Raw genomic sequence first — 553,074 nt, forward strand, 5'->3', positions numbered from 1 at the left:
CTGGGCAACACCCAGAGACTAAATGCTGTTGGGCTGTGATGAAATCCAAGCTTTGGAATGCACATGACCATGACGCCCAGGTCAAGGGCCTCTGCTGTGCTTTCCCGCAAGCCCTCCTCCTTCAAAGGAATGTGTCTCGCCTATTCCAATAAAAGGAGTAAAATGAAAAATTGGATAATAAATTAAGACAAGGGAGATATGAGCCTTGCAAACTTTATTTTAATTCAACTACTACTTATTGAATGCTTAAAATGCATATGTTTAAGGCTCCTTGCTGGGCACTGCTGGATATTTGAAGTTCAGCAAGAAAACACCTCTTCTTTCAAAGCATGTGCTTTCTAATGAACGGGTGGCCCATGGGTACTGCAGTACAAGAAAAATGTCGTGGAGAAGAGAGCATGACTGCTACAGGAAATGAACGAAGGGAGAAATCACTCTCAGTTACAATTATTTGAATGTGTTTCTCAGGGGAGGTGGCTTTTCAGATGGTCTTTGAATTGGTACCATGGCGGGCAGGGGGGCAGAGGGCAGGAAATGGAAGATTTTAGAGGCAGGAGGGCTGATGCAGTAGGAGGCGTGGAGTAGGAAGGTGTGGCGTGCTTGGCAACCAGTGTCACCTGTTTTAGATGGGTCGTGCCATCCACGTACAAGAGTCTGTCTAGAAAGAGAGTTTTGAGGGTCCTGAAGGTTTAGGCGAGGATTTATAGGGAAAAGGGATTTAGAGGAAAATAGAGATTTTGAGCAGGGACATGGTGTGGTCAGACTGGTCCTGGGGAAACGGAGGCGGAGGTCAGGAGGTGGGGAACGAGGGACAGTGGGAGCGGGTCAGGGCAGAAATGGGAACGAGGGGCTCCCTGCAGGGGCTCTGCTGAGGTCGCTCCTACAGGGTTTAAGTCAGTTCCCTGGCTTTACTTGAGAGGAAATGAAGTGTGGGTCCTTCATCTCCCTTGAATCAGCAGCTCTCATTTCCGTCCAGTAAACAGACCCCAGGCTTGGATGCAAAATGTGGCCCCAGGTCTCTTGGTTGCAGGAGGGCTTAGAGGACTCACTCCCCCTGGTCCCTCATGTGCTCTGCCCCAACTCACGGCTTCAGAGAAAAAAGTGAGATGAGCGAGATCTGAGAAGGAAGCTCCCCTGCCACGCCCCAGGGCCTCAGTTCCGTGGGTGACCTCATCTGTGAAAATAAGGACATAGCATAATAGTCATGCATCTCTTGGAATGTGACAAAGACCAGGATTATTGGCTTCTGTGTTCTTAACCTCCTCTCCTTTCTCTCCTCCACGCCCCCGCTAGCTAAAGAGAATTTTCTCTTTATTGCTCAGCTTCTCTCTCTCCCCTTCTCTCTAAGGCATATTCTGTCTACTGGGTCTATGGTTTTTTGTGTATGTGTTTTTTTAAGATATACAAATAGGGGGAGAGAAACCAAACTGGGCAGTTTGGAAGAAAAGGGGTAAAATTCTTGATGGCTGGGTTAATTCCAGGATTACCCTTTGATCTGTAAAATTCAGGTCATGGATCAAATAGATAAGATACGAAAGAATGAAACCAGAAGACCAAGTCAACCTATATAATGAGGAGCTAAGAGAGAAGCAGGGAAAACAAAAAATAAAAAATAGTCTCGGCTGGGTTTCAGGGAACATTTGAAGTGGAGACTTGGCAAATAAAAAAGGCTCTGAGATGCAAAATATGTTGGTGTAGGGTGTGGATTGAATCTCTTTTAATGCAATAAAATGTTGGAAATACTCTTTTGGTTGCTCAATGTTTTATGTTTTGAATATTTTGTTTTAATGTCATACCAACACCGGACAACATTGTATTCCAGCTTATATTTGGACATAAGATATATTTTATAATAGGATAATAGTTAACAGCAGGGACTGTGGAACCAAACTCTTGGATCTCAAATCCCATTTTTACCACTTAATAGCTGTGTGACCTTTGGCAAGATACTTACTTCTCTGTAACTCAGTTGCTTTGTCTGTAAAATGAATTCACAACAGTATCCACTTTAGAGAGCTGTTGTGAGGATTTAATCAGTTAATATTTGTAAACCTCATATGAAGCTCATGTAAAGCCTGGCATGTAGTTAGCACCATATAAGCATTAAGCATTATTAGCACAGGAAAATGTAAGGTCATGAGATTTTTTTGCCTTGGTTCAACCAAGATGGTGAAGACAGCTGTCAGAGAACTATTCTCAGCAGAACAGATCTTACGTTTGGGGAGAGAATGGAGGTCCTAGTTGTGACAGGCAGATTTCTTAAATGAACCCCAATGATTCCCACTTCTGGGTATTCATACCCTGTGTGATCCACAACCCTTGAGTGTGGACTGGAGCTGGTGACTTGCCTGTAACTCATAAAATGTGGCAATCATGGCGAAATGTCACTTTTTTGATTAGGTTACAAAAGGCTGTGACTTTGTTCTTGCTCACAGACTCTCTCTCTCGCTGGCTTTGATGATGAAAACCGCCTTTTTGGACAGGCCCATATGTCAAGGAACTGAGGGAAGCCTGTGGCCAACAGCCAGTGAAGAACTGAGGCCCTCAATCCAACAGCCATGAGGAACTGCCAGCAACCACTGAGTGAGTGGGAAATGAGTCCTGCCTCAGCTGAAAGCTGATTGCAGCCTTTTGAGAGACCCTGAAGCAGAAATCCAGCTCCGTCAGCCACGTCTGGATTCCTAACTCTAGAAGCTGTTGGATAATAAGTTGTGTGTTGTTTTAACACATTAAGTTTTAGAGTAATTTGTTATGTAGCAATAGATAATCATCACAGCAATGTACCAACGTAGGAACTTGGGAACTGAACGAAGGGCAGTGATCCAGCTCTAGGATATTAGGGTAGAAATTGGGGAGGGCTTGAGGATGAGAGCCCTGAGGGAAGGAGCATCCTGTGGTCAGCGCCGGACCAACCTTTCCGCATGAGGAGCGGTGCGACTCAAGCTGAGCGCTTCAGGTCTGGTGGCCGCTGTCGCATGTGCGGATCAGCCTGGGAACACTGAGTTCTCATCTTGCATCACTGACCTCTGTGCAGCATCTGAGTGTGTACGTACGTCTCTGGAAATACCTCCTTATCTTTATGACCACTCCATTTGTTTATTTATTCGTTCATGCAACAACTATGAGCTGGACACTTCTGTGTGGTATGAATACATCATGAACAAGAAGAAATGGCCCTCGCACTTTATTTCTTCTGGCCTTCTTCCCAGCTTTTTAAACTGTTCCTCTGTCTCCTTCACTGGGGTGACTTTTGTTCACATACCCCTTAACGGCTGCTGTTCTCCATAGCATTGTTCCCGTCCCTCTTTTTTTTCTCACTCTCATGTCCCTCTGAATGCTTCTAGGCTTTATGTATCACCTGTGTACTGTCAACCTAGAGGGCTGAAATGGGAGGCAACAAGCGTTTATTTGAGATCCAAAAGAACAAGCTGTTTGAGAACCACTGATTCAGGCAGAAACCCAAATGCTGTTCCAAGTAGAGGGTGAAGGCAAGGGGTTTTTATGAGAAAGGGAAGGGGAATAATTAATTACATAAATAGAAGGAAGGAATTTCTATAGGTACAAATAAGCTAAGTTATTCTTTTGTTATACATGGTGGTGCTAATTCTAAAGAATGTCTTTAATTTTTAGCCCAGTACTCAGAATGTCTGCTTTCCTGTTAGCTTTGCAAACAGTTATTTGGAATACAATGTTGCTTTGGCCCAGTCCAAAGGCTATTTTGCCCAGCTTAAACATTTCAGAGGTTTGTGGAGAAAAACCTGCAAGGCAGTCCCTCTGGTATGGCAGCTACAACTCTATTTTTAAGTGGCTCTCTTTATGTTTTTTCTCACAGTCCTGATGATCCTACATCTACCTCTCTAGTTCGGAACTCTGTCTGAGTGCCAGACTAGGCATTCAGGTACAGGATACTTATATCCCACAGACACTTCAAACTCAAAATGACTAAATTAAACTCATTTTCTCTACCCCTCTCCTCTCCTGCCCAAATCTTCTTTTTCTCCAGCATTTCCTGTCCTAAAGAACAGTGCCATCGTCCACCTGGGCAGATTATGAGACTCATCCAAATTCTTTCCTCCTGGCCCCCGCCCTTCCTCTTCCCATCCCACTAAGTCTTATAGATTGTATCTCCTAAATACCCGCTTCCTGTTTTGGACCATCTCTGTCATGGGCCTATTTTAAGCTTGTACCTTTTTTCCCCCAAGTCTGATGTAATAACCGTTATATTGAATTTCCCGTCTCCATGCTCACTCCCTCTGCTCCATCTTTCCCACTGGGACAGTGCGATTTTTCTAATTGCTGGGCTGCACAGTTCTGACTCAAAGCCTACAGTGGCTCCCCACTGTCCACAAGGTACGGACATTATTCATTAGCGTGGTGTTTGCAGCCCTTCATGATCTGACTCTGGCTACTTCTCAGCCTCATCTCCAGCTACTTCTGCACACGATCTCTATGCTCTAACCACATAATCTGCAGTCTTCCTGCCAGGCTATGGCTTGCTTTCTTTTCTTTGTAAGGCCCTTGCCCAATCTTGTCAGTCAGGTGAATGCCAAGTCATCCTTCAAGACTCAGTTTCAAACATTTGTTGGACTTCCCAAAGGTAGAATTGATGTCCTCTACTGTCCTCTGCATTACCTTTATTGTAGCTCTTTGCTGCTTTTTTTGCATTTAATTGTCCTGTGTCAGTGTTCCCTGCCTGCCTTGAGCTCCTTTGGACCCTGTGCTTTTGTCTTCAATTCCACTACTTGGCCTTCACTGAGCATCCAGTGAAAGTTTGCTGAATGAATAACTGATGGAGTGAACAAATGAATCAGCTGGTCAGTGCAGGGCTGGGTCTGCAGGTGGGGAGATAAACGGGCCCAGCATGGGGAGTGCTAGGAGGAGAGCAGGGGAAGTGGAGCGATTCCTTTCCGCTCTCAGGGCTGGCAGCCTGTGTTTATCACTTTATACAAATGCACCTGCCACAAGCCTCCTAATTTAGTGAAGTCAGACCATAAGGTATAACTCACATAAAGTCAAAATGAGCCCCTTGAGAATCCCTTATAATGCTTCTAAAGTACAGTATGCGGATATACCATTTCTCAATCCAGTACATCTCTCCGGTATAGGAACAGACCTATTTTTTCAGTTGAGAACCAAATGAAGTAGTTGGCTTGCAGCTCACAGTCATCATGGCGAGATGCTCCTCACTGAGAAACAGGAGGAAACTGAGACAGAAAAAGAGACCGGCTGACTCTTATCTAATATATATATATTTAAATATATATATTTAAAAATAGGTTTGTATTGATTTGGAGAGGGATAGAGAGGTAGAAACATCGATGAGCGAGAAGCGTCATCGACTGGCTGCCTCCTGCATGCCCCCTATTAGGGATCAAGCCCGAAACCCAGGCATGAGCCCTGACCGGGAATGGAACCAATGAGCCACACCAGCCGGGCTCAGCTAATGCATTTCACTCCCACTCAGGGCTATACATACTCATTAACACCCACCAACCTCCCTTACTCCAGTCACCCAAATCTCAAGCCCACTTTTTTACTTCAAAGCCCCCTGCCCAAGCCTGGCCCCTCCTTACCAGCCCAACCACATGCCCTGCTCCTCTCAAGAGGTAGTCTTTGTTCAAGAGAGGTCAGCCTTCTCCCTGATTTCTGCTCCAAGCTCTTTCCCACCGTTGCTCAAACCGTGCACTCTGACAGGATGCCTTCCTCGCTCCCCTTCCTTTACTCAGATCCCACAGACAGGTCAAAGCCCCGCACACTTCAGCCTCTCCGAAGGTTCTTGTTGCTCCATGTCCATGCTGATCTCTCCCATTTCTGAATTCCTGTTGCCCTTAGGGTCAGGGCCAAGCATTTCAGTTCACCCTTTAACTGTTGGTCTTTGGGACCTTTCCTGTGGCTGGGAGTTGTGCAGTCCACTAGCACATAACTGTATCTCTTTGTAGAAGGAGAAAGCAAGTCATCAGAAGGACTGACAAAACCCAGTGCTGGTAAGACTATACAGCAACTGCAACTCTCACACACTGCTGGTGGGAGTGAAAGCCGCCTGGCAGTGCCCATGAAAGCTAACTATCTACGTATCCTTTAAGCCAGCAATCCCATTCTTGGACATACACCCAAAACAAATGAGCACTATGCCTACCAGGCGACATGCACAAGCATGTTCCGACTAGCTTTATTCATAATAGTCCAAGCTTGGAAACAATTCAAATGTCCATCAATAGAAGGGACAATAGCCTATCCAACAGAATGTTTCACAGCAATGAAGAATAAATTATTGCTCAGTGCCGGCACCACTCGCATTGCTAATCTCTGCGGTGCGCTGGCAAGGTGTTAGCCACTCTTCCTTTTACAGCCAAGGAAGAGGAGCCCAGGGAGCCTTGGTGACATTGTGTGCCCAAGGACACACAGCAAGCACATTGGAAAAGGAGATATTTCAATGCAGATCCAGTCGGTTCCAGATGTCTTGCTCCATCCTCTGTAGGTCATCCTGGTGTATCTCTAAGTAGGAGATCCTGTGGGAAGGAGAAGGGGAAAGAATGTCCCACAAATGAATAAAAATTCAGAGAATCTCAGATCTGGAATCTCTAAGGCACCTTGGAGGCCACCTAGTCCACACCTGCGGACCGGACACCTGAGTCCCTCCTGCAGGGGTGCAGCCAGGCCAAGGACCAGGGGAAGGAGCCAGGCCAGGGCGTGGGGCTGTGCCTCTGTCCTGGGCAGGCGATGGTGATGGAGTGGGAGAGCAATTGTGTAATAAAAGAACACCTGTGACCATTTTCCCAGCTTTTTTTTACAGCCTTAAATCTTGTGTGTGCAAGCGTATATGTGCAAATCAGCAGTACAATATATGTGACACAAGATTCACATTTTAACCACCTTAAAGCGTATAATTCAGTGGCATTTGGTACATTCACAATGTTGTGCAACCATCACCACTAACCCAGAACATTTTTATCGTCCCCAAAGGACGCCTCATACCCATTAAGAAGTCACTGTCCATTCCCCTCTGCCCCCCGCCCCTGGGGCCCCTGCATTCTCCCTGCGGATGTGCCTGTTCTGGACATTTCATATAAATGGAGTCATGCAAGATGGGGCCTTGTCTGGCTCTTTTCAGTTGGTATAACATTTTCAAGGTTCACCAACGTTGTAGCATGTATCAGTACTTCATTTCATTTCATGTTCACAGCCTTGTCATTATATTGCTTTTTTGAACACATTTTCTTATAGTCTTAAAATATTGATTAATTGCTATTTGAAAGCTGTCCCTTTTTGAGAATGTGATCGGAGGGCACAGTTACTCCCCTGGGCTCTTGCAGGCACCCTTCTCCTAGATATAGTGTCATCTTGTTTCTTCTTGGTGTCTGAGCTCCATGACAGAAGGAAACCTTCTGTTCCATTACAAAGTGTATGCAAAAAACAAATTATAAAACTTTGAGAACCGTGAAGGACTTGTGTAAGTGGTAAAACAAAATCTGTTCCTAGAGAGGAGTATTAAATAGAGTAAAAATGTTAATTCTTTTTAAATGGATTTATATGTTTAATGCAATTCTAATCAACATCACAATAAGACTTTTTGTAACTTGACATCATTTTAGGATTAATTTGTAAGAGTAAACATTTTAGAATATCAAAGAAAGTTCTGAAATCCTGAAGGGATTAGGCATTTTATTTTATTCATTTTCGGTTTTTCTTTTTTTCCTTTTTATTGAATTTATTGGAGTGACACTGGTTAACAAAATTATACCGATTTCAGGTGCACAATTCCACAACACCTCATTTGTACACGGTATTGTGTGTTCACCACCCCAAGTCAAGCCTCCTTCCATCATGATTTATCCCCCTATACCCTCCTCCACCTTTCCCCACCTCTCACCCCCCCCGCAATCACCACACTGTTGTCCATGTCCATGAGGTTTTTTCTCTTTTTTGCTCAATCCCCTCAGTCCCCCAACCCCCCCTCCACACACACACACACACACACACACACACACACACACACACACACAGTTGTCAGCCTGCTCTATCTCTGAGTCTGTTTCTATTTTGCTTCTTAGTTCATTTCGTTCATTAGATTCCACATGAGTGAAATTTTATGGTACTTGTCTTTCTCCAACTAGCTTATTTCACTTAGCATATTGCTCTCCAGGTCCATCCTGTTGTCACAAAGGATAAGATTTCCTTCTTTGTTTTATGGCCAAGTAGTACTCCATTGTGTAAATGTAGCAAAGCTTTCTTATCCACTCATCTGATGGACACTTGGCTGCTTCCAGATCTTGGCTACTGTAAATAGTGCTGCAATGAACATAGGGGTGTGTATATTCTTTCAAATTAGTGTTTCCAGTTTCTTCAGATATATTCCCAGAAGTGGAATCACTGGGTCATAAGGCAGCTCCATTTCTAATTTTTTGAGGAACCTCCATACTGTTTTCCACAGTGGCTGCCCCAGTCTGCATTCCCACCAGCAGTGTACCCGGGTTCCCCTTTCCCCACACCCTCGCCAGCATTTGTTGTTTATTGATTTGTTGATGGAGCCATTCTGACAGGTGTGAGGTGATACCTCATTGTGGTTTTAATTTGCATCTCTGATGATTAGTGACGTTGAGCATCTTTTCACATATCTATTGCTATCTGTATGTCCTCTTTGGAGAAGGGCCTATTCAGGGCCTTTGCCCATTTCTTAATTGGGTTGTTTGTGGGGGGTTTTGATGTTGAGTTCTATAAGTTCTTTATAAATTTTGGATATTTATCCTCATCAGATGTATCACTGGCAAATACGTTCTCTCATTCAGGGGTTGTTTTTTAATTTTGTTGATGGGTTCCTTGCTGTACAAAAACTTTAGTTTGATGTAGTCTCATTTGTTTATTTTTTCTTTTGTTTCCCTTGCCGAAGCAACATATCAGAAAAAATAGTGCTACAAGCAATGTCTGAGATTTTACTCTCTATGTTTTCTTCCAGGATTTTTATGGTTTCGAGTCTAACATTTAAATATTTAATTCATTTTAAGTTTATTATTGTGTATGGTGTAAGAAGCTGGTCTAGTTTCATTTTTTTTATGTATCTGTCCAGTTGTCCCAACACCATTTAACGAATAGACTATCTTCACCCCACTGTATGCTTTACCCTCCGTTCTACTTCTCTTTTTTCTTCTCTCTCCTGCCCTAGTTTCTCTACTTAATTCCCTACACGTGCCCACACTGGGAACCTTGGTCCACAATCCATAGCATGTGCCACCATCTGCAGCTTCACTCTGCTTAAAGCCCAGCTCCTGTATTTCAGCCAACCCCTAGTCACATGGGTGCTAGTCAGTCAACGGATGGGGGTAAAACTTGGGGTCTATTTTCTATCCCAATCAACCTTGAAATATACCTACTACAATTTCTTTTGTTATTGTGGCAGAAAAATCAATTTATCTTGATGTAAGTTGTCATGGAATTTTTGACAATATCGTTATCAGAACACACTCATAAAAAACTGGAGGAAGGAGATCATCAGAATTGAATTTATAATTGTTGAGGGAACTCGACGAGAATACAATCTCTAGGCATCAATAAACACAGGGTTGCAGAGACGCTCTCAAAGGATTGGGGGCAAACTGTATAAGACTCAAACATTTCCCAGAATTTCAGCGGAAGCAGAATTTAGCTAATGTCCTAAAAAAAGAAAGTAAACAGCTAATTCAGTTCTGCTAATTAATAGGACACACTGGCTCTTCATGGCTTTTTTCCCTTTGGGACAGGAAAAAATAACCCTGCTTGTAAATGCATGTTTCCTTAAACAGACAGACTGAAATTCCCTACAGTTCTTCAGGGATATCAGGCTTTAACTAACCAAGGGCAAGTTCTTCCTTGAACACACATACATATCCTCTACCCCACTGACGCTTTCCACCCTTCCTCTCCTCCTTCCTTCATTCCCACCATAAATACTTATTGAACACCTACTACATGCCGCAAACTTTTAGGTCTTGGTGAAAGAGCAGTTAACAGCAAGTAGTAAAGGGGCTCAGAACACATCACTCCAAAATATGCTGCTTTGGCACATTGATTATTTTGAGCTAAATCACTTGAAAATAATAAGTGCAAGGGCACTCTGACCTGCCGTCTTCCTTCTGATAACGAGATGAAACTCCCATGTGAAAGATGCCCTCCCTGTCCCAGATGAAAGAACACGCTTATCACCCGAGATGAGGAGCTGAGGCCCAGAGAAATTTGTACAAACAGGCCCTGTTAAAACAACTCTTACCTTCCTTCAATCCCCCACATATTTTAGTTACTTTTCCATAACTGCCACTCTTTGTTCAACCTAGTATACAAGCGCTTGGGCCTAGACATTTCTTCGAGTCTTCATTTTCCTCTGAGGATGTCCATGTAAATTTTTATTGAAATGTGTATGTTTTTCTCCTTTTAACTTGTTAGGACAGTTTCAGGCAGAAACCTTAAGAAAGTAGAGGAGACATTTTACTGCCCCTATGGTAATAAATAAATAAAATAGAATGTTAGATGTGCTTTGGGGAAATACAAGGCAAGCTGGAGGGGAGGGGGTCAGGCAGCGCTGATGAGGGGCACTGCAATTTTAAATAAAGTGTCAGGGAAGGCTCATTGTGAAGGAGGTATTTGGGCAAAGACTGAAGCAGGTGAGGCAGGAAGCCTTGCAGATAATCTAGGGGCAAAAGCAAGTGGAAAAGTGCTGCTGGTGGAGTGTGCCTGGAAGTTTGAGGGCAGCTAGGATCAGGGTTAGGATTAGGGGGAGGTGAGTTTTGCAGATGCAGGGTTGGAGCCTATCTTTCTTCCAAATTTTTATATTTTGTGTATCATGATTTTTTTGCGTCAGTTTTGGTATTATATTAAAGTGTTATTTATCTTGGTTACTAAGTTTTTTGGTCTCTCAAGGCTAATGCCTCATGAGCTTTAGTCTAGCCCAGGCCCTAGAGCTGATGTAGGGAGTGGAGGGGTGAGTAGGAGAGCGTAGCAGGAAGTGATGTCAGAGAGAAAGCGATCCTGAGGAGCGGGGTGTATTCTCTGAGTAGGATGAAAGTGGCTGGAGGACTGTGTTTATTTTCTATTGCCGCCGTAACAAATTACCACAAGTTTAGTGGCTTAAACAACTTAAGTTTGTGTCTTGCAGTTCTATATAGATCACAGTCCAACACAAGTCTCACCATGCTAGAAATACAAAGCATAGAAATTTTAGCCCAGTTGGCAGGGCTGCCTTCCTTACTGGAAGCTAGGGCAGAATCTGTTTTCTTGCTCACCGGTTTGTCAGCAGAATTCAGTCCAAGCAATTGTAGGACTGAGGTCCCCTTTTCCTTGCTGTTGGCCTGTGGCCCTTGCTCCATTTTCACAGCCAGCAGCGGAGGGCCGCGTCCTCACAGCACGTTTCTCTGAGCCACTCTTCTGCCTCCCTCTTCCACTTGTAAGGACTCATGTGACTCGATTACGTCCACTCGGGTGATCCACACTGGAGGCATATCTGTGAAGCCCCTTTTGCTTGTGAGCTAACTATTCACAGGTTCTGGGGATTAAGATGTGGACATCTTCGGGAAACCACTTTTCTGCCCACCAAGAGGGCTTTGAGTGATGGAGCAGTGGTCACTCTAGCTACTCTGCTGAAAATAGTGGGGAGTAGGGGTACAGAGGGGGTGGGGGGACAAGAGGAAACGGAGACTGGTGGGGGCTGAATCTAGGGGGAGAAACGACGCTGGCTTGGACCAGGGGAGGGGCTGTGAAGGAGAGAGATGAGGTTAGGTAATGCCATGGTGCATTTTATGGGTCAACGCGGCCAGGCTACAGTTCCCAGTTACTCAATTAAACACTAATCTGGGTGTTGCTCTGATGTTTTGTAGATGTGATTGAAGTCTTGAATTAGTTGACTAAGTGAAGGAAATTATCCTCCGTTCAGGGTGGGCCTGATCCAATCAGTCGAAAGGCCTTGCAAGAAGAGCTGAGGGCTTTTAATGAAGAAAATCCGTGTACTGAAAGCAGCTTCAGCTTGTGCTGAGAGTTCCCACCTGCCTCTCCTGAGGGCCCAGCCTATGGATTTCAGACTTGCCTGACCAGGCCCCACAAGTACATAAGCCGAATCCTTGCAAGAAGCCTCTTAATATGTATATCCTACTGGTTCCGCTTCTCTTGTTGAACCCTATCTAGATCTCCCGACTAAAGCTTGTGATTTAGATTGTTCTAGACACTGACTGATATAGATGGGGAATAAATTTGGAACGCAGAGCCGACAGGATGTGCTGGTGGACTGGAAGTGGGACGTGAGGAAGAGCGAGTCAAGGATGACTCCCAGGTTTTCACCCCGCGCAGCTGGAAGGAGGCTTCACGGTCTCCCTCTAAGGAGGAATCGCTCTACTGTGGAAGCCACCCGAAAGAGCCCATTCACGCGACAGTGAGTGAGGTGCCCCATTTACTCCCAAAGAAGCCCCTTCCAGAGGGAAGACGGGACAGGCAGGGTCGGGTGGGCTGGCCTGGCGGCCTGAGGCAGGCAGGCTCCAATCCCAGGGGGAAACAAGGAGTGAAGTCCCCGCTGTGCCCCAGGCTGCTCATCCACAACTATTGTGGTTTTCCACTGCATTCTGGAAAAGCAGAGCTTGCTACTGTTCTCTGTTGCGACCCCACCTCCCCTGTTGGTCAGCACTCTGGGAACCAGTTAGCTGAACGCTGCCAAAAACAAGCAAGGACAGCTGAATAGAGACTTTATGAACAAATGTTGCTCTGTGGACTTTTTTCCTTGTGAAGGAACAGGGTGTGCTTGAAAGTAGCAAGTGAGGTGGTTCTTTTGTTGTTGTTTTTCTGTTTTGTTTCTAAAAAATCCTCCTGGAAGCAGAAAAGAAAAAAGGAAAGAACAGCATTTGTCAGTTGTACTGCTCTGGTTCACACAATGGTTGGGCCCCTGACCCCTCTCTGGGCCTCCCAACCTGGCACTGAATAAAAACCAGAGAAAGGAAAGGAACTTTTCCACAAGTCTGGAAGCTAAGACAGATGCTGAGGTGGCAGAGCCGTGTGGTACCAGCCCACATGTGGAGGCCTGCATGTCCTTGTACCTTCCAGAACCTAGCAAGCAGAGCTCCACAAACCTGCAGTCCTGTTCAGGGAAACCTCAACTGCACATCAGCTCCACACACAGAATCTCAAACCTCCACCCCTGAAGGGGACAGGGTGGGCTCTTCAATTCTAGCCTAGTCATTTCTAATATGTGTTTCAGTGGCTCTTGGATAAATCAATCAATAGGGCATCTTTAATCTGAAGGGCTCCAAGTATTGTGCATCTTTGGTCTCATATCTCAATCAAAGTTCCCAGTCTGAGGTACTGCAAAAGGAGGAACTTTATTCAGGTGAAGAGTTTGCAAACCTAGGAAACTCAGCTTCTGATGGAAACCAAAAGTGAGCTCCACCTGGACAAAGGGGAGGCTGCTTTTATAGAGAAAGTTCCTACTCTGGTTCCTGATTGGTCAGTTTTTATGCAAATGACAAGCCCAAATCACACAGCTCTGATTGATCTAAATTGCATGGTTCTGATTGGTTGGCTTCCTGTGTTCTGATTCATTGTTATTGAGAGGCTTTGATTTGTCAGTGTAGATGCAAATGAAGATATAGCTGCACAGTTCCAGTTGGACAGGGTAGGTCTCAGTCCACTGGTGGAAAGACAATACCAGGAGCTTCATTATAAAGGTCAACTCAGAATGCAGGAGTACAGCGCAGGAGGTTGAATGCTCAATCTGGCTTTTCCTTAAAATGCAGTGTGCATGAGCCCTGCCCAGTTTGGCTCAGTGGTTAGAGAATTGGCCTGCGGACCAAAGGGTCATAGGCTCGATTCCAGTCAAGGGCATGTACCTCGGTTGTGGTTTGATCCCCCGCCCTGATCAGGGCCCTGCGGGAGGCAACCAATAGAACCAATCGATGTGTCTCTCAGGTCAATGTTTCTCTCTCTCTCCCCCTCTCCCCCCTCCCACTCTCTCCTCCCTCCCTTCTACCCCCTCTAAAAAAAAATCAATGGAAAAAATATCCTTGGGTAAAGATTTAAAAAAAAATGCAGTGTACATGAGAGGCCTCTATCAGCAATGGCTACAAGCTTCTGGTTATGAATATGGGCCCAGATAATCACAAGAAGTCCTTCTTGGCAGATATATTCTTGCTTGAGGTTAACACATACAAATGGCGAAAGATTTCATACCAGGAAGTACTTTGTTCAGCCAGCTACTTTCCACAGATCTCTTCCTTCCTGTCCTTCTATTCTAGATGGACCACCAGTTAGAAGGCAGAACCAGATCCTTCTACTCAGAGAAGTACCCAGTGTTTGTTTTTCCTTCAAAAGCCAAGTCCTCAAATTTCAGGTAGACTTTGAGTGATTTCTGTGGGGCCTTTGCTCTCCTTCCACCTGAAATACTTAGTCACTGCTGAGGTCAAATTAGACAAGGTCCTTATTGCCTCAGATCCATACTGTAAAGAAAGTGAAGTGTTTTTGTCCCTTTGCCCTTGATCTCTACAGGAAAGGGAAAAGGTCCCCAAGGAGTCAGGTTTGGAATAGAAACATGCGCCACACAAGATTTTTGTGAAGATTAAATAACTTAAAAGTATTTTAAGAGCTGCCAAGGGCTCCAAAGATATCATTTAGAGAAGGATTGGCTGAAAGCCAACCTAGATGGACAAACATAATGTAGATGTAAGAAGCTGAAACAGCCTCTGCAGTCCCTGGGCATGGTAGCCAGACAAGGATGACCAATCATCATCGATGGGAAGAGGAATCTCCCAAGAGAAGAAGACAAGAAGAAATTATTGGCCCAACAAAATGCTAAAGAAAGAGAGAAATGGCAGGCAGCAAAGTGAAAAGCGATAATGATGTAAGAGGATCTGTGGGGTTTTCCCATTTCTATTCACTTGGGGTATAGATGTCTGAGGGATACACTGAGTGCTAAGGGCACACCCCAAAGACCTGTGGGAAAACCAACCCTGAGGAGTCCTTGCCACCTCGATCTCAGTGCATGGGGTGAAGGACACCCAGAGTGTGGGATTTGGGGAGTGTAGGGAATTTTGGCTTCTATATGGTGCTTTCAGACAAAATAGTTGTTAAAATTCTTTTCTGGTGATCTTGTGGTACGCATGCTAGGAAGAGAACTGAGCTGGCCATGCTTGTGCCGCATTTCAGTTATTCCTAGAAGTGCTTGGCAAAGGAGAATGGGGTGGAAAGTGTGATGACAAAATGCTTGGAAACATGCAGAAGGGCGCACTGCTGGACAGGATGAAGATAAAGCTGATGTAAACCGATCGACGACTTGCTATAGGCCAGGCCCTGTTCGAAGTATTTTATATGCATTAGCTCATTTGATCCTCAGTACAATCCTATGAGGCAGAATGGTTATTCCCCCATTTAATGGGTAAGGAAACTGAGGTAAAGAGGAGTTAAGTAATTTGCCCAAGGTTACACAGGTAAAGCCAGGTTTCAAACTTGTATTACCTAGCTGCGTAATCTTCCATTAAGTGGATATGGCGTATTTCCCTAACCTATCTCCAATTAGAAAATGGGGAAATAACATGCTAGTGAGGGCAAGAATTGTTTGTGTTGACTAGGGTGGCCAGTAAAAATATAGCATTACAGCTTAGAATGTTAAAATGCTTTTGGCCACTGTATCAGTAAGCATGCTCTTGGCTACAAGTAACAGAATATCTAACCAAAATTAATTAAACAAGTAAGGACTTAATTGCACATGGCAATAAGCTAAATTCAGTTCAACTGAATTGGATCCATGATGTCATCAAGGAATCAGATTTTGTCCATTTCTTGGCTCTGCCTTCCTCAGTGTATCAGCCATGTCCCCCTCCTACTAAGAAGACAGCTACAGAAGTTCCAGGCACCATGTGTCAACCAGATTAAACCTTCTGAAGAAGGAATTTCCCATAAGACCCTCAGCAGACTTTACAGGTCAGTTGGATTAAATTGGGTCTCATATCTGTGCCCTAGCTGCAAGGGAATCTGAGTACATGAGTAGCTAGAATTCACAGCTCTACTGGAAGGACAAGCTCCTCTGGCAAGGAGGGGCTGGGATGAGGGGTGTTTGCCACTGATTCACCACCTATTTAGTGTTTTTATTTTTACTTTTCTTTATGTCTAAATACACAAAGGACAGAATAAGGTTATGACTGAATGCAAATTGCCTATTCATGACCAAAAAAATCCCCATACCCAGCTCCAGATATATTTCTGATCTGAGGTTGGACTTAAAATCTACATAGCTCAAAACATCTATTTCTGATGCCTGTTACATGATTCTGAAGAGACTGTGCCAACAGTGAAACTCCACCTGCCCTGGCATCCCCAGGTATTATGGGTGGTGGCAGCCTAGGGTCCCCAGGTTCAGTCCTCTCCTACTTCCTCCCCACCTATTTAGAAAGAATCTCTCTCTATATATATATATTCTCCAATCTCATATCCTCCTTCTCACTCTAAAGAGAAGATTTAAATTGAGTCATTCCCTATTAATAGAATTTGTGTAAAATACTGGAAATGAAGTTCCTAATGGCTACTAGAGAGAAGTGCTACTATTTCCAGCACCAGAAGGACAGGAATTGTGCCTGTTAGAATTAAGTTCAGCTGCAACAGGAACATTAAACATGGCCTAATTGTGACTGGGGTGCATTTCTTTCTGATATAAAAGTCCTCAATTAGCAGTTCAGGGCTGGTCAGAATTCCACAGCTAGGGCATCCTATTACCTTACAAGGTTGTCACACAAATTAAATAAGGTAACATATATGATGTTTAGACATCATAAACTCTTCTTATTTGATAATGAAGGTAATGAGAACTAATATTAATTGAGCTTTATTTATGTTCCAGGCCCTGGGTAAGGGCTCTCTATATATTAATTCACTGAATCCTCCTAACAGCTCTATGAGGAAGGGACAGTCATTATTCCCGTTTTACAGATGGGTACACTGAGAAATATGGCATCTTGGTAAACATTGCCCGGTTAGTTAGTGCAGAGATGTGATTCAAACCCAGCCTCTCTGATTCCTGAGCCCCAAAACCTAACCACCAGGCAGTTCCACCACCTCCCATGCCAGAGCCCTCCTATCACCTGTCTCCTCCACTCCTTTGGCTGTAGAACAGTTGCAATGTAACAGGGAAAGCAGAGCATATACCAAAAAAAGCAAATGTATAATATAAGGCAGTGGGGATTATGTGTCAAATGAATGGTATAATTCAGGTAAAGGAGAAACGTCACTTCCCCGGAAGTGAGGATGCAGGGACGGTGACCAAGTTGGGCTCTGATGGACACACAGGATGCTGGAGCCTGGAGGAGGGTGCGCCGGGCATGGGAGTGGCGCAGGCCCAGGCCCGGGGGTGGGAAGGGAAACAGCATGGTCAAGGAGCACCAAGGAGAAGTCCTCGCTCAGTCTTGGGATCCTCACAGAGGAGTCCTGAGGGGCAGGGTGTCAATGAATTGGAATTGGATTACGAAGGAATCTGAATGTCATTGGAAAAAGCCGAGCTGGCCTCGGTAGACACTGGGTGGTTTCGAACAGTGAAATCCTGCAATGGAAGCGGTTTCTTTAGGAGTAATGTGGCGGTGACGGGAGGGGTGACTTAGCGACGTGGAGGCTGAGAGACAAGTTAAGAGGCTTTGGAAATGATCTAGACATGAGGTAATGAGAACTTAAAAACCAAGTGTTAGCCTAAGGCACGAACGGAATGGGAGGGATGTGGGAGACGCCACTAGAGCAGAGCTGAGGGCTTGGGGACAGGATCTGGGAGCGAGGGAGCGGGAGGGGTCGGGGGTGACTGCCAAAGCCGGGTGACCGGGCAATAGAGGGGCGCCTCGGGGTTCAAGTGCAATCGGTTCGGAAGACCGAGTTCGAAGCCCGGGTGCCGCTGCGCTGCTACCAACCGCCTCTGACTCGCCCTCCGCTTGGTCTCTGCAGCCACTGGGCTCCTCCCCATGCTCCCCGCTCCCCGAGGGCATCGCCGGCCGGGCACCTTCTCTTTCTTCTTCGCTGCAAAGTGCTGCTTCCACGAGAGAAGACTCTTGGATGGTGGGGAAAACATGGACTTTGGGTCAGAGAGAGAGGAATTTAGATCTGTCTGTCATCGGCACAGTAACCTGGGGCACGTTTCTTCATTTCTCTGAGATCCAGTGCTCTTTGAGATAGGGATTATAATACCACCTGATGGGGTGTTTGGGGACCTGGTAACCAACACAGAGCATGAGCGCTGTGCCTGGCACATAGTAGTTGCTCAATAATAATGCCTAACACGTTGCGCTTACCCCCCTGCACTGCTCTCCCTGCTTTACCTACATTCCCTCATTCATTCCTCAAAACGATCCTGTAAGGGAGACACCAACATTACCTCCCACTCACAGATGAAGGAGGGAGGCATAGGGAAGACACAGAACTCACCGAGGTCACAGGCGCAATGTGAGGCTGAACCAGGGCTGGCGCCCACGGTGTCCGGCTTCAGAGTCTGGATTCCTCACCACTACCCTGCTCTTTTATTAATAATCCAAGCTATTGTTTGCACTCAGAGGAAGCAAGAGTAGCAAAAACATTATGTATCAAAGTACATGGAGTGGTTGGATCACTAACCTGAGAGAATGGCTACTGGTCATAGCTTGGAGCTGGTCCTGTAGGGCCCCTTTGGTTGCTGGATGGTGGAGAAAGGGCACTGAAAGGGGTGGAGCTAAGAGACCATGGAGCTAAGAGACCATGGCAGGTCCTCAGGAAGCTCAGGCAGTGGCTTTAAACAGCTCATATAGAGATTTCAATATGTTAACTTCCAGTATGGCAATATAGGTGTGTCCCAGAAAAACACCAGAACTAGTTATGTCTTACCAGTGTTCTCTAATCAACTTGTGGACAAAACAAACTATGATTTTTAAGGACATTCTCAGTGTTGAATATTATATTGTTTTTTTAATAAATAAAATGTATTAATTTATTATTAATGCCATACTTAAATTATTTTTTTAAAAAGATTTGAGGTGCCTTGTAGTAAAACAACTCTTTAAAAAATAAAATCATTCATATATGGGTAAATAATAAACATTGTGATTGTAAACGTTATACCTGAAAATCTAAAATGAGAATATAAAGTAAAACCAAACACTAAATTTGGCTCTGAGGTTCCTAGAAACCAAGATGAAATGAAAAACTGAATGTTTCTTGGAACTGATTATGAAAATGGACCTAAATGCTCAGATCCTTGTGCTTAGAATTTAGACGGGCTGGACCAAGATGGCATTTTGATAAGAAAAGAGAGGCTTCAACTTGTATTCTTGCTCATGTGCTACTCCACCTGAGTATTATATAATTGAAGTGAAACATGCCTTACTAGCTATCTTTACGCTGATTAGACAGCCAACCACAGCTTTAAAGCGAATGCCTAAATAAAAAAGCAAGGCAAAGGATATGCTTGGTATCTCAGGAGAGGAGAATGTGAGTTGGGTGTGCTTTTTGCTTCAATGCCTTGCCTAAGAGTAAAATGCTATTCACGATGGCATCTTAAAGTATAGTAAATAAAATAATTTGCATGCCATTGATTTCCCTCCACTCAAGTACAGGACCAGCCAATTACATGCAATTTTCTCTCAGCAGAGAGAACTTTGCAAATAATAGAGGGCATTATGGTGTCTCCCAACCTTTCTGGGAGGCAGCCACATACGATGTCTGGGACTCTTTCCTTTAGCACCTTCCTAGAATTAAGGAAAGTCCTTAAATGTTGCAATTATTGTATTGGCTTAAGACTATACCAAAGACTACACCCAATTTCAGGGGGATTCTTTCTAATAGATCCTATGATCAGGCAGATTAGTTTTCCAGGAGTAGAAGGAACACCTTTTCCACTATTGTTCATGTGGCCTAAGTCCCAGATCTCACCACCCAGTGGGTACAAAAGAGATCGTAAGCCCAGCTGCTGACTCAGGGCTTCAGATTCCAAAGGTTACCCTTACGACTTCTGGGAGTCTCCAGGGAGTGTCTTACAGATGCGAGTAGCAGGCCTGCTCCCAGTGGGTACCTGCTAAGCACCATCCTTGTTTGCTGAGCACCTGCTAACTCCTGCCTTTCCTGCTGCTCCCATTGCAGAACAAAGGGAAAAGCAGACGTTTGGCTTCTGGAAGGAGGAGAAAGGGCAAAGTGTTTGTTCATGAGACGGCTGACACCTGGGCCTGCTCCTGATCTGTTATGTCACCTTGCACAGGTCACCTTGGTGCTTTAATGATTGATCAGCATTTTGGAAAATATCAAGTGCAAGATAAGTGCTAGGGCAAGAAAGCCAAAACTTGTGGCTTCCTTAATGAGGCAGCAGGATGTGCCTGTCTTTTTTTCTGTTCCCTTTAAACCTCCAAGGGAAATAAAATTTTAAAGATCTGTATAATATGGAGAGAGAACAATCTTGAATCCTTAGATATAATAAAGTGCTCATTGAGCCTCCTTAATGAACTAGGTTGCTGGGTAGGTGAGCCCTAGGTTAAGGGGCAAAGTCTTGGAAAATCCTATGCAGCTTGAAGTTATATAACTAGGGGCATTAGGACTATAGAAACTTTGGGAAGGAATGAGACTCCACAAGCAACATTTGATAATCACATTTTAATAAGAAAGACATTTAATCCTAAACTACTCTGATGGCATTAATTTCCTTTATGAAAATCTGTACTAAATCTTAAATAAAGTGTTTAGTAGGTAAGAGAGCCTGGAAAGGACCATGGAAAGGAGAAGACAGACATAATTTTGAAAATTTTACCTGTGATTGGGCCCTGCTCCTCCACTCATACTCTCAGAAACCATATCAAAAGAAGCTCCTTCCTTCAGAAAATAAGAGACATGTTACGGGTTGGATTGTGTCCCCCCAAGATTCCTGTGTTGAAGTCCTAACCCTCGGTACTTCAGAATGTGACCTTATTTGGAAACAGGGTCATTGCAGATGTAATTAGTTAAAATAAGGTCATACTAGAGTAGGGAGCGTGCCCTAATTCAATGACCGTGTTCATATAAAAAGGAAATCTGATACAGACACAGGCACTCAGGCAGAACACTATGCGAAGATGAAGGCAGAGGTTGGAGTGATGCTTCTACAAGACGAGGAACAGCACAGATGGCCAGCAAACCACCAGAAGCCAGAGGAGAGGCATGGAACAGTTTTCTCTCACAGCCCTTGGAAAGAATCAACCCTGCTGACACCTTCATCTCAGATTTCTAGCTCCCAGAACTGTGAGACAAAAAATTTCTGTTGTTTAGGCCACTCAACTTGTGGTCCTTTGTTATGGCAGCCCTAGGAAACTAGTCCAGCACATCATGCCTTGAAGAATCAGAGGTAACATGGAAAAGAAGAGATTAAAGGTAGTTAGTACAATGTTTTTCAGTACTTATTCCACTAATTTAGAGTTTTATTTAGCTTAATATATGCATTTCTTAAAATACAAAAATTTCCTTTAAAGGTTATGATCATCTGTTATTTATACCTTACGGCATATTGTACTTTCCAAAGGTGACAAGATCTTCCAGTCTACACTGCTCTTCTAGAACCTCACCATTTCTCCATTAAGTAGTAAGATTAATTCCCCTTGAATTTAGGTGGGCTTGTGACTCACTTGTAATCAACACAGTGCAGTAGAAGTGATGCCACATGACTTCTGAGGCCATGTCCTAAGAGTTGATGCAACTGCTGCATTGGGAGCTGAAATGCTTGCACCGAAGCACCTAACTACTTATGGTTGCCATGTTGTGAGGAAGCTCAAACCAGCTTTTATGGAGAGAGACACCCAGCAAGACTGCATCTGCTCCAGCCCCTCTGCTGTTCTAGCTCCCACATATTGGACCCCAGACCAGAATCTCCCCACCGAGGCTTCCTAAGTTCCTGTCCACAGAAATGGGGAGAGACAATAAAGTGATTGTGGTTGATTTAAGTCACGATGCTTAGGGGTGATTTATTATGTGGCAATGGCTAATGGGCATGCCTTAATGCATTACTCTGATAATCAAATTTCTTGACTTTTAAATGAACTGTTCCAGAATTTAATTTTCTTTTCAAAAGGGTGGGAAACACAGGAAAAAAGATGATTTAGTAACCTAGAAACATCTACTTTGCAAATTCCCCCAGAGTCTGGCGGGCAGTTTTGTGTGCCATCAAAACCCAGCAGTGTTGCTCTCCTTGGCATTCTGCCCCATGGTTAATTTAGAATGTAAATGTGAAGGAGACACCATAGAATTGGAAACCACTGATCACACTAATGTTTATGTAAATCAGTGAATTCAGGATTGGAGAGTCCTTTTTGCTCTCTACCCCCAAATGTGTCCTAATTATGCAAAATTGCCCATCAATTGCCTTGGACATGAACTAATGAGTTATCACTGATACCAGAGTCTTGCATGTTGAATTTTCCAACTTTTGAAGACTTCTAATTTCAATCAGGTTATGGCACTAATTCTAATGATTCTTACTTTCTTTGTGATGGGGGCGGGAAGGCAAGAATGACGAAGATATTTGCACTTTGAATAATCCCCAGCTCTTGGCATCTTCGTACTGAGAACCCCTCCTGTTGTTAGCACTGACATGGCTCTGCTCAGTTATGAAGGACCATTTCCCCCAGTCATTTCATTCCATTCAGAAAAAGCCTGGGTCCCTTTGACACCTTCATGTTCCAAATACTCCTTAGCAGCCTGCAGCTTGTTTTCCATGGTGTCTTTCACTTAGGCCTCCTTCTAACAGGGCATTTGAATAAACCCCTCCCTTTTTGTTATGGGAGTTCTTGCTTGCTGCTTTTGGTCTCCAAGACAGCCCTCAGGCAGGGATTAAGTTGCCTATGAAATCCACTCTTGCTCTGCAAATGCCTTGCAATGGAGTCCTTTGAAAACATTGACTTCTTTCCCTTTTTTAGCCCTGGAACAGTAGTTACTGGCAAATAGTCATTCAGAACACGGCTATTAGTTAAGCATCTCTGCAGACAATAGCCGAGGGGCAGCAAAGACTGGAAAAGAAAAGGCTCTATAATCCCTTATTTGTGACTCCCAAGAAGTAGCTGCTAAAAGTGACTTTGGCCAGCAGACAGCTGCTTCTGCCATTTACCTTAATCACATAATCATAGGGCCCGAGAGTCCTTACTCCACCCTTCTGCGTGAGCCAGGACCTGCTAGGTTTTCTGAAGACTGTTCCAGAATCCCCAAGTGCTGTCTTCACACCTACACTTGGAAAAGTCAAAACACATTGGGAAGAGGAGACAGCTACTCCTTTTTGGAGCAGAGGCAGAAAGACATTATTTTTGTCACCCCATTCTCTCTTTCTTTCTGAACAATCTTTGGATAGATATCAACCCTACTCCTCAAAATAACCTATGAGGTTATCATTATCCTCATTTCACATGTGAGGAAATTAAGGTTCAAAGAGGTTCAATTACTGGCTGTGAAGTGACAGACCTAGGACAGGGTGACCAACCACCTGGGATGGGGGAGTTTGGGGGGAGCGTAGGACTTTCAGTGCTAAAACCAGGACAGTTCTGAGGAAGCCAGGAAGGTTGGTCAAGCTAGGCTTGAACCAGGTCTGCACTGTCTCCAAAGCCTTTCCTCTGATCCCTGACACCATCCTGACTTGTCCTTAGCCTGAGATCTGGCCCTGGGACAGATCAGGAAGCTACTGGCAATGCCATGAAGAGTTCATTTTCCTCTGAGTCAGAGAAGAAAGTCAGGGGCATCAGCTCTGGGAGATTAACCAGGACACCAGGGCCTCTTGTAGGTTACTCAGAACCCACTGGAAAGACTAGTCTTATAGGCAGTTAGACAGACATGAACAGAACAAGGACAATGGGCCAGGTACAGAAACTCACCAGGGCAGAAAGCTCCAGATGCCTAACAAGGGGTAAAACTGGGAAAACAAGAATCTCGCCCCCAGGGTAACCTATCCTTCCCTAGCATATCGCTGGTCATGTGGTTTGGACCCCTGGTCTTTTCCTCCCTAAAGGTCACATCTAGGCCCCAGTTATAGTTCAGCTCCAGGCCCAGATAAATAGCAAAATTAGACAAATGACATTGTGACTGCCTCAGGACCAGCAGCAATGACTAATGATCCCTGCCCTGGTGCCGGCCAATCAATGGAGGACCTCAATCCTGAAAAAGCACACCTGGAAAGGTGACCAGTGTTCTATTGAGACCGTCCCCTGAGATCTCCCCTAGATTTCCACCTGCAAGAGAGAAATAAATACTCTCAGGATGAAGGACCCAGCATGCACTCTTCCCCAGGTGAGCTCAGCAGTGCCATTCCCTTTCCTCTTCTTCCCTCTAAGGGACCCCAGGAGACTTGCAACCAGGGGAGCAATGGGCAGCGGCAGCTCATCCGGAGCTAATCCCCTGAACTGGTCTCCAAGGCCCCCTTCTCTCCGACTTCCCAGTGAGCCAGAGCAGCCCAGCCTAGGCTCTCCCATTGCTTCCTCTATGCCCTTTCTTGTTTCACTGTCCTAAGTAAACTTTCGCTGTGACCAATAAATTCTTAGTTACTTTGCTACACTTTGTCCCTTGATTGAAATCTTTCCTTCAAGAAGACAAGAACCAAGATCTTGTCATCTTACCGATAACATGTTTGGTGCCATGACCTGGATTGTTCTTACTGTGTCTCGGATTGTTTCATCACTGGCAAGTCTCTCTCCTCTCTCTCCTCTCTCTCTTTCTCTCTCTGCTCTCTCTCTCTCCTTTCTCTCTCTCTCCTCCCCCCCCTCCTTTCTCTCTCTCTCTCCTCCCTCTCTCTTTCTCTCTCTCTCCTTTCTCTCTCTCTCTCTCCAGATTGCTGCACTGTGCGGGCACGGGACAAGCATTTAAAAGCTGTTAGGGCGCTCATGGCTAGAAGACTCCTGTGACAGGGTGAGTCAATCATGGACCGGGGAAGTGTGCACTAGGCACCCCGCGGGCTGGCAGACAACGTCCATGTGCCCAGGAACACGGTAGAACCACACAAGGCCCTTCCCTGTGGCTTTTCCCTGTCAGGTTACTAGTTCCCGTGGAGAGAGAGAGAGATCCTTGCCCTTTGACTGGAAAGATGTTATTTTCTTCCCTTTCTCTTCCTTCCTTAGTGACTGAAGTTAAATTCAGGCTGACTTTCTTTGAGCTTTTTTTGAAATCCTTGGGGTGGAGCTAAAGCTGAAGGGTTGAGAAGAACCTAGGCTATAGATAAGGGTCATGGTAACTATGGACAGGGAGAAAAATGAATGGCTGGGTTTTACTTTGGCTTTTCAGTTGGGGTCTGAACAAAATCTTTTACCATAAATGAGAGCTGAGCTTGCTCGCTCTGAAGACGAGGGGCACGTGGTCCCTCCAGCCCGAGTCTCGGGTATTCTCAGGGGACTAAGAATCTCTGTGGAGATGTCAGAGGGCATACCTCATGACGCGCAGGAGCCCATAGGGAATCCCAGCTCAACTTAATTAATTATTTGACTCATCTGGGGAGTGCCCATAAAGTTTGGTTACCTAGTGCTCCAAGTCCTCATGGCTGTATTAGACAGCCGGGGAGAGAAACTGAGGCACGTAGCACACTTTTGACTCACTACACAGTATCCCTAGAAATTTGTGCAGACCCTACAGATCTCAAAATAAAACTAAAAGCAACATGGGAAATTGTGCTTTCAAGGCTGGAAACTCCCAGTCTCCAGCCCCCATTAATACTTCTTACAATTAACAGAAAGTCTTTAGCAAGTACTTACAGAAATGGGAAAAATTGAAAGTGATCTCAACTTAAGATGGTCAAATGCAGCTATTTTGATGCCTAAATTAATTTTTTTCATGCAAATCAGAAAAATCCAGCTCTAAAACGAAAACTGAATGAATGGGAACCTTATATTGATTGGAAATTAGAGGCTTCTAGGAGAGGTACAGGTAAATTGCAACCAGGATAGAAGAACCAGAAAGGCCAGTTTCAGGCGAGAAGGGAAACAGGAATTGTATACATTCCTTATACTAGAACAGAATTAAGGAATCTGCCTAGAAATTTCCCTGACTTCCTCGGGGGCACTGGTGGGCTTGCAAAAGAATTTAATTTAACTGTTAAAGAGGATATTGTCCTGGCCTTTCTGACCTATTCCAATTAATCTATCTACTGGTTTCTGGGAGCAAAACAACAGAATTATTAAGTAGGGCCTGCTGGGAACCTCCTGTGCGTGCTTTTATTGTGGAGAGCAGGTCATCTTGAGAAGGGTTATAGAAAACTGAAATGGGAATGGGACAAAAGAGAGGGTGGCAAATCTTTCTGCACACCATTAGTCATCTCCACTGTGGCCACCACTTTTTCTGGGAATCTGAGAAATTTATAAAAGGACAACAAGGAGTCAGATCCTTGTCACTGACACCAGGTGCTGTCCTGCTAGGCCTTCTTATGCATCTTGGGAAATGGGAATGGGAAAGTCGAGAGACGCACTGTCAAGCTCAGTTGCTCAAGCCTAAGGTGTGCACCTGAACCCTAGCAACAAGGGGTCAGAGAGGAGGGAGGTCCCATCAGTGAGTTTAGGGTCCTGGTTTAGGGGCGGGGTACGCGGTAAGGCGAGCAGAGTCCGGAAACCCAGGCACAAGGCAGGGGACGCTCTCCTTGGAGCCCACTACAGGCAGCAGGGGAAAACGGGCGGCCTGTTTCCCCCACACTGTCCTCTGTTCTCTTCCAGATGCGAAACCAACCCGCCCTGCCTCTGAACTCTCCCCTAGAACACATCCTCAAGAACAGGTCAGCATTTGACCCCAAACCCTAAAGAAAAAGAGATTAGTCTTCTTTTGCAATACAGCATGGCCCCAATACCAACTGGGGAACCAGGAGGCCTGGCCGGAGAACGGAAGCCTTAATTTGAGCACCATTTTCCAGCTAGATCTTTTCTGCCGTAATCAGGGCAATGGACCGAAGTCCCATATGTCCAAGCCTTTGTGGCCTTAAGGGACAACCCAGACCTTTGTAAGACTTGCATAGACCTGTTTTTCTGGTCCCAGGAAAATGGATCAAGGTCCCGTACACCCACGTCTTCATGACTCTCAGGGATGACCCTAAGCGATGTACAGCCTTTAAACTACATCTTGAGATATTAAAAACCACTGTCCTTATTTACAAATGAAGTCTTTACAGGGCCAGAGGTATGGATCCAGAAACAATTCAAAGCCCATCAAATCTCATCTGGACCAGCTTTTGAAATGCAAGTTTCTAAAAGGTAACCCTATTCAAAGGAAAGAACCATAGCCATCTAAGCAGATCAAATTAACCTATTTCAGTTATTAAAGACTGATGGCTAGACAAGTCTTAAATTCACCTACTTTTGGGCTTTCATTACTACAAAAGCTAAAAAATAAATTTGGAGCTGTTAATGAATATCTTATATTTTATTAGATCTCTCTCTTAAAGGTATAAATTTCTAAAAATTGTAAAATATATTTGCCAATCAAAATAATACTAATTGCTATTTTTAGGTGTCACTAAAAAAAAAATAAGGTTTCTACATGTTAAAAAAATTCAAATTAAGTTGAAAGAACCTGTATGGTTTAATAATAAAAGGTATAAAATATAAAGATGCATAATTGAAATTAAGTTGCTCTAAAGATCGTTGTTTCTGAATGGGTAAAAAGGTTTGTAACCCTCTCTCCTTATGCAGAGGTGATAGGGGCGCTTATAATTTCTAAAGACTGAGCACCTGAATTAATCTGAAATATAGTTATACTACTTATAAAGTTGTAGAACACATATCCTTATGTAAGCAGGGATTTAAGGTTTTTTCCTTAGGCTTCTTTCTCCTAGGCCTTTGCACCCTGCACTCCCCTTGATCCCTGACTGAAGCAATTAAGGAGGTGGTCCGGCTGTGAATGGGTTAAGATATCGCCTTATCGAGACTAAGAGGCATGGCCGGGCTGACCTAACAATGAGTCAAGGTATCACCTTATCGAGACATCGCCAGGCGACCAAGATCAGATGACTTCCAGGACTGCACGTAGCTGCATTCCATCCCAGCCTCAGTTTGCCCCATATAACCCGATCCCTCAGGCCACTCCTTAAGACAGGTTTTGGATGCTTGTATGCTCCCTGTCGTCTTGCTCCCTGTCAATAAATGCCTTGTATGATTCACCCCTGCCTCTGTTGAATTGGATACAGCGACAGGCAGCCCGAGCCCCACGGGTTCCCTGGTAACAGGGGCTAAGGCAGGGAGAGCAGATGTGAGCCTCCAGTCACACAGACACTCTACTTTGGTGCCCCTGAGGTGGGGAGCAGGAGAGAGGAAGAAAAGGGTGTTTTAAATAAAACTCCTTCTTTCCCTTCAGCTGATGCACGATTTTACCCCAAATTACTTTCAACCCTTTCTCCACTGTGTCAAACATGCAATGTGTGTGTGTGTGTGTATATGTTTTGTTTTGTCTTCAAACTTTATATTTTTGTTAGCTCCATTTTCCTTTCTTATTCCTCTCTGTTCCCAAGTAAAACCATTTACAGAAATCAAGTGTCTTAAATAAGTGATGCTCAGAGCTCCAGGTTGGGGGTACCCCGTGGGGCAGGGTGGATCCTGCTCTTCTCCTTCCTGGGGCTCCTCGAATCTTGGCTGCAGAGGTCGAGCTCCTCAGTAGTTAGGAGCATGAGCCGTGCCTGGGTTTGCCGCCCAGTCAGGCGAGCTTTCTACCAGAGAGCTCCCCACCCCCTACTTTCTAAAAGCGCAGGGCCCATCCCCGAAAGTTCAGTAGTGGGTGTGGGGACACTCTGTCCTTGCCTTGTGTGTTAGGGGATTACAGTCAGGCTGAGGTGGCCCCAACTGCAATATCTTCCCATCACTCATGGAAGAGGCAGCCTCCTAGGGGAGGTTCCACCCCCACCCCTCTTGAGAATGTCACCATGCTGCTTCTGGTGACAGCAACAGCAAGTCCTAACGCTGAGAGACAGAGCTGAGGCATTCATGGTGAAGAAAGGTGCCCCCCTTCCTCCTTCCACAGACGGTGATGCTCCCTGTTAGCAAAGGCCTTCCCCTCTTCCAACCAATAGCATAAGAGGATTTTCAAAGGAAAACAAGGCTTGTGACCTCCCTGTTCATTAGGCTCTGGACGAAACCAAATGGAACAGGAAAGGACTGTGGTTCTTACATCAAAGAGCAAAGGCAACATGGTCACACCACATGGAGCAGCCCTCCCCAGGCTCCTGCAGTGGGCGTTGCTGGGGGTGAGAGCATCCTAACTCCCAGTCACCAGCTGACTCAGGACAAATGGATTAGGCAAGACGATGGAATCCATGCTTAGAATGAAATACCTACAGTCCACCGAAAGGATGACCTAATCATTATTTGGTATACAGGAAGCTACAAAGAACACAGAGAGAGGTGATGTTAAAACTTCCAGTCGCCCTCCACCAGAGAACTTGTGAAACCCTCCCCTAGGAAGAGCCAAGGGAAACCTCCAACCTAGGCCAGCTGGCATCCTCTTTGGTGTCCCAGGTCTCTGACATCTGCTGATCCCCTTCCGTTTCCCACACCGTTCCTTATCCCGGCAGGCTGTGCCAGGAAGGACGCAGGGAGTCAGAATTTCCACGCCATCTGCAGATAATTCTGTCTTTCTGGGGCAGAATTTTCAGCAAGTATGCTCCTACATTCCAGCAACCCTGCTTCCCAAGTTACTTCTTGACAAGTCAGACTCCCTCGGGGGGTTTATGTCCTCCACAGAGAATTTTCTTAAATGCCTTTGGTGGCTTTCTCTTGGCCAAGGAATGGCTTTTCTCTCTCTGCACCATTGCTTGGCTCCATGTGCTCCCCATTCATAAAGTGCCTCCCTGTACTTCAGTGATCTCCAGAAAACAGCTTCCCCCACTGTTCAGATATTGCTGCCTTCTGTGTGGCTCTACCAAACACCTCTGCCTGCTGTAGCACTTCAGGGTTTTAGGTTTAACTATTTCATGCCTACCATGTGTGCATTGCACAAAGATGACGTGGGAAAATCTGGCTGCTTCTTGTAACTGTTAGCAGTAGCTACCACTTACTGAGCATATACTATGTCCTAGGCATTATGCTAAGAGATTAACATATGTTATCTCTAGTCCTTACAGCAAAACTGTAAGGTTAGCATCATGATTCCCATTTTATAGATGAGGATACTGAATCTGAGAGAAGTTACATAACTTGCCCTGGATCACAGAGACTGTAAGTGGCAGAGGTGGGGCTTGAACCCAAGTCTGCATGATTCAGAAGCTTGTACTCTTTTCCTTTCCGCCATTCTTACGGTCACTCAGCAGATGTTTATTGATCACCTACCATCTCCCAGATATTGTTCTTTCTTTGGGGAGCATACATCTAGCTCATCTCAACCTTCATCCTAATTATCTTGATCTGTGACAATAGAGAAGAGGGTTCCTGAAGCACACTGAGGTCCAGAACAGCAAAGAGAAGGAAAAGAATTATCTAACTGCAGGTGTTAATGTGAAATTTGCTAGCCACCAGGAGAAAAAGAAGTATTCGAGAATTACTGTAGCAGCCATATGTTTCTCGTTTACACATCCCAGGCAGTAGCTGGAGCTCCCAGGCAGAGACAGATGCAAACATGTGGGATTATGGAATTCCACTGAAATGTAATAGACAAGAGGAGGAACAGGAAAATGAGTCTTCAAGCTTAGAGACGGTTTTGCAACCTTTTTATAATTACTTGCAGTATTGGAGTTGATGTTTCTAAGAAATCAACAGCATCATCAATCCCATCTGACATAAGAGAAGACAAGAGGCTGGTAGATTGTGTGTTACTCCCTGGACATGCAGAAAATCAATAGCAGTATGAAGACCTAGGATCTAAACCTGCAGAAAAAAAATAAAATCACTGTGTCCCTTAATGGTGGGCTGTTGAAATGGCTTTAATTTTGCTGAGAGCCAAAGCAAACTTTTCTTATTAAAAACAAAGCGCACGGAGCCCTAGCCAGTTTGGCTCAGTGGTTAGAGCGTCGGCCCTTGGACTGAAGGGTCCCAGGCTTGATTCCGGCCAAGGGCACGTACCTTGGTTGCAGGCACGATCCCAGCATTAGTTGGGTGTGCAGGAGGCAACCAATTGATTGATCTGTCTCTCTCACATTAATGTTTCTCTTTCTCTCTCTCCCCCCTTTCACTCTCTCTGAAAAGCAATGGAAAAAATATCGTTGTGTGAGGATTAAAAAACCCCCACAAAGCTCACAGAAATAGAGAATTGATGTAGTGAAATCCAATAGCCATGGCTAAGACTGGTGGCCAGGCAATAAAGCAGTTAGGTTATCATACTTTAAAGGACTTCTTGGATTGGCTACTGGTAGCACTTTTCTACTTCTTCCCTCTTAACTGAATCCTGTTTTGGTTCAGATATCACAGAAATTTGTCTGGGGAAGGTGGATCCTTTCCGTGGACCTATGAAATGAGCCATGATCAACCTGATTCATTTCCTCTTTGCAAATGATGGATTTAGCACGGAGACATAACTGGAATTCTTTTAGTAGCTTCTGGAAAGATTTGTCTCTCTAACAAACAAGAAGAAATACTAAGGAGAAAGCCCAAGTCCCTGCCTACCTGACTCTGGATGTTTCTGCTTAAGGGTGTGATATACGGAGCTACAGTAGCAATCTTGCCACAATGAGAGGAGTCAATGCTGTCGTAGTGAGGGCTACAGAATGGAAAAAGAGAAAAAGCGTGGGTTCTTGGCGACTTCATTGTATCACTGAACAACCTGAAACTACATACCTGAAGATTTCCCCCCCATTTTGAAATCATTTTTATTTTTCAAATACAGTTGACATACATTATTATATTACTTTCAGGTATACACTCCAGTGATTAGACATTACCTAACTTACTAAGTGATCATCCCAGCAAATCTGGAACCCACCTGCAACCATACACAGTTATTAGAATATTATTGACTATATTCCCTATGCTGTACTTTACATCCTCATGACTGTTCTGTAACAGCCAATTTGTACTTCTTAATCCCTTCACCATTTTCACCCATGTCCCAAGCCCTCTCCCATCTGGCAACTGTCAAAATATCTGAGTCTGTTTCTGTTCTGCTTGGTTGTTTATTTTGTTTTTTAGATTCAATTGTTGATAGATATGCATTTATTGCCATTTTATTGTTCATATTTTTTATCTTTTTGTCTTCTTGTTCTTAAAGAAGACTAACATTTCATGTAATACTGATGAACTTTTTTTGATTTTTCTTGTCTTGGAAGCTCTTTATTTGTCATTTGATTTAAATGATAGCTTTTCTGGATAGAGTAACCTTGGTTGTAGGTCCTTGCTTTTCTTCACTTTGAATATTTCTTGCTACTCCCTTCTGGCCTGCAAAGTTTCTGTTGAGGAATCAGCTGACAGTCTTATGGGTGCTCCCTTGTAGGTAACTAACTGCTTCTCTCTTGCTGCTTTTTAGAGTCTCTCTTTGTCTTTAAACTTTTGCGTTTTAATTATGATGTGTCCTGGTATGGGCCTGTTTAGATTCATCTTGTTTGGGACTTTACCCCCAGGCTGATCAGCTACAAGAACCAGTTGCAAGCACTGAACATTGATCTCCATGGAGAATCAGCTGTGCAGGGGCCTACCCCACAGAGTAGGACTTACTTCAGCGGGGTTCTGGTGCCAGCTGAGTTTGCCCCTTGAATGTGTTACCTGTGGAGGTGGTTGGGTGGTGATGCTTCGATGTGGTCTGAAGCTGTCCATCGTGTGTGCTGGCTCTGGCACCTCTCAGGAGGTGCAGGTCAAGATCAGTCACTTCCTATGTTGGGCCTGGGGCTACCCAGCATGAGCTACAAAGCGATCTGCAGATGGCTGCTACTTGTGCTGGGCTTAGAGGTGTCCCGGTGAAGCCAAGCTGCAAACCAAGGCTGGCTACTGCTAGTGCTGGGGTTGGGGCCACTTAGCAAGGGGTATGGGGCTCACTGAGGCCAGATGCTGCTTGTGTGCGAGATTTTAAGAAAATCTGAAGCATGAGCCAAGAGAGGCCACTCATATGGAGAAACCACTGGAAACAGTTTGGCTGGGCCTAAAAGTTGGGTGGGACAGGGCCTGAGGGAATCACCAGGATGGGGTGAATGGTGTGAGCCAGGTTGAAGGAGTCTCAGATATGGCACCTGCCTGCCGACTCTTTAGGGGAGGGCTCATCAAAGTAACAATGGCCTCTGCCAGCAATCTGTCTGAGAGAAAGCTGCCCCCAGCTCTCTCCTTGATGCTGGATAATTTGGTTCCTCCCCATATTGTCTCTGGTGCCTTTCAAGCTGCTTCCCCAGTGCTAGAGCTCAGAGTGTGAGTCCAAGTACGTCTGTGTGTGGGCCCTTTAGGAGGAACTGCCTAGGACCCCAGCAGCCTCTGTTTCCTTCAGCCTCAATCCCTGCTGGATTTAGAGCCAAAAGCTATGGGGACTTCTCTTCCTGGCACTGGAACCCTGGGCTTGGGGGCCTGGTGTTGGGTTGGGACCCCTCACTCCTCAGGGGAGACCTCTGAAGCCAAGCTATCCCTCCTGATTTTTATCTGCCACACATGGACGTGGGACCAGCCCGCTCTGTGTCTCTGCCCCTCTGCCCCTCCTACCAGTCTTGATGTGGCTTCTTCTTTAATTCCTTAGTTGTAGGGATTTCCTTCAGCTAGATATCCACTGTTTCTGAACGATGGTTGTTTTGTAGTTTAATTGTAATTTTGCTGTGGTTGTGGGAGGAGGTGAGTGCCGCGTTTACCTGCACCACCATCTTATCTGGAAGTCTCAGAATTCTTCAGTGGTGTAAAACTGCCCTGTGGTTTTTACCACTCTGAGTTTCACCTATGATGCACTGGATAGGGAGAATCGCTTGAAGCCAACACATTACACAAGAGCAAAAGAAATGTGTCTGAACCAAGATAAGACTCTGATAATACCAGGCCCTCAGTCTGCTGGGTTACAGAGCCTTCGAAGGAATTTAGAAACTGAGCAAATAGTACATATTTATGGAGCACCTACTATGTGTCATACACTGTGCTGGGTGCTGGGGTCACAGGAGTGGACAAGTGAGGCAAGGTCACATTCTGGAAGACAGATGATAAACAAGTAAAGAAATAAGGGGAGATGAAAACATTCTTCAAACCAGTCCTGAGTGTACACCTAGGCTCTGGAATCAGATAAATCTGAATTCAAATTCCACCTCTACCACTTGCTATGACCTTGGGAAAGTGATTTAATCTTTCTAAATCTCCCTCAACTGTAAAATAAAGATAATAAAAAACTACCTCCTAGGGTTGTGAGGATTAAATAAGCAAAGAAACTCACTGTAAAGTGCTTTACATGGAGCCTGGCATACAGTCAGTTTCTCTAGATTCTAGATCATGACGATGGGGGTGATGATGGTCACCCTCACCCTCATTCTCATTGTCATAATAATTTGTGCCAGGCACTGAGAATGTCAAAAGATGAACAAGACATAGACCCTGCATTCAAGAAACGTGGGAGGCAAGAATTCAGATTTGGCTATAGATCAGTCAAAAGTTAGGCAATGAATTAGGCAAGAAACAAAAGAATTCCTCTGGTAACCAGGGATGGGGTAGGCTAGGCCCCCTGTCTCCCCTTTTCTCCCACACATGTTTTATAACCATTATCCCCTTTTCCAAGAAGGGAAGAAATATTCTGAATGATTGCTGCTCTTCTTTTACAGACAGCCACTGTTCCCAAGAGAATCAAGTGGGCTTTTTCTTTCTCCAGTGAAGTGAAAAGTATAGGACACGTATGTCTGGGTGGCACTTACCAGTCTGAGTCTGTGCAAACACACACAGATCTTCCCATAAGTGACCTCACCAAGCCCTGTCTCTCTTCCTTCACCCTCTCAAAATCATACCCCCTTAATATGTTTAGTATTCTTTAATTGACTATTAACTGCCATATTTAGCTATAAACTACAGATAAACATTGACTAATCAGGTCCCCACACCCACACACATACCCTCACCCTTAGAAACATTTCCACCGATGGTCACACGAACCACTGAACACTCTCTCACCCTTGGAGAGCATCTTCCCACAGGCTTGCTTACACACTGGCTTTTTATCTGCACTCTCAACTCTTAGATGGGAATTTCATTAACAAAAGAAGGGGAGGGGAAATCAGGAGGAAAGTATAGATGCAGGGGGAAAGAAATGACAATAGTTTTGAAAGGGACCTAAAATTGTATCAATCCTAGCCTGAACCTCCCTTAAAACTGCTCTTTATTTGTACATTCTGTGCCTGAAAACAAAATAACTTCTCATTGATTGGGCAATTGTCCAGGCTCTTAGCTTGGCACCCAGCCCCCAGAGCTGTGAAATCAGCCTCACCAAGCCTATGCTTTGAAATGAGAAAACATCTAACTGGAAGCCCATTCAAAAGAAGGAACTTGGCACATGGCTCCAGGGTCCTGTGTGTCTCCTCTCGGCTGCACCCTCTCGTCCCATCTCGGTGTAGAGTCTCATTGGGCTGAGAAATAGATCAGGAACAAGAAGGCAGTGCCCAGAAAGTTCCCTGACTCTCAGAAGTCACCGCCTGAGTATGAAACCTGAATAACCAGAAGAGACGTAACCTCGGCACACTTTCAGTTGCTTTCTTCCTGCCCACGCTGCAGGCTCTTCAGGTCCTTGCTTGAGAGGGAACTCACGGCGTAAATAACGTGCCGTCAACAGCCCTGTCAGGCAGCCCAGCTATTTAAGCAGGCTGGCATCGGAGCGCCCAGCTTCCCCAGCCAGCTTTGCCACCTTCCACGTAAGTCACTTTCAGGGGGTTGCGTTTAATGCAGAGGGATGAACTCTGTGCAGAAGCGACTGCAGTGCTGTAGGTCCCGTATCTGCTGTTCTGCTGGGACAGGCGGAGGGGGTATGCGGGAGAGGGCGGGTTAGAGCTGGTCCCACAGAAGGCTGCGGTGTGGGGGATGCCAGGCCCTTGTAAAACGTGCGTGGAGCAGAGGTGGGCTTGGACGGAGCAAGGGGCTGTCTCTGTTGGCCTTTTGGCCAGTAGGTGAGATATTTTTCTCACTCTCGCCTATCTCTGAGAGTCACTTTGAAACCAGCGCCTGTATGACTGTGTCGGACTGCATGTGAATTTATCATTTGAAGTTGATAACGCTATTCTCCATCTCAGTCTAAAATCAGACATAATATCATTTAAAAATTGTGTGTGTGTGTGTGTTCAATGTAGTGGGGAAGGGGAGGAATCTCTGGACCAGGTAGAGGTGGCTTGACTGTAAGCCTGCAGTGCTATTTATTGTTACTTCTGGTTCTCATAATACTTATCAGTTATGAAAATGAAAATATCGATCTTGTGTGAGATGAAAAGGAATCTGTGCTCTGGGGGTTTGAGGAAATGTGGGGTTGTGATATTCGAGCACAGTGGTGTCCAGGTAAACTGTTAAGTAATGTGGAATAAGAATTATTGACTAAAAATGGACCACACACCACACAGCTTAGGTGAGGCGGCCTTAGAAGAGGAATGCAGAGAGCGCCCATGAGGGAGCAGTCCGCTCGACAGGGTCTGCGGTGTATTTAGCTAAGAAGGGTTAGTTTAACCGGGCCAGGCAGAGACAAAATAAAGGCACCCGGCAGGAGGGAAGGGAGAGAAGGGGAGCAGATAGAGGATTTATAATTAGACACCACCGTCCCCAAATGCATATAGGAACACAATAAGGAATAAAGCATGACATTAATTCCATAGTTCCTCCCTTGGGTCAAAAACCTGTGACTAAGATTAAGAACCTGGTGAAAGCCAAGAGCCTTTCGCAGGTCGTCCCACAGCCCCCTTGTCCCCAGCACACACCGTGATGTTGGTTTCCTGGACCACCAGAAGTCCAAACCCTAAATCAGGACCTCTGGTTGAAACCAAGGCTTTATTTTTTTTCACTGAGCTGAAGCTGCTCACTAGGAACCTGCAGAGATGTCGTGGGAAGTTGAGACCCTTAACACGGTGGCTACTTTTAGCCACCAAACTGAAGCTCCGTCGTAAAGTCATAAAGGTCTGATTTCAGTCAAGCAAATGATTAAGTGGCTGCTCTGAGCAAAGAGAAGTTGGGGGCCAGGAGGAAGAGGGAACAGTGAAAGGTGGCTCCTGTTCTCAAAGAGCTTGATATCTAAAGTACAAAAACAAAATGATCAGAGGCCAGGCAAAAACACAGTACATACTGTGTGATTCCATTGGTATGCAATGATAGAAAACGCCAACTAATTGATACTAACAGAAAACAGGTCAGTGGTTACCTGGGGAAGGAGGGCGGGGGGAGGAGGGTTGGGAGGGTTATCAAGGCTGGGGATGGTGGATATGTTCACTATTGTGACTGTGATGACCGTTTCTTATAAGTGAAAACATCAGATTGTACACTGTAGACACTGCAGCATTGTATGCCAATTAAACCCCAACAAACAATAGTTTAACAATATACATATATTTTTTTAATCCTCACCTGAGGGTATTTTTTCCATTGCTTTTTCAGACAGAGTAGAAGGGGAAAGAGAGAGAGAGAGAGAGATGTGAGATGTGAGAGAGACACGTCGATTGGTTGCCTCCTGCATGCACCCTAACGGGGGTACACGCCTTCGGCTGGAATCAAACTCTGGACCCTTCAGTCCAAGGGCCGAAGCCCTAATCACTGAAGCAAACTGGCTAGGGCACAATATATCTCTTTTTTTAATCATTAAAATCATCTCTAACAATCAGCCTATGCAACATACTGAAAATAAAAAGTGAGTATGTCTGGGAAAAAATTAATTCAATAAATAAAGTAGAGAAGCAGACCATCAGAATTGTGGACTTTTGTAGAACTGGGAGGGTCCCAAAGACCATCTAACTCAATTTTGGACCTGGGACTGAGCCCCACCCCAACCAATTAAATCAGAACCCCTGGGTGTGTAGCCTGACATTGTTTTTTGAAGCTCTCCAAGTGATTCTGATGTGAAACCCAAACCCCTCACTTCACAGGTGAGGACCGTGAGGCCCAGAGGGGGGGTCTGCTCCTCGCCACTGGACCACGTGCCTCAAGGTCTAGGAAGGGGAGCAACAGGACCTCAAAAAAAGAGAGACCCCTGAAGCCATCGCTTCTGGGTCCTCAAAACCACACTTCCAGCTCTAGCTAGGATAGGGTATGTAGTGTGTTTCAGGCACATTCTTGGAACCCAGACATGCTCTGGGGCGGCCAAGCGGAGGAATTACTCAGAGCCTCAAAGGTGCATTATTTAAGGATTGTGCTAACGCATGAGAAGGGGTGATAAGAAAGGATGTTTCAAAACTAAAGCTTCCTTTTGTTCCCTACATAATATCTGGTATAAGCCAGAGGATTATAATTACTAAAAGGAATCGTGGCTGACGCACCAGGCACTCCGCTCTGGAGGACAGCCAAGCTGTTCTTTCAGGAACTAGCCTGAGTTCTCAGCATTGGGATGAGTCTATTTGGCACTACAGGGTCTTTTCAAAGTGATTTCCAGATCTCAACACCGGGCAGAAGCGTGAGTGGGTGGCCTCTGCTCTTCCTGTCTGTCCCTCACCTTGGCACCTATGTGGGCACAGGGATGCCCATGTTGTACGTAGTTTCCCATCTCTCCTCCAACCCAAACGTGCCTGATTTCTGGAGTTTCAGCTCCTCAAAGTTTTGCTTACCCATTTCTGGAAAACTAATTAAAGTTATGATGTTAATAGACAATAATTGTATAATGAGTTATGTCTCTCCCTGGAATATTAAATAGGTTCCAGCAAGATAAGGCATCTGAGAGTTCTTCAAAATGTTATATAAATATAATTACCGTTTGGTACAATCGGGAAAATCAAAGTTTCAGGCAAAATTTAGAATCCCTCCTGGTCAGATTCCAAGCAACTTGCTGGGGGAAAATATACCAAGATTGGGGGTTTTCAGTAGAATTCCTCAAATCAATCCCATAGGGAATTCCTTACAGGATGTGGGCCCTTGAGAGGTTTCTTTTTCTGAATTGGTTTATTTTTTGTTGAATGCATTCATCCTCATAGGAGATGCCTGCATTTAGCTTATCTTTCGGGGGGGGGGGGGAAGGAAAGCCACCTTAAGGTTACTAAAATGTCAAGAAATTCTTCTCACAGGGCTTTATAAATATTACCTGGTTCCTTCTCTAGAGCAGAAGGCTGCCCCTGGTAGAGCAGTTTTCCCTGCCATGGTGACAAGGAACCCGTTCCTGCAGCCTGGGGCAAGGGGTCCCCTCAGTTCCTGCCACTCTGGGCCCTTGACAGCCCTTTCTTCCATTGGCGAGCTGAGAATGCCACAGCTCCTGTTGGCAAGTGGCAGCTGCTTGTGGCACCTCCCGCCTCTGGAGAGGGGCGTGGCCAGGTGTGTCATTAACCTCCCTCTGGGCTGAAGCAGAGTCGCAGGCGGCCGGAGCCCAGGACGCCGGGCAGCCAGAGGGCACAGTCCATACTGGTGAGAGCCACAGCAAGGAGGGCAGGGGAAGGTAAGCTGGGGGGACGAGGGACAGGGGACTCAAGCTCTGGGGGAAAGGGTTAGGCTGCTGGTGTCAGGTTGGTGGCCAACTCTGGTTTCATGCTGCTGTTTGGAAGCCAAATGTTTCCTCTTCTTGCCATTCAAAGTTTCACCAAAATTATAATAATAATGATGTTAATTATAATAATGATAATAATTTTCTTTAAAATGTGAGTGACAGGTTTCCACAGCTGATAAAATAGGTTTGAATAACTGGCAAAATTTCTGCCTTCTTTGGATGACTTTTCTTTGAACATTTCCCCTCACCTTTGTCTCCAAATTATTTCTTTGTGGAATGGCTTAGTTCACATAGACATTTTTTAAGGCTTTGTCATAACCTAACCCAGATAAATTTTTAGGAAATGTTGATTGCCTCTTCACATTTGTAAAGTTCCACGTGAATGGGGATGGTGGACAGGGCTGTGCAAAGATGAAACTGTTGGCAGAAGGGTGAGCTGTGGGCTGGAGTGATTTATAAAGCTCTAACCTGCCCATTTAAAAACCAACACCTGCCAGGCCAGCATGGGCCAGCGGTTCAGCATCGACCTAGGATCCAGGGGTCGTGGTTCAATTCCCAGTCAGGGCACATGCTTGGGTTGCGGGCTCGATCCCCAGTAGGGGGTGTGCGGGAGGCGGCCAATCAATGACTCTCTCATCATTGATGTTTCTCTCTCTCTCCCTCTCCCTTCCTCTCTCTGAAATCAGTAAAAAATATTAAAAAAACACACAAACAAAAACAAAAAAGCCACACCCGAGGAGCCTGAGGCAGCCCCTGGATCTGAGGCACCCATGCTGTCTGCTGGCCTTGGGTGGGCTGGTGCAGAACCGGCTTGAGGCTGCAAATAAAAGGGATTCTCCTGATACACCAAGTGGGGGTTGGGGGTGCGGGGATGGCGGCATGTGCTCTCTGCCGGGCCCTTAGCCACCTCTGCCTTTCAATGACCCTGATGTGGATTTGTCATTCCAGCCTTATTGATTCTGAACACACGTGGGTTTGGGGTGTGTGAGAACACAGGCAAGCAGGAACAGGTCAGGTTGTCCTTTTTATTTGCTGGGAAACTGCCTTCGTGGATCTTTATGTTGGATCCTTCCACAGAACCCCAGTGTAGACAAGTCCTGGCAGAAGATGGCCTGGCTTGGGGAGCAAAGTACGGGGCTGGGGATCAGGAACCCGGGTTTTATGCAGCTCTAACTCAGCTGTAATGGAATTTTAAAGCAGGAGGGAGCCTGAAAGATCAGTTGTCCAGTGGATTATTAATAGCACCCCCTTTCATTCTCAAAACTGCCTGGCCTGAGCAATGAACTATGTGTCTCCTATGAACACAATTCACAAGAGAGTAAAGTGAGTTGCTCTACATTTTAGGATTAGTTAGTAGCTGAGCTGACTCTGGAACCCAGGCCTGCCCATGCCCCATTCTGGCCTCTCTTCCAAGTCGCTCGCTCCTGCCATGACTCAGTTTCCTTATGGGAACCATTGTATCTGTATTGCGCAGACAGAATGCTGGTGTATTTATATTGTCCTGCCAAAAAAAAGTTCAGTATGAAAGCTGGGGAAACTATTCATCACAAAGGCAAGTTACTCTGTTTGCTTCAGGTTCTAATGTTAGCTTATGGCCATGGTGGATAGCGATGGAAGCTCTTTTAAAAGTAGAGAAGTTAATTTTCACCATCCTCAAATAATTTCTTGTAATTTGCTTCCGGTAGTTTTGATAAAATGTTGACCAAACATGAAAACCCTTCTAGATCTTTCAGAACCGCTTTGTCCTTTTATGTTAAAAATAAAAAGAAAGGCGCCCTGGCTGGTGTGGCCCAGGTGGTTGGAGCCTTGTCCCATGCACTGGAAGGTCATGGGTTCGATTCCTGGTCAGGGCACATACCTAGGTTTTTGGTTCAATTCCTGATTGGGGCACGTGTGAGAGGTAATAGATCTTTCTCTCTCTCTCCCCCCCCCTCTTCCTTTCTCCCTCCTTTTCCCTTCTTCCCTCTCTAAAAATCAAGAATCATAACAGTAATAAAATTTTAAAAATTAATAAATAAAAAATAAAAACACAGCCCAAAACAACCTAAGGCAGACATCTATCAGTTCTAATCTCTTAGTGCATATTGGGCAGGAAACTAACGCCGCTCATTCTAGCTATTAGATCTAGATGGATTATGATTGAAGTTTCCTAGAATTCTTAAGGACCTGACAGATCTGCTTAGATAGTCAGCCTTTGTTGATGTATTTTCATGTCCTTCCTGTGCGGTTTCTCCCTATGGAGGTTTACATAAACAATCTTCTCTAGCTCTTATAACTCCCCACTCCTTTCCAAAGTTCTGGTCTACTGGTGCCCAGGAGTGAAATGTGTTTTAGGAAAAACTTTAATTCAGTAACCGAGGCCTGGGAGTGTTTACGCTTTATTACGCCTCCCTCACACGCTGCCTGGGGAGCGGCAGAGCGCTGCCTGGAGGTGGCGGGAAGAGGGTTTATGAAGCAGGAGTGCAGAGAGCAGGAGCACCGTGCCCGATTCAGGTTCCAGAATTTAAAAGGGAGGGGACTCCTTGGAATAGGTTAACAGGGCTCCTCGACGGCTAATTAATAAGAAAGCCAAATCTGTAAGGAACAGCAAGAGGGCCTGAAGTTATTTCACTTGGAGAAGAAGGGGCTAGAAAGTCATTTGATGGGTGGTGTGGAAAAGCATGGAGGGTGGTCATGGAGGTCAACGGCCAGTTATTCACCCTGCCCTTTGGGGGGGGAGCCCAGTGATTGGTGTAAGCTGCAGCATGAAGGGTATTAAGTGAGCCATGGAGTAGTCCCCCATCATGAAAAAAATACATTGGAAAGAATTATATAGGCAAGCTCTGGAAGATGGGGCGGTCCAACAATCTTTTAATTTTTGAAGTCTTTCCTTTTTTTTCAATTTAGGCTCATGTTGAGTTAACATATTTCTTAATTTATAATACACAAGACCCTTCTTAAGTTTTACATCTCAATCTATTTCTTTTCTTTTTTTTTTTTAATATATCTTTATTGATTTCAGAGAGAGGAAAGGAGAGGAAGAGAGACAGAAACATCAATGATGAGAGAGTCATTGATCCGCTGCAGCCCGCAACCCGGCATGTGCCCTGCCAGGGAATAGAACCCCAATCGCCCGGATCCTAGGTCGATGCTTAACCACTGAGCCACGCCCGGCCGGGCAACACCATATTTTTAAGCTACCCATGTGGCTGATTATATTTCTAATATTTCTAATGCATTGTTTCTAACTGCTTTTAATAACCTGCTATTTATATACACTCTCTGCTTACCTAATCCTCTAGTGTTGGACGTTTCTGCTGCCTCCAGTTCCCATAAATAATTCTGTAATGAATATCTTTATACATACACTCACCTGCCCTTTAGATCTAGTTGGTAGGAGACAGGTAGGGAAAGGGGTGAGCTAGATGGCCTATACTTTCTTTAAGGAATAGGGAATATTGAATTGTCCATGAGAAATGGAGACACACGATATCACAAGTTCTAGTCTAGTATTTCAAACATTTAGAAGTTTCTCTGAATTCTTTAGTGCTTTACTAGGACTTTAATAGTGCCTGAAATAATTTTCTGGAACTTAAAGAGAGTGATATCCCCCTCTCAGTGCTACTTTCTTAAACTTGAACTAGTCAGTTTTAGAAGCATTTAATTTCTCCATATTGGTCATTCATTACTGTGGCAAAGCAAACAAAATGTTCTAAGAAATCGTATTAGTTATAAGATTGAGGTTTCTAAAATGTTTCCCTATTTTAATGATTACAAAACCTGCTGTCATTTGGTTGCCCAACGTTACATCCTGAGTCACTGGGGAAGCTGGATTAGAACCTTAATAATTGTGCTTTGTATAATTTCAAGTGCTATTTATAAACATAATCCATCTCATTGAACCCTACAGCAACCCTGTGAGATAGGTGGGTGTAGGATTATAGCTTCAAGTGTAGGTGAAGAAATGAAGGTTCAACGCAATTAAGTGAGTTGTCCAAAGTCACTTGGAGACTGAAGTGATGTTGCTGAAAGGAAAGTGCGGGTCTTCTAAGGGCTCCAGCCAGCTGCCTTTGGCAACACTATGTCTGATACTCAGAGAAACAATCTACTGCAGGTTCAGAGTTGTCCCCTGAGCTGGACTTTCTGGTGTATCTGTCCTTTTCAATGATTTTGTGATATTAATGAGTAGTTTAGAGCTGCAGAGCCTCTGTTTGTCTCATTAATTGAACACCTGTTCATAAAAACAACTCAATAAGGCCCATGTAACTGAGTCACATGGCAACAAGCAGCATGCATGGTTGGACTTTGGCATAATCTGCGGTTCTACAAAGTACCAGGTGTGTATCATTTTATCCATTACCTAATTACAGTCATAAAATAATAATGGTCGTTGGACCATAAAAAAAAATAATTGATTCAAGTATATTTTTACGAAGAGTCTTTTTTGTACATTTCACAATGTGCAAACAACCGGAGGAAATCAGGCCTGCTTGCATTAGGCAGGCCTATGAAAGGGCAGCCTAAACATCTACTGATCATGACATGCAGTACCATGAAGGTCTAATTGCGGTTCCTCACTAAGCAATTAGGGCTTGGGCAAAAGTGTCATGGAACCCAGCATACACTTAAAAAAAAATCATGATGACATGTCCCCAGGCTTACAAATGAACAGCCCATTTCACAGTCAGGCCCTGGGAATGAGAACATTTTCAGAAAGAAACTCTATTTTTTAACATTCTAAAGTGACTGAATGGCTGCAGAGCATTATGACAGTTCTAACTACTTGATTTCCAATGATCTATGTGTGGCTTGTCTTTATTAGATTTTTAAAATACCATACTGATTTCTGTCATCAATACTTAAGTTTGTGAGAACCCCTCCTCTTCCCTACCCTACAGTCTATTGGTCTAATTAATCTAATTAATGCGTTCCTAAATAAAATATAATTAGGAAGCTAAAAGGGTGACCAAAAATTAACATATGCTAAAACATAAAAAGAATATTTATTACTTGTCATTTTGACTTACTTGTGCCATTTTTTTCTCTCCACAAACTGTTTAGAAAGTTGATCTTTTTGTTATCTCTTCTAAGCTTAGTAGTGCAAATTTCTTTGGATGTTTAATGGTTTTCTTTAGAAAATGCTGAGATCGCTGCCCCCTCCATAGCAGAAATCTATTAGTCAAATTTGTTGGTGTCCTAGGGCATCAGACATTTTCAAAGAGGAGATCTGATCGTTCATTTACTTCACAAGTCTCACCTCTCCTGCATTATCTAGTTTGAAAAGCCCTGCGCACATGGCTGTGCTCCATGGACATCTCTAGTACAAGCTGTTTTTTCTTCCCCTTTGTTTATATTTGATCATAGGACTGAACAGTGTTTGGGATGTAATTGATATTCACACTTACTAAGCATTAGCACAACCATACAATACCCAAAGCAGGCAGAGGCCCAAGCATTATTCATCCTACCAGACAAATTTCTACCCTACGTATTCAAACTGCGATAAAAATGAAAGGTCAGGAAATCTGAAACCATCCCGTAGCCTCCTTACTTTTAACTGTGGCAGTGTTGCAACAATATGCTTTCGCAAGAGTAAAAAACAACCTCCTGTCTGTTACTGTGGTTCTGTTCTCTAAGATCCTAACAGACCCGCATCTTGCTCATCTGTAACAGCATTACAGGTGCCTAAATTCAACAGGAACATTTTTACCATTCTATACCTAAGTGGGAAATTTAACAGTTTACAGATAATAAGGGGACCAGATGTCCAGGTTTGCCTGGGACACTTGTGATGTGTGCCTGGTATCTTGGTGTGATTATTCATAGCACCCCTTTTAAACTTAGGTGTTCCAGGTTGGATGACAAATTGTATGTTCATGTTAATTTAACAGATAGGCTGACTACTAAAAAGCACATTGGCTCAAAATGTTTCATGGGCTCTTTAGTTGTCCTCTGAAGTAGAAACCAGGCACAGAGTGTTTGGCAAATCAGGCACATGGCCTAGAATGGACCACTGTACTACGCCCCTTTCTCAGGTCAATGACATCAGTAAACTGTTGGTGAGAAATAACACAATAAATGAAAACCTGGGCCATTCTGATCATCAGAATTCTAGAGGAGAAATGATCTCAGCCCAGCCGGGCGTGGCTCAGCGGTTGAGCATTGACCTAGGATCCAGGAGATCGGGGTTCGATTCCCGGTCAGGACACATGCCCGGGTTGCGGGTTGCAGCCAATCAATGCTCTCTCATCATTGATGTTTCTATCTCTCTCTCTCTCTCCCCCTCTCTCTCTCTCTCTCTTTCTCCCTCTCCCTTCCTCTCTCTGAAATCAATAAAAACATATTTTTTTTAAAAACCACTCATTTCTCTAAGCCAAATTTTAATTACAATTGCTTTTTCTTCAGTATTTGCTATCAAAACAAAATGATTTCTTATTAAATTTCACCAGGATATGAACAGGATTATTTTTTACTTTTTTTTTTTTTTAGTAACAAATATGTAGAATTTTAGTTACACTCCCTTTTGTGGGTTAGCCTGGGATTCTACCTACAATTTATAATGTTCTTTCCAGAGAAAACTCTTTCTGAATTCCAAACAATCATCATAAAGATAGACCTTTGTATACTATATTATTAACATAATGTCATCTTCCAATTACGTCTATACCAGTTAAAGGAGAGCATGTGGGGGAAAGAAAGCCAGCCAGGCTAGCGGTGCTGGTGACATTAACTGGAATCACTGGCCTGTCTGCGTAGCTGGGTCAGAGCTGTCTGGTCACCGAGGATGAGAAACATGCCACAGGGAGGGAGATGCTGCTCCCAGACCAGCCCCACCCCACAGGGGAGCCAGAGCAGACACAGGACACCATGTGACTCCTGTCCAGGTGGCACCACATTGCTTTACTGCCTTTCTTTCCACAACCACTCATCAAGGCTCTTCTGTCTGCATAGCTACACAGTACAAGGAGGAAATATAGTGTAGTGGTTAATAACACGGTTGCATGAGCTGGACTTGCTGGGTCTGAAACTGGTTCTGCTACTCACTAGATTTGTATTTGGGGGAAGTTGTATACATCTCCTTGGGAAGGTTATATAAGTTTTCACCTGCATCAGTTTCCATATGTGTAAAATGAAGACATTAAAAGTGCCTATTCCTCTGACGATTAAATGAGTTAATGCATTTAAGACATTTATAGGACTGTGCCTGGTACATAGTAATCATTCAATACATATTTTGTTGTTAATAACAGGGGTGAGGTTTCTGTATGCAATTCAGAAATATGAATCAGCTCTGTGCTGTTTGGGGCAGTGAGGATCAAAAGATATTAGAAGGCTGGAAAGTTATTTCTTTCAATGTTATGTTTTGGTTTTGAACATGGCCAGTCCTGATTGTTGGAAACACAGAGCAGTGTCTTCCTAACTTATGTCCTAAATCAAGTCATGCCAGATGGCATTGGTTAAGTTCAGTTTAACAGACATTTAATGAGTACCTATTAAGTGCCAGATACTTCTAATGAATGCTGAGAGATGTAAACGTATAAGAGGATGACATAGCCCTCATAGGAGAACATATAATTTGGTGGGAAGACAGGCCCATGAACAAACTATTTCAAGAGAATTTCAATATGGTCATTGTTCTCACAGGCCAAGATGCCTAGAAAAATCTACTCACCAATTTGTCGTATATTTGTTTCTGCTTATTTTTAACTTTCTCACTACTCATCTTCTTTCCTATTCATGCTTCCTCGTAAGAGAGAAGGATAAACTGGGGAGTGGAGTGGAGGGCTGAGCAGGAAACCACTATTTTAGTGAAAATGCCAATAGCTCAGCTGAAATCAATGCGCCATGGAGAAGTGCTAAGGAGAAAACATGCTTAAGACATGACCCCCCCTCCCCTTGTTAGTCTTGAGAGGTCCCACCCAGGGACACATCTTCTAATGATGCAATATATATACAGCATTTGATTTTTAAAAGAAGGGTTCTGATTTCAACCACTGTGCTTCACCAGTCCAGAAAGCTTACAGAAAGGGCCTGTAACCCAGCAAGAGTGAACTTATAAGCTGTTCTGACCAGCTGGCTACCCAGGAGATGCCCCATTGAACATCTAGCTCATGCTCACTTTAAGAACAACGGTATCTTCTGTAAGCAAGCACTTCACAGCTTAGAAACGCTGTCCCTACAATAACATAGGAACATAACAATAAATCTGTGAGCTCCGCTAAGGCGCCTATTACGATGTTCCTTTTTCACATAAGAGAAAACAGATGCTCAGCAAAGTGACATTTTGAATGATTAGTCCTCAGGACTTCTAATTATTTGACCCTTTTACTCCATTAACTTAAATTTCATTTTGCTCTTAATTCTGCTGGGTTTCCTGAAACAGGGGGGCTTCTAGGCAAGAGGAAAGCGAATCTCAAGAGGAGGGCGTGGGAAGCAGTAAGCTGAATCAGCAACGACACAGAGCACATGCAGGCGGCACATCAGATCGGCAGAACTTCGCTGAAAAGAAGGCAGCACTTCATAGTTTTAAGCCTCGGATTAACTACCGAGCAATGCAAACCCAGAACAGGGCTGAGGCATCGGAAACCAAACCTCATGACATCTTTGTCTCATGACAAAACTTGGGGGCATAAGAGGTGCTTAGGATGGGATGGTCCCTGGCGACCAGCTGGAACGGCATGAATTCAGGTGTGAGCTGGCATCTTGGCCTCCCTGCCTCACTGGGTCAAGTGCAGCGTGTTCTGGGCGAACATCGTGCTTGTCAGTGAGCTGGCAGGTGGCTCTGCATGTGCCTGGAGCTGTTCCCCTGGGACAGAAGTTAAGAGCTCAGATCTTACAGCACAGACTTGAACCGATCTCCCCAATTTATCTGCACCTCAAAAAATGGAGCTAGAACGAAACTTGAAAGGGCCGATTCCATCATCTCGGTTGTCTTGGTGTCAAGCAGACACTAAGGCTTTCGGGGGGGGGGGTCTGCGAGAAGGCTGCAGCCAGAGCCAAGGGAATGAGGCTGGAGGGACCACAGTAGGTCAGCAATGGACTGGCCTGCACAAGCAAGAGCGGCTCCCCAGCCCCAATCCTTCACTAAAAGTGGCAGGCAATGACTAAAATTAGAGCTCGGTGATCCAAATAGGTGATTCAGAGATATCTTAGAATTTCTGACATCAATAGAACATGAGGAGAGTATACAGTATTTTATAGGTCTAAATCAGTCTTGATGCTAACGACCTCACAGACTGCCTTTAATGCTGTAGCCAGAAGAGAAGGTAGAATTCTGAGCCTTCCTCTGACTCTGTAGACAAGTTAGTTACCTTTTCCTGATTGCAAAACAGGACTTATTCCATTCTGATTCCTAAGAAAGGGCTGCGAGAGAAACGAAAAGCACTAATACCAACCTGCTTTTGAAGCGTAGCCCAGCACCCATGACCTGGTGCTGCAGTTGTAGCATGTGAGTGTCTTATGCAATTTTACAAGTTTATGTCCTGTTTTAAACTCACAGCCTAAGTCTCTCTCTTTCATCCCTCCTGTCTGCCCCTACACTTTTCTCCTTCTTTGTTCAGCCATGTAAAATCCATCGCTGTGGTTTTTATGGGGAGACTTTGCTATTCACTGCTTGACTGATGCAGTTGGCACAGCTCTGAGGTGCAGAATCAAGTCGGGAGCTCTGCAGAAGGGGAGATGGTAACATCTTCAACGGGGTGCAGACCAGACGGGCTGCTGTGATTAGCTTTCCATACACCTTCTGTATCGTTCTCGGTCACTCATGGAAATAACGAGCAGCCTGGGGACAGAGTCTAAATTCTCAAAAGAATACCTCAAATCTCCTTCTGGGCTGGAACAGGAAATACTTTTCCAAGTAAACAGTAAACATTTGGAACCTATTAGCCCCAAGAAGTTAAGCGGGCTGAAAATATAAATAGCTCCAAGAAGGTTTAGATATTATTCATGGTTAAAAAGAACACATAAAAATAATAGCAAAAAAATTAAAAGTTTGGCAATGCAAGTGTTGGCAAGGATACAGAGTAAAGGAAATACTACACACTGCTGGTAGAAATGTAGTTTTGTTCAACAACTTTGGAAAACAACTTACTATTATGTTGTAAAGTTTACAGCCACATGTCTTATGACCAGCTGCACTCCCTGTATATAGCCCAGATTACCCTCCTGGATGTGCTTCAGACAGCATATATGAAAATGTTCAGAAAGGCAGTGTTCATCATAGCAAAAAAAACCCCAAAACACTCAAATATTCACAAAATGAAAACAGCGCTGAATATGAATGAACTTCTCTAAATGCAGAAATATGATGAATCTTGGAAGCACATTGATGAGAAAAGCAATTCACAGAAGAATTATATGTAGTGTTACCATTTTTATACATCTCAAAAATATACAAAACTAAAAAAATGTGTTCTTTTAGGGAATCATACATATGTGATAGAACTGATTTTAAAAGCAAAGGAATGATTAATACAAAAATCAGAACCTTGGTTTCCTCTGGAGGCCGTTAAGCCAGAGGGTGGAATTGGGAAGGAAGTACAAGTAGCTTCCACAGGCCTGGTAATAATTTAATTTTTAAATTGGGCGGGATTCACGAGCATTTATTTAATCTATGCCTCATAACTTACATGTACTTTACAGATATTCTTAGATACCTAATAATCTTTGAGTGGAAAATAAAAATATTTACTTCCCTAATCATCAAGGTAGACTTGATGGAAAACAGCTCCCATCTTATCCTGAAAATGGAATTTGGTACCAATAACCGATAAAACAGAAGGCAGACCATTGGTCTGATCAAGGGTGCCTTTTTCTAAGAAAAAAATAAGAAATTTTCTAATTTCAAAGTAATAACTGTGAAAAACCAGAAAAATATCAAGAAGAAAAACTTTTAGGTCATCTGCAGTCTCACAATCTAGATATAACCACAATGTTTTGTTATATTTTCTGCCAGTTTTCTTTTTTTGCTATGTAAAATTGGAATCAATATAGCATTTAAAAATGTATTTCCCATAAAGGTTTGGAATCTTGTTTCCCTGGAGACAGCAATGATGCTGTGTGTACAAAGTATATTCATAGTCTAATGTTCAGTTTTAAGTTCTATTACATAAGTGCTAAAATTAAAGTGTAAGAAGCTTTAAATGACAACTTAACTTTTAGCATTTTCCTGGCTGGAAAAGTTAAGGAACCAGAGGACAATCAAACTCAAGGTTGCCAAATCTTTTTCACTGTGATTTTTAGCTTCTAAATCAATTATGGAAATTGGTGTGATGGGGTGGAAGAAATTTTTCTTTTGATGACCTGATTTCTTAAACTCTGATCTCAGCACAAGAATACATTTTGCTGAAAGATTTTAAAAGGGGTTTTACATTATTTCTAATTTTTAAAACCATGGAAAACTGTCTTTTGATCATTCATAATTTTAAAGGCAATTTCGCTATTCCTGACCATATATACAAAAAATTAATAGCACGCTGTTTACATTTGCCCCCAATGTGTACTTTTAAAACCTTATAGTCCTTTAAAATAACTTCAACCTACCTTCTAATTAACTGTTGCAATGATGCACAGTGTTAGAGTTAGAAGATATTTTAATGCATCTTCATAGTTACAAAGTATAAGAAGTTCTGAACATTTATAGTTGATTTTAAGGATTAAACCACAAAATCTTGTAAGAGGTGGAAAACCGTTTGTATCTCTCCAACACTGGATTCTTAAAATGTGGTCCTGATTCAAGAGATCTGGGAGGGCCTGGACATTTCTAAGGGTGGTTCAGAGGCCCAGCCAGGCATGGGAACTACTGCCCTAAGCTTAAGGACATTAACCAATCAAAAAACAAACCAACTCTCTCTTCTTTAACTAAATGGGTGTTAGCCTGGGGAGGCAGATCAATGTTCCACTCCTATTTGTGAGTTTCTGAGAGACACAGCTTGGGTGATTCCCCTCCCACCCCATGCAGAGTTGTTTAGTAAGTGATGAGTGGGAACACTTGACCCCCTTCCAAAGACCCACCACCTTTCTTGGGGAGATGGCAGCACATCATTTTTTTTCACTTAAAAAAATGCAAAATGCTTCAACGGCCCATTGCTTTCAGGAAGTTTGCAATGAACATAAAGGAAATTCAAGCTTAAGAAAATTGGAAGATGGCCCTAAAGAATGATTCATCTGCTTTTTTGCTTTTGGCCAGGTCACCATGGGACTCTGTTTATGAGGACTATCTGCCACTGATAATCTTTTTCTCTTGGTTTGGTATTAGTGGCTTTACAAAGAGGTTAGAAGGCTGGGAGAGGAAGGAGAAGATGATAAATGTGAGTCCAGAGCATCCTCCACAGGTTACCAGTTGTAGCACTTCCTGTGAGCTAGTTCATAGACGTAAACACCTTTAAAATAAGTACATTTAAAATAAACAAATAGGATTAGAGGACAAAGGTAAAGCTGTCTACCAGGCATTGGAATTAATTTAGAAAAAAGCCAGCAATTTTCATTTAACCACTTTGGAAATGTTTGTGCGCTATCTTCCGCCAGGCACAAAAGGAAACACAGCCCCAAGACAAATCACTCTTTGAAATTTTCATGAGACATTAATAACCACAGCAACAATAGAACCTGGGCTAAAATCAAAGTTTAAGAAGCTTTAAAATATTTTTAGTTCTTTTCATGTGAAATTGTTTAGACTACCTTCAGAGAAACTTTCCAACAGTTTCCTTACTGGAGAGAGTTGAGAAGCTTTATAAGGCCAAGGTCACTAGAACGATTTGGTTTTTAAGCTTCCTTTAAAAGAAAGAGAAACAAAGCAGCAGCAAGCACTTGTTAACCAGACGGGGCTGAAATGACAGTTTTGTGGAGAAGTAAAGTAGATCTGACTGTAGAGCTTAGGTCTTTCATCTTCATTTCTAGAAATCATGTTCGTTTGTTTGGTGTACCTTGAAGAAGTAGGTGCTTTCAGGTGGTCCTCCCACCAATCTCCTTAGCAGCTGGCCAAGTCCAAAGGCCCGCAGCCAACCAACCCAGGGAATACTTTAAAGTCAATGGAGGCCTACCCATGAAACCTCATACAAAGTCCCGTAACAGGAAGCCACAAAAATATAATAAGAGAAAATGCATCTGATTAAGTAGAAGAACGTTAGCCTGCCCTTGAAATATATAATAGCAATTACATTTTTAAAAAAGAGGGAAAGTACATGCATAGCAGTCTTTGCATCTGAGTCCAGGTTAGAAATCTGTGCATTTGATTAATATTTTTGAAGGACTGAGGACTCCACAAAGAAGTAGTAAACATTTTCAAGGAAGAGCAGCATAGCTGTGTCAATGGATTTAGATGGAACCTTTCTAGCTCAGGTAATAAAACCAGAGGCAGCGGTTTCCCCTCTCCTGTGTTCTTTTAGGCAAAATGAGCAGTGGTGGGTGGTTCTGGTGGGCGGCTGTGGCTTGAATTGATATCCTAACGGGGCAACCAGTGCCCATTCAAAATGGCAACAATCACCTTCCTGCATTTAGACTGTTGCCCTCATGATCTCTTCTGCCAAACTAGAGACAGAATGGCCTGTTGAAAAGGGTCTAGCAGAGCGTAGGACTGAAACGGAAGCCAAGGCTTTCCATTCTAGGGTGCTGGTCACTAACTGGGCAACATTGGAAAAGTAAGTCTTCCTGGGCCTCATTTTCCTGGGCTGTCACAGGAGAAAACTGGAGTTAATCTCCAAGGTTCTCTCCAGCACTGAAGTTCCGTGTCAAAGAAAGGGGGAGATCGGTGCCAACAGGAGAGGAAGCATTTCTGACCTGGCTGGGCCCTGTCCTGACTCAGCACTGTCACAGCCATCACCGCTACAGATTTTTAGTGGGGGGAACACAGAGCTCCCTAAAAATACAGGGAGATTTTACAGTGACCTGACAAGTGGCTTGAGCCCAAGATTCTCTCTTACCCGAAAGCCTCTTCAAATGACCTAGAGGAGAGGTAAAGGCATTTATTTAGGGAGCCTGGGATGCAGGTCCCGGTAGAAAAGGTACAGGTAACATTATTCAGGCAGTTCAGTGGAGGGTGGCTCTTCCCGGGCACAAACCACATCAGAACATGCTCAGGATTGTAGCCGACGATGTTGCAATTGTCTGTTAGGACAACAAACCAATGCGATTCCCACACCTGCGCTAGTCTTTTACTGTCAGCAAGGTCAAGTCCTGACCTGTTCCTACCAAATCCATAGCCAAGGTCTTGAAGGCTCTAACTTACACCTCCATACAGATATGTATATATCTCCACTGGTTTCAGAGAGAGGAAGGGAGAGGGAGAGGGAGATGGAAACATCAATAATGAGAGTCACCAACCGGCTGCCTCCTGCATGCCCCCTGCTGGGGATCCGGCCGGCAACCTTGAAGCGTGTGATGGACCCATTCTCCTGACTTCACAGTGTATTTTAACACAGTCACAGGGACAGCCTGAGATTTTAAAGGACAGCTGCTGCAGATTCTCCTCAGTTGGGCTTTGTCTGTCTAGTCCTTAGCTAGAGGGGGCGCATAGTGAAGGGGCCTCCCCCTGCCCTGGGGAGCTATGGCCGGGCCACGCCGGGCAGTGAACACCCAGGTGGGCGGGAGGCCCCAGACTTATGCCTAAAAATCGGGGCGGAGGGACGGAGGAGGGTGCAGATGGCAGAGCGACTCAGACCAGCGCTCAGGTGGAAATTTCTCGGGATGCTCATCTCTGTGGCCCTACCTCCACCTCGGGGGAAGGCAGAGATTAAAAGCGCCGCCCCACCGGGAGAAGTCGCCTCTGTCCTGCGGGTCGCTCCTTAGGGGGCGGTGTGGGGTGCACACCCTGCCTGCCGAGGGCCCCTCTAGAGGCCGCCCCACCGCGGACTCGGGGGTACCACCCACGCCCTGTGGCAGGCGGGTCGCGGGCAGCTCGCTCTCCCCGCTGAAGCCTGAAATCGCCGCCGCAGCCTCCTCCCCCCAGCCCAGACCCGGGCCCCGCGCAGGTCCCGCCGCAGCCGGCGCCGCCGGGGACCGCGGGAGGGGACAGCCCCGCGGGAGGGACAGCCCGCGGGCCAGGGCGCCCCGCCGCGCCCCCGCGCCCCCCCGCGCGCGCCCCGCCGCCGCCGCTCTCACCGCAGCCGCCTGTCTTGCAGCAGCCGCGCGCGGACCATGTCGGCGGAGACGGCGAGCGGCCCCACCCAGGACCAGGTGGAGATCCTGGAGTACAACTTCAGCAAGGTCAACAAGCACCCGGACCCCACCACGCTGCTGCTCATCGCGGCCGAGGCCGGCCTTTCGGAGGAGGAGACCCAGGTGAGGCCCCCCGCGCCCGCGCCCCCCGACCGTGCCCGGGGCCCCCCTCCCGAATGTGAGGGCGCCCCTCGCCCTCGCCCCTCCTCGCCGCCCTGCTCCGATCGTTCGTCGCTTCTGCCGCACCCCGAGCCCAGCCCGGGAGCGCAGATCCTACATCGCTCCCGCCGCCGCCCCCCAGCTCCCCGGCTCCCCGGGCTCCCCGTCCGCCCCTCCACCCCCGCCCGCGCCCCCCCGCCCCCCGAGCTGCTTAGAGGCCTCACGTTCCTCCCTCCGCAGCCCGGTGCGCGCTCTGTCCCCCCGGGGGCAGCGTCGCTGACCCGCGCTCGCCCCGCTTTCCCGGCTCAGTTCCTCCCCTGGGCGCGGAGCGACTCCCGAGGGGCCGCGTGCGCTCCGAACCCGGCGCCCTCGCCGATTCTCCGCGGGAACCTCCGGGCTGGAGGGGACTCTGGCGATCAGCTATAGGCTCAGCCCTCAGGTTTGCAAACGAGGAAACTGAGGCCCGGGGGAAGGGAATTGCCAGGCCGGACGGGTCCTGGAGCACGCTTTCCCACCCCGTCGCATGCCAGCTCCCCCTTAGCTGCAGAGCGAAAATTGCGTAGAGCCGGGGAGGTTTGGTTCGGATATTGAAAAATCCGCCTGCTCTAAGGTTTAGGCTTTTTTTTTTTTTTTTTTTTTTTTGAGTTTTCCAAGAAGGTAGACATCTGACATTACAGCTAGAGGGAGTGGAAGCAGATGTCCCCTTACATGCATTTATTTATTTGTTTGTTTTTAAAACCTCCTATATTATCCTGAAAATTGTTTAGGGTAGAGAGTGAAACACTATCTGTGCTTATTAACCTCCAGGTGCAGTGTTGGCCCCTCCCACCGACTTTTAAAATTTATTTATTTCGTAACCCTGCCTAGACGCTGACTTTTATTTTCCCTTTGGTGGCGGAAAGACAATTAGTTATGCATGATAATACCACTTGGAACTGCTCTAGGATCTCTCCCCCGGGAGCCCAAAGCGCTTCACACCTCCAGGCTGAGTCTAAGGCAGAGATCTCACTCTTCTTCCCGTTGCCAGGACCAGAGCTCAGACACTGTCCTCTCTGCACCATGAACCATACTCAGCTGAGGCTTCAAAGCTTGCAGTGGGTGCTCCGGTGGATCCTAGAACCCTGGACCACAAGTCCAAAATGATATTCACTACTTAAGCCAGACACACTTTGGATAACTTGCCTCTAGAAAATCTTGTCATTCCTGGGTCAAACAGAAGGCCAAGCGTACCTGTTTTTTTAGCCAAGGGAACGGCAGAACTCAGTAGAAGGTGATTTACTGTAACCCAAGTCCTACAGCTCATGTTTCTGGGAACCCATGAGGAAGCAGCCTGCTGAAGTTTTCTCATTTAAAACCCTACACTATATTTATCAAGAAGAGTGATCACAGAGACAGTGATTACTCATCTTTTAACTAGAAGGCTGTGGACTTATTGTGGGCACAGCACCAACCAGGGGTCTAAGCTCTTCTCAGCCTCTGACTCTCCTGTGGTAAATTATCATCCTTCCCTTCCCCGTAAGGCAGAATAATTATGCTGACCTTTGTAATGGCTGACACTTGCCAGGTATTGATCCAGGCACCCTCCAAGTATTAGATCGCTTATTTGTCACAGTAATGCTGTGAGGTATGCACTATTAGCCCCATTGTTCAGATAAGGGGCCTGAGGCACAGAACGGTTAGATAACTTGCTCAAGAACAAACTAAGGAGTAGCAGAGCTAGGATTTGAACCCTGGAGGTCTGGGCACAATGCAGACTCCTAACCAGGATGCTATGTTGTCTCCACAGAGGAGGAATGCAAACAACTCAGTGGGCTGGGAGGAAAAGACTGAAAATTCAACCTATATTTCTTCCTGGAAAAAAAAAATCCATGCATTAGATGACAGTCATCCCAGGGTATATTCAGTCCTTCTTCAAGGTTGACATTATATTAGAGAACTGAAATGAAATCAAGTGAGGACCAGGAAGAAAGAAAGGGCCCCTGCTTCTTTCTGTGATTGAGGTCAGCCAGTTCAGACCCTGCACCGCAGGTTCATCTGCCCCTCCTCTCATTTCCCCTCTTCTACCTTCCTCCAACGATCTATGGTGGACCCAGCCCTGCAATGAGTGGGTGTGGGGGTGAGTCAGCCTCACAGCAGGGCCCCTGGCTTCCTTTTCCTGCCATGGGGGCCAACACCTCCTTCCTCCCCGAGGTTGCCACAGCCGGGCTTGCCCCTCTGCCTTACTGCAAAGGCCCACAGGGAAGCATCTGAGAGCCCAGGGCTCAGAGAGAGGCTGCGTTTAGCAAGTTCGGGGAAAGAGGCTTCCAAGGTAACCCTCTGTCATCCCTTATCAGGTTGGGGCTCATCTTCCAACTTCCCATTCTTTCCACCCCCACCCTCCTGCCCCCTTCACCCCTTCCCAACCCCTCCCATCCCAGTGTGCACTTGTGGGTGAGAATGGTTTCTTCTTTAATCTTTCAAACAACATTTACATTTTAAAAAGTGTCTTCTGGAGATATTATGCCAATGAAGAACTCTCAGGCATAAATAAAATTATTTTCATTTATAGCCCGCTTTGCAGGGGCCCTTTAAATAACTCTTGGAGGCCAGGTTATGCTGGGCCTGCACATAAGCAATGTCTGGTATCAGCATCCCGTTTCCATTCTTTATTAGTGTTGTCCCTTTACAACACTAATAAAGGCCCCAAATAATTATTATTTCATATCCTGATTTCCTCATCCCTAACACCACCACCTCCAAAACTGGAATCATATTATTTTCCTAGAACAACTAATACGTCAGTAGAAAAAAAATAAACATCAGATGCTCCTAGGAGATGATAAACTAGAGTTGATTCACACTGCTGGTACTTTGTCAGGGGCAAGAGTGACTAAAAGGTTGAAACATTCTCTGACTGGGGGCTTTGACGACCTCTTTCTAACTGTCCCACTGCAGGACAATGTTCTCTGCTGGGGGGCGGGGAGACCTATAGGAACCCAGAGTGACATGAAGGGCGATCTAATTGGAATAACTTTTTAAGTTGCATTTCCTAGATCCTAGAATGGGTTTTTCCCATGACAGTAATTTGATATCTCCTATATTTAAATCAGATAAAGCTGACAGAATACCGACCCCTATATCTTTTATTGTTTTGAAGTCAGTGTTAGAAGCCTCTGGGAAAGCGCTTTCATCAGCCCCTTGGGAGGCTGAGATGATCTGGCATTTTCTATTATCACTAACTCGAGCCCAGTGTAGCTGGCATTGGTTCTTAGAGAGGTTTCCAGTATTTTTATCTCCTCTTCGTGCCCTGGGACTATTCCCAGAACTCAGTGGCTTTAATTGTTAGACGTTTTATCAGTGGAATAAAGACCTCTAAAGGTCTCCCCCTGACAAGGATGAAGTGTTAGTTACTAGAGACAAGGACAGGAACAATGTTATGTCGCCTCAGCCCCTCCCCATCACAGTGTCTAATTATCATCTGTTCACTTGGGGTAAATAAATCTCCATCAATGGGTGAGGGTAATGAGGGCGTTCATTTATAAGCAAGCGAGGGATGAATGCCTTTCCCAGGGGATGACTGAAACAAAGAGGAGAGAGCCAGAGCAGGTGGAAAATTAGTATTGATGTGAGCGAGAGGTGGTAAGATTCAGCTGGGGGGGGGGGGAGCAAGCAAGGTATTGAATGGTTTTTGTTGGACAAGAACTGGTTTGCTAAATTATTATATATGTGCTTGACTTCAAATGTGTATCTTAGAAAATAGTTGAGCTTTTCTTGAACTTTGTCCCATCCCCCAGTGTGGGGGTTTATTTGTTAGGCATCTGGATGCCAGCTCGCCAGTTCACAAATGTGGTCCTTGCTGAAGTTATTTTCGGCAACTGTCCATTAATATTCTGCTTCACTAACAGTGTAAAGATGGGGGGGCTCTTCTGAGTGAGGCCAGCTCAGTCATTTTGTCCTAAATGAATCCTGATAAAAATGAGACTTTCCTCTTCCAAGTTTTAATTAGTCAATCTTTAAAACTCTGCCCTTTATGCAGCTCTGGTAACTGGAAATCCTATTGAATCAGACCTTGTGGCCTTGAAAACCCCCCACAGAGCTTCCTTATTAACAAAGCTGGAGCCAGGCTGCCCTTGGACCAGATTTCAGAGTAAACTAAACACACACTTGGGTTACAGAAGAAAATGGTGCCCACCTCTTTGGTTAGAGCTACCGAGGTTACATGAGCTCCCTCTTCTCCTTAAGGTTAGTTATGGCACCTGGCGAGCAATCCCCAAAGAGAAGGCTTCCCCTAAGGGTGGATAGTCTGCTGTCCCTGGCTTTAGAGTACTTTTCTCTGTTGCTACCCCACAGTACCAAGGTGTAAGGTGTATAAGACAACTGATTTTAACAGCCGTGTACGGCATTTCAGTGGGTAAATCTTGTACAGTTAGGGCAGGTTGCAGGTATGGTCCCATGCTGTGCAGCCAGCCTAGTTGCTGCAGAGCCCTGAAGTGTCCTGTGGCCTCACTTCCTTCTAACCCTGCAGGCTGGATCCTTAGAAAGACCCCTTCTCCTGTGGTTCTCACCCTTTCTTCTGATCTTGAGCTTATGCCAAACTGCCTTTTAGCTCCCCAGATCTCTGCAGAGATGACATCTTCCCCAGCATGGCCCTAGAGCCCAGCCTGTTTGTTCTGAGGTTAAATGGGCAGCTGGGCAGGTGTCCATCTCTGCTAAATCAGAACCCGCTAGATGTTTCTCGCCACACTGCCTCCATCAGCACATCCCAGGCCTGGCATCCCATAGCTGTGCTCTTTCTGCTTCCTTTCTTTCTTTTTTAAAAATATATCTTTATTGATTTCAGAGAGAGGAAAGGAGAGGGAGAGAGAGAGAGACAGAAACATCAATGATGAGAGAGTCATTGATCGGCTGCCTCCTGCACATCCCCGACTGGGGATCAGGCCCGCAACCCGGGCATGTGCCCTGACCGGGACTCAAACCCTGATCGCCCGGATCCTAAGTCAACACTCAACTTCTGAGCCACATCCGGCCGGGCTCTGCTTCCTTTCTATCCCTGCATCTGCTCACCCCTAGAATAGGTAAATTTTAGAAAACCCAGAAGGGACAATAGAGACCCCCTGAGCTTACCTCTTCATTTACAGTTGATCTGACTGGTGCTCTATTTTTAGGGACCTCCTCAAGTTCTCAGAGCCAGTTGGTTGGGATATAGTTTCCTGTTGGCAGGGCCCAGGACCACAGAGCTCCTCGTGGTCACCTACCCAAGCAGCTTGCCTGTTTACACCAGTGGGACATGAAAATGTCAGCATTCTGAATGTGCACCATGATATACAGAGTAGAATAAATCCTGCCGCCCTGACTTCCCATAGAGTCCTCTAACTCACCCTCTCCCAGGTGGATCAATGAGCACTGCTTCTATTTCTCACTAGTCCCTCCTCCAAGTTTTTGTTTTTTAAACCCTCACCGAAGGATATGTTTTAATGATTTAGAGAGAGAGGAAGGGAGACAGAGAAACATTGATGCGAGAGAGAAACATCCATTGGTGGCCTTCCATACACGCCCAGACCAGGGCTTGAACCTGAAACCTAGGTATGTGCCCAGACCGGGAATCGAACCCACAGCCTTTTGGTATAAGGGACAGTCGTCCAACTAACTGAGCTACCCATCTGGGGCTCCTTTTTTAAAATCCCAGTTTTCTCCTGGCCAATCTGGTTCATACCCTAGTCTTTTCCCCAGAGTGGGTCTCCTTACCTCCTCTTTGCATGGTGTCCCCTCCCCTCAGTAGCATAATGAAGGCAGCCACTGCCTTTCAAAATGTAAAAATGCTTTTGCCCTCATATGGTACCATGTGTAAAGCATCCCATTTGGGGGCTTCCTTAAATCCATGATTACTTTTGTGAGGTGTGAATATTTGGGTCACAAGGAGCTAGAAGATTCTGAGTAAAGTGTTAGGCCCACTTTATGTTCTCTCATTGCTCAGTGGCCCTGGAGCAGGAGAGAATGTGCTAGCAAGAGAATGAACTCCCAAGGAGCTCTCTGAGGCTGTACAGTGCTCACTTCGCCATTCGTCTCAGCAGATACTTACTAAGCACCACGGATGAGCAAAGCCCTTGGTGAGATCAGCACATGCTGATGAGCTGTAACAGCCGTAGTTATCTACCTGGGGTATTAGGGAGATGCTTCCTTTTTTTTTCATCCATTCAGTAAACATTGGTTACTCTCTAACTGGTAAGCGCTTGTACTCGGGACTCAGGATGTAATGATGATAAGAGGATTGCAGCCTCTGCCTTCATAAATCTTACATTCTAGAAGGAAATGCAGATTAAAAAGTGAATACACCAGTAAACAATTACAGATATTAAAAGTTCTGTGAAGGTAACAAAGTCCCAAAATGGGTGGAGAACCTACTTTAGATAAAGTGGTCAGAGAAGGCTTCATTGAGAAGTTTCTATTTAAACTGATACCTGAGGATGAGAGGGAGACCATCAGATAACAAATAAAGATAGAAAATTCTAAACATAAGAAACAGCATATGCAAACGTCCTGAGGCAAAGAAGGTGTCACAGTGAGAAGAACCATCTCATGGACACCTTCCTTGCTCTCCTCCTTTCCATTTGGACCACAGAGACTACCTTTCAGAAAGGAATGGATGTTTAATTCTTTTCTCAGTATGTGACAGGTAATTTTGCACTTTTCCTTCCTCCAGAAATGGTTTAAGCAGCGCCTAGCCCAGTGGCGGAAGTCAGAAGGCCTCCCCTCAGAATGCAGATCCGTTACGGACTAAGGAGATGGTGGGCGCTGGCAGCTTCCCTCCATGAAGACCGTCTGCTGTTCCTCTCCTCGGCTTAACCAAGCTATTTTGGTTTTTCAGTGTAATGTTGTATGTTCCACTGTTAGCTGTCCTGCTATTTAACACAATGTTGTATTTTTTTAATGTACATAACTAGAAAAGGAAATAACAATAGGAAGCTATGTGCAGCTTCTGTGTAAAGCAGTGGCTTGGCTGGGAAAGTGGTGTAACTTGCATTTCTCTTTGGGTCATGATGACAGATAGTGTGAAAACCATCTAAGTTTGCTTTTCACCATCACCTCCCAATAACAATTTACTTTCAACATCCATTTCAGACTAGGCAAGACCTCTGCTGAGAGAGAACGTGACCAAGAGGGAGAAACATTTCCTTCTGAATCTACTTCCCTACTTTGTTTTCCTGTGTTTCATTGAATTCATTGAGGTTGATTGAGAATGCAGAGGACTATCTGAGTCATTCAGGTGTCTTAAAGTAGTTCCTTGGATTAAAGCTGCATTAACTTAGAAAGAACCCAGTTAGGCTAAAAGACAGAAACTCCACAAGTAACAAGACAGAAAAGCAAGTAACTAAGAAAAAACCCACTAAAGTCTTTAATTTACTTTATTTAAATACATTTGTTAAATTTATTTTGCTAACCAAAATGAATTGCTTGTTGTCTCTAAAATGATATTCTAAATAAAACCTTAACTTTTTGTTGAAAATGCACTGAGTGAATCCTCTGAAGATTTTTTTTATTGAATAATAAGCGTATCAAAGAAAAACAGAATAGCTCCAACATAGAAGCAGACTGACAAAAGAGCTGTCATTTTCCAAATTCTTGCTACTCAGAGCACGGTCCAGGCCTGGCACCATCAGCGTTAGCTGCAGGCTTGTGAGAAATGCAGAATCTCAGACTCCAATCCAGATCTATCAGAACCTGCATCTTTCACAAGGTCCCCACGGGGTGCACATGCACATGAAAGTCTGAGCAGCACTGTTCTAAAGGATTCCGCAGTCCATTTGCATCCACTTGCTATCATAGCCCATTAAACATCTTAACAGCCTATCAATTAAGGTTGTGTTTGACTGCATGGAACAGTAACTTGATTACAATGGTTTAACCAAATAGGTTGTTTGTCTGTTTGTTTAAATGACTATTGTTTTTCCGTAAGACACCAGCAGGTAGGTGGCTCCCTGCTTTGCTGTCTTCAGCATGTGGCTCTAGTGTTCGTGGATGCAAGATAGATGCTTGGACATTGAGTCTGCATTTCAAGGGGGGAAATAACAGGAAGAGAAAAAAAAAAAGGCAAATGCCAGATATGACTCTCGCCTTAAAAAAGGTTTCCTGGGAGCCCTGCCCCAACAACTTCTACCAACATATCATTGGCCAGAATTAGGTCACATGGCCACTCCTAGCGCAAGTGAGTGTGGTAAGGCGAGTATTTTAAATTGGGCATATTGCTGCCTGGAGCAAAGTCAGAGTTCTTTTGCTAGGAAAGTGGAGGGGGCGGGGAGGTTGGAAAAGCCACTACAAGTGTCTGCCAGCCCAGCCTGGATGACACTGGTGGACACTTCTATACTCTTACCTACACAGTCTTTTCAGTTCTTTAAAATAAAGAGTCCAAAATAGGAAATACTAATAGTTATCCAGAATGCAAATGTTTACAAGATCCCCTTAAACATCCTCGACATGCTTCCTCTTCCTCAAAACATTTCTTCTGTAAACAGTACTCAGTGAACCAGGATCTGAGGAGAACAGCCTCATCTGGCAGGCGCCCTCGCTTGCACCCTCACCAGTGACGGTCTTAGCAGCTGTCAGCCCCCAGGGCTGGATGCTGACATCACTTTCTGGAAAGAAAGAAGGGAGAAGGTGAGGATGAGCCAGGAACGTGTGCTCATACTAGGCGCTGCTGAACAGATAGGGAGGAAGAGCTCTGCTGCTAATATGTCTGTGGGCAAAGTGGACACAGAGATCAGTAGTTTGCCCATGTCAACCAGTGAGAGAGATGCTAAACCAGGTCTAAGACCCAGGTCAAAAGTCTTTCTGGCATAGCAGAGAGAGAATTCAAGAACAATCCATCCAGGACTAGAAGAGCTGACCAACTGGGCAGAGAGTGTGCCTTTTGCTTGGTTCTGGGAAGAGCTGTTTATGAGAAAGGATCACTTCCTGTGCTTGTCAGGCCAAAGAGTCACTGAGTCCTGGAATGGCACATGCAGGGAGGAAATGAGGATTCATGTCCATTCATTCATTCATTCATTCATTCATTCATTTGAACAAGAGCCAAGTTTTTTATTCGCTCATTTCTTGCATTTGAAGTAGTTCTCAATGACATCCTTAGCCCGAGAGTCTTCACCATAGTCCTAACTACCACACAAGTGCAACCAACCACGTTAAGGGGTTTTCCCCACTGTCAGTTTTTGGGAAGCCCTACCCATCCCCCTAGTTTCTTGTTGTCATCAACATTAATGAGGTTGATTTGGGGCCTCCGCCAACTTGACATGCACAGGTTCTCCACAGGTGGAAGCAAGCTCACTCAGATGGTCTTGGCTTTTGTCTAAGGCTTTGGCAGCTCCTCGAATTCCACGTTAGGCCATCGTGGATGAGGCGAGTCTTCGGTACCTCTTGTAAAGCTGTATTAACACCCATTACCCCTCCAGCTGCAATGCCTCCTTTGGCCATGGCTCGGCCGTGGGTTACAGGTGGGTGGCGGGGGGGTTACAGGTGGAGCCGAATCTTGAATGACACCTAGCTTTTTTGTGAGGCTGAGCAGCAGCAGGGAAAGAATCGGTGCCTTTAAAATGTGAATTTGTGCCCGGCCGGGCGTGGCTCAGCGGTTGAACGTCAACCTAGGATCCAGGCGATCGGGGTTCGATTCCCGGTCAGGGCACATGCCCGGGTTGTGGGCTCGATCAATGACTCTCTCATCATTGACGTTTCTATCTCTCTCCCTCTCCTTTCCTCTCTCTGAAATCAATAAAGATATATTTTAAAAAAATAAATAAATAAAATGTGAATTTGTTACCAACACTAACCTTCTTGAGTTTACTTTTTCAACTGTAGTACAAGGATAGCAATACTCTACTTTTAAAAAGGCACTTTGTAAAGAGTAATAATAATTGCCATTGCTACAAAGTACTAACGAGGACAGGGCGCGGTTCACGTTGACTCCTGAGATAAGTCTTAAGGAGAAAGAACTCAGAGCTCTTTTAGTTTTGTTATCAGGAGTCTCTTGGAAACCCAGGGTCACACACCAAAGTGATAGTACCACCCAAGGCTGAGAAAAACGGCACAATCTCTCTTTCTTTGCCTTGTGTCGTCCCAGTTTCACCATTGCAGACACTGTTGCTTACCCTGCTATTTATCGCCAGCCCCTTTCTCTATCACCACCTTTCTCTACTCAAGGTCGTAGAGGCTGAGAAGCTGGAGTGCTGCCTCCTCTGTCCTCACATGGAAGCTGTGGAGGCCGTGGGACATGATCTGGCCAAAGACGTGTAGGTTGAAGACGTGGGGGGAAGGGCTTTGCCCTTCTTGGTAAGAAGTACAGACAGCAGGCTCTGTCCTTTCCTCCCTTCTTGCCTTGTACCAGTGTCATTTGTTAATTGTAGAACTAGAGATAAGCAAAAAATGAGACGTATAATAAAAGCAACAAAAATTGCACATGATCCCACTAGCCAGAAGTAAATTTAATATTAACCTTAATTTTTAAAAATATATCTTTATTGATTTCAGAGAGAGGAAGGGAGAGAGAGAGAGAAACATCAATGATGAGAGTCACTGATGGGCTGCCTCCTGCACGCCCCTGACTGGGGAGGGAGCCTGCAACCCTGGCATGTGCCCTGACTGGGAATCAAACCTCGATCTCCTGGATCCTAGGTCGATGCTCAACTGCTGAGCCATGCCTGGCCAGGCCTTAACCTTAATATTATCATGTTATGCTGAGTAGAGGCATGGTTGATTTTTTTAATCAGAGGGTCCCATGACCCCCTCCTTGTGTTTGATTAATTTGCTAGAACAGCTCACAGAACTTAGGAAAACAGTTTACTTGTTACAAAGGATATAAACTCAGGAACAGCCAGTTGGAAGATATGGAGAGAGAGGTGTGGAGCTTTCCCACCCTCTCTGGGCACCCTCACTTCAGCACTTCCACGTGTTCACCAACCCAGAAGTTCTCTGAATCCTGTATGTTAGGGATTTTTATGGAGGCTTCATTATGTAGGCATGATTGATTAAGTCATTGGCCATACAGGATTAAACTCAATTTCCAGCCCCTGGCTCCCCTACCTGGAGGTCCAGGGTGAAGGGGTGGGGTTGAACGTTCCAATGCTCCAATCCAGCGATTTTCAACTGGTGTGCCAGGGCACACTGGTGTACCGCCTAAATTTTTAAAACTTGCAATATCTGACTATTTTGTCAGGGGCACTGACCTCTTTTCCCTTAGTTTGTCAAATTAGAAAATGACAACAGTCCTCATCTGTTTTGCTCAGTGATGAGAGTGTCAGCTTGTGGACCAAAGGGTCCTGGGTTCGAATCCCAGTCAAGGGATTGCCGGTTTGATCCCTGGCCCTGGTTGGGGCAAGTGCAGGAGGCCGATGTGTCTCTCTCACATCAATGTTTCTCTCTCCCCCTTCTCTCTCCCTTCCATTCTCTCTAAAAAAAAAAATTTTTTTTTAAATCAATGGAAAAAAATTCTCGACTGAGGATTTAAAAAAAAAAAAAAAAGACAACAGCTAACACAATAGCCATCTGGTATAATGAATCAAAACTATACCTATTTTTTGGTCAGATTAGCAAAAAATATACTTTTTGGTATACTACAGAATTTTAGTAATTAGTTTATATGCCATGAGATGAAAACTGTTGAAAATCGCTGCTCTAATCATAGGGTTGATTCCTCTGGCAACAAGCCTCATCCTGTCTGGGGCTTTCCAAAAATCACCCCATTAACATAAACTCGGGTGAGGTTGAAAGGATTTGTTATGAACAAGACAGTCCTTTCACCTTCATCATTCTGGAGCTATTTCAGAAGCTGGAGCTATTTGGGGGCAAAATACCAAATATAAAAACAAATGTACTCCAGTGCTCTTATTACTTAGAACATTACAAGGGTTTCAGGAGCCGTGTAGCAGGAGCAGAACGGAGACCAAGCATATGGATTTCTTACTCTAAATCACAATATCACAGGATGGAAAGATTCTCCTAAAAAGAAAATCTGTTCTTTGGTTTATAATAACACCTTGGTGATGTGTTGGAGGTTTTGTTTGTTTGGTTTTTGGATTTGGGGGTGGGGGGTTTGGCTGTGAAGCAGGCCTAATAGGAGAAAAAAAATAATTCAGTGGCTGTGCACAAAAGAGTAGCAGGAATTTAGGATTGTGTCCCATGGAAACTCGGGTAGGAGGGTATTTGGGATCTGAGGGATGGAAGAGAATGATCTGGAAAGATCTGGAAAGGCCATGGGTCAATATGTCAGCTGCCTCAGAAGGCTGTTGGAGGTGGCTCAGGGAGTGTACAATGTCAACTATTCTATTTTAAATGAATAAAATGGGTTAGGGTTAGTTCCCTATTATTCTCTTGCAAGGAGGGTTGTGGGGATGGAGTCCTGGGGTTGCAGGCAGCCATCTACCCAGCCACATAGAGAAGGCCGCTCTGTACTGTGAGAGCATGAAGCCAGGCAGGGATGGGAGTTGGAGAGAAAGGCTAACTGAGACCCTGGTTCCCACTCTTTCCTTGGGCTACCCCAGCCTTCCTGGCTCTGTGAAGGAATGAATTCCCTTCTTAGTGTGTATCTGTCACGTGCAGCAAGAGTCCTGACTAATGGCAGAGTGAAGAAAGGAAGAGAAGAGTTCATCGAAGGAGGAATGGCAGTCACTAGAGTCATTAAGAATCCAGGAGAAGCAGGAATTCAGAGTAAAAGAATAGCCAGGAGTACATAGGCCAACAAGCCTTGAAAACTGGGCAGAGAACCAGACTTTTCTCAGCTGAAGGAGACTGAGAAAAATTATTTTGCATATCAAAGGAAAAGATAACAAGTAGATAAGCTTATAAACATCAAGTACATACTTTTTTGAACTATGTGCAAATGTATGGTACATAGGAGTTTGTCACCTTCTTGGGGACATCTTGCTTGCCATCTCCATTTAGAAATCTTGTTCCACATAATTCCACTGTCCACTAAACAGTCATTAAAAAGCCTCATGCCAACTGTTTCAAATGCACCCCTGCCCAAACTCAATGCCAAAGTAACTAGCAGTAACAATAGTAACAAGTAAAGTCTTTTGGAACTTCGCATTCCTTCACCATAATGGAAGTACTAAGAGGTAGTAAAGTGAACATGTCAGGCAAGGATCTGGGACATCAGCCACTGCTTATGTTGGCAAGGCAGGGGAATAGATTTTTGGTTTTATGAAGCCTGGTGCTATGATGCTGTGGCCTGCAGTAAAAACAATTATAGGCAGGGAGAAGTCAAGGTTTCTAGAGACGCTCTCTGCACCTTCACCATCAGTTGTGCTCATATTTTAATACTGCCGCACTGGGGTGTGCTCCTATAAACATGAGTTTCTATGCAGCTCCTTATAAGAGTTTACCTCTTGTGCTTAGAAAAACAAAAGAAACATTGGATCTGAATCGCAATCTAACTACTAAATACAGTGACAAACTGACTCATGGTTCATATGACTCATCCTTCGAGTTCCAGATTAGCAATGCGGAAGGATTTTCTTTCTCTTTCCTCCAGATGGATGCTCCCTCTCCCCTGCTCTTTTTTCAAAAAGCTGTTTGTTTTGGGTTGTTGTGGGGTTTTTTTGGTGTTTCTTTTTTTATGGGAACTTGACATTGGGAGTAAAGAGGGCACATTTTTGGGGATAGTGATCTAAGGATAAGAATCCTCAGGGGCATGGGAGCTATAATCCAGAAGCATAGACTTTTCAGGACACATGATATGTATTCACATATGAGAAGGAAAGTGCCCCTGTACGTTTAAGGAGCCGGAGGAGAGAGCTGAGGCAGAGACCTGTTTGTTCCTTGGCCCATCTCTCCTTCCTGTAGTTTTATCTAAGGAAATGGCTGCCTAGCTAAAGACTAATTTTTTCACCTTTCACATAGGTAGGTTTTTTAGCCAGCCTCCAATAATCTCTGCCCCGGTAGTCACACCTTTCCATAGTCCCTTCTCACATGGTACTAGGGTTGGTCTGTGTGACCAGTAAAAAGGCAGAAATGGGGTGTGCCACTTCTGAGATTAAGTTCCAAAAGACAGTGTAGTGCACCCCCCTTTCTCTCTCTCAAATTAGCTCCTCTGGGGGAGATCAGCTGCCATGCGGAATAGCCCTATGGGGAGGCCCATGTGGCAAGGAACTGAGACCTGACAACAACCAGCAAGGACAAAGGTCTGCCAGCAACCATGGGAGTGAACTCGGAAGAGCATCCTCCAGCAAGTACCTCTCCTCCCACCCCAGCCTTCAGATAAGTGGAGCCCAAGGCCACAACCACCCCGCTAAACCGTTCTTCTGGGTCATGCCCCTAAAAAGAGTAAGTGTGCTCTCTTGTCTCTTTTCCCACATCTCGTGGATTAGCATGTGACTATGGAAATGAGCTGCCTTAGATCATGTAGATGACAGCAACACCTTAGGGTTTGGTGTTCAAAGAAACAAAAAGAGGCTGGGTCTCTGTATTAGTCAGGAAATACCAGGTTTAGCTGCACTAACAACCAACTTCAAATATACAATGCACCATACATAGGATGTATTATGGAACTGTATACTTGAAACCTGTATAATTTTATTAACCAATGTCACCCCAATAAATTTAATTAAAAATAAAAAAGGGGGAAAGAGCAATGTTTTATTTCCCACTCCCACAAATCTGCTGCAGCTTTGGGAAATTTCTCAGGATGGCTGTCCTTCATATCATGAGTGTTTCCACAAAGTTCAGTGAAAGGGAAAATGGGAGCATCCGTGCATTAGCCGCTAAATGCTTCTGTGACACACCTCACACTCACATTTCACTGGCTGAAAAAAGTTGCATGGCCACATCTAACCCCAAGGGGCAGAGAAGAGCAATCCTCCCTTATTTCCAGAGGAAGGAGGCTGGAAGGAAATACTTTTTCAGTAGAACTAATTTACAGCAGAGCACTCAGCACCATCAAGTCATCGCACCAACCCTGGGCTTCTATCCAGGAAGGTACCCAATAGAGAAATAATCTTCTATCTTGGTTAAATCACAGTGTTTGGGGATCTCTTATTATAATGCCTACTCTGTATCCTAAGCAATAAAGGCATGTAGGTTAAAGAATGGGTCTAAATCCCACCTACCTACTAACTTGTTCTAAAGTTATTGACAAGGAGAATAAAGGCACACAAGTGGATATTCCCATTTGTCCTTCCATAGCCACTCTCCATCCTTTCCTGCCCTCCTCTGTGGCCAGGGAAGGTGACATTTACAGATTGTCTCGACTAGACTCCTTTGCCCTCTGACTTCTGGTTGGGTTTAGCCGATTATAGTCACTAGCAGGAGATCAGAAGAGTAGAATAAGGTCAGGGTACATTTTCCCTGTCGATGTCCATCCAGAGTCCCAGTTTAACAGTGATATGCTCTTCTAGCAAAGGCACAGCTTCTGTCAGGACCTCTCCATAGCTATAGGTCTCTGCAGCTTCCCATAACCTCTCTCTCCTTGACCCATTCTAAGACTAGAAGTAGCAACTGCGATTAGCCCCAACGTTTCCCTATATTTTGTTGGTTTCCCTGAATACTCCCCACATCTTTGTAGAGCCCTTCCATTAAACATTCTTCAATGACCTCTGCCATCTATTTCCTGTCATACCTTCACCAATACACTATTTCTCCCTCAAGTTATAGCTATGACATGATAAATGGGCAGATATGAAAGTCCCAAAAGGATGAGGGTGACCTTTTAGATCAACAATGTAATGATCAGAGCAAACAGGCATTAGCACCCAAATCTCATGGTGCATGGGAAAGAAACCCCCCTTATTGGCATCATCAAGATGGTAAGAAGCCAAGTAGCATCTTACGTATTTGTGACTTTATGTCAAATCATTCCAGCAAAAGCTAGTTGACATAATTATCCAAGAATTAAAGCTTATCCCCAGATATCTCCATTATTTATTTCAAATATCACTGGCTTACCCACTTAATTCCTTAGCTGGAGTTCCACTGAATTCAGCCAGGAAGCTCTGAATTAGAGCATGGGGTTTGCTAGGTTTCTGCTTGAACAAGATTCAGGGAGCCTCCATAAATTTCACAGGCCACAAAGTATAGAGCTCAACTCATTCCATGGTGAAAGAAGGAAAAATAAAGAGAGAGAGAATGAGGGTAGGGACAACATGGAACTGCCTATGAAGTTCACAGAAAGAAAGATGACTTTTCATCAGAAAGATACTCTTCTACATTAAAAACAACCCCTCAAAACCCTCATTGGGGAGTGCCCCTCAAGGGGCATACAGATAGGGGAAAATGTGGCTTCACTTCCAAACATGTCATCTTCCAATGGAGGATCTGCAGCGGCCAACAGAGAAACCAATAAGATCATGGAAGATGATTTTTATCCACAGGGATATCTAGGATAGAAATTGTCTATAATCAAACAACACAGCTGAGAAGAAAATGAAAAATATCAGATTCTTCATCCATTTATTAAAATATTCAACAAACAATGCCAACAAAATCACTTGTATTTGTTTGGATGCTTTTAGCCACAAATGACTGAATATCCAACTGAACATGACTTTTTATTTTCTCATATAACAAAGGTAGGTGATTCCAGATTTGGCTAATTCAGCCACCTAACTAGGCTAGAGCTCCAGGGTATCCTCTCTGAGATTCTCTTCTTTGTCTCCTCATGGTCACAAAATGACTGCTCCAGTCCAGGCATCACATAACATCATCTAAATGCAGGAAGGAAAAGCCCTGGTTTCTCTTCAGGCAATTCTCATTTTATTTTCTCAGGGAGGAAAAACCTTTTCCCAGAATCCCCCACCAGTCTTCCCCTTATCCCTCATTGTCTGGAATTGGGCCACATGCCTACTCCATGCCTAGAATTGGCAAAGATAGTCAGCACTTAGGACAGATCAACACATAGCAGGAGCTCATTAAATATCTGTTGAATGAAAAAAGGTGAATTGGATTACCATGGTTACCTTACACTAATTACAGTCCGTTTCCTAGAATCCATTTTCCTAGAACACATGGTCAATTGATGGCTCAAGAAAATTGGCATTTTCTTATCAAGGAAGAAGAAATGGCTATTGGGCAGTCACCAATAGTGATGCCACATTACGCTGTTTCTTCTAAAGCAGAGGGCAAGAGCAACCAAGGAGAGGGCTTATTATTTCTAATGGTAACTCTGGAAAAAAATGTTTTGGGATTTATACAAATTGTTCACACAAGGGGGTATCTGATTAGTGGGCAAGGTACTATATTCTAAAGTGCAATGAACCGTTTTACTCTGCCCCAGCCTGCGCATCAGTTCCTTCCAGATACTCTCTGACCAAACCCCGTCCTGATTAGGTGTCCTTCCTGTGTGCCATCCAGCACCCCTGACCTCCCTATAGCACCCCACCTGCCACGCCAGGTTATTCTTTCCGTTGGCTCTTCACCCCTGGGTAGAGGCTGTTGTGCTGACCAGGCCCTGCTTCCTCTCTCCTCTGTGCTCAGCTCCATTTCCCGCCCCCCGCAGTGAGGTGCGGCCGTCTGACCGAGTCCGCTCAGTGCAACGTGGGCCAGCGATGGGGGCCACTTCGGGGCTTGGCCACACAGACTAGCCTCGCAACCTCCTAGCTTTCTCTTTCCAACCTCCCGGCTGAATGGAAGCCTCTGTGGGCAGGGAAAAATGTGGAAGGAGCCTGGGACCCAGAATGGCTACTTGGAGCAGAATACCTGTTCTCTTACCAGCCCAGATGGAACTGAGATGAAATTCGTGAAGAGTACATTTTTTATTGTGCTAAGCCACTGAGAATTAGGGGGGTGTGTGTGTTACAGCAGTTATCCCACCCCGACTAACACCCTTCCCATTAGAATAAAAGCCTCTTGAGCCCGGCTGGCGTGGCTCAGCGGTTGAGCATCGACTTAGGATCCAGGCGATTGGGGTTCGATTCCCGGTCAGGGCACAGGCCTGAGTTGCGGGCTCGATCCCCAGTAGGGGGTGTGCAGGAGGCAGCCGATCAGTGACTCTCTCATCATTGATGTTTCTCTCTCTCTTTCTCCCTCCCTCTCCCTTCCTCTCTCTGAAATCAATAAAGATATATTTATAAAAAAACCCAAAACTCTTGAAAATAAAAAAAGCCTCTTCTATTGTATTCACCATGGTATCCCTTGCCTTAGCATAGTGTCACATAATAGGCACTTAACACATTTTTAATGAAATACATGTAATTTTCCCAACTTGTACATTCTATGTTCAAAATAGCTTTAACTTTGTAATGCTACATTGGTAATTTTTTATATCTTTTCATAGATCAAAACTGAAATGAAGGAGCAAGTCCCATTAAAAGGTGGCTGGGGTTAGCTGTGGTGATAGTCCTGCTGGGCAACAAGAAAGCGAGGAAAAAGCTGCCTCTGGCTTTTGAACCCGCATTACTGGAAGAGGAACCCCAGGGGACACAGTGAATGGTGGAAACTCTCTCCCAATTTGTATGTGTTTAAAGGGACACTCAACAAAACGTGTAAAGGTCAGTGTCAACAAGGTGCTACGATGGAAAGTCAGGTGAGATGGGGATACACTTGCTATTATCCCCAGTACACATAATGTGCGAGCATTGCCAGACCTCCAAACAGGGTTTCTTGGTGGCTTTTGAAACACCAATGACATCACCTGTGGTATCTCTTTAGAAATGCAAATTCTGTGTTTTTAACCAGTTCTCTCCTGCTCTGTAAAGTATGAGAAACACTGCTACCTACTGCCCTGCTTTTTAAAATATATTATTGTTTTTCAATAAATTAACTGGAAACAATTTTAGCATCTCCCATTCCATCAAATCCCTCTCCCTTTTAACTAATGTCCATGTTAGGAAACAACCCAAAAATAGCTGCAGGGTTTCCTTCCGGCTGGCACCAGCTGGGGTGGGGCGGTTACAGGTGGGCTCTCTGGCCTCGGATTTGATAGTTTTTCCTCGATCCCTCAGCTGCAAAGCTTTGCTGGTTCCTTATTTTACCAATCCTTGCAAATTTCATGTTGCCAGGAGCATGGCCCAGGTTGAGGCAGTTGCTGGCTTCCTTTTTATCTCAAAAATGACCACTGGAATTCTCATTGTTGATATAAGTGTAAAATAATTAGACCACTTCAGAAAAACTGTTTGGCACTATCTACTGAAGTTAAACATACACCTAATTTATTATGCAACAAGTTTACTCATAGATATATCCCCATGAAAAATGAATGTGTATCTATGTCCACAAAAAGGCCTATGCCCCAGTGTTCAAAGCAGCTTTATTTATAGTAGCCCCAAATTTGAAACAACCCAAATGTCCATTAACAGGAGAATGGATAAGCCTTATCACACATTTATATCATGAAATAACTACAGAGAAATAACTAAAGAGCAAACCATTGATACGTATAACAGTATGGATAGATCTCAAAAACATTATGTCATACACAAATGAATCCTTGCTGTATGATTCCATTCATATGGAGTTCTAGAACATGCAAAACTAATCTACAGTAATATTAATAATAACAGGGCTGCTTCTAAGTGAGGGGAGGGGCACTGACCTGGAAAGGGCATGAGTGAATTTTGGGGGAAGATGGAAATGTTCTAAGTATTGATTTGGCTGGTGGTTTTACAGGTATATACATGTAAAAATTCATTGAGCTATATACTTAAGACCTGTGCTTTCTACTTTATTCAATTCTAGAAAGATGGCTGGTTTCCACTGCTCTCAAGGGGCAGGTCCATATGTCTCTGCATGTCACCTCCCCTACCCTTTCTCGCTGGGTTTCCTCCACCCCACAGGCCTCTGCAATAGTTTTGTGTTCTTACTCACCAGAAGTTTCCTGAAGCTGTCAGTCTCTGCTTAGTCTCCCTTCTAGAGTTTTCTCTCATTGCTATTGCTGTGAGTGGGGCTAGAGCCAATCCTGCGTATTTATTCCCATCACCTACCACCAGGGTGGGTGCCCAGCGAGAACCTCGCAGGCTTGACCCTTCTGTGGCCTAAAGGAGCTGTTACCAATCCTTTCTGGTGTTTCTTTTAAATCTTCTAATTTCTATTTCTTCATCCATTTCTATCTTTTCACAAATTGTCTCCAGCTTCTGGGGATGAATGAAAAAAAATTAATACTTTGGCTGGTGGATTTAATTAAGACCATGTGGTTTGGGACACAAGCCCAGACAGGTTTGCCAACCATAGTGAATGTGCTGCCGAGGCCACTGGTGATTTACTGGCAATGGAAGTAAAGAGGCTAAGACTAGGAAGGCCAAGATTAAAAACAGTAAAATAAACCCAAATGGGACAGTTAGATGATAAATACAAGAGAGAGTGTGGAGGCCCAATATAAAAGTCCTCAAATGGCTAGCTTCTTGTATCATAATTTTTGGCTCAGAACATCACAAACTATAAAGTCCAGGTTTTTCAGGGCAAAAGCACCAACCCATTTGGACAGAATCCAACTTTTATTCCAAAGAGGGACAAATGATCCTTGGCCCACAGTTGAATTACAAAAACCTAATCCAAAATGAGAAAAAAAACTGGAAAGCATAAAATATGCCCTCTTCAAAGTACTGAACATTCTGAATCACCCACAGAAAGGAACACAGTGGTGACTGCAGAGAAATTAAGGAGCTGTCTTGCTTGACTTGGAAGAGGAGTCTGTGCTTGAGGGCATGCAGTTTTCTTCACTGGTTACTGTTGATGAAGAGAAAATAGGGCGTGAGAATGATGGCTTCTTGGTGTACACAACTTGCTAAGCAGCCCTGAGGCTCTGGGCCTGTGGGTCGCCTTAGCTGCACTTTAGAGTTACGAGTGGAGCTTTAAAAACCACTGAAGCCCGGATCCCTCTCTGATTTCATTGGTCTGGGGTGTGGCCTGGGTATCAGGATTTTAAAAAAGTTTTCACATGATTTTAATATGCAGCCAAGTTCTAGAACCTAAACCCGATAGAGTACTTAGTAGACTACCAAGCATTCAATAAATATTTGTTACTGTAAGGTATAGTAAGCTAGAAAAAATTTTTTTATTGGGATATAATTTACATATAAAATTCACCATTTTAAAGGGTACAATTCAGTAGTTTTTAGTATATTCAGAGTTGTATAACCAGCACCACTATATAATTCCAGAACATTTCCATCACCCCCATAAAGAGTCTCCATATCTATTAGCAGTCAGTCCCTATTTCTCCTTCCTCCAAGCCACTGATAAACATTAACCTATTTCATGTCCTTATGGATTTACCTATTCTGGACATTTCATATAAATGAAGTCACACTATATGTGGCCTTCTGTGTCAAGCTTTTTTCACTTAGCATAATGTTTTTAAGGTCCATCCATGTTGTAGTATGTAACAGTACTTCATTTTTTATGGCTGAATAATATTCCATTGTATGGAAATACCACATCTTCTGTTTTTCCCTTCATGAATTGATAGACATTTGCATTATTTCCATTTGTGGGCTATTATGAATAATGCAGCTAGGAACATTCACATACAAGTTTTTTTGTAAGTGTACAGTTTCATTTTTCTTGGGTATATACCTAGGAATGGCATTAAGAGTCCAATTTTTCCATATTCTTGCCAACACTTGTTATTTTTATTTTTAAAAAATACGGTGTGGCCCTGGCCAGTGTGGCTCAGTTGGATGGGCATTGTCCAGTGCACCAAAAGGTTGTTGGCTTGATCCCTGGCAGGGGGTGTGCAGGAGGCAGCTGATCAATGTTTCTCTTTCCCTATCCCTTCCTCTCTCTCTAAAAATCAATAAACTATTATATGTATACACACACACACACACACACACACACACACAGTGTGTATGAAGTGGTACTCATTGTGGTTTTCATTTGCATTTTCCTAAAGATTAATGGTATTGAGGATCTTTTCATTTCACTTTCATCTATACTTTCCTTAGAGAAATTATATTTAAATCCTTTGCCTATTTTTAAATTAGGTTATTTCTCTTTTTATTACTGAGTTTTAAGAGCCCTTTATGTATTCTGGATACTAGATCTTATCACATATATGGTTTGTAACTTTTTTCTCCTATCCTATGAGTTGTCTTTTCACTTTCCTGATAGTATCCCTTGATACATTAACATCTTAATTTGATGAAGTCCAATTGAAGTATTTTTCTTTGATTGCATATTTGGTGTCATATCTGGGTCATACTAATTTTCATAACAAAATTACAAAAATACAATGGTCACTTGTGCCTAGTTAGCTATGGTAGGCAGCATCTCAGATGGCCCTCGTGATCCCTCGCACACGACATTCATGCTCTCGTGGAACCCCCTCCTTGGTTGTGGGCTAGACCCTGTGGCAAAAGGGATGGGAGGTCAATTCCGAGATTAGGTTGCAAAAGCCTATGCCTTCTGTCTGGCTCTTTCGCTCACTCTCTTACTCCTGAGGGAGGCTGCTTCCGTGCTGTGAGCCGCCCTATGGAAAGGCCCACATGCCAAAGGGCTGAGGGAGGCCTCTGGCCAACAGCCAGCAAGGAGCTGGAGCACCGCCTCGGCTGCACCCAGATTCCAGGCCCGCGGAAAATGAAGCCACTGGGTGTTAGGGCAGTTTGTTACAAAGCAATAGATAACTCATAGAATAACTTTGCGAAGGCAAAATGAGGAAATGTAATAAGCTAAACTAAAGCCTTGGCAGCAAAACACTCTTGCCCTAAAGGTAAAATGACTAGAATTCAGCCGGTTAACCAAATGGTATTTACTGAGCCATTGCAGCAGAAGTTGTCTTATATACTAAAGGAATTTCCAATCAAATACATATATAATATATTGAATATAATGTTAATATATTTAATATATAGTATATAAATAAGTATATTTCTATTACATATATAAGTATACTTCTATATTATATGCATATAATATATTTAATATAATATATAATATCAAATACATATACTATATATTTAACATAACCAATACATTAATACATATAAATAAATATATTTATATTATATATAATATCTAAATATACTTATTTATATATAGTAGAAATAAAATAGAAATATTATAAACCACATAATTAATTTTAAATTAAAAACACCTGTGTCTCTGAAGTTCTCACTCAGAGCATCTGAACCAGTTTCTCTCTTCTCTTCTTCCCCTTACCCATAGCTCTTTGCACTGCCTTCAAACTGGTGTGAGGTTACAAAATACAAGTAATTATAGTACCAGTCTAAACAAGACAAGGTTAGGAAAATGACAGTTATCCATATAATATGCAATATATACAAAGGGGACCAAATGACTTGTTCCCAGGACTGTCTTGATTTCAAATCTTCTTTCTCATGGTCCTAATGCGTCCTGTTCGGGGTTCAGGAAGCAGGGTTGCTACATATATACCACAAGATCAAGCAGCACCCATTCGGAATCTTCTGCAGGTTTAGATAATTTAATACCATTTCAATTAGGTTTTCCATTTGCACCAGCAGTTGGAAGTTGTGGGGTTAATAGGTGAAAACCTTACAAATAGTTTAGTATTCTGCAATTCATAAACAAGCCATAAACCATCTCCAAAGCCAAGCAAGTTCCAAAACAATAGCAGCAACCTAAGAGGTCTGTTGGATTTAGCTGCGTCTAAACAAAGATAATAAAGCGCTTGCCTGACACTGTCTGGGGGAAGAGCCACGGCAGGGTCAAGTCTAACACAAATCCCAGGCAGAGGGGTGTTTTGCTCTGAGGAGTCAGCAGCTGGCCGGGGGGAAGGGAGAGCTTTGGTATCCCTGTGCTGGCCAGCGCTGTCATTCCTTTCATCTTCTCTCAGAAGGGATCCACTATGTTGTCCAGTCTTGGTACAAAATACTTATTCCATAAAAGCACATGAGTGTCTGGAATGACAATAAGAAGGGGCCGTTCCCGTCACTTTTTATTCCTTTGCACTCTGCGCTCCCTAATGCTTGGGGGGGAGGAGGGGGAGCAACAAGAAAAGCAAAGACAAAGAATTAGAATCTTCTGAGTCAATTAATACAATTAATTTACCACTTTTAAAGCCTGAGAGTTATTTGGGGATATTAAAAAGCTTGGTAATATAGACCCAAATTCCATAAATGTGGACTAAGTGCAATTTCATTTCAATATAATAAATATTGACTGGGTGGCTCCAAGGTGGTAGACAGAGGGCTGGGCACTGGGCTTGGACCCACTCTCACTAGATTGCTCAGCACCCAGACTCAGCGTTTCAGCTGAGCTCTGAGGGCCATGTGCTGCCCCTTTATACAGTACGACTGCTCCCCAAGTTTGCATGCATCTTCGGAATTGAACTCAGATGAACTCAGGTTAAGGTAGATGGGGTTTGAATAAGGGTATTTGCCTTTCTTGCTTTTAAAAGGTGCAAAGACAGAAGAGTATCTGCTCTCCCTGTTGTGAGATGTCCCAGCGGGGCCTCCTTAGGAGGTTTTCACCCTATTTGGGGATCAGGGCACACCCTAGAGCCACTTAAGTGGGAATTAAAGAAGGAAAGGTAATCACTCTAACCACCCTTTCTCCATTCCCAGTGGGCAATAGAAGGCTGAGCACTAAAATAGCTTGTCTTGGTCCACCTGTGAGGTATGGACCTTTCTTTTGAGAAGAAATGCTAGAGAAATAGAAAGGTTTAGAATAAAAGAGTTAAAGGCCTTGACAAGGTTTAGGGATGAGGGGGTGGGGTGGGGTGCAGGTCTGTGGAGAACACCTTCAGCCCTGGGTGGTTGAAGCAGGAGGAAGACTGGGCAGCTGGTACAGAGCTTCTCTCTTCATCAGCATGGCGCCTCCTAGTGGTGAGCTGCTGACCTGGCGCCCTGGGACTCCAGCCCACACTGCAGGAACCCTGGGGAGCTAAAGAGAGCAGCTGCAGGCTCCTTACCTTATTGGGTGGAGAATGCAGAAAGCTGTCACAGACAACTCTCAAAAGAGAAAGTGGACAGGCTCACATCATCCCCTTTCCAGAAAAGCAGGGCCTACCTATCCTGGACAAAATTATAAACTTTTGGATTGGTTTCTGAGACCCTTCATATTCCATTTCTGATTCCAATCTCCCATGGGAGACTATGGCCTTTTCCTTTCCCAGTTTCCACCCTCTTTAATCAAAACTCACCTGCCCTGTGTCTCATTCCTTCAGGGTTTGCCCTCTGCTGAGTAACTACAGAGGAACTCTAAGAGCATCGCCAAATAGCACGTTTACATTTTAAGATAAGCCTTCTGTGTGTCTGCTTAAAGGAGTGTTGGATGTCAGAATTTTGGATAAGCACAGTGGCATGTGGGGGTAGGAGACTCAATATATTAAGATTTGTACCCCTTCCCTTCCCCCCACCATAATAAATATGATGATTTATATTCACCACCCTCTTTAATGATTTGGACCAAAACCTTTCCATTTGACAAAAAAAAACTAAAATTCCATCCATTCTGGTGAACTGTGTTCAAAGATATCCAATGTCCCTTAGGTAACCAAAAATGAAATAGTTGGCAATGACTGGGAAAAGAAATCTTATGATTTCGCAACAGGGATGTGACCATCATGACCCTGCAGGGTACCTCCAAAGCTTTCCTCAAAGCTGGCAAAGGCTTAAGGGGAAACAACCAGAAATTGTCAGGGGACACACTTCTTTCTCTACAGGTATTAGGCAGCTTAAAATATACTAGGGAAGATCAGACCTACATAGAAATTAAATACATGGCCAAATAATATTTTGATATGTGAATTTCTGCCTTTTTCTCTCTGTAGGGCCCTTTTTACCCTATCTCAGCAGGCTGTGGCCTCATTGCTTGAGGGAGGGATGTTGCAACGGAGAAAACAGATATAAAGTAATTTTGCTCTTTGTTCCAAAAGCATAAGCTCTTAGGGAAATCTAGGGGTGGGCCATTTAGTGTCCTTCCAGGACTGGCAAGAGTTTTCCATGGATGGGAGTAAAAGAAGGGAGCAATGAGAGGTCATGGATTCCAGGAGCAGAAAAGATCTGTGACTAGATTTGCAACATGATCACTACTACGGACAGAAAATCCCAGAGAGAAAATGGCCGTGTCTAAGTAGATAAGATCAGAGGCAGCCCTGCCAAAGACTCCCGGGTTCCAGTCACAGCAGAAAAGCAGCGGAAAGCTGGAGGACCTGCAGGGACATATGGAGAGAAATAACAGGTCGTAGCAGTAACCTCTTCCCTGCCCACCCTCAAGCCCCACCACTCAACATCTTGGCACTTGGGAGGCTCCTGGAAGCCCAGAAAGGTGTGAGGTTGTTTTTCCACTGGCTCAAGGTCAGAAAGCAGGCTGAGTTATAGAGAATAAAGGCATGCTTTTCATAGACCTGAGTTTGTGCCTGTGCCCAAGCTTCATGGCAGAAAAGGTGGTGAGTGGCATAAGGGAGAATGTAAGTGGCTCCAGGGCTGGAGGAGATTGGGGTGTGGTTGGGGAGGGTGAGTTGTTTTGGAATGCTCCTGGATTACCAAATTTCCACCACAGGGGGAGTTAAAGACCTGGTCCTCTGTCTGAGCAAAAGCTGTGTGTTCAAAGAAGTTCAAGGGGTGATTTCTGATTAACAAGATACTGACAATAAAGCACTTTGTTAAACACCTTCATATATGTTTGTTGATGTGATGAATGCTGTAGTGAGAATTGCTAAGATACAGTGTTTACTTACTAAATAAACTGAGGGAAAGTTGGAACTTTTCCTATAAAGGGTGAAATTTATTCCTCAAGTAGATTGATTTAATGTTCATGATAGTCAACCAAATAAGAAAGCTTATTTTGGCAAGGGGTGCAAGACATTTTATTGCTCTCCCCCGCTTCTTAATCCTATGCCCTTGCAAAATAAACAATGCACCTTCATGCAAAATAAACAAGGAGCTGAGAGCATGTTTTAGCCTGATTTGTGTTGGATGATTCAAGTTTTCCCCAAGAATATATTATGCAGCAGTCTCCTCTGCCACCAATATACTTTTTTTCCTTTAATTAATAGACTCTATTATTTCTTTTTTTTTTTTAGCAGTTTTAGGTTTTCATAAAAATTGACTGAAAAGTAAAGAGAGTTCCCATATGTGGTAGGCAGTTAGACAGACATGAGTAGAGCAAGGACTATGGGCCAGGTACAGAAGGTCACCAGGTACCTAGTAAAGGACAAACGTAGGTGGGACCTTGCCCCCAAGGTGACCTTTCCCTTAGCTTATCGCTGGTCATGAGGTTTGGACACCCTGACCTTTCTTCCCTGGAGATAACATCTAGGCCTCAGTTGTATTTCAGCTCCAGACCCAGAAAAGTGGTAAAACCAGACAAGTGACCCCATGGCTGACCTCAGGACCAGCTGCATTGGATAATAACCCCCTGCCCTGGTGCTGACCAATCAATCAATGGAGACCTAGACTCTGAAAGGGCACATCTGGAAAGCTGCTGAGTATTCTATTAAGATCTTCCCCTGGGGCCTCCCCTAAAACTCCACCCTTAAAACCCCTAGGAGGGAGGACCCAGTGCTCTCTCCCTCCTGGGAGCACACCTACATCTTCCCCTCTCCTTCCCCCTCCCCCGCCCATTACTTATCATTAGCTTCCTCACCTCCAAGCTCCAGGGGCCCTTCCTTTACTCTATAACTTGTTTCCTAAGACCATTCCTTCTACAGATTACTTCTTCCACCTCTGTAATTTTATAAATAAATGTTCTCTTACAGTTTGAATCTTGGCTCTGAATTCTTTCCTAGTCAGAGCTCAAGTACTAAGGTTGCCGAACCCAGGTCCGGCCTGACCCCACGGGTCTAACACCTGGTGCCCTTCCTGCCACCTACAACACATACACCTTCTTACCCCCCACCCTCACCCATTCCCTTTATTATTAATATCATGCATTAGTGTGGTGCATATGTTTAATTGATGAGCCAATACTGATACATTATTATCGACCAAAGTCCATAGTTTACATTAGGGTTCATTCTTTGTGTTGTGAAGCCCAAAGGCTTAGACAATGTATAATGACACATATCCACCATTACAGTGTCCTGCAGAACAGTTTCACTGCCCTAAAAAGCCCCTGTGCTCCACCAATTCATCCCTCGCTTCTTTCTCATTCCAAACCTGGCAACCACTCCAATTTACTTTTATTCATCACACAAACAACTCTGGAGAAAATGAGGGATCCAATGAATATAAGCACAATTTACATCAGTTTAAATTAAGTCCCCATCTTTATCAGTAGACAAGTTTATGTTTTTTCCATAGCTGTAATAACTGCGTACTATTTTGAATTCTAATTGTTTTCAATCAACACTATTTCATAGATCTATTTCCACGTACAGGCAGAGTCCATATATTTCTCATCTTTAATCTTGCCTTAGTTTTTAAGGATGGCTTACCTCATAGTTACCATGTTATTTCAGGATGAGTCGCCCTACGGTTTTGAGATATTTGTTCACATTTTCGATCTTCTACATAAACAGTCGCCATTGAATTGCAATTTGAGGCTTTACTTGTGAAATAAATGGCGTCTAGCTTTCATCCACCCTGTTACACAGAGGGCCATACTTTACTTAAGGAACAAGTTTTTGGAGATCTCATATAATTCAAGACTTATTTTCCCACAGGAACAAAGAGCATGAGGGATGTATTCCTGGGGTAGAAAAATCTGTAACTATTGAATAGACCACAGTTTTCCTTTAAAGTTGCTATTGATTTTTTAAGTATTATTTTAAATTTTTCCCTTAGGGCTGTCTCCTAAACTAATAGCACAGTCTTAATTTGGTTGATTGGCCCTTTTAATCATATCTAACTTTTATTCTGAAGTTTTTGATTTATGGTTGCATTTTTCAAGCCCTGCTTTTAGCAATATCATCACTTGCCTAACATTGTTACAGTTTTTATAAAAATATTTTAAATTATATTAATACTAAATATTAGAATAACAACATAAAAAATGCTAAAACCACTCATTGAATTTCAGATTCTTTAAATAATGATTCTGGCCCGGCTGGGCGTGGCTCAGTGGTTGAGCGTCGAACTGGGATCCAGGCAATCGGGGTTCGATTCCCGGTCAGGGCACATGCCGGGGTTGCGGGCTCGATCAATGACTCTCATCATTGATGTTTCTGTCTCTCTCCCTTTCCTTTCCTCTCTCCGAAATCAATAAAGATATATTAAAAAATAATAAATAAATAAATAAATATTCTGCTCCTGACACTGAGAATGAAGAAAATTAGTTTGCCAGCAAAAGGGGCACTGCCCGGTGCTAGGCCGAAATAGATAACAATGTACAAGTCACTTTTTCATACAGCAAGACTTAATATTTCTATTTCTTACGACTTGATAAAATTATTTTAAGCTGAAGACATTTGAAATTCAACAGATGCAGAAAGAAGCCTCCTCAGAGCTTCCCTTATCTGAGTAAGAGCAGCAATTCTGGAAAATGAGGCCGCCACAAACCCCCCTTCTGGGTGGCTTTTACTCCCAGCAAGGCCGCAGAGAGTCAACCTACCCTAACCCCTCGGCAGAGGAGTTTTATGGCCCTGAAGACAGAAATACCACTGCACCTGCATAAACAAACAGCACAAGCTCTTATCTCCCATTTGGTCCCAAGAAACCCCATTTGTCTCCTAAAGAAAGGATTTGTTCTTCTCTTGGAGCCTCTCTAGTCCCTACAAAATTAGGTCTGTAAACCTCTAATATTAACCGTTTAAAGAGGCAGCTACTTCTTTTGTTGGCTTCATATGCATATGAATAAACCTTTGTCTCCTGCCAACTGGCCTTTGCCAGTTGAACCCGAAGTACCCAGACCCTAGCGTGGAAGAGAGGAAAAGTTTTTCCTCCCTCAGTTGAAATTCATAGGAATCATATTTGCTTTTGGTGCATTTCCACAGCTGAAGGTAGCCCTCTGCCTGCCCCTTTGAATGTCATGTACCTTAAAAACACTAGTGTTTGGGGTTCCCCCCTGTTTAAACTACAACTCATCATCAATTTTTTATTCTTTTGGAATGTAAGGTTGGGGGTTTTCTTTTTTTCAACATGAAAATCTTCCAAGGACCTGGACAACAGCAACTAATTTAAAGAGGTTTTATTCTGGCTGTGCAAGAATCTGTCTGATTCATTGATTTTTCTCGTTCTCTCCCCCTCTCCCTTCCTCTCACTGAAATCAATAAAAATATTTTAAAATAAATAGTTAGGCTCTCCAAAGAGGAACACATGAGGCCAGATGAGAAGGCAACGGCCATTTTATTAGGGCACCTGAATACAGCTGGTTAAAGCATCTGCATACAGATGGGCTGAGCTCCAGGTGGCATCAGCCCCGCGTGGTTGGGAGGAAGTCTCTTTATAGGGTACAGGGAGGGAACCTTTTGGCATGCACGTGTGTTTTTTTGAGCAGGAGTAGAAAGCTATTGAATGTAAGGAACAGATTGTTGCTTGAGATACTTTCTCATGCGGGGAGTGAAAGATGTCAAGCATAAGGAACAGAATGTGGCTGGTGAAATGAGTTACCTAAAGTTTACATTCTCATGCGGGGGGCGGGGGGAGCCCTCAGGAACATTAAGATTTGTCCAAACCTAACATAAATAAAATTAAATGAAAAAATATGTTTTTATTGATTTTAGAGAAGGGAGAGAAAGAGAGGGAAACATTGATGTGAGAGAGAAACATCAATTGGTTGCCTCCCCTACGCACCCTACCCGAGGACCAAACCCTCGACCTGGGCATCTGCCACCACCAGGAATCTAACTGGCGACCTTTCGGTTCATGGGACAATTCTCAACCAACTGAGCCACACCGGCCAGAGCTCCCTGTACATTTGAAATCATACGACACAGTCACTTATTCTTTCTCCACCAGTGGTCAACCATGTGGGAATAATCCCAGAGAAGCTGGGACTTGGAAAGGCTCCCTGCCCTAGGCTATGCTTTAAGGTTGCTGAAGCCAAGGCTGCTGTGCTTTCAAACTCTCTACGCCCCAGGGCACCCCCGCCCTCCTAGATCACTGCACAGGAAGAGGTGTGTCCTGTGGTATCTGTCGTGCCCCTTGCCGTCCACCTGCCTGGTCCACAGCCACCCTCGCCCTTTTCACAGAGTGGCTGCCTGTCCACCACCACTGTGTCCCTGGTTTCCCAGGGTGACTTTGCTCCTCACTTCACGCACCGATCAGCTGCTTCCTCCTGCTCCCCCGCTCCCCACAGCCACCTTTCTCGGTCCCCAGCCTTATGCCTGCCCTATTTTGCAGTTCAGCCCAGGAGGCCCAACCACCTGGACGCTCTAGCAGACCACACCCTGGCAGCAGAGGGCGGGCGGGCGGGCAGGCAGGTGCATGCTGCTATGGGTGGGGAGGTTTTGCCATCTGGCAGCCCTTGTAGATGGAAAAGAAAAATCAATCCAAAGTATGAAAGAACGTGTGACTTTAGGCTCCCTCTCTCGCTGCCTGTGGTATGTCTCTCTGCCAAGGGTGGCCATGGGCCAGGACCTCTCCAGACAGCTCCTTAAGGAAGCAAAACGCCCTGACAACATGCTCCTGTGCCTCAGTTCACGTGGGTTCTTACTAGCCAGCCGTGGGCCCTTAAGTTGAGGCCTGCTGTGGGTTGGTTCACACTTGTTAAAGGGGTTTAAAACACCTAACTGAGGGAGAAGTATCTACCTGCTCATTTAGCAGCCTCAACCCAGGGACATGCTCACAAGCCTGTGGAAATCAGCCAGATGAAGCCAGAGCCCTCACCCTTGCTCCCCTCTCTGCCCCCTCTGGTTTTGGTCTGTTGTTCCACCAGATTAGCACTGGTTCAGTTAACTGTGGGTGAACAACAAGCCCACCCAAACCTAGGAGCTTAAACAGTAGCCATTTTTCTCTGGCAGCTCTGCGGGTGAGCTGCGCAGATCTTCAGCTGGTCTTGCTGGCTCTCTCATGTGGGTCCATTTAGCAGAGGACTAGCTGGGGGCTGAGCTCAGAGGTGAGGTTCGGGAGGACTGGGCCCCTTCCCACGAGGTCTCTCAAGGAGGTGAGGCTTCTTCCCACGCCGTCTCAGAGCAACATCCCAAGAAGGCAAGAGCAGAAGCCAGGAGGCTTCTTGAGGCCTGGGCTTGGGGGTCAGACAATGCCTCCTCTGCCTCCTTCTCTTGGTCTAAGCAAGTCACAGGCCAGCCCAGACTCAGGGAGTGGGAAGTAGACTCCACCTCTTCATAGGAGGATTTTTATTTCATTGGGACTGCAACTGGAACCATCAGAGGAAATAAACTCCATTATCCAGAAACATATTGGAAGCTCCTTGATATCCACTAATAGTGAGTAAAAGACAAAACCCACTTACTATGTGCTGGATATTGTGCTGAGTACTGGACAAGAACCCAGGGAGGCAGATGTTAGAGATGGACATATATTTCCCAGGCTCTGCCCTCAGGTGGTGAGGCAGAATTCCCTAGAGAAGAGCTTCCTGCCTTTCTCCCCCACCCACTCCCGAGAGCAGAGTTAAGCCATGAAAGCTTATGTTACCATTTTCCTTCCTTCAACCAAATCCAGGTGAACAAACCAACCTTTAACACCTTCTCTGTTCCCATTTATTCTTCATATATTTCAAGTCAAGCACTTGCAACCCAGAAATCAACAGACACATGCTGACCTTTGCAAAGTCAATCAGAATTTATTTGAAACTCCTCCCCTGCAAAGGTGCTGTGAGTCCTGAGTCCCTCCTGGTCCCCCGGCTTTGGAGTGGGAGCACCACTTTATCTTATTTTACTTTATTCCTAGTGGGGTTATAACTGCACGGCCCTCCTTCTGCCAAATAATAAATTATCTCAGCATCCTGAATGTGCTATTTCTCCTCCACACTGTCCCCCTGGGTTATGACACGTTGCCTTAATTTCCTCTCTCAAACAGCCCTTACACCGAACACTCTGGAGTGAAACCTGAGGGAAGGTGCAGAGTGTGGGGATGGGGTTTGCACTGTTCAGGCCCCTCCAGCCTCTGCTGACATCTGCAGCTGGCCCTCCTCGCTCCACCCCAATTTGCACTTTATTATGTGAAACTTCAAACACATCCAACAGGAGAGAGAATACTATAACGAACCGTAGGTTCCCATCCCGTAGTTTCAACAACTCACAATGAGTCCTTCATCTGTACCCTCACCCACTCCCCTGGGTATCACTTATTGCAAAGCAAACTCCAGATAACACTTCACCCACAAAGGTTCAGCACGCTTTTCTAAAAGAACATTTTTTAAAAGCATAACCACCACACCAATGCCCTTTCAAATATAATTAGCAGCAATTGCTCATTATCAGTAAATATCAAGCCAGTTTTCACACTCTCATGGTCCTTCCTCTCTCACACCCCACCCTCCCAGCTCCCCACCCCCAGACCTTGGGTTTCCTCTCGTAGCAGTGATACAGGCCCATGTACAACTGCCTACAGCCCAGAATATTTTGGGGAGCTCACAAAAAATGTTTTTGTTCTTTTTAAATGAGAAGAAAAAAGTGAACATTTTGTTTAAAATGTTTTAATATATAATGTGAATATGTCCATCTTTATACCAATGCAAAACAAAATATAATTTTTAATATTATTTTTTTAAAAAACCCAGTAAAGCAAAAGTGCCCAGGGTCCATGAGAGTCCCAATGCAGCCCTGTGCCTGATGTCTCCTTTTAGATGTCCCAAAGGCATCCTCTAATCTAAGTGTTCAGAACTGGACGCAAAAGTCTCCTCTCTCCTCTTCTGGTCCTCTCCCAGTGTTCCCTACATCAGCGAAGGGCTCACTAGTGTGTAAAAACACACCAGGCTATGTGTTCAGAGCTTGCAATAGCAAGGAAGTCAGCCACTATCACTTGCATTTGGCAGAGACTCAAAGGCAGATAGAAGAGTGGGAAAGCTCTATAGTGGAGGAAGGGAGGGCAAGATTTGGGGTGCTCTGATTAGAGGCTGTTGATGGGGAAGTTGGAAATGGGCTAAATAGAAGGAGGGAATTTTATGCAACTAGCTTAAGGAGTCTATTTGGGTTTTTGTTGGAACTGGGAGCAAAAAATAGGCATCAATTAGGATCATTGACCAAATCCTGGCCATTCTGGGCTGACTGCTATAGAAGATGAGAGTTAGAGTTCTGTTGTCACAGGACAGGTGGCCTGGCCACTGTCCATTTATATATTCAGATACTATCAATCTTGTTTCATACGCTAGAAATCCAGGAATTATCTTGAATGCTTCCCTTTCTCCCACCCCATATCCAATCCATCACCAAATCCTGTAAAAGCTTACCTCTCACATATCTCTCAAGCCTGTCACTTCTTTCCACCTCCACCAAGGAACCACCAAACTAGCTTCATCTTTCACCTGAGCTACAAAATATCCTCCTTACTTGGTCTATCTACCTCCACTGCCTCTCCCCTATCTATTAGTTAAAGTAATTTTTAAAAAGGCAACTCTGATTACATTATCCCTATGCTTAAATTACATCAACAATTCCCATTGGTTTTAAGATAAAGACTAAAATCTTTAAAGTGGCCTCCAGGGCCTCTCATGGTCTGGCTCCTATCCTTCTGCCTCCTCCTGCGTCACACAAGCCCTTTTGTCTCTCAGTTTGAGTCACACCATCCATCTTCCAGTCCCTGACACATCCGCTCACCTGCCACAGGATTTACTGGAAGGCTGTGGGCAGTTCCTGAGTCAAAGGAATAGGTGAAGGGCCAGGTAGCTCCAGGGACACAGGGAGTAGGAGCAAAATGAGGGCCCCACTACTGGGTAATATCAGCTCCAACTACACCCGGCCCTTTGCACCACTCTGCTTAAGACCCAAAGCCCTTGGAGGGCAGTTCAAAGCGCTTGGCTGGCTTGGGTCATATGCCCAACCTTTGGCCAGGACACCTTAAAAAGGTCCAATAAAGCATTAAACAATGAAGAGAAAGTAATTTTCCAAAATCAAATTAGGAGTTCTTACCAGAAAGAAGAGGAATGAATTCCAAATCAACAAATGTCCACTAAACACATGTTCCCACTACCTGGACTGACTACCTGTCCCCTCTTCGGTTAGTTAACTCTACTCAATTTGTAGATTTCAGCCCAACTGTCCCTTCATTAAAAATGCCTTCTCACCTTCCCAAGGGAGTCAAAGGTCTCTATTCTGTTCTTTCCTAGTACTATAACCTCTCCTTTATAGCACTTGCCACTGTAGCAATTTTACATTTATTTTTTATTGTTTGAATTACATACATCTCTCCCAATTGTCTAAATAGTCCATGAGAGCAGAGCCCATATTTGTTTGGCTAATTCTGATCTCTCCAGTGGCTAGCACAGTACCTGGCAAAGCATTTATTTAATGTATGAATCAAGCCATAAAGAGATTTGTTTTCCCAGTGAAATAAATTATGCCACTCCCCGCCTTAGAAAGCAAAAGCAGCTAAAATTTTAAATATCACTTTTTCCTATTCATACTTTATTAGATAATGTTTTTATTTAATCTAAACAATAATGCAGTAGGAATCCACCTAACACATGAAGAAACTAAGGCATGAGAAGTTATGGAATTTGTTCAAAATCACTATCTGGTAAATGATCCATGGATGACATAAACCCATGGCTGTCTGATTCCAAAATTCAAGTTCAGAATTATTATGACTATGTAGTGTTGTCTCTCCGTAACACTAGTTATCTCCTTAATGCAAAAGCCTTAGAGACAGCTCATCCATCTGTAAAACTGGTTTTCAAATAAGTCCATTTTCATGTAAATTCAGATATGCTATACAAGTTAGTTTAATTTGTAAAATACTGATCCAAGGACAGAATAAAATCAACTAAATAAAAAACTGGGCAGATGCAGTCTGACAGAATTAGAACACTTACCAAACACATTGCTTTTTCTGTCATTTCTGATCAATGACACTAAACGTGAGCAAAGGAATGGAAATTGGTGGAAGTGAGATCATTCAAGGTAACCTGGTCCCTAAATTGCACCTACAGATTATACAAAGCATTGAGATTTATACAAAAGGGTTTCACTATTTCAGTGTTATTCCTCAGGAATGAGGTGAGGGGAGGCTGAAAAGTAACACGAAGACTATTTTCAATTCTCAGGACTCATGAGAGAAGGGACCCAGGAGAGATCAGCCACTGGTGGACGTGGATCTCACCGGGCCAATAAAGCAACACCGGCCAAGAGAAGGAAGATTGTTTCTCCAGGTCCGTCACAGCAGTGAGACAGCCAGGACGCTGGTGGGAAGGTAGTAAGGATAAGGCAGGCTGTCATTTTCTCTTTTATTGCATGTGGGAGTCCCCAAACCTGCAAGACAGGCCTACAGGTCAGAGCTGCGATTGCTCAGCGATGGTCGCAGTGGTGCTCCCTGGGGGTCTCCTGTGTTTTTGAGGTTGTGGGGAGAACACAAACTGACAGTACCTGGGTGGGGAACTAAGTCACCTAAGGCCTAACTGGGGCAGGACTGATGCAGCTTTCCGTGTTTAGCGGGCAAGAGGCTCCGCCAGCTCCTGGACCCTCAGAGAGCATTTTGCTTTCAAAGCAGACGGCTTGACGTTGAAGACCTCTGGATCGTAGTAGACGATTCGCATAGGAGTCCTGCGTGGGAAAAAAGAGTCCAGCCTGAAACAGGCTGAGCAGAAAGAGGGAGGAACAGTTCCCAAGCAGCCACTCTGTTGGGCACATGATATGACCCCATCTTGATTTTCATAAGCACCCCGTGGAACAGGAATCGTCACCTCCACTCCTGGACAGGGAAGTGTTGGGGGAGTTATGGGAATGACCTGCGGCCAAATCCAGATTGGTGTATCCGAAGGATTCCAAAGCCTTTGCTCTTTCCACAGAAAGTAAATTCTGGAAATTTCTCGATAATTTGGCAATGTTAAAACAAGCCGACACTCCCTGCCAGCATGGCTCAGCAGTTGAGCTTTGACATGTGACCAAGGAGACTGAGGTTCGATTCCTGGTCAGGGCACATGCCTGGGTTGCAGGCTCGATTCCCAGCAGGGGACGTGCAGGAGGCAGCCGATCACTGACTCTCTCATCATTGATGTTTCTGTCTCTCTCTCCCTCTCCTTTCCCCCCTCTGAAATCAATAAAGATATATATATTTTAAAAAGGCATGCACACACACACAAAAAAACAACAACACAGAAAAGAACAAAAAAGCAAGCCAGACAGTCCTCTGGTGGACTTGAATAAAGTTTTTGAAGTTTCCACCCTAGCACCTTACCACCAAGTAATAACTTTAGAGAAGGGGCCTTGAGCACTGGATCTAACTCTTCCTCTCCCTTTGCCAATGAACAGGGAATAAGCTTCATTTCATTTGGTGTTGAACTTTGTTTTTTAAGGAAAATCACCTTATAAAAATTTTAAAATATTATGTTATATAAGAACTAACATATTTCCTGTTCCCTGGGCTCAACAGTTCTATGACTTTTTAAAGTGTCCCCAGGTTTTCCTGATGACGCCAGAAGGGGGGAATCAGGTACTGTTCCTTGAAGGCAACAAAATGAATTGAGGCGTAGGTAAGTTAAGAGGTCTTCCAAAAAATAAACAAGAATTAGGGACAATTTCTTCTTTGTTGAAGTATTTTCTCACTTATTTGAAATAGGTCACATATGTACATGGTACAAAAACACTGAAAAATACAAAAGCCTATTTAGTGAAAAATAATTCTTCCTCCTATCCAGTTCCCGAGGCCCCCAAAAGTAACCACTGTTACTACCTTTTTGTGTACCCTTCTGAGACACGACAGGCATATGCAAGCAAAAATATGGCACACATGTATTTTTCCTTGTACAAACTGTAACATCTTATGTGCTCTGTTTTGTAATTTGTTTCACTTTGACAACATATGTTAGATAAATATTCCCATATCCATAATTACAGAGTTGTCTCCTAGACCTATGTTGCAATACTAGTCACTAACCCTTTAATTATAGCCTTATATTTATGGTAAGACCATAGGTTTGTCGCAATAAATTTAACAAATAAGTGAGATGTTTTAAAAAATTTGTCACATTTCTATAGTTCTTTTCATTGGCCTTATTAGGTCAACTTTCCTCTGTCCCTAGTACCACCATCCTTTCCTGTCACATCTTAGCCTTAAGTTGACATACCTTTTACTTGGATTAGCTAGCTCTTGAATTCTGGGAGATATTTTGGAACAGATAGCAGCATAAGAGACTGGCCAGCTGGGATCACGGGGAGGTAAATAATCTTGATGAAGAGGTTTGGCCTTAGCTAAAGCTGTTGTTCGAGGGCTAGGTGTAGCTAGCAAGGCAGCGTGGGACATCTACAGTGGAAACAAAAAGACAAAAATATATCCAAACATTTACCACATATCCCTCTCTTTACAACTCTATCCCTAATCCAGTCACCATCATTTCTTTCCTGGATTCCTACAACAGACCCCTGACTGGTTTCCCTGCTTCCATTCTTGCCCCTGAGCGATCCAGCATTCACATAGCAGTTACTGAGGGGGAGAATGGGCGTTTTAATGAGCACATTCCATGAGCCAGACAGTGTTCTAAATCATTTACCTACGTCATTGCTACTTAATCATCATAACAACCCCATGAGGTAACTACCTCTGAAGCCCAAGTCAGATCATGTCACTCCCAGGGTTTAAAACCTCTAGTGGATCCCCATTTTGCTAAGAATAACATGCGGGCTCCTTCCTGTGGCCTAGAAGACCCTACACGATCGGGCTGCTATCGTCCTCCCTACCTTGGTTACTAAGAGGCCCTTCCCAGGATCACACAAGACCCCTCCAGCCCAGCTCTTTCGGTCTCAAGACCTTTGCACTTGCTAGTTCGGCTTGAATTCCTCTTTCCTCAGTCTTGGTGTGGCTGCCTCTTCATCATCCAAGTCTCTTGATTCAAACATGTATGGTTAGGACTCCTTCCCTAACCATGCAAAATAAATTGGCCTTTCTAATTGCCCTCTTCCGCAGTACTAATCTTCCTCATAGCACTTCCCAACACCTGACTTAGCTCACTTAGCTCATTGTTGACATGTTTATTGTGTGCTCCTTCCCCTTAGACTATAAGCTGCTCCAGAGAAGTACAGCAGGCCCTCAAATAATGTCATTTCATTATAGCATTGATGACATGCCTAGGAGCTTAACTCTTATTTATACCAATTAGCCTATAGTAAAATTGGTTTGGTTATATGTCATTTTGCTTAAGGTCACAGGAACTATCGACGATGTTAAGTGAGAACTTACTGTACTTGTTTGCCAAAAGCTAGAATAGGTTCTAGTGCATATTTGGTGCTAAATAAATATATGTTGACTGACTGATCAATTTCTTTTGGTCTTACTTTGAAAGTCACATTTGCCACGTTGCCTTTCTAGTATGTTGCTTTATTGGTAAAATAGAAAGGATGATATATAGCTACAATTCTCTTTTAAGTGCTGATTGAAAAGAATTAGGATGGACAACAAACACCGCTCAGCACCCCTGAAAGTGTCCTATATCGCAGGGGTACAGATTTGTTTGGGGTTCTAAATGTATGATCATCTGCAGCAGTATCATTTTTTAAAAAGATTTTTAAATGCCCTCCCCTCCCCTAACAATTCTAGCGATTAAAGAAAGATGACTATAATTCTCATTTTACATACCAAAGAAACTGAGAATAAAGTGACTTGCCTGAGGGTCAGAAGGCAAGTCACTTTAGCAAACTTAAGACACTCTCCCAAGGGTTTTTAATTCCCAGGCTAGTTTTCTTTCCAAATAAGAGTTCCATATCAAATCCTCAGATTCTGAGAAAGAGGGTGAAATTGGTCCCACCTCCTTGGACAGCATAATCATTAGATATTTATTGAAAACTCAACTGGAAATGGGCACCAAGTTGCCACTACAATGAATGGAGGAGAGTGCCACCGAGGAAGAGCAAGGGGAGGCACTGGGTGTGCCAGGCTCTGTGCTGAGTTCGGGCCTCATCTGTTACTGCAGGTTGTGAACAGCTGTCCGGGTGGAAACTGTTATCTTTACAGTCCTCGTGCTCCCCTTGCTCCACACAACTTCAAAGTCATCCCAGCTTTAGGACTTTGGCATGTACTCTTTCCTTTACTAAAATATTCTCTTCTCAGACCTTCAATTAACTAACTCCATCTCATCACTCAGAGTCCAACTCAAATATCCCTTCCTCAGAGAGGCTTCCTCTGACTGCCACATGCAAAGTAGCTGTCCCCAAAATCACTCATTTCCTTCCCCCCGCCCCCCCGTAGCACTTATCACTACCTAACCTCACCTTATCTGCTTATCTATCTATTTGTTTCTCTCCATTTTGTTCACTGGGAACAGCATCTGGCACACGGCAGGCGTTCAAATACTTGTTGAATGAACAAGGCTCGGGGAGGCTGTCACGACATCACAGAGTGAGAGTGGCAAGGCTGTAATTTGAACCCCATTCTTACTGGCTCCAAACTTCATGCTCTTCACCCTCTACCCCCAAGCCCCCCTCTGTATCTTGCAGGTAGGTCTTCCTTCCTGCCACAGACTTCCTCTTTCAAGATTCCCTTTTGCAATGACCTTGGCCAATGCCCTGTAGAGGGAAATAGCACCGTAGGAACAACCATAAAGTAAGCTGAAGGATGCCGAGGAGGGATGGCTTACAGGACGGATGGGCATGTCACTTCTTTCTCTTGGATAGCATAGACCGTCTATCTTGATCCTTGGAGTGGCAAGGTCTACAATTCTTGGAGTTGTGACAGCATTCAGGGCAGAAGGTAAAATCTTGGTTTCAACCTAGAGGAGAAAAATAAAACAGTACCTATAAGTGTCAAATAATAAACGCACACCATCTCAATCAAGGTTACAGATTAGGTCTGACCTCTGGGCCAGACTTCTCAGCAAATCCAGCAGAAAGAAAGAGAGACTTGCAGTAACCCACACTCATAGCTGAAGGATCAGTTCCCATCTTTCTCAAACTAGGTTGTATGGATTCCAACTCAACTTTTCAGGAACTTACTGTTAAACTAAAGATGGGGAGGAAATGGCAGTGTTGCACATTGCCTAAGAAATAAAGGATCATGCTGATTAATGGAGTGATAAACTCAGCCAAGAGGGAAGACCCAGCCCTACCAACTATGAGGGGCAGAGTTCTACTTTGTTCTTAACTATTTTTGCCCTTTGGAAATTGGGACTCACACTATCACAAATGCTTCAAGTAAATTTTAGTGGCTCTCTTCTCAGTCGAACAGATACAAAAAAGAAACCAAAGCCAGAAGGAAAAACGCAGAACCATATATCTCCATAGAGAATGTTGTTTTGGTCCCCCAAGTCACTTCTCACTATCTTAATTGTGGAAATATGTTCAAATTCATGGTCTTTTATTTAAATTACTTATATTTGAACTCAAAATTTACCACAAGACTTTGAGGAGGAATATAATCTTTAACTGGAAATAATATACAGTTTTAACTGTGGGTGGAAAAATAATAGGAAGGTATGCTCCTACTCCCTTCTTGTGTTGTTTAAGATGTGATGATGATGATATTAACACTGACAGCATTCTACTTGTATTAATTCATTTATTCCTCACTTGGGGTATCATTTTTATTTCATTTCACTACTGGAAAAACCAAGGCACTTTGAAGTTCAGCAGTTTAAGTTTTTATAGTTAGTAAGTGGCAGAGCTGGGATTCAAACCGAAGATCCTATCTGTCAGTACAACACCATGAAGTACTAATTAAGCATCTTAAATATTTCCTATGAATTAAGCTTTGTCTCCTATCAGGCTCTGGGAAAATCAGAGAAATATACGACAACCATTGCCTTCAATTAAGGCTTACAATTGAAAAGGAAATAAAACAATCATTTATTAATTCAATTCATTAGACAAATCTCTCTCTTTTTAAAAAAATATATCTTTATTGACTTCAGAGAGAGGAAAGGAGAGGGAGAGAGAGAGAGAAACATCAGTGATGAATCACTGAGCGGATGCCTCCTGCACGCCCCCTACTGGGGATCGAGTCTGAAACCCAGGCATGTGCCCTGACTGGGAATCGAACCCTGATCACCTGGATCCCAGATTGACGCTCAACCGCTGAGCCACGCCCGGCCGGGCATAGACAAATATCTCTTAATCAATTATATTATATAAGACAAAACAAATAATAATAAAACAATCCCTTTCCTTAAGGTAATTTTCAACTTAGGAGAAACCATAGTCCTACAGGCAAATCATTTGATACCCAGAAAAGAGAATAAATAAAGCTTTGAGAGATATCAGAGGAAGAGTGGGAGAACCGAAGAAAGATTCATTTTTTAGGGATAAAGAAACATTAGATTGGACTTTGAAGGAAGGATCAGATTTTGACAAGTAGAGAGAGGAGGAAAGATAGGGAGGGTACAGAAAGGATCATGCAACCATCAGTCCATTCTCTGTATCTATGAGTCTATTTCTGTTGAGACATTTTTATTATAAAATTATTGTGTCTGATAAATATTACCTAATGTTGGCAAGAGTACAGTGAGAAGAGCAGCCCAAATAATGTAAGTGATAGGTCAATCAAAATCACTTTTGTTGGGACACAGTTTGGGATTTTATATGAATCTCCTCAAAAACGTTCACACATTTAATGCAATAACTTTACTTCTAGAATTTTTATTCTCAGAAAATAATCAGAGACGGAGAATGATGGGGAGAGACATGTTTGTAGAATGATCTCATAATTTAGAACAGCAAGTCAGACAAAGCTATATGATATTTCCAGAGAACACGTGGGTAATACTCAAAGGTGTGCTAGATAAAAAAATAAGTCTAAATCTATCAAGAGTCAAAGATTTAAAAAATCCAAACAGGTTGATTGGTCTAAGTAGGAGCTTCTGACTTCTGGAAGTAGAGAGTAAGTGAGCTATGAAAGCAACCCCTTTTCTAAGTCTTGAGTCCTGACAAAGTTACTATAAAAAGAGACTTGGTATGACATTTATGGAGGTAAAAGGACTCCTTACAGTTCTTCCCTCAAAAGCCTGGTGGCAAGTAACCTCAGGTGCCTGCGATAGTAACATGGCTTCCTGGGTGGGCCTGTATTATATTTGTAAACTCCGCGAAGATTTAGAACTAACTGTAAAAAAGCTAACAATCAAAATCATAGGATTAATACTTGTGTTAAGAATAAGTATGTCCAAGAATTGATGAAATTGGAACATGGACCATGAAGTATGTATAGTATTATTTCAACGTTAAGTTTTCTGACTTTTGATGTTAGTACAGTGGTGCCTCGGTTTTCGAATGTGATCTGTTCCGGAGCCCGCTCGAGCCCTGAAACGTTCGCAAACCGAGGGACCCACAGCCCACAGCCAGGCCTCAGGACCCTGCCCTCAGCGGGAGCCGCGGGCATGTTCGGCTTCCGAGGCGGGTTCGAGAACCGAAGCATTTCCCCCGGGTTCACGGCGCTCGTCACCCGAAATGCTCGTCACCGGAAATGGTTAAAAACCGAGGCACGGCTGTATTATAGTTATATAAGATAATGTCCTTGTGCCACGTCCTCTCCCAACCGTGTCGTCTGACAAGGTCCGGACGTGGAGAGGAAGCTTCACGGAAGGCGCCTTCTGGGGAGAGGACGCGGCCTGTGGGTGGGAGGAACTGGCTTAATGGCAATATCCCTTCTCCTCCTCGGAGGGGGATTTGGGGCCATAAATCACTAACTAACCTGGGAATGGTAAACAATGTTCTCACTTCTGAAGAAATCCCGATTTCCCCAAGTCCAGTCACTACCACATGTGCTGGATGCTTTAACAAATTATAAGAAGCTAGGCAAACTCCCCCCGGCGCCCCCGGTGAGGAATTCATGGAGGAACTAGGGAAAGCTGAGCTCAGGCAGCCGCCTGGCCTCCAGTGCCTCCCCGTGATTGCAGGGTTAGTCCAGGACAGGAAAAGGCCATCGCCCCTCGCCTACTGCGCAAGGACCACCCTGGGTAGCACACAGAATAAGTGGCAGACTGCGGCATCCCCCTGAAGGGGCCAACAGTATGGAAAGGCCACCAGCCCCTCCTCCGCCTCACACAGGCGCTTACGCTGGGAGTGGCATCAGGACAGTCACTGTAAACCGAAGGCATGTTCCGTACGAGAACCTGCCCTTCATGAAACGCTCGGCAGGGCGGCCACGCCGGCGCTCGCTCCCCAAGGAACAAAAGCAAAGCATTCTCAAGCAGTTAACCCATAGCTATGGCACACGGCACTCTTTTCCTAGAAGAAAATGGCAAGAAGAATGTAATAGCTTATGAATAGGTCCATAGTTAAAATATAACCACAAGAAGTAGTAACCACAGGCAAATATTATATAAAATTTCTGTCTCACAAGCTAATATATTACTGCTGCAAACAAAGCCGCATCTATCACTCTATAGGTCACTGATTTTTCCTTTCTCCTCTATTCTAAAAATTAACAGTCAAAATTGTTCCGTTCTGATGAAATCGAAACTTGTATTGTTTAACCTATGAATAATATTTCTTGCTTGCTAACCGAAAAAATGGAATCGTAGCCAAAAAAGAAAGTATAAAAGATTATGTCGATTCTCAATAAAGTGGAACAGTGTCACACCACCTCCGAGGCGTGTAGTCTGCTGTCTCCCAGCGTCAACACCTTGCCCACCTTCGGGACCCCTGACTCCTGCTGCGGCTGGACCGCGGCATTCTTGTTCTTGGTGAAACCAAATTTATGAGTTTCATGTATTAGATTTTTAAATAATTAAATGATATTTGAGAAGGTTTTGTTTGCTAATGGAGATGGTTGAAGTAAAATACTTAAAAAAGAAATCAAATTTAATGTATTTATAAAGTATTTGAAGGTATTTAATTTGTTTGAAACCAAATCAAACATTCAGGACTCTTAAAAGTCATTGTTAAAAACTGCTAGAATTATAAACAGACTAATAAAACATCTAAACTAAACTTAAATGTATAGCCTAAGAAAGAAATAAGATTTTTTTAATTTACAATTTTTAAAAAATTAACTATTAATTATTTAAATCAAGAGCATACATCTGAACAGCCTTTTCTGCATACACAAACCATGCTCAAGGATAACAAAGGACTCACATCACTGGGTGTGGCAGTTTTCTCTCTCAAGACTGTAAATTCCTTCCCACTTCTCTCATTGAAAGGTGGGGTTTGTGTCCCTGCCCCTTTGAATTGGGCCAGACTTGTAACTGCATCAATCAACAGAGTCTGGCTGCAGGGGCATGAAGTGATTTCCAAGGCCAAAACATAAAAAAGCGTGCAACTTCCACCTGGTTCTTTTGGAATGCTCACCCTTGGGAACTCCAATTTAGGATATTCCTTCTCAGAATATGGCTGCTATGCTGAGAGAGGTCTGAGCCGCATGGAGGGCCCACATGAAGGTGCTCTTGTAAATATTCCCAGCCGAGTCTAGCCTTCGAATCACCCCCTCCTCGGTCCACAAGTAGGTGTTCTTATGGACTAAATATGTATGCCCTCCCCTCCCCCCAATTCGGTTGCAACCTTACCCCCTAATGTGATGGTTCCGGGGGTGGGGCCTTTAGGAGATAATTAGGCTTAGATAAGGTCAGGAAGGTGGAGCCCTCCTAATGGGTTTAGTGTCCTTATAAGAGGAAGAAGAGAGGACAGAACTCTCTGCATGTTCACAAAGCAGGCGGTGCTGCCTACAATTGGGGGGCTCTTTAAGATGAGAATCCATTGGCACCTGGATGGTGGATTTCGCAGCCTCCAGAACTGTTGCCGAAGCACCCAGTCTATGGTATTTTTTTAGAGCAGCCTGAGATGGGTGAGACAGATGTGAAGGAGCCTCCAGGTGACTCCAGCCTCCTGCCATTTCAGGCGCTTAAGCCATTAGAAATATCCCAGCTGAGTTCCCAGACATCACGGAGCAGAGGTGAGCCTGCTTGCCCTGTCAGAACTTCTGACTCACAAAGTCAGAAGCATAATAAAATGGGGGTTGTTTTATGTCACTAAGTTTGGGGGTTGTTTTGTACAAAGCAACAGATAACAAGATGAGAACTTTAAGGATGGATTCTCTGTATTGGTTTTAGATGACCTGGAATTTGGTTTCTGAGCTGATTATATTTAAAGGTATTAATAATCCTCTTGCCAGTGATAAAAAAAAAAAAAAAAAAAAGACACTGGTAGTCTATGGCATGTGGTGGCAAAGCAGAAAGCAAGACTCTGGGTGACCAAGCAGCAGAGACCATTTCAGTAACTGGCCTCTAACTACACTTGAGGAAAGAAATGACCAGCTGAAGGCTTTAAATTCCCACCTTAAGGTGTGGGTACGGAACCAGAAAGTTTTTGTGGCCTATTTAATAGAAACGCTTATCTTCTGAAAACCAAACTCAAAATCTAATTCTGCACATGGGTGAATTACAGCGTAAATTGAATTCCCAAACTTGTACGGTCTCCTACACTAAAGTTCGGGCCATGATCAGGAAAAAATGGGACCTTGAAAATTGGAAGAGGGACATATGTGCAGATTCCAGTGAGGCTGGGGACTTTAAACCCCTAAATGCCTCTGAGCCTTCCTTACCAATAGAATCAGCCCTTCCTCCCCTGCCCAAGAAGGCCGGACTCCCCTTGCTTGAGGAGATGGCAATGGCTTCACCTGAAGTAAATACCTCCCAGGGAACTGCTGACCTCCCCCTACTGTCTCTCATTGCTTCTAGCCCTATAATCAGACCCAAGTTCCAGGTGTCGTCACAGCCTTTCGTAGACTTGCCCATCAGCTCCCACAGTTGCTGAAGGTCTAACTCTGTATTACTCATAGTGGTTCTGCTTCTCTGATCAAACCCTGACTGACCCATGGGAACAGAGGAGGCAGTCAGAAAAGGTCATTGATGAGAGCAGGACATAGTCAGGAAGAAAAGGAAAATACACGCCTAGAAATAAAAGGGGAGCATGTTGTAGTTACAAACGTGCTTCGCCTTACAAAGTCAGGAACCGTTTCTTTCACATGGACCCACTTACGCTTTTTGGAGGAACGTAATTTGGGTTTATGCCTTTGGCTATTGAGAGTCGTAATATCCGGGGAGAAGGGCCGGAGAGTTGAAGAGACTCTCTCAGGATTGGATCACTGAAGGGCCTATATGCAAATGAATATAAAATATTATAATCATTAAAGGAACAAGAACTGCATTTCTTTCATCACTATAGTCAACCTCCACACAATTATATATATTGTTTCTACCTTTGGAAGGCCTTTCCCCTTTTCTCGTAATCATTACTGTCCTTTCTACCAGACTGGTGTTTCTCAAAATTTTTCACTTTGATCCACAGTAAGGAGTACATTGTGACACAGTCTATGTAAATCTGTGTTTGAATCTGAAACAAAATTGTCATGAGACAATGCTGGTGCTAGGCAATGTATTCTGATATCTAAAATTTCATTTGATTTCACAAAAAGAAAAGCTGGAACTGATTTCATGACCCACTGGTTAATTGAGACTTGAAGTTTTAACAACATTATTATTAACTGTAATAGTCTTATGTGGATTCCTTAAGATTTCCTCTATAAAAAAATCCTGTCATCTGGAAGTAGAAACAGTTTTACTCTTCCTTTCCAGACGGAGTGCCTTTTTTTTCTCTCTCTTGCCTGTTTCCCTGACCATAGTCTCCAGCGTGATGCCAAATGGAAGTGGCGGGAGCCAATGTCCTTGTCATTCCCCATCTTAGGGCCAAAGCGCTTGGCTTTTCACCACTAACTATGATGTCAGCTGTGGGTTTTTGTAGATGCACTTTTTTCAAGTCGAGGAAGTTCACTTCTATGCCTAACTTGTTCAGCATTTTTACCATGAAAATGAGTTGAATCTTGTCAAATGCTTTTTCTGAGTCTGTTGAAATGATCATGGGGTTTCCGGGAGGGTTATTCTCTTAATTTGGTGTATGTTACATTGATTTTAGTACGTTGTACCAAACAAGCTATATTCCTGGGATAAATCCAACTTGGTCATAGTGTATAATTATTTTATACATTGTTGGATATAAATTAACTTGCTTTTCTATTTGCTAGTAGTTTGGCGTGGATTGTTGCATGTGTATTTGGATTTGGTTTTGCAGCGTTTTGGTATGGATTGTTACATGTATATTCATAGAGATATTATCTGCCATTCTCTTCTTTTATGGCCTTTTCTGGTTTTGGCGTAGGATAATATAGACCTTATGGAATGTGTTGGAAAGTGCCCCATTTTTTGGAAGAATCTGAAGGATCAGTGTTAGCTCTTCTCTAAACATAGCATAGAATTCATCAGTGAAGATACCTGGTCCTGAGCTGTTCATGAGAAGGTTTTTGTGGGTTTTTTTAAAATTATTAATTCAATTTCTTTTTATTATTATTATTATTATTTTAATTTATCTTTATTGTTGAGAGTATTACAGGTGTCCCATTCCCCCCCCCCAATTGACTCCCTCCACTTCGCTCCCACCCCCTCCCCAGGCCTTCACCCCGTTATTAACTGTGTCCATGGGTTATGCATATATGCATATAACTTCTTTGGTTAATCTCTTCCCACCCTCCACCCCCCTTCCCTCTTTCCTCTGAAATATGATTGTCTGTTGCATGTGTCAATGTCTCTGGATCTATTTAGTTCATCAGATTCTTTTGTTCATTAGCTTCTTCTTAAAGAAGACTCTTCAACTTCTCCTGTAGTGCTGGTCTGGTGGTGATGAACTCCTTTAGTTTTTTCTTATCTGTGAAGCTCTTTATTTGACCTTCAATTCTAAATGATAGCTTTGCTGGGTAGAGCAATCTTGGTTGTAGTTCCATGTTTTTCATCACTTTGAATATTTCTTGCCACTCCCTTCTGGCCTGCAAGGTTTCTGTTGAGAAATCAGCTGACAGTCGTATGGGTGCTCCCTTGTAGGTAACTAATTGCTTTTCTCTTGCTGCTTTTAAGATTCTCTCTTTGTCTTTAACCTTTGGCATTTTAATTATGATGTGTCTTGCTGTGGGCCTCTTTGGGTTCCTCTTGTTTGGGACCCTGTGTGTTTCCTGGACTTGTAAGTCTATTTTCCCAGGTAGGGGAAGTTTTCTGCAATTATTTTTTCAAATAGGTTTTCAATTCCTTGGTCTCTTTCTTCCCCTTCTGGCACCCCAATAGTACAAATTTTGGGCCTCTTGAAGTTGTCCCAGAGGCTCCTTATACTATTTTCATATTTCTGGATTCTTTTTTCTTTTTGCTCTTCTGGTTGGGTGTTTTTTGTTTCCTCATGTTCCAAATTGCTGATTTGATCCTCAGCATCCTCTGCTCTACTGTTGATTCCCTGTAAATTATTCTTTACTTCAGTTCCTGTAGCCTTCATTTCAAATTGGCACTTTATTATATCAATTTTCTCAGTTATTTCCCTAATAGTCTGCTTAAACATCCTTATAAACAAAATTCTGAACTCTCTGTTAGCTTGCTTGGATCTATTTCATTTAGTTCCTCTTCTAGAGATTTCTTCTGTTCTTTCCTTTGTGACATGTTTCTTTGCCTCCGCATTTTGGCTGCCTCCAGGTGTTTGTTTCTATGTATTAGGTGGAGCTGCTGTGTCTCCTGGAATTGGTAGAGTGGCTTTGTGCAGTAGGTGTCCTGTAGGGCCCAGTCGCTCAGCCTCCCCAGTCCCCTGAGCTGGGCCTTCTAGGGGCTCCCCTGTGTGGGCTGTGTGCACTGTCCTGTTGTAGTTGAGCCTTGGTTGCTGTTGGCATCCCTGGGAGGAATTGACCCCCAGGCCATTCAGCTGTGAGGACCTGCTGCAACTACAGCCAAAGAGCCGCTATGCTGGAGACACCCCTATGGAGCAGGATTTACTTCAGTGGGGCTTTGGTGTTCACCAAGTGCGCCCCTTGAGTGTCACTCGTGGATGTGGTAGGGTTGTAATCCAGCGTGGTCAAGTCTGACCACCAGGTGCACTGTCTCTGGGGCCTCCCAGGAGGTGCAAAGTCAGCCTGTGTCAGTGCCTTGCCCAGGGTCACCCAGCATGAGCTACACAGCAAACCGTAGTTGGCTGCTCCTTGTGCTGGGCTTGGAGGAGCCCAGGAGAGGCCAAGCTATGAGCCAGTGCAGCTGCCGCTAGTGCCAGGCCTGGGGCTGCTTATCATGCCGTATGGGGCCCGCTGCTGCTTGTTTGAGAGATTTTAGGAAAGTCCTAAGCATGAGGCTCGAGAGGCCACTTGCACAGAAAAGCCCCTGGAAATGGCCTGGATGAGCTGCAGGTGGGGGGGGCGGGGCCTCCGGGAATCACGGGGCGGGGCCAAAGGTGCAAGTCAGGTGCTGGCGACTCAAACATGGCGCCTGCCTGCCGGCTGTGTGTGGGGAGGACTCGCCACAGGAGCCATGGCCTCTGCCAGCCCTTCTGCCTGGGAGGAAGCCGCCCCTCCGCCTCTCGCCCGGATCTCAGGCAGGTTAGTTCCCCCCCGAGTGTCCCGGGTCCTTTCAGGCTGCTGCCTGGCGCTGGGCTCAGAGGGAGCGTCAGAGTGAGTCCGTGCGGGGCCCTTTGAGAGGAAAGCCTGGGGCTCCCGCAGCCTCCGCGACCCTCAGGGACAGTCCCAGCTGGTTTCACAGCCCGGAGTTGTGGGGATGTCTCTTCCCGGCCCTGGAGCCCTGGCCTGGGGGCCCACTGTGGGGCTGGGACCCCTCCCTCCTCCAGGAAACCCCCACCTCGGAGATGCCCTCCCGGGTTTACCCTGCGGCACCGGCTGTGGGCCCGTGGCAAGTCTCCAGGATTCAGCCCCGATCCGCCCGCGTCTCCGCCCCTCCTCCCGCTCTAGGTGCTCCTTCAGCTCCCTGGTTGTGGGGCTTCTGTTCAGCCCGATCTCAGGAGGCTCTGAGTGATGGTGGTTCTGGATTTTAGTTGTACTTTTGATGTGGTTGCGGGAGGCGGCGGGTGAAGCTGTTACCTACTCTGCCAGCTTGTTTCTCTCCTCAATTTCTTGTTATAGGCCTGCTAAGATTTTTTTTATTATTGAATCAATTTCGGAAGTTTGTCTTTTTAGGAATTTGTCCATTTCACTTACATTTATCTAAGTTGTTGGCCATACAATTGCTCATACTAACCCCTTATAATCCTTTTTATTTCTATAAGGTCAGTAGTATGACCCGTCTTGTGTATGACCCTTAGACCAGGTCCTCTTTCCTGATTTTAGCAGTTTGCATCTTTTTTTCTTTTTGTCTTGGTCAGTTTAGCAAAAGGTTTGTTTTGTTGATCTTTTCAAAGAACCAACTTTTGGTTTTGTTGACTTTCTGTTCTTTCTAATTTCTATGTTATTTATTTCCACTATAATCTTTATACTTTCCTTTGTTTTGCTTGTTTTGAACTAATTTGCTTTTCTCTTTGTAATTTCCTAAAATGGAAGATTAGAATATAATTTGAGATCTCTTTTCTTTTTTAATGTAGGCATTCTCAGCTAAAATCTCTCACTAAGCACTACTTTAGCTGTGTAAGTTTTGTTATGCTGTGTTTTCATTTTTACTATATATATCAAAGTGATTTCTTCTTGGCCTGGCTGGCATGGCTCAGCAGTTGAGAATTGATCTCTAATCCAGGAGATCCTGGTTCAATTCCCTGCCAGGGCACGTGCCCGGGTTGCAGGCTCATCCCTAGTGGGGACCGTGCAGGAGGCAGCCGATCAATGACTCTCATCATTGATGTTTCTATCTCTCTCTCTCCCTCTCCCTTTCTCTCCCTGAAATCAATAAAGATATATTAAACAAAAAAGAGTGACTTCTTCTTTGACCCGTTTTTTGGTTAGGAATGTATTTAATTTCACATATTTCTTTAATTGTCCAAATTTCCTTCTGCTATTGGTTTCTAATTTCATTCCATTGTGGTCAGAGAACTAATTATGTATGATTCAATTCTTTTACATTTATTAAGACTTGTTTTATGACTTAATATATGATTTGTCATAGAGAACGTTTTATTTGAGAAGAATGTGTGTTCTGCTGTTGTTGGGTGGAGTGTTCTATAAATGTCTGTTAGGTATAGTGATTTATAGTGTTGTTCAAGCCTTCCATTTCCTTGTTGATCTGCTTGTAGCTCTCCCCATTATTGAAAGTGGAGTACTGAAGAATCCAACTATTATTGTTTAATTGTCTATTTCCCTTCAGTTCTGTCAGGTTTTGCTTCATCTATTTTGGGGCTCTGTCGTTAAGTGCATATATATTTATAATGGTTATATTTCCCTAATGGATTGACCATTTTCTTATTATAAAATGTCTTTCTTTGTTTCTAGTAACAATATTTGTCTTACAGTCTTTATTGTCTGATATGAGTATAGCCACTCTAACTCTTTTTTGGTTGGTTTTCATAGTGTCTCTTTTTCCATTATTTTAGTTTCAGCCTATTAGTTTCTTTGAACCTAAAGTATGTGTCTTGTTGACAATATACTGTTGAGTATATGTTTTTTCATTCATTCTGTCAATCTCTGCCTTTGATTGGGGTGTTCAATTAATTTACATTTAATGGAATTACTGATAACATAGGATTTATGCCCACCATTTTATTTGTTTTATTTGCTCCTGTTAAATATTAGATATTTTTAGTATACCATTTAATTCCCTTAGTTATTTTACTGTATTTTAAAAACCATTTTCTTAGTTGTTGTCCTATACATCTCAACTTATAATAATTTAGTTTAGATTAATACCACTGCCTGTTCTTCCTCTCCTTTGTGCTGTTTTTAAAAAATACATTGTATGCCCATCAACACAAATTTATATTTATTGCTTTATGCAGTCGTCTTTTATATCAGGTAGAAGAATAAAAGTTACAAACAGAAAAATACAGTTATGCTGTTACTTATTTAGTCATTCATTTATTTTGCTGTCTTCTTTATGTATCTATGTATTTAACTCTATTAATGCCTTTTATTTCTTCACACGGGTTCAAGTTATTTTCTAGTGTTCTTGCATTTTAGCCTGAAGGACTCCCTTTATTGTCAAGCAAGTCTGTTGGCAATTAGTTTTCTCAGTTTTTGGTTATCTGGAAATGTCTTAATTTCACCTTCATTTTTGAAGGATAGTTTTGTTAGTGTATTCTTGGCTAATAATTTCTCTCCCCTGCCCCCCCCCCCCCCAGTGCTTTAAATATGTCATCCCACTATGTTCTGGCCTCTATGGTTTCTGTTAATATTACTGCACATCATTTGTTAATGTGATGAGTCAACTCTCTCTTGCTGCTCTCAAGATTCTCTTTGTCTTTGGGTGTGCACAGTTTTATTATGATGTGTCAAGTTGTGGATCTCTGAGTTTATTATTTGGGAAGCTTTGGGCCATTATTTCTTTAAATATTCCTTCTGCCCCATTATCTCTCTTCTCTCTTTATGAGATTCCCATCATGGGTATGTTAATACTTTTGATGGTGTCCCACAGGTTTATGAGGTTTTGTTCATTCTATTTCATTCTTTTTTCTTTCTATTCTCAGACTTGATAATCTTAATTAACCAATTTTTAAGTTGGCTGATTATTTCTTCTGACTGCTCAAATCTGAGGTTGAGTTCTAGTGAATCAGCTAAAGTATATACCACAAGTCCAAACTCATGTAGTACTCTCATTGCCAATTCCTGTGTGTTTTCACTAAGCACTTGCTTTCCTTCCCTCACACAATTCTAACAAGCTTGGTTACCTGTTTCCAGTGCACAGAATATCAGAAAAGAGGCTGGTAGAGGCTGTTTCCCCAATAAAAAGAGAAATGACAGGAAAACTATGAGAAACAAATATCTCCTAAACTAAAAGCACGGAGATCAGACCACTTCACTTAAAGAAAAACTGTGCTTCATGTACAAATGGCTCCTATGAGGTTTTCTGTAGTAAAGTATTATGCTGTAGTTGATGTTCATAATAAAGATCTCAAGCCAATGAACAAAGATTACATGTTTGTTCAGTAGCAGAAGAATCTGCTTAGGAGAGGGGGCAGAATATAACTTTTTAAAATACAGAAAGTTTTAACCCTCAAGGAGGTTTAACTTATATGAAACCTCAAACTCAGGTGTCTCAAAAAGTAGTGAAAGATAAGGTATTATTCTGGTTTAAAAATGTAGAGCCTGGCCGGGCATGGCTCAGTGGTTGAGCATCGACCTAGGATCCAGGCGATCGGGGTTCGATTCCCGGTCAGGGCACATGCCCGGGTTGCAGGCTCAATCAATGACTCTTTCATCATTGATGTTTCTGTCTCTCTCTCTCTCTCTCCCTCTTCTTTCCTCTCTCTGAAATCAATAAAGATATATTTTAAAAAATAATAATAAAATAAAAATGTAGATATACAACTACAAATTCACATGTATATTTTAACTAAATTAGCAGATTTTGTCAAATGAACTGATAAATAAGCAAATGAAATCTTGTGGGAGGAATTGGGCCTCTTTTGCTGGATTCTATGATGGAAAAAGGCTTAAGTTGTCCAGTTCAACCTCTCTCTGACTGCAGGAATCTTTACAAAAATCAGTGTTGAGTGATCATTACAGCCTATGCTTGAACACTTTCAGGAATTGGGGTGGAGATGACAACTGACTTTTCCAGATGAACCTTTCCATTACTGGATAGCTAGTCAGAAAGATTTTCCTACACTTATCTGACATTCCGTGTTCAACTTCTAGTTCTAGGGTCAATATAAAGCAATGTTACTTCCATCTGCTCAGCCTCTTTCAGATGATGACCCTTTAAACATAACTATCACTGCTTCCTTGGTCTCTTCTCTAAGCTAAACATGCCATTTCTCTTAACTATTTTTCATACAATATATTTCCAGAAGCCTCAGCATCTTATTTATCTCCTTCTGAATAGTCTCAAATTTATTATGTTTCTTTTTTTTCCCAATTACAGTTTACATTCAATATTATTATTAGTTTCAGGTGTACAGCATAGTGGTTAGACAATCACATACTTTGCAAGGTGGTCCTACCCCTCTGATATTTCAAATACTCACCTGGCACCATACACAGTTATTGCAATATTATTGACTATAGTCCTATGCTGTGTTTTATATCCCATGACTACTTTGTGATTACCAATTAGTACTTCTTAATCCCTTCACCTTTTTCACCCAGCCCCCCAACCCTAAGGTATAACATCCATATTAGACATATATACCTAATGTGTTCTGACTACAGTAGTGTATTAGTATTACTATCACCTTCCTGTAATTATACACTGTGCATATTGCACTAAAGTAACCTAAAATTTTTCAACAACCACATCACAATCTTAGCTCCCTTGTGGAAGATATCACTAAGCTGTCTTTTAAATTTGCTTTGAAATTCAGTATTCACGTGCTAAGTCACAGGGACATAAGAGAACAAGTTCCAAAAATTGCAAAAATCTATGAGGTTTTATTTGCGTATTTCCTTTTTTGTTTATTTAAGCAGTTTTATATTTTATTTATTTATTTATTTATTTATTTATTTATTTATTTATTTATTTCTGTTTATGCATTTTTCCTTTTAATTGGCCAACAATGGTTAAGTTTAATGTGAATTTTAGCTTCACCATATTTGAGTCAGATGTAAAGATGTAATTATTGATGAAGATCTTCTGATTACCTGCGATTGCTGAAAATATTTGATTTTCTACCCTGGTCCTTTGAAACACAAGTGGATTTTCAGTTTATGCACGTGCATACACTAAAATAAGAACAACAATATTGTGGCATTTAACCAAATTTGATTAGAATTTACGGAGGGTCTCAGGTACTCTACCTAGTTTTTAGAAGCACTTTCTTGTATCTGTTTGGCTGTGCCATCTTCTGGATCCTTTTGGAAGGTTTTCTTAACAGTACAGAAGAAGGGATATCCCAGATTACAGACCCTGTACCCCATCTGTAGTAATATTCAGCCCTGCAAGTTGTAGAGAGAAAAGAAGTGATTGAAACAAACATGAATCCAAACATTGATAACCCCAGGTCTAAGGAAGTGGTCATGACAGTTTATCCCTTTACTGCTGAGCTATTTTCTACATGGGAAGAAATTAGAAATGGTTACAGCCATCAAGTTTTTCAGCCACCTTCTAATATGCTATTCCAAAACAGACAATTTACCATAATAAATAAATTGCATCTTTTAAATAGACCAAAAATATACTGATAAAAAGAGAAAATTTGCCCAGGCAGGGCATGACTCAGCAGTTGAGCATCAGCCTAAGATTCAGGAGATCGCAGTTCGATTCCCAGTCAGGGCACATGCCCGGGTTGCGGGCTTGATCCCCAGTGGGGGGCGTGCAGGAGGCAGCCAATCAATGACTCTCTCATCACTGATGTTTCTGTCTCTCTCTCTCCCTCTTCCTTCCTCTCTCTGAAATCAATAAAGATATATTTTAAAAAAAGAAAAGAAAATGTGCTGCTTTAAAACCAAGTTATTTCTTTAATATCTATATAGATAATTTAAATATTTTTACTACATTTTTAGTTAATAGAATGAATTACATTGATGTTTTTCTTTGTGAAAGAGAACTGTGAGTTTAGGAATAAATTCTCGATCATGGGATATAGATTATTTAATCATTATTGGGCTTTGTTAACTAAGACTTTATTTAGGATAAATAATAATATTATTCGTCACCAGTGCAAAAGGAAGTGATATTGGCTACTTTGGACTGGTGGTAACTCAGACTGCAGTCCCACTTCTGCTTCGATTATTTTCCAAAGGACCTTTGCTCCATTAACATATTCCTGGATGTGGATCTGCAGCCATCTTCCCAGGCTTGTCTGCTGGTTGCTAATGTAGGCCTGGGTGGTGTGTTAAGCGTGTATCTCCCTCCTTTGCTTGTGACCATCCAGCCTTGAGGCCTGTCCATATACCTCACATCTGCTTTCAGAGGGCCTGACTGAACTGACTCAGCCATCCCACCCCCACCCCCACCCCCAACACACACAGCCAAACTCAAACAGGCAGGGAGCCTCCTGCACTTACCTGGGATCAGCCTTTTCAGGAAATGGCAGTTGGGCTTGGGGATTGGAGATAAAGAAGGGCCGGGTGAGTTTGAACAATGGGGCACTTCAGAGAGGTCAGACCCAGGTAAGGAGTGTGGGAGGGAGGGAGGACGGGGTTATTAGGCAGCCAACGAGCAGCTCAAAAGCAAGATGTGTCGCAGAGGAGGGCAAAGGGTAGGGGCCCAGGCATCAGAGAGAGATACAGAAAGGAAGGTGGGAGGTCGCCAGAGAAATAACTCAATTATTCAGCATTCTCTCAGGTGGGAGTAGCAAACACCGAATGCCATGAATACATGTACTGACCATAGCACTTACTCCTTATGCTACCAACACCTGGAGGTGCATGAGTGAGATGGAGAAAAGAATACATCTTATGCTGGTTATGAAAATTACACAAAAGATGTAGAAGTAATTTTATACATTACGAAGCACTGTTCAAATAAGATTTTATTATTAGCCAATTTGTATAGTGACTTTGAATTTCATGTGTGCACATCTTTTCTCCTTGTGGATATTGCACATTAATAGAATGTACTGCTGCTTTTTCTACACTCCACCCCCTACACCCATCCACACCCTAGCCTCTCAATTCCATCAAGGTGGCAGGCACTCTCAGTTCCACCTTAAGAAACCAGGGGGGGAAGCAAATGAAACCCAAAGTAATCAGAAGAAAGGAAATAATAAAGAACAGAGCAGAAATCAAAGAAACAGTTAACAGCAAAATAATAGAGTAAATCAGTGAAGCCAGCAATTGAACTTCTAGCCGGAATGATTAGCCAAAAAGAGAGAAGGCACAACTTCCAATATCAGGACTGAGAGGAGGAATCATCACTAGATATTGAACAGATATTAAAAGGAAAAGAAGAGAACATATGAACAACTTTATGCCAACAAATTTTAAAATTTAGATGAAATGGATAAATTCTTTGAAAGACGCACACTACCAATGCTCACAGAAAGAAATAACCTGAATGGCCCTTGTCGAGAGTTTAGTTAAGCTGCTCGTGGTGCTGCTTCCTTGACACCCATTCTGTCTGGCCAAGCAGCCCGTAGTAACAAACTGGCCCTAGGCCCTCACGCAAGCCTGTGCCCTAGACAGCAGCCCGGCAAGTCACAAAGTAGAAGCAAGTTCCTGATATGATTTTACCCAACGGCCCTTGGTCTGACAGTCTCCCCTGACTCCCAAGGCCTTGTCCTTATGTTCCCCTTCAAGAAGGTTCCTGTGGACCTTACTAAAGTCCCACTCTTTTAGTTTGAATTGACCAATCTGGCTTTAGCCTGGAAATCCCAAAAAACTCTACCCATGGACCCTAATAAAAGCATGTGCCCCAGGTTTTGCCTCTCTGTCTGAACTCTGCCTCAACCCCCCTGTGTGACTCCTTGAGGCATGCCAGGCACTTCCTCTAGGACCTGTGAGTAATAAGCTTCTCTATTTCAATTTCCTTTATGACCTGGTATTGAACTGCAGTTCACCATCAGGCACCCTGTGCTCCACATAACAAGTGTTAACTTGACAAATTCATAACAGCCTTATATCTATTAAATAAATTGAATTTATAGTTTAAAACCTTCCCACCAAAAAACTCCAGGTCCAGATGACTTCATTGGTGGATTCCATCATATATTTAAAGAAGAAATAAATATCAATTCCATACATTTTACAATTCTATGATAACAGCATTGCCACAAATGAAGACATTATAAAAAACAAATACATTACAAGAAAACCACAGGCCAATATCCCTCATGAACACAGATGCAAAAATTCTAGTTTTATTAGAACACAGACATGCTCTGTTTACATGTCTTTCCCACTATAATGGCAGAGTCAGGTAGTTGTAACAGAAACTCTGGCCAACTTTATATCTTGCCCTACCAGAAAAAGTGCTGACTTTTGACAAAAGTTGTATATTGAAAAAGATATAGAAATGGCCACATCAATCATCCTAAAAACCAAACTTTAGACAAATAATAGTGTCTTCCCTTTTTTTCCTTTAATCTCCCTCATTGCCTACACCCATCCCTGCTCCCCAAAGTATTTCCTTGAAAAGCCAACCAGCAAAAAGCCTAGTCACTTAACAAACGTGTGCTAAAACCAGATTGGCAATGGGCATCAAAAGCCTTAACAGTTTTACCTTCAGATGTCCTAATTAACTCATGGTAATCAAGCCCATAGGCGGTATACAAAATTCATAAAGTTTCACGCACAAATAAGTTTATCCACAACAGTGTTATATATGGTACATATTCTTGGGTAATGCTCTTACTTTATTAAAATATAGAAATCCTAATGAGTCAAAACATTATAAGATATAATACACATCTGCAATAGCTAAATATTAGATCTTGTTCTGGGAAAGTTTTACTGTAGCATCAGATTGGAAACATATAGAATGTCGAATCCTCAATAAATTTTGACTACAAGGCTACTTATGGCTTTTAGATAAAAGGGTTGGGTTCTGTGTTCATTGTCCTAGAGACTCCTGATAAAATAACTCAATAACATACAATACTAGCCTGTTAGGTACATATCTGGGGGAAACTTCCTTGGGCTGGGCAAGGCTATTGAGCCTCTTGGTCAGCAGAGCCTTCAAAGCACTAGGGCAAATGGGGCGGATAGGGTCTTGATTTCCCCAAAGCAGCTTTCTGTTAAAAAACAGGGAGAAAAATGAAAAAGCAGAAAAAATAGAATGGAAAGACATTCATTGTTAACAACATCTTAGACTGCTTCTCTACTAATTTTACTTCAGTTTAAGAACTGTCTCTATTGCAGGATTTCAGTCTCCAGTCATCGGAAGCAGATAAACTACTCATGTAGGTTGAAATAAAAATAAAATAAGACTTTTATCTAGCATCTTAAAATGTAGTGACCAAAATGAACCTATTAGTGGTAGATAGTTCTGTTTCTGTCATCACAGCATTAACACTGCAGTTAATAGTCAGATCAACAAAATGGTCATGCCACCTCCTTACACTGTGCTCTCCCTTTGGGTGATGGACTGTACCAGGTGGCCAGAAAATAAAGTAGTAACAGAGTAATATTAATAGTCGTCATTTGTGCAATACTTATTGTGGGCCAAGCACTGGGCTAAGTGTTTTATAGACATCAGATCATTTAGTCTCAACAGCCCTGTTAAACAGGTATGACTGCTGTGCAGGGGTGAACAGGAAAGGAGAAATCAGTCCAGGATTAACCTGGAAAGGCTTCATGGAAGTAAGTAGAAGGCACAGACTGGCAGAAATGAGGCATGTTCCATGTTGGGGTAACCAAGAGAAATGGAAATAACCAAGTATTGGACAAGGCATGTTTGAGCAGAAGCAGAAAGTCATGTTGGGAGTAATTAAGTAACTTTGTTGGAATGATGGGCATATTCTGCTGATTCCTTTTTCCTAAGTATGGCTCAAATCTGTTGACTTCTCACCATCCCCTTTGCTATGTCCCTTGTCCAGGTCCCATCATCCACACTCCTTTCTCCATGTCACTGCCAGAGTGATCTTTCTCAACTCCAATCTGCTCAAGTCATCCACTTGTTTAAGAAATAAGCCAGGTAGAAAATAACAAACATCTCATGATCTCACTTATTTGTGGAATCTAAAGAACATAATAAACTGATGAACAAAATAGATTCAGTGACATGGAAGCATGGATTAGACTGACAAATCTCATAGGGAAGGAAGGGGGTGGGTGGGGTGGGGAGAGATTAACCAAAGAATTTATATGCATATATACATAACGCATGGACACAGACAACCGTGGTGAAGGCCTAGGGTGCAGAGTGGGTGGGGGGTGGAAGGGGTTAATGAGGAAAAAAAGGGACATCTGGTAATATTTTTAACAATAAACATAAATTAAATGCACACACAAAAAAGACACTTGAGAATAAAGTCCCAACTCCTCACTGTGGCTTACAAGGCCCTCCACAATTTTGACAAGGAGCACCTTCCTCTCCACCCTATATATTTTTCCAGGAGAGAGATCAGGTCTTAATCTTTTGGAGATTTTCCCTTGCATAGTTTAGTGCTGTACACAATAGGTGCTCAATCGTGGCTTGATGAATGAACAAATGGTGAAAACTGGAAATTCACCTGATGGCAATGCGAAACAGATTAGAGAAGAGAGAATGACTTTGAGGAGATAAGAGGCTAAAGCAGAAGTTTGTGTGCTCACCTGGTGGAAGTGGTGAGGGAACTCTCTAGAACCTCTTTTATAAGGGCACTAATCCAGTCATGAGGGCTCCACCCTCATGATCTAATCACTTCCCAAAGACCCCACCTCCAAATACTATCACACTGGGGATTAGATTTCAAAATATAAATTTGAGGGGAAATAAACATTCAGTTGATAGCACCTGATAAAGAACTGGTATTCAAAAAATACAAAGAACTCTTAAAATTTAACAATAGAAAACAAACAACCCCATTAAAAAGTGGGCAAAAGATCTGAAAAGACACTTTACCAGAAAAGATATAAAGATGACAAATAAACATGAAATATGCTAACATCTCATTAGGGATTGCGAAGAAAAACAATGAGATATTAGAGTGGCTAAAATACAAGAGACTAACAGCAAGAGGCTGGTGAAGATATGGAGTGACAGGAACTCTCAGTAATTGCTGGTGGAAATGGCAAAGACACATTGAAAGAGAGTTTGGCAGTTTCTTACGAAGCTGAATATATTCTTACCATATGGTCCAGTAATTGCACACCTAGGTACTTACCCAAATGAGTTGAAAACTTATATCTACACAAAAATCTGCACACAAAATGTTTACAGCAGCTTTATTCATAATTGCCAATAATTGGAAGCAACCAACGTGTCCTTCAATAGATGGATGGATAAATTGTGATATATCCAGAGAACAGAATATTATTCAGCACTAAAAAGAAATGGGCTACCAAGCCACGAAAAGACATGAAAGAACTTTAAATGCCTATTGCTAAGTGAAAGAAGCCAATCACAAAAGGTTACACATTGTTTGATTACAACTATATGACATTCTGGAAAAGGCAAAACTATACATACAGTAAACAAGATCAGTGTTTGCCAGGGGTTTGGAGAGGGTAGAGAGAAGGGAAAAATGAATAGATAGAGCACAGGTAACTCTTAGGGCAGTGAAACTGTTCTGTATAATACTGTAACAGTGGGTACATGATGACTTAAAAAGTGAGCCCTAATGTAAACTATATTCTTTAGTTAATAATAATGTGTCAGTATTTGTTCATCAACTGTAACAAATGTACCACACTCATGCAAGATGTTAATAATAGTGGAAACTAGAGGAGTGGATGGTAATATAGAAACTCTCTCTGTACTTTCACTTAATTTTCCTGTAAACCTAAAACTATCTTAAAAATAAAGTCTATTAAATTCTTTAAAAAAGCAATAGGAGATCAGAAAAAAGGGGGGGGAGGAAATTCAGGCTTCACTCAAGAGCCCAAGAAGAAAAGGGGGAGTCATGTGGCCAAGGGTGGATGGACAGTGAGTCCAGCCTGCTGGAGGGGGACCCAGAGAACAGGTGTGCTCCAGACAGACTTAGAGGCACCCGGAGGCAGGACACGAGCTTCACAGGAGCGTGGAGTAAGACCCTGGAGGCGGCTCGCAAACCTGTCTGCCTACTAGAATTACCTGGGGGGCTTTTAACAGTCCCAAAGCCTCAGCTGCACCCCCAGACCAAGCAAGTCAGGATTTCTGAGGATGGGACCCAAACATCAATTCATTTGAAAGGTCTCCAGCTGATTCTAATGTGCAGACAAATTTGAAAACCACTGACCCAGGGGTTTGCCTTCCATGTGTTGACTCAAATGAGGTGACAATATGGGTTCAGGGGATCCAGTAGAGCAGGGAGCTGGATACACCGAGGATGCAGGGTTAGTGGGCAGGTAAGAATAATGCTTACTTACCTATTTAATGTAAGAAATATATCATCACAAAGAAAACGATATAATATTTCCTTACCTGTCTGGGGTTCCCCATTGTTTTTTAGGCTTAGAAAGATCTCGGATTCTTTTCCTGGAAAAAGTACTAACAAACACCAGCTGATTAATTCAAGAGAATACTTAATAAATACGGTTACATTACATGACTTTTACTCAAACAAATCCCATCTTAGGGGGAAAAACACCACAATATCCTATTTGATGTAATTTGAAGAATGCTAAAGAGCTCAAACTGTTCAAAAATATTGCAGACCCCAAATTCTCACTTCCAGAATCATTAATAATATAGTACATAATGAAACAATGAAGCATATTGTCTCCAAAAGACCCCAGGTAAAATAAATGCACACTTGTTAATGGGAAAAACCTTCAATTCACATATTAAGGTAATATGTAAATGCTTGATGGCATTGGATTCTGAAGAGGTTGTACAGATAAATTTCAGACGGAACGTCTGATTTTGGAAAAACGATGAAATAGGCAAAATATACTTTTGGCACCACTCACCCCCGTTTCCCCCTACTCAGCTCCCTGGGAACTTCCCTGATTGTTCTGAATCCACCTACAGAAGAGACAGCTTATGTCCCCCAAGCATCCACGTGTTCCCGCACATTTCCCAGCCTCCCCTGCAGCTGCTTGGAGCCACGTGCCTGGTTATGTCTAACTTCAGCAGAAGTGCTGGGTATCACTTCCAGGGCAATGCCCTTAAGAATTAGTGTGCCTCCCCCATTTGTCTCTTTCCCTGTTGCAATGATCCTGGAAGCCACATATTCTAGATGGCATAGCTGCAGCATCGAGGAAGCCAGACAACTCACACTAGACTGTGACGTGGGGGAGAGATAAACTCTTATTGCGTCAGGCCTTTGAGAGTTTTGTAGCTTGTTTGCTACTGCAGCATCGCCTGTCCCATGCAAACTAATACACCACCTATGTCACCGCAGTTCATATTATAATTATTTATGTACTTGCTTGTAATTTAAATGGCCCAATATATAACAACCCTTTTTTGCCCACCACAATTACGAACTAACTGAAAAACAGGCACAAGAGTCAGACAAATAGGGTAAAAATGCTTTCTCTAATATTGATAAAACTCTATTGAAGAGCGTAGTGTAGATTCCTGACATCCCCAAATTGGACTTGTACCCCAGAGCTGCAAAGTCTCCCCTTGTAGGGGCTAAGTTTGCTACGTGACAGAGAACAGATTGCAAAGGTCATTCACAGTAGATAGGCAGGTCCCAAAGACAGAGGACCCGGTTCTCTTTCCCAGCTCCATCAAACAGATGTCACTCCCACCCCCTGGGGAGTCTAATTAAGGGATAAGGCAAGAAGCCAGGAAAATTGCTCAAGGGAAATGCTTCTATATACAAAAAAGGAGGGTGACCAGGAGAAGTGTTCTCCCTAACATTTGCCTGAGCTCTTTCAGAGGGTCTAAACTCGATGTTAGGATAAGCCCTGGTCCTGGTGTCAGGTCGGATTCAGGCCTGACAGCACGTGCACACTCTTATGCGAAGGCATGGCCTTCTTAATTAAATGGCTGCTGGTGCATCGTGAAGCTCCTTTCAGAAAGTGGGAGGATGCAAAGAGGGATTAATAGGAGGCCCCATGATTGCATATCACAAAACTGGGCCATCCACCCTGAAGATCAAGCTAAAATCCTTCAATCACATTATCTATTTCCATGTTACTCTGTTTAGTTCACTTGCATTGTCCCTCGGCCTTTAGTAATGACTTATTTGCCCCTTAACACCTTGCCTTAGCTGTGCTCAGAGAGGAATGCAAGTGGGAATTCTATGCACACAACCAGGCCACAGTATTAACAGCGGAACGTTTCCCCTGAGGCCATGTGGTAGTAGCACCAATCAATCTTGGGGACAAGGAACACTTGGTCCAAGAATTATTTTCACCTAAGAGATTATTATTCCAGTCCTAACGCTGGGATTCATAACAATCAGGCACAGCGCACTTCTTAAAAAAAAAATCTTTATTGATTTCAGAGAGAGGAAGGGAGAGGGAGAGAGAGAGAAGCATCTATGATGAGAGAGCCATTGATCGGCTGCCTTGTGCACGCCCTGTACTGGGGATCGAGCCTGGCATGTGCCCTGACCGGGAATCGAACCCCGATCTCCTGGATCATAAGTCGATGCTCAACCCCTGAGCTACACTGGCCGGGCCGCGGCACACTTCTTTAAATAAAATGTTTTAGAGAATGGGAACAGGGACAGGTAATGGAGATAGCACCATTTCCTCACTGAGTCAAACCAAGTTAGCCAACGAAGCAAAAGCAAGAAGCAGTAAAATAATCACAATCAAAATAATAACACCAACAAAAACGTGTAAAAAACACTCTCTAAATAGTCTCTCTCTCTCTTTTTTTTTTAAAGTATAAACACTTACTAGGTAAATTATTTCGCTGACCGTGTAGCCATAGGAGTTTGCTCACTCAGCAAACATTATTTGAGTAATGTGGTATTTTAAGTGGACACTCGGTAGGTGACACTCGGTAATATTAGTTCCACCAGCTCTTCTACTCAGCCACCATGCAACCTTGGGAAAGTGACACGATTTCTCTCAATTTCATTTTCTCTCAGTAAAACCTAGTTGATTATATCTGCTTAATTGACTTCTCAAGATTCTTGTGAGAAAAACAATTTTTTTTTAACTGCAAAGCATTTCACAAAAATAAAGTAGTATTTACTGCCTAGAAGAGGTGAGAAAAAACAACTAGAAAGCGTAATACATAGAAAATACAAAATAAGTCTAAATAATAACAATAAATATGAATGGTTTAACCCTCTTATTAAAAGATAAAAAATAAAATCTGGCCCAGCCGGTCCTGGCTCAGTGGTTGAGTGTAGACCTAGGATCCAGGAGATCTGGGTTTGATTCCCGGTCAGGGCACATGCCTGGGTTGTGGGCTCGATCCCCAGTCGGGGGCGTGCAGGAGGCAGCCGATCACTGACTCTCTCATCATTGATGTTTTTCTCTCTCTCTCCCTCTCCTTTCCTCTCTCTGAAATCAATAAAGATATATTTTAAAAATAAATAAATAAAATCTGGTATTATTTATTTCTCATCTATATGAACCATTGGTACGAACCCTTGGTATTTCTCTTTAATGATTCCATTCTGACACCTTTTACAACTACATCTTAGCCAAACCAGGAGCACACATCTGTTTTCAAAAGGCATCTATTTTGTATGTTGCCTGCAAACACACACACACACACACACACACACACACGCACACATTTTTTAAATAGAGGACGTTTTCTTGAAATTTCATTATTGTACTTGAATTAGAGGTTAGGCAGAGTGGCATACATTGACCTGCATCTTCACAAAATCTATGACAGGAAATTGCCAATGCAGAATCCCAAGTCCCTCAAAGGTTCAGACCTAGTGTGTAACACCTAGTATTTAGCAAACAAGTGAAACACTGAATAGAAGGAGAGTTCCCCTATATCTCAATATTCTTCCCCGTTCTCACTTCTCAATCACTTTCTTCTTCTACTTTCCATTTCGCACAGGACTTGTCATTAGAAAAGGCCTTTATGACAAAGGGAAAGCACAGGAATCCTCTCAAAACCCCCAAGTTAGGCTTTGACTTCGAATACCCCTGAGTTTGCCCCATCCAGCCAGGCTGGCCCACTAACTGAAGTCTGGAAGAATAGTACTGTAACTATAGTCTTACCATTTCCTTACAAACTCATCGGGAATAGGTTCTGCAAAAAAGAAAAGTAAAAGCAAAAATTAGATTCAGTAAGAATCAAAGATATAAAGATAGTATCACAAATCAATAGAGAAAGGAGCTAGGAAAAAAATAACTATTTAGGGAAATGGCCAAATTAAATATGACACACCATATAAACCACAAAATAAACCACAACTTCTAATAAACTACAATTGAGGAGTTAAATATTTTTGTAAAAGTTGAATTAGAGCAAAAATAAGAGAATACCTGCTTAATCACTGGATTTTAATCTGAGTTAAAGGTGACAAAAGACATAGAGGGAAAATATGAATAGACTAAAATATTTAAAACTTAAAACTTCTGTATGTCAAAAATTAAGACTTGAAAAGGAAATAAAAATTTAGAGAAATATTAGGCAACAAATATGATAAAGGCTTACCAGTCTTAATATTTGAAGAGCATTAAAGTATAGATAAATAAGAAAAACACTAAGATAAATGTTAAAAGTTGGTGGACAAAGGACAAAATTAAATTCATATATAAAGACATGTAAAGGGCTAATAAACATAAGAAAGTTCAAACTTGCTTGTAATCAAAACAATGCAAATAAAAAATGAGGTATTTTTTTAAACTATCAAATTAGCACATTTTTTTGCAAAGGATAATGATGCTGTAAGGATAAGACAAGGTGAGTATTCTTGTGTAGAGCAGATGGAAATTTAAATTAGTACACTTCATAAAAAATAATTTGGCAGAATGAGTTAGCTTATATTCCTTAATCCAATTCTACTAAAAATGTGCCCTAAAGAAATAATGTCAAGTGTGGACAAAGATTTATGCACAAAAATGTTCATTGCAGTATCTTTAGCAACAGAAAACTGGATACACCTGAAACATCCCAAACAGAATATATGTTCAAGCAAATTAAAAACCATGTCTAGAAGGTGGCTTGGGTGTTTTTTTTTTTTAATGTAGGAAAATGTATGAAATCATACAGGCCAAGTTATGCAAATACTTATTCTAACAGGCCTCATAATGACAGACTGTTCTAGATGGTTTCCACCTGGGAGCTTTTAATTGCATCTGAGAGTTCTGAAATAACATTTTCTACAGCCTGGAGTGTTTTGGGTAAAAGAAAGTGGGTGCACTCCAGCATCAAACAGACATGGCTCAAAACCCAGTGTTGTTAAGTTACTCAGCCAGCTGTACAACCTTGGGCAAATTGCTTAACTTCTCTGAGCCTCTCTTCCCCTTCTCAGAGAGGAGGCTCATGGGTAGGCCTGTGTAAAGATCAGTGGCATCTATGTGGAGCACCTCCCATATAGTAGATGCAGAGAGTAGATGAATGGTAGTTAGAATTATTAGTTACAACTTCAGTGTATCAATGGCTTCAATAGAACACGTAGGAAACACAGCAGCCAAGTACTGTTTGGGCTTCTACTACGTGCAACGTGGTGTCAAGTGTTGAGGGAATAAAAATGAGTGACATGTGGTCTCTCCTCTCAAGGAGTTTACAGCCTAGAAGGCGATAGGCTATGAACTTTAAAAAGAAGTAAATGGATACAATTTTCCTCCTTTTTATGGCAGAGTAGTATTCTACTGTGTAAATGTACCACAACCTTTTTTTTTTTTTTTTTTGGCAGCAGCAGCAGCATGGATGGACCTAGGGAGCAATATGCTAAGTGAAATAAGCCAGTCAGAGAAAGACAAGTACCATATGATTTCACTCATATGTGGAATCTAATGAACAAACTGAACTACAAAGCAAAATAGAGATAGACACACAGATAGGAAGCAGGTAGACAGCCGGGGTGAAGGGTGGGAAGTGGGAGATAGAATGAGCCAAAAAATAAAAGAGAGAGAGAGAGAGAGAGAGAGAACTCATAGACATGGATAACAGGCTGGTGATTGATGGGGGGGGGGAGGCAGGGGAGGTGCAAGAGGGCCTAGAGGGGATAAATGGTGTTGGGGGGGGGGGGGGGGAAGAAGTGGAATTTTTGAATTCGGATATTTTCTATTACTCCACTTTTTAAGTCTAAACAGACCCAGACCTAAGGAAAAGGGGAGTGTTGTCTACGAAAATGCCCAGTCTCGCTGTCATCCATGAAAGATGAAATTTTATTGTTAGTATATAGGAATGCAGTAGACATTTGTATACTGATTTTGTTTCCTACAACTTGACTGTATTTGCTTATTGTTTCTAATAGTTTTATTGGTGGAGTCTTTAGAGTTTTTTATATAAAGAATCATGTCACCTGCAAAAAGTGATACTTTTACTTCTTCATTGCCAATTTGGATGCCTTTTGTTTCTTTCTCTTGCCTGTTTGCTCTGGCGAGGACTTCCAGAACTATGTTAAATGAGAGCGGTGAGAGTGGGCATCCTTGTCTTGTTCCTAATCTCAGAGGAAAAGCTTTCAGATTTCACCACCGAGTATGACATTAGCCGAGGGTTTGTCATATGTGGCCTTTGTTATATTGAGGTACTTTCCTTCTGTACTCATTTTATTGAGCGTTTTAATCATAAGTGGATGCTGTTTCTTATCAAATGCTTTTTCTGCATCTCTTAATAAGTCATATTATTTTTACCCTTTGTTTTGTTAATGTGGCGTATGACATTGATCGAGTTGCTTATGTTGAACCGTCCTTGTGCCCTGGAATGAGCCCCACTTGATAGTGATGTGTTCTTTTTTAATGTGTTGTTTGTTCGTTACATTCGATCTGCTAGTAGTGTGTTGAGGGTGTTTGCGTCTGTACTCATCAGCGACATTGGTCTGTACTTGTGTGTGTCCCACCACGCCCTTTAAATGTTTGTACTTTATTCCATAGCTCATAAACCATGTCGCCCTCTTGAGCTAGCAAATGGGCTGATCAGGTCCGTGCTCCAAGCCATCTGATGGAGAAGGCTGCCATCTGCTGGGGGAACACACGACTCAAAGGCCGTTGGTCCCCAGGCTCTCCTGCCCTGGAAGATCCATGGCACATAGAATAAAGCATTTGTAACATGATATGAATGAATAGCAGAGTACAGCTATTCTCCACCTTGCCCTCTACCCTGCCTCCTAAGGAGCCCACGTTTAGCCGCTCAGCCTCTAGTCCTTGGTTGTACCGAATGGGGTACCAGCGATATCCAAGGAAAGGCAGGGAGCACCTCAGAACACATCCTAAGGGCGCAGGAGTGGGGCCGGGACAGGCAGAGAAACGAAAAGGTCTCTGCGGGGAGTTGCTGTCACTGCCACAGGGACGTGGGAAGAACAATGTCTCAGGAACATTTTAGCAGGTTTTGTTCTACATTCATTCAGTGGATAATTTCTTTGAACATACTTCAAGACTTTCTGAAGTAGACTTCATGCTTGTTTTAGGTGTGCTATTGTGCTGCAGACCGGTCTTAAGGCAGTCCAGCTCTAAATTTGGTGTGACTGTGAAAACAAGCCTTGGGACGTTCTTTGATGTGACATATGAAGCTCTGACATATTAAGGTCTGACACTACCGTTCTTTCTCCCTCTCTCCTCTCCCAGCGAGGCGCAGCTCCTTCCATCTGACTAAACAACCACCAACGTACTTCCACGCAATCTAGAGCTCAAAACTATCACACACCCAAGCTAACTATTAAGGTCCTCTCACACCCCTAGTCTGCACTTTTGTGACTTTTTCCCCTAGTTTCATATCTATTTTTCATGTTCATTCTCACCCGATCTCACCTGTGTCTCAGTAGCCACTAAGAACTGGGTTTATAACTCACACCACACCCAGGAGAAATTCCAAATGAATCAAAGATTTAAATGTTTAAGTAAGGCTATGAAAGAAAACACATCAGTGAGTTCCCTTGTAACCTAGAAGCAGAAAAAGGCCTTTCCGATGATGATTCAATACAGAAGCCATGAAAAAAAGGATTGATAATTTTTACTATAAAGTGTGTTTATTTCAGAAAAAAAAGATAAGCAAAGACAAAGAGACTGCCAACAAAGTAAAAAAAAAAGTAATACAGTCATACATATCCCAGACAAAGGGCCCACCTCCCTGTATACAAGAGGAGACACTAGCAAGGAAAATAGGCAAAAGGCATGAAAATATATATACCAAAAAAAATGATGCTTAATATCACTCATAAAATAAGATAAATACAAATTAAAACTTAATTAATGTGCTACTAGTTTTTCATCTCTGAGTTTCAAAAAGCCAGAAGTTGGAACACACGCCCCAACGGTGAGGCTGAGGAGACATAGAAACTTCCGTTGCCAGTAGGCGTGCAAAGTGAATCAACTCCCAAAGAGGACAGTCTTGCTAAATTGAAGTTACACATGCCTGTACCCTCCAGTAATCCCACTTCTGGAAATTTACTCTACGGAGATACCAGCAGGTCCACTAAATGACATGATGTGCAGGTTTATCTACTGCAGCATTGCTTGTAACAGAGCACCGTGAAAGGAACTAAGAGGTGTTAAATTAGTAGTGGCACAGCTGTGTAATGGAACATGAGAGCAGCTGTGCTTCTTAAAAGGAGGAAACTGTATGTATCTGACATACTGTCAAGTGAATCTATATGTATAAGACATACTGTCAAGTGAAAAGAACAGTATAGCATATGCTACCCTTTGAGTAAGAAAGGGGGAACACACAGACAGGTTTGTACAGTATTTTCGTGTATTTATATAAAGATACATTGAAACTAATAAACGTGGTTACCTGTTAATAAACGTGTCCCCCTTGAAAGAGGGGACAGGGTGGGGAGTGAGACATTTCCTTGTGGTCTTTTAATATTGTTTTGGCTCTTTAATCATGTGAGTGGCTTACAGATTTCAAAAAGTTTTTAAGTTAAAAAATTTTTCACTCAATATGATTTCCTTCCATACTCCCACACTTGCCTGAGATTCTGTTTCTTTTAAATCACTTCCTTCATTCCTTGTAAATCCAGATTAAATACTCTGGGTTTTGTATACTTGAGATTAAATGTTTAGACTCTATTTCAGCTTATTTTAGATAAGTAGCTTAATGAGCACTTTAGGACATTTTTTTTCTTAGCCTTCCTTCTCTTTAAAAAAGGTAGTAGTGCCAGAAAAATGAAGTGGATGTTGTATAAGATACTCAGTCAACTTTACTTTGATGCTATGGATGTGTTGTTGCTATGGAAGTAAGTGTTCAGGCTGCCCAACCACACTGACAGTCCTCCAAAGGTGGGATCCATGTCTTACTCGTCGACAGCTCAGGGCTTACAACCTGAACATAGTAAGTACTCAATAAAGTTTAATAGTGACAGTGATTACGTGATGATACATTAGTAAGGTGATAGAATGACGGCACCTATTTTATAATATAAATTTTAAAAATTTGCACACAACTGAACTTTCATGTCTCAGTCATCATTACACCCCACAGGACACAGAAGAGTGCCTTCCTTAGTAGATGCTCAGGAATCTTTCATTGGGGGAAAAATCTTTATTGAGTGAGCAGAGGTATGGTCACATGCTGACCAAATATTGCTTAATGTTCACACTATTTTATGTAAATATTATATAAATATGCTTGATGCTTATTTGAGCTTTACTGAGGGAATAAACATGAAGACTTATTGGAATTTTTAACAAGAAAAATCTGGAAGACAAATAGAGAAGATAGGAAGCTTTAAAGTGGTGTTTTCTAAAACAGAACCTGAAAACATTTTAGAGAGAGTCTCATCATCAAGCTACTCCAGGGAGCCCACTTTAGGCAGCAGGACAGGGAAGGCCCTCGAAATGGTAGGCTTGCCCACTTTTTAAAACTGTGGGCTGAGGAGTCAACTATGAGATGGTGCTGGGCAAACAATATGCATCTAGGGAGAGGAAACCATACATGTTGATTGTGAAGCAGGGGCAAAAAACAGATTGGCTTTTTAGAGGAATAGAAAAAGAAGCCACTTTTGACTGGGGCAGAGTGAGCAGAAGGGAGGCTGGTAGGAGGTGAGGTCAGAGAGCCTGTGGCACGCTAGAGACCTCTGAAAAAAGTTTGGGAATGGGAAGTTTGGTAAGAGCAATGGGAAACCACAGGAAGGACTATGTAGTAAGTGAAAGATGTGATCTGATTCCGTTTTTAAAATACCCACTCTGGCTACAGTAGCAAAGAGATTGCAGGAGACAAGAGCAGAAGCAGGGAGACTACTCAGGAAGCCAATGTAGAAATCCAGGGGAGAAACGACCACAATTGGGGTGCGAGGTTAGCAGTGGAAATGAATGAATTCAGAAAATGTTCTAGAGAGAAAACGAACAGAACTTGCATTGGATGAATCAGATTTGAAGGTAAAGAGAGAGAAGTTAGGGAGAAATAGATTTTTTTTCTTTTTGCCTTAAGCAATTGGATACCATTTTTTGCAAGCATCTAGTTGGAAGAATGAAAGGGAAAACAATAATAGGAGGAAAATCAAGACTTCTGCCTCAAAATACATTACATTTGAGATGCCTTTGATATATCCAAATGGAGATGTCCAATAGGCAGTTGAATTTATAAGTGTAGGACCCAGGAGCAAGAGTAGAACTGAGATATATAAATTTACAGAGCAGCAGCATAAACATGCTATTTAAAGCCATGATTGTAGATATGACCACCTAAGGTGGAAAAGTGGAAATAAAAAGGAATAGGCATCAGGATTCAGCCCTTTAGAGTTCAGGATAACGGAGAGGGCTCAGTAAATGAGAGAAGAAACAACCAGTCAGATCAGCGATAACCTGGGAGATTGTGGTGTCATAGAGGTCCACGAGAGACAGGCATGTGTCTCAAGGAGGAAGTGGTCCATTGTATTAAACGCTGCCAAGAGGTCAAATAAGATAATAATACTAACACTACTACTACTAACGGCTAACATCTGAGCACTTGCGGTGTACCCCAGCCTCTTCTAAATGCTTTACAGGTAGTAATGCATTTAATCTTAGCAACCCTAATGACAGAGGAGGAACCATGGGCTTTGGAAACACAGGCTGAATGAAGAGATCTTTCATTCAACAATTGCTAAGTCTTGACTGTTCCAGGTACCACTTGAGGCACTGAGAATGAAACAGTGGGAAAGACAAAAGTTCTACCCTCTGAGAGCTTGATGTAAATAGTAAACAAATAAAGGTATAAATAGAGACAAATAGTTAGATAAGTGCTTTAAAGAAAATGAGCAGAGTGATCTGGTATACCTTTGTAAGGAGGTGACAAACATTTCAGGGAAGAGTGTCCTTCCTGGCAGAGGAAAATCAAGTAAAATCATCATGAGGGGGAAGCAAGAAGGCCCACACAGCTGAAGAGCAATGATGGTGGGAAGAGCTATGGGAAATGAGGTTGGGAAGGCAGGCAGAGGCCAGATCATGTGGGGCCTGCTAAGAACTTTAGAGTATAAACTCTGGAGAGTTGAGAGCAAGAGAGTTGCATATAGTTTATGTTCTAAGGGATTCTTGTGACCACTATACAAACAATAAACTAGGGTGGGAAGGTGGAGGGAGAATGGGGCAAGAGTAGAAGCTATTGCAGTGGACCAAGCAAAAGATAGTGGCCAAAAAAGATGATAAAGGTTTAAGATGTTAAGACATGGCCATAGTCATGATATATTTCAAAATTAAGGTTTGCTAATGATTTGAAGGCAGGGTGTAAGAGTAAAACAGGTGTCAAGAATGACTTCAAGCCCGGCCGGGCGTGGCTCAGCGGTTGAGGATTGACCTAGGATCCAAGCGATTGGGGTTCAATTCCCAGTCAGGGCACATTCCCGGGCTGCGGGCCCCAGCCGATCAATGACTGTCTCATCATTGATGTTTCTATCTCTCTCTCCCTCTCCTTTCCTCTCTCTGAAATCAAGAAAGACATTAAAAAAAAAAAATGAATGACTTTGACCTGAGCACCTGGATGAATGAATGGGGGTGACATTGCTGAAATGGGGAACAATAGGGGAAGGACAAGTTTGGGTGTGGAAATAAGAGTTCATATATGGCCACATTAAATTTTACATGCCTACTAGATATTCAATTAGGTATGTTAAACAATTGGTTATAAAACTCTGGAGCTTAAGGAAGAAGTTGAATCTAGAGATAATTTGGGAACTCAACCGCATAAAATTAAAGCCAAGGAACTGATAACATCACTCAGGGAACGAGGAAAGTTCTAAAGAATCTAAGAAAATGGACCCATCACTCACTTCAGCCTAGAGGTTGGGAATAGAAGTGGGATCCAGCAAAGGAAACAGAGCTAGGAACAGTAAATGAGGTTGGATGACACTGAAAGCAGGAGTCAACTAAAGAAAGACTTCCAAGAAAGAGGGGATGTGTGTCAAGTGAATTAGATAAAGATGAAGAATTAACCTTTGAACTTGGCAAGGCAGAGGTCATTATGACCTTAACAGGAGCAACTTGGCTAAGTAGAGATGAAAGCTTCAGGGTGTTCTCAAGAGAATGGGAAGAGAGGATATGGCGATAATGACTTATGGACAACTACTTTGAGGAATTTGTCTCTAAAGAGGAGCAGATAAACAGAAGTGGGACTTGGAGGGGTGCATGGGGTTAAGGTAAGAGTTTCTGTCTGTCTGTCTGTTTTAAAATAGGAGTTATTGCTGCATGTTCATGTGCTGATGGGAAAGATCCAGTAAAGAGAAGAAGAAAATAATGCAGGAGAGAGAGGGCTGGTTTTAGAAGAAAACAGCTTAAAGTTGGATGGGATGAGATCCAGCATATAGGTTGGGAGATTGCCCTTTAATAGGAATAAAGACAGTCCATCCATTATTAACAGGAGAAAAGGTAGAGTACATAGATAGATGCTGGTAGTTTGGTAGCTTCTGTGTTGGAAAATGTGTTGACTAGGGACATGCAGTATGTTTGCAAAGCAGCACTGAGAGCACTGAGCCCCCACTTCAAGTTCCAGATCATGAGTTTAAAGATCAGCCAGAATAGATGTTTGTTTTTCTGTTGTCATCATCTGTTTTTTCAAGTGCAGACAATAATTGGCAAGAAAAACAGAGGGAGAGGCAAGGGAGTTAAGGATGTTTGCAAAGGAGTAATTCCATTGGTGGACCATGGACTATAAAGTGAGTGAGGAGAGACAGAAGGACAGAAGGTGGTAATATATAATGAAAGGTTAATAGCCTCAGTGAGTTAGAGGTCCTTTGAGGCTGAAGAACTGATAGAGGGGGTACAGGAAAGAGTGAGGTGGAAATATAGGACATGGATAGAGTGTTTAAAATAAAGATTTTAGAAATGGTACAATTAACATTATCAAAGACTAGGGCCGGGGGTGCCCACGATGGAGTGAAGGACAAGATCATTCACAGTGAGGAGGCCAAGGAACTGAGAAGCCAAGTGGATCATCCCTATTGGTGGGGAAATCTCCATACGTGATGACAGGGTTGGTGTTGGAGAGAAAGGCAGTCCACTAGAACAATTCAGTGGCGTGGACGGGTAAGAAGCCTAACTAGGTGGGTTGAGAGGATGATAGATGGGAAAATGCAGCCAGTGATTATAGACAACTCTTGTGACAACTTCTGCAGTGAAGGAGAACAGACAAATAGTAGGAGAGGAGGGGTCTGAAGAAGACATGGGGACGGGTTGACTAAAAAGGGAGAGATGACGTCACAGGAGAGAGAACTGCAGGAACACAGTTCTTCAGGAGATGGGTGAAAAGTGTAAGTGGAGCACCTCGCTTTTCATAGAAAGAGGCATCATTCTTCCCTGCAGAAGCCATGGGTGCTGATTCAGATAAGGCAATGGATGGGTGGTGAGAAAATTAGGGAGTTTGTGACTGACTGCTTCTATTTTCTCAATCAAGTATGAGGCAAAATCGTCAGCTATTTGGGGGTCAAAGGTGTGACGGTTGGAGGAGGTGAACAAAGGGCTTGCTGGGCAGTGCCGAGTGGCCACTTGAGGCTCGTGGTCCTGAAACTGAGATAGAAGTGCGCGGTGTGACTGTGGGTTTTGCACGGCAGTAGTCGCCTGCTCAGGTGCAGGCAGACGGTGCATGGTTGGGTTTAACCAGGGTTGGGGTTCTGATGGGAGTATAGTGGTTAGCCAAAGAGCCAGTGGGGTGGTAGACTGAGCGTGCTACTGGAATGATAGACCATAGAATCATGGCTGATAAAGAGGAGTCAAGGAGAATATGAGGTTTTTAAAATGGCCAACCAAGGGCCTGGAAGTCCCGTGTGGACAGAGAACTGTTTTGGGCGGGGTCATCCATGAGAGGTCAGAAGTGAGCCTGTGTGATCAGAGCAAAGGATGTTCATACCCAGGTCCCACCAGCCCTGCTACCCTGTGAACTTGGTGAGGACTTGCTAAATGTGCCCTTTGAATACTTGCTCAGTGAGTATTTTGTTACTACAACTTTAACAATATAATAGCATTTCTTGAGTATCACCATGTGCCAAACACTGACAATATTCTCCCTTCAACAATCCCTCTTTAGCTGGGGAGAAAGATAATGATGAAATACAAAATCGTAAGTGCTGTCACAGAGGTAATGTTCAAAGTGGCAACCCAGAGGAAGGCAATAACTAACTGCAGAGAAGAATTAAGAAGGGCTCCAAGCCCAGCCCGGTGCGGCTCAGTGGTTGAGTTTCGACCCATAAACCTGGAGGTCACGGTGGGCTTCCTGGGCAGGGCACATGCCAAGGTTGCAGGCTCATCCCCAGTGGGGGGCGAGTGGGAGGCCGGGGATGGATGACTCTCTCTCATCATTGATGTTTCTCTCTCTCTCTCTCTCTTTTCCTTCTTCTCTCTGAAGTCAATAAAAACATATTTTTAAAAACAAGGGCTTCAAAAGGAAGTGACAATGGATAATCAGGGACAGTTAGGTCATCAGAGAGAGTGAAGAGACTCAGTTACTCTCACTACTAGGGTCTCAGTTTCCCTTCAGGCCCCAAAGTAGGTGACTGCAAAGCAGCAGGTGGGTGGCACAAGAGTGATCCGCCTTTAACACAAAGCGAGCGTGCAAAACCTTCACACTGGGACCCCCAGTTTTAGGTGAGGTCCCAACACCTACCGCTCAGGGAAGGCGAGGGAATCCGTGGCTGCAATCCGGTCATCTGAGTTGGGGTGATCATCACGGCGGTGCTGTGAGGCAGCTCAGCTTTGTGGGCCTTGCGGGGCTCATGGGGAACTTGGGTCCCCTGGGTCTTACAGGGCGGGTGGAGCTTGCGGGGCTCACGGGGAGCATGGGGCTTCTGGGGCTCCTGGAGCTCGCAGGACTGGTAGGACTGGTAGGGCTCGTAGGGCTCGTAGGGCTCGTAGGGCTCGTAGGGTTCACGGGGCTCCTGGGGCGCACGGGGCACGCAGGACTCGAAGGACTCATAGGGTTCGTAGGGTTCGTGCGGCTCCCAGGGAACAAGCAGGGAGCGGGGCTCAAAGGGCTCAAAGGGCTCGTAGGGCTCAAAGGGCTCGTAGGGCTCGTAGGGCTCGTAGGGCTTGTAGGGCTTGTAGGGCTTGTAGGGCCTGTAGGGCCTGTAGGGCTTGTAGGGCGTGGAGTGGTCGGAGAGCAGGTGCGGCTCATAGGGTTTCTGGGGCGCCTCTCGCCCGCCCTGCTCCTTGGCTTCCTCGGGCTCCGCGGGCGCATCGGGCACCTTGTGTGCCGGGCGCCTCGGGAGGGCGTCCGAGCCCGCTGATATTTCTGCTGTATCGTGGCCGTCGGACAGCTCGGATGAACCCGCAAACTCCTGGTTCTTCATGGGGCCCGGGGAGCTCCGGCCGCCCCAGCTGGGTCGCCGCTGGCTCCCGCACCACGGGGCGGGTGAGGGACCGCCCCGCCCCTCCAGCCCCGCAGCCGGCACAGAGGCGGCGCCTGGCCCTGTGCCCCGCCCCGGGGGTTCTCCGGTTGCCGAGGCGACGTGACGCGCTCCGGGCTCACAAGCGCGCCCCGGCCGCGGAGAGAAGCCCGAGGCGCGGCGCGCTCCGGCCCGGCTGCTGCTCCTTGTGCCAGCGCGAGGACTTTCGGTGGCTCTGGGCTGTCGAGGCCCCGGTGCAGAACGTTACCGAGCCCCTCGGCCGAGCCAGGTCTCCGGGAGGTTTCCTGGCCCAGGCTCTTCACAGGCTCCGAGGGGATGCTGAGACTGACAGTCCAGAGCGCCGGGACCTCTCTGGATTCTGCAGTCCCTTCCCAGCTGGTGTTCTGACTTGGCCGACCTCCAGTGAGGACACTCCAAAGGGCTTAGAATAAATCCCAAGCTTTGCAACATAAGGTGCCCTCTGCGAGACCTAGGCCTTGCCTCTCCCCTGCTGGGGGCTGCTCTGCCCTTACTGGCTGCATTCCAGCCCCCTTGTTCCTCTCTAACATGTCAAGAAGTTTCCCATTTCACTCCTTCCTGCACCTGGAGCCCACCTCTCCCCCGTTCACATCTGCCCAGGGCTGGTCCGGACAAGACGACCAGACCTCAGGGATTATATGGACGAATATGAGCCCCTGGCAGCGGAATCAGTGCCCCTCCGTGAGATCTGCGGGATGGCTGCGTTAGAAGGGGAGGGTCCATCTTATTCTGGGATCATGTGCTATGTACCAATGTTGTAGGCTTGGTGCTGACAGCAGTCCCTTGCCCAGGGAATCTGAGACTGAAGCCAAGTAGAGGTTAGCAGGGCCAAGAGATGGAGAGAAAGCTTTGCTTTGTTAGCTTTGAACCTCGGAAACCACCCATGCCCAAGTTTCCCAGTATAATGAGCCCCTCAAATCTTCCCTTTTCTTGACATACAAAAATCTAACTTGAATTTCCATTATTTTTAACTGAGAGAACATTCTGATACATCTTCTGGCACATAGTTGGTGCTCAATAAATGTTAACTAAATGAGTAAGTGAAAAGACAGATCTACTTTTAGTGTGCTAACTAAACCTATGGTTTCTGAGCTGGGAAGGCTGGCAACAGATGCCAGATTGTGGTAAGCTCTCCACGGTAATGAATGCCACCCCCATGAGATCTGTTGGGAAGACCGCCAGCCGGACAGCCTCTTTGACAGCACTCCCACCTGACTTTCCATTAGAAACCCCTGGGACATGTACCTCCCTCGACAGCCTGGGAGCATCTCAAGTCTTTGCTTTAATCATCCCAGCATCAGCAGTGACCACCACGCTGGCATTTGATGATAGCTCACTGAAGGGAAAACTCCAGCCATGACGTTTATTGCCAAAATGCAGAATCTAAAATCAAAATGTGAGAAAAGCAAGGCCAACCGAGGAAGAACAGAGAGATCATTTCGATCCGAGCGCTTTGGCATCATCTTTGAAAGAGGCACCTAGGAACTTATGTATTTCCCGACCACCCTAGAAAACATCATAAAAAGATACCTCATGGAACCAGAGTTCAGGGCTGGGAATAGTCGACGTTTGATTGAGTCATTTTCCAGAGTGAAGACGAGTAAGACACAAGATGGTTAAGAAATTTACCCAGCGCCCAGGTCCTGCCATCCGTGGGGCAGAGGCTGACCGTCCAGGGCCTCTGACCAGCCTGAGTCATTGTGTGACCCGGTCGCCACGGGCCAGGCTGAAGGTCTGACATCGGATACCCAAATGGCTGTTGTGACGTCATTCTGTTAACCATCAGCCTGTGGCTCTGACCGAGAGAAAGCTTGTCTCTCAGGGGGCAATCAGGAGTCATTTGGCACCTGCACGCCCAAGTTCAATTATGTTCCATTTAGACCCAAAGTGTGATAGAGAAGGCTGAGTGCTAACAATGGGAGGGGCTGTCTTCACCAAATTTGGCTTGTTATTTTGCTACAGATTCCAAATTTTAAAGGGAAGAATTTGCAGGACAAATCCTCTTTGCAAATCTTTTTTTATTTTTCAGCGAATAGTTTTTAGTCTTTTAAATAGACTTTTAAAGAGCAGTTTTAGGTTCACAATAAAATTAAGCAGAATCTACAGAGATTTGCCGTGCACCCCCGATCACGCATAGCCTCCCTCATTACCAACATCCTCCACCAGAGTGGTACATTTATTACAGTTGGTGAACCTGCAATGACACGTCATGATCACCCAAAGTTCGTAGTTAGCATTCGGGCTCACACTTGGTGTTGTGCATTCCATGGGTTTGGACAAATGTGTAATGACATGTACCCACCAGTATAGTGTAAAACAGAGTACTTCACTGTCCTAAAAGTCCTGCGTGTTCCACCTATGCATCCTTCCCTCACCCACCTAGCCCCTGGCAACCACTGGTCTTTTATTGTCTCCATACTTTTGCCTTTTCTAAAATGTCATGTAGTTGGAATCATGTCGTATGTAGCCTTTTTAGATAGGCTTCTTTCACTTAGTAATATGCATTCAAGTTTCCTCCATGTCTTTTCATGACTTGATAGCTCATTTCTTTTTTAGCATCGAATAATATTCCATTGTCTGGATTTATCCATTTATCTACTGAAGGACACCTTGGTTTCTTCCAGGTTTGGGTAGTTATGAATAAAGATGCTATAAACATCCTTGTGAAAATATGTATGTAAGTTTTCAGCTCCTGTGGGTAAATGCCAAGCAGCAAGATAGCTCCATTGCAGGGTAAGAGTATGTTTAATTATGTGAAAAACTGCCAAACTGTCTTTCAAAGTGACAGTACCATTTTGCATTCCCACATCGTCAGCATCTGGTGTTATCAGTGTTCTGGACTTTAGCCATTCTAATAGGTATGTGGTGGTATCTCGTTTTAATTTGCATTTCCCTGATGACATATGATGTGAAGCATCTTTTCATTTATTTGCCATCTGTGTATCTTCTTTGGTGAGATGTGTTAAGGTTTTTGATCCATTTTTAAACCGGGTTGTGTTCTTATTATTCAGAGTGCTTTGTGTATTTTGAGTAACAGTACTTTATGTTTCTTTTGCAAATATTTTTTTCCCAGTCTGTGGCCTGTTTTTTCATTCTCTTGACATTGTCTTTTGCAGAGCAGGAAGTTTTGCTTTTAACAAAGTCCAGCTTACTAATTCTTTCTTTCACGGATCATGCCTTTGGTTTTGTATCTGTGATCCATTTTGAGTTAATTTTTGTATTTTTGTGAAGGTAGTAGGGTCTGGGTCTAGATTCTTTTACATTGTTGCTACATGTGGATGTCCAGTTGTTCCAGCATCATTTGTTGAAAAGACTATCTTAGCTCCATTGTATTGCCTTTGCTCCTTTGTCAAAAATCAGTTCCCTATATTTATGGAGGTTTATTTCTGGGTGTTCTAATCTGTTCCACTGATCTATTTGTCTATTTTTTGCCAAAACTACATTGTCTTAATTACTGTAGCTTTAAGGGACATGTACCTCTTGAATCAGGTAGTGTCAGTCCTCCAACTCTGTTCTTCTCTTTCAATACTGCATTGCCTACTCTGGGTCTTTTGCCTCTCCATATAAACTTGAGAATTAATTTGTCAATATCCACAAAATAACTTGCCGAGATTTTGATTGGGATTGCATTGAATCTGCAGATCAAGCTGACAATACTGAGTCTTCCTATCTGTAAACATGGACTATCTCTCCATTTATATTTATTTTGTTGTTCTTTGATATCTTTCATCAGAGTTTTGTAGATTTTCTCACATAAAGCTCTATATTTTATTAGGCTTATTTACACCTAAGTATTTTATTTTGGAGGGATGCGTTCTTAGTGATCACTAATGTAAGTGGATTAATAGCTACTGTATCTGTTGCTGTCTTCTACTTCTTGCCGTTCTTGGTTTCTGTTTTTGTATTCCACTCTTTTCCACCTTTTGTGCTTTTAACTGAGCAGTTTACATGACTCCATTTTCTCTCATTTCTTAGCATATCGGTTATACTTGTACTTTTTTTTGTCCTCACCAGAGGATATGTTTTTATTGATTTTTAGAGAGGAAGAAGAGAGAGACATTAATATGAGAGAGGAACATCGATTGGTTGCCTCCCATGTGCGCCCTGACTGGGGATCAAACTCGAAATCTAGGTATGTGCCCTGACCAGGAATCGAACCAGCAACCTTTTGGTGCATGGGACAACACCCAGCCAACTGAGCCACACCAGCCAGGGCTGCTTGCTTTTTTCTCACTGTGCTATCCCAATATTTCTTTCCCTACAGTGTTAAACATATACTTAAAGGAGAGGCACCTGGATTTTTACTTGAAAAGAGAAAAATTTATTAACACATTGTGTACCGCATAGAAATCTCTAAGACATACGCCAGGGACTACACGTTTTTGGGCAAACTGCACGTTATTTAAATCATCATAACTACAGATCATAATGCACTTTAGGTGTTGTTTTTCAATAATTATAACATTTTTATTTACAAAAACAATTAAACAATTAAAGTTCCTAGTACTTTTTTAACGTATGGTACTGCGTTAAAACATTTTCCTCTATGAACCAAACAAAATTTACATAAGTATCTAGATTGGCTCCTTTTTCCATGGGCGGCACAAACTCTGCAGGCTCTCATAGGAATCGTCAAAACAGTCATCCGCATCTTCGATCTCACTAGGAATATCTGATAAATTATCCTTAAATACTTCCCGAAGTGTATCAGTTTCGTTGGTTTCCTTCCTTTTTCTGAGAGAAGGCATTTCTGAAAGTGCCAGGAACTTGAAGACGAAGACTATTTGAATGACCAAAATACAATGTAACTGCAATGCTTTATGGGTTCATGCAATTATATAGTTTTTCGTAGATTGACCTGCACGGTTTCCACCAATGAGATCGCTTCATTCGATGTGGACAAGACAGTGTGTTGACATCTAAGGTCCATAACAGATGGCACGTGAAAAATGAGAAAACTTGTGAGTGGCACGAAGTGTTAAAACGTGAATAAAAATTTCATGTTGTTGAAAAACTACAAATGGGATAAACGCTTGCTAATGTTCACTTTAATTTTGTAACTTAAAACTCCAAATTCTGTCCTAGCCAGTTGCTCAGTGGTTAGAGCATCAGCCTGTGGACTGAAGGGTCCCAGGTTCGAGTCCAGCAAACCTTGGTTGCAGGCCCGATCCCATGCAGGAGGCAACCAATCGATGTGTCTCTTTCACATTGATGTTCCTATCTCTCTCTCTCTCTCCCTCTTCTGCCCTCTCTGAAAAGCAATGGAAAAAATTTCCTCGTGTGAGGATTAAAACAAACAACAACAGAACTCCAAATTCCCCCAAATACAGTTACCAATACTTTTAAAGTGCAAAATCTAAATAAAGACATGCTCTTCATCAATTAACATTCTCTTTGTATATATGCCATGCATTGAGAAAATAGGAAATGGCTTATTTTTTATTTGAAAGTGGAAACTGTTGGCGTCAAGCCTGCCACTCAACACTCCCTGGTGACATTTAGATTGTGAGTGGCACAGTGGGCCTGGGCCTGGTCACTGCATATCTGCAGTCAGGTGTGCAATCAGGTCTTTGGCGTCTTGCATGGTGGAGGGTATCTCTGAGCCATTCTCAGTCACTTGGGTCCCAAACAAGAACATCGTCCTGTCATTTCCCACGTCAGATAAGGCCAAAGCTTCGTGGATGTCTGTAATGTGATAGGCTGCTTCAAGATCCTTCACCAAGAATGAAAAAAAGAATAGGAAAAAGTTGGTTATTTTGCATTTACTGCTCTCAATGACCCACACTTATTTTAATATAGAGGATATTGTGATCCCATTATTATGACCCTACTGGTTGTTTGAATATAAAGATTTTTCACCAGAATTAAACCAGTGTTTATGAGTGATCACAAAAAATACATATTTTTGGAATGAAGTTAAACCAATATAATACCTTAATCAATTTTCTAAACAGTACAGTCAGTTGCTTCTAACTTTTTCTATTTTCATTTCCCCAGAATTACATTTAATAGGATCAATTATTTTATTTTTTAATATGTTTTTATTGATTTCAGAGAGAAAGTAAGGGAGAGAGAAACCTCAATGATGTGAGTCATTGATTGGCTGCCCCTACTGGGGATCAGGCCTGCAACCTGGACATGTGCCCTGACCCGGAATCAAACCGTGACCTTCTGGTTCATGGGTCAACTCTCAACCGCTGAGAGCACCAGCCAGGCAATAGCATCAATTATTTTAAATTTATTTTTAATAGATACTCATTCATTCATTGGTTTTTGCCCATTATCATGTTTTGTTGATTACAGCATTTGCCATTGTGAGTTTTCTTTGGTGACCATTATTTCTACTGAACCAAAAAAATTTGGATCAAATTTTGCGGGGATGAAGGGAGACAGAGAAAAGAGCAGGGAGGGAGTGGACTTAGAAAACGAAGTGGTGGGAGAAGGAAGCTGAGAGGGGAGGCCAGGTGGAGAGAAAGATGGAGAGAGAGGGAAACCCACAGGGAGAGGCGGGGAGATGACAATGAGACAGAAACCTGCATGGCAAGGTCGAAACCTTCTTGAGGTCAAAATTTCTTTGCCTCTCACACAACAAGTACTTATGCAAATAACCTCTGATATTCCCTTTCCTAAATACGCACACAGATTTCAGCTACAGTTTTTAAGTCCTAAAGTTTAAGCATTTTCACTCCTAAACTGCATTTGTAATTGGCTTTTAGTAGTTTGATAGTGTTCTCCTTAAGCTTTAGGGGATCTTTTTAAAATCTCTGGAAATAATCCAATATTGTGTTATTTTTTTCTTGTGCCAATGTGAACCTATCAGATTCCATGACTGGGAGCCTATGAGGCTTTTCCTGATTTGTACTTGGCATGTGGCTGGAGTTGATTACCTCTCTGGATGTCGGTCGTCCCAATATACTGCCTGTCTGACTCCTGAATTCATTCAGTCCTAGAGCCTGCAGTGGCTTTTGTGACAGTGTTAATGGGTCCAGTAGCATGTGGACGATGACTCAGGTTACTAATTCACTGATGGCATTGGAGAGGAAATACGTAAGAGGAGGGTGTCGGCTGGGAAGAGGGACTCCTCGTAATGATAAAAGTCCATCAGGGATAATTCTGCTATGAGCATGGTGTGCAAATATGTTTGAGTCCCTGTTTTCAATTTTTTTCAACTGCTGGATCATATGAGAATTATATTTTTAATTTTTTTAAGCAACTACCATACTGTTTTCCATAGCGGCCAGACCATTTTACATTCCCACCAACAATACACAGGGTTCCATTTCCCCATGGATGTTTAATACTTTTAATACATGTGTATGAAATAAATTCAGGTCTGTCAAACTGATCTAAAACAATTTCTTTATACGTGGCAGACGCAAATACTTTGTTGAAAACAAAAGTAAATGTTTATTGAATTAAGTTTAACACATATTTGTTAGATTCCTACTATGCTAAGGCAGTATACAAGGTATTATAAGGGACGCAAAGGTGAACAGAAGTCTCTACTCTCAAGGTGTTTATAATCCAGTAGACTGAATAAGTATAAATTGAACTGATTGTACAGAATATTGTTTAATATCTACTTGTTAAAAGTAGACATTTCTATTTCTTGAGTTAATAATAAAACTATTGAGTATAAATTATATGTGCACAGATGTTTACCTGTTTGTTTGCAAACACAACCAGGGGGATGATTGGGTTTGTTTCAATTAATTGATGAAGGCATTTCTTGGCTTCAGGTAATCTGTTGTGATCTGCTGAATCCACCACAAAGATCAGCAGTATTCCCCTGGAAACGTACATTTCCCAATAGGAACGGAAAGGTTCACTGCCACCAACTGCAAAGAAGAGTAGGGAAAGAAGACATACAAAAAGTCATAGCTGCATCCGCCGAGGGGGGCAGGAAAGGCACGCTTGCATAACGTCCGAACCCTAGACAGGTGTCCTAATACCACTGTGTTAGAGTGACCCAGCTGAGAATGGCCAGAGAGGTGATACTGGGGGAGGAACTGGTGGACGTCTCACCCTCCACAAGTGACTTATCCAGCCTGGAACAGGAAGGGTCAGCATAAAATACTAGGTACTACAGTGAACGCCTCCTGCTCTGTTAGACATAGCGGCCGTGGTGGCCCCTGCGGGTCCATCAACGACAGCTCAAAAATGGGAATAATCTCCTAAAATAATTCAGGATGGCAGATTAAAGCACGTATTTCTCTAGAGTAATCTTTAAATGGACTGAATGCATTGGGTAGCCTCACTTGCACAATTTTTTTTATTCCTTTGTCAAAATCCCAGAACTAATTTCTCCTCTTAATTTTGAGAGTTAATATGTTCCAGTGGGCATTCACTAATACTTGCCTCAGGAAAAAAGTGCCTTTGTATTATTTCATTCTGTTAATTCTCAGTAGAAACTTTCTGGTTAATGACAATATTATATACACAATGAATTTAGTTTTTCTTTTTCTCTTAGGATGGGAGTTGGCAAACTATGTCCCACAGTCTTGGCCCACTGTCTATTTTTGTACAGAACCATGAAGAAAGAATGGATTTTACATTTTTAAATGTTTGAAAGAAAAAGAAAGAATATTTCATGGCATGTAGACATTATATCACATCTGGATTCATGTGCACAGATACAGCTTTTTCAGGACAGGCATGTGGATTTGTATCCATATCATCTGTGACTACTCTCCCACCAGAACCACGGAGTGGAGTCTTTGCAACAGACCATGTGGCCCACAAAGCCTAAACTATTTACTATCCGAGTCTTTTATGAAAAAAGTTTGCAGACCGCTCTTTTAGGAACTTAATAAAAGCATTTTCCATACTATGGGAAAGGGTCTTTATTTACTTATCCTTTGTTTTTCTTTGTATTGAGTCAGCTAGTCATTCTTTGAAATATTTTGAATTTTTAAAAGGCTGTATAATCTTCTAACTAGTTCATATGGTTTAAATATATTTAGTTTAAACAAGAATGAACATTTGGTTTCTCTCTTTTTTTCTTTTTTTTTTTTTGGTGACATTTTACCTATATAGGGATTATCTTTCAGTTATTAACTTCTAACTTAACTACAATGTAGTCAGAGAACATGCTTTGTGTGATGCCTTTTCGTTGAAAAAATGTGTTAAGACTTGCTGCATGGTCCAGTAAGTGGTCAGTTTTGGTAAATGTTCCATGAGTGTTTGAGAAGAATGCGTATTTTAGCTTTTGGATGTAGCTAAAATTGTCTAACTAGACAATTTTATATTGTCGAATAGATAGAAGTTGATTATGTTTAAATTTTGTGTGTATCTGCAGATTTTTCTCTCCTTAATCCTATTAAAAATTGGCAAATATGTTGAAATCCCTCACACCACTCGTAGATTTGTCCATTTCTCCCCCTAGTTGGATCCTTCCTTCCCTCCCTCCTCCCTTCCTTCTCTCCCTCCCTCCATTCCCTCCCTCCCTTCTTTCCTTCCTTCCTCCTTTTCCTTTTTTTTTATATTTTGAAACTAATTTTCTAGCTACCTATTTGGTCAAAATAATAATTTCTTCTATAGCTTCTGGGCAAATTGAAACTTCTATTCCTAATATAATGCTTTTTTCTTAAAGATTTGCTTAGCGGGTTACCAATTTCTCTGCTCACTATTTTCTCTTTGTAACTGGGCAAAAGCAAAATTCAAAAGGTGATTGCAGTAATCTAAGTAGGAGACAATAGAGTTTCCAACTCAAATAAGGGTAGCAGGAAAGGCTGTAACTGATGAATTCGAGATTTGTTGTAGAGGTAGAAAAAGTCATAGTGTTTTACTGGGGGTGGGGGTACAGAAGGAGGAAATAGGGGAGACTTCTGGTTTTCTGTCTTTAGCAACTTGATGGGTACTGACCAGTGGATTATAAGGAAAGGAACAGCTATGAAGATAACTCAGGCATTTTGTTTTGTCCACGTTAGGTTTTAGAGGCCAATTAGACAGCGAGGTGGAGATGTCAGGAGACCCTTGAATATGTTTGGGATGGACAGATAAATCTGGGAGCCATTAGCATATAGATGGTACTTAATGCCAAGAAGATGGATGAAATCATCAGGAAAAGAGTGTAAAGAGAAGATAAGAGGATCTGATGAAACTCTGGGAAGAGCAGTATTTAGGGCAGTGGTGACTGCAGAATTACCATAGGGTGGGGGCTTCTGGGCTGCCCTACAAGAGGTCTGGGGTTTGTCTGTAGTTGCATTCCCAGAGAAGGAAGCACACTACATTTACTTCGAGTGCATGTTTATTTGGGGTAGTGAGGGAGGAGGTAGGCTGTTACAGGACGGGTATAAAGCCTTCCTCTCAGCCCCCCTTTATCACCACCACTGGAAAAAGGGGAAAATCAAAAGCGCAGGAAGTGATTTCCCCCGCAGTGCACCTAGTATTAAGCTACACATGCTTTCTAAGTACCTAGGAAAAGCTGACCCAGTGGTACTTTTCACAAGGACCCAGTGTTGATAATATTATGTCCAGCTTAAGGTATAACAAAAGGATGCTGTCCTGTAACTAATGAGAAAGAGGGCTTACTCTCCAGGAACTCCATCTGGCTGTCTTCAGTGTTGACGCACACTGCATGGAAACCTTGGGTGGGTGCCTCGCTGTGCTGGACTCTGTTTAAAGCTAGAGAGTGGAGAAGACTGGTCTTTCCTGCTCCATCGAGGCCCAACACTAGGATATGATTATCTACCTCCTGTGAAACAAAGGATAAATCAATAAACCTATGCTATCAGGGCCTTGTTTTCCCGGTCCCTGGCAGTGTGCTTGCCTGTGGTAGGCCACAAAAATACTTGTGGGATTGTAAACCAGAATAAAACTTCATAAAGCATTTAATAGATCTAGGACAAACTATACCAATCAGTTTATATTTTAAAACCAGCCATTAGTTATGTGATGCTAATTGCATATTCCTTCTCCATCCTCCAACTCCTGGTCAATCAATCAAATAAATTCTATATATCAGGATTTGGGGGAGGTGCCAGAGATCACAGGGCCAATTTTCAAAATTCACTTTGCTTCTTGAGTTCAGGTCCACTGCAGACTGCACCAGAATTCAGTTTGCTGTTTGGAATCTTGGTTCCTCATGGTGCCTCCAGTATTGACTGTGCCGCCCAGCATGTAAGCATCCAAGGTCTCATTAATCTATCTTGTTTTCCCAATTGGATCATTAGATTAAAAGCTCTAGGCAAGGTTCCCCTCTTATACTTTTAAATATAAGTACCATGATTAAATGAAAAAGCTAAGATTATAGAAGTTGTTAAACCAGTTCCAATCACAAATGAGCATTTATTTTAAAACTTGTTAAAACCTTTTGAACTAGACAAAAGCTTTAGACAGCAACATTCCACCAACATACCAGCCTTAGAAACTTTTATGACAAATGATTGAGGGACAACAAGGTCAGGCTGGTATGAAGAAAGAAAAAGAAAGTTCAGAGTGCTCAGAACGGTGGCTTTTAGGATACAAACTTCAACGTAAATAGTAATAAACTAGCAACAATACAGCCAAACTGCTCACAGAAAGTTAATTCTATTTCCCAAACAGCCTACAAAGAGGTTTCTCATGCACAGAAAACACTAGTAAATGTCTTCAAACAATAATCTTTTACATTTCTGCTTGAACACTAAATGCTGAAATTAGATTTAGACTGGATTTCAGGTAAAAAAGTGATCCAAAACAGCACTACAATGTTTATCCCACAGTTTTTTGTTTTTAAATAAGATCTACGTGGACGTAGGATGCCTTAATTTCTGGTCTAATAGAGACTTGTGTAGAGAGCATGCTTTATGAAGGCTATCTACAGAATAACAGAATTAGAAAAAGTATGTTTGCTTTTAGAGTCAGTTCTCAATGGTTTTTAAAGCAAGTGGTATTTCCATAGATGTTTCCTATCTCCACCCCGACCTCCTTCCCCATTCCCTCTCATCTGCATCTAAATGTTATAATGTCGTTCTGGGAGTGGATGGAAACTTGATGTACAAAGGAGACTTGACTGGATGGTTTAAAACTGCATCCTTTAAAGCAGTGGCATCAAGAGATGGCTGCAGAGTGTGGCTTATGTCCCCCTCATTATCTCCACCAATGGCCATACTCAGGCTACCCCAATATTTCATCAATTCCACGAAATTGTTTTCCCCACATTTTAAAATCTCTGAACTGAGGATTTTACAATCATTGGTATGTCTTACTTTAGCTGTAAACATTTATTTTTTTCTTTCTTAGTGGTATGTAAAATAATGGTCTCTTAGAGCCTGTTAAATATTGTGAGGAAAAAAACAATTCCCTACTCCCTTTCCCACCACATTGTTCCCCCTAAGTTCCCCTTATCTAGCAATTCGGCAGGCACTGATGCTTTACATTCTGCTTACTTTTTAGTCTAAAATACATGCTCCCTCATGTTTATAATCTCTTAAGGAAATCTGGGATTACTGTAAAGCAAGAGTTCACACACAAAATGTGATTCCCAACACCACTGTTCCTGGTCAGCTGTTCCTTTAACTACAGGTGGACCTATGCAGTCTGTTTTACCAGAAATCAAATCTACGTGAATAATTCACATTTAGAACCAGAAAGCAGCTTTGAGCCCAGGAACTCAGGAGTACAGAGCTCACTAAGCTGATCCAAATGATGCCTGGTTTTTCTTTCTTCCCCCCACCCCACTCCCAATCTTAAAATTGTGGTAAAATACACATAAAATGGATCATCTTAACCAGTTCTAAGCAGACAGTTCAGTGGTATGAAATACATTCATCCACAATGTGCAGCCATCACCACCTCCGCCTCCAGAAGCTTTTCGTCCTGTAAGACACACTCCGCACTCGCTCAACACCAACTCCGCGCTCTGCCGTCGCTACGGTTTGACTGCGGGCTCACGTACGCGGGCTCCCGGGTATCGCCCAGCTCAGACCCCCCTTTAAACCTCTGGGACAGTCCCTTCTGGACGTGTGGAAGCAAGGGACGCGGTCACCGCAATGCCACAGAAAAAGCCCAGACAAGTTAAAAACACAGCCGGCCCAAATCCGGAGCCCTGCACCCTCCGCCGAAGAGCGTATTCAACAGAGGACCGCAGAGCCGCGCGGCGAGGGCCGGGTTTGTGTGCGGGGCGGCCTGGGGCCGGGGCGGGCGCGCGGGCGGGGCGGCGGAGAGGGGCCCTTCCCGGCTCTCCCCCCTCCTCCCCAGCCCCGGCCCGGCGACGGGGGGCGCAGGCCGGGGTTGGCGGCGAGGGCGCAGAGAGGGGCCGGCTCCCGGTCGTTGGAAGCTCGACACTTTCCCTTCCATCCCCAGGCGAAAAGCCCCGAACGAGACCCGGTTCCCTCCCGCGGGGCCCGGGGCGTAACGGGCGCCCGGCCTCAACGCCCAACAATGGCAGAGGGAGGGTCCGAGGCCCGGCGTCTCACCGGCGGCTCCAGCTGGGGCTTCGCCAAGACTCTGCTGCTCTCCTTCTTCTCGCTCTCGTCTTTCCCCTTGAGCTGTTCCTTCCCTTTCTCCGCCTCCCGCTCTCTCTTTTCCTCCCCTTTACTCTTACTTTTCTCCTTTTCTTTGTCCTTAATTTTCTCCTCCGCCTCTTTCCTCTTCTCTTTCTCCACCGCCCCCTTTTCCCGAATCCTCTCTCTCTCGGGCTCGCCCCCCCTCGCTTTCTTTTTCACTTTCCCCCTCTCCATCCTCACAGCCCCGCTCCTGCCCCCCGCGCGCCCGCCCGAGCCGGGGCCCTGGGTCCCCGCAGGCGTGGCCCAGCGCGGGCGCGCGCACAGCCGTAGGTCACGTGGCTTAGGCCACGCCCGCGGTCACCACGGCGGCGGCCAGGGGCGCGCAGGCGGCCACCCACCCAGCGCCGTGGCCCCGAGAGCGTGCCGCAGATCCGCCAGCCTGGCACCTGAGAGCGGAGGCGGACTGACCCCGCCGGCGGAGGAGCTAGAGGGCCGAGCCCAGACCCAGGCATCCTGAAGGCCCGGCGCGCAGCTCGCGGCGCGGGGAGAGCGTGCCCGGGGTCCACTTCCTTGGGGGCCGACTGTGGCGCGACCCCCGCGGGGCAGGCAGGGTGTCTCAGCCAGCCCTTCCACGCGGCCCAGGTGTAAGCTCACCTCTCCCAAGTCATCCCCAAGCCCACCCAGCTCACGGGCCTCCCGCCAGGAGAACCCTGAGGGGCAGGAGTGCTGAGCACCACCAGAGGATGCCCGTCCTCCCTCCAGTTAGTAATAGCATCCCAGGAAAGTGAATTGGGTCTCTTCCCGCCCTCCAGCCCGTGCCAACTTAACTAGCAGTGTCTAGAGACTGTTCAAGATGCTTAGGGAAAAACAACAGAGCAACGTGAATGGCTCCCTTATTTTAAGTTCTTGTATTTAGCTTTAAAAAATTCTAGATTAAATTAGTCTGCCAGGATCATATTAGTAATGCAGGGTATTAAAAACCACAACTAAAGAGAAATCATTTGTTGCCCCAATGATCTAATATGCAACAAATTAGGAAAGCCACAGGGCTTTTCAAATGTTGTGTAATGTTTCTTAAACTGAGAAGTATATGGATGGTTCATTTTGTTAAATTTGACCCTAGTGTATTTCACAAACTAACAAAATTATCTTACTGCAATAAACTGACTCTTCTTCATCAGATCTGTGTTTCAGGTAGGCTTGTAAGGAACAATGAATGAATGCCAGGATCCAGAAGGCTTGAGTGATTCAAGTGTTTAAGGTTAGCAGTACCCAAGTAATCTAGAAAATGCTGTGCTTAATAACTTAAAATGGTTGCTCTTCAATTTATTTATATACATGTATCAACACGAGTTTTCAGTGAAGTTAAAACTGGGGTCTCTCAACCCCAATAGATTAGTTTGGTGGCTTTGCTGGGAGGGGCCGGAGAGAATTTTAGATACTCAGTTTAAAAAATTCTCAGATGTACTAACCAGGAAGTCCTCCATAAAATGCCAACACCCAAAACACCTTAATCCATACTCACTGCCAGAATATTTTATTTTAAAATGTGCCATAGTGAATGGATGTATCCATATTGATGTTTTATAAATGTAGACACACATATATATACAAAGTGTATTATGTCATTGGTTAAAGACCTGTCCAAAAGAAAAAATAATTACTAGAAAGTTAATGTAGATGTTTACACTTCATTTGACAATAACCTCTTTGAACTGAGGTTTCAGTTGCTTAGTAATGACTGGTAATAGCAATGACCGGCTAGAGAACTGTAAATTTCAGTTTGTGTCTTGCATCAAAATTTTCAATGATAATTTTCACCAAAATTCTGTAGCTTAGTTAAACCTAAAAAATGATTATCCTTCACCACAGAAATTTAATGGAATCCTAAATAACAAATTTACTAACAATTATTCTTGTAATGGGGTATATACTTAGAAGGAATGAATATCTGTCACTCTTACCAAAAGACTATTCTCTGAGAGCTCAAAAAGTATTTTGCCATAATAAATCATTCATATATAAGCAGGTCTCTTATTCAGATGCCACTGCAAATTCTGATTATGTTAAACAGAAAGGCAGCACCGTGTCTTACTCTTGTAGAGGAGGAAAGCCTTTTAAAAAAACTCTTTGGAGATGTTTCAGTAGCTATGTTCAGAGTCAAACACAGCAGCACTTTACTAATAGGATGGAGTAATATGATCACAAAGAAGGAACTCTTAAGTCTAAATTCAATGTTATCTTGGGCAGCATAAAATGAATACTAACCAGGGTGTGAATCCCAGTGTGTCTGTCTCACAGCTGTTCAATGGGAAAGTGGCTTTTAAGCAAGCAAAGACCAGAGCAACACTGACACTGCAGACTGATTGTATAATACTCCACCACTCTGGGAAGGGTAATGAATAGTCATACCCCTAACTAGGAAGAGGAGCCATCTGAGTATTTATTAACGGGGCCACACAGTACTGTTAAGTTTTAATACTGCCTGCTACTGAACTCTGGTATTGATTTCCTCTCTACATAGGAAGTCAGTGTCCATGCTCTTGATAGGGGCCATTAAATCTGACTGAGACAGTCCAAACCCATTTGACCTCAGAACACTGGGTTTAAGGGTCAACTTCTTACAACACTGCTGTTTCCCTTGAGTTCTTTATAGTGCTAAATCAGCACAACATTATCATAATCTGAAAATGATATGGGGGCACAAAGGAGTCCTAATTTATATATATGTGTATATATGTATATACATATACGAACATACTTTTCACTACCATATACATATATACACACACATATATATGTGTGTGTGTGTGTGTGTGTGTGTGTGTATATATATATATATATATTATCCCATATTCCAGTATCACATGACAGAATTTATGGTAAAAACTAATCAAGACATTTAGTTTTCCTGTGGCCACTCATGTAACGAAGTGAAGAACACCAGTGTATTAATAAGGTCCCTTTTTATCACATGATATTTCTAAGTAGCTATTTGGAATGCTCAGAAGATTCCACTTTCAGTCTCCTAAGACCTCCTAAGACATAATTTAAAGTGGGGCTTGTAAGAACAAGCATCTTCAGACTCCAGTTAAAACAGCAGAAGTAACTTCTGTTTATATCCTAGGAAACCTTAGATAACATGCCTTGTTTGTGAAACTGAAAAAAAAACACCACCACCAGATCAGCACACAAAGAAACAGATATTAAGGAGGGTAAACGCCCAATTATTTTGAGTCCTCATCATCTGTGCAAAGCTAGGTGGTACAAGTAGGCTGAGTTTGAGGAAGGTGTTTTCTTTTTTGATGCACAAGAAAATTTTATGAAAATGGGGGCATGGGAGAGGGAGCAGCTCTGTGCTTCTTGCTGTGTCACCTTTATTTTATGTTCCTAGTGTCACTAAGACTAGCGTAAAAATAGCCTGCAACAAGAATGTTCTAATCACCAGCCACCTTTTCCACCTTTCTTCTTTTTCTGTTGCTGTTTCTTTTTTGTTGCTGGAGCCCCTGCAGGTTTTTGGTGTCTTGGGGGTATGATATTACTTGTAGATGCAGATGCTGTTGCTGCACTGCCAGGTCTTGGGGAGGTGGGTGGGCTGCTCACAGTTTTACTGGCATCCCTAAAATCATCAGATCAGGAAAGTATTGGTTATTCATACATTCAACAAAGAAAAATGCTATAAAAACATACATACATAGATTTTACTTTCTGTCACTAACAATCTCCCACACACATTTTATTTACTTTAAGGTGGGTTCTCCAACTCTCTATCCATTTCCCATTTGAATAAAATTTTTACTGCTTTATAAGAATAAGTAATATATGGTACATGCCAATTCTTAGAAGGCTTAGAAAATAAAGAAAAAAATTAAAAATGACATAATTCTACCATGTACAAATGACTTAATTAGAAACTTTTTTTTTAAAATCCTCTCCCCAGGATATGTTTTTATTGATTTTAGAAAGAGAGGAAGGGAGAGAGAGAGAGGCAGGTGTAAACATCAATGTAAGAGAGAAACATTGATTGGTTGCCTCCCCTACATGCCCTGACTGGAATCAAACCCACTACCTAAGTATGTGCCCTGGCTGGGAATCGAATCCACAAACTTTTGGTGTACAGGATGACACTCCAACCTACTGAGCCACCCAGCCAGGGCAGTAACATTTTTAAGACTTCTTTCTAATCACATTATTTATGTCTTTGTTTATCTAACTACTTAGTTTGGTGAATGACTCAGTGTATTTAGTTTCCTTTTGAAGTTACTGGAATACTATTCTTTATGATAGAACCCTACATCCAAGTATTTACAATCCAATCCAACCAGAAATACATTTTCTTTCCTTTACAATAGCATATTGCAGAACATCAAAGACAGACCTGACTATCATACTTAAAATACATTTTAAAAATTCTCACTAATGACCCTGAGTCAGTCTCAGAAAGATCCAACCTCCTATGCTCTGAGTGACCTCAATTGGGAAGCAATGACTTACAGTTCAGATGAAGCTCCTGCAGTTGCTCCCTGGGTCCCCTTTCCAATCTGATCCTTCTTCTTACCCTTCTTTCTTCCCCGGTAGTAAGACCTTTCACGCATTGGTAGCCATCTTTCTGGATCTGGGGTCACTTTTGGGTCATAATTCTTAGGCAGCTTTCCTGTGTAAAAATTAATTGATGAAGAAATAAGAAATCTGTCCATAATGTTTCCAAGGTAGTTGTTTAAACAATTATTTCCAAGCCTGGGAATAAATAACATTAAAACTAGATAAGTTTATCTGAGAAAGTTTTATTTGTGTAATCTATCAGGGGAAAAGGCCTTATTTCTAAGCATGACACAATATTCAGAAGACATAAAGGAAAAGATTTCACAGATATATCTATATAAAAAAAATTAAAGATACATTTTAAGAGAAATAATAGAATTTTAAAAATTTTATTGTAACAGAGTAACATATAACAGAGTAACATTCTTAATATGGAACAACTTCTTGATAATCCAAACGTAAATCATATAAAGAAAAATGGGCATAGCTGTAATTCAGAGTAAGCCAGAAGAAATAAAAGTCATTAATCATGTGAAAAAATGCTCAGCCTCACTAAATGAAAAGGGTAAAAAATTCTATCAAACTAACAGATATTAAAAACAGTAATAACGCACTATTGGTGAGATAATGGGAAACACTCAAAAACCACAAGCAGAAGTGTTTACTAGTACAGCCTTTGTCAAGAGCAATTTAATTGTCAGTACCAGTCAAAATTTATACTTCTAGAAATTTATCCTGCAGAAACCCATAAAAGTTGTGTGTTAGAATATTCTCTGATAGTCTTTAAAATAGCAAACTAACTTAAATGTCCATCAGTAAAAGAATGATTAAATAAACTACAGGATAGCCCTACTATAGCAAGCTGTACAACAGGTTTAAAAGTAAGTACATCTAGATTTATTAACTTCAAAAAGTCTGCACAATACAGCCTAAGATAGAAGATTAAAAGAAATTATCCTGATATGTTCATATCAACTTTGTAAAAACTTATATTGACAGACCACATAAAAGTATATGTATGTTCTATATAGAAAAAAAGTTAACTAATTACTTCTGGGAGCATGAATTTGTGAAGTAGGGAATTTTAATTAAAAATGTATTTTTAAAATATGTTTTTATTCATTTTAGAAAGAGAAGAAGGGAGGAGGAGAAAGAGAAACATCAATCAGCTGCCTCCTGTACGCCCCTTACTGGGGATCAAGCCCACAACCCTGGGATGTGCCCTGACTGGGAATTAAACCGATGACATCTTGGTTCATGGGTCAATGCTCAACCACTGAGCTACAGGTTGCATGGGAATTTTTGCTCTTTATGCCATTCTATTACAATAGAAGTTCTACTACTTTTGCTTATTTTTATTTTATTTTACTTCTTTTTTAGAATAAGCAGATATCACTTGTAAGTTTTAAAATATGTCCATTTGGAAACCACAAAATAAAAAAAAGTGAAACGGCAGGTTATTGCTATCTTTAGTTATCATGTGTTCCTTTAAAGTACTAATACATAAAACAACACAAAACAAATATTTGAGTTTTTACCAATTTCCAAGTACTGTGACAAGAACTAAGACTTCTAATTAAAGACAGTGGATTGAATGCAAACATTAGTTTCTGCATTGTCCCAAAACTCCACTAAAGTGACAATAAACACATTAGAAGGAACAAAAGGACAAAATATATTATCAACACAATTTTGGAAGCTGGAAAACATATGGAGGAGTAGTAATAAACTTGGAAGATTTGGGAAAGCTAAATCCTAAGATGGCAGTGGGCAAAATCAAGAAGCAACTTGATTTGACCACAGATTTCCCCAAGACTCAGGATCAGATAACCTCTGTTTAGGTGAAGCCAAGTATTGCAATTGTACCCACTGCTGCCACAGATTAAGCCAGCCAAAGCCAATCAATGCATGGCATTCCTTTGGTTAATGGCTCAGGGAAGAACACTGACCTATGTTGGCCCAATCAGATTAATGGGAAAGATAGCAAAGGACATCCAAAGACTCTAGTGGGATTCAGTTTTGTGTACAGCAGGGCAAAGAGATACAACTACTGGATCAACCAGCTTTGATGCTAACTTCACTGACAGTTTCATAAACAGCAAATTTTCTTAAATCAGTTTGACGGAGTTCTATGGTACTTGTAGCCAAAAGCACCCTAATGTATCAGCGCTTACTATGATCCAGGCATTGTTCTAAGAGCTTTACATGTATTATCTTACTTAATCCTATGAGGTACATACCATCATATTCCATTTTATAGATAAAAAACTCAGGCAGGTATGTTAGGCAATCTGTTCATAGTCACAGTGAAAGAGCAATGTTACTTGAGCAATAATTTGAATTTAGGCAATCAAATTCCAGAGTTGTACTCTTTAATAAAATTAAATGTTAGCTGTAGTCAAGACAAAACTCAGGTGTTCAAGGATACACGAAAAGAGAACAGTATATTTGTTTGAAGATTTTTATACAGGGCTAAACTTAAGCTTTTATCTTGTAGAAAGAAATCTAAAGATTTTAAAAAAAGCCTTACCCTTCTTTTTCTTCTTCTTCTTTTTCAACTCTCCCTGTCTACAAAGAAAACAAAAATCATTACCACCAACGTGATAAAATACAGAGCATTAAGCACGTGCAAAAGAGCGAGCTGAGTACTTTATCATAAAGGTGTTCAAGATCTGCTGAGTGAGGACTCATCAAAGCTAATAAAGAGACTAGTTGGGGATATTTATTTAGGTTAAATTTAATCAAGCTTCATCTACTGCAGTTTATGGGAAGGGGTTTAGAAAAGAGGGGTGACAATTGTTTTAAGAAAACATACCATTTACATTGGCACACATGTATTTTTATGTAAAAAGAAAAGAAATGTGCATCAGCATGAAAATCTACAATAAGTACCTCATGTTTGGCAAAAGTCGGGAACAGATAATTAAGTTCTTTGCCAGAATAAAATGTATAGGTATAATACACACAAAGAATATCTCTGGGAGGATATGCAAGACAAGTAACATTGGTTTTGGCCTTGGGAGGGAGGAATAGAGCGAGCAGTGGAAGAATTTTTATTCTGCAGGTTTTTATTATTCAGGTTTTGAACCTTGTGAGTTTATTGAATTTTTTTGTTGTTGTTAATCCTCACCCGAGGATATTTTTTTCCATTGATTTTTAGAGAAACTAGAAAGCAGGGAGGGGGAGGGAGAGAGACAGAGAGACAGAGAAACATCGACGTGAGAGAGACACATTGATTGGGTGCCTCCCACATGCATCCCCACCCCAGCCAGGGCTCGAACCTGCAACTCAGATATGTGCACTTAGGAAATCAAACCCACGACCCTCAGGCCAATGCTCTAACCATTCAGCCATGCCAGCCAGGGCTACTGAATTTTTTAAGTAATAAAAAGTTTATTAAGTACACTGACACCCCCCTACTCCCCCAACCCCGGCAAAGGGCATTAAAAGAAGCATAAGTAGTAAAGAAAACACTTCAAAATAATTGCTAAGTACTCTGACAGCTACAGTAAAAAAGAAACATAAAAAAATATATATCTCTGGCCTTGACAGGGTGGCTCAGTTGGTTGGAGAATCATACTGTACACCAAACATTTGTGGGTTTGATTACCTGTCAGGGCACATGCCCAGGTAGTGGATTCGATTCCAGTCAGGGTGTATATGGGAGGCAACTGATCGATGTCTCTCTCTCTCTCCCTTCCTCTCGCTCTAAAATTAATAAACATATCCTCCGGTGAGGATTAAAAAAAAAATTCATTCTATCAATGAGTTCTTTCAGGGTACCCTGAAGAATGAGAAATGCAACATAAAGTGTCTTATGTCAGAGCTTCATCGCTTCCCCCAGACTGTATTGTCTCCCTACAAATCATACTCCACAGCCATACCTGCAATTTCCCAGAGATCCTCTGCCATTTCCTACCTCTTTGCTTTTGCTCACTCTCTCCCTACCTCTTCCTCTTCTTCAAGTCACCACAATCGCCTCTTCATGAAGTGTTTCCTAACCTCCCAGCATCCCCAGGAAGAACCATCCCCTCTAGTTTATTCCTGAATGCCCTGCGCAATCATAGCACATGCAATCTTCATTGCAATTACTGTTTACATACCCTTCCCTCTGCTAGACTTAAGTTCTTTTGAGGGCAAGGACCATGATTTATATTTTGTCAACAACATAGTGTATCTTGACAAGTAACTAAACCTTTGTATCCAAAGCTAGCATAAAAGATATTAATAGCCCTAGCCTGTTTGGCTCAGTGGTTAGAGAATCGGCCCGTGGACTGAAGGGTCCCCAGTTCGGTTCCAGCCAAGGGCTTTACCTCAGTTGTAGGCTCAATCCCTGGCCCCGGTTGGGGCGCATGTGGGAGGCAACCAATCAATGTGTCTCTCTCACACTGATGTCTCTGTCTCTCTCTGTCTTCTCTCTCCCACTCTCTCTGAAAAGCAATGGGAAAAAAAATATACTCAGACGAGGATTAAAAAAAAAAAAAAAAGACAATAATGCCTAATGAAAGTATTGTCTTGAAATTTGAAAGCTTAAAAGTCAATGTACATCTCAGTAGTTGTACAGAATTAGAAATGAAATGTATGTTCTTACTAATTACCCAACTCTGTTTTGGGAGAGGGGAAAAAATACTGAGAATAGTTAACAGGCATTATTTAAAACCCCTCTTAAGATCTGGCTTGGATTTATTTCATTCTGGGGTTCTTTATAAGGCTTGAAATCAGAACCATACAATAAAATGGAACAATGTCATATCTCTGAGGCTCTAATTCCTTACTTAAGTTTTTAAATTCTCTTACAAGGATGAAAATACTTTTTTATACCAAACACAGAGTACATAATAAAGTCAATCATATACTTGGTGCTGATATTGTTTCAAAGTTACAAAAAAAATTAGATTTCAAAAGGTATTCAAAAAACGAGAAAACAGTGAAAAATTAAGGAAGCCACAAAACTGAAGAAGTGTTATATCTTTTCCATTCTCTATTCATCCTGAGTCAAAAATAAAATCTTAAACATTTACCATAGGCCTCTGCTGTAAAGAACTGGAATTTGACTTCATATAAGTTAATAAACCTGGCTAACCTTTCCTCCAAATCAGCAAAATAAAGATCAGAACTCTGGTTTAGAATTTCTGAAGATACACTAAATGTATATCAATAACTTACAGGTTAATAACATAGGGCCAACATAGGGCCCATCCAGCCTATGCATACACAGCATATGTCTATCTTCAGAACCTGGAAAAATCTCCAAGACTTATTAAAAGAAAGAAAGCAAGTTTGAAAATACTTAGTACAACAATCTGACTTCTGTAAAAAACAAAAATAATCCAATCTAAGGAAAACATTTCCAATTCATCTGTGTGTGTAAATACAAAGAAAAAGATCCGGAAGGATACACAATGAATTGATACCAGCAGTTAACTCTGGGCCAGAGAGGAGAGGAAACAAGGACTGAGAGTTGGGCACAACAAAAAGGAAGGGGAAAGAAACAAAGGGGACTTAAGCCTTACTCACATGTAATTTTTATAAGAATGTATTTTTATTCCTTATATAATTAAAAATCAGCATTAGTGAATGTTACAATGAAAAACATTACCCTTGCTCCTTTGGTTGACTATCTCCAGCAACTTTTCCACCCTTCTTCCGAATGTACGTAGCACCAGGAGAATTTTCAAGAGCCTCAACATCTACTTTTAGAGACATACTATCTGACGAGGGTAAGTGTTTACTAAGACTGGGATAGAACAGTTCAGGAACACAATACATATACATATATATGCCTAACAATATATCTATGCCAATAGAGAAAGCACACTGTCTTTTTTTGATGCCCTTTGTCACAAGCAAAAAAAAGTTCTTAAATCTTCTATAGAACAACAAATCAGCAGGTCATAAGGTCAATTATAGATCATATATTGTGATAGGAAAACCTGAAAAAGGAGTCGTAATCTAATCATCTATTCCTTAACTCAGTGACATACTTCTAGGTGGTGGCTTAATAAAAACTCCATTCCAAAACAGCTATCAAGCGTATAAAACAGACTTGCTCAATGCAAAAGTTTTGACTTGTGGCTGCTTAGCACCCATTCCCCCACCTTGGTTTTGGGAACATACCCATATTGGAGTAGCACACATGACCCAAACTCAGTCAGTCAGGGCACCAATTTCTCTTACTGTTTTAGATGGGCATGTGACCTAAGATAGTTCAATAATCAGGATGACATTTCAGAATCATGTACTAGTATCCAAATAAGAGGTTTTCTTGTTTGTTTTTTGCTATTGGACTTGAACCTGGAGAGATTATGAACTGTATGTTATTAACTTCATTTTTGCTTGTGGATCAAGCTGTACCCCAAGTTGGATCAATCCCTGTATTTTTCAGTGACATTGATCAATAAATTCTCACTTTTGCTTTTACTAGTTAGAAGGGGGTTTTATTTGTTGAAATTTACAACAACAATACAAAGTCCTGGTCAAACAAGTACTGGAAGAGATCTAGTATTCTACTTGGGAGCTTCTTGGAAAAACCAAAAGGATACGCTTTCGCTTTCTCAGGATCTACAAGTGAGTAAGCAGAAATAAGCTGCGCCAGGGTATGAATATCTTTTGGATTTTGTCTAAAAGAAGAAATAAAGTTACTCAACAATTTATAAGACTGAAGAAAATAACATAAACAAGCAAAATAATTCCCTCATATTAAATAACAGCAATAAAATTTGGATTTTTACGTCTCCACCTTTCAGAGCTTACTTCCATAGCTGTTCTAGGTCACTAATTGCCTCCTTTTTCCGCCCATATTTGAGTTTGAAGTTTGCAGCTTCTCTTATCAAGGACAGATGAGCAGGAGATTTGGGCTACAGTTTGAATAAAAAGAGAGAAAAAAAGTTTTAAGCTAAATATTTAGCAAGTCAATGAAGTTATATTCCTTAGACCTTTAAAATGACCTATCCATTAAATTCATCTTAAGTTTTACAGAACGCATGAAAAATCATAAACAAATTTGCACATAGAAAAAGGAAGAGAGGTAAACAAATTAGTGCAAGTGATGACCATGAATTTGGAACACAACCCATCTCCATTTAGATCTTCCACAACTAGAAATACTCCCATAATCAAACATATGTCACCACAGTTCTCAAACATTATCTGAATAGTTCCCAGAACACTGATATCTATCCACCGCTATGAGTATAAAGGCAACCTAAGTCGGGTATTGCCCATGCAGAAACCATACTTGAAAAAAAAAAAGATGTACCTATTAGATAGAGACATGATATGGAATCATTCTGTGTATAGCTAACCTTTGAACAACACAGGAGTTAAGGGCACTGACCCCCCTGCACAGTTGAAAATCTGGGTACAGCGGTACCTCAGTTTTCAAATGTCTCCGTTGACGAGCATTTTGATTTACCAACACCATAAACCTGGAAGTAAATGCTTTGGTTTTCAAACACGCCTCAGAAGTCAAACATGTCACACGGCTTCCGCTGAGTGCAAGATCCTGAGGCCTAGCTGTGGGCTGTTGATCCCTCAGTTTTCAAATGTTTCAGAACTTGTATGGTCTTGCAGAATGGATTACATTAAAAAACAGAGGTACTACTGTGTAACTGGACTTCTGAAAACCTAAATGCTAATAGCTTACTGCAGACCCAAAGCCTTACCGATAACCTTAGCAGTCTATTAACAAATATTTTATATGTTATATGTACTATATACTGTATTCTTAGAATAAAGCTAGAGAAAACATTATTAAGACAATCATAAGGAAGAGAAAATACAGTTATAGTACTTATTGAAAAGAAATCCATGTATAAACGGACCTGTGCAGTTCAAACCCATGTTGTTCAAGTGTCAGTGGTATTACTGTTTTCCCAATTATACCATCCATGGGCTCTCTAGTCACTAAAGATGAGTTCTCTAATATGCAATCATATATTATTATTTTTATTTCTTGAGATTACACACACAAAGGAAAGAGTTAAAAAAACATAACTGAACAGTTTTTAAAAATTTATTTTGCAGCCATTTCTTACTTCTAATAACTTTATCTGGATCTGGTATGCTTAATAGCATTCCATCTTTTACATAGTTGTAATGTTTCAATTCTCCTAAATTGTGAATTCAGTAGTGCAGCTTTTTATTTTTAAGTAGACACATGCCCTTATAACATTTCACTCCATTTATTTACCTGATGGTTTTGATACCACTGGATAGCTTGTGTGAAGACCTCAATGGCGCTATCAATATCTTCCTCATGGCTGTACATGGTCACTAATGCAGACACCTACCCATCCAAAGGTATAAATTAGTGAATAAAATTCCTCCTTTTCTCCCAGAATAAGTTTTTTGAAAATGGAAAACACTGAATAAACAGCAAATAAAGCTTGCTAGGCTCTCTCCACCAGTACCTAATTCATCATAAAAATTACTCTATTATGGAGTGTAAACAGCTAGAAATACCAAGAACAGCAGTGCTTTCCAAGAACAAGTTATCTATAAAATATACTTTTCCTCTAAAGTAGTGCTAGTTTACAGTTATCAGTCCGCAAGGTAAGTACAGAAGTTGAGAATAAGCACTTAGAAAATCAATTTATATAAGACATTGCTGGGACATCCCAGTGCATGATCAGTGGTGTATACACACTTTTGTGGCTAAACTCCATGGCCTGAGCTGCACAAAGCCAGTGAAAAGCTTGCCTAGTGTGTTCGAGGGATAGAAGGAGGAACTTGTGGCTGAGAGGAGAAGAGCAATAGGAGAGAGGACAGAAAGCACAAACAAAGCGGAATTTTGAGAAAAATCAGTAAAATTGATAAAGCTCTGGTGAGACTGATCAGGAAAAAAAAAAAGACATGAATAACCAATATCAGAAACAAAAGGTTCTAAAGATACTAAAAGGATAAATTGTGAATATTTGAACAACTTATATGCCAATAAATCCAACAACCTGAATGAAGTGAATAAATTTCTTGAAAGATATCAGAAAGCCAGATATTAAATATTAGAAATATTTTATTTTCAACCACATATTATATTTGATTCTAACATAAAATACTATTACACATTTACTAAGTCCCAATTATAAACCAGCTGTGAGAGGGTATAGGCATGAATAAAACGGTCTAGTTTAATAAACGCACAGACCACCACTATAAAATTAGTCAAAATAGATGCTTTCAGAGCTACACTAGTGATCTAAATCTGTGATGCTGGAATAAACTGAGAACTAAAAACTAAATTTACTGGCCACTATTACTAAATTCTTTTACTTCAAAGAAATCACACTGAGGACATAAAATAATTTAGGCTAAGGAATTCCCTATATGGATCTTAGATTATTTAAGGCTGGCTTTCAGTAGTAATATAAGGCCTCAAGACAGGTAATAACAAGTGCTGGAGAGGCTGTGGAGAAAAGGGAACCCTCATTCACTGTGGTGGGAATGTGGACTGGTACAGCCATGGCTGTCTGGAGACTCCTCAAAAAATTAAGAATAGAGTTACCATATAACCCAGCAATCCCTCTCCTGGGTATATTACATGAAAACATATATTCGCAAAGATATATGCACCCCTATGTTCACTGCAGCATTGTTCACAGTGGCCAGGACATGGAGACAACCAAAGTGCCCCATGATAGAGGACTGGATAGACAAGATGTGGTGCATGTACACAATGGGACACTACTCAGCCATAAGAAAGCATGAAACACTGCCAGTAATGTAAGGCCTAAACAGTACCTGGCACATCTGAATAAATAATAAACCAGTGCAAAGCAGAGCACAAAATGAAATTAAATTTATACCAGAAAGTAATTATTATTTTAAGTATTATGAATATAGAAAGAAATAGGTAGAAATTAAATTGAGTACAAACATCAAACTATTATTTTTTCAGTCTTAGAAGATTTTAGTTATAAACTTACCATGCCTGGTTTATGTTTTAACTCCTCTATGCTTCTCAAGATCAGACATGCTTTGGAAATATTACCTTAAGAAATCAAAGACAATATCAGCCATCACAATGAAGAAAGCATATTATGAAAAAAAAAAGACAAGAAATTTATGAGTTGTATTTTGCAACATCTCTAAATAGTCAAGCTTTGGTATCCAGGGAAGAATGTACTCTATTTATTCATTTTGCAGATAAGAAAACTGAGTCTTAAAGAAACCATATACCTTATTTATGCCCACAAAGAAAGATAATGGTAGATAATCAGAAAAGTCATCTCCCATAGACTGAGAATCATTCTAACAATTTAGTAATAACCCAAGGTGGCCAACTAACTCACTAGTAAGTCTGTTGGAGCTCACACCATCTAGCTTCATGTTTGAAACAATAATTATGCTTCACCATTATGTAAAAATTTAAAACTCACATAGTCAACTAATTCAGAATCATTCCAATCATATGTTTCCATTAAAACAATATTTTAATCATGATGAAATCATTAATACCTTGGGAAATTTTCAGCTGTGCCATGGTCAGCTTAATTTCAGCTGCATTTTCTGGATGCTGATCTGAAAATTCCTAAAAATTTTTAATTGGGGGGGAAAAAAATCACATTTTATTTACACTACTCACTGTACACATTCCAATTACTTATCTTAGCTACATAAAAATTTAAACCTAGTTTTAAAAAATTAAACTTCTGGTTTTAGGTCAAAGTTTTACTTTGGAAAAATTTTATCCAACATCTGTTGTGCTTTAAAATTATGCTCTGAAAATAAGTGCAATAATGTCAAGTTTCTAGAGAGTCACTAACAGAAAAATAATTAAGATTACTACATAATTTTTTTTAAAAAGATACTCAAATAAATGATACCTCCTTACTGAAGGTCCCTGCTAGGCAACTCTGCCCTTCAGGATGGTACTAATTTTACCCTGTCCAACTTTCCAATGTACTCTACCCTAAGGAAATTAAAAAATAATCTAACAGCTGATTTAGGCTGATAAAAACCAAGTCCATATTTCTGTGATTATTTGAGGTTAGATTGGGACTCACTAAAGAATATATTACTGAAAAAGGTGTTAAGCATGTTCTGGTATTATAAGCCTAAAACAAACCCTTAACTAGTTAAATAGATCTCAAAATGAAAAGCATTCTTTAGGGTTTATGGCAAACATATACTAATGTAAATTTATATAAAACAAAGCCATAGCCCGAGAATTAACTAAAGTGACACTCTAGAATTTGTCTAGTGGTATATTACCTATTACTTTGCCCATGAAATTTATAAGCTTTTACGCATAATGAAAATGAAACAAGGCTGCAACTATCTAACAACTCATTAAAAATTCAAGTAATTCCTTTACCTGAAGCAACTCTATTGCTTTTGTGTGCTGCTTTTCACGACAGAGCTGCGCAGCTTGGATTAACACAGGTAGGAGATGCTCAGGACTTTGGGACTGTAAACTGGAAGATATTTTTCGGCATTGTTCTGCCTAAAAAGACAGTGTTCCCCCCCCCCCATAAAAATAAGCTGGTTAATAAAATTAAACACTGAGTGACCAAAAAGAAAAAAGTATTTCAGAATAATTTGACTCAGTTCTAAATAATAAAAATGTTACTGCCTCTCACTCTCCCACTGAAAACCTCTGCTCCAAAGATAATGAAATCATAATTAAATTAGAATGAATACATGTTAGGGTTAGAACTGACATCCTTAACATTTATAACTTGATATATTTTGCATAATTACTTTAATTCAGAGAGATTAGAAATCAAGTATTGACAAAATTATCTCATTTATAGGTGTGAACAGTATTTTCTTCCTCTTAAAAGCCACCAACAGCACACGTCTACAAAGAAGTGAGCAAATTGTTTAACCAATAAAATCTATTGTATATGACATTCTGAAGAACACATGGGTTTAAGACAAAATATAAGTAGAATGCACTGATACATCCATTATGCCTCAGATGCCATACTCTAAAAGGTTTAGCCAGGGGAACCAGAGATCTGTTACCTACCTGGTTTGTGTACATAGCAAGTAAAGCTTTGTTAAATTCTATAGCTTGCAGCTGTTTCTTGGAAAGCTTAAACTCTACTCCTTCTGCATTGGTTAACTTCACCTTCTTCTTGGAGTCAAAGACATTTTGGTCCTGACAAAGAAAAGTTCATCCATCATTAACAGCAATCTCAGACTTCAACTATTTTAACACTCCAAGGCCTTATTCCTCTTTCATTTAGTTATTTTATATAAAAACATGAGAGCTTGGAAGATAATACATCTGCCTGGTTGGGGTACCTATGCTCCTAAGACACATATAAATTTGTTTTGGGTTCCTGCTTTTCTTTTGTCTTATATTTCCACTATTATATATTGTCTTATATTATATATTGTCTTATTATATATTGTCTTATATATCCACAAACTAAATGCTTGTTTTGAACTTTTTGAAGAAAAGTACACAGAGAGCACAAGTTCTACAGTGGAAATTAGGACTAAAAAGGTAATTAAACTTGCAAGTTCTACAAATTATGCCCCTTAGAATTTAGGTGACAAATGATGAAAGTAACGCATTCCTCTTTGAAATATTGTAATTATATAAGCAAATCATTAAAATTCAGAAATATATTCACACCTCTCTTAAACCCATTTTTAGCAAAGAATACTAATGTAACATAGCTACTGTTTTTCCTTTTCTTAAGGCCCTTTTCACCTAGGCAGAGGTACTAAGAAGCTCAGTTTATGTGTGGGGCAAGCACAATGTTATCTGCCTAAAGAAAGTCACATACCTTTCAAGGAAGGAAGATACCTTTCAAGGAAGGAAGATAATTAAGTCACACTGCATCCTAAGAAAGACAAGCTGAGCATCAGAGTGTCTACTATGTGCACAGTATTCTAGTTTTGCTAAATGATATACTTATTTGCAAATAACTGATACCACTGTGCTTTTTAAACTAGGTCTTTTGGCAGTTTAAAGACTAAAAGGAGACAAAGAAGAAATCTAAAATAAATTCGAATTTTTCTGAGTGTGAAGCTCCAAACCAATGTTAAATTATTTTAACGTACAGCAAGAAACTGGCTTTCACACAAATCAATCCTCAGAAAACGGTATTTCGAGTTGGAACTCCTATATCACTATTTTAATACTTCATCATGAATGTCACTGCCGAGATTTCTCTTTAACTTTGCTATCATGGCACTTATTATTCAAATGTAATTTTCAAGGCCTCCCATACTTTGGTATCATTCAATCTAAACTTTTTTTTTTTTTTTAAACTAGCCAGCATGTATATATTCTTATCTCTTGTTTTCTCATTTCCCACCCCTCTCACCCCCACAGGCCATAAATATTTCTTCATAATTCATTTGTTTATGCTGTTGCTTAATCTTCAAACTGTATCTCTCTTTCAAGGGCAAGCTCAAATTTGCCAACCCAGAGATCACTTCAACAGATACTATAGTTATAAAGTATCAAGCAAGAAATTCAAACATGCACAATTTTTTTCCAACACCAGAATAAGATTTTAAACCTGTAATGATTAAGACCATGTTTCATCACTACCTACTGCACCCAGCACTATTTTGAGTAAAAAGAAATAAATACCTGTTAACTGAAGAAACTACTACGTATAATTAATTACATTAAGATTGAGATATTTAGTACTTTGCACACTCTCCTCCTCACAATTATAAAGCACATAAAAGAACTTTGTCCTGCCCGGCTGGGTGTGGCTCAGTGGTTGACCTAGGATCCAGGAGATCGAGATTTGATTCCCGGTCAGGGCACATGCCCAGGTTGCAGGTTCAATCCCCAGCAGGGGAGTGCAGGAGGCAGCAGATCAATGACTCCCTCATCATTGATGCTTCTATCTCTCTCTCTCTGTCCTTTCCTCTCCTCTCTCTGAAATCAATAAAGATATATTTTAAAAAAATAAAAAAGAAATTTGTCCTTACTGGCATTTCAAATTATTCATAAACATAGGCAGGTAGATATTGCTGCTAAGATCCAAAAGCCAGCATAAATTTTTGGAAACCTAAACCATGCCAATGGCCTGCAACATCCTGTAACTACTACTCCCCTAATGACATTATCCCACTTCTGTTGGCCTCTGAATTTCTGCTGTATAGGAGGAGAGAGGTGCCATGAAGGACTAGAAGCAGCAAGCCTACAAGTCAGAGACTGGAATATGAATCCAGGTTCTACCTCTTACTAGCAGTGACTTTATACATATTACTTAACTTCTTTCAGCCTCAGATTATACTCCTATAAATTGGAAATAAGTACTGCCACCTAAAAAGATAATTGTGAGGATGAAATAAGATGGCACTTGAAAAAAATCACATGGAATATCAACACCCCCCGCCCCCAATGTTACTTTCATTTTCTGTTGACCTGAATTTCAAATCTGAACATGAGAAAAAGAACCTGCCTACATCTCCCCTCCCAAAAATAAAAACCACTGGAAAGAAAAAAATTATCTACAGAAAACTTTCATTGAGACTCACTAGATAAAAACATGTAAAATATGGGCACACAAAGTTTAAAAGTCTAAACATTTTAGTTTTCTAACAAATAGAGATTCCCCATATTATTATAAACTAAGAAAATAGTAAGATTTTAAAGTCCAGGGTCTGTACTACAAAAAAGTTTTATTGCTTGAAAACCTTTGCATAATCATCATTACGAGAGTTAAACAACTCTCTATTGTGATTTGCTACAATTTTGGACTCTGTCATTGAAAAACACCACCCCACTTATCCTAGAACAAAGCCAGGTAACATGTTTTCAGTGTAAAATATAAGTGCAGGCTAGCCATGGGTATTTCATACCTTGTTAATGGTAATGATGTTATTTGCAATCACAGCTAGCAATCCCACATCTGTCGGCCTGTGAACAATAAGCAAGTCAAAAAGGAACAAACCTTTAAAAAGAAACCTCCTCCCCTATAAAAGACACTTCCTTTCAATAACTCACTTTAGTTTTATTATCTGATTGTAAAGTTGCAAAGCCTCCTCTGTACGACCCTGAAGCTGCAGAATATAGGCCATCTGCCCATGAATGATGGCAAGTTCTGCCTGTGGGTCTTCCTCAGTCCCATCCTAAGCAGAAGAAGAAACATTTTTTTTTTTTTTTTTTTTTTGCTGTAAATTCTCCAAATTGCTCCACATATTTACCAAGCAAGCGATCAAAACATTCAAAAGGTATAGAATCCTAAGAAAGACATAATTTTCAGGAATTTTCCCTTCAGTTTGTTAAAATTTAGGAATTGACACCAAAAAAGGAAAGTTTACAAAAACCTAACTAATTATCACCATACAAAGAACTTGAAAAGCTGAAACTAATTCTGTATTTAAAGCAGCCACTTTCTTAACCGACACTCCAGATTAATCCATATTCTCCATTCCTCTGGAAAGGTTGACTGATGCCCACATAAAATGAATGCTCAAGGCTAGGGGGCTGTTCTCAGCAGGAGTCAGGCGACTGTATCCTGACTAGTGGTCAGATGTGTTTGCTTCCAATCCCATTATGCCAGTTATGTTTAATAAGCAAATCACAAAACTTAATTATCATAGTAAGGGAAGAACTATGAGTGTGAAAGGAGACTTGTCTCAATAAAAACTATGTAGAATGCTCATAAGTATTTGATAAAGGTGAGTTCCTAAAGAAAATTACTATCTAACTAGGTGTGAGCCAGAAAATGGTAAGACAGTTGAAAAAATTCACATCTAAAAGGACTGTACTAAAACTACTTCACAATTGTCTTTAAGAAAGTGTTGCACTTAAAAACACACAAACTGAAAATGAGATCGTGAAAGCTGAATTATGTCAGATATATACATAAAATTCCTCTGAACAGACCCATACTCAAACACCTGAGCCCTATATATCTGAAACTGAAGAATTATTTTGTATTTATATGAATTTAAAATAAAACATATCATACACAAAAACTTTTGTCATTTCTCACCCTAAGAGATGTCTTCAAATAGCTGATCAAGAGGTTTTCTACTGTGATTCCTATTCAATGAATTATCATCTATCCCAGAAAGTCAATAAACACTATAATGAAAGCCCCTACAAATTTATTAGTCAGAAGTGTAAAATTTGGGTTTAAAACAGTAGAATACTTACAGAATCTTCTGATAATGAACAGCGGCAAAGATCTATAGGAAAAAAATGGTTTAAAAATTAACATTGCTGGATAACTCCCATTCCTTTCACCATTCCAAAGAGCAAGAAGATTTCAAGATAATTTTAATAACAAGTAAATTTGAAATTTATCATTAGCATCAACTATTAAAGATATTATTAGTCCCTGGTTATTCTAACTCTTTGACATTTTTCATTCATTTGTAATCTCTATGTTTGAAAATCTTTAAAGGGCATTTAAAAATATTAATGTTGACTGCAAAAAATCAATTTCCGAAAAGTAAAAAAAAAAAGACAATAATACCACCACCCAAAGATAACTATTAGCATTTCAGTTATTGTTTTTTAAATGTAAATGTACAGCTGCATTTTAAAATGAAAGTGGGATAGTCTACACGCTATTTTGAAATCTCCCTTCTCTCATTTAATATACTATGAATATCTTTTTAAAAAAAATGTTTTTATTGATTTCAGAGAAAGGAGAGGAGAGGGAGAGAGAGAAACATCAGTGATGAGAGAGAATCATTGCAATGCTGCAGGCCTGCCCCCTATTGGGGATAGAGCCTGAAACTGCGGCATGTGCCCTAACAGGGAATGACCGGGAATCAAACTGTGACCTCCAGGTTCATGGGTCAACACTCAACCACTGAGCAACACTAGCCAGGCACGATGAACATCTTTATGTTATAATAAATATAGGTCTACATTTTTATTATTTTTAACATTATAATTTTTAATGACTGCATGGTAATCCCTTTGGGTGTTATAGTAAAACTTAGCCAGTCCTCTAACAGAACAGAAACTCAAAATGTTTCTACATTTTTTTCCTTAGAACATCCCTTTAATTAGCATTCATACAGATACATACATGAACTTACCTATTTCCTTAAGATAGATTTCTAGAAATAAAATTCTGAGATCAAAGGATATGCAAATTTTAAAATCAACTGCCCATTGCAAAGTTTGTACTACTTTTACACTCAAATCTGCAATGTATGAGAATGTCCTTCTCCCATGCCATTGTCAATACTAGGTAATATCAAGAAATTCTACTTCTCAAACATATTTTTCTTCTCATGATGCTCTAACCTTTGCTCTTATTTTAACCTTCAACATTTAAGAGTAAAACAGACCCAATTTCACCCTTTTTTCCTCCCCCCTGTTCACCAAAGTCCCTACCTCATTTTTATAGCTTCCAGGAAAAATGTATACAAAAGAAAAGTCTAAATGTTTCAGAAGACCAGATATAAATTTTCTAGTAGACCACCTTCCTACGTCATATACAAGAATAAACTCAAAATAGATTAAAGACTTAAATTTAAATGTTAGCCCCAAAACCATAAAAATCTTAGAAGAAAACATAGGAGGTAAAATATTGAACATTTCTCATAGCAATATATTTTCTGGTTCATCTCCTCGAGCAAGGGAAACAAAATAAAAAATAAAAAAATAGGACATCAAACTAAAAAGTTTTTGCACAGCAAAGGAAACCATCAACAAAATGAAGAGACAACTTACTGAATGGGAGACCATATTTGCCAATGATACATACGATGAGGGGTTAATATCCAAAACTTATAAAGAACTTATAAAACTCAACACCAAAAAACAAGCAATCCAAACATGGGCAAAAGACCTAAATAGACACTTTTTAAAAGAGGGCATACAGGTGGCCAACAGACATATGAAAAGATTCTCAATCTCACTAATCATCAGAGAAATGCAAATTAAAACCATAATGAGATAGTACCTCACACCTGTCAGAATGGCTGCCATCAACAAATCAACAAACAACTAGTGTTGGTGAGGATGTGGAGAAAAGGGAAACCTCATGCACTGCTCGTGGGAATGCAGACTGGTGCCACCACTGTGGAAAGCAGTATGGTGGTACCCCAAAAGATTAAAAATGGAACTGCCTTCTGATCCAGTGATTCCACTTCTGGGAATATATCCAAAGAAATCTGAAATACCAATTCAAAAGAATCTATGCACCTCTATGTTCACTGCAGCATTATTTATAATAGCCAAGATTTGGAAGCAGCCCAAGTGCCCACCAGTAGATGAGTGGATAATAAAGCTGTGGGACATTTACCCAATGGAATACTACTCGGCCATAAAAAAGCAAATCTTACCCTTTGCGAGACCATGGATGGACCTAGAGAACAATATGCTGAGTGAAATGAGCTACTCAGAAAAAGACAAGTACCTTACGATTTTACTCATATGTGGAATCTAATGAACAAAATGAACTATCAAGCAAAACAGAGACAGACCCATGGACAGAGAGCAGGCTGACAACTGTTGGGAGAGGGTGCTGGGGGAGAGACTGAGAAAAAGAAGAGAAAAAAAACCAAAAAAACTCATGGACAGACAACAGTGTGGGCACTGCCAGAGGGGAGGCTGGTGTGGGGTAGTGGAGGAGGGTACATGGGTGGATAAATGGTAATGGAAGGAGACTTGACATGGGGTGGTGAACACACAATACAATATACAGATGATGAATTATAGAACTGTACACCTGAAACCTGTATAATTTTGTTAACCAGTGTCACTCCAATAAATTCAGTGAAAAGAAAAAAAATTTTTTTAAATAAAAATATAAATATTGTGTGAACTTTAAAAAAATTTTTTTTAAAAAGAGAAGCTTCAACACATAAAAATATTGCATATGGAAACATACTAAATGGAGTAAAAATGTGCTTCAATAGTGTTATCAATGTATAAAGTAGTGTGTGCATACATGCACACATGTAGGTATACCACATTATTACTACACTTGAGTACCTGTTTAATAACAATAACACTTACTAAACACTTATATTACATGTCATGTATTAATGTAAGTGCTTGACATTAACTAACTCAATTTACATTTAACATGCACAGTAACTTGTCCAAAAACCTATTCCTCAAAATTCATATTTTAAGGTCCAGTGTGGTTGAAAATGAACAAATAGTATGACTTATGAATTAGACAGAAATAGAGGAGAGATATTATCAAAAACCTAAGGGAAAGGCTAGAAGATCTTTGAGAGATTCCCACCTACTCAATCATTTCCCCTTAAAAACATCACAAAGTCAAATGCAGTTTTTGGAAATACTTTGCAAAGTTATATGAATATTACAATTATATGTAATTTTAATAAATTCCAACCTTCAGCTTTTTGTAGGATTTTCATTGCCTGACTCAGCTGGCCTTGTCCTATCAGTGCACATGCAGTATTGTAGCATAGTTCATGTGTACCTTCTTGGAGGCCCAAGTTCTCCTGTCATGGAATAAAACACCAGTCAAACACTAGACAAGAATATCATTTCATGGCTGTGTGGGTGCTCAGTGATACTTACTGGAACCACTTTTTCCCAATTGCTTTGAGCTGCCACAACTGCTGAAAGATTTGTTTTTCTCTCCTCATCATAATCATCTTGGGAGTTTCGGACAAGATCTCTATACACAGCTAAGCATTCATCATAGCGTTCTAGTCGGTATAACTGAAGAGACAAATAGCAAGTAAAAAATCAGAGAAAAGAAATATAGCGTTATGTCTCTAACACTATACAAACCCTTTTTGGAGCCACTAAGAAGGAAAATTAATTCAGCATAACATGGGTAATCAACCATTTCTCCTTTATAATTTTTCATTTAGTTCTGCATGCTACTAATTCTTTCAAAAAGTTACTTGTAATGACTCTGCTATATTGCAGACTTGTAGGCATTATTCAGTTAGAAAAGTCACTGTATTACCTCTTCTTGAGGTTAGGTAAATGCCTAAGTGGCATGTAAAAGAAAATCTTTCTGTAATAGAAATCACCCTGTTACCTAAATATGACTTACGATGAAAAGATTTTTCCCATAACACACAGCAACTACTAAACTCCAGTAAATAGCAATAAAATGTTAACAAAAGAACTTAGTATTTCCAGTTCACTATATTTAATCTTCTTTTTCTCTTTCTCAGAAACCAGGGATCTTATAGGGTAGTATGAAGTACAACACACATTTCCTGCTTATTTCACTGAAGTTGTCCTAAAGGGTAATAAGAACCATCACTGTGGGTCAGTTAGTCCACCATGTGTGACAGAGACTGGTGCCCTTCACCAATTTCAAAATGCTAGAATCTACCCTAAACCTATATAGCTTACCTTTAAAATTCTTTATAGAACTACAATCCATGAACTTGCCCAAATCTTTCTTCAACCCATTTACATTGTTAAACTCATACTACCTCTTGGGAACAATATAGTCAATATAACAATCTGTCCTAAATTGACATTTTAAAAATCTTTCAGAGAATTTTGCTAGTTCTAACATAACGTTTCTATCCTCTCATCATTAATAGTCCTATTTTACATTAGGCTTAATTATACATCTCAAAACTAAGATATTTTCAAGGATTTCATGAACTAGCTCTGACTTTATCCAAATTATCATCATGATTTTATTTTAAACTTAGAATAGTTAAAAACCAGAAAGAAATACAATTTCAAAACTGTTTACATATATAAGCTCCTTTCCAACTAAAAAGTCCAAATTTCATAGGATAGTTCTTAACTTTAAATTACCCTGGGGAAGTCATTTGTTCATAGAACATTACATATGCAACTTCTGCATGAAGATCAAGAAGAGGGAATATGTTTAAACATCAAGAACTAGTTTGGTGGCAAGTTTTGTGGAGCATCAGGTTCCTCATCTGTGCTCTTTGCTTCAGGTAGAGTCATGCTCCCTCAGGATGATTGTCAACAGGTATTTAAAAGCAGTAATTACCACTTGTCCATAAAGCTCCTTTAGTTTGTCTGTCTGCTGGTTGGCACTTTCTATTGTCTTCAAGGCATTCTCAATTCTGTTCAGCCTATATTCACAATATGCCTTCTCAAAAGAAAGAGAGTTACTGAAAAGGAAAAAACAATATCTGATCATTAGCTCACATGGCAGAGCACTCACTATATGCCAGATACTGCTCTAAGCACTTGATATATATTGTTATTCAATTCCCATTAAAAAGAGAGGAAGCTGACAAAGGTTAGTGACTTGTTTGAAAGTCAGCTCATTAGTGGCAGAAAATATTATATAGATTTCCTTAGCCTCTCTTGCTTTCATGGATATTCTTATTAGAACTATTGGCCTTTTGAAACAAACATTTAAGAATGAAATCATGAATCAGCCAAATAATTATCTCAGATACAAAGACAATCTGAACACTGATTTTATTTATTTGTTAATCCTCATGTGAGGATATTTTTTCCATTCATTTTTTTTTTTAAAGAGAGTGGGGGGGGAGTCGGGGAGAGAGAGAAAGAGAGAGAGATGTGAGAGAGACACATTGATTAGCTGCCTTCTGCACACGCACGAACCGGGGCAGGGGATGGAATCTGCAACCCAGGTATATGCCCTTGACAGGGAATCGAATGCTCAACCCTTCTGAGCACAGGCCAATGTTCCAACCACTGAGGGACATGGGCCAGGGCTAAACTCTATTTTAAATAAATCATTATAAAAGTTTTTAAAATCTACTAGTCAAATAATAAACCACATAATGCTGCTTTTAACTTGTTCAAGAAACAAATGAGCCCTAACTGGTTTGGCTCAGTGGTTGGAGGGTTGGCCCTTGGAGTTAAGGTCAAGGGCATGTACCTCGGTTGCAGGCTTGATCCCCTGGCCCTGGGCAGGGTACATGCGGGAGGCAACCAATTGATGTGTCTCTCTCACATCAATGTTTCTCTCTCTCTCTTTCCACTCTCTCTGATAAACAATGGAAAAAGTATCCTCCGGTGAGGATTAAAAAAAAAGAAACAAATGATTGGCAAACAAAAAGTAACTAGAAATCTTAAAAGAATACAGTATTTGTATCCAAACTGGTAAACATACAACTACAAATACGCTACTTAATATACATAGATTTAAAATTTCACCTACATTAATGTCACACCTGAAACTCATTTTGAAATTGCAACCATAACCATGAGGAAAAATATGTATCAAAGCAAATGGCAATATCTTTTATTTACTTGCCTAACAAGAATTATTTCAAAATTTTCCAATCTCACAAAATGGTCAAAATTCAAAATACTGAATTTCAGCATAAACATATTTACTAGTAGAAAGCAGTGTTCCCTTTATTTTTTTAAAAAAATATGTCTTTATTGATTTTATAGAGTGGAAGGGAGACGGGGAGAGAGGAACATCAATGATAAGAGAGTAATTGATCGTCTGCCTCCTGCACGCCCCCAACTGGGGATCGAGCTCACAACCCGGGCATGTGCCCTAACTGGAAATCGAACCATGATCTCCTGGATCACAGGTCGATGCTCAACTGCTGAGCCACGCCAGCCAGACTCCCTTTTATTTTTAATTAAGTTTAAAAATAAGTTTTCTATCTGTAATACGTGTATATGGCTGAAATAAAACACAAAAAGGTATATACTAAGAGGCTTTACTCCCACTACTTTTCAAATTGACCCTGTTCCACCTTGCCTCCTACAAGTGACTATTTTTACACACTGTTTCTCTGGCTAGGATGTGGTGGTGTTTCTTTTAATCCTTACCAGAGGATATTTTCCCCCCCATTGCTTTTCAGACAGTGGGGCGGGGGAGAGAAACATGATGTCAGAGAGACACATTGATTGGTTGCCCACACATACCCCAACCCAGGGCTCGGGATACAGTCTGCAACTGAGGTACATGCCCTTGGCCAGAATCGAAACCAGGACACTTTAGTTTATCGGCCAAAACTCTAACCACTGAGCAAAACCAGCTAGGGCTGGCTAGTGTTTGTTTTTGCACATACAGAAAAATACACATATAAATTCTTATATCCCCCTTTTGTTATACAAAAGGAAGAATACTGTACACTGCTCTGCCCTTTATAAACAAGAATCTTTAATTAAAGAATAAATATGCTGCAAATTTCATTTCAATACACATTTCTTTTGGGGCTTTAGGCATAACTTAAAAAAAATCAAATTAAAGTAATAATTCGGAATATAAGCTCACATTTCATGAAAAGATAAAAGAAATGAATAAGTGAAAAATATTAATGAAAACAAAAATACTACCAGTCTCAAGACTGTTAAAAGAAGTCTGACAGTGAAAGATCTTGGCCTAAAATCAAACTCACCTAAACAATTGTCAAAGGAGGTAGGCACAGAGGTACAGCAGGTAAAATTGCTATACCATCCTAGAGACCTTTATTTAAACTGCCCTACCATGCATGTTCTGCCTTCTCTGCCCCCCTCCCTTTTTTTATTTTTATTTTATTTATTTTTTATTTATTTATTTATTTATTTATTTATTTATTTATTTATTTTTTTATTTATTTATTTATTTTTATTTTTAAATATACCTTTACTGATTTCAGAGAGAGGAAAGGAGAGGGAAAGAGAGAGATAGAAACATCAATGATGAGAAGAGTCATTGATCGAGCCCACAACCTGACCGGGAATCGAACCCCGATAGCCTGGATCCTAGGTCGATGCTCAACCACTGAGCCACACCCGGCCGTGCCCTCCCTTTTTTTAAATTAAACTTTCTGCTAAGTTGTTCTCCCTATGTCCTTTAAGAACTCTTATTACATTTATGCTCCACATCCCTCCACAGTTTACCTCCTTCTTAGTGGTTCAAAGGGAAGACTGGGTAAACAAAAGGCTTCCCAAGGCAGAAAAGAACAAAGTTCCTATTACTCCATCCAGTTTCAAAAACACTACTGGGGAGTAACAGAAAGAAAAAAAGGAAAGAAACAGGTCAAAAATCAATGAGTGGTGGTGAAAAGATTATTACAGCTATGGTAAAAGTGTTTCTAATAACTGCACGAACAACCAATTGAATCACTTACTTGGCTAACACTTTGGTATGAGTATTGATGACATTCAAGGCTTCCTTGAAACTTCCATTCTGGATAAGGCATACCACTTTACAGTGTAGGGCAGTCACATCATCCTTGTTAATCTGCAATACTATAGAACAATTTTAGGAAAATAATTTTTAAATCCATTATGTTTTCACATTTTTACTAAATTTTCCCACCCTCTGCCTCAGGAAATTACGTTTCCAATTGTATTGCAGCAAAAATTATTTGTCAAAACATTTTTTTTTTAAAAGGTGGATCTTCATTTTTAACTGAAGAAGTGATAAAAGGAGAGTTATAATTTAGTAAGTTAGATTTTCAATAAGATAGATTCCCAAGATGAAAGTTCCCAAAAAGGAGAGTGAAAAAGAAGCAAGAAAGAAGCTGCTTTGTCCAGCTTTTTCATCTTGGGATGCATGCTACAGCCTACATATTTCCTCACTTTACAGGGAAAGAAGAAAGTTCATGTAGAATTTGGAAACAAATTTAATTTTGAGTACAAGATTGTCATTAGATGCCTTCAGGTCTTAGGCAAGTCTCTAACTGCAGATCTTAATTTTCTGATCTGCAAGTTGAGTATGAAAAAGTCACCTATTTTACAAGGTTATCAAGAAGATGAAATGAGAATATTTTGGCAATATCTGTAAGGTCTGAAGTATACAAATGCAATTTATCTTGCTGGCAATAGTTCCAAAAACCATTCAAAATTTCCCTTATCACCACAGATGACCAAAGAGAAGTACAAGGAAGGAGTCAGGTAGCCAAGTTTCAATGTCAAACAGCTGTTCAGTGTCAAAATGACCAGGATTACTCCCCTTGCTCCTGGGCAACTATGGGAATCCAATTCTAAGAGTCAAAAGAGCTTCTGCCAAGAAAATATATACTGTATTGGATAACAAACGGAGAATTGCTAATTATATAGTTCCTGCAACTTACTACATTTCCACTGAGTAGTATTGGCTGTAGGCCTAGCCAAGAGCTAACCTTAATTCAAAACACATTTAGGAATCAAATAATTCTAATTAGTATCTATTTTCCTCAATGTCTGAAATCACCACACACACAAAAAATGCACCGTGAGCACAATTACTTCTTTTCACGTTAAACCAACAGGTTGCTGAAAATTATTTATACAACCTTGTATGGTACTGACATACCTTGTATGTTATTACTGCTTTAAATAGCAAACCCTGTCCTGGTAATTACATTTTTAAATCTACCAACTGTAGGCGGCATCTTCAACACTGAAGAACTTAGCACTACAGAGAGCATTAAAAAGCACAGGATAATTGAACATAATGAATAAACCTCATACCGAAGGCAGTTTATTGGACATTATCAGTTACGGGGCACAAAAACAAAAACGCCAAACTTCTCTTCCGACGTTGTTTCAAGTGTCGGTGCCTTCGCACGCACAGTTCCTGGCCTAATGACACTGGAGAGATCCTATCTGCAGGCACGCAGGCCCGACACACACACCCAGCCCTTCCCTCTCCCCAGGGTCCGCACAGCTGCCACCCCGTCAGCACCCGCTTCTACACTACGTGTCACAGGCAGGTTCCTCCCCTCGCTGAGGCCCAAGAGGGCAAACTCCCTCAGCAGTAGTTCTGCCCCGGTCACTCCGTCAAATGGAAGGCGAAAAGAAGGCAATGTGGAATATTTGCGAAACAAGGCGTGAAAACTGAAGAGTGAAGTGAGAACAGTTTGGATGAGGCGCTGGCAGCTGCGGTCTCTTTAAATCCCTCCCTCGCTTCCCGCGGGGCGTAAAGAGAGAAGTACACGTGGCTCTAAACAACCCAAGACCCAGGGCCAGCTTGGCGCAGCCGGGGGCTGCCACCCAGGCCCACCACGGCCGCCAAGCGTTCGCGCCCGGGACGCAGGCAGCTCGGGTCTCCCTCTCCGCGTCTACTCAGAGGTGGTCGCGCGCGCCGGAAGGAGACCGCGGCCTTCCGCCGGCACGGGCCCGCCCCGGCACTCGCCCGGGCACCCGCCCTGACACTTACTCTTGTTGACGGTCTTGAGAGCGCGCGTGAAGTCACCGTTCTGGCCATAACGGTTCACTTCGCTCCAGAGCGCAGGCACCGACACCCCCCCACTGCCGCCGCTCGCCATCTTGCAGGAAACGCGAAGGGACGGGATGACCTCTGCCCCGGAAAAGGATCTCAGAGGCGGCCAAGCGGAGGAGGAAGCCGGCGGTTGCTAAGCGTTCGGAGTCGGAAGCGCCCACATCCCGGAGTCGGCGTCGGAGACCGTTTCTTCCAGTGTGGTTGCTAGAAATTCGTGGACAGAGTCGATACGCCTTTCCTGGCGCGGGTCTGGAGGAACGAGGCGTCGGACCCCGGGAAGGGCTTTACCAATCAATCTCGGCTCAAAGCGTCGTGTGTTTGAGGGGCGGCCGCTGCAGGCAGAGCAGTGTTCTGGTACCACACGCGAGCTGGGCGACGACCTGTGGAAGATAAAAGGTCTACGGGGCGGTAAAATACCAACTAGAAACCGTAGGGAGTCGTTTGAAGAGGGAGAGGGACGGTTTCTTGCTGCTTGAGATTTTCAGAGCGGAATTGAGATTTAAAAGGGGCCTTGAAAGATAACAGGAAAACCTGGGGCTGGTCCTGGGTAAAGTTCCTGCCGAGAAGCGAATATGAGCAAAGGCAAAGAAGAAAAAAAGAATCTCCAAGCGGAAAGCGTTCGGTGAATCCCTTCGGCTACCCTTTGGGCTCTAGTTCAGGAGCAGTCGGCAGTAAGGCTGGAAAGCTAGTGTTTTCCGGTGAGAATGTCCGGGTTAGTTCCGGGTTAGTTCCTGACTCACTAGATGCTGTATCAAAGTCCCAGGTTTCCCGACTGTAAAATAGGGATAATATAGAACTCTTTGGGGGAGAAAAGGTAATTCACGCAACCTGCCATCATCAGCACTCACGCAACATATAGACGAGGTTTAGGGGTTTTGTAAGGTATCAAGAAGGGTTTGAGTGTCAGAACAGAGCCAGTACCTATCGATTACTTTTTTTTTTTTTTTAAATATATCTTTATTGATTTCAGAGAGAGGAAAGGAGAGGGAGTGAGATAGAAACATCAATGATGAGTCATTGATCGGCTGCAGCCTGCAACCCGGGCATGTGCCCTGACCGGGAATCAAACCCTGATCGCCTGGATCCTAGGTCGATGCCCAACCGCTGAGCCACGCCAGGCCGGGCCCTCTTGATTACTCTTGATGAAATGACAGGACACTTGACTGAACTCCTACTCTTTAGACTCCTATCTTGTCAAGATCCTACCAACTCCTGCCGCTTCCCCTCTGCTCTTTCCCAGCTAACTACTGTTCATCCTCCCATATTTCTGCATCCTGGTCCCAGGTTTAAACTTACTTGACATTCATAGAGCTCTGTTTCTGGGCATCGATCATTGTTTAAGGCCTGTCGCTAGATGGACTATTATTTCTGTAAGACCAGGGACCATATTTACCTTTCTTGCAGAAGGATTGCTAGGATTTGTCTAGCACACTGGCTAGTCCTCAACTTTTTGTTGTTTGTGGTACTCAACTTTTTAACTGAATGAGTTTCTGCTTCTTATTTCTCCCCTAATCTGGGGGTTTGAGGGCAGAAACGATGTCTGGCTCATGGTTTCTTCCTATGGTGCCTGGAACATTTCATGTCTGGTCAGTATAGTACAATGCAAAACTGGCACGAAAGGTAGAGTGAACTCTAGCTCGGGAAGATATCATCTCTGTGAATTAGTAAAAATTACGGGAAGAGCTGTGGACTTTTCACTGGCTGTGGAGTTGTCACAGGCTTCAAGCCAATTATGCCTAGATTTCAGGGGGGTTGAGTGAGTTCTAGATGATATTTGGTATACCCAAAATATTGTGTGAATTTTTCTGAGAAAAGCTTATATAAGGATATACAATTGTGGTTTCTGTTATCAGTCTGATCCCATATACTTTGTAGCTTCTATAAATTCCTCAGAATCCCTCTACCATGGATTCCTGTGTTCACTTCTTCTGTCATTTTAAAGGGGTTTTCTAGAAAACAGGATATAAATATATAGATTTAATCTGCCATTTCTTAAATAGGAGTCTTCCAAACCAGAGTGATCTTTCTAATGCCACTCTCATTCCCTCAGGATAAAATCCAAACTACAAATCCTAGCAATGTAAAGTCCTTTGTGACCTGGCCTATGCTTGCCACTTCCCCAACCCACACAGGTCTTTCGTTACTCACTCCCTACTCCCCTTGCATGTTACAGTCCTTTAATACATGTGTAGTTCCATGTCATACTTCTGGGAATTTGCACATTTATTCATTCAACAAATATTTGAGTTCCTCATATATGCTCATGTCAGGCATTATACTAGTTGCTAGGGATACAGTTAACAAAAGGACCACCTGGTGCACTCATGATTTATTTTCTAGTTAGGAGAGGCAATGAACAAATATATACTATATTTGGTGGTAATAAATTCTATGAAGGAAATTAAGGAAAGGTAAGAGGGACTGAGAATAGTGTGCAAGGAGTTAAGTCCCGCTTTTTCACTCACAATATACATGTGTTTTTTAGATCCTCTCCTGTGTGCATTCAGAATACTCTGTCCTTTACTTCACATGATGACAAGAGTGTTTTGAAACTGTCTGCTCTGGAGGACTCCCAAGACTTGTTGAGGACAGAAGTTGGATCTTGTTCATTGTTGCATTCCTGCATAGTAGGAACTCAAAAACTTATTTTTGCATTAAAAGGATTTAGCAATTTCTACTGAGTTTCCACATACTGTATCTTGTCATTTTATCCAGAGGCAGGCAGAAGTGTTATTTAGTCCACTTTACAAATGAGACCTGAGGCTCAGAGTGATGTTCCCAAGGGAATCTTTTTTCCCCCATTCCGCTATTTGTACTGTCCCACAATACGAGATTAACAACTCCACTGCAAGTATTTGAGGTTGTGGGCAGTTCAATGCAAAAAACACCACTAAAAGTAACACATTTTCCTTGGCTTTCCAAGCCCTGCTGGGCTGAATATAGTGGGGAAAGATTGATTGTTCCATGGCACATTATATTTAAAAGCACGCTATGCTGACTGCCCTTTCCCCCTATTTTTAAAGAACTGGGGTTTTTGGTGTTGGTTTTTTTTAAAAGATTTTTTAAATTGATATTTAGAGAGGGGGAAGTGGAGGAGAGAGAAAACATTAATGTGAGATGGGCTGCCTCCTGCATGCCCCCGTACCCAGGGTTGAACCCACAACCCAGGCATGTGCCCTGATAGGCAACCTTTTGGTGCATGGGATGACACCCAACTGAGCCACACTGCCCAGGGCATCCCCTAATTTTAGAAATTAAATCAGCCTGTCAAATTCAAGGAAATTTTCATGGTGAATCAATTCCACTCATTCCATCCCCTACAGTCTGCAAAATGAGTATGACAACGCATTCATGTGTCAGCGTATACTTTTACATATATTGACTCATTTTAATTCTCATAACCACATGAGGTAGTAGTAGTAGTCCCATTTTATGCATGAGAACATTGAGGCACAAAAAATTTAACTCATTGAGGGTCCCATTGTTCCAACCTCTCAACCAATATCCTTGCTTCTCCTCTTGTCCACACAATAGCCAGAGAGAACTTTAAAACATGTTAAATAGGGCCCAGCCAGTGTGGCTCAGTGGTTGAGCATTGACCTATGACCCAGGTCGGGTTGATTGCTGGTCAGGGCACATGCCCAGGTTGCAGGCTCAATCCCCAGTAGGGGGAGTGCAGGAAGCAGGCAGATCAGTGATTCTATCATTGATATTTCTCTCCCCCACCAACTTCCTCTCTCTGAAATCAACAAAGGCATATTTAAAAGATAAAAACACGTTAAATACATAATATTGTGCCCTTGTTCCAACTTTCCAATGGTTTTTCCTTTCACACTTCAGTGTGTCCTGTAGGCTCTAAGTGATCTTGCCTTTGCTTACATCCATCCACATTCTCTCCTTCCACTCTTACCCTTGCTCACAGAGCTCCAGCAATATTGGGTTTGCAGGCCCTCAAAAGGACAAAGCTTTTTGCCCTGGTGGCTCAGTTGGTTGGAGCATTGTTCCATACATCAGAAGGTCATAAGTTTGCCCTAGCCAGTTTGGCTCAGTGATTAGTGTGTCTGCCTGCAGACTGAAGGGTCTGGAGTTTGATTCTAGCCAAGGGTGTGTACCTGAGTTGCAGGCTTAATCCCCAGCCCAGGTCAGGGCACGTGAGGGGTGGCAACCAATCCATGCGTCCATCTCTCTCCCCTCTCCCTTCCTCTCCTCCCTCTCCCTCTCCCACCTCCACTCTCTGAAAAGCAATGGAAAAAGTATCCTTGGGTGAGGATTAAAAAAAAAAAAAAAAAAAGGCGAAGCTGTTTTACTGCCTATTCCTAGCCTGGAAAGCTCTTTTCCTATTTCTTTACATGGCTTGCTTACTCTTTCATATCATAGCTCTGCTCTCAAAAACCATCCGTATGCCCATCACTATCCTTTCACCTAGTTGTTCTTCATATGCACTTATACTTCCATGAATCTATCCAATTTATCTTTTATGGTTTATCTCTGATACAATGTAAGTTTTGAAGGTGGGAGCCTTGTCTGTTCAGTGCTGGTTTTCTAGGGCCTAGAATAAAATCAGGCAAGATGTGTATTCATGAATGATGAGTGAAGCTTCACACAAGAGCTTATCTTTGTCTTTATTTAGCTACAGTATTTAAATTTAAGAAGGCATTAAAGCAAGAGCAATTCTAAACGTGGCTTTATGATACAAAGTTTAAGTACTGCATTATTGGGCACAATTTTTTTTCTCAAGAAATTAACAGAAATTGATAATGATCATTGTAATGGTCAGTCCTATCCACTAGTCTAAATAAATGTTTGAAATTTTTCTTGTACTGCACAGAAATGTGTAGTTTTTGCTTCATAGGGATAGAAGAGTTGAAATAGCAGCCATGACTATTGAGACACCATGAAACCAAAGTTTAAAGATGTTAAACTCAAATCTTTTTAATTGTTCTTACAAACATGGAAAATTAACAGTACATAATTTTTATAATTCCCCCATCTCAGCCAGGCATAGCGTATCAGATAATAAGGCAGTCTGAAGGAAGTAAGTGTAAAATTATACTTTCTCTCTTGGAGCTTACAATTCAACAGAGAAAGACTTACTTGTAGCCACTGTAGCTAGAGGTCATTAAGGAATATTTTGTGGAGACAGTGAAAACGAAGCTAACAAATATATTTTAATGACAAAAATGAGGACATTCTAAGAACTAAAGGTACAAAAAAGTGAAAGTACAAAAGTTGTAAGGAAAGCAAGTACCCTTCTTAATCTACAGACCATGTATAGGCTTCAAGGGAACTGAAAAACGAATGGGATCTGTTGGTAACTTGTGTGTGTACCCTTTTCTAGAGAGAGGGTAAACAGTATTCACATTTTCAAAGGAGTCAATATTGCAAAAGAGATTTTTTTAAGGTATGTTGTAAGTCCTTGGGCAATCAACTTCAAAAGGTTGGGTTGAGAATAAAGAACTTCTAGATCACACCATGTGTAGAATTTGACTCATACTTGAGGCTTTTGTACAGAGAATGGGTAAATAGGGTAAATTCAATATATGGTGATAAGTTACATATGAAAGGTCAAGAAAAACACTGAGGATGAAATCCAGCTTCTGATTTGGGACAGTGAGTGCAGCTAGTTACAGGCTTGGTGGAAGATGAATTAATAAGTTTGGAGCATTCAGACAGAGAGAAATGGACAACTGAAAATACAAATTTGCAGATACAGCTGGGAGTCAGTAATGCTAGTTTTATCTGAAGGAGTTAAGAAGATCCAACCATTAATTATAAACAATGGAGAAACTCAATAGTAGAAACATCAATATTTAAGGGGGAAGAGTAATAAAGAGAAATGATCAAGAGAGGTTGGAATATCTTGGTATCCAGCCCAAGAAAGGAGTTGGTAGGTCAAGCACACCCCACCAGAAATTAGGTGAAAGTAATGATAAGAAATGCCAGCTTGTTAATGTTTGAGAGAGGTGAAAAAGTGTAGACAGTGTAGGCCCTTGGTAAGAGTCATACCAAGATTTCATATGTAGTAGATTCTTAACATTTTTTAAATGTTAGCATATCATACAGTTTAAGGGGTTTCATGGACACTTGGATGCAAGTTTAGTGATCTGTAAAATCCTCAGGGCTGCATAATGTAACAGTGACTTCCAATCTATATGATTTATAGATTAATGATGAAATATAATACCTCTTAGTAACTACTTGCTGAGCTCAGATTTATACTATTATAAGAAATAAACTAGTTATGGTTATCACCCGAGAGATTCCAATTTCTGAAAATGATGGTACACTGGGGATTATTAGTGTGGCTGACAAATGTATTATTGGAATGAAAAGAATTTTATGGTCCACAGAGACACCCATCATAGCCAAGTAAGAGCCACTAAATTTCATTTGGAAGGCAAAGGTGGCTCAACTTTTTTTCCATGGCAAATTGCCCTGACCCCGGTCAGAAGTTCTCAGAAAACTCCCCTTTTCATGGCTTCCACAATGCCCCTTCATCTTATTTTGTCTTCCCTACCCGCCTCCCCCTCCACCGATCTCAACTTTTCTTTAAAAAAATCAAAATGAAAACAAAATAGTGCGAGATACACACCATTTTCTGAGATACTGACTGTAAGTAAAAAATCATGCCTCAGAATTTTGTAAAGATCAAATTGAGGAAAAGAACTATATTGCTCTTTATCACCCTTTCTAAGATAAAACCATTCTTTTTAGAACTTACAGGTTGAGATATAAGTCAAGTAGTAATTTCAGAGCTCAATAATAGGACATTATTAGCAGTTAAGAAATGTATTTGATTGTTACCTACCCAACAATGACCATATAGTGGGTAAGAGGATAATTTTAAAATGTCCTTAAATATGTACATATATTCTACTAATTAACAAATCTAGAGAAGCATTTATTCACTAATAAATTTTATTTGTTTTCTCTGATTGAGTTAAAATCTTTTCACCTTGCCTGATTTTTTTTTTCTTCCTGCAGCTAAGCTAGAAATTTATAGTTTTTCTCCTAAAAAAAATGCAATGACGCTCTTTCTTACAAATTGCCCTCCCGGATTTTCTTGTCAGCTTGCTTCAAGAAAATCCACGTATTCAATATACTTGCTCGCAGTTTGGCCCACACCAAATGGTTATTTAATCCAAATATCTGAGCAGCAAACTGAGCTGATCCTTCTGGAGAAAGTATGGTTGAACAGCCAAGACCTATTGGATCAGAAAGGAAAAGAGAGAACACTGAGCTTTCAATTGTTACTGAAAATACTACTTTCCATCTATCACTCTTCTTTCTGAATCCACTGGCAAAGAAATTTACCTTTTTCAAAGTTCTTTTCACATACACAATCCCTTTAAATCCCTAGTGAAAGATAATAGAAATAAAACAAGGGACGAGTGGGTAGAAGCAGCTGTTCTTAGACAAACTTGAGGTAGGTTAATTGTTTTGCTAGTATTTTAGCTACCCCTTTTGTTTTTACACTCTATTCTAACATTTTTAGCAGTAAAAAGAGTCAAAAATAAAGAATAATCTTAATAAATATCAGGTTATAAATAAACTCAATAGCAATAAGATCTGAAAGACCTCAGAGTAAAAAAAAGTAACTTCTTTTGCACAAGTAGAGTTTCTTAAAGTGGTAATTATGTTTGCCACTGAAGTCAAGGAATAGCTAGCGTATCGATCCAAACACTCCCCTTTCCCAATATTCTTGGAATTCATCAGGCTCTTTGACTCTATACTATCCCCAATAGGAACAGATTACATACAAATCACAAGGTTAATTTATTAATTTGTAGTAATAATATATGTGACATCAATCACTTGTTACTTTTAGTGTCATCCCAAAGGTGACACTAAAGATGGCAATGCTAATGTCACCATAAGAAACATCCCAAACCTGTAGAGAATTTTTATGAGTTTATTTGAGCCAAACTGATGACAACTGCTGGGAAGCAAAATCTCAATGGATTTGGAAAATGCTCTTACCACTTACTTTATACGTCAGAATCAAAGGGGAAGACGTAAGGGGGTTCCATGAAACCCACTGGTGGTAGATTAGGGAGGAGGGAGAGAAAGCAAAGCAGGGAAATCTCTAAGACTGGTTAAAAAGTAAAACGGGTAGACACACGCTTCTTTCACATTGGTGGGTATAGGATAGTTAACATTTACAGCACAAAGAGATGCTACGTGGGAGAACACGTTAACAATGAAGGGTTCTGTGGTCTCATGTTCTGGTGGAAAATTGTACCCTGAGGGGTCTGGAAAAGGGGATTACTCTGACATTCCAAAGGTATATTATCGTAGATGCAAAAAGACAATAGACAGGATGAGTTAAGGTAAAGATTGACCTTTGTCAAGAAAGACACCAGCCTAAGACATGGCTACCTGCCATGACTCGATTTTAATTAGGAAATTTTCATTTCAGACTATCCTATGTGGTTACTTTAGGTCTCTGAGTTTGTAAGGCCTGTCAAGCAGGCCTCCCCAGAACTTGTCAGGTTTAGTATTTGGCCCCTTTTTTGTCCACAATAACTAGCAGCTATTTTATGTGAGGATTAAATGAGTTGATACAGAGAAAGTGCTTGGAGCAATGCTGGCACACAGTAAGGACTCAATGAATGTCAACTGTTAGCAGTAGTATACTAGGTAGAGTGTTTCACTCTAGTAACTGAAATACCTGCACCTACACCCAGGACTCCCTTTCTGATATCAAGAAAGCTTAATTCACAAAAATTAGGTTATCTAGTGAGCATGCCATAAGAAAAAGAGAAATGGAGTTTGCAGAATCTTACCCAGGCCACTGTAATACTGTTCCTCAAAAGGTTATCCCCCCAATTCTAGTGATCAGAACATACAAATCTTCGATTCCCTGTTTCTCCTTGGACAATACTAAGTAAAATTTGCCTAATTTTTGCTCATCACATTCCCATGGATAGCTTTTTCTAAGCTCCATGGAAAATACCTACGCTACTCCTCTAGTATAGATTTGGTTACAGCTTTAGAGCTATAGATTTTTAATTTGAGAAGTTGATATAATCAGATGTCTAATTAAAGACCTAGTTAAAGATGGCTTAATCACAAGCTGTCTCTGAAATTGTGTAAAAAGCAGTGAAGGGATTAAAGAAACATAAACATAGCTGAAAGGCAAAGGGAGGGGCCACTACTTAGCAAACCAAGAAGATTAATCCTAAAGTGGAAGCAGGGAAAGATGAGAAGCAGCCTGACTGACCTTACAGAACCCACTTAAAGGGTGAGGAATTAGTGGCAAAGGACACATTTGAAGGGAGGAGTGGGGGTGAAAATGGGGCTAAGAAAAATGAAAGTCAAGAAGCAGTTTGGCCCTCAAATCCCCTTCCCCATCTGTATACCTAAGCAATTACCCCTTCTGGGTCAGGGCAGTTTTAAATTTTTAAGAAGGCAAAACACTTTTCCAGACTTCTGTGGAGTGGAGGACACCAGGCACAGTTCAGACAAGGAATGCCTTAGTGAAAATGGGATTAAATTTACAGACACATATTAAGAACCCCCAGCTTCCTGAATGCTGGCAACCAGGCTTCCTCCTCCAGGTAGGAGACTGAGACTAGAAAGGTACTCTGGTCAACACGAGAAAAGATAGACATTGATGTGAGAGGTTATTCAAAGAACAGCCCTACCAAATCACCCCACAGGGGAGCCGACTTTTGGAAAGCCCCACTCACTTGCACAGGGCCTCCAACTGGCTTGTTACAGCACCCCACTCTTAAATACAGCCAAGAAAAGGAGCCAATGTGAAAGAAAAAATAATAATCTCACATAAAAGGTGTTACTGCAAAGGTTAAACAAAAAAAGGATGTTTGGGGGACAAGGGGAGACCAGAGAACAAAGAAGAGCTCTGGGAAATTCAAAATACCTTACCCAAAATGAAAAACTCAATAGAAAGGTTAGAATGTAAAGCTGAGAAAATGCTCCAGAAAGTACAGCAACAACAGAAAGAAAACAGAACAGTTATCAAGAAAGTCCAAATTTGAATAATAAATTAAAAAATGAGAGAAAATGGAAATGAAATTATTAAGTAATTCAAAAAAATTTCCCAGGACTAAAGAATCACATTTCTAGATTAAAAGCCCTCACTAAAAGCTTGGATCATGAAAACAGACCAAGACATCTCTTTGTGAAATTTAAGAATGAGCAGACAAAAGATCCTACAAGATTCCCGAAAAAAAATTCATAAACAAATGAGAAGGTTGGAAAAACTTGAACACAAACTGGAAATTAGATGATTTTAAGAAATTACGATTAATTTTTCTTAGGTGTCATATATGGTATCATGACTATGATTTAAAAACTAGAGTCATTACCACTTAGAGAGGCATATTTAAATGTTTACGTATAAAATGCTATAATGTCTAAGATATGCTTTAAAATAATCCGGAAGAGGGCAGATGCAACAAGATGTTAAATGCTGAAGCTGGGTAATGGGTACATGAGATTTTATTACGTTATTCTCTCTATTACTGTGCATATTTAAACTTTTTAATAAAGAATTTTTAAAAATTCAATATATCTTACCACTGGGTAGTCGAAGAGAAGACCACACATCCTGAGCTCCCCAGTCTGCAGTGAGGGGAGGACAGCTGATAACTGGATATGCAGTGTTACCAGACATCACTGGTCCTAAACCATTGCTTCTGCCTGCCACTGCCACAAATACTGTAGGAATGCCATCCCCTAGGGAAATCACAAGTTTACAATTATGCTAAATATTCAAATAGTACCCAAATATTTAAAACCCTTCAATATATTTTCTACCATATCAATAAAACATGTCATTCTCTGATAAATTTATAATCACTCCTTGCATTTTTCTGGAGAAAATACTGTTTTTTAAAAAAATTTATCTCTATTGTTAAAAGTATTACAGATGTTCCTTTTTTCCCTTCACCCTGCACCCTTTCCCCCCAGGACTTCACCACACTATTGTCCATGGGTTATGCACATGTTTTTAGGTTAATCTCTCCCCACCCACCTCTGCCTTCCCTCTGAGATTCATGTCTGTTCCACACTTCTCTGTTTCTGGATCTATTTTGTTCATTGGTTTATTTTGTTCATTAGATTCCACATATGAGTAAGATCATGTGACACTTGTCTTTCTCTGATTGGCTTATTTCACTTAGGATAATACCCTCCAGGTCTCACCATGCTGTCTCAAACGGTAAGGGATCCTTCTTTTTAAAAGCTGCATAGTATTCCATGGTGTAAATGTCCAAAAAGATGTGTGATATGACTTCAATTTTCTTGAACTTGTATAGACTTGTTTTGTGTCCTAACATCTGGTCTATCTTTGAGAATGTCCCATGTGCACTTCAAGAGAATGCTTATTCTGCAACTTTGGGGTAAATGGTCTATATCAAATCCATCTGATCTAGTGTGTCATTTAGAATCAATGTTTCTTCGTTGGTTTTTTGTCTGGAAGTTCTAGCCAGTAAAGTCAGTAGGGTGTTAAAGTCCCCTACTGTGACTCTGTGACTGTATTGCTATTGATCACTCCCTTAAAGTCCTCCAAAAGTTTGTGGGTTTTTTTTCAGTCTGTGTGAGTCTTTTGTTCTGAGGTGGATCTCTTGTAGACGACATACATTTGGGCCTTGTTTTCCTATCCATTCAGCTACCCTGTGTCCTTTAATTGGAGCATTCTCCATCTATTTTGAATGATAGCCTTGTGGACATAGTCGTCTTGGTTTCAGATCTCTGCTTTTCATTACCTTGAATACTTCATGCCATTCCCTTCTGGCTTGTAGAGTTTCTGATGAGAAATCAGCTGACAGCCTTATGGGAGTTCCTTTCTAGGTAACAGACTGCTTTTCTCTTGCTGCCTTTAAGATTCATCTTGAATTTTAGGCATTTTAATTATGATGTGTCCAGGGGTGGGACTCTCTGTGCCTCCTGAACTTGTGACTTTTTCCTTGACCAGGTTAGGGAAGTTTTCGACCATTACTTCTTCAAACGGGTTTTCTAACCCTTGCTTAACTTTCTACATCTTCTGGCACTATGATGCGAATATTGTTACGTTTCATGTTGTCCCACAGCTCCCTTAAACTGTCCTCCTGTTTTTTCTTTTGGGTTCTCTGATTGATTTTTTCCTACCCTGTCTTCTAATTCGCTGATCCAATCCTCAGCTTCCACTAATCTGCTGTTTATTCCTTCCAGTGCTTTTGTTTCTAATATGTCATTCTTAATTTCCTCCAGAGTTTACATTTCTTTTCTCATGCTGTTGAGCATCCTTATGATCAGTATTCTGAACTTAATACCTGATAGATAACTTACCTCTATTTCATTTAGCTCTTCTTCTGGAGAATTATTTTGTTGTTTCATTTGGGGCTTGTTTTTTGTCTCCCCATTTTGGCTGCCTCTTTGGATTTGTTTCTATGTATTAGGTAGCTCTGCTAGGACTCCCAGTCTTTTGGATGGTCTCTGGTGCAGGCCAATGTCAGATACCATTTGTGACTGGCCTTGAGTACCCTGTTTGAAGTTTTCCACACTCCACAGCTTGTGGTTTCCTCTGCTGGGGCTGGGTGTGTTTGGACAGGACCAAGATGTGCACCAAGGTCTGTTTTCTCAAGCCCTGGGTCCAGAAGCAAATTAGGCAAAGACTCAAAGCACCCAGAGGCTGATTGTTATTCTTTCTCTTAATGAGTCTCAGTCTGTTCCTAGAGTTCTGGCTTTTATTACCTCATCAAAGGATTCTGAGACCTTCCCCTCCCCCCTAAAGAAAACTTCACTTCTGTAGCAACAACTGTGGGAAAGATTACTCAATAAATATTTTTTCCAGTTGAAAAACATTTGGTTCTCTCTCCAGGGCTCCATTATTACAGATCCTTGCTATCTCATCAAGACATTTCTTTTATACACTAAATTCTGAAAGTATTGCTTAATTTCATGTTTGACTGCCTCCCAGGAAAAGCTGGTCATTAAAGATACTTGAGGGTCTGCTGCTTCAACCTCAGACCTTCTGTAACTGACAGGGGCCCTGTTTTCTGTTGGAGCATATAAGAAATAAATGCTTGAGGGGCTTATTAGGTAAAGACTAATTCTAGTCTTTATCTTCCTTCTGTACTTGAATTGTCAAATCATTCTAATTCATTCTTTTATAAGTTCCTAGAACACCTTAAACTCTTTGGAGGCTGAACATCAGGAAAGCCTAGAATATCAGATTTTTTCCCCCCTTGGAACTGTGGTAAAGCTCTTTTTCAGCATTTTTAGTTTAAACATAAAATTCTCTGGCAGAATCAGGAGAACATCCTCAAATGCTCTAGTTATTTGAGGTTTACCTTCATACTCAGCTTTAATCCTCAGAGTTTCATCTGGTCCTTTATGGGCAGAGGTTACCCGAAGTTCACATGGAATGCCAAAATTTCCACAAGCCTTCTTGATTTTTTCACAGTGACCAAGATCAGAAGTTGAGCCCATCAATACTACAACCCTGCACTGACCTTCTGGTTTCAGAAGCAACTAGAAAAGAAATACATAGGTATTCAAAAGAAGATAAGGTCAAAAATGGATCAATATTGGAATGAGTTTATAGAACTACACTTTATACTAAAATTGTATCTGGAGAGAATATTTTCTTTCTTAATAGATTAAATTTAAGATAAACAGAACAAAATGATAAGAGAATTTATTTTTCAAAATAACCTACATACAAAGAAGAGTTCTTCATAATTAAAACCAAGAGAGCATGATTTTTAATCAAACTGTTTATTATTATAATAAGCAAGGGATAGTCCACTTCTAATTAACATCCAGGAAGCTATAAATATATTTTATCCTAAGATTTTTAGTACATTTTGTTTAATGGAGGTTTTACGGCATAATCAGCCGAAATACTGAGGTTGTGTTATAAATCTTTGTTAGTCACGTGGAACTCAAATGCGTATTCCCATGGAGATGATGTTCTAAAAGATAGTTATGAACCTTGGATAACCACAAACCCTATTCAATTCCCATGGAATTATAGTAATCATACCATAAATCTTTTTTTTTTCATACCATAAATCTTAAAGTGATATTTTAATGTCACATGGAGGTCCAAGTCTGAACTTGGCTAATGGAACCCATCCTAACAGAACTCTGAGCAGCACTGGAGAGGTAGGTAGTAAATGCAAACCTTCTGTTGCAAGGGCTGGGAGGAAACAAAGATAGCAGGTTTCCTCAATAGGATTTGGAAAGAGTATAATGGCAAACTTAACAGCAGGGATCCAGTATGCCAAGGATAATAGTTCAGCTGGTACATTTCTTAAAGGTGCTCCTTTCTTTAAAATCACTGGAAAAAAGAAAAGCACTGCACTCTTTTTGTTTTCCCTTTTTTTTTAAAAAAAAAATAAATAAATATTTTTATTTAATTGATTTGAGAGAGAGAGAGAGAGAGAGAGAAACATTGATGTGAGAAACATCAATTGGTTTCCTCCAGTACATGCCCCAGGCCGGGAATGGAACCCAAGACCCTTTGGTGCACAGGATGAAGCTCCAATCAACTGAGCCACACAGGCCAGGGCTGTCTTCCTTTTTGAAGCAAGAAGTTCTTGGAGAAAAACACAAAATATAGTGTGGATTTACTACAAAAGGCTTACCTCTACTCTTTCAGCAACCCACTCAAAATTTTTCTTTACCATCTGGAGCCCTTCAGGAGTTACTTCCTTGAGGTCACGATATGACTAGAAATAAGAAAGTAAGTTGAGGCTGCAAGTATTCTAATCAGTAACATCCTTGCTATCTGAAATTATTTGGTTTCTGAGTTTTGGGTACAGATTATGAAGAGTTCGCCTAGCAAAGGATATATCTGAAAATGTATCTGATTCTACAAATAAATTTCCTGAATTAGACTAAAGAAAGTTTAGTGAAGTACACTTATATATTCATTTGTGGATAAGTGCTTTCTACACTAGAAACTACAATTAACTGCCATGATAATTCTCATATATATTAAGTATAGGGAGAATCTTGCCCTATTTTTTTCATAGGAACGAACAGAAATAGAACCTAGTAAGATCCAGAAGACTTGGGATAGAAAACTGCCACTTATCACTATAATTGTGAAGATATCTATCCTTTCAGAATCTTAGTTTTCAATTAGTCAGTCAAGGATAATACTTGCTATGTGAGTCTATTAAAATAATGAGAAATCTGCACTGTAAATGTAAAGTATTATTCCTATTTTTTTTCAGGATACAGGAAATATGAGAGATACTTATCCTTAAAAATAAATAGCAATCAACACCAGGTTTATATCATAATAAGTAATAATTGCCTTTTCTTTCCTCCCATTTTCCCTTTCTTCTCTACTCGAGTCTGATCTTGCAAAGGATAAAAAAACAACAGCCCTGAAGTATAGCCTACCTGTTTGTCTTTCTGTTGGCTTCGATCTCCTGATGGCCAGAGTCTCCAGGAATCATTATCAATAACATCAGCAAGAACAATTTCTTTGGTGGTGACATCAACACCAAATTCAATCTAGAAACAGATCACCAAAGAACAAATTTTTTAAAACTATACTACTAAAGACATTTCTCAGTTGTAATTTTTTTATTTTCAAATCTCCATTTTATTTGTACCTTCATATCAACCAGTGTACAGTCCTGGGGCAACCAGGATTTCTCCAAGATTTCAAAAATAGCCTGCGTAGCATGACTCATGATATCCACTTCAGTCTGGCCTATAACAAGTCCAGCAAAGCAAAATTTTGCAGCAATGAGCTGTTCCTCAGACCATTGTGGATCATTATTGGCATCATCCTGAAAATTCAGAACAGGACTACAATTAATTTAAGATTTTTTAACTTTTCTAATAATCTGAAGTCCTTTTTCCCTTGAGCATGAATTCCTCAGAAATATTTATTTCCTCTAAAGATTTAATTTTTATTTAAAATACCCTTTAATTCACAGCAAATATTTTTAATTGGTCTACTTTCAATAGCTATTTTAAAATTTAAAATATTTGAGTGAATAACTTATTCTAGTTATAAAGTATTGAAAGAATTTTCCTTCTCTCTATAAACTAATTTAACCCAAGTTTGGAAAGCAAAAAGCAGTTTCAATAAACAACTGCTTATAAGAGACATTGATAATAGTTTTTCTGTATTAGAATATAAAAAGATCCCTCATATTAGCCTTTACTTCACTCTTCAACAGTAAATTAAAAATTTTTTTGAATTGTTACTTTTCTTCCTAGTAACTGCTAATTTTAATTCATTTTGTTAGTCACTTTGGTAGAGTAAGATAAACAGATTTTCATAGGTATTTCCTTTTTAAAAACTGAATTGTGATTGCTAATGGAAGTATACATTATCGATGTTTCTGGAATGACAACTGCAATATAAAAAGTTTTAATGTTTATATTTTTGACTTGGCTTTAAGTTTGTAGCTATGTTATAGTAAGACAAATGCATAAATACCTTAAAAAACATCTCCACTTTAGGAGGGTAAAACTTGTATCCTTCCTTGACACCAGGATTTCTTTTGAGAAAAGAACCAGTTGCTATTCTTCTACAAACCCATTCAATTGGAATCATTTCACACTTAGGTGCAATGAAAGCTGTCTCCCCACATTTTCTGGTGAAAGCAGTTTTGATACCTATATATTAACAATAAAATGCCATAAAAAAACACATTACAATTATATTTAAAGAAGATCTGAGGCATAATAAAACTCTAACCTTTGCAAAAAACAAACAAAACCCTTATCTAGCTAAATACATTACCCTTAAATGGCACTATCAAAAATAAATGTATTTTAAAAAGTGGAAATAGAAAAATAGGGCTTTCTACTGCTTATTAAAATACTCAGATCTATTTCACTTAATATCATATGGCAAAATATACACTGGATTAGAAGACCTGAGTCCCAATGTCTTTACCATTCATTAATTTATTCATTCAAAATATACTTACTGAGTACCTCCTCTGCCAAAGAGTACCTGACTCTGCACAAGGCACGAAACTTATCTAAGTGGCACTAAATTATCTCTAAATCAGATTCAGTTACAGGATTCTCATATTCTATGGTCCATTATTATACAGGCCTTATAAAATATCAACCTACTTATCACAATCAGATATAACCTTAAATTTTCGATAGCTTTTTCTCTCTTAATATTAGAAGCAAATAATCCTTGAACAACCAACAAGGAGCAGTGGGAACATGACCAATTTGGCCAAGAGCAAATAAAGTATTTGTCCTTCCTCTCCCTACTCTCTTAATCAAATTGTACGGGAGCCCGGCCCGCATGGCTCAGTGGTTGAGTGTCAACCCATGAATCAGGAGGTCACGGTTGATTCCCAGTCAGGGTATATGCCAGGGTTTCAGGCTCAATTCCCAGTGGAGGGGCGTGCAGAAGGCAGCTGATCAATGACTCTCTTTCATCACTGATGTTTCTGTATCTCTCTCCCTTCCTCTCTCTGAAATCAATAAAAACATCTTTAAAAAAATTATCGGAAAACTAAGATAAAGAGCTGACTTGTGATGTTTAGAATGGAAGCTATTTTATGTGGCGGCCTTGGAAAATAACCTCTAAAAACAGTTACAGTTTATCATAAACCATATGATCCTGTATTCCACTTCTAGGTATTCCAGGTACTATTATAGCCTGAAGAAGAACATTATGTTAAACTCATGCAGGTGTTTTAATTCCCATTCTACAGTATTACTTTATACTGTGATATAATAACACTTCTAGGAGAAGCTGTACTGAAAAGAATTGAAAGCAAGGACTCAAACAGGTATTTGTACACCCAAGTTCACAACAGCATAATTCATAGTAGCCGAAAGGGAGAAACAGTCCAAGTGTCCATCAACAGAAGAATGGGTAGACAAAATGTAGTATATACATTCAATGGGTTCAGTCATAAAAAGGAATGAAATTCTAATACATGCTACAACATGCATTAAACTTGAAAACATTATGCTAAGTGAAATAAAGAACATTATATAATTCATCCCACTTACATAAGGTACCTAAAATTGGCATTCATAGACAAAATGTAGAACAGAGGATACCAGGAGCTAGGGAGAAGGGGCAATGGAGAATTACTATTTAATGGGTCAGGGTTTCTGTCTGGAACAATTAAAGTTATGGAAATGGATAGTGGTGGTGACTGTACAGCACTGTGAATGTACTTACTGCCAAGAACTATACATTTAAACATAGTTAAAACAATAAATTTTATGCATGTATATTTTACAAATTAATTTAAAATATCAAGACCTAAGTTATGTCAGGCATTGTCAATTCATTTCCTTTTTGTTTAACCCTTATAACACCTGATAAGGCAGATAGTACGATCATCCAACAAAGCAGATAAGGAGACTGAGGCACAGTAGTTATGTCAGCTAGCAGTAGGTATAGCAAGGTTTCCAATCCACATTGAACTCTGTGGGCTGCCTGTCTAACCACTATACATACTGCCTGTCCCAAAAGCGTTATATCACAATACAAAGTAACATTAAAGTGTTAACGTGAATTAAACCATCTCCTGGAAACCTGCATGGGCTTAACATGATGTTGTTCATCTCAAAGCTGCAATGTTAGTACCTCCATTTCCAATCTAAGCCTCTAAGATCAATTTATTCTTATCAGGAAAGGACTGGAGATCTTTGATCGTATGTATGTATCCATATATGAAGGGAACCTACATTTGTGAAATCCCTGCATTGTTCTGAGTGTTTTACACGTTATTTCATTTAACCAAACATAAAATTTCTGAGGTAGGTATTATTATTTACATTTTATAGTGAAAGCTGCAGAGGCTTAAAGAAATTAAGTAAATTGACAAGCTAGGTTATGCTGCCAGTGAGTAATGATGCCTGCTGTTCTAAAACCTATACTGCTTTCTCTGCATTCCCTTTGGGTTTGACCAGTAAAATTCAATGGAAACAGAGTAAATAAATTGTGGTATGCTCATAAACAGAACTCTGAGAAAGAATGTAAGTAAAAAGGTCATTTTAACCTTTAAAGAATGGGCTCATGGGCAGGAGATTGACATTAATCTTAAGGCGATTAACTACTTGCCTGGCTGCCTAGCTTTAAGAGCTCTTCTTTTCTAGACCTGTTTATTAGTCATATTTGCTCATTTGTCTAACAAGCTTGACAGACTAGTATCCAAATCTATTGTTTAGATATAAACAAGTTACTTTTACCCAGAGGAACTCTCCCCCACTAGCACACATCTAGGGGGCCAAAAGCACAGAATCAACTTATGGTAATCATCTCGTAAAGAAAAAAACTGCTTCTAAAAAAGACTGATTCAGTTTAAATGATACGATTCCTTCTAACACACATGTTAATCATTAAAGCAGATTTCATGACTACATACAATGAGAAAAACAACTCTCCCCATTTGTCTGTTATCTACAAAATTCAAAGCCATCAAGATTACTAAGAAAACGAAAATGTTACTTCTTACTCTGAATTATAATCGCCGTGTATGACAGCAAATAGCCCACATATTCCTGGGGCCATCCATGTATTAAGGCCGTGAAGTTCCCCATCTGTGCCCCATTTGGCAACTGCAGGATTGTTATTCATATCACTACTCTCACACCTAAATGTAATTACAGTGAGTTTCTGTAAGGGACCTGAAAGTTAAAGGTTAAATTTTGATTTTTAAATATTGAGACCAAATCCACAAATCTTATAACTCAGGTACAACACGTACTATTATTTCCATGGAAAACCAGTACTACCTATTCCTATTATGTGTTCAGTATTTTATAGTTTGTTCATGAGTGACAATAAGAAAACTAGAATCCTGATTTACTGATTCTCATTCTGGTGCTCTTCCCATCCTAATTTCTAGAAATACCTTAATTTGGAACATAACCCTGGTTGTAAAGAAAGCAATTTTAAATAGACCACTGGTGGTAAACTAGACACAGCATTTATTCAACTATTAGCAAGTAAAAATTACATAAGGCTTAACAGAACTCCTAATCTGTCCTCTAAAACTAATTTAAGAATTTTTTTAAAAACCTGGATTTTTTTCTTAGTTTTACAAGACATAAAGCCTAGAAAATACCTTTTGACATTTCCTGTGGGTCAAGTAAATTTTAGCTATGTTAAATACAATAGTTTAAAGAGAATTGTTAGAATACTTCACTTAGGGTGATCAACTTTCCTAGTTACCTCAGATGTGGGATTTTCAGTCAAAACTAAGAGACACCCTAAACAATTTGGATCACCCTAATTCACTTGTCCTTAAGCCCCAGAAAGTATACTGAATAGTGCCTTACTGAATAAGCAAAAACCTTGGGCTGTACTATCTTCCATTACTTTAAAGTATATATATGATCTCACAGCTATGTACAATTACCATAGGTACACAGAAACTTATTAACAATTTAGTTTTAAGTAACTTTTTAAAATTTTAATGTGTACCGGAGAAGGAAATAACTTTGGAGGTTAAAAATGGGTGAATTATCTGAACTGCAAAAGAAATCTAAAATTGGTTTGATGCTTTCTAGAAATCTCAGTCATTGGGAGACCACCAATCAAGGTAGCCTTAAAATAAAAATGGATTGTACTACTTAGGAACTGTGGGAGGTCCTTTAAATTTACAGCAATATACTTTGAATGCATAGAGGGATTTATGATGTGATGACAATTTAGGTTGGCAATTAAACATTTTTTTCACTTAAAAATGTGAATTGGGCCTTGGCTGGTGTGGTTCAGTGGTTGAAGCCTTGGCCCGAGCACCAAAGGGTTGCGGGTTCAATTCCCAGCCCTGGTTAGAGCACGTGTGGGAGGCAATCAACCCATGTGTCTCTCCCACATCGATGTTTCTCTGTGTCTCCCTCTCTCCCCTTCCTTTCCTCCCTTCCACTCTCTCTAAAAATCAATGGAAAAAGTGTCCTTGGCTGAGGATTAACAACAACAAAAAACGTCAAATGGTACTTTGAAGAGGCAAAGCTATCAAGAACGCATTCTGTCCTGACAGAATGCATGTAACCTGAATTACTTCATTTTGTGGAAGGCAGGTATGTCTATGTTAACTGGAAACAAAAGTATTTAATTCCCTTTTGGATTTAAGAAAGATTTTTGCTTACTGGAAGCTCTAAATAAAGAAACGGCAACTGGGAAAAGTGCAAATAAAAGTAGGCAAAGTTATTAAATTATAAAATTAGAACTGAAATAAAGAACAAAGCTTTTATTTTATAGATAAGGAAGCAGGGGCTTCAAAGGTTGAAGGATCCAAGACAATGAGGCAACTGGAGGGAAAGCTCAAATCTTTTACTAGCTGAGATTTCATACACTACAGACCAATAAACTATTGGCTGAAACCCTGCAGAAAAATCCATTATTTTAATTCCCCTTCCTTCACTCCAAATGCACTCTACAGAATGTTCTGATCTTGTTTTTATCTTTCTAATAGATTTCTCTATTGGAAATAGTCTCCAGTTTTGAAGGAGGTAATCCTGAAGATATCTGATCTAGTCCTAATCCCTCACTTGGGGAATGGCAGGATGAGGTGTGGTTAGTCTTCAAACGCTTTTCAGAGCTTTCAAGTGGAAAAATTTTAAATTTTGTATTATCTCCAAGGAGGCGGAACAAATAATTGTGTAGAATTATACGGACTAAATTTCAATTCATCAATTAGAGCTGCGTAACATCAGAATTTGCTTCCTTTATAGGTAAGTCTCTCTTAGGAAGATGTTCTAGAAGTTGCAGGGAAGATATATGTGCCAGACAAAAACTTGTTAAGATTCCTTTTAACTAATTAAATATTACTACGTACTAATTCCAAACCAATAAAGTGTTATAGTGAAATTCGAGTTCCTGGTTTGATTTAAATAAGCTTACTTGTGAGGCATCTCCAAACAAAATGATGTTAATTCAAATAATGTTATCTACCCATGAAAGAGATCAGAGTGTGTTGTGTGTGTAGGTCAGTGTGGAAGGGAAGAGGTTGTGGGGCAAGCCCCTTACCTGCTTCCTATAATAACTAAAAAAAATATAACTCGTAATCAACATGTTGTTAATATAAACAATGTGTCATTTCCCCCTGAAAAGGACCAATATATGTATGTGAGAGAGAACATGAAGGGGGAGGCTACTGGGAAAGCCACTTACCTGCTTCCTGTAACAACTGAAAAATACAACTAGTAATTTTATTTGAGATTGCAGCTTTTCCTTCCAGGTGATTCTTCCTGGCTGCATTTCCTGCTGTAATCTGGTCCTTGGACTGCAGGAGGACTTTTCCTGGACTATCTAACAATTCATAGACTTCTTTTGTTTTACCCTCATAGAGTTTTTTACCAACGTTCAGTACTGTGGAAACAGAATGGAAACATCATATTTCAGGAAGGATTTTCCTAAATACTGAATACTAAATACTTAGAATGACAAATCAGTGAACACACAGCATAGTTAAGTAATAATTTTAATAAAAAATAAACTCATCTTCATAGAAGACTATACTCTACAAAGTATTTTCACATGCATCATCACATTTAACACAACTTTGTGAAGAACTATTATGTAAATAGTTACAGAGATTAGGAGTAAATAATTACAGAGATTAGGAAAGACTATCAAAAAGTTAGAGGTCACGCAGTTAGGAAATGGCAGAGCCGGACAAAATTCTAATCTCTGATATCAAATTCTGTGGTTTTTCCACTATCAACCAGACTCATAGCAGAAAATGAAGGAGAATTAAGATCCATTAAAACTAATGTAAATATACTAGTATTTTCACATACATACTTACAGTACAATAACTAAACTAGTGTGTGGGGGTGAAGTGGGATGCTTTCTTTTTCCCGACTTCTGCTTTCTGTGGCAGGCGAAACAGAAAAATACAGCCAGGTGGGCTGACTCAAGGTAATGTGTCAGAGGAGGCACCTCCACCCCACCCCCACCCCGCTGGCCCATCTGGAAGCCCCTTTCTCTACTTCTCTGTCCTCTTCCCAACCCCCACCCTTAACCAACCCTTTCTCTTAACAGTTGCAGGAAACTATGAGGCAGTAAGAACTACAGAATCCAATTTTGATGCAGGTTGTAAGACCTAAAAAGTAGACCCTAATCATCAGGAAGAATGATCTTGATGATGATCAGAGATAACAGACGTTTAAGGACTTAACATTTCCAAGGGGAGAAATCACTCCTCATTCTCCCAGAGCACTGACTCATTCTCAGTATCAGCACTTTTTAGTGTCCATGTGTCAGGTAGTAGGGATATACCAGTAAAGGAGATGAAGTTCCTGCTATCAAGTGACCTGAGTCTGAGAGAAGCTGAAATTAAATAAGACATCACAGTAAGTATAATGTAAGAAATATACAGACTATGGGATCACAGTAAGTATAATGAAAGAAATATACAGACTGGGATCATAGCAGGGCCACCTAACCTAATCTAGACATAAAGTCTGAACAAAGTGAGGATTAGGTTGAGATCTGAGGAATGATCAAAATTTAACCAGAAGAGGGAAAGGGGTAGGTAGTGGTAATGAAAAAAGACCATGGAGTGAAAGAATACATGGCAGAACTTTAGTATATTTGGAGCACTGTATATGTGTACATTGCTGTTGGGCGGGGGAGGGTGGCAGCAGCTTAGAAATGTTAGGAGATAAGACTTCCATAAGAGTGGGGAAGGGGGTCATCTCCAGCTAGTGGAGGTAGCCATTAAACAAATCAGTTACAATTTAACAGTTGCCACTGCAAGGTACCTAAATTAGAGGATGAATCTCATTTCCTATTATAATGCCTTGACCCACCAACAAGGTTTAAAAGGCCCTTCAAAATAGTCCCAGCTTAGTGGTCCCAATTCAGATGTCTCTATTCATTTCCTAACCCTAGCCTCTGTAACCAAATTTCTATATCCCCCTTCCAGGCTTTGGACGTGCCCTTTCCTACACTTAGAACACTGTTTCCTTCCCTTCCATTTCACTACTCATCCTTTAGGCCTCATAAGCCATGTTGACAGAGTTTAAACTTTATCCTAAGAACAACCATGTGGCTTTTAAGCACTTAGTAAAATGACAGACTTCAATGTTAGGTCATATGGCTGCTGTGTGGAGAATGAAATGAAGAAGGGGGAGGAAGGGTGTAAGAAAACTAGAAAGAGAATAGGTAGGATCCTGTCACAACAATACAGGCATGAAATGTCCTGGTCTAAGGAAAAAGCCTTGGGAAAAAGCCTCAAGATATTTAAAAGGTACAAAGTTTAAGAACAATTGATTCACTATAGGAGATAAAAGAGACGGGAAAAAGTCAAGATGCTGCCTAGGTTAGATAGAAGACAAAACAAATTCTGTACTGCCCAGCCTGGCCGGGCGTGGCTCAAATTCTGTACCGCCCAGCCTGGCCGGGCGTGGCTCAGCGGTTGAGGGTTGACCTAAGATCTAGAAGACTGGGGTTTGATTGCTGGTTCAGGGCACATGCTCGGGTTGCGGACTCGATCCCCAGTCAGGGTGTGCAGGAGGCAGCTGATCAGTGACTCTCTCATCCTTGATGTTTCTATCTCTCTCTCTCCCTCTCCTTTCCTCTCTCTGAAATCAATAAAGATATATTTATAATAAAAAAAAGTTTGTACCTACTGCCCCTCCTTCCCAATTTAGTTGAATCAGTATTTATTACCTAGTCATTAGGTGAAACAGTATTTATTACCTAGTCCAATCAATGGGTAGAAATAACTTAAGAAACAATCATAGGAGACGTGCTACAAATACTGAAATGCCTACTAAAAATTAGTGGATGAATTCAGAAAAGATTGATGAGGACTGAGACTACTTCACGGAACTGAAACATAAGTCTTGAAAAGTATAGAACTTGCACAAAGAGGTAAAAACACCTATGAGTATGCTGTCCAATAAGGAAGCCACTAGCCACATGTGGCTATGAAATACTTGAAATGTGGCTACTCAAAATTGAGATAAGTCAAGTGTAAAATACACAGTGGATTTCAAGATAAAGAAAGGACACAAAGTATCAAAATTTTTATATTGATTTTATGTTGAAATGATACTATTTTGGATATAGTAGGTTAAATAAAATATATTAAAATTCATTTCACCTCTTTTTACTTTTTAAAACATGGCAACTAGAAAACAAAGTGACATAAGGTTCCACATTATATTTCTGTTTGACAACATTGTTCTGGAAGATGCAGCATAAACACAGAGAGAGAACAGTAAATTAATTGGTGAATTAACCTTACCGGAACGTAGGCTTAGGATCACAATAGAAAAAAATCAAAGTTAAGCGTGAGGGGTAGGAAGTAAGCAGCATGCACGATGTGAATGAAAAGGTTTCTTCAGATTGGATTTTAATAGCTCTTGGATTGCCATTGAACATTTTTGAGCAAGGAAGTGCCTTTTAAAAACCATAAAAGTGACATTTTGGCAAGATTAACTTGCCAAGAACATGCAAGATGGAAGGAAGTGAGAGTCAAGATTTTTGAGATTCTACCAGTTTAGAGGTATGGTAAGAAAAATTCTTATCTATCACCTTGATTTCATGCAGTTATTGTTATTTGAACTTTTTGTTTAGTTTAAAATATTTAACCTAAATTCAATTTTTTTATGTGGAAGACAATGTACTGGACCCACCAATAGAAGGATTTTGGTCCAACATAAATTTAGAAATTGGATGCGTTGGGGAAAACACCCTAACGTTTTACCAGCATAAATGGCACAATCTTTCCTGAGGATCTAATCACTTGTGAACAAAATGATTATATAAATATGATAAATGCAAGGTGAAGCAAGGAAACTTTTTGCCTGGTGGTTTCGGAGCTCTCCAAAGCCATCATGGCATCAAAATCTGGACAGAAAATAGCAAAATTTTCAGGAGGTTCAATGATTAACTTTCTGGAATAGAAGATTATTATTAACCTAACAAGAAAAGTGATCTAGTTGAAGGGTCAACACTAGATGTTTCTGTGTTTGTGTCCAGTACCTACTGATTACAAAATTAATTTCCAGGAACCGCTTCAACCCCTGGCCATTTCTCGTTCTAACAGTCCTTTCCCCCTGCTTTCTTTGCCCCATCGCAGATGCGGTTCTGCGTGTTTCAGAAAGTTCGGGGAGGCCTGAGCGCGCTTTGTTTACGACGCAGGGTTCAGGGCGCCTGGGCCGCGCGCCCGCCAGCCCACCGGCCTAGGGGGCGGATACACGGGGACCCAAGGCTGAGGTCGGGGCCAACGGCAGCGCACGTGTCCGCGCCAAGCCCAGGAGCTCCAGGCCAGGGGCCCGGCCGGCCGGCCGGGGAGGGCAGGGAGTCCCCAGCGGACCCCCGGGGACGCCTGTTACTCACCCTCAGCTGTCGCCATTATCCAGGGTGGGCTGGGAGCAGCGGCCACGCTAGGAAGAGACGCGGGACTCTGGCAGAGGAGCGGTCAGAGAGGCTCACGAGGCGAAGGAGGGAGGCGCGGCCACACACTGCCCCGGGAGGGCGACGTACCCCACTCGCGCTCGGGTAGAGAACCACCGCGGAATGCCGGGGTCTCCGCCCACCGACTGACTTCGACTCGCAGAGCGAGCCCCCTCCGGGCCGATTCCCGCCGCGCAGGCGCAGCGACGCACACCCCGCCTCCGGCCCTCGCCCCGCCCCGCCCCGCGGGCGCCGCTCCAGGAGAGGCGGAAGGTGGCGAGCGCCGCGGTTCCTCCCCATCCCGCCGGAGCTCGCGGAAGGGGCTCGCTCCTCTGCCTCCTGAGGCTTCGAGGTTGGCGTGTAGCAAGTAGTGGCGGGCGGAGGCGGGCACGTGGGAGGGGCATTCAACGTGCACATCCCCTGGGAGAGAAACGACGCTAACCCCTCTAGTCTCATCACGGCAGTCTTCGCTGTTGGAAAATAGCGGAGATTTCCACGTGCCAAAAAACTCGCTTCCCGCGGGGCTCCACCGGCGAACTAGCCCCGCCTCCCCGGAGCCCGTGGCCCCGCCCCTCGGCCGCGGAGCCTCTCTCTCATTGGTGGGCCCGGAGGGTGCGGGCAAGCTAGTCACGCTTACTCGCTGACTTGGGGCAAGCACGCGCCGCCGCAGTAGCGGGGTTTGGGCCGCTGGGAAGGAAGCCGCGGACGCTGGAGCAAGCTTCTGAGGCGTACGGGCCGTGCAGGCAGCTGGTTGGTGCATAGACCCCCGGCGGCGGCGGCGGCGGCAGCTCCCACGTGCTTTCTCTGGCGACATGGAACTGGAGGAGTTGGGGATCCGAGAGGAGTGTGGCGTGTTCGGGTGCATTAGCTCTGGAGAGTGGCCCACGCAGCTGGATGTGCCGCATGTGATCGCTCTGGGACTCGTGGGGCTGCAGCACCGGTGAGCGACCCGGCGAGGGGTGGGGGTGGTGTGGCGCGTGCTTCCCGGTCAGCCTGGCTGCTTTCTGCGGCCCGAGTCGGCGATCGTGCGTGCGCCTGAGCACCGGGGGCCGGACCTCACCGGAACCAGTAGCTGCCTGTGGCATCCACGAGGGTACCAAGGCGTTCGCGGGGGCTCCCTCGCCTGCCTGGACGCTGGCCTGTCTCCCCACCCCCCACCCTTAGTGCTCTGTAGGGTGTCTCGTCTCCCTCCGGTGTGCGCTCTCCTACTGCTGGCCCGTTTTAATTTCGCAGAGCCTGGAGCTGCACTTGTGATAGACTTGTGTGGGGTGGCTGTTAGTCCAGGACCAACACCTCCTTGAGGTGTTCGCGCAGAGCCCCCAACAATCACAAGCTTTGTTTGCAAGGGCAGACCTATTAAGCCAGTTGTTGATTTGAATGTGTCATAGCTATGGGAATTTAGTATCCTAGAGTTCAAATCCGGGGAAACAGGACATGTAGGTGTTCAAAAGGGACTACCGGTTATAGATCACATATAAATTAGTTGAAAATAAACCACTTACAGGGAATAGTCTATCTGCAAAAGATTCATTGGTTTACGTTTTAGATAATGAATGAGAAGGTTAGTAGTAAGAAGATGCCAAAGAGCAACTGCCTTCTTTAACAAAGGGAGAGGGGAGTAGTTCCTGTGTGGCAAAATACACATTGATTTTGAAAAATTGGTAGATTCCTTTGACTTAAGTAATTTTGCTTCCGTTATCTATTTCTTATTATCTGACCTACTGTTAGTTGCATATAAACAATTCTGTTGGGTTAAGAAATACGAACTCAGGTTTGACAGTATCACTGAGAGTATTCCAAAGTTTTCAATAAGGCAATGCCACAGCAACAACTTCTAGACAAGTTAAGGATCTTGGCAATAACACTTATCTGCAGTATGGGTGCAGCTTTATAAAGGCATTTCAAATGATTAGCTTTCCCTCAACAAGCTTAAATTAGAAGTAGTCTTTTCCCTCTTTTCAGGGTCCCACGTACTTGAGTTTGAGTTTCACATCTTCCATTCCTTGTTTCCTAAGAGTCATTTAGAATCTGGGATAAATCAAAAAGAATATTTTTAACTTGGATGACTCTAATCTTTGCCAGTTGTGGGTTGCCTGTAATAAATACTTTGTTTTAAAATACATATATAGAGAGGATTAGATATATAATCCAAGGAAAAAGTAAAATCTATATGGTAGTCCAGAGCCACATTAGTTTTGTATGTTTTAATTGATTTCAGAGAAAGGAAGGGAAGCGGGGGAGAGAGAGAAACATCAATGATGAGAGCCACTGATCAGCTGCCTCCTGCATACTCCCCACTGGGAATCGAGCCCTGACCAGGAATCTAACCATGACCTCCTGGTTCAGAGGTCAATGCTCAACCACTGAGCATCCCTGCCGGGCTGATGTTTGTTTTTTTTAATGATTACAACTTGATTTCTAGTTACGTGCACTTTTCTACAGGTTCTTTTATGTGAAAGAATTATGAGATGAGATGATACAAGATAATGGCAATAAAAATGTGATTGTATGATTATATAAGATTTCTCTTGTGTAAACGTAGAATCATTAGGGTGCCCTGAGGGGGCTGGTTCTCACCATAATTCTATTCAAGTCAAAATTTTAAATTAGTAAATTCCTCACCCTTTAGGGGAACTGACTCTGATTGGAAGAACAATGAAATTCCCTTAGGTCTGGAAGATAAAATCTTCTGTTACTCTAAACTGGTAGGTAGGGGGTTAAAGATTAAGAACTAATGTTTTTATATGGCATTGAGTCAAGGAATGTCAAACCTGCAAGCCTAGATAGGTTATCATAGCTTAATATATAATGGTTCGTTATATACACTGAACACTGATAAGTGGTGGTCTGTTGCCTACTTCCTCACCCCCTTCCACTCAGTGGGGTTTTTTTGGTTGTTTTTTGTTTTGTTTTGTTTTTTTATATCTTTATTGATTTCAGAGAGAGGAAAGGAGAGGGAGAGAGATAGAAACATCAATGATGAGTCATTGATCGAGCCCACAACCCAGGTATGTGCCCTGGCTAGGAATCGAACCCCGATCACCTGGATCCTAGGTCGACACTCAACCACTGAGCCATGCCTGGCCGGGCTTGTTTTGTTTTTTAAATGAGGTGAGAGGACAACTTTTTTTTTTTAATCCTCCCTGGAGAATTTCCCTCCCCCCCCATTGCTTTTCAGAGAGTGGAAGGGGGAGAGAGAGAGGAAAACATTGATATGAGAGAGACACATCAGTTGGTTACCTCCCACATGTACCCTGACCCAGGTCAGAATTGAGCCTGCAACCAAGGTACACACCCTTGACCAGGAATCAACCCGAGACCCTTCTGTTTGTGGGCTGGTGCTCTAACCATTGAGAGAACCTGCTAGGGTTCAATGGTTAGTTTTGAAACAACAGCAACAAGCTTTGATTGTGGGTTTTTTCCTTTTTGATGAAGGAATATTTTCATTATACATTATCTTCCTAAAACAAGAAATCTAGAAGCTGATATTTCTGTCACTTTTGTATTGTATTTGGTGGTTTGTGTCTTAGGCATAATCTGACCTAAAATATTTAGTCTCAGAGATAACAATGCATGAAAGTTATAATATTATGTATTTCATATAAAAACAAACAGATTATCAATTACTAGACAGTCATGTACTAGATACTTAAATTCAGATATGTTCATCCAGAAGTACAGTGGAACCTCAATTCTCTTGCTTAATTTGTTCCAGAAGGCTGTTCAAGAAGCAATTTGTTAGAAAACCAAATCATTTTTTACCTTTAGAAATAACGTAAATTGAATTAATTCATTCCAGATCCCCAAATGATTCCATTTTAACCTTTCTTACAGGTATTTCTTTTCTAAGCTCAATCGTTGTTCTCACAACTTTCCTTTTCACTTTGCTGCTATCACTAGCCCTCTTAGGATCCTCTTAGGATACATATTTAGTAATAATCAGCAACAAAAGTTAAAAACAAACAAACATGAAAATATTCACAGCACAATTTCCTGAGATGTTAACAAGAGGGTTATCGGTAAACTGACTCATACTCACTCATTGTCTCCTTTGTTTGTTGCCTGAGAGACACTGGATTGATCAAATGGATATCAGCATGAAAGGGTTGTCAGGTTGAGAACAGCAAATGACATTTTTTTCGTGAACAGCTAGGTTGAGAAACAAATTGTTCAAGATAGGAGATATACATATGTAAGGCATTGTTGTAGGCACTAGGAACTCAACCACACTGGACAGGTGTGGTCCCTGCCCTTCACAGAGAGGCAATGTAGCCAACTGCTTCAAGAACACAGACTTCTCTATGCTTCCATTTCCTTCTTTGTGAATTGGGACGATGATAGCACCTACCTCATAGAGTTGTAGTAGGAATTAAATGCATTAATATTTGTGAGATGCTTAGAACAGTACCTGGATATATGCATACCCATGACCCTCCATCCCACTCCTGGGTAGATACTCAACAAAAATACATACAATACGTTTATTGGGAAAAGTACATAATAGAGATATACATTAAGCACTTCCCATAATATCAAAATAACTGTTAAAATGGAATGATTTAGATCCTATACCTGACCCAGTGATACTTTGTGGTGCTTTGGGGCCGCCCACCTCTACTGAGGCAGTATTTATGGTATCTTCCTCTGTCAGAAAACAGAGAATAGCAATTTATTTACAAAATTCTAATCTTTTGCAATTGAAGATTGTGTGAAAAACTAGCAAGGCTGGGTTCCATGATCAAAACTGTAACCTTGAAGACAAGAACATTTTCCATCTATAACTGAACTTTTAAATGGCCATGTAAAAGTTTTGACCACCTTCAGAATCTTAGAAGTAATCTGCCTTAAAAGTCACAAGCCAGTACGTACAGTGTATGCTCTATTTGGGAGTATGATAGCACTTTTAGACCCAGTTTGGTAACATCTTTCATTGTTACATTTTAATGCTCGACAAAGAGCTCTTGTACTTGTTTTCTTATGTGATCCTAATTGTAAATAAAAATGATCCTTATTGCAATACATATAAAAGAGTAAGGATAAGTGGTTTTAGCAACTGTCACATTCAGATACTACAGCAGACAGGTGATAAACATTTTAAGAAACTGATGGTACTTAGCCCAGAAAATGTTACATGGATGTATTCTTGTGTACCAGTATATATAAAGGATGTTTACAAGTCAGCTGTTTGTAATTTGGGGAAACCTCCTCCTCAGATACATATTGCTGTGTTAAAGTATAACAGTGCTATGGTAGTATTCTTTTATGCCAACTCCTATTCCCTGGGACATCAAAACCAATTTTTTTATTATTTTTGTTTATTGATTTTAGAGAGAGAGAGAGAAACATCAATTTATTGTTCCACCTATTCACGCATTCACTGGTTGCTTCCTATATGCGCCCTGACCAGGGGATGGAACTTGCAATTACGGTGAATGGGAACAATGCTCCAACCAACTGAGCTACCCAGCTATGGTCGGGACACTTTTGTTTTTTTAAAAACATTCTATGTACAGATGTCTATGTAGTTGCTTGTAATGATTATTGTAAAACTAGGCAATGGTTTGTATATATGTGTGTGTGTGTGTGTATTTATATATAAATTTTAATCCTCACCTGAGGATACTTTTTCCATTGCTTTTCAGAGAGAGTGGAAGGGGGAGAGAGAGAAACATTGATGTGAGAGAGACACATTGATTGGTTGCCTTTCTGCACTCTTCCCTACCTGGCCCAGGTATCGAGCCTGCAACCGAGGTACATGCCCTTGGCTGGAATCGAACGCCAGGACCCTTTAGTCCACAGGCCGACACTCTGACCACTGAGCCAAACGGGGTAGGGCTGGTTTGTATTAATAGACCAGTGAGGCAAAAGGTGGTTAGGGTCACATAAATATATACAGCAGTAGGTATGTGAAGATTTACCTAAGGATAGGACCAGATTTTTTTTTAAATAAATATATCTTTATTGATTTCAGAGAGAGGAAGGGAGAGGAAGAGAGAGAGAGAGAAACATCAATGATGAGAGAGTCATTGATCAGCTGCCTCCTGCACACCCCCGACTGGGGATTGAGCCCTCAACCCAGACATGTGCCCTGACTGGGAATCGAACGGTGATCGCCTGGATCCTAGGTTGATGCTTGACCGCTGAGCTACTCCCAGCTGGGCAGGACCAGATCTTATTCAGGACATGTTTGCACAGTGACACTGGGATGAAGTTTAGCTTCTTTAGCAATATCAAGACCTTAAATGACAGGTCATTCTCTGGAGTCACATAGGGCCACCTAATAAACTTTTTTTCTTTTTAATTTATTGATTTGAGAGAGAGAAGAAGGGAGAGAAAGAAAACACCAATTTGTTTTGTTGTTCCACTTACATATACATTCACTGGTTGTTTCCTATATGTGCCCCAACCAGGGATCGAACCCACAACATTGGTATATGGGGATGATGCTCTAACCAATGGAGCTACCCTGCCAGGCCTAGCTGCTTTTTTTTTTTTTTTTTAAATATATCTTTATTGATTTCAGAGAGAGAGAAACATCAATGATAAGAGTCATTCATCGGCTGCCTCCTGCACACCCCCCATGGAGATCGAGCCCGAAACCCAGGCCTGTGCCCTGAGTGGGAATTGAACCACAGTCTCCTGGATCATAGGTGGATACTCATCCCCTGAGCCACACTGGCTGGGCTTTTTTTTTTTTTAAGATAATTGTAGATTCATATGTAGTTCTAAGAAATAACAGATTGAACCCACAACATTGGCCAGTTTTCTCCAATGGTAACATTCTGTACAACTGTAATATATACTATTACATCAAGAAGTTTGACATTGATAAACTCTGGCCGGGTTGCTCAGCTAGTTAGAGCATTGTCCCAATACGCCAAGGTTGCAGATTTGATCCCTGGTCAGGGCACATACAAAAAGCAACCAAGGAACACATAAATAAGTGGAACAGCAAATTGATGTTTCTCTGTGCCTAAAATCCTTGCCTATTTAATTTTTTTAATATATATTTACATGCTAGGATCCTAATGGGTTTATACCTTTGTTTTTATTTTCATGTGAAAGCTTAAATTAACATAAAATAATTACATTGGGGGTTAGGGCTTACTGAATTGAGGTCACACAATTCAGAGCAACATCTTACAATAACATGTATGTTGTCACACACAAAAAAACAAAGAATATTGTTTTACCTGTGCCAGGACTTTGTTTTATCTCTCTCTCTTAGTTCTGACAGATTACTGAGCAAATCATCCTCAGCTGCATCTCCAGCAATGGCTGTATAAACATGATGAGATACACAATGGTTTGTTTTCTTTATTCACTCTTAGAATTGTATTTTAAACTCTGTTATTTTTCTCTTTTAGAGTGAACCTGGTACTAAATACTGTGGTGGTTTTTGCTTTTCTGTAGTTTAGTTCCCCACCCGTAAACATCTTTTAGTCTTAGGTCACTATAGCTATCTGGTGTTAGAGTCACTAAGTAGATCTTCTGACATGTAACTGATGAAGTCATCTTCAGCTGCATCTCCAGCAATTACTCTAGGAACATAATCTGTTGGGCTGCTTTATGTCTAGTTCTTTTAATTTTATTGGGGCAGATGTATACGTTCTCTAGAAGACCAGTATCTTTCTTGTCTACCAGTGAAACATTTTAGGACTTCCCACCACTATTATTCAATCCTAATTCTCTACCATTCCCCTTTCTTTCCCCTAGACAAACACTCATATTCTGAGAATTAGGACTGCATCATTTAAGGCAGGTGTTGAGATCTAGAAACATTACAGTTAGTAGAGGTCTTTAAGACTATCTTGTCCAGTTCTCCATTTCACATTCAGGTCTAGGGGAGAAACTTTGTTGATTCAACATTCCAGAGAGACTGAGTTAGAATTTGGATTTCCTGACTCCTGGTCTAGAAGTCATCCAGTGTATTTCATGCTTTTCTGTCTTTATATGCATTGCACCTAAGTCCTTTGGGTTAAACTCATTTTAAAGAACTTTATGATGTGTCCCAGAAGAGATTACATTTCAAAAACATTCTTAGAGATTTTATACTTTTCTAAATTCTTCAGTGCCTTTTTCTGTTTACTCACAGTTTTACTACAATTGGTATGAAGACTTGTTTAAATCTCTGCAATCTAGAGTTGCATTTTTGCTTTATTAAAATTGGTCTATCTTGAAACTCCACTCTGGAAATCCAGTTTTATTTCCTCCTTTTTTATAACTTTTGTACAATTTTTTATGTTCTGGAGGAGATCAATAATATCAAATAAATCTGTTTCATGATAAATTCAGCATTAGATTATTGAATAGCATTTAATGAAACCTATTTAACTTAGACTATACTAATGTCACGCTACTGGACATTTTTATATGGTGCAGCACGATATTAAGATTACTTTTCTTTGCCTTCCTACCTTTCTGGTTATCTTCTGTTCTTTCATTGTTACATTTGGAGGCTTGTTTTCCAGCATGGGATTCCTATTCTTAGAATGTTTCTGTTCTTTTTGTCTCAGAATAGCATCCAATTCAGTAAAAAAATTCATATTCTTAGTTACGCCTAGTTCTTGAGCTGTCCTTACAGTCTTGTGTTCATGTTGTAAGTTTTTGTACTTTGTTCTGCACTGCTTCCAGTCTCTCTCAATTCCAGAGTTCTGAAGCTTGGCAGCAATTTGTTCAAATACCCTTTTACTTCTCACTGTTCCCTCTAGTTGCTGTATGCTTTTATCAGAGCAGATGAAACTTCTGCTACTGTTCAGTGTTTTCCTCCTTCATTCGCTACAGTTAGAATAAAAGGGGGTTCCATTATTGATGTAGTTAACCTATGTTAGGTGGGGAGACAAAGAGATATACATGGGTTGCTTACAAGTAGTCACATTTTGAACAGCTTTCTTCTTTATCATTTTTCTTCTATCCCACTCCTTCAGTATGTAGGGGTATATGTTAGTATATAGTGAAAGTTGAATATATAATTTGGTAATATTTCCGTGGAGAAAGCAATATAATTAAGTAAGAAGGTGGCTCATCAAGACAGTTTTTGTTTTGTGATAGGACAGGTGGGAGCAGTTTACATTTTCTCCTTTTTCTTTATCTAATGATTTCCAGTGCCTACATATCACAATCTCTTCGGGAGTTTTTTAAAATGACTACTTGAGTGCCACCCCCACCCCACTGTTCATTCCCAAATTGCAATTCTAGTGTGCAGTCAGGGTTGGGAACCAGCACTAGTCATAAGTGAAGGATTCTGATGAACCGCATTACAACAATTGGTGCATTTTTACTCCTTGTGGGAAAAAAAGATGTCCCATTGGCCAAACCAAATGCCATTTTAAATGAAGTACTATGATCTTTTAATGCAAAGAAATGTGCCAGAAATGCCTTGTTCCTATGCAGAATGTCTCCACTTGTTATAAATCCTTTATAACATTGTGCCTTCCTGTTAGATTTCTAGCACAGTTTTGCAACTCATTTTATAATGACATTACTTGACATTATATTGGTTATTTTAACAACCATATTATCTTGTGTTTTCTTTAGGTTTCATGTTCATGTTTAATAAAAGGGTAGTTCAGACCCGAGAATATAAGTCATTAAAAGACACTTTATAGCATTATCCTGAGGTAGGGAGTTCTTATTTGTGGTTTATTTAATGTCTTTGTTTTGAAATGCTTTTTAGTATTTTGCCTTATTTGGTTTAACCCTCAGTAAGAATTTAGAAGCAAAAAGGGGATTTATGGTGATTTTAATTGGGTGAATAAAACCATCCTTGCCCTCGTTATGAATTTGATATTTACTTTTAAATGTAAAATTATGTTTGTATCTTAGACTCCCCAGAATGCTAAGTGATTTGCTCATTAAATATTAAGCAGCTATTACATGTAATTTTGGCCATCAAATTTCTTACTATATTTGAAGAATAAAGGTTGGACATTAGAAGGCTAATCTTTCTAGACAATTTACATTTTGTTAAAGAAATCATTTGTTCTAAAAATGATTTTTTTTTTTGGTATAGACTGATAAAAAAGAGAGAAACTAATTCTAAGTGTTTGTTTTTGGCTCATTATACTATACCTAGTTCTAGTAGTCTGACATGAGAAACCCAAAGTAAAGGATTTCCTGAGATGTCCTCCTTATCTTCTAATGTAACTGACATATTGCCTGGAAAGAGAACAGAATTCCTTTTAGAATAAGGAAAATAAAAATCAGATTAACATAACTGGTAATGCTAGTAGCTTGAGCTGAATTTGATCATATTCATGAAGCATTATAGATCTGTGAGAGACATGTTTTGTAACAAAGTGGTATAATATGGTTTAAAGAAAAATCTAATTCCTTTCATCCCATTTGACATGGTTTATTTTGAATTTCTACTAGAATTGTTTGCCAATTTTGCAAGTTTCTAGAGATGGTTATAGTTTTCAAAGTAAATTACATTTTTAAATGAAATCTTTTATATTTGTATTTTAGTGCTTTAACATAGTAGGCACTTGTTAAATGATACAATATAAAAGATAATCAGAAAAATCTCATTTTATTGGCATATATGGTCAAATATTTTATGTAATTAGTTTATTAATATATACTTAACTTTCCAGAAATTAATCTGAGTTATGCTTAAATGGACCAAGGAATATGTCATTTAAAAGAACCATGCCAACCTTGAAAAATGAAGTCTCTCCTTGATTTCCTTGTTTTATGGTTTGGGTGCTTTTTTAAAAAAAAATATGTTTTTAGTGACTTTAGAAAGAGAGGAAGGGAGAGGGATAGAGAGATAGAAACAGTGACATCGATCTGCTACCTCTTGCAGGCCCCCTGTTGGGGATCAAGCCTACAGCTGGGGCATTTGCCCAGATCAGGAATCAAACCAGCAACCTCTTGGTTCATGGATCGACGCTCAACCACTGAGCCACGCTGACTGGGCTGGCTTGGGTGTTTTTATTACATGTTTTCATAAAATGAGGCATAGGCTTTTTAAAAAGTAATTAAATGAGGTAATATTGAGAAAAAAATTAAATATACTTCAAAGGAACCCAACATACAGAATTTGGAATTCAGTTGGCACAGAGGTTGAAGATGATCTTAATTAGAATGATGTTGCATACTGATCAGGAGGTAGTTAAGAACATTTTGATTGCTCTTCGTAATTTCTGAATTAAAGATTTAGTCACTTTATTTTATATTGTTCTCATGTATATTTTTCCAGTTTTATTTACTGCATAACAGAAATGGCATTATCTTTTACATTAGATCAAATGTTAGGTGTGGTTTTAATGACATAAACATTCATTTAAAATGATTCATCATTATCTTTAGAGACACTCCATTAAAGAATAAAAAGAGGAATGCTGTTTATCATCTTAAGTCTTAAGGATTATATTACGGATTTCTATATTAAAATAGAAAAACAAATGAAAAATAAGGGAAGTACCACTGTTTTCAAATGGCACAATGATTAAACTCTCAAAATCAAAGACTTTAAACTAGGTTTAATAATTATTTGAGCCTAAATTGGAGTTAGGGAATGGTTTGGATTTAGTTGAGAACATGGAAAATAAAATTCTGAAATTACATAAAAATTCTCTTTAGGGAGAATTGTGTAAAGTAACATGTACCCAGATAATTTAACACCTGAGCTTGATGATGGTAAGGTAGGGTTTGCTATTACTGGTTTAGGGCCTAGTTTTATGTCAGTTGAAAAGGGCTTGGAACTGAACATACAGGTGGGGGGCGAAAAAGAAAAGCTCTCCCCCAAACTTCTTCAGGGGTCTTTTTTTCTCTTAAGTTGATCACTTCTAGAATGAATTCCAAAATTGTATGCAGGGGGCCCCATGCTTTGAAGATCTTAAAGTGAAACTCTTCAATCATTACTCCTGATGCATTTATATAAGGTAAGAGGAGGGAGCGAGAGTGGAAACTTGGTCATTGGAGGAATGTGGCAGCTGTAGCCAAAGGTATTCTGAGGCTGAGGGTGATTATAATTTCCACAGCATGAAGCCTCTTAGAATTTATGTTAGGGTACTTTGCCAAAGCTCAGCCAGGCTACCTGTTGCCTTAGCAGAGGGTTCCAGATTCTCTGTACCACTTACATGAGGTTGATCCCAACAGTGGAAAGAGCACATTTTCTCTCCTTCTTCAGTTTACCATACACTAATAAAAATTTTGCTGGTTCTGCCGTAAAAAAACCAGAAGACATTAAAATGAATCAGATCTGGAAAAAGGATGGCTTTCTAAGCCTTCGAAAAGGAAATATTTGATCACATTAAAAAACTTTTGAGTTCTGTAGGTCACATAAAAATCAGCCAAAATTGTAAGGCAAAGGAGATTGTGCAAATTTCTTATATCCCAATTGACATAAACAGTTTGGAAAAGTGAGTATATAGAAAAATGTTCCCTATCGCTAGTAGTTAAATAAATACAAATTTAAAAGTTACTGATTTTATATACCATTACAAACCATTATTTATTAAATTTGCAAAGCCTCCCCCCACCCAACACCACCCCTACAATTCTTTCGGAAAGCAGTTACTTTAGCAATAGGTTTCAAAGTAATCATACCTCTCCGCTATGCCTTGTCTACTAATTTCCCTTCTGATAGCCTCTCCTAAAGTATGTTAAATATGGACAAAATATATTGATTGTAGCATCATTTGTATAAGGGTGCAGTGACCTAAACTCTGTTATATGTACTCAATTAGATATTATGGAACCATAAGTAACATTTAATCATAAATTATGATTCTGGGTATAACTTAAAGGTTACTTTAAATGTAAACAGTGCTAACTAACATGCTTATAATTTTATAACTTAAAATTTTAAAGTTAGCAACCAGTAGCATTGTGGGAGATGTGTGGAAAGGACCTGAAAACTAGGAAGACCAGTTAAGAGGTTATCTTAATATTCCATGCAATAGGTGGTGAAGTTCTGGATGGTGGTAATGAGAATAAAGCAGGAAAGAAAATTTATAAGGCATGTCAGAGTTTTTTCAAGACTCAGTGACTCGCCCAGCTGGCGAGCATCAGTGGTTGTGCATCAACCTGCAATCCAGGCGATCGGGGTTTGATTCCCGGTCAGGGTACATGCCTGGGTTGCGGGCTTGATCAATGACTCTCTCATCATTGATGTTTCTCTCTCTCTCCCTCTCCTTTCCTTTCTCTGAAATCAATAAAGATATATTAAAAAAAACAACTCAGTGACTGACCAAAGGTCAAAGATATCTCACATATTTCTATTTTAGTGATCGGAAATACAGTGATACTAAGGTGGAAACAATTTGTAGGAGGATCAGTTTTGATGGGGGAACAGAGTTTGGTTTTTAAATTAGTGGTTTGAGATACCTTACACATACATGGCTAAGTTGTAATTATGAGCTCTGTGCTATGAGTGAAACTGGGAAGTTTGGGGCAATGGGGATCTCTGAAAGGACTAGACAAAGATCCTGTTAAGTGGAGCTATTAGCATCCACATCTTCAGTAGACCAACCTCTTGTTAAAATCAAGGCCTTTTAGAATGAGTGACTTACTTAACATTAATCCATATCGAAAGCATTTAAATGATGAAAAGTGCAAGGTGATTAACTGAGTAATGTAATTGCTGTTTAACATGGTAATGACTGCAAAGCTTTCTCAGAATTTGGTATAGTATCAGAAATATAAGGGAGTATGTAAGTTGGGTGGATTTTTTTTAACCAAATGATTTATTAATAAGCTTTAAACAGGATGTTCAGATAATCCAAATTAACCCAATTGCAATCTTATCATTTTAACCCCCTTCTCATTTGGTAACTTTATTATACCACTTACCATTTTCTCTTGGGTGTTACATTTTATTCATGGTTCCCTCCTGTGGTTAGACTGAATGCATGTGGCTCAATGGTATACACATATAGTGGGTATTACAGATTTTGAATTGAACAATTCTCTTAAGAGTAGCATCTGTAAGACTTTGACCAAGAAGTCTCATTACTGCTTTTGATTTCCCCACTTTGCCTAGTGATGTATTTGGCTTCTGCAGACAGTGAACAATTTCTATGTAAATAGTGTTAGACTTAACACAGCAGGTCAAGAACCTTATTTTAATACCTAAATAATTTAATCTATCAAATCTCTTTTTGTTTTACTTATTGTTAAAATGGAGCTGTTCTTCCAAACAAGTAATGAAGTTATCAGTTCCTGGTATTTTAGTGCTTTTATTTATAAATTTAGGAAAATGGGAATGTTAATATAAAGCAGAAAATCCTGTCTTGTTTGGAGCTGTGGAAAAACAATAGTTGAGCAATATATTGGGTCTTGTTTTTTGCCACTCTTATTGATTAAAACCTAAAATATTTTCAGACACCAACCTATTTTCCAAAAACAAATCAGATGTACATAAGGATCAGTTGGCACTAGCAGTTAGTGTCATTTTAATGAGTGTTTTTTTCTCTATTTTACAGACTTAAAAAGTGGTGGTATTTAACATCTTTTTCAAATTAACTTTTACCTTGTGAAAAACAGCATAACAGGTCAGTTGTTTTAATCAACTTTGATATTTCAGTCTATATCATGGACTCAGAAGTCCTGTACTTTTACAGTTGGTTAAGTAAAAACAAAAGAATGGTACTGTTACCAGGATCCCCAGTGGGGCTCGGGCTGCTTGTCACTGTATCCAATTCAACAGAGGCAGGGGTGAATCATATAAGGCATTTATTGATACGAAACAAGACGACAGGGAGCATATGAGCATCCAAAACCTGTCTTAAGAAGTGGCCTGAGGGATCGGGTTATATGGGGCAAACTGAGGCTGGGATGGAATGCAGCTACGTGCAGTCCTGGAAGTCATTCTTCTGATCTTGGTCGCCTGGCGATGTCTCGATAAGGTGATACCTTGACTCATTGTTAGGTCAGCCCGCCATGCATCTTGGTCTTGGACATGCATCTTCGTCTCGATAAGGTGATATCTTAACCCATTCACAGCTGGACCACCTCCTTAATTGCTTCAGTCAGGGATCAAGGGGAGTGCAGGGTGCAAAGGCCTAGGAGAAAGAAGCCTAAGGAAAACACCTCTTAAATCCCTGCTTACATAAGGATATGTGTTCTACAGTTTTATAAGTAATATAATTATATTTCAGATTAATTCAGGTGCTCAGTCTTTGGAAATTATAAGTGCCCTATCACTTCCTCCTCTGATTAGGTAAATTCGTTGATAGCTATCAACCTTACACTATACTAAATCTTACTCTTAAATCTATCATTTTGCTGCAATGCTAAAATCTTTGCTTCTGCCACACGGCGATTACCTCTTCTAGGTCTTATGAATTGACATGCACTAGAAAAGAGGGGTATACACTGAATACAACAAGAAGATATTAGACAAATCATAATAAAGAACAAAAAATGAGGAAGGCTTCCTTTATGCCAGCCCAGCTGGGTAGCCAAGAAGTAAGAGCAGCAAATTCCTTAGTAAAGAAGACTTCTCTTTGTTTAACATGGGAAAGAGTATCTTGGACTTTCTGTAACTTATGCTCTGTGAGTTCAGAGTTATCAGTTAGATTAATATTACCCTTAAAATCTTCACACCCTGGATTGTGTCTGAGTAATAAGTGATCAAAAGCAGCTTGATTTTCTAGGATGGCTTCTCTTACTTGCCCTAGTTCCTGACCTATAGCTGCTATAGCTTGGGAGGTAGAATTCAGAGCTTTTACCATAGCACAGACCAAATTAGTTACTTCAGCATTTGATAATCCTACCGTCACTGGGGTGACAAATACAGCCATAGAGATATATTCAGCCTGGCTAAACAGATGGACTTCACCATTGCAGTTTTCATCTCGAATGAGCTCAGGGCGCACTCACTGAGGATGAGGCTTCTGTGGCAATATTACAAGTCAGTTGTCCAATTGTGCAACGGCCTCCAGCACTAGTCATAGGTACATAAGAAAATGCTTTTAAACCACAGAGCAGGAACCAACCAGAGGGAAGGCGAACATGCCCATATAGAAGAATTTTCTTTTGAACAGTTCAGTTGCTGCTGATTCTTCAAAGACAAAGAGTTTCCTGGACATCCTGTAAAGTATGCACATTCTCTTATGGAAACACACACACACACACTCACACACACACACTACTTTAATAGAAAACATAGTACGATCCCTTTCAACAACAGGGCAATTGGTAGCATCTGGTTCCAATGCAGATGAGTCTCCTGGCATAGTTTTGGATCTCAACCTTTCCTGAGGCCTAGATATTATCTCTACTGAGGAAAGGTCAGGGAGTCCAAACCACATGACCAGTGATATGCTAAGATACGCCATCCTGGTGGGGAGGTCCCACCCTACCCTGCAATTGTTCCTTGCTAGGCACCTGGGGCTTTCCACCCTGACGACCTTCTGTACCTGGCCTCTTGTCCTTGCTGTGCTCATGTCTGCCTGCCTACTACATCCCCCTCAAGGATCTTGGCTCTGCATTATTTCAGAGAAGAGGGGCTTAGAGTCTCTTGTAGCTACTTCCTGCTGAAAGGGGGTGACGTTTTCCTTCAGATCCTTGCTCTCTGTGAGAGGGACAGTGAGGCCTGGGCACAAAAGGAGGTGGCGGTGGTACCTAGAGGTGGTTTTCCCTGAGTATGAGTAGGGCTTGTAACCTGGTGGAGACAAACTGTTATAAATTTTAGTATTATTGGGGCAAAGCTAGAACGACAAGAACTATGACAAATGGTCTGGTGGAAGGAAAATCAAAACAAAACAAAAATTCAGTTTTAATATTTCCCTATTGAAACTATTTTTCCCCCTAAAATCACTCTCATTTTATTAAAGAGCAGAATTAAGACCAATCTCTTTACTGTATTACTCAGTTTCAATTTGGCCTGATTGTTTGTATGAACCCAATAAGAATAGCACTTGACCATATAGGCTTTTTAAAATGTGCTTTGCTGGAATCTCATGATTGAGCTTTAATTATTCCCTCAAGGCAAAGAAGCCAAGCTACCTAGTTGCCATCAGGTTTTGCCTGCAATACCTATAGACTTGGGTGAATTCTTCAAGTTTTTGAGGTCCCCCAAGTGTCCTGAGGTTCTTTCCTTGCCATCTCCCAGGAAAGCAACCTTCTTCCCTTACCTGGAAAGACTGCCACGAACCATATGACCAATCAAGGTGTACCAGGCTTACTCCAAGGTGCTCCTATTGGCTTCAGAGTCAGCCTTCATTTTCTTGAGGCTTTCTGGTGACATCCAGAGATTTTAAAGCCAGTTATTATTTCCCAAGGCATTTTCTTGGCAAATTTTGTAACTCCCAAACCTCAAGTGGCCTTAAAGTGAAAATACCGTTTTTCCCTTCTTTACAGAGTGGTTGTGCCCCCCGCCCCCCGCCTGAGGGCATTCCCACACCTCTGACCCTTCTGGGAGAAAACTTAGGGGGTTTAAAAAGATTTCCCATATTTTTTCTTTCTGAGTAGAATATAATACTATACAATCTTGTACATAAGAAGAGATCATATCCTATTTTAAAACAAACAAAACTCTTGAAGTAAATGAGTACTCTCAAAAGGAGGGACTGGGACAGTAGCCTTAGCATCTTTATCTCACACTAACCCAGCAGAGCAGAAGACCTTTCATCTAAGCTGCGGCGCAAAGCCCAAACAGCAGACAGGATTCCCAGTGAACACAAACAACATAGAGCAAACCAAGTCCCTAAAAAGACAAAGTCACATTGCGGACAGACAGACAAAACTCAAACTAGTTAAGCATTTCAGGCCGCTGATGCCTTGAGAGCAGAGCGGCAAGTTCCTGTAATCCCCTCCTCCTCCCCAGCTGGGTTCAGCTGGGGACTCCGGCAATGTGGAATATGCTCCCATCTTTAAACAAATTTTAAGCAAGATTATAGGCAAGGTTACACGAGGCAAAAACTACCCTAATATATAATATTTACAAATGCTCACGACAGACAGCATACAACAGACAACCACTTGTGGCCTACCGTGCACAGCCAGACAGAACACCAGACCCAGTACCCTGCACCACACAGGGCTATGTCTAGACCCTAAGCTGATCAGGCTTGGGTACAGAGACCAGGCAAGGACCAAGAGAGGCTGCTTGCAACCAGGAGCTGGCCAAGCTCACCCCAGACGGGACTACAGACAGATACCCCTCCTTACAGGGCACAGAAGCGTTAAGTCAACCAGAATGTGGCCCAACGGGCTGCCAGGTGGGGTTGCCAGTGCATTTCCCATGCTTTTCAAGTTATACAGCACCCACAAACAACAGAAACAGAAGATACCTTAAATATGCCACTCCTCCCTTACAATGCCTGGGATTTACAGATCAGATTGGAACAGGCACATAAACAGAACGCCGATTCAACCAACAGCGAAGGCGACTGGGAAAGCTCGTAAGCGCTGAAGGAAAGTCCCCGAGTTAAAACTTGGCAGCTGCTATGGAGTTTCTACAGGTGCTTGCACGAAGTCTCCCAAGTCCAGCAACCACCCCGAGTCCTTTGGCAGTCCCCGAAGGGGCTTACCTTAGGGCTCAGGGGAGGGTCCCGGCATAGTTCCCAAAATACGGGAAACCCCGGTGGGGTTTGGGCTGCGTGTCACTGTTTCCAATTCAACAGAGGCAGGGGTGAATCATATAAGGCATTTGTTGACGGAGCAAGACGACAGGGAGCATACGAGCATCCAAAACCTGTCTTAAGAAGTGGCCTGAGGGATCGGGTTATATGGGGCAAACTGAGGCTGGGAATGGAATGCAGCTACGTGCAGTCCTGGAAGTCAATCTTCTGATCTTGGTCGCCTGGCGATGTCTTGATAAGGTGATACCTTGACTTATTGTTAGGTCAGCCCAGCCTTGCATCTTGGTCTCAGACATGCAGGACATGCATCTTCGTCTTGATAAGGTGATATCTTAACCCATTCACAGCTGGACCACCTCCTTAATTGCTTCAGTCAGGGATCAAGGGGAGTGCAGGGTGCAAAGGCCTAGGAGAAAGAAGCCTAAGGAAAAAACCTTAAATCCCTGCTTACATAAGGATATGTGTTCTACAATTTTATAAGTAATATAATTATATTTCAGATTAATTCAGGTGCTCAATCTTTGGAAATTATAAGTGCCCATCAGTACTTTTCCTTGTTAACATAAGAAATCATTCAGACCTGTGAAGAATTTTTGTGAGTTTGAGCCAAACTGTGGACAATCGCAGGGAAGCCAAAACCTCAACAGATTGAGATAAAGCTCCAGAGAATGGCAGTTTTGCGCTTTGTTTTATACATTACAAACGAGGAGACGGATGTGGGTCACCTTGGTGATAGATTAGGGAGGCAGAGAAAGCAAAGCACAGGAACCTCTGGGGTTGGATAAAAAGTAAAATGATGGACACACTTCTTTTACTTAGGTGGGTGCAGGATAGTTAACAGTGAACAATTAATAACAATGAGGGGATTTGTGGTCTCTGCAGAGCGTTGCCTGTGCTTTGATGGGCCAAAAAAAGGAAAATTACTTTGACATTCCAATGATGTATTATTGTAGATGCAAAAAGACAATCAACAGACTTAGTTAAGGTAAAAATTTACCTTTGCCAGGGAAGATACCAGCGTAGGACATGACTACATACCATAAACTGTTTTCGTTAAAAGGTTTCCATTTCAGACCATCCTTTGTGGCTGTTGAGGTCTCTGCGTTTCGGCCACCGTGCAGGCCTGCTGAGCCTGTGGGGCGTAGCGTGCGCGCCCTCTTCCTCCATGTCCTGTACCTTCAGTCGTTTCTGGGGCTGGACTTTGGCTCATCGTTGCCAGGCATCTGCCATTCGCATCTCCCTTTTAACTGAATGGCAGGTTCACACTGCAGGATTCCATTTAAATCATGGAAGAATTCCATAGTTTTAGAGCTGTCTCCAGAGCTGAGAGCATATGTAACTGTTCTGTACTCGTGTGTGAGATTTTTGTCCTGTACCCGGCACTGTTGCCAATCTCTGTATACTCCTAGTGCTTGCAGCCTTTTAGCAATGTAAATAAATATTCCTTTATTTCTGTAGTCCATCAGGTTGTTTTCGTATATTTTTTTCTGCCCAGACACTTAGCAAAGCTTTAACCCCTTCCTCAGTCCAGTGCTTTCCTGCTCCACCCTCCATGTTAAAAGTGACCTGGAAATGATTCACTGTTTCTAGCCCTGGCTTTGTTTCATGGGAAACCAGATAGCTCATTTTCAATAAGCTCAAAGAGTCAACCCATCTAGTTTAACTGGTTCAAGCTGCCTGAGGGGAGTAACTTGAGAAACTGCCATAAGCAGGCTTTGTGATAAAAGAAGCCAGGATTTAAATGATTCTAAACGGTATTCATTTCAGCTTTTAAAGAAAAATTATCCTTGAGACAAAAGAAAAAGAAAACTGTTTTTTAAAAAAAATGTTTTTTATTGATTTCAGAGAGAGGGAGAGGGAGAGAGTTAGAAACATCAATGATAAGAGAGAATCATCGATCCACTGCCTCCTGCAAGCCCTGTGCTGGGGATTGAGCCCGAAACCCAGCCACGTTCCTTGACCAGTAATTTTCATTAGTTTCTCATTAAAAGTCAAGCAAAAAAGAAGAAACCTCCTGGTTCAGGGGTCAACACTCTACCGGTGAGCTACACTGGCTGGGTCCATTTTTTATTTTTTAAATACCATTTTGTTTAACAACTTCTTACACAATTTAATGTTTTACTAAATGATTATTGATTTTTAAAAAATTGATCTGGAAATGGTTGGCAGAGGTTCTTTCTGCCTTAAGGTTTATGGCTAACGTTATTTTTCTTCTGATGTGAATCTCTTGGTCTTCTAGCATCAACTTAAAGACCACTAAATAAAGAAATCCTAAGTCACAGATTATTCAGTCTGTTAGGGTATATTATATGATGCATATCTATTTTCAGCATAGTATTTAATGCATTGATAGTTTAATAAAGTAATTTCCATCTTTATTTTTTTACTTTGCAAGACATTTATTTTTTAAATATATCTATTGATTTCAGAGAGAGGGAAGGAGAGGGAGAGATAGAAACATCAATGATGAGAGAGTCATTGATCGGCTGCCTTAAGCCCACAACCCGGGCATGTGCCCTGACCAGGAATTGAACCCGGATCACCTGGATCCTAGGTCAATGCTCAGCTGCCGAGCCACGCCCGGCTGGGCTGCAAGACATTTAATGTTGTAGTTTTTCTTGTTATTTAAAATGCCTAAACTGCCCGGCTGGTGTGGCTTAGTGGTTGTGTGTCGAGCCATGTACCGGAGGTTGCTGGTTCCATTCCCTGTCAGGGCACATGCCAGGGTTTCGGGCTCAATTCCCAGTAGGGCTTGTGCAGGAGGCAGCCAATCCATGCTTCCCTATCATTGATGTTTCTATCTCTCCCTCCCTTCTCCCTCTCCTTTTCTCTCTCTAAAAATAAATAAAAACATATTTTAAAAAAATGCCTAATATGTAATTTTGAAAAAGATTCTTTTTACTAAATAGATCAATGTATTAATGTATGCATAGAGATATAGTAGAGATTTACTTTGTATTTCTATGTTGATATATATTCTTTGGAATAAAATTTTGTTAATAAACATCTAGTATTTATATCTCTTGTTGAGAATTATTAAAAAGTGTTGAGCAATGGAGCTTTATTTTTTCATTTTGAGTTTGTACTCCACAGTGGTGCAGATCCTCTAAGCCTTGCTATGTGCTACCTCCAGACCAGCTTTTGGCTTTTATGTATCATCACCTAAAAATACTAACACAGGAAATGAGATACAGATTGCCTGATCAGCATAGGATTTTAAAAGCAACATTTTTTTCTGATAACAAAAGTGTTATTTGCTGGAGAAAGTTTGGGAAGTGCAGGAAAGCAAAATCAAAATTAATTAATTTTGCTTATAATTCCAGTACCACAACTAAGCATTTTACCTACTATGTTATTTGGAGATTTTCATTTATATCTATATACTCATCTACACACTCACCTTAGTTAGAGGTCCCACAGGACAGAGGTTAGAAGCACAAGTTCTGGAGTCAGATTGTCTGTGTTCTAATCCTGGCTATGCTTCCACTCTGTGTGTGGCATTGGGCAAGTTATTTAACTTCCTTTTCTTTAGTGTCCTCACCTATGAAATGGTAATGGTAATCATGGTACCTACTTCATAGGATGGCTGTGAAAGCCTAATAAGTTAGATCATTCATGTAAATGTTCAGGACAGTGCCTGGCATGTTAGTTAGAAGTCAGACAATATCATTCATCTCTTACTGCTAATCATTGTCATGAATAGAAGTGACTAGTACTAGTAGCATTTAATGTGCTGTCAGACTGAATTCATCAATTCTTTTATGAAAAGGATGTTTCATAGTTTATTAACCTTATCAATGGGGTAAATTGAAGTTGATACTTTTTTATATTCACAGGGGTCAGGAGAGTGCTGGTATTGTCACCAGTGATGGGGATTCAGTACCAACATACAGAATACACAAGGTATATTTAAACATTAAAAAAGTTGATTATAAAGATAATAGTAGCTAGATGTTAACTAGTGTATGGGGGGTGGGAGAAGGAAATGTGAATAATTTGTACATAGAAGTTACTCTTTATATCACCCATTTCTATTTGTCAAATTAGGGTGCATTTTTTTCCCAGTGATAGTTTGCTAGACTGACAGAAACAGGTCATGTATTTAAATACTTCAACATGCTTTGAATTTTTTTTTAAATTATTTTTTTAAAAATTATATATCTTTACTGATTTTAGAGAGGAAGGGAAAGGGAGAGAGAGATAGAAACAACGATGATGAGTGAGTCATCATTGATCGGCTGCTTCCTGCACGCCCCTAACCAGGAATCGAACCGTGATCTCCTGGATCCTAGGTTGATACTCAATGGCTGAGCCACACCCAGCTGGGCTGCTTTTAATTTTTTAAATGGAAATAATTTAATTTATTATAGTTGACAAATTTTATTGCTTAATACACCTGTCCTTCAATGTTTTAACAAAAAGTATCTCATAAAACAAGCATTTCAACATTGTGAAGGTATTAAATGTCACTGAATGGTTATGGTTAGTTTATTATGTGAATTTCACCTAAATTTTTTTTAATGCTTTACACTTCTTATTATTAGGTTATTTTTCTTTTTTAAGATTAGACTTCTGAAGCACAGAGAAATTAAGTGAACTGCATTGTTTAATTTGGGAGTGCCTGAACAGCAGCTTATTAAAGCCTCTACTCACTAGCCCACTAGTCTCTTTTTTTCTAAGATGAGCTTTTACTTTGACTTTGCAAGGGAATGGGTCTTATAAATCATGTCTTTACTGAAGACAATTTGAAGAAATTATATACTTCAAATCTTGGAATTGGACACACAAGGTACGCCACTACAGGAAACTGTGAATTAGAAAACTGTCAGCCCTTTGTTGTTGAAACACTTCATGGGAAAATAGCTGTGGCACATAATGGCGAATTGGTCAATGCTGCTCGATTAAGGAAAAAGGTAAGTGGTTTTTCTCTTTAAATGCTTTTTCATGGTTGGGATAAATTAATGAAAAGAAGTTATTGAGGATCTTGGTAAAGGACATTTTCTAATTGTTGCCACCTGTTACCTAACTGCAAAGAACACCTATAATTACCTGGAGTAGTTGTTATAATTACAGATTCCAAGATATCAACCCAGAGTCTGTGGTGGGGGTGCTGAGCCTGCATTTAATAAGCTCCTTAGGTGATTCTGATGCAGTGCTTTAGAGACTTGGAAAATTTGATTTATGGTTGCTATCAGCAGCACAAATTAGGGTTTATGGACTCTTGCTATCACTTTAGCTTTGTCCCTATGTTAAAAGAAGAAAATGGAATATAAATTTGCAGATGATAAATGTAAGAAAAAGTGATTTGGAAACAGTTAAGGAAACAGCCTGAGAAAAGGGCAACGAGTTATATTCTATTTTGTTTATATTGTGGTTTTTGGAGCTATTTTAATTGTGGCTATCCCTTCATCCATCATCCCTCCACCCTTTTGTGTAAGTACCTGGTATTTTTATATTTCTGGTAGCTTCTTCTTCATCTATTCTTGCCATTCATTAATTAATGCCAGGTTTCTTTAGATTCCAATAATCTTGATTTGGTAACCTCAGAAAGAAAAACCTTAGGTGGTAATTAATAATAGTTTACACACACACACTCTCTCACACACTCCATTATCTCCTTAGCATTCTAGAACCAGGCATTTCATATGGGATAAATAGTTATAGAAATAGAATGATAGTGAACTGGCAGGTGGAAAATATTTAGAACCCAAGTTTCTGTACCACTCTTCCTTCTATTTTCGGTTCTAGCTTAAGTTATTCCCCAGACCTTTGTCCTTCCTGCTCTGTTCTTAGCTCTGGCATTCAATATAACAATAATAATATGTATGCTTTTCTGTCCCTGAATTTTAAAAAATAATTTAAATTCAGATAATCAGAAAAGTATAAATATGAAATAAAATTAATTAAAAAAAACTCACCACTTAGAGATAACCACTAAAAGTTGAATTCAATACCTACATCATTATTACTAGACATAACCCCTTAACCCAGATGCTGGACTTCATCTCTGCACATTCAGCTGCCTACCGAAAATGTTCTGTATTGTCTTTTTTATTTTAAAAAATATATCTTTATTGATTTCAGAGAGAGGAAGGGAGAGGAAGAGAGAATAGAAACATCAATGATGAGAGTCATTGATCAGTTGCCTCCTGCACGCCCCCTACTGGGGATGAGCCCGAAACCCAGGCATGTGCCCTGACTGGGAATTGAACCACTGTCTCCTGGATCCTAGGTCGATGCTCAACCACTGAGCCACACCCGGCTGGGCATGTATTGTCTTTGTTTAAACTCAGCCTCTGCACGACAGTGGTGATGCCCTTGTCCTGGTCAGTCTTTCTCAGAACCTCGTAATCATCCAGAGTGTACTCAACCAATTTTTATTAAATCTTCTACACATAATTGTTCAATATAGTTGATCCCTTTCTTCTATTCTATCTGTGAAAATCAGTGAGCCAGCAAATCTGGCTTGAAAGTCCCCGCTATACTATGCCCCTCTTACGGGAATGTGTCGTATTTGTCAGAAGTGTCAGGGGCTAAGAAATTTAGAACCACATTCCCAAATCCTATGCCTTCCCAGCTCTCCCCTCCCCCTTGCAGCTCTACATTCCTTCAAATTCAGCTTTTCAAAAGCTTTTCTAAACACTTCCTAAATCACTTTTTTTCCTGCTTGAAAACCTTCAGAGACTTCCCACTGTGTCCAGCAACTGTTCTCTGTTGTTACATACACATACCATTAACAGAAGGGAGGATTTTCATAACCCATCATCCACACAGTGCCTTATCTCTTCCTGTTATGGTGGGCTATGGCTGAGGGGTGCAGTGGAGCTTCCTTTCTAATGATTATACTTTTCTGCCTTCTAAATAGCTTCTGCGCCATGGTATTGGTCTGTCAACAAGTTCTGATAGCGAAATGATTACCCAGTTACTGGCATATACCCCTCCTCAGGAACAAGATGACACCCCAGACTGGGTAGCAAGGTAATTGTAAATTTAAGCTCACTGCTCTGATAATGAGAGCTTTGCCTAGCATGTGTTTATAAATGAAATTATTCATTCAATTATTTAATTTTAGGATTAAAAACTTAATGAAGGAAGCGCCCACAGCATACTCTCTACTTATAATGCACAGAGATGTTATTTATGCAGTACGAGATCCTTATGGAAATCGTCCTCTATGCATTGGTCGTCTTATTCCTGTATCTGATATAAACAGTAAAGGTAATGAACTTCAGATATAATTTCATAATGTATTTCCAAGTCATTGTTCTGTTGGCACACCCTGAAATCCTTAGGTATATAGGAAGCTTATGAGTAAGAAGTGGCTAGGTGAAAAACATACTTATTTTTAAAGTGCATTTCCTTGAGTATTTCTGAGGATGAGCCACTTTTAATATATTTAAGGGACATTCCTTAAATATATTATTTTTTCCTGTCTGAATTGTCTATTCGTATCCTTTGCACAGCTTTTTCATTTGTGTAGTATGATTTCACTTGACTGTATTTCTGACTTATCAAATGTCTTGTTTGGGCCATGAAATCGCAGTGTTTGAAGGAATCTGGAGATATGTGCCCTGACTGGGAATTAATTGAACCTGCAGCCTTTTGGTATGAGGGATGATGCTCCAACCAACTGAGCCACCTGGCCAGGGCCTGGGATCATTCATTTTTGTATTTGGCTCAAGTCAAATGAAGATCCATGTGCTCTTCAAGTCTTAGAAATGGACATTCTATGGATTTTCTATTATTTATCTATTTGGTGTTTAATTGTCTTGAAATAGGTAACTTCTTCTAAAATTTCTTGAAAGCATTAACTGAATTGGTTGTCCTGTGATTTACAGGGAAAAAATCTTTAGAAACAGAAGGATGGGTGGTGTCTTCAGAATCTTGTAGCTTTTTATCTATTGGTGCAAGGTAAGTTTTATCTTAGTATATTAGGTTTTTCCACATCAATAAAATTTTCACATGAAACTTCTTTTGATGTGTCCTAGAAGACATATTTATAAATGCAGGGGTTTTTGTACATGGTGCTCAGCAGTTAACTGACTTTAATGTTCCCATAATACCTTCTAATTCTGAAACTAGAATCTTGCTTTCAAAATGCCATGAGACGTATTTCAGAAAGGAAGAACTCTCAAGAAATTTAAGCCACGATAAAAATGTTCTCTTTATAAAGCCTTTATTCTTTCAAAAATCAATAAAACTTAGGGCTTTTAAATTCTCTTTTAATTCTAAGTTTGAATTTAGTGGTAACAGATTTACAGAAATTACTGCTAGAGGAATATTGTTGATTTTTTAAGCCATTTCTAGACTTTATATTAAATTGAACCATTTTTTCTTTATTAGAGAAGGGACTCTGTGTGTACTGTATAATAGATATTATTATCAGCTTTAAGGACTAGTTTATTTAAAGTCTTTCTTTAACATTGTTTTCTAAGATATTACCGTGAAGTCTTGCCTGGAGAAATTGTGGAAATATCCAGACACAATGTTCAAACTCTTGATATTATACCAAGGTCTGAAGGAAACCCAATGGCTTTTTGTATCTTTGAATATGTTTATTTTGCTAGACCAGATAGTATATTTGAGGGTAAGTAAAATATCTTTATCAGTATAAATGTGGTATTTATCTCATTGCACAAAGGCATACACGTACTTGGCTCTTTGAAGGCACATAGTTGTACATTGTGGATATGACACAGAGCCTACAAGTCGTAAGATCACAATTTTTTCCTTTCATCTGACTCCTTTTAGGAGTAAGGATTATCATTTTCAGATAGATATGCATGAAGGTCACTTTTTAAAAAATAATGAATTCCCCAGTTTATGTATTTCCATTTTAGTGGTTTTGTATGTGTGGTTTTCTTTTTATACCAAATCTGTAGAGTTCTAACAAGCTAGTTTCTTAGAATAGTGATATTATGCTCTATTATGCTACTTAAAAATAATCTATTTCTTTTTTCAAACATTCCAGACCAAATGGTTTACACAGTAAGATACCGGTGTGGTCAGCAGCTGGCAATTGAAGCACCTGTGGATGCAGATTTGGTTAGCACTGTTCCAGAATCTGCTACGCCTGCTGCTCTTGGTTACGCTGGAAAGGTATTTTCTCTTAGTTAATACTCAGTGAATTGTTCTAGCAGTAGAATTAGAAATCCTTGCATATAAAGAGAAACTTATTGCCCAGCTGGTGTGGCTCAGTTGTGTGAGCATCGTCCCATGCACCAAGAGGTCACCCGTTCTATTCTCAGTCAGGGCACTTGCGCTGCTTGCAGGCTCAATCCCCACTAGGGGGCATGCAGGAGGCAGCTGATCAATGATATTTCTCTCATAGATGTTTTATCTCTCCCTCTCCCTCTCTCTCTAAAATCAATAAAAACATTTTAAAATAATAAAATAAAAAGAGAAACTCATTAGTTTATTGTAAGTAAAAAGAAAATGTTGGTTCCTTCACACGTTACTTATTTTCCAGCCTTTTCATTCCATGGTACTATTTTAGTGGAGTCCACAAAAAGGTTCACCTGAAGACTATGAGAATGATTTTCATTTTAAAAAGATAACATCATGAATACATATAGACATTAGTGGTAATATTTACTTATTATTAAAGCCTACTTCTTAAAGTTCCCTCACAAGCCACTTATATATTTGTTTCTTATTGAGCATGGGTGATGATAAAGCCATTTAAATATGTTGGTTTTTCTGATAGTAATTTATTCTTTGACATTTCTTCACATGCTTAGTGTTCTTTTCCAATATAGAGAAATAATATTTAAGAGAGAAGCATTACAAATTCTAGCAAAATGAATTTGTTTTCCCACGAAGTATATTTTAATTGCAGTGATTTTTCTTTTTGTCTTTTCCCTTACATAGTGAAGGAAAATTGTGATCTCATAATGGAGTTCAGAATAACAACCACATTTAAAATGTTTATGTACATGTTAAAGGATGACCTAAGAAAACAGACCTAAAGTTTTATGTACATTGCTGCTCACTATTCTTTTATTTATTCTCAGTGTGGGCTTCCATATGTGGAGGTGCTATGTAAAAATCGGTATGTAGGAAGAACCTTCATTCAGCCAAACATGAGGCTAAGACAACTTGGTGTTGCAAAAAAATTTGGAGTATTATCAGACAACTTTAAAGGCAAAAGAATTGTTCTTATAGATGATTCGATTGTGAGAGGCAATACTATCTCACCCATAATCAAATTGCTCAAAGAATCTGGTGCAAAAGAGGTAAGTAATATTAAACCATATCCAAAAGCACCAATAATTTACAGTGTGATACTGGCATAAAAATTGCAATTCAGGACAGCGAATGAACATGCATAGTTCAGTGTAATAAATTGACATTTTTCTAATTAAGGGTGTTTAGGAGTAACTGTAGCAATGTGGAAAACATATAATGACCATCCTTAAACTACATTCTAAAGTAATAGATTAAAAAAGCTCAATATAAAAGCTTAAAATTTTGAAAAATTAATTTAAAACTAGCAAAAGCCACACAATACAGTACTTTTTAAATTTTTATAGTATTGATTACTTTCCTTTTTTGAAGATGTAGAACCAACCCTAGTGTAATAAATTTGACACACTAGGTTAAATTTTTAAATCTCAAAGCTTATTCTAGTTCTAAATATTTCAGTAATTCATATTACAGAAGTGAGATACCGATTTAAAAATAAAATCTATTGTAGGAGAAAGTGGTATGGAAAGCAGTATCACGGTATATTTAGGAAGCTTCAAAGATTATGATTTTGCATCCTGTTTTATGACTGTGATTATGATTATGATAATCTGGAATTTTTTGAAAATTATATAATAAAAAGAGATATAAAGTAAATTCAACATCTCTTACAGAAGTAAAAAAGAATGGACAAAAACAAAAGTAGGAATGGCTTATACATATATATCTACCAGTAGGAAATAATTTAGTAAATTGATCTGTATGATGAAATACGATGCAACCATTAAAAACTATAAGGCACACTGCATAACTTGGGAAAATCTTTGCCGTTATAAGATTGGTAAAATTGAATGTGGACACTGATTACAGCCATATATATGTACCTGACAAAAGGCAGAAAATAATAATAAGACAAAAAATGACTCTTTGTAGAATAGGAAGGTTTTTGTTATATCCTGATATTTGGTTATTTTTCCTTTTTAAAAAAGTAAATTAAAAGGTAGGCAAAAGGGCCATTTAAGTGTTACGAGAAAAATGGAGGTGGCCCTAGGAAAATAAAGTCATTAAATGATGAGAAATAGAACAGAAGAAAGAAACGTACCGTTAATAGGTGACAGAAGGAAACAATGGGCAGCTCTGTGAAAGGAATCCTCCTTTATGGGTGGCTGACATTTGGAAGTTTTTGTCCAGGACACTTTGGAATCTAGAGCAGGGCTATTCAAGTAGGATTCTTTGTTAATGAATGGACTCTAAAAGTAGTTTGGGTTGAACCCTGGAGTTCTGTATGTATACCATATTATTTCCCAGGATTCTTTTTTGTCTAATATTCAATGAAAAAAATTTTGTAGTTCGCAACCCTGGCTGGGTAGTTCAGTTGGTTAGAGCATCATCCCGATGTGCCATGGTTGCGGGTTCCATCTCTGATCAGGGCACAACGAGTCAACCAATGAATGCATAAATTAGTGGAACAACAAAAAGCAATGTCTCTCTCTCTATAAAAATCACTAAACAAATTAAAAAAAAAGAAATTTTGCAGTTTGCTTTATTTCCCATATGTTGTTATTAAATATTCTATAAGACAATTTTATGTTGTGTTTGTCAGTGAAAGATTTTTATGTAATTATTTTTACAGTGAATGCCAAAATAATGAATGTGTGAAATGATCTCTTTCCCAGGTACACATTCGAGTAGCTTCACCACCGATTAGATACCCATGTTTCATGGGTATAAACATACCAACAAAAGAAGAGCTTATTGCCAATAAACCAGAATTTGAACATCTTGCCGAATATCTAGGTAGGTATTAAAGTTTCTATAAACTTCATATTTATTCATTTATTAACAGAAAACCCAAAGCTTATTGATCTTTACACTTTTAATAAAAAGGTATTAAATACTGGTTAAAAGTAGAGGTTGAGTATGCTGAGGAGATACTGAACAGGATTCTGAATGGTGACAGTGCCTGGTGTCTGTATACACCACATACAGTGCTGTGTTGGAGGCTGGATCAAGGTGCGACGAGAGAAAATGGATGAAAGGATTTCCAGGTAGAGGAAACTGCATGCATATTAGTTAAAGCCTCCCAAAGGTCATATCCCAAGAAGAAATAAAAACAGTTTCACCACAGATTCTAGTAGAAACATTTGGATGTGGATACAAATAAAATGAAGAGCTTAGGTAGGCTTTTCTTTTTTTAAAAAATCCTGATCTGAGTATATTTTTCCCGTTGCTTTTTAGAGAGAGTGGACCGGGGGAGAGGGGCAGACACATCAATGTGAGAGAGTCACATCAATTGGTTGCCTCCCACACACCCCCAGTCAGGGCTCAGGATGGCGCCTACAACCAAGGTACATGCCCTTGGCCAGAACTGAACCCTGCAGTCAGAGGGCTGGCGCTCTTAACCACCAAGCCAAACCATCTAGGGCTATAGGCTCATCTTTAATACTGAGGTCAGGTGACTTGGAGATCTAGTTTATCCTGGATAAGACATCTGCCTTTTAAATTCAGGTGAGGTATAAACTATTTAAACAGCACATAGATGTTCCGCCCATGTGCCTTGGTACCTTCCTCCATCCATGCTTGTTTATGGCTGGTGCTTCTTTTGACTGCTCATGCCTGTGCCTTACCAGGTAAATGTTTTGAACGTCACCCAATTGGTATCATACTGTGAGCCCTCAGCCTGCTAGGGACATTTCTGTATTACTGTAATAACTCTATTATCATAATAACATCTGTATTATCACCAAAACTCTATAGTTAGGTGGTGTTTCCCTTATCTTAGAGATGAGAAAAGAGACTTAGGAAAAGTAAGTAACCTTAAGTGTAAATTTGAACCCAGATCTTGACTTCAAGATCTATTTTCTTAATCATAAAAATTATTCCTGAAGCCTTGTGAATCCATTCTAGACTTGAAGCCTCTACTGCTATTTTAAATGATGTTATCTCTTAAATTCCAACTTAAAATATAAAAAAATACAATAAAGGCCTCAAGTTTTCTTGATTTACCTCATTGCCTACACACACCTTTTTTAAGAGAGGCTAAAAGAAATTTTTATACTGGCTTAAGTTGTTTTGTGTGTGTGTGTGTTTTAACTTTTTATTTTTTTGGAATGAGACCTGCAGCCATTTTTTTAAAAATTGATTTTGAGAGAGAGAGAGAAACATCGATTTGTTGTTCCACTTACTTATGCATTCATTGATGCTTGTATGTGCCCTGACCGGAGGGTGAACGGCAACCGTGGTGTATCGGGGCAATGCTCTAATCGCTTGAGCTACCCAGCCAGGGCCAGCTCTTTCTTTCCAAAAGAAGTCTCATGTCCTTTCTCTTTTCCCTCTTCCCCCTGTAGGAGCAAACAGTGTTGTATACCTGTCAGTAGAAGGACTGGTTTCATCTGTACAAGAAGGGACAATATTTAAAAAACAGAAAGTGAAAAAGCAAGATATTATGATTCAAGAAAATGGGAATGGCCTGGGATGCTTTGAAAAGAATGGTCATTGTACAGCTTGTCTCACTGGAAAATACCCTGTGGAACTGGATTGGTAGCTGGTAGGGGTATCTTAGATACAACGTTTCAAGATATAAAATTGGTCAAGAAGTTATAGTGGTTACACTTTATCCATTTAGTGTTACTCAGCTGGTACAGTGTAAATGCCACATGGTTATGTATAAGCTTTTGGAATTTTTTTTCCCTGAAAAAGGAACCAAAGTGCTATGCTCTCTTTATTAACCTAGATAAATATTTTGTGTTATCTAGGAACTTGGATAATCCTTTCAGTTTTATTTAGTAGTTTAGCACTTTGAGGCTATTCATTATGAGATCGTCAACAGTAATGTGTAGAGGATGGGTAAATTTTCTGTTTTAGAGGGGATTGCCAGGTACTATAACTTACCACAAATTCTTACAGAATTTTGTGGAATGTTTCTTGAGATTTACTAAAATTCATTATGGAATATTTTCATAATTGAACCTTGCTAGTTGCATATAATACAACATTGGTATTCTTTTTTTATACAAGCATCAGCTAGCTATTTTCACCTGAGAAGGTCAGAGAAGGCAGGTGGTAAGCAGCATTTGCCAGATCCATGCGTCACAGAGTTTCCAATCACATAAACTAGGATGGTGTGATACAAACAGGACAAGTTAAATATAACATTTCATGTGAATTTTGAATCTGTTATACCCCAAAGGTGTCAAGACTAGAGTTCTGATTGTAGTTATGGCGTTGGCTTCCTTGTCTAACTTGAGACAAATCTTTTTTTTAATGCATTTTTGTGCCTCACTTTTCCCCACCCGTGCAATAGGATACTTAATTACTGAATTAAATAATTAATCGGAATGTGAATGTGTCATATTCTTGGTGGTTAGAGCCATCATTTCACACCTGTATTTTAAGATAGTGCGTGATTTTTATTTTTTGAAATGTTGGCTATTAGTCTGCAATTGAGATTTCATTCTGATGAAGGGAGATATGAAGTTTAGCAGTGCTTTGCCACCTGCCTTTGAGATGCCCTAAGGATTGTAAAAATATGTCTGTGGAAAAAGTTTTCCTGCATTTGACTGGAAAGTGTGATCCATACTACTTAGTGTCTTGATATAGTATAAAGCCTAGCAAGTAACTAGTACATTTGAAGTAAAAAATAAATTTTTAGATTCTAATAAACCTTTAATTCTTACTTGATCACTTGCAAGTATATATACACCTATATGTATGTACACATACATATCATTGCAATTAAATGATCAAGTAGAAAAACTGTAGGGACCAGTTTTATTAAAGGATCAAGGAGACAACTACTGTTTTGGAATTAGAATATCTATCCAATTCAGCTTACCACTTTTTTCTACTTAGTTTTATTGGGATTAATGAGTTTGATTTTTTTCTTCTTCTTGTAACATGAGATTTAAAATTTTAAGACAACTTGCCCCCAATTCCTGTTTTTTGTAAGATTTTTAAAACATAAAAGTGTTTTGTTTCTGTGTTATTGTTACCATAATTCAATGTATATAGTTTCCAAATCCATTTGGAAATTTAATATTTATTAGTAACTGAAATCTTTTGTCTACACATGGTAAATAGTTTCACATGTTATGATAGGCCAAGAAAAAATCCTGACAGCTCTTTAAGCCCAAGTACATCCAGGCAGCAGTGGGCCAGTAACCCTGTGGCAGTGAAACAAGCAAACTGCATTTAAATAAAGCCCTGGGACCATTTGAGTGTATGGCCTCTTGTCGTAAATGTATTTTTCCTAGTGGTGTGAAGGAGGCAAGATTTAGGGGTCAGTTTTGAACAGCCTTACTTACATTTGATTTTTAAAAACAAGAGACTCAGGGAAAGTACTAAACCAAAATCTCTCATTTGATTTGTGTGTTTCCCATAGTTTTTGTTTTTCTGGTTTTTGTTTTATTGAAATGCTTTTATGATGGAATATGGTACTGTGACAGTTCAGTAATTGTTCAAATTTCTTAATGTTTCTCCATCATGGCCTTTTATTTCACAAGTTTCTGAAGTCTGAATTACAATTTTTTACCAATTTAACCTGAAATGTTTAACTACTTTAAATTTATATGAGTATTGTAAACTTCAGAGATGAAAAATGTTTTTTCACAGGATCTATATTGTTGTGAACTGAACTAAGCCTACTTTTTTGTGACTTCATTGTTATGTGTTGGTGAAAAATATATGTAATTAAGTACGTTTAAATGTGTGTGTGTGCTTTTTTAAAAAAATAGTGACTTTCAGCCCTGGCCCGGTGGCTCAGCTTACTGAAGCATCGTCCTGTTCACAAAAACAGTTGTGGGTTTGATCCTCGGTCAGGGCACCACCTGCAGGAAGCAACCAACCGATTGATGTTTCTCTCTCCCCCTGATGTTTCTTTCTCTCTCCCCTTCCTCTCTCTCTAAAATCAATAAAAGCATATCATTGGGTGAGGACTGGGAAAAAAAAAAGTCACTTTTAATGCATTATGGTGAATAGAGACAGTCATGTCACATCCAGGTTTCACACCTGGCACGAGCTAGTCAGATCTTATTTCTCTGATTCAGGCCTTTCAATTAATAGGCTATCTCTTAGGAATTGGAAACTGCCAGCTGAGTAGGAGGGACAAATAATTAGAAATGCAATGCTAAGTAAGCACTATGTTAGTGGCAGTTTCTATGGAACACTAATGGGAGTGGGAAGAGTGTCCCAGAAGAAGCTTACATTTCTAAAATGTATGTGTTGGGGGAGTTTGTGTTTTTTGTGTGTTTTTTTTAATCAAATAAATGTACATTACTGAGTGAAAGAAGCCAATCTGAGAAGGCTATATACTGTGTGATTCCAACTATATGATATGCTTGAAAAGGCAAAACTATGGAAACAATAAAAAGACCAGTGATTGTCAGGAGCCGGGGAGAGAGAGGGATCAATAGTCAGAGCACAGAATTTTTAGGACAGTGAAACTACAGTTGACCCTTGAGCAACATGAATTTGAACTGCACAGGTCTACTCACTCAGTTTGCCCTCCAATAAATAAAAGTATTTTCTCAATTTTTTCTCTCCAGCTTGCTTTATTACAAGAATACAGTATATAGTACATATAACATACAAAATGTGTTAATCGACTATCGGTAAGGCATCTGGTCAACAGTAGGCTATTAAAGTTTTGGGGGAATCCAAAGTTAATGCAGATTTTTGATGAAGATTGTATGGCGGGTTGGCTCCCCTAAACCTGGTGTTCAAGGGTCAACTGTACTTTGTATGATACGATAATGGTGGATACGTGTCGTTATACATTTGTCCAAACCCATAGATTCTACAACACCAACAGTGAACCCTAATGTAAACTATAGACTTTGGATGATAGTGATGTATCCTGTAGGTTCCAACGATGAACCACTACAGGTGATGTTGATAATGGGGAAAGCACTTCATATGAGGGGGCACAGGGTACATGGAAACTCAGTACCTTCCACTCAATTTTGCTGTGAACCTAAAATTACTCTGCAAAAATCTTCTATTTAAAAATGCAGATACCAGGGTCCCACCTTTAAAAAAAAAATCATGTATATAAAAAATATAATACATGTATATATTTTAGAAATTAGAAAACAAAGAGAGGTCGCTGGCCTTTCCAGTCCTTTCCATCCACATTTAAATATTTTTTCTGTTTTAACCTGTACGTTTTAAATAATTATACTATTTCGTATTGAAAGAGACCTCTCTTTCTCCTGCCCTGGAATTTAGCAGTCTGCTTTAACAGATAGGCTTAAACCGTTCAATCATTTTCATGTTATTGCCTCTGAAAATCTTGCCCTAGAGCATCACTTGACTCTCCAATACCTTTTTTCTTTGTATTTTAAATACAGGCGTAACTCAGAGATATTGCAGGTTCGGTTTCAGACCACCACAATAAAGCAAATCATACACAATCTTTTTTGCTGGTGGAGGGTCTTGCCTTCAATTTGCAAAAAAACAGAACACCTGTGAGGTGCAATAAAACGAAACACAATAAAGTGAGGTATGCCTGTAGAGCCTAGTCAACTCTAAGGAAAATTGTCATGTTTCTTAAAGAGGTCAAAATGAAAATCCAGGCCTCAGAAAAAGCTGCATGCAGTATGCAGTGTAAATTTATGTTTGTGTGTGCAGAAATTCTTTTAGTAGCTGAGAAGTTGGATGGCAGGAGCCAATGCTTTTAACCTTTTGGAAAGTACTCACAGGATTTATCATAACACTGAACTCCCTGCACTGGGACAAAGTGGAAACTAACTGTACAAAGGAGACCCACATGGGCCCTTGAACTCTTCTTCAGCTGTTGAATTTGCTTCACTACTGACATACTAATGGGTATGTTAGACGTGATGGTTAGTTTTATGTGTCAACTTGGCTAGTTTATGGTGCCCAGTTGTTTGTTCAAACACCAGTCTAAATGTTGCAAAGGTACTTTTTGGATGTGATTAACATTTAAATTAGACTGAGTAAAGCAGATTATCCTTCATAATGTGGGTGGCCTCATCCAGTCAGTTAAAGGCCTTAAGAACAAAGATGGAGGTTTCCTGAAGAAGACAGAATTCTCAAAATTGCAACAGAGAAACCCTGCCAATTTCCAACCTGCTGGCGTGCCCTACAGATTTCAGACTAGCCAGCCACCAGGATTGTGTGAGCCAATTTCTTAAAATCAATCTCTATATATATACGTGTGTGTGTACATGTACACACACACACATGTTCTATTGTTTCTATTTCTCTAGAGAACACTTATTAGGCTCACTCTCTTGCAAACAGCAGACCTCCCTCATCCCTCCATTCTTCCATTAGCCACCCACTATTTTTATCTCTGCCTTCAACTGGGCAGCAGAGTACTGTTAGAGTAAATCACACAACACACCATTATCCCAACTGTGATGCGTTCTACAAAGCATAACAGACCTAGCCTTGTCTTGGGGATAGTGTGATACTGTGATTCATAATAAATATTTATTCAGTCTTTGTTCCATTTCTGACACAGAGATCCTAAAACACTTGGAATTTCCTAAGTCATAACAAACCCTTGAGTTTACCTCAATGAAGTGACTTGTGGAAAACACCTAAGGATGGGGGCTGGGTGCCAGGGGAACCAACCATGTGATTAGAGGACTAGAACTTTCAGTCCCAGTGCCTTCCCCTCCACGGAGGGCCGAGGGTCTGGAGCTAATGGCCAACAATTTAATTAATTATGCTTATGTAATAAAGCCTCCATAAAAACCCAGGACAGGGTTTGGAGAGCTTCCGGGCTGGTGACAAGACGACTCAGGGAGAATGGTGCACTGAGCGTGGAAACTCCATGCCCCCTTCCCCCATACCTTGCCTCACACATCTCTTCCACCTTGCTGTTTCTGAGTTAATTGTTTGGGAGTATTGGGGGGGGGAGGGGGCGACCCACACATTGAAGGTAAGAGCAAGGGTTTTCAAAATTATTTTCGAAATAATTTCAATTTTTGAAAGAAACAGCAACATTGATAACTGAGATGAGTAGGGAATTAAATAGGTGAAGAGAAGCAGCAAAATTACAATGTACCAATAAATGTGCAAACGATCAGCAAGGTACTGTGGTAGGCATTTTATACTTTCCAGGAACTGGAAAAATGTTCCAAAGAAGAGTAAGAAGAGTTAGGGAAACAGGTGCAGAAGACCTGAGTTCCTCCTTCCAAGGTACTTCCTAGTTGGTATGAGAAGTCAAACTTAGAAATAATGTAGCCGTTACAGATTCCATGAGAAGTGTAAGTCACTTGGAGGGGTCTAGGCTTGTACCCTACTTAAAAGCTAATAAACTAGTCTGTTACGGTTTTGTGGCAGTAGTCATGAAATTCCTGGATCTTTTATTTTTTAAGAAGTTTCGTTAAAGAAGTAGCCAGAGGTTCATGATTGCATCAGTTCCCAAGCCACCCAAATCCCACTGGGGTGATGGATGTCTGTACATGCAGTGGGTTGAATTACAGGAAAAGAATACTGTTTGGAGAATTCACTACTTTTATAGTAAGTGGAAGCAAGCCTGCTGCTTGGGAATGACACTACTTCAGCTCTGATGACTGATCACCCCAAATAACCCTCCAAAATTACTTGGATAAAGAGCAGTCAGTACCTTGCGTTCTTGGCATACCCAGCAAGAATTTGCAGGCACACTCCTGGACCATGGCAGACTGTCCCTCCCAACAGTTTGATAGGTTCATGGGACGGAGGCTGGAGGAGGCTGGGTGAATCTTAGGCAAGGCTTGAAGAAAGAACTGAGGGGGTGATGTGTAAGCTGTGTTTTCTGAGGAGGAGGAAATCATCTATCAGGCCTGGGGGGACAGAAGGTATTTCAGCCTGAGACCCAGCCACAGCACAGGTGTGGAAACTTGATAAGGGGGTTGGCATGCTCAGAAGACTTCCTACAGTCTCATTATAGCTGCAGCTGGTGTGGTTAATGTGGAGCATGGGGGTTGGAGAGCTGGGATCCGCTGAGATCAGGCTAGAAAGATAATGAACTATCTTGTTTACCTTGCTAAAGAGTCTGAATGTCATGCAGGCAATGAGGGCCCACTGAAGCTTCTTAAGCAGAGAATGCTGGTCTATGTTTTAGAATAGTCACTCTAGATTACCAGGTAGTATCTTCAACAGTCTTCTACATATTCAGACACCCTGAAAAATGACAATGAAGGGATTTTTAGAGTTATAAACCCTTAAGGGTAGACAGAAAGGTAACAAAATTCTGGCATCAAAAGCAAAGGGCTCAGCTGATTTGGAAAAGCTAAATTCTAAACCAGCAGTGATCAAACCCAGTAAGCAATCCTATTTACATCACAGAACCCCTAAAAAACTCAGAAACGGCTTCTGGAAGTAGGGTTGAAGGAGGGTAACTAAGAGGACAGATCCTTACACCACTACCCATCACCCTCACAGCCTAATTCTGGACGCCATGTTGTTCAGGAGAGGGTAAAACAGGACCTTTGTATTGTAGGACAATAAGCACAATAGGAGAATTAAGTGAAAAATTTTATACTTAATTCTGAGACTCTCTCCACCTACAGTCCTTTTCTCATTTGATTATCAAACTTGCCTCATGGGCGCTAGCCAGTTTGGCTCAGTGGTTAGAGTGCTGGCCTTCGGACTGAAGGGCCCCAGGTTTGATTCCAGCCAAGGGCATGTATCTCCGTTGCAGGCTCTATCCCCGGCCCTGGTTGGGGCACATGTGGGAGGCAGCCAATGTCTCTCTCTCACATCCACGTGTGTGTCCCTCTATCTCCCCCTTCCACTCTTGAAAAAAAGCAATAGAAAAAATATTCTTTGGTGAAGATTGAAAAAAAACCACAACTTGTCTCATGGACTCAGAGCTTCCAATCAGCTTTTAAATGGCCTTCTTAAAATACGATTTTTTTTTTTTTTTTAAATATGTCTCCATTGATTTTAGAGAGAGGAAAGGAGAGGAAGAGAGAGAGAGAAACATCAACGATGAGAGGGTCATGGATCAGCCGCCTCCTGCACGCCCCCGACTGGGGGGATCGAGCCCACAACCCGAGCATGGGCCCCGACCGGAATCGAACCACGATTGCGTGGATCCCAGACCGACGCTCAACCGCTGAGCCACGCTTGGCTGGGCTAAATGCCCCTTTTAAATGTGAACAGCTGATCAAGGATTACCAGAGCCCCGAGGAAGCCTCTAACATGAGGTCCTAAACAGAAGAAAAAAGTAGAGATTGCAAGGGGAAAAAATTCAAAAAATATATCAGTATCAGAGTTGAAAGATGGTATTGTAATAATGAAACAGACAGGAACTCTGGCAGGAACTCAGTCAATTGAAACCAAGCAAGACTGGAAAGGCTTTAGGGAAAAGCTGACCAGACGTGAACTATGGTAGCAGTAGTGGAGATGGAGATGATAGTATTCTAAAAATGCAGATTGTAGGCCTCTCACTAGAAAACTAATTCAGAACCTCTGGGGATGGAGGTCCAGGAATCCGTAATTTTGTTTGTGTGTGTGCGTGTATTTACTATATCTTTATTGATTTCTGAGAGAGGGAGATAGAAACATCAATGATGAGAGTCATTGATGGGCTGCCTCCTGCACACCCCCACTGGGGATCAAGCCAGCATGTGCCAGGACTGGGCATCGTATCTCAATCTCCTGGGTCATACACAGATCCATGCTCAACCACTGAGGCACGCTGGAGGGAAAAGGAATCTGTAGTTCTGATGTAGCCAGCGCGGCACTGGTCTAGAGACTGAGGACTGGAGACATAGGGTTTAACTGGATAGAAGAGAGTGAAAAAGGGGTGGGAAACTTAGGTTTCTTTACCAGCTAGCTAAGTGGATGAGGGTCTTGTCAACCGATGGTCATTAGCACCAATTCTATGCGAACAGGAATACCTAATTTGGGGTGGGGCGAAGGAAACTATTCAGTGCAACCAGTGATACAGCATGGCTGTGAAAACAGCACAGCAATGCAGCGTCTCTGGGGCCAGAGAGTAAAACAGAGGGCCTTTCCATTGGAGGACAATAAGCACAACAGGAGAATTAAGTGAAAAATTTTAAACTTACTTCTGAGACACTCCACCTACGTCCTTTATTTGTTTGAGAAAAGAAGCACTACAGCTCCAGCTAGGGAAACCCAGTCTTCAGACTTCCATGGAAAGTGCGCTCCCTGAGCCAACAGGGGAGGGTGCTTATATAGACAGAAGCCCCACCCCTGACCCCTGATTGGCTCATACTCACGCAAATGAGGACTCTGAATCCTCACAGTTTGATTGGTCCAAAGGCACTGTCCTGATTGGTCAGAATAGAGCCACTCTGATTGGTCAGAATTGTGCAACCGGAGCGGATGGGGAAACCCTCCGTCCTATTGGTCAAAATAGGACTCCAGGAACCCCTTTATAAGGGTTGGCTCAGCCTGTGGAAACAGGGTGCCAGCGGGCAGTTTAGGAGGAAGGCAGGCTGTCCAAGGCAGAGGGTTCTCCCTGAAGTGCAGTTTGTGTGACATGTGCTTGTGCAGAAATGGCTGTTAGGCTCTGCTTTTTTTTCTTTGAAGCCCAGTTAGCCACCAGGAGCCCTTCTTAGTCCTCAGGGTTCACAGTATTCAGTCCCAAATATAGAAACAAAGATAAGTTACACTAGGGACCCTCCTGCCCCCTCCCGAAAAAAGACGTGATAGTTTAAGTGACTTGCAGTATATTCTGCAGAAGGTCTCACGGGCAGGTGGAGATCTCTCTTGGATTGCTGCTCCAGTTTGTCGCCAGCAACACGTCGGACACCAGACCATCCTATGCGGTTTTTCATGTATAGTTGGCCATGCTGGACGTTTTTGTCCGTCTTCCCCTCCGCCAAAACAAAAAACCCCGCATTATTATTTCCTCTCTGCTACCTCACAGTAGTTTCAAAATAGCACCGTTATTGCCCTTGACACTTGTAGTATTTTACGTGTCTCAAACTGTAATTACTCTCTTGAAAACATTTAGAGGTATAGCTTATGTAACTCCCCCTCAAATCTTTTTCTTCAGAGCTCCTGTTGAAAGCTGAAGTTTTCTTAGTTCTCGTTTAAATCCGTCTCCTAAGTAAAGCGTCAGCCTGATTATGACAGGGAATTCATTTGCAGGTTTCATCGCTGCCGTCCAGAGCAGGGTCTCAGGAAATGCGGGTGAGTGACATCCACGCGCTCTCACGTTTCACCGTGATTTCTTTTTCTTCACATCAACCCTACGACAGAGCTTTACCTCCGCCTTACGCACGTGGACGCCGCCGACCAGAATTCAGGGGTCTTGCCCAGAGCTTCCCGGCAGGTGTGAAAGGTGCAGCTCCAGGCCGGTCAGGCCCTGAGTCCTCGCAGACCCTGCCCCAAACCCAGCACGACCCCACCGGGAGTCTGAGCCGAGAGACCTCGGCGAAGACGCCGCCAGCTCTGCCACCAGGTTGGCTCCGACGCCTCGGGGAGGGGCCGGGCGGCGCGCCGCCGTCAGCCCCGTCGCTCCCGCTGACGTCAACGCTGCGACTCCGCAGATTCCCGGGAGCGCAGGCGCCTCCCCGGTGCCCGCGCCGGCGCGCTGGGCTCCTGACGGCTTGGCGGGTGACTAGGTTTTCGCTGCGTGTGGCTCAGTGTCTGGGCGGGCTGCCAGGAGGAGGTTTGGATAGAATCGGACCTCCCGCCCGCCCCCCAAGGCCTTCAGAGCGGGTGGTGGCTGGAGGTGGTGACCGACAGGGGTTCGTGTGGAGGAGGCAAGGTACCGCGGCACCTGGGGCTGGCAGTGCCCAGATGGGCTCAGCTGCAGGGCGACCGCCTGGCCTCTGGTTTCAGTCAGTGGTGTCCTGCGGGCTGGTGCGTGCAAAGACGAAACTGATGTGTGTGATCTCTCCTGAGTGTGTGACCTCTTCCTCTTCATTGGAAATAAGCCTCCCCCGCCTACCTGCTAGCCTGGTTTCAAAGAGCAAGTGGAAAAGTGTTTTGGAAGCTGTAAAGTGCATTGTTATTAAACGTAGTTGATAATGTAAGTTAAGAAGTTGGTGGGTACGGGGAAAATCAAGTTTCTAGGTTACTTACCTGTCTTTAAAATAGCCAGTAATCTTGGGAAAGCCCCCAAAGCAAGAGAATGTATTGACACGCCTGTGATGACTAAGTTGCAGCTTCTGCAGTTGTAAAGTAACAAATGTCTTAAACTTAATCGACCCCATTACTTATAAAATCTGTTCACCAGATTTTGCTTTTTTTGTTTTTGTTCTTTAAAGACCCAAGAAGTGTTTGGGCATCCAATAAATACAGTATTGTTTGTTGGAGAGAATGTACTTGAAAATGAAAACCTTAAACGAAAATGGATTCTGCCTTAATTCTGTGTAGCAACCACTGGGAAACTCAAGAGTAGAAAAACATCTTAATGTATAGCTGTGTGTGATGAGCGTTGTAATTTGTTATAAAAATGGCATTAAAAAAAGAATTTAGTTCATTTTATAATCTTTCCCCTTACTTTGATGTCAAATAATTTTGGAGTATAATGTATCGAGTAGATTGTCTTCAAGTGGAAAATTAACTGTTGTATGTGTTTGCACTTAAAAATGCAATTTTTTGTAAGTAAACTACAAAGTTTTCTAAAAATGCTTTAGTATAATATATTCTATAGCGTAGACAGTTTGTAATTTATCTTCTGCAGAGAGTAGCAGAAAGTATCCTTCTGCACTGTTTCTTGTAAAGAGGTCATTCCCCATAGCATGCTATGGAAAGTCTTCCTTTTATTTACACTGATCATTTGTATGTATGAGGAAAGCTTAAAATTTTTATCTTTTGCGTCACAAAATAGCTAGTATTTTTAGAAATGCTTATTAAAAAGAAATATTGTAAGTTCTAAGGTTATCTTATATTTTTAAACTTTATATTTAGAAATCAGCATTTCCTAACCTTGTCTGTCTCAGCAGTTATAGGTTCATTTTTCTCTCTGTAGGAATGTTTTATCAATGTTCTCTAATTAATATTATTAATTAAATGACACGGATGAAAATGTATTTTGAATCAGTAGGGAAATCAGTTCAAATAAGTATGCACAAATTTTAAAAACTTGAATGATTAAAATCTTATTTGCTTTGAAATCTGGAATGTAGAGTTCAAAAAAATCACCTTTATCTTCAAGAAAATACTAGCAGTTTTGAGTTTTTAAAAAAATGGTGAGCCCAAAAATTTCTTTGATGAAATAGTTTCAAATGTTTTTTATTTAATTTGCATTGAGAAGCCCTGAGAACATTGCACTGATAGAATGTTTTATTGAGTTGTAATATTACATTTAGAGTCTAAACTTAAATGAGTTTATTGGCAATTTAAATACCAATAGAGCATGAAGAGCTTCTTAATAATTATAAAATGACTTGATGTGACCTGTGTAAAGTATTATACTAAATAGTAATTAGCAGTTTATATATAATGGACTAAAACTGGATGGATTGTGGGTAGAATTTTTCTTTTTTCTGTCAAAGGTTGATTTTGCTTCCTCCCAAGTTCAGTTCCTAAACACAGACCTTATTTGCATTAATCTTTTCAAAGTCATTGTACAGGTTTTAACCACTTTATCTTCATCAATTTGTAACACTACTGAAGAAAAAATTAAGCATGTGGTGCTTTAAATTTGATTTTATTGGTTAATTATATATATATACACACACACACACATACATTTACATTGTGGTCAGTTGAGAGAGAATTCTATATTTCTACCTGTTTCAGCCTCATCTGTGTGTACCATTCCCCTTCCAAATTTTTTTCAGCTCTGACCCAGGATTAGGATGATCGTATCAGATTAATTCTCCACATCACTGTTCTCATAAACAATTCATAAGTTCAGAGATTCATTCATTGTATGCCTTTGATATAGTTATTTTTGTGAAGAGTGACTATATAGAAGTTTCTCTCCTTCTCCCTCTACCAGGCTCCCTAAAACTTCGTTCCCATAACACTTCTGCTACCAATGATGTTTAGATAAACTTCAGTGAAATGACTCTTCAGGAATTGGTACATCAGGCTGCCTCCATTTATTCCAGTAAAATAGCTGTATGTTTTGATGGATGTAATGACAAGCCTCCAGTCTATTACACCTACAAGACTGTGATTAATGCTGCTTCAGAATTATCAGATTTTCTGCTATTACACTGTGACTTTCAAGGAATTCGGGAAATTGGTCTGTACTGCCATCCCGGGATAAACTTACCCTCTTGGATTTTAGGGTAATATGTTTTAGAACTAAAAACTTAGTACTGTAACCTAATTTATCATTCTTTAACACATAGAATATATTGCAGGCTATTGTTCTGTTTACTATTGGATTTTTCTGTATTGCTCGGTCAATTCTAGAGAGGCTAAAGGAGTTCATATTTTCCCCAGGATTATTTTTAATTAATTCACCTGAGCTTATTTAGGAGCTACCAGAAGTTTTCGTTAATAGTAGAACCTTTCAGGGACAATGGTAGGGAGAGGGACTGGAGAGGGGGATAGGACGGGGTGGAATGGGTCATTGGGGAGAAAAAGGGACATCTGTAATATTTTAAACAAAAATAAAATTTAAAAAAAGACCACAATTACATGTGAGCATTAAAGTAAAAAAAAAAAAAAAATTAAACAAAAAAATAGTAGAACCTTTAAATATCTCCAGAATATAAGGACTTCATTTGTCTGCCAAAGGAAAAGTCATAAATTCTGTTCTTAGATAAAGGAAAACAAGTATTTCAGAAATACTGTGACTATATTTTTTACTCTAAGAGTGAAGTTTTAGGTATTCAAGTATTCAGGAAGTGAATGAATGAATAATTGAGAGTTTTGGATAATGCTCCATAAAAATTGAGGTATGAATTGAGATACTAATTCAAACAGATATTTGCAAAATGTTCAATTATTTAAGTTGTTCTAGAATATTATTCTCATATAGTGATTTCTATATTAGGGTTCTGCAGTAAGTAAAAGCTGTAAAGAATTAGAGAAGTTGATATTCATCCCATAATATGTGTGTTAGATTAATTATATAAATGCAAAACAAAAAATGTTTTAAAATTTTTCATTCAGTCATTGACAAAAATTTATTGAGAATTTACTATGTGCAAAGATCTAGTGTCCCCAAAGTGTACCTCAGAGTACTTTTAGTTAAAACACCTAACTTATCTTTGATCTTATTTATGCAAATATTGCTACTTACAAATCTATTTTAAAGTTTTTTTTCCCTTTAAGTCATACTGGTTTGGGTGAAATATGTCTTTTTAGTATGCAGATTAATAGACTACATACTAATGAGTTGCATGTGGATATTTAGCTTATTTTATGTTACCCTGCATAGATGAAGAAATAAAGGGTCTGCTACCTGTTTGGTATCTTAGTAGTAGCCAGTTAAACCAAGTGTATTTTACTGTAATACATCAGCTTTAAAAAAGTCTTAGATTTCTCTGTAAGTAATGAGAATTTAACATGGTAAACATTCAGGATACTCAGTCTTAAGAGTCAGATAAAAATAACTATAAACAGAAATGTGTCAACATTAGGAATTTCTGATAAAGTCAGTAGTAAAGTACATAGGGAAATAGAAATGCTTAAAGATTATTTTCAACCTATATTGTATGCTGACTATGCTTTGCTCTTTAGAATTCTCCAAGTCCCTGCTGCTTATGCTCCCATTGATCCAGATTCACCACCAGCATCATCAACTCACTTCATGAAAAAATGTAATCTAAAGTATATTCTAGTTGAAAAACAGCAAATTAATGTAAGTGTATATATTTAAATGTTTTTTGTGGGTTACGTTATCTTTCAATTGAAGGGTCTCCCCTCTTGATTTCTAAATTTACCAAGTCTGCGGGATTTCTCAATCTCAGCATTGTTGACATTTTAAGTAAGGGAATTGTTTTTTTGTAAGGAATGTCCTGTATATTATAAGATGTTTAGCAGCATCCCTGGTTTTCAGCCACCAGATGCTAGTAGAACCCCTCCTCCCCATCCTGCAACCAAAATTGTCTCCAGATGTTACCAAATGTCTGCTGGAAGTGCCCTCCACCCCCCACACTCTGTTGAGAAACACTGCTCTATTTCATTCTGATGTAAGCAATACTAAAATGGGGGCATTACATTTGTTTTTCTTAACAACCTTGGTGAACGTTTTATAAAAGAGGTGATTGGGTGTGAGAATTAAATAATTGCTTATAGGAAGGAGTGGAGCACATACAAAACCCCATAGAAAGTACTTTACTTCCTTTTCCATAACTTTGATGATGGTATAAGTGTTCTTCCTTCACTTAGCACAGGAGCATTGGGGACCTGTACTGAGCATTTACTGTATGCCCAGCATCCACTAGAGCATTGGTTCTCAGCTGGGGATGATTTTGCCTCCCAGGAGACATTTGACAGTGTCTGGTGTTTTTTATTGTCATGATGGCAGGGGGGTGCTACTAGTATCTAGTGGGCAGAGGCCAGGGATGCTGTTAAAAATCCTACAAGGAACAAGACAGCTCCCCTTAAAGATTTATCTGGTCTAAAATGTCAGTGTTGAGATTGAGAAACCCTGCACTAGAGTCAGGTTGTCTGGGAGGGCATTGGTATGTGAAAGAAGCCCAGGACGTGACTCTTGCCCTCCAACTGCTTATAATTTAGTTGGAGAGAAAAGGTTAATACTCCTAAACCTGTAAGTCTACATAATGTGATACTGTCCTAAGTGAAGTAAATGTAACGTAGCAGAGCAGGAAAATTTTAATGGCAGAAGATGGTTTTGAGTTAAGACTTTAGAATACTTAGGCCCTTGTTTGAATATTACAGGCCACATCCCACCCTATGCCTAATATACACATGCCAAACAAAAAACACTACAGGCTTCTGGATTTTGACCTTTTTCTATCATTTATATTGATTTCTTTAATGTGAAAACAAGTTACGTTTCATTAAGCTGTTTTTTATCGAAATAAAAAGGTATATTCAGAGGAACCTCACTTTTGGCATGTACAAACTGAATTTAGCATCTTTTCATCCGAACTTAGTTCTGTATTAATCTATCTTTGTCTAGCAAACACCTGACCCAGAACAGAAACTCAATCTTCTTGGGCTCACTCTATATCCAGAAAGTTACCATGCCCTCTTGAATCTTTGCTCACAGACTCTTTCTGTCCTCTCTGGTTGCATATCTGAATTGTTGCAAAAGGTTCATTAAATGGCTGTCACTTATCATAGTCTTCACAGAGTGAAGTCTAGTCTGTGCTGTTGCCACCTTCAATTGGATCCCATTGCTTACAGGTTAAAGTTTAAACTCCTTAGTGTTGAGTACGCCAAGTTATTAAGGATTACCTTCTCGCCTATTAACAGCACTATTCACCTTCCCCTTCTCCAATTCTGCAGCTTGTTGAAATGCATAATGCTCTCCACAACACCAGTTTTCTTGGGTCTTATACCCTGTATTGGCTGTTTGCCTGAAGAACCCCTCTTCTTTATTTGGAGAATAAAGCTACTTATAAGCTACTTATAAACACAAATATTACATATGAAGAAGCAATCTGTGACCATTTAGGCAGTTAAGTTCAGCCTCCTCTGTTCCCATGGACATTTCAAGCACAATTCATTGTCCCACTTACGACATTGTACCATAGTTGTGTGTTTTTATATGTCCTTTTATTTTGAAGGTGACTTTGAAAGTAAGGACAGCACTTTATTCTTGGAGGTTTCTAATTTTTTTTTTTTTTTAATCCCTGGATATGTAGCAAGTTCTCAAAAACAATTTAAAAAGCCATAACAAATAAATGAACACTTCATATTACTTCTATGTAAAAAACGTCTTTAAACGTATTGGAAATTCTGTTCTCCATTTAACAGAAATTCAGATCTTCCTATGAAACATTATTGAACTACGATACACTTACAGTAGAACATAATGACCTAGTACTCTTCAGACTTCACTGGAAAAATGTTGAGGTGAGCTTGATGCTAAACGATAGGAAAGAGAAATATGAAAAAGAAAAACTGGCCAACAGCTCGAGTTCTGAGAAGAGCAATAAAGAAAAGTCGGAAGAGCACATGGATGTGAGGCTAAAGCATTGTTTAGCCTATGTTCTCCACACATCAGGCACCACAGGGATACCTAAGATTGTCAGAGTCCCTCATTCATGTATAGTGCCGAACATCCAGCATTTTCGGTAAGTTCTGTCTTTACAGTCCTTCTTCAGATCTTGTAATTCTCACATTATTCATGAGTCAGCTATACAAGTTTTATGTGACCAGGACCCTTCATAAGGAATGAAGACCCAAAGAGATGGCAAAACCTGCTTGCTTCTATATTAGGTTGAACAAAGTCAGTTGTGGAAAAGTGACTAAACTATGTGGGGAGGCTAAGGGAAGATAAGAATTATTTTAACAAGGTCTGTTTGTATAGAATTCTCTGAGTCTTAACTTCTAGTTCTTAATGATAAGGATGTTACTTTCCTTCTGGTATAGAGAGGACATCTTTCACATGGGAATTTCAGCTCCTGTTTTTATGGGGTAGGGCCAGGACAGAGTGTTTTTCTTGTATGTGCTGTTTTTCAAGTGCCTTTAACTCAAAATAGTCCAGAGCAGCATATTTTGGGGTGGCATATTCTGAACTCCATCATTAAAATGAGAAAAAGGGAGGGGAAAACAAGGTGTCTGTGGGAAGAACAAATAAGTTTCTTTTTGAAAGACAAAGAGATAAGAAACTGTTACAATGTTGGTTTGTGTTGGTGGAATAGTCTTTCCTGCTTCAGGGCCATAAAACTCCCCTGAAGAGAGAATTATGGTGAATTTACTCTTTTGTCCTTGCTAGGGGTAAAAGCCACCCTGAAGAAAAATTTATAGCAGCCTCATTTCCCAGAAGTTGCTACTGTTAGATAAGGTATACTCCAAGAAGGCTTTTTTTTCGCATCTGTTGAATCTAAAATGTTTTCAGCTAAAATAATCTTCATACAAACTCCGGCTTCTGAGTGGGTCCCCACAATACCATACTTGAAGATATTTTGAAGTTAAGGTAATCCCTGCTTTTAGATAGAGTGGGTTTTGTGTGTTCAAACTGAAGTACTGTAGTACCATGGGCTCAATACTGACTCTCCATGCTCTATAATATATATATGTATTTTAAATATATCTTTATTGATTTCAGAGAGAGGAAAGGAGAGGGAGAGAGAGAGAGAGAGAAACATCAATGATGAGAGAGTCATTGATCAAGCCCACAACCTGGGCATGTGCCCTGACCAGGAATCGAACCTCGATCGCCTGGATCCTAGGTCGACTCTCAACTGCTGAGCCACGCCCGGCCGGGCTCTATAATATCTTAACTACATATATTCTGTTCTGCTTTGTTCAGCTACCGAGAGAAAATGCCAAATAGTAGGAAAAGGGAGCCAGGTCTCTATTATTAAGCACCATTGAATAAGTAGGATAGAGTAAGTCCAGATTCCTACCAGAAAAGAACCAGAAGGGTGTATCAGAGATTTATTACAAGGAATTGGTTTGCAGTTGTTGGGGCTGGCTAAGCAACACTAAAGTACATAGGGTAGGCATAAGAAAGGGGAGATCTTGAGCCAGCTGGAACTTCATGGGCATGTGCTTGTCCACAAGCAAGTCAGGAAAGAAGATCCGGGGGTAGGGAGAGTAATTGCAGACTCAGCTGCTGTTCTGGAGTCTTCTTCAGAAAAGACCTAAACATTCTCTAAAAGGCCTCCAACTGACTAAATCCAGCCAACTGAGGATAAGCTCTCTTTTGATTAAAGTCGGCTGATTAGGGACTTTAATCATATCTACAAAAAGCCCTTCACAGCAGCACCTAGAATAGTGTGCAGTTGAATAGCTGGGCAAAAGTGTGTGCACTACCAAATGCAGTTGCCTCCCTCCATCTTCTAGCTCTCAGGAGAATATCCGTGTCTCCTACACTAATAGGAAACATACTAGAAAGAGAATTCTGGGCACTAGTTCAACCCAGACAAGTTGACACATCAAAAAGCTATCGCAGATAAAATATGTCATGGTAAGAAGTGCATATTGCTTTAAATGGCTTTTAATCCTTAGATTTATAAAGAAGAGCTCTAGAGTTAATAGCACCATTTTGGTTAATCCAAGAATAATAAAAATCTGGCCTGCACCCAAAACTCAATGGTCATAAATACTTTCTTAGGATATGTGTTTACCAAATAAATGTTAGACATTTCTCATAATTACATTCTGTTTTGCCGTAGGGTACTTTTTGAAATCACACAAGAAGATATTTTATTTCTGGCTTCACCTCTGACCTTTGATCCCTCAGTTGTGGAAATATTTGTTGCTCTGTCAAGTGGTGCCTCTCTGCTTATTGTACCAACTTCTGTCAAGGTGTTCCCATCAAAATTAGCTGCTGCTCTCTTTTCCCATCACAGAGTGACTATTTTGCAGGTACATTTTAGGAGCCAGTGAAATGTTTAGTCCTTCATGATTCAATATTTTAAGTGTTTTGGAGAATACTTTACATTCCTGCAATTCTTTACAATGGATTAATAATCTAGTTAGATTATCAAAGGCTGTCTCCTGATGATCTCAGTTTTTTGTTTGTTTGAGAATGTAAAAAAACAAATCAGTTAATTCTGCCTAGAAAATGAATTTATTGTGCACTTTGTACATACTATGATAACTAGAGGAACTTGGCTTTCACTCAGATCTGCTGGGATATGCTACTTTTCCTGTCTTCAAGTTTATATTTTACTTCCCACTAAAAACTAGTTTAAGTAAGTTAAATTATAGTTGAGTTAGGAATTTAGATTTTTATATTAGTATATTTAAGCTACAGAAACATATTTTAAGTTCAGCATTTTTAAAGATTTAAAAAGTAAATACCTGAAAGTATGTTACTGGTATACAAGCCTTAAAATATTAATTGCAAGTAGTTAGATACTAGAGAGAAATAACAAAATTATATGCTTATCATGATAAACTAAAAATACCAGGTTTATATCTAGTATAATGAGACTCAAGAGGATGTTAAATTTCTGCCCCAAAGACAAAATTTGATATTGACTTTGTTCTTTGGCAATGTGCTTTTCATCTTAAAAAAACAAAACCGAAAACATATATATATATGTGTATATGTGTATATATATGTATGTATATACACATATATATGTGTATATATATGTATGTATGTATATGGACATACACATTCACAGAATGACTCACCAACAGATGAGAATTTATATCCATTGATACACAGCAAGCCATATTCCTATACTCAGTTTATATATATCTGTGTGTATGGTATTTCATTATAGAAACCCGAACAGACTAAGACAAAAGGAACTATTGATACACACAACATAGAATAATCACAGAGTATTTATATTGAGTGAAAGAGGCCATGTCAAAACAGAATACATGTTATATGGTTACATTTTTATAAAATTCTGGAAAATTCCACCTGATCATGATTGATAGAAAATAGGTCATTGGTTGTCTGGAGAAGGTGGAAGGAAGAATTACAGTGGTACATAGGTAATTTAGGGGTGAAGGATATGTTTATTATTTGGATTATGAGAGTTTCACAGATATATCTATATCTCAAAATTTATATTGTATACCTTAAGTATGTATAGTTTATCGTATGTCAATTATATGTATAACTGGGAAAAATGAAATTAACCTCAATAAAACTGTTTTTAAAATTCTTTTTTAATATTGTTTTCCTTAAGCATATTTTTAGCCCTTTTTATATACTTTTACATAGAGATAATAGGAAAGGAATGTAAATTGATTTTATATATTTTGTCATTTTTATCTGTAAACCTTTTTGTCTAAACTATATATTGATACATAACTAGTATTTTTCCTAAGTTTTTTGCTAAAGCAAAATTGATACCCACTTTAAGAAGATAAATATGATTTGCCATTTAATAAACATAGGCTTAATTTCCATGTGGGCTCCCAGTGTTAAGCTTTGAACCAATCATTGCAGTGTTTACTTTTTTAAAGAAGTGAAGGGAAGAAATAAATTTTTTTTAATGTATCTACAGGCAACACCAACATTGCTTAGAAGATTTGGATCTCAGCTTATCAAGTCAACTGTTTTATCAGCTAGTACTTCTCTTCGAGTATTAGCCCTTGGTGGTGAAGCATTTCCGTCACTGACCGTTCTCAAAGACTGGAGAGAAATAGGCAATAGAACACAAATATTTAATGTTTATGGTATCACCGAGGTATCAAGTTGGGCAACTTTTTACAGGATTCCAGAGGAGATTCTTAACTCTACTTTGAAGTAAGAGTTTTAATTACTAAGTAGGGTAGAGAGAAACTATTTTTCCAGTATCGTAACACTGATAGGCACTGGGTTAATAATTTTAGAACACTATTTTATCTAGAATTTTAAGCTGGGAATCCAGAACCTTTCTTACTATAACTGGTACTACAGATCCTGCTAGAACTTTTTGTGACTAAACAGCAAGAAATAACAGATCTAACCTTTTTCTCTTGGCAGTCTTTGAATTATAGCATAATAACAACTTCTTGTTTCTTTACTTGATACAGTGTGATTTAAATAAATTGGAAAATATTCTGTTCAAATGACAAATTTTAAATCTGTTTTGGGTTGTTGTGTTTTCATAGATGTGAATTGCCTGTACAACTGGGATTTCCACTGCTTGAAACAGTAGTTGAAGTCAGAGATACTAATGGCTTCAGAATTCAAGAAGGCAATGGACAAGTATTTTTAGGTTGTTTTATACTTATTGACTGGGAAAAATTTTCTTTTTCAAGAAAAAAATCTGTGTTAATTTCATTTTCCCCAGTTTTTCTTTTCTTTTTTTCTTGTTTTCTTCCAGTTTTTCTTATGTCTAGTATTCTTTTCAGTGATGAGGATTTTTAATCTCATCTTCATAATAGTGAAACATTTAATAAATTACTATAATTATTTTAGATAACAATGTCAAAGGGAAGATAAAAAAGTAATTTAGAAACTGTTACTTGGACCTTTATAGCTAAAATTCTATTTAATCAGTGTTGTAAGGATTTTTAAAATCACATTTGTACTTTTCAAAATATGTTTTTATTCATTTCAGAGAGTAAGGGAGAGGGAGAGAGAGAAACATTGATGAGCAAGAAACATCTATTTGTTGCCTCCTGCATGCTCCCTACTGGAGCTTGAGCCCACAGCCTGGGCATGTGCCCTGAACTGGTGACTTCCTGGTACATGGGACATTGCTCAACCAACTGAGCCACACTGGCGGGGCACATCTGTGTTAATAGAAATAAATTTTTTTATCATTTTCTTATTTTACTTGAGGTTATTATATCTAATTTTATAATATTTAAAAGTGCCCTCCTTATAAATATTAAAAATTTGAAACTGAGTAACTGAACTTTTGGGGATATTATTGATTTGATGGTTTTCAATATATTTTCCATGGATTTATTTTTTATTTTTTTATTACATTGGTGTTTATATCTGTGAAGGTGGCAGAAATAGAGTATGTTTTCTTGATGGTGAAATAACAGTACCACTGGGCACAATGCGAGCCACAGGAGATTTTGTGACTGTGAAAGATGGAGAGTTATTTTTCTTGGGACGAAAGGACAGTCAGATCAAACGTCATGGCAAACGTCTTAACATTGAACTTGTGCAACAGGTAGAACTGTTTAAATATTAAATATCTATTAATGTATGTAGGTTTTAGAGGCAGCCATCACCAGTTTTCTGTGCCAGGATTCTCTATCAGTATCATTTAAACCTAAGATTTTTGTGTGAGTGATGAATTACAATATAAGGTATGGGTAATTCAGTGTGCCCTTTATTCCTAGCATGAAGTTACAAAATGCATTTTGTTAACTGTGAATATCAATTGGTTTATTTTGCTATAAAAGCTATTATTTTTGAAAAATATTAAGAATCCTGTGTGCTAGTAATAATGGCACAGTTTTAAAAAAATTTCTCATGTATTTCACAATTTAATTTGACTGTGTTGATTTCAGACATGATGAGCATTTAGGAAGTTTGTTTTTAAATGTCCTCATTGGCAAATTGGGATAATTTCTCTTATAGGTTGCTGAAGGACTTCAGCGAGTGGAGTCATGTGCAGTTATATGGTTTAATCAGGAAAAATTAATTCTGTTCATAGTGTCCAAAAATGAGTTAATAAAGGATTACGTCTTTAAAGAACTGGAGAAACATCTTCCAAGTCATGCAATCCCAGATGAGCTTGTGCTGATCGATTCTCTGCCATTCACATCTCATGGTAACATCATTTAAAGCAGATATGTTTTAGTGCCAAAAGATACTAATTATATTCATAAATAGTTTAAAGGCCACATAATCCCTATTATAAGAAATATGGAATATATTGTGGTAGACCCTCTGTTAGATGCTTTGTATAATTAACTCACTTTATCTCCAGAAAATCCTGTGAGGAAGTAGTAGTATTCCCATTTGCACATGTGGAAAGTAAGGCTTAAAGAGGTTAAGTAATTTTCCCCAGATTACTTTGCTGGTTCGTGGTAGAGTTGGAATTCTGTCTAGGACTGTTTAATTTCAAAACGTTTGCTCTTAATGATCATATTATATTGTCTTTCCAATTTCATCTTTATTTAATATTTACTTCAAAATGCAATAATTTTTCAGTTAATAGTACCATTTTTTAAATTCTTTAAATGAGAAAGATTAGTTAATCCTTTTTTTCTTATCTATTTATTACCCATTACATTCTTGGTAGCATGGGACTGCTTTCTTTAGAACTGATTATCTATGATGAACCATTCTATAGGATTTCTAACCTTTACACTAAAAAATGTGTGTATTCTTGTGACTCACAAAGATAAAAAATATTTGAGCAGAAATTTAAAAATTATTTCTCTTTTATGTTAAGGCAAAATTGATGTTTCTGAGTTAAACAAGATTTATTTAAACTACACAAACTTGAAGTCTGAGCATAAGTTCCATGGAAAAGAAGAACTTTGGGAAAAATTACAGCATTTGTGGAAGGTACACCTTTTAAGATACAAATTTGTTACTGTAAAGAGTTCATTTAATATCTTTAGGGAATGATAGCATCCTAGTAAGTCTGATAAAGTTTTCTAAGAATGTTATTGCTTCGTTTACTCAATTCGTACTAAAATAAGGGTTAGGTTCTCTACTGTAAGATTCGATTAAGCTCCCTATAAGGAAATTTACTGGAATTGAGGTAGTCCTAAAAGGCACAAGTAGACAAAACTTATCTTGACATAACTTTTCCCTAAGAGGGCCAGTGGAGTGTTGTAACACTCAAGTCAGAGCTGAGAAAATAGCCAAATTTTGCTCAACGATAACCTGTGGTATAAGGGCTTATTACATCATTACTGCAGAAGAACTTTCAGCCACCACATGTGTGCTTCTGCTTAAGGGAATCAATATATATTGATATATAAATTCTGACTTAATTTCACAGACTAATATTCATATATATGCTAATTTTAAAAATTTATTTTGAAATACATGTGTTTTTTTTAAATTACAACCATAAGTCAATACAATCTTTCTTAGATAAAATGTGGAGTTTTCTAAAGGGTTCTGAAAAGAGGGTGTAATTGTATGTATGGTCTTGTCTGAAAATAAAGGATATCTAGAAAAAAGTTTTAATCCACTTCATTTTTAAATTTTAGAAAATAATTTTGTTATATATGAAGCAAATGAAGATAAATATTATTCTCATATTATAGAAATATTAGATATTAGTAACTTTATAATTAGTAAATCAAATGGTTTTTGTAACTCTATTCCCTATTTTATTAGTTTGGAAAACTGCTCTAAAGGGAAGTATAATTTGAAGTTTTAGAGTGAGTTTGTGACAAATTTAGTAGCATAGAGATGGTCTCCTTTACTACAAAGAAAAATAATTTAAAAATTTATTTTAATTAAAAATATTTGGTGTGTCTTATATTTACATTACTAATGTAGGTACTGTTATCTCTATATTACCTGTAAATCTTGAATTCTTTTGGTTTTAGGTCTTCATTTCACCATATTTCTCCCTTCTCTTATCTGTAGTCTATTCTGAGTCTCTCAGAAGATGCTTTGAAGGTTCCTGATGAGTCACTCTTCTTAAAGAGTGGTGGAGATTCCTTCAAGTCTGTACGGCTCCTCAATGAGATTGAAAAACTTGTTGGCACATCAGTACCTGGGCTCCTGGAAATTATTCTTAGCAGTTCCATTTTAGAGATTTACAATCACATCCTTCAAACAGTGTTTCCAGATGAAGATCTGACATTTAGCAAGAATTATGCCACAAAAAGAAAATTCAGCGACATTAATCAAGAGGAAACCAGTGGAAAATCTTTACATCAGAAATCAGACATACCTTTAAATTTAGACGAGATAAATGCTTTTATTGCACTGAGCAGAGGGAGTCAGATTTTGTCTCTGAATACTACTAGGTTTTTAACTAAGTTAGAACATTGCCCTTCAGCCTGTTCTTCTGATTTAATTTCACAGACTAATATTCAAAACGTGAAAAGCTTAAATCCTCCAGCTCTTATTGAGAAGTCAAAAGATTCGACCTGTGTTTACGAAGACAGAACACCTGTGATAGGGGCCGAGACAATGGAATTACGTGTGAGGTGGAGGTCAGACACAGGCAAATGTGTAGATGCTTCACCTCTGGTTGTAATACCAGCTCTTGATAAGTCATCTGCAACTGTGTACATTGGCTCCCATTCTCATAGAATGATGGCAGTTGACCTTTACTCTGGGAAGGTGAAATGGGAACAAATTTTGGGAGATCGAATTGAATCCTCAGCATGTGTATCGAGGTGTGGAAACTTTATTGTAGTGGGTAAGTTTCTGAATTTGAGGTTTATAGAGTTAAATTTAATTACCATGTGATAATGCTAGTTAGTTAAAAAAAAAAAGTGTGTGGTGGATTTGGTTGCTGTCAAAGAGTAACAGTTAATCATGTGCTCACTCTCATAGTGTGGGCTTGAACCTAGCTGAAAAGCTGTTGTTACCAGCCCTGTCACAAGTTGCTGAACTTTGTAGAATTTCAGTTTTCTCTTGAGTTTATGGGCGTAATAAATAAACCCTGTTGCTTCACAGATTATCTCAAAACTTAATGGTTTAGAGCAACAAACATTTGTTCAGTCTCATAGTTTTTGTGGCTCAGGAATTTAGGAGCAGTTTAGCTGGAAGTTCTGGCTCAGGTTCTCTCATACGGCTGCAGCCATCTGAAGGCTTGACTTGGGCTGGAAAATTCACTCACATTGCTGCTAGCAGGAGGCTTTAGTTCTTGTGCGTCGGTGTGAGGGTACTGGCTCTGTGAGGTGTACTGTTGTGCTGAGTCTGGTGCTGGGTCTAGGCTCTTCCGGGGATGCCAGCTCCGGGGCACCAACTCCAAGGGTGTGCATGTGCAGCAGTGCCAGTGCTGGGGGAGGGCATGGTGGTGCTGGCTCGAGAGAGGCACAGTGGCATGGCCTCTGGGGAGTTCCAGCAGCTGTAGTCCAATCCACATTGATGAATTTGTTTTATTTTATTTTAGTCATTCAGATATTTATGGAGTGGTATTTTATTGTGCATTAAATTTACATTTCCCTCATGACTAATAATGTACCTCTTTTTAGAAGCTTATTTGCCATTTGTGTATCTTACTAAGTGCCTGTTTAGATCTTTTACCCATTCCCCTCTCCCCCTTTTTTTGAAGCAGGCCTAGAAGAGGCGAATGATCTTTTACCCATTTTTTAATTGTTGTATTTGTTTACTTACTGGTTTTTGAGAATTCTTTATGTATTCTGGATACGTATCTGTCAGATGTTTTGCATGTTTTCTCCGAGTCTGTGGCTTGTTTTTCATTCTCTTAACATAGTGTCTTTTGAAGAGACATTCTTAACTTTAATGAGATTCAGTTTATAATTTTTTTCTTTTATGGATCATGCTTTTTATTTAATCCTCACCCGAGGATATTTTTTTTCCATTGCTTTTCAGAAAGAGTGGAAGGGAGGGAAGGAAGGGGAGAGAGAGAGAGAGAGACATTGATGTGAGAGAGACACATCAACTGGCTGCCTCCCACCTGTGCCCTGACGGGGTGGGGCATGAACCTGCAACCCAGGTACATGCCCTTGACTGAGAATTGAACCCTAGATCCTTTGTTGCTTGGGCCAGCGCTCTAACCATTGAACCACACCAACCGGGGTTGGATCATGCTTTTGATGTCATATCTAAGAAATCTTTGCCTAACCCAAGGTCGCAAGATTTTCTTCGGGAATTGAACTGAATTGAAAGAAATTTTCATTACCTTGCTGAGTCCTGTGTTCCGTTCTGTAGGACATTTCTCTTTGCCATCACCAAGCAGACCACTCTCTTGCTACAAGCAGTAACTACCAGAACCACCACCACCACCACCACCAGCACAGGAAGTGTTCTGGAAATTGGGCCTCAAGTGAGCAGCAGTGATTAAAACCATAGGCAGAGCCATCTAGAGAGTGGTGGGCCAGTGCCCAAATTTACCTTCCCCTGGCTTACATGCACTCCAGGGAACACAAGTGATCTTTGCTTTGCAGATTTTGATGACCTCTACTTCCACCTGGGTTATTTTGGCTACACCAAGTCAGGGACTCCTGCCCTATTTTCTCATCCATACCAGCAGTTTGGGAAAAGCAGCCTGGTGTCGCTGTTAAGAGCACAGGCTCTGGTGAGCATAGAGCCCCAGTACACATGAAGAGCATCAGATAAAAATTGTCATTTAGACTAAAGAATTATTTTCCAGTGGCATGTCTAAATCTCATCTTTTACATTTTGTTTCCCAACAGGCTGTTATAATGGGTTAGTTTATGTTCTGAAAAGTAATAATGGAGAAAAATACTGGATGTTTACTACTGAGGATGCTGTCAAAAGCTCGGCAACCATGGATCCAGCCACAGGACTCCTTTACTTTGGCTCTCACGACCAGCATGCGTACGCTTTGGATATTTATGTAAGGATTTGCCTCATCAATCTACTCTCCGGGGCGCTTGATTAAGGGAGCAGGTGTTAAGTATTTTCTGAGTTTAATGCTGTGGTCTGGAAAGAGTAAGGAGTTACTAACAGTCATATCTTAAGACATTTTTAACTTATCAAATTTTCACAAATTTGCTACTTAGAGTTTTGAAATATAAAGAACTTAGAATTACCATCTTGACAATAGAAAAGAGTCACAAAGGAAAATATCAGTAAGGGCCAATTATATAAAAATAAAATTTAGAATTACAAAATTTAAAAGAAAGAAGGGGGAAATTTTAAACAAATGTGACAGTTAAAACTAATTTATATTTGTAATTATGAATGAAAATAAAGAGGAAATACATGTTAATAGGAAAAATATAAAGACCCAGATAGAAAAATAAACAAGGCACTCCAAAGAAATGGCTAGTAAATGTATTTAAATGTTTCAATCCTGTAATAATGAAAGAAATGAAAATTAAAAACAAACAAATGGTATTAGATTAGAATGATAACATTAAATGCTGAGGTTGTGACTAATGAAGCCTCTGAGAAAAGCAGTTTGGCCATAGGCAGCAATTTCACATCCTTAAATTGAGTAAAATTATACTCCTGGGGCTCTGTGCTGGCAAATAACCAGAAAAGGGCAGATACGGGCACGGTAATGTCTGTTTCCACGTTGTTTATAATTCCTAGAAATTAGTTACAGTTTTCAATGATAAGGTAGAGGGATAAATTATCTTATGTTCATATGGGATATTATGCGTTATCGTAATATTTAAAGAGAAAAAAGAGCCAAATTAATACCGAGCGTATGTTGAGAATGATCGAACTGGATGTCGGAACTCTGTACTTGTGTGTGCCACAAAGCTCGAAGGGAAAATGCTAAACCGTTAGCAGTTGGTGGCCTTGGGCTTCGTTATACGAACTTGATCCTCCACAGTGAGTATGTATTACTTTTTTATTAAAAATAAAAACTTAGCGGACCCCGAGAGCCCCGAGCAGCCCGCCGGCGGCCTAGTGACCGTCACACGCGGGAGGAGCCGCCCGCCCGCCGCCCGCACCACCTGCGCACCTAGAGCAGCGGCCCCCGGCGGGGTCAAGGTCATCGACGGCGGGGACAAGGTCGACGACGGGGTTGGGAACAATAAATGGCTCAGCGTAGGGAACGGACGTGGTCTGAACAGGAGAGACGCCAAGGAAGCTGTCTTCGTACCACAGGCCGCCGTAAAGAAAACCCCGGGGATGCCGGCAGTGAGGAGGCGGGGGGGCCGGACTGCGGCGCTGAAGGAGAAAGGCCCGCGCGGAGGCGGCACGTGTCGGGCCGGTGGAGTCGGATGGAGCCACAGGAGACGGGGCGTCGCGGGCCCTCGGCGGCTGCCGGCAGGATTACCAGGGCAGGGGAGCGCTCCGAGGGCCAGCCGCTGCGCCCCTGCCGCAGGCGGCGGGGACCCCGCGCTCCGCCTCCGTGCGGGCGGGAGAGCGGGCAGGCCCGCGGGACGCAGACCGAGGCGCAGACCGGCCCGCAGGGGCCCCCTTGCCGGCCGGCCTAGAGGCGGCAGTGAAGAGGAAGGTCAAGGGGGCGAGACCCGAGGCCAGCAGCCTCCTCAAGTCGGGACCTCTGCAGTGACCGGCGCGGACTCCAGAAAACCCTCAAGCCCAAGATGGCAGAGAGACCAAAGCAGCGGGTCCCCAGCTGAGAATTCGCCCCAGGCCGCGCAGGGCGGCTCACCGTCCCTGCCACCATCCGGCTGTCACCCAACGGGAGGGTCCCTGCCGGCATCCGGCTGTCACCCATCGGGACGGCCCCTGCCACCGTCCGGCTGTCACCCATCGGGACGGTCCCTGCCACCGTCCGGCTGTCACCCATCGGGACGGTCCCTGCCACCGTCCGGCTGTCACCCAACGGGAGGGTCCCTGCCACCGTCCGGCTGTCACCCAACGGGACGGTCCCAGCCACCGTCCGGCTGTCACCCATCGGGACGGTCCCTGCCACCGTCCGGCTGTCACCCAACGGGACGGTCCCTGCCACCGTCCGGCTGTCACCCAACGGGACGCTGGAGCAGTAAGGACAAGATTGAGCTGAAGACCTGAGTGCCTGCTTTGTGCCCATTGACCAGATAGGAACAACTGTCTGCATTATCTGGGCAGCATGGGGCTTTTATTTTTATCTGAAGCCGTCTCTTTTTGGTAATGACAAACGTGCTTTTTAAGAAGAAGAAAAAAAAAACACCTGGGTTTTCGCAATACACCTTTAAAGGCTTTTAAATTGTTTCATATCTGGTCAAGTTGAGATTTTTAAGAACCTAATTTTTAATTTGCAATAAAAGTTTACAGCTTGATTTTTTCAAAAAAGTCAAACTGCAAGCATCTTTTAATAAAGGTCTTAACTAAAAAACAAAAAACTGACATTAGTGAAATAGCCATAGCATGTAGTAGGATGTGTGAGTTTGTTAACCACGGGCAGAAACCAATTGATTTGCTTCTTTCCAGGAGAAGAAGTGTGCTTGGAAGTTGCAATGTGGAGGAACTGTCTTTTCTTCGCCTTGCTTGAACTTGACTCCGCATCACTTGTATTTTGCTACACTGGGAGGACTTTTACTGGCTGTAAATCCTGTAGGCATAAAATAATGTGTATTGATCTTATTATCTATTTTTTCTTTAATATTCTTTTATTTTTACTTTGAATTCTGAAAATCGGAGGTAGTTGCAGTTAGGTATAGTCCAGATATCACTGAACCAGAAGTTATTAAGAATGACTGACATGAAGTCTAGAAAGATAACAAAAGTCAACTAAGATCTGTGCATGTCTTTTATCTATTTTTTAAATTGACAGAAGTTTCTCATTCAAATTAGAAGTTAGAATGGTGTGAGGATAAATATTAAGTGCTAGTTATTTCCTTCCTGGTTTCATTGCAAGTTATCTTAGCTCATAAATAGTGCTGATTGATTTGTAGGGGTGTATATGTGTACCAGCTTCATTTATAATGTCAGCATGTCATTATAGCATTTTCTGATGTTCTATAGCTTTGCCTCAGGGAGATTTATGAGTTTGTTTTATGCAGGGTAGTTGGTTAGAATGATTGAAATGCTATGAATTGCTTTTCGCCCATGACAGGCCACTGGAAATAGAATTTGGAAACGTTCCTGTGGGAAACCCCTCTTCTCCTCTCCACGGTGTTGCCTGCAGTATGTTTGTATTGGCTGTGTAGATGGGAATTTGCTCTGCTTTACTCACTTAGGAGAACAGGTAAATTTTTCTAGTTCTATTTTATATCTCTTTCTCAAAGGAATAGTAGTTGGTGACAACTGAAGTTTTAAATGTTATTATTCAACTCATGTTGAAAACTAGCTGTTTTGTCAGACAGTGGGTTGTTTTTTTTTTAATCCTCACCTGAGGACATGCTGAGAGAGAGAAAGAGAAACATCCATGTGAGACAGAAACATTGAGCAGTTGCCTCTCATACGTGCCCCGACCAGGATTCAGACTGGCAGCCGTTCAGTGCACAGGACAATACTCAACCCACTGAGCCACTCTGGCCAGGCCAGGCCATGGGTTTCTTAATTCTGAATGGGTGCAATAGATTTAAAAGATTCTATCTGAGTGTTGTTATACTTGTGCCATTCCCCCTCCCCCAATTTTTAAAAACTTAGTTTTAAACCAATTTTATTATAACTATTGAGGTTTTGAAAATTTAAAGAAGCCCCTGCTTTTTCTATGAAAACCAAAACCCTGTCCTGTAACCCACATTCCATTGTATGGAGATCCCATCTTCAACTTCATGACTGGCAGAGTAGGCTCCTTCTCTGTTATATTAGATCTTTTGTTGGGAACAATATCTCCACTTCTTTAAGTACCTGCAGGTGACTCTCATTTGTGGCACAACTGCAGCTGTGGTTTTGATTTGTGGACTTGCTTTGTGGACTTGAGAGTACAATAGCTCTAACATCGGTTGGCCAGTGATGGCTAGAGTGGCTTCTGTGCGCTCTTCCTTCTACATTCACCTCTCATTGCTAGCAGTTTCTTTTGCTGTGTGACAGGCACTTTTTGATGAAATCTTTTATTTTGTTCACATAATGTTTCTATTTACAAAGTAGTTTGAATATTTTCCTAAGAAGTGAGAAGAGGCAAATGTTATCACTCCCATTTGTTTGGATGAGCCATAGAAAGATTAAAGTGACTTTGACCAGGTCAGGGACAGAACTGAGATTATAAATCATATTTCATGAATATGGCCATTCTTTATTATGTTTGTTTTTTATTATGCTGCTGTTACTGTGCATTTGTAAACACTACCTTAGACTTGTGCCTTTTCTTCCGTCTTTTCTTCAAAATACTGGCCAACAGGTTTGTCCCTAGTAGTAGCTTTGAAATAAGCAAACAGTATATATCCACAAGTCAGGCACACACCTCACAGCTTCTTGTTTGAAGCTTTAATTTAAATTATTGAACATGAATTCTTCCTTTCAGTCCATTTACTTCCTTCTCCCTACATTAGGAGACTGCAATAAGATACAGTTTTTGATAAAATACATTGAAAACTCTATGCAGGTTTATTTTTGAACTCAGTGTCTCTGAACATACTAGTAATAACTTTTGGTGTTCAAATTAATTTTATTTCATATTATGCGTAGCAACAACTTATGTAATATGGATACTTGGTCTGTTTTGTGCTAGATTTTACCACTGGGACAGAGGTCTAATCTGAGGGTGCTACTTCTCAGAAAAAGCCATTTTTTCTGTGTGTAGTTATCATTCAATAGCCAACATCTCTTAAGTTTTTATTAAGAATTTCATAAAGTTTTAATATACAGATTGTTGACATGAGATGAATTTCTGCCTTTCTCATCCTTCAGGTTTGGCAATTCTCTACCAGTGAACCAATCTTTTCATCCCCATGTCCCTCCACATCAGAGCAAGAAATATTTTTTGGTTCCCACGATTGCTTTATCTACTGTTGTAGTATGAAAGGTCACCTCCAATGGAAATTTGAAACTACCTCAAGGGTGTATTCAACACCGTTTGCTTTCCATAACCACAGGCATCGCAATGAAACGTTGCTGGCAGCAGCATCTACGGATGGGAAACTGTGGATCTTGGAATCCAAGAGTGGACAACTGCGAGGTGTACATGAACTTCCTGGAGAAGTATTCTCTTCTCCTGTGGTTTGGGAATCAATGCTTATTATTGGGTGTAGAAATAATTATGTTTATTGCCTAGATTTATTGGGTAGCAATAATAAATAATCAAGTATCTGAGATATTTGAAAATATTTACTATTATAAAGCATGTGGATAGTCGTATTTGATGATAAAGATTATTATTTTGTTGAAGAAGCTTGTCTATTGTACTTTATTGGAGAGCAACCGTATTTTAGTTCCTGTAGAAGCAACAAATACTTTTAAAAGGAATTATAAAACAAAATGCATCAATATATTTAGTAGCATTTTTAAAAATTAGGCTATAGATATTTTATGTTTTATAAACATTAAATAAAAAGATCAGAATATAACTTGGTGGCTTAAAAACTTAGATCTGTGTGGTAATACACTATTCACTCATTTATACTGAGATAAGATTTTTAAAGGTTGGAGCTGATCATCAAATTTGGTTCCTTATTGAATAATTTTAATTTTTAGATAAAGTTTATTGGGATAGCACTGGTTAGAAACATTATGTAAATTTCAGGTGTACAACTTTATGACATCTGTGCACTCTATTGTGTGCTCACCGCCTGAAGTCTCGTCTCCTGTCACCATGTACTTGACCCCTTTACCTTCTTCACCCTCCCCCAACCCCTTCCCTCTGGTGACCACCATTCTGTTGTCTGTATGAGTGTGTTTGTTTCACTTGTTCATTTGTTGCTTTTGGTTTTATATCTCACATACATGTGAAATCACACAGTTCTTGTCTTTTACCATCTGATTTATTTAATTTAGCATAATACTCTCAAGATTCATCCATGTTGGGTCAAATGGTATTTTTGTTACAAATTATAAGAGGAAGTTTATTTAGAAAGTTATTGAGGTAGTAAAAGTGAACTATAGAAGAAATGGGCTAAGGAAACAAGTTACAGAGGCAAAAGAAGGGCCTTTGGAGCTTAGGGAAGTATACTTGAACAGATTTGAACAGGTGTATTCTGGGGGGAGAGAGAGAGCGCCTCTTTGGTTCTTTTTTAAAGTTTAAATATCAGTCTCCAGGTGGAGGGGCCCCATGTGTGCGGTTATGGCACTCTCCTGATCCTGCTGCATCTAGCTCCAGGAAGGGTGGCTGGGGCCATGCTAAGGTGACCCTGCAGGTCAGCCAGAGAACCTGGATAGAACTCCTGCCCACTATCCCAGTGCAGGGAGAACGTGAACAGTGGCGCTCACCAGTTCCTCCAGTCCTGGACAGTTCCCTCAGCTGCCCGAGGGCTCTTGTGGTTCCCCAGCCTCTTCTGTGTGGTCTCTCTTGTGGTGCAGAAGCTGTTCAGCTGGCCCCAGTTGTCTCAGGAGGAACTGCTCTGGATGTAAGTGCACACTTGCTGTATTCTTGGGGGGGGGGGGGGGGGGCGAGCTGAGCAACCTCCTTCACCACCATCGTGGACTCGCATCCCAAACAGTATTTGAGTTTTTCTGCACCCAAGGCAGAAAAACATCACATCACTCACTTTGACCCAAGCCAGCCATGGGGGTCAGGAGGTCTAGCCTGGGGCCGTAGCTGTGTTTCTCACATGCTTCCAGCTTATGTCCATGCTGCTGTTCCATGACCCACACTCTGAGTAAGGAAGCTGTAGGATCATATTGCCTGAGACACAGACCATTTGATTCCAACTTAGGATTGAGAGAAACATTTTATTTGACCCTATTATTTTCCTCCAAAAACACCTAGTAAATATATAAGGTACCATAAAAAATGCCTTGAAAGGTTTCTTTTGCAACAAAAGCTACATAAATATGAGCTCTGTGAAATTAGTAAAAACGTGAACTTGAAATTCTGTTGGTGCTAAAGATCTTGTGGGTACTTTTTATTGAAAGATCATGTTCCTTCAATAATGGACATTTTACATTAAAACTTTATACAACCAAAATCTCAAAATAATATTAAAATCACACTAAAGTATTTTCATGGTTAAGTCTCTACATAATTTTATTGTTGGTAAAAATATTGCAAGACACTTGTAACTCTAATATTTCTGCTTTAAAATAAGCAATTAAACTAAACATCACAAGGAGAGACAATACATACTACTATTTGCTGATAACTGGCTAAAATGATAATTTAATGTAATTAATGTATAAGAAACAATTGCACTTGAAAAATTTAAAAAGTAAACAAAAAACTCTAGTTTTATATATATATATATGTATGTCTATGAACAGAGGTTAATCATCTAAACCTTGCCAGAAGTGTTTGAGTTTTAAAAAAAAAAAGCAAAAAAAAAAAAAAAAAGCTGTGTATTTAACATAGCAATAGGATTTTTTAAGTCTTGAATTTTTTGTTTTTACAGAATTTCTCCCATAGTTTGTTGATGAGAAAAGACTGCAACACAACTAAAGCAAAATAACACTTCACTGGTATTTAGTGCAAATTTGGAGTAATGTTTACATGATATATTAAACATGTGGCCTTTAGAAGTTGTTGGAAGTGATGCTGTGACTGCTTCCCTCAATATACTCTTTGCTTAAAGATTTGGAAGGAAACTTTTAACTGAGGTATTTCTCCTACTTCAGATGGGCTTTATGGTAGGGGAGCCCACGGTACAGAGTGGACTCATCTACCATTCTTTGTTAATAATCTGATTTCTTTGTTTGTTCTCGGCCATTACTGTGATATTATCCAAAGCTGATAGGATGAAAGAAAAAGTCAATTCAGAAGAATTCCTGTAGCACTAAAATTCCAGGACTTTAGGTGGAAAAATTCCTATTAAAAAGTGTTATATTGGTGAGGAAATCATTGAAACTAACAATTGTCTACATATTTGATTTAGAAATGAACATCAGTTGGAAAACGTGCAGTGAAATATTGCTTCTGATAGCAATAAAAAAATTAAAGTTACATTGATTCTTAACAGTCTGAAGGTCCAGTATATATATAATATTAAATCCAACTTGCAAGAGTACAGCTGTCCATATGACCACACATGCCAGCTGCTACCACAAGACCGAGCCATTGCTTCCAGAAAGAAAATGCCTTCTGTGTGGTAAATAGCTTTGCCGTCACCCTTTCTTTAAGGTGAATGGGAGAGTAACAGCACAGAGCAGCAGCACGTTGCTGTTGAGTGAGCACGGAGGAAAGAATGGTGCAAACTAATACAATGGATTTTTTGCAGGAGAGGGAAAAGGGTGTAATTGTCCCCGCACCGGGCCAAAGATTTGTACTTCTACTCGGGAGTGAGGAGCTAAGAAAACGGGAGTGTGCCAACACCATGAAGTGTGCAGTCAGTAGCAGCAACGTGTGGGTTTGCTGTATGTCTGTTTCCTGTAAACCAAATTTAGGGAAATAGTGAATATATGTGGCTTTTAAACAGCCAGGTCCCTTCTTTGTATCACACGTGTATAATAACAAGGCCACTTAAAACTCTGAGATGTCTTTTAAAGTTAGCAAGGTGAATGCTCTAAATTATAAATGCTGTTGAATATTTGAGTCTAAATATGAATTAATTATGGTAAAGAAGGAAACTTCCCACAGGTGCTCCTTAGTACAAAGGCTCCAAATCTTAACCTTCTGGTTAACCTTCCCTAAAGACTTAAGGGAATTTTCAGAGACATGCAATGCCAATAGCCTCTTGTATCTTTAATAAACAGCTGGTGTGGGGGGAGATGGTTTTATTATTTTTCCCGTCTCAGTTTTGCTTCTTTTGGGTAAAACAAGTCTCCCTTTCAGAGGTTTAAAAACTAGATTACAGTAGAAGCAGTGTATCCCAAGGTCCTCAACCTTAGAGGCCCTGTCCTCACAGCAGGCCTGGGATGGAGCCTGGACATCTTAAGAACTGCACTAGATGGGGAGTCTCAGACAGAAAGAGAATTTATAGTTTCCTTTCTTTATATTAAATAAAATGTTCCCTGGGAGCCAAATGGGCCAAATGTTTAGCGTGTCCGTAAGGAGAGTCCTGGTATGATGGGGCCCGCAGATCAACAGTGTGGGAGAGGCAGGATGGATTCGCTTTCTGTGTTACGGCTGCAGGTCGGGGGAAATCATGAGGACCAGACATGGGCACGGAGGGGGAGCCAGACTGCGTTGCAATTCAGTTACTGGCTGTGCTCAGGAGAATGGGCCTTATTTCTATCTCTACACGGTCCTTTCACCATTACTGTAGAAAAAGGTAGAAATCCCCAAACACACGGCAGGGTACAGGTTTTGGATAAAAGAAATGGGAGCAGAGTCAAAAAACCATTACAAAGATTGGCAAAAGTCCATGTCCAGTGGTGTGTGGTGTGTGCGTGTGGAAGGGCTGCGGACAGGGGTGGCAGGCTCTCCTGAGGAGTTCTTAGTCGGGAGATTTTGCTTCCTGTGGTCCCTCGGACAGAACTTTCTCTTTAGAACTAGGAGGAGCTCAAGGCACCAGACCTAGGGTTGTGCAAATACACTCTTTACAAGGAACACCACCAGTTCAGTTTCTAAATGTTATTTTAGCGCCTATAAAACATGCTTCTTTTCCCCTAGCTTGGTTTCTTTACCGCATATAAAAAAATAAATAAAAAGGGCAAGAGAGGAGCCAGTAACTGGGAATAGGAATGGATAAGAGTCACTCTTTACTTAATAATCTGTGGGCAGTCGCTCCAGGCCTTGGCTTTCCTTTTGGCCAAAGCCAGCCAGGCTGGTTCTGTTGACACGGGGGCAGCATCTGGGGTGGAAAACCTCTTTGTGACTTCTTTCACCAGTGGCGCTGGGGGAGTCGAATCAGAGATCTCCACTGGGTTGCATTTTGAAGGAAAAGGAGAAAGGTAGAAGTCAGAGCCACATTCTGATGTATCAAACAATGGGATTCAGAAAGGAAAACTCAGGGAAACACTGGGCATCATCGGTGAGAAGAGTTAGAGAAATCAAGCTATGTGACTGTAATTGTTACGTACAAAATTACAGTGATCACAGTGCAGTCAACTCTAATTTCAGAGAATTTCTAGAAGCATTTTCTTTTCTGTGCACAGGAGCTATGTCTGCATGATAATAAAAAATAAAAGGTAAATTTTGTGATTCCAGTCATAGAGCCAATTTCATGAAGGAGAAGATCAAGCGAGCAGTGTGAATTTATCAAGCTGGTGAAGTCAAAAGTAGCCGCCTCCACCAGGCATTCCCGGGTCCCTTCCCCCTCAGGCCCACAGATCCTGCCCGCTGGCTAACGATCCCTTGCATCATAGCACTTTATTACCACAGCATAAAGGCTTCTTAAGGTGAGGGTGCCCCCACACAGCAGAACTCAGGAAATACTGATGGAAAAGACAAGTACGTCAGAACAAAGGCTTGCTTTATTAATCGGAGCCACCGTGAACTGCATTAACCCTGTGGAGCTTCCAAGAAATCAGGCAGAGAAAGGTGTAATCTGTTTGACTTTGGTCTGGCTGGAGTGGCTCAGCTGGTTAATCATTGTCCTGTGCATCAAAAGGTTGCTGGTTCTTTGACTTTGGAGCTTTGGCTTTATTTTGAACTAATTCTCTCTGACACACCCATATATTGTGTAGAATCCTTAATTCCTGGGTATAAAAATCAAATGAAATAATACCTATGGAGGCTCTTGAGAAATTGTACAGTGCTCCAAAGTGGTCTTCGAAAAAATTTTCTTCTCACCAAATAGAAAATACAGCTTTAACGGTGAGACCTCTTACAGTTCCAGAACTCAGCAAGCGGGTAACCGAGGCTTACAAAAATATCCTGGGTCCGGAGGCTGGCTGCCCTCCGGGGAACAGGGCTGCACAGTGGGGAAAACATGCCCTGTTAACCCCTGGAGGAAACCTGTTTACCTTTATTCCTTCACGTGACTGGTAATAAGCATATAGTTGGAAACATTATTGGATCATTTTACCTTTTATTAGAATAAAGAATTTTTAAAAAAATGTGTGTCTGTGATGTATCATGAATGTATAAACACTGCGGTTGTTGATTAACACCAAGGACTTTGAGCTGAACAAAGCCCCAGCTGGGTCAGACACTTGCCTCTGAAAGGGGCCATCTCACTTTGCCTGGAGCACTTGAGCCACCTGAGTCACTGATTCAGAAACACAGCTCCTATTTCCACCCCAGCAGGAGAACTCCAGTAGGGGTTTTCAAATACAACTTCCACCCATTTATTTTAACTTTGTAGTGTCAAAGGAAACAGGGCCCTGAGTCCACTTTTCAGCTGAGGCTTGATGTCAACCCCTTTATGTACACCCCATACCCTTGCTTTGCTTTAAGCCTACCAAAACACTGCTCCGTTTAAATTTCACCTGAACGTCACCCTTTTCCCCAAATTCTATTATAATCTTATCTCTTCCTTTGTTTAGAGGTCCTTATGATATGTAGTCTCCCGTACTGGATCAAGTTAATAAACCTGATTTTGTTGGACTACAGGCAGCTGGGCATTGGAGATGGCTCATATCACCTGTTAACTTCAAAAATTTAGCAGACCACATTGATAGCTTGAAACTGGGCATGGTGGGAATATTTACACCACAGTAAATGGCAAATACTACAAATCAGAGGTCTTTTTACTCCCTGAAGAGCTGATAAACACTGACCATCACACCACTGGCAGTGGGTGAGTTTCTAGAGAGCTTTATCAGAGGAGCTGATTATCAGTGCCAAAGTTGATGAGTGGGGTGGTGAAACTGCCTGTGCTCGGAAATGCCTAAAATGCTGTACTAGTTATGACACTGGAGGGAACACGGCATGCTGTAAGAAGGAAAGCCTGTAACTGTGGTTAAAGAGAAATGGTCCTGCTCTCGCTACCTGTCACAGAGGTGGGAAGGGTGTTGGCCTTTTTCAGTTGTTCTCTGCGCTCAAGCCTGGACACCGCTGTCTCCGGCTTCTTTTCTTCTGGCTGAGCCGTGGACTTGTGCAGGGATCCAGCTCTGCTGACACTGCTGCTTCCTGGCTGAGGACTGACACTGACCTGGGTGAGCAGAGAAAGTCAGGAAGAGTGTGTTTTCAACCAAAGCACATGGAAAGACTGGCAGTGCAACGCCCTGGGTGCTTCTGCCTGTCATCCTCCAAGCTCTGCTCCCAAACGAGCAGCTGGTACACACTTGGGAGCAGTGTGTACTCAACCCTGGCCCCCAATCATGAAACAGCTCAGTACAAATGTCCCCAAAAGGGAAGGCCACTTTCCTAGAAGAGCCCCATCAAGTTACTTATAAGAGCACGGTCACAGAGGAAGACCGATTTTCTCCCAGGCCCAGCTCAAATACAGTCATCTTCATATTTCTCACATAACTGTTATGTGTGTGGATTACTGCTACTGATTACATCGTGAATTCTCCCAAATCAAGTTACCCTAACAGCATAAGGAAACTGAATCAAATTTCTAACTGCAAATGCTTTCCTGGTCTAATGGTGGTTAATTTGTTTATTGCTCTACCCTTCCTAGATATTCTACGCTGTTCCCAGCTAGTTTTTCTTTCTTCTTTTTTAAACCCTTGCAACACAAAAAGAGAGCCAAGCTCAGAAAGGCAAGGTAAACGCTGAAGACCATGCTACTCACGTTATCTTTGGAGAACTTTTCTGCCTGTTTGGCCTCCCTGGCTTGCTTCCTCTCCTCTCGAGTAGCTTGCTGCTCCCGAAACCCCTTCTGCTTTTGCAGTGCTAATGTTATCCACAGTGGCTGCGCAGTTTCAACTTTCTCCACAAGTTTGGAACCATCTAAAGAGTGTCTGCTCTGAAGCACCGGCTTTTCTGTGGGGAAAAAGAGACTGATACTGTGATTTATAGTAAGAAATATACATTTGGTCTTTGTCCTGTTTCTGGCAAGAGCTCCTAAGTGATGAGAGCATAATGGTGTCTCATGTTATGTTAATGAGGCTACTTTGGGACCACACATAGGGATGGGGGGCTGGTTGCCAGGTGAACCAGCTGCATGATAAGAGGGCTGGAACCTTTAGTCCTACCCCCTAACCTCCTGGGAAGGGAAAGGGCTGGAGGTTGAATCAATCGCCAGTGGCCAATGGTTTAATCAATCATGCCTATGTAATGAAGTCTCCATAAAACCCCAAAAGGACAGGTTTGGAGAGCTTCTGGGTTGGTGAATAGGTGGAGGTGCTGGGAGGGTGGCCAGCCAGAGGGAGCATGGAACCTCCATGCCCTTTCCCCATACCTTGTCTTATGCATCTCTTCCTTCTGACTGGTCCTGAGTTAATCCTTTTATAATAAACCAATGATCTAGTAAATAAAATGTGTCTCTGAGTTCTGTGAGCCACTGTAGCAAATTACTCAAACCCAGAGAAGGGGTTCATGGGAAGCTGTGATTTTAACAAGTCAGAAGCACCTGGATCTGAAGGTACAGCCTTTGGGGCTGAGACCTTAACCTGTAGAATCTGACACTCTTGAGTTGAATTTTAAGACACCCAGCTGGCATCTGAGAATTGCTTGGTGGTTTGGGAACCCCTCCCCCGCAACACACACCTTGGGATTGTGATCAGAATTAGTAAAGACAAAAGCCAGCTTGCAGTGAAACTATTCTCTTCTATCAGTACCTCACCCCCTAAAACTTGACACATTAATCAGCCCACTAAACACTCAACTAACTGTCCCTTCCTAATACAAACTCCGTGCTGATGCCTGAGTGACTCCACTGGGTAGGAAAGTGGTATCTCTAACCAATAGGAAACAAGAGCATCACTCTTCCCTCTAAATAGAAAAAAAAAATCTTCAGTGTCATAAAATCTCAAACCTACAAGGGACTCAGGTAGTTATTTGGTTCACTGTTGTTCTTATTGCTTTTTAAAAATTTATTTTTGCAAGAACACTTTCCCCCTGCAAGCAATATCCTATGTGGAACCCCGAAGTATGAGAGAGGAAAATGGGGCACTGTTCTGCTGTGTGGGGCTGCTGAGCTCAGCGGGACTCTGAGGAACACAGTGGGAAACCTGATTTTGGTCCAAGGCCCTTCTTTGACAGGCCTGAGTACCAAGGTCCATAGTGATCAAGTCCTGCGCCCAAGGTCACCCAGCAGTTAGTGTGCAGGTTGGAGTCTTAACCTAGGGCTTCTGACTTTCAGTCTGTGTTTCTCTTATGCTGACTGTCTCGCCTCCGCAACTGGGGTAAACACACCTCACGGGTGGGTGGTAGCAGAGGTTGGGCTCTGGAACTGGGCAGACCTGGGTTTGGCCTTAAGTGGCCTTGGGAAAGCTACTTCACCCCTCTACACTTGAGTTTTCTAATCCATAAGTGGAGATGATACTGGCACATGCTTCATCAGTTGCCATGAAGATTAAACAAGATCCTGGGTATCAGAACATTCAGAACAGTGCTTGGCATATAGAAACCACTCTACAAAGGGAGTGTTGCTGTTTCTATCTGTGAGGCAATGACCCCTTCTCCTTCAAGTAAAAATGATGCACGTTTAGGGATAATCATTCTGGAGTTTGAATCTTTTACTATCTTCAAAGGGAAGGGTGCACTGTAGTCCTGCTCTTTTGAAACCCAATAGAAGTTTACACTTTGATCATCTGGAACCTTACCAACCAGGGCTCTCCAGCCAACTGAACTTTATATTGAGAAGAACGAACCATAAAAAATTCAAATCAGGAATTCAAGCACAAAAAAGGCAGATTCTGCTTAATTTTCTATACCCTCTAGATCTATAATGCTATACAAAGAGAATTCATACTTATAATGAGCCTTTGGCATTGCAATATCCCTAATCATCAAATAAAGATTCAGTTATGACCTAACACAGGAAAGGAAGTGTTTGTTTTTGTTTTTTTAATATATCTTTATTGATTTCAGAGAGAGAAAAGGAGAGGGAGAGAGAGAGAGAAACATCTATGATGAAAGAGAGAGTCATTGATTGGCTGCCTCCTGCACGCCCTCCAACTGGGAATCGAGTCCGGCATGTGCCCTGACCAGGAATCGAACCCTGGATCCTAGGTTGATGCTCAACCGCTGAGCCGCACCCGGCCGGGCTGGAAGTGTTTTTTAAAACTGAAACTGAAAGGAGCTCTGCTTAGCCGGAAGTTTTACATGCGTTGGAACTAACGATGAGTTGTTTTTTTTTTATTGAAGGGCAGTGTAACACCTATTTGTAAAATGTCCAAAAACCAAATTGCCAAGGTCTGAATGATTTCTGTGTAAAGCTATTCTGTAAAAGGGAATCCTAGACTAAACATTCTATCTGAACCTGCTGAGGAAGGTCATTAAAGCAACTGGCCAGTTTCCTGCCAACAACTCTGAGAGGTGGCTATCACAAGGGCCAAGGTGCCTTTACAATGTAATTGCCTAAAAAAATTTGAAAAGGCAAATCTCTAGCCAGATTTTAATTTCCTTAGAACTGTAGTTTGAATAGCTCATCCCGGAGTAATGAGCCAGACGATAAAAAGATTATAACACACTATGTAAAGGGCTAACAGGTCTGGGTTGCGGTCAGGGATCGATAAACAGAAAGTAGGATGTTAACATGGGACTCATGTTTGAGTTTCTGTCAAGAAAGCCCAAAGGCCTGCAACAAAGTAATCAATGGTACCTACTCCCACTTGCTGGAGGAAAGTGCTACATCACCTACTTAAGCCTGGCCACTGAAGAAGCCAGCATAGAGAATTTCTTTGGGAAAGACATGGGGTCAAAGAATGTCTTTGATTCTAAAGACCTGGGGTGGCCTGCAGAAGGCATGACTGACAGGAATGGAACTGCAAGAAATGGAGAGAGTCCAGGTGCAGGTGAGGGGTCTGAGCAATGCACAGAAGTGCCCCACAGGGCACTCAGCACTGGGTAGTCCACCAAAGCAGTGAGCACCAACGCCTCACCTACCTCCTCCCTTCCTTCGCTCCAGCTCTGGAGCCTGTTTCTGGGCTGGGAGAAAGGGGAGAAGTCAGCCATGCCCGCATCCCCCCCACAGGAGTATCAGCCTGAAGCAGGCCGAGTAAGAAGCGAGACACTTTAATCTGAAAGAGTGTTTGAAGTTTTGATTATGACACTGGAGGGGACATATTAATTACTAACATGAGACTGTTGTTACTGAAAATTCCTAGAGGACTTTTTCTTTTCAAAAGTGACTGAAAATATAGGAAGAACTCCTACAGTTGAACAACAAAAACTGGAACACCCAATTAAAAAATGAGCAAAGGACATGAGTAGACATTTCTCCCAAGAAGACACACAAATGACCAACAAGCATATGAAAAGGCTCAGCAGCACTAATTACTAGGGAAATGCAAAGCAAAGCCACAATGAGGGCATCGCCTCACACCCATTAGGATGGCTACTATAAAAACCCATCCAAACCAATCAAACAGAAAAACATACACCAGAAAATAACAAGTGTTGGTGAAGATGTGCGAAAATTAGAATTCTGTGCACTGGTCGTGGAAATGTAAAAGGTGCAGCTGCTGTGGAAAACAGTAGGGTGGGGGTCTTCAAAAAATTAAAAATAGAACTACCATAAGACCCAGCAATTCCACTTTGGGCATTTATCCAAAAGAACTGTAAGCAAGATCTCAAAGGGATATTTGCACACCTATGGTCATAGCAGCACTAGTCAAACTAGCCAAGAGGTGGAAGCAACCCAAGGGCCCATGGACAGATGAATGGATAAACAAAAGGTGGGATATACACACAAGGGAATGTTATTCAGCCTTAAAAAGGAAGGAAATCCTGTCACATGCTACAAACGGATGGACCTCGAAGACCTTATACTAAGTGAAATAAGTCAGTCACAGAAAAGACAAGTGTTGCATGATCCCGCCTATGTGATGTGTCTAGAGTAGTCAGATTCATAGAATCAGAAAGTAGATGGGGCTGGCAGAGGGCAGTTGTTTAATGGGCACAGAGTTTCTGTTTTGCAAGATCAAAATCAGTTGCACACAATGTGAATATGCTTAAGACTACTGAACTGTGCACTGAGAAATGGTTAAGATAGTAAATCTTATGTTATGCATTTTTACCACAATAAAATTTTTTTTCTAAAGTGACTGAAAGAACGGTGCCCAAAATATTATCCAAGAGATGTGGGAAAAATGAGAATCATAGATCAGGTTTAAAGGAACTGCAAGAAAAGGGGTAAGACAGGAAGGCCTTGCTAAACCCTACGGTGTTTTGTTTGTTGTTGTTTTTTAAATATATCCTTATTGATTTCAGAGAGAGGAAAGGAGGGGGAGAGAGAGAGATAGAAACATCAGCGATGAGAGAGTCACTGATCGGCTCCCTAGCCAGCAACTCGGGCATGTGCCCTGACTGTGAACCGAACCCCGATCTCCTGGATCCCAGGTCGATGCTCAACCGCTGAGCCACGCCCGGCCGGGCCCTACGGTGTTTTTAAACAATGTTTTTTTGAGCAAATGTATGACTAAGGTCCAAGAAGTAACATGAGGACATAATGAGAAAGTGTTTCAAAGGCTGGGAGCGTTTGGAGGCAGCCCTAGGTTACCGGGAAGGTGGGCCTACCTGGGAGGGAACTCCTCCTCGTCCTGGCTTTACCACTGTGGGGGGCGGGCAAGCCGCCTGACTTCTCAGACGCTGGTGTCCCCATCTGTAAAATGCAGCCAAGGCTGTCTATCTATACATATGCTGTGAGACTAAGCTGGGTGGTACAAATAAAAACACCTTGTAAATGATCAAGCACAAAGGACGACTGTTGAAACTTTCCAAAACAGTAAAATCGCTCATCTCATTCAAGGTTTTGAAAGACAGAGATGGTCTCTGTTAATCACATAATCTTTTTAGTCAGGGAGTTAAAACTACCTAATTAAAATTTAATTTTGCCGCAGTGTTTAAACCTATTCTCTCTCATTCTAAACTGTGGACAAGCAGAACCACAGCCCACTCAAGTTCCCTCCTTATGTCCTGGGGAGACAAGCAGGTACCTCCTGGCATCACATGGTTCTAATCACTGCTCCGCAGAGTCAGTGGTTAGAGAAAGGGTCACTTACTATGTGTTCTACCCACCATCAGGGGCTGGATATTAGAATGAGATGATATCTATAATCAAAGGGTTAGAGGTGAAACGTGTGTACGTGTGTGTGTGTGTGTGTGATCACTGTTATTTTAATTCCCATCAGGGTGGGTTCAGAGTCAATGCCCTCCCAGGGGCTTCACCTAGGTATTAGTCCTCACTGGCCTCCGTCCCAGGAAAAGAAACCTCTTTCTAAAGCAGTGGTCTACAAAAAAAAAAAGGGTGTGTGTGTGCGCGCCCTAGGGGATGTGCAAGGCAATGCACTGGGGGTAAAGAAAGAAAAGTTTAGAATTTCTATTTATGTATCTTTAAATATAAAAATAAAAGCGAAATCAAGTTTTTCTAATATTTGATGCTTAGACTAGCAGTGACATCCTCACTCAGCCACAGATCAGAAGGCAAGGTCCAGCAAATGGTATGTGTCAACACCCCCGAGGGAAGCCGGGAGCGCTGGGATGACGCGGGGAGAGAACCAGCAATCTTGTCCTCACTTGTTCTGCTTTTAGCATATTGTGAGGTTCTGCTGTTTGGTAAGTTTATGGAATATCCTCTCTCCTTTTGATCTAAATGATCCCTTATGAAATGGACAAACCGTAAATTCCTGCAAACAAACCACAGACTTAATATACTTCTAATAATGCAAGTGTAAGGACACGGCAGAGCTGACAAGCTCTTTGCTTGCCACTTTATGAAGAAATCAGATCTAACAAGAAGTTTGCCAAAGAAATAAAAGGTAACACCATGATTTGCAGTATGGATTTCCATCTACTGCTGTTTCAGTGAACTGTATCCTAAGTGTATATATGTGGCCCCAGGGGTTTTAACATGGACACAGTCAATAAATAAATTGGAGGTCTAGGCATTTTTATTCTGATGGGGTGTTCAGTCAAACAAACTTGGTCAACCCTGGTCTAGAGTTGGACAGGAGAGCCCCAAGGTCTTTAGGCAGCAAGCCACTCACAAGGCACGTGGTCCTTGTTTGCACACTTCTTTTCTACCAAATAAAGAAAAAGTCAATTAGCAGAGTCTGACAACTTAGAATCTGGATATTCTGATAAAGAAAAGAGGACAGGAATTGTTTTTGGTAGGAAATTATAACCAAAGGGGCACGTGTAAAAGAAAGGTGCGGGGCTGGAGCGTTATTTCTTTGGGGAGAAGGTAATAGTAAGCTGGAGCAGGCCAGGCTGTGAGGGGGCTGTGATGATACCACGGAAGCTAACAATGCAAAAGCTAATGTCAAAACTAAAAATAGGGGTTCTGGTTCAAGATGGTGACATGGGGTCCTGAAACCCCTCCTCCCTGAGGCACACCGAGTCTGCAGCTACATACAGAACAACTCCCTTGGATTAAAATCTAGGTTAGTGGTTACTTGAGTGACTCCTACACATTGAGCAAATGGGTAGGAGAGGCTGAGACACAATCTCACCATAAACCCCACCCCAGTGTTATAACTCACGACCCTGAGGGATGAAGGGTTTGGACCCCACTTTTGGTGCCCCAAATTTTAAAACTTCTGCCCGAGACAGGCCCCTAAAACACTAGCTCTGAAAAGCCAATGGGGCTTGCGTCTGTGATACCCACGAGGTTATGGGGAACTAAGGGACCTTTTTTTTTTTTTTTTTTAACTATATATTGATTTCAGAGAGAGGAAAGGAGAGGGAGAGAGAGATAGAAACATCAATGATGAGAGAGTCATTGATCAGCTGCCTCCTGCACCACCCCCCCCAACTGGGGACCAAGTCTGCAACCCGGGCATGTGCCCTGACGGGGAATCGAACCCGGATCGCCTGGATCCTAGGTCTACACTCAACCGCTGAGCCACGCCCGGCCGGGCTAAGAGACCTTTCTGAATGGCCTCACAGGGACTCACTGTGGCTATCTCCCTGGGGCCCAGCGCGGAGGAAAAAAGGAAAACCAAAATCTGAAAGTGGCTCCTCGCTGCCAGGACAAACAGAAACCATTAGGGAGGAAGGGCCTGGGTGGAAGCTGCTGATCAACAGTCCAGGACACCAGGCAAGGCTTGGTTAAATCGGTTGACAGGGTCTCAGTGAGGCTAGCAACCAAACCAAGACCCCTCGGAACACAGCTCTTTTCTCTGCAAGAATCACCACCTTAACCTAAAACAATTAAACAGAAAAAATAAAAACAAGCCCTCCCTAAAACACCTCAGGGGAGAATTCCTCTGAGAAATGTGAGTGGCCTCCTGGGTTATGACCCACACTTGGCCTACTCTGCAAAACAGAAATGAGAATATTAGATAAAGGTTCTCAGGGGCCCCCAAGCCAATCCAAGTGGCCACGGAAATGGTTCCAAACACCCAGTATAAAGAAACAGGGGCAGCCAGGAGGGAGGGTGGCTCTACAATTTCTTTACTGGAGGGCTTCCCAGTGGCAAGCTGGTGGGGCGGGGATGCATTTGCAGAGTTATGTTGCATAAAACTGAGACCCAGCCAATTATTCACACAGAGGCTCCCAAGGCCAGTGAAGCTGCTGAAGGCCCCTAACCACCCGCTGTGGTATTGCAGCTGCCCAGAGACAGAGCAGTCGCTGGTCTAGGCAATCCCAGCCTTTGCCATGACTGCTCCTCCCAATGACTATGGGCACCTTCATTAATTAGGACATTTCCCTGCCGTGGGCACCTTTAACTTATTTCTTGCGTGACATAAATATCATGAATGGGCGTGAGCTGCGGATACAAAGCAGTCAGTTCGTATTTCCAAATTGGTAAAGAAGAGTGGAAAGGTGATGAGGAAAATTTTGAAGTGTCCTAAATTAAATGACAGTGGGGGGAGAGATATAAGGGAGGTTCACCAGTCAGTGACTGCAAGAAAGACGGCCTCCAGCCCTGCCTGCACGCTGAAACTCTGAATCTGCTTGCGGGTGGCTACTAGAAGGGCCTGGCCCACAGCCCAGATGCCCCGGTCTTGCTTGCCCACCGACTTCCCGCCTGCTGCCCACGGCCAATCCAAGCGCAGCAAATACTCCTTCCTTGGGGACCCTGCACCTATCCTGGAACCGTCTCTGCTTCACCTTTTCACTTCGTCTAGTCTTTTGAAACAATTCCCATCCTTCCTCCCCAAACCCACTTCATGAAGAGCCCCATCCCTCCATCTGCTCCAGGACATGCCCGCCCGCTCCGTCCAGCCCCTGCTGGGGGTTCGGCCGCACTGCCCAGGACCCAGGCCTTTCTCTGGCTAACATGCGGCTCAATAAACTTCTTTCAGGAAAGCTCTGGGCTGCAAAGGGTTTCTTTCCACAAAAGTGAAGAGTCTCGCTAGGGCTCCCTCCCTCCAGGAAGGGCGAGAGGCCTCTAACTAAGGGAGGTGCTGGGGCGCCCCTGGCTGCGCCCAGCCTCGGGCAGTCCCGGCTTCAGCTGTGACGCCGAGGCTGACTGTCCCGATCCGGCCGCCTACCTTTCCTCCCGGCCTCGGGCGCTAGGGAAGGCTTCTCCGGTGGGGCCGCGGGCTTCCTCTCTGCCTCCTCCTCCTCTCCCCGCTGGGCCTCCCGCTCCTCGGGGCGCGGTGGGGAGGGGGGCCGAGGCCCGCCGCCCCCCTGGTCCCCCTGGCCCTCCTTGCAGGGCTCACTGGGCTCCAGGTCAGGCTTCCCCGGCCGCCGGGCCAGCAGCTCCACCAGGTGGGGCCTGCTCAGTCTGCAGAGTGGGGAGGACGGCGGGGTCTGGCCCGCGGGCTTGGGGGCCAGCGCTGGCTTCTGCACCGCGGGCATTCTGTTCGCTGCCTTGTGCTCCGGCGCCGCGGTCTGGCCGCTGACCGCCGGGGGTCCAGGCTGGGCTGCGGGCGAAGGGCTGGGAGGGCTGGGCGCAGCGTCCTCCCGGGGGGACGCGCCCTGCCTGGGGGCCACAGCCGCGGCCGCCTCCGCGCCCCCCGGTGCGCGCGGGCCCCCGCCGGCGCTCTCCGCGGCGCCGCTGTGCCTCTTCTTCTTCTTCTGCTCTGCCTGCTGGTCGCAGTGGAAGCGCAAGGAGTAGTTGGTCCTTCTCAGCTTTATTCCAAAAGGCGAGGCTCTCTCCTCCCCGCCCGGCGTCACGGGGTCTGGCTTTCCCGTGCCATCGAGGGCCTCGCTGTCCGGCGCGGTCGCGGGCTCGGCCTGGGCCTGGGCCGCCGCTTTCTGCGGAGGGTGAGGGGGGCTCGGAACAAGGAAAGATGGAAGGTCTTTGGCAAATTTGCACCCCTCGGTGGTGTCCGCTGGCTCCTGGTGCACCTCCAGGCTCTCTGCGCCCTTCCGGGGCTCGTCGCCCTCGGCAGCCGGGGGCGGGGGCGCTGCCGGGTCGCCGGCTCCCTGCGCGGGTCCCCTCCGAGGGCCCTCGGCGTCCGAGAGCTGCCTGCAGGCCTCCGCGCTGCCGTCCGAGAACTTCTGCCAGGCGGGCATGATGCAGAACTTCGCACTCACGGGCGCCGCCTTCCGGGGGGTCCCGCGGGAGTCGCAGCGCGCCCTGGGGGCCGGCGGGTCGCCCGGCTGCGGCGGGTCTCTCCAGCCGCGCGGGTCGCCCTCCGCGCTCCTCAGGATCCGGGACCGAATGGAAGCCCACTCGGCCAGCGCAGCCGCGCTGCTGGCCGACTCCTGGGGGGCCCTGGCCTTCCCGCCGGCCCGGGCGTCGGCGGGGCCTCGGGGCGGGCTCTCCGGGGCGGGGCCGTCCACGTGCTTCTTCTCCTCCGACAAGCCCAGCAGGGACTTGCAGGCCGTGTCCTTGATCTGGCTCAGGTTGACGGCGGGGCCGCACAGCTGGGCGCCCGTGACCAGGATGGCCGTGTGCGGGATGCTCAGCGAGGCGGGCAGGGCGTGCGGGGCAGGGCTCGCTCTGGGGGCTTTGGGCTCGTGGGGAGCAGGGGCGGGCCCTGCATCTCTCGCCGGGGTCACCGGGCTCAGGTTGACTTTGGGGAAGAGAATCTGCTTCCCTCCGGACACCTGGAAAGTGTAGGGCCGGGGCATGGTCTGCCTCTCCTCCACCTCCCGCCACCGGAGCTCCTCCCCCTCGCGGCCGCCGTCCCGCGCCGCGGCCGCCCCTTGCTGCTGGGGTCCCGGGGTGCCGGCCTCGGCTCCCTTTTCCCCACGCACACGAACGTCCTGCCGCTGGGCATCCCCGCGCTTCCCCTGCGGCTCTGCCGACGGCTCAGCCTCTGGGCTCTGCTTCCGGCCAGCACTGGGCTGCTCGGCGTCTTCTCCCTGCTCCTCAGGCGCCACGTGCTCCCGGTCAGCTTCCTCTGCGAGGTCAGCCTGAGGAGGAAGAGGGCTCCTGCCCCCCGGCGCCGGCCGACTCTCCTCTCCCACTCCTGGGGCTTCCCGAGGCTCCCGGCCCGCCTCCCGCCGCCCCTGCGCCCCCATTTTCTCCTGCCTTTTCGCCAGCTCTTCCCTTCTCTTTGCCGCCGCTGCCTCCTCTCCACGCTGCCTGAGCTCCTGCACCCTCCGCTCCCTCTCCTCCTCCTGCAGCCTCCGCTCCCTCTCCTCCTCCTGCAGCCTCCGCTCCCTCTCTTCCTGCAGCCTCAGCTCCCTCTCCTCCTCCTGCAGCCTCCGCTCCCTCTCTTCCTGCAGCCTCAGCTCCCTCTCCTCCTCCTGCAGCCTCCGCTCCCTCTCCTCCTCCTGCAGCCTCCGCTCCCTCTCCTCCTCCTGCAGCCTCCGCTCCCTCTCCTCCTCCTGCAGCCTCCGCTCCCTCTCCTCCTCCTGCAGCCTCCTCTCCCTCGCCTCCTCCTGCAGCCTCCGCTCCCTCTCCTCCTCCTGCAGCCTCCGCTCCCTCTCCTCCTCCTGCAGCCTCCGCTCCCTCTCTTCCTGCAGCCTCCGCTCCTCCAGCTCCTCCAGCCTCCGCTCCTCCAGCCCCTCCAGCCTCCTGCGTGCCCTCAGCCCCCCTTCCTCTCCTTCCTGCCGCTGTGTCTCCGCCTCCGGCCTGCTCCGCGCCTCCAGCTCTTCTGGCCGCTCAGCCTCCTGCTCCGGGTGCCTGCCTTCCTCCCGCCCCCTCCACTCCGGGCCATGGCCACCCTGCTCTTCCAGCCTCCGCCTTTCCTCGGTGAGCTGCCTCCCCCCTGCCTCCAGCCCTGGCTCTCCTTCCTCCCCCTCCTCCAGGAGCTCCTGCCTTCTGTTCTCTTCCCAAAGCCTCCTCTCCAGGGCCTGTAGCCTCTGCTCTTCCAGGCGTCTCCTCTCCGCAGCTTCAGCCTTCTGCCGTTTGCACTTGGCCTCCAGCTCCCGCCAGTATTCTTCTTGGCATCTCTTCTCTTCCTCGGAGTCCAGGGGCTCTGGCTCCTCTTCATGCCACGTTGGCTTGTCTTCTCCAGGGTGTCCGTTCTGGTCCAGGGACAGCTGACTTGGAAGGCCACCTTGTTCACTGGGTCGATCCTAACATTGGCAAAGGAAACAGAATTAGCCTCCTTTTGCACAGGTAACCATTCCTCAACCTAGTCACAACGTAGGTGGCGCTTGTAACCTAAAAAGAAGGGGCAGTTCTCCTGGTTTGGGGACAGACTTTTAAATGCTCTTATGTGCATTGATCTTGTGCCCTAGGACTGTGGCAAAAGGAGCCCTTTGCTTTTCTGGACATGGGTCCTGACTTTTTAGGCGACTCTTTAGGCTCTTCATTGCTTCTTTCTAACTTAAACAGTAGGCAATCCCTTTAGTTACTGCTCAGAAGAGGGCTTTTCTTGCTCAAAACTTGGTCATTTTCTCCATGGGTTATGTTGATTTCACTAAAATGTAAACTCCAGGAGCTCTGTAAGGGCAGGGATTTTTATGTTTTGTATTCTGCTGTATCACCAGCACCTAGATCAGCATCTGGTGTCTCTAGTGGGTGCTCAATAAAAATGTGTTTAATGAGTAAAAAAAAAAGGGGGGGGTGCAGTTCTAAGTACAGAGATAGGTAAACTCAGGCTGTCAGGCAGAGAATAAATTGTGGGGGTGAACGGAAGGACTTCATGTTTACTCCCTACTCCCTTTATTTGTCATTCTCAAATTCTTTTTTCTGAATATGAATAATCATAGGAAAACCAACAGTTCAGGATTAGAAAGAGAAGGGAAGAAATTAGATTTACGCTTCATCTATGTCCCTTGAAGCTTGTGCCTTAGAAGTAAATCCACCCTCATCAAACTGAAGGACCCTTGGCTAAGCCACGGCAGAGGAAGGCCAGGCCACCTTTCTGCTGCAAAGCAGATGCAAAGTTTCTGGAGCCCCTCGAAAGGCAGCCATTCTCTCTGAGGTCCGGCAGCCGCTCTGCAAGGCAACACGTCAGACAGGGTGATGTACATGAGACTGCTCACCGTCTGCACTGCAGCACACTCGGTCCCTGACGGGAGAGACCTCAGTCCTCCTACAGGCCTACGGCCCCACCAGCCTGCATGGCAGAGTTAGGTCCCAGCAAGCAAGGGCAGCTGCCTGGTCGGCCAGGATGGGCTCTACGTACCCAGGCAAGTCCAAGTCGCCTGTGCTTCTTTGACACCCTCTGGTTTTTTTTTGGCTTAACGGACAGTTTATGCTTGGCGGCACTGTTGTCCAGGCGCGCAATGGCCAGGGGGATGGCATCTAGGTTGACACTTTCAATGGTGCCAGCGGAAGAGAAGTGCCTTTTTGGCCGAGACGGTTTAGCTGGAGCTACCTATGGTGGAGATTAAGATATACAATTAGTCTGGATCAGAAAGCAACCTGCAGGGAATCCGAGAAGGGAAGCAGTTTTTGGTGCCTGGACCTTGCCTAGCCTGGCCCAGGGAATGCTGGGGAACAGTGGGGGTGCATTGGGACTGAAATGAGCAATGCTTTCAGAATCAAAAGACAGGACTTTGACTACTACTTGTTCTGCTAATGCTATTGCATTAACTTGTAATGGTTAGTTAACCTTTCAGGGCCTAAGTTGCCTACTCTGAATAATATGGAGATTAGATGAGGGGTTGACAAAACCTGAATCCTGCCCGCAGCCTGTTTTGGTAACGTTTTGCTGGTACACAGTCACGACCATCATCACTGAGCAGAATGCAGAGTCCTGTAGTTGGACCTTCTGGCCACAAAGCCTAATATAAATAGTGGTTTGCTGAGCCCTGGACAAGCTCATCTCTAGATAAAGAACTGTAACTCTAAGAGCGTTCCCACTTCTTCCAACACCGTGTGAACACACCTCCTCTCCTACCCTAGCAGGCAAGCTGTCATTTTCATCTTGGTATCAGTCCCCTTTATGTCCAAGTAGCAAATCTCATTTGTCAAGTGCTCAATAAATATTTGTTGAAGGAGTGAAGGAACAATAGTATAACATCTCTAACTAGGGCATGAAATTTCTAACCCAGAAAAATGTTTTAGCATTATCCCTCCTAGGTCACAGAGCACTGAGGGCCCTGAGATGCTAAAGGAAGCAGCAGGAACATGGCACATGCTGGGGACAGGGCAATTCTTCAAAGGATGAACTTCCAGTCTGGATACAGACGTGATCACTTAAGCACCATGACCTCAGATGAACTGTACAGACTTAGGTCAGAGGGTGTGGCTCAGCCTGAACCCAGAGGCCACAGTGAATCAGAAGTCAGAAGCCGCACCTGTAACTACAGAGCATTTACAAGTAGGCAACAAAGGAAGGGCTCCTGGCCACACCGCACGCACCACCGACGAGCGGCAGAGGGCGCCCACAGCCCACCCATCGCCTACCCATCGCCTGAGCCAGCCGCGCTCAGGCACAGGGCCCAGAGGCCGCGGTTCACCTGACTGTGGCTGAGCTCCAAGTGCAGCGGGAGGTTTCAACGAGGGCTTTGCTTTTGCAATTACCTTCCGTATTTTGCATGAAAGCTGAAGTACCAAACTAGCTCCAAGAGCAAAAGAGATGCTCAGTAAATAATAATTTATGGCAAGAAAAACAGAAGGAAAAATAATTCCTGTCTTTGGTCCCCTAGCTTTTATTCATTTATAGTTATTTTTATAATATGGTATCAAGTCCTGAACTATTGTTGAAAAGAGATGGATTAAACATTTATTCCTATCACCTAACAGATGCATGAGAGGAAGGACTTCAAACCAGCTGTGACAGACTGAACACAAGTTAGCATCAGAGGCAGAGAGGTAAGTGCAAGTTTTGTTTCTAGTTATCTCAGCGGGGCCCCTTCTCTGCCTGTGCCGTGGCCCTGTTTTAGGCCGTCTCCTTCAGAAGAGCCGAGGACTTGCTCTCTCACTGTGCTGTCTGCCAGGCCCGGGAGGGTGCCTGGGACCCTGCTCAGGTGACAAGTCCTCAGGGGAGTGGACTGGCCTCTACAGAAGAGGTGCCCGAGAGGCTCCATGGGGCTCCCCAGACTCTTGCAGGTGAAGGCCCAGGTTTCAACGGCACACAGAAAAGTTAAAAAACAAAAATACATAGAAGTAGAGATAGGGTCCATTTTTGGGCATTTCTACTCTAAACAGAAGGATATTTTTTCCCTTACAGACTTGGGTACCTTCAGGAATGTCTTTTTCAACAACTTAACAGAGTCCTGAAGTACATAATACACTTATTAAAAATACCAACGTCTAGGGCTCCAAACGCAGGCATGCAGGGCAGGTGGCTCCTCTTCAGAGCAGGATTCAGTTCCAGCACTGGCACTGCCATGGAAACAGACGCTCCACTACCTATCACCTATTACTTTGAAGAAATTTAAAGTAATGGGTGAAGGCGGCACTGATGAGTGGGAAAATGAGGCAGAATATTTGGGGGGGTGGGGTGAAGGGAAAAGTAAAGAAGCTAAGCATGCAAGCTCAAGTCACAGTACCTTCTCTTCCATCTCACTTCTGGCTCCAGGCCGGCTCGGAGGACTCGGAGAGCTCGGCGTGTCCGTAGACTGGAAGGGTGAAGAGAGCGCTCAGTCACAGGCCACAACAGGAAGTTTTGGGAGCTAACCAGACACCATCTGCGCCCCCTCGGAGGGAGCAGCTGGCTTCAAAGGGCCGACAGGAGTCACGGTGGGGACACTGCTAATGTCCAGACTCCACAGGTCTCCTGAGGCATGGAGTGTGCACCCCCCCCCCCCGCCCAGTCCAACACGGGTCCCAGCTGGGCGGTCTCCAACCTCAGTCCTGGGTGTGTTTCCCCACTGCTGAGAGGATCTGGGGGCTGCCCTACAGCCACCTCATCTGGGAGGCAGGGCTCCAACCTCAGCTTTCGCTGTGCTGGCTGCCTTCCACCCCTCCACCTGCCAAACCTCCCACCTCTGAGCCAGACCTCTTCTCTATGAGAAGGAAGGAAGGCCCTACCAGCGCCACATGCAGAGGCCCGAGCCGAGAAGGCGATGACCAGAGGCGGCGAAACAGCTCAGGAAAGAAGGAAGGAGAAGAAAACGGCGAAGATTCCCACCCCGGTCGCGTCAGCCTGCCCTGGGAATGCTGTCGCCTGCACCTTTCAGATGGCCCGCTACCCCTTCTATCTTGTATCGCCATTATTTACAGAAGGGTCTGCTGTCCCTTCCAGAGCGGTAAGGTCAGCCTGCCCTACCTCAGTCTGCTTTCTGCGCCACACTTAGAAGCATCTTTAGAAAACACAAATCAGACCGTGTCCCTTCGCTGCTTCAAAGTACTCGGAGGCTTCCTATGTCAGAGTGGAATTCACCCATCCCCACGGGCTGCACGATGCGGCCCCTCCGCCACACTCTCCCTTCCTGCAGCCCCTCCACCAGAGTCCATGGGCCGCCCTGCTCCTCCTTCAGGAAAGCTCAGGCCCTCCTCTGGGCACAAGCCCCACTCCTCCCTCTGCCTAGAACACGCCCCGCCCCTGGGTCTGCGCCGGGCAGCTCTGACCTCTTCTTTCCACCTCTCCCCAACAAGTCACTCACTTTTCCATCACCCTGTTTTATTCCCATTTTTCTTGATCTGAAATTATTATATTTATCTATTTGTTGACTCTCCTCATTACAATATAAACTACCTGGGGCAGCCCCTGTCTAGTCTTGTTCATCTCTGTGATACCCACAGACAAGTGACCCTCCTCCCCCCGGCCTTAGCACCTTGCCTCTGTGAGGTTGTCAGTAACAGTGGACACTAGTCTTTGGGAAATCCCTGCCTCAAGGCTAAGGGCCCCTGCTGATGCACTGGAGAGGCTTCGGGAGTGTTTCTGGCCATGGGGGAGGAATGGGCCCATCCCCGCATCACCCACTGCCTACAGGTGTGAGTGCCAGGAGCCATCAGGGCAGGCCCAGGCAGACATGGGCAATGGGTGGGGACAGTCCTTTTCTTTCCTCCTTTCCTTTGCTCTGCAAATTGCTCATCTTTCTTCCTATCCTCAGGACATATTAGCTGATAACAATCATGGCTGCTTTGCGGTGGGGGGGATGCCCATTTTAATAACACTCAACGCAATTTTGGCCACCTTGGTAGGCAGAGCACAGAGGCAGACTCAGTGGCTTACCCAGAGAACTCCTTACTCTAGCTCCTCTTTTCATAAGAAGCCCAGGGGTGTCCCTTCTGCTGCTCATTTCCAGACTCTCATTTCCAGATATGCTTACAGTGCTTTTTTTCGGTATCAAGAGACCAAATCTAGAGAGGACAGAGCTGGACCAATGTGACTCTCTTTCCACACTAGGTCAATGTCACCCTGGTCTGTTTGATACATTCCATCTTGTTGAACTACTTCTTTCTCTTCTTATTTCCCTTTAAATTAGTCCAGACCAACAAATAATTACTCTGTGCTACTAAGTAATCACTAGCAAAGTCCTGGGGAGATAAAGATGTACAAGATCTAGCTTTGTCCTCAAGGAACTCAAAGCTCAGCGATGGAGAGAAAACAGTTAGGTGGACATAGATACAGGTGGGCTCCAGATATGTAGTAAGTGCTAAGGACACACCTTGAAGGGAGGGAGGAGACAGTGCGGCTTGGGGTGAGGCCAGGTAAGGCTTCCAGGAAGAAGTGGGTCAATCTGACTCTCAGAGTATGTGGAAGACACTGGGAGGAGCCGTGGAAAAGTCACGTCTCCTCTTCCTCCCCCTCCTCCACGGTGGTCCCACTGTAGGTCAAGGCTCCTGCCCACAAAGTCCTCTCCCGCCCTGGCTACTCATCAGCAAAGATCCCCCCTCCTTCCCCCCTACGCTGCGGACCCCAGGGTCATTGGCTGCCCGTCTACTGCCCAGCAGCCTCCCGGGCTATTAGCAATCACGTCATTGCCTGGAGGAGCCTCACTTTGTTCTCAGCGTCCGAGAGGATGATGTCCTGCTGAGTCACAATTTCCATGGGACTGGTCAGGCACGGTTCCTCTTCTAAGCTAGCCTCTCCACTGTCTGCCTTCTTCATGGGAGTGGCACCGGGTGGCGGCTGCCCAAACTTGATGTTCTTGCCCAACTGCCGCTGGAGAGAAACAGAAGAAAGACGTGCTGAAGCGGCGAAGCAGTTCACAGCAACCACACCAGGCTCCCCACGTGTCTCGCAGGCGCTGAGGCACGTTCTGCGCACGCCGCCCTCCAACACCATGCCAGCAACACGATGCAGTCCTGCGACAACTGAATGCATTTCCAGCCTCCGCTCCTTTTCTTTCCCACCTTCGAGCCATGAGCTTTTGCACCCAGCCACCTCTTTCATGGAGATCCCAATTTTCCAGGGGGTAGAAAGCCCAATTTCTCAGCCAAAACTTGGGATAAATTAACTTATATAAAAAGTGTTTTAAAAGTATAAAAATTGTATGGAAAATGGTTACATGAAATGCAGGAACCCCTGGGAGAAATCCAGACACTAGTGATTGCTGCAACAAGGGAAGCCACCAGCCCCCTTTGGACACGTTCCCTTGGAATAATTCCACTCCAGCTACCTCCCTCACCAGCTTGAACATCATGTTCTGGTCACAGTGGGTACCACTGCCAAGGTGAGGAAGGCCCCAGGGCCAGCATGTCTTTCTACGGTCAATGCTGAAACCATGGGAGGGGCAGACTCCTGTCCGGCCACCAGGACCTCCGCTTTGCCCTGCTGTAGCTGCCCACCATGAACCAGGGGTCAGAAGACACCCTGTGGGGAAGGGACAGAGAAGTAGGCAGGAGAAAAGCACCGAGGAGGGACTGCTTAGCAGTGGGTGGTGGCTAACAAGGTAGGGAGAAAGGGTGGAAAAACGGGGTATAAATTAGGAAGAAAAGTAGTATTTGGAATCAGAGAAAAGGCAGTCTGTGAGACCACAGAATCGAGGGTACAGACTACTTACTGCCTCGTCCTAGAGCAGGGTTTCTACCTCGGCACTACGACCTTCTGGGCCAGACAGTTCTTTGTTGTGGGGAGCTGCCCTGTGCATGACGGGATGTTTAGCAGCACCGATGGCCTCTGGACACTAGACGACAGCAGCAATCCCTCTTCCCCCAGTTGAGACAACTAAAATTGTCTCCAGATACTGCCCAGTGTCCCCTAGGGGGTAAAATCGCCTCCGGCTGAGAACTGCTGCTCTAGATCTAAGTTCTTGGGTTTCATAGTCCCTTTATGCCTCATAAAAAAAAAAAAAAGAGTACATTATCTGATATTATCTTTAATCGGGTTAATATTTAATCCCGCAGATCTGCAAAGAACCTTAGCAATCATACAGTCCAACCCCTCACTCTGCAAAAAAGTCAGAGGTCCAGTAGGGAGAGGTGACTGGCCCAAGCTTATGGATAGAATGAGTGGCCCCAAAGGAATTAGAATCCAGGTCTTCTAAAAATCATATTCAGTGTTATTTTCATCACACTCCACTGGTTCTTATAAATCTGACATCGCACTTCCTTCTTATAGGGGTAGGAATAAAAACATGATGTAGCATTTTTACACCTTACTGAAGTTTCCTGGCCAAGAATGCCCTTTCTCCCTCTGAACTCAGGGTACCAAATCCCACCCACCTGCGCCCAGCTCCCCCTCAGCCTTGCAGGATAAATGGTGAGATTTCAGAAACATGAAAGAGATGAGCCTAAGACTTCCCTCCCTGCACCCCGGCACCCCAGCATGCCAAGTGAGGAGCACAGGAAGACAAGGGCTTGTATTTGACCTGCTGGTGTTTCAGCCTGAGCCTGCCACACCCCCCCACCCCCCCCCCCAAAGGTGCACATATCAAAGCCGGAGGCCAGCCAGTGAAGTGCAGCTCACACAGCCTTAAAGGGTTTCCGGGAGGCGGCTGAAAGAGGGTATCTTCTAAAAACAAGTTTAGCAGGAAGCGGCAGTTAGTATCTACTCTAAGCAGATCGATAAGCAGGCACAGTTAGAACAGCCGACGGAGTTAGACAAGAGGACACAGTGACAAAGTCTCACTCAGAGTGAGGCCTGTCTCACTCTGCTGCCCAGTGGGAAAGGGGTGGAACCTGGGCAGAAGGGGTGGGAATGGTTCCTGGGTCCAGGACTCCCAGCCCAGCCTTTGGTATACCAGTCATCCCTTCTCTAGGCATGTTGGTCAAGAGCTGAAAACTGTTCTAAATCCCCTGAGACGGAGACCTCCAGTTGTCAGGCTCTGCCCTCTAAGGCTCCCGAATGATTAACTGAGAGGATTCCTTCTACTTAAGGTGGAAGGAATAATTTTGCAATGAACTTCCAAGGAGAACCCGGCCTAACACCGTAATGCCATTTAGTTAGGATTTTTGCCACCATCACAAAAAAGAAGGAATGTGCTTGTATTTTACTTCATTAGGGTCCTGTTTAGAACACTGGTGTCAGTCCACCCTGATACTTAGGGGACAAAAAAGAATGTGGCACAATGTAAGCACAGCCTCCCAAAGATGGGATGGCTGTCACGGCTACCAATGGAAGAGGGAAGGGAAAATGAAAAACCAAACACAACCGAGTGAGAACGGGAGAAATAAGGCCCATGGCACAAAGCTGGGGAATGGGAAGAGCAGTGTGAAGAAATGAAGTAGAAGGTTACAGAAGAGGGGACAGAGAGGAGGGTGCGGGGCCCGAGGAAATGCATGGAGCTGGAGCAGCGAGGGCCCAGGAGGAGCTGTCCACCTGCCGGAGCCGAGGCTGCTGGGGCGATGGGCCTGGATATCAAAGGGCCGATCGATGTCACAGACGTGCTCATTCTGTCTAAAGAAACACGTGCTGTCTGGCGCCTTTGTGGATGACAGTGTGCATCTCTGCAAAGCAGCTGACTTAAATGCCCTCCAGAGAAAGTAAGTTCAGGCTGGTGGCTAGGGGACCTAGGAGGAGGAAGTGGGGCTGGAGGAAGGGAGGACTCAGGTCATCAAAGAAATGATGGCCACTGTTTAGAGACAGGGCTGCACATTTCTCTGTCCAGACTAAGGACTGTCTTCACAGACACATCCTGCAGCTGTCAGAAATGAGACTTAGGGTCCAAAGCCATGGTGACCGATCCTCAGGCTCTCGAGGTCAAGCTCTTGCACCTGCACATTTCCCCTTCTCTGCGGGTCCTGCTCCAAATGCTCCCTTCAGCTGACTGGAAGGCTGGGCTGTCACCATATTCCATGATTTATTGACAATTAAAATGCTATTGCTAAAACCTACTTGGCAATCTCACGTATGGTGTGAACTGAATAGAGGGATAAATGTGGCTTCCTGGTGACTTTATTTCTGCCCATTTTTCAGGCACTGTTATAGAGAAACTGATACAAGCAATCACTGAAAAACAGACTGCTGAGGTGAGCCTGTCCTTGAGTTTTCAGAGAGAGAAACTACTACCACTCCCTCCACTTAAAAAAAAAAAAACACACCCCAAAACCCCATGGATCCTTACACACACTGCGATTATAACCAGAGGGGACAGTGTAAAGTTGTGCCTACACTGTGAGTCCATGTCGCTTGTGGCTATGAATGGCATTACTGTTGAGACTGGAATGTGAGCTAAAAGGGACTATATTTTATTCATTCAAACTGGGCCATTTTGTTATAATATGGAATGCTGGAGGATGATGTTATGGGAATGCACATCCATATTTATGAGGCTTTTCTTATGGTGTGGAAATTCCAAGCATGTCATATTCTGCTCTCTCACGCTGCCAGTGTCTAGAGCCCCCCAGGTTTCTCATTCTCTAGACCATGTCTGTAAGAACAAAGCAGAGGAAAAATGAAGCTGCTGTCTTCTTGAGAGAACTACAGATACCCCCACAGTTCAAACGAGCTTTAAAAAAACCACAAAAGAAAAAGCATATGGATTTAAAGACGCCTGCTCTATGAAGAAGTGGTTAAGAGCAGGTATTTTATTCTTTGTGTCCTCGACAGCTGCATGAGGTGTCGAAATCCTCAAGCGTATGACACTTTGGCATTTTTAAGTGCAATCCAGCTCAGCAGGAGACAGTAGCTACTAAGGATGGAGGGCTTCCCTCCTGAGCTAAACAGTCTGTGGACTAATGCACTAAGCATTTTCTGGCAAAGCTGTGGTATAATTCTACAAACTACCTGCAGGCTGGGGCCGCAGTGCTCCTGAGTTTTATCATTAGTTGGTCTGATCTAAAATAAACAGGTACCTCCCCGATCTGCGCTCTGGGCAGCGGCAGGAAACGTCAAGCTCATCGCAGGGCAAATGCAGCGAAGTGCAGAGCTTACAAAGCTACTACTCTGTGCTACGCTAGGCGAACAGTGACTCAATCATTTGCCACAGAAAGTTTTGCAAGTGGTAGATTTACTTTACTCAGAAAAGTGTAGGCTGATTTATGATGTATTCAGCCATTCCGTACTCAGCAGAGAGATACTAACCGCGGCAGATGCAACATACAAGTTTTAGTGGAGAGGACCACGTGTGGCCACTAGAGGACAACCTTTCCAAATGCAGTCATTACAGGCACAGCTCTGTGGGTTTCCCAGGGCTGGGAAGTTTCTTAAGCGAGAGAAAAATGTGTTTTTTGGTTTTGTTTTGTATCAAATGGCATTCCAGTAAAAATCTCATTTCAAAAGAATGTCTTAATAATGGAGGCTAATTAGCTTGCCAGGACATTTACTGTCAAATAGGTTTTATCCGTTACTTCTCTCTCTCTTTTTAAAATAAATATACAGAGATACACAAAGACAATTTCAGACATAAAAAAACATACATGCCTCTGACATAACTAAACACCCTCATTCCATGCTGAAGTCTACGAACAGGCGGTCTCTTGTGCTGCTTACTAAGCACCAATACCAGCATAATGTTGTCATGAAAAAATGCAAAGCTTTCATGCAATTTAATATAGTTAACTACTGTTTCTACAACTTACCAGGAACATACTGCTTAGTCGACTGAAAAATAAAGCACAGTCTTTTGGGGGTGATACAGTCATATCTTAGGTCACTCCAAAAATTACATTTTCTATGATAATGGTCCCCATTTCCCTCCTTGAAGAGCAAAGCCTTTTATTTCTTAGAAATATAACAATAGAGCTGTAAGGAAGCCCGTGAATCCATATAGTAGAAGCAAACTTAGGAAAACCTCGTATGAGCAGATACTGTCAAAAGAGAACACTCAGATTAGATATTCTGCTTTACTTGCATTTCTCCTCTGTGTTAACAGAACTGTAGCTTCCGGGAAGTTGAGTGTTCTACATTTTATTAATTATGAGTTTAGATTCTTTAAAATTGTGCCGTACTAATAGGAATAACAGGCAGTCACATATTTTACTGAGTTCCTATGTTTTCAACACTGTGAATTACATACCATTTACAACTCCAAGTCCCCTTCTTGGCATGGCATGTGCCATGATGTTACAGTGTAGGTGTCACTTAAGGCAATAAATGAACTACTACCTAATTTTTAAACAACTCCTAGAAAGCCCTCATAAAATACAGCTGTTTCATGGAGGAAATCTGTAAATCACTCCTCTTAGAAAGCAGATATCATGAGCCAGGGGTTCAGAACTTCTAAGGAATAATATTCCAGGAACCAAAAGACTTCAATAGGAAAGGTAAAAAGGAGGGGTGGGGTGGGCGAGGGTCAAGGTTTTCTTTGGCCATCACCACCCTTCCCTCTTCAGCCTGTGAGAAGTGACAGCTGGCTTTTTATTCCGAGTCTATAAAATGTGTAACAGCACAGCCAGCCACAAGAGCCAGGACTGCAGCTGGTTAGGAACCAGTGGAACTTGAAGGAAGTGCCCAGCCCGGGTTAGCTCTGGGGAGGGACTATGGCCTTGGGCAGCGATGGCAGTAGGTATAAAGACCTGGGCAAGTCTGGGCGTGGTGCCAGGGTGGGGTTATTGCCCTGCTTGCCATATGCTGTATTCAGCTGAGAGTGTGTGGGGAATATGTGGCCCAATGCTGATCCCAGAACGTGTAGTTAATGTTCAGGAGAAACAACAACATTTCAAGGAAACAGAACATTTTGAGTACAATGCTGCATCCTGTCAGCAGCTTCTCAAGCGGGCCTTTCCTTTGTTTTGCTCGCTCACTCACTCACTGTGGTCGACTTACAGACAGATGGAAACCAGCAACCCAGAGTCCCCTGCTCATAATCTGGATCGCCTCCAGGCACTCCTGTCTCAGAGCAGCGCCTGCTTAGGCACCTCTGTCGGGTGAATGGATTCTTCCAAGCAATTGGGCAGACCTGCATGGTCAGATCCCAGGTGTCTTCACTCCCTTGCTCTTCCTGGAATCCCCATTATCTGGATCACACTTAGTGAAGGACTATTTTATTGTACAGTTGACCCTTGAGCAACGCAGGGGTTAGGGGCATCAACCCCCATGCAACTGAACATTTGCACAGTAACTATTAATAGCCTACTGTTGACCAGAAGCCTTATCAATAATATAAACTACTTATTAACACACATTTTTTATGTTATATGTAGTATATACCATATTCTTATAATAGTGTAAGCTAGAGAAAAAAAAATTATTGAGAAGATCATAAGGAAGAGAAAGTACATTTCCAGTATTTACTGAAAAAAAAATCTGCATATAAGTAGACCCATGCAGTTCACACCCGTACCTTTGAAGGGTCAGCTGTATTTTCCTTATTAAGGAGTTACCACCTGAGTGAATTTCATGCAAGAAAGCTGCCCAGCTCTGCAGCTGGACGGTGGGAAGTTTAAGAGCGTCATGGTGCTCCTCCGAGACAAGGTGGCTCAGGGAGCCAGAATCATAAATACAACAGAACAAGAGTCCCACGTTCACTGTCCAAGCTGGGGACCTGGAGAGTGAACACCTGCTGTGCAAACCCTCAGCTGAGAGCCAACCCTGAATGTGGGGGTTATGGCCAACACTCAACAGTTAAGAACTCTTTCCTCTCATCCGAGTCATGCAGCTTCTCTGGGGTGCTTGTCCTCATGATGTCCACCCCAAAATAAGAGAACAGTGTGAGAGAATAGGAGAGGGGGTGCTGTGAGGGTGGGCACAAAGGTGACAATGTACCTCTCACAGAGGGACAGAAGGCTTAGAGAACTGACTCAGGTTCAAAACAGTGAAAATTCTCACCAGGAGCTGCCCCTGGACCTCCCAGTCCATCACTCAGGGCTAAGCTGGGAACTTTCCCCAATTCCCTCCATAGTCAGGCCCCCTCCTGCACCTCTAACCTTCAATCTCAAGCTGTCTTACCTGAAGAGTTTTGACTTTGCCCAGGATGTTGTCCTGTGACATTGCTTGAACTGTCTGCTCACTTTCTGCTCCCCCATCAGGGATAAAAATACTGTCATGGGAAAACGCCCGGCTTCCCATAGAATAGTTGAAGGACCTGGAATGCAAATCATGTGCTTCATTTTATTAGGATGATAAAATTTCTTCTGGCAATTAGTTCCCTGTCCCTCCTGATTTGGGGACTCCACCCTCATCCCGTCTCGCCCAGTGCAGTGTCCTTTCTGCTGTGGGTCAGCCAAGTAGCTGGGTAGACGGAAGGTCCCACAGGAATAAGGGAGACGCCTCCAACACAACAGCGTCCCCGGGCTGCTCACGGGGAACTCAGGCAGCTCTTTACTTGCAGAGGACCCCACAGAGGCACTGCAGAAACCTTAACTGGAGGGGCTTTTCCCCTGGTGAGCTCTCGGTCTTGGTTCTACCCCAGCAGGTCTTGTCAACCAGCACTTTTTAAGTAACATTCAGACCTAGAAGTAAGAGGCAAGAGTTTCTTTCTTTCAGATTACAATCAAATTGGAAGAACACTCTATCCATCCAAAATGCGGACTAGAATTGCTGATAGGGAGCATAGGAATAAAGAATCTCTCTCTCTCGACTGCCTAGGAATTCAGAGAAAGGGGAGAGGAATGTGGGTTAAGGCAATTCTGATGGGCTCATGCACACTGATCCGCTTACAGGCGGAAGGCAGCCCACAATAAACACTTCAGCGGAAGGCTTGGACTTCGAGAAGTCCGGGCTTCTAGCTGACACGGAGGTAACAGGCAGGGCGAACTGCAGGAAGGGGAAGCAGCGGAAGGCAACTGCTCCTACTTGATCTTGGAAACAAACTTATTTCTGGGAAGGAATCCACATCCAGGCTGCACTTAGAATCGCACACCCTCCTCAAGGCAAGGCAGGCACCCTTCCATGACGCCAGGCACTCGGGTCACCCCCAGGGTGACAGAGTGCCACTTCCCCTGTCTCCTCCCTAGAAAGGAGCCCACCTGGAGGTTTTATCAGTGACCGAGTGCCAAATGCAGTAGGCCGGGTCCAAACCGAGTGTAGACCTAGTTGGGCCGACTTAGTACCAAATCTAGTTTGCCAAATTACAGGCAGCATGGTGAAAAAGCATGTGAGGTTAAGAAACAAAAGACCTGGATTGGGCCTCCTGGCTATGTAATCTTAGGCAGTAATAATAACAGCAACAATAACAACGACCATCCCTTACTTTGATGAAAACACTGTGCTGAGCTTTACTTTCATCGTCTCATCACCAACATCTTGTTGCAGATGAAACTCTAAAGTCATCTAGACAGAAGGAGAGTGAGAGACTGAATTCAGATCTAGTGAGAACAATCCCATGCTAGCAAGCAGAAGTGCCTTAAACTGGTGCAAGATCTTAGAGCATTCGCCTCCGTGAGTGACAGGGGTACGGGTGGGTCAGTGGGAGAGGAAGACAGGACGGAAATGCCAGTGGGATGGACTATGGAAGGGCTCAAGATGCTAAGTAGCTAGAATAATGGGTAAGTCTTTGGCTAATGAACACAAGGTGCCACCGAGCAGCAACCCGCTTCATGAGATACGAGGCATTATTTTAGGATGTGACTATGAACATGGAGGAAAATGAAATATATCATTGCTCAAGTCTGGTGCCTCAGCAGCAATCTGGTGCTTTCAAACAGGTGTCTTTAGTATTCTATCCATATTCCAGTTGTTCTTGGTGGGAGCATTGATTTGCTCCAAGCTACTTTATCACAGCCATCAGTGGAAGTAATTAAATCATTTTTTGATATTTATTAAGTTTCCACACATCAGAGCACACTTGTTGATATGGCCATTGCTCTTTGCAAAGTGACCAAAAATATTTGTGCCTTTTTCTCCTTATATTTGGTTTTTGTCCTAATTTAAAGCTCTGAGAAGAAACAGTGGAGGAGAGTGGCTATTGGTTTATTAGTTACAAGAATGAACAATCTCTTCTAAACAATTCTGTTTACATAATGCCACTCAGCATTAGATCCTTGTCAATTTGGTTAATTTAAAATTTTTGGTGTTCATGGTTACCCAGTTCTGGCTCCAAACCTACAACATAGTTTATTTCCTATCCTCTAAAGGGGAAGCTGAGGCAAAGAGTGGGTAGAAACATTGCCCAAAGTTGCAGAGTTTGAGGCAGGGCTGGAATTGAAACCGAAGAGTCCATGTGTGGAGATGCCAGGGTGAAGCTATGTCCTCATGAACAAAGAGGGCAGTGGAGTCACTGTCCTGAACCAGCTGGGAACTACGAATTACACGACTAGAGGCGAAGGGGTAACTGATCACAAACTGTACCTCAACACAGTTCACCTGGGCTTCTTTATTCTTGACATTTAAAAATCTTTCACAATTGATTACAAAGCAGGCCCACCCTCCCCCTTTCTTTATGAGTGAGCCAAGCAGCGAGGGGCCTCTGAGCCTCAATGCTGCATCCTGCCCACAGACTCCATGTGCTCCAATGGAAGAAACGGAGCTTGCTGTGTGGGAACCTTCTCCTGTGATGCTGAGAACACAGAGCAGCCCCTTGATCATGAAAAGAGATGTACAAAGACCTCTAAAATCCCCCAGATTTTAAAATTCTAACTGGCAGGTTGTTGATACAGTCCTTTAACAGTCATTTTAATTTAACCAAGATCTGAGGTCAAATGCAAGCATATGTGGTAAAAGCAAACTCTAGAAGAAGAGCGAGAGAGGCCCACTTGGGAAATTTAGAACAACACTGGTCTCTGAGGAACGGTTTTCATAAACGTGGACAAGAATCACAGACATGACATAGAGAGGCCAGAAAAATGGTCCCTTTGGATTTTGAGGTCCAAGCAGCACAAGCTCCTGGGGCCCCATGGACAGAAGGGAGCATGGCTAAGATGTTGTAACTCTTGTTTGTACATTTCTGTCCTGGCTTTGTTGTCATCATTGATATTATTGTTATTAGCAGAGAGGTTCGGATTCCAATCATCTCATCAGAAGCTTCTAATCAGCCCAAAGAGACCAGCTTTTGGTGTTTTCCCTCAACTCTTCACGGACTCCTGTGGTTGTCTTTCCAAAGGCCTGAGGCTACTTTTCTGGCTTTAATAGTCACTTTTAATAACTGTCTATTGGACTCCTAAATTATACTCTCTTCTTCTAGCCATGTGCCTACATCTCCAGCTATACACTGGACCCTACTACTTGACTATCCCACTGTCTCTGCAAACTCAACACAAATAAAACCAAACTCATCAGTGCTTCTCACAAAATTCCCATCTTTCCTATTTAAAAAAAAAAAAAAGTTTTATTGATTTTAGAGAGAGGGGAATGGAGGGGGGGGGAGAGAGAGGCATAGATGTGAGAGAGAAATATCGATTAGTTGCCTCCCTTATGCGCCCTGACCAGGGATCAACCCCACAACCTAGGTATGTGCCCTGACCAGGAACTGAACCTGCAACCTTTTGGTGTACGAGATGACACTCCAACCAACTGAGCCACCCGGCCAGGGCTCCTATTTTTTTGTTACTATCATCCCTCGGGCTTTATGCTAAACTATTTTATAAATGAGGTCAGATTGAGGTTAGGCAAACAGTGTAGTGCAGAAGACCTTAATAGGTAATATCATTTGTCCTTTCACATTAAAAAAATCCTTCAAAAACAATGTAGGTTTGCAGATCCTAAGCTCCTGGACCCATTTCAAGTCTGCATTCGATTCTTCCTGCCCACACTCCTCTACCACTGGGCTTGGGGCCCCAGCTGCCGCTCTCCACATCTCTAGTCGGTCTCTACAAGGAAACTGATGCAGGAGGGGGAGCTGCTAGTCCAGAGCAGCACCAGCTATGACAGATGGCAGTCCGGACACAGCCGGCAGTCACTGCCAATCTGTGGGCTCTCTGTGATCACAGAGCCCATGACTTGAATTCTTATGAACTAAGATGAGATCCAGGTAGGTGAAGAGAGAGACTTGATCAAGACAGAACAGAAACCAGAACTCAGGCTCCTCACAGCTGACAGTCTTCCATTTGAACACAGTGTTCGTAGGTGTTTGGGTTTCTTTGGGAACAAAGATGCTCTGTGAACAACAGCTGCTAGACCATGACAAGGCAGTAACGTTAAGAGAGTCCCAGTTCACTCACAACTGCAAATCTTATACAAAAGAAGGTGAACCAATCTTACTGCTTAAGCACTGAATCTGTCAACACCAAATAGGATGCCAGCATCCATGAACTTTTTTTTCTTCCATATTTACATGATATTGAATGAGATATTTTTATTGTGGTAAAATATCCACAACATAAAATTTACCATTTTAATTATTTTTAAGTATACAGTTTAGGACATTGATATTGTCATACAACCATCACCACCATCGATCATCCCAAACTGAAACTCCACAGTTGTTCCACAATAACTCCTCATTCTCCTTTCCCCCAGCCCGACAACCATTCCTCTCCTTTCTGTCTCTATGAATCGGACTATTCCAATGACCTCATGTAAGTGGAGTCATATAATACTTTTGTGTCCAGTTGATCTCACTTAGCATAATATCCTCAAGGTCCATCCATGTTGGAGCACGTGTCAGAATTTCATTCCTTTTTAAGGTTGAGCGATTCCACTGAATATAGTAATAGCACATTTCGTTTGTGCATTCATCTGTTGATGGACATCTGAGTTGCTTCTACCTTTGGGCTATTGTGAATAGTGCTGCTGTGGACATTGGCTTATTAATCAAGATTTTTAAAAGTGTATGAATGTAGCATTATGACCTGTAACTATGTGTGGACATGGCTGAAAGAGTAAGCAGGTGCTCCTTAAGCCCTCGTTTCCCACCAAAGATCTGACGTCACTTCCGTATCTTCTACCCAAATTGAACAGTCACTGTCTATAAAGACTGGCAGAGACTGCAGGGAAAGAGAAGAAAAGGGGGGCGAGGGGGGAGGAAAGTGAGGAGGAGAGAGAAAGGAGAGGAAGGGGATTCCTTCACGTTTGCTGAATCCTGGGAAATTCTGAAGTGCAATGCTTGGGAAGCTGATCTTGGCGTCTGATTCTCAGAGCAGTGGCCCCGGGTTCCACCCCCCCTCCCACCACAGGAGATTTAAACACCATGAAGCGGGGCTGGCAGCTGCAGACCAGAGGCTTCTAATTCTAAGAGGAGGTGAGTTGTATTAGCACCAACATCAACTCGGAGTGGCTTAGGGACTCTTACAGCTTATTACACTCAAGCCCTTGCAGCACCTGAGTCATTCTGGCTCTGGAAGGACAGGAGAAAAGAGACGCTGCTGTTTTCTCCCCGACGCCAACTCCCTCCTTCACTTCTCCAGAGACGGCTGGACTGACTGTCATAATTCTACCTAGACGCTCTAAGAAGCCACTTAAGAATCAATAATATAGTACTCATGGGCACACTTTGGCAGCACATAGACCAAAACACGGGGTTGTTCTGAAGGGCCTAAAAGTTGTGAATGATCTCAGGAAACTCAGCTGAGGCCTGGGTGGGCTACCCTACTCTGCTCATATGCACAGACTGGATTATTATTCTAATGACTATGCCAAAAGCAATATAAAGTTCATACTTCTTAAGCTTTGCTCAGGAGAGGCTTTTATTTTCATTGCTATTTTTTGTGTGTGTTGAAAGCATTTAAGACTTACAAAAATACTGCAAGTGTAGTGTGAAGAACTTTTGTTTTCCTAGACCATTTGAGAGTAAATTGTTGGCATGATGCTCCCACCCGAGCCAGGCAGGCTGTGGAGGCTCATACAACTTGTTCTTAAACACATAGGAAGATGTGAGTGAGAAACCTCAGGGAAAAGTGGAATTTCTGAGGGCAGTTGAAGGGCCAATGCATGTATCACTGGCCCTGTTGCCTTGGTTTCACCTCCAGCCGACTGTAACATGACTGACATCTGTGGGTGACCTTCAACTGAAGTCCTCTCTGATTCTGCTCTCTCTAACCATATGCTCATCTTACAGCAGTTAATTTGCCAGCTCAGAAACCTCCAGTGGCTCCCTTTTGCCAAAATTCTGCCAGAAGAAGCTGCAATGGTTGCTTAGCATTTAAGGCTCTTCACAGGGGGGGCCCTAAACCACCCTAGGCAGGCCTGTTTCTTTATCTAGAAATGAGGATGACAAGAGGACCTACTTCATGGGTCTTTTTTTTAGATTTAAATGAGTTGCGACATGTTAAGCACTTAGAATAGTGTAAGTGCTTATGTATGTGTTACCCATTATTATCAAACGTTACCCTGCTTCAAACCCCACCACTCAGTTCCCCAAATATCCTCTCTGGGTTCTATCATTGCACAGGCTCTTCCTCTCCAGGGACGGCCCACAGCCAATCTCTCAGCTCAGGTCCTACTCACCCTTCAAGGTCCAGCTCAAACTTATCAACTCCACACAGCCTTTCCTGCTTCTCTGGAAGAAAGTGAAGAAAGGGATCTCTTTTCCCCTTGAGAGCCCTAGGCACATATCTCTTGCTGTTTCATGTATGGTTACTATAACCATGCCTCAAAGGAGAGGAAAAATAAAAGTGCTTTGCATACTGTAAAGTGCTACACAGATGTGATTCTAATAATAATGGTATCATCTCATCACCAAAGTGCCATGAGTTGCATGAGGGCAGTGATCCCACGCATTATCTTTGTTTCTCCCAAAGTCCTTTATACAATTAAACTTGTAAGTAAATTTTTTTCAATGGATGAGTCAATGATTAATATTGTAGGGTAATTAGTGTATCAGATGGGTTTCCCATGGAGAGATCACTGAGGGAATGTGACATCTTGATAGGAGGAGGGGACTATTTTCCGATCGTGGGTATACTTCAGGTAGCACAGGCCTATCTAGGAGGCCACTGTGGGAAGTGCTGAGAAGCCAACAGATGGGCAATTCAGGGGGATGTTCAGCATCTCTTTTTTTAAAAGGTTTCTTCTGAGCTTCTTTTCAACTTAAACCAGGAAACTGCTCTAAGCTTTGTTTCCCACCTTCTATGTCAAACCTCCCTCTCACCAAAGTTTCCTGGTGTCGTTCTACGTCAGCTACAGTTCTGAGTCTCAAGCAACAGAAATTAAGTCTCACTCCAAGAAAACTGACTGGAGGAACAGTGGGGGCTCCAGAACAATGGAAGGAAGCGCAGAGGCTGGGAAAAAGACAGACCGAGGGGGACTCTAGCAGCCTAGGCGTCAGGACCCACAGCAGCCGTCGGGGCGCAGCAAGGGCCTGGTCACATACTCCACCCGCCTGCAAGGCGAAGCCCAGGACAGAGACTGATTGCCAGGCTAGGCCATGTGCTCATGCCAGGCTGCAGTGGGGGAGGGAGTGGCCCTTTGGCTTCTGTCATAGAAAGCTGGTCCCATGTCCTATCAGAGGTGGATAAAGCCAGGCAAGCTTGATTCCTTGAAAGGAACTTTGGGTGCTGTTGGGAAGGGGACCCCAGATGCTAACCTTTCAGTTACAAAAAGAGCCTCCAGCCGCCACGCTGTGCTTTTGGACCTGGGCCCTGATTCTCCTTTCCAACCTAGCCCATTTGGGGGGACAGCTATTTGTACAGCTCTCTGGGGTTTTGATTCTACGTCTCTTTCAAGAGGCTGCCTCTCTTTCCAGGTGGCAAGTGATGCTGCCTGAGAGCAAAGGATGCCATGCTCCATGCTGCTGGGATGCCTGAGCCCAGGTGCAGTGCCCTATGCCCACGCTTATCAGCAGGCGTAGCAGAGATCAGACAGGGTGCTTGGTGGCCTGTGGCCTAGAGCTCAGGGCACTAGAGGGTCCAGCAGAGAGAAAGTGAGGAGCGGAGCAAAGCAAACAAAGCCGTGTAGCCGTGCTTTCCCACCCCTCAGCCACTACACGCTTAGTGCCAAGGAGAGCAGGGAGGTGTCGAAAAGGGCCATCTCCATTTTAAGTTCCGTTATCTGGAACTACTGTCCGCAGCAGAGCCAGGTGTGAAAGGAACCATGAAAAATTGAGGGAAGGTCCTCCTCATTCACAAACCATGACACAACACAGGGATGGTCCCCTTTCTGTCACTGGTTCTTGTCATCTGCACATGACACCTGGAACTGTGGTGGGCCATCCTGGGCTATAAGGGGACGAGCCTGAGGACAAGAGCCTACTCCCCGAGAAGCCTGCTCCCTGAGGGGAAGAAAAAGGAATTGGACTGGATCTTGAGGAGGTTGCTGAGTTGTTCCATTAAGGAACTTTGGAACTTGGAGAGTTCTCCAGCCTTTCAGATACATCGGATAATGTATTTCATTATTGTTGAAGATAGTAGTAGTTGTGTTTTCTGTTACAGCTGAAATCATGCTACCTGACACAGGCTTCTAGCCACCACTGGAGGCACCGGGCACAATCTAAGACCCACTGACATCCTCTAACCTTGGAGCCTACGGAGGGAAGTTCTCCCCGCCCCAAACAGGAGCAGCTTTCCGCAGCTGCCTAGTTAACACGTGTCTCCACCTCCTCCATATCCTTTGTCTTTTTTGGACAAGCATCATGTAATTTGGGGCCACAGATATTGAGTAATTACCATACTGATGATTAGGGATTCACTTCAGGAATAAAGAAATATAATTATAGTCCCATTGCAGCCTGTTTCCATGACAACAGGGGCAATTGCAATTGATCAGCAGTTTTCTCCCTAAACAGATCCGTGAGTCTCATTCAAATGAAATGCTAAAGAGCAATTAACCATCCTCATCAAACAAACTCCAGTTGCTGAAAGAGACTGGAGTCAGATATTTTGTGTGGCATCTTGGAGGCTCATCCCTAACTTGAGTATTTGATGTATTTATATGGTACCCAATAGGCTATAGAGTACCCAGTTACCTAATAATTAAAATAGAAACAGGATACATCATAAAAAATTCAACGAAGAGGAGAAAAGTTTAGAATCTCAGAACACAGACACTTAGAACTGGAAGTCACAGGTTCACCTACCCTGGCCTCCAGGCCTAGTCCTGCACCACACAGGACCAGCAATCACCTAGCCTGCCTCTAACGCTCTGGAGGGGCTCCAGGGGCTTCGCACTAACTATTCCACTCCCCAGTTGCCCCACCTGCAGGAAGACCTTCTCATAAACATCTTTAGCTATTATCTGAATCAACTGAGTCTCGGTCTATGCTCTGGAAATAGGAAACTAGCTATCCACCTCCTCTTTATCTCAGTAATACTACTATTACCCTGCATTTGTAAAGAGCTATTTTGGAGCAGACAGTATAATGTCACATGCATTTTTTGGGTCCTTATAATAATCCTGTGAGACTGCATATCCATGGAACCGATGAAGGAGCGGGCTTGGCTGAGGGCACACAGCTCCTGAGAGAAAGCGCCGCATTCGCAAGAGGACCCTGGCTCCCCACCTGTTCCCTCCCACATGCTGTATCTCCAATAACCGCTGTAACGGATGCATCAACCCTTTTCCCCTCAGGCTTATTCAGCCCAGCTTCGTCAATTCTCCTGCTTAGCCCCTAATTTTTACTCATTTACTGGTTTTTGTACCTCTTTTCTAATCCCTGTTCAATTTCAGCACGTGCCAGGTTCCCACGAGGAGAGGACAAATGACCAGGTAAAACAAATCTTTCCTGACTTCATTTTCTGAAAAGCAGATGACCAAGTGACCTGAGGCACCCACGGCTAATCAGGGAGCCTGAGCTTCACGGCCACATCATTGGCGACATGCTGTCTCATTACACCAGCCATGTAATCTTCCTTTTCTAGCAGGTCAGAGGGAAGCGAGACTCTCTACCACGGTGAGAAACTGAAGAATAAATCAGATGACCATTGGATTGTTCAATGGGAAGAGCCCAGGGGTAAAAAGGAGCAGTATTCATATACTTGTTCATTAAATGAATAATTACTGAATGCCTGCTGTGTGCCAGGCACTGCTCTAGAGGCGAGAAGCGCGGCGAAAGGCAAGTTGTACAGGCCTACCCTTAGGGAAAGGGCAAGGACACAGAACAATGGCAGTGGGCCTGATCTAGGCCGCGGGGTCGGAGATAGCCCGCTCTACTGAGGAAGGCACATTTGTACAAAAAAAATGACGGATGGAGAATCAGCTGGGGGAAGGGTGCAAAGATGGGGGACAGGGTTGTTCCAGACAAAAGGTTACCATGTGCATAATCAGCTGAGTCTAGTCCCACCTCTAACACTAACAGCACTGTGATCTCTTTGAGCTTCAGTTTCCCCATTTGTAAAGTGAAGGAATCAGATCAGGGCTAAAAATTACCCTAAACCTTAACATTGATGCATGTGTGTGTGTGCGTGCCCCCACTAAATAAGGGAATCATGTAAGTGGAGAGTCGGATTTACATTAGCTTTTGGGGGGGATGGAATACATGGCGTCAACCACAGGCATATAGTCTAAGTAGGCAGCTTCAAACATGACCTGTATCTCTTTCCCCCTCTCCCCTCTCCCATCAAGTCCCCGTCCCCCCCCCCCCCGACACCCGCACCCAATGCAGGGGCTCAAAGTCCTCAACTAATGGGAGCAGCTGTTTGCCCTTCCAAGTCAGCCTGCTCTACTCTGCAGTGATGCCCTACTTCAAATGACCCCTTTTTGTTTCATCCCAAATATCAACCTCCTATTTTAGGGTTTTAGGGGAGGAAATAAGCCCCTGCTCTCCCCTGCCAACATGAACTTATCACTTCAGCCAGACATGACCTTTCAATGCCATGTTCATTGCCTTTTAAAAAAACATCTCTATTGAGATAAAATTCACATATATAAAATTCAGCCCTTTAAAGGTACATGTTAATGATTTTTAGTATATTCAAAGAATTGTGCAACCATCAGCACCACCTAAGTTTAGAAGATTTTTATCACTCCCCAAAGAAACCCCTTACCCATTAACAGTCACCCCCCACCCTATCCCATGCCTGGCAACCACTAATCTTTCTGTCTCTATGGATATACCTATTGGCTATTTTGTATAATTGGAATCATACAGTAGGTAATCTTTTTAAACTGGCATCTTTCAATTAGCATAATATATTAAAAGTTTATTCATGTATGACGTGGATCAGTATTTCATTCTTTTTTATTCCCAAGTAAGATTCCATTGCACAGATACACACCACATTGTATTCACCAATTCATTTTTCTGATGGACATTTGGACTGTTCCAACTTTTTGGCTATTATGAATAATACTGCTATGAACATTTGTGTACAAGTTTTTGTGTAGACCTATACTTTCATTTCTTTTGGGCTTACATGTAGTTTCACAGTTTGAGGAACTGTCAAACTGTTTTCCAAGGTGGCTGCACCATTTTTACATTCCCAGCAGCAATGATAAGGGTTCCAATTCCTCCACATCCTCCCCAGCACTGGTTATTGTCTTTTATAGTATAGCCTTCCTGATGGGTGTGCAGTGATACCTCATTGAGGCTTTGATTTGCATTTCTGTGATGGCTAATGATGTTGAGCAAGTGTGTTTCCATATGTTAAAGGACATTTTCCTATCTTCGGAGAAACGTCTATTCAAATCCTTTGTCCATTTTTTAAATTGCTCTTTTTTGGGGGTCTTTTTATATTGTTGTAAGAGTACTTTACTTATTCTGAATATAGCCTTATCACATAAGTGATATGCAAATGTTTTCTTCCATTCCGAGGACTGTCTTTTCACTTTCTTGATGGTACTGTTTATAGCACAAAAGTTATTTTTGATGAAGTCCAATTTACTGATTTTTCTTTTGTCATTCCTGCTTTTTGGTACCAAAAAAATCACTGACTAAACCAAGGTCATGGACTTACTCCTTTGTTTTCTCCTAAGAGTTTTACAGTTTTAGGTCTTCTATTTAGATGTTATCCATTTTCAATTCATTTCTGTGACTGGTACAAGAAAGGGGTCCAACTTTATTCTTGTACATGTGGCTGTTCCGTTGTCCCAGCACCTTTTGTTGAAAAGGCTATCCTTTGTCCACTGACTTGAAAATCAACTGACCACGGATGTAAGGGTTTATTTCTGGACTCTCAATTCAAATCCATTGATCTATATAGCCAGTATCACATTTTGAGTATCACAGTATTTAGATTACTGTAGGTTCGTAGCAAGTCTGTTTTTAATTCAGGAAATGTGAGCCCTCAAGATGGATTGTTTCAGTTACTCTGGCTCCCTTGCATTCCCACATGAATTTTAGGACAGACTTGTCAGTTTCTGCAGAAAAGGCAGGTAAGTTTTGACAGGGATTGCAATGAGTCTGTAGATCAATTTGGGGAGTACTGCCATCTTAACAACATTAAGTTTTCTGAACCATAAATATGGGATGTCTTTCCACCTATTTAGATTTTTATTTTTTTTTAGTATATGTTTAAGTAACTTTTTAATTTAATTTATTGGGGTGACATTAATAAAATTATATCGGTTTCAAGTGTACAAACGCATAACACATTACCTGTACACTGGATATTTTGTAGCTGCCCTTTATTAAGCTAAAGAAGTTCCCTTTGATTCTATTCGAATGTTTTTATCATGTTGGACTCTGTCAAATGGTTTTTCTGCTTCTGTTGAGATGACGTGTTTTTTGTCCTTTATTTTATTAGTATGGTGAATTATATTGAATAGTTTTTGTATGTTAAACTAACCTTGCACTCCTGGAATAAATCCCACTTGATCATGGTGTACAATTCTTTTTATATACTGCCGGATTCAGTTTGCTAGTATTTTGTTGAGGATTTTTAGTCTGCATTCATAAGGGACAGTGATCTGTAGTTTTTTGTCTTGGCCTAGCTTTTAGATCAGGGTAACGCTGGCCTCACAGAGTGAGCTGGAAAGTTCCCTCCTATTCTATTTGCCACATTCTTCTTATGGGGAAGTCCCTGCCCCTGCTGTTCCGGATCTCAGATGTTCGTACCTTGTCTCTCAGCCACTCCAAATCCTGCCCATCGCCTGGACCCCGCTCAATGAGTCTGGGTCCTCACTCCTGACCCCTTCCTGGCAGCTCCAGTCCCACAGCGCGCTCGCCCTCCTTGGAGCCCCTTCAGCTCTCACTGTGGCTTCCAGCCGGCCCACACTATGAAGTGCTGCAGTAAAGGCTGTGTGTGAGGCAGAAACTGCAAGCAGGACAAGCAGAGTCCCAGAAAGAAGGAGAGCCTCAGTCAGGCAGCTAAAAGCAGCAGCACACCTGAGCCTGGCCACTCAGGACCAGCAGGGCAACTCAGGGCCATGAGACCAGCTCCCTAGGAAGGCTGCGGCAGAATAGTGGGTGGTTAAGAATGGCCTCTTCACCCCTTGAGTAGTGGCTCATCAACTTGCCAGCAAGTCAATCTCTGGCCTTAGTTTTCTCATCTTTGAAATGGGGATAAGAATGTCAATCTCAGGGTGCCTTGGTAAGTATTACATGAGTAAATCTATACAAAACACGCTGTATTAAATTCAGCAAGTGGCAGCTTTAATATATGCTACAGCATATCCCCTATGAAAAGGGTTTGTGGTTAAAGCAACCTTGGAAATGCTCTATACTACACCCTTCTTCTTGCAGATTCTCAGAGTACATTAGCATAGTGAAGGCTCTCTTAAGTCCTACGTAAAGGATTCTATTTAATTTGTTTTGGCCCAGAATTTCTCAAATCTATTTGCCAAAATGGCCCTTTCTCCCCTTTTAAATTTAATTTAATTTATTTATTTCTTAAAATATATCTTTATTGATTTCAGAGAGAGGAAAGGAGAGGGAGAGAGAGAGACAGAAACATCAATGATGAGTCATTGATAGAGCCCACAACCCGGGCATGTGCCCTGACCGGGAATCGAACCAGGATTGCCTGGATCCTAGGTGGACGCTCAACTGCTGAGCCACACCCAGCCAGGCTCCCCTTTTAAATTTAACATCCATTTAACACACTTTGGGAAACACAGTATCAGTTGTATTTAATTAATAAAGGAAGTCACATTAAGTTGTTAAAAACTGATCATGTTTAACTGTTTTGCTTTTTCCCACAGGCATGTACAATTTAAAAGCAGCAGCCCAGGAGAAATGAAGGCTTCTAACCTAGAGAAAGAACAGAATGCTTTAAAAGCCCAAAGGAAATGAGAAATTTCAGGCAGAAGGAGCAGATCAATAACGAGCTATTTTTGGCCACGGAGACGTTTCTGGAATTACGGATTCTTGGAATCAAAGTTCAGCTCCTTTAAAGTCCCACCAGTGCCGAAATTCCCTGTCATCAGTCCCGATCCCTGCTGGTACTCCCTCGGCCACCCCATTTTGGGCAGTAATTAGGAAAATTACTAATTAGGAAATTCTCCCTCACATGGGGCTGAAATCTGCCTCCTTGGAACCTCTCCCCAAGATCACGTTAACAGAACTGTATGTTTTAGTGAGAGCTGTCCATTTTGGAGACGGCAAATAAAATGCGCAGAAATTCTGTGAATCATCACACAATGTGAAGTACCATGTCCATCGGCGGAGCAGTGAACTGAAAATAAGATTGTTGGAAACAACATCTTTCATCGTCTCCATCTGTAAATAGGACAAATAATCAGAACTTCGGCTATACTGTAAGCAATGAATGCAATATTTACTTTGTGGGTGGATTTATATGGCAATTGTCGATTTCCGAGAAGGGGAATACATATTTTACATGATTTCTATATTCTTGTCTTTTTAAATTTTAAATATATATATGTATATATATATATTATTATTTTTTTAATTTTAAATATATTTAAGGAGACATTTTTGAAAACTTTTCATCCAAAGCTTATCCTTCCATCTTCATTATTAAGACAAATGTTAACTAAAATATAGTGTATGTCACCCTGGCTGGTATGGGCACAGGTGGCTGGGCGTTGTCCTGCACACCGAGAGGTTGCTGTTTCGATTCCCAGTCGCAGGCTCATTCCCTGTGAGGGGCATGCAGGGGGCCGATCCACGCTTGCTCTCACATGTTTTTCTCTCTCTCTCTCTCCCTTCATCTCTCTCTAAAAAATAAATAAAAAAGTTTTAAATAAAATATAGTGTATGTCTCACAAATGTAGGTTTATCAACAAGAGTCAATAATAAAAACAGGTGACATGACCTGTATTTTATAGAAATGCTGCTGTTTGATCCAATGTGGAATTTTCTGAGGCTTTGTAAAAATTCAAACCTAAAGGAAACTTCAAGGGGTAAAGGAATGGAACTTAAGTGAGAAGAGAACGACCAGGGTCCAGGCATAATTCAGTAAGAAATCGGGGAGTGGGCAAAATCTCGGAAAGGACGAGCTGTGTTTTCATAGGACCGTCCTTCCGAAGGAGAACCTTCTACACTCAATCCCACACTATGTTAAAGAATGACTTGGTGACATTTTGGTATCTGTATGTCATTCTGATACTGAGAAGCAAAAAGGCTCATGTTCCTAATTTACAAGTGAAGGAACTGAGGTGAAACCGAAATGGACTCACACTGGACAATACTTAACTATGATCAGGACTGACCTCCCAACAGTTGGGCGAGTTCAGTGCTAGCTGTGTTCGCCTTCCAGTAAAATCATTTCCTTCAGTTAAATTCAAGTTTTCTTACTAAAGACAATGGAAAACAAACACGGGCCTGTCGAGGAAAAGAGTCAATACTGGCGCTAACAAGTGCCGGTGAGCACTTGTGGAGCTTAAGTACAAGTACAGGATTCCTGCGGATCCTGTAATTTGTGCTCAATTGTGGTGTCTATTAGAATTTGCTTACTGACACACACCACAGAGGGTGTTTCTGGCCCTGTCCTTGAAATACAGTAAGAACAACACAGATTACATCATCTATTCCTTCAACATGTACAGTAGGACATCACATTGTCAATAGGTTCTTAGAAGCAGCAACTTTAAGTGAGACAACACAAGACCAACTTTACTATAGGCTGATATAAACAAGAGTTAAGGTCCATATTTCTGTGCACAAAAACATCATTAAACTTCTAAATAAAGACCCCAAACACTTCTAATACTAAACACTGAAATAAATGTGAGCTATACATACATTTTAAAAAGATTAATAAAAACAGGTAAAATTATTCTTTCTCAGCCCACTTATTCCAGTTCAGGGTGGTAGGTGGCCACAGCCTATCCCTTCAGCTCAAGACAGAAGGCAGGACCCAGCCCTGGACAGGACACCGGTCCATCACAGGGCCACTCATACCCACACCCCCACACTCAGACTGGGACAATGCAGACACGCCCGCTCATCTCACGTGCACGTCTTTGGGAGTCCCCGGAGAAAGCCCACCCAGACAGTGGCCTGGTGGGAACCACTTTTTTCTCATCAATGTTACAATGAAACGATGTTGAAGGGAATGTTATTCAAAGTCCTGCTGTACTACATGAGGAATTTATGCAGTGCCAGGCAGTCCCAGGAGACATTTTTTGAATATCTAAGATGAGGCCCTGACTTCATGGAACTAGTAGTTGAATGAGAGAGAAGCAAAGCAAACCAGTAATTTCCATACAAAGTGACAAGTGCCAGCTGGAGCCAGGCACATGGTGCTGGGGGAACCCAGCTGAAGGCAAGTGAATCACATCGGGCAGTGGGCAAGGGCTTCTTGGAGGGGCTGGCTTCTGAGCTGTCAGCAGCAACATCTCTGACTCCGACTCCAATTCCCAGCACTCAGGTGAGAAAGGACCTTCTGACCCTGCATTTGTGAGTTCTGTACACTGTTAGGGCCAGATTCAGTGCCTGTGTCTGTTCTAAGAAGGGGAGGGAAAGGAAGAGAAGAGCATAGAAAACAAAGGGCAAGATTTGAAAGCGCATCGCAGACAGGTTCTGGAAGTTGCTAGAGATGGCCAAGGGTGTGACGGGGGACCACCGAGTGCCTGAACAGTCCATATCCTCGATGCGGGCGTAAAATCTAATCTGTAACCAACCTTCCTCTTTTCCAAACAATGAGACTTGGCAACCAGGTCTTCCTCAATCCAAGGATACCTGCTGAGCCGAGCCAATTCTGGGCTGCCTCCCGCCACCAGCCAGGGCGGCAGAACAGAGGAAGATCCCTGTGCTCTCCCGGGAAGCGGGAAGCGAGGCCAAGCTCGCTTTCCAGCGCCCCGAGGCGGCTTCTGCACAGGACACACCAGGTCCCGCAAGTCTTCCACCTTCCCAGAGATGGTGCACATCCCCTGGGATCCCGCACCCCACCCTGGACTATGCCGAAGATTAAAAAAAAGGTGAGTTATTACCTTAGATTGTCCTCCTCGTCGGAAGAAAAGGTGCCATTGCTGATGCTCTGGGGAGTGTGACTCTTCTTCCCTGCAGGCGTCTCCCGGCAAATTGAAGTGTCTTTCTTTTTCCTTTTGCCAAACAACTTCTTAAAAGGCTGGAATTTGCCTCCCTTCTTCTTGTCTGTGGATTACAAGATAAACACTCGCTGCGGTTGGACAGGGCCGCACTCCGGTGCCCAAGAACAAATTACAACTGAGACGCCTTCGGCCAGGAGCCGGGGCAAAGGGCAGCCACCGCAGCGCAGGAGTGGCCAAGCCCGCGCCAGGAACGTCTGGGCCGGGCCTGCACGGCGCGGCGGGCCTCTGCCTCCGGGCCCCAAGAAGCACTTGCAACGCCAAGGGGCCCCAAGCTTCACGGAGGCCCGCACAGCACCCCCTCGCACATCCACACGAACACAGTGTCTGCTTTCCCTAACAAAGCAGATGGCTCCTGCCCTTCTCCACGGAAGAAGCTGACATGGAAGCCACACGGTTGTTTAAGGAAATTCATATATGCATATAATCTCTTCTGAGAATCACTGTTTCAGTCTTTTTATTTATTGGTTAATCCTCACCTGATTAACCAATAAAAAGGCTTTTGGAGAGAGTGGAAGGGAGGGAGTGAGAGAGGAAGAGAGAGAAAGAGAGAAAGCTTCCTGCACATACCCCAACCAGGGCGGAGATCGAACCTGCAACCCAGGTGCGAGCGGCCCTCAACCCGGAACCGAGCCCTCAACTTCTCAGTGCACAGGCCGACACTCTAACCACTGGGCCTCACTGGCCAGGGCTGTTTCAGTCTTTAGACACAAAAGAAAATTGCTAACTCTTGGTATAAGCTTTGTCTCCCAATTCCCTCCATCCATATATGTATTTCTAGTTTATCTCTGTTGTCTCCTTTTAAAAATATTATGAAGAGCCCCAAAGGACTTGCTATGAACATCTTTCCATTCATTACTTCATCCAATCAAGACCCAGGCTCACAGCCAGCATTTCCTACAGATTTTTTAGGTAACACCTCTCACTTCTGCTTCTTCAGATACAAATTTCTCCACATCACTCCACTCTTACCTCAGCAAAGAAAGTATAAATTATCCCATACCAGAAGCATCTTCTCAGATGCTTTAAGAAGGTTAAAGAACCACTTATCCAGTGGTCAGGCAATCTTTTCCTTAAATTATTTAACCCTAACTATGCATCACTACTTTAAGAACTTTACAAATATCAATTCAACCCTCACCACTATTCTATATGGTAGGTACTATTAACGTCCCCATTTTACAGATGAGAAGCCTGAGGCACAGAGAGATACAATAACTTGTCTAAGTCATGGGAAACATATCTTTGAAGCCAGAGTGAGGAGCTTTGAGGGAAAAGGAAAGCTGAAAATGCACCATGTGTATAGAAAAATACTTGTACAAAACACAAAGGTATGGGCCCCCAACTTAGTATCAAAGCCCCCAGAACTTTGCTCGCCAGAGTCTACAGAGAGATCTGGGTATAAAAATGAAGTTAATGATGTTCAAGGTCATCGTCTCATTTCCTCTGGTGATCTTCAGTTCTGGCTTTTTTAGAGAAAATCTGAAGGATGGAAGAAGTGTTTTAAACCACTTTGCCCTAAGCAGTGGCATAAGACAGTGAGGAAGCAGATAAAATAATTGCTAATTAAAAAAGACATACGCTGGGATCCTTAGTACAGGTGCGAACAGACCTTCAAACTTCAGCAGTCCCAGAAGTAATACTGTACTATATCACATTTAACAGGAAAGCAGATTTCTAACATATGAGATGCCTCCCATATACCTAAGGCTTTGTGCTAGGCATGTAGTCCTCAAAAAGTTAGATTTTCACTCTGTATTACTTAAAAGACAATAAAGTGTACAATACAATTGAGATTATATCGTTAAAAAATAGTAAAAACAAAAAAATTTAGGAGGTTTGACTTTAGAATGTTTATATGCTTTCAGTGGTTATGTATTCAGGCGTATAGGCCAGAGATTTCCATGACACCTACTTTTGGTTCCCATGAGCAAAATCTCCAATGGATAATTTTTTTAAATTATCGTCAGTGTCTTCTGAAGACCAGCAAAGAACATTAGGCAAGTGTTAAAATAATTGACCTTATATGAAATGAATCAATAACAATTTTTAAATTAAAAAAAATTCCATAAGGTGCTACGGCCAGCATTACATTATTATGTAACTGGTCTTTGGCGTTGACTGATAAGTGCGTATTTTCTCTATGACTGTCCAAGGCTCAAAATATGTGAATGACACCATCAGTGTAAACAGTCACCACTATAAATGGTCAAGGAGCAATTTATGCTACACTTCACTTGCTTCTGAGATAAATTCTTCCTTTTCCCCTTTATTTTGCTTTTTCTCACTGAAGAATTATCTAACCCCAAATTGTCTAATCAGGAATATTCTAAGAGACCATAACAAAGATCTAAAAACATCAGTTATGACATCATTACTTCCAGTCTGGGCTCAGAAATCCAGCTTTTAAGCTAACTAGAGAATTGTAGATTATGTCAGAATATATTGATAGAAAAAAAAAAAACACCATCCTTTGCTCTAAAGTCAGGGTGGATGTGGTGATGTTCAGCTGAGCCAGAACCAAGGCAGTGAACTATAATCAGAGACAGATTAGTTTCTTGAACAGGTCACTTGTGTATTAACTGACGGGTGACTCGGTCAGTCGTGAAAGCTGGTGAGGTCCTTTGTATTGCCTCAGTGTCCAGAATGGTGGCAGCCTCCGTATAAAATATTTGTTGCATGGGTCATATTGTTGGGGGACACAGAAAGTGAACAGGACCTGGGAGAGCTGCATACAAACCCGGGGACGGGATAAGCCAGGTTGGGGAGGACACCGGGATATGGAACCGCAGCTCAGAGACTTGGGGCTGCGCGGGGCGCAGGATGGCCTCCGCCAGGGGATGCCGTCTGCAGAGCCGGCGAGCCGGGCACTTGGCGCTGCACTTCACGTGGGCAGTGGCCTTGGCATGAACACACACGTAAGTATATACTGGAAGACGTGGCAAAGTCCAATGTCAGGCAGCACCCTGCTCAGAAGTACCTGGGAAAGGCTGTTTCAGCAGTGCCTCAGCTGTTATCAGGAAGGTAAGAGGCCAGTAAAACCTACCTGCACAATCTACCCAACAACCACTCCCTCCTACCAGGAGAAAAAGAGCTTCTAAGTCCCAAGAACACCAATCTCTCTTCGGAGGAGGGGGCAGGACACAGAAGCTTACAACCTGCTTCAAAGACTTAGTGTCTGGTCGCATCTCAGGTATAAAAAGTAATTTCCTCTTCCTTGTGTTCAAAATTAGTAATACATTTTCTGTCAGAAATATCTTTACATTTTAAATACAATTTAAAAGTTGATTTTTATGGTATTTTTACTATTGACTGTGGCAATTAATTAATTTTCCAGGGCTTTATGAAGAATCCCAGTAACTGCACTTAGCCCACCCTACATCCAGACGGCAACTATGATTAAGCAACATCGACAGGGAATGAAACTTTATAAATCAGAGTGGCGCTCTCTCTTATTTACTCAATCCCCCCAATTTTATTCTCAAAGTTCAGCATTAAGATATCTCATATCAAAAAAACAAGTACCTATATTTCGTGAAACATTTGCAATTCTATGGCGCAACCACCATTATGAAAACCTGCAACGTGCCTATAAATATGCATTAAATGAACTATTTTATGATCGATTTATGATTTGGGGCCTGTATACACAGTCTGTCTCCACAGAACCAACTGGCTGAGTGCATGGTCATCACCGGCAGCTGTTTTCCTGACAGATGACACCAACCGTTCTTGTGAATATTTTGGTACAGATGGGGCCTAAAAGATGAAAGCGTTTTTTAACAATGTAATAGAGCAGAGCACTTCTGCAATGCTAATGTGAAATATTCCCAAAGCCAACTGCCACAGAAAAGGACAGTTTAGCAACGTTTTCACCGACAGAGTATTTAGGATGGCATTTTAGAATTTTACAACACAAATTTACCTTGGTTGGGTGGTTGGGCAGTTGGGAGAAGTGTGTGTGTGTGGGGGGGAGAATAAATATTTTCTCTATTTTTTTTTTTTTTTTAATTGGCTGCAGCTCTAGTTAGGGGTTAAGTACATGGGCTCCAGAGATAAGAATAGTTGGTCCACATCCGGATCCCATCTCTTACTAGCTATGAAACATCTGCTTACCAGCCTCTCTGGAAATGTACCATCTTAAGATGTAAGACTGAATTTATTGGGGAAAAGACAGTGGGTGCCATATTGCCTCAATATTTCACCATTTTTTTGTGTGTTGTAATCTTTCACATGAAAGGACCTATATATGTATATATATTACCTTCAGGGAGCAGGGTAATTTTTATTCTTTAAGTACTGAAGTGAATTAATTTATTTTCATCATCCACCAATTACTTTAGGGATTTTTTTTTTTCTTCATTTAAAAAAGTGCTCATTATCCATTATTTCACAGATATAATTATATACCATTTTCTGGCTGCATCATCATAATTGCTAGTTTACACAGAAGATTCTAAAAATTAAAAATCACTGGGCAAGTCAAGCAAATCTGATTCATTTTCCATTTGTCATAAGGATGCAATTCTTACATTTTCATTTCTAAACCTAAAATAATAAAAGCATTCAATTTCTCTGCATTGGATTATTTACATGGCACGCTTTCAAACAAGAAACAGAATTTCCGATAGTTCATTTGGAGCATCATAAATGTTTCAGTCTGGGGTTTCTCAGACTGGGCTCCGGTGGATAAGAGGCTATTATTCAAGGATCAGTACATTTGAGAATCAGGTAAAATAAAGTTAAATGTTTCTTTACCACAAGACCTTCCAGTCTTTAATATGCTGATGTCATGACTGCTCTCCAAAAGGGCAGAGAATATGTAGTGCTTCCCAAACTAGTTGGCCATGGAAACTTGACTTTCTAGACATCCGTCATGACCAGTGTTCCTCTGAACATATGCTGGGAAACACTTGTCTTCATAATTTCTTTTAAACAACTTTTAGTTTCTCTAGGTACCACATATTTCATACACACACCTCCCCTAAACCAGAGCACCCTGCTCAGTAAACCTGAGTGAGCTCAGGAAACCTGACTGAAACACTTTGGTTAAATAAACCTAATGTTTTAGGTCAAGTTCTGATTTCAAACATATATACTTAACGTATGTAAATATAGCATATACTAAAACACAGGACATACCAACTGTCTGAATCGTATAATTTTACCATTTAAGGGGAACTTCGCAAAGCTTTTCTTAGCTCTGGAACATTGGAATACTTTGGAGAAGGAACTGTCTAGTAAAAAAGCTTACTTACCGGAGGGACACGGTGATACACAAATGCTCGCTGGCTACCACAGTTTTACTGGACTCCACAACCCTGGTACCTTTCGATACAGACTAAGAAGTAGGCGACTTGTCAGGTGGACTGTGCTCACCAGTGTGATGCAGTGACAAGACCGAGGACTGAGACTCTACTTCTGGAGAAGAGGGAAGGGGCCCCATGGCAGCCGGTCAGGTTACATGGACGAAGAAGGAACAGTTTTCTCCTTTCCTGGGGAAGCATGGAGGGAGGAAGGTATCTGCTGCTGTGCTAACTCAGATAACGGAGAGAGAGTATCAATAATACCCTTAGAAGAAGACAGGGTCCCTGGGACAAATGGCGAGAGGCCCGGGGTGGTGGTGACTGCAGCTTTCACCAGTCGGGGCCACTGGCAGAGAATGCGTGGCCAGCCCACACCCAGGCCCCAGGTCCGGACGCCTGGTGCATGGACGATGGCGCGTGTTGCAGACGTGTAAGGAGGATGAGAGCTCGGGTTTGTGTTGTTTCCTCTCCCAGAAATGTCATTTGCACTCTTCTCAGTGTGCTGAATTTCTATGCAAAGCCCTAGGTCCTCGAAGCTGTTCCCAAGTCCCCAAGCCCAGTGATAATTAATCACACCGCCCTCTGGCTTCGGAGCACGATGCTCATACTTCTGTTGTGCCCACCATATGTCAGGAGCTGAACTGTGTCCCCCCAAATTTGTATTTTGAAGTCCTAACTCCCAAGTACCTCAGAATGTTGCTGTATTTGGAGAAAGGGTCTTTAAATAGATAACTAAGGTAAAATGAGGTCATTAAGTGGGCTCTAATCCAGTATGACTGGAAAACATCCATATTCACCTTGAGTTTTGCTACCAAATGAATTTGTGCCAAAGTTATTAAGAACTCTGGGGATAGTGATCTCTTTACAAAGTTCTGCAATCATGCTTGCTTTGAAAATGCAAATTTGTTCCAATGTGATTGATCTACGCTGTCTCACCCACGAGAAACACAAGGTGAACACAAAATACTGCACCCAGCTGACCTGAGGTAGGACTCCACAACAGTCACACACATATGCCTCAAATATCTACAGTCACCCCAGATTGCCCCCTGTGTTATATGTATCCACACATGTGGTATTATAGTTTTCTAATTTTGGATAACCACACTCTCCCACCTCACAAAACTCACAAGCTGTTGCCCTCCAATGATTCCCCAGTCCACCAGCAAACTTTGGGTCTTTTTCAAGGTAAAGTGCTATATTTATTGCAGTATTTATGAATCTCATTGCCATTTATGTAAATGTAAATAAATATAAAACTGCTACATTTTTAGTTAGGTTGCTATACTTTTAAATGGTCACTGATAAATTTTTAAAAATATATTTTTATTTATTTTAAAGAGAAAGGGAGATGGAGAGAGAGAGAGAGAGAAGAGAGGGAGACAGTGACTAATTGCCTCCTGTACCTACCTCGGGCTCGACCTGGGATCAAACTTGCAACCTGGGCATGTGCCCTGATTGGGAATTGAACTAGTGTGGCCTTTTGGTGCACAGGGCAATGCTCAACCAACTGAGCTACACTGGCCAGGGCAGTTACTGATCAATTCTTTGTGTTGTGCTATTAATCCCATTTTTCCCACTAGCCCTTGGTTTCATTTTGCGGTTTGCAACATGTTGATTTTTAGCAATGCATGCATCACGTTATAGCAGAATTGACTGTGTGTATCTAAACAGAACCTACTGAAATATGTTTGTACTTACCTAAGTCTACACAAGGATCTATCAATTAAAATGACTTGGCTGTTTCTTGGGCCCCTTATTTCTTGAAACCACATCAATTTTAATTTTCCTTGCTTTTCCCATTGGGCTCTCTCAGAACCTCCTTTAATATATTTCACAATAACTAAAAAGAAATAGTATTTAGAAATAGAACAGAGGCAGATATGACTTTTAATGTGAAGCCTCAGTGTTTGGCCACATTGCTCCCACATACTGGAAGATGAGTGGGTGCTGATTCTTTTTCCTGCCAGTTTCTGCCACTTGATTTTAGAGGGTGTTGTGAATCAACGGCCAACTCTGAGCCAGAAATAATGGTAGGGGAGCCGCCTGCTACCTCGACCTGCATACTTACTTAGTGCGGAGCAAGCTACCCCAACAAAGGGAGCCTCCACACGAGGGCTGGACACATAAATTCATTTCAGTTCAACACACTCAACAGCCGGCACCTGTAGGGTTGGTGTGGGCCGGCTGACAGCACAGGGTGAGAATGAGGTAAACTGGTCCTAGTTCAAACAAAAAAGACTTGGGATTGCAGTTGACCCCGGGGTATCAGTTTCCTAGGGTTGCTGTTAAAAACTACCACAAATTGGGTGGCTTAAAACAACAGAAGTGTATTGTCTCACAGGTCTGGAGGCCAGAAGTCCAAAGTCAAGGTGTCAGCCGGGCCATGCGGGTTGTGAAGGCGGCAGGGAGAATCTTCCTGGCCTCTTCCAGCCCTGGTGTTCCTGTGCAGCACTTCCTTTCGATAAGGGAGTGGTGCTGAGCACGCCCAGCTTTACGGCTTGGTGTGTCAGACAACACCCAGGTCATGAAGGGCACTTCAGGCCACCTGGTAACTTGGGGGCCTATGGTTAAGCCTTCAGTTTCTACTAATACTCATTAGCAAGACAAAGGCTATTTCTCAAAAGGTGAGTAGTTATCAGCAGAGGATGGTAGGGGTTTGCTCCAAAATTTAAAGGGCCAGTGCTGTGATTAACCCACAGGGACCTGCCAAAGGCTCCCCATAGCATCACTCTTGGTCAGCGGCACTTCAAGCACCATTGGATCCGCTGGATCATTTGGCCCATATGGCAGGACAGTTTGCACAGCAGCCTGGACCTGGGCTGAAACTTCTCTTACTTTGGACACTATTTCTTAGCAACAATGAGAAATACTCTTCATTTCAAGTGGTCATGTGAAGGTGGGGAAACATGCGCCAGAATCTTAAAGATCTGTGTTTGTTTAATCACCTCTGCCATTTTCTAGCTTCTTGGGACTTGTTTCCACATCTGTAAAATGGGGCGACTAAACTACACTATCAAAAGTCCGTCCCCATCCTAAAATTCTATGAACTATTTCTTTCAAAGGCTAGGCAAGTTTACAATACGTTTTGGCCCATAAAACTTACTACTCTTTTCATCAATTATTAATTACATTCATTACACTTTCTCCATTCCTCTTTGGTCTCCAAATTTTGCTGGTTTTGTTACCATCGTATTTCTTTAGCAAAAGTAAGGACCTTCTGTGCTTGGGAGAGGCAGTAACATAGTCTGCAAGTCCGTAAAACAGGGCGAAGTCATTCCATCTCTTCGTGTCAGGACCCAGGTCCCTATTCCTAGGAATGACGATGCTGATGGAGAACGAATAGCGTCTCAGTCCTAGAATCTGAATCCCCAACCCCCACCACCCCACCGCCATCCTGGGGTCTCACTCAGTGAGATTTTCTGAGAAAGGTAACTAACATGTGAGCCTCAAATCTAGCAAAAACATGTGAACCTGCCTTCAGACACACTTCTAGGGTATCAGAGATGACGTTAGCTACTCAGGGTTCCTTTTAAGTTCTGCGGGACAAAGTCAGATGGGCCCAGACAGCCTCAGACTTACAGGCCAATGACACAAATGAAGATAGCTTTGGTTGCTGACCAATTCTGCCCCAGTAGATTCAGATTTTGCTAGCTCTGAATTTGCCTGTTTGCTCTTCCTGGTGCCTTGTATATTTAGAAATGTACGCCCTACCTGGACTCTTACTCCACCTAACAATCCTACAACTTTATATCCTGCCTACTAAACTCAGCCCATCTATGGTGAAGCAGTGTTCTTCTGTCTAGCACAGGTCAGCGCTCTCTCTGCAAGAGCCCTGTGTACACAGTGCTCAGTGCAGACCTGGGACTATGACTGATGAACAAGTATTTACTGGAGTCCTACTGCATGCAGAGCACTGAGCTGGCACTGGCACATCACAGGAATTACTGAGTTCCTGATGCCAGATAATAGGAGAAATTAGTAAATTTAGTAAAAAAGAAATTAATCAGTTGTGTTTCAAATTCACAAAGTTTTCAGGATTCTGGCCTCCTATGAGAAAAAGTGGAGTCCTGCTAGGTGAAAAAACCCTGGTAGCAGCTGACGGGGCTCTGTCTACCTGAGGGTAAAGGGTTTAGCAGTAGTGGCGAAGGTCTGATGGGGTGTGTGTGTGTGTGTATGTGTGTGTGTGTGTATGGGGGGAGAGGGTGCACTAGAAAGAAGGTGTAAAGTCTTCCCTTGAGGGCATGTGAAGCCCAGGGAGGCTTGGACTCAGGGGAATCCTAAGGCCAGTGTTCTTCAAATAGTGGGTGGCAGCCCATTTAGTAGACCCGGCAATCAATTTTGTGGGCCATGACCAAGCGTCCTTGAAAACTAAGCTGAAAAGAACAGAGTGGAATGCAAAATCAAGTGAGTACTATTTCATGAAATTTTTGTTTCTAGTTTATGTGTGTGTGCATACACAACTTTATACACACATATGTTCTAATATAAAACATTTCCTGCTCTAGCTCCAAGACAAAAATATTTGAGAAATGCCAATCAAGAAAAATTACCACACTTCCCAGTAAGTTAGGCATTTCGATGCAAGAGTCAACAACTGTTTATCAACACAAGCCATTGCATATGTGGCAGTCACTCTGGCTAAATGAGGATGGGAAAGCTTTGCATGCAAAAACTAGCTGAAAGCTGCCAAAGCCATTAATGAAGCTCCCAGACACTGCCAAAGCCAGAGCCAATGTTCGTGCTGCTGAAATCTCTATTTTGGCTTTGATCACTTTGCTTCTCAAGTACTGAAACTCTATCCCAGAGATCAACAAAATCTTCCATTTCTTAATTGAAGGAGGAAGACAGCTTTAGTAAACTTAAGGCTCTGTGGCTGCCGAGCTTGGTTTTGGAGCATAACTTAAAAACTCATAATTTGGGGCATAACTTTAAAAACGGATCATGCTTTACCTTTTGGACATGCTCGACATTCAATTGAAAATTCCTCCAATATAAAATTTCATGGAAGGTGATTTGACTTTGGGTGGTGAGCACACAGTACAATATACAGATCTTGTAACACAGAAATCCACACCTGAAACCTATATGATCCTATTAACCAATGTCACCCCAAAAAATTTAATAAAAAAAATTTCATGCAGGAAATCAAATCTGCAGGCACCAGATTCATTTCTGCTGAATTGCCTCACTTGATATTTTTCAAGTGCCTTTCATAGAACAATTCCAAAGAGTTGGAAGTGACGGTGAAATCACTACTTGCTTTCTGCATCAGACCAGAGAAGCTAACTCAGCTGAACAAGGTAAGATGCTGAGTGAAGAAACCAGGTCTCTGAACTCTGGTTTAGGAATACTCCATTACTTTCCATCAGTTTCTCAGGGATTCCTTCCCTAGACCAATATCCAAAGTACTGATGAAGCCGTAGGGTATCAGGCAAAAGGCTGAAAATGATCATTCTGGAACCATTAAATGGAAGTGATGTATAATGCTCCTTCACACATTGTGTGGAAAATTTTAGGGCTTCTTGTTAACCTGTACAGAATGAAGACAGGAATGGATTCAAGAAATATTTAGACATATTCATTAATGATAAATTCCCAATGTTTAAGGAGGTCACAAAGATATTTCATAGTATGTTCGTAATTAAATGAAGTTGATAGCAAAGGAGGCAAATGCTATTTTCCCCCCATAAATAATAAAACTAGTAAACTTCATTAAACTTTGGGGATGTGCCAGGCTTGAAGTTTCACAATCCCACATTTCAGAGATAAGGAAACTGAGGCTCAGAGAGGTGAAATGATTCTGCCCAGAGTTACATGACAATAAGTGGCTGTGCTGAGATTCAAACCACATCTGTTTGATTCCAAATGCCACGCTCTTACCATTTTGACGCATTCTGAAGGATGTCTTAGTGACACTATTGACTGACCGCTCACTCTATGTGAGGCATATGAGCTCTGGAGTCAGACACGGGGTTTGGGTCTCAACTCATGTACTTACTAGGTATGAGATTTTGGGCAAGTTCCATACTCTCTTATGTCTCTTCTCTGTAAGAGGGATAATAATAATATACAGCTTATTGACCTGTAAGGATTAAATACTGCACATAAAGCATTTAGCAGAATGTCTAGCATCTAGTAAATACACACACAAAGTTACTATAATGCTAGCGAGTATTAAGAAATTCGTGGAGCCCTGGCTGGTTTGGCTCAGTGGTTAGAGTTGGCCTACAAATTGAGGGGTCCCGGGTTTGATTCCAGCCAGGAGCACATGCCTCGGTTGCAGGCTCAGTTCTCTCTTTCTCTCTCTCTCCCCCCCTTCCACTCTCTCTAAAAAGGAATGGAAAACATATCTTCAGATGAGAATAAAAAAAGAAAACAAAATTCATTGATTTGTAAAGTACATGATTGTCTACCCACCAGGCTATACGCCTGAAACTAATACAAAATAACACGGACTGCAAACAGTAATTGAAAAAAAAGAGAGAGAAATTAATTGAATTTAATGAATGGGCATGTGTTGACCATTATATGCATCTCTCAAGTTATTGTGAAAAAGAGAAAAGAAATGAGGAAAGGAGACGAATGGGAAACATGGAAGCAAAATGGGAGAAAGAAGAGAATGATGAGGCAAAAAGAAAGTTAAAGAGCTTTAGATATTTTTCAGAGTAACTCAGATTTACTGAAAGATGCCAAAAAAGTTTCTTTATCTTATTTCACCTCAGTCTCAGAACATTAAATCTTACTGGGATGGGACAGCATTCTGGGTAGTGAGAAAATAATGTTAACCTTCTTTCCTAATCGATACATATATAATTTAAAATGAGAGTCCGAAGCGCCACGAGATAGGGTATCCTACATCCTGCCAGTCGCACTCAGCTCCACAGGCAGGCCGCGAGGCTCCGGGTCAAGGGCACGCGGGCACGTCCCGAGAGCACCTTCTCCCTCTAAACCCACGCAAAGGGCCTCTGTGGAGATGGAGACTTTCGTAGACTCTGAAAGACAACTGCCAAGGTAGGCGCCTGGTATTTTAGTGAAATTTAGTGCCTCTAAGTAACTTATTGAGTCTTGATTGCACCTTAATATTTACAGACCCATGCTTATGTTAGCTCTTCAAGCTGAGTATGAGCTCCACAAGGGCAGCCATCCTGTCCTCTGCTTCCTTGTACCCTTTACGTGACTGACCTAACTGGAGGGAGACAAAGACACTTAATAACTACTTCCTGGCAAGCTGTGGTTCTAGGTCATTCCAAGTGGTTCTAGGTCATTCCAAGTGAGCAGACTGCCAAAAGTTTAAAACACAGTCTATTGTGTCTAAGTGCCACTAATTCCCTCAAGTGTGCACTTTTCCCAGGAGGACACCAGGTCTGACTCAGGATGAGTTATTTCAAGAAATTTCTCCTAGTCACTTGAATGAAGGAAGCTCTCTGAAAACAAATTACCCTGTGCCGTTCTCCACAATGCTCCTGACTTTTCAGTGGGAAACAAATCACGCTCCTGGTCTGTGTGCAAGAAGAGCCTGCATCAGGGCGATAAGCTGAGTATCCCCTAATGGATCCCACAGCCCTGCAACTGGGAAGATTAATTCCACATTCTGGCGCTGCTGTGATATTTTATTCATTTACTTATCTTGGGGGGTACAGCACACAGAGTCCTCAGCCTCGCAGAATCCACTCTCCCGTATTGTTTATCTTGATAAAATGCTGTGGCTTGCTGGAAGTACAAAGTGTCCATGCAAAACCCAACAGAACTCTTTAGGTGAGTTTCCCTCTCCCAGTTATTAACTGAAAGGCTTCCAACTATTCGGGGAGAGGAGAGGAGTTGAGATGCCTCCTGTGATTCTGAAAGCCGAAGTGGGCTTTTTTTTAGATTCCAGAGTTACTGTCAGCTGCCACTCAACAACTGCTAGGTCACACAACTGCCAAAGGAGCTGATATACTATCTGTCACTCACAACCCAGGAAATCAAGCCAGGTGAGAAAAGGCTATCATCGTGCAGGACGGATCTAGCAGAGAGACTCAAGAGCTTCAAAAATACTGATGACACCTGGGCCCCAACTCTTAGCTTATGAGGCAGAAAGAGAGAACATAGTTTGCACAAGGGTCTCATGCCACGGTGGATTTTAGCCTTATTTTTCCCACAAGCCCCCTGACAGATGATAGCTCGGGGAGCACAAAGTTTGGATCACGTGCAATCCCCTTGCCCCAGCAGCAATGCATCCCTTTCTCTCTCATTCAACAAAGCTTAGTAAGAGGCAGGTGAGTGGGGAGGACTTGCAGAGGGCTAACTGAATGCATTCTATCTTTTTTGAGAACTTAGGTACTTTACTAATAACAACAGAGTGCTTCGGGGAATACAGCTTTATAGAAAATTGCTGCCCTACAGGCAAGAAGCTGGAGGTCACTCTCTGATGCCATTAAGGGTAACAATGATTGCCTATTTCCTCCCCCCACCCATTTCACAACTTCAGAGGATAAGTCCAGGGCCTTTTCTTCACATTCCACACTTACCTTGTGCACTGACTGAAGCCTAGGGTTTCCCAATCAAGCAAGAGACTGGTAAATGATCCCAGTCAAAGACAATGCGATATGGGGGGGGACGCATGCACGGCCCACCTGGAGAGCTCAGCAGAGTATTTGGTAAGTTTTAATAAAAATGTCTACAGTGTGACTCAGGGTATGTCCAGGAACTGTTGGGTTAGCTTTTGACACAATTCTAATTCCAGTAAAGAGAAAACGGCCACTGGAGTCTTCGGCTCAGGATTCTGCCTCCGACAGTTGCTCTGAGAAACTGTGAGCAACAGCATAACTGCCCTCCACTCCGCTGGGCCAGCTCTCCTTCCTGCCCTACAGACTATCTGCCCTGCAACTAACTTCACTTACACTCACCTCCCACACATGGCCCAGGTGAAGATACAAGATCTTTTCATGAAAAGATACCAGTGAAAAAAGAAGAAAAGTGAGAGGGAAGAGCTTAGATATTTAGTTCCACTCAGCAATTTCTAGCTTCAGAGGATAGGAAAATAGCTTATCAGGGAAGTTTTATTTCCCCCTCTATCTGACAAAATAAAGCTTTGCTGAGAACTGCATTGCAGAGCATGAGATCTGGCTGGATGCTTAGCCTGGCAGGGTGGGGCCGGCAATCAAAGCCCTATGGACCTTGCAGGCCTTGGCCAAGGCCTCCGGCCCAGCCCCCTCTCCATCAGCATCCACCTAGGGCAAATGCCAGGCTGCTTCCTGGCAAAACAGACTGAGTCAGAGCCCTCACGTGAGGAACTTATCATAGCCAATATTTTGCCTGCATCTTATTTAAAAGAAGAGAGAAAAAGCAATTAGATGTATGCTAGGAAAAGAAAATCAGTCTAGATGCCAGTGAACTTAAGCCCAAATTATTTGCAACCTCAGCCAAACACTGGAAGTCTGACTTTTACTTCACTTCTATGAAAGGCAATAGGAGAGCGAGTGTTAGAAAGAGATTATCAGTAGCAAGGTACCATTAAGTATTCTGCTCTAGTATCTGACTTCGGGAAACACTTGTCCCAGCCAAAACCATGACTCATCCTCTGCTGCCAGTCACAATAGGAGCTCGACTGCTGCAGTCCCACAAACCGTGCAACACTCCTCAGAAGAAAAAGCTCTGCTCCAGCATTTTGGGAAGATTCAAGTCAGTGCGGAAAATGGAAAATCACCATCACCACTTCACATTAAAGAGAGATGGCCAAAACCCAACCTGAAAGTACCAAAAGCTTTAGTTCAGAAGATCAGCAAACATTTCTGCATCTGTTTGTTTTTAGTTGTTTTATTTCGTTGTTGTGTTTTGGCATGCAGTGAAATAGTATATGCTAGAAATCAGACTGAGAGATTATTGGGGAACCTAAGATTATTCTACATAGCCATTCTAAACAAGTGATGAAACCGCTAGCAACTGTGTGCCAAAGATAATTGGTAGAGTCCTTTAATTTAGATTCATACTTTCATTTATTCAGCAATTACTTATTGCCTGTCCACTCTGAAAAAGACTTTATAGAAAATACTAAGATATCCCTAATATAAGATAGGGAGTGGTATGTTCCATGAGAAAGGGATGGTTGTTTCAAGGAGGGAATTATCATTTCAAGATGGGGAAGGCTTTCTGGTAGAAGGGGAAAATGAACGGATGAATGAATCATGAATAAAACATGAGATGTTCAGAAATCAGGGAAAACTCTTTCTGAGTAATGAGCACGGAGACATGAAGGTGAGCAGTGAGTAAATCAGACTGACAGAAGCAATATGCCAGGGCCTCAGAAAGGGGTGGTACTGGATTTGTGGAAGGGATGCAGGCTAAGCACATGGGTGTGTGGGAAATGTGTCCAGCCTTCAGATGCTGTAAGTGGAAGTTAAATGAAAAGCTGTAACAAGTAGAGCAGACAGGACAGCTACAGGCCTGCAACAGGGTCCTAGAGGCCTACTTCTGGGCAATGTGTTAACCTGTTAGTTGCTGGACTATGGGGTGGAGTAGGAGGGTGTCAAGGAAGGCTTACCACAGTAGGGTGCTAGGGGAGGGGAGGCATTGGGAAATGTGAGTCCAGAGTATTTACCAATGAGTGCAGAGTATTTCTGAATTTTACCAACCAGTATAGCCACACCGATGTACAGTAGCTGATTTTCAGTTCTGTGGTAAAAAATATATATACATATACATAAACATATACATATACGTATACGTATACATATACATATATACATATATCAAAAGCTAATAAAAGCTTTTTTTTTTTTCAGATTTGTAGACTAAACCTTTACTTGGATGTCAAACTCATGATATCTAAAGCTGAATCCATCATGTTTACTAAACACGTAACATCTTATGATTACATCAGGAATTGGCACCATAAGCTACTCAAACACTCATTTCGGAAGTCTGGGAATCATTATTAGACCCATAACATCACTGTCAGCATATGAAATCCCTTTCTAGTTTTGGGGTACTATCATTGTGTGAATTTTTATGGGAGCCAAGGCTACTCTCTCTTTCCGCCCCAGCTTTTGATTTTCTGGTCAACTCTCATATATAACATTTTAGGGATTTAGTTGAAATACAGTCAGATGTGTCCTCAAAATATATTACGTTAAAATAGTATATTAATTTAATTATCCCTATATTTTCATTAAATAATATATCATTCTGGAAATACTATATTATTCAACCGTGACATTTTATAAATCAATAATATACAAATTGTTTTTGATAATATTTTGATAATTACCCTTGTTATTTTCTCTTCTCACTCTTTCTGACACTCATATTTCTAATATGTCAGACTCAAGGCAATATTCTCCACTTTTCTTATTTTTCTCAACATTGCCCATCCTTTTGTTTTTAATTTTGCTTTTCTGGGGAATTTCTGCGACTTTATCTTCCAACGGTTTTACTGAACAATCTGACTTACTTTAAATGATTAATTTCCAAGAGTTTTTTATCTTCTGAATGAATAGCACCCCGCTCTTTTTCCACAGAGCAGTATCTTTCTCTTATCTCTGAGGATCGGACCACATTTTCTTTGAAGTCCTCTGCTCCCTGCATTGCTTCTGAGTCCTCTGAGTTCCCTTTTCCTGCTTTTTCCCTTGCGTTGCTGCCTTTCATGCTGGGTGCTTTAATCAGATGTCTACTGATTCTTAGCTGTTCACTCATATTTCATAATGAGGCACTGAAAAGCTGTTTTGAAGCTAGCACATGGTATGAACTGATAGCCTTCACTAGAGAGTGTTCAGACAAAAAGCCACGTGTTTGGTTCTTAAAAATATATATATAATACATTAGTTAGGTTACAGGCCATGTTGCTAAAACAAAGAGGCCCCCAAACAGAGTGACTCCAACAAGTTAGGGATTTTGTTCTCTTGTAACATCCACAGTTGACGGGTGGTGCTGGACAGGCGGCGGCTGCTGCTCTTTCTCTTCTATTTGCTGCTCCCCTGTCCCCAGGGTCCTGTCCTTGCCTCACCAGCACCACACCCGCATCCTACCCTAGAAGGGAACGAGGGAAAGGGGAAGACAAGCAAGTTTCTTCTAAGAGAGTGAAGTAGAAGCTGCTCATCCACTGATGAGAATGTAGTTGGTGATCACACCTCACCGCTGGGGAACCTGGGGGTCCTATCTAGGCAGCCAGGTCCCTTGCCGAAACTTGGGGGCGTTCCTTTAGTAAAAAGGTTAAGAAGAGACACTGGGGACGTTAGAGACTTCTCCAACTTAGGGACTCTCGAATGCCAGTGTCTCCTGGCTCTGCTCTGGGGTGGCTCCTTTTCTCCAGAGGTGGGTCCTGCAACTTCTGCTCGCCCAGGCTGCTGGTGCTGGCTGTCCAGGGCCCGAGCTAGGGCTCCTCACTCCTGCCTCTCTATGCCTGAGGCCTCAGAGTCTGGCTGCCCCCTGGTTTACTTCCCCCAAGGAACAAACCTCTGGTGTTACACGGGGGCGGAGAGGCCTGCTACCTGTCTGCATGGAATGGGGCACAGCTGCTCCTGCGAACCCCGATTCTCGGCTTCCCCTCCCGCTCCTATCTCCTGTGGGCCCCGGGGCCTTTAGCTCTAAGCTTCTTGTGGGTTCTCTGGGTACCAGTGCTGGAGAACTTTGACCACTTTGCTCTCTTACCACTCCTCCACCACTCTGCAGCCTCCACGAATTCTAGTTTGGGGTACACATCTCCTAGCACCCTCAAAGATGACGCCTGTCCCTCGGTTTCTTGTTCTCTCTATTCTTAAGGGGATTTGAAAAAGGAGAAGGGAGTGAAAATGGCTTGACTCTACTATCTTGAACCTAAAAATATTTTTTTCATCTGTACATGATGCTATCACTGGAAACTCTATCTCAAGCCGCAAACATCCATTTGCTTAAAATAAGAACAACTTTAGTTTTCCGTTCATCCTGCGGGTGTATACTCATGATTCTCCACAAAGTAACCACTAATTGTATTTCATTTTAAAGTGATTTTTAAAAGGCTTATTTGCAATGATATCTAAGACTTGCAATTATGAAGTCATTTCCCACTCCCCACTCCACCCCACCCCCAGCAAATATTTACTAAATCTATATTGAATTTCTTCGCTTCTGTTGTCAAATGACCTCTATAAACATATACACCAGCAGTGACAGAGGTAGTTACAGCTATTGTGTCTTTCCTAAACAATTCTATGTGGTCCAAAATAAAGTAATTGAGAGAATGCTCTGTAATATAAAAGGTTTATAAAGACCTTGAGATAAGTCAACTCTGTTTGTTCTGAAAGATAATTTTTAGAAACAAAATTTTATATAAAAACTATAGTTTGGCATAAAAAACCTGGAGACTCACTTTCTTATTTTTGCCCAGGTTAGGCCATATTCATGGCACACCTTCAGCTTCTTCCTCTGGCTACCTCCTTCTCACCCTTTAAGACTCGTTTCTGGTATCAGCTCCTACAGGAAGTCTTCCTTGAGCACCTCCCAGAGCTCTCCCAAAGGCTAATCAGGTGCTGCAACTGTGTATTTCCATAGCACCCAGCGTTTCCCTTAAATAGAACTTAATATATTGTAATCACCAGTTTATTTGACAGTCTCCCCCACTAAACTGTGGGCTCCTGGAGGGCAAGGTCCTTGTCTTATTTATCTTTACATTCCTGGCATCTATAAACCATGCCTACAACACAGCAGTTGCTAGTTATACAGTCACCTATTGAATAAATAAGAGAAATGCTAGTTTTCAACTGGAAATAAAAATTCCTCAATAAAATCAGAAGAGAGAAATCAGGAGGAATAATTCACCTTGGTTACTTATAATCACTCATTTCCTCAGTGGCTAAATATTAACTGACCTAAGAAATAGAAAGCATCTCCTATGAGACTCAAGTAAACAGAATTTCAGAAATAGATATACCTGGGAGATTTAAGTCTTTGGCTTGCTGGCCAGATAAAAAGATGCATAAACTTATACTTTTGGTATTTGTTTTAGTCAAGGCCTTTTGGTTGCAATGAATAGAAATGAAACCAGAAAACACAAAAGTTCTATCATGAGCAGTCACACCGGGTAGAAGAGCCACAGAGGGCGAGCACTTTGGGTTATAATTTGCCCGTCTCCGTATGCCAACCGGATACATAGAAGAAAACGGCAAGCGCTCTAACTTGGACTTTGTAGATTGCTTTGTTTTTGTTTTGGGGAGACAGCAATAGTTATACTCAGAGACTATTTCTATCTTTGCCAGTGATGTATTTAGCACAGGTTCATTGTGGGAATTACAATAATTCCACAAGACAATAGCATACAGGATAATCTCTCTTAATAAAACCAAATAAAGAGATACACCAAACAAATGACAGATTAATCACACTATTGTTCCATGCAAGGGGAGGTGAAGGAATAAAGTCCAAATTTAATGTGTACCTTTTTATATGAGGAGGCACTCAAGATAGTTGGCAACCAACCTAAGGGCTGATTTCCAGTGTTGGCAGGTGGCCAGATGAGGAGGGCCTCACCAAGACAGGAGCGAATGGCCCAAGGGTCTCCAGAGAGCTTTTAGGTTAGCAAAGTCGCCTTGCCCAAACTGAAATTCTCAAATAGTCCTCACAAACTCTCAGTATTTATAGTCCAAATGTCCTCTTGCCATAGCTGCTTCTCCACATGTTCACACTGATAAGCCCCAGTGGGGCCCCTCTGCAGCTGGGCAGCTGACTGCTTATCAATGACCACAGAGGCAGAATGATATCCTGGCACGACTTACTTCACTCTTGTATCAAAGCAACGTGACTTCTAAAAACTTCTTTTCTTCTGTCTTTGTCACTATTGTAAACAAATGGATTCAAGCAACTTCACTTAAGTCATAAACAAGTGGACGTGAAATCATATGACACCTACACACAGCACGGGCTGGACAGCCGACTGGCAGGCCTGAGCTCCTTCCCTGCTTTCATCCAGTGCAGGGGCCAGGACGCAGGCCCGCCCATCAGGCTCACGGTGCGGCAGGATGTCTGCATGGTGGATGTGCGGACGGACTTAATCACTGTGGCACTAACTGAACTCTTGGGGGCCAGCAACATATGAATAAGTTTCTAAGATGTAGAGGAATAGGCTGAAGGGGCAGAAGGCACACCTAAGAATCTTCTTTTTAAAGATCACAGCTAAATGGAAGAGCAACTCTGTGACTGAGCCCACCCACCTATACTCTGCTTTAAATTGTGGCTGGTCTCCTAGGACCAAGCTATCAAGGGAAGAGGCCAACAGAGCAAAACCTAAACACATGTACTGAGCAAGACTGTGTGGATGGTTTTGGTGTAGCCTATTTATTCCTCCAAGGAATCTCTCTGGGGGTGCCCCACCCCAGTCTGTGTAAAGGCCTTTTCTCAAATAGCCTGGGCTATGGCAGACCTCTATCAGGGTATTTATTGTCGGCATCCTGGCCAATCTTCCTCACTTCTTGAGGCTGGGAATTATGCCATTTATTGTAAACCACTTCATGTACCTTTGGTATAAGGAAGGGTATACATATTTAGTTAATCGATAAATGCCTGATAGTTCTGTATTCTCAGAGCCTAGTATGTGCTCGGATCATGTTAGATAGATGAATAATAAAAAAAGAGAATACGTGAAATTAAAATATCTGGAATTTGATTGCTTTAAAAAAGTTCTGTAGTCAGAGTCATAGGTTTAATAATTTCTCATGACTTTCATCTGACTTTATTTCACACATAAACATCAGCAGAGCAGATGTTCACCTGTTCTTTTTGAAATGCTTATATTCCAGAAGTCTGTAAGTTCTGAGGTAGTTACAAGAAGAGCTTTTTATTCTGGTCTGGTGGTATCTTTACACACAGGAGACTAGGGTAGGGAGTGGGGGGGGAACCCACGGTTTCCTGAAGCTGAATGCTAATGGACTCTGATGATGACTGCTTTCCACAATGGTCGATTTAACCCAAAAATATCCATCCTATTTCTACATTTAGACACTTTTTTTAGATGCAAAGATGACTTGAGTTTGTACTGGGCTCAGTCCTGCTTAAATGCACTTAGGTGGCATTTAGGCCATGGCTCATTTCAGCTAAACTTGGGAAAAAGGGAGGTTTTGCTGGCTCTCTTTATCATTCTTCTGTGAAGACAGAGTAGATATGGATGTTTTACATTAAAGATCAATTTCTATAGCTGTAAACTGAGCATGACAACACCCATGTCACAAAGCCACGGTGAGGGATAAATGAGATGTCAGTTCACCGCACTGCCTGGTACATAGTAGGTTCTTGGTACATGTTTGCAGATCTCAATCAATTAAATAGGAATTCTAGTCCAAAGATGCCTCTTTTGTTCCTCATGGAAGGCAGCTTTTCTTACAAAGAATCTCTCAGGAGATTGCAGCCAAGGAAATTGGAAGGTTTTTTTGTGTGTGCTTTTGTTTTTTAAATCCTCACCTGAGGACATGTTCATTGATCTTTTTTTAGAGAGGGGAGAAGGAAGAGGGGGAGAGACACAGAGAGGCATCGATGTGAAAGAGAAACATCGATCGCTCGCCTGCCTCCTGCATGCGTCCTAACCAGGGACCAACCCTGCAGCCTAGGCATGTGCCCGAGCCAGAATCAAACCTGCAACTTTTCGGCGCACGGGATGACGCTCCAACCAACCGAGCCACACACACAGTCTGAAACACAGAGGACCCGTATGTCATTCCCATTTCCCTCTAAACTGCTCCGACCCCACTCAGTTCCATCTGCTGAGAAACCCTAGGTCGCCTTCCTGCTGTTTCTCCCGTGCCTGAGGGAGTGGTGAGGAGACACGGGAGTCAGAAGGCGTCCTTTCCTGCTTGCCTGACGGAACACCAGATTAGAGAAGCACATTTCACTCTGGCAGCCTCGGCATCACGAGCACACAGAAGTCATCTGGACATCTTAGTGATGGATTCAGAAGACACTATCGCCCTAGGTGGTTTAGCTCAGTGGCTAGAGCGTCAGTCCATGAACTGAAGGGTCCCCGGGGCACATAACTCGGTTGCAGGCTCGATCTTCAGCCCCAGACTCATGTGGGAGGCAACCAATCGATGTTTCTATCTCTCCCTTCTACTCTCTCTCAACTATCAATAAGGGCTAAACACTCCAGTGCCCTGTAATACAAAAAGAATCAAAGACCACGCTGAAATGTGAACTAAAAGTCCAGTACCTATGCTCACCCACCATCAGCCAGCAACCCTGTCTAAGACACTCATTTTGACTATAACCCATTTACATGCTTACCTACCTCCAGTCCTTTCTCCATGTAGGAGCCAAGGGGTCTTTCAGCAAGGTGGTCAGAGAAGGTCCAGAATCTTTATTATTGGCTCACCTGCCTCTCCAGCTTCAGCTCTGCTCACTCCCCTCAGGCCACACCAGTTTCTTTTCGGTTCCTCAAACACGCCAAGCTCCCTCACACACACCAAGCTCCCTCACACACACCGAACTCCCTTTCTTTAGGTCTTTGCCACCTCAATGAAAACCCCTCCCTAACTCTTGCCTAGATATCTCCTATTCATCTTTTAGGTTTCAGCTAAAATGTCACTTCCTCAATGATATTTACATAGAACCCCTGCTTTGTGCTTCACGCACCCTGTACTCTTCCCTCACAGCACTCATTGCAACTTGCAGTTTTCTATTTATTTTTTTGACTGTTTAATGTCCATGGTTGCCAGCAGTGGAAGAGCTCCGTGAGGGCAGAGAGTCTGTTTTGCATGCCACTGTATATCCAGGCCCGACGCAGTGCTGGACTCAATGTTGAGTAAGTGGAAGCAAAACGGCATTTGTTAATCACATACAATTTTGTTGGGGATATGCTTTGGAATAGTACTGAGAACTATACAGGTAGGGTCCTTTTTACAACATTTCTACAAGAATGTTATTTTCAATCCACCATAGTTCCAAATGGCAAATTATTTTTAATCACTGCCACATCCACCCAAAGCGTTTATTATCAGTTTGAAGTGCTGCCTGATAGAAGCTTTGCATGTGTTTAGAGAACTTTGAACTTCGGGCTCTTTGTGACTGAGCTTCCCTTTCAGTAAGGAGGGGGTTGGAACTAGTTGCTCTGTAAGAATCTAATTCAAAATTTCAGCTATTATGATCACCGTGTTATTTCTCCAAAAGATGTGAACTAGCAGCTCACAAAAGAAATGAAAATGGCTAATAAACTTCAGGAGTAACCAAAAATGTAAATTAAAAGATGAGACACCATCTTTGCTGATCCAATTGGCAAATATGGAAAAGAGTAATACCCTCGTTTAACAGTTTCAAGAAGAACCACTTTCATCACTGTACAATATTTGAGTGGCTACTTGGCAATACGTATCAAAGGTCTAAAAAACCAATAATGCCGACTGCATTTGCCAAAGATGACCACAGCAGTCCAGCGCCCGCCCAATAAGCTCTTCCTGCACCCTGATTCTCCTGCACGGGGTGGGAGGCCCGTGCAACGGCAGTGGCGTCGCATGGTTCCCAAAGCTAAGTTACAAAAGGTGACATCACTTCCACCTGTGCTCTACTGGGGTGCCCTAAGCTGCCACGTGAGAAGTCCAGCTCCCCTGAGGCCCAGCTATCCCAGTGCCCAGCTGTTTGACTCTTCCCAGCCCTGGCACCACACATGCGAGTGAAGAGCCTTCCACAGGTTCCATCTTCTCGCCTTAGAGCTGCCCCAGCCCATATCAAGGGTGACAGAAATAAGCCATTGTAACTGAGCCCTGCTCAGGCTGCAGATTCATGAGTAAAATAATTGCTGTGTCTGCAGTGCTAAGTTTCGGGCAGTCTGTTATGCAGCACTAGGTAACTAGGACACTATATATATACTGCTGGGTTAAAAGATACCTATATATCTACTCAAACATATACATATATAGATATAGGCAGTTCTGAGGTAGTTTGTTATACAGTACCAGATAACTAGATTATATATAATATATAAAAATATATTGCTGGGTTAAAAGATATTTATATCTCTATATATGTATATCTGTCTATATACATATAGGTATAGGTATTTTTTTAACCTAGCAATTTCAGTTCTAGGAATTTATGCTAAGAAAATATTTGGAAAGTATACAAAAATGGATGCATAGCATTATTAATAAAACAAAATGTTTTTAAACCATCTAAAACGTTCAGCAACAGGTAACCGATTAAATATTTTATATTCATACAATCAATTACCAGACTGCCATACAAAAATGTGATGAAGTGAATCTGCATTTACTGGCAGGATAGTGAGGCATGAATAAAAAATTATAATTAATCCAATACTTTGCACCTAAGATTCATTTTTCTTATACCTTTTTATAGGACCTTATGTGCAAATAAATGGACGTAAGGTGCAAAAAAACCAGACTAATCATACTTATCATTGGCTCATACTTGGCTTTATTTATTTACTCTTACAAAGATATTAAAGTATAATGATTGTTTTTTCTTTACCAAAAAGGAAAGATTGCTCTACAAATTGCTTTTTTATCTGATAATATATCATAGATATATTACATTTAATATATCATATCCCTCCAGGCCATAGATTTGGATTTAACTCATCCTTTGTAATAGCTGCACCATAATTTAACTTTTTTCCCATTAATGGACATTTGGGTTGTTCCAGTTTTTTCTTTTACATCACTACAAGCAATGCTAAAATAAGTATTTTGGTTCATTTATCTTCAGGCACTAATGCTTTTATTTCTATAACATAAATTCCAAAGACAAATGGCATTGCTGGGTCAGTGTGTGCTTACATTTTAATGTACATTCTAGATTACTTTCCAAAAAGGTTATAGCATTCATATTCCCACCAGCAATGAGTAAGATTTCCTGTATTCTGAACAGCAACATATTCTCCCTCTCTTTTTTCCCTCCCTCTCTCAAATGGGTAGAAAATGGTCTCAATGTTATGCACTTTTTATATGTTTAAGATATAAACCACATGTCATATGTTGCAAACTTTTTTTTCCTGTATGCTTTTCTCATGGTGTATTTTGCAGCACAAAAGTTTTAAATTTGATGTGGTCAAATCTATCCATCTTTTTCTTTATAGTTGCTTAGACCTTTGTTTTAGAAGCTGAATCTATTGTCAATGGATTAGCATTCGTGGGCGTGGGAGTGGTTAAATACACTCATCTGGACAGGCTTGTCCTTTTAGCTGAGCACCTAAAGTCTGGCCTTCAGTCAGGACTCTGCTGCCGCTGTCCGGAGAGACCACATGCTGGCGTGACTGAGTTCTAGAAGTGGTTTGTCTGATACCTCTGTTCAAAATGAGCAATTCCATTCCTCAAAGAACTTAGCTTTACTGATGGAGATATGAGCTGGTATTTAACGTGTCTGCAGCACACAAAACGTGATCACCTATTTCTTGTTCCTCTAAGGAAATAAAAAATAACCTACAAAATAATCTTTCCATAGACATCTCACAAAATGCAAGTGTCTAAGTCCTATAATTTCATTTTTCCTAAACAGAATCCTTTAGTGGTTTATGCAAATCCAGCAGCTTCTGCTTTAGATGTCTTATCTGTTTTTGATGAAAGCGTTGACTTACCCCAAGATTTATTGCTTTATGGCACCTGTTCAGATATGAGTTAATAATACCTTTTACAATTTCTTATCCTACTCCCATTTTATCTTTTCAAGCCCATAATCTTGCGTTTTTGCCTATCTAATAAAAATAAGGTAAGGCGTTTAAATTATTTTCAACCCATAGTTTGTAGATACCTTAAAAGTCACCTTAAAAGTCTATTTTATCATAATAAGTATACAAACATCAATTAATTGTTGAAAAACATGCCCCTAAACACAACAGGACTCTACCTGTAACACTGGAGGGCGGAACAGAGGGCAGTATGTGCTTAATTCCCTATTCGTGCCTGGGAGAAAATCAGAGCACTCCTTGGCTTTCACAGTACTGCTATGGTAATTTCTATATTTTCTTTTTCTAAATATGTTTTTTATTGATTTTTAGAGAGAGAGGAAGGGAGAGGGATAGAAGCATTGATGAGAAACATCGATCAGCTGCCTTCTGCATGCCCCCTACTGGAGATCAAACCTGAAACCTGGGTATTTGCCCTAACTGAGAATCAAACCCGTGACCTCTTGGTTCATGGGTTGATGCTCAACCACTGAACCACACCAGCTGCATTGTGATTTCTATATTTCCATTCTTAATATTTCACTAAGTTTTAATTTTCTACCAAAACTTTTGCATTTCAGTCATGTCACCTATAACTATGCCATATGAAAGCAAATTAACCAACATCTGTACCATTTCCCAATTTCTGTTAATGGTACCTAGGGCTTTAAACCTTTACCCTTACCTTTCTTTCACCCTATCAAATCCTGCTGACTTATTTTTTTAAGAATTTTTTTTATACGTCTTTACTGATTTCAGACAGAGGAAGGGAGAGGGAGAGTGAGAGAAACATCAATGATGAGAGTCACTGATCAGCCGCCTCCTGCACGCCCCCGACTGGGGATGGAGCCCGCAACCCGAGCATGTGCCCTGACTGGGAATTGAACCGAAATCTCCTGGATTATAGGTCGATGCTCAACTGCTGAGCCATGCCGGCTGGGCTTAACAAACATTGACTGCACATCTTCTATTTTTTATTGTGGTAGAATTATGTAACGTAAAATTTACCATTTTAACCATTTCTAAGTGTACAGTTCAGTGGCATCGTTGTGAAACCATCGCCACTATCAATTTCCAGAACCTTTTATTATCCCAACTGAAACTCATATCCATTAAATAATAACTCCCCATTGCTGCCCCCTCCCCCTCAACCCAAGGCCTGGCGACCACCATTCTACTTTCTGTCTTGAGGAATTTGACTACTCTAGACACATCATATAAGTAGAATCATACACTATTTATTCTTTTATGACTGGCTTCTGTCACTTAGCATAATACTATGATGGTTCGTCCATGTTGTACCATGTGTCGCAATTTCCTTCTGGGGATCGAGCCCGCAACCCGGGCATGTGCCCCGACCAGGAATCAAACCCCGATCGCCTGGATCCTAGGTCAATGCTCAACCGCTGAGCCACGCCTGGCCAGGCAAGATTTCCATATCAATCTTAGAAAATGTTAAACCCAGTTTGTTACTCTCACCTGATTTTTCTCTCAGAACTAGAGCTCGGATGTTACAATTTTTTAGTATACTTCACAGTTCAGCAGTTTTAGTTCCTGTGTGAACCTAAGGAACAGCCTAACCTTCAAGGCCCCGGGTAAAGCGGACTACCCAGACACAGGAATCCACTGACAAAAAAACAGATGGCCCACTCAGGGGCACTGACAACCAAACTGTCCATTGAATGATGAGTCAGTAAAAGGATCCACATAATGAAGTATTGTTCAGCCATAAAAATGAATGTTACAACATGGATGAACCTTGAAAACATCCTGTTACGTGAAAGAAGCCAGTAACAAAAGGCTATATATTGTATGATCCCATTTAAATGATATTCTGGAAAAGACAAAACTAAAGGCACAGGAAAATGCATCAGTGATTGCCTGGAGCTATTGAGAGGGGAGGAATGGGGAGTGATTGCTAATGGGGATACTGACTTGTTTTTTGGGGTAACAAAAATGTTCTAAAATTAGTGGCAATGGTTATGTGACAATTTGTATTAAAAAATTGAATGTTCAATCAAAGTAATTATGAGAGAATGCATATTTTAAGCCACAGTGAGATAACACTACACACCCATTACATTCACTAGAATTAAAAGGATTGAACATACCAACTGTCGGCAAGTAGAGGAACTAGAACTGATATACTGCTGGTGGGAATGCAACTTTGGAAAGTACTTTGGCTGTTTCTTAAAAAGTTAGGTATACAACTGCCGTATGATGGGCCATTTCACTCCTAGGAATTTCCCCAAGAGAAATGAAAACATACCCAAGAGACATGAAAGACATACCAGAATGTTTGTTCATAGCAGCCCCCACAAGGAAACAGCCCAAATGTCCATCAACAGGTGAATGGATAAACAAACAGTGATATATCCATACAGTGGAATAACACTTGGAAATGAAAAGGAATGAACTATTGATACATGCTATAATCAGTGAATCTAAGTTATTAAAAAACAATTACGTTGAGTTAAAGAAGCCAGACCAAAAGGAGAACAAACATACAGTATGATTCCATAATGCTATAAAATTCCAGAAAATGTAAACTAATATACTGTGATAGAAAGCAGATTTAGTGGTTGCTTAGGGAAGGGGGCAGAGGAATGGAGAAAGGGGCAGGAAGGGGGGATTACGTATGTCCCCACTGTTCGAGAGTTGTGTTGGTTTCCATTTTTTCCCGGGTCTATAACTTATCATAACTGCAATAAACACCATTACACACTTCTTTTCAAGTGGCCTTTATGCTCTCCAATTATAGGAGCAATGCCTTGTGCCTCTGTCTCCCACCCAGGCCAGCAGAGAGAGCAGTGCTAAGAGCATCTTTTTTAATCAAACAATTGATATATACCTGTTAATCAACTGAAAAAGGAAAGATTACCACCCAAGGTTAACTATATACGGAAAAATCTATGCATACTTTTTAAAGAGGAGCTAGAATCATTTCAGTCTCCGTACCTAACCTCCTCAGTGGCACCAAGGACATTTCCCCATACCAGTAAGAGGAATATTAAGAAGTTAAACAATAAAGCAGCTGAGGTATGTAATAGACTTAAAACCAAAAGCAGGAACAAGATCCATACTGACGAAACGCCTTCCTGCCCAGAGCCATTAATGTGGTAAACACATGGGAAGGGAAGAGAATTATTTTCAAGCTTTAAAGGGAAGATAAAAGACGTGAAGAAATAATAAGCAGTGAGCCCACAGGGCAGGGGCAAACAGGAGGGCATGTTTTTCTTTCTTCCAAAAGATATTTTTATTGTTAGCAGTAATTGCTCCGAGTTTTACCCTGATCGTTGTTTTCCACCAATTCTGGAGAGATAAGCAGACTCCCAGGGAGGAACTGCAGAGCTGAGGCAGCCATGCAAGCAACGGGGAGGAAACGGGGCTCCCAGCTGGTCGTGCCTTGCCCCCCGCCGAGTCCACGGGAGGGCGAGCTGCCCTTCGTTCAGAGGTGGCATGCAGTTCCCTCCAAAACGACCACTGGAACGATGATCACCAAGCGGCATTCGTGTCGGTGAAAAAACCGCAGGGTCGTGCTCACTTGTTTCCCTGCGGGCCTGCTCTCGGTTGGAGCGGTTTCTCCCACCCGCACCCGGCACGGCGAAGGTCCTCCTCTGGCCGTTCTCGTGCCGCCGGAACAAGCTTGTTCCCTACGTCCACTTTCTCCCATACGATTCATTTTGCTCATACCTACAAGCGTATTCACCCCGACTCACCACTGTCATAGTATCACGGTAATTTCTGACGTGTAGAGAACTTTTTTTATGACTCTCGACACATTTTCTCATTTTACCTTCCTGACATCTCTGCGGTGGGCACTTGCATGTGACAGACAGGGAAACTGACACTCCAGGACTGTAGATGACGACCCCAAGGCTTCATGGTTAGTAAGTGGCAGGATAAAAATGGGAAACTCGAACTTCTGGTTTTCAGTCCATTTTTCTTCTATTACAACCTCCTTTCCACTAAGCCACACAGAGCGCCACCAGATGTTCCTTACTGTCCTCTTGCTAAACTCTGCAGCCTCAGTGCGGCTTTCGGCCCCCCCCTCCCCCCAGCACCCTTCCCTAACCTCCTCTCCACTTCTCTCCAACATACACTAGCTGCTTGTTCATAACAAAACTTTCACCTGGAATGTCCTCCCGTCTCTTCATTTTACTAAGTTCTATACAGTCTTCAAGGCTCAGCAGAAGGGTTTAGTCAATATAATCGTCCAACAAAAGCAATTTATGTCTGAAGTGCACATTTTAACATTTAATTATATTCAATATAATTTTTAGTAAAACATAAATTATTTGTTATACCACGAGTCAAATTATTTTATATTTAATTGTCTAATGTGTTAAAGTCTTGTTTCTGTTGAAGGTCAAACCCTTTGCTGGTAAAGGGAGATCCCATATACTTTTACTTGTGAACATGTGCCAGTGTTTAGAATAGAGTAGGTACTCAGTATCAGAAAATAATGATGTTTTGTTTGTGTTTCAAGACAGTGCCCAGCATTGTATGAAAAATTAGTGACTGAAATGACTGGGGTAAGGACGATAAAAGGCAGAATTTTGGTCTTAGAGAAACTGGGGTACCAAGAGGGCTTGCAAGTAGAAATTCAAACCCAAAACCTGGTCCACAGTGAAAGCAGACAAGCAGCAAAGCCGCCTTGATGGCCCATGTATAGCTCCTGCTTAAGGAAAGACCAGCTTCAACACTAGGCGAGGACTGAACACCTCGCTGCTAGTCACGAGCACACACGTGCTTCCATGTCCGAACGTTACTGACCAGTCACGAGATAAATTAATGTAAGTATAGACACGAGTTAAATAATTTCAAGCACTTTTCCGTTGTGGACTGGTCACAACGGAAAAGTAGCTGGCTGCACGGGTGAGTTCTGGCTCGAAATAGCTGGTTAGCAGAGACACAGAGAGGAAGAGGGAGATAAAAAGAGAAAGCAACTAGGCAGATCACTGGTGGGCTGTGTCCTAGAAAACAGTCACCTTCTATACGACTGTATGTACGATATATAACACATCTGCTGCTGACCATGGGAAACAGCACTTATTTCAAAATTCCACACTTGTTCTTTTATTTTTATCATTTTATATGTTTTTACTGATTTGAGGGAGAGAGAAACATTGATGTGAGAGAGAAGCATCGATCGGTTGCCTCCTGCAAGAGCCCCAATGGGGGACTGAACCTGCAACCTGGGTATGTGCCCTGACCTGGAACTGAACCAGCGACCTTTTGGTGCACTGGTGATGCTCAACCAACTGAGCCATACCAGCCAGGGCCACACTTATTTTTTTAAATAAAGTTTTATTGAGACACAGCCACATCCATTTGCATAAGCACTGCCTGTGGCTACTTTTACACTACAGGGATGGAGTTGAGTAGTTGCAGCAGACTTTCAAATATCTGGCCCTGTACAGACGTTTGCTGACTTCTGCTCTAAAATCTAGTTCTGCTTTTTATAAGGATATCACAAAGCAATTTTTGGCAAGGAAGACCCAGAAGCTGTCAGTAGATTCAGAAAGACCAGAAGGTTTCCTTCTGTTACTGACAAGCCACTGCTCTGGCCTATGAACCCATTACTTGAACATTCTGTCTTACTGTATCTATTTGTGATGCTGAGATTATTCTACCTATTCCCGGGTCTTGGGTCTGAAGTTTTTCTAGCACTTGTACACTGTGTCTAGCTATGATTATTCCCTAATGCTCATGTTCATATGAAATGCTAGGGCAGAAAAAGAAATGTGTTGTTTATAAAATGATCAGTGAAAGTAGTTATAGCAACTTGCTTAAATGCCCATAAGGAAGTAGCAGACTTTTTGAGTTTACAAAAGTATATCCTTGACATTATGTTTACCACTTTCAGTGGAGTCCTTTCTTAAAGGGATTTTCTCTTAGCAACAGGGTATATAAAAAATAATTTAACCTTAAAAAAATTTTTTTTTTGCTGATTCAGAATGATCATAATGAAATCACTGCATTACAGGCCCCTGGGGCTACTAAGGAATGGAGGCTAATTAAGCAAACAAAAGAGTCAGGAAAACTGATTTCATAGTTCTTTTATCTGCTTTTCCCTTTCCATCACAATCAGAAGCCATTCTGCAATGGACTGCCAAGACTGGGAGGTGATCTAAATCAACCACCAATCTCATGCTGAAATTCCTAGATTTAAAAAAAAGTGTCCATCTACTGTCTTGGTCTGTTCAGGCTGCTATAACAAAATACCATAAACTGTGTGGCTTATAAACAACAGAAATTTATGTCTCACAGTTTTAAAGGCCGGGAATTCGAGATCAGGGTGCCAGCATGGTTGGGTAAGGGCCCTCTCGTTGTAGTCTCACATAGTGGAAGGGGCAAGGGATCTCTTTAGGGTTTCATTTATAAAGGCACTAATAATCCCTTTTATGAAGGCTCTGCCTCATGACCTAATCACCTCCCAAAGGCCCTGCTTCCCCAAACCATCATATTGGGCATTAGAATTTCAACATACGGATTTTGGGAGAAGACACAAACATTCAGACCACAGCAGTCTGGTCTAGCTTAATTAACCAAATCATCGAATAGTTATGCCTCCTCTGGGCCAGTCATTATGTTATCCAAAGATGATTAAGACATGGTTTCTGCACTTTTGAAGCATCAGAAAGCCCCATGTTCTCATATAAGACTGTGTGTTGATAAGAAGGGCCCATTTCTTATAGCTTCACATTTTGCTCATTCAATGCTATCTGATAAAGCCATTTTGCTTTCAGGGCTCCATTCGCACATTTGTTATATTTTCTAATGACACTGAGCAATGCCTAAATAGGTAAGAAGAAAGTTCATGAGCGGTCAGCATACTTGCTCTCCATGATCCGGATTTTGCCTCACAAGAGCTTTAAGATGTGGTTTCCAAGAACAAATACTAGCTAAAAATGGAGGCTTCTTTGTGTTATCCAGTAATACCCCAAAGAATCCTTTTACAATGTCCTGATCTTGAATTACTTGCTAAAGGTCCAAGAGGACATTAGGTAGGCTTCTGCACGATGCGCCTGCTGTACTAATTTAAAATTCCTGTCTCTGTTTCACAATGATGAGCTAAAAGAAAGTCCTAAATATTTCTACTACCTAATAAAGCATGATAAGTTCAGCTGTAAGATTTTTCCTTAATAAGAGGAATTTAACCACACCAGGACTCAAATATCACACAAAGAACATGGGGTACCTGGGAAAGAGAAAGAAGAGGGAGAAAAGAGAAATATAAGAAAGAGAGGTACAAAGAAAGGGTTCAAAGAAAAGGCAGAGAAAAATGGAGGCAAGGAAAAAGAAGACAGGATCAAGAAGACAAAAACAGAAGATAAATACTTAATCAGGATGTCTTCAAAAAATTACAATGTTGTGAGAAGATCACAAACGAAGAACTTTTTATCTAATTTCCTTACAAGAACAGGGGTGTGAAGAGCCTAAGGCACAGCCTAAGGCTTGTATCCGCAGCCTCCCAACCCTCTCTAGATCTGACACCGACTGATCACACCTGGCTCCCAGCTCCAGGGCAAAGGAAGCAGGTCTGTCGCCTGCTCCCAGGTAGTGCTTGGAAAAGCTGGACTTAAGCCAAAAGCAACTATGTGGTAAGAAAGTCCTAGCAACTAAGGAAATAACAGGTTTGAACCAGAATTAAGTAAGTGGAAGGTTTAGCCAACATAGTAGAAAGGAATTAGATGGATAAAAGACTAGAATAGAGTAGGTTAAATAATCACGATTTTACAGATGATACGATGAAAAACCCAAGGAAGTTCATGGAAAACTACTAAAACAGAGGAGAGTTTAGCAAGTCTGATGGCATATGAATCAAGGCGATTCATAAATAACAAACAGAAGATATAATGGATGAAAAAACTTGTTATAATAAGAGCCAAAGTAACAAAATACATAGGAATAAACTTAACAGGAACATGGAAAAAATATATGAAGAAGGCTTCAAGACACTTCTGAAGGACAGAATAAGGCATACCATGGTCTCGGGCAGGAAAGTTTGACATCATGACGATATCATTCTTCTTAATTTAACCTAGAAGCCAAATGCCAATTATAATAAAAAAGAATAGTAAGGAAAGCTCTGGAAAAAGAGAGTAATAAAGGGAAACTAGCCCTATCAGATATTAAGATGTTTTATAGATCCTCAATGAGCAAAACAGTATGACATTATTGCATGAATACAAAGACAGAGCAACAGAACAAAACAGAAAGCCCAAAAATAAACAGAATACATTTGGAGATTTAATATTTGGTATGAATGGCTTCTTAAATTAGCGAGGGAGACAGGCTGTTCAAAATACGCTGTTGGGGCAGCAGGACAGATACCTGGAAAAAAGATAAATTTGAGGCATGTTCACACTATACACCAAGATAAAGTCCAAGTGGAGCAAAGATTAAAATGTGAAGAATGAAAGAACATACCACCTATGAGATAATCTTGGAAACAATTGAATCTAAATCTGTTATCACCTGGCTTGATCCAACTACCAATTTAAAGAAAATACAGAGGACCGAGGAACATATAAACTACACCACAAGAACACAAACAGCAACATCCAGACTGTGGGAGACTAAGGACACGCTCATGAGGCAACACTACAGTAAGAAAAGAAAGAAGAGTGTGTCTGGCATAGATATTTGTTATAAGGGGGAAAATACAGATGAACATACTCTTGTATATTCATAAAAAAATTTCTAGAGAGATTCACAGAAAACTAAAATCTGTGGTATCTTGGAGTGGGAGAAATTGGCATGAGAAATGGGGTGGGAAGAAGAGTTCACTTTATTCCTTTTAAACTTCTGAATTTTGACCTTGGAAATTCATTATCTATTTAACAATTAAATTAAAGAAAAAAGAAAAGTTAAAGAACCAATGAATTTTTAAAAAAACAAAAAAACCCCAACCCAGCTGTTCTTAACCTTGTTATGACCATGATAAAAGCTCTTGTGTAGGAGTCACTGAAGAGGTTAACAGCAGCCAAGGAACAATGAGCACCTGGGCCAGGGTAGTGGGTCTTGCCTTTCTCGCTGGAGCATCACAATGGTTTCCAAATTTATTTTCCTGACTGCAGCTTGCACCTTCCAAACCGTACTCCATGTGGCTATCACATGATCTTCCTAAAATGCAGATTTAATCATGTTTAAAAACTTTCGAAGGTTTCCTCAAAATATTAAAAATAGAACTACCATATGATCCAGCAATTCCATTTCTGAAACTGAAAACAAAATTTCACTTCTGAAGAAAACAGAAACACTAACCCCAAAAGAGATCTGCATCCCCAAATTCATTGCAGCATCACTTACAACAGTCAAGATATGGAAACAGCATAAGTGCCCACTGATGGTGAATGGACAAAGAAAACATGGTATGCGCGAGCACGCGCGCACACACACACACACACACTCACACACAACGGGATACTATCCAGCCATAACAAAAGGAGAAAATCTTGCCATTTGCAACAACATCGCTGAACCTCGAGGGCATTATGCTAAGTAAAACAAGGGAGACGGAGCAAGACTAATACTGTATAACCTCACTTATGTGCGGAATCTGAAAAACAAATGAACAAAAAACACAAGCTCACAGATACAGAGAACAGATTGGTAGTTGTCAGAGGTGGGGGATAAGTGAAATGGGTGAAGGGGGGGAAAAAGGTATGAACTTCCAGTTATAGAATAAATAAGTAGTGGCTGTCATGTACAGCATGGTGGCTCTAATTAACAATACCGTATTGCATATCTGAAAGTTGCTATGAGAGCAGATCTTAAAAGTTCTCAACGCAAGAAAAAAATTATAACTGTGGGACAGATATTAACCAGGCTTATTGTGGTGATCATTTCATGATATATATAAATATTGAATCATAATGTTGTACACTGGAAACTAATATAATGTTATATGTCAATTACTCCTCAATAAAAAAAACTTTCAGTGTCCCTGTCTTAACTAGAGGATTAAGTTCAACTCCCTAGCATGGCACAGCATTCACATCTTTCATAATGTAGCCTTAACCTACAGGCTTTCCACAGGTTTGCCCTGTCACTTCTTACTACAAATCCTACCCCCCCCCCAACTGAATTACTGATTCAGCTAAACTGCTACATCCTTCAGGACACCTGCCTTCATTTACCCCAGCGGAAGTTCCAGGGACCATGCTCATGCTCCCCTAGAACTAATTTCCCCCTTCCACTAGGCTCACAGAGTGCTTTGCTGAAACCTATAATATAGTGCATGTCACAGCATGTTGTAACTATTATTTGTTCTAGTCGGTATTTAATAAATGAATAATCATGCCTTACGGCCAACACAACTTTTCCAAAGGTCCTAAGTTCAAAGAAAAGGATTCCAAAATAGAATATCAAAAGCCAGACTTGCAAAAAAAAAAAAAAAAAATTACTAGTCCACTGAAATGAATTGATTGGCTTGTCTTCATTCCAGATGGCCCCTGGAATCAGCATCCTGTGCTATTCACGCAGCATACCAAGAGCTCCAGCCAGGCTTGTGTTCCTCTTCAACAGGCTCCGGCAGGCAAGTTTCCCTGAGGCATTTATCAACGAAAACCCAACCATCTGTTTCCTAGGGAGCAGAGTGAAGCTCAAAGAGCTTGTTTATAAGGAGTTGAGTTGGTCATAAGCACAGAGACTAGACATCACAAATGCTCCTAATTAGGTCCCTGTGCTAATCTAGAAAGCAAAGGAATCCTGCGACCTTATTACTTCTTTCTTGCACGTCCAGGATATCAAGGGGAAAGTAAGTATTTGGCTACAGAAACACACCTGAAAGGTGGTAAAGATACAGGTGGCTACTGACCAAAGCACTGGAGTAGAGGAGGCCCCTCCAGACCAGACCTGCCTGCTGTCACTATATGCAGGTTTCTGAGCACTTTTACTCCTCTCTCTTTCACTCAAATATAACCTTTTGGTCTCCTTTCTCATATTTCTTACAATCAAATTTCTCTACATTAGTTTTCTCATTTTACTTCCCTGTGCTGTTATACTGTGAGCTTCACTGCACTGAATAATCATTTATGTTTTCACAGATTATGTTGAATCTCTTACCTAACACCTTCTAGGACTTCACCCAACACATATTTGAGCACTGACCTAAATCATTACCATCTATCTGAAGAAGACTCTTATGCAATAGTAACCCTGGCATCACAGGGCTTTAAGCTGGAGGCTCTCTGACAGATCGTTTAGTGATCCAAAACCCACACAGTTTCGTTAGTAAACAGAAAGAGGAATTGGCTTGCCAGAGATCACATTGGTAATATCCAGTTCAGTTATTTCTATCACATCAAGCAATCCCCATTCCTTCTATTTTATTTCCTTAATTTTAGATATGGTTTTCAAATTTCTGTTTCATAACAAACTATAGTCTAGATACCAGAATCCTTAAAGGAATTTCCTGATATGAGGAGCATCTTCTTGAATTATAGCCAAATTCCTTGCCACAGGGAGAAGTGGGGGCGGGCGAAGAACATGAATTCATCTTCAATTCATCTACCAGGTAAACAGATCTGAGGTGACTTGCCAGTATTGATTTTTTTCCTAGTATCCTGCATTCAGTAAGTTGTATTCAGGGCAGTGAAGGGCAAAAAGCAAACCAGGCTCCACTGCAAGTACTTGGCCAAATATGAGGAAAGATTGTAGATTTAATTGCTCTGTGTTACAGCCCAAAATAAATGAAAGGAACAATATCATCATAAAATAAATAATTCTTGTGAGAGTCTTCCTGCCATTATTCAAAAACATTTTAGGGCACAAATTATTTGCAACCATTATAAGAAAAAATTTCCTGCGTGTTCAAGTAGACATCTGTTATGGATTGAATTGATATATTAAAGTACCAGCCCCCAGCACCTCTGAATGTGACCTTATTTGAAGACAAAGACTTTACAGAAGTAATAATCAAGTTAAAATGAGGTCATTAGGGTGGGCCCTAATCCAATATGACTGATGTCCTCATAAAAAGGGGAAATTTAGAAAGACACACACACACAGAGGGCAGGCAATTTGAAGACATGGAAAACATCATGTACAAGCCAAGGAACACCTGAGGTCATCAGAAGCTAGGAAAGAGGAATGAAACACTCTCCCTCACAGCACCCAGAAGGAATCAACCCTGCCAACACCTGATTTTGAACTTCTAGCCTCCAGAACAGTGAGACAATCAATTTCTGTGGTTTAAGCCACTCAGTCCATGGCACTTTCTTATGGCAGCCCTAGCAAACCAATATAATATCTGATGACCAATGGGTCTCCAATACCCACCAGCCCATGCTGGCAGGAATCAACTTCAGGTTAACAGAGGGACTAACCTCGAAATGTTAACAAAAGGTATATAGCTTATCACAGAAGATAAATCAAAGGGTTTTTTCACTTCAAAATAACTGATTCATTTATGGAAAGGCCAATAAATACCACACTGCCGCTTTTTGGCAAGCCACAGTACAAAAAGTGGCGACACACACACACACACACACACACACACACACACACAAAGAATATCCCTATATTTGGCCTTGAATAGATCGGAAGTTCCCACAGTTGCTGAGACTATGATTCCAATAATTCCTGTCAGTTTAGCAGATGAGATTGGAGCAGCTGCATCTTCAATACACATCATTGTCTTACAAAGATGCTCAGAGTGAATTTCAATTAAATTACAGAGCTGTCAAAAAGGGTTATAATTATAGCATTTATTCACCACATTTACAAGGCCAGACATACACAAAAAGAACTAAAGGCTGAAGGAAAAAACACACCAAAATCCCACTCCACATTACTTACCTCAGCAGGAAATGTGGTTGAGTAGTTATCATGCAAAGATCCCATTTATTGCAACAACAATGCTTTGCATTTCCAGAGGGTCTTCCACTCCAGAAGTCGAAGGCACTTTAAGGCATCATCTGGTAGCAACTCATTTCTCTTTTACAACTGGGGAAAGGAGGGCCAGCAAGGTGGCCTTGACTCACTCACAGTTACAGACAAGGGAGGGGCTGGGATCTGAACCAGGAGCAAGGGCCACTCCCGCCAGTGGGCTGAGTAAGGGAAGCAAAACCAGGACTGCCAGGTCTGCTCTCATCTAGAAGAGGATATTAATTTATCCAGAAATTATTTATCTCACAATAAATAATTTATTTATCGTGCAGCTCTTGGAGAGGCCTGAAAACTGTCCTTCACTTCTCCTGCCAAAACAACGCAAGGGAAAAGAGAGGAAGGAAATCTTCAACTGACATTTATGCTGGTCAATTCTGCGCCTAATCAATAATGCACTCGGAGCCACCGGAAGAATGGTGCGATTCACTGAGTCACTCCAACCTCAGCATCCGAAAAAGAAAATGAGGACTGTAATGCTTATGTAGTCAGCAAACTCCTTGAATACAAAAAACACACACAAAGCTATCAATCCAGCAACCAACCAATCCCTATTGCACTCTCCCTGTGTGAGATGTTGTGCTAAGACCGTCAGGGCACAGAGAGGTGGCACATTTAGACTCGTTTCTCAACAGCTCACAGAGACATAAAAAAGCAAAACCAAGCAATATACGCATAGCACTGAAACTGTTAATTCACTCATCTAATCAAGTTCAGAGCAAGGGGAAACTAATTCTCTCCAACCCGTTTCCCATCCTTTCTCCCGAGTGTGACCCCATGATGGCGGTGCTCTCGGTGCCGTCAGGTAGGTGTGCCTGGGTGTTCTGAAAGTTTATTTTATGGTCATTCAGTTAAACCTTCCTTTCCACCGCGTGCAGCGTGACGCTGAGTTGGTTCTGACTCTGGCGACCCTATGAATGAGAGATGCCCACAATGTCCTGTCCCCAGCAGCCCTGCTCAGCCTCCTTTATGGGTCCACCTGTCTCATACTCGGTGTTCCTCTTTCCCTGCTGCCTTGTTTTCCCAGCATTACTGCCTTTTCCAAAGAACCCTGTCTTCCCAGGATGTGCCCAAAGTAGGACAGCTTCACTTTTGTCATTTTTGCCTCCAGCGAAGTTTCAGGCTTACATTCGTCTTTCTGGCAGTCCAGGTATCCATAGAGCTCTCTCCTCCCACACAATACTTCAAATGAATCCATTATTTCCTATCAGCCTTCTTCCCTGTTCAAATTTCACATCTGTATATAGTAATTGGGAATATGAGGATGTGGAGGATCTTAGCCTTGGTCTCTAGTGACACATCTTTGTTCTTGGGGATCTTTCCTAATCCTCCCATTGCTGCCCTTCGAGTCTCAACCTTCTTTTGGTTTCTTCTCTGCAGTCTCCATTTGAATTGAAGCCTGAACCAAAGTAAGCAAAATATTTAACAATTTCAATGTAGGTTAAAGCTGTGTATTTCTTCTGTAGTCATAATTTTTGTCTTCTTGATGTTTAAGTGCAGCCCTTCTTTGGCACTTCTTTCTTTCACCTTCATCAGAAGTCATTTCAAATCACTTTCTGCAATAAGACGGTGCCATCTGCATATCGTAAGCTATTGATATTTCTTCCACCAATTTTCACTCCTCCTTCCTCTGAGTCTAGTCCAGTTTTTCATATGATATAGTCTATGTACAGATGAAACAAACAGCGAGATAATATGCACCCTTGTCTGACACCTCTGCCTACAGGAAACCATTCTGTCTCTCCATACTTTGTCCTGACAGTCGCTTCCTGTCCACAGCACAGGTTACTCACCAGGACAACCCAATGCCCAGGCATCCCAGCTCAGAGCATTTCATGATCCACAAAGGCTTTACTGCAGTCTATAAAACACAGCCTAAACTTCTTCTCAAATTCTTTGGTATTTCCATATCATATAAATCCCCAACTCATCCCTCAACTTAAACCCTTGTTTGGTGGCAGTGGAATGAATCACTGGAGGGAAAAAAGAAAATATCTCTAACAGTGAGGCTGATAACATCTGTAGCTTTACATAAGTTCTCTGAATTAAGACTAAGTGTACAGATACAAGACATTCTCCTATCCTATTCCCAGGGCAGGTAACTCTTACTGACCATGTAACTATTTTCCTGCTCAGTGCAAGTACAGCCCTACAGTCCCTCTTAGTACCACAGGCAGACACTGGCAAATGGCCACAATCTACTTGAGAAAATGAAAGCCATTTGCAATTGAAGTCAGATTTTTGTGTCTAACTTCCTAATAAGCTAATTATGTCATATAACAGTTAGCAGTCTGGGTTCAAAACGTAATGAGCAGAATCTGACCTCAAAGAAAAGTGACAAATACTGACAGCTGTGCCCCAGTATACATTCTCCCTTTCCTCGATGATGTTAAACTCCATGATTTTCATCTGGGTACCTGGATGTCCACCAAAAAGTTTATGACTCAGTTCTGGCTAACGGGATATAGGCAATTCCCAAAATGTGTGTTTAAAGGAAAGGCATATGCTGTTTTTCTTCCCCTTCCTCCATCCTGGTTCCCAGGACATGGCACCAGGACATGGTAGCAGGCCACCGTGGACCGTATGGGTAAACGCACACTAGGTTTGCCAGAGCAGCAAGTAGAAGGAACTCAGGTCTCAGATGTCCGTATGGAGTAGAGCCACTACTGTATTGTTCCTGAAGTGTCTAGCCCTGAGCAGTTACGAGAGAGAGAAATAAATTTCTATCATACTTAAGTTACAGTTATTTTGGGCCCTGCTTTTCATGATCAAGCTTAAATTCTAACTTGTAAATAGGCATATTAATTTACGCTAACCTAGAGATCCAATTCTTTTATCAATAACAAAGCAATATGTAAGAGTAAAAGGCAGTTTCTAAATGAAAATCAAAGAAAATATTCTTCTAGTCTTCCTTAGATATGTTTAATGGTAAGAATCTCAGATTCCTGTAAGTTCTAGAGTTATCTAGAGAAAAGAGGAGCAAGCATACGTGCACACATATTATATAGCTTTGTTTATAAATCTTTACAAGTTCACAGGCACAATACTGAGCCATGAGAGAGAGTACTGAATTCTACTTCAAAGCCATAGACCCTGAATATTTGCTGCCAAAAACAAGCAAATCTGAAACTAATCTGAGGATCTAAGCAAGTAAATATTTTTTTCTATAATGAATAGTGGACTTTTAATTTCTAGCCTTTTCCCCAACACACACACGCGCGCACACTCACACACACTCAAAAACATTTAAATGTGGTATAGAGGAATTTAGAAAAGTTCATGTGGACTTAGTCAATTTTGGATGATTTTGGCTCTTCTTAAAGTACATCTCCATGGTCCCTGTCCTGCCTCAATCTACCCTTGGTGCTAATGCAGTCTGAATACCAGGCCAGATGGTCGTGTAGCCACTCAGCATGGCCCTTCTGCTACTCCAATACCATTTCATGATAGGAATACACGTGAAGTTTAAAAGGCCAATATAAACAGAATTGCATCTCCCATAGCTGCTTCTGGGTGTGTGCATTATTTCTTTTTGGTGGGTGTGAAAAAGGAAGGGAATCTGATGTCCTTTTAATTTTTAATGTCAGAATTCAGTTATAAAAGCCTCTCAAGAGCCTGACTTTGCTTGCTCTTTTCTTCTCTAATCCCAGTCCTCACCTTTCCCTGGCTTATTTTCAGGCAAAGCTGGCCAGAAGTTACAGAAGGCTATAAAGATTATAATAATTCATTTTTCTCTTTTTATAATCACATTAATTTCTTCTTTTTTTATACATTTGTCATTTTAGGAGTGGGACCTAAAACCCCACCGAGAACAGGAAGATGGAAGAAGTGTGCGATAGACTTGTTTACCTGCTACTGAAGAAGCTCATTCAGTGAAGCGAGGCAGGTGGATCGCCAGATCCCAGTCACAGACTATTTTTCATCACAAGAAAAGGCACTTTAAAAATAGGTAGGCAAAAACAACCAATAAAAAGGGTGAAGAGCTACGGCCTCGAGTGCAAACCAGAGAAGCCTAGGTATTCAAGGACCCCAAATCAAGGGATTTGGATTGTCCTGTGGGGACTCTTAAGGAGTAAGGAGAAAGGACGTTCCAGTCTGGTGATCTTGCCACTCGGTGGGAAAGGAAGCAGCCAGGTTGTCCCCTAGGCAAGGTGACTGTGCAGGACTACGCGAAGCAGCAGATTCAAGAAAAACTCTCTGCCCTCTCCCCACGTGCCTAAGAGCAGGACATAAGGTGCCTAAGGTGCTCTCCCAATGCACGCACGTGTGCACCCCCCCAAAAGAACACAAGTTAACTACCAGAGACAACTTTAGATACTCATGAGCCAGGAGACGGCATCAAAATAATCTGTATCACAAACCTTGCTAACTGGCTCTCACCTGCCATTAGTTTCCCTGTGTGTTCTGCCTTCCAACAATCTGCTGCCCCTAGAAACTCAAAGTCCTTTTCTTTGTCGTCTTCTGTAAATATTTATAGTTCCTTTGCCAAGATGCTACACAAGCCCAAGTTCTAACCACCTCTTGGAGTTACCCATATCTAGGTATTCCCATGTGTAAGCACAATGCATGTGTTAATAAACTTGTTTTTCTCTTGTTACTCTGTCTTTCATCAGTCTAATTGATAGGGCCCCAGACAGAGAACCTAGGATGGTAGTAGAAAAAAAAGCTTTTTCCTCCCCTACAACACCTGTGCCTCATCCTCAAAGAGTAGTTTTGTCCCTAGGTTTAAAAGGCCAGTAGACCCGTTAGGAGGTAGGTACTAGATGACACCAAAAAAGGAGAGGAGGAGGGTTGGGATACTATCTATGTGCCCTCCCTCAATAACATGATATCTCTGGTCAGGAGGTGAGGCTAAGGTAACCAGAGCCAGATTCTTGGCCACGCGACGTGTATTTTGGGTTTGAAGAACACAGGAGGAAAAAAAAGTAAAAATCACATAATGAACAAAATAAATTAATGAACAAAATAGATTCAGAGACATAGAAGCATGGAATGGACTGATGAATCTCAGAGGGAAGGAGAACTTATATGCATATATGCATAACTCATGGACACAGACAATAGTTTGGGGAAGGCCTGGGGGTGGGGTGGATGCAAGGTGGAGGGCATCAGTGGGGGGAAAGGGGGACATCTGTTATACTTTCAACAATAAAGATAATTTTTTTTTAAAAAGTAAAAATCACTCATAATCCAATCAATTGAAAAATCATATAAGATAAAAAGTAAATTATCCTACACATAAACAGACTATCCTACACATATCCTAGTTTTCCTACACAAAACAGACTTATGTACAAATGCACTCTTTTTTAAAATAAAAGGGCTATTATATTTCCACTTTTTCACATAAAAGTGTATCACGTACATCTGCACTGAGAAGTACATATATATGTACCTCACCCTTTTTAATGACAGTCTGAACCATGATTTCTTTAGCCAAGTTTCCTATTGCTGAGCAATAGATTGTTTCCAATTTCTTGCTACTGCAAACAAGGCTTCAGTGAACGTCTCTGTACATGTCTTTTTTTATATAATGCTATCATGTCACTTCTGCAAAATTCTCAAGAGTGCTATTCTTCAATGAAAGAAGACAGACTTTTTAAATCTTAATAAATGCCATCAGGTTAGCTTCTTAAAGGTTGATCAATTACACTCTCAGAGCTTATAAGTATCCCATTTGCCACATCCTTATTGCACTTAACATTATCAATTTTTTCAAACATTCTTAATCCGATTCTAGAAAAAATGTTTTCATTCACATCTCCAGAGCATCTTTTCACATTTTTTTTGGCCCTTCATGACACTCCTGTAAATGTGTCCAGATCCACTGTCTATGTTTTTATTGACTGGTTTCTCTTGGTCCCTCCCACTGATGCTAGTTAAAATCACTCCTGCAACATGTCCAGTGCTGAGTCTGCCCTTAGTCTCAGGGAACAGCATCATCTAAGGACAAATCAGTTTTATTAATTAATGTAAAGTTTCAATGTTTTCACACCCTAGCACAGAGAAATAAAAGACATCTATCCACTACTAATGAGCAAATGTCTAAAGCTGTAATAGTACTCTGGAATGCTCAAATACCAAGAGAGATGGCTGAACAGAAAGCACCACACCACAGCATACACAGCCATGAAGTTATGTTCTTTACTTGAATAGTTTCATGTGTACACACAGCAGTAAGAATCACAGCACACCTCATCACACTGTGAGCAGCATTAAAGAGACAGAGCCATTAATCCTCCCAAGAAAATTTTAAAATAAGTGCATAGGACACCTTCATCATTGTAAAATTATCTGGATGCAAAAAAAAATAAATATACAAAAAATGACAAGAGTTTGATTTGAATGGTGAGTTTGGGGGATGTCTGTTGTCCTTTTCTTTAAGTTTTCTAAGTGGTATTTTAATTTCATCACTTAAAAGTAAATTTTAATTCTGAAATTAGAGAGTGGTGATGGTTGCATAACTCCATGAATATACGAACACACACAGAATCGTACACTTTCAAATGGTAATTTTATGATATGTGTATTGTATTTCAATAAAATTGGTAATTTTCTAAAAGTAAGATTTTAAGTGAAAGTATTACACTGTGAGGGCAAGAAGTACATGGGAACTCTGTACTTTCTGCTCAATTTTGCTGTGAACTTAAAAACTGCTCTAAAAAGGTGTATTTAAAAAAAAACAACTATAGTTCATTCTTTATTAATTTTCCATTCATTTTATGTTGGAAATTCTGGAAGGTAGTAGAATATATAAAAGCTACAGTATGGCAAACCTGTTTGCAACCCCTTGTTCTTGGCAAGGATATCTGATGAGCAGTTTAAAGTGGCTTTTTATTTTTAAGATTTTTAAAAAATTGATTTTTAGAGAGAGGGGAAAGGTGAGGGAGAGAGAGGGAGAAAAACATTGATGTGAGAGCTAAACATCAATGGGCTACCTGCTGCAGGCCCCCTATCAGGACTTGAGCCTACAACCCAGGTATGTGCCCTGAGTGGGAATCAAACTGGCAACCTTTTGGTGCACGGGATGAGATGATGCCCAACTGAGCCACACCAGCCAGGGTAAAAGTGGCTTCTTGAAGTATAAGTGAAATGAGTGTCAGCATATTAAAAACTTCTGGGTGACTTTTATCCTAGAACAACTTACAGACCCTGTGTAGAGTGATCTTTGCTCTCACTCCGGTTCTTAGGATTACGAAGTTAATGTTGGGAGGGAAATAGCCATTCCTTCTCTTTCAATTCTGGCTTGGCTCTGGGGTCCCAGCTGATAATTAATGAAAATTCCACATGCAGAACTATTTAATAGAAAAAAGATGTTCTAGGTTAATTAAAAACCCACAGAGGATAAATTAGCTCCATTTATCGCTAGTGTAATGTGATGGATGAGAGGGCTCTGGGGGCGGGCTGCTCTTTTAGGACTTTCTGTCTACGTGCTAAGCCAAAAAGAAAGGGAGAATGTGCAACAAATAGTGCGTCTAGGATGCTAGACAAGGAGCCAGAGTAATAGCAAGAGCAAGTGAAACTGTTTCATTAAAATGAATTTGGGGAAAAAATAGACTTCTGAATGTTTTAAAGTTTCTTACTCTTTGAAAGGAAATAATAAGAAAATCCATTTTTATTCCCAAATGATAAATGGGAAGAGAAGAATATTACTGTGTTATGGCGGGTCTGGTCTGTGGAAAGGGCCAGTACCCCCAACTTGGGATCGTAAAAGAAGTTTAAATTAACTTTCAGCGCTGTGAAATTTGTTCTTGGGTGCTCAGGGGAGAGAATGCTTCTTTCTGAAAGGAAACTTGAGAAGTTCTTAGAGGGGGAGGCATAAATCACGCCAATACTGTTAGGCTTCAAAGGAAGGGCATAAAGAAATAGCAGGGTCTCTCTAACCAAGCCCATTGCTCTCGCCCAAATCAACGTGCTGCTAAAAGCATAAAAAAGACCTAAACAACATTTGCCACAAAATTTCAGCATTTCTTCTCCTTTCAGTTTGCTATCTTGATAGTAGTGTTTTGGGCTACTTCTCATTCAAGTGGCTGCTCTTTCAGATCTTCCCCTGACAGTGTAACTTAGGGGGAGCACCTGAGACTAGACAACTGTCTTTAGGATCTGTCTTGTCTGCTATGCATCAAGCTGTGGAGACCGACCTCCCCACAATGCCACTCTGCTCTGGAAGAGCTGAGGAGCCCACCAAAGCAAACAAAAACCCAGAAGCCAATAAAATACAAGGGGACCCATTGGATGAATGAAAAACGCAGGAAACTTTTGACTGGACCTAAGTCTATGGCTCTTCAGGTGATACTAATTCTGAATTGCCAGTCACCAAAAACTGGTCCCCTAAGGTCCACACACCGGTCTCATTTTAAAGTATGTTATCTATGCCATTTATTTTCCCCTTCAACTCTAAGGGCACAAATCTATTCTGCCTTTTTTTTTTTTTTTTAAGTCAGCATTGGGATGGGGAAAATTTTTCTTTTCTATCCTGTGGACACTAAAAGAACATGGCCCCAAAGGAAAAAATACTTGTGAAGTATCGTTAGAGCACAGTGCCTGGCACACTGTAGGTAAAGAAAACCTCCTAAGTAGAGAACCAGAGGTCTGCTTATAGAGGTTTTATGTATCTATTTTTTCATAGGTACTAAGCAGTTCAGCTCTTCCTTCCTTCCTCCCTCCCTCCCCTTCAGATTTCCATTCTAACTATTACCCCCAACCCATCTAAGAAACAGACAGAAATTTCTTGCAGTATTACAGGAGAGTAGAAATGAGATCATTATGGGTCTGTTTCTTCCCCAATTAAATACTGAGTCAACATCTAATGTGAAAGACCTATGCTAACACAAATTCCCTCAGGTGAAAGTGGTCAATGGGCTGCCCAATTTCTCACGTCTCAAAGAAATGACAGCTTAAACTATATGGCAGGTGTACTGCTATTATATGTTATGGCAGTATGTATATTTTTTCTTCCTAACCCAAAATTAAATCTGGTTTATTTGGAGTTCAGATAAGAGAAATTTGAGGAATAAATCCTTTATACTCTAAATAACAACAAATAACTGTAGAACTGTGTAGATGAATCACAGCAAAGTAAATTTGTGATTTACAATGAGGAAAGATAAGAAATAATATAGTCAAGGGAATCATCTAAACAAGATAAATAAAATACATTTCTTAAAAACAATTCAACCTGCACAATAAGGAAATAAGATCTAATAGACTTTGTAACCTCCTAGAGAGGTAGTAAAAGCTTCACAGTCTGAGTCACATAAATTATCCTGGGGCCAGGCTTTCACGAGCACAGTGTAGAGTCATGTTGGCCAAGGGTGTGTGTGGGTGAGCTGTGGGTAAGGCAGGAAGTGACGTTTACTGAGAGCGTGATGCAGCATTCTCCAAAGCTCTCATTTACCCTGATTTTGATATCTATTTTCCAAAAGAGAAAAGTGTGTAACATCCAAATAAGCTAATTTCAACCTACCATTTTTTTGGTGGGGAGAGAAACTGCTCTGCATAAAATAAAACAAAAGCATGTAACACCCAGGAAACTAACCAGCAAGAATGAACTAGTATAACAGCAAGAATGAACTAGTATACACGTATCCCTTTTACCTCTGCCAAGAAAGGCAAGGTAAATCCAATCATTGGTAGTTTCCATGTAACACATTTGAAGGAATTTTGAAAATAAAATTGAAATGGGAATTCAAAATCAAAATGTTCTGATCAGTAGTAATAAAAACAGATGTATTTTAAGGCTCATTCGATGCATTATGTTAATTCTCATTTATGTGGTTTTATTGAAGGATGAGGCTAAATGTTATCCCTCAGTATCAAAATGTTTTAAAACAAAAGCATTTTAAATAGAAATTTTTCTATAACAGATTATAGAGTGAACAGAATCTAAACTGTTGTTGCTGTTTAAGGACTATTACTATGAAGCTAAGATGCAATAAAATGGTGTCTTGAGAAACTGAAGTAGACAGGATGGCCTGTTCCAATGAATGGCCCTTTTCTGCCTTAAAACATGTTTGTGCCTATTTTAAAATAGCGGTGGAGTGGGGCGTGTGGGAAGATCTGGGTGCTGGCCTAGTTCAGAGGCGACCCAGTCTCAGATTTGTGTGCAGACTTAATGCTCATCTGGCATGACCACCATCAGCCTTCCTCCACATCACTGACCCTTCCATAAAACAAAATAAAATAAAAATGATAAAATAAAAATAATAAGCAATAAATAAGTATTCTGCCTCCTTTCACATTTTTAACTGTCACTTCTTATTAGGTCGGGGAGTCTGATTCTCACAATTCCTTCTCCTAACTCAGCGCAGGCCTCTTGTGCCTGTGAAAAGGGAAATGGGATGACCAAGCAGGACAGAAGTATTTGTAAAGAAAGACTCTCTAAGTGCAGAGCAAAAGCCTGAGAAACTTCCCCTAAGTTGGAGGGTGAACGGCACCTGTTCTAGCTGCCTCTGCTTTGCTTTGCTTACGTCTGGGCGCCTCTGCTGTGCCCCAGACAGTGGAGGTTAATGGACAACTTATTTATGGTTAAATCCAGGTACTTTTATACACTGAAAACAGAGGAGAAAAGACGGCTTCTGTCTCTTTAATGTGCAATTCAGAGATTGTACCATACCTGAAACATCAGCACTCAGAGCCTCATTATGGACATTCTGTGTAAGTTTAATTTCCTCCATGGCCATGGTTGTGTTAAATGTTACTGAAATAAAAAGCACAGCATGCAACCTGTGAGCACAAACCTTATGAAAATGGGGGGAAGAGTGCCCCACACTTAAAGCTACATCTCCCACTTCCGTGAAAGAAATGACTTTATCTTTTGGCATGTGAATGCATACGATATGTCATAAAATGGGCGAGATGGAGGGAACACAGTGAAACCTGTAATAAAACACTGAAATTATGATTACATTTCACAGTCTATAACAACTGCACATTCACCGAATTATAGTCTCCATCAAAATCGTTGACCCCTGCACTGGGGAGAAATGGACTGCATTCCTCATACCTGGAAAGGAAAGGCAGGATTAGTTCAGGGACGCTTTCCTTTTTAGCATTAATAGAGTCAGTGTTTACACTGGATGAAACTACAGAATTCCCAAACTATGCATAAGAAAAATATATCTAGCCAAACGGATAACCCTCTCGCATCTCATCTCTTCTGTTTCAAAATGCTCTCGATATCCAACAATTTGTATTCTATTACCATCTAATTTTTCATAATATTTTACGACGGCACAATAGGTTTATATCATCATCATCAGTCTTTTGTTCCTGCATTATTTTTCAAATAATTCAAAATTCTGTTCAGATATTTATTTTCAGAGAAAAAATATCCTGCACTGACAAACTAAGGCAAACATAATTTTTGAAATATTTAAATTATATAAGGTCAGTTTTTATCTTCCTGCTTTGCCAGGTATAACACATTTTCATTTTAAGCTCTGTTTCTTTAGAAAAATTAAATTCCATGTGCTTTCCTAGCTTATGCCCATAGGTTCCTTTGGTATCCATCTTCCTACTTGGTATAATCATCTAAATTGTCTTACTACCACAATGTCTTATTTTAGCCTTTCTTATACTTTTTCAAGTACATTTCTGAAGCATTTATTTCTCAATTTTCAAGTTTTGATCTCTGTAACTTGTATAGCTCTTATCAGCTGTACAGTATTTGTGCATCTTTTCTCTACATATTTATAGCCATGTGTGAAATATGCTCCCTTGTGTGCCCTGAAACGACCAGTCCTGGCACAGTGGCTATACTAAACAAGTTGTATATCCCCCCTACTTCTGTATCATAGTATGAACTATTTCCTTAAACTCAAAATATCCTCTTCACGGTCTGTTCCTTTCCAAGGTGAGTCTTATCCTGGGAATCACACCACTCATGAAACATCTCAAACAGAAAGCTGAAAATGAATAATTTTCTTATACCTTTTATCAGCATTACAGCAAAAGTCTCTTTAAAAATTCCTAAATTTATTACTTCCATCCTTCTCTTAATGTTATTGAATTTATTGCTATGACAATTAAACACAGTCTCAACACAAATGTCATCTCTCCATTTAGACTTGGCCAGATCTATCCAAGAGGTTCAACCCACTGGAGGAGGTCAATCAGCCTTCAGGGAACTAACCCTTTTCCCCATGTTTTCGCTTTTCATTTTGAAAGTACTCCTTATTTATGGATCCTTACTCAATTTTGATTCCTTTTATGTATCTCTTAGCTGCTTCCTTAAGCTTAATTACTCTGTTAGTGGTAACCTGAAATCCCATTATCACTGAAGAACTGGAGATTCTGAAGCTTCACTATTTTTTAAAAATTTGTAACCACTATCATATTGCTGTGAATGTCACAATATTACTCTTGAATGCAATTTCCTGGGCCTGACTTACAAATGTCCTTTATTAGATTGGCCTGAAATCAGTTCCATGTTTTTTATTATAGGATCTATTGCCACTGCATTCTGCTAAGCATTGACTGTGAATTTGTCCTTTTATAATTTACTGATCTGATCATGGAATGTTAGCAAAGAGCTGGGAAAACATATCAACAGAGTTCACTGTATATGGGAATGTTTTTCTCATCATTTTATGCCTATCCACACTGACTTTTACAGTGCTCATATTTGTACATTTTCCCATTTAATCCAAGTCATCAACTACTCACTGAATGCCCATCAAATCCACAACATTAAACTACGTAACTTGAGGATAAAAAAAGAAGCACATGCAGGTGGCTCAGCTGGTTTAGTATCATCCATACACCAAAAGGTTGCAGGTTCAATTCCCAGTCAGGGCACGTACTAAAGGTAACAGATCAATGTTTCTCTCTCACGTCGATATTTCTCTCTCTCTCTCCCCTTCCTCTCTAAAATCAATTTAAAAAACATGTTCCCAGTAAGGATTAAAAAAAAGAAAAGAAGTGTAAATCATAATCTGGCCCCTGGAAATTTATAACCTCAACAGAAGCATGGCAGAGAATGCTCTATTACTAGAATATAAAAAAACAGACTCTCTTCTTCCTGATCTTCTAAATAAAACATAGTAGCCATAAACAATCTTTTTTAAAGAATATATGTTTTTGTTGATTTCAGAGAGAGGAAGGGAGAGGGATAGAGATAGAAACATCAATGATGAGAGAGTCACTGATCGACTGCCTCCTGCAAACCCCCAACTGGGGGTCGAGCCCCCAACCCGGGCATGTGCCCTGACCGGGAATCGAACCCCGATCGCCTGGATCCTAGGTCGATGCTTAACGGCTGAGCCATGGCTGACTGGGCAATATTCTTGATTTAGTTTTTGCCAATCAGATTATTTTCAAATGGTTTCTTGAGATCATGTATACAACAGCAGACAAGAAGTAGCAACTTGTGATTTAGTTGAAGAATGATTCTCATTACTTAATATCAGCATCTGAATCTCAGTATATTTTTGTTGTAAGCACTCATAGTGCGTATGTTTTCTGGTGGGAAATTATATAATGTAGTAAATGAACAATTTGGGAATGAAGAAAATTTCAAGATGTGTCTTTTGAAAATCTCAATAGTGTACTTCATATCATGCTTTTTTATCTTTCTTTTCTCTTACACCCCTTTTCTTGTCAGTTTCTTTCAAATAATTTCCTCCAAATGAATCAGTGCTGGGATGTGCAGGAAGGAACCAACTCTGCAATCATTTTAGTTGGTGCTCAACAAACATGATGGCAACATGTCAAACTATCTGCTAGGGGTGGGGACTCTACGATTATTCAGAGGTTGTCCCTGCCCTGGAGGAACTCATGGTTTTATGAGACACTGTTGCCCGTGAAGGGAGGCTGATATTAATCAATCCTATACCACTCCCCTTTAGTGTTGGATATCATCGTAATTCTACATGGAATTTCAAAGATCTTTTATGCTTATATTTTGTAAGCTAAAGTTCACTTTTTTTGAGACTGGTTAAAAGCCTTCTCGCTCTGCTTATTTGAAATCAAATACCTTCCTTAGATTATTAGTTTCCTCTGCATAGGATAGCATTTATGTTTTGTATTTTTCCCAAAGCCTTTTAAAACATGACCCATTAGATTTTAGGGCATTTTCCTGTCCCTTGGTCAGCTTTCTTTTCTTCTCTGGTTCATTTCTCTACTCTTTCTCACAGTCAACCTATTCCCACAAGTCTTCACAACATTATTAACCTCCTCATATACTTGGTTTCTGTTTTAACACTTGTCTCATGCCCTCCTCAGACCCCACTACTGGAGAATCTTGTTGAGGTCTGTGGGTCAGTGGGCATGGCACGGTTAAAAGTAAGAATGCCAGCACAGTACACCTTGAACAAAGACTGAGAACTCATTACAAAATGATCAGTTTTGCTCTTTTTTCAGTGTATAGTAGGTTCATGTTTATATAGACTTAAAAAGGTCTTGAAAAACTCTGACAGGAAAAAAAACCCCTATTGGGCATTTTTATCACATGATTTGTCTGATGTAGTGTGAAAACAAGGACTATATACCTTGGGCTGTGAGAGAAGAGAGGTTAAGCAGATTCGTGTACAGTAAGGCCATTAGTGATCTTTACTGATATGATTGCTGAGGTTGCTATACAACAGCTCAGAGTTATCCATGGTTGTGCATCAGACGTGAATTTGTTTTGCATCACAACTTATTTGTCTTTAGAAATAACGTTATAAGTCATGGTTGTGGTGTTCTACCCAGATATCCATCGAGGAGTGAAGGGATTCTTTCCCTAACTGCTGCAGAACACATGTCCTGGGATAGGCAGAATATTCGCCCCCTCAGAGTTGGCCAGTCTCTAATCCCCGCAAACTGTGACTATGTTACCTTCCATGGCAAAGGGACTTTGCAGATTTAATTAAGGTAAGAATGCTGAGATGGAAAGATTATCCTGGATTTTCCAGGTAGGCCCAATGCAATCACAACCATCCTTTTAAAAGGGAGGCAAGAATGTCAGGAGTCACAGGAGGAGATGCCATGACAGAAGCAGGGGTCAGAAAAAGAGAGAGATTAGAAAATGCTACATTGCTGGCTTTGAAGATGGAGGAAGGGGCGACAAGCCAAGGAAAGCAGTGGCCTCCAGGAGCTAGAGAATACAGGAAAGGGATTCTCACCTCAAGTGTCCAGAAGGAACTCAGCCCTGCTGTCTCATTTTAGGCTTTTACCTCCAGAATTGTAAGATAATAAACTTGTGCTGTTTTGAGCCACTAACTTCATGATAATTTGTTATAGCAGCAAACAGGAAACTAATACAACTCCTGAGAAAAATTATCCAGGTTTCTGTGGTCAAATAATTTTGGGAAGCATTATTCACTGTACTTCCTTCTCGACGCCTACAGTTTGACAAGTCCTATAATAAAGAATCCTGTTTAACTTTGTTTAAACTGGACCACCGACATTTTAAGGACTATCTTTTAACATTCCTCAGAATTTACTGTTCATGGAACCTACTTTGGGAAACAAAGGATTAAGGATTTAAGGATTTATGTTATGGGTGTCAGAGAATGGATTATGACAGAGCTGGCATTTGAATTTGTCCTTTATGGACAACTAAGGTATTGCCAGGAGAGACAGAGAAAGAGAGGAGAGGGAAGGCATTCTGAAATCGTGGCATCAGGGTGAGCAACCGTCTCTAATACGGGCACTACCCAATTCGAGAACTTAGTTGTTCCTAGATAAGAAAAGCAAGACAATCCTTGGTAAAACACAAACTGATCTGTGTGGTAATCAGAATTCTAAATTTGGGGTTCCAGCTCTAGAAAATTAGTAAGTCACAAAAAGACACCAATATTCATCAAAAATAAATAAAAACAAAATAATACATAGATGTTTTTGAAATACGTAAGTATATATAACCAAATACTTAATGTGAAATTTAAGTTCAGTCTTAAATGCCCCTTTTGGGGCTATTTTTCTGCATGGAATAGACTTTCTAAGGTTTCTTAAAATATGTGTCCAATAAATTTTAGGGTGAAGATGTTTCTTCCTTTTTCTGGTAAATCTTCCAGTGGTAAGTGTAGCTTTCTTCATTATTCCTTGGACCTCTGAACTTCAGTTTAGAAACAGGGTCATCTATTTATTTATTTATTTGTTTTAAATTGAAAACATTTGTGTTTTTTCTTTTTTCTATCACCATCACCTATTTTAGAAGTTTCAGTGCCAATTCTGTGTGCACAGATGTAACCAAAAGACTTTGCTTTCCTAGTAAACAGTAGAGAGGCTGTGCTGACATTAGCTTCCTGTTTGGTGTCAAGTCTCCTTGGGAGCAGAAACTGTCTCACTGTTTGCTCTTTGGAAGCCTAGACTCCGGAGCAGAGCCTTTTCTGTGGGAGGCATTCAGTGTACGCCTGCTGAAATGGTGAAAGGTTCATGGAAGCTATCAGACTTAGGCAGGCCGCCCCAGAATGTGCCACTTTGGCATGTGGATTATTTCCAGCTGAAGACAATCAGGGCCCAGTAGACTCAGGAAGAGCTTTTTACCTTTCCCTTAACTGCCCAAAAGAATTTAGATAGGGGTCCTGCACCAGGAAGAGAGCTGTGACCAGAGAAAACTTGTTATATAAAAAAAGATTTATCTTCATGACACGGCAAACATTTGTTTAACAAAAATTGCTCTTCCCATCTTCTGTGAGCCACTTTCCTCCCCTTTGAAGTCTCAAATCCAAACCCCTTCTCCTGAGCTCAGGGGGGCAGACAAGCCTCCAGTCAGATGGTCTGTGTGCCTTTCATGTTTCCCTGGGGCTCCTGCATGTACCAAATTAAATTTGTTTTTCTCCTGTTAATCTGTTTTATGTCAATTTAATCATTAGGCCAGCCAAAGAACCTAGAAGGGCAAAAGGGAAAAGATTTCCTCCCCTCTAAAGTGAAACCTTGGCTCCACTTGGCTCCAACTTAGAAAGGAAATAATTTTCCCCCCACTTATTTCAATAAGGAAAAGGAAGACTGGAATAGGTGGCATTTTAGGGGTAAAGAATGCAACAGAATTTCTGGTGCTGGAAGAAACAAGGCTGTGACTTTCCAGCCCCTAGAAGAAAGAAGGCTGTGACTTTCTGGAAGAGAAAGCCTATGCTGTCCCTGGGCTTAATCCAAAGCTACTGGCAAATCAAGCAGTTATTTCCTGAAGTTTCATTAAAGAAAGAAAGGGCAGGATTTAGAGCATCGAAGGGCCCCTCCCAAAAAACATTCGTGGAGGTGTGACCTTGAGAATGTGCGCCCCCCTTGCTTGTCTGGCAAACACCTTCTCATCTTCCCAGACGGCTCAAATGACACCTCTGGGAGGCCCCGCTCCCTTTGGCAGTTGTTTACTCTGCCCTTTCTGCTTCCCGGGCACTCTGTGTAAAACTCTCTCAAATATCACTAATCACATTTTATCCGGTTATCTGTTTACATATCTGGATTCAATTCAATAAAGTTCTGCTTGGGCAACGGTAGATCCAATGGTTCAAAGGCAGGAAGGATTCTGGCCTTTAGAAGCTACTTCCTGCTCTGGGCGACAGGCAAACACACAACTACAGTTCTCGGTAACAGCAGGAGAACATGATGCAGTGGGCAGAGGAAGGGAAAGCGGGAGCCACCAAGAACTCCTGCATGGCAGGGTCCTTGCATATCCTTAACCCCCAGCAAGGGGTCTGGCACATAACAAGTTCCATACTTGCTAGTGGAGAGAGGGAGAGATGAGAGAAAGGAGGAGGGAGGGAGGGACCTAGAGAGGGGAAAGGAGTCAAGAAAAACGCCCCACCCCACCCCATCCTTCACTCTGCTGTTATGTTGTCAAACCCATTATTACCCTAAAGGTGCTATTTTCAGGCTCCTGGAAGAGGTATTTTGGAGCAGATAGTTGATGATTAAGTCATACCTAGCACATAACCCAGTACCTGATAATCATCATTTGAAGGAGACAAGCCATAATTTGCCCTGTATTTAACTGTCATCCCACAGTGCATGTTAATAACACTCCCAGGGGGTCTAAAGAGACTCACAGAGGTTGCACTGGCTGAAACCACTAGCAGTGCACCAACTTAATTCTTGGGTTTTGCATTATTAGACCAGCAGGTTCTTTTGCCCCTGCAAAAGGATTTAACTAGAATTTCGGTCCCCTCAGAAACTTGTATGCCATCCAGTTCCCTATTTCTCTGCCAGCTTCATCTGTGCAACTCATCTTGGGTTACGTCTGGCAGATGGAGAGAGGAATCTCATTTCAAGCCTGTGCTGTATCCCAGAGCCCTCCCTGAGCAGCCTCTATTTCACAGAGGAGAGAAGAGAAGAGGGGGGACAATCAGCCTCCCCAAGAGATGAGAGTGTAAAGTATTTCTCAAATTTTCATCTTCAATGGTTGGTATCATTTAACTCCCTGGAGGGGGAGACTATGCTTTGCTGCTTAGGCTAGCAATATAATCTCTAGCTATCCCAATGCCAAAATATCAATTACAGGTTCATTTGGATGATGGGATAAACTGGTGTTCAGACCACTAGACAATGACATAAATTGGAGATGGGAGGAGAAGGTGCTGGAGGAGGTTGAGTCTCAGGATAGAAATGAAACTAAGCTGAATTCTTCATATCCTTGCAAACTAAGTAACTCAATTCTAAAGCACTACTTGTCTCATAAAGAGAAACCCACCAGCAATAAACCTGAAGAAGGTATTCCTGAAGAGATTTTCTTCTTGGAGATTCTAATTAAAGAGAAGTCAACACTCCCATAGCACCCCAGCTCTCCCGAAGTAACCATAAGGGAAGACTGAAAACATAAATGACTCGTAATTAAAAATAAATGTCTCACCAAACACAGGGAATGAGATAGTGTTTGATTCCATTTAGATGAAATAGCTAGAACAGGTAAATCCACAGAGACAGGAAACAGGCGGGTGATTGCCAGGGTCGTTGAGGGGAGTAACTGCTTAAGGGGTACGATGCTCTATTTTGGGGTGATAAAAACGTTTTGGAATGAGATAGAGGTGGTGGCTGTACCCTATAAATGTACTAAATGCTGATGAATTGTTCAACTTTAAAATGGTCAATTTCATGTTATGTGAATTTCACCTGAACAAAAACAAATTAGTAAATATTTTATAATAAAATATTTTGTAACTAAAGGCCTCACTGTTTCTCATTGGTCAACAATCTACCACTACTGGGAAATGAAGAGGATGTTATTTCTATTCCACAGTGAGAAGAGGGATTAAATAAGCTTCTAAATTCTAATATTCGTCACCTTTCCTGTGAAAAGCCTCGTATTTTCCCAGAATGTCTGTAGCCGGGAAGTAATTCAAACCAGTGACCCCTGACTTGCTTGGCTGTTCACCATCAGCAGCAGCAGCAACTGTTTACCTGCAGTTGCAAAGTGCCAGCCAGATCATCAGAAGTCGATGGGGTGCACCTGTGTTTACTGGACCTCGAGCCCCCTGGCAGGCCCTTGGGATCTAGCTGTGTTCTGGGGAGAGGTGGTGACATCAGACGACACCTGGAGGTCTTTTAATTCGGTAGAAAAATATAAAGACCCTGCTCTTTCCACACACTTTCAGCATTAAAAAAAAAAAAAAAATTGATTTCAACACAGAGTAGAAGCATCTTTGGAAGAGAGGCAGCTTTTTTCTCTCCTTTTGATACTAAGAACATATGCTTCGACACACAGATCCAAAGCCGTCAGCTGTTATGTGGAAAGAGAAGCCCAAGAACTCAGAGGGAATAAAAACATATTGAGAACAGAGATAAAAAGAAGGGACCTTGAAAAGAAACTAAAAGACTACGTAACAACCACCAAAAAAAAAAAAAAAAAAAATGGCTAACAACCATGTTTAAGAAAAGCTGGTAGGGGGCTGCCCAGTTTTACCCAACACCTCCCCCTCTACCCCCACACTGTACAGTCAGGGCCAAGGACAACAGGCCTCCCCAACCCTTTCCCAATTTTCAGAACCATTCAACTCGTCCCCCCTACTACTTCTTCATAGAGCTCAGATGTTTCCAGTTTTGATCTTAGGACATATTTTTCCAACCACGGTTTTGTCTCAACTCCCAGACTTAGGGTTTAGCTTTAAGCGTTTGCTTTCTTTGACCGAGACTCTGACATTCCTTTGGGACTACAGCCTTTGGTGGCTGCGTCCACTTTCAGCCTGGCCCAGGAATGTCACACATTCCCTATGTTTCAGTGTGTCCTTCCCTACGTTCTCAGGTGTACCTCAAGACTAAGCCTAAAATAAGGCTCTCGTGTTGATTTCAGGCTCACAAATGGCTGACAAATTTCCTGTTAAGAAGGAATTTTTAAATGTAATGAGAAAGTAAAACATAATCAATGCTTTCAAAATCCCATTTCTACTGTATTCTGACTGACTCGGAGAGCCATAGTTTTTCTCCTATGTTGTGTGAGAAAGAAACATGTGGACCTGTCACAAAATGTGCACACGCCACAGACACTACAGTGTTATTTTTCTGGAAAAATTCCTAACGGAGAGAAAAAGCATCTGTTTCCTACGTTTGTCTCGCTGTGGAATGAAACGCGAAATGGGGGGTGGGCTGTGGAAGGGGCCTCTACTCCCCTTTGATAGGGATGCTGAGACAGAGCATCGATTTGGAGCTATGTGGGTCTCAGGCGGTACGATATGGATGGGGACTGCAATGTTGTTCGTGTGCACTTCCTGTCCGGAGCCACGGCCATTCCCTGTCCCCTCCATCTTCGTGTCACTGCCACAGTGGCACAGGAGTGGCATGGTGAAATTGTAATGACCTGGCTCTTCTGTTTACTGACTCTGACCTTGGGCGTGTCATTTAAGCATTCTGAGCCTGTGTCTCCACTTGCAAGATGGGAATAGTAATAGTTATTGCTTATTTTTAAGGTGGCTGTTATGGGTTGAGCTGTGTCCTCCCCAAAAGATATACTGAAGTTCTAACCCCCAGTACCTATAGGGTTGTTGCAGGTGGAATAAAGTGTGGTCATACTGAAGGAGGGTGGGCCCTTAATCCGATATGTCTGGTATCTTTATAAGAAGAGGGAAGATGGCCACATGACAACACACACACACAGGGATGATGCCCTGTGACAAGAGAGGCAGACACGGGAGTGATGAGCTGCAAAGCAAGGAATGCCAAGGACTGACGGGCCACCACCCGACACCAGGAAGAGGCAAGGACGGAATCCTTCCTACACATCTCAGAGGGAGCATGGCCCTACCTTCACTTTGGACTTCGAGCCTGCAAAACGGTGAGACAATAAATTTCTACTGTTTTAAGCCCCCTAGTTTGTCATACTTGTTACAGTAGCCATAGGACACTAATACAGTGGTCATTTCGTAATTAATTTAGTGTGTGTGTGAGCTCGTGTGTTTTAATTGCAGAGGAAACACATTTAGAATAAACCAGGTAGACGAAAAGAAGGTAACTTTTCTTACATATCTAAAACAAGGAAATGACATTATTTCCTTGAGAGCCAATGCTGCCTCTCCAGATTCACCTCCTAATACTTTCCAGCCCCAGTAACCTGCTCCAGAACACTGGCCTTCTGTCCGTACCTGCGAAGCCCCACCAGGTTCCTTCCCCAGAGCCTTTGCATCAGCTTCTCCTTCTGCCTGGACCACGCCCTGGGCTAACCCCAGCCTCCTGTCTTCTCCTGTCTTTCCTCAATGAAGCCAATGCTGGCCACTCCATTTAAAACTGCAGTTTGTACTCCCGCCCCACCCAGCACCCCCAAATCCTCTTACTCAGCTCTTTTTCTTTTTTCCATGTTCTTATTGGCTTCTAATGTCCTAATAATTTACTTATTTCTCTAGTCTGTGCATTATTTACTGTCTCCCTCCATAATAGAACATCAGCTCCATGAGGGAACAAGCATCTAGAACAGTACCGAGGTCATAATATATGTTCAACAAGGGTTTTTAAAAATCCATTATTTATTTTTAATTAACCAATGCTTGCCATAACAGCAACACAGATAGTTCTTTTCTTTCCTTTGATCTTGTCCTTTATTTCTATCCTTTCCCCTAATTCCCAAAAGTAGTTAGCAGGTATCTGCAGCCCCAAAAATGGTATGATGTTGTCGTTAGAGGTCAGGCAGGTGGGGAACAAGGCGAAGTCCCTCAATTCACAGTACCAAGCTCTATGGTCTAAATACACCATGAGACACAAGGCCACTAACTATTCCATGGCATTTTATAACAGCAGTAAAACAATAAACAATGATTACATTTTATGTTACTCTCTCCCATTTGCAAAACATTTTCATATGAAATTTTCCTTAATAGATGAAAGAACTGGGGCTCAGAGAATTGAAGTGACTTGTCCAAGTTTACTCAGCTGGTCAGAGAAGAGCTGGGAATTAAATCTAGAATTAGATCATCAGTAACAAGGATCTTTTAACTTGGTATTTAGTGAAATTCATACTGCCCATTTCTGGAGTTCCACTCACAATAAAGGAGATGCTCTTTATTTTCTCCATAAGCTACTTCCCTCCCTTCCCATCCTCTAAACAAATGACTCACTTACCTTAATAGCCACACGTCCTTTCCTTGCTGGGTAGCTCTCCACCAAAATTTTCTTCTTCTTAAAGGGAGAATTCACCTTCAGTGGTAAGCGCGCCAGGGAATGAGGTGCATTTCAAGAAAGCCTGGGAATCACTGATCTTGTGAACTGTTCAGAAAAAAACAAAACATCAAGAGTTTTATATCTTCAGTCCTCCCTGGGAATGCCTTCAAAATGAATCTCTTTTCCATTCCTTGGCAGAAATCAGTACAAAAGAGTTTTTTGCTGAGACTTCCAATTAAATTTACTAGCATTAAATGTGCATTCCTTAGCCTAAATTTATTCTAGGGCCTTAATAACATTTATTATAAACTCTTTCCACTTTTGAAGGGACTGAAAGAATCATATTCATGAATACTGAGCTCCTATCCTTTTTTACATACAGAATTCTCACATTTATTCTTCATGGCAGTTCAGTAAAATTCAAGGAGCTAAAAGACACAAATTCAAGCCAGCAGAAGTGAAAGCAATAATCATTATATTATTTCCTCCCCCAGAGATATCAAAGCATCTTTTCATTCAAGTACCAATCACAGAGGTAACTAGGGTCATGGGCTCCCTCTGGGTAGGGTATGCACAGTCCTTCTCAACATGCCAGAAAGCAACCCCTGGCATCATGACTGGAAACTGGAACTGGAGGGTAGGTGTAAAGGTCTGGGCAACAACCCCAGATTCAAATATGCCCTTTGCAAAGCCCAGGAAAAGAAGATGACTTTCTGGGGCAATGATACAGAAAGAAACCACTTCTAATCTCAGGGTGGCAATGGTGGTCTGGCTCCTGCGGGGAGATCACTGGGTGGGTTAAGGAGGAGTCCCAGCTGTGGCTCTGAGAGACTATATCAGACCAGCTTCCCACTGAACACAACTAGAAAAGCTGGATAAAAATTATGTTAAAAACCTGTCTAAAGACACTCAAGTGCTACCAAGGCAGCCAGGACATAAGAGGGCAAGATCTTAGGGAAAAGAGAAATAAAACAGAGGCAACTCATTGTACCACTTTCCTTCTCAGGACACCTACTGATCTTTGAGAGGCCCAGAGCAGAGCTGCTGAGCAGCCAAGCAGAAAGCAGCTGCTCAGAGGCACAAGAAGTGGGATAATCTATGGCAGACTAAGGAAATCCCAAAGAGAAGGGGCACACAGAGACATAGGGAGGTGGACATTCTGCCTCCCTAAGCATTTGCTAATTGATAAATGAGGTAAACCAAGCAGAAGGCAGTGCCAAGAGGCTGGAGAATTAAATGGAGCTTTTGACAGTTTCATGATGTTGGAAGAATTAATATTCGAGTTCAGGGCCCACCAATAAAAGGAAAGCCCAGGTAAATATCCCCTGCTTTTCGTTAGGACCCCTGAAGGGCTCCTCCCTACCATGATAGCCTAAAATACCAGAACTGAGACTTAAATTGGTCCCTCATCAGATTAAGGTGGTCTGCCAGACTCTCACTGCCTATGAGAAGCAAAAGTAGCCTCTAGAGAAAGATACCATTCTCTGTAGTGTTTATGATTCTTTATAAAAAATGTCTGCATTCAATCAACAATTACTAGGCATTCCAGAGCATGGGTTTAAGAAAGGAAGACAATAAAAACAGACCCAGATGTGACCCAAACAGAGTCATAGGATATAGTCTTTAAAATAACTGTAATTAATATGTTCAAAACTATAAAGATTGTAAGATATTTTAACTCACAAAACAGGCCAAAAAAAATTAAGTGAGGATACAAAAGATTTGAACAACACAATTAACAAACTCAACCGTAGTAACCAATCTAGAATACTGTACCCAACAATGGCAACTCCATATTCCTTTAAGGTGCACATGAAACATTTACAGAAATTAAACACATGCAGGCCATAAAGCATGTTCCCAGATATTTAAACAAATGGAAATCACAGTGTACTTTTTTTGAACTTATGATTTTGAAATAATATAGATTCACAGAAAATTATAAAAATAGTATATTTTTTTAATTGAGGGAAAATTGACATGCTATAAAATACATACTGCTCTTAAGTGTACAATTTGATACCCTTTGATAAAGAAGCCCAACTGTGTAACCGCCAACAAAATAAAAATAGAGAGTATTTCCATCACTCCAGGGTGTTCCCTCCTGCTTCCTGCAGTCAATCCCCACATCTCAAAGACAACCACTGTTCTCACTGCTATTGCCGTAGATTAACTGTGCCTGTTTCTGAGCATCATACAAATGGGCTCATATAATACGTGCCCTTGTGTCTGCCTTTATTCACTCAGCATGAGCCTGAGACTCATCTACTCCGCTAAGGGCATCAACAGTTTACTCCTCTTTATCCCGAGCAATAGGAGTCCACTGCATGAGAACACCACAACTTGTACCACATTACTCTACAGATGGAAATCTGGTTGTTTCCATTTTAGGGCTGTTATAAATAAAGTTACTATCAATATTATTGCACAAGTCTACTTGTGAACATGTATTTTTATTCCTCTTGATAAATACTTAGGAGTGGAACTGCTAGGTTATAGGACTGATAAGCTTTTAACTTTACGAGAAACTGCCAAACATTTTCCCACAATCTATGTGTGGCTATCACTTGGACTTCAGTACTGAGTTACTCACTGCAATTAATAGGAAGACCATTGCCTGAATGACCGCATCTCTCCAGGGGCCATCGCTTTCCCTCTGCACTCCCTGGGAAGAGAGTTCTGGGCACAGGAGCCACAGCAGGGCTGCTCCAGAGCTCCAAAGACTGCCAGCTCTGATCTCTGTCTGGCAACGCATCTCAGAGATGCTCTAAGTGGTGGCCCCGTCCCAGTAACGGCCACAAGGAAATGTAACCACACCGACTTTTCATTCTTCAGAAGTGTCAATTACCCAGTTGGTCATTCTTTAATAAGCACCTTTAGAGCAATAAATCAGGCAAACTAGCAAATATAGAATCTGAGAGTAATGAGGACTGACTATATGCCTGGTTCCAGGTCTGAAACCTGGTTTTCCTCTTTCAAGTTTCTTCCTATTTAGACAGAAGAGGCCTGGTGAAGCCCCAGGTAAGCTTCATGACTCCCAGCAAGGTGTTAGCTCAACTAAACTGGCTTCATGGGCGCTCCCTTACTACTGAGGTAGCAATTCACAACTTGTCTCATGTTGAACCCTTCGGTTTGGAGCCCTCACCCCATCCCTGTTTGTGTCTTTTCTGTCGTCCTCAGGGGGAGCTTTACAGAATGCTGGAAATGTTAACCATGTGCCTGTAATTCAAGAGTGACTCTATCTGGGTGCTTATGTCAGACACAAGAACACCATCGGCAATAACGGGGCCACCTACGCTTAGTACTACACTCTGGAGACTGACGGGAAGCGGGAGGAGAGGGAACAACGCGGTCCTTCAGTGGACCCAGCATCCGCGTATCCAGGTAAACTCTGAGTAAGTTTAAAAGTGGGCTCTTTCCCTTTGCCACGATGCTTCAAGCCCCTGCTGCCTGTGGGGTCCGCCCTACAAACCAGGTGCTGGGAATCAGTTTCCACCCAGCAGTCAGGAAGGCCGGGTGTCAGGACGGCGTCTCCAGGATTCACTTGCTTCTGCAAGTCATGATGCCTGTGACCTGCCACTTGAGAACAGACTGTAACAGAAACTACAGCTGCATTACTCAGAAGCTTTCTGTCTGGAGTAGTAACTGCACTGCTGGCTGGCCAGCTGGAGTCAGGTTTCCATCTGGGTGACTCTGGCTTTGCAGACGACACAACCTGGTCACTTTGAGCAGTGTATTCTCAGCCCATTCTTTAACAGCAACTGGCATGGAGAAGCCATGACCTGGTTTTGGTGACTCTCGGTGGACAGCAGGACTTCCTTTCCCTCCTCTGAGGCCCCCAACCTGACAGCAAGGTGCAGTAGGAATGATCTGGACTGGACTTTGGGTCAGGAGACCAGTCTTGGCTGGATGTGAAATTATACTGTGAAGTTGGGGCGGGGGGTGGGATATAAATTACCTCCTTCCTTTTCTCCTCTACTTCCACGCACTAGCAGGAGGAGCACAGAAAATCTGCTCCTTCAGCCCTGCCTTCCCAGCCTCTTACCCAACAGAACTTCAGGGACCATGTAAGTACAAAAGATCTACCTGATACTGTGTGACTGCATCTACAAAGGAGGAAAATCTAAAGCCATTAGTGTGTAGAGACATCTTCAAGGATGCCTTACACATAGGAATCAAGCTCAAGGGTTGAAATCTACCCCACCCCACCTCACCCCCAGATCTTATCATTTTCTATTCTTTCTCTACACACACACACACACACACACACACACACACACACACACACACACACACACACCACTTCTTAGCCCAACTACAAGCTTTGGTTTTCTGTACAGTTGCTATTAATTTCATTTCCCTTCTTCCTTTCATTGTGAAACTTCAGAGGCAAATGGTCTATACCTTTTCTTTCCATCGTCTCAGCACTGTTCTCTGCTTAACTGCTCCAAATCACTCCTGATCTCACCATTCGACTCAAACTGCACCTCTCGGCGTCACCAGTGACCTCTGAATCCCAAAGGAAAGTCTTTGCTGAGGTCTCATCAGTCTTGAGACTCACCATCCTCCCATCTACAGTCCCCTAATATATGATGCTGCTAACTAGACACCACTATCTGAAGTTGTCTGTTTCTTTAGTTTCCTTGATAACTGTCCTCCTGGTTGCCTTTAACCCTCTATGTGCTTTTCCCCCCTCCACACATAAATCTGTAAGGCAAAGCAAATATCTGTTCCCCGTCAGCTGCAATGATAGCAGTTTTTCTAAGACTGAAGCCTGTCATTTCACTTTTTCATTCTCACTCAACATGCCTGGTTAGTTTTGTGTTTTTTAAAATCATATTTGTTTCATTCCTTGACTGTCTCTTCAGTCTGGTCTCTCTGCCACCATCCTGACCCAGGCTCTCATCTACTCATACCTGACCTGCTGCAAAAAATCCTACTATTTAGTGTGTGTCTGCTGTGTCCTAAACATTACTGCCAGACTAATTCAGCAAATTCTGCTTGCATTACATTACTCCCATTCCACAAAACATGCAATGACTCCCCATTATTCACAGAATAAATTTCTAACTGAGCCTGGCAGTCCAGGCCCCCAAACCTGACCCCACTCAACCCACCCAAGCTTATTCTATTACCTAACATCTACCACGCCCAGCGCAAACTGTCTACTCTGGACAAATCAGGGCCTTGCACCCAATCCTATCCAGGATGAGTCTCAACTCTAAGCTTTATTTTCAGTGAGCAGACAGAATAAAACTTGGATTTCCCTGGACATTGCACTAACATCCCCAAGGCCACTGTGATTCCTGTTCCCAACAAAGCAGCAGGACCTGCACAATCCCCACAGAGAGCCTGCACTCTTCCAAGCTAAGTGGATTCCACTCAAACCAGACAGCATGTGACGGGCAGGGAGCTGCCAGCCAAGAAGTGAAGGGTCCCCCATGTTTGTGACGTTGGTGTCGGGAGGTTACTCCATCATAGAGGGTGGAGGAGGGAGAGCAGGGGGAAGGAGGGGTTCTTGTTCTGCTGGTCAGTGAAAGTACAAACACAACCTGAGAATCATGGGCTGAACTCATTCAAGTCTTTGCGGAAAAGTGGCTCACCAGATAAATACCTCTGCTGGTTCTTTGAATTACAGATGAGTAAACTATTCTGCTTTTTTATTTTCAACTTCTCAAAGGCAACTGCTCACAAGCACATCTTAGGAAATAAATTGCATCTCCCCAATACTTGGCTGGAGAACAAATGGCTGTCGACTTCCTATATTCTTCAAGGAAAACCCAAGGTTCGGGCATGAAAGGATAGGCCTCACATGAGGTCATGAACCTATTTACCAACTGAGACGGCCACCAATCCTTACCTTTTGAGAGTACTGTTCCCTGAACCAATGCTAGGGACACATGGTTCTTCACCAGATGATAAAATTATTCACACTTTAGACATGATGCTAAGACAACGGTCCTCAAGTCTGTAACCTTTTTGAAGGTTCTCCTGAATTTCCATTCTCCTATTTTCATTTTCCCATCTCTTTTCCACCTTGTTTTACCTTGTAAAGTACTTTTGGACTGAACTCAGGTCCGGTCTCCTTTGCTGCGATGTGAGAATACAGCAGAGAAGCATCCCTGATTTAGCTACCAAGAAACAACTTATTCCCCCTCTGTTTGCCCTCCAGCAGCAGGAACAGACTTCCACTATCCCATCCTCACTCCAGCCAGTGGTGGCCTGGCCGGTTTCAGTAATGCCCTTATTGTTTGTACCACCAACATAGGTAGCACGTAGAACAAACATGTGGTTTGCTGATGTCTTTCCCTAAAGAAACTATGCGATAAATGGTGATTTATGTATTATAAACAGTTACGTTCCCAGGCTAGCTCTCACTCCTAATTACCCCTATCACTGCCGTAGTCAGAGAGGGATCCCAAGTCTTTTTCTGTGTTCCTGGAAAGGGGGATGGGATGGTTCCAGTTTTTTCTGTGTCTTTCCAGGGATACTTTGTATTTACATATACAACCATATATATCTTCAATCCTTTCTCCCTTCCTGTTTCTTAATGTAAAAGTTAGATATAATCAATACACACTGTCCAACTCATTTCTGCTTTCCCATAATAAGAGATCTTAGAGGTTGCTGCATATCAGTACAACAGATCAGCCATGATCCTCTGAATAGCTCAATGGATATAACAACTTACTTTTTAAAAGGTTAAAATAATTTATAAACTTAGTCATAATGTAATAAATTGGATTAAGGTAAATTTAAACTCTCCTTTATTCACTGTAAAGGCACCAAATAAAATAACCACCAGCACAGAAGAAAAATGAAGGAGGGAAAAAACTTATCCACAATCCCACTGAAACTAGTTGAAAAATTCAAAACAGTTTTTTATATAACAAAGGCTCACAAATGATACCAACACTGCTGCTTTGTGGACCACACTAGAGGGACAGGAAGAGCTCTCCATATGTGCCAAGGAAACAAAGATAAGAACGTCTGCAGCAAAGCTGTACTAGCAAAACACTAGATAAAGCTTGATACCATCTTGAGATGAATCAATAAATTGTAGCATCTCTTACAACAGGAAACTACAGAGCATGGAAAATTAAAAAATGGACTTATATATATCAAATCAACACTGTTAAAACACACAAATCTATGTTAAGCACAAAAATAAAGTTCCAGGATGTCATATACAGCGTAACAACATTTAAATAAAATTTAAAACGTGTAAAGTAATATTAAATATTGCTTAAGAATTTGCACATATGTTGTAAAAGTATAAAATCATGCTGGAGAATGGGAACATCAAATTCAGAAGTTTTTTCAAAAGGAACAGAAAACAGAAGGCAGAATGTTACTATTTTGCTAAGACAGGATGGTGGGTCTGTGGGCATCTTTTACATTACTCATGACATATTTCAGAATACAAAAATGCTTCTTCAACTTGCTGATTTCAAGTATCTGCGTGTTAAAATGAAATCGTACTTGCAAAAGCTCTGGATAAAAGTAAAACCTGCTCTGAATATTAAGGTTTATTTTTTTAATTCAATTTTTTTTTCGCCCGGCCAGGCGTGGCTCAGCAGTTGAGCGTCGACCTAAGATCCAGGCAATTGGGGTTCGATTCCTGGTCAGGGCACTTGCCCGGGTTGCGGGTTCGATCCCCAGTTGGGGGCGTGCAGAAGGCAGCTGATCAATGACTCTCTCATCATTGGTGTTTCTATCTCTCTCCCTCTCCTTTCAATAAAGATACAATAAAGAAATCAATAAAGATACATTTTTTAAAAAAATAAATTTTTTTTTCAATTCCAATTTACATCCAATATTATTTTGTACTGGTTTCAGGTGTGCAACATAGTGGTTAGACAATCATGTACTTTACAAAGTGATCCCCTGATATCTCCAGTGCCCACCTGGCATCACACATAGTTATTATACTACTACTGACTATATTTCCTACGCTGTACTTCATATCACCATAACTATTGTGTAACTACCAATCTGTATTTCTTAATCCCTTCACCTTTTTCACCCAGTCCCTAACATCCCTCCCTTCTGGCAACCTTCAATCGGTTCTCTGTATCAGTCTGTTTCTGTTTTGTTAATTTATTTTGTTCTTTAGATTCTACATATAAGTGAAATCATATGCTATTTATCTTTCTCTGGCTTTTTTCACTTAGCATAATACCCTCTAGGTCCATCCATGCTGTTGCAAATGGTAAGATTTCAGGGGTTTTTTGATGGCCGAGTAACATTCCATTGTATATATATATGTACCACCACTTCTATCCACTTGTCTACTGATGGGCACTGGGGCTGTTTCCAAATCTTGGCTATTGTAAATAACGCTGCAGTGAACACAGGGGTGCATATATTCTTTCGAATCAGTGTTTTGGGATTCTTCAGATATACTGATGTAGTTCTTCTAAGACAGTGTTATTAAAGTCTGGTGGATGGAGTGTTCACACCAGAATCACTTTGGGTGCCTGTTAAATAGGCAGATTCCAGGGCACTGTCCCACATATTAAATCAGAATTTCTGAGTACGAGGCCTTAGCATTGCAATATTTATAGATGAAGTGTGAAAACTGTTACTTGAAGGATCTTTTCTTCCCTGTTTTAATTGTAGTTTATATGCCATTTTGTATTCCCATTTTTTTTCAATTTTTAAAGCTAATGTTTTATAATAATGTTACTAATAATGTTCACTATCATTTTAATTTCCTGCATAGTATTTCATTGGATGAGTGTTTTTTAACTTACTTATCTTTTCAGTTGTTGTTGGACATTTAGGATCATTCTCATTTTACCCTCATAACTCTTGGTCTTTCACACTGTCCTCTGAAATGAGTAAGTGGTTAAGAGCCAAGGCTAAAACTTATAGGCAACTTATTCACTTAGTTCCCAACTAATACAATTTTACTTTCATTTAAGACAAGTTTACCAAAGCCCACCATGTCCAAGGTACACTGGGGGCCAACTAAGATGAGAAATTCAAGACTCTACCTACCAAAGTTTAAAATCTAGTAGATAGTTTTTAATCTAAAAATAATCAGCTATTTTGTTGGTCTTGGGGGGGGGAGAAGGGGCCTTGAGTTTTAATGCTTCCGAGGCAGCTACTCTAATTATTTGTTTTACAGGAAACTGAGGCTTAAAGTAATCAAGCAGCTTGCCCAGCATCACACAGTTAAGTAGAAGAACTGAGATTTGAACCTGGACAGTGTGACTCTAAGGGATTAGAAAACTTCTTCTGTAAAGGACCAGATAGCACATATTTTAGGCTTTGGGGTCTGATAGTCCCAGATGCAAATACTCAGCTCTGCTGCTGCAAAGTAAAAACACCCATAGGCAATACTTTAATGCAGCAATTTTCAACCGGTGCGCCACAACAATTTTTAAAACATGCAACACCTGACTATTTAGTCAGGGGCACTGACCTCTTTTCCCTTAGACTGTCAAATAAAAAATGACAACAGCCAACACAATAGCCATCCAGTGTGAATGAATCAAAAGTATACCTTTTTTTTTTTGTCAGATCGGCAAAAAATCTATTTTTTGATATGCCACAAAATTTTAGTAATCAGTTATGTGTGCCGTGAGATGAAAAAGGTTGAAATCGCTACTTCAATGAATAGGCGTAACTGTTTGATTGCTATACACTTTACATTTATGAAGCACCGTTTTTAATTTGTTATATTAAATTTTCTATTGGGACCAAATAGCTTTGAAAATTTTATTTCACACACTGGGAAAGAAAAAAATCTTTATAATTCAGAAACACTATAATATGTTGTCAGCAAGTTACAAATCCACAAGATCCTCCTGTTAGTTAGATTTTCTGAGTTATAAGAGTTCTTCATCTGTATGTCATGGGCATTCTGGCAGTCACAGAGCTTCTGTAAAAATAGACAGGAAGAGTAAGACATTTACTTTTAGGGGATAGAGAGGGCAATTTTTAAATTGCTCAGAAACTATACATTTAGAAATAAGAAGAAATGAGCTCCTGATCCATGCAACAACATGGATGAATCTCAAAAGCATTATATGGAGTGAAAGAAGTACAGGAGACTAGGTATATATGATTCCATTCATATGGCATTTGGGGACAGGAAGAAGGGATTAATGACAAACAAATACAAGGGACTTTTTAAAAAAAATTTTTTTGTTGTTATTCAAAATATTACAGATGTCCCTTTTTCTCCCCATTGACCCATTCCACTCAGCCCCACCCCCCTACAAGGGACTTTTTGGAGTGATGGAAATGTTCTATAATTTGGTTGTAATATGGTCACATGACTACACATATGTCTAACCTACACTGAAAAGGGTAAAGTTTACTGTATGTAAATTAGACCTCAATCAACCTGTCCAAAACTGTTATCGAGAGTTCCTTGGGCAAAGATATATAGAAAATAAGTTAAAAGGTTCCAAAAGGAGGTAATACTGCGATTTGGGTCAGATGCACGCCATCTGTTTAATCTCAAAGACAGACCCGGAGGACTTGGGGCAGGGCTGATCTCTGAAGACAAGTGGGAGGAAAGAGCAACAACTTAGGCAGCTGGAAGGTGCTGACCCAGACGGCAGTTTCTGGCCATCCTTCCCAGATTCCAGAGAAGCTCCTGTTTCACTGTGTTAAGGAAGTTGAGGTAATTAGAACACTTTCTGCTATGTTCAGTCTGACCCACATCTTGACCTCAAACTGCCCCAGAAAGCGCCAAGTGCCGACTGCTGACACTTTAGGGGTCCTATTACTGCTTTCAGTAATGTTTCTGGGGCTACTCATTTAAAGACAATCCACTGAGAGTCTACTACTTGCTGGGCACTGATGTAGCAAAAAACAAGATGGAAATCTCTGCTCCCCTGGAACTTACATTCTAAAGGATGGGGGGGGGGAAGTAGCTTCCTATGCCCCTGCCCTTTGAACCCCCTGCAGTTGGTAAAATAAACCAGAATATTTCCTCATTAAATAATAAAATAAAATAAATAAATTTTTATACAGTTTCAAAATCCAAGCTTAAAAATTAAAAAATGAAACCTAAACACCACTGATTCAAAATTATGCTTTTCAACGGAGTAGGTATTTGTAGTCTCCCTTGCCTTGGTTAGGCTGTGGTTAATATCAGCTAAAAAGAATGCACAAGTAGGAGTGTGCCAAAACACAAACTAGGTATCAAGAGTTTCAAAAGGAAGAGATTTCATTTGTCAGAAATGTGAAGATCTGGTGGGCATATGTAACAAAATCATTCTCAGGCCCCAAATTACATCAATCTGCTTGGCGCTTTTTCCCCCTCATCCTCAAATGCCAGAAGAAAATCATTTTTCCTTTCCACAGTTCCTCCTAATTTTGCACGCTGCCTAAACATGTAAATTTATGCAAATGAAAAATGCTATTTTAGTCCTGATAGAATCACTCTTATCGAGTGATCATCCTATAAAAAACAAACATCTCATGCTGAGTTACACCTACAAATCGGAAAGACTGAGAACTAGTCATTGCAATTTCCACACATAATCAACATTTTCTGCTAATTATTTTCTTTATAGACATTAATGGTTTTTTTTTAAACTACAGGTCTCATTTAGGATGAGGAATATCTCTGCAGTTTTCTTACAGAGATATTCTTATAAACAGAACCCCCAGGTAAAGGCTTCGTCCAAGTCCTTTACCTTCCTCTGCATCTTCCTCCAGCACTCGGGCACAGCTTCAGGATAACAGGTAATGGGCAAATAGGCACGAGGTATTCTGGTCTAACTGACAAACTGCAGGAGGGTCAAATGACAGGCGTCCAGCAGGCAATGAGATTGAAGCTGGACAGGCAGGCAGGCTGACCAGACTCAAACTTATGGAACAGATGCAGTATGTGCACCAAATCATTTCACATGCACCAAATCGTTTCATTTTTAGAGTGCCTGGGAAAGGAAGGCATAATCGTCCTCATTCTACTGATAGAGAAATTGAGACTTCCAAGGTTTAAGTAGCTTGGCCAAGTCACATAGCTCACAAGGGACAAAAGCAGAATTCAAATCTGGATTCAGTGCACAGTCTCTTTTTATTTGGTGTCCTTCATGATCCATCAGTGCAGCACCTGCCTTCTGCAGAAGGGGGATATGCCTCCTGCAGAGGCTTTTCATATTATGTACTATGAACTTTATAAGTAGTTTTCTTGAAAAAGCAGGTAGTAAAATAGTATAAACCCTGCCTCCCCTCAAAATATGGGATGGTTAAAATATCAAAATATGGGAGTGACTTGGCTATGAGTTTTCTGGTATGGCTGCTTTTGCTAAATTTTTTGTAATAAACATGCATAAACTTTTATACAAAGGAAAATTGCAACAAAAGTTACTTTAAAATTCTAATATCTTTAAAGGCCAGGATAAGAGCACAGGTGTTATGCAGCACTGTGCCCAGCAGGTTGAAGAAGAGGCTATAGGCTTAATTAGCATTAGTGATGACAGCATTTGGACAGTGTGACTAAGCTTTACTATAGAGACTCTCTCTCCAAAAACAGAGAAAATATACTATAGATATGGGAGTAAGTGCAAGGATTTTTTCTCCTCTGTGAATACTAATGATAACTTTTTCCTCATTTGCATAGCTCTGTAACAGGACTTAAGGAGAGGTGCTTCCCCAGAGGGGCGAGGGGCCACAACACTATAAATAATTATTGCCACCACCTAACATGCACTATGCAAGGACTTCTGCATCGAGGAGGTGGGAAGTATTCCAGAGAGAATATGACGTCGGGCTGGACATGAAGAAAGAGTCATGTTTTTGCCAGGTGGGGAAGCAAGAAAGAAAAGAGAAGAGCACTGAGCTGTTCAGAGCAAAAGTGCAAGCTTGTGTGTCTCTGGAGTTCACAAAACAATTCTGAAAAAGGGAGCTGCGCTTTAAGACCTGTCTCTATCTTTCATCCACATGCGAATTTAGAATTCAGCCAGAATCCTTAAAGAGCTGATTGATGGGCATGCCAGCTCCGCGACACCACCCTGATGGATGTGGCAGTGTGCTGTCACCTGGTGAAACACATTCTTCTCTCTCCGTGTTGACAAATCACTGCACAGGGACAGCCAGCCATAAAGATAAGGCATGATTTTCTCCTAAAACAAATACCAAGTAGACAAGTGTGGGTTTTATGCAGACATTTATCATCTTCTACAAAATACTAATAAAGTAGTTGCCAATTGAGCTGAAATAATTATAATTCCTCAAAAATGTCCCCTTTTGAGAGTAACAGGCAGAGCACCAACAATGTCTACCTTTACCCAAGAAGGTAAGAACTTACCAGATGTCTCTATTCTTGCCTTCGAGGGAGTGATGAAAAACATTAACTTATAAACATAATTTTCTGTAAAAGCCAACAGACTTTCAGGCAAAAGCACTATTTTGGCAAACTAAAAGAACACAAAAACGGGCCGCTCGTTTTCGGAAAGCTACACTTGAATAGTCCAAACATTTTAAAGAACATATTTACACCACACAAGCCACAGGGACAACAGAGAAACAGCACAGGGTATTTTAACTTGATCTATGGAAAGGTGATTCTTCCTAAGTGTCAGCAACCACATTTAGAGGCCTTTCTATGAGCTGTTTTAGGACTGCAGGAATGTGTGCATGCATGTGTATTTATTTATAACTTGCCTCACTCCATAGGGGTCTGGGGTGGCTTTCAGTAAGTACATGCATAACCAAATATTAAAATATTAATAGAAATTTTAAAGTGCAGAGAAATGTAAGTGAGAGTAAAATTCAAGACCACTGAAACGAAACACACAAATATGCATGCCACAATCAAACTTCCAGTTTGGCTTTGGGGATCCAGGCAGTCAAAATGAAAAGAGGCACAAGTAGGCATATCATGCTCCTTAGCAGAAAGGAGGAGGCATGCAACACTCGGGAAAGCAAAGATTTCCTAGTCCTGGATTTGAAAAGGAAATTCTCAAAAGGAGAAGTCTTTGGGGACACTAAATTGAGACGGTAGACCCTGCCCTCAAAACCTCTATAATAACTGCAGTTGCTAATTCCATGTTTCCACCCCTTTCTATCACCCTTTGACTAAATCAAAACAACAACACAGGACAAAACATTAAAACCCAACTCCATGAAGGGAATTCTTTAAGCGACTAAAGCAATTTTGCTCAGCAGTGTTATTTGCCAGACAGACTGACAGGCCTCAGGAGTTCAAAAATAGAATGGGTGGGGGACATTTCTTCCAATCAATACCCCAGAGAACAGCCACTCACTGATTCAGTCATCTGTTCACTTCTTGAGCTCCTACTAGGAGATACTAGGAATCAAGATAGGCACTGTAGATTCAGTCACAGTAAGACACGGTCCCAATTCTTGAAGAACTCATGGTCTGGTAAACTGATCTTCAAAGATATTTTTTGTCAGTGAACTTATCTTCACAAACTTTTACTGTAACTGCTTATGGAAACTTGGATGGGATGATACAAAGAACAGTATTTTACCATGTTTCACCAAAAGCACTTAGGACATGATTTCACACATTGTCTCTAAAAATTTTTTTTCTCCACAAGGTTTCTCATATTCATTCATTCATTTAGCAAATATGTGTTGAGTATGTTTTTTATTTCCAGGCACTGTTCTTAGCACCGGGCTATAGCCATGAAAAAAGGAAACGGAAACTCCCTGCCCCGTGGAGAGCGTCCACTGTAGTGGGGTAGTGGGTAATAATACTCACCAGGAAGAGTTCTAAGCTAACCCCATGCATTAATCCATTTGACCCTCACAATAAGCCAAGGATAGAGTACTATTACTATTTCCATTTTACAGATTAGAAAACTGAGACTGGGTAAGGTTAACAAAGTTACACGGCTAGTAAGTGGTAGAACAGGTTTAAACTCAGGCAGTCTGGCCCCAGAGTTCATGTCCCTAAGCACTGCAGTGACTGTCCCTAATAGCAGATGCTCAGGAAATATCAGTTGAGTGGATGAACAGAAGAAAGGAGGACAGAAAGGTCAGAGAAGTCGGGAAGAATATTGTACAGGTTAACCAAATCCCTACACTTCGCAGAAACCCTTTCTGGTCACAAAGCACATTTAAGTGAAAATGTAACTGAGGCTTCACTGCCACCTAGGAGGAATGCATTCTGATGCTCTTTACTCAGAGGGCACAGCCTGCCCCCGACCACGCAGCTGGCAAGTGGTAAAGCTGGGTCTCCCGTGCGCTTTCTGAGGCACCTCAGAGGCAGGAGAGGCACACTCAGCGTGAGGTGCCCAGTAAAGCTTCCCAGGATAACAGGCACCGAGCTGTGCCTCTAAATGGACAAGTGAGATTTAAAGTCACATTTCCAGAAGATTAAGGAAATCAAGAAAACCAAGCACCAGGCAAACAGTAGTAACTCAATAAATACTTGAACCAAAATGTCTGCCAGTGTGGTACACTGAGCCAAAATGAACCAAATGGTTGCCAGTGCACCACACTGTATACTGCTTCCAAGTACTCGGTCCCCTTCCTGGCTCCCTAGGTATCCCCAGGATATCCCTGGGATGTCCACTAGTTCCGTGTGGTTTGCAGGATCCTGTGGGAGGATTATTTATCCCCAACCCACTGACAACGGGCTTGGCCCTGTGACTTTTGTTGGCCATCAGCCTGTGAGTAGACATGACGTAGACAACGTCTGAGCAGAAGTTTCAATAGCCAATGCATGCTTCCACTGGCTGTCTTTTCTGCTACGAGCTCCAAATAGTTGCTGCCCCTTCAGCCTGGACTACAGAATGAAAAGACACAGGGAGCGGGAGATCCGATGCCAATCTGCCAAAGACATGTAACGTGGGCAAGAGACAAACCTCCTCTGTTACTGCGAGCCACTGAAACTTGGGGACTATTTGTTACCACAGAACAGCTGACTAAAACAGCTATTATAATTTTTATTATTATTGGGTCAAATTTCAATTTTAACCCCCAAAAAGTTTTGAAAAACTTTTTAAAATCAATCAAATATTCCAAATCATCACATCAGATTTCTCACAACAGATCTGAACGGGTCTAATTCTTACAAGTATCTCACAGAAATATTCTGTATTCCTAGTGTGTACCGATGCTTCTTTTTTTCCTTTACCTACTAACCCTGGCCCTGACAAGCCTTTCATCTCTGCTGAGCTCATTTTTCCACTCTCCATACACATCCTCTTGGGGAGTCATGATTCACAAAATGGAAGCGAGGAGACTGGCTTTGAAGGCCTCTGGTATAAGCTCTATAGCCTTGTCAAAGCAGCTACTTTTCATTTTAAACATAAAAGAATAATTGATGCAAATTTCATCATGGTTTATTAATAGATTCTCATTGCTTCTATTTTCCTATCTGTCTTTTGTAGTTTGTAGGAAAATGAGCTTCTAAAAATTGTTTTACTCTCTTACATCAACAGCAGCTCTTACTCTTCTAGGACACGCACTGTGCTCGTTTCCGGTGGCGTCAGGCCTGAGCCACCGTCCCTCTCCTAACACTCGTTAGCACATGGGCACAAGCTGCTGTTCTCACGAGCCTGGAGTCCGACGGGGAAAACAGGGCAACAAGCAAGTCAGTACCACAGGCCTTCAGTCCTGTCGCCTACTATGAAGACAGAACACTGACGGGAGGAGTGAGATGAGCTTAGCTGGGGGTCAGGGAAGGCCATCTGAGAGGGGGACAACTGTCCGTTCATGTCCTGAGTAGGCCAGGAAAGCTAGCGGCGGAAAGGGCAGGAGGACACGTGGGCCGGTGGAAGGGCAGGAGGCCCTGGGTGGGAAAGCTTCGAGTGGGTAAGGACTGAAGGAAGAAGGAGCCTCCTTTGCTCCCCACGTCTCAGCAGGAGGAAGAGGAGACCGAGCTGGGTCTGAAGAGCAAAGCGCAGGTCAGGTCAGGCCAGGCCAGGTCAGGCCAGGCCAGGCCAGGTCAGGTCAGGTCAGGCCAGGTCAGGCCAGGCCAGGCCAGGTCAGGTCAGGTCAGGTCAGGTCAGGCAAGGTCAGGCCAGGCCAGGTGGACTAGAGGTTCGGGTTTTCTTCTGAGAGGAGTGAGAAGACATTGCAGGGTCTTCAGTGAGGAAGTACACAAGCTTTCTCCTTAAAAACTTGAAAATAGATGCAAGATAAACACTTCTAAGACTGCAAGGATGATTCAGCATCAGGAAACCTCAGAAGAAAAATCATGTAATCGTCTGGCTAAATGCTCCGATTTGCACTGATAAAAGATGGATGGAAAGGGGCAGGGGCTCGGGCTTGGCAAGAGTGGAAGTGGAGGATCCTGCAAGGAGGCCACCGTGCACATGCACGTGCAAGCGGCAGGGGAGTGTGCACCAAGGGGACCGGCAGGGCCATGCACAGGCGGGAGCCCGGTCTGGAGGGAGCTACAAGCTCGGCGTGGGGAACAGAACAAATCCTAAAGGCTGGCAGCTAGGCTGCTGGCCTGCGGGAGACGGTGATGCAACCGGGTGAGGTGGCGAGGACAATGGGCGGAGTCCCTTCATGGATGAAGTCATGAAGTTCATTTTGAACAAATGAAATTTAGGATGCCCGTGAGATATCCAGCTGGATATCAGGAAGCATTTGCTGATTTCCCCAAATCTGGGACAGAGGCTCCTCCTGCTTTTCCCGCACCCTTATTACAGATTTGCATCGCTGTGCTTTAACATCCTGCTTTCTTAACTCCACACTACCAGACTAAAAGCTCCAAGAGATTTTATGGTCTTACTCACCAATTAATCCCCAGTACCCAGCAGCATTCTAGGCACATATCAGAAATTCAATATAAGTTTATTCAAAGAATGAATAAAATTTAACAATGTCAAATTTAACACCAAAGATAAAAACGATAGCGCCCATAATAATAAAACTGCTAGTCAATCTCATCTGTGAATACGAATGTAAAATCTGCAGTAAAATATTAATAAGTCAAATCCAGCAGTCTCATAAAAGAATAACATATCATGGTAAATATGGATAGGATTAAAATAATACGAGAATTGTATATAAGCTTTATCCTTAAAAACTTGAAAACAGACACAAATAATTCTAAGACTGCAATTCTCAGCATTAGGCAACCTCAGGAGAAAAATTATGTAATAGTTTGAATAAATGATAGAGAACATTTGATAGACTTAAAAATTCATCATGACAACCACTCAGTAAATTTAAAATAAAAAGATGTTTAATATTTTTATTAGAAAATTCAATCTTAATGATAAATCAACAGAGAAAAAACAAATAAGACAGGAGGAGACCTGAGAAAACTATTATTATTTTGAACATTTAAGCTATAAGGAAGTAAAAAAACAAAAAAAGAGTCAAAATACTGAAAAAGAGACAAAAATGATCATTATTTCAGCTTATGGTTATCTGCCTTGATACTACTTAGGACTAATTGGAAATTTTAATGTTTTCCAGTTACAAGAGGACAACTTTCCCACATTACCTACTTAGAAAAAATAACAAGGGGGAAAAAGGTACCATTCATGAAAACAACAAAAATATAAAATTCCTGAGACTAAACGTAACAAACAAAAAAAAACTTAAAGAAAAACTCCTCAAATTAATCTCTAATTTAACTCAAGTCCAACCAAATCAATAAAATTTTTATGTTTAGAATTGGATATTATAATCTAAAATTCTTGTAATAAAAGAAGTGACACAACATGTTTTTAAAAACGTGAAAAAGCAAAATAAAATGGGATATAACACTGAAATTTAATAATGTGCTACCACAGTTAATCATGGGGTCAAGCTAGAAAATATATGAATAGATAAAAAAATGTACTGGAACTTAGTGTAGGTCTCATTTGAACTGTTAAATTACTATGGAAAAAATGTATTGTTTAATAATTTCTCTTCTGACAACAGAATAAACATTTGGGGAAAGTTAAGAAAGATGATTACTTTATAACTTATATCTAAATATATCCCAAGTAGATCAAAAGAGTAAATCTTTTTAAAACTCATTAGAATACCAAAAGAAAACAGTATAATGCTGAAAGATGTAGGCTTTTGTAAGCATGAAGACAAAGCCAAAAACATAAAAGGCTGGTAGATATAATTACATAAAAATTAAAATTTCAACTAGCATAAATATTGCATTAAAGTTCTTTTTAAAAGTATATCAGGAAAAGATCTGATAATTTCCAAATTGCTCCAGGATATGGGAAAATGAATTATTTTTATAAGGTTGACAGTACAAATGGTAAAACTTTTCAGGATGGTATACTCTGGAAATGTTTCCACAAAAAAATAAAGATGAAGAAATGAAATAAGCCTAAATGCCATCATTAGGGAAGTGGTTAATTAAATCATGGTATGCAACAGGATCTGGCCATTAAATATTATAGTATAGATGCATATTTCTTGATATGGAAAGATAACCATGATATAGTAAAAAAAGATTTAAGAAATAATCTGTGTAGCATTATCCCTTTGTTGTAAAAAATTACACAAATATAAATAGACAATAAAATGTTAAGAATGGTTACGTCTGGGTATAGGAAAAAGGAAGATTTTTTTCTTTTTAAAATCTTTTCTTATATTCTGATTTTTTTCTGATGAATACCTATTGCTTTCATAATGAGTAAAGGGTATTAAAGCAAACTCAATGAAAACAAGAAGTTGAAATTCATAACATATCTCATAAGTGACAGTAAATATCTAAACTGAAAAAGAATAACCTTTAAGGAACTTTTGTGCCAAGTTCTGGAGTATCTCCTGAAAGTTTTAGTCACAGATAAGTTACCGTTAGATGACAGGTAACCACAACAAAATATTTCCAATATGTTTTACAATCCTCTGTGTAGCATTTGAAGGTCTTCTATCAACTGGCCCAACTTTATCTTCCAGCCTCCCATTATTCCCTACGTAAACTTTCTGTCAAGTCAGTCATTGTTTCTTTAGTGGAAAACACCAAAAAATCTATTTGGTGTTTATCTCTGGTATGTAGGGTTTAAACAATTTTAGTTTTGTTGTTAAATGTTTGGGTTTGGCTCTTCATAAAATCCCACTTGGTGGCAGTTACCAGAAATAATGGCAGAACACTAAAGAGAAGTTAAACCTCACCCCTTCTCTGATGATCCTGGTCCACAATGACCCCCCCCCCCCCCGCCCCGCCTCTAGGACAATGATGCTGCGCCGCCACAACTTTTCACTTGTTCGCATACTGGTGAAGAGTACATTTCTCCCACTCATTCATTCATTCACTCTTCATTCATTCATTCACGTTTGGTTGTATGACTTGCTTTTCAGACGAATTCAGCAGCCTGAGGACAGGTATGGAAAAAGCAAATAGTTGGGGTGCATCCAGGGTTTAATTTCTGCTGAGCTTGCATTCTGGGAGGGCAAGAAAGTTCAGGATATTGCCAAGGGAATAGCTGTTAGAATGGACTATGGATTCAGTATGGATGGGATAGAAAGGGGGACAAGAGCTGACACATAAAGAGAAAGTGGTTATTTCAAAGAACTAACCCTATGAAATGCTAACTAGGCTTTCCAGAATTGTTTTTCATTTGTTGTTCATTTTCTGGGACTACAAATACACATTTTTCAGGTAACAGGAATGTTTGTGTGCACAAGCAGTTATATAATATAGAAATATTTTTGTCATTCTGTTAGGAATAAAAATCTAGAAATTCAATCTAGTACAGGGAAGATTCTTCAATCAAACTCATTAAGGAAATATTTGTCTCTTTTATTGACGCCTATGTACATGCTTCAGAGACTGAGGTTATTAAAATAGCAAAACAAATACAAATAGCAGAGGGCAGCTATAGCAGAAGGTGCACAGGACACCAATAAGAGCACTGTTTATGCTAATAAACAGTGTCCCTTCCCCAGGCCCACTCCCAGCCGCCTGCAGGCTCTGCCCTGGCCCCGAGCCGATGCCGAGTAAGCAGCTGGCTGCACAGCGCCAGCGCCTGAGACTCCCAGCCCTTCCCAGCTCAGGGGCCGCGAGCCTTGGGGTCTCTAGACAGGAGGGAGGGCAACAGGAGAAAATGGATTCTGTCTTCTGTGACCATACTTCATAAATACAAGTAAAGAGAGAAAGAAAAAAAAAGAAAACAAATTTACAGCAATCCAGAGAAAACTGTTGAACACAGAAAATTTATGCTGCGTGAAGCTGACTTACAAACCATAAATACCAAGTTGTATTTATGTTACGATTTTTTATTTCAAAATCATTATGTAGATGGGCACATATTGAAAGGGAAGCAAAGTAAAAATATGTGGGGATGGTTACGGACTTTTTCCTTTTTTCCTATATAGTTCTATTTGTGCAAAAAAAAGAAAAATGCAAAAACACCATTTTTTCTCCTACGTAAAAATCCGCACATGCACTGTATTCCAAGGGACATGTTCCACCTATATGTCAACCATCTCAGCACACTGAAGCCCTTCCCTTCCTCTCGGGCAGTCACTGTGGCATTTGCAAGCATTCCTTCCCAGGCAGTGTGGGGATTCTGGGCTGTGATGTAAAATGAAAGCTGAGTGGGCAATGCCTCAGCATTCCCTCCAGAACCTCCGCTTCCTTCCATTATCTAGTCAAAAACAGAGCGGGCTCTGAGCTTTCCAGATACAAGACTGTAAAAGGGTTGCATTTCTCCTCTATATCCTTGCCTCTGGAGCTGGAGTAAAAATGAAAGAACATGGCTCTTTCTCAAGCAGTCATCAAAAAGACAGACAGGCATGGGGGAGGGGAGAGAGCTTTATTTCCAGACTGAAAAAAAAAAGGGAGACAAAGGAAAAGCAAGGTTGTTTTTTCTTGCTCCTAAAAATGCTTTGGAAGCATGACTGTAATATTATGACCAATATGATGATTATTAAATACTGAAGCAATTTCACAAATCAAGTACCATAAGGAAAAAAATATCACTTAAAGATATCTGTAATTGAATATATGGAAGCACCTTTTGGTGAAAACAAATGTAGAAAAGAATTTTCTAGCTTAATTTGGACCCACTGATACATAGACACCAGCAACAATTTCATTAGCACTTTTCATGTCATCAGTAAGCCTTTCATCAGAGAATGAATTGCTATACAAACTAGCCTAATTCTGAAACCTACTAAAGTTATCCTGATTATTGGAGGCTCTCATAATCAAAGCTTTTTGAAATCTTCTGAGAAAAGGGAAGACATCTTCAGGAAAGGATGGGAAACAGGAATCATCAAATGTGTTTTCTTTGTTGATTAAAAGAGGTACAAGTTATTTTCAGTTTCTAGGTTAAAAGGTTTGAAATTAGAAGAGGCAGTTCCAGTCTTAAGTGGGGTCAAAGCTTTTCAAATCTCATGTTTCAGACTCTTCTGATAGGGGATGATAAACTGTCCTTTGACACACAGAGTTCAAATGCAGTTACATGGTACAGGACAATGAATAGATAGAGTCTGAATTTAGAATCAGAGAACTGGAGTATTAGTGATTTAATATCATTCCTTCATCACCCCACCTATCTTTTAAATCAATTATTTAAATCTTTAGATTATAATCTCAGAGAAAGTCACCAAAGACAAATGTAGGACAATTGGGGGTTACTGTCACCTAAACCTGGACTACAATATCTATTCCTTTGAAACATATATTCAAAGAAAAGGCTTAATCAGTGAAAGTAGGCTTAATGCAAAAACTTTCCATTGAAGTTCAGTGGAGAAAGGGGCCTTATTCAATTTGCTATCTTTACCCTTAAATTGAAAAGATCAGAATACCTGAGATAACACTCTTTAAATCCACACTCTTCTTTTAACTTTTTTCATTCTTTAACATGTTACCTGAACTGTGGCCACGATGAAGTAAGAGGGACAATATTGTCTTTCTCAGAGTAAACAACTAAAAAACTGGACAAAATATATGAAGCAATGTTTTTCTGACACTAGATGACAGTCAATGCAGGCCAGTGCCTTGACAAAAGGGAAGTAAAAGAGGTAAGGCCAGTTTGCTGACTGGGGAGAACTTACAGCCTATAGTGCAGGTGGAGGAAGCCAAGTGCAGCCCAGTGATTTCTCTGAGTTGAGGAGATAGTTAGGGAAACTTTCAAAGTTAGGGAACAAGGCAGCTGGAGTTTAGGGACAGGGTGGTAATAAAGAGAGGGCTACGCAGAGAGAAAGGTCTGAAGATTTGCGAGGCTTGAGCTGAGCACTGACTGGCACAGGCATGTGACGAAACTACCTCAACCACGGATTAGAGGGCACAAGTAAGTGGAGTTCACACAGGACCATGAATAACAGGTCATGTTCCCACCAGCCAGATTGGAAAGACCTTCTAATACATGACAAGGAGTGCGATCCTTAGAAGGGCCTGAAAAGAGGGAACAACTGAGCATTAGGCAGATGGCTGTTAATTAGTTCTCACAACAAAGGTCATTTGGAAGACAAACAGATCAACTGCTTCCCCGGAAGATCAAACTGTTCCCCAGTTAACTGCATCCGGGTACAAAGTCTAAACCTATTTCAAGGTATTTATTTATTTACTTATTTATTTATTTATAAATATATCTTTATTGATTTCAGAGAGAGGAAGGGAGAGGGAGGGAGAGAGATAGGAACATCAATGATGAGAGAGTCATTGATCGAGCCCACAACCCGGGCATGTGCCCTGACCGGGAATTGAACCCCGATTGCCTGGATCCTAGGTCAACGCTCAACCGCTGAGCCACATTCGACCGGGCTCAAGGAATTTTTTAAAAATCCAGGTCTCAACAACATAAAACTAACAATACTCAGTACTTAATAAAAATTCCAGACATGCAAATAAGCAAAAATATGACCAATAATGAGAAGAAAAATCAATCAATAGAAATAGACCCAGAAATGACATAAATGAGAAAATTAGTAAAGTGTTAAAACAGCTAACAGCCAGAGGGTTCATCAGAGCCTGAGAATACATAAAACATACCCCATCTGTTCCAGAAGGCAGAGGAAAGAGCATGATAGAGAAATAAAAGATAAAGGAGACCAAATCAAACTTCTAGAGATGAAAACTATGCTAGATGGAATTAACAGTAGACAAGATAGTATAGGAGAAAAGATTAGTAAATGTGAAGACATAGCAGTAAAATCTCTCCAAAATGAAATACAAAGAGCAAAATTACTGAAATGAAGAAAATGAGCAGACCAACAGAAAATGAACAGAGCTGTGGGACAACCTTATGTGGCCTAACCTAAGTATTGGAGTCTCAGGGGGAAAGGATAGAGGTGAGAAGAGAAAATATTTGAAGAAAGAATAATGGCTGAAAATTTCCCCAATTTCCTGGAAAGTACAAATTCAGATCCAGTAAGCTAAACAAAAACTCAGGCAGAAGAAATATGAAGAAAACCATTCCAAAATACAACAAAATCAAGTTACTGAAAACCAGTGGTGAAGAGGAAAATCTCTAAAGACTCAGAGAAAAAAGATACAGTATATACACAATAAAGATAAGATGACAGATTTCAATAGATCCAGAAAACTGGAGTATATCTGTAAAGTCTGAAAGAAAGAAAATAAGCCAAGACTGAGAATTCTCTAGGCAATAAAAATATCTTTCAAAAACAAAGGCGAAATAAAATTCATCCCTGGCAGAATAGCACTACAAGAAATTTTAAAGGAAGTTCTTTAGGTAGAAGAAAAGTGATATCAGATGGAAATCTGGATCTATATGAAAGCATGAAGAGTCCCCAAAATGGTAAATATGGGAGTAAATACAAAATACTTGTTTTTCTTAAAGTGCCTTTAAAAATAATTAAATGTTTAAAGCAAAAGTAATAATAAATTGTAGAATTTATAACCCAAAATCATGTAGAAGTAAAATGTATGGCAACAACATACAAAGGTCAGTAGGGGGAAATGGAAGCATATTATTGTAAGATTCTTATAGTATGTGTGAGGATTCTTATAGCATAATGTTACCTGGATATGGAGTTGATAAGTATACTGAAAATTCTAGAGCAACCATAAAAAATATAACTAATAAGCCAATAGTAGAGATAACTAGAATTATAAGAAACACTTATTCTTGCCCCAAAAGAGGAAAAAACTAACGACAAAAAATAAAAAACAGATGGTAGCTTTAAACTCAACCATATCAGTAATCAAGTTAATTCCAACTAAAAAGGAGAGATTGTCAGGTTACATAAAAAAGAAAAAAAATTCATTTCAAATACAAAGATAGGCTAAAAGTAAAAGAGCAGGGAAATACATACAATTATAACACTAATCAAAAGAAAGCTAGACTGGCTATATTAGTATCAGACAAAGTAGAATTCAGAGCAACAAATATTACTAGAGATAAAGAGGGTCATTTCATAATGATAAATATTTATGTACCCAATAACAGAGTTCCAAAATACATGAAGCAAAAACTGATCAAAGTGAAAGGAGAAAAAGACAAACTGACAATTAGTATCAGAGATTTCAACACTTCTTTCAATAATTAATAGAATGAGCAGAAAGAAAATCAGTAAGAACATAGAAGACTTGTGCAACGCTATCAACGAACTAGCCTAACTGGTATTTGTAGGACGCTCAACCCAACGATAGAAGAATACAACATATTCTCCTCAAGTGACCACAAAAACAAGGCCAAATAAATTTCAAAGGACTGAAATCATACAAAGTATGTTCTCAGACCACAGTGAAATTAGATATCAATGGGAGAAAGATGTCTGGAATATCTAAAAAGTAAAAAATACACTTCTAACTAACCCCTGAGGCAAAGAAGAAATCAACAGGTCAATTAGAACATGTTTTGAATGGAATAAAAATGAAAACATGATATATCAAATTTGAGAGATGCTACTAAAGCCATGGGTAGAGGTAAATGTCAGGTTATGCATATGTAAAATCTCATCAAATTGCACACTTCAGGTACGTGCAGTGTACTGTATGTCAATTTATCTCAATAAAACTGTTTAAAAGTACCCTAAACACTCAACTGTTTACTGTTCCTTTAACCTGCCATTTCACATTTCTTCATTCCCAACCCACTCAACATCTTATAAAGGAGTTCGGGAAGTCTGTCTTCAGGGTGTTGGCATCCACCCATGAAACATATTTAAAATAAGATACCTATTTTCCATTACCAGAAGAGTAGGCGGAGGTGAAGGGCTCAGGAAACAATAGAGCAGACACTTAAGCAACACTAATTTGGAGGGTGGAGGGAGCACTGAAAGCAATTGACATTTCTTTGTTCCTTTTTATGCCACCTGGGTACCCCCTTAGCTAAAATTGCTTTGGAGCTCCCAAAGTCAATCTGCTTTTCTTTGCCAAATAATGCACTGTTCCAAGAAACTGCTTGAGTTGCCACATGGCTTTTAGCAAAAAAACATATAACTCAGCTTGTTTTCTACTGATGTACTACATGCTACGCAGAAAAAAAAACAACCACCAGGGTGCATCTGTTCTTTCCATCTGAATCACAGATACGGCTCAAGTTCTACCCTCTCCAAGGCAATCAGCCTTCCCCTACCATTTTGGGACCTGCTGACATCCTCCCTGATCTCTGATCTCTGTACAATTCTCAGATTGAATCATGCAATTTGTCATTAAAACTGTCTGTTTTCTTATCCTGCGTATGGAGATTTCTTCTATTCTTCTCAAATTTTCAGCTTGCCTATAATATGGGAACTTTTGCCCATAGTCTTGCTCTCTTAGGGAAATAATGAGGAAGGAGCCTTCATTCTTACCATTACTCCTATTTAATCAAGAGGCATAGCCATCTGATTAGGGAGGGAGGTCGGTGCTCAGGCACAGCCAGCTTCGGGAGAGCCCCTTCTCCCCGCCAAGAGCTGCTGGCCCATCAGCAGGGTACATTTCCCTCTTGAAGGCTGCATGTGGTTTCCCAACTGTTGTGCCTCCAATGGAGTAGATCCGTGGAACTGAGGAGAAGGGAGAAATGCTGCAGGCTTCATTTTGGCCTGGGGTGCAAGCCACATCCCTCAGTTCAGCTTGATCAGCAATACAGCTGATAATATCCCACCATCAACAGGAATGGATATGAGGTATAATTAATATCACCCACATCCAGAATGCCTTGCCTTTCTTTATTTGACCATCAAAATGTCTACCATTCTAGGCTGACTTTATTCATGGAGCCTTTTGTAACTGTCGAGTTCCTGATGAATCATTTCCTAGACTGTGCCCCCAAGTACCCTTTCTGCAATATTTATTCTGCTTGGCATTCTAGTTAGTTGTATGTATCTCTTTCGACACTTAAATTATAAGTTCTTTAAGAGAAGAGTCTGGCTATGTCATACTTATCTTTGTATCAATTCAGTTTAACTTTTGAAGACATTTAATTTGGGTCACCTTTGTAATTACTTGTTTACTGTTTGTTTTTAGGCTGACCGTAAATTCAATGAGGCAGGCAGTCACTTCTTGTTAACTGCTGTATCTCTTCCATGGGAGTGGGGCTTGACACAGATTAAATACCCTGTAAATATTCATTGACTTGTACATTTTCTCTTACACATTTATATCAATGCCTAATAAATATTTGTTGACTGATCCATTTATTAATTGATAGGGGAGGGTGAGATATGGAAGATGAATCTAAAATCAAAGTGCCATCTTACTTAATTCCAGAATAACTAAAATCACCACCAACAAAATATGTTGTTACCGTTACCTCTGAAGGCAACGGTAAATGATGACAATTATTCCTTTACCCACACTACACACTGCCCTTCAGAGTTTTCATAACTATATACTAACAAGCTACTTGGTGTACTCAATACAAAGAGTGAAATCCAATTTGCATAATCACTGATTGCTCTTGTTCCTAAATGATCACTTTCTAATGAAAAATAGGTTTTTCACATTGCAGACATAAGGAAATCTTGGACATTGAATCCAGCCAGTCTGTTGGTTCTGAAATAGTGCCTCAGCGGGAGAGTACAAGCTACAAGGGCAATATGACCTCCACAGCTTTTTTCTGTGTGGTTTGCCGTTGTAAAATGGGTCAGATATTCGAGTACTCTGCTGTCCAGGGCCAATGGCAATCGGTGCATCTTGGCCTCATAGGGGTCCCTTGACTTTCTTTCAATAGCTCAGTACCACTAGAGCAAACATTCAAATTTAGATTTATTAGCTAACTGATTAGAAAGGGATGGGAGAAAAATAAAGTCTAAGAAAATACCTAATAAACAAAAAAAAGTATGCATCTAGTGGTTGTCCAGTCTTCTGCTGGGTGTTTTGGGAAGAAAGTGTCTGTCCTCCAGGAGCCAACAGTGCATTTCATTCATGCTGAATTAGTGTGGCCCACAGCACGGCTGGTCTGTACTGCGGCCGTTACAGAACAACGCCAAGTGGACCGTGAGGAAGTGTGAAAGTCTGCATCTGGCCAATCAGAACACAGAAGGGTCAGAAGGATGTTTCATGGCGAGTCTTGAAGAAACAAATGTAGCAGTTAAATTGGTAGAGATGAACAGGGATGCTTAGGAAAGAGGGCAAATCCCAAGAATTACAATCCCTTTACAATAAGAATACTTTCCAAAGTCTATGTTGAATCTGATCCCCCCCAGAGTGCGTGACAATCCACTGACTGGTCAGGGTGGCAAACTCAAACCTGATTAAGACTCTCCTGAGGGGCTTCTGAGCGGGTCCCAGTTTTCAAAGACCCTCTGAATTTGCTGCAATCACTAAAGCCAGGAAAGGGACATCCCACAGTTGATACATATCTAACAGGACATTTATCATGACCATCCAATGATTATTATTTTACAGCAGCTTTTCTGGAGGAAGATGCTAGTCCTCTAGTGCAGTAGTTCCCAATTTGTGGGGAGTATGAAGTTATTCTGAGGATCCCAATAAATTCATAGGAGCACCAAGCACTGTCTGAACACTATATAGATTATGTTTCACACAAAGATACTGTCATGTTCCAAATATAGACAATCACTATTGTTTTTAATTTTTAAAGGTATATTTTAAAATGCAATTGAATTCATAGCCAGTTTCTTCATCACTATAATCTAGGACTCCTCAAGGCGCTTAATTACCCGACAAATGAAAGTCCTAAGGAAAGAAGCACAGAAAAGGGGTTCATCACACAGAGTGGTGGGGGTGTGGTGAGGTGCCAGCAAAGGCTTTCCAGAGAGATACTTGAGTGTTTCTCAAAGAGGGAAGGTACCTCAAAAGTCTGAACATTTCTGTAAGAAATTTTTAGCTTATATTTTTATTCTAGTAACATTCTTAAAATTACATACATACATTCTGGATCACCTGGATGCCCACCTTGTACCTGAGCATGTAGAAAGATAAGACAGGAACTTGCCGTTGCCAAGTGGTCAGGTGCCCGGTCACCTGAGTTGAATTATATATTGTAAGTCAGTGGGGGGTTTAAAATAAAAGTTACACAATCTAAATTATATTTTTAAGAGATGATTCTTGTGAATGTGTGCAGAATGGATTATGCAGAGGGGCAAGAGTAGTAGCAGGAAAACCAGGTAGGGAGCTTTTAGAGTAGTCCTGAGGCATAATGATGATTGTTTAGACTGGAAAGACTGGAACTGAGATTGAAGGAAGTAGATGGATTTTTTAAGGACATGGTTGGGGTTTCATTCCTTCACAAGGAAAGCCTAAGTCTAAACTCAGGCCTAAGGATGAGTAGTTTGCCAGCAAAGGTGTAGAGAAAGGAGGACAGTGGGAACAGCAAGTCCTGGAGGTGAGAGACACCAAGGTACATTCAAAAGTGAAAGGAGGTCAATTGTTTGGGCTCACAACAGAGAGTGGAGAAATGCATAAGAAATAAAGTCTCCAGGAATGAATGGGGTTAGATACAGCCACATTAAGGAGTCTGAACTTCATCCTAAAAGCAATGAGGAAACAATGGTTTTAAGCAAAGAAGTGACAATCTTTTCAAGAAAGATGTGCACTGAGAAATGCCTATTAGATTCAGTAACAAGAAGTAACCTGGCAAAAGCAGCCTCTCGGGGCGGAGTGCAAGTCAAGCTGGCAGGAAACCAATTTTGTGTCAGGCAAAGAAACAGAAAACAATAGTGCAATTATTGCACATTATGCACTAACAACCAGAGAATGAAAACATGAACTAGATGCAGGCTTTTTAAAAATTTTTATTCCAAACTACCTCAAAGTCCTTAATTCTGATAGGTGATAAGATACAGACAGGTTAGACAGACAGCATATAAAACAGACAGAGAGGTAGGGAAGGGAGGAACCACACTGAGTTTTGATCTTAATAGGTTTAAGGTAATTTTCAGGTGGTTTTAAACTAAGATTAAAATAAAACTGGTTGTTAATAGTGAGAGACTAACTAGAAGATGATAAAACATATTAAGACATTTACAGTCTTTTAAATCTTGCTCTAAATAATTTCCCTACATGTATTCTATTAACGATTACTTTTAGCAATTGGAGATTTAGAGGTTTTTAAATTTGAGTTTATGGTTATAGTTTTACAGAAAAACACAATTTACATAAGTCTTAGAATCAGTTATGTGCAAGACTATCCTCACTGTAACCTGACTCATAGTTATTCAAGGTGTAGCTCAGATGGAGGTTCCCTTCAGGACACTTTCCATAAAACAAAGGTTAGGCATATGTTTTTTTCTCTGTTCTTCTGTAGCGCTGTGTGCATAATTCTATCACTTCACTGGTTTTGTGTCTGTCTCTCACAGGCAGGGATTCTGTCTTACTCATCTTTGAACAAGATTTTTGCATGCCCAGCCCCTAGCACAGTGCCTGAGGCACAGTAAGTTAAATAAATGCTTGTTTAACTGGTGAATCACTGAGATGTCTTCCAGCCTGGACCATGCGGCCGCACCTAGGCACCAGCATCCACCTGGTGGCGGCAGCCCCACAGTGCAGCAAGCCCAGGAGAAAGTAAACAGTTTATGGAGAGTTCCTCTAACAAGCCAAAAAATCTATAAAGTCATAGCAAATCTAGCTGTACTCCACACTCCCCAACTTCCCCTCCACCTCTTCCCCCACCTAAATCTCTAAACCCATATAGCAAAAAGCCAGTGCATACAAAGTCTTAATGCTTTATCTTTGTTTTCTCAGAATCAATCAGATCCTTATAATGAACATTAAAAGAAAAAAAATGTTACAAGTAGGTAAAATTCAGTAGTACTGTTAGATTTTTAACAAATTCCCAAAATACTACTTCAAGAACTTTTTACCTCAGAAATATTTTCTTGTTGGTTCAAACAATATCAATATAACCAAGTGCATTATTCACTTTAAAATATCTTTAGCATTTGTCCAGCTATCACAGAATCGTATTTGATTTTTTTTTTTTTAAATGTAGAAGAGAACATTTTATGTAGGAGGTTCAAAAACAAGAAATATTTTTATTTGTATCTTATATGAACTATTATTTCTATCCATCTAGTTCATAAACATCAAAACTGAAACACTTTCCTAATTGCTTTGCCGGTTTTGCTGCATCTCGAAACAGCAGAAAATGATCCAATCACCCTTGTCAAAAAGCATTTACAGTGATGGAATGAGGGATCTGCCCAGCAAACGAATTAATTACAAGACCAGTCAACAGACTAAAGAATTCCGGAGTCAGCAATGACTAAGGATTCCTTTACACACCAGGAGAGAGAAACAGGAACCGTTTCATCCTGATAAAACTCTGCCATCAGTGTTCTCAGAGGTCTGTAGGCAATGCTTTGAAAAACAGTGTTAAAATCTATTATTTTATAGACTCTCAGTCTAGCCAGTTGGGTTGAAATCACTCCCCGGTTTGCCTACATTTTAAGTGGCTATATTTTTCCAGCATTAACATCCAGCCCCCTCAATACCACCCCTACCCCCTACACACACACACACACACACACACACACACACACACACGCACGTGCAAGCCAGGAACTGCTGATACTATGGGACATAGTGACAATGGGATGTAGTGACAACTCCCATCTTATTTCGCTCAAATTCTAGTGCCTCCCTGTACTATCTCCTTCACAACAAGAAAACACTAGACAGAAAACGGTCACATTTCCCTCTTCCACCCAATGCGATCCAAGGACAATGTAACAGAAGTATCCCTTTGTGCAAACGAAGTCTACTGACAGCCTGGAGATGTGCTGCCTTGGAGGGGGCTCTGGCTCTCCCGAGCAAGGCGGAGATTTAATGAGGCTTTCCAGGCTGCAGGTCATGGTGTGCTGAATAACAGTTTCTGCAGACAACCATACGTTAGTCCTAAAGAACTGCGTATGGCTCAGAGACAACTGACACACACTAACAGGACACTTGATGACTGATGACAGTGTTTTTTAAAGCCAGCCACACATGCCCAGATATAGCTTATGAGACCCTCAGGTAACAGGTGCTGTACTACAGGGAGAGAAGTTCCATAATCTATTAATTTCCCAAAACATCATGTTTGGCCTCTGCCTCAAAAATTATCAGCCACTTTCCATGTTAAATATTAAGGTGGAGAAAGCAAGAAAAAGAATTCTAGAAAACATAATTTCATTAACAAAGAATTCTATTCTTTTTAAACTGGAAAACTCGGGTGCCCTGCTTCTATGGACTCGTGTTCTTAAAATAAAAATCTCCTCTTCCTCTCTGCACAAGACCACTCTTTTTATTTGAAGGTCTTTTTCTCACTACCTTCCAGAACTATTGTGAGATATAAGTGGGGGTAAACCAGTTCTTTTCCATGAGAATGAAAAAACAAACAAATAAACAAAAACCCTAGGGTCTAGTTTGTTCCTTAATGATGTCACCTAAACCTTCACTGATCCCAAGCTTCCATATATATAATAAGGCAGGTTGAAACATAACCTGGGATCATAAGCAGGGTTTCACATAGATGACTGGGCTTTAGAAGTCCCAGAACTCAAAAAAAAAATTGTATGCAAACATTTTTTGTATATGAATATTTTTCCAGGGTTAGAGTCCACTTTCATCAAATTTTGAAAATGGGCTGAGACTCAAAATTGGTAGAGAACTACTGGCTAAGACAATTTCTAAGTAAAAAGTTGTAAACTCCAAAGAGGCTACAGCTCCATTATTCTTTGAGAGCAAAAGAGAAGGTAAAATTTTAAGTCAATGAGAAAAGAGCCTATAAATTTTCATCCTTAGAGAAGAGAAAAACTAGAAATACTGTTCATTCAACCACTGCCAATCCTAAGGGATCTAGGGGCTGTCTCAGTAGGGATGAAGGATCTGGTATCTCCTCCCCATCCTTAGCCCAAGACCTAAGGCCACGTCAAAGAGGCATGGAAAGAAGCAGCTGGGACACCTAGTGCCCAGATCTTGGTTTTTGAATACCATTTTCCACTACAGAGGTGGAATGCTTAAACAAATGGCTGAGCTCTAGTCTGGGGCGGAGAAAATACAAGGTGATCCTGGAATAGCTGGTTAGGCTAGAAAGCAAGAAGATGCTCTAAGACTAAGCAATTATGGTAAAGGCTGACAGGAACTGGTTTGAAGGGGATCCCTCTGGCCAAACTTGGGCATTAAATATAACCATAGAAAAGAATGACAGTAAAATATTATCAATATTTAAAAATTAAAATCCATGAGCATAATATGATAAAAGAAAGACAGGGAGTATAATCAGAGAGCAAATAAGAGAGGAAAAATAAGGAAAGTTTTTCTTTACAGAAGGATTCCAACTAATAAATGCAGAAGAAACAATAAAATTCAAAAAATCACCATTTGCAACCCCCATGTAATAACTTATTGAAGCAAGAATTATCAATGTATATAAAAATCACTGGGTAACATTTACATGGTCTCAAAAAATTACTCAACATATTCTTACTAGCAAGATTTCTATTCCTTGAATCTAGATAATAAACATAGTACTGGATATTCTAATTAACGGATATTCTGGTTAATTGACATTAATTTTATTAAATACCTGTAAATTTACCAGTTTTCAAAGAATTAGAACATACCACTTAATATTCGGCATCATTTGATAAGTATTTTAGGATTCATAAAGCATTCCTGGTACCTTACTATGTTTCTCTATTATCAGTGTGAACATAAAAGATAAAAGAATCATTGCCCAGAAAAAGGTCCCCAATAACAAACTGGGATTGTCAACCAGCTGTTGTCCCTCTTGGCTTCCCAGTGGCCAGTGGTTCCACTTAGGGATATCACAGTCCACAATTGTTCTACTATCCTCTCCTTGGCTTTAGGGAAATAAATAGCAACTCTTTCTCACCCAAAGGTAGGGTGAGAAAACAAAGAAAAGTCTAGAAAACAAATGATTATGTTTCTTCAACAAATGGTAAGAGGGAAAGGAAAGGAAGACAAAATAATTATGGATTAAAAGAGACTTAAGAAACATATCAACCAAATAAATGCAATCTTATTTGGATCCCAATTCAAACAAACCAACTATAAAAATACATTCATGAAATAGGAAAATTTTAAAGACACCACCAAAAAACTACTAGATCTAATAAGTGAATTAGGCAAAGTAGCAGGGTACAAAATTAATATCCAGAAATCAGTGGCATTTTTATATACCAATAATAAACTCTCAGAAACAGAAACTAAGAAAACAATGCCAGTTACTATCGCAACAACAAAAAAATAAGGTACCTAGGAATAAACTTAATTAAGGAGGTAAAAGACCTGTACTCAGAAAACTATAGGTCATTGAAGAAAAAAATAGAGGAAGATGCAAACAAATGAAAGCATATACCATGTTCATGAATTGGAAGAATTAACATCATTAAAATGTCCATAATACCCAAAGCAATCTATAGATTCAACACAATTCCTATTAAAATACCAATGGCATATTTCACAGATCTAGAACAAATATTCCAAAAATTTATATGGAACCAAAAAAGACCCTGAATAGCTTCAGCAATCTTGAGCAAGAAGAACAGAGTTGGAGGGAATCATAATACTGGCTATCAAACTGTACTACAAAGCCACTGTAATTAAAACACCCTGGTACCAGCACAAGAATAGGCATATAGATTGATGAAACAGAACAGAGCACCCAGAAATCAACCCATGCTTTTATGGTTAATTAATTTTTGACAAAGGAGGCAAGAGCATACAATGGATTAAAAAGTCTCTTCAATAAATGGTGCTGGGAAAATTGAACAGGTACATGCAAAAAAATGCAACTAGACCACCAACTTATACCATACACAAGCATAAACTCAAAATGGATAAAAGACTTAAATATAAGTCACAAAAACATAAAAATCCTAGAAGAAAACATAGGCAGTAAAGTCTCAGACATCTCTCGGAGCAATATTTTTGCCAATCTGTCTCCGAGGGCAGGGAAAACAGGAAAAATAAACAAATGGGACTACATTAAACTAAAAAGCATCTGCACAGCAAAAGAAACCTTCGACAAAATGAGAAGGGAGCCCACCCGTATGGGAGAACATATTCACATGATTAATCTCCAAAATATATAAGGAACTTATACAACTCAACACCAGGAAGATAAACAATCCAATTTAAAAATGGGCAAAGGACCTGAATAGACACTTCTCCAAAGAGGACACACAGATGACTAAGAGACATATGAGAAAATGCTCAACGTCGTTAATCATCAGAGAGATGCAAATTAAAACCACAACGAGGTATCACTTCACACCTGCCAGGATGGCTACTATCAATAAATCAATAAACAACAAGTGCTGGGAAGTATGCAGAGAAAAGTGAACCCTAGTGTTCTGTTGGTGCGAATGCAGACTGGTGCAGCCACTGTTGAAAACAGTATGCAGGTTCCTCAAAAAATTAAAAATGGAGCTGCCTTTTGACCCAGTGATCCCATATCTGGGTATATATCCCAAGAATCCCAAAACACCAATCAGAAAGAGTAGATGCACCCCTATGTTCATAGCAGCGTTATTTACAATAGCCAAGGTTTGGAAACAGCCCAAGTGCCCATCAGTAGATGAGCAGATAAAAAAATCTGCCCTACATTTACAAAATGGAATACTATGTGGCTATAAAAAAGAAGGATCTCTTACCCTTCACAACAGCATGGATGGACCAGGAGATTATTATGCTAAGTGAAATAATCTAGTCAGAGAAAGACAAATACCATATGATCTCACTAATAGGTGGAATCTAATGAAATAAATTGATGAACAAAATAGAACTAGAGGCATGGATATATGGAACAGACTGACAACTGTCAGAGGGGACGGAGGTGGGGGAGATGGGAGGAAATTAACCAAAGAACATATATGTATATATGCATAACCCAAGGACACAGACAATAGTGTGGTGAGGGCCAGGGATGGGGGTTGGGGACTGGGTGGAGGTGGGCAAAAGCAGAGGAAATGGGGGATATCTGCAAGAGTGTCAACAATAAAAAATTTAAATAAATTTTAAAAAGAAATAGGAAAATTTGAGCACTGACTAGATATTAGATATTAATTTTCAGGTGTGATAATGTAATTGAGGTTACATATTTTAAAAGAGTCCTTTTTGATAAGATACATAATGAAGAATTTACAGATAAAATACTATGATATCGGGAATCTGCCTTAAAATATTCCATTGGGTGTGGCAGTGGAAAGGTAGAGAGAAAACAATATTGGTCATGTGTCAATAGTGAAATCTGGGTGATGGGTTTGCAAGGGTTCTATACACTATACCCTCTACTTTTGCATATGTTTGGAAGTTTCCATCATTAAAGGTATTTTTTTTTAAGTAAAGAAGCCCTATTAGTTACAGTTATGGACACATGGTGGTTAATCAGGATGTGTGGTTTTTCAAATCTTGGATCTATGTATAACTGATTTTATTTCAGTAATCATTTGTTGCATGCCTGCTAGGTTCCAGCATTTCTAAGAACTCAGTGACACCCAATGGTCCTTTTAAGAACCGTCAAGAGTATAGTCATTTGTAGTCTGGTCTCTGGAGCGAAATTGTCTAGATTGGAATCCCAGCTATGGCACCTACTAGCTGTGTGATATGAAGAAAACTGCTTGATCTCTCTATGCCTCAATTCCCTCATCTATAAAATGGGAATAATAAGAGTCCCTACCTCAACAAACCCACATGAACTACTTAGAAGAGTGTCTCACACATAGTAAGCACTCAACAAATGTTAGCTATTATTAATGGTCATCAGCTGATCATACTAAAAGGAAATCTACCATTTCTACTCTACTGCCATTAAAATCTCATATAAAACGCTGTCTTACTTTGATAGTTATTAATCACTTTAATGTCATTCCAGATTTTCCAAAATTTAATGGATGTGGCATTTGGCTGTGACACATCTATGCCTATAACAGTGTGAGGAAACATTATGTTCTTTCATCTTAATTGACAAAAAAAGACACCAAGATGCAGAATAACAAGAAGTCATCCCAGCTGCCCTTTAGTGAACCAATTTATTTGGAAACACATTTTGTCCTCAGGCAATACATCACTGATATTCATCTGTGGATTTAAGGTCACACCAGCATAAGTAGGGCTGGAAAATGCAAATCAAGTTGATTCACTAATAACTGTTTCTACTATTGAGATTTTGAAAGATGATAAAGCCAACGCTTAGTGAAGAGGGATGGCCTCCTGCCTCTTCTCTGATGACGATGGTTTGGTGAAATCTAATATTACTGAGGATGGGGAATGAAGGTCAGAGTGCTGAGCAGGCAGAGGCAGACTGCTGAGTCCAGGAGGGAGGTCAGACTCCACCCAAGCAGGTAATGTATGCTTATTAGTGAGGATTACAATAAATGGAAACATGAAAGAGAAGTTGAAACAACAATAACTCAGAACTGATCAGTGGTGTCCCAAGCCCAGGGCAGTGGGAGTGGTCTGCTCCAGGTACAGACAATAAGGGGATGTCAGGTCTGTAGACAATTTTAAAGCATGGATAAACTGCCTAAAACTCAGTCTGCTTTTTATTATCATCATGGGTTGCCAATTCAAAACAGTATCAGTGATAAAATATTCCTCCCCCCCCAAAATCTTCATTAGTCTAAATTCTAAACAATTACTGTAGTCACTGTTGAGTTTGAATAATATATGTAAGCTTCAAATGAGCACATTTTAAATTCTGTATCTCTAATAAACATGTGTTCTGTAGAGAAGTTAGTTTGGAGAATGCCCACTTACACATCTGTGGAAGTGGGTTTAGACTCACAGATTCATTTTCAGAATAAGTTCGTAATGGTTCACAACTGTGACACCTGGCTTAACAGTTCATGTAACCCCGTCATGCTACATATTCCTGCACTTAAACAGTAGGTCCAACTAAAAAAAGTCTAGTGATTATAAGATGAAGAAATAGAATTACAGTTACTTCCTTTCTGTCATTTATGCAACCACTTTAAGTTTTAATTTGCATTTAAAACAGTAAGCAGTATGAACTGCAAGATGTGATATTTTTGTTTGGTAAATGCAAATTTTATTTTATACAGGAAGTATTTTACTGAACATAAATAGTATATTTAAAATTGAAATTTGTTTAGAACTTTGTTTCAAGAATGTCATTCTTTAATAATGATTATTTACTGATATTATAATAATGATCATTATATAGAAAATAATGACTATTATTGATAATAAATTATTAGCAAAAACAATTATGTTGTATAGAGGAGGGGGTGTTAAAAAATGAACCACCCCAGGTTAAATGCACTAGGCACACCAGTGTCTGTGATACTCTTCTGTTCTGCGATCAATCACTTAGTAGTACGTATTAAAAAAACCAAGACCTTGAAGATAAGTATCAGAACTAGTTTTGTTGACTGCTTCTGTGTTCTTGCTGTCAAATGCAAGAACAGACTAATCTCTGTTATTGTGTGATACCACATGTATAAGGCAACATGTTTTTTAAAAGGCAGGACAATTCAAGTCAAATAGATAATTGTCTTGCACATAAGAAGTATGAAACAAAAGCCAAACTGCTAAGTGCTGGTTTTAATGCACAAATTATGGTTCATACATGATTATTTATAAACATTCTCCTAGTTACCATGGCATACTACCTGTCTTATCATCACATCAGGTTTTAAGATCCTTCAGGGAAGAAACCATACACTGAAGCTTTATAATCAGAGCTGAGAGGACACTTGATAAACAACTGCTCAAGATTTTTAAGTAGAGAAATTGTAAATTCTGACATTTAACATTTTTATTGTGTGAACTGATGTAAAGGCTAAGATTTTCTAAAATTATTTGATCGGCTGCTTATTAACGGAGAACAATTTGATAACATCTTAGAAAATTAAGTTATGCGTTCCTACCTTAGTTGTGGTTAATTTTTGATGTTAAAATTATTATGAATCGTTCCTCTAAGCATCAGACATGACTAAATGTTTGCTCTGTGTCTGGCATTGTGCTTGCTGGTGGTGATTGGGCTCCAAAGACATATAGGACCAGAGTCTACTGTTCAACAGAATTATAAATATAAGCAAATAATTATGAAAACATGACCAGTGAGATAGAAATATACAAAGTGCTAGAGGAGCACAAAGAAGTAGCTCACAGTAAGCCCCAAACCTCAACTACTTTGAAACCAAGGCAGAATTCTGACACGTATGACAGACTTAAATATATAACCAGTGGCCTGGCCCGGCGGGGCTCAGCGGTTGAGCATCCACCTAGGATCCAGGCGATCAGGGTTCGGTTCCCGGTCAGGGCACATGTCCGGGTTGTGGGCTCGATCAGTGACTCTCTCATCATTGATGTTTCTCTCTCTCTCTCTCCCTCTCCTCCCCTCTCTCTGAAATCAATAAAAAGATATTTTAAATATATATATTTAAAATATATATATATATGACCAGTGGAAGTTGATTTAGCATGACTTTTTCCTTCACATCCAAGCAGTCTGAGAATTTTGACTAGTTTCATCTTTGTAAGACCTATTAAGTTAATTTCACCACAAAATCCTAAAATCAGGACATTTCAATAAATGACTGGGAGCAGTAAACCATAGAGAGGGTGGAGGCAGCTAGGGGTTGGTGGAAGAAAGGAAAAGCAGCATCTGGATGCGTGTGCTGTGGAGAAGGGCACAGAAAGCGATGCCTTAACGAATTCTGGAACAGAATGAGCAGCTCTTAAGTTTATCTTTAGACACACTATGCATGACATGCCTGTGGCACAACTGTGAGCCGAGGTCCAGTAGACATTAGAAAAGCATTAAAAAAGCAGGTTTAGAGTCATAAGAAAGATGGGGGTGCTGATAAAGTTTTAGAAGTCATCAGCTGAGAGGATTAGCATCATGGGGCTACATGAGATTGGCGAGGGAGCATGGAAGAAAAAAGACTGAGAATGGAACTTGATTATATACAGTGGCTCCCTGGTGGTCTAGTGGCTAGGATTATATATGGCTTCATAGTATTCCTTAAAATTTTGCCTTGTAATAAAAAGTATAAACTTTCCTAAGCTAGAGGTCCCTATCTTTTACTTGTTTATCCAGAGTAATACTTAAGAGCATGGGCTCTGAGACAGACAGTCCTAACTCTGCCACTCAAGGAGCTAGCTGATCATGGACAAGTAACATAATCTCTCTGGGCCTCAGTTTCCTTATCTGTACAATGGGGATATCATAGTAATCACTGTGTATGGTTTTTGTGAGAATTAGATGAGATGATGCATGTAAAGTGCTTAGTACAGGGTCTGGCACAGAGAAAGCACAGAATAAATGTTAGCTACTATGATGACAACAATGACAAATCTTACTACAATTCTGGCCGCATGGAGGAAACTTAAATAATGGCTTTATTGTTCTATTTGTTTTTAATCTGAGTAAAAAATATTCACTATACAGTAAATAAAGATTGAGCTCCTTCTCTAATTATGCACATACAACTGTTACTACATAAAAGGACCTGATTGAGAAAGTATTTCATTCTTATATTCCTTCCCTGTTAATATTAACAACCTACTGCCTCTGATCTTTTTCTACTTTAAACATTCTAAGTATCCATGAACAAAAACAAAATGAAACCCTAAGTTTCCTATTCACTCACTACAACAAAGGATGAAAACGCTGAGGCAGAATTACCAGTGTGTCCTCATAGCTCTCATAGTTTATGGCAACACTGCTACACTTATACTGCACTACAGCCAGATTTCTCCCTAGATCTGTAGGTACCGTGAAATCAAAGAGGGTATTGAATTCATCACTGTAACCCCAGGATCCAACCCAGTACTTAGCATGTGGTAGATACTCAGTGTTATGGATGGATGGATAGATGATGAATGGACAGATAGATGGACGAACTCACTCAGGAGCATGCAGGACAGGGAAAGGGATAATTTATATTGTAGCAAATAGGGAGGCTGGGCCAAATGATCTCTGTGGTTCCTTCTGGTTCAGTTGGTCAGCCTCTGGTTGATGTAGCTTATTATAATGGTATTACATATATTCCACTGTCACTGATGGTGAAAATCTGTCAGTTGAATAGAAATAAATAATGTGGAAGAGGGGCTTTGTTTTCAGCATTTTTCAATATTCATAAAGTATTGCTCTTTTTATGGAAAAGCAACTTAAAAAATAAAAACCCCAGTCACTTGGAAAAAGCCAAAAGGAAGCTATATTATGGCACTTATTTTTAAATTGCATAAGTTTACTTACAATCAGGAAGCTAAAATAAGATAGGGCAGAGGTTTGACAAATTTGATGAGAACTGAAATTGCTACACCAAAGCCGGTGAATATCCAGTCCTTTTAAGAAGTTTATTATTAAGCAAAGATCCCTTTCTAATGTCCTATATGACCAGCATGGTGCAGTACTGAGTGGAGTTAAAAGGATCTGGGATTGAATTACAGCTTCATTATTTACTCTGACCTTGAAAAATGAAGACAAGAATGTCCACCCCACAGAAATGGGCAATAATGCCTACACTGATTACGTAAAGGGCCCACCTGCCACGTCTAGGCTCTAGGCTAAATGTGTTCGATTTATTTCTTTTCTTACAAAAGTCACTTTCCCCTAAGCTGTTATGAAGCCAGAACATCGGTGCTATGCTTCCTGAGTCAAAGAACAGGAGTCCAGTCATTCACGGAACTGGATATTATCTATGTATGCACATCATAAAGAAAATTTATCATAATATCTTACAGGACAGGACTGGTACAACTTAGTATCACCTTCCACACTACACAGAGAGATGACTACGCTTGCTGATCAGAGCAATTATTCAAGAGTGCAGGCCGAGGAAAACAAGGAGCAGCAAACACCTAACACTGACTGGCAAGGAGACAGGCTGGCTGATCTTTTGATTCCGAAAATGGGTCACTGTATCCTCAGCAGTAACCTCGGAATTCTAATGACTGCAGAACCCAGAGAGCGCTGACCGAAGGGCAGAGCAGTGGGGATGAAAGCGACGAAGTCCGGTAGTTCTGACTGCATCAGTATCAGATAATTTACAGGGTGTGAAACCATTCGTTTCTAGCAAGAACAGAAGATCCTGAGGCAGCATTCTCCTGGGTTCTCACTTCCCCATCTCTCTTAAATTTACTAACTGGAGACAGTGAAAAAACAGCAATGGGCTAGGCAGTGCTGACCACGTTGGGTTCCTGGGTTATGCTTCATCCTGGGTTAATCTCTCTGCATCTCCATTTCCTCAGTATGAATAGGTGAGGTTGGACCACATATCGCTGAAGCATCTTCCAACACTAAAACTCTATAAATCTAGGAGCACTTTGATTTTTTTAAAAACAAATTTATTGATTTTTAGAGAGAGGGGGAGAGAGAGAGGAACATCAATGTGCCTACTGCACACCCCTTACTGGGGATCGAGCCCACAGCATGAGCATGTGCCCTGACCAGGAATCAAACCAGCAACCACTGGCCAGGGCAGCACTTTGCAAATTTTGTTTTACTCTACTGGCAACACCAATCTTATATTTCTAATAGCTTTGCCATTATCTTCCTGGAAAAATAATGGAGCACATATATGATCCTATTGTTCCAGTAAGATAAGAACAGCAATTATTATTTGAGACCTGGAGGTAAAGATGATTTGTCCAAAAGTCACCCTGATATTGTGGGGTTTAGAAAATGCAGTCATTTTTAAGAGACAAAATATGTAAACAGGTCCAGAGTGAAATAAAGATATTCTTAAAATTTTTATAATTCTAAAACATCTTGGTTGTGAAGTAACTTAGGGTTCTGATATGGGCACAATGAGCTCTAACACAGATGTGAATCTGCCCAGTGCATTATAGGGGCAGATTAAAAGGAGGACCCTCTGATCCTTCAAGTCTCAGTTCAAATGCTACTCTCTTCAAAGACCTTTCCACACCTCTGCTCCCGTTAGAATTACTAAAAATCCAACTGCACTGACCGTCCACAGCACTTTTTAATTGGTATTTTTTATAGCACATATAGATTTTTTCCTGTATCACAAACATTTATACATGTTTTATCTCCTCTATTATAAGTTCAACATTTACCCCCAAATTGCTTGTAATAATAAATACTTGTCAAATCAACAATTCTCCAGAACAATGGCTTTCAAAGTTTTTGGCTAGAACGCACAGGTAAAAAATATTCTGCATTGTGACCCAGTACCCACCTACTACATATAAATATAAATATATAAATAAAACAAGTGTTTCACAAAATATTTGCCATAATAAAGTGAGATATACTCTGATATTCTCTATTCTTTTTTATTTTACTCTATTTCATTCTTTTTAATAATGGTAGTAACTGACTAGGTTGATATTTACGAACCTCTAAGTCTCACTCTACAGTTTGAAAAATAGTTCTCCAGAAAAGTTATTTTAAAAAAAACAACTAAAGGTAGATCTATTTCCTGAAATTCATTTTATAAGTTTGATTATCCAAAAGTCATTCACAATCTACTTACTCCTCACCTTCCTACAGATGCTAAAAAGCTATATACTGATCTTCCTAGGCTCCCTTGCAGCTATGCACAGCCATGACCTACTTTTGGCCAATCAAAGGTAAGCAGAAGTCACAGGAGTATTTTCTAGGAAAGATTTTGAAGGAGCCAGATTCTCCTGGCATGCCCCTTCTGTCCCTCATCCTTCTTCCCCTTCTTCTTGTCTGAAATGTAGACAGAACCTGCAGGTGCAACACGCATCTACTGACAAGCATGAGAACAAGGCCTACAAGGAGAAATGAAAGAACAGAAGGAGCCTAAGTTCATGATGACATCATGGAGCCACCAGATCAGCCAAGGGCAGCCTACCCCAGGCATTTTACTATGTGAGACAAAAGCCTCATTTGCTTAAACCAGTGTTAGGTTTTTAATTACTTAGAGTTGAACATATTGATCAAATTGACCCTATACTCAATAAACATGTTTAAATTCAATGATCTTCCATGGGAGATAAATTTTTTAAAAACGAAGAGCATCTTTTCTGAAATTTATTTTGGAGGGCTGCAAATGCTTTTATTTATATAAGAAAGGCTTTGGAGCTCTACAGAATGGAAAATGCCTCCAGTGATCTGTTTCTAAAAAAAGAATCCTTTTAAATCATGTGTTCATTTAATTTCATCCCCAGGCACAGTGCTACTCACTAAAGATACCAGAAATAGAATCCAACCCCTATCCCTAAGAAGCTTATAATCTGGTGTGAGAAGCAAAGAAATAACAGGCTAGTGCAATACCATGAGATAAATGCTATGATAAGGTGCTGTCAGGGCACTGGAAGGGAACTGATATGAGGTAGAAGGGATTCACATGCCTTTTAAAGAGTCACAGGCAAAAACTAGCAAATTTTGTTCAGTCATCTTAGCAACATTTCTCCTCTAATAATGCATTAAAAAGGAATTAAAAATATATATATATATATATATATCTTTATTGATTTCAGAGAGAGGAAGGGAGAGGGAGAGAGAGAGACAGAAACATAAATGATGAGAGTCATCACTGATCAGCTGCCTCCTGCACACCCCGACTGGGAATTGAAGCGTGATCTCCTGGATCCTAGGTTGATGCTCAACCGCTGAGCCACGCCCGGACGGGCAAGGATTATTTTTTTAAATGGAATAATGTGGAAAAATATCTTCCCATGGTCTCCAATGAAACCCTTCTATGATCACTAGAAATGTCCCATGGGAAATAACTTCATTTTCTTCAATTAAGTCTTCAAACAGCTTTTGCAAACTAGTAGAAAGACTGCCTGCCATCTCATATTACATTTATTTTTCATTTGTCAGTTAAACTGGTGCAATTGTGGGTGTTAATTGACTTCTATTTTAGCACTTTGAAAAGATCAGCAACCAAAGATAATTTTTATTCATCAACACACACCAGAGTAAGACAGCAGACAAGAACAATCAGACAGTAAATTTTGCTAAATAAAGAGGACAAAAGACAAAAACTCAAAACAACAAACACTAGAAACAAGAATTTTTATTAATATGGAGACTTAACTGAATCAAACGGTTAGAGCAAAGTCCCACATAAAGATGGCATTGACCACAATACAGTGGTTTAATGTGACCACCAGACTCTGACAGACAGACAGGCCTACTGCCTGGGATTTAAAATCATTCATTCATTCATTTTGGTCTAGGATACACCACCTTTACTCGCAGTGACCATATTTTCAAACCAAAAATTAATGAAGCTTAATTGCTGAAACTGACACTAACCTAAGAAATGGTCACTGAGAGTAAAGGACTGTGTTAAACATAGATTTTTAAGCAACACAGTCTAGGTACAATTTCTGTTTTAGCCCATGAGTGCCTTTTTTCTCAAAGGAAACAAAAGGCTTTTGAGAAGCTTTAGATAACCAGGACGATTGGCAAGCTGCCATGTGTACAAAGCTGGTGCTTCCTCTAACCATAAATCCTTCAGTTGCTTTTTATCATTGTCTCTTACCTTGTAGAGTCCATAAAAAATTCACTTCTCAGGGCAAATTAAATATTTAAAACTTTTCGACTGACTTATATTTGGGGAATTAGTTTTCACTTTTTTACTTACTTTCCTTTTTTATATTTATATTTTCCTTTAATACCAAAGTTACACATACAAGTAAAGAATCAAATAGTTCTACATGGCTCATTATACAAAACAGCAGTGCCTTTCCCATCCCAATTTTCTCACTTCCCAAAGGCAACCACATTACAATCTTTTTAGTTGCTTCTCTTGCCCTCTGTATCTTCAAATGAAATGTTATGTCGCTACCCTTGATTTTTTAGTTATAAAGGTTTATCTTTTGACTTACCATCAAGGGAGTCACTCAGCTCCCCAATCCACGCCCACATACTCACACTTCCCATCCCCCCACTATAGTTATATCATCATTTTGTATGGTTCTATAGTCAATGTCTACATTATTACTACTTAAATGCTATTTACAACTTAGCCATGTGGTATATTAATGATTATTTTTCTTTTCTTGAACAATCCTGTTCCTACCGAGTGACTAGTTACCTTATTTTTTCCTTTTAGTTTTTTTCTTTATGTATTTAACACTGATTATTTTGAAAATTCTCCATAAATTGTTCAAATCTTCTCTTAATGAGTTAAATAAAAAATTCTGTCCATTTCATCTTCTTGGAGAGAAGGCCCCTGAAGATCTCTAACTTGAAATTTGGACTATTTTGTTCTCCAGGCTACTACAAAGCTGTCATCTTCAGGTTTTCCTTCACCATCATCCTGGGGATTCCCTTCACCTCACTTCTGTGTTAAATCCACTATTTCCTGCTTTCCATGTTTTCTCTATTTTTTTACATTCTTTGATGAAGCATATCTTCAAGTAACTTCCTGAGTAAAATGTTTGAGACCTTGACTGTCTGGAAATGTCTTTACAGCACCCTCACATGCTGTTTGTCTAATGATAGAATCCGAGGTTGGAAATACTTGCCTAAGAATTCTGACAGCACTGCTTCATTTTCTTTCTGTGTTCTTCCCATTGCTTTACCGTGTCTGTGTTTATTGACAGTGCTATTATAAAAACGTGATGCCATTTTGACTCTTAACTTTGGATATGTAACCTGCTTAGTCTCTCCCTTTTCTCAAAGCTGCTTTTTCTCCCACGTATTTTGTAGTGTCACACCACTAAGCTTCAGTGTGGGTCCACTTGTGTACATTGTGCTGCGTGCTTAATGGGCCTTCTCAATATGGGAACTCATGTCCTACAGTTCTATGATTTTCTTGACTGATTTCTTTGATGACTTCTCCCTTCCATTTCTCCTTTGTGGATTTCCTGTGACTGGGGTGTTGACTCTCCCATACCGATACTCAAATGTTCTTACATTTTCTCTCTCTCTTTTTTTCTACTTCCTGGGAGTTTTCCTCAACATTATCTTCCAAACCTTATTACATTTTAAATTTACCTATGGTTTTTTAATTCCTCCTTTTTTTATATTTGATTTTCAAGTAATTTTAAATTTACCTAAAAGCTGCAAAAATTTTACCAAGTTCACATATACCTTTCACTCAGCTTTCCCTAATGTTAATAACCTCTATAACCATAGTACAATTATTAAAACAGGAAATTAACATTGGCATTTACTATTAGCTAAACTACAGATCTTATTCAAATTTCAGCAGTTATTAATGACCCTTTTCTGGTCCAGGATCCCACACTGCATTTAGTTGTTAGGGCTCCTTAGTCTCCTCTAGTCTGCGACAGGCCCTCAGTCTTATCTTTCATGACCTTCAGGCTTTGGATGAATACTGGCTATTTATTAGTATTTTGTATATTCCCTCAAGTTGAATTTGTCTCATGTTTTCTCATGGTCGTATTGAGGTTACACATTTTTACATACCTGTGATGATGTGTCCTCCACAGTGCATCGCATTGGGATATTAATATATTGTATCGTGGCTGCTGTTAATTCTGACCACTTAGTTAAAGTAATGTCTGCCATGTTTCTCAACTATAAATATATTTTTTCTTTTGTAACTGAAAAAAGGCAGCAGACAGGCAGGCAACTAAGCTAACAACCTCATTTTGACCAAAAGTAATTGTTCTGAATTAACTAGTTACTGTTTTTTCATGTACTCCATCTAAAACAAAAGAAAATACTTTTTTCCTCTGAAAACTTAAAAAATAAGTAGTTTTTCAGGGCAATAGAACTCTCAGCATGCTTAAATCTAATACAGCCTGGGGATCTATCTACACTGTGTTTATGTTTATTGTCTCTTTTGTCAAACAAGAGAATTGAAAATTTGGCAAGCAGCTAGTAATGGCCTAATGTTTGAATCCTAACTTAAACAAAAATGTGGGTACCTCCCTGAGGAGAAAAGTATTCATATACAAATGTGTCAGGTCTATGGCCTGTAATATCATCTCCATCTGAATCAACACTTCTTGCCTCCCAGCAATAAATGCCCATCTTAGCTAGGACACCAGTTATGTTCTCCATCCCTAAACCAGAATGAACATCTGGGTTACATGATCTGAAGAGGGAGCTCAAACTTGGAAACTTTATAAGTAGAAAGGATAGCTCATTTCATTACAAGAGGTAGCCCTGAATAGACCAAAGGGACTACCAGGGCTGGAGGGCCCCTGAGAGGTCCAAAAATTAAAGAATTGACAAAGAACTTATATGCATATATGCATAACCCATGGACACAGAGGCCTGGGGGGCTGGGGGTGGTACGGGATAGGGGGGTCAATGGAGAGGAAAAGGGGACAGCTGTAATACTTTCAACAATAAAGATAAATTTAAAAATAAATAAATAATTAAAAAAAGAACTGACAAGTTGGAAAGTTGAGAAGAAGGAAAGATGAAGAAAGTGTCAGGTTAGAAACAAGAGAGCATAAAAGTCATAATAGAAGCTGAAATTTATGTGCCAGACAGTCTCCTAAGTGCATTATAAACCCAACAATAACCTTTAAGGTAGGTATTACCATTGCCCCCATTATACAGGAGGGAAAATGGAGGCACTAGGAGGGTAAATAACCTGTTCAAGGTAACACATAAGTGGCCAGTCCAGGAAATAATTCCAGGCCATTTCACTTAGGCACTAATGCTCTTTAAAGATTAAATATACTGCCTCCATTAGAAGTTCATGTGCATGGTTGGCAAGTTTCACCAATTACCTCTGGTGCCATCCCAGGCACTATTTGTTATCTTAAAGTTACACAGCCGTCGTGTGAAAACATAGAGCTTGGCCTTAAATATGCCTTGTGCTTTGATGTTTGTGCTTTTCCACCAGGACAACCATCACAGTTCAGTAGTGCTTATTAAATATTCTCATGTTCCTGTACAACCTAAATGAAATCTGATTATTAAAGTCCAAGTTATTACAGAAAAACTGAGGAAAAAAAGGGAAAAAGAATAATGATTTCCCTCATCGCATTCAGATAAGCCGGCCTGCTATTTGCTTTAGGGAACTATGTGACCTGCTCTGACTGTAAAACAGCTTTCTTACGGCTGATGAGAAAATTTCCACACAGCTGACACCGAAAAGGTTTGCAGATTGGAATCAATCAATCTTGCCAGCCTCGGAGCTTTCCAAATATATTATTCAGACTGACAGTGTCAAAAAGGTCAAGAAAAGCACAAATCCCCTTCAGTGAGGGTGAGTGCCTTTAAACATTAGCAGTGTCGTGTTTAGTTTTATAATTCTCTAGAGTAGGGTCTTCTCTTGGGACATGAACTTCATGTCTCCTCTTACTGTGCTCTTTCAGCAGTTTATAGTGTATAATTCCGAGGATCCCCAGGGCCTTTCCCAACTCCTGCAGAAGTCTAAAGGAAAGAGAGGATTTGGCTTGAAGATATGTGGCCTGGGAACAAATGAGATTATAAAGAGCTATAAAAAGACAAGCCCAGACTTACAGAGACAGTTGGCCTCTGCATCAAGGCCTCTGACTTGAATATTAGAAAGGACACTGCCCAGGAAAATGCCCTATGCACCATTTCACCTGGGCCTAAAAGTCCTTCAACAGAAGACCAAGCTATAACACAGTAACTTCAATACACACCCAGCGATGCTCCAGAAAGCAGGTTTTAATGAGGACAAGCGCTTGGAAGAAGAATCCTGAGGTAAATTAAAGGTCACAAAAAGGATTACTTAGAGACATTAGCCCAAAGCTCAGAAAGAAGCAATTCAATTTTCCAAGGGATGGATTTGCAGGGTGTGAAGAATGGAAAGAAGGAAGTAGGAGTAGATGTGATAAATGTCCAACAATCATCACAGATAGTCCACATTTCAAATTATATTCTAGCTCATCTGCAGACTCAAGGGATTCTGAGAGAAAACAAGGGTATTGAAGGTGGGAAAGGATGCTGTCTCTTCACTGAAAAAGACAACACAGGTTTGCTTTCCAAGCTAATAGTAATAACAGTAACAGAATTAAAAATAGCCAACACTTAATACAGAGCTTATTATGCGGGAGGCAAGCTCTACACCTATAAGCTCACTTATATTACTTTGTCTAGTCTCACACAACCATATGGGGTAGGTCCTTTAATTTCAGTCAGTAGGTTCTATTATTTCATTAAAATTGAGAACAGATTTAGCTTTGCACTTCGTTCCTACCACATTAACCAACCCAAGCTCACTGCTTTTGTTAGTTTTACTTTGTCAAAAATCAGAATAACCAGATGCTCTTAACTACCTTAAAGAGTCATGTGAAAGATCAATAATATAGTACAGGCAAATGTCTCCTATCTTACAGCAAGAGACATACACTTACTTGGAGGCCGGTAGTCTTATTTAATTAGCGTCAACGTTCTTACTCAGCATTCTAGCAACATCATAGCTGCTCTTTCAGTGGGAGTTTAGAGTTAATGGAGCGTGTTTCACTGAGAACCCTGAATTCCCGAGGTTGTGAGCAAAATGAAGACTTGTAGAGAAAGTTCTGAACGCCCTGTCCAAGACAGAGATACCAAAGCTAAACAGAAACTGTGATGATTCATGATTATCCATCTTAAAAACATGTTTGCTACTTGTTTCTAAGTGAACAATACAATGATAATTTATTTCTTTTGATAGTGAATTAAGAATTACATACAAGAATTATGGCTATTTAATGTTTTAAGACTTCTGGACATGCTCATAAAAAACTAACTATGTGTCCTCTTTTTTTCTGTCCTAGGCAATGGTGAGATTACAAAAAACACAGGATAGGACATCTAATAATAAAAGCAAGAATCTTACTGTTTGGACGGTGCCAGGAATTCCACTATTCTTTAAGGGTTCCTGCAGCGTGATGGTTGGTCACACGGAACCTGCATTTGTCTTCGTAAATAAAAGGAATCCTACCCTCACTTTGAATTCCTCAACCCAGAATCTTAGAAGGAAAGGCCCAGATGAGATCTAAGATAATAACAGCCGCTGCTAGACCAGAAGTGGCCCTTCCTACTGAGGTCTAGACCGTATTAGGTTTGGAGTTCAGCCAGCCAGCCATACTGGAAACCCTCAAAGGGGGTTCAAAGGGCCCATTCTGGGGGCTTCCTGAGTAGGTAGCTGTTGATCTAGCTCTCCTCCTCCCAATGTCTAATCCTTGTTTTTTCCCTTTTTCCCCTCTTCTACCCATCCCCGTACCATATCCTTTGAGCCATGAATATAAATCTTAAATACGGTCCTTTTGGTTATAGCTCTTTTTCTGAAGCATGCAGCGTAGAGCTAGGTTGAAAAAGAAATGGGTGAGTCCAATTAGATGGAGACAGCTTTGCCTCCAGGGAGTTAGGCGAGATGAACTTTTTAAAGACTGACCATTTATTCATTTGCTCATTCCACAAATATTTGCTGAGTTACAACCACATGTCAGGCACACTGCTAGAAGGTAGGGATAGAATCGTGAGCAAAAATACCCAGACACAGTCCCTGACTACATGGGATTTAAGGAGTAGGAGGGAAGAGACCTTAATAAATAATCATACACTTGCATGTAAATCTGCAACTGTGGTGAGTGCTGTGGAAGGTGGAAGGCCTTGGGAACATAAAGTAGGGATGTGGTCTAGTAGGAGAGCTCAGGAAGGCTTCCCTGAGGAAGTGACAGCAGGAGCTGAGAGCTGAAAGATGAGCTGGAAGGAGAGAATCTCAGGCAGAGTGGAGTAAGGGCCCCGCTGAGGAAGAGAGATTGGCAAGTGTGAAGCTGTCAGTGTGGCTGGTGGGGAGACCATGAGGATCCAGAAGAGTCTGAGAGGCAGGAGGGGCCCAACCAGCAGACAGAGTTAAGCAGTTACGACTTTCCAACAAGCAATGGGAAACCTAGAATGGTTTTCAATAAGGAGGTGATGGTTCAAGTTTTCAGAAAATTCAGTTATAACAAAATATGTAATCCTCACATACTCATAAATTAAACTCTCCTCATCAGTCCATTTAACCCTGGACCCTGTTCTTAGCAATACCAAAAAGGTAACTCATCCAAAAGCAAGATCTGACTATTTGGTACAATATAAAGAACAGTGGACTGGGAGTCACGCCATGACTGAGTTTTTGTCCATTTAGGGATCTTCCCCCAGTCACTACATTTCTGTAGCCCCTGTTTGCTTCTCTGTAAAATGAAGACGTAGACACTAGGACCACTCAGTCCATTCTGGCTCTGGGGCTCTAATTAGAAAAAGGGGAAGAAAAAAAAAGATACACTTAAAAAACTCCAAGTGGCCAATAAACATGAAGAGATGCTAATACTCATTGATAACTAGAGAAATTAAAGTGCACTAGATTGGCACAAAATCACTGCTGGCAAGGATGTGGAGCAACAGGAACTCATACTGTTAAGTAGGAGTGTAAGTCAGTACAACCACTTTGCAGACAATCTGGCAGTATCCCAAAGGACAGAAAATGTACACAACCTGTGCTTAGCAATTCTACCCCCAGATACAGACCCTAAACAAATTTCTCACATATGCACAAGGAAATATATATAAGAATATTCATAGCAGAACCATTTTGAACTAGAAGCAGCCTAAATATCAGCAAGAGAATAGGTAAATGTAGTTTACTCACAAAGTAAAAACTAAACAGCAGTTTTTCAGGAATGAATGAAATGGAGCAATATATACAGATAGCAACAAGGGTGAATCGCAAACAAACCTGAATGGAATAAAAACAAATTGAGAAAGATAGATTTGTTATGACACCTTTTATAATGCTTAATACATGTACAATGAAACTATGTATTGTTTGGTAATTCTATCTATCTATCTATCTATCTATCTATCTATCTATCTATCTATCTATCTATCTGAAAGCTAAGTGCCAACTTCAAGATAGTACTTACCTCTGGGGGATGGGAGGAAAATATGACCAGGGAAAGGGCTTTAATTCTATTTGTGATATTTGAATAGCTTAAAGTGAGTGGTGGATGCACAGGTAATTATTGTTCTTTATGCCTTTTTGTATGTGAAAAATATTCTTAACATCAAAAAAGAAAGAACAGGAGGAAGGGAATAAAAACAGGCTGCTTCTCTAAATCAGTTTTGCCAAAACAACAGAACCTGATTATATATAGATACAGCCTTGGGGTGGGGGGTGGGGGGGGGGAAGGCTGGGCCTGGCCTCAAACCAGGGAGAGAGAGACCCAGTTTCTAGGTATGGATAACTAACCAGCTGTCCCTGGATGAGTCCTCCCCTGGATGAATCCTCTAAACGCCCCAGGGGTTAGTCTCCTCCTCTATAAATACAGAGGCTGCAATAGGTGATGTCTAAGGTCCCTCCAGATCTAAATTGCTTGGTTTTCTACTGTAGCCCCACCTCCTCACTGGCAACTGGCAACAAAGGGGTTAACCCATGGTTTGGTAAACTCATTTATAATCCAAATGAAGGTTTTAAAACTTGAATTTACCTATTTAATTATAAAATATTATCTTTTTATTCTCTTGCTCACACTTGGTTCATGTACTAGTTTGCTAGGGCTTCTATAATGGAGTACCACCAGGCTGGGTGGCTTAAATAACAGACATTTACTATCTCACAATTCCATAGGCTGAAGTCCAAGATCAAGACGTTGGTAGTGTTGGTTTCTTCTGAAAGCCCCTCTCTTGGCCTGTTGATGGCCATTTTTTCCATGTGTTTTTATACTATTTCCATCTGCATGTGTCTGTGTCCAAATTCCCTCTTGTTATAAGGATACCTGCGATACTGCAGTGGGGCCCACCCTAATAACTTTATTTTAACTTAAGTACTTCTGTGAAGACCTCATCTCCAAATATAGTCATGTTCTGAGATGCAAGGTGGTAGAACTTCAACATATCAATTTTGGTGGGGACAAAATTCAACCTATTAACAACAGAAAAGCCCTAATTCTTCCTATTGATAGGCTTGTGGAGGAGGTAGCAGAATTAATTACTAATTTAAATTTATTAACCACTCTAATTCTATACCTGTGTACTTCTTATCACCAAAATGCCATGCTTTTTCTTAATTAAACTGAGGACAATTTGTATCTAGGTCTGTTTAAAACAGGGTAAATCATTTATTAAATTTAGCTATTTATGCTATTCAAGCAAGGTTAATGCTTTCTGATGTTGAAATTAAATAATGATGTTTTTTTTCCTTTAACAAAAACTCATTCACTTTCTAGAAATAATCTGGTTAGAAAAACACCACACAACTGATTTCCAAGGACTAACATCTGGTGCCCAAAATGACATATACATGATTTCCCTGGCATATTATTTCAACAGGCTCTGCTCATCGACACACATCGCCGTTTCTGAGTTGGTCTGTAGCAACACATACAGTATTGTATGATCTACAGTTGGCCAGTTTGTCCCACTTCCAGCATGCTACTCACTCAATTTAGCCCAGTGAGTGACAAATCGAGTCCTGTTGGCTTGGCCTGCAGAAGTCTCGCTGTCTGCTAACCCACACAGAGCTGCCTTTCTTGAGCCTGGAAGTCAGAGGAAAAAGAGCCAGGTCTCATTAGGGCAAAACCATCAAAGGACACTGGGAATCATGGAAACCGGCCATTTCGGAACAGTCAATATGCCAAAACCTAAAATGCCCCATGTGGGAAGCTGACAGATGCTGTTCCTTAAGCCAGAGATGCATCTATTTTTAAGTTGGGGAAACTTGTGGTTTGGGCCCAGTCATAGCTTTCACCAAAGGCAGGTAACTACATCATCAGGGCATGTCCCAAAAGCACAGGTATTTATAAGGTCCAACTTCACTTGGAAAAATAAAGGAGCCAGAGGAAACAGAGAACATCAAACACCGATGTCACATCCTAGTCCTAAAGAGCGGTGAGGACTTGAATAAGGGAGTCACCAGAAGACAGACACAGTCCAGCCTACCCAAAGTCTTTCAGACTCCAAAGGTGCCTACAGTACTCCTGAAAAGTGATGGTCCAAGTTCTTAAGACAGACTTTGAGGATTCAGATCTAGGTCCACAATTATGTATACCTTCAAGTGAAACTAAATGGCCACTGTTCCTCAAGGAACAGTCCCCAAATCTACACAAGTGCTGGTTCTAATGTAATCAACACTTCAGAATTCAGCAGGGTCATGCTGTTTACCTTGCTGAGGAATAGCTGCTGGGAGCAGGGTCAAGTCTAAATGTGGAGGTCTCCTGGGAAACAAGTTGTTGACTCCTGGGACTTATCCTGTTGACACCTCGAGTTCTTGTCATTATTAAGTGGAAGAAGTGTTAATTATATCAGTTATTAAAAATGAAGCAGTCATGCTCTAAATCGGCGACAACTAAAATTATTCTTAAAGAGTAAGACAGAATAAGCCTCAGTATTAATATTCTTTTTAAAGTTGACCACACTTTATAGAATTTCCCACAACTATAATAATATTTACTTATATTTTACCAAAGTAGCATAAGTATATGCATATATAAGGAGTTAACATTAAGCTTATGTCATCCTATGTGAAAATAAAAAGCTTCAAAATTTTTTCAAAATTTCATATATGAAAATATGAAAAATTGAAGATTTTTTAACCTGTCCATAGCAGCATCTAACATGCTGCTCCACCAGAAAACCTTAAGTCCTTCACACTTTTCACAATATGCTTTACATGCCCGCTGCTTTCATTTCAATTTTAAGGTAACTTTACTATGTACTCTCATGTGCTGCAGGTAAAGCATTCACCAAGTCAGTGTGCAAAGCTAGCTTAAAGCGCCAGAACTCCTACCCGGAAAGTCTAAATTCACTGGATTTGCCAAAGGCAAATATTGAAAAATATTTTAAAGGAGCAGCAAAACACAGCAAGACATTTATGGTTTTAAAAACTATTTTTGAAAACTAAACATACATAGAAAACTTTTTTCATTTTAGAGTTCCTTTAGAGAAATTTATATTGGTTCACAGAATATTAACAACTGGGTTGAGAATAGGTTAGATGAAGATTATTCTTTAAAATAACTGCCAACTAAAAATCAGATCAAAAATGAAAATGCCACTTCTCTAAAATTATCAATAACAGCAACTCCTCCATCCTATTCTGTCTCTTCCTTTTTTCCCTCCAAGCATCTCTAACAATTCCTTTACCCCACTGTACCTGCAAGCCACTGATCTATAATGTTTTCATCCATCACTCACTACTTTCTTGTCCCTGAATTCCTTCTTAGCCAGCCTACATCCAGGGTCCATCCTGATCACTTCCTGGTACACAGCTCACCTCCCTAGCTGGCCCCTCTTCTCATTCCATCCTATTCACCTGGCAAAACACGAAACCTAGCTAAACCCAACCCTTACCTCTTCCACAGCAGTACCAACGTTTTTGAACTTGGCTAGGGAAACACACTCTACTAGACTAATTCATTTTCAATTCATGATCATGACCCTCAAGCAGCAGAGCCCCTAGTGCGGTCATACAATCCTAAAACATACTACCATATTATCCATTCCTCCACTGTCCTAGACAACTGTTCCATACCTTGCCCCTCTTTGTCCAAACCTCCAACATGGCCTCCCCACACCGTCACTCTCAGCTAACAGAACAGAGGCAATCAGAAGTGAACTTCCAAAGCCCTCACACTGCATCGACCTACCTACCTGTAGCTGGGCCCACATGTGGTATTCTCTCTTCCCTCCTATTACTATGGATGTCTACTGCCTTAAGGCCACCCCTTCCACTTTGTGCACTAGATCCCATCTACTGTTATCCACTCAGTGGAAGGCTCCAGCAATTCAACCTGCTTCTCCTACACCATTACCTTCCCACTCTACTTAAGCCTCCGTTGGCATATATACGAGCATATAAACATCCTGTATTTCCCATCTTAAAAACAAACAACAAAACTCTTGCACCTTGTTTTCCTTTATAGCTTCTGTCCCATTTCTCTGCTCCACATTACAGCAAACTGAAAAAGTTACCTCCATTTGCTGCCTCTAATTCAACTCTTTCTATTATCCTTTGAACCTATTCTAATCAGTCTGTCGCCACAACCACACCACTAAACTGCTCTTGTCCATATCACCGATGACATTCATACCGGTAAATCCAACGGCCAACTCTTGGTCCTCAGCATCCTGACCTCTCAGCAGCATCAGAGACAGCGGATCATTCCTCTTTTCTTGAAACACTGTCTTCTCTTGGCCCCAGAACTTCATCATCACTGTCTCATTGGTGACTTTCTCAGTCTCTGCTGAGTCTCAGGCCTCTAAAGATAGAAGGGCTGAACCTCTTCTTGTCATAATTTGTACTCACTTTCTGGGTAACTTCATCCAGTCTCATAGCTTTAAATCCCAACTATATGCTGGGATTTCCCATATGTATATTTCCAACCCAGAACTCTGCCCTGAACTCCAGCTTCGTATATTCCTCTGCCTCTCCTACATTCTCTACTTAAATATTTAACAGAAATCTCAAACTTAATATGTCCAAAACTGAACAGCTGGTCTTCCTCTCCACACCTGCTCCTTCCATGATAACAAATAGCAACTCCATCCTTCCACAGGGCTCAGATGGAAAACTTCTTAGATGGAAGAGTCAACCTCAGGTGAGGATTAAAGAAAGAAAAAAACGTACAAATCATAAAGGCAGGAATTGATACGTTCCCTATTTCTTCCTGACTAAAGACAACATAAATAAAGCTAAAAGACAAAGAGTAGATGGAAAGAAGATCCACACTACATGAACACTTCCTTGACATTGGAAAGAAAAAGACAAAAACAAAACACAACAATTAAGTAATGGGCAACATTTACGAGGCACTTCACAGCAGAGGAGATTCAACTGCTCAATAATCCTAAGAAAAGATGCCAGCCACACTGCTGATCAGGTTAAAACAGCTATGAAATACCATTTTATGCAAATAAAATCAACAAAAATCAAGCTATCTGTCAATAGTGAGTGGCGTTAAGAATGTCTCTATATTGTAACTCTCATAGTTTTCTGGTGGATATGTAATGGTATACAAAATAAATTACATTCCTTTATTACAAGAAATGTAATTTTAAGGTTTCTGATAGATAATTCTGATACATGCATATGGATAAATGTACATGGAACTATCAAGTACATATAGATGAATGCACGTATATGTCATTATATGAATTCCTTCTGTATTTGCCTATGCCTACATTTCCAACTAAATGATTGCAATAGCCAGTGGATTCGGGTCTCAAACATTATGATGACTTATCAGGGAAGAAGGTGTACTCTTGAGACACAGGATTGAAAAGAAACAAGTAGTTATTGGAAGAAAAGACACATGTAAACCAGCCTTGCTTTCACTGTATTTTGAATAGTTTTCTTTCAAAAACAACTTTAAAATCCCTCTGATATTTAATAAAACAGAAAACCATTTTCCAGCACTGGACTCAATAAATATTCTTTGAACTGAATTAAAATATAAGCAAACTCTCCATACTATCAAATTGACTTCTGGTGAGTGACGATCTGAACACAGAGCCAAATTCAGCCCTCCAAATATTTTAGTTTCCTTATTTGAACCAAATGATCATGACTGCCAGTGTCCCAGTTTGAAGCCCAGGAACTGCCAGCCACTGCGCATACATTACTAACAAGGACACAGAGACCACCTCAGAAGGAAAGACCTTTGTGTCTCTGACAAAGTAAAAGGCATCAGTATTTTCTGCCAGCCAATCACTATCTGAAATGGCCTTGGGCCTTGGGCCAGAGGGCCTCTCATTACCTAATCTCTTAAAGCATAAACAAGGTCTTCAGGACTCTGGTATTGTCACTTTTGTACAACAAGAGTATCAAAAACACTCAGAAGATAAGGCATCAGTCATTTTGGCATGGAACCTGGCACCAGAATTCCTATTCAGGGCTTCCAGTGGAAGGATCGCCTACCCTGCGGAGAGGGACAATAGCATGTAAGGGAAGGGAAGTCAGCCTGGAGGCAGGAGACGTGAGGCTACCACTCTGGAAATAATGTAATCTCTTTATTTATCTTCATCTTACAACAAAGACTTCAAAAACCTCGCTTGAAAAAAATAAGGCAAAAATGCAGACTAATACAGTGTCATGAACCTGCACAGCCCTTTCTCAACACAGTCACTCTCTGAGTTCCAAATACATTCCCAGGCATGACTACCTTATGTCACAAGAGGAAGTGGGGGAAGGGTCTAACACTTCTAAATGAGAGGCTCGAATGATTTTCCAGTGCCTGGCACACGACAGGCACTCTGCCAGATCTGATTTAATTCCCAGAACAACCCTACAAGGTATAGGATTAGCCCCCTTTGATAGAGGGGGAAAAAAACTGAGGAGAATTAAGTAAACTGCCCCTCGTGAAACAAATACAGAAACTACAACTAAGCCCTAAGTACTCAAACCCCATCGGTCTGAGTCTATATCAGCTCTATCCCACAGAAACAGCACAAGTCACAGAGGTAAGTCTGAATTTTCTAGCAGTCACATTAAAAAAGAGTGAATTTTAAAATCATTTATTTTATATAACCAACATATCAAAATATTAGCAATGCATTGTATAATCAATATAAAAACTATTGAAAATTTTTACTTTTTTTAAAAAATTGATTTGGAGTAGCTACCTTTAGCGCTCAACTGCCCCTGTAGCTACTGGCCCCGGTACTTGGACAGTGCAGGTCTATACCTGGTGACTCCATAAGCAAGGACACTGTTCCTCAGGGTCCAATTCTGACAAGACCTCTCCACCTCAAAGCTGGTGGTGTGGAGAGGCACAGTCCTGGAGGTACCACATTTCCTTCTTTCCCTGAGTCAGGTGCATCCCACCTGAAAAGCTCCCTCTTTACTGATACCCTTCCTGACCCTGAAATCCCACTCCACCCACACACCTCCAGTTACCCTCCTCTGCAGCATCCTTTTATTTTCTTCATAGCACGTATCATTAACTAAATGATCTGTTCATTTTTTGTTCAGCTTATTGCCCATCTTCCCCCCTAAAATTTAAGCTCCATGACAACAGAGCCTTTCTGTATCTTTCATCCCTGTTCCCAAAGCTTAGAACAGTGCCTGAAATGTAGAGAAGGTAGTCAGAGATTTGTTGTCGTATTAATGAATTGCTATAGCCAAAGGGCAAAATTCTCTCTACCAACTAGGAAATTCATTTGCCATAGAAACAATGTCATATGGAAGTTAGTTTCCCAGACTCAACCCCCAAAGTCTACTTAACCCACGATGTAACGGAAACCTAGGAAGAAACAACGGAGCACGTGACGATGTTGGCAAGTGGTTTAGTAGCAAACAAATGCTCCTCAAAAGCCCAGTACATTGTAGTCACTCCACTTCCCCAGTGCCTAGCAGAACCCCAGGAACACAGCAGGCCTTCAAGATGAATGGAAGAATCCATTCTAAGGAGACACAGAAATCAAACCCAGTTATACTGCAGGTTAAATGAGCATTCCTGGGCTATCCTGGAAATCTAACCAACAATTACAACATTGTGTAAAACTGTTGCAACTTTCCCTGATTCCTTAATTTAGGTTAGGTCCCTGTGCTATACCTGTCTGCTATACCTGTCTGTACTAGAAAAAACTGCTCTGGGGTAACAAATTCAACCCAAACTACCATAAGCAAAAATTAATTAATTAATTAATTAAATGGGAAGTATGTTGCAAAGATTCTGGATATGGTACCCTGGCTGGGTCTCATCAAGAACTCTAATCAGAAACCCAAACAGCTGCCAGAACTTTCTCTCCATCTCTGGTATCCCTACCTCTGAGTATTGAACTCATTTCCCCCCATTCTCTTTCTATGACTCCCTCCCCCAACTCCGGGCCTCACAGTGACCCTAAAAGCTCCCATGCCTTCACATTACTGTTTAGACACCCAGAAATTCCTTGGTCTTCCTGCCTCTGCTGCATTTCAAAAATTCCTGAATTTGGACAGGCGCTCACCTTTGAACCGATCAACTGTGACCCCAGCGCTGGTTCACCTTGTACTGATAATAACCATGCAGATGGATGGGTGTAAGGGGTGATTCCTAGAAAGGGGGTGCCACGTAGAGGACCCCACTGCAGTCCATTATAGCTGCCCTAAACCCTGAATTCCTGATTCCTCGCATGTGAATATAACTACCTGTCTGAGGTTTACCTTTCAGGTTGAGCCTTAATAAACTCGAGGAAGGCAGGTGTCTCTCTTGGTCTCTATTCTACCCTCACAGGGGGTAGTTTCTGGCACTTAGATGCCCTTCAACATACTTCTGTTAAATAAATGAAACTACTTTAAAATGAAATTTTAAGGTGAAGACACACAGTAAATGTAAAACTTGTCATCAAGAACGTTTTATACATTAATGATGGCCTGAAACTCTATCAGCTCATGAAATAAATCTTCCTCCTATATAGATAGGCACCCGGAGAATTCAGCTGGGAATCCAGTATTCAGACCACGAAATCCTAAAATACCTTCACCAAAACAACTTTGTCTGATGATTCCTGTACACACACGAGCTAGGCCCCCTCCGGGAAGTAATGCCCAGAGGCAGCAACTGAACAGTAGACATTCTATCAAGAAAAGTGATAGGGCTCAGAAAAAAAAAAATCTGCAAAGTGAACCCTTGGGTAACAAAAGCAGCAACAGAGCAGTGAGGGAGAGGGGAGCATCGTGTTTACAGCTTAACAAAAGGAAGGAGAAGCCGCCCTGTGACTGGAGCAACACAAGCTCCTTTCACTGAGAAAGTGACCCAATTTAGCTGGCACAGGAAATCCTACTTTGAGTTAAGGTATGAACTTTTCAAGGCATGAACACCTGTACTCCCAAGCTTTTATAGGGCATTCTAAAGGTTGCACTTTACTGGTGATACTAAATATTAATTTATTTACTCCTCAAATTTAAAGGAAAATATCTCTAGTTTGTAAAGAAATTGAGGTATAATACTATGAAAAAACTAAAATAATTGGCCAAAATCTGGTCTCTGAGGTGTATCCACATATGTAAATTCAAATGAGAAACTAAGTAATAAGTCATATTGGTATAGCCCTTACAAAGCACTTCCACGCGTAGTACATAGTTTATTCAGTTATTATTACGCCATTTGGAAGAGGAGAACGGCTAAGAGGGTCTAAGTCACTTGGAATGAATCAGTTTAGCTAGAAACGGCTGAAAGAACACTCCAACCCAGGACCTGGATACTAAATCCACTGTTCTTTCCTACTGCCTCAAAAATCAAAAGGTAATTTGGATAAAAATGAATATTTCTGAAATTTATAACTACAAATTATTTTTTCATTCTGGATGTATAACTAAAGGTATAAATACTGACAAAATCCCAGCTCTTTGGCTACACTAGCTACGTAACATTGAGCAAGATATTTATTCAGCTTCTTTTGAACTTTGGTTTCTTCATCCATTGAATGGGTACAATAATGTCAACTGCACAGGGTTATCACAAGAGTTAAATCAAAGGGAGGCTTTGGGGTTAAATGAGAAACAACAAGATTCCTCTGTCTTGAAGGAGTGCACAGTCCATGAGACAGATATCAACAGAAAGCTTAAATAAAAGTGGTAAGAGAGAGGGATGCACAATGTGTGAGAGGGAATCTGAGCTGAATTTGAAGTATGTGTGGAGTTAGCCAAGACCAAAGGAATAGCACAGGGAAAGGTATGGAAACATGAAAGAGCATGGACCATTCCAGGAACTCAAGAATATGGTATTACTAGAAGGTAAAATGGACAAAGGGGGCCAAGAAAGGGGTCTGGAGAGGTGGAGGGCCAGATCATAAAGAGTCAGGTAGGCACACCAAGGAGTTCGGGGCTTATTCTGAAAGTGACAGGTTGCCACCGAAGAATTGGAAGGCATGTGACATGTAAACAGGTTTGAATTCTAGATATGGCTACAGAGGGAAGGATGGATTTATGGAGAGCAGAACTGGAGAAAAAGAGAGCGGGGGGGGGGGGGTGAGGGCCTGAATTAGTGATACGGCAGTACAGTGTACATCTGAAACTAATACAGAATTATACTGAATGGAAATTGTGAAAAATATATTTTAAGAAATGATGTGGTAGCAGAGGAGGGATAAAGAAGGGAAGCAGTTATGAGATCAAATTATCAGAACTTGTCAAATGAATGGGTGGGGAGGGAGTGGACAATGGAGAAACTTCGAGGTGTAGGAAGATGCTCGTGCTCTGGCTTGGGTGACTTGGGTAACTAAGCTGGGGAAAAGAGGAACTGCAGGTTTTGGGAGAAAAGGACTGAGGTCAGTTGGCATATACTGAATTTTGAGATGTCTGTGGAGCAGCTAACTAGTCGTCCAGCAGGCATCTGGGGGAAGGAGTGTGAAGTCAGAAGGAAAGGTTGGGATGGAGATGCACACTTGGCAGCCACACACATAGAGGTGACAGTTAACACCTCAAGAACGAATGAAACCAACTAAGAGAGCACGGAGGAAAAGTGGGTTTTGGAAAAGCAGCGGGCAGAGGGTGAGCCAGAGGGGAGATGACACAAGCAGCAGCAGTGAGGAGCATGAGAAGGATCCAAGACCCCTGTAATAAAGCATTTCAGCGCGTCAATGGCCAACAAAGATAGTTAGAAGGGACTGAAAAAGTGTCCATTCCATTTATCAATGCCAAAGTCATGAGTGATCCTTCTGAAAGAAAGAAGAGGCAGAGAGCATTTTTGTGGAGCAGAGAAGGCTATTAACCAAATTACTGCGGTGGGGAAGTGAACAGAAGGTGCAAAGTGGAGTGTCGGCTTCTTTCGCAAATGTGCCCATCTCAGGATAGCAGGAAAGTGTTCAAAGTGGTTCTGGAATCAAGAGCCCCAAAGTCCTTAATCAGACCCCAGGACACTAATGGGGGCCAGGCCCATTCGCCAAATGTACCAACGGGAACAGTGGGGACAGGTAAGGAGAAACCCCCTGGGCAGTGCTGGGAAGTGACGTGGATGGACAGCTGCTGACCGCCAGGGAAGTCAGGTGAAGGGGAGAAACACAGGACGTGGGTGTACAGGGCGAGGAGGCGGCGGAGGGAAAAGGGGAGGTTGGGCTGTGTGGTCCATAGGCCCCCCCTGGGTCTTGTCCTCCAGGAAACCGAAATGTCGGCACATTCCAATACTGGCTAAGGAGACTCTTTAAACAGAACTTTGGGCCACTGGTTCAGTGTGCGTGACAGGATTCAACACTATCAGAAAGGAAAGTGAGGTATTTCTTACCATTCACTCCCCACCTCCCCCTGCCATTCCCTGCTCCCTCCCAGAACTCCAAGGAGCTGGGGTCTGCCAGTTTAATAACCATTTCTTTGCTTAGGCCTCCAGGGGCAATTAAGTGGCTGTTTCCCTTTTTGGAAGTGAAAGGTCACACCTCCATCTGCAAAGAAAGCCATTCCTCCCCGTGTGCTAATCCCACACTTTGTTTGCAAGGAGAAATTTGGGAATTGCTGGGATTGGTGAGTGGCAGTATACTTGGAGAGTGGAAGAAGAACAGGAGATAAGAGTGAAATAAAATTTAAAACCCAGGAAATGACAGAAAGAAACTATATCATGAATACATAATATTTAAAACAAAACAAACAAGCAAACAGAACCCTTGCCCCAGAGAACACATATATCTAAAACTCATCAGTTCAAACTCTCCCTTTTTACTCGTTTCCTCTCCTTTTCTGTTATGTAAATCAGGGGTCATCAAAGTAAGGCAGAGGGCTAAATCCAGCCCACATCTGCGTCTTTGAGGCCCTGGAGCTAAGAATGTTGTTTTCAACTTTTTAAGGGTTATAACATACATGTAAAACTGAAGTAGAATATTCAACAGAGACCATACGTGGCCTGGGAAGTCTAAAATATTTACTTTCTGGTCCATTCCTGAAAAAGGTTGTCAACCCCTGGTACAGATGAAGACTCTGGCGACCAGCAGGACAGAGCCGTTCCTGAGGCCACACAACTGATTAGCAGGGGGCTACACAAGAGCCCACTTCCTTGGCTCCAGTCCAGGGTGCTCTCCCTTCCGCCACACTCAGTGCTGATGACTGTCAGCCAAACAGACTTGCAATAATTCCCACGTGAAGGTAAAAAAGAAAAAAAACGCGTCTTTAGGGTTTTTGAGGGAGCCACAAAAATACACTTTAAAGATTCTACTAATATTTTTACAGACTACTGATTAACACAAAATAAGAAAAAAATATTTAGTGATGGGCTACACACATCTCAAACCCTCCCTTTCTACTCTTTTCCTCTCAAAGCGCCTCCTGAAATCTAAGCTTTGTCACCTGGATAAGAATGTCTGTAGAGAAGCTATGCCAGGAGGTATGACTTTTCTTGGCCAAGCACCCACACCCACGCACAAAACCAAACTGCAGCCAAGTGGCAACCTACAGGCACCACCTACAGTGACGGCTGTGGCAAAAGATGCTTTCATGTGGTTAACTGGTTATCCAGACCAAAAGGTCTCTCTTTTAATCCTTAAAACACTTTCATATATAATCCATTCACCTAACCTTTGATGGCATTATATGTAATAATCAAAACCTACTTTGAAATTTCCAAGGAAAATTCAAATGGTAATACTTCCTGCATAAAACTCCGTTTTAGCTTTCTACCCTGAATGACCATTCATAAACAACTCCTCTTGTGAGTTCAGTCTCACTCACTAAGAAAGAGTACCACTGGTTTTTCTGTCTTTATAAATCACAACACATCCCCAGTTATCTCATTAGACATCGTTCGGTGTCCATGGCCTCGCTCTGTTCTGGAGCAGGCAAGAGCGGACCCTGATGGGTAATGGCGTTATAAACATCATCACAAATATCCTAAAAGGCAAGAAGCCGGGACAAGAAGACAAATGCAACTTTCAGAGTAAGGATTATTTTAGAATGTTAAATTCAAATTGATTTTAGAAATCTAGTCTGGTTTCTTCACGGAAAGACTAGGACATCATCAGAAACAGCAGAACCGAGGTGTGATGCTTTAACTGAACGTCTTCTCCATGTCCTCTTAAGGAATATAAGAATTTTTTTTTAAAGGTAAAGAAAGAAAGAAAAGATTGGGAGGAGGTGGAGAAAGATGGGGGAAATGGGGGGCATCTGTAGTGGTGTCAACAATAAAAATAAATTAAAAAGAAAAAAGAAAGAAAAGAAGGAAAGAGGAGGAAGGGAAAGATGGAGGGAGGAGAGGGGATAAAAAAAATCCTCAACTAAATGCAGGTCCTGACTTTCAGCCCAATGTAGTTCCATAGCTTTTAAACTTTCTCAGTTATTTTTTTAAACTTATTATTTGCGCTAGCATTTCACTGGCCTTTTGGGGTGAAGCAGAGTGGAGGCCCCAATAATTACCTCCTCTTACAGGACACCTGGTACTATTCTTGTTCTGATAACACACTGATCTGAAAGCCTGTTCCTTGCCGCTCCCTGTTGAACTGATTCAATTGTAGGTTCTATGGATTTCTAGTAATCACATTTTTAACCAATAACCAACTTTTAAGAAAATTAATGGTCTTAGATGGATGTAGACCCAATAATTAAACAAACTCAAAGTGTTTTTCCATTCTAAATGGAGCCTACTTATGCCAAAAAATTCAGGTGATGTTAGGGTCTGGTCTAGTATGGTACGGAATATATGTATGTATTTGCTGTGTATTTGTTCATGTGTTTATTTCTGCAGCTCAACTCAACCTATTAAAGGCCAGTTAATTTCTCACTATTTCCATCAAGGAGAAAGAGCCCCTTTTGAGAGCCTCTTTTACTTACAAAATGAATAACTGCTACTGATATATTTTTCATGTCATTACTGAATCTACTGCTTACTAATAACATTGAAAAAAACGATTTTGCCCTGGAAACATTTCACGGTGCGATATCGTTCACTGTTAGCAAATGAAATCAAGGCAATTTTCCTATTTCTGGGAAAGATTTGGTCTCATTTGCCTTCAGTCGGTCTCTTGGTATCGCTTCCACAGTTAATTACAATAAAGAAAAAATGTCCTGGCCTCCTTAGGGCTGCCTCTAGCATCTCTCTGCATTCTTAGTGTGGAAAGCAGGAAAAGGCACAATCTGGGTGTATGTCCTGTGTGTCCAATTTTGAGTGTCTCTTTTGTCTGTGACCTTTCTGTATCTCTCCCGCTGTCTTTCTCTGACTTGCCCACTCCTCTAGTTTCTATTCTGCACTCTTTATTTCCCAGCCTTCCTGGTTTACTTCTTCTCCTAACAGCCCATCATGGAGAAAAATACTATACATTTATAGTGTTTTGATTTACTGGACAGAATTTGATGTCTTCTGTTCTTGGAAGCGTTGACTAAACCTTTTTGTTTTTACCAAATCTTGAAAGTCTACCCCGCGAGCCATGTTTATCCCTACTTCTGTAATTAAAATTCCTGGCTGTTTGCTCCAAATCCTATTCTTTCTTCAAAGTTCACCATCAATTATCCAGTTGCTTAAGCCAGAAACCTACAATCATCTTTGATTTCTATTTCCCTCACATCCCATTTCAAATCCATTAGCAGGTCCCGTAGGATCTATAACCAAAACACATCCCAGATCTATTCATTTTACCCCCTTCACCCTACCATCCTCCTTGGAAAAGACACTATAATTTCTTGCTTAGACTTCTATAATCACTCCCCAATTTGGATTCCTGCTTCTGCACTTGCCATCCTTAAATCCACATTTCTTTTTTTAAATTGATTTTAGAGAAGGAAGGGGGCCGGGGGAGATAGAAACAGAGAAAAAGAGAGGGAGAGAGAAAGAAACATTGATGTGAGAGCAAAACATCAGTTGGCTGCCTCCTGCACGCCCCCTACGGGGGATCAAGCCTGCAACCCAGGCATATGCCCTGACCAGGAGTCAAACCGTTGACTTTTTGCTGCATGGGACTACAACTCTCAACCAACTGAGCCACACGGGCCAGAAAATTTTCAAATATAAACCAGCTCATAGCCCTCCTTTGCTTAAAGCCCTCCCATGGCTTACCACAGCAATTAGTATTTATAAAAAAAACCAACAAGTCCTATATGATTTGGTCCCTAGCAACCTTTCTGATCTCAACTTTTTGTTTCTCTAACCCAGGGGTGGGGAACCTTTTTTCTGCCAAGGGCCATTTGGATATTTATAACATCATTCACAGGCCATACAAAATTATCAACTTAAAAACTGGCTATCAAAAAAGCTCCTAGATTTATTGAATTTTGAGTCCTGCATGCGGTTGCCTTGGCAGGGCCAGACCAAATGATTTTGCGGTCAGGCCACATATGGCCTGCAGGCTGGCTGTTCCCCGCCACTGCTTTAAGGCACCAAGTTCCTTTGTGCCTTAGGGCCTGGGCACTGGCTGCCTCTTTGCCTGGTGTGCCCAGATCACTACAGGGCTGGTTCCTTCTTGTCATACAGGTCTCAGTTTAAACGTCAAAGCAGCCTATGTTGGCCAACAATCCAAAATACCCTCAAGGCACTGTATCATAGCACCCTGTATTAAAGTTCCACAGGGCCATTATCAGATAGTTCTTATTAAATAGATTTTTAAAACTTTATTGTCATCTTCTCCCACCAGAAAGTAAGCACTTAAGGGAGGAGAACTGGTCAGTCTTGTCCACTGCTGTATGTCCAATACCTAGAGAGGTTCCAGGAACATTGTATTTTCTCAATAACCTTTTCATAAATGAATGAACGAAAATTCCAGTCTTCCCAAAGCCCTCTCTTACCACTCTGGCCTATAATGTTATTTTCCCTTTATGACTTCATAGCATTATTTTGACTCTTAATGTCTTGCTACATCTCTTATGCTGATGCTTTAAACGTATTATTTAACTTTTCACAATGCCATCATTATCAACGACAAATATTAAATATGTGCCTCCTATAGTTGAATGAATGAAGGCAGGAAACAAAAAATGCTTTTATCAGAAAATTAATTAGCCCTTTTACCTGAGCATTCTACCTCAATGAGATCTTTGTATTTCTGGATATCATGCTGTACAGGTACCTAGATCATTAGAAATAACACCATACGTGATACATTTTCTATAGAACATCCAACTGGGTCTTAGGCAAAGTAGTGCTAAGTACAGTGTTATTGATATGAAAGAATCTGAACAAAATACAGTCATGTGGGTGTTTGATCTAAGGTAACAAGATAATTGGGGTAAGAGGGGAAATGAGTGGACAGCTCTAATATAGCTTCAGAAAACATACATTTTATTTTTTTAATGTCATTAAATTTATTGGGGTGACACTGGTTAACAGGACTATATGTTTCAAGTGTGCAATTCTGTAATGCATCACCTGTGTATTGCGCTGTGTACATTTTAGATACGTTGCTTTTAGAGAAAAGGCTGTCAGGACTCTAAACAGATCAGCTGCCTTTGTTAATAAAGGTCTAGTGTCTGGGTTGCTGGTCACTAAACAGTAGGTGCCTTTAAAAGTAATAAATATTTTAATTTCTTGTCACCTTGACTTTGCCACTGAAACTATCTGTTGATGAGAGAGGGGCCTTTATTTTGTAACTGTATCTTCTAGAAAACTGCCCTTACTAGTGAGCTGGCAAGCTACCACCATTTATCACAGGGAGTGTGCTATTCAAGTTCAAAGGCAGGGCCATAAAAGTGGGAGCCACTCTTTAGTTTACAATCAGAGATGATCTGATAAACAGAACCAGAATTCTTTAGTCCCCTATGCAGTAATGTGTGTGTGTGTGTGTGTTATAATAGCACTGTAAAAAAAATTTAGAATTATGTAGGAGTTCTTAGGAAGAGGTGATATTTGATCTTTGGACTTAGGCCATACCAGGCCCCAAAGACAAGTAAAAATCTGGTGCAATTTAATATCTGATCCAGTGCACTCGGCTGCCTACAAATAATGTAAGATGATTTATAGACATAAAATTTAAAAGTGTTTAAACTATCTCTGAAAGAAAATAGCATTTTATGGGCCAGAACACACAATCATACTTTCAGCAAACACTACCACTTTGCATAATTCCTTCTAGTTTTTTACCACCATTTAAAAAATATTTTATTTTACTTTTTAAGTATAGTTGGCATACAGTATTACAGTAGTTATATTAGTTTCAGGTGTACAATAAATATAGTGATTCCACATTTTTAACGCGTTACAATGTGATCGCGTCACTATTTCTAGAAATCATCTGTCACCGTGCAAACTTATCATGATATTATTAACACCATTTTAAACTAAGTTCTGAAAGATATTTTCAAATATTAAATACTCAGCTAATAACACAAAGTATAAGCTATTAGAAAAAAGCGTTTCTAAGTCACAGTTTTTCTTCTCCTGTCCCATACATGCCTCACATGTGACTCTTCTGGCATTCATGTTCTACTGATCAAACTGTTCAAATGGCAAACCTACACTTGCCTTGTATTGTTGGGGAAAAGACTAATCTGTTATTGCCCAAAGTTGAGGTTTCAATCTATAAAAAAGAGAAAGAAGATTAAAAAATATTATTAGGGGGACATTAGGAAGAAGATTGGTTTTGACTGAGATGAAATAAACAATTGCTCAGCGAAAGAGACAGAGAAAAACATTCTTTGTAGGGGGAAAAAATGTGATGATTCAAATATAAAGTAAATTTAAATCTTTTTCTTTAATCTTCCTTCCACAAATAAAATCAGAAAGGAGACATCTTTGCACACACACACACACCTTTAGGGCTGGTCATAACCTCTGCTGCATCACAGGGAACTGAAAGCCTCTTCAGACTCACTTTCGTTTTGGGAAAACCTCCAAAACCCGGTGTCTGGCCAGCATGGTGCTTTCAGTGGCCTCCCCTGCCCTGGCAAGACTCGCTGGACACCACGTAAAAGGAACCTTCCACCACCAGCCAAGTGTCTGCAGACTCGGTTTCCTGCACAGCCCGACCTCACCTGCCTTGTCTCTTGCTCCATTCTCTGGGCCTCTGAGAGTTCCATCTGGGGACTCTTCCCTTTTAACTAAAACAATCCACTCTCTCCCGGATCCCTCCCAGCCACCCTTTTGTCTCACCTTCTTGGCTCAGTGCACACCACTCATCACATGCAGGATAAACTCTCTCTGCTCAGCCCGGTTAACAGACACCCAGATGCTTCAGCAAAGGGTAAGCCCTACCAAAGGGTAAGGCCTATCCTGGCCTCCCAGATGAGACCCAGTCAATGGAAATTCAAGGGAAAAGGAAACTTGCATCTGTTTATAACAAAAGGAACCAAGTGGTATCCTGTTCTGCACCCTCTACTACAAAACCTAATAACAATTTAGTCAATTAGGCAATACGAGTTTAATCTGGATGTTAAATTAAGTGTAAATATAGGCAATAAGAAATCAATCAATTTATGACAAAATAGTGACAAGCTTTTATTTCATTTTTAGTTATGAAAACAGAGCAACAATATTAAAACAAATTCTGAAGAAAAAAACCTACTCATAATTCTACAACCATAAAACACCAACTATTTAACTATTTTTCAGTTTTTTGCCATGCACATATTCATTTTTAAACCAGACAGTCCACAGATTGGTGCCTTTGTGTACTTCTTTCCCACTGCTCATCTGGTAAATTCCTACTCTCCTTTCAAAATCCAGCTCCTATACAATGACTTCCCAAAATACCTTCAGGCCGATCAGCTGCCGGCTTGTCAGGCCCCGCAGCATCCTGTTCCTATCTTCAGTGTAGTGCTAACCCTGCTGCGTTAGAATTCATCTATTTTCACGAATCATCTTCAATCAACTGTACACTCCATGTAGGCAGAGGCCTGGCTTGGTCACCTTTATATCCCAGGACCTAACACACTACCAGCAGGTCAGTGTGAGAACAAGGAACCGAACAATTACAACGGAGCTACGTGGTGCACATTTAGTCTGGATTCAGCCTTGTCAACTTCACGTCACATCCTGAATACTGTCCAATATCCATCGTTAGCAACTGCCAAAAGGAAGAAGGAATCTGTTTGTATCCCAATCTCCAATAAGACGTTACTGGGACACTACAAAGGGACTAGCAGGAGGCTTCTGCAATGTGGCGGGAGCATGGAGTCCTTTGGGACACAAGTCAAGGTTGAGTCCATTACACGCACACATGTTCACATGCATACGTACATGCACACACATTTATATACATATGTACATGCCACACTGCCAGACGTGAAAGGTACCTGCAGCACAGTGCAGAGAGCAGACCCCACCAGCACTCTTTGGTACTCAGAGACAAAACCACACCCATCAGGACACACAATTCAGATGAGTTATTAGAGAAGCAGCACAGTATCACTGAGAAAACTGAATGCAGATGCTAAAAAACTAAGCTCAAGTTATATGATCTGATCCATCCATTAACAACAAATCCTGGCACTCTGCTGGGAGCTGGAAATTCGGTTTTGAAAGAAAGAGTTCCTACCCACAGGGCTGCCAGCGTGGGAGAGGAAACACACAATAAATAGGCAACTGTTTACTGTACAGTACAGTTGGCACCGCGGTGGGGAACCACTGGGTGCTACGGAAGTGTGTTGGAGGATCACAGGAGGCCTCCTGGAGGAAGCCACGTACTGAGAGAACTGAGCAGAGAAAAGGGGTGGCATGTAAGGGGTAGGAAAGTGTCTTTCTAGGAAACGAGAACAATGTGCATAAATGTCCAGAGGCATCTACAAAATAGGAATCTTAATACCTAATCCCCATAGAAAGCAATTCTGAGGTTCAAATTAGATATTGATATGGAAGGGTCAATTCCTTTGCAGATGGTATGTATTAATACGATTATAAAACTGAAAAACAATTCTGCAATTTTTCAATAACACAGAGAATCAGAAAGAAATAGACCTGCAGGAAACAGAACATAAAATGGAGCAAGTTATTCTGCATCAGTGTTTCTCAACATTTTTGTCACCATCATCCCCTCTATTAGCTTGCTGGGGCTGCCATAACAAACTACCACAGACTGGATGGCTTAAACAACACAAATTTATTTCTTACAGTTCTAGAGGCTGGAAGTCCCAGATCAAGGTGTCAGCAGAGCTGGTTTCTTCCGAGGCCTCCCTCCTTAGCTTGCAGACGACTGTCTCCTACCTTTGTGTTCACAGGGTCTTTCCATTACGCTCATCTTCGTCCTAATCTTCTCTTCTTATAAGGACATCAGTCATATTGGGTTAGGCCCAACCTAATGACCTCATTTTATCTATAAGACCCTATCTCCAAATACTGTCAACATTCTGAGGTACTGGAGGGAGGAGTTAGAGACTTCAACATATGAATTTGAGAGGGAAGCACTCCTCACAAGGAACCCTTTTAGAAATTTTTCCTAACAACTCCCCTCCTCCATGAAATTTAAATGTTTATATATTATGGCCCTTTTGAGGACCACAAACCATTGTTATATCCAAGATTTTAGTCCCCCAAGAATCAATTTTTGCTCCCTTGGAGGGAATATTACCTCTGTTGAGAATGCATGTTCCACATTAAAAACCGAACCAGATCAACTTCTAGGTAAAGGGCATGAGATAGTAAAACGCTCTGAACTAAAATTTCATGTGCCTCAGTGAGGCCAACAGAATAATTTTTCATTTCTTTTAATACTCGTCTGAGTTTCATACATTTTTTTAAAACATAATTAGGCTGCATTTTTTTTCAATCAGGAAAATAAACAAACTATGCTTTTTTTAAAACCCATTTGTTCATGCATCTCCCACTAGCCAGTTATCTTCTTGTAGATCTTGGTAATCTGATGCCAGCAAAATGTTGACAGAACTAAATGCTAGGAAACTTAAAGTATTGAAAATTGTTTACCAGTTGTTCATAAGGGCTCTGTAGAGAGAGGTCACACGGTGTGAACTCCTGCCTTACACTCTCCAAAGATCCTCATCTGGGTGAAATCAAGATAAGTGAACAGGCCACTGACCGGTAAGAAGTCACCAAAAGGCAGACTGGGGGATGCATGTGGGACTGGAGAAGGGCAACCCTTATTGGCTCATTGTGTGTATGAGGTCCTAGGGTTTCTTCCAACAGCATCAGATGGTTAAAGCATCACCTCCATTCTTCAGCCACCGGCAGCCAAGACCCTAAGAAGTATCTACTACAGCCTCAAGTCATGTCTGAGTGCTTGCCACAAAGATACTTTAAATGCTAAAATCAAAACTGTAAGAGACAATGGTTGGTTCATTTTGTATACATTTTTAAAAATCCTCACCCGAAGATATGTTTTTATTGATTTTTAGAGAGAGAGGAAGGGGGGGAGAGAAACATTGATGAGTTGCCTCCTGTATGTGCCCCTACCGGGGATAGAACCTGTAACCTTTTGGTTTATGGGATGATGCTCCAACCAACTGAGCAACCCAGTGAGGGCTATTTTGTACACATTTTAATTTGGGGTGATAAGAAGTCATATCACAGCCACAGGAAGATACAGATATTTAGCAAAGTGTGCTGGAGGATGAGAGGGGGGCTAAAAGGGAGGGGAGGAAAAAAGGGAAGAGGGGGGGCACATGAAAGGGGAAGACAAGGCGAAAGGGAAAGGGAAGCAGAAAGGGGCAGAAGGAAAGTAGAGAGTAGGGAGAGTAGAGGAAAGGGGAGAAAGGAACAATTGAAATGAGTAAGGTAAGCAATTCTGAGAGCCTCCAGTCAATGACCATATGCACAGTGAGGGCTTAGAAAGGAATGTGAATCTGTTTGGACCCCATTTCTACATGCACTGAAACTCTAGTGTTTAAAGGCAAGTATTTCTCAAATAGCAGAGCCCCTCAATGAAAGTCAACTCCTTCAGCTGGTCCTCAAATACAAAAACAAGTAGGTAAAATCTGGCTGTACTGAACCTATTAAAATTGGTGCTTCATCTCCAGCACTGCACCTTCCTAAGGACTGTCAAGGGTAAGTGCACCTATGTTTGTTTTGCACCTTTCCGACAGGCTTCAATACCTAATCCAATAAGAGACAACTCTACTGTCCACATTTTAAAATGCCCTTTTTTGTAACGGGAATCCTAAAAGGAGAGGACAATGTGGTGCTGGCATAAGGACAAGCATATAGAACATTGGAACAGAATTGACAGTTTAGAAACAAACCTCACATTTATGGTCAACTGATTTTCAACAAGAGTGTCAAGACAATTCAAGGAGGGAAAGAATTGTTTTTTCAACAAATGGTACTGGGACAAGCACATAGCCACATGCAAAAGAATGAAGTTGGAGCCCTACCTTACACCATATACATAAATGAACTAAAATGGATCAAAGACAGAAATGTAAGAATTAACCTACAATGTTGTTAGAAGAAAGTGTAGGTATAAATCTTCATGACCACAGATTAGGGGATGGTTTCTTAAATATGACACCCAAAGCACAAATGATGAAAGAAAAAAAGTAATGTGTACTATGTCATCATTTAAAACTTTGTGCTTCAAAGAATACCATCAGGAAAGGGAGAAGACAACCCAAAGCATGAAAAAAAGTATTTGCACATCATATATCTGTTAAGGAACTTGTATCTAGAATGTATATAGAACTTACAAAACAATTTTTGAAAAAGCCAACTCTATATGAAGTTGGCCAAGGATCTTAATAAACATTTCTCCAAAGAAGACATACAAATGCACATTAAAATATGCTCTACATCATTAGCCATCAGGGAAACGCAAGTCGAAATCACACTGAGGTACCACTTCACAGCCACTAAGATAGTTATAATCCAAAACACTCATCATAACGTGTGTTGGCGAGGATGTGGAGGAAACAGAACCCTCGGACACTGCTGGTGGGAATATAAAATGGTGCAGCAGCTTTGGAAAAGGGTCTGGCAGGTCCTCAAATTTTAAACATACAGTTACCATATGATCCAGCAATTCCACTCCTAGGAATATATCCAAGAGATAGGAAATATACATCCACTCAAAGCTTGTACATGTTCATTATATAAAAATATGAAATTATGTATCTGTTCACTCAAAGTTTTAATGAACACCGTTATGGCCCTCAAGATTAAAAGTCTGCTATAAAATACTTTATGACAGTGAGTGTATAAACAGAAGCACAATTTATGTTTCCTTTACTATGACTCTTAGCCAGAATTCAGACTTTAATTTGGATATTCCAATTCTGCAATTTTTGTTAAGAATTGAAAATATAAATACAGCTTGTCCTAACAGTAATTGTTCCTGTCACACGTGTTAAGGTAGAGGAAAACAATCTAGATTGTCTATTGACAAGGTAAATACAATTTGGGAGAGAAGAACAAAGGTAAATACAAGTGGACAAATCCTTCATTACCATCACCAAGGACACCCTTGAAACAGGAAAGTGTCTATCTGAGGATACTGGTTACCACTGGCACGCATCACTGTTATCAGTATCCTTGCAAGAAATCAATTTTATTTTCCTGGGCTGAGTTTGTCCTACTGCAAAAACTTTAGGAGAATAAAAGTCTTACTAAAAGAAGTAAGTTTTGATTCTTAGAAATTGTCCCGTTGAAAAAAAGGGCTGTTATGCTGGCTATTTTAATTCCGATGATATTATAGAGGGGTCCAAGTTTAAAGCCTTAATAAGGTCTTTTTATAACAAGGTAATAAATGATGGCAAAATGTCACACAGGCCATGCCAGACACAACACAAACTTCTGTTAGCAGGGCACCAAACAAGCAAAAAAGATGGTCCTTCTCTTCTAACCCAAAAACCCAAAGGTGTGCACGCAAGTGCATGCACACGCACGTGCGCGCACACACACACACACACACTCTGCACAGCCCCAGCAGCACCCAGTTAGTGTCCTGGAAATCAAGTTAGAGAATTTCAAAGAGCGTAATGTGGCTAGATAGGTCAGAAAAGACTTCACAGGTGTCAGAGCTGAAAAAATGAGCACAGACCTGTGCACAGGGAGAGAGGAAGTGGAAGGGACTGCAGGCAAAGCACACGTAGGGAAAGACCGGAATCTAGAGGGACCAACGGTGTGTACAGCGGACAGGGAGGTGACCAGAGGCACTGGGCAGAGGGCCACACAAGAGAGCAGTGGGTGAAGAGCTGGGATGGAAATGGAGCTGGAACCAGAAAGCAGAGGGCTCTGGGTGGCAAACAAAGAACTTTTTTCTGATTTCCCTTTATTCCTGCGTAGCTTAAGGGAATTACTGTTGGTTCCTGAATATTTGAATCTCAATTTCCTTATCTGTAAAATGAAAGCTTAGGATTAGAAAATAGCTATTAACGAATAATAATTACATTCAGTTGTTCACCCATTACATGTAGAGCTGTATGCTGAGCCTGTCCACACATTATCACATTAATTAAGCTCCTTCTAGTCTCAACCTGCTATGACTATTTGAAAGACTCTCTCTCTCTAATTGATTCTAATTCCTCCTCTGATCTGGTAATTCTCTCTTTTGGAGTGAGAAAAGGACCGGAGGCATGGCTTCTCTGCTGCTCCAGTAACATTCTGGCAGCTGCCTACGCTCATTCTTGAACAGGATAAAAAGTCCTCCCTTCAGATAAATGTCCTCCCGATATAAATGTCCCCTGGCAGAAGACATCTGAAGTCAGTACAGACAGAACAAAAGCTAACTGAGCACCTTAGAAGAAGCAGGTCTCTCAGCCAACACAACTTTTCCCTTGATACTCAGAAAGGGAGAAAGGGTCAGGGCTCGCCCTCTACCCCCCGACTTCTGCCCAATGAGCTTATCAGCTGGTCTTCCTAAATCCTCACCTCCCCAACCTCTGGAAATAAGAGAGCCCTGGGGCTTGGTCCTTGGACCTGTTCTCTTTTGGAGACACTTTCTCTTAGGGATCTCATCCACTCTCATTAGTTTTAAACATCATCTCTATACAAAAGACTTGCAATTTAAAAAAAATATGTTTTAACTTTTAAAACTTAAACATTAAGTGAGGCTATACTTATGAAAAACCTATGAGTGAGTGGAAGACAAAAGACAGAATGGTGTCTCAGAGATGGAATAAGTCCATGGAGCTCTTTGTGTATGTTTGTTTTTAAATAATAGGTCAGGCCTGAGGGTAGTTATACCAAGAAGGAAAAGAACCTTTGGGAGAAAGGAGATCATCTAAGATCAAAGTTTCTGAGGAGGGAAGTAATAAGGTTAAGAGAACAAACAGAAAGTATGGCTTTGGAAAGGGAAGCTTTACTCCTGAAACACTAAAGATGAGCTTGGGTGATGATTTAGCGAGAGAATGTAGGTGCGAGTACCTTGTAAGTGTACTGATCCCTCTAATGCAAGTTATGGTTGTGCTGCACCTGCCAAACGTCAACAGAGCAGGCACTCAGAAAATACATTAAAATAACCGAGATCCAGAGAAAACCTAAGATAGTGAGGAAGTTATGGGAACTGAAATACTTAAGGAGAAGGAGGACACGGAAGTTCATGCTGACTTGGCTGAAAAAAGCAAGCAGTGAGCGAAGCCATCCAGAAATGAAGGTGGATTTGAAATGTACGGGAAAGGTTTGAAATAACTGCTTTGAAAATTGTCTAAGGAGTGAAGGGTAATAAAATAACATGTCACTGCAATTTTTAATTAGTATTTTATTGGAAACCTTTCAGTCCTGACAAATAACAATGGTTCAGTGAAGGACAGGCAATGTAAATGCGTAACAGGACTGGTGGAAAGAGCTGGAAGAAGAGGAAAGTGCAGGTGTGCGACAGCTGGGGCGCTGGGTAGGTGTTTAAGGGTGTTAGGCAGGCAATGATGATTATGATTGCTCATGGAGCCCAGGCTGGGCATGAGGGTAGGTAAAACTGGAAGACTGGTACACTAGGAAAATGGGAAGGGGGAAAGGGAAGAAAGTCATAATGAAGGCAAAAAAGAAAGATTATGACTATGAGCAAATGGTGGGGTTGAAAGGCAAAAGACTGTGGTCAGAGAGAGGAGCTGCTGTCCGTAGGGTTTGCAGCAAGGAGTCCACAGCAAGCTGGTAGGTGGAGAGGAGTCCTATGAGCTCACTGTTCAATCAGGAATCCTGGTTGTCTCCACCCTTTAAACACTGCCAGAGATATTTAGAGATGCTGGATGAAATACGACCTGCCAAGGCTAGGGTCTGGAAGTTTCACTCTACTAAAAAGGGAAACTCCTTATTTATTTCTTCTCTTGTTGCAAAGATGGTGGTGGTATGGAATTAACTATTCTTAGCTCTGAGACAGATACTAATACATTTGTGGTAGCTGAAGGAAGGGGGCCCAAAAATACTGCAAGACTCTATAACCTGAGGCCAGGTATAGAAATAGCTCATTTCTTTTATACTGAAACATTATTCAGTACAGTAAAACTCTGAAATACCCTGAGGAAATACTTGTTTCCTTATTACTTTTCTAAAGATACTGGCTCTCTAGCCAATCAAATAAAAACACTATATTTTGAGAAACAATTTATAAATAAGATTGCACAAAAACTAAGTCATATGTATACATATACACATACATTTAATACACACAAGAAATTCAGTAACCATAAAATTATTCCAAAAGAGCAGCTTTGTGATGTTATTATTCCACTAACTAAAAATAAAGATTCAACTGTATCTGAGAACAACTCCTTTTCTTTTATAAGAGGGCGAAAGTCCCCCCGCCCAATTCTATACTGTCTGAACCTATTAATGCAATACTGTGATCATGAAATTTATTTATTCTTCAGAATAGAGGTGGTATCCTGGAAGTGGAAAGAAGATTAAAAGCTCTATTTTTTGCTTTATATCAACCTATTTGTCAATGCTAATTCCACAGCTCACTGTACTCAGAGTTGATCTCATACACAAAAGTAGGCTCTTCTATGCACTCCTCTTATCAATTAAAGACAGAATTGTAGAAGTTAGTATCTTTGCACCTCTGCAGACACATGTCAGAAACCATCACTACTTCTAAACTTCTTAATGACCTTCATTCCCCAAAGAATTTGTTCTGTTTTGTTTTGATTTTACTTACTAGAATTAAGACAAAGGACCGTGTAGTGAAAACTTATGCTATGCCCTCACACTGCTTCTCCCTCTACCACATTGTAAAGATGATTTCCTGAAAATATGTATTGCAAGTTTTTTGCTTACTTACTCAGCTTCATATATCACCACAAAGTAGTATTTGCCAGACTGAGAGAGCCAATAAGTATACACTGGTGTTTTCTTCCCATTGTCCTAAGTATTGGTGTAGGGGAGTAATAAAGGCAATTTTCTTCAACTTGACAATGAAAACCATAAGCACACCACGAAAGCTTCAAGTTATAAACAAACAATGACAATTCCGGTCAAAAAGGCAAATTTCTTAAGAAAGTTGGATATAGTAGTTGCAAACATATGACTTATAATGAAAAACATCTTCTAGACAGAATTGTAATACATAATCCCATCCCCAAAATAAACAACCAGAGTAAAAGCTTATCTGGTTACTCACTGAACTAGTAGGTAGCTTTTCTCTCACCAACATGAAATATGGGCACATCAGGACAAATGTACAATTAGCAAAATCTGTAATTAGCTCAGGAGATATGACAAGGAAAAGCAGGTGACATGGACATGCCTTGGACAAAATATCAGTGTTGAATCAAAGTGGATAGACATATATAAGAAAACCAGAATATGAGGGTTCTCAGCCAAGTTTGGGAAGCAACATGGAGGAAAAAATACATGAATGACCAATACCTGACTCCACTTGCTGCAGGTGCTCTGACTGTAGGAAGCTCTGCATTTCTTAGGAGTCACGCATGGCCTTGCCCACTGGCTTCCCAGGAGGAGCACGTATAAACTCTCAGGGAAGCTGAAATCAGACTGTAACTGAGAAACTTTGGTCATCTTGTCTTCTCCTGGGGGCCTTAATCAAACAGCAGCAACATTACCATCTACTTAAATAGCTAGGTTTGTGTTTGCTGCTTGCTTTTTATATTAATCCCCTTTCACATTCATGTATAACTATTATAGTTAAGAAAGCACAAGAACACTATCAAGAGCCCAGCCGGTGTGGCTCAGCAGTTGAGTGTCGACCTAGGATCCGGATAGGGGTTCGATTCCCGGTCAGTGCACATGCCCAGGTTGCAGGCTCAATCCCCAGTTGGGGGCGTGCAGGAGGCAGCCAATCAATGACTCTCTCATTATTGATGTTTCTATCTCTCTCTCTCCTTCCCTCTCCTTTCCTCTCTCTGAAATCAATAAAGATATATTAAAAAAAAAAAAAACTATCAAGAGAGTGAAAAGACAACCCACAGAATGAGACAAAGTATTGCAAATCATATATTTGGTAAGTCATTAATGTCCATAATATATAAAGAATTCCTACAACTAGACAACCAAAAAAGCAAGCATCCCAACTCAAAAATGGGCTGAGAGGAGAGAATTCTGAAATGACGACAGAATAGGAAGCACTAGGAATCTGCCTCCCCATTTAGAAAACAACTACACTGGCAGAATCTGTCTGATACAACTATTTGGAACTCTGGAGTCTGTTGAAGGTTTACAACTTCCAGGAAAAGGCTTGGAAGACTATAAATTGTGATTAATTTTAGTCAACTTCAACTCTTGGTACAATGGCAGCTATATATCCCCACACCCCTGTCAAATGGCAGTCAGCTGTGCATGGTTCCTGGAGCAGCTTGCGCACAGTCTGAGGGAACCAAATACTGGGGATGTCTGCTGTGATTGCTGCATCTTATCACAGAGGTATAGTCAAAGAAGCTGATAGCCACTGCTATTGCACCTCCTCCCATTGTTGTAAACCCCTCCTTCTCTAGCTAAAGTGACTTTCAGGGGATTTAAAAGACCAGATCCCTTCCCCCCCTTCATTTTTCACTTTTTCTTCTTCAAGGAGCCAGACATTAAAGACAAGGACATTAAAAAACGATGGCATATACAAGGAAAATCAGAAAGTGACTATGCATGCAAGGCTAATCCTCAGCACAGAGACAAATATGACTATCAAAAAAACAAAAACAACAAAAAACAGTAAACCTTGGGGAAGGGAAAAAATCTGTTTTTCAGAATTATCACATTATTAGATTCAGCTATCTAGTGTTCAACAACAATAACAAAATCACAAGGCACACAAAGAAACAGAAAAGTATGATACATTCAAAGGAAAAGAATAAACTAACAATGACTTTAAAATAACTATCTTAAAGATGCTGAAGCCCAGCTGGGCATGACTCGGCAGTTGAGCGTCCGCCTATGATCCAGGAGATCACGGTTCGATACCCAGTCGGGGCAATGCCTGGGTTGCAGGCTTGATCCCCAGTTGGGGGTGTGCAGGAGGCAGTCAATCAAAGACTCTCTCATCATTGATGTTTCTCTCTCTCAAATCAATAAAGATGTATATTAAAAAATTTAAAAAAGATGCTGAAAGTACTAAATGGAGATGTGGAGAAAGTCAAGAGAACAATGTGTGACCAAAATGAAATTAAACTCATAAAAAGATAGAAAACCTAAAAAGCGGCTAGAAAATTCTAGAGCTTAAAAAGTACAACAGAAATGAAAAATTCACTAGATGGAGTCAAAGGCAGATTTGAGCATGTGGAAGAATCAGTGTACTTGAAAGCAGGACAATGCAAATTATTGAAGCTGAGAAATAGGAACAAAAAGATGCTGAAGAAGTGAACATAGCCTAAGGACGCCATTAAGTGGACCAACACAGGCTTCACAGAAGTCCAAGAACGATAAGAAAGAGACAAAGGGCAGAGAGAATATTTTAAGAAATAATGGCTAAAACTTTCCAAATTTGATAAGACACATGAATATAAACATCCAAGAAATTCAACAAACTCTAAGTAATCTGAACTCAGACAGACCCACACTAAGACACATTATAATCAAACATTCAAAAGACAAAGAGAGAATCTTGAATCAAGGGAGAAGTGAGTCATCACATGCCAGGGATCCTTAATAGCATTAACAGCAGATTTCCCATCAGAAACTTTGGAGGCCCGAAAACAGTGGGCCAATATACTCAAAATGATAAAAGAAAAAACTGTCAATCAAGAACTTATAAATGGCAAAAGTGTTCTTCAAAAGTGAGGGAGAAATTAAAACATTCCTGGCAAACAAAATTTATGAGCACAAGACCAGCCTTGCAAAAAATGCTCAAGAGAGTCCTGCAAGGTGAAATGAAAGGACACTAGACAGAAACTCAAGATTGTATGGACAAATAAATATCTCAATAAAGATAAATACATGGGCAATTATAAAAAGCTAGTATTGTAATAGTGATTTGTAACTGTGCCTTTTTGCTTTCTACATGATTTGACTAATACATTTAAAGAAAAAAATTATTAGTGTAAAAGCTAGTATTACTGTATATTTGGCATAGAACTCCAAATCTTGTTTTCTACATAATTTATGGACTAATGCATTAAAAAGAACTATTAGTTTATACTTTTTAGCATAAATATGTAAAAATGTAATTTTGTGACAGCCTCCAAAAGGGGTTGGGACAGAGCTGTAAAGGAGCAGAGTTTTTATATGTTTTAAGTTAAACTGGTAGAAAGTAAATTAGTATGTCATAACTTTAGGATATTAAATATAATCCCCATGGTAACAAAAAAAATAGCTATCAAATATACATAAAAGAAAATGAGGAAGAAATGTAAACATTTCACTATTAAAAACAACTAAACACAAAAGAAGAGAGTAATGCAGGAAATGAGGGACAAAAAAAGCTACAAGGCATATAGAAAATAAATAGCAAAATGGCAAAACTAAGTCCCTCCTTATCAGTAATTACTTAAAATGTAATTGAATTAATCTCTTTAATCAAAAGACAGAGATTGGCAGAGTTGATAAAATAAACAACTCAATTATATGCTATCTACAAGAGACTCACTTGAGATCCAAAGATACAAACAGGGTAAAAATAAAATGATGGAAAAAGATATTCCATGCAAATAGTAACTAAAAATGAACAGGGGTAGCTGTACTAATATCAGACAAAACAGACTTTAAATCAAAATAGGTTATAAGACAAAGGAGGACATTATATATTAATAAAAGGTTCAACACAGCAAGAAGATATAACAATTATAAAAACACATCTAATGACAGACCATCAAAATATATGAAGCAAAACTGAGAAACTATTTGATAGGAGAAAGACAGTTCTACAATAATAGTTGCAGACTTCAATATTCCAGACAGGATAAGTAAGGAAATAGAGGACTTACACAAGATAATAAAACAACTATACCTAAAAGACATAGGACACTCTACCTGTCAACAGCATACACATTCTTCTGAACTGCACATGGGGCATTTTCCAGGATAGACTATAAATTAAGTCTCGGTAAATTTTAAAAGATAGATATCATACAAAGTATCTTCTCTGACCACAACAGGATGAAGTTATGAATCAATTTTAAAAAGTAAAACTGGAAAATTCACAAAACTGTTTAAATAGACAATACATTTTTAAACAACCAATGGATCCAGGAAATCACAGAGAAATTAGGAAATACTTAAAAACAAATGAAAATGAAAACACAACATACCAAAGCTTATGCGATACAGCAAAATCAGTGCTAAGGGATAAATATATAACTATAAACATTTACATTAAAAATAAGAAAAATCTCAAATCAACAACTTTACAACTTAAGGAACTGTAAAAAGAACAAACGAAACTTAAAGCTAGCAGAAGGAAGGAAATAATAATTAGAGCAGAAATAAAAGAGAGAATAGAAAAACAATAAAGAAATGAAACCAAAAGTTGGTTCTTTGAAAAGATCAACAAAATTAACAAACCTTTAGCTAAATGGACTAAGAAATAGAGAAGACTCAAATTACTATGATCAGAAATGAAAGTGGGCATATAGCTACTGATTCTATAGAAATAAGGAGAAATATAAGAGTACCCTGAGCAATTATATGCCAAAAACATTGGATAGGTTAGATGAACTGAACAAATTCACTGAAACAGGAAAGCTACCAAAATTAAATTGTAAAGAAATAAAAAATTGAAAAATCTGAATAGACCCATAACAAGAAAATAGAATCAGTGATCAAAAATCTCCCAATGACAGCTTCACCAGTGAATTCTACTAAACATTTAAAGAAGAACTAGTATCAATCCTCAAACTTTTCACATACACACACACATAAAAATGAAGAGGGAACACTTCCTAATTCATTCTATGTGGCCAGCAAAACAATGATACCAAAGCAAGACAAAGGCACTACAAGAAAAGGAAACTACAGCCTTAGCCAGTTTGGCTCAGTGGTCAGAGCATCAACCTGTGGACTGAAGGGTCCTGGATTCGATTCCAGCTAAGGGCACGTACCTTGGTTGCAGGCTTGATCCCCAGCCCCAACTGGGGCATGTTCGGGAGGCAACCAATCAATGTGTCTCTTTCATGTTCATGTTTCTCTCTCTCTCTTTCTCCCTTCCACGCTCTCTCTGCAATGGAAAAATATCCTCAGGTGAGGATTTAAAGAAAAAGGGAAACTAAAGACCAATATAATTTAGAAACATTTATATAAAAGCACTCAACAAAATACTAGCAAACAGAATTCAGCAGCATATTAAAAGGATGACCAGGTGAGATTTATTCCTGAATCCAATGATAGTTCAATAAATGAAAACTGATCAATGTAACTTGTCACATCAACAAAATGAAGGAAAAATACCTCACAATCATCCCAACTGATGCAGAAATAAACATGACAAAATTCAACACTCTTTTATGATACTCGACAAAACAGAAATAGAAGAAAACCACCTTAACATAATACAGACCATATATTAAAAATCCATAGCAAACATCATACTCAATGGTAAAAGACTGAAAGCTTTTCCTTTCATATCAGTAACAAGGAGAAGATACCTACTTTCACCATTTCTGTTGAACATAGTACTGGAAGTACTAGTCAGAGCAATTAGGCAAGAAAAATAAATAAAAGGCAATCAAATAGAAAAGAAAGAAGTAAAATCATCTCTGTCTGCAGATGATATGATCTTACATGTAGAAAACCCTAAAGACTCCACAAAAAAAGCTGATAAAACTAATAAATGAATTTACCAAAGTAGCAGGATACAATGTAAACACACAAAAATCAATTGTATTTCTACACACAAACAATAAACAATCTGAAAAGGAAATTACAAAATGATTCCATTTATAATAGCATCAAAAAGAATAAAATACTTAGGAATTAACTCAACCAAGAAGGTGAAAGACTTGTACAATGAAAACTACAGAACACTGGTGAAAGAAATTAAAGAAGACATAAATAAATGGAAACACATCCCATGTTCATGGATTGGAAGACTGAATATTGTTGAAATGTCAACACTACCCAAAGGGATCTACAGATTCAATGCAATCCCTATCAAAAGCTTGATGATTTGCCTGGCCAGTGTGGTATAGTGGTTGAGAGACGACCCATGCACCAAGAGGTCGCTGGTTCAATTCCTGGTAAGGGCACATGCCTGGGTTGCAGGCTCGATCCCCAAGTGCAGGAGGCAGCTAATCGATGTTTCTCTGTCATCGATGTTTCTCTCTCTCTTTCTCCCCTCTTCTCTCTCTAAAAAGCAATAAAAACATATTTTTTAAAATCCTGATGATTTGTCTTGCAGAAATAGAAAAACTCGCCCTAAAATTCATATGGAATATTTAGGGACCCCATAGAGCCAAAACAATCTTTAAGAACAAAACTGAAGAACTCATACTTTCTAACATCAAAACTTACTACAAAGCTATACTAATCAAAACAATGTAATAATACTAGCATAAAGACAGACATGTTTTCCAACGGAGTAAAATAGAGAGGCCTGAAATAAACCCTTGCAAATATGGTCAAATGATTTTTGTCTATGGTGCCAATACCCTCTCTACCTCCTACCTTCCCTCCCTTCCTCCCTTCTTTCCTTCCTTCCCTCTTTTCTTCCTCCCTCCTTCCCTCCTTTCCTTCAGCTCTATAACAAATAACTAAACATTCTGAGTAAGACAGAAACTTGAGGGGATTATAATTGATAATTTAACCTTTAAAGATAAATCATATAAAACAGGGACTGGCAGAATGAAGTAATCTAGGGGAGGGATTATAAACAACCATAAAACAGAGACAAAGACCCAGAAGCTACTACTGTCTTCAGAAAAGGGAAAATGAAGAAAAAACAAAAATACATGTGTAAGCCCTAAATTCGTAAGTCACTCAGTTCTATAACAACTCCTTGTAAGTACCTTAAGGATAGGAAGATTTAAATAATTCAGGCAGGGCCAGTTTCACTGGCTGTGAACTACTAGGCAAGGAAACAAAGCAACATGGCTTGGATTCCATGCCAGCGTAAGGTCAGGGATCACATCTTACACTATCTCTAAAAGTATAGTCTTCCACTCTAGCTTCCCAAGCTGCAGACATAATTTGTGGGAAATCAATTTAAAACTCTATGGGAATGGCCCTCTATAAATGTTAAGTCCAGATCTCCCAACCTAATACCTCATATAAAGAACAACTCAGTTTTAGGTGTACTCTCCTGCCAATTACCTCTGCCAAGAAAAAGTTCAGGGGCCAAAGAAGAATGTTTGCATTCTTCAGCCTTTCACTTGATTTGACAAGAATCCTCTATAAACCAAATTTTAACACCTCAGGAAAGACCCAGCTTATTAATGATTCCTTTAAAAAACCATAATACCACTGCTAGGATTTTAACTGGCAGAAAGGGTCTCCTAAGATGCATTCCAACTCTAATTAAATCAGGGCTATCCCAGAGCTCCACTTAATTTTAATTTATATTAAAATAACATAGAAGAGCTATTCGATATATTGAGCAACTGCCTGAAATCTGGTTGGTTAAACATTAGCGTCTCCCTGCTTCCAAAAGCCACAAAGGTTTGAGATGGATAATGTGCTGAGGGAGACAGGCTGGATCCAAATTACCAACATGGGTGGCATCTTTCCAGAACACCAAAGAAACTTTTCTAAAATGAGGTTCTGCTGTACTTAGCCAAGCTATATTTAAAAAGGGAGTGCTAAAAACATTCTGTCCATCAATAACCATAGTGGTGGAACTAAGCGAAACTGTAAGAACAACGTCTATATGGAAATCGACTTAAATCAATGTTGAAGAAACTGAACTCCCATAGCTTTTCACTTAATTATACCTACAATTTGAGATCTGGAAGAGACTGCACATATTTCTGTGGCTTCTTCCAGTTCATTCAGAGTTCTCTGGGCTACTCTATCCAGAAACAGCACCACTTTTTACTCCACTCACTCAGCTTTACTTTCTTTATAGCACTTCTTGCGACCTGACATTCTACTATATACTTATTTGTTTACTGTTTATTGTCTTTCTCTCCCACCAGAACATCATCTCCATAGTACAGGGGCCGTTTGCTTTTGTATCCCAGCACCAACACCACCACCTAGCACAGATGACGCCCTTAGTAACTACTGTATTTATTTACTGATGGACTGAATAACTCTTGCTGAAACCTTTTATCTTATATAGATTATTTGAGGCTCAGAGGAGTGAAGTGACTTGCCCAAGGTCACTAGACTAATTAGAGGGAACGCTGACCTTAGAACTAGGCCTCTTAATTCCTAGTCATCCTTCCAAAGAAGATGCAATTATGCCACTCCCTGCTTTTGATAGCTCCCCATTGCCTAAAATATGTCAGCACTCTTTGCCTTTCGAATCTCTCCAAATTTTGCCTGACTCACTTTTCTAGTCTTGTCTCCTGCCACTCCCTTCCATGCCCAGTGTTCCTGCACACCATGGCTTTCATGAGTGCCATATCTTTGCTCACTCTGTTCCCTACCTCTGGAATACCTTTCCACCCCCTTTCAGTCTGTCAAAATTCTATCCATCTTTCAAGGCCCAGCTCAAATATTGCTCCCTCTGTGGGCTTCCTGCTCATCTTTCCTCACACTACCCTTCTTCACCAAAATCCTCTCTCCTCTGAGTCCGATAGCACTCTGACCCTCTATCACAGCACACTACATTCTGCTGTGTCTTTCTTCTTTACTAGACTGTGGGTTCTTCATTTTTACATTCACTACCAACTCCACAGCTCCTGGTATAAAGAGCTGGAATGGGGAAAGGAAGGAATACAGGGGATGTGCACTACCCTTCCATGTTCCATACAATTCCCAATGTGATGACAAGCATCCAGTATCCCAACTATCCCAATGACCCAATGGGAAAAAATCAGTGACTGCTAGAAATGGGATATGGCATTTAACATGACAGCACATGAAATCGCTAGTGAATTGTGGAATAGTAACCATAACGCATTCGTTCTACAACAATGCTGTAAAATTCATTCTATAAAAATACTAGTCTTTAGTAACTACAACAAAAGTTATGAATGCTTTGGGCTGAGATCTACCATTGTCAAATTCAAATGATAGGTACTCCCCCAACTTTTGTTCTTTTTATGCTATGCTCATGGTGCCCAGCACATGGTGTGTGCTCAATATATGTGTGCTGACATTACATAAACCGGGTTTATGTTGATGGGCTGGACGGTATGTAGATGGTCATGGTACTTAGCATTCAACTTCATGCCACAGTTGACAATTATTTTTCTTGGTCTACTCGAAGATAACCATTCAGACTGCTATCTTGTTTTGTTTCTCTGCACCTAGGATCAACTGGGGTTGTTTGTCACAGACAAAAAGCATAGAAAAATGATAATCTGGAAATGTTTTTATAAGCTACCACTCTGGAATCAATCACTTATCTTCTTTCAACCTCTACAAAAGCATTCTCAAAAGGTAAATTCATGCATATTACTAGCTAGTATGGATGATGAAATTAATTGAAGTGTCAGAGGTTGGTCCTTGTTCCTTAATTGTCATTGGGTCACTGATAACAAACTCATAATGACTTACAACTTCGTGTGGGCCAAAAAGAAAGACTAGATCTGAAGCTGCATAAAGTGAACATCTTTAAGATGTTAATTTTAGCTACCTATATTGATCTGGAAAACAAAACCTCAACTAAAAATAACAAACAACAAATATGGTCCTGAGGTTTTCTTCCATTTTATCTTTGCCAATTAAAGGCCATTTTTTTTTCACAAAACTGACAGGAAACCCAAATTCTGGGTTTGCACCAGCCAACCCTGGTTCTGTCTTCTTTGACTGGAACATCAGGAGCACCCATCATTGAGAGTAACTAACTGCTCATAGCTCTTTCTTCAGAACGAAGGCTTAGCAACCTCTCTTCGCTCAGCCCTCCTCCAACCAAAATAGACACAGGCTGAAAACCCTGCTGCTTTTCCATCAATATTCATTCAAAACCACCTGAAATCTTCCTTGTAATAAGAAATACATGTTAAAGTACCCATCTGAATGAGCAACATATCTTATTCATTCCAGAGTTACAACTGTTAATGCCTAATATCAATGTGCTTTTCTCAGAAGTAAATAGAGCTGTAGGGCCTCTCACCTATATAGGAAGGTAAAACTGAGCCAAACATCAATCTTATAAACGGAACGAATCTCCCCTCCTACATATATCTGTGTACGCGCACACACACATGCACGCACACACACACACACACACAAAACTGGTATTACACTTAACATGCAATGACTCAGGCACAGATCTTGCAACATACAGTAACTGCCATGCACTAAATGGTCCTCTAATGGTTCAGAGAGTTCCATCTTCCTGAGCCCCTAACCTATTAGCAGGGAGAGATTACAGGCAATGGAAAGAACTCAGCTCAGTTACTTAGCCTCTGAACCTTAGCCTTCTTATCTGTAAAATGAGGGGTTGGTCTACAGGTGACCAATAGAAATATAATGTAAACCACAAATTTGAGCCACATGTAATTTTTAATTTTCTAGTAAACATACTTTAAAGAGTAAAAACAGATAAAATTAATTTTAATAATGTTTTATTCAATCTAACACAGCTAAGATACTAATGTGTAATCAACATTTAAAATTATTAATGACATATTTTACATTCTTTTCACACCAAGTGTTTGAAACTTATAACAGGTCTCAATTTGGACAAGCCATATTTCAATGCTCAATAGCCACATGGAACCAGTGGCTACCATATGAGACTGCCCGGTCTAGAGGACCTCTGACAATTCTCTCATTACTAAAAAGTAATTTTAATAAAGTGACTATGAGATTTGTAGATCAGGAATACTTAGAAAAACTATAAAGTGTTTCCCTGAAGATTCTCAGTGTATCTCTCATTCAAAATGGCCCTTTGCTTTTTTTAAGCTTTTATTTTTTAATTCAGCGGAGTTGGATCTGTGATCAACTGAGTAGGTGGTTTGATCTCCTACTTGCGGACTCACCCTGTTCTCCCCAGCAAAGCCACCGTCCTACAAACCTTGAGGGGGGCTAAGAACATTCAGGACAATGTACAACTGCTGAATGAATGAGACTTCTAAAAAAATCCTAACTGGAAAAAAACCAAAACTGTTAAAATGAGAGTTCAACAGAAATGACAAAGAAAAATATCATATTAAGATAATGTATGAAACACAAGTTTGCACATGCTTTTGGAACTGCTTCTCTTATTACTCAACATCCACTGAGAAAGATTCATGCTGCTCCCCCCACACTGTCTCGCTTATTAGTCCCTTTGTGATCAATGATCTGCCTACGCCAGATGGCTGGTCTGGGCAAAGAGTACCATATGAGATCAGAGAACAAAGCAAAGCTAACTGGCCTTCCTAGGAACTGAACCTGTGACCCTGACCTCATTAGCTCGAGAGAACAGTTAGCCCGCCACAAGCATGGCGGGGGAAGCTTCATCCTAAGTGCCAAGAAAGCTCAATGCATCTGTCCCAATGAGACTCTCGTAGACAAAAGTCACAACGTTTATTTAAAACTTTTCAAAACGAAGGAAACCCTGAATGCAATCATTCAGGGCAGACTGTGTCTTAGCAGCTCTGCTGAATCTGTCACAAGCTTCCCTAAGAACATCAGCTGTGGTCCCACCTGAGACTATAAATGGCTTTGACAATGGAGGTCTGAAGTCTCCTCTTCCAAAAACAGTGATTTGGGGACCATGGCCTTTCCTTTTGATTTCTCCCAAGTGAAGAAACCGTGAGCCAACAATTATACACAAGAATTTTCACTGATTATTTACTGAGTCCAGTTTATCCCTCCCCACTTCTCCCTCAGTGCCAGCGATCCCTCACCAGGTGAGTGGGCCGGCCGTGGAGCTCTGCGTGGGTCGCTCTTACCTTCCCCAGGAAAAAGCCAAGTATCTTTTCAGCAACTTGTCCTTTCTTGTTAGTGGAAATAGTTCCTCTTAGCAGCCACTATATGCTCCTGAATTCTGTTTTAACAACCTGTCTCTACTGAGCTGGGCACTTACTTCTGATTTAAATATTTCCCAAAGTGTTTCAGGGATGCAGTTTCTGTATCTTTCCCTGAAACACTTAACATTTAATACCGTACTGGTTTCAGAAGCTAGTTTACTGAAATTTCCACTTCGGCCTCTAAGTATACTATTTGAAAAATTTTACAAACATCTGGAAGAGCTAGTCAAGATTTTAAAACCTGAAACTATTTCTGCTTTTCATTTTTGGCATTTTAAATAAAATCACCTTTCCACATGCAAACTTACTAGACTATAAAAGCTATTACATATGGTTGTGCTATTTGGCTTCTTAAACATTTCTGATAACATGTAGGCATTCAACATCTCTTCAAGGTTTTACTGAGTTTTTTTATTTCCACAAAATTACTTAAAATAATTTTTTAGCTTATGAATTAAGAGCTTTAATCTTGCCCTTCTCATGTATCTGTGGAAATCATATATATATGTAAATCTAAAATATGCATGTGTATCTGCCTAAAAGCCACTGGTACATGTAAACATCTAAATTGATTTTGTGCTGCCCTAGCTGGTTTGGCTCAGTGGTTAGAGGGTCAGCCTGTGGACCAAAGCGTCCCGGGTTTGATTCCAGCCAAGAGTACACACCTCGGCTGCAGGTCAATCCCCACCTGTCAGCGGAGAGGGGGAGGCAACCCATCAATGGGTGTCTCTCACACTGGTGTTTCTATCTCTCTCTCTCTTTCTCTCTCCCTCCTCCACGCTCTCTGAAAAGCAATGGAAAAAATATTCCTGGGTGAGGAGAATAAATAAATAATAAATATGAATTGATTTTGCTCTTCTTATCTCTAAGAATTTTTACACCAAGAATAAAAGTAGTATAAAATGTAATGGTAACTGAGTTTAGTATCTGCCTGAATATACAAAGTACAGTAAGTAATCAATTGCTAGAATGTTTCTTGATGCTCACAAAAACTATACCAATTCATTAAGGATTAAGTGTTAGGCAAAAGGAATAAAGGAATAAAATAAGCATAAAACGTAAGCTTACTACACTTGTACACAATTTCATTAGGGGTAAAACGATTTTCTGAAGGCTAACCTAAGCATGAAATTTGATATTCAACAACAAACAACACACTCATTCTTATCTAATCTTAATGGTGACTGATGAACAGAAATAAACAGATTTTCAAACCACATTAATAAACCATGAAACTGCTGTTCTTTGTCTAAAATATCATCATGACCCACCCAAACTCTGATTTCAAAATGCTCAGTTTGGAAAGACTAAGCTTAACAAATAAACTTTTTCAACATTATAGTTAAAAGTATAAAAAGCTCCATGAGCATAGAAGCTAAAATGCAAAAGCAGGAGCATATTTATAAATCTTTAGGCACCTGATAATCATCTTATTTATAAGGCACACTCCCATATGTCAACAGCAATACACAAACCAGACAAGAATCACTTTATAAGATACAGTGTGAAAGAAACAGTGAAATTTGCCTCTCAGTTGTCACTTAAAATCATCTCTTTGTGCATTCTAAGTACTATGTATAAAATATATTTCCCTAACATTCTTTAAGTCTTTCTCAATATTTTTAAAATAGGAGGAAAGTCCCAGAAATGCCATAAATTTAAAATTAAAATACTGCTAAAAATTTAAGAAACACTTGCAAAAACTGAAATACAAAAAAGAAAAATTAGTAGTATAGTTAGTGGTGGTTTCTTACAAGTATTTACAAAATAAATACTTTACTGCTTGGTGATTTTGAGAAAAATCAATACACTATAAAGTACTCTTTGTAGCTCTGAAGTCTTCATTTTGTGCCTTAACAAAAGCTGACAATCATTGGTAATAAAGTCCTTTTATAGTTACATAGCTTTGTCTCTTCTGAAGATATATTAACCCTTTGGGTGCTCAATAAAACTGACCAGTTAATTGACTCTATCATAAAAACCTGAGAAGCTATTCTAAAATATTTACATCAAAGACCAGGGAAGTCAAAATAAATTACTAGTCTACCCAATATGCTCTTACATTATTTACTATGTTCCAAATTTTCTTTAAATGGGTTCTTTCACAGGAAACTATAGAAGTTGTACCACAACAGGTAAATTCTCAATATCGCCATTCAAATTTACCTAAAATAAGAAATGAAACGTCCTCAGAAATTACTGTGAGGGAACATGAGAACAGAGTTAGGGGAGACCAGAGAGCTCTGGGGTCAAACAGAACTCGGTTTAAATTCTTGCTTCATCTCCCACCAACTTTATGATGTTGGGAACGTTAATAAAACCTCTTTGAGTCTTAATTTCAATTATCAAAGGGAAACACAAGGCAAACTACAGGCTGTTGTAGGCACTGAATTAGAAAATATATAATAACAGACTGTTTAGCTCAGTGCCTAGACCATAATAAATACTCAATAAATGACTGTAATAGCTAAGGAATGTTTACTAACCCATATTTAGTGTAATTTAATATCCAAATTCCAACTGACATTGTAAATCATCAGAAGGGAAAATATAAAAATTCAAGAACAGATTTTTCTTTAATGCACTTAACCTGATGATTCTTTACATTAGTGTTTTTCAAACTGCAGGTGATGACCCATTAATGAGACTGAAATAATCTGGTGGGTCTCAACCAGCATTTCTAAATAAAATAGAATAAAAATATAAGAATGCACTGCACAGAGGAAGTCCAAGCACTGATTCATGAATTTTTTTAAAAAATTAAACACATTTGTAATGTATCTGTATACTGGGTAGCAAAGCAAAACGCATATCTTACTGTGCAAAAAAAAAAAAAAATTTAAAAACCAGAGCTCTACGTTATAAGAATAAAAATAATTAGATAACATCAAATGCTTAGTTTCTAGTGGACACTGGGCTAAGCACATACACTATTCATTTCATGCTCCCCCAGATCCCATAAGGCACGCACTACAACTTTCCCAATGTTATTGATGAGGAAACTGAGACTTAGAAAGATTAAGTCACTTGCCAAGGATGCAGAGCTAGTGACTGGTAAATCCAGGCTTCCAATTTAGTCACCTGACTCCAGAACTTGCACATTTAACCACTTCATAAGTATTAGGTGTAAAATGTGACTTTTTCGTATATAAAAGTTATTCAAAAGGTAGACTTTTTCATGAGGCCTAATTTGAGGGGTTTTCTGCAGGTGCAGCATGTCTTGGAGAAGGCAGTGTGGTTCGGAGGTGAAAGCACCAGGCATGAGGTCCAGCTTCCGTCCCTGGCACTGCTGCTTCAGTGGCGAGGAGTTGGCAAGTCGTCTAATCTCGCTGTGTCTGGATTTCCTCACCTACAAAATGGGAATGATAATATCTGCGCTGCTCCCCACAGGCCACTGTGAGAAAGTGTATGTACATATAACAAGTGTAATGTTCCTTTGTGCTACTCGGTTATATGAGATGATCATTAATACCACCCAAGGGGCCCCGTTCGTCAGAGACACGCATCAACTATGATCAAAAAGGGAAGGTCAGCAGGCTTTTATCCACTGTATGTGGAAACACTCCACACAGCTCCTGGCACACAGGCGGCCTTCAGTAACTGTTCATTAAACTAAAAAAAAGTGAACCAATTTGATTTGTATGAGTGTTTTATCCATTTGTATTTTATCTTTCATTAATTTGTCCTTCCTACAACAATTTATCAAACACCTACTATATACCAGATTAGAAATGCGGGCTACAAAAAACAAACAAAAACTAAAAGATCATCCTTTGCCCTGGAGAATCTCATATTAATTTCAATTAACTCTCCCAAAATTGTATAACAGAAAATTGTAAAATACAGCTTCCTCATCTAGTAACAATACTCACTTGGGTTTATTATAGTGCTTTCTAATTTAGAAAGAACTACAGGCATACCTCGGAGATGTTGCAGGTTCGGTTCCAGACCCCCGCTTCTCTTTGCAGGTGGAGGGCCTTGCTTTCAATTTGTAAAAAATGCAACACCTGGGAAGTGCAATAAAGCCAAGCTCCACAAAAGGAGGTACACCTGTGTATGGCAGCTTCCATTTCTCACCAGTTGCCTAAGTATGTTAAGTCTGTATTGTCTTCCTGACTCCAAATCCAGGGCCGAGTCTTGCTAAGTCGTTAGAGCACAAGTTTCTCGATGTCAGAGGCGACTGTAAAAATAAGGTTTCTGAAGAAAATACATTTTGAGTAATATTGGAAAGGGGTGATGTAGTAGAACGATTGTTCTCCCTTCCCATTTCTGAGGTGAAGTAATCTGTGATGCAACCAAATCACCTACATCAGATGCATTTTTCAAAAATGTTTCTTTAGAAAAACCTGCCTTTGAATTTTTTTTCTTACAGGCAATTTCCTGTTGAGTATCTGGAACTAGGGCTCAATTTTCTCACAGAATAAAGGAGGTAGCAGTGAAGGTATCCTTCCTTTGTTGACTTAAAAATTACTCAAAACTGATTGTTGTATACAGATTCCTGAGTCACATACAATGCCAAATAACTGCCGGCTCTTTTATATCTAATTCAACAACTACTACAGGTGATTTTTTTACAGAGAAACAATGATTTAATGACAAGTTAATGAACTGAAAATTTTCTACAGGAAATTTTGCCACAGGAAATAAGAATCTTTTACTAACATTGCCTTACCCTTTGTATTCTAACCACTCCCTTTCCACAGCCACCGCCCCCAGCTCACACTCACACTCACGCTCACTCACACTCCCTCACCTACACCAGATCCGTTTCCGGGCTACTAGTCATAAAACCGTATTAAAATTTCACAACACATGGTCATAGTTACTAGGCTTTGTCCCCCCTCGCCGCATCCACAGAATCAGTGTGTCCCTAAATACACATATTCTCTCCTAAAATCCAAAATCCAGAGAAGGACTCCGGCGCCTCCATGCTGAGAACACCTAACACCAAACGCGAGCCGCATCCCTCCTGGCCCCGAGGACCGCGAGCGGGAGCCGCGCCCCGCCACCGCCCGCAGCCCTCCGCGGCAGGGGCTCGGACCCGCACGGCCGCCGCCGGGCCTCCGCGGGAGGGCGCGGGACGCGCGTTTCCACACCGCTGAGCGCGCAGTCGCCCGGCCCGAGCCCTCGGGAGACGGGGAAAACCTTTGTCCTGCCTCCGCCGTCCAAGGGGGGGCTCGTCAGAATTGGGGCTACAAGAGTTTGTGCGAAATGACTTGGCGGAGGTTAAACAAAGCGGCGCAGCTCCGGCGGGGACAGGGTGGCCCTGGTCAGCGTCCCGCGCCCCCGGGTCCCCGGTCCCAGGTCCCCGGCGGCGAGGTCTCGCTCTGCTCCCGCCGCTGCCTGGACCGGAGCCGGGGACCGGGGGACCCGGGGACGCGGGACAGGACCCCCGGCGCGGGGAGGCAAGAGGGAATCAGAAGGCTCCGCGCTCTCGGCAAGTTCCCGGGGCGCTGCCCGTCCGCAGGTTCCCCGAGCGGAGTCCAGAGGCGCGCGCCGCGCGCCGGTGCCTGCGGGAGTGGCCGCGCCGCACACGCCCGGACACCGCCCGAGGTCCACGGCCCGCCGCGCCGAACCCACGCTCCCAGGGCCAGGCCAGGGCCAGGTCGGGAACCCCGCGCGCCTCCGGGACGCGGCCCGGGCACCGCGAGCGGAGGGGAGAAGCCCGCCCGCTGCCCATTGTCTGGCTCCGCCGCGGGCCGACAGGGCGCTCACCTGAGGTCCCCGCGCGGCGCCCGGCGGCACAGCGGCTGCACCGGGCCGAGCGCTCCGCGCGGCCGGCGGACGCCGCTGCCCAGGCCGTGGCCGCCCCGCGGCACCGGCAGCCTCCGCAGCAGCAGCAGCAGCGCACCCGCCTCTCAGGCGGCCGCGGCCTCCATTGCTCTCCCCGCCGCCGCCGCCGCGCGGCACTGCGCGCCCGGCCCCGCGCGGCGTGGTCACATGCTCCGCCGGCGCCCCGGGCGCTCGGACCCGCGCCGCGGCCCCGCCCGGCGTCGCCCCTGGGCCGCTGGGCGCCGCGTGCCCCGCGTCCCCTCCTGCGCCCCCCGGGACTGGGAGCCCCGAAACGCAGCTGGCCGCAGGGAAGGGCGTGGGATCGGTCACTGCCCCTCCCACCGCCCAGCGAACCGTGCGAGCAGCCCGTGGACGTGTGGGGTCTCAGGCTGTTGCGGTGGGCTCGCTGGGAGGCCTGCGCGGGGCAGGAAACCCGGACATTAGTCAGCACCCCGCCGGACGCTGGCCCTTGGTACCTGGGTGAGCCAGAGACAAGCGGGAGCGACCTGGACTCCAGGGGCGCTTCCCCCGGCAGAGCCCCGCGGTGGGAAATGGCCCTGGGACTGCCGGAGGTGGGTCGAGTTGGAAGATAACACACAGACATAGAAAAGCTCCAAACGGCTTTGCTGATTGGCATTGACGTTCAGCATTGTTGTCCCAGCCACAATGAAATTAAGTAATTGACTTTGATGGCTTAAAGAAAATGTATTTTCCTTTTGGGAACTAACTGGAAATACTGAGATTTTTTTTTCTCCATACTTTTTACTATGACTCTTTCAATGTTACCAAACTCAAGGGGTTTGGGGCTTGGGGTTTTCTATTCAACAACCAGATGTGCTTGTCCTTAGGTAGTTTTACTTGCAGCAAGTAAAGGAGACAGGGCATTCCCATCCAAAGCTCTGTCTCCCTGAAGGGAGGCTTAGCTACTCCTGATACACTACTTGGTTACCTACATGTTGACTTGTTCTTTGCAGTTGGCTACACTTACCAGGTTGGGTACCCGAGTTCAGGTGAATCTCATCCTGTTACAGCTGCTTCTGCAAAATATTGTACTACATTTTGATGTTTTGCAAGAATAGCATTTAGGAAGAACTTCCCATACCTTTACACCCTTGTCCTATCTAACAAGTGGGAACTCTTGGAAATCAGTTTCTGGTGACCTTTTCCTTCACTATTCATGCAAAGATGCTAAAAAAAAATAATTTAATGTCATTATCTAGCAGGAAATTTAAAACAAAGCCAAAAAATCTCAGTGACAGAGAAGCAAAAGATGAAAGGTTACCCCAAAAAGTACTGTCTTGAGCCAGATGTGTCAATGCCAAAAACAGGACTAATTTTAATACAGATGCATGACTTAGAAGGAGCAACTTTGATACTGCAAGGATCTAGTGCATGTTACTTATCCAACTGTGTTCTTCTAGATAAACGTTTAAATTAATTCCAGAATAAAATATGGTTGTGTATTTTTGTGAATATAGATATGTCAGTTGTTCAGTGTTTACATGTCCTAAAGTATGACTGCTTTATTCCAAATAAGAATAATGAAGAATTTTATAAAAGGTTGAGCAAGTCCCTTTAGAATTATAATACAGTAACACTAGAAGTTCCCCAAAGCCCCAAATCAAATCCCCATAGAACACATAACTGGGGTCTTTTTCTTGATATATTAGTCTTGTCAACTACATGAAAATATACTCTATAAAAATTCAATTTTGGACCCTGGTCAGGTAGCTCAGTTGGTTAGAGAGTCATCCCTATATGCCAAGGTTGCAGGTTTGATCTCCAGTCAAAGCACATACAAGAAGCGACCAATGAATCCATAAATAAGTAGAACAACGAATCTCAATCTCTCAAAAAAAAAAAAAAAAAATTTTAAATTTAAAAAATTTTCAAATGTACATAAATCAAGTGTGGGTTTGCTCTCTTTTAATTTTGCAGGGCAAGGTATCCCAAATTATACACCCTTAAAATATTGAAAGAGTTCTAGAGAATTTATGCTCATATTAGAGCTTTCTAGCTAAACTTTGTGTCTCATGGGCCTCAGAAATCAGAGCACCACTTTAGACAAGTACTGTCTTTCCCCTCTCTTTTCAAACACATTGGTTCGTCGTTACACATGGGGCTATAACTGCGGCACAACAAACCACGTCTCAGTCTACATTTCCACTTTTGAAATAGCTAACTGCCTTTCAGTTAAGCAAGATTTTTCAGAGACCACAATACAATAACAATTTTTAAAAAGATGCAGAATATTAGGAATTTTAAAAATATTTAATCATTGCCCCGGCTGGTGTGGCTCAGTTGGTTGGGTGCCATCCTGTGCACTGAAAGGCTGCCGGTTTGATTCCCAGGAGAGGGCATGCAGGAGGTAGCCAATTGATGCTCTGCCTTCACATCGATGTTTCTCTCTCTCTCCCTCTTCCTCTCTCTAAAAATCAATACAAATATATTTTTAAGTATATTTAACCATTTAATTTTTTTTGGAGGGTTATAAAAAGGATGTGCGAAAGAAATTATATAGTTAAACCAGTCATTCTCAATTATGGGAAACGTTGTCCTCTAAAAGATGTTTGGCAACGTGGAGACATTTTTGCTTGTCACAACTGGTTGGCAAGTGCTACTACTGGCATCTAGTGGGTAAAGGCCAGAGATACTGCTAAACATTCTACATTGCACAGGACAGCTATGACAATTTACCACAGATTAGGTAGTTTATAAACAATAGAAATTTGCTTCTCACAGTTCTGGAGGCTGAAAGTCCTAGAGGATGGCGCCAGCATGGTTGGGTTCAAGTGAGCCCTCTAGGGGGTTGCAGACTGCTCCCCTCTCCTTGTATCCTCACAGGCAGAGAGGGCCTTTTCCAAGGGCACTAATCCCACTCAGGAGGGCTCCAGCCTTAAAGGTCCCACTTCCTAACACAATCACACTGGGGAATACAGTTTCTACAAAGAAACTTGTGTGGGACACATTCAGTCCTCAACGGATGGAAATGTGCTCTTCGTTCCTTAGATAAGCTGTTTCTACTCTGCAGCTTCCAAGTTCTCTCTGTCTTTGATATTGTGTTTGGCTATGGGATGGGGTTTTTTCCTTCTCTCCTACTTGGCTTTCTCTGAGCCCTTTTGATTCAAGGACATTTATCCCTATTATTTCTTTAAATGTTTTCTTCTATACTCCTAATTTCTCTCTTAAGGTTCATTATTATCTGGATGTCCTCACTACTACACGTATCCTCCATAATGAGTATTTTCTTTTATATTTTCGATCTCTTTTTCTGATGCCTTCTGGAAGAAGTCCTCAGTCTTCTAAGGGCAGTAATTTATTGGGTATCTGTACCCCATCACCCAATCCTTCCTCAAAGGAAGACAGGAGCAGTAGCAAATAAGGACAAACAAGAAAAGGCACTACGTGGGAAGAAATCCCAGCTGAGAGCAAGGTACGTGGGAAATGAAGCCCCCGCGACGGGTTGCTGGTGTGGTGGCAAGAACGGCTTGGCTAAGCCATAGGAATAAAGGACGAGCGGTGCAGTTCCAGGAGCGGTGGGGGGAAAGGCGGGATGAAGTGGGCATAGGTAACTGCAAAAACGAAATGGTTGCGTCCGGGAGGGTTTTTCATGGGAGGTGTAGACGCGAGTGGAAAGAGGCCAATAGAGCAAAGATGACTCAGGAATGAGGGGTTAACCGCAGGAGTCTTCGGAGCGGTCGGGTGAGTACTGGTCACTAGCTGGGATAGCTGTAGGGCAGAGACGAAGGACTTTATATGGATACGAATGTGTCCATAGATCGGAAGGGTGGGAAAGTTCTTACTGTTTCAAATTTATCATTAAAAAACACAACAAGCTGAGAGTGAGGAGGGAGGATAGGAGGTTTGACTAAGGAGAAGGTGTGAAACCGTCGGGGACAGGTTCAACGTGAACTGACTACAAACTGCCTGGGGGCTGACACAGTGCAACAAATTTCAAGCGAAAGGACTCAGCACGGTTTTGTTGTTCTTCTGTCCCATCTAAGTTCACTCAGCTGTTTTAGGTAGAGATGCAGAGTAGCTGAAGTAGCTGGATATGAACCAGATTTGCGTTTTCAGTTCAGAGGGACGAGAATTTAGGGTATATGCAAAGAAAATGATGTCTATGCTAGATGGGGAGGAAAAGGGGGAGTGATGGCTTACAGGCAGGGATAGGTGATGGAATCAACGGGAGGTCCTGGGAGTCAAAACAATCGTTGGGCTAGGCAGAGTGTGTAGACTGACTTAGAGACGGGTGACAGGGTGCAAGCTGAGACTGGAGGTAATGACAAGATTTAGAGCAATGTTTTCAACTACAGGCTGAGTCCCACTACTGGGTCATGAAATCAGTTCGGTGGGTCAGTTTCTCAATAAGCATTTTAAATCCTTGCTGCACATTAGAATCATCTAGAGAACCTAAAAAAAAAAAAAAAAAATTTTAAAAAGGGCCCACACCTCACTCTCGGAGAGTCTGATTTATTTGGAATGGTGTAGGTTTCAGAAATCAGTTTTTCATTAAAATTGTCCAGGTAGTTCCAATGTGCTGACCTGGTCAGTAACCCTTGTTCCAAGAAGATACTGACATAAAAAGACTGATATAATTAATGGTAGAAAGACAGTACATCAGGTACTAAATTCCAAGAATTGGGGAGAGGGGTGTAAGATATGAGTGATAAATTTTAAGAGGTAAGGGAGCAAGTGGCATAGTCAATGCTAATGAATGTTCTCAACAAAAAGCATTTGCAAGAGAGAAAAATGTGTAAACACGCACACACAAGCCTGTTTAACCACGGTGTAGATGAATTTCAATCAGAAACTGTAACTTAATTTCTTATATTTTAAACTAATTGAAAATAAATGAAAGTCAAGTCAGTAAAAAAAAGTACCTGGCACCTAAGTTCAGGGAATTCCTGTATCTCACCAGGATAAAGTTTGATTTGCATAAACTGTACTTAATTTTAGAATTATGAATATTACTAAAATTGTTTAAAAAAACTATTTGTAAGAAAGAGAAAATAAATTGACTGGAATGTTTATTGGAAAATCTATGTCAAGCTCCATAATTTAAAATTATTTAAAACAAATTAAAAACATCTATAAAAGGTCAGAACATTCAGTATTTTAAGATAAAACTAATTTTAGAAAATTGTATCATGATTATAAAAACAATTATAGCAAGCTATACATTTTTTAATTATAGAAAACATTAAAAATAAAACCTAACAAAATATGTCTTGCTGTTGCTTTGGGGGAAAAGGTGGGAACAAATATTTTTATTTTACTTACATATATTTATTAAAAAATTTTCCATTTGACATTGCAAACAATCCCATTTCTCTTATATTTTGCTCTAATACATGAAATCACACAAAGGAGATGGAATACATAAAATTACAAAGATGGTGGTAAAGTAAGCCACATCACACTCAAATACACACTGAATTACTGCAAAGGGCGTAACTCAGACATACAAGGCATATTAGTTTTAGAAAAAGAGCATACTCACCCCCAAGTACACACACACACAAACTCCACTTTGTTAAACCAAGGAGGAAACAAAATGTATCATAAATAATTAGTCTTCCATTTTCCTGTTAGTTTTTAAGCTCTTTTTCAATAATTATGAAACCTATTCGAGAACAGGATTTTCTTCAAGCATGTATGGTTCAGACACAATTAGTTTTTGTATCCAGTATTCTATTTCGTACTACAGTTCTTTTATTAATATATGCATATATTTACATTCTTTAAAATTAAAACTCTGAATTGTAAAAAGCTGTTTTTCTACTTGATATGCCACAGTCCAGTGTTTACATACTATTCTGGAAGACTGATTAAATTACAATATACAGGTTTGGAAACAAAATCTGATATTATTGAATGTATGTATATTGGAATTTTAGCAAAATGTTTTACTATATTTACCCCATATATTATTATATTCTGAAATTTTATATTAATATAGTGAGGAATTTTATGTACTGAAAAAAAGTCCCAAATTTCTGTTCTATGGTTTTACAAAAATTTAAAAACCGCTTTTCGTTTGATTTCGATAAATCTGTGTTATGTGAAGAGTCCATGTGATAGTGAAAATAATATTATATATAAATATAAATGTATCTTTCCCATCACAGTTCTTCTAGTTGGCAATAACAAATTATATATGGTAATCATTTTATCCAGACTCTATTATTATTATAAGAATAAACCTGAATATATTCCCCTCAATGATAGACAGCAATTTGGTAAAGAATTAAATTTACATTTAGAAGATAAAAGTTAAGCGTGACAGCATAACATAAAAGTTGATAATCCTTTGTGAATGTGTTAAAGATTTGGGTTATAAACACAGGCATGAAAACTAAAAACACTTTAAGAACAAGCACTGTACGAATATTTATATACAAGTATCATGGCTCATTAAGAAAAAAGATTATTAAAGCATAATGTGAACAATACATTATATTAATTCACAGTATAAACACACTTTGAGGAGTAATTTAAGTCAGGAATAAAAATACAGATATAATATCAGTTAGCACTATTAATACACATTTTGTTGTCATATGTATGAAAATATACACATAGATATAGCTTTTTTAAACCAATTTTTTTACATAAATATTCACTGATTTAAATAAAAGTTGAAAGAGGTAGAATTTGTGTCAATGTTCATGATTTTCAGGAACAAGTACTTCAAATATATTATTACTGTTCTGTCCTTTAACAAGTCCATACAGCCAACTCATTGAAAGTCAACATTCTGAAAAAGGGGGGAAGAGAAAAAGGGGTTAAGAGAAAAATGATAAACCAGATTACTCAGTACACCATGAAAAACTGAAATTCAGTAATGTTTTAATTGAAATTATAGTCTCTAATAAAACCTTTGCCTATTTAGTGGTTAAGTTCTGTACTTCAAAAAGATTCCCTTCAAGCTACCAAAGTACATCAAAATATATGGCTAAAAGAATGACACAGTGAAGAGCCTAGAATAACACAGCGTGTTAACTGAGAAAAATCACTCAAAGTAAGAGATAATAGGATATCCAGGTTTAATAAAATCATACTCAAGTACTTTAAATTATGTCTGAGTCTTAAAATGTTATGGAGAGTCAGATATTTTTCAAAATATTTTCATCTTATGTGCTATTTAATCATCTTCCCAATTAAAACACACATTAAAATATGAAAAACTCCATAATGGAAACAGAGAAAGTAATTATATTTTTCTATACTTAAGGAGACATACTTTAGATATTATCAGACATGTTTTCTAATATTGATGTAAAACAACATTATTGGTAAGAGGAAAAAACTGGAAACAAGCTATATGTCCCATAAGAGGAGATTGTTAAATCAATCCCAGAATATCCATGTGATAAACCATTAGTTACATCACTATTTTAAAATGGCTTTTTTTTTTTTTGGTTTCAGAGAGAGGAAAGGAGAGGGAGAGAGATAGAAACATCAGTGATGAGAGAGCTGTCACTGATTGGCTGCATCCCGCACACCCCCAACTGGGGATCGAGCGGCAACCGAGGCATGTGCCCCGAATGCGATTCAAACCACAATCGCCTGGATCATAGGTCTACGCTCAACTGCTGAGCCACGCCCGGCCAGGCTAAAATGGCATTTTTTAAAATGCTTTTAATGATATCAATAAATCCTCACAACAATATTAGGGGGGAAAAAACCCACAAAGAACAAAACAAAACAACAGGATGAAACTACCTTGAGTATGATCTCTATTAGAATTACATATGTATGTCTATGCATGTGTATGTTAATCACAAATTAAATACAAGAAGGAAGTATACCAAAATGTCAACTGCTATTTTCTCTGAGTTGTAGGATTAAAAGTGATTTTGATTTTACATCCATGTTAGTGGCAGCATTTTCATAATAGCAATCCAAGTGTTCATCAACTGATGAATGCATAAACAAAATGTGGTATGTACATACAATGGCATTTATTTAGCCTTAAAAAGAAAGAAAGCTCTGAGACAAGCTCCAACATGGATGAACCCTGAAAACGCTATGCTAAGTGAAATAAGCCATTCACAAAAGGACAAACACTGTATGATTCCATTTATATTGAGGTACACAGAATAGTCAAATTCATAGACAAACTATAATGGTGGTCACTGGGGGGTGGGGGATGGGAGAATGGGGAGTTAGCATTTAATGGGTACCGAGTTCAGATGGAGAAGGTAAAAAAGTTCCGAAGTTGGATGGTGGAACTAATTTGTGTACAACAATGTGACTGTACTAACTGCCAGAGAACTGTACACTCAAAATGGTTAAAATGATAAACTTAATGTTATGTATATAGTTCATAAAAAAACTAAAAAAAAGATTTTTATTTTCTTTTTTATACTTTTGTATTTTATGTCTTTTCCAGTGAGCATGCATTAGCTATAATAATCAAAGAAGTAAAAACTATAATTGGGTTATATATTTTAACTATTAGAGACACTGTAAATATGAGTTGGTATGACTATTTCATATTCATTTCTGAGTACTGATGGGGAAATCCCTTAAAATTAATTTTGGTAACAATACTTAGAAAATATGACTGGAAATGGGTTACCAATTAACAGCATGATTAGGATACTCTGGGACTTTGCTAATGGCTGTTGGGAGTTTTTAATCCACATCCACTATGATGGTTACAATAAAAAAATGGAAAATAGCAAGTATTGAAAAGGATTTGAAAACTGCAACCCTTACATTGCTGGTGGAAATGTAAAATGGTACAGCTGTGTGGAAAATGTTTTGCAGATACTCAAGAAGTTAAACATAGAATTTCCGTATGACCCAGCAACTCTACCTCTAGATACTCTCAAGAGATTTAAAAACAGGGACTAAAACAGATACTTGCACCCCAATGTTGTTAGCGGTATTACAATAACTATGAGATGAAAACAACCCAGGTGTCCACCAACTGATGAATGGATAAGGTGTGGTATAAAAAAGGGAATATTATCCAGGCATAAAAAGGAATGAACTTCTGAAATATACTGACATATCAGGGGTGGGGAATGTCTGGCGAAATCATTTGGTCTGGCCCTGCCAAAGCAACTGCAGCTAGGACTCGAAATTCAGTAAATCTAAGAGCTTTTTTCATAGCTAATTTTTAAAAAAATGTGTCTTTATTGATTTCAGAGAGAAGAAGGGAGAGGGAGAGAGAAGAAACATCAATGATGAGAGAGTCATCATTGATCGGCCGCCTCCCGCACGCCCCCGACCAGGGACCAAGCCTGCAACCCAGGCATGTGCCCTGACTGAGAACTGAATCGTGATCTCCTGGATCCTATGTCGACACTCAACCGCCAAGCGACGCCTAGCCGGGCCATAGCTAATTTTTAAGTTGATAATTTTGTATGGCCCGCAAATAATGTTATAAATATCCAAATGGCCCCTGGTAGAAAAAAGCTTCCCCACCCCTCACATGGATGAACCTTAAAAGCATTATCCAAAGTGAAACAAGTCAGGCACAAAAGGACAAATGCTGTATGATTTCACTTATATGAAAATCTGAATAGGCAAATTCATAGAGACAGAAAAGTAGATCAGAGGTTACCAAAGGCGGGGAAATGGGGTCAGGGACTAAAGAATTATTGTTTAATGGATACAGTTTCTGTTTGGGGTGATGAAAAAGTTTTAAAAATAGTGTTGATGGTTGTACAACACTGAGAATTTAATACACTGTTTTCACTAAAAACAGTTAAGATGGCAAAGTTCATGCTATATATATTTTATCGCAATTAAAAAATGTTTTCTAATTCATCACATCCTTAGACATTGCTGGAATCCACTATGTTCTGTATCAGTAGTTCCTAAAGTACAGTCTGGAGATCCCTGGGAGTCCCCAGGATGCTTTCAGGGGATCTCTAAGGTCAAGCCTCTTTTTCATAAAACTAAGGAATTATGTGCTTTTTCACTCATTACCTCACAGGTGTACTGTGGAGTTTCCCATAGGCTACATGACGTAAAAGGTAGTAAATATTTTAGATTTGTGGGCCACAGGGTGTCTGTCACAACTACTTAATTCTGCCACTATAGAAAAGCAGTGTTATATAATATGTAAACAAATGGGTGTGGCTACACTCCAATAAAGCTTAAATTTACAAAAACAGGGCCCACAGACCCTAGTTTACCACCCCTGATCTAAATACAGCTATAAATCGGGCATGAGAAAAAGTCTGGGTCACAGCTATTATGAGGCTTTCTAATGGGAAATTCAAATTAATGCAGCAGTTAGAAGTTGTGAGGACACAATGCTTGCCGCCAGCACTGAGAAGTAGTCCTCAAAGTGAAAGAGGAAAATGTATCTTTTACTCAAACAAACAAACATAAAAGCAAAAGCACAGCAATCAGAAATCATTTAAACATAGGCCCTTCAAATATCAATAAACTCTGGGGCCATCTTATGTTAAAGCATAGCACATAACTAATGTTCATAAGGAGGATTCTGAGTCATCGAGGAAATGCTTAATGATCTCCTATGTACTTCTATTAAAAGAGGCAAAAAATGCATAATTTTTAAAAGAACTAATTTTACTACTGTCAAAGCCTGCATTTTTCACAGTCACCTACCTCTCAAATCCTGAGTCTGACATGCTTCTTTCCCATTCATTCCCATCTCCAGTGAATCAGCACAGTCTTTGACTTTTCCTCAGTCAAATGTGTCCTAGCATTATGGAAAACTGTTTTGCCATATCTGCTCAAGCCCAAACATTTGCATGTCCAGTGACTTGACAATTTCACTCTCAAGTATAGACCCAAAAGAAATGCACACCTCTCTTTACCAACAGGCAGTATTAGAATGTTCACAACTCTTTGTAATAGCCTGAACTGGAATTACCAGTGCCCATCGACAACAGAAGGAGTAAATGGATTGTGGTAAGTTCACAAAATGGAATATTCTACAGTAACAAGACTGAACAATCCACGAGGACACACAATAGTATGGATGAATCTCACAAATGTACTGTTGAGGAAAAGGGGCCAGAAATGTATGGTATCATTTTTTAAATGTCCAAAAACAGGCAAAAAAAAAATCTATGCTTTTAATAGTCAGGATGGTTATTTTTAGAGTAGGGCTTATGACCAGAATGGAGCCCAAGTGAGGTAATGTTTTGTTTCCTGATTTGGGTGCAGGTAGCATACTTGTGTGTGCTCAGTTTGTGAAAATTCACTAAGCTGTATACTATGACATGACACTTTTCTGTACATATAATTTATTTTTTAAAATCTGCCCTAGCTTTCAATATTATTACACTGATCCTGAACTGATTATACTGTTCATTTCATATCTCTTTCTGGTCTCCCTGCCTCTGGTTCCTACCCTCCCCAAAAAGCCTAAGTACAATTTTGAAGTTAATCTGCCAGGGACAGTTCTTTCATCTTAACCCCTCCCTTGTATGCATACTATACATAAGAGGACCTTCACTGGCTCCCCTTGACTTAGAGAATAAAGGCTACAATCTCCAATTTAGTCTCACATTAAATAATTGCATATAGCTCACTCTACTTCCATGCCTTTCTCCCTCAGTTTCCCCAGCAGCCTGCCATTCTAATCAGATTCAGTCTACTGTGCCACATGCATTCCTGTCTGTCTCTGTCCACACTTTTACCATCTATTATTTGTACTCTGAATTTGGCATTTCATTAACTATTTCTCTGTGGTTCTTGCACTGTCAGGGACCGGAAACGTTCAGTTCGATGAGTTTTACAATCACATGCTCCATAACCACCCCACCGAATGGGATGGTCCATTATTCCCACCAGGAATAATGGTGGTTGGAAGCTCCCTGACCACTTCTGTAGGCAACCTCTCTCCCTCCCCCAAACACAACTTCCTGAATTTTTATAACCGAGGTTAGTTTTGCTCGTCCATGGTGTTTCATACATACCTTTCTGAAAAAGATCAGTTTATGTGTTCAGGAGAATGTAAAGGAGACTTCAGAGTAGAACTAAGGGGTGGTGTGGGAAGACCATGTCGACGCATCTCTTGGATTGCTCGCTCTCTGTCAAGTAAGATGAAATAAGGGATAATACCAAAAAGGGTTACATAAATACAAGGTGTGGTGGTGTTGTTAATTAAATATTTCTACTCAATTAATTTGTTTCTACTAAATTTAAACCCTATATCTTTATAGATTTTTAAGTAGATAAAAGACTTCAATGAAAGGAATTGTATTATTAGAGACTGTTCAAAGCCCCTGAGTACAGATTTCCAAAGTTGGATGGTTCCACCCCTGCCCCATCCTTTCCCGCCTCTTCTTGCACATAAATCTAGCCCTCTTCCTTCTTCTTGCCTCAAAACTCCCAAATGGCAGAAATAAAATAATCCATTCTCTCAGTTATCCTTTCTTTTCCTGCTGTGTCTGTGTCTGCCCCACAAAGCATGGAAGCTGCACTGTCGCTTCCTTTGTGTGCTACCCAGAGTCTCTGGCCTAGGCCTATTCTGCCTCGAGTTCTTCGGTATCCAGGATTTCTACCTTCTTGGGTGTTTTTACAAACTCTTTTTCACTATTATTCCCCCAAAGAAACTTTTTTAGATATTTCTTTCCCCCAAATAACTCCCACACTCCATGAAATTTTAATACATAGGTACATTGTTTATGTATGGTAGCTCTTTGGAGGGCCATAAATCACTCTACTGTAATACCTATGGGTTTTTGCCACTCCCTCTTCCCCCAAGTACCAATTTTGTTCTGTGGGGTACTCCGTTAAGAATTAATGATCTAGTTGGATAGTAAAAAGCGAAGACATGGTCATGTGTGTCTAGGTTTCTCTGGGGACTGGGGTAAGGAAAAAGGAAAAAAAATAAGGGTATCTATAACCTTAGGCAAGAAAGAGCTTGACTTAGGACTCCTGAATTGAAAGAATTTAAGTTATCATTATGAAATGGAAATAATTATATATGTACGGTTTAGAATATTAAGAAACCAGGTTTTCTCAATTACAAGAGATTAAAAACAGCTTTCACGACACTGATGCAATCTCAGGCTTCATATCTCACTAAAATCATAAGTATTGACTTCCTAGCAAAGTTTGTCTATATATCAAGTAGCACATCAGTCAAAAGTTTTGATGTCAATGGGTAAGAGAACTCAAAAATTGACCTAATAAGCAATCTGACCACTATTTGAGAATGAAATTTCAGAAATGTTGATATCTATGGTATTAATATAGTAGGAAAGAGTAATGGAAGAAACTTGACAACGAATTTAAAATCTTGATTTTGATTTTAACTATTAAAGCAGGTCTGTTTGTAACACTTGGGGATTAAAATTTTTAACATAATGAAGCAAGTGAACTGAAAGCTGTAGAGAATATAGTACAGAGGTTAGGAGCACAGGCTTTAAAATTAGACCTGCCTGAATTTCATTCTTGACTGCATTTACTATTTGTATGACCCCAGTTTCCTAAAATATGGGCACAATAATAGATCGTTAGGATTATCAAACATATATAGTAGTTGGTCTATCTGTTAACTGCCCTTATAATCATCAGCATCATCACTTCTTTGATGATTTGTATTTCAAAGTTGGATCATATTGTTTTGGACTCTTGTGGAATCCTTACTGTTAACTTCCCTAACTATATCCTCTGAAATAATGCCCTGATTTTGCCTTGAGAAACACTATGGGAAGCATTCATATTAATACATGCTACTTTATTTACTGTAGGGATATTATCTTCCACAACACTTGTTGCCTTTTCAGGAAGAAATTTATTTTGAACGTTAATGCTAAAACAAAGTTTGCTGTTTGTAAGTCACATTAAATCCTTTTTGGAATAAGATAGGAAACAGATAAAAACATTGTCTAATGCTAAAAGTTTTTCTTACCGCTCATATCTTTCCACTGAAATCTGCCTTTTCAGGGCGTCATGATCTGTTTGTAATTGTGCCACTTTAGCCCGAAGCATGGTGTTCTCCCGGCCTTGACTAGTTCTTAAAAACAAATTTTTAAAATCAAATAAATAAATAACAAAGGTTCTGTTTTGTAGAGTTAAGTGCTATGGATTGTTGTTTTTGTGATTAATAAATACAAAAGAGATGATACTTGAGGATGAAAGGAAAAAGGCCAAGACTTTCAACAATAATTCTCTACACTTCTGCAGCTTCTATCAGTTTTCTTTTTCATTCACCTCGTGTAGTTAATAAACACTTACTGAGCCTCCAGCATGTGCTAGGTGCTGCAGCAGTGCTGGAGACACAGATGTGAGTAAGACATGGACCATAACGTCTAGTTGTAAACTATCTTCACTGGCTTTTTCTTGACTCTTGCCTCAGAAAGACAAATATTTCTAACGCCTTTTAAAAGTTACTTATTCCACTTATACTATCTACTCTGGGTTCTCTTCTTCCAAAAATTTACCTAACCCTCCCCATCCTAAAAAGATACCATCATCAGTCTCCTAAAAGGTAATCAATACACATGAGGGTCAACTGCCTAGCTTTTCTGAAGTCTTTTTCCTAATCCATAGCATGAAACACTCCCAGCACTCCCATCCTGAAATGCTCTACCCTTTGCTGACTGCTCTCTTCTTTGCTCAAATTTAGGCATTTTTCTAAAGTTCACTCATTCACTTCCATAGGAACCATCTCTGTGGTGAAGACACACAAATCACATCTCCAAATACGATGTCTCTTCTGAACTAAACCCCTAAACTTCCAAAGCAACAGCCACATAAAATATTTTGGTTTTAAACTATCCTTCACGGTCCCCTTCTCCCTCCAAAAGTTAAAAAAGTATTTTTTTGTTCCTCCAGTAATTTAATCATTTATTTCAGGCTGCAAATCTACAAACATTTATTCATATTAAAAATTATTTTTGAGAAGCTATTTTCCTCACACAGACTAACTTAAGACACTCACAGTTTGCTTTCTGCTAGGGTTAGCTTCTCTTTAAGGAGCTGAATTTCTGTGTCCTTCTCGTGGGAAGATAAGTGAGAATGAAATTCTTTATCTCTGTTTGTAGCCAACAATGATTCAAGGTCTTTAATTGTATGTCTCTCACTTGACAGTTGTTTTTTTAACAGCTCTGATTCCGATTTAACATTTTCTAATTCCATCGCAACCTACAGGGAAAACAAAGTAAGGTGACTTCAGTACACTTTTAAGACTTACTCTGAAAAGTTATCTGCAGAGCTATACACATACACATCAGTTCCTTCATTTGGGGTACTGCTTGAAGATTCTGAACCACTTCTTTAAGTGTAAGAAAAACATCTTATTTTCAAAATAATCTGTGCTGTTTTTAGTAAGGACTTATTTGGCTATAAGATCTACTCCAACCTTCAAATAGTTTTCTCTACTACTACCTTGTCAGGAGAGGGTCATTATCATAAAATCCTAAAATGTGGCCACCCTATCAGCAAGGAGGCCTCTGATCTATTAAATCTGTGTCTTCTGACTACATGGTCAAGCCAGTATTTGAGCTTCTCAGTACCTGAAAACAAAGATACTAAGTAAGTGAAAATAGAAAACACCAATGTTTGAAAACACTGGGTTGTTTAATCTAATGCTTCAGTTTGGAAATGGGGAGTTCCAGCAAACTAGGCTTTTAAAGATTTAAATATCTTGAGATTTGTATTAGGAAAAATATTCTACTTAGGAAGCAGTGAAGTGCTCACTCCCCACTTAAGTCTTACCTTGACACAAAGAAAGAAGGTATTGGGATATGCTCCTATTCTATAATGAGAAGACTAAGACTCTCCTAAATACCTATCAACTCTAAAATAGGCAGCACCTAATTTTATCACCCTGTTTGCCAGAGAAAACTTGGCAAAGAATCTAGTAGTCAAATTTAGTTCCAAAATCCTGCAGTCAAAAGTAATTACTCCAAAGGGGAACAAATATATTAGGCAGTGAATGATAAAGTAAAACAATTAGAATAGGGGTCAATAAAACAATGTGTTACAACAATGCCTTGTAAGTTCTTACCCTCTCAAATTCAAGGTTTTTAGCATTCAACTGTTGGGTCATAATGTCTTTGCCTGAATCAAGCTTAATACAGAGTTCCCTAAGAGATGACATATCACTGAATACTGCTGCTTTCTCATCTTCTTGATGTCTCAGCTCTTCTTCTAATCTAGATATGGCTTTTGCCATTGACGAGATCTGAGATTCATAAGCATGATGTGCATTTATGTGCTGAAAATAAAAAAAGAACAGGTAAAAAGTTAAAGTAACCCAATAATTTTAAAGGCTTAAATCTGTGCAGCTATGACCTCACTTTATAAAAACAGACGAACCAATTTTTTCACATTTTAAGATACTCTCAAGAAGTTGCCTGCTATTTAAAGATTGACTATTTAATGCTTAACAGAATGAATTGTGTATAAATATTAATCATAACAAATAAGTACTTCATTATATATTTAGAAGATACAAAAATGAAAATTATTGTTTTAGGATGTGAATATGAGAGATCTTTGAAGTTATATTAATTTTTCTTTAGAAATTCTGTTATAATAATGCCTTTTCAAGAAAAAGTAACATATGTACAGGGTGAGGCAAAAATAAGTTTACAGTTGTTCTTATAGAAAATAATACAATAATTAATAAGTAACAACAGAAGAATAAACTCTGTTTTGTGTACTCATAACTGTAAACCTACTTCTGCCACACCCTGTACTTATCACTGGTCAATTGTCTTTAAATTCTGAATTTCAAAAATGGAGTTTGCTTCAAAACCAAATACCTGAAGTCATATTTAAATTTAATTTAATAATATACTATTTTATAAGATATTAATGACTGAAATAATCAGCTAAGTGTGAAATACTGATGGATTTTTTTTTCTTAGAAAAATCCACAATTTAAAATTTGAGTGATAAATACAAACTGATTTAAACTCTACTTCTAGAATTTAGGAAGAAACATTTGAAAATTAAGTTGAATAGGCTCTACTGAAATGAAACAACATTAAAAATCGAATACTGTGTGTAAAGATTTAATAAATGTCAAGTTGCAGAAAAGTAAATAATTGGATTTCCCAAATATTAATGAATTAATAAAATCAAAGGCTCCCCAAAACAAACTAAACATAAATATGTAAATCAATTTCACATACCATATAAGAACATGAACAATGACAAAGAACAAAAAAACTAGAGAACGGTTTCTCCTGAGAACTCTTTGGATGGTTGAAAAGCATGCCTTTATCCTTATTATACTCTTTCTCTCTTTTTTTCAATCCTCACCCAAGGATCTTTTTTCCATTGCTTTTCAGAGAGTGGAAGTAGGGGGGAGGGGTGGCGGGGAGACAGACAGACAGAGGGACACTGATGTGAGAGAGACACAGACAGGTTGCGTCCCCTGCACACCCTGACCTGGGCGGGAGATCAAGCCTGCAAACAGATACATGCCCTTGACCAGAATCAAACGGGAATCAAACCAGAGACTTTTCAGTCCCAGGGGGACACTCTAACCACTGAGGCAAGCCGGCCAGGCTAGTTACTATACTCTTAATAGAAAGCTTATAGACACAGTCTATTAGTTTCCTTGGATTGCTGTAAAAAATTACTACAAATTACTGGGTAGTTTAAAACAATGGAAATTTATTCCCTCACAATTCTAGAGGTTACAAGTCTGAAACTTAGATGTCCACAGAGTTTGCTTTTTGCGGAAGTTCTGAGGCAGAATTTGTTCTGTGCCCCTCTCCCATCTTCTGGTGGTTGCTGGCAATCCTTGGAGCTCCTTGCCCTGTAGACACAGCACCCTAGTCTCTAATCCATCTTCACCTGGCATTCTCCCTTGTGTCTTCTGTGTCCAGATTTTGCTTATCTTATAAGGCAGCAATTTTCAACCTTTTTCATCTCATGGCACACATAAAATAATTACTAAAATTCTGTGGCACACCAAAAAATATATAATTTTTGCCAATCTGACAAAAAGAAATAGGTATAATTTTGATTCATTCACACCAGACGGCTATTGAGTTGGCTGTTGTCAGTTTTTAATTTGACAATCTGAGGGATAAAAGGTCAGTGCCCCTGACTAAATAGTCAGGTACTGCATGTTTTAAAAATTCTTGCAGCATACTGTTTGAAAATCACTGTTATAAAGACACAAGTCATTGCATTATGGCCTGCCCTAGTCTAGTATAACCTCATTTTAACCTGATTATAACTGCAAAGGCACTATTTTCAAAAAAGGTCATATTCACAGGTACTAGGGGTTAGGACCTAAAAATATTTTTTGAGGGGCGATAATTCTACCCACTATAGATAATCAATACTTTCTCCTAAAAAATGAAGACCACAATACTATACCAAAAACACCAAAACAAAACAGAACACAAAAACAAACAAAAGAAACTAATAGCCAGCTATTCTAAATAAATCTAACTTAGGGTCCCTATATTTTAATTGAACTCAAAATTTATTAAGAAATTTTTATTAGACTGTCTTTATGACAAGAGCTTATTTAAATCTGCATTCAAAAGGAAAATTTGGACCCTTAAGTTATATTATATAAAAAAGTTAACTCAAAATGGATCAAAGACCTTAACATAGAAGCTTATAACATAGAAGTCTTAGAAGAACACAGGGGGGAAAGCTTCATTATATTGGACTTAGCAATTGTTTCGTGCATATGACACCAAAAATATATGTAACAAGAGCAAATATAGATAAATTGGACTTTATCAAAATTAAAATCTTTTACACATCAAAGGATAAAACTGAGTGAAAAGGCAAGCCATGTATGGGAGAAGACTTACAAAACATATATCTAATAAGGGATTAATATCCAGATTATACAAATAATTCCTACAACTCAATAACAAAAACAACCTGATTAAAAAATGGGCAAACGATTTGAATAGACATTTCTTCAAAGAACATACACAAATGGCCAATAAACACACAAAAAGATGCTCAACATCACTAATGATTAAGAAAATGCAAGTCAAATCCAAAATGAGATACCACTCCACTCCCGCTGGGATAGCTATTATAAAAACCACAACAAAAAAACCCCACAGAAAATAACAAGTGTTGGCAAGGATGCGGAGAAATTGAAATCCTTACATTGCTGGTGGGAATGTAAAATGCTGCAGCCCTTGTGGAAAACTGCATGGCAATTCCTCAAAAAAATTAAACATAAAATTACCATATGATTTAGCAATTTCACTTCTGGGTATATCTTAAAGAACTGAAATCAAGGACTCAAATAGATATTGTACACCCATGTACATAGCAGCATTACTCTCAATGGTCAAAGATGGTAACAACCAAATGTCCATTGACAAATGAATGGATAAACAAAATGTGGTTTATACATACAATGAAATCTTATTCAGCCTTAAAAAGGAACGACATTCTGACACATGCGATAACATGGGAACCTTCAGGTTAAGTCAATCTTAAGGCTAAATAAAATAAGCCAGTCACAAAAAGACAAATATCGTATGATTCCACTTATAGGAGGTACACAGAGTAGCCACATTCATAGAGAGAGAAAGGAGAATGGTGGATGCCAGAAGTTGGGGGTGTGAAGAATGGGGAGTTAGTGTTCAATAAAAGTTCTGCAGATAGATGGTGGTGGTAGTTTCACAATGTGAATGTAGTAATTGCCACAGAACCGTACACTTAAAAATAGATAAAATGGTAATTTGATGTTAGGTATATTTTACTACAATAAAAAAAGTAATGGGGCTCCTAAGCAAATTGTCAGAATGAATGACAAAAAGATTACCATTGAACTTGACTTTACCAATGCTTACTCTCATTTCAAATAAAGTACCTTTGAATGCTTTCTGTTCTATTACATAAAGTCTTCACAAGACAAACAAATGTATTACCTCCTGAATTTCTTTTTCTAATAGCTCCACTCTTTCACGAAGGTGTCTCCTCTCCGTGTCAATAGAAAGAAGTTCCAGTCGAACTGAGCTGCTTTCTCCTTCAGCTTGATGGGCTTTGACTTCCCAGTCTTCAGCACGGTTATGAAGCATTTGAAATCTATCTAACAAATCTTGATTTTCTTTTTCCTAGTTTAAGCATAATTAAATTGTTTTTAAATTAGTAACTGTCACTTACTGGAATATCCATGTCAGAAACATATACACACACTGGGATTTTTAATTTAGCAAGTACAGCTATCTGTGCAGACACTATACTAAATAAGATCTGTGTGGTAATACAAAAAGACAACAGGCAAGGTTTCCATTTCATATGTTAATAATCTAATAGAGGAGGCAGAATAAAAAAACAGAAAGAAGTAAAAAAAAAAAAAAATCAGTCTTAAATCCAACCTAAACAATGTGTTGTTTTTACCTTAGAGGCCATTAAGCTCTCCCAACGTGACACCTCGGTTATGTAATTATGAACTCTACTCTTCATTTCTTCTTTTTCTTGCACTGCTGCTTCCAATTCCAGTGAGATTTCCTATAAATCAGAAAATCAAAGACAAATCTAAAATGAACATAGCACCTAGTGAGTTCTATTTCTTTTCAAATAGCTACTTTTGAATTCTGGGAATTAGAATAGGAAAAAAGAAAACCTGTTTCTAAGTGTTACTTGCATTTATTTTCCTGACTGATCTTGACTTTTTAACCAAATATTACCAAATATCTTCCACAATAGTACTAACCATGAATCTGGCCCAAGGGTTGGTATTTTAAAAAATTCATATATCAGCAATATGCTTTATAAAGAATAATGTTGAAAGTAATTGTTTAAAAAAACGTAATATTTAAAATAGGAAAATTATTGTTCTTCTGGGTATAATCCTTTAATAAGCCAGCACAAACAAAAGTAATACCTTTAAGTATATGACATTCTAAAATATTCATTTATTTATACCTGTAAGTAAATAAAGCCCACTGAAAGTAAATACAAATAATTAAAATCTATCGTGGATCTTTAAAACACAGCAACTTGCCCTGAAAGTGATGTTGAGGTCCTCACTCAGTAAGGTGACAATAATTTCTGCCACAGAGAATAAATACCATACTACCAACTATAGGAGTCCTTATAATAAAGACCAAAATGGTGAGGAGACCACAGTTGTATCCATTAGACACCCTCTAATATATAGCAGCATTTTAAACCACACTTTTAAATACCCTTATATAAACACCATTATCCTTACAGAATTATTTATGTTGTTGATATTTACGTTATTAAAACTTTAAAAACATATTTAGAGCTTTAAGATATAACAAAGAATATACTGTAAAACTATATACTATAAAACTATTGAAGTTTACGCATTGTACTCATACCTGGTTTTCTCTTGCCATTGTAGCCAGATCATCTTGTAATCTTCTATTTTCCTTAAAAGATATTTCTTTGGATCTTCCTACTTCATCGAGTTCTTTGTTAGTTGCATCAAGCTGACGCCGAAGGCTGCTTATCTCATGGTCCCGATTAGTCAGTGTTTCCTTTAGCTGGCTGTTACATGAGTGATGTGAAAATAAAAAAAGAAAGCTTTTTGGAAAACTTAGTTAATTTAATAGAAAACTGTTGTACTCTGAATTAAGTATACTAAGTATACTAAGTATACAAGAAATTATAACTACTGCATTAAGACACTAATTAGGTAAAGCAGACATTTTAGCTCTCTACCAATCATTATGAGCAAATGAAGTCATAAAATAATTATTCCAAAAAATCAAGTAAAAACAGAAGACTTTCAAATGTTAGGAGATTCATTTGGCAAATAATAATAACAGATTCTATTGGCAAATATTTATTTAATGTTGAAGTCCCCACTATTATATAAAAGGGTATACAGAATAAATATGATTAGTGACTTTGTCTTGAAGTAAAGACTAGACATAAAATGTAAAATTTTGTTCAAGATAGGTTTAAATGTAGAATAAATTCAAGACTGGCTACTACCAAAGTAATCTAAATTTTAATAATCAGGGCCTGCCTAGGGTAGTTATAGCAGAAACAAAGAGCAAGTTGGCATGTAAAAGAATAATTATTAAGCATAAGTGTTGAGATGTGGATAACAGAAGATGGCAGAAAGTTAAAGAGAATAACATTTTCATGCAGGAGACTAAGAAAATAATGCTGCTGCCATTGGCAAAAATAGAAAAATAGAAATTTAACTATTGACAGATACTACTTAAGTAAAGCTGCATTCACTGAAAATTTCTAAAGAAGCTGGATGCCATTACATTGATTACTTACTTCAGAGAAGATTCATACTCTGAAAATGTTATCTTCATTTGAGCAATAGCTTTTTCCTACAGAAATTATAAAAATAATATAAGATTCTAAACAATTCATATAGGAATGTCTTTAGTTGAATTTATACAATTTATCACATTTACCCAGTTCAAATCCAAATATGTAACTTATGCTATAAATGAAAGCTCCAAATAAACATATTTCCACGTCCCAGCTGTACTTCACATATTGGCATATTTCTACTCACTCTAAGAACTTAAACTGTTTCCTTGAGCTTGCTGTGATTACATCTGATAAAATTACATTCTAGAAATAGAACTTTTGAAGATTCAAATTATTGAAATAAAATAAAATTTAATCACATTAGAAGATATGGCCTGGGTCTTAACTTGTACATGGGTGATAATAACTGTATACTTGAAAAAGAGAAGGAAATAATCTTTTCTGTTCAGATGCTGGATAATCATATTTGACAGTCACATACTTTATTAGCCAGGTTTTCTTGCAAGTTTGCAATCTGTTCTGTCTTCTCATCTACAGTCTCCTGAAGGAAGTCTTTTTCTTTATCAATAACACCAATGGCCTTTTTCATTACATGAGCCTCTTGATCCTGTGAAGTCATCTTAAGATGCAGTTTACCTATAAATAAACAGAAATGTTTGTTAGCCAAAGTAAATTAGGATTAGAAAACACAAAATTTAAAACCACTTACCTATATTTTCCTCCAATATGTTAATTTGTGCTTGGGCTGATTCAAGTTCATCTCTTTTTATGGAAAGTCGGTGCTGATAATCATCAAGTGATCGCTGTAGCTGCTCATTTACTATCCTAAAGAATCAGTGGACAAAAACAAATGGTATTCTTTATCTCTGGTAGAAATAGTTTTTAAAAAGTGAGAGATCTCAGAAAATAGTTTTCTTATTTTTTAAAGTTTCTTTTATTTCTTATTTTAAAGCTCTTCCAGTATAATCAATGGCATTATATTATATATTATTTCTTGCTGTCCACCATTCTTCAAAATGATTCATCTTCCTAAAAATAATATAGTATAAAAATCAAATTAATTGTGTACTCTTTTCTAGAGGCTTCTGGTAGCTTTAAAGTTCTTCTTAGTTTCCTAATATTAACCCTCTTCCTCTTAAAATCTATTTCCAATAGTGGAGGCAAAAGGAAAGTCCTGTTTTTATAGTATGGCCTGGCACTTCAAAGGATTGTCCATATTTCCTAATCATCCAGACCAGTGAGCTTTTAATTTTGCTTCCTTTTCTGACTTTTTTGGTAGGTGATCAACTGGAGGCCATAATAAACTGGGGAAGTAGGCATCCATTGCAGTGCAACAGGATTGAAGAAAGGTGACTGGCTTCAGGGAGCAAACAAGAGGACGTACAGAGGAAGCAAAGCCAACCTCAGAGTAGTCTCATGCTGATCAGTAACATCATTTTTCAGAAGCAATAAGAATTTTCTTTCATGTCATCTAGAGACCTTGGAATGCTTTTAGCCCTGGTCTAGGAGTTCTTAACCTTGACTTGCTGGAAACACAAAGCTCTCACCTCAGGCTATTTGTTGGGAACTCCCACAGGATACTTTTAGGGTTTGTTTGAGGATAAGACAGGGAAGAACATACCAAGGGTGATTTAGCTTAGAACTGCCTAATGGGGTTTGGATCCTGAAACCCCTAGTAAGATAGGACAGCTCCTTGAAAATGAAGTTTTACTGGCAATACTGAGGTAGGTGCTCTGAAAGATGAAAGACATGACACTGATTGCTCTAAGAACAAGTGAACGATGACCCAGAGGTAGGGAGGAAAGTCAAGTTGAGGATGACTTCTTCAGAACTGCACAATCAAACAATCCAGTCAGAGAGAATCTATGACCAAGAAATTTTATTTCATAAAATTATCTGTGAGTCAGTCCAGGTGACTGCACTGTATTCAAGCTGTTCTTAAAAGCTATAGCTATTGCTCTGAAGGATATAACTACAGGATATATTCATTATATTGATACTTTATATATATTAGCTCATTCTTCAAGCAGTTCCACAATTAGACCTATTATCCCAATTTTATAGAAACAAATAACTAGTAACTTGTCCAAGTTGACAAAGCAAAGAAAAGTAAATCCAGGCTACTCTAACTTGGTATCAATGTTTTTCTATTACAACACATTGCCTTCTATGAAGAATTTGGGGAGACCAACACCTTCTATGTGGAAGGGAAAATGTCTACCAGTAAGCTATACAGAGTCCTTTCAAAAAAAAATGGCCCCGAGTCCCAAATAGTTGGTTGCGCTTGAAATCCTAAGTAGAAATGTAAAGATCTGTTTTGGTGTTACTGAAATTTGGTGAGAAATGCCTCACTCAGGGAGGGAAAGAGAAGATGGGTGCACCAAGAGGATGGAAAGGAACATGATTTATCTGAGTATCAGCTTCTTAAATGTCTTCATGTCAAGGGAAAGAGAACTTGATGTGATTCAAGGGGTAGCCAGATCTCTATTAACCATATTAAAAGTGTCATGAGGTTTGAATAATGTGATTTTGCCTCCAGAGTGCTTGGTATTATGGTTTGTATTGAGTTTAGCTTTGGATCTGATGGCTTAAACTTATGGTTCTACCAGTGTACACTAGTATGGAGAACATGATTGACATACTTTCCTCAGAAGCAAGGTAAGTCAGACTTTTTGGTGGGTCAGAGCAAAACAAAGTCATGGAATCACCCCTCGGTGAGGGAAGTAGCAAACTGAGCTCACAAGAGAAAAGGGTATTCGTGTAACAGAGAAAACATCAAAGGAGCGATAGGCTGGCATACGCAAGGAAGGCCACTGAAAGCTCCTCAAGAGCCTAAGATGGTGAAGGGCCTCCTGTGAGGAAAGGAGAGGAGTGTGTGGCTATAGTCTGGAGGGAAAAGCAAAACGGATTAAATGCCAGATCCAATCAGCTGCTGGACAAAAAGGGAAAAGGGTAGACTAGTAGTTCTGTGTGACAAAAATACACCATGGTACCTGTACTCGGGAGTTGGACACAGACATGACAGAAAAAGTGGAGCTGCCTGGTCCATACAGGCAGCTCTCCTTCATAGAATGTATGCAATGCTTGCCAAAAAAAAAAAAAGAAGAAGGGGAAAAAAAGCAGCTTCTACTTCTACTTTAGTTCTTTATCTAACATCTAACTTATCAAGACTCATAGTTAGAGTAGCAAAAGAGTAAAAATTGAAGATACCCGAAGTCCCTGATATACTTTTCCTTAATTAGACAGACACAACCAGCTCTGCATCTTAATTCATTAAGTTTTGTCTGATAATCAGGAACCCCTTATGAATATAATCTCAGGTCTTTCTTTTCCTAATTATTTCTTTGATTTTCAAAATTCTGTTTATTTTACTATATATTTTTGCAGTTCTCAGGGTTTATGTACTAGCTCCACATCTTTTTTCACTCCCTTCTTTTTATCATTCTGAGTTCTGAATTCTAGATGAATTTCTTGAGTTTGTTTTCTATTTTACCAACTCAGTTTTCTGACACATCCCTTCTGTTTCACTGACACTTTCAATTTTAATTTATCAATCTTTATCTCTAATTATCATTACTATAATCCTTTTTGATCTCAAGTTGCTACCACTTCATGACTGATTTAATTGCACATATGCAATGTTCTGTTGACATCTGAAAATCTTTTCCTGATTCTGCAAACGTATTTAGAGAAATTACTTCCACTGATTCTTCAGAATGATGCCCTTCTTCTGACTCAATATCTTTTACTTATTACAGTTGCCCAGCCAGGAAAAAAAACCCACCTATCTTTGTTGACTTGTTTCCTTCAGTATTCTGTATTCTGAATTGACTAATGGCTAACCAACCCAATATCCTAAGGTAAACATTCTGCATTTACTGTACCTTTTCTCATTTCCAGATAAGTCATCCAATCCTTTTGATTTTATATAAGAAATGTTTCCTAAACCTGGTCTCTGTTCTCCAAGTTCACTGCCATTGTTGCAATCCAGACACATGGTCTCTATTGTTTGCCATCAGTCCCTTAAAATTCCAAATTTATCTTTCCTATTTCTGCCAGAATTCACTTTTTAAAAGGCATACTACTCATGTCACCCCCTGGGTTAAAAATTTCTGTTTGTTCTCTATAAGGTAAAATCCAGACACTCTTGGTTATCATACCAACTTCATAACCTAATTCCAACCTGTAGATACAGCACATTTTTCCATACTGACCTTCTTACCATTTTTCACAAACATCACCATTTTAGACTCTGTATATAAATACTCTGATTTTATATTTCTTTGAAAGAGGAAAGATAAGGACAATGACATGGGTAGCAAAAAATTCTGTAATTTTCAGCAATCCTATGCTATGAAGTACAAATGATCTGAAGTATCTGTTAGGGGGTTTTGAAAGAGGTAAGTACAAAAACTTGCCTACGATGATATCAATCTAAGAAAGTGTTTAAAAATACAGATATTCAAAACCTATTCAGATTCACTCAGTGAATAAGAACCTCCAGAGATCAGCCCCTAAATCCATACTTTTCAAAAGCTTCCAGGTGATTCCGCTGCAAGGCCAACTTCGGGTACTACTGCTGCTCAAAGGCCTAGTCCAAAAATGCCACCATAACAAACCTCACATAGCCACAAACTTGGTCCCAGAGGTGAAATAACAAAACATTCAATAAACTTACCTAAGTGAGTTCATCTCTGTTTTCTGAAGGGATGAGTCACCAGCCACATGGCCAAGTTTTTGAGCTTGGAGTTTTGCTTTGTTCTCCAATGATTCCATTGATTCTTTCATTAGTACCATTTTAGACTTTAATTCACAGTTTTCATTTTCAAGCTATAATTTAAATTTTAAAAATTAATATATATGTCTTAGCTTTGTTTTCCGTAAGCATATTTTAATAACATTTCTGGAAGAAAACTAAGAAAATAAATTAGAATTATTTAAAAGTCATGTGTACACTTTAGGTTCTACATGTTAGAATACGTATACACATTTATTCCTCCTTTTCAATATTACTGAAATGAAATAAAAGATACCCAAAAAAAAAGCAAGAAAGGAAGAAGAAAATAATATAGCCATAGCAACAATAAAAACAGAAAGAAAAACAATTAGCAGAGCAAAAATTCTAAGGCATTTCTAAAAAAACAGTAAGTAGCTAGGCCTGATTTGAAGAAAAATCATAGCAGAAAATACTGCAACTCAAATACAAGTGGGCAAGACATATGAAAAAACTGTAATTAGGGAAGTAATTACAGTAACCTGACTTAATGTAAAGAAACACCATGATTCTGAATGGAACACAATATTGGAAATGTAATAAAATTTCCTGAAATAATTGTAAATGCAATGAAATTTCAACAAGAATTCTAATAGAACCTTTTAAAAATAAGGGGGGTGCTTAGATTTCATTCTAAAATTCATTTAGGAAAAAATAAATTTAAGGAAAAACAGCTCTTTCTTGTGGCGCCTAGAGGGCAGTCGGTTGCCTCAGGATGAAGCTGAACATCTTTTTCCCAGCCACTGGCTGCCAGAAACTTATTGAAATAGATGATGAACACAAACTTCGTACCTTTTATGAGAGGAATGTGGCCACAGAAGTTGCTGCTGACACTCTGGGAGAAGAATGGAAGGGTTATGTGGTTTGGATCAGTGATGGAAACAACAAACAAGGTTTCCCCATGAAGCAGGGTGTCTTGACCCATGGCCATGCACATATGTCTGCTACTGAGCAAGGGGCATTCCTGCTATAGACCAAGGAGGACTGGAGAAAGAAAGTGCAAATCTGTTCGGGGTTGTACTGTGGATGCCAATCTCAGTATTCTCAACTTGGTCACTGTTTAAAAAGGGGAGAAAGACATTCCTGGTCTCACTGATACTACTGTGCCTTGTTGCCTGGGGTCCAAAAGAGCTAAAAGAATCCTCAAACTTTTCATTCTCTCTAAAGAAGACGATGTCCGCCAATATATCGTGAGAAAGCCGTTAAACAAAGGAGATAAGAAACCTAGGACCAAAGGACCCAAGATTCAGCATCTTGCTACTCTACGTGTCCTGCAACACAAACGACGATGTATGCTCTGAAGATACAGCATACTAAGAAAAACAAGAGGCCACAGAATATGCTAAAGTTTAGGCTAGGAGAATGAAGGAAGCCAAAGAAAAACACCAGAACAGACTGCCAAGAGACTGCTATCCTCTCTGAGAGCTTCTATCTCTGAGTCCAGTCAACCACAAGATTTTCTATAAGGAACAAATGGATCAGACATTTAGAAAAAAAAAAAAGGGCAGGAGAAATTGGAGGTGAGGGCAGAATGCAAGTAGACTTGCCTTATGAGATGTCAAAATAAATTAGAAAGCTACTGTAATTAAAACTGTGGATTTCACATAAAAACTTGCAAGAAAATACATGTACACAGATGAAAATTTAGAAAAGGTAGTATTTTAGGGAAGTGGAAAAAGAATAAATACTTTAAAAATAGAGTTGGAACAGCCACTCACTGGGGGAAAAAAACAGGTAGATTTCCATTTTATTTTACATACAAAAATAAATACAAAATGGAATAATAATGTATATATAAAATTCAAAACCAAGAAGTATTAGTGATAAATATGTCTTCCAGTTAAAACTGTAAACTGACCATACACATTTTATCTTCTCTCCCTCTGGAAACAGTGCTAAAATGATAGTAAAGGAGTAAGAAAGTAAATGCTCGCTCATAAGGGCGTAGAGAACAAGAAAGAAAACCAGAGTCACAAGTGATTTCTATTGGTTGTGTTCCAACAGAACTTTATTATAAAAATAGACTAGAGGCTAGATTTGGCCCAAGGGCCACAGTTTGCTGACCTCCATCCAGGGTGCACATCTAGAAATGGATTTGCTGGCTCGTAGGGTATACCTTTGCCAGACAACGCCAAATTATTCTCCAAAGGGGCACCTGCCTGCACTTCCAGAAGCTACGCACACTCACTAATAATACTTAATATAACCTGTTAATTTCTGATGGCCTGATGGATGTGAAATGATTTTACTGTGGTTTTAATTTTCCCTATTATTAAGGTAGAACATCTTTTTCATGTTTAAGAATCATTTGAATTTCTTCTGCTATTAGGTGTCAATTCATATCTTCTGTTGAGTATTTTAGGTTAAAGGTACAGCAAGTTGTTCTCTCAATTAGTGGCTTGTTTTTTCCATAAACAAAGATGTTCTTGTCAGTGGGGGCTCATTTATCTGTGTTTTCGTTAAACTTATTTGTGTCTTGCTTAGGGGCACCACACTTTGGCACCAGACACCTGTCAGTTGTGTGATCTTAGGCAAGTATCCCTCTGCATCAGTTTCCTTATCTGTGGAATGAGGATAATATTAGCATTTACTTTATATGGTTGTTGTAAGAATTAAAATAACATATGTAAAATGTTGAAGAAGTACCTGAGACATAGTAAATGCTTTATGAGTGATTATTAGTATTTCTCTAAGGTCAAAAATTTTCTCCTGTATCTTCTTTTTAAAATTACATATATTTCTTGAACAGTCAAGCCTGTAAGTAACCTTGAACTGATAGGGGGGTATGGTAAATTTGAGTTAGGATCCAATTACTTTTTACATACATATTTATGAATAGCCAATTATCCCAGAAACAATGACTGAATAATCCATCCTTTCCCCACTGATCTCAGTGAGTCCTATATATATCAAGTTTCCATATATTTGTGGGTTTGTAGGTTCACTCTCTAGTGGGTTTCTATCATTCTCTCTGAATCCCTGTGTACTACCACCCTATCTTACTTACTGGCTCTAAAGCCTTCATATCTGACAGGGCAATTTCTACACCATGTTCTTCCTTAAAATCTCTTTGTGATTCTTGGCTCTCGCTTCCATGTAAATTTTATTGTCAATGTTCATACACACACACACACACCCCATCTCCTTGGGATTTCAGATGGCACTACATTCACTTCATAGATCAATTTGGGGAGAATTTACATTCTTTTTATAAACATGATTATCTGTCACCTTTCTGTATAAATCTGATATATTTCTACACTTATTTAGGTTTTCTTTAATGTCTTTCAATATGGTTGCATCATGTATTCTATTAAGATCCTGGAAAATTATACACAGATATCTTTTATTATTTACCATGCTACCAGAATTCATTGCACATTCTGAATCCGAAGGTTCCTATGTTTTTATAATACCTAAAAAAGTATCAGTCATTATCTCTTCAACTACTGCCTCTCCCACATTCTATTATATTCTCCTAGAATTCTGAACTAAATACGTTAGACCTTCTCATTTTATTCTCTAAGACTTTAACTTATTTTATATTTCCTCTTAGTCTCTTCCCAATGATGTCTAGTACTTCAGATATATTTTCCAGTTTGTTATTCTCACTGTCAGCTCTGGGCAAGCTGGAGTGACAGGAACCCTTCTACCTGAATAACTACAAAGATGGACAAAATATATAAAACAATGGTTTCAAGACACTGGGCATCAGGCCAAGGTGGACAGTGGCCCGAGAGACAAGAAACAAATGAGACCTATGATTGTTCCAGCTGTTGCCTGAAGAATTTCCAGGCTGCAGCACAGGGAAAGTAAATCGGATGGAGCCTAGTGGTTCCCCTAAGTTCAGAAGACAACACGAGAGCCAAGGGCAGAGAAGACAATTAGAGCTTGCAGGGCAGATAGTGGAGGAGAGTTGCACAGAGTGAGAGCTCCAAAGACCTGAAAAGGGTAGCCCTTGAGTCTCCAGATGAGCAGAGCTCAGTACAAAGGATGCTACCTGAAGTCAGGGGAAGAAGCATAAAAGATTAGAGGGAACAATACTCAGGACTCATGCAGGGCCATAAATAGTTCCTGTTCACATCAGTCGTTTGAAAACAACATAATTCATGGGGCAACAGGTAGTGTACTCAAAAGGGTTTTTCTTAGTAGTGAAACAAAATTAGTTCAAGACTAAATGCTACTCTGGTACCAGCAATGAAGCTTAAATGCAAAAGTGAAATGGATTAAGCTACCTCCATCTGACTTAACTCTATCTCAGAACAAACCTCAAGAGTATTTATAGGAATGCAAGCACCCAGCAACCAAGAAGGTAAGATTCACAATGTCTGACATTCTATCTAAAGTTACCAGGCATGAAAGAAGCAGGAAACTACAACCCATGAGGAGGAGGAAGTATCAGCTGACCCAAAGTGGATGGAAACAGATGTAAGAATTAGCAGACAAATAAAACAGGGACAAAATGAAACACACAGAGAAAGACTGTCAGAACTCATACCAATTTGTTAAAATTCCTATTTCCAGAGAGAGCAGTAAGGAATGAAAGTGAATTTTATTGTGTACTCTACATCTGTACATAATTTTTTAACAAGAGAAAAACAACAAGCATAACTAACACCTAGTCAGTGCTTCTAAGTTCTTAATATGTATTAACTCTTAATCTCCACAAATTAAGTACTAGCACTATTCCTACTATACAAATGAAAAAATTGAGGAATGGAAAGTTTAAATATTGCCTACAGGTAATAGGTAGCAGAGATGGATTTAAACCCAAGTAGTCAGCATTTGGAGTGCATAACTCTATCATTATTATACAGCTTCTTTAGCATACTATTTTGTACTATAAAAAATATACAGTATATTAAAACAATAACTGACATAGTCATTCATACAACACAATATACCCCAAATCCAGTTTGATAAATTACCTGGTGATTAACATATGTCAAATGTTCAATAGTTTTCTCAAATTCTGATTTCCCAAAAAGACTCATTTCCTGGAGAGTCTGAAAGAGAATTTTATAAAAGATGTTCATTCACATCAGATTATACAACAAAATTACCAAAATAAGCAGTGCAAGTCTCCAGCACTATTCTATTTTTTTTGGTCTTATTAAATAATAGTCTGTTTTAGAAAGAAAATCATTAGCTATTTTACAAAAACGATGCTTCTGGTTGGAAAAAAAATCACTCTACTTCCATGTGTGATTGTAACAGAAGACACAGATTGGTATGAATTCATTTATAAATATTTATGTAGATCACTTCATTAGCACAACCATAAAAGGGGAAAAAAAGCAGGTTAAATAAGTAAGCTCAGGAGTATTTCCTCACAGAGAGATGTAAGAGAAACAGAGTGTAAAGGAAGAAAAGATGAGATCAGAAAGACACAGGAAACAGAATACTACAGGGCTATGCAAGTCACCAGAGTTTCAAGAATGTCCTGGTCAACAGCGTGAATACAAGAGCTATTTTTTTGGTTATATTACCTTATCCAACTCTTGCTGATGTTAAGTCTAGGACAAGTGATATAAATTGGTGCTTCCTGAGAATTTTCTGGTGTGAATTCATACTTCCATCCACGTTATTCATTAAAAATAAAGACATCTGATGTTTGGATTATACATTTGGTTGAAAGAGTCTGTGCTGTATGCATTTTTTTGTTTATTAAATCATTCAACCAGTATTGAGTAAATATTATATACAAACAACAAGCAAGGTGTTAGAAATACAGTAGTGAGTACAATGTATGAAGTTCTGATGTCATAAATATTGTAGCCTAGTAGAAAAGGCAAACCTTAAAAAGATATTAGAATAAAATCCACGCATATTCTGCTAGAAAAAGAAACTTAATGGCAGTATGTTGAAAGGGAGTCTAGAGTCTAGGGTTCATTTCCTGTATGAGGGAATGATATTTAACCTGGCTCTAAAGGATGAATAGAAATTAACTAGGTAAGGGAATTGAAAGGGTAAAAGATTTTTCAATAGCCTATGTAGAAAGTTGGGGCAAGAAAAAAATCCATTAAGCCAAGAATGGAGAAAATGAGGGGTGAGGAAAAGGGGGAGATGAGTTTGGGGAAAAGAAGTTAGACCTTGAAGTAGGCAAAGGCCAATCAGTGAAATCCTTGAAAACAGCTAATGGCTTTTAAATGGGAAGTGACATGATAGGATTTGTATCTTTGAAAGATGACTCTGACTTCAGTTTGAAATATAGGTTTGTGAGGCAGCTAATACCCTATCGCAGCTGAGAGAATAATGGCCAGAACAGGATCATAGCAGAGGAACAGAAAGAACCAGACATATTCAAGAGAAGCTCAGATGACCTCAGGAGCTAGACTCCTTGTGACTTCATAGGTAGATGGTCTCTTAAACTCACTGTAACTCAGAGACAACTGTAAGCATCACCAACCTGAAAAGGCAACTGTCAAGATTTATTGAGAAAGTTCATATAAAAAGCACTTAGCACAGAGCCTCCCACATGAAAAGGACTGAATATAAGTTAATATTATTATTTTTAATATATCTTTATTGATTTCAGAGAGAGGAAGGGAGAGGAAAAGAGAGAGATAGAAACATCAATGATGAGAGAGTCACTGATCAAGCCCACAACCCAGACATGTGCCCTGACCAGGAATCGAACCGAGATCTCCTGGATCCTAGGTTGATGTTCAACTGCTGAGCCACGCCCGGCCGGGCAAGTTAATATTAAAGAGGTAGCACTGAGAAGACTTGGTGACTGAGAGATATGAGCTCTCAGGGAGGAGTCAGTAATGATGCCTGGGTTTGACAACTGGGTGTATAGTGGCATAACAAAACTATTAGAGGAGGCTTAAGGATTGAGATGATTAATTCAGTTTTTAAGTAAAAAACCTGTTGTAAACTCATATATCTTGGTTCCCACTATCCAGAAAGATTCTGGTAAAACTCAGTTTTCCTGAGTTTTCAGTACTCTTGCATTTTCTTAATCCTATTACATTCCTTGGTGACTTCAACAGATACGGACAGGGAAAAATCAGTAGCTGTACCAAAAACTGTCATACTGCACATGTTTCCTGTTTGGTAATTTCAGCACTTATTTTTATAAGAAATTACTTTTGGGATGGCAGTATTCCAAAAGATCCCAATTGAAAGTATTCTTTCAGGGTAAAACTTTAACTGAAATTTTATAACATAAAGATTACCCTAATAATGCTTACATGTTCTTATATCCAATTTTAGCTGCTAATACCTAACATTAATTCAATAATATTTTTTTGGAAGTCTATAAACTTCATAATAGTAAAAATAATAGTTAATACTGAGTTCTTATTATGTGCTACTTGCTTTATATGTATTAACATATTTACCTTTTTGGAGATTATAAAAGGAATTACAAAAGACTGCCCCTTGCCCCTACATATGACATCAAAAACATAAACAACAAAAGAAAAAATAGATAAACTGGACTTCCTCAAACTTAAAAATTTTTGTGCTTTAATGGATACCATTAAGAAAATGAACAGATAACCCACAAAATGGAGGAAAGTATTTGCAAATCATCTGATAAAGGGGATTTTATTGAGAATATATAAAGTAATCTTACAATTCAATAATAATGAGACAAATAACCCAATTTAAAAATGGACAAAGGATGATCTAAATTGACATTTCTCCAAAAAAAGATATACAAATGGCCAACTAAGCACATGAAAAGTTGATCAACATCATTAGCCATCAGGAGAATGCAAAACAAAACCACAGTGGATACTACTACCTACCAGCATGATGATAATAAAAAAGACAGACAAAAACAAGTGTTGGTGAGGACATGTATAAACTGCTGGTGGGAATGTAAACGGCACAGCTGCTTTGGAAAACAGTCGGCAATGGCTCATATGATTAAATGTAGTCATTAAATGAACCTAGGCATACAATCAAGATAAGTGAGAACATACATCCACACAAAAAGTTGTACACAAATATTCATGGCACCATTATTCTTTATAGCCAAAAAGTGCACACCATGCAAATGATAAGTAAAATGCTGTCTGTCCATACAACGGAATATAAAGAATAAAGTACTGATACATACTACAACATGAATGAATCTTTAAAACATTATGCTAAATGAGAGAAGCCAGACATAAAAGCTGCACACTGAATGATACAATTTATATGAAATGTCCAGATAGACAAATCTATAGAGACAGGAAGGAGATCAGTGGTTGTCTCTGACTGAGGAGGCTGGGGGGAGATGGAGAACAGCTGATAATGGGTACAGGGTTACTTCTGAGATAATGAAAATGCTCTAAAATTGACTGAGATGATGGTTGAACAAGTCTGTGAACATACTAAAAACCACCTGGAATGGGTGAATTGTATGGTATGTGACTATCTCATAAGACTGTTTTACAAAAAGAAGATAACATTCTTCCACATAAGGAACTGCCAATTGAAATCAGAGATTAATTATTTTCTATAAAGAACCAGATAGTATTTTCAGCCTTCTGAGCCATACAGTTTGTTTTAATTACTAAACCCTGCCACTGCAGCAAAGCAGCCACACAGAACATGTAAATGAAGGAGCATCATATTCCAATAACATTTACCAACAATGAAGTCTGAATTTCAAAAATGTCATGTATCATAAAGTATTCTTCTTTTGATAGCTCTTCAATGATTTAAAAATGTAAACACCATTCTTAGCACAAAGGCCATACAAGAACATGGTGGTTCGGGTTTGGCTCATGGGCCCATTTGCCAACCCCTGATCTAGCCGTGCATTCTTAATGGTCACTTCACAGACAAGCTTCGAAAGACCTCCCTTTTTCTCAATAAATTGCTTTTCAAAAATAAGTCAATCTTATTACTTACTTTTAGCTTGTCTTTTAAAGCTTCCTTTTCTGCCACAACCCTTCTTAAATCAGATATTGCAACTTCTCTTTCCTTTTCCACAAGATTAACAATATTATGGGAGACTGTGCTTTGGGTGCATTCTTGTCTTAGTGAAGATAACTCTTCCTGAGCCTTAAAGAATGAAAGGATATGAATAAAAAACACTTTGGATATGCTCCCAGTTTAAGAAAAAAAAAAAGGCAAGTTAAACACGTTACCTTTGCTCTCTTTCCAAATACCCCCCCAAATGAAAGAGGATGAAAGTAATACTAATACTAATACTAATACTAATATAGCCCAAAAGACAAGGGTATTGAAGGAAGTGCCAGCCACAAAATTTTGGAAACTAGGCAGCAGATGGGCAAGTAGTAATTAACTAAGCCAGCCCACAAAAGCTGAAATCTAAGCCAATAATGAGGAAAGCCCCCAAATGGATCAATTTGTCCTGCAGAATCCCCCCAAAATTCCAAATGTGGAAACAGCTTTTCAAATTGATCTTTTAACTTGCATGTCCTTCCCCATCTTGAAGTAGCAAGAGGATTTCATGAGAGATTGATATGGGGACAAATTCAGGTGACAGATACCATGCCCCGCTCAGACTCACTTTGGCTCTGACACCGAGGCTTTGTAACCGGGCCAAGCCGTGTCGATTCCCTCTTCCCTAGAGTCTCCTCACAGGGCCCAAGTCCTTAAAATGTAATAGGTCGCAACCGTGGCTGCTACCCATTGCTTGACAGACATATCCCAACATGTATGAATCCCAAGGATTAACTTGGCTCAGAGTCAGCCTAAGACCTGTTCCAAATAGCTTTAGAAGTACACTATCTCCAACTGACCTGACAAGCTAGAAAAGAGGAAGAATACATATGAAAAAATAATAGGAATCTCTGCTTTGGGAGTAGGAACACAAGTAGAAACTGCTACTTATAATTCAAATTATGAAGGAATACCACAAGATTCACATATTACAATAATTTAAAGGACACATACTGGTTCCATTATAGTTAACTAGTTCTGTATAATTTGTTAGCTTAATTATAACCAGTCTCTTACTTCATTATATAAAACACTTAGTTTATCTCTTTCTGCTGTCAATAACTTAACATTGGCTTGTATATCCTCCATATGTTTTTCAAATCTTTCCAGCATATGTTGAAGTTCATCCCGTTCTCTTGTGATCAGATGAATTTCAGAATTGTAATCACCCTGAAACATAATTTAAAAACAGAAGTTATCATTTGTTATAATTACCACCACAAGACTGTCCAGCAAATAATCAGGAAATGAAACATTTACTAGTTACAAACCACTAGTTTGTAACCGTCTCCAGGGCAGGGACTAGCAGCACTGTGTGCCTGCTCACCCAGTGCAAGGAACTATGACAGCCTAGCACATTCCTCAGTGTTTTCTGTGACAATCTAAATCAATGTCTCAAACACACCAACTCCCAACTGTCTCAGCTTTAAACCAATGTGAGGTCCATCTTTGTAATCAGATAAATATAAATATTTCCACCATGCAGTATATGTACATTAAGCAACTACTTCCAACATTTCTAAAACAAGATTATACCTATTACTCCAGTACAATTCAAAAGATCCACTATCTTTACAGCAATTGTGGGAAATAAAGATGGTAAATGTAGAGTTGGGATCTATGGTATCTTACTGTTAAATACTAAAGTCAGAAGCCCTAAGCGAGGATAACCTGATAATCTGATACATTGGGAAGCATCCTGATCTATGGTATTCAGTACCTACTGTGCAAAAACCATGTCCAATGTAGAGTAGGTAAATGGTAGATATCTGTAAGGGACTCCTCATCACCTGCAACTTGGAAATGAGTTATCCTCTTGGTTAAATAAGCAAAATCAAGGCATAATGAATGAGGTTAGCTATCTGAACACTTCAGGAGATAAAATGTCTTACAGAACAAAAGCAGATTAGCATTTCAGGACTTAATCAAGGCTTAAATAACTATAATAAAAAAATCTGTAACCTAAATAAAAATACCTTACAGAAAGGAGGTGCTCTGCACAGATTTCAGAAAAGGAGCACTCAATGAATAAGAATTTGACAGTCTATTTTCACTACTGTCCAGGTCTCAACTTGAATGTCACTTGCTCTACGGAGTCTTCCCAGATTCTCCAACCTAATTTAGATCTCCCTCTATATACCCTCATAGCCTTCTGAATCTTTTCTGTATTCCTTCTTCATTAACACTTGTTATAAGTGAGATTATAAAGTTATTTACATGATAACGTGTTTAATGTAGGACTTAACCACTAAAACGTAAGCTCTACGAGGGACACGGCAGGTGTTTGCTCTCATTCGCCACATCTTCAGTGCCTAGCATGGTACCTGATAAAATGCATGAGTTCCCTAACATTTACTGACTGGCCTTCTTAAGCAGGAACTCTAGCTCTTTTCTAAATATATCTTGTATGGAGATATTTATATTTGTGTTAATATATAATTTCTAATAACTCCCTTTTATCACTCCATTGTTTTCAACACAGGCACACACACAAGTGTGCAATGTTCAAGGTTATGAGGATAAGAACTGTCTTCTTTCCCTTGTATCTCTAGTGCCTCAGTATTTATCTGTTGAACTGAACCTGACTTTTGACCTAGACCTGATTTTTTTTTTTTTTTTTAATATATCTTTATTGATTTCAGAGAGAAGAAAGGAGAGGAAGAGAGAGGAAGAGAGAGAGAGAGAGAGAGAAACATCAATGATTAGAGAGTCATTAATCGGCTGCCTCCTGCATGCCCCCAACTGGGGATGGAGCCCACAACCCGGGCATGTGCCCTGACCGGGAATCGAACCCCGATTGCCTGGATCCTAGGTCGACACTCAACTGCTGAGCCATGCCCAGCCAGGCTAGACCTGATTTGCTTTGAACCAGTAAATAATCAGGAAATGAAACATTTACTAGGAAAGATTTTATGCTAGACCCTTATGCAAATTATCTTTTATAATCTTCACAAGAGGTTTTAGTTACTTTCCTCACTTTGCAAATAAGAAAATTGGAGTTCCATAAGTCAGGTAACTTATTCAAGTTCATAAAACCAGTTTGTGGAATCAGAACTTTTATCAGGCCTCTAATTCCAAAGCACTTTCCACTACACTATACTCAAAATTCACAGTTGGAACCATGGTGAGTACAAGGTAAAAAGGGACAATGCCCCCTGTACACAGATAAAGGAGAATCAACAAGTATATTGTTGACAAAGATCATTGATATTTAAAATGTCAATATTTTCTTTCTGAGTTACTGTAATCCCAAGAAACTATGCCTACGTTTTCCAATAAAGCAGCGGTTAAAAACTCAGTGTGGGTGCTGGGAACTAGAGGGTGAGGGTGCACTCTGTAGTTCCCAGCATTCGTAATGGTCTTACATTCCACCCTTTTCACTAGTGTACAAACCCACTTCCCCACCATGCCTCCAGTTTATTATTGGGACTATAAAGTGCTCTATACACCTCAACTTCTAAACTTTGGAAAGTAAATTCTTTATCCATGCAGATAACATTAGAACATTTCAAGAAAGTAAGTAAGTTGAAGGGGAAAGTCTCTTCCAATTACCAGTACCTTACCAAAATCTCACATCTGTCTTTTAGTTGTAAATCTACACCAAGCAACTGAATTGAATATTTAAGTTAAAAGCTTTGAGATCATTATCTACTCAGTTCTATTTAATAAGTACTTGATTAAATTAATCAACTATTTTGTGGAAGATTCTCCTATACAATGAAGGTGATCAATTCAGTGGTTTACTTTTCATGAGTCTTAAGTACACATGGGGATTAAAAAATAACTCAGTTACACAAATTAACTTACAATGTATTTTCCCACCAATTCATTCTGCTTATAATAGATAACATAAAACAGTGTTTATACTGACACCTGTAAACCAAATTCAGCCAGTAGGCAATGAAGTTAAAAACCAAAGTCTAATCAGAAAATGACTCAAAACCATTTAACAACTGACAGGACCTTCAGGAAAAAGGTGATGGAACTAGCCAATTCAGTTAAATCTGAAATCAAATGTTTTGAGTTTGAATGACTTAACCCCCAACTTCCCCTAGTTTATCTAGTGTACAGTAATGTTAGGGTAACATAAGTCTTGGGGACTTCTATAGCTCCAAAGCATTAAAAAAAAGAGAAAAATCTAAAGCACTCAGATACTCATAAAACAATGATACTAATAAAACACTGAAAATAATTAAGACCTAAAATAGAGACTCATGATTTTAATGTCTCATGAATCACAATGAACTTTACCTAATATATATCTTTAGACAACCAACTTGTAAATGTGGCTGTAGTGGAAATGGGATGATCTGCCCGGCAACCACTTACACTTACTGCTTTTTCCTGCTTTGTGATTAATGTGGAAGATGCCTGGTCAGTACAGTGTTATCCACCTAACTAGACCAAGGCTGGGAATGGCAGGAAGCCATGTTGCCTGCCATGTGGACAAATCCACTCTGCTTCAAGAGAGAAAATGCAGCTGATACTGACAGTAAAAGCTAGAAAGAGAAGAAATGTCCAGTGGCATGAGCTCCTGGTTCGTTTCTGGAAGCCCAGGTGCCCTTGCACTCCTCCCATATATGTAACGAGCTATCCATCATTCCTTAATTTACAGGAATCAGTATGTCATGCTTTGTTCTTACGCAGTTTTTCTAATTAATGCAGTGTTCCTAAAGTATAGGTCATGGAAGAAAATAAAATTAAGAAAGACTTTAAAAGCAAGTATGAACAAAGTTAATTTTAATACAGTAATAAACCAGAAGAGTTTGTTAAAAAAGATACTCTCTTGCCTTATCAATTACTCTTATAAAGAGATATTACCTTTTCTAGCATTTTACACGTTGGAATTTTTTCATGTGCAGGATAGCTTATAGAGCAAGATTTTCTCTGTATTATATGCTGGAGTCTTTCTAGCTCTTTCTTATAAAAATCTCGTTCTTCTTCTATACCTTTCAGAAATGTATCCAAACGAGAAGGTGACTTGTCTCGACGTTTTATTCCATGCTCTAGCCTCATCCTCTCAACTTCCAAAATAAGTTCTCTTTCTGAAAATGAAAGTAATTAAATTTTAAAAGTATTGCATTTAAAATGTATAACTAGCCAAATAAATTATATCAATAACTTTTAGAATGCAAGCTACTAAAAATCACTGTTTTGTATATCACCTGCAACTGCTAGATATCAAAAAGGTAAATATTGAGGGGAAAGGAGAAAAACTGACCTCTTGATTTATGTGCCTATCTCACTAACTATAACAAAGACTCCGTAAGAGCAGGGACCTTGGGTATCTTGTTTACCATCATATATCCCAGTACCTAAAAAAGAGCCTGGCACAAAGTAGGCTCATAAACATTTGTCTAGTGAATGATTAAAGGAATGTATGAATTTTTACACGTTCCTTAAAAAAATCTCATTTAGGACTGGAACCTAGCAGAAAGATAGCCTATTTCAATTGTGTATGTGTGTGCGAATGTGTGTGCTTTCAGGTGATACAACTGCATTTCCTTAGAAAGATTCTGTTCTTCAATTTTTCACCTTCAGAATAGTCTTCCCCTTAGTCTTAATTAATTCTATTATCACTCTGTCTCAAAGAAGAATACACTTCTATTGGAAAATATTCAAGCAAGGTTTCCTGTACTAACTAGACCAAATAAAAAGAATTCTGCAAAGTCCTTGAGGGAGAGAGATTTTCCACTGCATCTATAGTGCCTAGTGTGGTTTCTGTTATACAGCAAGCACTCTAACAATATCTATTGAATTAATGAAAGATCATCTTCTAAGAAAAAAATACATTAAGAGGAAATCAAATTCACTTTTTAAGTTACCAACATTTTACATTTTACCTGTAACTGCAAAACTTTCCATTTTTTTGCTAAGTCTTTGCTTTTCTTGTTCAAGCTGATGAACAACAGTTTCCAGGTCTGATCTTATAAGGAGTTCATCACTCAGTCTCTCTTTTTCTTTATGGCATAAGTTTAATTCCTGCAAATTTTAACACCATAATTTAAGATTTCAAACATTTATAAAATATTATAGCACTTAATATTATGTGCCCTGACCAGGAATCAAACCCACAACCTTTTGGTATATGGAGACAATATTCCAACTAACTTAGCTACCCGCCCAGGGCTAAAATATATTTAAAAGCATGTTTGTCCTGGCTGGTGTGGCTCAGTGATTAGCGTGTCCGCCCAAGCACTGAAGGGTCACTGATTCAATTCCCAGTCAAGAGCACATGCCTGGGTTGCAGGTTCTATCTCCAGTCCAGGTCAGGGCGCATGTGGGAGGCGATCAATCAATGTGTCTCTCTCACATGGATGTTTCTCTGTCTCTCCTCCTCCCTCCCTCCCTTACACTCTCTCTAATAATCAGTGGGAAAAAAAATATCCTCCCGTGAGGCTTAATAAATAAATATATAAATGCATGTTTTTTAAGAGTAACTCAGCCCGGTCGGGCATGGCTCAGCGGTTGAGCGTCGACCTAGGATCCAGGCGATCAGGGTTTGATTCCCGGTCAGGGCACATGCCCTGGTTGTGGGCTTGATCAATGACTCTCTCATCATTGATGTTTCTACCTCTCTCGCCCCCTCTCCTTTCCTCTCTCTGAAATCAGTAAAGATATATTTAAAAAAAAAAAATCTTAAAAAAAAAAAAAAAAAGTAGCTATAGCAACATCTTACTGTCAGCCAACACTGGTGAACACTGGGATAGTTCTGAGACAAGCCCTTTGAATCGCATTCAACTGTTTACAGGGTCCATACAAACAGCAGCAACCAGCAAAAGTGCCTGCCGTCATGGAGCTCATACTGAGTTTTACAATGTAAAGACATCACCAAACATATAGATGTTTGTCTCATTTCTGTTTATTGAGCTCATAGGAGAAATTTACAATATCTATGAGACTCAAGAGTGGAAAACATTTAGCAGGTTTAGTTAATTCAATTATTCAATATTGAATTGAACTGAATGCCTACAGCTGAATAAAAAGGAAGCCATTGTGATATGTTGTCCATAGTAAGCATATAAAAATAAACAAATATTTGAACACCTACTATGTGCCAGAGTATCACAATGACTTAATTTTAAAGTTTGCCTTATGCCACCAGACCACCACACACTAGACTATATATAGAGTATATATAACAAGAAAACCTAGAAATTAGTATTAGTTTTTGTTTCCAATTTTAGCAGAAATTCATCCAATTTAATAGGCTATTAACAAAATTCTCAATAATCTTTTGGGTGACCACCCAGGAATTTCTGCCTGTAAGCAAGACATTCTGTCAGTTCTAGGCCAGTCTATATAGGACAATATTCTACGTCTAGGCTTATGCTGGAATGATTACTATTATTCTGATTTGAAGACTACCAGAACAAATAATATGACTAGCGAAACGGTTTACACTACCAAACAAAGTTATTAAAAGTCAACAATGTTATCAAGTAATTATCAATTTCTAGTTTTAATATTTATAAACTGACAAGTCATGAATTAAAAGAATATAAAATTCCTAACAGGATTTCCATATTTGAATTATCTTGCCAACTACTATATATAAAATCAAGGAATTATAAAAATATAAATCAAACTAAATATATCCATACAATGGAATATTACTCAGCCATAAAAAGGAAGCACTAGATACATGCAATGAGCATGAACCTTGAAAACACTGTGCTAAATGAAAGAAGCCAGGCACAAAAGGCCATGTATAGTAAGGTTCCATTTATATAAACTGTACAGGATAGGCAAATTTACAGAAACAGAAAGTAGATTATTAGTTGTCAGGGGCTGAAAAGAGGAAAATGGGGAGTGACTACTAATGGGTATAAGGTTCCTTTTAGGAGTGATGAAAAATATCCTGTTACTTGACAGTAGTGATGGCTGCACTACTTAATGACTATACCGAAACCACTAAATTATACACTTAAAAGTATGAATATTATAATGTGTAAATTATATCTAAGTTGAAAATATATATGTAAAATAGGGCATAAAAATTTTCTTGCCAAAAGTTCTGGCAATTCAATATGACATGTACTTACCAGTTGAAGTTTTGCCATTGTTTCTTCAAGATTCCGCATTTCAGAAATATTTCTTTTAATCTCTTTCTAGGAATAAAAAGCCTATTAGGTAAACACCTAAAAGTCAAGAATACTTAGCACTAAGTCACACTGAAAATAAGACCATTTTTCAAGTAATTCATGCTCCCTCTCACAAGTGACATCTGAGGCTTAAGCTCTAAGCCTCCATTTCAACGAAGAGGAGGCATAGTTGAGGCTTCTCTAATTTCTTGGTATTCTGAATGCTTACAGGAACCTGTATGTAACACTTGAAACAAGAGGGCCACTTGAACATCTTTTTTGGCCTGTATACATGTGGGGCTTTCCTTGAACCCAGGTTTTTAGACTTCACCATATGGAACTCTCATTTCCTGATTTTTCCTATCCTATTTGCTTTCTCCCCACCTGCTACCACCAACCTGAATCCTCTGTACTGCAACTGTTTTAATTTCTTTCAGCAATATTTTATAGTTTTTAGTGTACATATCTTTCACTTACTTGGTTAAGTTTATTCCTAAGTATTTTATTCTTTTTGATGCTATTTTAAATGGTATTCTTCATCTCCTTTTTGGATTTTAATTATTAGTGTATCAAAACATATCTGATTTTTGTGTGTTCCTTTTGTATCCTGCAATTTTGCTGGATTTATTGGTTGTGGTTGTGTGTGTGTGTGTGTGTGTGTGTGAGAGAGAGAGAGAGAGAAAGAGAGAGAGAGAGAGAAGTCTTTAGGGTTTTCTACATTTATGACTATGTCATCTGGAAACATAATGTTACTTCTTTCTTTCCCAGGTGAATGACTTTTCTTTTTCTTGCCTAAGTGCTCTGGCTAGAATTTCCAGTACTATGTTGAACAGAAGTAGTAACAATGGGCATCCTTGCCTTGTTCATGATCTTAGAGGAAAAGCTTTCAGTCTTACACCACTGGCTGTGATATCAGCTGTAGGCTTTTTATATATGGCCTTTATTATGTTGAGGAAGTGTCCTTCTATTCCACTAGTTAGTGGAGGTGACACTGTATAAACTTAATTCAGTGATGTACAGTAGTGGTGGTCTTCAAACTAGGTTATATCCATTCCTGAGATAACATGAAGACCTTCCAAATACTATGTACAACTATCATATACATAAGGTTTTAAGGAATATCTTAATTCATATTTTGAACATATAGTCTTTCTTAAATCTTATTTACCTGTGAACCTGCTTATAGTCTAGGTCATGTGAGTTCTACTTTCCAACCTTCTCTCTCACAACTGCCTATCTCTCACTTTTCAAAATAAAGGCATACATCTAATGCCACACTGTCTCAAGATATTAAAAACTTTTGAAGCACCAGACAAAAAGATACTCTGAAATGTTGGGGCTGGCCAAAACCTTCAATTAAAACACAATTCTCTCCCATTATATCTTATTAAGAGATGTCATTTCAATAAGATTTTAGTATTTTATTTAAGAAGTATTTATCAAAATCTGTGATATATCTGTCACTGTAATCCACTGATTACTAAGAAGTGTAATGAGAACACTATTCAGAGGAAAATGTTAACACTGTGAATCTCATAGTTACAGAACATTTTTTAAAAACAAACATTGTACTTTATGTATTTTTTTAATTGCAGAGATATTTGAAAGGGTGATCATAAAAAGATATTCAAGTGTAGGATAAAATTTTGTGAGGATTTCAAGAAAGAGTCTTTTGGATTCTATTGGCTACATTTGAAAGAATGATGTGACAGTTTTATTTTAAGAGATCAGTATTTACAATAGATGAAATTACATCCTTTTCATCTATTTAAACTTAAAGATGAAAAATATTAGCTTCATGACAAAGATGAACAAACTTCTAAAGTTCACTCACAATGCAGAGATAAAAGGACAGATGGAAATCTTGAAGGAAAATAGGACAGTCTGGAGAACTATCTTAGTAACAAGTCTGCTTCAGAAACACACACCAACAACTAGAACAAGGGCAAGCTTTTAGAGGGTATAAACAACACTTTAGAAAAATGTGAATTACAAAACAAACAAACCAAAAGACCTGAATGGGATATAAAAAGGGCTCAAGCTCACTATGTCCTAGGAGAATTAAGGAGGACTCCCACAACCTAGACATACCTTTGCTTCCCCAAGTTCTTTATCTGCAGTCTCAAGCACTTCTTCTTTATGTCTTTCCAACTGCTGTGCTAACTGGTCTATTTCAGTTAATTCTTGGCAGAGTTTTTCATTTTTGTTACTTAAATTAACAACTTCAGTAGCCACTGTTTCCTTGGTTTCCATAAGCTCTTGTATATGCTTCTCCAGGTCTTTATTAGCTTGCTGAAGAAAGTCAACCTAAATTGAATTTGTAATTTGTAATAAATATAAAATGGAAAATTATCCTAAATACTAAACTTTCAGGATATTTCAAAATACTGTATTTTTAAAATACCAAAAATTAAAACCACAACTATTTTACATTCGCAAACTTACATTGTTTTGATTTGCAAAACTGATAATGTGTGGTTTAATAATAATATACAGTCATTGGCTTTAGGTTTGCAAGCATGGAAGGAAAGGACAAGCACAAAATTTGTGTGAACAGTTTCCCAACATTGAGTTCTAAAACTATGACGAGAATATCATTATGATAATATTACTCTAGACTGTGCTTTCCAATGTAGTGGCCACCAGCGTCCACATGTGGCTACTGAGCACTTTAAATGTGGCTAGTCCAAACTGAGATGTGCTATGAATGTAAAATACACACAAGATTTCAAAGACAGCATAAAAAATAAAGAGAATGTAAAATACCTCAATTATATTTTACAACATGAATTAGACTGAAATAATATTTTAGATACATTGAGATAAATATATTATTAAAATCAATTTCACCTGTTTCTTTTTACTTTTCAATCCAGCTACTAGAAAATTTTAAGTTACATACATGGCTCATAAAATATTTGTATTGGACAGTATTACTCTAGAGCTACTGCTGATATTGGTGCCTTACTCTATTTTGGTTCATCCCAGGCAGCACTGATATGTCTAAATTTCTAAAGGTCAGTGTCATGTTCTATGGACTGTTCTTTTACTTTCAGGCCAAATGCATGGCAAGGAATCCATGACTTAGGTAGTTAAAAGCTACAAGTTTAATTTTTGTATTTATTTTTTTAAATCCTCTTTTTATCTTATAAAAGATATATAGTCATAAAATTTTTGAAAATAAAGAATATCATAAAGAAGAAAGAATATGCCATCACACAAAGATAAACTGTTAGTATATTTTGGTTTATTTTCTTCCAGTGTTTTCTGAGTTCATATATACATTTTTAAAAAGCAAATTAAAGATCACATTGTATCTACAGTTTATTCTTTTCTTTTAAATATTTAACGTTATGGTGTATATATTCCTGCCTCATTAAATATTCTTTCCAAACACGATTTTTCAATAGCTGCCCCCATGTCTGAATACTGTGGCTCTATCAAATTTTTCCCCCTGTAAATAACACTTCAGTGAACAATCCTGTCACTTTTACAAACCCATGGACCATTACAAACAGTTAGGAGTTTATACATTCAGTAAAATAATTATGAAATTCATTACCTGAATATTTAAATGAGCAATAATCTTTTCGTTGGTTTTATTTTTAGTCTCCAGGGAGAGGATATCAGAGGAGCGGCCACCGTCCAATGCAATGGACAGTCGTTCTATCTCTCTTTCTCTTAGTTCAATCTGAAGACATACAGGCATATCATTTTTTAAAGTCTAGTTTTGAACCAAAATAATTAATTCTGAATAAACATTTATTTGGCTGTACTTCCATTTTTCTTATGTTGAACAATGTATACAAGAAATTAACATTCATATATGTACCCTCACTTTTATGAGATATGAAATACATATATGTAAAGCAAAAATAAAAAACACAGAAAATGTCAACATAAGAATGGTCAACATAGCTTTCCTAAGTATTTCTATTGAATAGATTCTTCCTAATTTAGTTTTTGGGTGTTTTGTCTACTCTAAGATTAGGCAGTATTGAAACAGTCTGATCTACTTCAGTGCCTAGCAGAACAAATGAAGAATAAACAAATATAAAACATAAAGAAAAATAAACTGCTTCTGAAACTCAATATTAAAAAGGACAGAAAGCTCGTGTGAATTTAATTACCTATCACTTAGAAAACAAATGTATAATCAAAAAGATCACTATCAATCATGAATTCACACTCACTCACATGCAAGAATTTGGAAAAACCCACACACTTTCAAGCTTTGGTTTTTTAAAAAAATTGAAAACAAATACCAAGCATTCAATTCACCAATTATTGAGCACAATTCTAGGTATACAAAGATAAATAAAACATGGTCCCTGACTTTCAGGAACACAGCTTTACAAGGAACACTAGCAAAGTGAACCAGTAGTTGCTGTGAAACATGTTGTTTAATGGTAGAATATGGCACCAAAGTAGTTAAGGGAATAAAGTGATTTACTCTTCATGATATGTGTATTACCTGTGGAAATCAGTGCAGATCTTATTAAATATGCTCAAAAAGGTAGTAAGTGATGCTGTGAAGAGGAAGGATGTATGTCCCAGGCGGTGACATAGAAGCATAAAACAACATGGTATGATGGAGGGAGTAGAAATGGCTCGATACGACTGGACTGTAATATGCAAGGAAACCAATGGGTGGAGATGAGTCTGAAGAATCAGGCAGGAATTAATTATGATAAACACTGAATACTTAGCCAGGAGAAAGATTACTCTGAACTAAAGGATGAATTTAATAAGAATAAAACCAGAGGATGGGAAACCTACTGTAGGAATGGATAAGAGATGATTAAGGCCTAAAGTAAAACAGTGGGATAGGGTAAAGCAGAACAAGTAAGTTTAAGGAGCGGTCAGGAAGGAGAACTGACAGAACCTGGTGAACAGTATATGAAGGGGAGAGAAAGTGATCTAGAAAGACTACCGAATGTTGGCTTGGGCAGATGGTGATGCTACCAACCAAAGCAGGGAACACAGGAGGAAAGAGATTTGAGGCAGAAGATAACAAGTTCAGTACCAGCCATATGAGTATGAAGAATCTTTTTCCAACTGGAAATGCCTAGTGTTAAGCTGGGTACATGGGTCTGGAGCTCAGGAGAGAAGTTCAAGCCTAGGTTTGGGGGAGTCATCAACATACAGGCAATATTTTAAATCAAGATGAGACCACCTGAGAAAACATACAGGGACAGGAGAAGGGGGTCAAAGACAGAATCCTGGAAAACAGTGGTATTTCAGGGAATGGGCAGAGGACAAAAACTAAGGAAAAAGTACAAGAGGTTATGAAAGAGAAAATCAAAACAAAACGGAGTCAAGAGTTTCAATGTCAAATAATACAGAGTAGGTCAAGAAAATAAGACTACAAGTATCCTTTTGGATCTAGCAATTAATGTCACAGGTGTCATTAACCAGACAATTTATGTAGTGGAGGACCAAAGCCAGACTGCAACAGGTTCAGAGTGAGCAGGAGGCGAAGAAGCGGAGACAGGAGAGCAAGGTGCTCCCGAGAAGCTCGCGAGAGGAAGGAGGCACTAGCAAAGTGGCGAGGTCGTTAAGAGGTTTTTTTAAGGGATGGTAGTGATGACTATCACAGCACCTTCTCATGTGACTATTATGAAGATTAAAAGAATTAATAATTATAAAGTGGCCATATAAGTGTTTGGTAAAGAAAGAATAATCAATTAAATCAAGGTCTTAGGGAAAAGAGAGGAAATGGGACCAAAAACAAGCAGAAAGACTAAACCTTAAACTGGAAGAACATTATCCTACACATTAAGTCTTGAGAGCCTGACTGTGAATACTGCTAGTTTTAAAGGTAGATAGAGGAAGGGGAAACAAGGCGATATACTGAGGAGGGTCTTACAGGTTGGGGAAAGAGTTTGAGAGAACAGTAAAATTTAGAATATATGCTGAGAAAAACAGTACTCAAGCCAAAGAAAAAGATAGGCAAGCTAAGATCGATAACCACAATAAACTGATGGTTTCCATCAGAATGGCCAGGCTAATTTCTCCAAATACCTCAGCCACCTCACAGAGATGGTGAAGACTGGTGGGTTAATGTTCAGAAAGTACTTTGAAAGATACGTAGTGAAAATGTGATTATAGGTTGAAAAATACAATATTCAACTCATGTACATATTTGATATTTTCAACATCTCTCCATAAAGTAAGTTTTTTAGCTGCTATTACTATAATTCCTTTTCTTTTAACTCCATTTTTATCCAAATAATCTTCAAAGTACTTTATGAATGTAAGAGTTATACCAACACAAGTTAAATCCATATTTGCATGTGCAGATCACATCACTCCAAAAAAATGCAGAAAATAAAAATGTGTTACCCAATTTAAACTTCAGTAAGCATATTAACAAAGAAAGCCTGCAATTACCTAAATTAGATTTTAGTCAAAACACCAACAGAAAGTATGAAAGAACAAAAGTTGTATGGTTGTGATCTAACTCTGTAACTATTAATTCCCCCACATTCTTCAGAAAACTGTTTTATGAGATACTATTACTTATAGAGAAAAACACCAAAAAATATGGCAATAGAAGAGTAACTTTCAAAGAGACCTATGTTCAAAATGACAAAATCTATTCATTTAGAGTGAAAAAACAAATTAAAAGACCATTAAAAAGCAGAGCATACTTTAAAAAAATACCTCCTGAGCTGAATGAAAACAGTAATATGGTCATAAAATTGTATTTGGGCAAGTAGATGATTCACCTAAAAGAAAAACAAAATAACAAAACAAAAGGAAAAACTACTATTCACCTAAATGCATAATGAAGTGAAATGGACTAGAATTGCTCTAAAGCAATCTAAGCCATTCCGGCTATTAACTCTATTAACAAATTGATGAAAAATATAAAAGCTGTATAAAAATTTGGTATCAGTAATATCAAATACAACACAATTCAATTTACAATCAAAGTATACCCATCTCAATCCCTACTATGCAAATAAATAAAAATCCTACCTGCTTGTTATAATCTCTCAGTCCACTTTCCATTATTGCTAATTTTTCTTGTAACTGATGGACTTCCTGTTGAAGTTCTTGAATTCTGAAACACATTCATAACTAATGCCAATATGTTTTTGTTAAGAAATACAAAATAAGAAATGAAACTAGACACATTCTTTTATAAACTCTCTACTTTCTTTTTCTCAGTGAATTATGCAGTGTTATGCCAAGTATAAATGGAGTATACCATCTTTTAAGGTTAATTTTATAAGAATGAATAAAAAACTGAGTGGTAAATAATTTGAAACTCAGGTACATTATGCAATCAAAAACCTACTATTACATTTTGATCCTTAAAAAAACTCTTTGAGACACTGCTACTAATTCTTAGGTTCAGGAAACTGAGGGTACAGTCCAAAATTTACAACATTATTAAGTGAAATAAGGGCCTTAAATAGATTTTCTGATCTTAACTGATCCTGTATTTTCTAATGAACTATCCTACAATCCTGGAGAGAAGAAAAATATTTCGATATACTACAATTTCCCAAGTAATTACAGCAAAAAAAAAAAAGCTACTCTTTTCTGGAACCTGTTAATTCACCTGATATTGACAAGATTTGTCCATATTACCTGAATTTTACAATTGCACAAATATATTTGTACTACAGCCAACCTTTTCAAACATATAAATGACACAACTATGTTCATACTGCAAAGATAAAGCCTGAAGCCAGTTCTTTTAAAAAAGATTTTCCATGGGGTGGAGTGAGGCTGGACACTGCTTGTCGCCGCTATTACCTGAACCACCACTTTCTACTAATCTAGGTTTAGAAGAGTACATATGCAACTGCACTCATATATATGCACAAATGACTGAATGCAAATACAATATGCATGTGCAAATTAAAGCAACCAAGATAATCAAGAGACTAATAACACCTACCATGGTTTGATAGAAAAGAAAAATGATAAGGAGAAAGACAAAGACAGAATATGATATATATGCAGCCAAAAAACCTCCTTAAATAATACTAATACATTGTTTAAGAAGTCCTAGATTATAACTGTAACAGAAAAACACAAGATATTTCATGGTTAAGGTCAGGTAACTACATAAATACACGTACATAACACTGTGTAAAGAATAACTGAGCTACGAGATCCTAATGAGTACCTCAACCACCGTTACTTTTTTAGATTGTTATATTGAGATTAACAAAGTGGAAAAACTGCCCCATAGTCTCTGCCTAATCTACAAAATTAAAAGTTATCTGCACTAGCCCTGGCCAGGTAGATCCGTTGATTAGAGTGTCGTCCTGTACACCATTAGGTTGAGGGTTCAATTCCCAGTCAGGTCACATACCTAGACTGCAGGTGGATCCCTGGTTGGGTGTGTACAGGAGGCAAAGGACTGATGTTTCTCTCTCATATTGATGTCCCTCTGTCTCTGTCTCTCTCTCCCCCTCCCTTTCTTCCTCTCTCTCTAAAATCAATAAACATATCCTTGGGTGAGGATAAAAAAGAAAAAAATAAATAAATAAATAAATAAATGTTATCTGCGCTATTTCCATTGGTGTACTCCATATTTTAAAATGTTTCGCCAGCTACGACCACAGAAGCTGTCACTAGAGCTCTCTTGCTCCTCTGAACCCCTTCTAATTTTCTTAATGGCATTCTGTGTATTTCTCTTGTCTCAGCTTCACTATCAGACTGTGAGCTTCTCAAAAGCAGCAACACCATCTTACTGACTTGTACATCCCAGAACACTTATATCCTGCCTTTCCTAGAAAGCTTAACCAAGTTTTAATTGAAACAAAATTGATACCTGATTCCAATTTAAGCAAATGCAAAAATACAGAGCTAAAGACTCATGAAGCAAGAATTTCAAAGCCAGTTACAAATTTATCCATGTCCATCAGCATTTGACATAAATCTTAAGTAACAGAGTCCTGTAAAACAGAACTTTACTTTGGACGATGAAACCAAATGTCAAAGCAACTCTACTGAAACAGGTTCTAGATGGCACTAAACAGTTTTAAAGCAAATATGGACAGAAACATCAGGCCTGTGATCTATCTGAAATCAAAGTTTCAAAACAAGTAAAAACATTCTATATTCAGAATACATTCAGAGTATTCAGAGTGCTTGTGCAAAGTTCATGCTAGGCACTGGAGATAAAACCGTTAATGAGACAAAAGCCCTACTGTCACGAAAGTTACAGTTAATCAAGTGATCAATTAACTAAAGTCAACAAAAAAATTATTTAATGTACCTATTATCAGCCACTTGCAGTAGGTCTGCAATGTAAGGGTCATCTGGCTGAGGAACTGGATAGCAAGTGACTTCAGAGGGAGGGACTGGCTCATCAATTTGCATTCGCTGGCGCCTGAAAGCAATACTTCTTTTCTTGCCGCCTAAAGAAAGCAAAGGTGTATTTCAATTAAAAAGAAACAAACCACTGACTTAGAATTAAATACTCAGTAGGTTAACCTTTTTGTTAAAAAGTATGTCTACACCTCCTATTATATATGGATAAAATATTTTCTCCCCCATAAATACCCATTCTGATCTTTAAATGATGCATTCCTGAAAACCTTAACAAATATGGTTATGAAACTAGTTTTATTATCTGCATGCTTGGCATGTGTGCCCATACTTAATCTGTCCCTCCACTAGGTGGGGACCAGATATTGGCAAGATTAAAACTTGAGTGTGCTTTGTGGAGTTTATTATTGTGAGCTCAAGAAGTTACCACCAACAGAAAACTGACAAGTTTAAGGCACTGAGAACACATGCTTATTAAACAATGCCAGAAGAGCAGATAACTGAAATTTTAAGTTCTAAAATTAGTATGTAATGGAATGCCAGCTATAATATAAAATCATGCTATAACCTGAATTAGTAGGAATGTTTTATTATCTTTAAAAATAGCAGGAGCCATTTCTTTTTATGAATAAATATATCCCATCTTAGTGCAAACCACATGGTTAATTTACCTTTGCCAGCATCTAGCCAAGATTAGACATGTACTTAAAAATTAACTCACTGATCCTTAAGAAGAAATACGTAACCCATAACTTTGTCTTCCTTAGAATCCTAACAAATTTGGTATACTCTTATCTCTCATTTTGAGGAGGAAGCAACTGAGTCAAAAGTATTTAAATGACCTGCCTGCAGTTATACACCTAAACAAGACAAACCATTTTCTTCCCTTATCTACTGATTTTCTTCCTTAGTTGCTCCTCAGTTTCTTCCATGACCTTCTTTTTCCATCAGTCCCTTACACACAAATTTCCCTAGGGTCTGTCTTTGGTTCTCCTCTCTTCCCAACCACATAATCTCACTAGATAATTCTTACCGCAGCCATAGCTTCAATTCCCAAGATACTCCAATGACTCCCAACTTAAATCTCCATCTGGGACCACACTTCTAAGAACAGATCTACATACCCCACTGTGTGCTAGAAATCTCAATGTGACTATTCCATGTAACACCCTCAACATATCCAAAAGTGGATTTCTGCTCCACCTCCCACATTCTCTAGCATGAGAAATAGTACCACTGAGTCATTTAAAACAGAAATCTGAGAATCCCCCTTACATTCCAAGTCTACCACATTCAGTTACTAAATTGGAGAGATCACACCCCCTGAATCTCTCTTGAATCTGTCCCATTCTTTTCTCAGAAAACCAGATTATCTTTTTTTCCTCAATCTCCTAGTTACTTCTGAGATCTTTCCCACTTTTCCCCATCTTCCCTGCCACCGGCTCACAGTCCTCCTCCCCATCTCATTTCCTGCCATCTTGAGCTCCACTGATTCTTCCCCACCCTGGCCTTTCAGTTCCTAATTTGTCAATTCTCTTGAGTTTCCTTTCCACTCAGCTTCAAGCACACAACAACATGATTGTGCTTGGACTGTGTCCCTACTTAGAACTATGCTAGCTTCTAGATCTTCAACTCCCTTCTGATCATAATCTTCATCTGACCAAATTACTATTGGTCCACACTGTGCTCTTTAATCTCTCAGTCTCTACCTAGTCTCATAATCCTGCATTTTTCTATGTCTCATTTACTTCTATAACCTTGATCCCATGGTTCAGACCTCTCAATGACCTTGTCACTAGTACTGGACATTCTTCCACCAACCTTATGCCTAGACAACCATCAACTTGGATATGCCCCATCATCTTTTCTGTTGCTCGAGAACTACTGAGCATAAAACTGAAAATAGTAAAATAAACTAAAAACCTATATCTTTTCCAAATTCTTTGAGTATGGATTACTTTTATAACTAAAATAATAATAATAATAATAGGCGAGAGAATTTAAAACAGTGATTAAGGAAATAAAACTCTGGGTATTGAAGTTAGACTTCTTACATCTAAGAAATTATTATTATATAAGTTTTTCTAAGCACATGTAGGAAATACTACCTGTATATTCAGAAATAAATCAAAAAGTTTATGCGACTATCCAAATATACCTTTACAAATACTAAAGTCTAAGCATGAAAATCCAGTCCTATTTCAGTTAAAAGTTTAAATATCTTTAAAAGATTAGATGTATACAATTTGTTTGGAGAAGGAACAGATGTACCTGGAGTTTGTACGACAGCATGCAAATTCTTTTCTTGGAGTTGTTGAATTTTTTCATTCTTAGCTTTGCTCTCTTTCTCCAAAAGTTTGAGTTTATGAACATATTGGTTATTTAGAAATTTCAGATCAGCTGTTTCACGCGTACACTGCTTCAATGTAGTTTTCAACTCTTAAAAGATTCAAAGACTATTTTACAGATCAAGAAATCTATGAAGTTCTTTCACTTCACAAAATACAAAGTCACCAATTTGAAAGGCTCTACCTAATTCTTACACATGCTTTGTCTGAAAGGCTACTACCTTTTCTACCACTATTAACAAACTGCAAATAAGTCATTAAGCACAAAAGGGAATTGTATTTTTCTTCTGTTGTATGGGGCTAATATAAACCATGGCTTTTGATCCAGTAAATTGGGTATTAAGCTAAGAAATTATGAATTCATGCCAGGTTTTGGACATGGCTTTTAGCCATGTAATTACCCTTTGCCCAGTACTTCTGAAATCATTTCATTGTACCTACTTTAATCCTCTTTTTTCAGTATAGGAAAAACAAGAGTTGTTTCAAGAACATTCCCTCAGTTCCAGCATTTAATCTTTTCTATAGCAATTGTAAATCTAAAAATTTAATCCAGATATAGTGCAGACAAATACAAATATGGAATGAAAATTTATTTTACTTCTCAGTAACTCTTCAACAAACCCTACACAATTTCAAGAGCTGTTAGCAAGACTACCACATTTTCTAATCAATAGTTTTAAAATTAGATTAGCCTTTCCTACATATAAAATGAAAGGGAACAAAAATATGGCATGTAAACAAAACAAAAAATCACAAAATTTTACCTTTAATGTGTTGGGCTGATTGTTCTTTCAGTTTCATTAATTCCAGGTATAATTCATTATTTTCCCTGCTCAATTTTGCATTTTCAAGTTTATAAGGTTCCAAAAGAAAATCAAAATTGGCACTTTCTTTTTCAGCTTTCACAGCAGATAATTTTGATTTCCGAAGACTTTCTGTAGTATGAACTAGGTCACTAGAATTAAAGAACGGAAAATGTAAATACAAGAAAACATCCCATTAACTTTCTAATAACTAAAAATATAATTATAAAAGGCGTAAATATGTTAAATCCAAGAGAACTCAAATCTAAAAACAAACACTAGGAGTCTTTCAAGGAACCAGGAAACATTTTAAAATTTCTCAAAACAAGATTGATTAAAAGTTATAAGTTATATACACATAGTTAGAATCATCTTTGAATCTCCCCTCTCACTCATTCCTCCATGGCCAATTAGTCACCTGATCCTGTAAGAATCTGTGAAACTTATCTGTTCTTTCAGCAAATAATTTATTGAGTGCTTGCTATATGCTAAGTGCCAGGTACACAATAAATCAAAATCAGTTCCTTACCTTAAAGAACACAGACCAGTGGAATATTTACTCCAATACTTACTGAGCTAGGAACACAATAAAGAACCCACTGTCATTGGAGCTTATATTCTACAGACAGTTTGTCAAGAAATTATAATACTATGTGATAAACTCAACAAATACTTCAGTGCCAACTATGTGTTCGGCCTTTCCTAGGTAGTGATAAAATCAGTCTCTAGTCTCATGGAGTTTGAATTCTAAAGAGAGATCAAATGGAAGTTTCCAATGATGATAAGTAGTTAAGGTGGCATGTAACAGACATGATGGAGTCAACAGACCGTACAGCTAACCAAGCGCAAGGGCAAGGGAAGAGGGAGAGGGAAGAAGGAGTTGACCAGCAGGTAGAACAGCATATGGAGAGACCACGGGTGAGAATGTACATATGTTAGGGAGCTTCAAGTGGTTCAATACATGGGAGATGAAGCTGTAGGGACTAGATGAGGAAGAGTTTTGAAGGCCATATTGAAGACCACAAAATATTTTTCATTCATTCTCTCTTTTCCATTATCATCTCTTATAGTACTACTGCAGCAATTTTCAACCTTTTTCATCTCACGGCACACATAAAACAATTACTAAAATTCTGTGACACACAAAAATATATATTATTCTGACCAAAAAAATAGGTATAATTTTGATTCATTCACACCAGATGGCTACTGTTGTGTTGGCTGTCATTTTTTTATTTGACAATCTAAGGGAAAATAGGGCAGCATCCTTGACTAAATAGTCAGGTATTGCATGTTCTAAAACTTCTTGCAGCGCACCAGTGAACCTGCCATGGCACACCCACTGAAAATCACTGTCCTGTTGCAATAGCTCCCTAAGCAATTTCCCTGCTCCAGTCTCAAACCAGTCCTAGAGCTCATGTGGAAAAGAAAATCACAAAGGATCTTTCAGTTGAGGTGACATGTAACAGCTTAAGAAATGACTAACCACATATTAGAGAACCATTATTAATACAACAGTAATTAAAGACCAGTGAGTGAGGCAGACATAGAACTCCCAATTATATCAGAAAACCACATAAAAAACCTGTAATTCTATTCACAGGGAAAACCCTCAGAAATGTTTACTCTAGATGGTATGGTGTGTGGAGACCCTGAATTGATGATGGGGAAGTAGGATCTGAGATGAATTGATACGCTTTGGATGATTTAAGGGCTTTTCAAAAATGTACCCATTTCTTCACTGAAGCATGAAGTTCAATCAAACCAGATAAATGGGATTAAGGATCATACAGGTTTAGAACTGTATTTTCATCTTTACCTGAAAAGTTTTTCTACCAAAGGTAAACACTCCACTGTCAGAGTCTGGCGGTATCCCAACTGATCCAATCTTTTTCTAATATTAATATACTTTCTTTCTGCAGCTGTAGTCATCTTGTCTTCCAAAACTAGTCTTATTCACATCCAAAAATTAATGTCCTAAAAGAAAAGAGTGAAACATCATTCTATTACTATAGCTATTATTATTGTTTCATGATAAGAAGGAAATATTCTTTTAATAGGAAGCAATTATTTTTTTTCTTTAGGTAGGCAGACTTCTCGAATATTTAGATTGATTTAAATAGGATGTTTATGAGATTCTTGTTGCTGCATTAAAATGAGTATCTGTTCATAAACCTATATGTAAAAGTGAAAAACAATAAAGCTTCCAGAAGAAAACAAAGAAAAATATTCTCCTGAGCCTGAGGTAGGAAGAGAATCTTTAACAAGCACTCAACATGAAAGAAACACTTGAAAAATTGGACTTTAAATTAAAAATGTCTGCTCATCAAAATATTCCATTAAAACAAAAACACAAACAAGTGGGAGAAAATATTCATAATATCTAAAAATAATCTGTATAAGTAATATACAAAGAACTCTTACAATTCAACTCTTAATAAAGACGAATAACCTAATAAGAGAACGGGCTACAGTTGAACATGCACCTTGCAAAAGATATCTGAATGGGAATAATCATGTAAAAAGGTGCTTAATACCATTATGGAAGAAATATAAATTCAAACCACCATAAGATACAATCTCACCCATACTAGAATGGCTACAATTAAAAGTATAATACCAAAGGCTGTCAAGGATTTGGAGCAACTGGAATCCTTACACTGTAAAATCACTGTGGAAAATATCTGGCAATTTCTTATAAAGTTAAACATACTTCTACTCTATAACTCTGTAATTCTATCCCTAGGAATTTGAAGAAATGAAAATAAACATCTACAAAGAGACTCCACAAGAATACTCATAGCAGTTTTATTCATAATAGCCCCAAACTGAAAACAAACTATATATTCATCAACAGCAGGATAAAGAAATTGTGATATATTTATTCAATGTAATACTACTCAGAAATAAAAGGGAAGGAACTACAGATACATGTCAACCACACAGATGAATTTGAATAACATTATCTGAGCAATAGAAGCCATCCACGTATATTGTATGATTCCATTTATATAAAGTTCAAGAACAGGCAAAATTAAACTGTGTGAACAGAAATTAGAATAGCAGTCATCTGGGGCCTGTGTGGGTGGGTAGAGATTGACTGGAAGGGTTAAGAGGGAACTTTCTGGGGTGAAGAAAATATTATACTGATTGGGGTAGTGGTTACACAAGTGTATACATTTGTAAAAGCTTTTCAACTAAGTACAATTAAGGTCTATGTGTTTTACCAGGTAAATTTTACTTCAATTATAAAAAACACACAAACACGTAAGTACCTCTATACACATTTTTATTCTTGCCTTTTAAAATACCAGTTATTCTCTATCAATCTGCCCTAAAATGTAGTTATCCAAAGATCACTTCTTTAGAAACTGTTCTTTTCTAACCTTTGCCAGGAAAATAGAGTCCTAGTACTCTGAGCCAAATAAAAACTTTGTTTTACAGCTCTACTGTTCTTCACAATTTATAAATGTGAAACCTCACAACTACTGGGTCAGGCAGAGGAGCCCAAAGAGCGCTCCCTATTCAGAGATGAGGAAAGGCTGCCCCCAAGAGACTAACTTTCCCAAACCACAGGTCCACAAAGCAGGTGAGCAGTCAGGTCTCAAGTCCTGGTCCAGCACTCTGGTTTCTGTACCATGCCACTTCAACTGAACAAATCACTTGTACCTCTCCTTGATTACTCCGTTCTACAAATCTTTCTTTTTCCACTCTCCCTAACCTTTTCTTCGGAGTGGTGTCCCTTTAGACCACGGGTGGGGAACCTTTTTGCTGCCAAGGGCCATTTGGATATCTATAATATCATTCGCAGGCCATACAAAATCATCAACTTAAAAATTAGCTATGAAAAAAGCTCCTGTAATTGTTGAATTTCCAGTCCTGCCTTCAGTTGCCTTGGCAGGGCCAGATCAAATTATTCCGAGGGAGGGACATTCCCAACCCCTGCTTTGGACTTTCTAGAGGGGCCTGACTGATGCAGGGTGTTTTAGAAACTCCTGGAGACTTCAGATATACACACACCTGTCAAACCAAGAATTAGCAGGGCTTCACCACTCAAAGGTTCCTCTCCTTGTCTGGTACCAACTTTGGTTACCCAGAAATAATACTTCCTCACATCCTGGAGAGGGAGAAAAGGAGAGAGAGGGAAGGAGAGAAAAGAAATGAATGAAAATAAGAAAATACATAACAAATGAAAAAGATTAAACTCCTCCCAAGGGGGGGGAGACCCCAAACCACAAAACAAAAACACGCGTATTTAACTTTCCTCATCCACGGGGCTACTGTCTCCAGCCCCCGCCCCAGCCCCAATGTCCAACACTGGGCTGTACTGGACGTTTCTAGCAAAGCCACACAAAGCCTTAGGTCTGGAGGTCCCCGGCATGAGTTGAGGACAGTCCACCTGCTTCGCTCTGGGGGCTGACGTCTGAAAGCCAGTGCATCGTATTTTACTGAAGTCTCGTGTGTGCGTGTGTGCGTGCGTGCGTGTGTGCGCGCGTGCTCCCGCGCGCACAGGGTCTACCTCAAACCAAACGCAACCTTAAGTGAGGCGGCCTCGGGTCCCCGACCTCAGACCAGCAGCGCTGGAGGTGGAGAGGGTAGAGGGGTGCGGGGCAAACTTCAACACGAGCCTCTCGCCCTAAGCTCTGGGCATGTCTGTGTTTACAAAGAGCTCGGACGGTTCTAAACCAAGAGGGCATTTAACTTTTAAATCAACCCGTCCGTCAGACGCTGGCGGGTCGCACGGGCAGCAGGGCGCCCGCGGCGAGCGCGCCGGCGGCGAGCCGGCAGCCCGGGTTAAAGCGAAGGGATGTCGGCAGCGGAGCCTGCGGGGACTCTCCACGCCCCGCCCCGCCCGGACCCACTTCCTCCCGCGGCCGCGCGGCCTCCCTCCCGGCAGCGCCCGGGCCCTGCCCGCGGGGACCGCCCGGGAAGCGAGGGCGCCGCCACCGCCCCGCCGGGCCCTGCAGCCCCCGCGGCCGCCCTCACCCGCAGCTCCGGCCGCCGCTCCCTCCGTCGGCGGTCGCATCGCCCTCGAGCCCGCCTTCCTCGTTGGCTCCTTCCGCCCCAAACACTGGCTCGGGCGCGAGGGCAGTTTGAAAATGGCGCGGAGAGACCGTCCCAGCCGGCGCGCAGGGGGCGCCGCCGTTGCCCCGGTAACGGGAGCGGAGGGCGAAGCGGCGCGCTGTGGAGGCGCGCCCGGCGCGACGGCGGCGCTGGGCCCCGGTGCCCGGAAACGGATGGGCAGGGCGGCGCGAGGCCACAGCGCCCCCAGGCGGCCAGCCGACGCGGGACCTCCGCGGATGCCGGGGTGGCGCCTCCTGCAGGCGGGCGCTGGGCGTCCGGCTCCGGGTTAACCGCTGCCCCGGCCGGGCTCCCGCGGGGGGTCCGCCGTCACGCTCGCGCGCAAGGCGGGCGCCTGCTCGCTGAGCTCCAGCGTGAAGGTCCGCGTCGGAGGCGTCCCCGACGGCGCCCAGGACGGCTGCTGCCTGCGCGGCTCCTCGCTCAGCAAGTCCTCGGCAGCTGTGACTTTAAGCAGAAGCACGTCTAACAAAACCAGCTCACCCTCGGCTCGTTGGTATGCACAAGAGTTAAGTTCCTACGACATGTTTCTGGTTGCAAGAAACATCGTCAAACTTCTAAAGAAAGACCCAAAACACTTATAATATTAAACATTGAAATAAGTGTGACCTATACATATATTTCAAAAAGATTGATAAAAATAATTATTTTCTAACCCAGTTCAGGGTGGTGGGTGGCCAGGGCCTATCCCTGCAGCTCAGGGCCCAGGTGGGAACCCACTCCGGACAGGACACCCGTCCACCGCAGGGCCACCCACACCCACACCCACTCAGACAGGGTCAATGCAGACACCCCAATGGAGCCAACTTGCACATCTTTGGGATGTGGAGGGAAACCAGACACCCAGGAGAAAACCCCCACACATGGGAGAAGGGACAAACTCCACACAGATAGTGGCCCCAGCCGGGAATTTCCTTGTGACAAGGGTGATAGGAGGGTCTTTTGTTCTAATGAAGTGGTTCTCAGCAGGGCTCTAGGTAGCTTCAGGATGGGGGACAGTCAGCAGAAAGACCCAGCCTTGGTAAGAAGCTTGGAACTTTCAGCCCCACTCCCCAACCACCAGAGAGGGGACAGGGAGATTGAGATAATCACCAGTTTCAATAATTTAATCAATCATACCTATGTAATGGAACCTCCATAAAAATCCTAAACAACAGGGTTTGGTGACTCTGGGTTGGTGAACATACCTAGGAGCTGAGAGGACAGAACCTGGAGAGGGCATGGAAACTCCACACTCCTTTCCCTGTGCCTTGCCCTATGCATCTCTTCCATCTGGCTTGTATCCTTTGTAATAAACAGGTAATAGTATGTAAAGTGCCTTCCTGAGTTCTGTGAGCCATTTTAGGAAATTAACCTGAAGAGGGTCACAGGAACCCCCAATTTTTAGCCAGTCAGAGTACAGACGTCCTGGGGCTTAGACTGGCATCAGAAGTGGAGAGGGGTAGTCTTGTAAGACTGAACCCTTAACCTGTGTCGTCTGCACTAAGTCTGGGTTGTCAGTGTGAGAAATGAATTCTGTACCAGGGGGTGTCCTGAGAGTTGGAGCAGTTTCGTAAAACACACCATGTATTTATTTGATGTCAGAAGGGGGGAAAACACCCTCTCATTGTTTGTCAGAAGTGGTGTGAGTAAAAATAACTCACCAGGAAACACTGGGTGTGTGCAGGTAATGCATAGGAGAAACTTAACAGAGATAAATCGAGGCCCTTTCCCAGGTTTCTTCTCTGTATTTTCAAAACATATTCTGTGTCTGCATGTTGTTAACTCTACTGCAGGCATTCATGATCCTGTTTCTGTCTTTAAATTGTGAGCTCTGTACAGTATACAGAAGATTAATGTGTTCTTCTTTGGACCCACAACCCAGATTGTCTGGAGCTTAATAAAAGATCAAAAAGTGTGAACTGAATTCAAGTTGAACTGAACTGAACAAACTGGGCCTTCTGACACCAAGTCTAGTTAGTATGGCCAAGTTGCCTGCCTTCAGCAAGTAGCCCAGAGATAGGGCTAAAATGTCAGTATTACTACCAATTAATTTACGTCCTTTTATTTAAGCACCAGGGACTCAATTTCCCTACTGCCACAGGTGTATGGTTTGGCTGGCAACCTGACTGTTACTGGCAGATAAGGATAATGGTTATGATAGTTCCAGTCTGTCTGGAGCCTTGCAGTGGAGCCTCCGTAGTGACTTGGCTGCAAAAGGCATTCAAGCTGTGCAAATGATCAGATGCTATGAGAAGCTATTCTTTAGCAGCAGACACAATGGAAAATAATTTTCAAGAAAGGGTCCCTTTTAAAAGCACAACACTAAGGCATCTTGACGATGTAGCAGTTTATTTTGTGTGTCTACAAAGACCAGAGATTTTCATTTCATAATGGTAGTGCAAGGAATTACACCTTTTAATCACCCTTTGGAGTAAAAGTAGAGATAAGAGTAGGAGTTCTGCATAAATGAAAAGATTGATAAACAGTAATATATATATTTTTAACAAAACTTCTACATGTCAAAAGTTCTGTGGTCGAAGGAGAAAGAATAAGCTGGGAAAAACATTTACAACTATTACCATAGACCTAATATGCAAAGAGCTCCCATGAGTTGACAGTGAAGTAGCTAACAAATACTAGAACATATTAGGAAAATAATTTTTAAATGGGCAAAGTTATGAAAATGTAATTCATCAAATGGCTCTTTACCATAAGAAAAGAGACTCAAGTTCACTGAAAATAAGAGGCGTGTAAATTAAAACTAATGGAGATGTGAAGGACAGGTAAGTGGCCCAATGAAAGGCGGAGAAAGACAATAAGAAAGATACTAGCAAACTGATAATAGCCATTGTGTATTAAATGTTTGTTGGGTTCTGTTTTAAGTGCTGCTTTCCAGGTACTGTTTCAGTTCATCACCCTAATCATCCCGTGAAGTATTGGTATCCCAGTTTTACAGATGGGATAAGTACCTTACCAGAAGTTACAAAATAAGTGATACAGCCTCAACTTCTACTCTGGTAGTTAAGAGTTCTGAATTTAGCAGACTGCCAAGGAAGGGAACTCTGTAGGACAATAGTCAATAAAGAGAATATTCAGATGATGATCAGTTAAACTTTGCGGAGACATAGAGTGGCCAGGCTCCTAAGAGATCAGTTAGACCAAGTTCTCACACAAAACACAGGTTTCCTGTGCAACCTCTCCCAACAGAGGGCCATCCCAGCTGCCACCTCCTACTTCCAATGATAAGAGAACTTACTACTTTACAAAGCAGCTCACTGCATTGCTGAAATCTTTGTTAGAAAAATTCTTCTTTATATGAAGCTAAAATCTGCCTCTCCATGAGTGTGAGCAGTTTGTTCCGAGCAATCAAAAGAACTTGAATCTTTTCCCCATACATGTGGTGATGCCCAGGTCCTTCAACTTTTGCTCACAGGATATGGTCTCCAAGCCCATCACTTACCTGGCTTCCTCCTCTGCAGTAGAACACTCTAGTTTTTCAGTTTTCTTATTGAAATCTATATCCAGAAGTGATTGCATCAAATTGGGACTAAGCACTGGGATCTTTTCTTTCCTTTGACATATCTGCACAGCCCACTCAATGAACATCAACACAGTCTAGTATCACGTTAGCCATCTTAGCAACTGAGTCACATGTTCTCCGGTGAAGAAACAAGCACAGGCCTCTTTGGCTATGTTTTAATATCTATTTTTATGTCATAGTGTCCTAAATGCAAATATGAGGCTTCTGTAGCAAAGATCAGTTATTACTCACATAAATAACTATCAGTTCCCTTGCCCAACATCCCAGGGTGATATGGAGACAGCCAGATGTCACCCTACTTGTACAGGGTTCTGTACTGCAGGGAGGAACATCCCCCTGCCCCCCTTTCTGCAAATTAAGAATCTGAGAGTTTATATATGAGAGGGGCAGCTCTTTCCCTCCCCCTCCCTAGAAAGAAACTTATTTTCCCAGGGAAGAGAAGGGAAAGGTTCTGAGTTCCTACCTTTTGGAATGTAAACAAATGTCTCAAGGAGGAAGACAAAACCAGCCTCTCCGGGTTTACAGATCCTGGGATGCCACCCTGGTTGCAGGTTTTGCCCCCACTTTGAAATGTGAACACACTCCAGGGAGGTAAATGTCTTCAGAGTTCTCTCACTATCTATTCAGTCATAGTCACAATTTAACTTCCAAGGCTTGTTCTTTAACCCAGATTCCAATAAAACTCACTCAGAGAGAGGAAAATACTCACTGATGACTTGGGCTTGATCCAAATCTTTTCTGTAGCATGTGTCTCTGTCTCTGTCTGTCTCAACAGGTTCTAAGAACTCAGCCTGGGTATCTGTCAATATGCATTTGCCTGCAGGAATCAGAAGGCCTGAGTAACAATTGGTTAAGTGATAAAAGCATTTTTTCACTTGACAAAATAGCAGTGCAGGCCTAGTTTGGTTTGCAGTTCAATGGCACCACCAAGGACCTGACCAGTTTCCATCCTCCTACACTCGCCTCATGGGAGGTTTCTATCCTAGACCCTATTGCTCCATGGTTGGAGAATGGAGAAAGAGGTCTAAGAAACAGGCCTGTATGCAGGAGCCCCCAAAACAAGAAGTGAGGGTAGGGGAGACAGGAATTTTGTGACAAGAAAAAAAAAGGTTTGCCTCATACGCTTCTTTTTCATCAGGGAGGAAAATGTCTCCCAGAATCCCTTGGTAGAGTTCGCTTTAGTGGCCAGCTGGGTTCTGTGCTCACCACTGAGCAGTCACTGGCAAAGAAGGCTTGAATCAGCTATGATTTATTTCCAGGCCAAATCAGGGTTCTGCAAGTGTAAATTTAAAAATCGATTCAGGAATTTTTGGAGAGCTTCTCTCTTCATCTCAAATCCAGAGGGAATTTGAAGAGACCACTTAATATGTATCCTTTGAGTGGAGAAAATCCTGAGTTAACGCCCTCTCAGAGCTTGTTGTATCTTTTCCACAACCAGGTGTGAGCCTCACGTGAGAGAAGATCATGGTTCTTGTACCAGGTCCTGTGGGTTGGGCGCGGTGGCATCCACTCCAGGCTCCTGTGTGTCTTCCCATGTGAAGCTGGAGGGCTAAGCTGAATCCAGGTGTTCCATGGGCTCTCTTGAGCTGAAGTTCTGCTCTCATCAGCATTCATATGAGAATTGCATTAGGAACCAGATGAAGGAGGGAGAGCAGCATCTTTCTGCTAGTGTGGGTAGTGACAGAAGTAGCATCAAGAGCTTCCTGCACACTGCTGGAAACTGACCTTGGGAGTAGGAGCTGTTTCTAGAAACTGCCTAGAGCCTGTTCTTCTCACCTTTCTAAACAGTTTTGTAAGCTTCCCATAGCCTAGTTCAGGGGGTTCTGTGGTCTCCAACTAACACCTAACAGAAAAGGGTCCTATCTAGGAAGGCCTCCGGGGAAGACAGGGAGTCTTCTGGAGAGAAGCTAGAGATGGTGCCAGTTGCAGGGTGGAGGAAGTGGTAAGAGATCCCTGGAAAGAGAGATTCATTTACTTTTCCCAAGTGAGCTGCTGGTGTTAGATCCTCAGGGAAGGAGGGAGGAGGGTTCCCAAAGCACCCACAACAGAAGAGTCAGGTTTAAATATCTAGCAGGGCTAGCGAGCAGATCTGTTTCATGGCAATACTGTTCAAGTAAGGACGTTCCTGCCCCTTTCCCTCCTCTCCCTCCGTTAGTAATTTGGGCAGAAGAGGAACTGAAGTTGGGAACTGGAAAAGAGGAAACAGTGACCACTTCCCTTCTCTTCTCTGCGTGCAGCAGGCAAAAGCCAGGGAAGGGTGAGAACATTGACCATTAAGCCACATTTAAAGTTTTGGTTATGACAGTGAACTAGCCATTTTAATTACTGACCAAGGACTTATTCTACTTCAGAGAGACCCAAAAAGCCATGAGTTATCATACAGAGCAAGGAGAAGTACTGGATGTGAGGAAATAAAATTTGTTTTGAGCAAATCATACTATCTAATCCTTGAACATAAATATACTTTGGCCTTTTGTTCCTCTAAAGCAGGGGAACACCATCTGAAGAGGAAGATTCTGATAAACAGAACCTGCCTCATCCCACTCTTCCTAACTCACCAAGATTGGATGAAAACAAATGGAAATTTCAGAAATATCCTCTACAGAGACTTCAAACCTCCAAGAGATGGTGCAGGTGTATAAAAATGTTCAAGAAGAGTTGGAGAACTCAATGGGTGCCAAATATGTAATGGGATATTATGAGAAGCTGGTGATATTTCAATGAATACCCTTCATTTGCCAGTTGATAAAACACAAAGTCAAAATCAACCACACTCCCTCACTCCACTCCTGTGCAAATGTACTCAGGTTTCACTGGGAAGACCAAATCCTGGGCTGGATGCTCTATGGGTCTGATCCAATACAGCAATTACTTTTGCTGCATAGAGCTCCCATAGCACCCTAGGCTTATTTTCATAGCATTTAATACTCTGTATTGTAATTGATTCTTAAATTTATTTAGCAGGATCGTGAATTAACTCACACCACATCTCAGAAGTGTGGAGACATTGTAGTCCCTTTGTTAACTCACCCAGCCTTCTTCCTCAGTCCCCACCTACTGGTAAGGAGTAAAAATAATTGTTTAAATCCTTCCTTGTTTAAACTTAATCTGATCCAATAATTTAAACAGTCCCTTTAGGTAATGTTAGTTTTTCTAAGAAAACAAAAGCTCAGTCTGTCAGATTTCTTACCCTGTCAGCTCCAAGATGTTAACTGTGTGTATGTGTATGAGGAGGTGTGGGGTTGCCTGACCATGTGACCTAGGGGAAGACTGTGGTCTTTGGGAACCTCTTCTACCCTTGTCTACCTAGTTGCTTTCAGTGTTGCTGGCACTGCAGCTGAAGCCTGTAGCTGGTGTGATAAATGAATCTCTCTCTCTCTCTCTGATGGCCCTCTCTGACTCACTCTGCCTCCCCTGGAAGGCTTACTCCTTTGACTTCTGGCTGTGACTCCCATTTCATCCTGGCCCATCTTGCAGGCCCTTACCCACTTCACCAGCACTGTGGATCCCCAGCCAGATTCTCAGGTATTCTCGGTCACAAGGGCCCCGTATGGTAAATATACATGACTCTAAAGTTAAACCTCATGACCTTCCACCACCTAGGCACGCTGGCCCCACTAGGATTGATATGAGGCAGCCTGCAATGAGGCCTCTTCTCAGGGTCTCAAGCGGGGAGTCAGGGAGAAGTCCTTGGTGTCTCCCCCACTCACCTGATACACAGTCAGAACATATCTGACTGCTCTGCTCCTCTCTTGCCCTCTCCTGCCCACAGTCCAGGAGCCTGAAGAGGAATGGCTTCCCTCCCTGCTTCCTCGGTAACACACCTTCCTTATACCATGGTGTAGTCAGACTCCCTCTGTGGAGTCTCTTCTCTACCCTAGGAGAGAACTATCATCCAGGCTTGGTTTCTAGTGGATGGGGGATGAAAATGAATGAAAGAATTTAGAAAATCCTCTCCCAATTCAACAACCTAATTTTTGAGACTATTATTTGGCTGCACAATCTTATTTCGAAGGTTAGAAGCTGAATATTAATCCTCTCTCTCCGAATTACAAGTAAATTGCTTAGAACAGTGCCTGGCACCCAGTAAACAATCAATGTTCTCTTTCGGTATGAAATCTCTTACCCTCCCTCTGAGACTGGTTGGTGTCTTGGGCCAAGTAGGAAAAATATGCACTAGGAAAAGCAAAAAAGAAAAATGACGTTAGTAATTTCTAAGATACTAACTTTACTAACATTTACCTTTTACCATATTTCAAAATTATCAATTAGTATGTGCTTGTAGAGGAACTCAAACAATATAGAATTATCAAGATTCCCAAGTGAAAGTCCCCATTTCACTTGTAATGTTTTCCCGTCCTGATCCCCATTCTATTTTCCTCCCTAAGGATGATGACCGTAAGCATTTAGGCTGGATCTCTTCACTCACTCATCTCCCCTGTTACACTCTGAGCTTTCTGAACTGGTCTCTCTAGTCCCGCAGGCCATCAATAAATATTTGATGAATGAATAAGTGATTGAATGATGAATAATAAAATAACATAGAACAAATGAAATAGCTTCAAGAGAAAATTTACTGTTACCTAAAGCCATTAAGACTTGATTTAGTGCTGCGTTTTCTTGATAGGATTACATCTGATTAAACTAGAGCAGAGATTAAATGCTGCGGCCTCATTTTTCCAGGCTCTGGAGATGAAGGGGTGAATCAGAGGCAAGATTCCTGCGTTTACCTTCTAGTGGAGAGTGTGGGTGGGAGATAGAAAATAAATGAGTAAAAAAAAAAGTGGATAACTTGCGATTATGATGGGTGATATGAAGGAATGAGGTGGGATAATGTGAGAAAGAAGAATGGGAGGAGGAAAGCTGCTTCAGACTGGGTGGTCAGGAAAGGCCTCTCTGACGGAAGGCATCTGAGCTAAGATTTGAAGGACAAGAAAGCAGACTTATAAAGATCTGGGGTCAGAGTATTTCAGGGAAAATAAATGAATTTAATTTTCTGTTCCTGGGACAGAAAAAAGGCAAGTGCGACTGGAGTAGAGCAAATGAAAGAGAGAGGTAAGAGATGAGTTCAGAGAGGTAGAGGGTGATATCCAGGCTGCATAGGGCGCTCTGGACCATGTTAAGGAGCTTGAATTTTTCTAAGAGCCATTGAAAGGTGTGGCAGATGGAAGTTTCTAAAGATAGGTTCCCCAATATATATGCCATCAATGCCCTTTTTACAAAGTGAAACTCTACCATTGAGAGGTAGGGTCTATGGCCCCTCAATTTGAGTCTAGGCATGGGGCTGTCACTCTGATAACAAATAGAGTATGCAGAAGTGAAGCTATGTGACTTGTAGGTAGATCGTAACAAGAGTACAGTTTTCCCATGTCTCTCTCTCAACACTTTCCCATGGAACCTAGACACCATGCCATGACAAAGCCCAAACTATCCTAGGAGATTACCTGGAGAGCCCTTGTGGAAAGGAACTGAGCTCCCAACCAATAGCCAGCATCAACCACCAGTCATATGAGAGAATGAGTCTGGATATCTTTATAGAATAAATTTATGGACAGTGGCTCTTGGTATGACCATCAGAATAATTTAACTCCTGTGTCTTCATTCCACCCAGTGTCACTCAGCTCAAGATTCAGATTTCTGGCAGAGGAAGAGAGTCTGATGGGTCCAGCGAGTACAGTTATCTGTCTGATCCTATAGAGCACAGGGACTGTGATGGATAGTCACCAGGATCCAGAATCACTATACTGTGATATATAATGAGCAATAGTTCATTTCCAGAGTACTTTGATACATTTTACACCCCCTGATGAACAATATAATTTTTCAGGCAGAAAAAAGAAACTGTGGTCCAAAGAAAAGGCTAAGAGGCAGGAAATTACTTAAAAGACAAGGGACCCTGACTATAAGCATAATGGTCACTATGGGCATCATCACTTTGGGGCTTCATCAGTAAAAGTCAAGGTGTTTGATCCATTATACTCTCCTTAAACACCTCTACTCTTTCTTCCATCGAGAGGACTGTTCACTGTGATCAATTTTATGGTTTGATAAATCCTACAGCAGATTACGCCTCTTGAATAAACAAATATGGAAATGAATTTTTATGAGCACAAGTTAGTAGTAGTACATTTATAGCTATAGTTAAAGTAAACTTGTTTTGTAAGTTCCAAGTAAAATAATAAGTAAATTTTAATATAAACGAGTTCGAGATTTTTTTCCTCAAATTTTAGGGCCTACAAACTTTCTTATGTGGTATTTTGGATTAAACGTTGTATTCCACTACTTAGAAATCCTTTTAGAAAGTTCTCTATCCCTAAGTGCTATAATATTGACTGGCCAATGCTGAACTCAAAGTAGTTGCAGAGAATCATTATTGGCTTAGTTACAGCTTGGCAAAGCCAAGAGAGTAAACTAATAAGAGTTATTGGACCAGAGAAAAACCATCCAAAAATAAAAGCTCTTTTTAAAAGTATAGAGATATATGATATGTTAAATTCTAATAAAACAATATAAAATTTCGAATAAGTGCACCTACTCTGTTTATATACATGTTATTTTTTACATATTTGCTATTAATGCACATGTATAATTCTATGATCTACATTTTCTTTGATTCCTCAGTATAATCCTCCTACCTTTTTTCCTCATACTGGACAAAAGGAAACCAATCTAATCCCTCTCATTTGAGAATGTTCACCAGGGCCTACGTATTTTAATACAGTAAGATTTTTAGTTCATCTTTTCTTCCCAAACGCGGGCATATCTTGTGTTGTCAACTTAACCCTGAAGTACCAGTGGGCACATGACTTTGAAACTAATTTGCTAGTGCAATAGCTAGCTGAAAACAATAACTTGATACTTCTGAGTAGTAAAATTAACTTTACAAAACTATTGACAAAACAAAATACTAATTTTCTAATCTACAATAGAATGGCTACTACTATATCTCACCTAATTTTTTTTTAACATATCTTTATTGTTGAAAGTATTACAGATGTCCCCTTTTTCCCTATTGACCCCTTCAACCCTGCACCCACTCCCCACCCCAGGCCTTCATCACGCTATTGTCTGTGTCCATGGGTTGTGCATATATGCATATAAATTCTTTGGTTAATCTCTCCCCACCCCCACCTTTCCTCTGAGATTCGTCAGTATGTTCTGTGCTTCTGTGTCACTGAATCTATTTTGTTCATCAGTTTATTATGTTCTTTAGATTCCACATATACGTGAGATCATATGATATTTGTCTTTCTCTGCCTGTCTTATTTCGCTTAGCATAATACTCTCCAGGTCCATCCATACTGTCCCAAAGGGTACGAGGTCCTTCGTCTTTACAGTTGCATAGTATTTCTCACCTTCTAATTTTAATTGCATGTGAATGGAGCCAGGCTACCGATGACTGAATATTCTTTTTCTTTGCATAGAATGTTTCCAGAAAACAAACAAATCATTATCCCATTATAGATCTCATACTTTGAATGGTATGTGGAGATCCTAAAGTATAATTTGTGAATAAGATTTTTAATTATGATTACTGTGTTGGGAAAATCCTGAGGTCATATATAATAATTAAATACATTACTGAATATTATTTTTGTTCTTTTAATTTAATGGAACAAGAGGAAATTTCTGGTATACAGCAGGCATGCAATAGTATGTCAGCAGGCTAACATTGATTGAGTACAGTGCCAGGCACTATGCTAAGTGCTTTTCACATATTATTTCATTTAATCCTCACAATAGAATTACGAAATAGACATCATTGTTTTTATAAAAGAGAAAACCCCGCTTAGAGGGCTTTTTAACTAGTAACAATTAAGTAGGGCTGGGACTTAAACCTGGGGCTGATTGCAAAGCTACCATTTTTAACTGTTATGCATCTTCTTTTGATAAATGAATGCATTATGAATGGGAGAATAAGGATTATATTGTAAGTAAGAAGAGAAAAGGAGCTATATGCAAGTCGCAGAATAATTGATGACCAGTGGCTTAAAACATAAGGATACAGAATCATTTCATATATCAAGAAGGCTGGGCAGATCCAGAGTCAAACAGACTCTTGCTTTTTTGGCTCTGTCACCTCGGTGTGTCAGCTGTGTCTCTTCATGACCAGAGCTGTCACAGCTCTAATGATCTCCTCACTTCACAACATACCAAGATGGAAGAAGAGACAGAGGCAAAAGACCCTGCCTAGCTTATGAACTTCCTCTTTTATCAGGTTGGAAAATCTTCTCTAGGAACTCTTGGCAGACTTTCTCTTACATCTACTGACAGACCTGGGTCACACAGATGCACACCCCTAAACCAAATATAGGCAAAGGAGACTGGATTGCCAAGGCTGGCCTAGAGCAGTGCAACCATGCTGCCTGTTTTAACTACTTGGGAGGATTATAAAAAACCTGGCCTTACCTTCAGATGCTATTTAATTATTTATCTGGGGTAAAGTACACATATGAATATTTTAAAACATTTCCCCAGTGATTTCAATAAGCAGCAGGTTGAGTTCCAATGGTTTATGCCAGTACTGATTTTTCACATTAGTCTGGGCATGTTACTACCCTATAAAAAGTGAGCTGTTAGCAAGAAAGAGTAGGCAGACCCCACAGCCCACAGCATCTGCCAGAGGAACTTACAGAAATAGACCTGGAGAACCCTCCTCCCAAAGAGAGCATATCTGAGTTCTACAGAAGATACTGCTCCATGAATTCAATTCATCAAGCATTTGTTGAATTTTTACTACTCGAATGTGCAAGACTGCTATATGTGTGTAGAGCAAAAACTGGGAGCAGAGCACAGTTTTTCTTTAGCTTCTGGGTAATTTCCTTATAACAATTCCCCCACTGGGCACCCAGGAGTATTAGTCTTTAACATCTAGTTACTTAAAGCAAGGTGGCATGTCAGATACTGGGCTCAAGCAATGAATGAAGCAGCTACAGCCTCTGCCCTAGTGGAACTTATATTCGAGAGTATGGTCGTCCTCTAGACATTGAAGGGAATAGTAAAGAAATATGAGTGACAGTTTCCTCCTCCCATCAATTAACAATTCAGGTGTTATCTGTTCACTTTTTACCTTTTAAGCTCAATATTTATTAAGTACTTACCCGTGCTGGATAGGTCCTGGTAGACAGAATGGTCTTGATCCTAGGGATAAAGCTTGTAGTCTAAGCAGGGGAGACAAGAATCATGGTCAGTGCCACGAAGAAAAAGAACAGGCTCTTCTGAGAGAATTACAGGGTAAGGTACTGTTAATTAAAGATCAGGAAAGGCTGTTTAAAGTTAAATGGAGACAAGTATAAAATTCGTATTAGAGCACATCCTTTCAATTTCTTAATTTCTTCTTTACTACCCTCTCCTCTAGCCACTAGGCAAAATATTTAGCTTCTAGAAAGACCCACTGTCTTGCATAGGCAATTGAAATCGATTGAGATGCTGATCTTAGAGAAGCTGCTTTCTCAAGATTGTTGGGCAAACGATTTGCTCATATTGCTCATAGATTGATGTTACATTGTCTCGCTATGTTCTCAATTGCTTCCTAGCATGTTTTCTCCACCTTTTTAATATATTTCTCTCCTGCTTCCCATCTTTCCCACTGCCTTTTGATGGCTCCCCCATCCTCTTTTGAAAATATGAATCACTTCTAAATGCACTTAGTACTATACTCAGGAGTTTAGGTAAGTGAGCATGTTATAAGTGCCATCAAATTTAACAACCTGAGAACTCTTTAAATCACAAGCATTAATGTCAGCTATCTTCTAAGGGATTAAAAAACAAATAATCATTTGGGGGCATGAGAGATATAATTCTGCATCTTAAAGCTTTGCATTTCAAACTGTGGCCTACAGACATATAGACAGCAGCATTGCTATTAGTTGGGATCTTGTTGGAAATGCAGTATCTTGGACCACACTCAAACCTGCTGAGTCAGAATCTGCATTTCAACAAAATCCCCGTTTGTTTCACATGTACACGAAAGTTTTGAGAAGCACAGACGTAGAGGGTCCCAAAGCAGACAGTTATGAGAATTAATCGTTGACACCACTCTGATACTACATATTTAACTTCACTGGTATAGCTATTTTTACTTTCCCAGCACTTTTTCATCTACAGTTATTCTCTAAGTTATTATTTTCAGTAGTTTGTTCAAAAGTTCTGTGCTCCTGTTTGCCTATGCTTTCTAACAAACAATAGCATAGATCTTTAAGGTCTAGAAAACTGTAGCTCATGAAAGTCATCCACTACCTTTTTATAAGTAAGAGCCATGCCACCTGTTACGTTAGTGGAGATATTAGACAGCATTTGGTCCTTGGATGTGATATATATTTATATCTGCATCATTTCTGCTGTTAGAAGAGGAAACGGCCAGCACTTTGAGAGGGAGTTTAGTGTTGTGTAGAATATCAACTGTTAATACTTGGCTTGGACCTTGATCAAGTCACTGGCTTTCCTTTGGCCCCAGATTGTTATCTGTAAATGTTGAGGTTTTATTATTTAGCAATAAAGATATACACAAACATTTGATTTAAAGTTTTAAAATTAAACATTGAACTGATATAAAAAAAATTATAAGGTATGTAAGGTATGTGTAAAGGATGAAAGTATCATGGTACAATGAAATCCATATATCCACTGCCCAGTTTAAAAACATTACAATATGCCTTTCAAATCCTGTGTGTCCCTGCCAGATACCATCCCTTCTCTTCCTGCCCCCAATAACCTTTCCAGAATTTTGCCACCACTCCCTTGCTTTTCTTTTTAACACATTTATAACTTTAAACAACATATTGTTTAATTTTGAAGGTTTCTGAACTTTTATATTAATGGTACATGTTGTATTTATTCCACTGATTTACGTTTTTCATCTGACATTATTTTCTTGGCATTTACCTACACTGTACTGTGTAGCTAAAACTGATTTTTGATACTTGGATTAATAGCTATCATATTTGTTAGTATTTTCTGTTTGTTGCCCTTGTGTTTTGCTCCTAGTTTTGTCTTCCATTCTTTTTGTTTTTCATGGTTTTAACAGATTTTCTGATTCCATTTTCTCTCCTTTTTTAGCATATCAATTATACTTCTTTAAAAAATTTTTAAAGTGGTTGCCCTAGAGTTTGCGATAAACATTTACAACTAATCCAAGTCTTCTTTCAAATCACCCTTCATAAAGAGTAAGCAAACATAACAAAATAACCCTAATTCCTTTACTCTCATCTCTTGTACCATTGCTCTCATTCATTTCACTTATACATAAGCATATATAAGTACATGTACATGCATAAATTGAATGCGCACTGTTGCTATTATTTTGAACAAACTGTTATCTGTTAGATCAAGTAAGAATAGAAGTTTTTTTTACCTCACTTATTCCTTCTTCAGTGCTCTTCCTTTATGTGGCTCCAAGTTTCTGACCTATATCCTTTCCTTCTCCCTAAAGACGTTCTCTTAACACTTCTTGCAAGGCAGGTCTACTGGCAACTAATTT

The 553,074-nt window shown here is 40.8% G+C and overlaps 9 protein-coding genes, 1 long non-coding RNA gene and 2 pseudogenes across 17 annotated transcripts; 4 read left to right on the forward strand and 8 right to left on the reverse strand.

Moving 5' to 3' along the window:
* Positions 1 to 54,519: 54,519 nt before the first annotated feature.
* On the forward strand, positions 54,520 to 62,343 carry HOPX (HOP homeobox). The gene is made up of 2 exons (XM_087816755.1): positions 54,520 to 54,663; positions 61,379 to 62,343. Exons 1-2 carry the CDS (start codon positions 54,520 to 54,522, stop codon positions 61,454 to 61,456), a joined length of 222 nt encoding a protein of 73 aa, XP_087672881.1. The 3' UTR covers positions 61,457 to 62,343.
* Positions 62,344 to 63,758: 1,415 nt separating this feature from the next.
* On the reverse strand, positions 63,759 to 64,140 carry LOC107533381 (small ribosomal subunit protein eS12 pseudogene; annotated as a pseudogene).
* A 26,853-nt stretch (positions 64,141 to 90,993) lies between these two features.
* Positions 90,994 to 132,667, reverse strand: SPMAP2L (sperm microtubule associated protein 2 like). The gene is made up of 11 exons (XM_087827910.1): positions 132,329 to 132,667; positions 132,151 to 132,253; positions 131,986 to 132,102; positions 121,023 to 121,053; positions 117,349 to 117,414; positions 113,909 to 114,037; positions 110,163 to 110,300; positions 101,462 to 101,576; positions 95,134 to 95,265; positions 92,632 to 92,807; positions 90,994 to 91,108 (listed from the first exon to the last, which is right to left on the reverse strand). The coding sequence occupies exons 1-11, from the start codon at positions 132,665 to 132,667 to the stop codon at positions 90,994 to 90,996; spliced, it is 1,461 nt and encodes a 486-aa protein (XP_087684036.1).
* Positions 132,668 to 137,040: 4,373 nt separating this feature from the next.
* ARL9 (ARF like GTPase 9) lies at positions 137,041 to 146,406 on the reverse strand. 4 transcript variants are annotated; one of them, XM_087827238.1, is made up of 4 exons: positions 146,143 to 146,406; positions 143,276 to 143,438; positions 140,405 to 140,580; positions 137,041 to 138,455 (listed from the first exon to the last, which is right to left on the reverse strand). In XM_087827238.1, exons 1-4 carry the CDS (start codon positions 146,404 to 146,406, stop codon positions 138,276 to 138,278), a joined length of 783 nt encoding a protein of 260 aa, XP_087683364.1. In that variant the 3' UTR covers positions 137,041 to 138,275. The 4 variants fall into 4 exon arrangements, with proteins under 4 accessions (XP_087683364.1, XP_087683368.1, XP_087683371.1 ...); XM_087827242.1 differs by lacking the exon at positions 143,276 to 143,438 and having other exon boundaries at positions 146,271 to 146,406; XM_087827245.1 differs by lacking the exon at positions 143,276 to 143,438 and having other exon boundaries at positions 146,143 to 146,223.
* Positions 146,407 to 149,035: 2,629 nt separating this feature from the next.
* On the reverse strand, positions 149,036 to 176,768 carry SRP72 (signal recognition particle 72). Its single transcript, XM_016207513.2, has 19 exons — positions 176,658 to 176,768; positions 174,643 to 174,763; positions 171,579 to 171,702; positions 170,162 to 170,305; positions 169,971 to 170,082; positions 166,799 to 166,830; positions 165,641 to 165,765; positions 165,496 to 165,553; positions 162,686 to 162,817; positions 162,029 to 162,157; positions 161,170 to 161,242; positions 160,638 to 160,702; positions 158,906 to 159,001; positions 157,468 to 157,571; positions 157,257 to 157,334; positions 156,314 to 156,451; positions 153,245 to 153,282; positions 150,667 to 150,826; positions 149,036 to 149,791 (listed from the first exon to the last, which is right to left on the reverse strand). The coding sequence occupies exons 1-19, from the start codon at positions 176,764 to 176,766 to the stop codon at positions 149,614 to 149,616; spliced, it is 2,016 nt and encodes a 671-aa protein (XP_016062999.1). The 5' UTR covers positions 176,767 to 176,768; the 3' UTR covers positions 149,036 to 149,613.
* Positions 176,769 to 181,325: 4,557 nt separating this feature from the next.
* On the reverse strand, positions 181,326 to 203,170 carry PAICS (phosphoribosylaminoimidazole carboxylase and phosphoribosylaminoimidazolesuccinocarboxamide synthase). Its single transcript, XM_016207497.2, has 9 exons — positions 202,990 to 203,170; positions 198,808 to 199,005; positions 193,138 to 193,316; positions 192,299 to 192,478; positions 192,084 to 192,197; positions 191,318 to 191,401; positions 190,019 to 190,199; positions 187,263 to 187,421; positions 181,326 to 183,925 (listed from the first exon to the last, which is right to left on the reverse strand). The coding sequence occupies exons 1-9, from the start codon at positions 203,003 to 203,005 to the stop codon at positions 183,759 to 183,761; spliced, it is 1,278 nt and encodes a 425-aa protein (XP_016062983.2). The 5' UTR covers positions 203,006 to 203,170; the 3' UTR covers positions 181,326 to 183,758.
* Positions 203,171 to 203,843: 673 nt separating this feature from the next.
* On the forward strand, positions 203,844 to 237,463 carry PPAT (phosphoribosyl pyrophosphate amidotransferase). 2 transcript variants are annotated; one of them, XM_016207478.2, is made up of 11 exons: positions 203,844 to 203,986; positions 225,419 to 225,485; positions 226,289 to 226,495; positions 228,448 to 228,560; positions 228,655 to 228,800; positions 229,421 to 229,493; positions 230,018 to 230,169; positions 230,554 to 230,681; positions 231,596 to 231,817; positions 233,444 to 233,564; positions 235,115 to 237,463. In XM_016207478.2, exons 1-11 carry the CDS (start codon positions 203,859 to 203,861, stop codon positions 235,309 to 235,311), a joined length of 1,554 nt encoding a protein of 517 aa, XP_016062964.1. In that variant the 5' UTR covers positions 203,844 to 203,858; the 3' UTR covers positions 235,312 to 237,463. The 2 variants fall into 2 exon arrangements, with proteins under 2 accessions (XP_016062964.1, XP_016062971.1); XM_016207485.2 differs by lacking the exons at positions 229,421 to 229,493; positions 230,018 to 230,169.
* LOC107532960 (uncharacterized) lies at positions 234,382 to 245,144 on the reverse strand. Its single transcript, XR_001602802.2, has 3 exons — positions 243,800 to 245,144; positions 241,764 to 241,904; positions 234,382 to 235,108 (listed from the first exon to the last, which is right to left on the reverse strand). It is a non-coding gene; the product is annotated as an uncharacterized LOC107532960 (long non-coding RNA).
* Positions 245,145 to 245,449: 305 nt separating this feature from the next.
* On the forward strand, positions 245,450 to 267,984 carry AASDH (aminoadipate-semialdehyde dehydrogenase). Its single transcript, XM_016207461.2, has 15 exons — positions 245,450 to 245,736; positions 247,657 to 247,951; positions 249,354 to 249,474; positions 251,562 to 251,881; positions 253,931 to 254,123; positions 255,731 to 255,972; positions 256,320 to 256,426; positions 257,166 to 257,338; positions 257,752 to 257,944; positions 258,572 to 258,687; positions 259,729 to 260,512; positions 262,479 to 262,642; positions 265,141 to 265,263; positions 265,766 to 265,897; positions 267,505 to 267,984. The coding sequence occupies exons 2-15, from the start codon at positions 247,722 to 247,724 to the stop codon at positions 267,892 to 267,894; spliced, it is 3,288 nt and encodes a 1,095-aa protein (XP_016062947.2). The 5' UTR covers positions 245,450 to 245,736; positions 247,657 to 247,721; the 3' UTR covers positions 267,895 to 267,984.
* Positions 267,985 to 269,621: 1,637 nt separating this feature from the next.
* Positions 269,622 to 476,638, reverse strand: CRACD (capping protein inhibiting regulator of actin dynamics). Of its 3 annotated transcripts, XM_087827282.1 has the most exons (13): positions 476,557 to 476,638; positions 433,148 to 433,243; positions 378,610 to 378,753; positions 366,764 to 366,847; positions 317,218 to 317,380; positions 300,085 to 300,220; positions 292,813 to 292,977; positions 290,417 to 290,485; positions 288,103 to 288,294; positions 284,119 to 287,044; positions 275,307 to 275,497; positions 274,556 to 274,718; positions 269,622 to 272,543 (listed from the first exon to the last, which is right to left on the reverse strand). In XM_087827282.1, the coding sequence occupies exons 4-13, from the start codon at positions 366,828 to 366,830 to the stop codon at positions 272,383 to 272,385; spliced, it is 4,233 nt and encodes a 1,410-aa protein (XP_087683408.1). In that variant the 5' UTR covers positions 366,831 to 366,847; positions 378,610 to 378,753; positions 433,148 to 433,243; positions 476,557 to 476,638; the 3' UTR covers positions 269,622 to 272,382. The 3 variants fall into 3 exon arrangements, with proteins under 3 accessions (XP_087683408.1, XP_087683405.1, XP_087683415.1); XM_087827279.1 differs by lacking the exon at positions 433,148 to 433,243; XM_087827289.1 differs by lacking the exon at positions 476,557 to 476,638 and having other exon boundaries at positions 433,148 to 434,851.
* A 4,980-nt stretch (positions 476,639 to 481,618) lies between these two features.
* CEP135 (centrosomal protein 135) lies at positions 481,619 to 538,189 on the reverse strand. Of its 2 annotated transcripts, XM_087827299.1 has the most exons (27): positions 537,980 to 538,189; positions 537,014 to 537,110; positions 534,813 to 534,970; positions 532,955 to 533,145; positions 532,114 to 532,281; positions 529,790 to 529,931; positions 527,530 to 527,614; positions 524,108 to 524,236; positions 522,637 to 522,852; positions 520,507 to 520,572; positions 518,305 to 518,443; positions 517,283 to 517,506; positions 513,479 to 513,631; positions 512,405 to 512,557; positions 508,480 to 508,557; positions 503,456 to 503,607; positions 499,487 to 499,602; positions 499,259 to 499,413; positions 498,775 to 498,830; positions 497,859 to 498,027; positions 496,909 to 497,019; positions 496,437 to 496,622; positions 492,572 to 492,781; positions 491,504 to 491,706; positions 490,472 to 490,576; positions 488,529 to 488,642; positions 481,619 to 483,373 (listed from the first exon to the last, which is right to left on the reverse strand). In XM_087827299.1, the coding sequence occupies exons 3-26, from the start codon at positions 534,923 to 534,925 to the stop codon at positions 488,543 to 488,545; spliced, it is 3,420 nt and encodes a 1,139-aa protein (XP_087683425.1). In that variant the 5' UTR covers positions 534,926 to 534,970; positions 537,014 to 537,110; positions 537,980 to 538,189; the 3' UTR covers positions 481,619 to 483,373; positions 488,529 to 488,542. The 2 variants fall into 2 exon arrangements, with proteins under 2 accessions (XP_087683425.1, XP_016062925.2); XM_016207439.2 differs by lacking the exon at positions 537,980 to 538,189 and having other exon boundaries at positions 537,014 to 537,120.
* LOC107532918 (small ribosomal subunit protein eS6 pseudogene) lies at positions 504,267 to 504,973 on the forward strand (annotated as a pseudogene).
* Positions 538,190 to 553,074: the final 14,885 nt, after the last annotated feature.

This window comes from Miniopterus natalensis, chromosome 1 (genome assembly GCF_054644295.1).
Source record: "Miniopterus natalensis isolate mMinNat1 chromosome 1, mMinNat1.hap1, whole genome shotgun sequence".
NCBI lineage: Eukaryota > Metazoa > Chordata > Mammalia > Chiroptera > Miniopteridae > Miniopterus > Miniopterus natalensis.

What these genes read in the sequence shown, in the direction of transcription:
- CRACD (XM_087827279.1), bottom strand. Translation starts at nt 366,830, where the DNA reads ATGGCCATGGAGGAAATTAAACTTACACAGAATGTCCATAATGAGGCT. An exon ending in TCTGAGTGCTGATGTTTCAG is followed by an intron (nt 317,381 to 366,763) that starts GTATGGTACAAT and finishes TGTAATCCACAG; the next exon opens with ACAAGAAGAAGGGAGGCAAA. An exon ending in GCCCGAGGCCGGGAGGAAAG is followed by an intron (nt 275,498 to 284,118) that starts GTAGGCGGCCGG and finishes TTTTCCCCACAG; the next exon opens with AAAAGCCGGTGCTTCAGAGC.
- SPMAP2L (XM_087827910.1), bottom strand. Translation starts at nt 132,667, where the DNA reads ATGAAGAACCAGGAGTTTGCGGGTTCATCCGAGCTGTCCGACGGCCAC. An exon ending in CAATGGGGAACCCCAGACAG is followed by an intron (nt 114,038 to 117,348) that starts GTAAGGAAATAT and finishes GTTTTTTAACAG; the next exon opens with AAAGCTGCTTTGGGGAAATC. An exon ending in AAAGTGCTTCTAAAAACTAG is followed by an intron (nt 101,577 to 110,162) that starts GTAGAGTACCTG and finishes ATTTGCATATAG; the next exon opens with GCCCTTCAGTGATCCAATCC.
- AASDH (XM_016207461.2), top strand. Translation starts at nt 247,722, where the DNA reads ATGACTCTTCAGGAATTGGTACATCAGGCTGCCTCCATTTATTCCAGT. An exon ending in CCGAACATCCAGCATTTTCG is followed by an intron (nt 251,882 to 253,930) that starts GTAAGTTCTGTC and finishes GTTTTGCCGTAG; the next exon opens with GGTACTTTTTGAAATCACAC. An exon ending in CGTACGCTTTGGATATTTAT is followed by an intron (nt 262,643 to 265,140) that starts GTAAGGATTTGC and finishes GCTTCTTTCCAG; the next exon opens with GAGAAGAAGTGTGCTTGGAA.
- SRP72 (XM_016207513.2), bottom strand. Translation starts at nt 176,766, where the DNA reads ATGGCGAGCGGCGGCAGTGGGGGGGTGTCGGTGCCTGCGCTCTGGAGC. An exon ending in CATACCAAAGTGTTAGCCAA is followed by an intron (nt 171,703 to 174,642) that starts GTAAGTGATTCA and finishes TTTCCTTTTCAG; the next exon opens with TAACTCTCTTTCTTTTGAGA. An exon ending in GACCTAGAACAGCTATGGAA is followed by an intron (nt 157,335 to 157,467) that starts GTAAGCTCTGAA and finishes TTCTTCTTTTAG; the next exon opens with ACAAAATCCAAAAGATATTC.
- HOPX (XM_087816755.1), top strand. Translation starts at nt 54,520, where the DNA reads ATGTCGGCGGAGACGGCGAGCGGCCCCACCCAGGACCAGGTGGAGATC. An exon ending in TTTCGGAGGAGGAGACCCAG is followed by an intron (nt 54,664 to 61,378) that starts GTGAGGCCCCCC and finishes TCCTTCCTCCAG; the next exon opens with AAATGGTTTAAGCAGCGCCT.
- PAICS (XM_016207497.2), bottom strand. An exon ending in GCCAACAGAAAGACAAACAG is followed by an intron (nt 191,402 to 192,083) that starts GTAGGCTATACT and finishes TCTTATTTCTAG; the next exon opens with TCATATCGTGACCTCAAGGA. An exon ending in TTCTCTTCGACTACCCAGTG is followed by an intron (nt 183,926 to 187,262) that starts GTAAGATATATT and finishes CTGATCCAATAG; the next exon opens with GTCTTGGCTGTTCAACCATA.
- PPAT (XM_016207478.2), top strand. Translation starts at nt 203,859, where the DNA reads ATGGAACTGGAGGAGTTGGGGATCCGAGAGGAGTGTGGCGTGTTCGGG. An exon ending in CTCGTGGGGCTGCAGCACCG is followed by an intron (nt 203,987 to 225,418) that starts GTGAGCGACCCG and finishes TTATATTCACAG; the next exon opens with GGGTCAGGAGAGTGCTGGTA. An exon ending in TTTTTATCTATTGGTGCAAG is followed by an intron (nt 229,494 to 230,017) that starts GTAAGTTTTATC and finishes TTGTTTTCTAAG; the next exon opens with ATATTACCGTGAAGTCTTGC.
- CEP135 (XM_087827299.1), bottom strand. Translation starts at nt 534,925, where the DNA reads ATGACTACAGCTGCAGAAAGAAAGTATATTAATATTAGAAAAAGATTG. An exon ending in TGAGAGATTATAACAAGCAG is followed by an intron (nt 524,237 to 527,529) that starts GTAGGATTTTTA and finishes GTATGTCTTCAG; the next exon opens with ATTGAACTAAGAGAAAGAGA. An exon ending in CAATGGCAAGAGAAAACCAG is followed by an intron (nt 497,020 to 497,858) that starts GTATGAGTACAA and finishes TCTGATTTATAG; the next exon opens with GAAATCTCACTGGAATTGGA.
- ARL9 (XM_087827238.1), bottom strand. Translation starts at nt 146,406, where the DNA reads ATGGAGAGGGGGAAAGTGAAAAAGAAAGCGAGGGGGGGCGAGCCCGAG. An exon ending in AGCCCCAGCTGGAGCCGCCG is followed by an intron (nt 143,439 to 146,142) that starts GTGAGACGCCGG and finishes TTTGTTTCACAG; the next exon opens with GAGGTAGATAATCATATCCT. An exon ending in CCAGATGGAGTTCCTGGAGA is followed by an intron (nt 140,581 to 143,275) that starts GTAAGCCCTCTT and finishes TCTTCTTTGCAG; the next exon opens with TTGGTGGCAGTGAACCTTTC.